The 576,716-nt window shown below is 38.9% G+C and overlaps 15 protein-coding genes, 4 long non-coding RNA genes and 1 pseudogene across 26 annotated transcripts; 8 read left to right on the top strand and 12 right to left on the bottom strand.

Annotated features, from left to right (window-relative positions):
• Positions 1-39,466: 39,466 nt before the first annotated feature.
• wnt7bb (wingless-type MMTV integration site family, member 7Bb) lies at positions 39,467-71,189 on the bottom strand. 2 transcript variants are annotated; one of them, XM_041998165.1, is made up of 4 exons: positions 70,628-71,189; positions 64,009-64,235; positions 44,355-44,626; positions 39,467-41,246 (listed from the first exon to the last, which is right to left on the bottom strand). In XM_041998165.1, the coding sequence occupies exons 1-4, from the start codon at positions 70,696-70,698 to the stop codon at positions 40,767-40,769; spliced, it is 1,050 nt and encodes a 349-aa protein (XP_041854099.1). In that variant the 5' UTR covers positions 70,699-71,189; the 3' UTR covers positions 39,467-40,766. The 2 variants fall into 2 exon arrangements, with proteins under 2 accessions (XP_041854099.1, XP_041854098.1); XM_041998164.1 differs by lacking the exon at positions 70,628-71,189 and adding an exon at positions 68,255-68,734.
• Positions 71,190-101,094: 29,905 nt separating this feature from the next.
• LOC121647593 lies at positions 101,095-138,326 on the top strand. The gene is made up of 4 exons (XR_006011865.1): positions 101,095-101,574; positions 129,215-129,288; positions 135,921-135,994; positions 138,172-138,326. It is a non-coding gene; the product is annotated as an uncharacterized LOC121647593 (long non-coding RNA).
• On the bottom strand, positions 117,783-126,738 carry LOC121647594. The gene is made up of 2 exons (XR_006011866.1): positions 126,278-126,738; positions 117,783-122,204 (listed from the first exon to the last, which is right to left on the bottom strand). It is a non-coding gene; the product is annotated as an uncharacterized LOC121647594 (long non-coding RNA).
• A 34,079-nt stretch (positions 138,327-172,405) lies between the features above and the next one.
• Positions 172,406-193,391, top strand: pparab (peroxisome proliferator-activated receptor alpha b). The gene is made up of 6 exons (XM_041997151.1): positions 172,406-172,654; positions 175,899-176,059; positions 177,807-177,945; positions 185,249-185,448; positions 189,703-190,156; positions 190,284-193,391. Exons 1-6 carry the CDS (start codon positions 172,447-172,449, stop codon positions 190,526-190,528), a joined length of 1,407 nt encoding a protein of 468 aa, XP_041853085.1. The 5' UTR covers positions 172,406-172,446; the 3' UTR covers positions 190,529-193,391.
• Positions 186,739-186,895, bottom strand: LOC121647595. The gene is made up of 2 exons (XR_006011867.1): positions 186,817-186,895; positions 186,739-186,782 (listed from the first exon to the last, which is right to left on the bottom strand). It is a non-coding gene; the product is annotated as an uncharacterized LOC121647595 (long non-coding RNA).
• Positions 193,392-196,478: 3,087 nt separating the features above from the next.
• On the top strand, positions 196,479-201,024 carry yars2 (tyrosyl-tRNA synthetase 2, mitochondrial). Its single transcript, XM_041998104.1, has 5 exons — positions 196,479-197,271; positions 198,386-198,553; positions 198,679-198,834; positions 199,032-199,202; positions 200,655-201,024. The coding sequence occupies exons 1-5, from the start codon at positions 196,484-196,486 to the stop codon at positions 200,812-200,814; spliced, it is 1,443 nt and encodes a 480-aa protein (XP_041854038.1). The 5' UTR covers positions 196,479-196,483; the 3' UTR covers positions 200,815-201,024.
• Positions 201,025-202,897: 1,873 nt separating this feature from the next.
• On the top strand, positions 202,898-212,355 carry cdkn1bb (cyclin-dependent kinase inhibitor 1Bb). Of its 2 annotated transcripts, none has more exons than XM_041998008.1 (3): positions 202,898-203,821; positions 204,037-204,164; positions 212,337-212,355. In XM_041998008.1, the coding sequence occupies exons 1-2, from the start codon at positions 203,383-203,385 to the stop codon at positions 204,150-204,152; spliced, it is 555 nt and encodes a 184-aa protein (XP_041853942.1). In that variant the 5' UTR covers positions 202,898-203,382; the 3' UTR covers positions 204,153-204,164; positions 212,337-212,355. The 2 variants fall into 2 exon arrangements, with proteins under 2 accessions (XP_041853942.1, XP_041853941.1); XM_041998007.1 differs by lacking the exon at positions 212,337-212,355 and adding an exon at positions 205,384-206,997 and having other exon boundaries at positions 202,899-203,821.
• Positions 212,356-215,630: 3,275 nt separating this feature from the next.
• kcnq1.2 (potassium voltage-gated channel, KQT-like subfamily, member 1.2) lies at positions 215,631-404,134 on the bottom strand. Of its 3 annotated transcripts, XM_041998144.1 has the most exons (19): positions 404,078-404,134; positions 401,548-402,221; positions 385,513-385,603; positions 379,952-380,078; positions 379,700-379,778; positions 379,520-379,616; positions 377,865-378,005; positions 375,701-375,811; positions 375,282-375,377; positions 373,041-373,178; positions 371,361-371,526; positions 366,535-366,561; positions 365,114-365,167; positions 364,705-364,822; positions 286,241-286,316; positions 285,240-285,334; positions 282,922-282,962; positions 282,303-282,364; positions 215,631-217,593 (listed from the first exon to the last, which is right to left on the bottom strand). In XM_041998144.1, the coding sequence occupies exons 2-19, from the start codon at positions 402,039-402,041 to the stop codon at positions 217,447-217,449; spliced, it is 2,160 nt and encodes a 719-aa protein (XP_041854078.1). In that variant the 5' UTR covers positions 402,042-402,221; positions 404,078-404,134; the 3' UTR covers positions 215,631-217,446. The 3 variants fall into 3 exon arrangements, with proteins under 3 accessions (XP_041854078.1, XP_041854079.1, XP_041854080.1); XM_041998145.1 differs by lacking the exon at positions 365,114-365,167; XM_041998146.1 differs by lacking the exons at positions 215,631-217,593; positions 282,303-282,364; positions 282,922-282,962; positions 285,240-285,334; positions 286,241-286,316 and adding an exon at positions 351,521-351,667.
• Positions 404,135-405,104: 970 nt separating this feature from the next.
• mrps35 (mitochondrial ribosomal protein S35) lies at positions 405,105-418,003 on the top strand. Its single transcript, XM_041997660.1, has 8 exons — positions 405,105-405,452; positions 406,261-406,313; positions 406,451-406,618; positions 410,279-410,339; positions 410,472-410,611; positions 412,251-412,360; positions 412,442-412,511; positions 417,546-418,003. The coding sequence occupies exons 1-8, from the start codon at positions 405,320-405,322 to the stop codon at positions 417,813-417,815; spliced, it is 1,005 nt and encodes a 334-aa protein (XP_041853594.1). The 5' UTR covers positions 405,105-405,319; the 3' UTR covers positions 417,816-418,003.
• Positions 418,004-418,647: 644 nt separating this feature from the next.
• LOC121647880 (MANSC domain-containing protein 4-like) lies at positions 418,648-421,375 on the bottom strand. Its single transcript, XM_041997659.1, has 3 exons — positions 421,070-421,375; positions 420,821-420,955; positions 418,648-419,491 (listed from the first exon to the last, which is right to left on the bottom strand). The coding sequence occupies exons 1-3, from the start codon at positions 421,287-421,289 to the stop codon at positions 418,689-418,691; spliced, it is 1,158 nt and encodes a 385-aa protein (XP_041853593.1). The 5' UTR covers positions 421,290-421,375; the 3' UTR covers positions 418,648-418,688.
• A 735-nt stretch (positions 421,376-422,110) lies between these two features.
• On the bottom strand, positions 422,111-469,851 carry LOC121648139 (transcriptional enhancer factor TEF-3-like). 2 transcript variants are annotated; one of them, XM_041998093.1, is made up of 12 exons: positions 469,604-469,851; positions 461,018-461,363; positions 443,445-443,509; positions 440,509-440,580; positions 437,704-437,838; positions 436,985-437,028; positions 436,632-436,693; positions 436,308-436,438; positions 434,470-434,643; positions 431,074-431,214; positions 427,517-427,669; positions 422,111-425,314 (listed from the first exon to the last, which is right to left on the bottom strand). In XM_041998093.1, exons 2-12 carry the CDS (start codon positions 461,022-461,024, stop codon positions 425,201-425,203), a joined length of 1,098 nt encoding a protein of 365 aa, XP_041854027.1. In that variant the 5' UTR covers positions 461,025-461,363; positions 469,604-469,851; the 3' UTR covers positions 422,111-425,200. The 2 variants fall into 2 exon arrangements, with proteins under 2 accessions (XP_041854027.1, XP_041854028.1); XM_041998094.1 differs by having other exon boundaries at positions 440,518-440,580.
• LOC121648140 lies at positions 426,038-435,100 on the top strand. The gene is made up of 3 exons (XR_006011918.1): positions 426,038-426,052; positions 434,717-434,720; positions 435,021-435,100. It is a non-coding gene; the product is annotated as an uncharacterized LOC121648140 (long non-coding RNA).
• A 1,025-nt stretch (positions 469,852-470,876) lies between the features above and the next one.
• si:dkey-82f1.1 (DENN domain-containing protein 2A) lies at positions 470,877-506,290 on the bottom strand. Of its 2 annotated transcripts, none has more exons than XM_041997904.1 (20): positions 505,884-506,290; positions 489,784-489,870; positions 484,743-485,768; positions 483,128-483,255; positions 481,630-481,742; positions 481,342-481,539; positions 480,995-481,088; positions 479,966-480,016; positions 479,493-479,680; positions 478,945-479,054; positions 478,338-478,407; positions 478,000-478,077; positions 476,530-476,670; positions 476,182-476,330; positions 474,438-474,615; positions 474,273-474,314; positions 474,038-474,143; positions 472,081-472,368; positions 471,849-471,935; positions 470,877-471,756 (listed from the first exon to the last, which is right to left on the bottom strand). In XM_041997904.1, exons 2-20 carry the CDS (start codon positions 489,867-489,869, stop codon positions 471,725-471,727), a joined length of 3,165 nt encoding a protein of 1,054 aa, XP_041853838.1. In that variant the 5' UTR covers position 489,870; positions 505,884-506,290; the 3' UTR covers positions 470,877-471,724. The 2 variants fall into 2 exon arrangements, with proteins under 2 accessions (XP_041853838.1, XP_041853839.1); XM_041997905.1 differs by having other exon boundaries at positions 479,966-480,010.
• A 9,744-nt stretch (positions 506,291-516,034) lies between these two features.
• Positions 516,035-520,783, top strand: adck2 (aarF domain containing kinase 2). The gene is made up of 8 exons (XM_041997955.1): positions 516,035-517,332; positions 517,426-517,572; positions 517,832-517,960; positions 518,055-518,150; positions 518,286-518,564; positions 518,846-518,974; positions 519,462-519,515; positions 520,158-520,783. The coding sequence occupies exons 1-8, from the start codon at positions 516,451-516,453 to the stop codon at positions 520,296-520,298; spliced, it is 1,857 nt and encodes a 618-aa protein (XP_041853889.1). The 5' UTR covers positions 516,035-516,450; the 3' UTR covers positions 520,299-520,783.
• Positions 520,784-523,352: 2,569 nt separating this feature from the next.
• LOC121648100 (mannose-binding protein-like) lies at positions 523,353-527,222 on the bottom strand. Its single transcript, XM_041998048.1, has 2 exons — positions 527,174-527,222; positions 523,353-523,832 (listed from the first exon to the last, which is right to left on the bottom strand). Exons 1-2 carry the CDS (start codon positions 527,220-527,222, stop codon positions 523,453-523,455), a joined length of 429 nt encoding a protein of 142 aa, XP_041853982.1. The 3' UTR covers positions 523,353-523,452.
• A 2,270-nt stretch (positions 527,223-529,492) lies between these two features.
• On the bottom strand, positions 529,493-530,888 carry LOC121647051 (dispanin subfamily A member 2b-like). 2 transcript variants are annotated; one of them, XM_041996194.1, is made up of 3 exons: positions 530,417-530,888; positions 529,768-529,964; positions 529,493-529,520 (listed from the first exon to the last, which is right to left on the bottom strand). In XM_041996194.1, the coding sequence occupies exons 1-3, from the start codon at positions 530,762-530,764 to the stop codon at positions 529,511-529,513; spliced, it is 555 nt and encodes a 184-aa protein (XP_041852128.1). In that variant the 5' UTR covers positions 530,765-530,888; the 3' UTR covers positions 529,493-529,510. The 2 variants fall into 2 exon arrangements, with proteins under 2 accessions (XP_041852128.1, XP_041852129.1); XM_041996195.1 differs by having other exon boundaries at positions 529,493-529,964; positions 530,417-530,885.
• A 555-nt stretch (positions 530,889-531,443) lies between these two features.
• Positions 531,444-557,591, bottom strand: LOC121647057 (mannose-binding protein-like). The gene is made up of 4 exons (XM_041996200.1): positions 557,587-557,591; positions 553,702-553,709; positions 532,787-532,852; positions 531,444-531,871 (listed from the first exon to the last, which is right to left on the bottom strand). Exons 3-4 carry the CDS (start codon positions 532,830-532,832, stop codon positions 531,492-531,494), a joined length of 426 nt encoding a protein of 141 aa, XP_041852134.1. The 5' UTR covers positions 532,833-532,852; positions 553,702-553,709; positions 557,587-557,591; the 3' UTR covers positions 531,444-531,491.
• LOC121647053 (dispanin subfamily A member 2b-like) lies at positions 548,771-553,958 on the bottom strand. Its single transcript, XM_041996196.1, has 3 exons — positions 553,672-553,958; positions 549,965-550,100; positions 548,771-549,518 (listed from the first exon to the last, which is right to left on the bottom strand). The coding sequence occupies exons 1-3, from the start codon at positions 553,881-553,883 to the stop codon at positions 549,321-549,323; spliced, it is 546 nt and encodes a 181-aa protein (XP_041852130.1). The 5' UTR covers positions 553,884-553,958; the 3' UTR covers positions 548,771-549,320.
• A 13,529-nt stretch (positions 557,592-571,120) lies between the features above and the next one.
• LOC121647056 (dispanin subfamily A member 2b-like) lies at positions 571,121-572,314 on the top strand. The gene is made up of 2 exons (XM_041996199.1): positions 571,121-571,397; positions 571,848-572,314. The coding sequence occupies exons 1-2, from the start codon at positions 571,170-571,172 to the stop codon at positions 572,043-572,045; spliced, it is 426 nt and encodes a 141-aa protein (XP_041852133.1). The 5' UTR covers positions 571,121-571,169; the 3' UTR covers positions 572,046-572,314.
• A 1,598-nt stretch (positions 572,315-573,912) lies between these two features.
• The window catches only part of LOC121647054, an 8,905-nt pseudogene continuing 6,101 nt past the window's right edge, over positions 573,913-576,716 (bottom strand).

Here is a 576,716-nt window from a genome sequence, read left to right as displayed (position 1 = left end):
ACAGATGCACCTATTTACATATGCAAGGGAGCATAAATGGGCCTTTACACTCCAGTCAAACAGGTTCTTAACTTCTCACCATGAACATTAAACTCGCCCTCCACTCTTGCAAAAATTTCTCTGATTGATGGTCCAGTTTGAACACTCCAACCCCCTCCCCCCGTCAACCCAGTTGCATGAGCATAAAGTTATGACATACTGAAGGAAAACAAAAACCTAAAGAACACAAAATGACCTTCGTTAATACTCCCTTGGAAAGAGGAATTTTGTTTGAGTGACAGAGTATAATGCACCTACTTAAAACCAGCCAACAACACTAATGTTTTTGTCATTTTTACGTGAAAGGTATACTGTAACAATATAGATCTGTTAACAGATAACATAAGAGACTGATGGTCTACCCACTGTGTGTCTCAGACCAGACAGTTGCTGGAACTAATGGCAGCCAGGCGCATCTTTCTGGATGAAGAGGAGGCACGCCTGCAGTCTCGCCACATTTCTCTCTCGTCACATCCACTGACAGAGCCTGAGAAGAGAAAACACAAGAAGATCTGTTTAAACTCAGTAGAAATTTATTCTAAGTTCAGGTCACAGGTAAAGCAATGCCGTGCTGGACTCAGAGAGACAGAGGATCTGCAGGATCTCGGTCAGTCTGAGTGCCGCTTTTTGGTTGTTGGTCACGTCTTATCTTCCTGGGCTGGGACGGCCACATACTGACATGCAACCGATTGTAACTGGCCAGCTATCACTGACGTGAGCAGGCCAACCACCGCTTATGTCATAGATTGAGATGTGCTATCCAATGTGTTGTGTGTTGGCACTTAGGCATGTATCTGTTGTGATAGACCTAATGACACCTGACATCTAGTTACATCTTGTGTCATGGTTTTGCTCTGTGTGTGTGTCTATGTTTGCAGGTCGGGCTGAGCAGGTTGCTATGGGGACTCAGGGCGGAGTTTGGAGCTTCAGTTGACACCACCTGCAGCTCATCATCCTGCTCGTTATCCTGTTCAACTCTCTATTTAGGGACAAGCAGGCGCTCCAGTCGTCGCCAGATAGTCTCTCAATACTGCGTGCTCTGTTGGATTGTTACAAGAAGCTCTTGGATATCCTCAAAGAACTCCGGATCAAGACTACATGCCTCAGCTGTTAGACCTGCCTGCTCGCCGCCTAATTTATGCACTACAACTGGAGATCATTTCCTGGCTTACCCCACCACCATCAGGCAACCACTGGATCACAGTAACGTGCAGATCTTGCCTTCATAACCCAGAACCTGTTCAGACCAACATTAATCCTCTGCCCTCTCTTAGGAAGAGTTTCCTGGATCTGGACCAAGCCTCCATCATTTAGTGAAGGACTATAAATAAAGGTTGTTCATTGCTTTCTCTCACCTCTCTGTTTGTTTGTATTTGAGTCCTTCTCCTTACTACGGTCCCTGGCCATGACATCTAGTTCTTGTTTATCAGGTTTGCTCTGTCCTGTATGATTTTGACCAAGAACACACTGATATATAAGTTGAACAAAATAACAGGTTCAAAGCATTCATAAAAGATTTAGAAGAAATAAAACAATGGAACAGGCAATTATTATAAGGTTTAATTAATTACTGCTCACATTGGTCATGCAGCTAAGTCACATTTGGCTTGAGGGAGGAAGCAGTTTAGACGTTCAGTATGGCTTAAGGACGCTCATCAGTGAGTTTGGACCTATGTTTTGACTTATTAAAGTTAATAGCAGAGAACAGCTTTTTTTTTTTTAAAGACAGATGTGCTCAGGGAATGATGGGGGCGATCTCTATAACTTTGCTCAAGCTTGTCTGCTTTTCCACTCCCCTCAATTTAAAGAGATGTTATGTTCATGAACTGCTCTTTAAAATGAACGATGAGAACCGACTCGCAATTGTGAGCCGTTAGTTTGTGAGCCATTCTTTTTAATCTCCAAATTATATATGTTGCCTTCATGTGACACGTGTGCCATCCTGGGAGTTAGATGTCCAACAGACTCTAGTCATATGAATGCATCTGTTGGCAGAAAGTAGTGATCAGAAACTGTGACAATTAAAAATATTTTCTAAAGTTTGCACAGATGTCATTCAGGTTTATTCAATTTTTATTTACATTTTTACTGTATTTATGTATATTTCCTGTAATTTTTTATATTGTACAATAGAGTACATAACAAAGTACATACTAACATTTACTATTTGTATATATTGTGAGTTTTTTGCATGGCTAAAATATTCTTGTGTGAAAAAGTTTGGATAAAGTTGTTTTGCATGTAAGCATGGGGATATAGAGTCACCTTATGGAGTGGTTACAATAAAAACACAAGCCAATTGAAATTATGACCAATATTTTAAAAATAATTCCCACCAACAGCGTATATTTTGTTGGGGTATATAAATTTGAATTATCCTATTCCATAATTCTGCGGATCAAATCATATGCCCAAGCAGTGTCGAGAGGAAGCGTAGAGAAACAGAGCAAGGAGACCACCAACTGGGTGGAGCAGCAGGTGACAACATTTCTTCAATCCAAGGGGATATTACATATATGTAATATGTAAACAGCGAAGCAAGGTAAGCAAGAAAAATATCGAAGCATGTCACCCTCTTGGAACAATACAGGAAAATCAGCTATAATAATAATAGCATTTGCATAAAATGTAACTTTTAAAACAAGGGAGAAAACTAAAAGGACTGGATGTCTATTTAAATGTTTAACAAAAAAAAAAAAAAAAAAAGTGCAGATATAGCCAGAAAGGCTATACTACAGAAGAAGCAAGAACAAGTACAAAGACATGGCCAGAAAATTGCAAAATAAACTGAAAGGAATCCATGAAGAATATCCTGGGGCTTGATTTATAAAACTGTGTAGCAAAGCAAGCTACAGGTATCATCTGCGGCACAGAAAAGGAAAGGCGGCGCACTTCAGCTTTCAGTCCCACATCTGTTTCCGTTTATAAATCAGAATCCCTCCTTTATACCAGGTGTGTGTGCACCACGTTACAGCTGCGCCGCAGCCTCCGCTACTATTCACGGCCGTTTTAGTCAATGGTTTGGTTTCCACCGGGTGCGCCGCAGCACGTATCAGAAGCGTCATAGAAGCTCATTGTCGTGGCGCTCCGCTAAATTTACACGCGAGTCCATTTTTGATGCTTCACACACCCAGAATGTGCCAATTTCCACATTTCATATAGGGGCAGACAGGAAATCAGACATGGGTCAACCGGTCAGGGGTCTCAGTGTTTTTTTTTTTGTTTGTTTTGTTTGTTTTTTTTTTGTCATCATAGATGATTATCCTCGAAGTGGAGAATCTTGTGATTCTCCACTCCTCCTGTGATTTCGTGATATCACGCCATGGAGTTCGGAACAGAAGTGTAGTGCAGCCTTAATGTGGCACACACACACCCAGTGTAAAAGAGGGGTAAACCAGTCTTCCCACACCAACATGGTGGCTGTAAATGGTCAGGTGAACCCCTGTAATAGATATTCATCACATAATTTCCATGATGGCTCGGGAGGGAAAAAGAGGGAAGAAGCGGAATTTTTCGGGGTGTGAGACTGAAAGATCCTGATGGACCATTTTGAAAAACTTGGTGGGCACAGCGTGGGCAATGCTAGTGTCAGAAAAGCAGAATAGTGGCAGCAGGTGGCAGATGCTGTCATGGCAGTGTCAGGAAGGAAGACACACCAGAGATATCAGAACGTGCGACTGGATATTTCAGTCGGTAGGGCATCTGTCTCCCATGCAGGAGCTTGAAGTTCGAACCCCACAGGGTTGAATTGCTTTTGAGAAAAGCGTCTGCTAAACCACAGTACTTATGCGGATAATTCAGTAATTTATTTTAATTTATAAAATAAATATGTACAGATACATCTGAGATTGGTACCATTTTATTTAGTGTTAAATATACATTCAAAGGAAGTCCTGCAGGTGCATAGGGACACAATCACCGCTATTAACAATCCCTTCTAGACCTCCAGCCTCCAGTCTGTGTCCTGCTTTGCTGGAATGAATGACGAAAACTTACATTTTGCACTGACTGCTACATGCTGGCAGCAGACTGTCCACCTTATTTAGCTGGATGGATTTTGTAACATGTAACTTTTGTTTCACAATGACAGAACATATTTTAGTGGTTGAGGTTCTTATTAATATCATCTCCCTTTTTCCTGAAGGGCCTGAGGAAATCGCAAAACCATTGACCCACATCTGCAACTTGTCTCTGCTTTCAGGTACATTTCTGGACAAAATAAAAATAGCTAAAGTTGTACCACTGTTTAAAACTGTGGATAGACACCATTTTACAAACTACAGGCCTGTTTCAATTGAAACTTGAAAACAGTTTGACGGATCAACAAAACAAAACAAATTAATTGAAAAACACAATTTACTTACAGAAAGTCAACATCTCTGGCTTAAACCAACTTAATGGAAGAAATCACAGATTGTATAGACATAAAAAAAATAGCAGTAAGATAATTCTTAGACCTTTAAAAGCCTTTCATACCATTGATCACAGCATACTATTTTTAAAGGTACGGAATAAGGGGGCTGGTTTGAACTGTCTGAAAATCTATTTAAGGAACAGGCAACGGTTTGTGCAAAGGTGAATATAAATCAAAAAACATGGAAATCACATGCGGAATACCACAGGGGTCAGTATTAGGTCCAAAGTATTTTATAATATATATCAATGACATATGCAGAGTGTAAAAATTACTGAAATTTGTGTTGTTTGCAGATGACACAAATATGTTCTGTTCTGGGGAGAATGCAGCAGATTTTGGAGATGATTACAACAGAAATAAACAAACTGAAACTGTGGTTTGATATAAAAAAAAATATTGTTAAATTTAAGCTAAACAAAAATTATACAGTTTGGGAGGAATAATACAGAATCACATGTAGAATTGATAATTGATAATATACAAACAGAAAGAGTAAATGAAATAAAAATTTCTTGGGGTAATCCTGGACCAAAAAATCTCCTGCAAACCTCATGTAAGCCATGTATCACATTCTGAATGCTTAATCACTACATATTCTATATTCTTCACTGTTTTTACCATAAATATCCTACTGTGTGGAGGTCTGGAGAAACATCTCTACAGTACACAAGCACTCCATGGTTGATATGCACGCTTCAGAAATGAGCAATAAGGACTATAAATAAAGCAGGATACAGAAAACATAAAAACCCACTTTTTTATAAAATCACACACATTGAAAATTATTGACTTGGTTAAATTTAAAACAGTGCAAATAATGTACAAACAAGAAATAATCTATTACCAAAGAATATCCAGAGAATGTTCACAGAAAGGGGGGAGGCTATAATCTAAGGGGATATCTAAATGTAAAGAAAAAAAAATAGGAACAACAATGGAAAGTATGTGCATATCAAGGTAGCAGTCTATAATATTTTTCATGTGTGTTTCATTCCTTGCCTACATGATGTGAAGAGTTTGTTTGTCCTGCCATGCCGGCAGGGTTTGTGTGCTGTGCTCATGTCAATGCAAAGTTACGTCCGTTGGTGAAAATGTGGCAAGCTCAATGACTCTGTAAAAAGGTGCATTCCAGAAAAATGCAATGTCATGAGGGGGGCCCTAAAATATCATCTCATGGGCCTAAATTGGCCTGCAGGCAGCAAGTTCGAGATCCATGATCTACAGCAAACTCTGCTTTGTTTCAGCTTAGCTAGCCTCTAGCTAGAACAGATCAAAAGTTTAACAGCATTTTTAATATCAGATAAAAAGACACCCCGCTTAAGTCCAAGACAGTTTTGCTCAACATCTAATAAACACTGATTTGGATGACAAGTGAAAACATGAAAAGACGTCTTTTTCATGACACAGAAAAAATGTTTATATAAAAAAATCCCTCCACTGTCCATATTCTAATGCAGAGCCCATCCAAGCAGCTACTAAGAGTGAACCTGAAGCAGTACCCATTCGATCAAGGAGAGACAAAGGAACTTCATAACCCCCAATGAACCCAGAGACAACCCACACATTACTAGAACACATGGATACACGCAACCCAACCAGCAACTCTCTAATCATGAGATGACAGCGCTAACCACTACACCACCATGCGGCTTCATTTGATTTGTCCGGTTGTGCTAAGTTTAGGCTCTGCAGAAATGTGATAATAAATTTCAATTTGGAGACACTGAATGTGCAACATGAGCCAACTCCAACAGAGAATTTCAGTCCAGCTCAGTTAGGCCTAAACATTTTAACCTGTTTGAGACGTACCGGGCAGTATGATGCACGAGGTGTCCTTGTAATTATGTAATTTAATGTTTACTTTGGCAGACTGTGTGAGGATGTTTTTGCAGTGGGTTCACGAATAGATCATTGAGTTGAGCTTCTCTCCAAACGCAGAGGAAAACGACTTGCACGCCATTTTATTTATGTTTGCCTTGGTTTCATGTGAGGCGCATTTTATGGTGCTGGAGGAATTAATGTCTTTGTCATGCCTGCGGCTTTAAGCTCTGCCTGCGCTCTGCATGTTGTTTCAAATGCATGATTCACAAATGTTATGCTCTTGGCAAGCAAAAAAAAAAAAATGTTTTGTTTCTGAGAAGGCATCAAGAAAGATGGTTAATTTCAGGAAATAAATAACAAAAGACACCATAACCACCTGCTCTTAATTTTACTGGAATATGATCAAAATACAGTTAGCTAATGAGGTACAGATGCTCTTAATGTGCAATCTGTATTTTATTAAAAACCAGAACTTAAAATGCACTTCATAAAAGACCGGCGAAGCCTTTCAACTGAAACAATCAAATATGTTGTGAATTAGTGCCAGAATGCCATAACGAACCACAAACCTGCCCATTGGTGAACTCTGAACTTAACTCTACTAACCATATTGATAATGAAACTCCTCTGTGCATACATGTGTGGGAAGCCATTCATCTTCCTGTGGTTTGTGTGAGGATATTGGAAGCTGTCATGTAGACATCCACAAGAGAGCTTTGTCGTGGCTTCGTGTGCTTTTATTCATGGCAACACAACATAATTGTGTTTTTTTATTTGGGTTTGCCAAAGTGCAGAAGTTCATGGACCTACAGCCAACATTTGATCAGTAAACACAATAATATTTTTTATAAGTTATTTTAATGGCTGTCACTTTGACTGTAAGGAATAAGGAATAGAAAGATATGTATTTATTTGCACTTTAGATGTCACGACATAGTTTGCATTTGCTATTAATGTGCCAGTGGTTGTAAAGAAACTCATAAATGATATATGTTTATAAACAATTTTGATTTGTTACTGATGCTTTGAACAAGTTGTCTGGGTTTGTACTCTGACTGTTCCTTTGAGTCAAGACAGTTTTGAAACCTCAGTCGCAGTTCTGCACAGTAATGTTTATCTCTGTATGTAAATGTCTTTACATCTCATCCTGCTTCAGTAATGTTTAACTAGCTGTTGTGACTTTTTTTTTCTTTTAGAAAATAGGGGGGTCATGGGAAGGCGCAAATTCGAGAGCTGGGAAATGCTCACACGCACGTATTGACTTAGTTGCATGCATTCTAGATGATACATGCACTCTGCTAACACACAAACACTTCTTACTCTAACAGCCTCTAGGGGATTAGTAATGGTTCCTTGGCTGTGAGCCGAGCTTGTAGCACCACTCATCATTTATATCCCATATTGAGGGGATTTTCATTTCACCTCAGTGTTTTTCTTGCACTAAACATGTTCTTATCACGGCAGCATATGCTAGAAGAGAGGTGATGACTGTAATTGTGATAAAATATAAAGTGTTCAAGAGAGGATCCTACGTTTGTCTAGACATAATTGTCACAATCCATAACTGTGAGTAGTAGGGCGCAGTGGCTAAACTACAAGGCAAGAAAGAGAACTTAAGTAGGACTTAACAGAAAGTGCTGCTAAGGCAGGATGTACAAAAAATTAGTCCAAAACTAACATCAAAAAAAAAAGCTCAGGTGAAAACTTAATTAGTGAGACAGGCATGGCAGACAGTGGTGACGTGATGATGATCTGGCAAAGAACAAAAGAAATTTGGAAGACGTTATACTGAGGGACTAATGATAAATGAGGAACAGTTATTTTATCAGGAACTAAGAACCAGGTGTTAACAGGGATCACAAAGTTAATACAACAGAATACATTAGAAGACAGTGAAACAGGTACAAAGACAAACAGACAGACTCAAAGATAACCTAAACCAAAATCAATTTAACAAACAGAAAATAGTACAACACTTCAAAACTGAAACATACAAGAACTAAACTCAACAGAACCAAAAAACTCATTGTCCATGACAGTTATAAGCTGCACATAGCGTATTTCTGATGAGCAAATCCATGCTGCAATCATAACAAATCAGCTAATTGTTTTATAACTGCCCATCACCATGGCAGCAGTGGAGGCCAAAAGAGGTGCAGCCTGGGAGAACAATATGAGTGTGCTGAGTGTCTTCAGGATTAGGACCACAGGGCGATTTTTCATTTCTCCTTTGGGCCACCAAACAAGGGTGTAATGGGGAATCTAATCTCTCTTCAGCACTTTAGGCCAAGCAACACTGTGGGAGGATAATGTGTGTGAGTGTGTGTTTGGATGTAAGTGTGTTTGTGCACATTTGTAAGAGACTAAGGGCCAGACGGTGCATGCTAACAAGTGCAGCCAGAGAATATTAATCAGTCCTTAGTTTCAGCAGTGCTTTGCTGATGAGTGCATCAGGATTCATGACACGTCTGTAAACCTGTGCAGCAACACACACACACACTCACTCAAACACTGCTACTTTAAGTCATTTCATATGTTTTATGTTTATTATCTCCACCTCCTCTAAGTAGACCTGGGAATTTTAAACTCTAAAGATTAAAAGTAAAAAAATATCTAAATTATTTTTACTAAGAAAACACACAAGCCTTTTGCAAATATCCTGTGGTCAGTTGATATCTTTTCAAATTGACAGTGTGTTGAAAATATAGGTCAGCTAACTGGCTTTGATTTACTTTGATTTCCTGGCTGCCATTTAGTTGTCACTAACTACAGTTGCACCATTTCAAGAAAAGTTATAACCCTTTCAAAAGTAATTAATTTAAGGCTTTATTTAACAGAAATATCTCCAAAAAGTCATGTTTTATTGTATTTACTCACCAAGTTCATTGTAATTAAACAAATCTAGGTTTAATGGTGGCAAGACACTAAAAATGCTGCAAGTAGAGGCAAAGAACAGGCTGCTTTCACAAATCGTTCGTATGATTTCTTACGAAAAATAATGTATGGATATTCACACATATATAAAATCCTGAGCCCATCAGGATAATGATAAATTAGTGGCGGTGCTCTGATGTGTTGTCTGCAGGACTTTTCTGGTTTCTGAGAAAACAACAAAAAAGGTAGAAAATGCAAATTTTTCTTTTTTCTTTTTTTTATCTCTATCGTAATATTTTATTGATTTATGAAAGTTTTGCTCTCAATTAACTTTATATTTGTGTGTGGATGTGTTTTTTTTATCATCAGATCATCTTAAATGAAATTCTTGGATTGGTTAATTTACGTGATGGAAAAATTTTTTTTTTTTCCTAACACAGGTCCTTGTAACACTGATTCACTCTGCACATGCTCAGTTTAGTCTTTAGTCTGCATGTGAAAAAGTGCATGGCCTTGAGGCAAACACAGCAAAATGTGTGAGAAAAAATTTTATTTTGAGATATGAAAGTAATTTTTTTTCTCAAATTATTTTTGTAATTACATAGCTTGCTCTGTAGTTGAACTAATCAAACATATATCATGTTGATTATGTATCTGTTTAACTGACTTTCAGTCAGGGTGTTTGTGCTAATGTTTTAGCTGTGGGGATAGTTAGCAGGGAAAGTTATGACACACTTGCATGTTGTAATAGTTTAAAAAAAGGTACATTTGACCACAACTAAATTTGAATAAATGTATTACCAAAAACATGATTTTAATTACTCCATTTTGTTTTAAGGTGCATTCACACCATGATTCACATTGCCAGCAGATGTGGAAACATCTGCTGCCAAGAAATAGATAAAGTAATGATGCTATTTGCTAACACTTTCATGCGTTGTTAATACAGTTAGCTGTATTTCTTATATATATCTACTCTTGCAAAGATTAGAGAATGGTGAAACATTATTTACCATGATAATTTGCTGACATAACAATGCAACTATTGTGTATGCAAATTTGTTTACACAGTCATATTATTTCCATATAATGTATAAAGTGAAAATGATCTTAGGCATTTAGCTTGCTGTAAGTATTCCATGCCAGGAGTTTCCTGATCTGGATGGGACCTACATTGGGTTCCGGCCGGGTTGTTACATTTTTAGCATCCCTCCATATACATCTATTAATTCTTGTGGCTAATTAGCTGGATGTTTTTAGCCTGGTTGTTACGTTTGTAACATTTCCATCTACAGTGTTGATCACCAACTTTCTGGTCATCATTAAATGTGTGTTACCTGCTGGTAGTGATCAGGTAAACTAGTGGTTCGCAAACTTTTTCTACCGTTCCCAGTAAAAATGTCGTTCCTAGTAAACATGTTACTTCACCCTGTCCCATGACACTCCCAAGGTAGGTAACCGTGGCCATGCAAAACTTGCACTTTGCTAGATTGATGGTAAACCACATTTCCCTCAGCCTATCAAACAGCACACCAACCCACTGGAGATGGGAATGCCAAGTGTCACTGTAGACCACCACGTCATCTTAATAAACAGCATAGCCCTCCAAACCAGCAACTACTCAATTCATCAGTCGTTGGAATGTTGCTTTTCTCAACTCAAATAACATAACGTATGGAAAGTCTCTAGAAAATATATAACAACACACAGATATTTCTCAACAAATATACTAGGGCGGCCCACACCACGCACCCAACCACAAACTGGTACAAATCAGTACTGGGCCATCCCAGCTGCAAAGAAAGATAGAAAATTTAATAAGTAACACCATTGGGTGGAGCTTCTAGAATAAGAAGACTGTCAAGATTGGGTATTAAAAAAAACTATCCAAAGACTTTCCAAGCAAAGGAAAGTTCTTATTACTAAAAAGACACATTTTATTATTAAAACAATAACATACATAGCAATAAAGGTCATGCTTCAGATGAGTGTTTTACTATTTGTACTTTAGGTGCAAAGAATAAACTACATCTGTATTTAGTTAAGGACTAGTATGTGCAATTTTAATTCTTTATATTTGTAACATGTTAAAGGAGAATCTATTGATAGAAATTGAATCAAATATCTATAATTACTGTTTTGTGGTTTTAAGTATTGAACCTTAATTTTGAAGGTTCAAAACATTTTGAATTGCAACACAAACAAAAAAATGAGAAAGAAAAGAAACTTGATTTTCCGTAAGTATTCATCCCCTAAACCAGTGGTTGGCTACTAGTGGCCCGCAGGCCAAAACTGTACTACTGCCTATTATGGACCATTCTCACTGACGTCACACTTTTCGTTTAGGCCGCCACGTTGGGTGGCAAAAAGCTAGCTGGGACCTTGCTCCTCTATAGTGACTTTTAACTGTTGCTCATCTGGGATGGTGGTATTGGACTTAACACTTTCCAAACCAGTTCAGTACTTATGTGATCAGGTCAGACAGTGATATTTTGAATAAAAACCACTTGATAGTGCTGAAAATCCATATTGTTATTTTTTCAAATTCCTGGTTTAAAATTCTTCAAAACATCCAACTGACAGATATATTGCTACGCAATTTACCTTACCTTGACATTTACAACTACCTAGTCAATTGACAGACGCACTTCACAGAGGCAGAATTAAAAGCATATAAGTCAGATTAGAGGCTTATAAATATTTCATGGCAGGATGAATAAGAGACCTTCAGTTGTGGGAAGTGCCTCAAACGAAGTATTTCATCTTAATTTCAAAGCTGCGTAAGAAAACAGCAGATGCAGATAATGTTAACGCAATGATAATAATATAATTAGGAGTTAACATTACAGTTACTGTGAAAAAACATTCCTATTTTAAGACAGTTTCATTTATTGAGGCCACAAAGGAAACTATATGTCCAATTTTTCATTAAAGGGGTAGTGCATCCAACAATGTGTTTTTTGGGCTATAAACAACACAGTATTACTTAATTGTGATGAAGACCACCTATACTGTTGATGAAATTTGTATTTTTTAAATTTATTTTAAAAAATGCGATTTTGAGGGTAAAAAATGGCTCATAAAGCCCTCTATGGGGTAAAACCAGGTTTTGTTTTTCGTGATGCTCCATAAAACCAGTTCTCAATTCCTGCTACTGAAAATCATCTTCACAGCATGATGCTACCACCACCATGCTTCGCTGCATGTGTGAATGGTGTACTCAGGCAGTTTAGGGGATATTTCAAACCACTTTTTCACCTAGGAAGTGCATTTTTAATGCATTGTTAATTTCCTGGCATTGTCTATGAGTTTTAGTAGTATGCCTTTTTGTGGTTTGTTTTTATGCCACGCCAGTCTTTCATTTGTTATTAATGAATTTAATGGTTCTCAGTGGGATGTTAAAAGTTTACGATATTATTTAAATCCCAACCCTAATCTGCACTTTCTCTGAACTTTGTTCACACCCTGTTTGGACCTACTTCTTAGTTTTAAATGTGCTGCCTGCTTCATGGTATAACAGATAGAAATGTGGAATAAAACTAATGTATTTTGTAATACCGTAACTGGAAAATGAAATAAAAATGGTCACACTGACACATGGACTTAAAATGTTGATAGCATGATCCTAATGGGGACAAAACATAAGGGGTTGATGTAAACAAAGATAATACACAAGTATATGCTAATCATTTTGGCTTTTGAATTTTGGTTTGGACTCAAACCACCACCCTTTTGACTGGCAAACTACCGCTCTGCATTCTTCCTCCTGAGCTACAGCCAGGAAGATGATAAAAATGAGGACAAGTTGAAAATATATTTAATTAGTGCCTGTTAAATCATAGTAAATCTAAATGTACGAATAAACTTTTTTCTTTTCTCAACACTGCAGAGCTTTTTACTGAAATCTGCCGTGAATGTATTAGGGAACTGTAAAACCTCATGTGAGTAAAGCTTGTTAAACCATTTCTTTCTTCTGTTTTTCCCAACACTTTTTTCTAACATTTATTACTTGAGAACAGGAATGTAGCTTTCGGGGCCTCAGATGAGTACAAAGCCCTGTTGGACACATAAGTCCAGACTGCACCCTGGGGGGACAGAAATGTACTCCTAATATACCCCTTTTTCAGTTAGTGAAATTTAAAGGGACATTGTGTAAGAATTACTTCTATCTAACATTGGAATTGTGTATTGGATTCTAAAGTTTAGTGCATTTTAACACCTCACTTTGTCAAACACGTACTGCAACAACAGTAGTTGCCGTGTCTTAAAAAGCCTTGACAACACCGATAGAAGCGCGTCATTCGATGGTTCATGGAGTGTTCACTCTGGTGAAGAAGTTTGTGATTTCATAAATATTGCAAACTGCATCCCATCAAACTGTCAGATATTGTTCCTCCGTATTTAGAAGAAAGAAAGGTTCTCGCAAGAGGAACAGATCCCGATGGGGAAACCGGCCTCGATAGATGGCCTGAACCTGCTTCTTGTCACAGTAAAAGACAGCTTATAAAGCCTCCCCATACTCACAATAAATGCAAACTTTCAGTCGCGGTAAAGCAGGACTAAAATCCAGAGTTTACCGTGACTATGAAAGCAATTGATACCACGTAAACACACACTTCTGGTATATTTTAGTAGGATCTGTTGTTATGCTGCCTAGGGTAACAAGCAACTCTAACAAAACCAAATGAAAAATGTTAGCTTTAGGCTAATTTAGGCAGTACACTTGACTTACTCGTCAAAGAGAAATCTGTCAACTTCAGCATCCCTTTATAAATCTTTGTCCTTCTTGAGCTCCTTCCACCTGGTAAATCTAGCCTGATGTTGATCCTACTTTTTTGTATTGTCTGATCACGCTGCCTTTTAAGTGCCCTTTTAGCTTTCTTGGCAATGGTGAAAACAGCTCCCATGCTGCTGCTGCATATCCATGGTCTTGCATTTTTGTGATGCAATTTAACAGATTTCCCAACTCGCCTGGATAGTAAGCCTCTCTCGTTCATCTTCTCCTCCCGTGACTCAGTCACTGTGCACGGCTCGCGTTGGTGCTATTTGTGTCTTTTGGCATCTGTAGTTTGAAGATGGTAGACCATCATGGTGCTTCCTTTCCAGCTTATATGTATAAACAAATCTTTGCTTACGAAAATGTGTCAGATCATTAGTGGAGGTCATAATACACTAATGATAAAATATACATACATGCAGCGATCGCTTTTGCGCAGTAAACAACAGAAAATGTTACACAATGTCCCTTTAAGCTTTGTTTAAAAGGAAACAGCATCTTGCAGCCTCAGTTTGTAGATTTTGTTTTTATGTGATTTTGAAAGTTCTGTTAAAAATTGTATTAAAAATGTTTTCTGATACGTCCTACAGTATATCAAAAAATTGTGACATAAACAAGTTTTTATCTAGTTAATACCTCCATATAAACATTTTAAATAAAATTGTTAATTTTCAGATACATGCAGTATTGATAGCAACACAAGAAGTCACTGCGTCTGTGCTCTGTATAGGTGATTTACTACACACCCTCCTTTGCATTTACAGCCTTAAGAGCACATTTCCAGCTGAAAGTGAAGCACATGTCAACAACTGACAACAAAAGTCAGAACCAAATTTTCTGCACATTCTTCTGTGATCTCAGGTGTTCATGTATAAAACTTCTTAAGATATTACAAGATTGTATTCTTCCTGTTTCCTTCCGATTTACAAGTTTCCACAAGGCTGTGGTCTATTTTTGGCTATTTGTCTCACTGTTAAGAACATTTCTCTCTAATATTATCTAGCGATAACCACTGTCAATCTCAAGTCACAGAACCATTATTCTTTCTGCATCTCTGTGAAAGTCTGTAAAATTACCTGCCAACATTCGTTCAACCACATAGGGAAAACTCCAGGAATGTGTCTTGGCCAGGTTTTGGCTTTCCTTGTCCTCATCAACCTGTCTGGAGTGGACATTTCTTCAACTTTACCCTCATGCTTCACAGAGCCTCAGAACCCCAACAACACATAGGATTAATCCATATAATAAAGCGGTAGACTGAATGGGTTTTGTTGAGAGCAGAAAGGAGGTAATGCTCTGTGTTTTCTAAATGGGAGAGCAGAGGGCCTTTCAGAGGGAAAACATGCTGATTACTGTATTGTAAAATGGCTTTTGATTCCCCTTGCCTGCTTTAATCCCCAGGACACAACAGTGGCCCTGTCTCCTACCAATGGCAATTGAGCCTCTAAGAAGACTTGTATTACTAGCAAGCAGGGTTTAATTGTGAACTCAATCAGTTATTAAAGAAGCCAGAGCTCACTGAATTGGAGACTGGTGGGCCAGTCCTTCACTGCTTTTGACCACTGTGGCTCTTTCTTCGTAGACTGTGGTTCACAGTTTGTTGTTTGCTGTGCATGGGCCTGGGATGAATGCAAGCTCCCCACTATAGAGTTCTTTCTTTTTTCTTCCTCCCTCTACTTTTTAGCTCCTCTTCTCCTACTGGCTTCCAGGGAACGCAATTATGGTGTGGAATTTTATGGGAGGACATAGCAGGAGTGGGGAGTGGAGGGTGAGCAGGCCAGCAAGGCTATTATTGGTCACATAGAGATGAATAGCTGCCCCCCATGAGTGAACACAAAAGGAGTGGTCAGAGCTGAAGTAAAGAGAAGTTCCATCTCAAGAATGAATGTGATAAGCAGCAGGTTCCTACTGGCTTTACGCTTGAATATCTTTATCTTGTATGTTTTATGTAAAGCACCTTGAATTGTCTTGTGCTTTAAATGTGATATACAAATAAACTTGCTTTGCCTTGCAAAAACGTTTTATTTGGTAATCACAATTAATCCATCAGCCATCAAACTGAATTTTTCTTTTATGTTTTTGAGACTTGACCAGTTGCTGGAAAGAGACAAATTGTTTGTCCTATATACTTTGTGATGACCAATAACCTGAAACAGCAGATGGTTCTTCATACTAAACCATTTGGGAGACTGCCATAAACTGTTTGACAAAGGGCAAGCACTTAAAAACAGGTGACAGGAAGGAAAATGTTTCTATTACCGTTTATTATGAGCTAGCTTAAACCAACAGACAGAAGGGAGCCAATTGGTAAAATTTTACTTAAATGGAAGGTCACTTTTTCTCCATTAGAAATACTCTACAGTAGAGTTTCTCAACGGGGGCTGTATCGCCTACCAGGGGCGTTCAAAGATCATCTGGGGTTGGTGGGAGCATTTTTCTTAAGAAGGGGGAGGCGTTGGCAATCCATTGTTCAATTTTTATTATTGACACTTACATTGACCAACCAGTCAGGGAAAAAGTCAGAGCTTTTTCCCAAATTTACCCTAAAGAACACCAATGATGATCCAGATAGAAGTGAAACCAATGACAGTATTGTAGGAAGATGACACGCTCAAGTACAAAAAATCTTTTATTCTTTATATGAATAACCTTGACCTTTGTGAGTTACTTCTAACTAATGCAGAGTCAAAGGAGTAAACCTTAGCAGTTTTTTTTTCCACCTGAAATATGAGTTTTGACTGCAAAACAGAAAAGGTAAGACAGACTTTATGATTTTTTTTATTATTCTTGTGGTTTTGATTGTGCTTCGTTTTCGTGGTATTGCTCGGTAGAGGCTTTTAGCCAAGGTTCTCCTGGTTATTTTGGCATGCTACATGCTAAGATTAATGCTTCTTAGATTGTCTGAACTGCGCACATCAGGATGCTGTCTGGTCCTCTGGATGCAATCCAAGTGCATTATTTCAGGGGCTGGCCAGGAATGGCTTTCGTTTCCCAGCTCAACCAGCACTGAATGGAAACCTAGCTATTAGCTGCTTGTCACTCCCTGTGTATAAATTAGATAAGGGGGGCACTGGCTTAAAAAAGATTGAGAAGCACTGCTCTTCAGCAACAGAAGCTACAGCAAGCACCTATGCTACACATATCCAGTGTTGGCAATCATCAGACCAAAAACATACTGAAGGATGCTGAAAGATGATAAAATAAAAAACAAACAATAAAAAAGGCCCTCCCAGTGACATCCAAAAAAGTCTACCCAGGAAATGGTTTAAATGCCCTTGTTTAAAATTTAAAAGTAAAAAGCAGTGAACTTTAAACAGCATGTTTGCTTCATTTGCTGTTCAACATTTCAGACAAATCTTAAAAGAACACCCATCCAGCACTTTGTTTTACCTCAACATTCCTGATCATCCAACCACCTAGTTCTCCATCACTGGACAATAGTGGATTGAGGACTCCCTGAGAAGACTAGACTGTGGGGCCCATGCGTTGTGTGCCAGAATGTGTAAACAGAAGTTCTTTAATATCCGCCAGTAGGATGAGAGGTGGGAGTGGGGTCAGAGTATGGAGCTCAGTGAACTGGCAGCCATGCAGCCCATTGTTTCTGTTTGTTAACAGGTGTGTGTTTAAATGGGATTCTTTCAGTGGAGCTGCTACACGAGCCCAGGGACTTGAGCACTTCTCACCCCATCAGTGTTGTCATCAATGAAAGCTTTTCAGCAGCCTGAGGAGGAGAAGGAGGAGAAAAGGAGGATGATGAGGCTGACTCATTAGAAGTGAGAGAACAGACTGCATGCACTACGGTATGTGGCCATTGACAGGTACATTATAATCATGGAGAATGAATTTCAAGTTTCAGACTTCAACCATGAGAGAAATGGAATACAGTACAAATGTTTTAAGTACAAACTTGCAATCAGGTGACATTTTTTGCATTAAGACAATGAAAACATGCCTAGTAATTGTTCTAAAGTCAACATATGTATCAGTTATAACAGCTGAACACATACAAGGCCTTTGAGAATCACACTTGCATTTTTTGTCTGTATCTGATCCACATTCAGTTATGTGATGTCATTTTATGTCATCAGCTGTCTTTAACACTTAAAAACACTTTAAACTTCAAAGGCATCTACTGCCATCCCTGGTTATAAAGTTTGTTTGTAACAGTTAAATCTGCACCCCCCCCCCCCCCATTCCTTTTCTATACTCCTTATTCCAATTCAGGGTCACAGGTGTCCTGGAATGCATCCAAGCAGTTATGAGAGGCATGGTGCACCCTGGACAGGTTACAAGTCCATCACAGGACTTTTTTTGTAAGATGATAGGTTTTAGTGCTCTCATCATAGATATTTTAGTATAAAATTAAAATAAAGACTTAAAATGGGAAATATTAGAGATTTTATGGGGCTTTCAACATATACAGTATTAGAATTAGTTTAGGAGCAACACATAGGAGCACAGTAATCAAAACTCATATTTTCATTTTTTTTCTTTAATGCAAAAATGTTATTTTTTTTAGCATTTATAATATAGTGTCATAGGTGAGCATGGCTCTGTTGGATTGGATCTAATGTTTTTTGCTGATAAACTCGACCCATCTGCTGTTTGTTAACTGATTACATTAACTGTTACATACATGCAATGGATGTAAATATAACTGTAACTTATAATTAATTTGAAAGGCAATAAGGTTTTTATGTTTCAGCTGGTGAATTTTATGGAAAAAGAGTCTAGCAGGTGTGCTGATCAAATCAAATCTTATCAGATTAAAATAAACCCATTAAAAGCATGCTAGCCTCAGACTCTACAAACCTAACTGAAACATTAATCCTGCTTTGTGGTCCTGTACATCCCTTCAGTGCTTTCTGGTAAAGAAAACTAATCATTGTATTTCCTTCAGCGTGCTAGCTATTCTTCTAAACTCTGTTTAAAAAGGTTTCATCTTTGGGTTTTTACATTGCTCCTCTAATGACAATGTTTCACAGTCGGCTGGTCATCACATTTCCCTTCCCATGTCACCCCAGCCAGTGACACACCAAGGCTCATGGAAACAGGTCAAGTCTTACACATTTTCACCACGCATGTATCAGGAAAAATCGTTACCCTGTGGCTGTGGAGGGCGGCAAGTCTGTCTCCGCTATATTGGGCTGCGTGTAGAGCATTACAGTACCAAGAGTAAAAAGAGAGAGAGAGAGAAACAGAGGGCAAGCTGTGTGAACGATAACCTCGCCACACTGCTCCATGAAACCCTGCCCTTTTAATAGTTTCCTCTGAGGGCAAGTAAGGAGGATACCCAGAGAAAAGGGAAGGAGGAAATAGCAGAAAGGAGGGGGGAAGTAGTTAAGATGCTTCCTGTGTGGCTAGATGGGTGCTGGCCACAGTGCAGTGAAGGAAGCTGCCTTGGGCTCAGTGGAAGAAGCAGTGAAAGATGCACTTTCCTGCCCATGCAAATAAAAATGGGTTTACTGTTTGTCAACATGCTGCAGCTGTTTGGCCACATTTGATTCTATGATTATAAAATCTATATAAGCTGTTTTTTTATGTTAGCATGCTGCATAAGTATGCAGGCAAAGAAGCAGCATGTTAATTTAAATTAAAACAGACTCTTCACACACAATATTTAGTAATATGAAATAAAGATTATGCTTAAGTTGAATCATTTCATATCTGCGCTCAGGGCTTTTCATTCTTCTGCACTTTGTCAGTTCACTTGTCAGAGTCATCTTATTCATAAATTCTGTCCTCACAATTGACTGACTTTTGCTCAACCTGCATCTTCCCCATCTGCAACTCTTGCTGATACAAGAGAAGCATTATCAGAATATTTGCCACTTCTATTTTTTTTTTTTTTTTTTTTTGTTTTTTTTTGTTTTTTTATCCACAACCAGCATCTAGACTTTGAAGGGCAGCAGCTCCTGTCTTATCCCCAGTACATCAATAGGTTTTATTTATTATTTTCATTTAATCTCTTCTTATTGAACTAATATAATTCATTTAAGATTGAACCAAGATTGGTTGATAGCCTGACCTGAGTGGTTTGTTTCCTGGTTCTGTGCCCCAGTAGATCAGTAGAGGATCTTTGTATTAAAACTTGCCCAAACCCCAAGTACAGTTTATAGGAACAAGCAAATCCTACAGATATTCTATGTTATGTGCTAAAATTGGTCAAATCATATTATAAATTGATTGGTTTTTTTTCTTTTGTACTGTGGATATTATCCTTTGTTAGTTCTAAGTCCTTGTCAAAAAGACTGTTCTGCTAAGAAGAGTTCAGTAAAGAATCACACAGATGTGCTGACCTCCAGGTTCTGATTCTCTAACTGGAAACATATGCATATTGTAGCTTCAACCACTTTTACCCATTGAGTTAGAAGATATTCTACATGACAGTCTTCAACTATGTGTGGACAATATTTATTCTTTATGTGTGTTCTGTCTGGCTGTCCCATGCTGGCTTTGGCTGCACTGTAAAATTTGCTGCATGAAGGAATTGCAGTGACAACTTATTTAAATTAAAGTTTTATCCGTATATCCCTTTCTCACATTATGTGAAGCTAAGTCACCAATCTGCTTTCTTCAGCTTTCCCCACACCCACCAATGAATCATGGAGGCATGGGCTCCTGTCCTCAGGTGGTGAGATGTGAATGAGTTTGGTACCCATGAGACAAAAACAAACTTCTGAGGCTTGAAACTCCCAAGCAGCCATAGGCTTTGGCACTGTCAGGCTTCAGTGGTAGAACAGTAGTATGCAGTAAAAGGCAGCTATGCATTACAGATTATACATGTCAGGAGGGCCCCATTGATATGGTGGGTTGAGGAAGTCTTCCACTCTCCCTTGGGGAGATCCTGAACCCGAGCCAAAATGAAGCATAGCGGTGTTTTCCTCTATAGCTGAGAGGAGCCGTGACATGTTAAGGGTTTCAATCTAAGTAGAGAAGAGTATATTTAGGGTGACTCAACATATCCAGAAAACAGTGCCTATGCTTGACTTAGCAAACCACATGGGTCTTAAACATCTTTATTGTAAACTAAATAGAGGAGATCTAATTCCAGAACATTCCCGAGGAAAGGAATACTACATGGTGCTGTTTTAAAGAAGTAAAGTTCAGTAGACACATAAGGCTACACAAGAGCAACAATAGGATGACAGATCTTATGGTGCATAACTTTATTGTTTCTGGTTCAGTCACACTAGCTTGCTTAATGTTGATTAGGCAAAGCATCTAGGAGGAGTACACCAAAAAAAAAAAAAAAAAAAACTATAGATGACAGATTGGAATTAACTGGAAGTTAATAAGTTAGCAAAAGTCTCAAATACTTGAATCAAGATTCAGCAAAATAATGTAAGTCTTCCAAACAGCATGCCGATTCAACTTCCAACTGTATAAAATCTCAGGGTTTAATTTCTCAGAGAAGACAACTTCCATTATTTTTAAATTGGTCACACATCATTTGTCAGTGAGCAGATCATTTGAAAACAATAATCCTGTGACAGTGATTTGTTGGATGGAGTAGCCACATAGAAAGGGAAGCATTGAGACACTGCAGTGACCTCCATGACTGACTGTGGATCCCGAGTCTTTATCTGAGAAAACTATATGTAACAATCACATTCCCAAACAACAGAATTCCCCCTGCAATTGCACCCTGAAAACAAGATGAAGGCTTCAAAAAGAGACCTGCACTTGAAAGTAAGCGGAAGCACAAACTGACAGCCCTTGGTTTTTGTTGTGTGTTTTTCTAGAGCATCTGTCTTCCTGAAGAGCAATCCGGAGGAAGCGTTTTGCTCCTTTTCAAGGTCTCTAATGTGGGGAGGAAATCATTCGTACATTGCGTGAGACCAGATTGCTGTTCGCCGGTATCTGTGACAGCACTCATCAGCAGGGCATTAATTACAGATAAATACAAAGCATAAACAATAAACACGTGGCCACAAAAGCCACAACTACCTCCCATACCAGTCAAAGTCTCGCCAAAGAAAGTAAATACAATAATCTTTTCAAGATTAGTTTCCTCCCTACTAGCCAGAAAGCTGCCCTACATGAGAACTTAAGTAAAATGTTTTATCCCGCAGATAGAAGTGTGAGGATGTCATCTATTGGAATAAAGCAGGCTAGTGCTGGATAGTGTTTTGCATGGCAGCTTGGCAGAACCTCACTGCAGATGTGCAACTCGGCATGTCATGCCAATTTGAAAATAACCTGTTTTTTCATGTTGTGGGTCTGGGTCCATGTCTGAGTTTTGCCCGATCACTGATTTGTATGCGTTTATGAGGAACTTTGTTTAAATAGTTTTGCCTGTGTGTGTGTGGTTGAATGTGAGTAAGTGAGTGCGTGCAGAAGGGGGATGGCTGAGGGGACAGCTGTAACAGAATCACTTCATAAGTGAAATACCACTCCCTGTACAATAGCCAGCCACAAACCAGAGCTGTGGTGCAAATGTTTTTCCAACATGGCATGAATGTATCCCTGCACACTGAGATTAAAACGTGCATTTTTCACTTCTATCAAATGAGAAACCAGGAAAGGTTATGAATGGTACACGTCAGGTTTGGGGTCCCACAATAACTCGATTCAAACAATTTTTAAATATGTTGGCTGTTTCTGTTGGTTTTAAAATGCTGAGTTTCCAGTGCTGGGTATTATTCTAATTGTTTGAGTCTAACTTGGTGATCACATATGTCTTCCCTGCTGTTTCACCGTTTCATTTTGGAGACAAGTTTACTGAGACAGGCTTTAGACTGCCTGTTTTGCTGAAGACAGTCCATTGAAGGGCACATAAAGGCCACTAAAATGCATTTGTTCTACATAGTTTCACATGCTGGGAGCTACTTTGCATCCATCGCCCTGAAGGGTTAAGATTCAATAGCCTCTCACCCTGAATTTGTAGAATGGCCTTACTGAGGAGGCCAAGGGAATGAACTACATTCCAGAGCCCTGCTGGGATAAAACAAGATGGCCGTGTGTGACATGTGGCTTTGTTGGCGAGCAAGGGATGTCTCTCATGGGCATCAGGGTGTCAGAATCAGTTACCCCTAATCGCTCCAGATAGACAGCGAGGGCCCAGGCCCAGCCGCAGGGCCTCGTGATTCAAATCACAACCGCTTTCAAAAAAAACGCACCATGACCACACATTGACAGATTAACATTCCGCATGTTTAACTCATATCTCAGGAGCTGGGAAACAAGAGGTGGCAAACTCCCTCCCAAATTCCAGATCACTTTGTTCGACCTTCATTCCCCTCGTACCATCCATGACATGATCCTAAAGGGAATGACAGCACTGGAATGTCCGAAATGAAATTCCTGTGAATGGCCATTTGACCTGACTCACCACTTAGTGTCAGCATAAGGAACACAGTTGTTAACAACTGGGCCATGGTGACAATTGGCGAGAATGGCGTTGTGACCCAGACCCCATGACCTGCATGGCCACTTACATGCAGAGACAAGGAATCTTGCAGTCCTCATCCCACAATCAGCACTGACTTCCTGTTGGAATTAAGAGAAGGAAGCTTGGAAGGTATTATTTTATACTATTCTCAGAATTAAAAACCAGTTAATTCTGCTTTGACTGCCAAATCATTGGCTCTGGTGCCACAAAATTTACTGGGGCCTACCTAAGCCTACCAGGTCAACTTAAACTTGCACTGGTTTTATAGCAGGAAATTCTGTAACTTATACCTCCACCACCCCATCAACCTTCAAACACAATCCTCCACTTATAAACAATTGCAGAACTATTCAAAAAGCCAGTGTGATAGCCAGCATATTGAAGGTGGAACAGTGAAAATAAGCTTGGGAGCATGTATTTAAGTGTCTTAAGTCACAACCAAATAAATAAAATTCAGGAATAAAAAAACTTGCCACTTTCTTTGGGGCTGTGCAGGTTTGAAAACATTTAATTAAGTGAGCTATATGAATTTGATGTTGAATTCTGTTAGAATTCCAAGTTCAGAGAAGAAATATCCAGCCTCCACGTCTGCATTTTCACCTCAAATCATGTTGCACTGTACGTCAAAAGTGGAAGGTTAAAATGTCAATACCTTTGCATTTTGCTTTGCTATTAGCAGTGAAATAGTTCACATAGTTTAAGCAGTAAAGGAGCAATAATACGCTAGTAGTAGGCTACTTTATCTAATATGTTATGTCCCTACTGGAAAATGTAACGTCTAATTACCCTTAAAAGCCATTCATCTTATTTTTCAGTCTGAAGATGGAAAGTACTACGTTTCATTTTCAATTACAAAAAAAAAAAAGCAAATCCAAACCTTTTACTTTGTTGAAAAGATTGTAAATTGTAGAGATTTTGTAGTCTGCTTAAGTAACACTTCTTAACATATGCCTCTAAAACTTAAATAACTTGAATGAATCAACAGTGGAGTCCAACTTGCTGCACATAGGATAACACAATGTTTGACTGGCCAATTAACCTACTAACTAGTCATTACATGCCAACCATGGCCAATCAACAGGCTAGAGAAAGTATTTAAGTATTCAAGAAGAATAAAATTGCAAGTGAAATTATTATTTAGCAGTTTAATGGGTGATAGTCTGGAGTTATTTTATTATGTTTGTTAATGATAGCTCTTAGCTACCTACTGAGGACTCTCTTATAGTTATAACATGCCTCAAAGATTAATGAATGTTTTATATTTCAACAGATGCAGTGTCCACAGAGCCATGTTGCTCTTCCCAAACCTGAGTCCTAGTTCGTTTGCTTGGGAGGTCTGGTTCATTTGGTGAGATGTGAATGTGTCAAAGAAGCAACCTTTGAGCTACCTTAAATCATAGATCACTGTTTGCTTTAAGCGAATCAACTGCAATTAAAGGTCCTACAATTTCCATCCAACCATCCATTTTCCGGAGTCGGGTCGCGGGGGCAGCTGCCTAAGCAGGGAAACCCAGACTTCCCTCTCCCCGGCCACATTCACCAGCTCATCCGGAGGGATCCCGAGGCATTCTCAGGCCAGCCGAGAGATGTAGTCTGTCCAGCGTGTCCGAGGTCTTCCCCGGGGCCTCTTTCCGGTGGGTCGTGCCCGGAACACCTTACCAGGGAGGCGTCCAGGAGGCATCCTAACCAGATGCCCGAGCTACCTCATCTGGCTCCTCTCGATGTGGAGGAGCAGCGGCTCTACTCTGGCTCTACTTTGAGCCCCTCCCGGATCACCGAGCTTCTCACCCTATCTCTAAGGGAGAGCCTGAAAACAATTGCATATATCTTCTTTTCATGCAAAGACAAAAGCATTTGTCAGTCATTAAGTCTTAAGATTGCTGATCATACTAGAGGTGATGCCAGAGGAGTCATTCAGAATATCTTGAGGTTAAACCAGCAACAATGCAATGGAAATATGGATATTAGGCTAAAAAACTCAAATTTCGTACCAAATTGAATTTGGTCAAACATATACTTAAACTCACAGGCACTGATCCATCTGGACGATTCCTTGTAGAAACCGTTTAGAAAATTGCATGCACTAAAAATTACTTGGCAGGTGACTAAATGAAGCATCTGTCTATCAAAAGCATGAGCCAGTTTAAACAGATCAGATTTTCCGAAATGAACCACATAAAGCCAGTGAGTTAATAGGAGCCATTGTTGATTGTCTTCACACTGAAAATCTGCATGTAGCTGGCAGTATAAGATCCTGAATGGTCCATAACGTTCTTTGTCCCCAAACAGACACTGTAGCTTGATGCCCAGTAAGACAGATACTCTCTTGATTGAGATTGTGTTAATCTCACAAGAAGAAGCTGCCTCACAAGATAAACAGAAACTAATTTTATGAACCACTAAAAGCATTCCACAAGCAACAAACGATGTCCAAATGGACAATTTCCTGATGACTATTTTCTAAATATTCTAAGCATTTAAGCATTTCAGAGGGTTTGTGCTGGATGAGTGGAATTTGATTTCTTAGTTATATAATTGTGGGAGCTTTCAATGATGTTTATAAACTTAGAATAAATCAGTTTTGAAGTGATGTTAAAACTCTGTACTTAAATAAAAAAAACGGTTTGATTACTGTATCCAGGTTAAAAACTTAAATCTGCAATTGCCTGCACATGCCTGCCAACTCGATGAGGCCTCTTGTTACCACATTGACCACACACAGCTCTCCTATAGCTCCTCACCATTTGTGTAATATCACCCTTTCACACCATGCAGCATATCTACAACTGTCCTCCTGTGCAATCCACAAGGTTTTTATGTGGATTTGGAGTGATAGTGGGTTAGTTCTAGAAGTAAGACTCTTTCCATGAGGGTTGTGCTGGTGCACCTGTTTATTGAAAGCCCAGAAAATGTCAGTGCTACTGTGGTAGAGAATTCCTTTTCTTTTTGAGTCAGAATGGGTGTCAGTGAGTGTCTGAGACATCTCATTGCTTCGCCAAAATTGCAGAGGTCTCCACACGAAAACATGCCACGTTGGTTTTATTTTATATCTGATCACATATTATGTTCCACGGTCATAATTAGGAAATATATCCTTTGAACTTTTTTCGCCAGAAACATTATATAATGGTTACAGGAAACCATCATGCAATGTTGAAACAGCAGAAAAAAAAGATGGAAAAGAAAAAACAGAAAAGAAGTCACTTTAGAAAAATGTACTCGTGTTCAGTCTCATTGGAGGCCATTTTTTCTGTGACTGTCCACACTGGATTAGCCAACACTTGCCCACAGCCAAACCATTAAATAACTGACATGCAACATACTTGAAACCGAATGTGAGCAAGCTACCACAACAAGTCTTAGAAAACCAAACACTTCTCAGGCAGGGGGCTGCAAATGAGCCCAAATAATGACACCCAGAAACAGCTGTTTGGAAATGATGGGAAAGAAAAGTGGACTGACACGGCAATGAGGACTCATGTGGGGTCCTTTTCAGGGCTGGGGAGGAGGAACCTGTGAAAAGGCCTGCCACAGGGGAGAAAGGAACCTCTCATGGCCCATTGTGCATGAATGCACCAGCCTGCAGACCTGTCTCCCTCCTGACCAGTTCTCATTACCAAGCCTGTCCCTGCTCTCACCCAGAAGGAATCTGCACCTCTTTTATTTTACTCCTTTACTATAGTAACAAAAGTTATGCTTTCTCATGATCTATACAGCTTTAGATTATTTTAGAGGAAGTGTGAAGTTCAAATATCCACACTGAATGATTTGATAAGTCTTGGTACTTTTAGTTTCTGAGATCTTTGAATGCAGCATCATCTTTGAGGGAAAAAAAACAAAGTCAAGTGGTAAATGCCACTAAGTTTACTATCATGATTTATTTTGTGCTCTTGTTAAAGCACATCAATTAAAGATTACTGTCACTTCCTTTTCTTTTTTTCCCAATTGGATACACTGACCTATATTTTTCTCTATTCTCTAACTGTGATACTATATCAATATGTGTGTATTTGCAGGCTAATCCAATTGAATGACCTACAATTACTATTCCTAATCTGTTAACCTGTTGCAGACTCATTGGGATTATTGTGTATGTATTAGTAAGATAAAAATATAACTGACCACTGAGTTTATGACCTACTATGTCTAAATGAAGTAAGTGAATGTAAAAATGCTTTTTTCTGATGCTGAAAAATAACTATGACCCTTACTTACCTAATCACTCAACAGGGTCAAGATTAGTGTACTCAAACAGCCTGTTTTTCAGATCAGTGTATAAAAGAGGAATACTAACCAAAATATGAATTTCTAAAAGTTAACATATTAATTTTCCCTTAATTTCCATGGTTTAGGTTATAACAATTAAATAAGAAACTTAAATTAATAAATTAAATTAATATTAAATTACTATCATACAAGTTACCCTTTTTGTTAACACATTAAAATAAGTCCACCAATCGAATTGACCAAATAGCTAGTTGTCTGTACTCTTATATCACTATTGAATTTGGCAGATTTTCTCACCAAGGTGCCTCCTAACAAAGGCTAACTGTGGATTTGTCTGCTGTCTTTCTTTGAGCTCTGTCCAGTAAGTAAAAGTTAGTTTTTTTCTTTACATTCAGTGTTGACCCTTGTCGTATCCATTTCTCTGTCCCTTTCTCTCTTGTTTTATTCCTTCTTCCTCCAATAATGTTCTTTTGTGTTTTTTTGCTGAATCTGCCATGATCTGTGCCAGTGTGTTGATAGCCAGTTGCTAGCATGTGATGTATGAAGTAAAATGCTTTTGTAAAGTGATTCACCAGGCCAGAAAAAAATTGTGAAGTGCAGTTTCTTAACCTTGGGATGCTGCTAGGCTAGGCAACAATAGCTCCATGAATGCACATAATAAAAGCTGCACCTACAAAATGAGTGAAAAGCACAGAGTTTTAGTTGGAAAGTTATGTATTGGTATTTTTAATACGGGCTTTATGGACAACTCTAAACAAGTGCCTCTACAAGATGGAAATACAACTTGTCAAGCTTTTTCCACTCACAATAAAAGTAATCTCAAATGTTTCCATTAATAAGCTGCAAAGTTCTTTTATGGAAGAAGTAAGTAGCATCCCACTTCCATCTGGGTGGAGGTACTTTGTTCCCAAGTCTGTGTGTCCTGTTAAGTTAATAACACAATAACCCTTAAAACCTTGTCATGTACGGGTTGGATTCAAGCAGTAACATCACCAATATTGCGCTTGTGGACACTATTTTCCTGGTTGTTTCTGTGGCACATCAACATGACATTTGATATTGCTTGTTTTAGTTTAGCCAGAACATGTCTTGCTTTGGGTTATAAATAAAATTACTTAGAGTAGAAAATAAATAGATAAAAGCGCAATCATTAGGACTAAACTAAGGACCTTTTTACTATGCATAGCGTTAAGAGTTAAGGTTAGGGTCAATCTCTCACGATCTCCAGAAATTGCCTGCTGTTTGAGCATAGTAATGGTTCATTATTGCCAACATAGACCATCTATACTGTGCCCCAGATTATTATGCATGTAGAATTTTAGTTAATTAAACAGTTATAGTTTTTCTGGAAAGATTTAGCTTGTGTTGTGGTCTTTTTAAACCAGTGTATATGTTATATAACAAGGAAAGTTATATCCAGTCCAACCAATGCTCTAAAAGAAACATTTGGACTGTGCTCAAAAATACATGAAGACTAATTAGCAAACAGTTTTTTACATTGATGAATGTCATGCTACACTGGATTGTTCATTTAGATAGATTTCTGGATGGTTGGTGGATGACCACTATGTCCCATAAAGCTGTCCATGTCAGCAAGGTAGGGGTGGAGTGATGTTTTGGGCAGGAATAATGGGAAGTGAGATGGTAGGCCCCTTTAGGGTACCTAAACTGGGTGTTAAAATTATCTTTGTTAGTACTGGGTATTTCTTGGCATGGTGTAAAAGGAAGAACTATGCCTTTTGCAGTAAAATAAATTTCATGCAAGATGGTGCAAAACACCATCCCATGGTGTAGAAAATATCTTTGACTGTTAAGTGTATAAAGTAAAAACAAACTCATGGTTTTGCCACCATAATCTTCTGACCTCATATTTGTTGAGATCCTGTGGAGCACTCTTTAAAGGAAGATCTATGAGGGTGGGTAGTAGTATACCTCCAAACAGCAAATTCTGGAGGCATTTCTGCTATCCTCAATACAAAATCCAAAGAGAAACTGTCTATGGACCTACAAGTTCAATGGATGAGAGAGTTGTTAAGGTGATATAAAAAAAGGGTTAAGTTAAAGTTAAGTTATGTAACTGGATCTATTAAAGAAAAAAAAAATTAAAAAGAAACTGTTTTCGGGAAAATGATTGCCATAATACAAAAATGAGACAGGCATACATTTTCTATGCTTTACAACATATTTTATGATTTGGAACTGTCATGCATAATAATTAATAATAATATAGAGCCCTGTATTTTGAATGACTGCCAAAAAAATTTGACAATGAAATAATTTGCATTAATTATTTAGGAATTTTAATAAAAACAGGGTATATATAATAATTTGGATTATATCCAGTTACTGAGTTACTGAGTGAAAGAAAATCTCTAAAAAAGGCTAATGCTGTATGCCCATGCTAAATAGCCTTTGGGTCTATCAATGGAAAATTATGAAAAGGGTGAGTCTTCTAATCTTTATCACAAGGCATAAATTTTGAATAACTTAAATCAAACAATGAAGCTGCACATTTGACCTTTTATACACCCATTTAAAACTTCATCCATTCAAATATAGTGAAACAAATTTCATAGAACCAATTTGATCCACAGTAAAAGCCAAGTATCCAACTTCGAATTTACATCCTATATTCATGTGAATCAAAAGTGTAGGGCATACAGTATGTTGGCAGTACATCAATATTACATTAAAAAAAGAAAAATTGGAAAAGTGTGCACTGTATGTCTTGCTGCAGCCACCTCCCGTATATTTTATTGTTTTCATGTAGACTCGAGCACAAGTTCTGAGACTTACATGCCATGTTGTAACAGTCTATCCACTGCTGGAATCCCGAGGTCTCAAAAGTATAAAGTGTTGACTTTGAAGATAGTTTTGCATACTGTATATCCAACCTCTGATCTGCTAAATTTACTATGCACTTTGTCCCACCACTATAATTAGTGAACTTCTTAATAACTCAACTCATACATTTTTAACATTTACCATTCCCACATACAAGCATGCAACAGGGTCTATGGAAAACATGAGGATGTTGCCATAGTGACGGTCATCCTTTAAACCGACTTGGCTTCATGCTGTTCACCATTCTTTTGCCAGATCTGAATACCTCACTGAGGGAACTTTGAGTAGCATATTTTAGGAAAGAGAAAAAGATGGAATTGGCCTTTATGTCCCACTAACAGGATCACAGTGGACCACAAATAATAGTTTGTTTAGCTGTGAATTTACTTAGCCAGCTTCTAAAGGATTAATCAAAGAAAGATGAATAAATATGTTAAATGTTTCAATCAGAACTAGCCAGTTCTTATGAACATGTGCATACAGGAAGTCCAGGTCATTGTAGCCACTGCGTCAACAAGCACTGCATGTCAACGAATACTCTGAGGCAGGCTTTGGGGTCAACTCTCTGCAAGCAGCTCTGAGCAAACAGTGCAAGTGTCTGGTCAGACCCACTAGTCAGGCACCACACCCTGCCAACAACCACTGTCTGACAGCTGCTGTTGCCTCGACAACCTGTGCACATGGGAAAAGTCCACAAAAAGCCAAGTAGACAGTTAGGATGGTCATGACAGGATTGGTCTGAGTGTCTGCATGCCCTATCACTTCAGCCGCCTCAGCTTTGCATGGAGCAGGCAGTTTTCTTTAATGGCCCAAGTGATGAGAGGTGTAACTGCAGGTTGTAGGCTAGCAAATTGGCAGGAGTTTAAATGGATTTAACTGCTGCTCCAAGACCTAATAGCACTACCCAATGAGGTTTAATGTGTTTATGTATTTGTGGATCACATTTGACTGCAATTCAGCTCAATAAAACACAGAATATAAGGGTAGAAGTTTTCTTTGGAATGATGATATAAAGCTCCATATGTATAAGCCATGATGCTCAAAATTAGAAACATATTCATTTTTCCTCTCTTGTCTGCCAAAGCCTGCTAATTGATAGAACATATCCTGGTGAGGGGATCCTGAAATGAACTCAGCAGCCATTCTGTCAAACCTCATGTTTATTTATTTATTTATTTATAATAACTAATTAAAATCAGAAAATTCAAAGTAATTAGATTATTTTTGTTAATCTTTCACAAAATTAAACAAAATGTGAGAACACAAATTATGTGTTATTCTAATGTGAGAACATAAAGTTGATTTGTTGTGTTTACAGAACTCAAAGCAAAGGATCTAATTGACATCAGACAGTGGATTGTTTCACTTCTTTATCCTCTAATGAGATTTAAGGCACATGTGGCACTTCACAGTCCCATAAAAATCTCACTGAAAGAAAAATATGTTAGTCATAGAATGGCTTGAAGATGAACTCTCAAAATTATAGACGCCAGGTTTTGACTCTAAGCATGTATATATATATACAGACCTGGAAAGGAGAGACTTTTTGCATGTGGTCAAATTTGGGTATGTTCATTTTGCACTGAGCTTCGACGACAAGTAGATTGGCGCTTGAAAGAGAGATATGATGTGCATGTGCACAACAAATCAAGACATCAAACATGTCTGTGCAGTCACAACAAAATTACACTGATGTTCAACACGCAGACTAACACATGTAGAGTATAACACTGTTATGCATGACAAATGTCCGGATATCCTTAAATTATCTATTACATTTCGCACTTTGATTAGTTTACAGTTGTATCCACACACTGTTTACTTTCACTTGGCTTCCTTGTTTAGTTAGATTAAGAAAAAATATCCAGAGATGGATTTTAGAAAAAGGTTAGCATTTGCCTTGTGTTCCACGCTACAAAGAGCCCCCACAAATACCTAATCAGCTCACTGTGAAACAAATATATATAACACTTATAAACTATTAACTGTCATGAGACCATGTTGGTATACCAGCAAAGTACGGCAGAATTTGACATGTTTTATAAACGCAGTATGATTTTTCTGTCACATTAACATTATCTTTTTCAGGTACTCTCACTAAACTCAGCTAATGAGTTTTGGGATGTACTCGCACTTTTAACTGACAGATATGAAGTGGCTTCGATCTTCAAATTCACGCTTGCGTTGAACTTAACAAAAGTTGCCTCTGTTAGTTTAGAGGTGTAGCTGACTGAGAAAAACTGCAGATTTTCTCCTGCCCTCTCTCTGTTTTGCAGATCTGCTCCATGCTAACTTTGTTTGGGTATTAAAGAGGCAGAGGAGTTTGGAAGAGGGCTGTCAGTGCCAGAGCAATGCCTTAAACAAAGACATGTGTTACCAAAGGGATGTCAGCCTGCCTGCTACCCAGCACTGTGTAACTTAATCCATGTTCTCATCCATTGAGAGGGGCTCTTAGAAAGAAAGGGTTAACTATGCTGATCAAAGGCAAAATGCTGGACCAAAGGACTCATCTAGATCATCAGTGTGACCTTGGTGCATCCATCAGCCATTTTGATGTCAGGGTTGTGGCAAGGCCCAATTGATGTGTATGGGGTGAGGGATTTTTTTTTTTTTTTTTTTAGGGGGGTGTTAGTGACTGTCTTTGGGAGCTGAGGTGCTGATGGGCCTGTGAGGTAGATGAAGGACTGGCTGGGGGAAACAAATCCCAGAGAAACGAGAAAAAGAGGGGAAAACTGGGAGGAGGGTTGCTGGATTAAAGCCCCAACCAGCCTTTAACTTCTCCCAAACCACACAGAGCTGGTGTCCAATGCCCTACATATTCAAAGCCATGTACACTTGCCCACGTTCACCCCGTGACACAGATGGAGATGAAGTTGCGTTCTCTGTGGTGTACTCTACTGACAGAGTTAGCCTTCAATGCTTAGAGCAGGAGATGGACAATTTCATTAAATGTTGTCAACATCCTTCTCATCATTATCTGACAGAAACACTTAAAATAAGCATCCATTATTGGGTGCAACACAGCTGAAAAAGCCATTAAAAGAATTATGATTGTTTGTTTAAACAATGGGGTTTTCTGTTTCTTGCAGAAGAGTTGCACTTGAACTGGAGCTGTTTGCATGATGGTGACCTTCCATCCTCATGGAAAAGCAACGGATGCAGCAGAACTTTCCATGTATGTGACCGACATCATGGAACCTCCTCACCTCCACCACTGCTCTTTCCACAGGCTAGACATGTAAAGATGATACACTGGCACTGAATCTCATTGGCACTTGCTGTGGTTTGGCTTTTTCTGGGTTATTCTCTGGAACTTCTGCTGTTAATGTTGCTACTAAATGGAGAAAAAGAGTAATGTAGGCTCCTCCATGCTGCTGTGACAAGTTCTTGACATACATTTGCAAACTGTGAGAAGCAGTTTTATAGTTAACTTGAATGGGTTGTATAGTAGAAAACGTTTGGTACTGTGTAAGTTAACAAAAAGTGAGAAGACCAAAATTTGACAAATAACAGCTGTGGAGTGTCAGGTTCTGTGGTTTCAGCTGTGCAGCATATTGATGTTGTTTTATCAGAACAGATCATTTTAAGTGCAGCACTTGAAGTCTTTCTGAGGTTCTATGGTCTGGGCTGAGTTAATTCATTGTAATTTTAGTCAGTTCAGCTCATCATTTGCAGCATTTTAGCAATATGCCAAATTCAATGTTTAAAAAAATTAATAATGGTTTGGAAAAATGAATTAGCAGGAACAAAAAAAATCACGCTGAGTCCTTGTGCCAAAGCACAGAAAGCCACACGCCATGGAAAATATGTTACCATGATATGACTTTTCACTTGCTCATCTTCTAAAATTTGTAATTAACTTCCTCCAAAAGGTTTTCCTGCTTTCTGTCACAGAGGATGAGGGGGGACTTGCAAAGAAAAGGGCAATGTAAGGGTCTTTAAGGGTAGTTTTACATTGGGTGGAGTCTGCTTTTAGAACCCCGACCTCACTTCATGAAAACAAAACATGGGGAGAAAAATAACCTCAAGGAGAAGCCGTGGCCCAGACAACCACTGGACACTGAGCAGTACAAAAAGTGCGTGTGGGCTGTCCTCGAACTTCCTTCACTAAATGTGTCCATGAAGAAACCCACTTCCCGCGGAGGATCGTGTCTGTCCTCTTGTTCACACATGCGTACAGAGAGACGTATGAACTTAAATAAAGAAGTGGCATTCGAACAGAAGAGTGAGGTGAGCGGCCAAAAATATTTTAAAATCACATACAAACACAGCAGCGCCTGGGCTTAGACCCATCCCATCATCTCAGACTGCTGATGCTATCCTCACTGTAGCTGTGAGGCCTGAGGGCTTCACCACAAAAGTATTAACCTCGCTCATATTTTACAAGCCTAGCTTACAGTCCTAGTCCAACAAAAACAGGTGTGCATGCCAATTTGGGCATCATTACACCCCAGGCTAATGTCTTGTCTGCATATATACTGTATATAGTTAAAATTTTCCTCTGTGCTCTCAGCAAATCTCAAGTTATGCACAGTTTATTAAAGTGATTAACCAGAACCATTTAATCTGGTTTTCCATGTGAAGTAGGAATTAATATCCAAACTAGCTGTTGCACTGTGACTTTTGTTTGAACAAAATGACTTGAAAATGAGTTGATTCCAGCTCAGTTAACTGAGCCTAGAATATCACTTTGGCTGAATGGTGTAAATAGTTTGAAAAACATCTTTACTGTCAACACACATCTTAGCAAAAAAAAGAAAAGAAAAAAAGAAAAGAAACTTCAAGCACACAACCAGAAACAGAGACCCTCGCCGGTCCAGTGTTTGGACAATACAGCTGCAGACGGATGGAGACAGTCAGGTAGTGTTCAGAGTCCTCAGCCTGGGGTCTTGACGATCCCCACTTTGCCTTGTGGTCTATGATGTCACACAGGGTTTTGCCTTTGAATGGCCATGTGTTCCTCACCACTAATATCAAACAGATGACGAGAAACCTCCAAATGATGGTCTTTCATGAAGACAAGCAGTCAAAACAAAGTTATAGGAACACAGAAAAACACCACTCCGAGTGATCACATGACAGAAAAGACTGTGTTCGTAATTGCGGCAGGCTGTGCTGCAGGCAGCATTAAACTGTATTGTGTGCTCTTCTGCTTTATTGAAATTTTTCATTTAAACCTGCCTTTATGACACTGGCAGAGACTAACTAAACATCCATCTAGTGAGGCTGCTTCTTTTTTTCTTTTTATGTTTTTTCAGCAGAGTAGTCCTCATTTACTTTGCATCTTATGAACTGCAGCTTTAACATCCTGGAATAACAAATAAGACTTAACAGCATTGCACACAGATAATCCACCATGCATGGGACTGTTGAACATCCTTTTGCTTTGTGTCTTGGCTAATCTCGGGAATTAGGTCAGTAGACTTTCATCTCCTTTATTTATTTTTTATTTCTTCTTTCCATTTGGGTAATTTTTTTATGTTATTTTATTGCCAACCTTCTTCTCTCCTTCTCGTCTTACAGATGTGTCTTATCTTTGAGAAGCCAAGCATCTGATCTGTGCCTGCCAAAGTTGCAAATCTCAAAAGGAGGCAGAAGATTGGAGCAAAGTTAAAGGAATTTAAGAGGGCAAAGGAGGGCGGCGAAGTTAGAAAGAAAAGGGATTTGTTTATTATCTAGATGGTGCACCATCAAATAGTTTTAAGTTCTAAAGTTCTACCTTGATTAAATGGCAAAGATCCAAATCCATACCTGGACATTGATTGTAAATGACTTTATGGTATATTAAGCATCAGTTTCTTGTGAACTATTTCATTACTTAAAATGACCAACACTTGAATACACAAGCTTCAAGCTAAATCCTGTTTAGCTTGAAACCTTTCTGTCTCTGTGATGTCTTTGTTGTAGCTAAAAGAGACTTCCCTGCTCTCCTGATGCAATGCCAAAGACCTCTGAACAGCCACATCATATAAATAAATTTGCATTAAGTGAATGTGCGGCCTTGACGGACACAAGTGAAATTGTTTCCAGTGGTAATATTACCTCATGACAGTGTTCCCTTCTAACAGGGCCCTGAAATGGAAATAAGGGTACATTATCCTGAATAAGACCAGAAGAATTAGTTTGCAGAATATATCCCAATGAACTAGTGATCCTGACAACCAAACAATGGCTGCTTTAGAAGAAGGCACACACAGCAGACTTTGTTTTTCTATCTCGTATTTTTAATGACAAAATGTTTGTCAGAAACAAATGGATTTATTTTTCTCAATCCAGGGCATAATATGGGGGAGCTTATTGGGTTCCGGCCCCCTGGGCTTCAGACAACTAACAAAACACATCTTACTTCTGCTCTGCTGCCCACCTACAATGCTTTTCACATACAGTAGGACAAGTGTAAACGTCCAGCAAATGGATAAAGTAGCATGGCTTGCTTTCACAGAAACACTTCATAGAAAGAGTTGGATGAAACCACCGACACTGTTGGCGTCCAAAAATGGTCCTTTACGAATAGTGTCAATTTAAGGAAAAGATATAAAAAAAAGAGAGATAAAAATCTCAAGACTAAAAACAATCTGGCATCTGTCACTTTCTATGACAAGAAAATCAATTCAATTGGAGAGCACCATCCATAGTACATAACTTCAAAAGCTAGAGGGAAAATGAGAAGTTAACTATTATTAAACTGTTTTTAACTCTGAAAACTAAACTCAGTGTTTCTTTTCACTTTGCACAACTGCTGCTCCTACTTATGTGGTGTACTTGCTCTTTCTCCAAACCACTCTCAATTAGCTCCTCTCCTAAATAACCACTCTTTTCACTTGCAGTTTCCGGCAACACATGCACTTTCTTTCATCAAGCCATCCCATCCATCTCCAAAAAACACCCCCACGAAACAGCGACACTCTTGTTTTGTGCGTCCAGAAACAAGAGGCACACTGAGCCACTTCCTATTCACATCAGCTCATTTGCATGAAGGTCCTCTTCTTGTTTAGTGCCTCCAAACAGTGCTGCCAATGCAGAAAGCATGAGCTGCTCAAGCATAGACTCAGTTATCCTTCTGTCCTGGTTTAGTTCATCTTTATCATGAGCTTTAGCGTCTCATAATTTGAGACGCTAAAGCTTGAATTGATAATATCATCTACACTTCTATCCAAGTTTTCAAAGTCAAAGAACAAAAGTTTAAAAAAAAATAAATAAATAAAAACATAAGGCAGCATTTTTTATATTTATAGAATACCCAGTGCCAGTTTGAAATTCTAATAATCACATTTTATAGGGTTCCCAGGGCTTTTTTTCTGCATGCCTGAACTTTGTGCTTCACTGTCGATGGCTCTCTTTAATTCATGCCTGTTTTTTTTTCTTCCACTTTTTGTGATTCTGATCACATCTCCCTAAACACAGGCATCGAGAAGAAGCCCCCTTTCCATGCGAGGGGAGATAGTTGACTTTTGCTTCATGTGTGCCAGAATCAGGACAGAACACAGCATATCACGAACATGTGCTGTGTACAAAATAAAATCAAAGTGACTGCTTGATTTATTTATTTTCAATTTTTACTGATTTATGCTTCCTAATGCGTTTGCCAGTTGGATGTGTGTGTATGTGTGTGTTTCTTCTGAGGGGAAATTTATGCAAATAATAGCTTGGGATGCATGTTGGAACAGTCGATAGGAGCAACTAAACACTGAGCAAGAACCATCTTGCACCAGCAGGCATTAAGCAATAAATTGAAGAATGTGGAATCCTTATTCTGGGAAAAAAACTATTTTCTTGTTTCCGTAACACAATACCTAAATAAATCAAAATGTTTGATGTGTAAAAATAAATTTGCATCTGATTTAAAAGAAACACAAAAAAAGGAAGCCCATATTAAAAGAAAATATTTTCTGAGAATATATGCTTGATTTGTTATATCAATAAATTATTTAACTGAGTAAATATGGAAAATGCATCTGAGCTACACCTATATTCAAATAAAATAATTTAAGGCTGATAAACACACTAAATATGAAACGATATTAATCTTGCATGGTTCAAGATCAGTCTCTAGATCTCTAAAATATAGTTACTGATGTGGAAATGTTATTCTATAATATAAGCTTATTACATGACTCAAATCAACACTGGCCTGTACAGTCTGTAAACCTCATGACTTGATGGAATAGCAACAACTATATTAATATCAACAAGAAACAAGGAGTGCTTATAACTTTAAGTACCACAAAGCACTGCACATTATCTGCTCAGACTGAACTTCTCATACTGCGCAGATCTGAGGCATAATTTAATGATTTCCATAATGGGCATTTCATGAAGATAGCTACACCATTCATTTCTTTATATCAAGTTAGGAGGAAGACAAGAAAAGCATGGCTGAACATTAGGACAACATGTACTTTCACATCTGAAAAATAAAGCTAAAACTGCATAACAAGCTTACTTTTTGCTTCTGCCAAATCTATGTAGAGGGTGAAAAAGCAGTAAGTTATGCAGATAACAAACTGACTGTGAAATCATGGTACTCTGCGCGTCTTCCAAAAGAGGAATGGCTTTATTTTTCTATTGTTGTTAGCTGTTGATTATCAACAAGTAACTTCTTTTTTATATAATGTATTTATTTTATATATATTTTCCTTCTTATCAGCAGATAACATTTCACTTACAAAGTTTGATCTGGGAATGCTGAGATGCCCCAAAAAGAAGCTTAATGGAGAAAAACATTAATAAAATTATAAAAATATACAAAGCAGAGTAGTGTAGCTTTAACAAGTTATGCTATACTGTATTTGTGTGCAGAAATGTAATAACATATTTTTTTATGCTATGTTCTATTTTGTTATATTAACACGAACCCATCATCATGTCCGCAGTTACCATTGTAGGCAAGGATTTATGCAAACTAAAAGCAGTTTTATCATAATCCATGAAATCAGATCCTGACAAATCAGAAGTTGTAATATTCCTTTTTGGTGTTTGGTGAAAAATACTAATTTAGCTGGACAGGCCCCCATGGCGATATTCAGAGAAAGCAAATGTAAATCATCAGACCACAGTTAACTTTGTATTTTTAAAAAAAGAAGCAACTTTAAAGTCTGCAGGTTAAACTTCAGTTAATATTGCAACAAAAAGCTCTCAAACTTGGTCAAATGGGAGTTTCTTTAATCAGTGAGTTGTATCTGAATAGAAAATATGAGCTTAGCACTCAACAACACACCCAGCACAGTTTTAATGTTCATGTTTAATGAAGCGAGGAGGATCTCTGCAGTTAAATGTGTTTTCTCTCCACTGATGTTGCAAAACCATCTAAATAGACGTAATTGCTCAGGGAGGAAAAAGACTGCAAACAAACTATGCTACAATAAACTAGAATCAAGGTGTTGGAATGTGAAACACTGCTGTCAACACACCAGAAGCAATGAGACCTTGTTTTCTTTCTTTCCTTCTCTCTTTCTTATTTTAAGAAAAAAATAAGTGTTTTAGGAATTCTGGGGTCACTTTCTAATAGACAGATATCTTTAGTCAAAGTTTCAAAAAAGTATTTTTCTTTACATTTAGTAAAAAAAAAAGAAAAAATAAGACATCTCTACCCGTTAGTGCTTTGTTTTGAAGATACTATAACATAAATAGACAATTTATTTTCAGTGTTCAGAACAGACAGTTCCAGTGTTACTGGAAAACTAACAAACTCCACCATATTCCAGTTGGCAGCACAGGGTTTAACACAGTTCTCCACTCAAATCTCGGCGCAACACATTGCACCGTACGTACAAAATGTTCTTCATTTCTATAGACTTCTGACACAGGCCCCAGCCAACTTTAGAGGCATCAGGTCAAGATTCACTTAAACTCCCCTTTAGTGAAAATTTGACAAAATCTATCAGTTTTGTTCATCATACTTGACAGATCTCTCGCAGTCACCTCACAACAGCTGCTGTCGTTTTTGTTTTGTTTTTTTTCCATTGTTTTTCCTTTAATCAATATCCATATTACTCTGAGTTCCTCTCCGTCTAAGTCTCGTGAACTGAGCAGTTACAATTCCCAGAATGTAAAGCACAATTCCCGCCGAGGGCCTTATTCCTCATGGGTAGTCCCAACTTCACTGTGGATACATCAGTTCATAAGCACAATCTTTATGTGACAGTAAAGTTCTGGGCTATTACCTACTGATATTTAGCAATTACTTTCTGAAAAGCAATTAGATAGATTCTGCTGTGCAAAACGATGCCATGAAGAGCTGATAGTGTAAATTCCATTTGTTCAGTTTTCAAAATTCTTGCTGCTCGAAGACACACTGATATCTGACTCTCTCAGGTCTTCCTCATTCAGCTAGTCCTTGGTGCTTCACCTCCCGACACGAGCTCCTTGCGTCCTTATTTGCAGGTAAACACCTCCGTCCTCTCGCTGCACGTGTTGCATTTGACGAAGCAGCACCACTGGAACTTACAGTTGCACTGCCACACTTTGGTGTACTGGTGTGTGTTGTAGCCCCGACCGCAGCACATGAGGTCGCAGCCGTCCGTATGCGGTGAGGTGCGGTTGCACAGGCGTCCCTGTGTTCCCACGCTCCCTGTGGCTGCGTCCTCCTCGCAGTAGTTGGGTGACCGCTCAATGTAAACAAGGTCTGTCTCCATGGGCTTGCGATAGCCCTGAGTCTGCTTTACCTTGAGGTGGGTGGGCTGGCGCAGTCGGTTAGCCCGGACTACCTCCACATGCACAGCTTCGTTGTACTTGTCCTTGAGTACGTAGCCAATCTCACGAAACTTTGGAAGTGTAGTCCAGCAGGTCTTAGTGGTGCAGGAGCCAGAGACGCCGTGACACTTGCACTCTAGCTTCATCCTTTCTTCTAAAACCTACAGAGTGAAAGACCAAACAACATGCACATGTATTATTTATAGCCAGATATTACCAAACAATATGCCTACTCTCAGTTACTGGCAAGAAAACTACCAACATACTTTTAATACCTACAAACACGTTCTGTTTCTTTAACTCATCACTCAAAATTACACTCTCACTCGCCTCGTATGTATGCATGAAAACAAGAAGGTATTTCATATATGCTTCTGGTAAGTGATGATTGTGCTGGTGACTTGTTGCCACATGCACTGATTCTGACGTATCCATCTGATCTCTGTGAAACAGACTAATCCAAACTTCTTTTTTTTTTATTTTCAGCCAAGCATTGCATGCAGTAGCACGTTATGAAAAAAAGGGGAAATTGTGTTCACTGGTAATATCGCATCCTGTAATTTTCTCTATCTTCTCTGAACCACATCAGTGGAAGAGGAAAATAAACATAAGTCTCATGCAGCCATCAGCCAACTTGGATGACTTGAATCGCACCAGGAAAGGCATTGCATGTGCATTTTTAAACAAGACTATTAATCGTTCACAACTGGACAGGACATTTAAGGATGATTTGACTCCTAAAACAACATTCAAATATTTAAAACTAAATCATCTGACCAAATGGATCGCATGGAGAAAAGGTTTAAATAAGATAAGGTAACATTTAATTATACTAATTTACATTACTTAGGAGGGTTTTCCTCCTCCAGACCTGGTTTTCCTTGAGGTCATCTGAGACATATGGAAACCAAGAAAGTTCTCTGTCTAATCCTGAAGCGTATGGTAAGTATTGCATGCTGTTTGACCATACCAAAGTGTCAGTCCTTTGTTCTTGAGACTAAGAAATTCATTAAATGAAAGGCCTAAAACTGATTAATTATTCTTAAATGCAAAGGCAGAAGAAGAAGAAGAGGTAATGTTCAAATGGTTTCTATTACCACATCTGTATCAGACCTGATATGAGTCTTTTAATCCAATTGTAGAACCCCTGACTTGTTAGAGTAAAGCATGTCTTTGTTGTAAAAGATGTTGGTTGCTTGTGTAGCTTTTTTCCTGGCTCCTGGCCCTTCCAGAGGCACAAGTCATCCTGCTTCTATCCAGTACTCATAAATGTACACAAGTGACGTGCAGTATCCCTGTCGGACTTGTCTAGGTACACAAGTGATCCCAGATTCCCAGTTTGAGGACATTTGATTGAAAAAACATGAGTCCCCCTGAATACATAAAAGCTGGGATCAGCTGTCAGTTTTGCCACAGATGTTGATTCAGAGTGAAGATTTCCAAAAATGCACAGCACAAAAACCACAAGGAATGCCTGGCATAAGGAGTCTGACAAATGCATGGAAACATTTACTTAAACTCTGTCCATCAAAGCCTCTGATCTGTTACTGATTAGTCCAATATGACCAGATTGCCATCTAAAGATTGCTAGTCAGACTACACCCCCCCCCCCCCCCCCTTGCAAGATTTAAGGGATGTGGTGTTTCAGTGGGTGTTCTGTTACATTCATTTTGGTCACAGAATCTAGTCTTGTAATAGTCTTCTGTTTAGATGATGCTCATATCAGTGATTGGAAAACAAAATCTCAGCTACATCCCATTCAAGGCGTGCTCCCTTCCCTCATCAGGATCAGGACTATTTTATTTGACTACTTTTATTTAAAAAACTTTCTGTTTTACACAACTACAATATATCCATAATATCAGAGGTGCTCTGAACAATCTTTTACATAGACCAGAACTTACAGCTGTTTTCAGTATCTGCTAGTTATCTGATCTGCAAATGACTCATGAACTATGTGTGTGTGGTCAAGCAGATTCTGAGATGTTTAAGATGAATAATTAGCAAGTGTTAGTTTCCTAGCTCTGCAGTGAGAACAGGAACGGTGCCAACTCTGACATACCAACATGCCAGGACCCTGGCATGCAGCACAGACCCTATCAGTCTGCTGTGTTAACACCAGCATTGTCAGCCTGCTTTCACACCCTGAATAGATGCAGTCAAATGGCAGTGACATGTTTTGGTATTGTGCAGACAACTGCAATAATATCCTGTTCCTGACTTTACACTTCATAATTCCATGAAAAGAACTGGAAAGGAGGAATGGCAGTCCTCCATCTGGCAACCACTGGCCAGGCTGCATGCTCCCAGTGGACAATATAAAGCTCAAGTTATTAATGAGATCCATTTGTCAGCATACCATCATTAATTTTATTTACCTCTCACGCATTAGCTCTCTTTCTATCCTCTATGGCTGTTCTCAGAGGACTAATGGCAAACAAACATGTGCATAATGAAGTTTGCCAACACACTCGCTCATAAATAATAGACTCCCTCCCAAGATAAAAAAAAGGCATTAACTGACTCAAGCAAAACAAGCTGCTGAAAGGTTAACGGGGTGATCAATTACTCAACATCTTGATCAGTCACAGTCGTCCATCACAAGACTTTGTGACACGCATTTATCTGCATCTATTTATGAACTCACATTTGTTCTGCATCTTTAAGATGGGCATTATTTTATGTTATCTATAACTAATAACTGACTTAAAACATATTTTTTGTATGATGACTTTCTATCTCCCTACCAACTTTCTTGTGTTCCGCCCCTTCAGCACACTGATTGTACCTTTATATTTCTCACACTTCCCCAGCTTCATTTTGCATTAACCGATTAATTTTTCAGTTGTGTTGTAATGAGGCCTCCGATACCATTTATTGCCAAATACAAATCATTAAGAACATCTCAGGCTCTTCTGAGGATGTTTGTGCTCTCAGGACAGTCTTTTGTCATGCTGCTGTGGATTCTTCTCAAACAGAGCCCCTGCCAAATAAAAATTTGTTTGAAATGATGGAACCATATTTAATCCTTTTTGCTAGAAGTTGAAAATGAAAATGTGTGTACTTGGCATGTTTATTATAATCCATCTTTGTACAGAAAAATCTATAACAATAAGGTCAAACTCAGAGGAGGATCTTTTTGTGATATTACGGTGTTTTCATTCATCTTCTATTATTGACTCTATATCTTCAATTAAGGAGACTCAACCTCAAGTGTAATTTTCTCAAAAGAAATGCAGCAAATTATGAGCATCAGAGACTTTCTTTACCTTTCTGCCTGCCTCATTGTTATGCAAGTTCATCAAGCGACGGGAAGTCTTTTTTATCTCACGTGCATCCACGAACCGGCGTGAGAACTCGATGCCATACTTGATGTCAGCTGAGCAGCCTCCCCACTTCCAGCCTTCTTCCTGATTGTAATATCCCTGCTTCTCCCGGTCACAGCCACACTGGCTTAGGTTGCCTTGGCTGCATGCAGCTGTGATAGCGTGGGCCACCCCCGCTGCTGTGATGGCATAGGTGAATGCTGCTTCCCGACTGCCTGAAGGAGAGAGAAAACCGTTTTTTGTTTGTTTGTTTTTTTAGAGCATATAAATAAAATAAAAAACTTGAAAGACATGGATGAGCTGAACACAAACTTTTAGCATGCTTATTTTGTTTCAACACCAAATAGTGCACAATACTTCTTTCGCTTAAACAGTGCAGAATTTAGAAACTGGCACGTTGTCACAAATTTATCTTCCCTCTTCTAAGCTTCCCTCCTGCACCTTGGTATAAATGTGGTCTTATTTCCGACCGCAAAATCCTTGGGCCCAGCCTGTGAGAGAGCAGCGCTGGAATTCCAGAGTGAGGAAAGCTGGTGTAGGTGCTGTCCAAAGTGCTGAATTCCTCTGCAGGAGCACCTTGTAACTGCTGCCCACACTTGACACAGCTGGGGTCTGCAGGTCTTGCTGTCTCTCTCGTACCAACCACTGACAACAAAAGAAATACTCTATATTGTCTAAGCAGGATGCTACAAGGAGTGCAAAACACAAGATCAGCAGCTGCATCTACATCTAGTAGTGTTTATAATTAATATGTTTACTTTTGTTAATCCAGCTGTATTTTTTGGCCCAAATTTCCAAGGCTGTTTATGACTTGAGAAAATGTTGTGGTTGTTGAGGCTAAAACAGCCTTTCATGATTCTGAAGAAATTTAAAAAGAGTATTAAAAAGTTTATTTTGCAGCAAAAGCTGCAATTTGGACAATGAATTCAATTTCGGCCAGGGTCATTCAGTGTGAGCTTGCATGTGGGTCTGCATTTGTCTGAGTTTGTTCAGGATTCTCTGGTTTGACAGGTGATTATGGGTTGAGAGTAAATGCTTTATGTTGGCCCTGTGATGGACTGGTGATCACTTAGGGGGGTACACCGCCTCTCATTTTTCGACAGCTCAGATAGGATCCATCTCCCTGCAACTATTAAGAGGATAAAAAAGACATATGGAAATAATTTGTTGCAAAATTCATTCAAATAATACATTTTTTTACTTTATTAACATTATTTTTCCTGAAGCAAAATGTGAAATCCACACATATTTTAACTGTGGTAACATACCTTTAGCAGCTGGAAGCAGAATATTTGGACATTTTTCCTTCACAATTGATGAATGTAATCCTTATACTTTATTTTAGGCTAAAATAAGCCTAATCTCAGCACTAAAATAAGTTATGTGGTTGTCATGGAATTATGTTATTATTACTCATTTCTAGGGAATGTAAGCGATGGATTTTCAGATAAAAAGGGAGCCACAGAGCTGGGGGGAACAGATTTGGCCACAAGGATGATGACAACAGGCATACTATAGTATTCCTTTCCCTTCCGAAATATCTCAGAGCCCTCTACTATTCTCCTGACATCTACAGAGGGCTCTGACTTAAAAGGCATCTCCTGGTCTAAAGAAGGCTGTGGGTTATTACAACCCTACTCTCCCTTCAAGTGGAAGGGGCCAAGCATCAGAAACAAGGCTAACCACAGAGTGTTTTAAGGGGCCTTTCAGCCTTTGGAAAGGAATGTTTTCTGAGTCTTTTGATGTGTGTTGTGTAATGTACTCAGTTGCAATTATTGGAATCTCTAGGTAAAATGTGTTTTTATTTTTTTTAGTTTTTTCCCCTGTACTTCAGAGACCCAAAAGCTCCTTGATAATTTATCATCTCTCTAATGGTTCTCAGCAGAACAGCTTAGAGGCTTTTTCAATCAGTCTGTTAACATAAACAAATAAAGTTTTTTAAAAATCCTGAAAACTTAGCTTCTCGTCCTGGTTGTAAGAGGACGTCACAAACTGCAGGAGTTTTGGGCGTGATCTGCCAAAGACAGATCAAAAATCCCAATGGTGGAAATTCCTCTCCGACTGATGTTATTTGTAAGTAAAGTCTGCTCATATTTTAAATAAGAAGTGTAATTATTTTTTTAAAGAATCATTACTGGGCATAACCGGCCAAGTCCTTGCATGTTGTATTTCGCTACATTTTGTGCATTACAAACTCAAACATGTCAGATGCTATCATGAGGTTGGAGTTTAAGTAAATATATAAAACATTTAGAGAACAAAGAGAAGTTAGATCCCTTCTGAGTCTAGTAAAACACTAATGTAAGAATAAACTAACAGATCCAGTGCAATAGCTTCCAATGCTATCAATAAAAAAAACATTCAGAATTTGCAGATGTAGTTACAATTGTGTCCAGCAAAAACAGAGGTAATATCCTAAAAGGAGCAAATGAAGGAAATGTTTAGCCTACATCTATAAAGATAACTCAAAACAGCTAGGACGCAAAATTTAAAATGCTTTAAACATAACAGATAAATACAGTACGGTCTAAATGATTTAGTCTGGCCATAAAAGCTTAAAAATGTTGTTAGCGCAGTCCAGTCTAAACAAAGACTGAAAGCATTAGCTGTAATTTACAACAGTGTGTCAGATAAAACAGGGAGGGGGCTGTTTCTAAAATGTTAAAGGGAAAATAGCTATTTATGTGGAAAATAAAACATCATTTAGTTGGATTCAGTGTGTTTTCTCTCAGTTTATTAGCAGGTATCGTTTTATAGCTAATAAGAACTAAGATTTAACAAGCTACCAAGGGAAGTTTGAACACCAAAAACAAGTCTTTCTTCTTTGTGGAGAGCAAATATTAAGTAAAATTTCTGTTCTCAATGCAACTTTACTATGGATAAAATAAATAAAACAAATGACAAATTAAAAAAGTAAAAGTGGGAGTACCACAAGGTTCTGTTTTAGGCTCATTGCTGTTTACTTTGTATATAAATGATCTCCCATTGGTATTTGAAGATGATATAAAAAATCCAGATGTATGCAGATCATACAGTCATCTTTACACATGGAAAGGATGCTAATCCCAGTAACTGCAAAACTATTAATTGATATGGAAACAAAACAGGTCTTACTCTAAATATAAGGAAAACAGGAACTATTTATTTCACTAACAAATCCATGTAAACTTTCCCCAAAAAAGTGTAGACACAGAAAATATAGCTAATGTAACTAAGTTAAAATACCTGAGAATTTACACTAGACCCAAGGCTCTGTTTTAAAAAACACTTAAATGGATGACTTGCACTGTGAAATACACTTTCGGTCAAAACTTTGGACACACCTACCGTTTAGATTTAATGGCAAAATGGCACAGATACATATACCCGTTAGATTTAAAGACAAATGTGTCCAAACTTTGGACTAGTACTGTGTAGCCATGAACAATATAGGTGCATCTGAAACTCAGACTGGATGAAACAAAAATATTTTTAAACACTATGATTATATCATGTTTCTTCTATTATATCTCATACTGGTCTTAATCAAATACGAGGATTTTGAAGCCCCACAAGAAAACATGACAGTATCATCGTTGCCATATGCTTACCAGAAATAATATATTTTCAGGTGTACGCTTGGTCTTATAAAATAAATTATGCACAGCCCTGCACCTCCACCACCTAAGGCAGGGGTTTTCAGCTCCAGTCCTCAATGTACTTTAATTCATCCTAATGTCACAATTGTTAGACAGTTGTTAGACACAAACACCTCATTGCCTCTTTTGCGTTTTTGCAAAGTGTGAGTTTTTATTTATTTTTGTTACCATTAATACGCATATTGGTATCTTCTGTATTGTACGGAATGAGCTTTCTGGACACTGTATGAGTTTGCACTTTTTGCCAAGTATATTTTTGTAATGCACTTCTTGTCCATCCATCCATCCATTATTTATACCGCTTTGTCCAATTAAGGGTCGCAGAGAAGCTGGAGCCTAACCCAGCATTTTCGCAGGTGAGAGGAAGGGTACACCCTGGACAGGTCACCAGTCCACCACAGGCCCAACACAGAGAGAGACACACAAACATTCACACTCACACTCTCTCCTAGGGAGAATTTAGAGTGACCAATTAACGTAACTTAGGTAAGGTTAGGTATGCATTTCTGGGATCTGTTGTAAATCCTTTTTTTTTTCTTCTTCTTCTTTTTTTCTTTTAATTCTTATATTCTCATATAATCTCTGTGCATCTCTACTCAGTCTGGTCTGAGTTGCTGTACATGTTCCCAGACAATTAAACTACTAAAATAAAAAAATATATAAAGATAAATAAATAAAAATTAACTTATATGCTATTACTCTTGTGCACTAAGTTTTTAGGAATATCTTTCATTTAATATGTATTTAATTTACACACTGCTAAATGTACTACATTTATGCAGCTGTTTGCAGCTGTTATTCATTTCAGTTCCTCTTCATAGGAACATTTACACCTCTTATTCTGGTCTCATGGGTATTTTCTGAACTCTCATAGATGTTTTCACCCAAAGCCAATGTTAATTTCCTATCCTGGGACTGGCACTCTTGAGCTAATACCATGGCCACAGGTTTGCCCAAGAGGACTGACTCACAACCACTTACTTTTTTGGTTAGCAGCAGTGCTGTGCCCCACCAGCTTGTGGTAACATTTTGCTGCCCCCACCTCACACACACACACACACACACACACACACACATACACATTCACAAATGTAGGCACACAAATATAAAGTACATGCATTCACACACATGCAATGTTCTCTAACTGGCCACATAATAAATATACACTACAGGCTCACTGCCCTCCACCCTCACACACATTCACTGTTAAAAACATATTTGTGCTTAGATGCACAAACAGAACGTCAAGGTAATGTTTAAAAATGGATAAAGGCAGTTTCCAGAGAACGGGTAGGTCCCCAGCCAAAGAGATGCTAGTCCATTTCTAAGCCCATTCCGTTGTGTTGTTCGTGGGAAAAATTATGATGATGGGGCTTGTACAGGTCATTACCCCCCAGTGGGTCTTGTACTGCCAAAACTCTGTCTGGTCATAATGCAAGCCAATTACAGGGGCCATGGAGATCCTTTTATTATTTGCATAATAAGCCAAAGAAGACATATTAAACCAGATTTTTTTTACACTTAGACATCTATTTGTATGGAGCATTTAAAGTCTCTTATGTTAACACTGTCCAAATAACTCATTTGGTGAAGTTAAATGTATGTATTTAAAATTAGTGAGGAAAAAAATAAAGTATTAACAAGTAGTGGCAGAAATCAATGACCAATAAGTTGTACACAAAATAAATACATCTATGAATACAGAACCAGGAATCCCATAAAGCTAGGTGGCATGCAGATCATGTGTGTGCAAAATTGTTCAACTACTGTTTCCATATGTAAAAGAGGATCTTCAAAGCTAAACAGACTTGTATTTAGCAAAATCTGGGGAGAAAAAGCACCCATAAGAGAAGCAAAACATCCCTAAAGAGGCTGGCCCCAGAGTTCTGACAGCCCTCCAGGAGGAACCACCCTGGGATAGCCTCACTAGCTGCCAGTGGAAAATTGGAGTGACCAGAAAAACCTCAATGAATTTGGAAACATCCAGGAGAGAAGAATGGGGGAAATATTAAACCAGATGTCTAATGGAGTTTAGTGGCAAGTGTCTACTCTACCAGCCAAGAAAGGATGCAAGGGGCAGATCAGCCTCGCTTCACTCAGAGCAAGTACAGGAGGTCACATACAACAAACCATTCTGTTATATCCCTGTGTAAAAAGCTAAAACCAGAAATGTACTGAAGGATACCGAATCAGTATGCTTTGGCCTTCACATTAACTGACCGCATCACTTTGGACACTGGCCCCGGCTGCGATGCATGCCGTGTCTTTCAACCATCTGCCGGAACTGAGACACAAAAAGAAATCTCTGGATGCAGTGGCTCTCCACTAAAATGGCAATCTGTGTTTAGAACTAGAGGCAAGCACATTGCTAGCCAACATTCACATGACACAGCACAGGAGATTTACAACCAACAATACTATACAGGCACTGCTAGTGTAGTTTAGGCTAGATGATGTAGTAACACAGCCACTGACCTCAACAGGCCTTGGTTTCTTTACTGATCACAGACCATGGTTAGGCCATGTTGCTGACAGGAGAGGAAAAGGAAATGATATACTGACTGGACTTAGACAAAGCACAAGGCTGTGGAGGCTATGGCTCTATCAAAAAACAAGCTTCATGGTCAGTTTTGTGGTGTTTCTATCCCGTCTTGATATAGATGGTTGCAACATACTGAAGAAATCTGTTTTTTAGCTAGTGAGACAAAATCAGCTTCACAACCATTCAAACTTTTATTTCTAGCTACTGGCTACACTATTTATTTACTATAAATGATTAACCTTACTTGCATGGCATGGCTGGTGGAATTTTTCTTTTCTTAGTTTTAACTGTTTGTTTTGGCACTAAAAATTGCTTAGAACCAGAAGTAAATTCCTTCTTTCCTTTTCAGCATAGTTGGCCATGAAACTTGATGCTTATTGTGACTATTCAGGTTGCACAAGCACAAAGGAAGGTGTGCAGCCTAAGCAAGCAGCAGTGAAGCATGCAAACACTGGACATTAAGTGCACAGATCTGACTTAATGACTGCAAAGGTGAGGAAGACTAGAAAAAATAAAAATAAAAAGAGGATGAAAAGAAGTAACAATGGTGGAAGAATTGCAAAAAAAAAAAAAAAAAAAAAGCCAGGAAACATGTACAAATACTAAAATAAACCCACTCACAAACACACACTGGCACCAGAAAAGTCCAGCACAGAGACTGAAATGCCTCTCCACACAAGCAAGCCTGTTGGTAGTGGGGCATTGAAGGGGAAAGCTTTTTAAAGTCCGCTCATCCCAGACATGCACTCACACCCCGGGGGACATGGAAGAGTTGGATTGCATAAGAAATGACATCTCAACTATACAGCAATACACTTGAGTTTAATGCATCATATCTATTCAGCACAAGAACATCCTGTCACAGACAAATGGCACCAAAGTGAACAAAGGGAAAAGTGTCACCTGCTGGAGGTCAGGAGTCTTTACACTTGTGTGTTATTGTTGAGTGACATACTACAATCTTTTATTTATTTATTTTCTCTCCAAAAGCCATGTCAGTCAATAAAATAACAACTGTATTCCTCGAGTGGAAAATGAAGACTATTTCTTAAATGTTTATGGACAAAATCACATTGGCTATTTCAATGCTTTGATGGAGATGTTATTTCCACTACTCAAATAAAATCAAATGCTAAAGCCAAGCAGATTCCTCACTTCAATTTAAAAATGCCAAAACAAAACATTATGCAGCAAATTCCGAATGTGAAAGCAAAAAAAACCCTCTGCAAAGCAGCAAAGTTAATTTGATTATGATTATAAGTTCAAGTGCACTGCATAAAAATGGACAGTTATTTTACATCACCAAACATATAAAGTTACGACATTAAAAGGACTGAAAATAAGCTCTAACCGAGGCCAAGCCACCGCTGAAACAGTGTCTCCAGGGCCCCAAGGAAGGGAAAGAAAGCTGGAGGAAAACCCCTTGCTTTGTATACCAATCACTGAACTGACTAATGCGCTCACTACTACTGTTTTCCGTTCCGCTTTATGTACTGTTGCTATGAACATATGCTCCCAGCAAATTATAGACAAAGTTGTGGTCCGTGAGGTTTGCAGCTCGAGGAATTAGCACAGCCGTGTTCCTGTACAATAAAATAATATTGTTTTACCAGAACTAGGCTCCACATTCTCAGAGAACTCACATCATACAGTAGAGCTGGGGAAGTGACATGCTCTGGCACAGCTGCTCGCTGTAGGGTCCCGAGTTTGATTCATGTAATAAGGAGGGCTTTGAGGAGTAAGCTGAAACAATTATGAGAGTATTCAACATTGCCGATACCGTATTAAACACTGAGAATTTAAGTAAGCCGCCTCCCAGGCGTAGAAAATTGTTCTGGCAGAAAACATTTTCAAAAGCATCCTTTTTTCCTATCTGATCTCCCTGAGGTGGAGATAAAGCTTTTTGTATGAACACACAGACTTGCTAAAACAAGCATAAATCCTTCTTTCCCCTCTTTCATCCTAATAATGAGACTGAATCAGGACCTCACCTGCTCAGATCTGGAAATGCAGGCCTGTGTGTGCACTGCAAGGTAATCATCAAGTTCAAGCAAGGACAGCGTTGAGGATTTTCCTCAATTTTAACCCCATTTGACTTTGTTTCATCTTAAATGCAAACATATTTACTGAGAGATAAAGTAATACCACATCAAATCACTGAAGATATCATTATCATCAGCACTATAATCAAGTCAAATATGTATCTGATGACAAGCTTTCCTTCCTCATTACAAAAGAAACTGCCACACATTTCCTTAGCCGCTGATGTTGATCACTGCCTAAAATAAAGCTCCAGGTTTCTTAACATCCTCTCGCTCCAAGCAGCGACTCTTTGCCTCAGACCCACTAACTCCTCCCTACTCTGCACTCTCACTTAGTAAGTGGGCCAGCAGCGGTGTGATTGTTGGCACATGTAAATGTCCAGTGGCAGCCCTGCATACAGATAATACAGTGATCGGCCTGGGATTCTGAGGGACAAAGCGCAGTGCGAGATTACAGTTGATCCTCTCGCATCCTGCTTCCTCCTGCGTCTAGCAGCACTGGCAGACAGAGACGGACATAGATGTCACCGATAACACAAAGCTGCAGGGAAGGGGGGGTGCAAACAACACAAACACACACATACACACACAGGGGCCCAAGGGCCAGCATCCACAACCACCCTAGCCCAAGTCAGCAGACAGATGGTGGGTGGGCAGGGGAGAAAGTGGAAGAGGGGGTGAGGGAAAGGAGAGGGATCCCAGCTATCGACACACCCACACAGTCTGAGAGGGAGACAGAGTCGATGAATGAACAAGGAAAGGGGCCTGGCAATGATAGTGCTGTTTGGTTGCGTAGGACGAGAAGCCCCACCCTGGATACAGACTCATGTTGTGGGCAGGGGATGTGAGGCGAAACATTGGGAGAAAAAGAGTAGGAGATGACCTTTACTGAGCCATGATGACCACAGCCCACACACTGTAGAACAACAAAGCATAAGACTCCCCTATCTGATAAAGTTGGGGGAAAGATCCTACACACACACACACATGCACACACACACACACACACACATGCATTATACTGCTCTGTTTTCTCTGGACTCACATGGAGGAGGGCAGAGAGGATTACTGCTACCCACATGATGATGGGCTGAAAAATAGGCCTTTTATCCACCACCGTTCCACCATAACACAATGCACGCGTCATTTCCACACTGTTATCCACATGGTGTCAAGCACTTGGCTGCCTGGGAGTGAATCTGCAGTTTAGATTGCAGCTCAGTAATATAATGCATCAGATTTATAAGCTATTCGCCTCACTATACCATCCTTTCACTACTATGTTTTTCTTTTTTTCTTTTATCTATGTAGGATAAAAGAATTGGGTGAATGATTACATACGCCAAGCTGATAACCACAAATTTGCCTGAGGGGTGTGCAATCAACACAAAAGTAATCCCAGAGAGAAAAATAACCTAGGCGGCAGCGAGATGATTGATGGTATTTTGGGAGAGTTCGCCAGTGTCAAAGTATCCACTTGTGCACTCTTGTAAAAAAAAAAAAAACCACTTTGAAGAATGAGTTTTCAACTGTCTTCATTAAGCTAAGTCTTGGGTACAATGCACACTGCCAACTGACTGAGCTCATATGTCAAACAGGGTAACAGCAGGGTAACTGTGAAGTTTCACTCTTAACAATACAAGCCTTGAAAATGTGACACGCAAGTGTGTGTTTAGATTTATGTGACGCCATGTTATACCCCTCCCCCTCCTTTTTTTATGAAGTTTGAATAATGATAGGGGTTGACCGTGTATGTGGCTAAAATTACACCGCACCAACTGACTTATTTGCTTTCAAATAAAGAGCGTTTATCCCCGCAGCTGACATTTAACTTGAATGTCTGTTTTTAAGACAACATGATTTAGAAGGAGAAAAAGATCTGCTCAAAATTAATATTTCAGCTTGCATTTCCTCTCGCTTTGTCAAAATGAGTAAAACAAAGCACAAATGGAACCACATGGTCATTTGAATAGATTTTCTCGTCCGTTCATTATTAGCCTTTAAGTTGGATCATGCTGTTGTACTTTCAGCATTCAGCTGGGATACGATTTCACCACAAATGACCATCAAGCAATTCCGAGAAGGGGAAGGAGCTCCGCCAGCGCATTTATTATCTGCAAGTATTTTGTCGTTCTCAGAGCGGGAGCTTGTAGTGCAGCGAATGAGAGGAGAAATGGTAGAAGTGTGGGAAAAGGCAAATTATTAGCTAACATATGTAGACAAGTTAAATGGAGGTATAATAATTATTAATCAAGAGTGCAACAATGACTGTAGCAGTTTTTATCTATAAATTTATTGTAAAATACTAACAAGTACTGTTTAGATAAATGTAACTGACACCATGATTATTCTCCAATAGCAGCAAAGTTACAGCGAGCCTTCACAAGTTTTGTAATGCTATGAACAATACGAAGCCAAAATCCCTAAGCTGTCTATCAACCACATCCTCTTTGCACATACTTATCCTCTTCCGCTGTTCAGACTGGGAATGCAAAAAAAAAAAAAAAAAACCTCAGTGCTGACTTATGTCTGGCACTATCTGTCTGAAGTGACCTTTCCCCTTCTCTGTGAAGGCGCTCTGCTTCAAGAACCCCTGCATCTCCAGCTCCCAGCCAAGTACGTGCCTGTCCGGGAGTTCTTTCCACACAAGTGGTTTTCAATGAACCTGCTGACTTAAACATGCGTTATCTGACTAGATGCCATTATGGCCCCTGTAACCCTTTAGTCCTGGCAGGTGGATGAACCATTGTCTCCACTGCACTCTGAGTTATCTGTGGAGAGATGGTCACCAGAAAAATTATTCAACCTCCTTTATACGGGGAATCCAATGCAATAGAGGGACTGGTATAATTTTGCCAACAACTGTAGGTGAAGAAAGAAGGCGGGAGAAAGAGACGTAGTGGAGGAGTGGACATTTTGGACCATACTTCAATTGGTCTGGTTTGCTGATACACAGTTTGGGGATAAAAAATCTGGAATTTTTCTATTTACAGCTATAAAAGCAAAACTAAAAGATGTTCTTACTTCAAAGCAGCATTGATAAACAATGGCTTGTCCAATTCTACCTAAGAACTGAGCCATGTTTAAATGGCCCTCAATACATAGTTACTTACTTACTTTTCGTTAGTACTTTGAAAATAAAGATTTATTAGCAGTTTATCCTCTGTAAAAAGGGTTTACTTGCTCAAGTGCTACATCTATTCTTGTGCAGGATTATAGAACTATTATAATACTTTACTGCCAACACAACAAGAAACTTGTTTCAGATAAAAAAAAAAAAAAAAAAAAGCATGAATCAGGACGGTGACAAACTGGCTGGAAAGTCAAACAGAGAGTAACCAGAGCAGGCCATTTTATGACAAGGGGGCCAGTGTTGGCCTTTGATGCTGAGTGTAGCCGTTGAAAGGTGTCCATTTTCAAGGCCTAATCGCTGACTTCAAGTGCATTGCAATTTGAACACAGCTGTAAGGTGTTCATAGGCAGGTCTTTTAAGTGAAGGGTATCTCTATTACAGGTGGCTAGCAAAAGGAATGTCTGATTATACACAGGATGAGGCTTTCCTGAGTCAAAGCCAGTCCCTGAAAAGGGAAAAAGGAGCAAAATTCTAAAATTGTGGCATTTATAACAAATAACTAAATGCATTTAATAAGTATAATATCTGCAACATTAAAATAATTAGAAATATAAACCTTACTCACTGAAAAGTTGGGAGGTTTACTAAAATGTAGCAAAAAATTAGGTTAGATAAGCATACACACTCTGTCCATGGCTGCATTTCCATTAGCCCTAGAAATGTGCAATACCTAAATATTGCAATAAAATTTTGGCAATGGAAACACCTAAATTTCTAAAAAGAAACTCAAATATCACTAAAAAGTTTTTATGCTCTCATGAGGTAGTTTTTTAGATGTGTAAGAAATATCACATTTATTTGGTGAAAAACTGCAATGGAAACGCAGCTTATGAAGTCAGGGCACTGCATGGTCCTCCTGAAATAAATATGATGTTGCTTGATGGTAGCATGTCACTTTAAAACTCTAATATTGTTTTTTGTACCAGTGGTACCTTCACACTCATGCAAATCACCTGCCTGGGTACAGATGTATCCCCTATACCATCACAGACTGATGTTTGTTCTTACGGGAGCGATGAAGACAACATCTCTAAGCACAAATAAGTGAAAACAAAGATTAATCAAACCTCAGAGTAATTGTCCATTGTCCTATTGTCTTTCTGAGAACGCCTCCTGTACCATGATCCCAACTACATTTCTGCGCAAACTTAATATACTGTAGTTTCCTCCCAGTGCAAAATGGTACCATTTTACCTCTGCTTTCAGTGGCAGACTGTTGGGTGAAACTCAGACGTATGGGCTCAGGATTACTTGATGATGGCCTCATGAAAGGCTATCTGAGGGCTCAAAGGTCATCATAACTAATTTCCTGAATCCTCCAACTCATAAAGAAAATATATTTCTGCATCAATACTGAACACCAAATTGCAATATTGGTAAAAACAAAATTGCAATTTGATTTTTTTTCCCATATCCTTTAGACCTACATGGGTGACAATAGCATCATTGACTAAGCAGCTGCTTTAGCTCTCCCTTATACACATAATTTGTTTTACCCCTCTTACTACCTCCCTTTCCAGCTCTGAAGAGAATCAACAGCATATTAACTTTGACTCTCCATTTCAATCCTGTTCTTTCACACAACACCAGCATTACTTCATAAATATAAATAAAATTGTAAATAAAATGGGAAGTGGCATCTCTGTCATTAGAAGATGCAGGGCATATTTGTCTCTTAAATTGGTTAAATTAATAATACAAGCTTTAATCTTGTCAAATCTTGACCACTGCCCAGTTGTCTGGTCTAACACCTCAGCAGACATGATCAATAAACTTCAAAGAGCACAAAATAGAGCAGCGTGCATTGTTCTTGGTTGTGATTTTAGAACAAATGTATTTAAAATGCATAGAAATCTCAACTGGTTGATGGTAAAAGATGGATTACTTTATTCATTACTAATTTTGGTAAGAAATGTATCCACATCAGAAACCCTGCATGTTCTATACGAAGAACTATGTTACAGTTCAGAAAATCACAGTTATAGCACAAGACATGATGTCAGAGGTCAGTTTTCACTGCCAAAGATAAATACAAACTATTGTGAAAAAAACAGGGATCTACTTAACTATGTTGGCATGGAACTCACTTCCCGAATAACTATTAGCATAGAAGAATTTAAATTGTCAGTAAATAAACATATTTTAAATGGATACATATAATATTTAGTTAATTATCATAACATAAATAAAACAAATGTTATAATATAAATAAATATTTTAGTAAAATGGTGATTGGCTAAAGTTATAACTATACATTGAATTTGTTGATGCTATGTTATAGAATTTTGTGAATATGCATTGTTTTTGTTTAAAGTTGAGTGTGTGACGGGATTACCTTTTATTTTTATTTTCATATTTCTATGCTACATCTTTATGTTTGTTTATAATAGTTGAAAATGTTCTGCATTTTATGTGCCAGACCCCAGGAAGAATAGCTGTGGTTTTGCTGCAGCTAATGTGGATCAAAATAAAACAATACAAATGTGCATCAAATCCATGACAAAACCTTATGCCAGAGGTGTCCAGCACCGGTCCTTGAGGGTTGCAATCCTGCTGGTTTTAGATGTCTCCCTGATGCAACACAACTGATTCAGATAAAATGGCTCAACAGCTTGTTGTCAAGCTTTTGCCCAATCATGTTGACCCAGCTACTGAATCAGGTATGCTGCAACAGGCCTCATCCAAAACCAGTACGACATCAGTACTTGAGGGCTGACTTTAGACACCCCTGGCTCATGCATTAGGTGGATGCTTGTTTTATACAACTTCCTGACATCTTTACTTCATCATCAATCATCATCAATGAATTAACCACCTGATATTGAAATTTTCTAGAGCTGTATTACTTGTATATTCTATTAACGTTTGTGAGTTAATAGACGCTCTTTGTGAGTTAAATTCTCTTGAGTTTTAAGCTTGTTCATATATATATGTGTGTGTGTGTGTGTGTGTGTGTGTGGGTGTGTGTGTGTGTGTGTGTGTGTATGTGATTCAAAGGTGAGATGTGAGGCCAGCATTATTTGCAAAGTGAAAAACAAATTAGTATAAAAGAATCCAAATGGGGGTTTTGATATGCTTCATGCTTGCATGGACGCAATTAAATACACATACACACACACACACACACACACACACACATACACATATATATATATATATATATATATATATATATATATATATAAACAAAAAAAACAGCATCAACAAATAAGAGCCATTAGGATCATTCTCACAGGAATATTTAAAATTGAATGATTCATCCAGAAACCAGGCCAAGAACTATGAAGGGTTGACCACGTTAGTGGATTTTATCCTGAAACCCCCCCTCTTCACTCCCTGAACTCACTGATGGATCTGCTTCTAATTCTATTATTACTTCTTAATAGACTGAAACAAGTCAGTCAATAACATCCATTTCTTTTAGCACAGGATAATTCATTCCACATTTTCACAAACCCACGGTACCAACTCAAGCCAGCACCATTACAGGGCACGAGAAAGGAACACTAAATCTACTTTTGCACAGGAAACAGAGACAAATTTTAATTGCCAGTTTCCAAATCTCACTTTGAGTTTATAGTGTTGTTCTCCAATTTGTCATCGAGAGTATGTTAATGGAGCCAACACTTAGCAAAACATGAAAACTACTTAGTGAAAGCGCGGCAACAATAATGGGAATGATTTCATTTGTACATCAGTTTATCTTAAGTCTTGTGCTCAGCACCCTCAAAGCTGAATGTACCTTTCTGTTTGTAGTATAGTAAAAGTAAAATAAATATCAAATGACCAGTCTAAGATATGTAACGCTCTGTAATGCCCAACTATTAATGTGTGCTCTCTTGGAAAGCAAATGTAATACTATGGAGCAACTCCAGAGCAGTGACTCTGCCTCCAAGAGCAGGCAGCACAGAGAGAATGCATTAGACTTGCGGTCGGCTGATCTTTAGCTCTTGAAAAAATGCCGACATCTCCTCCCTCCAGTCCAAAACTAAGACTGGATCATAGAGCAGGGGGAAAGGTTTAGTGTTCATAATTTGGGGGATTTGAATGAAAAACTTAAATGGGAACAGAACTTGAATGGCTTTTCCCCCTGAGCTTGATTATGATGATGTTCCCACATCATCATCAGCAGATTGAGAGAAGGGATTGGAACATTTTGCTGTAAGGGTGTATTCCATGATTTCATATGCCATGCTAAAGAGCTCCATAATATATACAGCCATGGTTAGAAAACATGGTTACATCCTCAACAAACACTAGAAGCTTAAAATCAAGGTGTTGAGAGAAAGCGCAGTTGTCCATTTTTCCACTATGTCTACATGGTAGGGGAGTTTTGCAGTAGCTGTGGTGTCTGTAGTCTCCCATGATGACCTAGTGGGACACTACTAAATTGAAGCAGCCCAGTCAGATCACATCCAATACCCCTCATAACTACAGTAGAGGAGAGTGGACTGCACAGAAACACAACACACCTTTATCATGCTGTGTATCTTCTGATTGTTTTTAAGCTAAAAGGCATAAAGTGGGGGAGCGGTAGGCTTGGAGTGGACTTGGGTTTCAAGTACCCTGCATGACAACAGAGTTGAACCACCATGCACCATTGAGCAAGATCCTTAACCCCTACGAACTGCTCCCCAGGTGCCAAAAAATGGCAGCCCACTGCTCTCTAGATTATGCATTTAACGCATGTGTAGCATCAATTATTATGAAGGTGAGACATGGAGCTTTTTAAAGGCGAGATGAAAAAAGGCTCAGATGGCTTTATGGAGGGATTTGAGGGCGTCACACTCATGGGAGATGAGGATGTTTTAACACCCATACTCTTCTAGGTGAGAGGGTTCAATACCCGGACTTTTCAGGCTATAAAAGAAAAAAAACAAACAAACAAACAAAAAATCTTTTCACATAGCTTTGCACAAACGTCACTGCTCTTGTCGAGGACTCTGGTAGAGGACCCGAGTTTGAGATGAACAGCTACCCACCCCTCCCAGGGGAGATGGGAGGTTGGTTTAGGGAAGAGTTTTTGTATATATAAAGCATATATCAACTGCCTTACTTCTATTAACAAATTCTTCATTCTGATGCTTGTTTCGTTGGTATATCGCGTGCAATAAAATATCATTAAACCTTTACTCACTGAAAAAGGGCAAAACTCAAGACCTTAACCATTTCTTGGGTACTGACAAAAAAGACAAAGCTGGCTCGAGGATCATCAAAACATTGTAGTACTTCTACAAAACTAAGGTATATCAAATTCTTTTAAGGTGTCATCTTAGACCCTGAAGTCCTGGAAAAATCTACCATATGTATTTTAATCTTCCAATCCTGTGGTGGAGATCATTCATTCTAAAATACTGCCAACACTAAAGCAACAATTTCTGGGGGCTATGAGCAAATAAAGGAATGATTTAAATCCAAAACTTTCCCATTTTCTTTTATGTTGCTTTATTTTATGTGGTGTAAAGTCAAGTGAAACAGGATCTATTTTTAATCTATTTTTATGTCATTAACTGTCCAGTTGTTACAGAAAGAAAACTGTTAACAAATCTGTGAAAACTAAACTATTCAAGAAAGAGTATTTGTCTAGGATTATGTTTTTTTAAGGATTTAAGCTTCTGGTTTTCCTTTGTCATGTGCCAGTTCATTGTGTGTCAGTTAGTTAGTTAGTTAGTTAGTTAGTTGTCTGTCTGGTCATTTCCTTAGTCTTTGTTTGTGTTAGTTGTATAGACTTCAGTTTTGACTTTTCCTACAATTAAAATTTTCATTTTAACCATGATCTGCCTCTGATATTTGTCAGTCCTACAAATGGGTCCTACCACCTCGTCACGTTGCTTTGGAAATACTAATTGAAATCAAGTGATACAATTGTCACAGGAAGACATCGTCATGGGGATACTTTGCTGAGAAGACCACCAGGTCCCATCATTATATGCCAGACCCGCCAGTCATTGCTCTCTGACTATAACTGGACACCCAACTGTGATGTGCTCCGTGCAGGCTCATTCCACTTTATTTGTGTAGATGTGCGATGGAAACTGAATATGAATGGCAAAAGTGAGCATTAAACTCAAATGACACCACCAGTGAAAGAGATTTAGACATTGCACCACTGACAAAAAAGTGGAAAAGACCCCAAATGAGTTGAGTGGCCTCTAACTGAACACAAGCGGCATATGTCACATTGTCTGTTGCTCAAATTCACAACATGAGCCACCAGTGTATAAATACACGAGATTAGCAACAATGCTTACAAAACCCCAAAGCAGGACAAAAGTTATGTAAAACAGAATGACTAAATCAAAATTCTTACAAGGCAATTAACTGAAAGTAAACAAATTATACAAATGAAAGGCCACATGCTTCCATTGCTGCTTCCCAATGTCTGATTGCTTCAAAAGGACATTAAAAAAACAGACCAGAAGGCGGGGAAGAGGGGATGTTCATTGCAGAGGAAAACAGCACAAGCTCCTTTACAAAAGAAAATGCCACATTTACAACAAAGGAAAAATACTTTAGTAACAGGAGCTGGAGCGTTTTCAGCTACTCCTTAAGAAGAGTGATGGTTAACAGAGCCACTGGATTAAATGCACAGCCCAACCGCAGCGTAATGGCAACAAAGCATCTTCTAAATGAAAGGAAATATATAAATGTCCTTGTAAAACAAAAGCGATGCAAAAGAGATGTGCAGAACGCCTAACAAAAGCATTGTAAATGTAAACGTTTGTCTGCTTTAGGCCGTTTTTTTTTTTTTTTTTTTTTGCTTTGTATGTGCACACACCCGTGAACCAGCCAACCATGGACACAACCAATTTAGCTCGATTAACAACAGATGTGTCCATGTATTTTGGTTCAACATGAGTTCTTTACAATAACACCATTAGTTGTCTCGTCATTTGTGATATCATTTTTCAACCATGCGTTTTCCCCATTAGGGATGAAATACATTTCGGTAGATTTTCCAACATTTTTTACTAAACCAACAATAGTCTCAAGCAGCTAACTAACAAGCTCATGGCACAATCTACACCAACAGAAACCAGAGTATGCTGAGGAAATACATTGTCATTTTAAATGAGAACAACTTCAGAGGGGTGAAATCAGCGGTATGTAAGGTCCTCTTGAGGATGGTTACACAAGAAAGTCACGAAGATTTTGTGTTACTAGTTTGAATTGTGTGATGTGTGTGCAGCATTGGTTTGGCTTGTGATGGGCCACATTTTGTGGGGTTCAGGCAGCTCGGAGGTTGGTGCCACATTCTTTATATTCCTCTGATACCATTTCATAAAACAATAAGACAATAAGATGGCTAGAACATGCATTTTTTTAGCCTTTTTTCCTATTTTTCAGTAAGAAAGACACCGGTATTATTATGATGGAATTTATTGTATTTACCAAATGACTACCAGCAATCTCAAATCTCGAGAACATTTAGCATGACATACACAATGTCCGAGCTCTAATCCTTCTCTTGAAATGTGTAGTCAGTATTCATTTAACAATCTGCTTGGAGTACCACAAACTCAAACACTGATCTATGCTGCACTCACAAGACAGTGACTCTATATCTCATCATGTCCCTAAACTAACCCTAAAGCAGCTTCAAAACTTAGAAAACCATAATCCATTATAAACAAAAGTGCCTCTGAAGATCTCTTAGCATGTTACTGATGCATTAAATTGTTCAAACTGAGACAATAATGCTCTGCGATGGACTGGTGACCTGTCCCCTTGTCTGATAATTGCTGGGACAGGCTTCACCTTCCCCATGACCCTGAATTGGACTAAGCGGTATATATAATGAATGAATGAATGAATGAATTAATGAATGGCTTCCTCTTATGTCAAAATCTGATTTTAAGATAATAGGGTAAGAGGTTAAACTGTTGCTTTGTAGATTCTCTTCTAAATCATGCAGGTTTTTTTCTTTTTTCTTTTTTTTTCTTTGTTTTTCATTTTTTGTTCTGGTTAACTTACAAGAAAGTTCTATAAGGTAGAAGACATCGACCCTAACCCAAAGTGCTACCTCAGAACTGACCTTAATGAATATACCTAAAGCTTATGCCAGCCCCACTTACAAACAATATGAGTCTTGGAAGTAAGAAGTAGTGCGGAAAATAAAAATCTTTAAGTGTCCTCACAGCTCCATGAGAGAACCTCAAACAGATTTCCACAAATATATCCATGCAAAAAAACACAACTACACACTGTGCCCTTTCCCATTTGTGAAAGAACCCAGACTGACCTACTCGCAGCTCCTGTCCGAAGACTGTCCTCTCCCCCAGCGCCGAACAGTTCCAGCGTCCATATCGGAACTGGTATTGACACTCATTGATGCCCATTTGAGCGCCTTCGCCCACAACAATGATGGCGTCTGGGCGACTCTGGCAGATGGCCCGCTGGCGAGGTGCCAGCCCCGGAATCTTATTGCAGATGATGTTGGCACCCAGAGCCACCACGGAGGACAGGGCCCTGCCATAGAAAGAGAAACACACCACGCACACATCAAAGGACACACACACACACACACAAACTTAGTTAGAACTTCCAGAGGATGGTCAAATTGACTCACTTATGTGAGATTCTCCAGAACAGGATTTAATTCAGTCAGTGACTGATGCACATCCCATAATGAAGCGAAAACTGCACTCTATAAACGTATAGCTGTTTCATAGAGGTCAATCAAAAACTTGAAAACTTTAACCAACAAAAAACCTCTTAAAGACAAGGAAACTTATTTAAGGAGCCCAGAGAAAAAAACCAAAATGCTTATTTGACTACTGACAACACAATTCCACATTGGTTTGGATGATGGGAGTCTGAGTAATGAGTTTGGGTTTTTGTGTTAATTGTTAGGTACCATAGTGCTGTGAACGATTGCCAGCCTCTTATGTAAATACAATGTACACTTACATAGTTTCTTTTGCTGTAGATGCAACTTTCACTTTTTAAACAAATGTCAAACTGAATATTATGCCTCATGATTTGTTTCATTATGAGTTTGAATCTTATAAAGTGCAGCCGATATGCTTTACGAGAGACTGTTTTTTTCTTGGGCCACATCCAACGATCAGTTTGCATGGAATATATCTAGGTTATTCAACACTGATCACCTTTATTCAAATGGTATTACGGTGATGTATAGAAAATGACATACTTCCTTCTCTTTTCTAAGAGAGAACAACACATCTGATTCCTGGTTGTAAATATATAAAGGCAGATGTTTAAGATGGCTGCTCAACTGCCTGAGAAGGCCAAACTAGATTACAACTAAACAAAGCGCTGGTTCTCTCCAAGGTTCTGTTTATAGCCCTTGAAACCATGTAGATACATACTTTTCAAACATGTCAGGGACAGGGAGCCAGAAATGAAGACGGAGGCAAACACCAGCTTTGAAACATGACGTCGACCTCCAAAGGATTAACCACAAATGGGGCGAATTAACAGACAAGTTATGTGTAAGTCAAAGCAATGGCAGAATATGCAGGGTGAAGTCAAATGGAAGAACTGGTGAGGGCACTGATATTAAGAAAGGGAACCACTTAAAAAATATTATCCTTCACATGAAGCTTCAAGCTTATACTCTTACTTGGAGAGGCCTGACTAAGAACAAAGAAAAGCTTGTTGGTTAGAAATCACTCCCAAATAACAATGTTATCTTTCTGATGATTGCTTAAGTTTCCCTATGGACACACAAAAAAAGCATCCTTTTCAATTTCAAGCACATAAATTTAAACAAATCTGAACAGCTGTGAAATGAGCCTCTATTACCAAATTTCCTTTGGTCTTATTGTCACACAAGCAAACAAAAGCAAATAAAAGAGAAGAGTTGCTGTGTATACTGTTAGTATTACAAAACTTGGTCTAAAAGTTACCATGAAGGAGTACTAAAAAGACTTTTTTGTCTTTTGCATTTACAACAAAATCTTAAGATGCCTATTTCCCGAGAAGAAGAAACCCCTTGAGCCAGATGTTGATCAGGCAAAGTGCCAAACTTTATTTGCTCTGCAAAGAATGAGCATCATTACAGTAACAACCAAAGGATGTAAATTCTAAGAGGTAAAATGGAAAGATTCATTCGGCATCCATGGTAAACTATCTAAACTTGCTGGTGCTTTCAATCACTCTTTGCTCTCTGTGTTGTTAAAGAGGCTTGAACTCCTTTGACCCTTTGTGACCCTCTGCTGTATATGTGGTTGTTCATGGCAACGAGGATATGCAGTCTAGAAGCCTTAAGGGAAGGCTCATTAAGACCAGTATTATACAACCAGTTATTCACTTTCTTGTAGGATGAAAATTAAGGTTAAATAAAAGTGATTTGTTTCAAGACATCTAACTCTATCATCTATCATTTAGACCATTTGGACACACATATATATATATATATATATATATATATATATATATATATATATATATATATATATATATATATATACTTGTCTACTTGCATTTCAGTGCATTTGCTGGATAACAAATACAACACATTCATATTGAAAATAGCCTGAGCTCTAGCTAAACATCTTGTTTAGGTTGTTCCTCATGTCCTTCACCTGATAACTCACACGAACACAGTCTACCGCGAGCAACCCAAAACCATCAAACATCCAACAGAGAATTCCAGAGCTAAGCTTTTAAATCCCTGCATCATCAAAGAGCACAAATGTAATTCTGTTTGCTTAGCGTACATTCTGTGTGTATGCCAGCAGCTTGGGGACAGCTCGCCCACAGTCGCACAGATCTCCCATCAGACTGAAAAATGAGGCAAACATATTTTATTAAGCTAATGTATCAAGGGGTTCAAAATGTGCTGATCAGTGACTGGTTTTATCATACAAAGCTGAATTTGCTGCCTTGTAAAAATATTACTCAGTACAAATATTTACATAAAAGCCCTTGTGCATCTGCTTGTATATATGTATATATATATATATATATATATATATATATATATATATATATATATATATATATTACTCTTACTTTAAAGTTGAGTGCCTGTGTAAAACCTTGTATTAAATATGGGTTTCACTAATGAACTTAGAGTTTATACACATAATTTGAGCACAAAACACAAACACCAATCATCATCATTGAGAATCAGATTCTGTGAGAACACTTCAACCTTAACCAGACTAAGTGAAGAGCTTACGTGTTTCCCCAAAGTGCAAACTACCTGCTTACAGCCACCTACTCCATCACACAGAACACTTTGAACCTGTAACAGCCACACTGTTAAGCTCCCAGGCATGCATCGTCTACTGAGGAATGCACTCATGAAAATGCCTGAGACACATCTCAACTTAGTCAAGATAACAGATGTTCTTTATCTAAGAACAGGGTGTTAATTTGATTTTAATGCTCAATGTGATTTTCCTCTTTTGCTGCTCATTTACAGACAATCTTGTTCACTCAAATATACTATTTATATCTGTTTTTAACTATATCTCCATCCATATACTGAATGAAGCACCAGTTTGAAAGAAAGATTAATCTAGTAAAAAAACGTATCCTCCTCTTTCTGTACATCATCAAATAATCAAAACAAACAAGCTTTGATGTCCAAGCCATTACTATACATAGCTATGTAGTTCACTTTAAACTAAAAACCAAAAACCACATCTATTTCAGCATCAGGTTTTGGGGTCTCCGAGCAGCAAAGACAGAAAAAGAAAGTAACATGGGTGAGCAGTTATTTGGAAAACTTAAAGGAAGCCAGTGTTCTCCTGCAAGGATTTCTCGATTAATTCAAAGCCGCAGCGTATTAGAGCGTCAATCACGAGCATGTTGCAGGAGGGGGTGTTATAACTGTAACATCAAAATATGCTACGTAGAATTTACCAGCGCACAACGATTGTCTTTCACGCGCTCTGGCGGCGCAACAGTGCTTACAAGCGCCTCAAAAACAGCAGACAGCCTACTGTACTCAACCTTCCTTGCAGGGAAAAGTATGATCTCCTCATCCGATTGTCTTGAACATCTCTGCCACTCTGTGGCCAAAGTGAATCCATGTACCAGTTACCACAAAACATTTGTTCTGATCTTGCAAAAAGCAAATTAAGTATCGCTGCTTCTTCAGAAGACAAGTTCATCCGCGCGGAGACGTTCTCCAATTAATTAGCGTCACACTCCCGCGTGGATCATTTCCAGGGTGATGTTCTCATTTATTGGTATGCTCTCTTTCTTAACGCTTGTATAAATTTAAAAGGTAAGTGGTGAATGCGATGGAGTTTAATTAAATGTATCTCCTAAATTGCACTGTGCCTGATCCTTGTGCTGTTACGCTACAGTCTGCTGGCACAATAACCCGCTTTAACAAAAGCTTCAATCAAGAGCTACAATATTATTTTGACAAGATTTTCATAAAATATAGACAGTTTTTGGCTTAGTATGAATAACAATAAACCCCTGCGTCTTTGTGTTGCTGAGGTTTAGCGCGCGCGCACATGGTCTGAAGTTAATTAAGGACCCGTTAATTGGCTCAAACTTACAGGTAGCTGCCGCTCGTCAGGATCAGGAAGATCTGTGGGTAGTAGACTGACAGCAGTACACTGCGCGACGAGAGGATGATCATGATGACATTGAGCAAATGGTCACGCTCGGACTGAGTGAGACGACGCCAACTGGATGAGGGGGAAAAAACTCCCTTAATTCCCGGCTTTACGTCCCTTTCGCACAAGATAAAAGTGAAAGAACTTGCTGTGCGTCTCCTCGTCTCGTGTGCGGTGGGTCTACGCTGCTCCGAGCTCCCAGGGCCGAGTGTGCGCTAAGATTGGCTCTGTCATCTCTAGCAGCGGAGGCTGTTACACACTACTGTGGGTTTCCGAGCCGGAATGATGATGGTTTTAGGGATTCTGCATGGCAGAAAAGTGCCTCTCTCCACTCTCATGAGAGTCGTGCCTGCCATTGGACAGGGAGAGACACTGCTATCCGCCCACTTTGCCACAGCGGGACAATAGGGTGACACTGATCTGATCCCCGTTAGACGCGCAAGAGGTTTCATTCATCATCACCCCTCCAATACCCCTCCGCCGCGATCACCACCACCACAACCCACCATCCAGCCCTAAAAATAAACAAACATAGACGCAGCCTGAGTCTGACACCCTCATCGCAGACCTATGCACTAAAAAAAAAAAAAAAAAAAAAAAAAAAAATCGGCTCACTGCTTTTTAGGGGGACATGTGATTTTGAATCAACAGGTTTGTATAATAATTTAACACCAACATTATCAGGTGACCTTTCTGTTCACGTCGGTGTGAACAAACGTGGGTTTATTTACTATCCCAACGTCTTTCCTGCTGTAATATTATAACATTCTTTAAACCTCTATAGTATTGTGTCCTGTGCTAACAATTATTAATTTTTCCTAACGTGATCACGGACGTGTAACTTAAACGTGTTATACAGTTACGTTCTTATTTCCTGTGGCAAGACAATAATATTCCTATGCGTCTTTCTGCTCTGCCTGTGTAATGTACTATTACGTTATTTGATTAACACCGTGTTGTAAAATAAAATAATTGTTTCCTTATATTTAAGGGCTGATAGTGGAAAGAAAGGGGCAGCTGGTATAGCTATATGACTGTATAAAATAGCACCATTGTTAAACAAGATTGGATCTGCAGAGAAAATAAAATATTCGAGGAGATTTTTGTCGCAGAGCTGAGTGCTGGGTTTTTATTTTATCACCTCAGTATCGTGACTTTCACTCAACACCTGCAGGCTCCAGCCACTGTAAGTGAAGAGGGTACAATGAAAGATTTGGCCAGAGTAAACGGATGGAAGGAATGAGCTAACTCCTCGGGATTAGTAAACATGAAGATGGGTGACTTTTACCTCATAATGGACCTACTGTCATGTGATATGAGCGAACGTAGAACTCGGAGGAGTCAGTTCAGGCTTCAGGTTCTCACAGGGAGGGCTGACACTTTTGGCTGTTTGATTCATTGTGGCTGCAGGACTCTCGAGTTATACAGGGAACCAGTACAACCGCTTTAAAGATGTAACAGTCTGTTTCCTTACTGAAAATATGCCTAGTGGCAGCTTTTATTCCACTTTATAGTAAGATTATTTCACGCATCGTTGGTTACAATTGATACAGAAAGCATAAAAACATATAACTATTGATGAATGATATAGGGAAGGAAAGGTTCGAATAGCATATTGATTTGTTGGGGTTTTACCCTCATCATTTTCCAAGAAAGACATAGTTACCATACTTACCACTGTAACAAGGCCCGGGGATTATTTAAAGTTCAAATATAAAGTTGCATGTCATGATTTGAGTTTCAGATGGGGCATCAACTTAAATTACAACCACAAAATGACCAAAAAACGACACGGAGGTCCTAAAATGATCGCGCTTCAGCAAAGACAGCATAAAAAGGAAGGGTTTGACACCCCTCTGGGGTTTTTTTTTTTTTTCCGTATCAAGGTGAGCTATTGCAAAACAGGTAAAAACTCCGTCTGGGCGATGGAATGTGGAAATACAACTCACTCTACCGCTATTAATGAAGGTATGCAGGAGTGAGCTGAATCTGGAGCAGAAACAGTGGCTCAATGATCTCGTGTGACAAAAGAAGGGGGATTATCGTAAAATAACACTTGTGACAGCAAAAATAAATCAATTGCGTCCTGTTTGCGTGCAGGATTGCAACTTTTACGCACCACAGTCTCCCTTATAATCTGCATTTTTTTCTAATGAAATGAGTGTAATTCTAATGATATTTCACATCTTCATTTACTTTTATATTTTTAAGTCTAAGGTCAGAGGGCAATCAAAGTCTTTTCCACTCAAAAGTGACATTCAGATATGCGTGTGTGATGAAAACAGGGTGTGATGAGAGGAAGTGAAAACTCACCCAAGTCTGAGGTATATGATGCCAAAACACAGAAACACGTAGAGACTCCGCTTTCGGAGGGGTTTGTGCATGATCGTTACAACTTTGTTCGGAGGCCATGCACTGAAGTGGTCGCGCGCTTTGCTTTTACATTGCCTGCTTTTCTAACCCCCCCAGATGCATGTATACCGTCTACTTTCCGTGACGTGAAGCTGGAGCTCCCTGGAAAACTTCGACCGCGTGCAATCCATGGTTCGACACAGGTGAGATGCTGATGAGAGGCGACTAAAAAGTCCAAAATGAAACTTGAGAGAAGGGTCGGACTTGAAAGGTGAATGAGTTCTTGGAGGAAGTGCCTCCTATTCGTCCTTACTTTGACGGTAGATTCTAATTAACTGTTCCCCTTTGCTGCGCCTTGAAGGTAGACTAAAATACTTGATGCGTTCAGCATTTTACCATGCATAATCTGTGAATATGTCTTGTTTAAATCTTTAGCGCATAGCTCGCTCTGTCTGCTTTCTAAAGGCATCTCAAACTCAGAGCATGTTACTGACTTGCAACAGCCAGGTAGTTCTAATACAGGTAACAAAAGGACTGTGCGCCTCCTCCTCCTTCCCCCAGCATGGATATGCAGTGAATGGGACGGGCTTCCAGACTCAGCTCAACACGTGTAGTTGCTGTACAGAAAACTAAAAAGGACCAAGTGAATTGGCCTTTTATAGGCCTGTAGCCCAGGCTGGGCGCTTCCATTGGGCATTGTCCCACCAGTGTGGGCTCCCCGGATGGGCCACACCACAACAGTAAGCCCCATAAAAATCAAATGACTTTCCAGCTGTCTGAAAAAAGAAAGAAAGGGGTAAAAAGACACAGTTGCATTACTAATAATAAGTACTAATCATGAATTGGCTTTCTGATAAATATGTACCATTGCAGTCACTTTAACAGCACAATGGATGAGCACAAAAAGCATAAAGAATACATACGTTTTTAATTATTTTTTAGTTTTTATTTCTATATTGATATACCAGACTTCAGTCAATGTATTGTAAAGTTTCTGCAGATGTTTCAGTATGAAGTCAGCTCTTTGGGGAGTAATTAAATGACTAAGAAAACTCCCTCTGGTGGCTACAAGACACTCCTCAGCTAATCTAACGGAACACAGAGAGATGAGCATCTTGAGCATAACAAGGCTCCTGCACAATTTGCAAAGCATGACTGAAATGCAGCGAGCGCACTGAAGACAAGATTTGTAGCAGCCACAATGAAACAATTTGTTCTACTTCTTTTAGTTACATCTATGAAAAATATCAAAGACTGACTACATAAAATATACATTTTTAAACATATCCTTAACAATTTGAGGAAACTGGACAAGTGGAGGACAGAAATTCTAGTTGCACGCCAAAAAAATGCAGCAGATCTAAAAGTGATGGCTTTAGGAAAGAGGAAAATCCAGCAAAGTCCTGACACAGAGTCTGCCTTTCAGTCTTCAATCGATTCATACTGTTCACTGAACTTTAAGAGAAATGGTCTTCATGAAAGGCTGAGACATGCCAAATGACAGAAGAACTGGGCTGAAAATCAGTGGCAATGAGATGAATCCTCTTCAGAACCTGAACATCAACTATAGTGAAGCAGTGTGGGATATTAACTGTGAGAACTTTGGAGTGTAACCAAGAAGTCTTTAGGAGAACCATTTCTGAAGACTTCTTAAATAAATTTTAAAAAGACAGTTCAAATTGTGTAAAAGCCTAAAATGAATGTGTTCAAACCAAAAACTGTCTCTCAAGCTACTCAAACTTTTGCCTTACCATTTCATTTTTGCAACTTTTGACAAAATTGAGGGTTCCTTTTCTATTTTGTATACTTATTTTTCTTTTAGCATTTCAAATTCCAACACAGCCCTGCTTGATATTTTATTTTATGTATACTAATTCAACAGAATTTTCATTAATAGCATGGCAGCAATGCTAAATGACATCCACCAGTGTCCTTTTTTTAATTCAGCTTCACTAAACATTTGGAGTTGAGGAGATAAATAATTCTTCCTTATTCCCTACCTCCTACTTGATGTAAAATATAATGAGTGGGGTATCTTTTTTTTTCATTTATTTATGCATTATTTATTTATTTGCTGTTTGTTTGAGTCAACAGAACTTATTTGTTATTTTTTTAAGCAAACATCTGACTAGCTTTTCTCTTTTCTTCTAATTTATGGTCTTCATTTTGTTTCTTAAAAGGACACTCAAAGCATCATTTCAGTGTATTTCCAAGAAACAACATGAAAAACAGCTAACTTGTTGTAATAATGATGGCATAAACTAAAATTACAGACATGAGCTATCTGAGCGCGGAGACTGCTGGGCTGTTGTTCACCACGAGAAACAGACAAAACCGCAGAGACCTTTGTTTCAAGACATCCCTGCTTTGTGGTTTCAAGGCCTTTTCCTTCAAAACATTCCCATCAAAATTCCAGATGGATTTTCGAAATAATGAAAGTTAACATGCAGGCCCACGGTGACATAAAAAAGACATGTATTTGATGTCTACCCTGTAAAAGATGGTCTTGTTTGTCCTCAAATGTACATAACTCACAAGCCTGGGTGGGGATGGTCCTGTTTAGTTTAATTAAAATGTTCAAAGGCACAAGTCTTTTTTTTTTATGGAAGCAGGATCAAGACCGGGGACAGTGTGCGTCAGCGTTATTTGTCACCCGCCATTGTCATCGCAGACATGTCACACACATCAACGCTTGCTTTTTGGCGAACACATTCCTGTGCGAGCTCGCACACATTATCTGTCTCTCAGTGTCCACACATGCAGAGAAGCAGACCCACAAATCAAATCGTAGACACAAGCACTACGGTCTCACACACACACACACACACAGCACTTGGATGGTATGTGGAAGATCTTGTGACACAGTGTTTATTTAACTTCAAAAAGCTGAGGCAAAGATGAGAGCATTTGGGTCTGCGAGATCAGTCCAGTCATACGCCACATCACTGCATGTGCTGTATGCTGCATTACAGGCCATTGTATGCAAAATATTTCCACTTGCAGTCTTTTGAAAGGCAATTATTGTTTCTTTTTGCTCTGTATTAACCTACTTTGTCTACTCTATTACTTTAATAAGTGTCTGCCACACTGTTTAGAGATTGCAGCATTGTGGATCTGCTTCTTTTCATCTGCATGCATGCGCTGCAAGCTGCAGAGAGGAAAATGCTGGGGAGAATGAAAGTAGGGGGATCATATATTGGCAAGCAGGGGATGATATGTTGCACTGTCTTTTTGAATGTTATTAAGTACTCTTGACCGACAACTAAATAAGAAAACCCACCAGTTGCCCATGTGTTTGCATGGGAGCTGGTTCAGCTGGAAACAGTGAGAGGGCTGAAATGCAGAAAGTGCCAAACCACGGAGTGGCGTCTGGGGCTGGGTCCACCACATCTACGCTGGGCCTCAGGCAAGAGGGGGAAAATGGCTATACTGCATTAGCAAAGTCCCCCTTTCCATCCTCATCAAACATCTCACTCCAACTCTCTGCTCTTGACACTTCTCACAGTCAGTTTAGACTTTGTTTTTGACTTTGATGCAGCAGAAGCCTGCAGCTCCAAATGGGTAGGATTTACAGATGAACGCTGAGAGAACGTCACCTTTTGGACCTGGATGTCAAATGTCACCTTGTACATCTAACTGTGAGGTCAAAGGTTAACCAACCTCACCAGTTCTCCCATCCTGGCCAATGGGTTTGACCTCTTTTTTCTCTACTGTTTAGTCACATCTAGGTGGTCTGATTATATCCTCACCATGCTCATTGATATATCAGGGCCTTAAAGTGCCTGACTTCTGTGCATGTGCACAAACAGATATGCCAGTCTGGGTATGCACGTAGCACAACCTGCGTTTTAATAGCAGATCAGTCCAGCTAATACGCTTCATCTTGTCCTCTCTGTTAAAGGGAGATCTTCTCGGGGTTGGTCCTTCTTAGTGTTACTGAGTACCATGCATGACTTGAACAATGAGATCAATGAGAAAGTAGTGAATTTCCTCATGTTAAAGCTTTTAAACAATAATTTATGATATTTGCTTTTTTTAATTCAAGGTCCCTTCTTAGTATGGTTACTTGCCAAACTGTCATGGGTCTTTTCCTGATTAAGCCAGAGCTCCGAAGCAGAACAAAAGCCAGACCAATTTACTCAAATCTCACAGTTTAAGACACAATGCCAAAACTGTGGCCTCCATTCAAGAAAACAGAAAAAGTAATGAAGTAGAAGAAAAAAAAATGTCTAATTTTGACTTAAAGAAGCTAAAGAGTGACTCCTGGCTATATGTGGATATGTATGTCTTTAAAAAAGTCAAAAGTCATATTTAAGAAAGAAAGAAAGAAAGAAAGAAAGAAAGAAAGAAGGGGGGAAAAAACTTGATAACCGCTGTGTGACAGCCAACAGCAAAACGTTTAACTGGAACGGATCATACCGCCACCATCAGCGACATCCACCCAGAGCAAGAAAAAATAACTGATGGTTTGTTTTTCTGGCTTTGTGTTGTCTGCACAAACACTTGTGATTTACAGTGTTATATTTGCAAATGAGCAGGAAGCACAATAAAGTACAAGAAAAATGGGTCTTGTGTTCTTAGTTCCAGTCCATCTGCAATCCACAAGTGAATCAGTTGTTTTCTAAAGTTTGCTTTAAATGAATCTCTTTGTCTTTTCCAAATGTGGGAGATGACAGACTGACTTTAATTATTAGTTTTAGTTCATGATATCATAAATAGTTGTTTCCTAAATAAAATAAAAACAAAAACAAATATACACCCACATTATCCACATCCTCTAAATCCTTTGAAGAAAGTCAAATTTATGGACCCCTTTGAGCCATGTGCCTATTTTATAGGCCTCTGCTTCCATGATGAAATGAGTATATCTTTGCAACAACTAGGTCTACTTCTGGTTATGATATTTGTTAATATGAGTAAACATCAGTACATGTGTTTTTGAAGAACAAATGAAAGAGGTAACACAAGCTCCAGTTTTCTCAGAGTACTCCATTGAAAATGTCTCCAAAATGGCCATTTTGGCACAGTTTGTCACAGTTTAGCACCATCTGTTCTCAGACTCCTCCAATTGTGGGACCTCGGGTTTTGAAAGGTTAATGCTTCCATTTTATTCTCCAAGAGGACTTGATCAGCCTGACTACTCTGAATTAACTTTTTGCATTCAGATACTGGAGTGAATTAAAAAAAGACAATGCCACGTTCTGCAAAACTGGTCCCATAAGTAAAACTGAAAAAAGGCACCTATCTTGTGCAGCAGCAAACTGTGCATACAACAACACATCATTGTTTTATTATACTCTATATTTTACATTACAATTTCTGTTTGTCCTTAACCTTTATTTCACCAAGTGAGTCTGACAAAGATTAAAATCTCTTTTAAAATATATGATTTGCCAAGATGGCAGCATGAGAAAACTGTCCTCTGCCAAGGCAGAGCAATCATGAAAGTTATCCTCATCCATTCCAACATTTTATGGGCTCTTCTTCAGCCCATGCTCCAAGCCTCAGCTAAGTTTAATAAAATGCAAGGTGGTTGTATTTTCCTGTAACTGTGCTAACAAAAAGTAAAAGTAACACATTTTATTCAAACAGCAATGAAGAGTGATGTTACAAAAAGAAAACATAAGTGACACTGTCTCCATGGGGAGAGAATAGAACCCAAACATTTAGGTTTACAATAAAATCTGACAGACATATGGCCTATGTGTGCAGCAAACACTCTGGACTTTGTGTGCAGTGAGCTGCATACAAGCTACACTCTCTGCTGCCGTCTAATAAGCCTAAGGATATGAGAAAAATTCCAACAACAGACTGAGTTCAGGTCAGTTTGGCACTTTGGACTGGATGCCACGTGAAATATTAACATGAGATCCAGGGGCAACAATTCAAATGAGTAATTTTTAAGGAATATTATTTAGAAAAAACAATGAAACCATAAAGCACTGCTGACATAGAACAGTAAGGTTGAGGTTTGCTTGAGCACAATAAGAGTGATTTTGGCACTTCAACATGGTTTATAGTTCTTTAAATAACATTCTTGCTAAATCCAATGCGTATTGGTCTCATTGGCTTTAAGTGAATGTTCTGATCATGTTTTTGCTCAGTAGGCAGGAATATGCATTATTTAGTATTAACTTTCCTCCCCTTTTGGGTAAACTTTGCGGGTACATCAAATGAATGCTTTGGCGTTGGAGTTTACATACCTGTGAAAGCTAAACAAAGTGCCATTGACTTAAGGTGTGGTGTTATATTTGTATCTGACCGCAGCTATGGACGGGCACAAGTGCATGGACATGTGCACATACGAACACACACACTCACACATATATATACGCAGCTATCTCTAAACAGCTGGGAGTGTTTGCGGTGCAAGTGGGTCGTTGGTTCTCCTCTCTCCCACACAATGACCCGTGCGCTGTCTGTGTTTGCACTGCACGTAGCTCAAACATCATACATTTCCGTCCCCTCGTCATTCAAGTACACTCTGAGGTTCGCTTTTGTGAAGACTCACACAAACCAGGAAGGCTTGGCCTCAGGTTGCACTAACAAGGGCCAAGTTCATTGAGAAATCAGCTAAAGTTCCACAAATGCACCTGATTCATTCTGCCCTGTGGTTTTTCTCCTCCGTCAGTTGATAATGTTTTAGCATACCAGCCGAGGTCACTCAGATATTAGCCATGCTCTCAATGGCAGCCACAAAGACAAACGTGTTGTTAAAAAGAAGCTGCTAGATTTGAGCTCTAAGCTTTTCTTTTTGCTCTGTTCATGAGTGGTTTGTAAAAATGTGGATAAACAACGAAGTCCAGACTTTTCTTACCAAATGAACAAAAGGCATTTTCAGAACAGCATTCATTTTTATTGTCTTAAATTACATCATGCATTACTTGTACTTTGATTTTATATTAAAGTCAGATTAGCCATAAAGAGCAGACTTGCTTTTCTTCTTTTTTTTCAAAATTTCATTATTCTGTTGATGAACTCACATAAAACACTCTGTATGAGTACATCAGCTAACTGGAGCTTATTTTTTTAAGTGTTGGCCATTCTCAAGCCATTCCATCCCTGCATATGCCATTCTCCTCAAAACATCCACATTGTTTATGTTCAGCATTGCATTTTGGCAGATTGTGGTCTCCATACTGATGGCCTGATATGTTTGGATATAAGAATGTGGTTTTCCTGTTTTGGCATAGTGAAAATGTCTTTTTGTACGCCATCCTGACACCAAACACTGGGTATGTAACATATAAAGGCCAGCTGTGGCATTCACTCCCGCTCACTGATGGCTTGGCAGCTATCTCGTGAGGCCTGATGATGCTGGCCTGATAGTCTGTGGTGTTAAGAAATGGCACAAAGATGTTTTCTTACAAGACTGCTTTTATTTATTTATTTTTTTCTAAAGCACTGATGTGAAATGATATATTTTTATATATGATATATTTCTGTTGTACAAGAGAGAAATTAGCTCCTCAAATCATCCCTCAAATTACAGTGTGGCACATGCTAATATTTTTTTGTAATGTGGACACTCATAAAACAGCTAATACTGTTTCTTGTTTTTGTAACTTTTGGCAATTATGTAATAGGACTATGGTTCATTTCCTTTTACTTCTTTATATTTGGGCTCATTAAATGTTTGATTAGGAGAAGTAGTTTAAAAAGTCATTATCCTGGACATGGCAGTAAAAACAATGTTAAAGTTACACTATACACACACCACAGATTTGAACACGTGAATATGTGAATGTGAAACATCAAATGCACCAGTAGCAATAGCAAACACAATAAAGTAACTTCCAAAAGAGCACACAGAACTAATTTCTTCAACCATCCGTGTATGGGAGCATGTAGCTGATAACAGGTGTTACGTAACAGACATCACAACCCCTACAACCATGTCATTACCTCCCTTTTCCTCGGCAGAAGTGCTACAAAACAGCAAGAAAGTATAATCAGCCTACCTGCATCTGCTGTGGTGTGAAGTAATTTCCAACTTAATGATGAAATTGGTTGTTATCATGTACGGCCGATGGGCTAACATAGTAAAATTATTATGTTATATATAATTGTGCTAGTAGAGGGGACAAAATTTAAGTCTTTTACTAATTTAGAATACGATTATTCAGAAAAATTGTCAACAGAACTGAATCAAATGGCACTGAAGAGTAGTTTTTGTTTTGTTGCTATTTCCTCAGCTGAAAGACCTTGTTGCTAACAGTTGCTGCATGCAGGGTGGCTAGCTATCCTGCTGATGATAAACTGGGTCTGTCAGGTGCAATAGACTGGTTGAAATTCTTACAGCTAGGCATTACTTTTGGAAAATTTGAAAAGATGGTAAGTGTCTGTGTCTTTTCACTTATTCTACCTGTTTGATTTTGAGAGTTGATAAGCCAACATTTGAATCACAGCTGGTTTATGGTACACTACAGTGGGAGATGACAGTAGTAATAACATGTAATAACATGAAACTCTGGAGAACTAAGCTGTTTGGGTGATAAAAAAATTTGTTTTTACATGGAAACCTTCTGATTAGCTTTTAGTTTAGCTCATTAGTATAAATTCCCTTCTAATTTTCTCTATGACCACTGCAAGTAAGGCACTGACCACTGGCTGCATCTTGGACTAATTCAATATTTCTCCTTTAAAACTTAAATGCAATCAAATGCAAACATAAAGAAGTAACGTTTAGTTAAGCTCTTAGATTAAGAAACTAACATAAATCTCTTCATATTTCATCATCAATATTGCTTTGCTATTCTTCAAATCATCCCCAAACCATTTTTCTGTAATCTTACAAAATACTATGTTTTAAGATCTCATTCTTTTTAAAATACTGCATCAAACACTTAATTACGGTAAAGCTCAAGATCCAGCCTCAGTATAGATACCTGATTTGATGAGATGAGAAGATGAGAAGAGAGGTGAGAAGCACATCTGGACTAATACAGTCTGAACTATATATCAGCAGCACGTTAGGATTAATTTACAACATCGATAATTTACTTTCCAAAGTTCATCACACTTATTTCCAATAATAATTTGACTCTGTCACAGTAAAAACAGTTAAATTTGTATCAATATTTTATCCCTTTTCCAATGATCAACCATTGCATATTTTGTATGAAGGGATTCCTTGGGATCTCACAATTGTGAAGTTGCCGCTGTCATCGCTCTATCTGGAAAACTGAATGCAACAGACCTAAAAACCAATAATCTTAACACCAAGTGATCACGGTTAAAATGGATCAAAAGAAACAAAGGTAATATTCCACCTTTAAGAGTCTGATTATTGTATGACCTCCTGTCAGCGTATATAAGTCAGATTTAATGTTTTATAATAAACAAATTTTTCTTGCAAAAGGGCTATTTTAAAAGGATAATAATTTAACAATTATAATAAATACGAAATTCAGTGCATCAAATAAAGTTTATATGTGGTACCATAATCAAGAAAAGTGTTGAACCTGCATGTTATAAGACACAGGCTACAAGAAATTCACAGTAAGACAAGAAGTACAATCAGAGGCACAATCTTTTCGACTTGATCTGTCGAAAGTGGTGCCACAGGCTGAATTTATAGGTTTATCTGTCGATCTGCACTACCCTATCAGAACAGAATACAGTGCACTTTATATATATATATATATATATATATATATATATAAAATTCACATTTTTTATCGGCTCAAAAATAGTTCATTTAAAGATCATCACTCCACATACTTATGTAATAAACTAAATAAAGTAGGATCCTACAAAGATACGATTTTAAGAGATGACGTTGTTCAAAAATTACACTTTAAATAAACGAATGATGATATAAGGTATAAAGAACCTTATATAATAATGCAGGTGGGAGGCTCGACAGTGGACTGTTTAAATGATCCCATCGAAGTATTCTACCTTATTATGCAAGTAGGATGACTCAACAGTGTAAATTAGTGAATGTAGATATTAACATATTATACAGACTAATAGTGAAACACTCAAAATAGTTAAAAAAATTGGAAATAAAAATTTCTCTGAAAATGCATATAAATAAAACTTAAGTTTATGTCACAGCGCAAAAGTTTCACAACACGGAGGTACAGCTGTGACAACTCGACAGTTTAAATGAACCTATCAAAGTATGCTACCTCAGTATATTTATGATGGTAGGATGATCCAACAGAGTAAATCACCCCACTGCCTGTGGGCCCCCGAGTTCCAGTGGGGGCACCAAAACTGCTTTTATCTGCTAACAGCATTAATATCACCCCATACCGAGTCACTCCATCTTCTTTACACACACACAAATGGAAGACATGATGAGAACTCCCCCCCTAACTTCCAGGAAATCAGACATTTTAAATGATTATCATTGGTCGAGCTTGATGTTCAGTGACAGTACAACAGAACGAGAATGTTCTTATTTCAGCTGAACTGATTTTGTGAGAACAGTAACAATAAGTTACATGTAATATATCAGTCTGTTACAATATGAACTATGCTGCCCCCCCAAATAAAAAAAAAAAATCTCCCTCTGAGATAAATATTTTTCATTATGTAAGTGTATATGAGACCTTACTCCCTGTGTGTTAGAATGCTGTGCAAATAGGTGTTATTCCCATCTCAAAGTAGTTAGTGTTACAATATTTTAATATTATTATAATGAACCTGTGTAATGCACCAATCTTATTGTTCTCAATTGTTTTTATTTTTTTCTTAAACTCAAGTTTTACAAAAAAAAAAAAAAGAAAAAGGTCAAGTTAATTATATAATATTAACTAATATTTTGTGGCATAGTTAATAAAAATGTAGCTTTGTTAATTTATTAAGATTTTATCTTTTCATCTCACAGTTTTATCGTGTGATTTTGTGAAACAGGTGATACTGATCTGATCTGGAACTCTGCAAGCACGGCAACATTAAACTATGCCTCAGTGTGGAAATTTTTGTCTTTTTATGCAATTCTTTTAGCTAAATCTGGCTAAGTTCTGTTATTTCGGCTGTTAGTGCATTAGTAACATTATTAGATTAAAAACAACAGGGGCCACCACGAAGCGATTATGCTTAGGGAACCCAAATGGCTAGCAGCGGCCCTGGCTACAATACAAAACATGACTCAGCGGACGTTTGCTGCAGAAGAAATTCCAACATAATTTATTTGAACCACCTTTTTATTACATTTTGTGTGCAAATATAAATAAACATGAATGAAATCTGCCTTTTTTACCTTTATTATGCTGGTTTTTCAAAGCAAACCTCTAAATTCAGGTGAGAGAGATTATCTGACTGCATTTACCACAACAATCTGATATTTAATTGGAAATATTTTCTAACTAGAATCCACATTAATTTATATATTTGATTAAATTATAAATTCTCTATTTGCATTATTGACTATTGGTTGACAGCACACAAAAACAAAGATCTTTTTTTTCACAAAGTCTTTTACAACCATATTATTATTATCATTATTATTATTATTATTATCATTATTATTATTATTATTGTTATTATTATTATTATTATTATTGTTATTATTGTTATTATTGTTATTATTATTATTATTATTATTATTGTTATTATTATTATTATTATTATTATTATTATTATTATTATTATTATTATTTCATATTATTGTTATTATTATTATTATTATTATTATTTGGTGTTTCAGTTTCAGCAGCAGTTTTTTTGGAAGCAGCAGTAACAGTCAGGTTAGCAAAGGGAAATTTTGTTTCTCATTTTATAAACACATCAGGTCTTTATAATTAAAAATGTGATCTGAGTAACGTGGGGCCTCTGCCCCAGTAGAGCTTAATGTCTAGCAACCCCCCTGGTTCAGAGTGTCCTGGGCTTTTCTGACATCCTGGGAGTGGGCCTGGCATCAGGATGCTTGTCAAACACAGGTTCTCTTTGTTGTGTCAGCTGCACACTGAACCTTGCAGGGGCCTCACATACACAAAAGAATGTTTGGACAGATCTATTACACAGCCACACACACAGCTTGTTTGCCTGTTTTACTCCACAACAGTAATCTCACATCTAAAATGGGTCAGAGAGATTTTCAAAGAGCTGAGACAACAGTTAGTTAGGGAGACAACCAGAGGAAATGCTACAGAGGCAGTTAAATCATTTCAGGTCCAGAAGGTCATACACAAAACTGCTCCACCCCCCCCAAAAAATATCTGAAAATACACTATGTGTCTTTAACAATGGTTTATTCTAAACAACTCCCAGTACACCAATCCTTTAAATTTACATTCAAGACACTCTGTTTCAACTCTCATATTGCGTATGGCCTCCACTTAACCCCACACATTTTTTCCTGTGTGTTTGTGTCTGCAAAAGCCCACTTTGTTGTGTCTGAGCAATGAAGCATCGCAGTGAGCAAAGACTTCCTGTGAAATGTGACTTCTATTTCAACTCAAGAGTGCTGGGTTGCCTGTGGTTTGTCTGTCTGTCAATCTGTGTGTCTGCCCTCAAGTTTCCTCTCGGCATGCAGAGGAAGAAGACATTTCCGTAGAGACAGAAGAGTGACAGAGTTGCCAAAGCCATAGTTCCCTGTCAAAAGGCTCAACTCAACTGCAGCTGACAAAAAAAGAGGGGGATCTGGGTTGTATGACAGCGAGGGGCAAAGATCATCTTCAGGTTCTAAAAGACTGAAGCTGACTTGCTTCTTCTTCCACTTTATTTTCTTCTTTTTGTCTTCTTCTTAAGCGCCTTAGGTTCTCTTTCCATCTGCAGTGAGGGCTTTGGGTGACCACCACAGCAGCACAGAAGGAACCATTACCTCAGCCTCCACCAGCATGACAGTGATATTTTCAGGCATAGTGTAAACCTCGTTATAAACTAAAGCAGCAGAGACATGAAAGGAGACCCATTTGGTTTTATTTTGTTGTGGTGCAATACTTTTTTTACTACATGCATTCCCTGACAAGATGAAAAGAACATCTCTTTTGTTTGGACTGTCTTTTAACAATTAGACAAAGCGAAAAAGCAAAAGTCATCATCCGATTCTGATGAGATGCTGCTCTAAGTGTGAAATGGCAATACAGGGGCCTTGTGAAAGATGTTTATGTAGAAGATATTAGCATGATTCTGAAGATTTAATCTGTAATTACTTGCATATTACTTAGCAGTTTGAGCAATTAATGCATCCGTATCGAGTCATTTGAACTGACGAAGTGAATCTGCACCTTCCCAGCAGTATTTTTTACTTACATAATCACAAATGACTGAAAGAAAACAGACTAAAACATTCTTCTGCGCCTCATGGGCTATGCCTCTGAGTATTTATTTTATTCTTTGCTGAATTTATTTATTTTTGGTCAAATCGGCCACCTCCATATCTCCTGGAGCCAATATTACACTCGGGAGTGGTTGGCCTTTGAGTGGATTAGAACTTTTCCATTGACCAGCGGTTTGCAGAGGTTATAATCTTGCACCCCAAAGACAGATTTCCCGTTAAGCCTAGGAAAGCTGTCTGCCACCACTTACTGGAATTGAGCAGAATTTGTAGAAAACGCTTGTTGGCAGACACACATGCACATAAAGCTCAAAGAAAGTGGCAGATAGCTAATGTGGACAATGAAATCCCTCTCATTCGATCGATGGTACACGAGAGCAATAAATTTGTCTTTCCTTTATCTTCATTTAGCTTGAACAGAATAATGGGCCCCAAACGTACACGGAGCTGGCGCCGCATGCTGTCGGACAAATAAATCATTCATAACCAAAAGATTAAATATATTGAGGGATATATTGGTGGTTAATGGGTGGTTGGATTCTGGCACTCCTATATGAAATTCAAACTTGACCGCTGTCATCAGGAACTCATTCAAATGATGATGTGTTTGGGAATCACTGCCCATCTGTGGGTGGTATAATAAATTAGGGCAATTTGTCAAAGAATCAGCTCTTGTATTATAACCTACACTGTATCTGATGATGTGTAACATTTTGCTCAAAGCATGCTCTTAGTGTGGGAACGTTCACTGACCAGACATGAAATATACTGCAAAATGCCGCAACATTCCTAAAGACTATCCATAAAATTTTAGAAGTTAATTTCAGTTCACTAGTATCCACTTCATGTAAAATATTCCTACCTTGTGAAGCTGATTAGCTGCCATAAAAAGACACTGGAATAAAATTTAAAAGAAAATTGGGGCCAAAATCTTCCCAGTAGATGGAGACAAAGTATGCAGCATGAAATCCTTCAAAAGTGTGCAGCCCTCAGACGTCAGTCTGTTTTCTCTCTGCACCAGTCGACTTTCAAGAAAATGGATCGACTGGTGTTGGAATATAATCAGTTTTACTTCCAACTTGAATTTTAACATAGTTATAACCAGAAAACAGACAATGTAAGTTTGCAATAATGGACAGCTGATCATACATTTCATTTCTATACTGTAAGATGTTTAGAAGTCTGATCAAACTGCTGGTTTAAACTTGTGCAGACACCCAGCAGAGAGAGTTGTTGGACAAGCAATGAGGCAGCAGCGTGAGAGCCATTTTCATTTTAGTAGCCACTGGATCCAATCTATGTGGAGCAGGAGTCTAGCAGTCCCAGAGTCCCTTTGCCATCTTCGACTTATGTCACAGAAGTACCACATTAATAGCTGACCCTTCAAACACTGTGGAATTGAGCTGTATATCATGACAAGAATTGATGACGATGCTTTGGTTATCAGTTTATCACCAAATTCTGACTTCTGTTATTATTGTTTCTCATATTAGTTCAAACAGATGAAAATGGGGTAATAATGAAAAGGGTGAGATGTCCCAAACAACAAGTGCAATCAAAATATATATTCTGGAGATTTAACCATAATCCCTTAATAATTTGCAGAAAACACCTTATTGATTGAAGGGACCTTTTTATTTCTCCCTCTCCCTGTATTATCTGTTTGTCTCATTTTACATGACAAAGCTCAGAGGAAATGTCTCTTTTTTTCTCTCTGTTCTTCTCCACTTTATTAATCATCATCAGCTAAAGTTGAGACAGATCTACCAGCTGCCTAATGGAGGCCCAATCCCCGCTTGCACGCCACTGCACACATGAATATCATTAATAACTTCATTAGCACTTCCTGACTGCAGCCAACACTCCAGTGGATTGGATTGCCAGTTTGATAATATATATATATATATAAGTGTGTGTGTGTGTGTGCGTGCGTGCATATGGGGGGCTAAGGGGTTAGGGGTTTGACTGTTGATTGCATACCACTTTCTAGATGCAGAGGAACATATCTCCTCCAATTCCAGCCTTGTAGTGTGATTGAAACAGTGTCTGGCTCAGACACCTCACTCTACCAGTCCCACCAGGCATATCAATGTACAGTAACGGTACCCCTCTTAAGAGCCAAGAGAGCTTGATCAAAGATACACACTGCGCCTACTTATATGAGTCAAAGGGCGTTATAATATGTGGTTCTGCTTCAGCATGTAGCACATAATGCTTGAAGATCAAACACATGTAAATACTCTTTTTAAATCTCTGCTAGATCTTAACCGGAACTTAAAGTCAAACCTGTCTCCTCTCATAGCCTGTGAACTGACATTAGGAATCTGGAAAGTATTGTGGTACACACAACTAACACAAACTGAATAATAATTGCAAGTGCACTCAGTGATCTGATTATCCCCCTGTGAGGAAATGTCATTCATGGCTATGATTGCATAGTGGAATGTTTTTAAACCTTGCTGAGTAGCATGGTTTCTATCAGAATTCTACATTATAACAAGTGTGTAGGTCACCATGTTCCACGTCAGAAACACAAGCTGTTCAGAATGTGCTTCAGAAAAGTGTGTTTTCTCATTCTGTTTTCTTGGGCTATCAGTGGAAACATCCACTGGTTCCAATTATGATCCTGTTTCCTTTATTTTAAGCAACTTAGTAAATAAATAAATAAATCTTGAGCCTTTAAGGTAATTTTGTTTAAGTTTACATACAAAATATACTAAACAGCAAAATTGCACAAATTTTATTAATGAAATAAAAACATATATGTTGCTAAAAAGAGACTGAACATGTAAATTATTTTAGGAATGATAGGCTGCTGTCTCAGTTAGACATGTATCTTACACATGACAGCATCTGCAGTACAAAATACATCAGCTCACTCACCTGCAGAGCATCACACAAACAGCACCATCTGTCACAGTTCATTCAGTCATTTTTTTTTTGTCTGCCAGCTTTTGTCTCATTCACTTACTCCTGTCATTTCAGACGTAGTTAACTCCCCGTGCCCTGAAATAACCCCGGCTTCTTCCAGCACCCCGGTAACCCGATACTGAGCTGTATACCAGCCACTTTTTATTTATGTTGGTGATGCAGCACGGTTTTCCTCATAATTTTTTTTACATTTATCATTTAGTTTGGTAGTGTAGTAACTTGTCTAGGTTGTACAGTCAGTTAGAAAGTTGTTTTTTGTTTTTTGTTTTTTTTTTACATGCGGGTCACCTCCCACCAGTTTCAGTGATGTTTTTCAGTAGAAGGTTTTGTTTGTTTTTGCAGTGAGAGTGAAACTCCTCACATAAACCTTACGCATAAACCTAACCATGCAGGAAATAAAAATGTATCACAGTGAAGGTTTGAATATTTTGTGCTGAATCAGACACAATCACCCTCTCATAATGTCAGTTACATACATGTAACTAACATGATAAATCCCAGTTTCTGCTTAATGGGATGATGAGTACATAACTACAAACAAATGATACAGGCATGATTGAAACTCATATCTCTTTAAAAGTTTTGCTGGTTTGAGAAAAGCTTATTTAGATGCCCATTTTTATGGATTTTATACATGATAAAAACTAGACAGTGTGACAACAGTGTGTGAGGTCAGGTTTTTAAATCACCGATTTATGGTTTTTCTTTACTGACTTAAACTAATTTAAAGCAGAAAAAACTGAATTAGAAATGAAAGACAAAACAAAACGTCCTTTCCTGACATATCAGTTTTCATAGGAATGAAATGACTTCCTCTTTACTTGGATTACATTATGTTACTTGGAAACATGGTGTGATTCCAGTGTAATTACCTGTCAAGTTAAGTCATGTGTATGTTATCTGCTTACAGATATCTTTGTTTTGTTTCAGTCTATTTTTGCCTTGCTGGGTTGTGATTGTTACACTTCCATTGATAACCAAACCTGCCTTCATATTCCACCCCTTTACAAGTTTTTACTTGTATTAAAGGTGCACATACAATATAATTGCTATGTCTGGATAATGCATTTTATTAACTGAACCATGACTAATGCTATTTTATAGAGTCTCAGTGGCAAACCCTGATTTCAATGAGAAAAATTGGAGGGATTTTGATTAACATTACAAAACTGCTCAAAGAGCAAAATAAGCCAGCAAACAGGCCCATAAGGTCATTAAAGAGGTAATAGAATAAATCATTAGACTTTCATCCATGAGACCTAAATTTGACTCCATTTTGGAGGTTATTGTTTCATCTTGGAAGATGTATTCATGGAGTGTGGTAAGTACATTGGAGACCATTGTTTTCTTTTGTTTTAAAGTCCCCTTCAGCTAAATAGCAAGTCTTCAACCTTGTTAATATGTCAGTGAGATATTTTTGCTTTTAAACTGCAGAGCACTGCTTGCAGTCCATGTAAGTGTACGTTCTATGTTCGGTGTTGAAAGCAATCTCAAAAACCTGCTGGGGCAGTGATTTTACTTCTTTTAAGTTTGTTCGTTTGTTTTGTTTGTTTGTTTGTTTTTTCTTCTTCTCCTTCACCTGCTTGAATAAATCAACAAAATGAGAAATTAGGTTAAACTAGATGAAAAGTTACACTGGTCAGTTGACTCCCAGCTTGCTAAGTCTGGCCAGTACCTCAAGCTTTCACTGACCCATGGCCTTCAACAGCCATTCTTTTCTTGGCCTTGCTTATCTTACATTTTTCACCTAACCTATGTCCATTTCTAAACTGTGAATAGCTAAAACAAAATCCATTTACATGCAAAACTGTGTAATTTAGCTTCTTCTTCTTGGGAATCATTTTCTTGCCTCTTGGAGTTTTTGTACTGATTGCCCCTTTATAATCTTTCTGACTTTGTAGTTTTTTAATCCTTTGTTTACATTGTAGATGTGCTAAACATTTCCAGAGCTCAGAAGATTCAGATGTGAAGGCAGTACGATGACATTAAATTTACAGAATCGCCAGAACAAAAGAAATACGACACGAGTTGTAATAAACAGATTTCATGTGGTAGGCATGCATTGTATTCACTATTCCTACTGTTGTTCAAGCAGTACTTGACTCTGCTTGCTTATTTATTTATTTATTGTTTGGTTGTTTATTTATTTATTTATTTTACTGCTAGCATCTTTAAGCAAGGGGGGGAAAGCACTTTGACTAATGAGATTATGTTTTGTCCAAATGCTTCAAAGATTTTTTTACAAAGATAAGAATCAAGATTCAGTGACCCACTAATTTGTACTGATGGAGTCTGCACCAGATTTTCCTTGCATATACAATCAGTCTTTGCTGTGTCTAGACCAATTTGCACCTTTTAACAAGAGCAGACCCCAGAGCTATAAACTGCTTGACTCTCACACTGGCTGCATGCTTAACATCTACAGCAAAGCTGGCCTGCAATCATATGGGTCAGGTAGAAGTTCAGTGAGTAATATTCACATGCTTGCCAATTTTCACTGATCTACTTCCTTTGTAACATGTTTAGTTACTGCAGGGTAGCAACATACAATGTGACAATGCAGTTCATAATGCCTCATAGTGTTTTGTTTTGTTTTTTGTTGTTTTGTTTTTTTTATTTTTGTTTTGTTGGTGACTTCTAAGCCAGGTCAGCTGTTTCAAATTCTTTTCCTGCTCACACTGTAGCCTCTAACACTGCCACAGGAGGACAGAGCACTTTCTGGTGATGCATGGGTTGTGTCTTTAAAGAGAGTCTGTGGCGATACCATTTAGAAAGCAACACCAGGAGGCCCAGTGTGCTGATTCAGCCTGTGTGATGAGAGGGGGGAAGGAAAGGGAGTGACGCAGGGAGTAACAAAACTGCCTCAGCACAGCAACTGAAATATTTTCAACAAAGCTCTGAACAGCTTTGTGAACGCATTACATTTTAGAAAATAAAACAGGAAACCTGATGAGGGGTTTACCGTAAACACTCTTGTAAATGGCTTTCTTATGTCCTGTTTCCTTTCCATGCTATATATGCACTTTTTTACAGTCATCCACATGCACTTCTTCAAGATCCTTGACCTTGTCTAACCCGTGAGCATTCCACCACAAAGGAAGCGATTGTTCTTTCCTTGCACAAGGACAAAGCATGTTTGTCATCTCTGGGAGGAGCATAGAAGCTACAGAAGATATACAGTAATCATATTGTGCATAGACTGGTGTTGATTGCTTCATTCTGTAAGTTCTTTGAGATCACTTACTGTAAGGAAAAGTATGTTGATGTACAATGAATCCACAAGTCTGCCCAAAATTCATGCAAATGTCTTGTTTTTGAATATTTTTGTGTGTTTTTTTTATTTTTTTATTATTATTATTATTTTTTTTTTTAACTTTGGCACGTGGTGAAGAATGTTCTATTTCATGGGTTTTACAAATGAAGGGTTCTCCTATCTTTGAGTTATACTCTAAGACTGCATGTCTAAAAAACAGATCTCACTACTTCAGCACACTCCTTTAAGATTTGAAATCATTAGATCGTTTCATAAACAAAAAAGTAACATTTGTCTTAGCTACTTTTGACACTTCATGACAGCACGTGATGAATAACACATGTCGTGCTCAGTAACATCAAAAAACTTCTAGGTCAAGTCTTTGGACAAAACCTTCAAATGGAGACCATCTAAGTGTGCTGACGAGAATCAGATAAGATTACAACAAACTGAAAATGAGGAAGATTCTTTTGAGCATAGAGCTCCACTAATATATACAAATATAATAAACACATTTAATTGTGAATATAAAACACACTTGCACATGTGCTTCAGCCATGATTTTATCCATGCTGCATGTACAGAAACAAAAACAAAGCTCCTGCTGTATTTTGATATTTGAATCTGCAGCCAACTGTTTTTAATTTGCAGTGGCTGGGGTGAGCGAGTCCATGGAGTCCTATGACCGAAAATAGAGAGCTCATCTAAGTGCATTATCAAGGCCTGTCCCACATCTTGTTAAGGCTCGTCTGCCAGCCTGTCTAAGCCTATCACTGTGCTGCAGGGAAAAACAAACAAAACCCACATTTACCCACGCACAAAAACACCTGGCAGATAAAACCTGGGTGTTCATCCTATAAGACTTGTCCTTAAAAAGCAGGTCACAGGTAAGCTGAGGTGAGTGCTGAGCCTTGCTTTTATCATAAAATTCTGGCTTTATGTCAATATCGGACCAGCTTTTTTTTTTTTTTTTTTTTTTTTTTTTTTGTTTTTTTTTTTCTTTTCTAGTAGTGCCAGAGCTGAAGTACCACGGGATTGCACATGGGCAGTTTACCTCAGATGACCCCTCTCTGTACGGACATGACTCATCCTATCGGTATTCCTCGGTTACATGGCCCTCTCCTGCAAATGAAACTTTTTTTCTTGTACAAAGGTTACTAAATGTGTGCTAATTTTTCCAAAAAGCTACATAACATACATGTAATATTTTGTACTTGAGCAACTGTTTCTATTAAGCAGAAATAATAGATCAGTTTTACAGTCAGTTGATACAGAAATCTTAAACTTAAATTAAATACACTTTAAGAACCACTGGATGCAACTTTTGGCAATTATGGAAAAGTTTTATTTTGGCATTATTGCATAGTATAATTAAATGCATTAATGTCTTTCAAATGAATAAAAAAAATAAAGGGCAAATCATGAGATTCTCTTTCTTTTATATCTTCTCTCAGAAGATTTGTTGATAATATCCAATGGAAAACAGTTGATGAGTGAGATCATGACCGAGACAATTTAATGACCGGTTAACCCTCACAGTCATTCTCTGACAACATGGGCTTATAGAATCCATATCATACCATTTTTACATCCCAAAATCCCAAAATCACATTTTAACAGTGCCTTTGAGTAAGACAGTTGTGAGTGACGTGCGGTATCAGAGCTGCCATTTTCCAACATCAGTTCAAGCAATGTTATAGAGCTGAAGACTGGTTACACAAAATATAGTATTCCTCTCCAAACACTGCTGCACATTTATTAAAGACTCAGTTTCACTTTAACATTCAAGCCCCGAGAACAAGATATGCCTGATGAAAGATAAATTATTAAAATGGAAGTGTTTTTCTGAGTTCTACGAAAATAGGCTCCTTGAGGATTTGCAAGCTAGTGTTCCCACACAAAATTAAGATTTTAACAAATATCAGCCAAGGCGGGCATGGATTGTATTTTTTAGCTTGCAGATTAAGCAGGAAAACAGTAATAATTTCACATTTAAATATTTCCCTCCCTCCCTTCCTGCAATTAATCCCAAAATACAGCCATTTCTGGCTGGCTTCTTAAAAAATATACAATATAGTTTATTTGAATGGCTAACGCTGCTACATTCAAACTGCATCTGTGCACAAGGATTGTATTTCACCATGTGACTGAACTGAGCTTTCAAAAACATCTTTCAGTCAAAGTAATTAACGGGTTTCCTTTTTAGTAACTTGAGACAAACTGTAAACGAACCAGAACCAGAACAGAGTGCTGCAAAGCATGCCTGTTATATGGCTTCACCTCGGAGTCTCAGGCTGCTGCTGCAAAATTACTTCCAACTTTACCCATATTAGCTAAGACAGGGAGGCAGATTACGTCTCTTCCATTTAATCTAGATCTAGAACTGCTATTCAGGGATCATAAGGTTGGTGCGGTTTGATGTTCTGCCTCGCTGTAAATCAAAGTCTCCAAGAGCAAGACAAGGAAGGCCACACTGCAATGCTATACTAATGTGTAGGTGTGTGTTCAACAATAAAATAAACACTACATGTATAGCCGTAGAAGGAAAAAAAAATTGGAATGTTCTAAGAGAACTTCTGTACACTGTAAAATTTAACTTTATGATGTAAAATATATGCAATCTTGTTGCTTTATTTATTTATTGTGTTTGGGTGATTGAGTACATTTATATAGAATAGTTTGAGTGTGTAGAACCTTTTGCTTGCTGTATGTGCAGGAAGTTGTGGAAGAAACTTGATTTGATACATTTCACATAAATTAAAAGAGGAGCTTCACAAAATGTTGGTTTTAGTTTCAACACACATAATGATTTCAAATCGCCCTTACTTAAAGTAATGGATGAACTCAACACTGTTCTTGCTATGCAGCAGGATCTCGGTGTGGGCGGGGTTTCTGCTAAAACTAATGTCAGACCACAGACCTCTCTGTGACGGTGCAACAGCTGCCTGATAATTGGTTTTAAACACAGGGATGACCAGTAACTGGAGAGCAGAACATGCTGTCTTTGAGCTGAAACCATGGTGAAAGGTGGATTGTTGCCGATATGAAGTCAATATGGAGACCAGGACATGTTTTCCTGTCTGGTTTAACTGAGAACTGGTTTCCTCACACTGGAGATTTGGAGGTAAATATCATCAAGGATGACATGGGATTGCTTTTTTTGTTTTGTTTTGTTTTTTAAAATGGTATTATTTCTAAATAATACAAAACAAGAAGATACAATAAAACTAAGAACATTGAAACATTTTGAGACATTGGGTGACTGGAAAATACACAGTTTATTTTAGATATTTTACATCTTCTGAGATCAATCAAAACTTTGTATTGTTTGAATTATTGAACAACTAAATAAGTAAAAAAAAATACTTTCAGAAAGTATTGTTATTTCAACCATTACTAATCTGCCAAAGTAAAAGTGCAAGTTTTCATACATGAATTATCTCTAATTTATTGTTAATCAAGGTGACCAGTATTGTGGGAAACCCTGCTCTCCCACTGTCATTCTTCATGTTCTTAATTACACTGATTCAACATAAGTATGTTTATAATGTGAATAAGATCAGTATTACTTATAATTAGATTAAAATTAAGTTATATCCACTATGTTCTATTAAAACAAATGTTACATTTTACAGTGTATGTTGTCTTTTAAGTGTCTTTGAATGGCTTTTGTAATAAACTGGTGCCATAATTTATCTATTTAGCAAAGCTAAAAACCTAAATGAATTCAAATAACTCATGAAGTGCACAAGGATGGAGACAGAGGGGTGGTCTGGGGGGACATGGCCCACTTCTAAAGTCTAAATGGCCACCCCAAGAATTGAAAATCAAATATTGGGTATGAAGTGACTTTTACTTGGGTAAACCTAGATGCCCATGTAAGTGAATGCAGCATGTAATGCACTTCTACAGTATATGTTTTTCTACATCAACACTACTATGTTCTTGATCATAGTGCAACATTTATACAGCATTGTCTTCTCTGCTGACTATGTGGTTGTTATTTGTCCAAAATGTTTATATTTTATGAACAGGATGCAAACACATAAAACCAACAGATGTGAAAAAAATAATGCTGAAAAAGCATGTGATTTAGCTCAAAGCAAGTTTTTCTCTTCATCAATGAAGTATAAACGTTTGCCCAGCTGTTATTAAAGACATACATTGAAGGATCTTCATAAATAAAAATAAATAAACATAAATACCACGAGCCATTTGCATTTACAAATTACATTTTATTTAATTTAAGACTCTAAAATTTATTCTATTTATTGTTTTCATTTGTTTGGTTACTTTAATAAAAGATAAACAAACCTGTTCCTTCATGAAATCAGTTAACATAATCCAGGAGGCATCCATCCACAGAATAGTCTTTATGGTTGAAAATGTATGTCAGAGGGTTGTCTCAAGGCACAAATCCAATGGTGGGTGTTTCTGAAAAATATTAAGAGCCCAAAAGCACAGCAGTACCTTCAAGCCAAGCCAAGCATTCAGGGATGGGCCTTACCTCTGCTTTCCACCAGGTGCGTGTTAGCCCCCACTACTATTTGCAGCCGTGTTAGTCAATGGTTTGGTTTTCACAGGGTGCGCCACAGCGCGTATCAGAAGTATCCCAGAAGAGCCTTGTTGAGCTCGTTAAATTTGCGCGCTGAGTCTATTTTTGACAGAGCACGCAACCAGAATGCGTCGAATTCCGCAGTTCAGATAGGGACAAACACAGGAGATCCTGCTAGGTGGACTGCACTCGCAGGAGCTCTGCACCTGACACTCTCCTGGTGTAGATTGCCATGCCATGGAAGTCGGAACAAAACTGTGGTGCAGCCGTAATGTGGTGCACATGCACCTGGTGGAAATGAGGTGTTAGTCTAGCAACTAACTTGCAATCAGGTGGTAATAATAAATTAGATCAATAATTTCTTTCTCAATGTTGGAAAACCTTACAGAAAGATAATCATCAGTGTCAAACTCCAGTCCTTGAGATTTTCAGTCCTGCAGGTTTTAGATGTTTCCCACTTCAGCACACCTGACTCAAATTCATGGGTCATCCCAGTGCAGGTCTTGACAAGCTGTTGGAACCATTTGATTTGAATTGGGTGTGTTGCAGCAGGGAAACATCTAAAACCCACAGGACAAAGTCCCTCAAGGACCAGAGTTTGACACCAACCATTCAGACCATTACATCAAACTGACCTAACTTAAGTTATTCCACAATTCCACTGGGTGAGTGTGCGCTGTGTTCCAGCTGCGCCATGGCCTCCGGAGCTATTTGCAGCCGTTTTAGTCAATGGTTTGGTTGACACCAGGCACTCCGCGGTGCGTGTCAGAAGCGTCTTAGAAGCTCCTTGTCGCAGCTCTCCGCTAAAAATACAATCACATTTCCAGAACACAACAAGCTCAGTAGTTCAGTTAAGGCCAGACAGGAAGTCAGACACGGGAGCAGTTTAAAAGCTTCTGGTAATTTTCAAAATAAAAGCCCCCGTGTTAATTTGTGCTCGCTGAACTATGTAAACCTTATTTAATTAATCGGTCAATTCTCCAATTTTTCTGTGATTTTATGATCCAGCTACGCGGACTGCAGTTGTAGGCACTTCACATCTGACACACTCCCGGTGTGAAATGACCAGCTGCAGAGGTCAGAAGGAAAACACGACGCAGCTGGAACATGGCGCACATGAACCCGGTAGAAATTGTGGGTAAGACTTTTCTTTAAGACATGCGAATCACACTCAAACTACAAGAAGCTAAGTCTGATCTCTGATCTGATGAAAAAGGATTTAATCATTAGGCCACAATTCCATGCAACATGGGCAGAGAAAACCAGGCAATCAGATTAATTTTAAACTATTCAAAAACAGAGATGGGGACTTGAGTCTACCATTTTTTACCATGTGAGAATTTAAAAAATATTATAATGTGGTTCTCTGCTTCTGGGTATCTATAAGGGGACAGAGGACAAGCATCAGATTGTGTTCAACATGATTTTAAGCAAAGTTTATACCATAAATTGAAGCAAAATGTCTCAGAAACTGCATGTGACAAATATGTCACGTCGGGCTCTTATGGGTTGAAACACACCTGAAGAAGTTTGTCACTGTAATATGAAAGCTTAATGTTAGCATCTATGTTAACGATGATCTTAGCACCACAGCAGTAAACATTAGCTTTTTACTATTGTTGCTCTAAAATCATGTTAACTACATCACATTGGCTCCACTGAATGTGTTCAGAATAAGAATGAGAAATTTACTGAACACAATTCCATAAATTGCTGACTTTGCAATAATGACATTAAACTGGGACCAACCTGGATCAGACCCACAACATGGTTTTCATGGGTCTGTTTTTTTAGAAAGGTATAACTGTTTATAATTTAAGAATGTAAAGAATATTTATTGGACCTGTAAGTGTTGGATCTAAGCAGGGTGTTGCAGCAGGAATAAGTCTAAAACCTGCGGAACAGTTGGTGATCTCTGCAATAAAGTGCAGCGTACTGGTCCTCCTTATTACATTCAGGGGGAAAATGCTATGAATTGATAATAGTATTGAAAATTTCACTGTGATGGATTTTTGTACATCATCAAAAACTCTTGGATAAGTTAGGAGCATTTTTACTTATCTGAATATATTCCCATCTTCATCTACAGGTTTTCAGAATTCAGCAAAGCAAAAAAATTGTCCAGAGGAGAGGGACAGAGCATTTGTCTTACAAAATGCTGGTAGATAGAGGGTGAGTATGAATTTTAAATATCTTGTATATTATAATTTAGTCTTTAACCCTCTGTCACCCCTTTAAAAAAATTCCCTTTTGCACCCTAACACACATAAATGTGCTTGGGTGCGATTAAGGGTTAAGCAGACCATACAAGAACCAGATTACTCATTACAACTGTGACTTAGGACTTGATATGGACTTGCCACTCAGATACTTGAATATTAACTTGGACTTACAAAAAAATTACTTGTTTACATGTCTGTCCAAACATGGCATGGGGGGAGGGGGGTGTTAACCCAGACAGGGGCTGGGCGACTGTATTGTCAGGAAAGACGGAAAACCTTTTTTCTACAGCACTCAGGGGTCCATAATATGTCTTTTTGAGTAAGTATGCACTTTAATTTGCTGTCAAAGACTCAGTGCATCAATCAGATTAATGAACATGTCAGAGAGATATTCACCAACACACACAGAAAGAATTAACAAGGAATTCTGTAATATTTTACATAAATTAAAGATCATCATTTCACTACTTGTGACGTAGCATAATATTTAATATGTGACATTCAAAGCTAAAAACATCTTAAACATTGATTATGGTGTTTATGAGGCAGCCGTGGGAAAGGTAGTGGCAGGTTTGGCCAACATATCACCGTGAACTGAACTAATTGAAGATTATGGTGGGGAGTATGCCATGCCTCTGCCAGCAGATAATCCCTCATCAGCTGCTGTCTGGACTCAGAATGAGGAGTGCATTTCATGAAGGGACTCCCCCTGTGGAGTTGCCGAAACTGAGAGGCAGCCTCTTTAATTGCTTGCCACACCAGTAGCACTCAGAGACTAGGGTGGGACGGTGGATGTAGGTTCTAGTCTTATGGAGTGGGGGGTGGGTGAGGGAATGTCTAACCCCCCTAACTGTGGAAAACATGAACAATGAGATTTTGTTTAGGCTGAAGGCTCTGAAGCTTTGCCTCAGTTGCCATTGTCTCCCAGACTTTCTTAAGCTCTCGTAGGTTACAAATCCAGACGCATTGAGTCATTCATGGATCCGTCAATGACAGGGCAAAGCCCACATAGGGAATCCTGCTGTGAGTTTAATGAACATGTTTTCCTAAGGAGGTAGCTCTGAAAGTTAACAGACTAGTACAGGGGAGACTGGGAGAAAGTTTGTGAAAGCCAAGAGCATGCAATCCATTGCCAGATTTTGGTTTACGATCTTGTTGGATTTCATGCAGCATTGTTTGCGATGATGTTGGTCTAAACACTGAAAAACAACTGAGCTCAAACACTTACCTTCGAATGAAGCACTATTTTCTCAGTACAAAGCATATGAACACCTCTGCTACAAATATAAAGCAGAAATTGGCTCCTAGCACGAGTAAGAATGGTCTCTTTGTGCAAAGTAGTCTTATTCAGATGCAGCAGGGTGAGCCTAGAGAACTTCAGCAAAATAGTCTGTTTACAAATGAGTGTGCCTCAGTGTGCACAGAGCCTCGAGACAGTCTGAGGTCAAGGAGCACTCAAGCAAAACATCTCAGCAGTATCCCAGGCGACCTCAGCGCTTATGCAGCTTATGGATGATGGCAAACTCTATTGATTTGAGAAAAAGCAACAAGGCATGTAAGTCATAATCCTTCATCTAAATATCAAATGGTTTTGCATGGCTTGTTGTGTCTGATGTCTTGATCAAGTAGCACAAAAGATTCATTGTTTAAAGCTAAGTGTAGAGATGTATATGTTAAGGGTTTGTTCTGCAGTATTTGCATACATCATAAAAAAGTATTTATAGAATATCATGAAATCATGGCTATATAAAAGTTAAAAAAAAGCAATGTACAAATTTGTAAAATTATTTTCAATTCATTTTAACAGAAGCGAAAACAAAGAGGTACTCTAAAACGAATTTGAAATTGGCCATGAGGCCTGTTTGGCACAAACAAAAGATCTCATGCACTCAGTGTCTCCTTACACTCCCTGAGGAAATACCCTTGTGAGACAGTATGAAAGACCTGCCTGATGCACAAAACACTGCCAGTGATGTCCACTAATGACACAAATAAACACAAAATAGGCACTACTGTGCTCCTCCAGCGGACATGTGATTCATTGTTGTGCTGAGGCTGAGGAAAAATCTTGCGTAAACAGTTTAATATCAAATTGACAGTGGTGATTTGATTTACCACGCAGAGTCACAGTTTTATCTTTGTCCTTGCATCCATGTGTGGAGCAGCCAGATGGGTTTCTGTTAAAGGGAAGATTGTTGTTTCCAGAGACGTTTCATGCTGAGCCTGACTCAATGGTCCGCATGCATCTTGAAGCCAGCAGCGTCTCTGAAAAGCAACGTATGGCTCAACCACCTGATGTGGTGGAGATTCAGATTGTCCTGTGATATCATTTGGATTTTTTTTTCTGTTTTCTGGATTTACTGTCATTTAAATGACTGATGGTCTTTGTCAGGTGGATAATTACTCAAAAACAGCAGATCTGAGTTCACACTCATACAGCTTCTTTTCTAACCAGTTATTTTTTTTTATATTGATTTCATGGCTAATTGTGCTGCAGTGTGGGAAGAAAAGTTGCAAAAATAATCAAATCCATATTGGCTGAGCACAACAAGTTTATGCATTTTATAAAGAATACCAGTAAATGTTAGAAAAAGAGATTTAATTAATTGGGGGAATTTGGAAGAATCTAATTAACGCTTAGATACAACCAGATAATACAGAAGAAACCTAAATTACACTGGAGATCAACACATGTCCTATAAGGTAAACCATTTCCCCCTGTGCATTAAATTGGAACAAATGAGGAATTTATCTCTGGAAACAGTTAGAAATCCCTGACATTTTATGTCATTTCCTTTGGCACAAGCTCAATGTGCCTTACTCTTGCACTGAACACACAGCTTTGTGAACTCAGTCACCCCACCCCAGTAATCCTTGCTCTCTTAACTGCAGCGATTTTGTCACATGAGCCGCAGAGCCTGAAAAGCTACGCACACACAATCTGGAGAGGACACGTCACAAACAACACTCACACTCATGCACAGTTAATCTCATTACCCTTGTCTCTATGCAGTTTGGGTTCAGTAGGGTTGTGTGAGCAATGTCCATCAGGAATGAAAACTATCACTAAAGTCACCTCAGTAAAAAGACTGGTGTTTGTTAGCTATCAAGACAATAAATAGCGTGGATCCAGAGCAAAACACTGTGAAGGGGTAAGTTGGGGGTCAGTGCAGCCTATGTTTACCATCTGTCAAGTCAGGTATTTTAAAATAGTTCAGGCAACAGGTGCAACTTAAGATACAGTGAGAGTGAGCTATTCTGAGTGATGGCCATTCAAACCTCTCTGAGGCCACTCAGTCTGACTGAAGGATTGCAGGGTGAGTTACTTGGCCACTCAAGTGTACACTGAACAGAGGACGCCTATGGACTTGAGTGCTGACAAATGAGAATGTGTTTATTCAAAAGAAAATGGCACATTACAGAGTCAACAAAGTATGATTAAGAAAATGTGGTCACAACAAGCTGCACACAAAACCTTTGCTTATATTGTACAATTAGGGCTGAGATCTAATGTCTTAAGTGAAATAAGGATTCATTTTAATAGAAAGTGTAATTATTGCTAGAAAAATCACTTTTTTTTGCAGTAACCGTTCTTTCATTTGTCTTTAATTACATAAGAATATTAAATTTAGCTTTGGGCAAGATCATATCTGTAACATCTTAATCGGACCCTTTTGAAGAAAGAAAAATGTTTGGTGAACACCACTTTTCTAAACTTACTCTTGTTATTGGTGAGTACTATTTCCAAAGTTAAAAACTGACCCTGCAATTTGAGTGAGTTAGCCTGAAAAAATATGGTTATGACCCTCATGGTCACCAACAAAGAGCACTAAAGCTCTTTCACTTATCTTTTCAAAGACTGTGCATTATGGACAACATTTTATCATTACTTTATCAAACATTGGACCAGAACACAACCCAAATAGCATGAACTGTGCAGGCATTACGGCTGCTTGATTAAAAACGTTAAACTACTGTATGCATGCATGACAGGGCCTGAAACAATCTAAGAAATAATTACTTAAAAACAAAAGAAAAAAAAAAAAGGTAACGAAGCCAAGTGAATTTATATATATATATATATATATATATATATATATATATATATATATATATATATATATATATATATATGATGAAACAAATATATATATATATATATATATATATATATATATATATATATATATATATATATATATATATATATATATATATATATATATATATATATATTTGTTTCATCATAAACCTTACCAATCAAAACCCTTGTTAGCTGTGATAATAACTTGCAGTCCAGCCTTTACGCACAGCGGAGTGACTCAGACTCGCCATGCAGCCATGTGGAGATACAGAGGACAGCCTGCGTAGCGGATGAAACAGATGAGAAGCTTTCTCTGCGAAGTGTAGCCCGTAATCCTGTCCTTGCGACAGCCGTCACACCACCTCATACTTTACCTACACCGCAGCGGATCTTAACTTTCTACACAGGCTATTTGAATTAAATTATTATTTGATGGAAAACAAAGTTTACACTTTGTCATTTCCTTAAAAAGCAGAGGTGCGTGCAGCAGCTGCGACCATAACATAAATCCCGGTTTTCTTTTTCTTTAAAAAAAAAAAAGAAAAAGAAAAAGAAAAGAAAAGAAACTCCTGTTGAAGACGCAAGAAGGAGGCTTTCAGCTGACAAGCAGCACATGGTTCGTTGTTTTGGTGAGTCGCTTGCAACTTCTCTTTGTTCTTCGACGCATTTAAGGTGGTGTATAACGTGAATTATTTGAATTTAGTCAGGGGATATGACTGGGAGAAGTAGTTGCAATACCAGCAGGATATCCATACGTATCCCCCCCCCCCTCATTTTTTTTAGTTAGATTATAATTCTGTATAAATTATGGTGTGTGACTTTGGTTTTATTACTAGTTTTGGGAATTTATTCTTAATCTGATTCTCTACAGTGAACTGCTATAGATCTTCTCTTTTTTTATTTATTTGCTGTCCTTGGATACTGTGTGCATTGTTGGTGGGTGTCAAGTGGTCTCAGGTCAACTGTCAGGGGAATTGTGGGAAAAATAGATATATAAATAAAAATAATTTCAGAGTGCCTATGCTTTATTTTTATTATTATAATGTAATATTTAAGTATTATTTGTTCTTCAATATTATTTGGGTCCGCGCAGTTAAATGTAAAGCCCATTTCAGGATGTTCCAACTGGTAACAAATAAGACAAATAACAAAAAGATTAGCAAAGTTGTATAACTTGGTTGGGTCTTCAGTTGTAATATAATGTTACAATCAGATGTAAAACTAGAATCCGCTGTTGCATTAGCACCAAAATCAATGTTACCTACCACTGACGGCTGTGTATAACCAGGCCGTCGAGCTTCTGCTGCTTCTTTGGAATACAGAAAACAACTGCAATGTGACAACATCTTTGATTTCCTGATTTTTCTTTTTTTTTTTTAACCTTTATTTAACCAGGTAAAAAATGTTTGAGAACCAGCTCTCATTTGCAAACATGACCTGGCCAAGAGGCCCCAGCAGGAATAAATAACGTACATACATACAAACATACAACTGTGCATACACAAGAACCACAATACAACTATACAAAAAAATACACCTAACAACGCAGAGCAAGTACAAATATATATCCTGAAGATGAAATGCTGCTTTCTTTAGTCATGGTTCAGAAACGACAACATCTGGAATAAACTTTAAGAAGTCCTTGAGCTGAATTCAGATACGGAACAAAAACTTTTTTTTTTTTTTTTTTTTTTTTTTGCATCCATCAAAATGGTCTTAGTTTGATCCTTAGAGTGGAGTTTTGTGATATGTGACCTAGCATGTATGTAAGACTGCAGCACTCTGTCTTTAAGTTCATGCCATGTTTTAAGAGTGTTTCAGGCAGTACAGGTTTGGAGTTTACATGATGCACAAACACTAAACCCTTAAATATCCTCCAGCAGCTATTAACAGTTTCTAACCATATAGGCTAGAGCGTGATCTTTTATTTTAAAGTCTGGGAATTGCATAGTTTTTTGGTTCTCCACATAATTCTTAAGAGATTTTTCTTTTGATCTGCTATAATATCAGCTGTAAATCAATGATGTTCTGCAAAACAGCTGCAACGACTTCCAACTTTGTTATAAGCGACGTTGTTATGAGTGCGTATACGCTCTTTGCAGTGTCATACAAAAAGAAATAACAAAAAGTTTTATCCACTCTGTGCAAACGAATGCTTAATGTTAGCTTAATGCAAGATTTAATTTTACCGAGGCTCAATGAGCAGTTGTTTTCATAGGAGTGCACTCCTCCATTACAAGTTTTATTTACTTATATTCACATATTTTACTGGCAGAGTGGAAGTAGTCGCACTTAGTGAACAAATATTTGACTTTTAAATGCTTCTTTCATGTTATGGCATTTATAGAACAGATGCTTACTTGGTAATTCATAGCAAAGGTACTTCTTTGTTGGCTGAACATATGGTATATAAGTTTGAGGTTCTTGTTCTTGTTATGCTGTAGTAGTTTGGACTGTCGTCCTGCCCTGGGAGAAAGGAACAGGTGAACAGTGTCAGGCAGCTGAGCCAGACAAGCCAATAAACCAGCCTCAGGACACTGCTGACTGATACAAAACTTGCCTTTAGTTCTCCCTCATTCTTCAACTTTATTGCTACTGTGCTGAAAACTAAGTACATGTGAAAAGCACCTTTTGTCTATTTACAGGTTATTATAGATCGTGATGTAGCACTGTGCAAAATGGCACTTACTGTATCCTCTTTTATTTTTCTTTCTTTTTTTTATCCTTGTATGTGCTTTTCCCATGTGACTTTAAAAATATCTATTTTTTGTTTTTGTTTGTTTGTTTGTTTTTTTAAAAGTAGTGTATATTTGTGCATCCACATTTTGGGCTTTTATGTGCATTACCTAGTCCACAGTGGGCAAACAGTCTGCAGTAATAGCTGTGTGGTCATGTGCATGTGAGCACACATGCGCGTTTGTGCGACTGAGCGCTGTCACATCCTCCTCCCTCCCCCCTTTTCTTCCATGTAAAGCTGACACAGAGCACACTAAGTTCATCTAAGGACAGGGAAATGCTTTTCTTTCCAGCATGAATCATTTTGGAAAAATGAGCCTCTGTACTGAATTGCTCCAGCAATTTGGCATGTTTCTTCATTCTGCTTTATTGTCTATTTTGGCTGAACTTGCAGTTCTTCACCTCACTGCCAAGAAAACTTCAGGTCCTATACAACAGCCTGAGCCAGTTTCAGAGTCGGCCCGTAAGCAAATAAAATTAATCTCTGCAAAATACTGTCGTCGCTTCCTGTTTAGCTATGAATTCCAAAGAGAAAAGAGTGAGTTATATCTGTCCTGTTAATCCAAGGTCCCCCAAAACACCTCTGCACCTTAAACAAAAGAAATGACCAAAGCTCACTTTTCATGGTGATGTTAAACATATTCAGACTATGACCAGTCCTCTTTTTAAAAGCTATTTTCACGTGGCGAGGTATCTGTTCTTCTAGCAGTTTGGAGAAAGAAACTCTGCAGTGCAGTGAAAAGAAAGAAGGGGCGTGACTGGGTTGGGTTGGGTTGGGGGGGGGGGTAATTTTGCAGTCAACCAGCCCCCCTTATAAATTCGCTGTTCCCCCTCATCACCGGGACTAAAGAAGGGAGTGGCCTATGTCGAGGTTTGGGTAAGCCATTGGTGGGCTGTGGTAGGCGGCAGCTGGGATCTCACTACCGACGTCCTCAAGCTCCAGCCTGAATTATGAAGGCTCAGGAATGGCAGCAGGCCTAATTACAATGACTGATTGCCCGTCTGTTGGCATTTCTCAGATGGTGATTGTTGTGTGTGTAGGGTACAAGGAAAAGGAGGAGGGCTATTGCTCGTTGGCCTTCCCCTTTCTTCCTTTGCTTGCGAACAGCCAGAGTTTGAGATCTGATTGGTTGGAGAGAAAAGGGATGTTTCATGATTTGGCGAGGCAGAGTTGGTGGAAAGCCAGAGACAGGTGATGTTGCACTGCTGGTGCTTTGTAGCCTATTCAGCCTTTGGCACAATAACACCACATTTTTTTTTCTATTGTGTAGAAATATTTCCTGAAATCATTTCAAAATGTTATAAATGGCGATAATAAACAAGAACTGTACATTTTTTCTTTAAGCCTGATAAAATGTCCACCTGTTGACTTCTAATGAACTTGATTATTTCTTATTATCCATACCCCTAGCACTGCAAAATAAAAAATAAAAAAATGATTTAGATAAAGGAAATTGATGGGTCTTGAATTGGCCATTTGTATGTCAGCAGAGCACTCAGAGGTGTGATGTGTGTGTTAAGTGGGAGCTGGTTTGAGTTGGTCTGCCTTGCTTTGTCCAGTGCTTTGGCTTTTGTTCCTCCAGTAATGAATTGTGGAAGCCTTGGCTTCAGTTGGAGTGTCTCATAGCAACTGAAAAGAGAGACGGAGAGCTGAAAAGGCCAGGGGGGGATCATGTGTTTCTCTCGAAAGGGCAAGACAAATCAGGCCATCTTTTGGGCGTTTTTATAAGCAGACAAAAAAAATTCAACTGAACAATTTGAGCTTTCCTGATTCAATATTAATTCTTATGTATATTTCATATGGCAAAAAAAGGGGGTGGGGATAGAGTACATGTCAAAAATGTAAATGTTGTTAAAGATATGTGTTTTATGACTTCCATGACTATTAATGTAACATGTGAGGAATCAGGATTAAACATTAGAAATGAAATAACATACGGACAATCAGTCTGGTGTGGTGCTAACAACCATTCTGTCAATGAACAGTCAATCAAAGCAAAATTGACAATCATTTACATTACTAATAACTGATCCATTAATAAGTATTTTTATATAAAAAAAAATGCACAATCACATAAAATATATCCAGGATGTTGATAGAATTAAACCAACGCTGAACAATAGACTAAGAAAGGCCTAAAACCAAAACCATGAAATCAGATATCTGAATAATTATATCATATTTAATCATAAATTATTTCCAACTTCCTGATTAATGTTAAGAATGTATTATTGTTTCAAAGGAGTGATAAACACAAAACTTAATCTGCTCTGTAATATTTCCCCTGATGGTGTTGCGTCTTGCACATCAACCTAGTTGCCAGAGAAAAACGTTACTATTCGGTATTTCTGACAAGCAGATACATCTTTCTAAGCCTCTCAGAGAAATGCCGTCAGTATTATTTTGGCTATATCCTGACAACTTGCTGGTCTCTGCAGTAGTTGATGCCATGCCAGCATGCACGTCTGTGGCTTATCAACCAGCAGCAAAGTGAGAACTAACAGGTGGAGAAAGTGTTCAAATGTTGGTTTGAATCTCATATAAGATTTTATTTTATTTTTATCATTTATTTTATTACTTTTTGTTTTGTTTAACTTCCATTTTTGTTTGGTTTGGTTCTGACATCATACTTGGTTAGTGTGCCTTAAAATACAGCCTTTTGTAACATTCCTGACAGTGTGTCAGTATGTGACCAGTCGGAGGTGAGGCAGGCATCTTGGTTGAGAAACACCCAAATTTTAATGTATATAATATAAAATAATATCAATCCTGGCAAATGGGCTGCTGATATGTAGTATTAATGTTACCTATCAGGTCAGCCGGCAACTTTGTTGTGTGGTTTCTTGCTTGTATGCACAATCATATTTACGTTAGTGAAAGTGTGCTTATTTTCACCAGGTTAGCTGTTTTATTAACACTACCAGGCTGGCCAACTCTGCACCCTGGTCATGTTTGCCCTGTGACCCAGACACTACCTGTCTGCTGCCATGGTTACAGGGGCAGAGCAGGTTTAGAGGCCTTACTCCAGGGATTACTTTCACAGGTTTTAGAAAATCAGGCCTGTGCCCCAGTGACTGTAAAAATGGGCCAGACTTCACCCTAAGAGTTTAGGGAGTGCTGCTTTTTGCCCTGGTGACCTTTAAAACCATCCTAAGTGCTGTGCAAAGGATTAGACTTGTACAACGTAATTATTCTGGTGTCATTGGCTGTCCCTCCGTGATCAGGTTCACTTGTAGTGATTAGCTCTCCTAAATGAAAGAGCTCACATCAATCAACAGATTCTTGTTCGGAGGTGCTCAAGTTAAACATGCATTTTGAATCAGTCCACTTTGTTAGAGTTAAAGACTCGGTCATCGGATACGATTTAAATGTTTTACACGTATTGCTATTTTCTGTTTTAGCATGCACAGCAATAACAGAAGATAAAATGGAAACTTTGAAAGACTCATTATTACTCTTTTGTATATACAAAAAGAACAGAGTGACCTGAAAGTCTGTAAATTCTAATATATATATATATATATATATATATATATATATATATATATATATATATATATAATTTTTAGGTGACTTTGAATGATTTAATAATTTAATCAAACTTTAATCACATAGTCAAAATAGCCAGTGTGTTAGTATCACATCACTGCAATGGAAGGCTAACATTGCAAGTATAAATTTATACAAATTTTGAACTTCAAATCGGCTGTATAGCATGGCACATTGAATGGCTTGATAATGTGCCCAGGTCAGTCTGGCTTTGTCTTCTGTGTCAGTGACCTCAAAAAACAACAGAAATAGTTGGCAGGACTTTACTTGCTGCACACACAGAGAACATATTCTTGTCTGCTTATGCAGGTTGGTGTTGATATTTTTATTGTCATTTGCTGACTCTTAGCTGTGATTTATGTTGCCTTTGCTCGCAAGATGGAAGCGTTGGAGTTTAACACTTCCACTGGCCGTGGAAGTGGCTGAAGCACAGATTATAAAGGTAGGATGGCGCAGAGATTTTTGTGACTTAGCAGAATCATAGAAGTTGCCTTTTCTCTCTCCAATGAATTGCAGTCTTGCAGGTGTCCACCAGATGCTGCAGGCAGCCTGCACTGTCCTTCACATGTCACCCAGCAGAGCTGTAATATCCACTTTGAAGCAAAGGTGTGCAACGGTTTCCATGGCATTATGATTAAATATAATTTAGTTGTGCATCATAGAAAATAGGTTCCATTTTTAAGCTATTAAGTAGCTTTGATGATACATTTGTTAGATGTGTCTTTAATTCCAGTGGTTTAATTCAAGTTCAATGAAAGCAAATGATATAAAACATTATATGTTAGTAGAGGATGCTATTTAGAAGTTAGCGCCAGTTTTTCAATTACAACTTTTAGATAAAAGTCACGCCACAAAACTAAATGAAAATTCTTGAAATGAAATTCTGAATCTGTGTAAAGAAAGCTCAAAACAAAGACCATTGAACAAATAATGTTTAGAAAAATGTATTCCTTCCAGCAGTTTATGTATTTTTATATTTAAAAAGAGTTGCTTGAGCACAAGGTTGCACCATGTTTTGTGATGCACAGAGCAACTTCACAGTTAACTTTTGAGGAATAAGTTAACCATGCCACAAGGCATGCTGGGAAATTTGGCTGCTGGTGAAAGTGCCTTCCAACATCCAGAGAGCGTCTGTGAAAATCTATTCAAGGGCTGAAAATGAAGTTTGAAAGTAGATGTGAGAAGAGCAACAATGCTGAGAGCTCTCACAGCTGTAGGCTCAGCCCTCTTTTAAAGAAATATTACCAAAACATTCCTCAGTCATGGACATCGAAATGATACTGAGGAGTTTGCTGTTTAAATGCACTTTACATGATCAATCCACTAGTAACGTTAACATTCAACATAACTGTACAAAGCACTAAATAACATTATAAAGATTAGGCATAGTAAGGATAAGGAGTTATGTCTTGTTCAAGGGTTTTTAAAAGGATAATGATTGTTGCAAAAATTCAATATTTGATTTCTTCTCTTTAGGTTTTGTTGCATATCCATGAGAAAACATGAAGGGAGACAGATGGCAACTAGTTTTGTAATTTGAAAAAATGCCAGGTTTTATTTTTGTCCATTTTTTTTTTTTTTTTAAATGGAGTGTTTTCCAGTCTAAAAAGTACACTGCATTAACACTGGAGATTTGGCTTCACTCATGGCATCCATGTTTTTGTTTGTTTTTTGTTTTGTTTTTTCCATATTCTAATCATATAGTTATTGGTGTAATTAAATTATGAGTGCAGCACAGTACAGTGTGAGTCTGCAGTGCCGAGAGATGGATTGTAGTCAGCTTTGTTCTGTCGAAGCAGTCGAAGCTCTGCTCAGTGGTAGGCAGCCCGGAGGGTCCCTAGCCTTTACTTCATAGCCCCCCCTCCCTTTTTTTTTTTTTTTTTTTTGGCTCTCACACATTGTGCCATTCAGAGTCCAGACCGTATATTCACCCTGCTCTGGGCACCCCACCATTGTGAGAATGAGCTCACTTGAAAAGCCTTCAGGAGTTTTTGGTGCAGGGAAGTCAGCGCTATTTGCATTTGTTCCAGTCTTAAAGATTTTACAGGTCAATAGAGACAGGCGGATATCTAATGTGATAGAGTTTTCCTCCAGACTGTCATCTTCATCATCTGTTCATCTATTCCACAGCTTCTGATCATTTTCCCAGATTCAGAGATTTATGTCTTTTGATTCACTTGGGTACAGCATATTTAGTCCATTGACATTTTTTCAGCAAAAAATAATGAGGTCAAATGGATCCAGGAGAAGAAATATTGTCACATATTAATCTCTATCAGTAAAGTAATTCAGTTTTAAGATGAAAACAGAGAAGGAAATTATCAAGTCATCACATATTTGCCTTCAAGTACACCATATACTCCTAATAATCTACTTATTAAAATCCTATTTTCTTGTGTTCTGACACATACAAACATACTTCCACATCTCTTCCCTTCTTCCTGTTGATTAAGGGCAGAAATACCTTTGTTGGTATTGAGGGTAGCAGCAGGGGATCAGAGGGAGGAAAAAGTGGTGAGTACCAGCTTTTCATTCCAGGTCTATGGCTGGCAGACTGAGCAGGCCAAACCCTGCATACCCAAACAGCACTCAGGCAAAAACACCTAATTACTTTAATTAGCTTGTAAGCCTACCATGTTGGGTTCATTGTTAGGTTTGTGTGTCTTTATGTGTCTCATCAGAAAAGAGAGAGAGAGAGAGAAAGTTAGAGACTAATAGAAGAGAAGTTTAAATCGCAATAGCCCAATTTAAAGTTTTGGAGTTAATATTAAAATCTCTTCTTTTCCCACATCTCCCCCTCTTCTTTTGAGGTTGATTGACGTTTCATAAATATGGCACACAAAACAGATCAAAACTCCTTTGTCACAACAAATTCACCATGGCAACATGGAAAATGTCATAGTTTTTTTTTTTTTGTTTTTTTTTTTCAGAAAAAATTTTTTATTATATGTTTTAACACTTAAACAAGATATTTTCTAACCCATAATGAAATTATTTTAATGCAATGTAACACAACAGAGTAGAATAGAGTAAAAAAAAAAGACCAAATAAATACCAAACAGATGTGAAGACCCACATCTGTGGCTATTATCACAACTTTTTATAAATGAATAATTTATTCAGGACAACTATAATGTAGCCTTATCTATTGGCATAGTTTGTAGCCAGGCTGAGAGCACTTGATTTTCTTGTTTTTTGAAAGAAGATCTCTAAAGCTCTGTTGTACAGAAAGTCGGCCACAGCTTCCCTGCTGCGCTCTCCTGCCACCCTTTCCTTCTCAGCCCCTTATTACAGAAAACTACTTGATATTGTTCTGTTAATAAAAAACAAAACAAAAAAAGTAACTAATGTCATCTGAAACAGCAAGTGAAGGCGAAACTTTGTATTATTAATGTTAAATGCTACTTTTGCTAATATAGGGTCATTTTCTCAGGCTTGTGCAACATACTCGTTAAACCTGTCTTTGCTTAGGTACCTTTCTCTCAGCTGTTTCTTTCACCTTTTTCTCTGCTGTGTCACCTCTGGCGGAACTCTTGAGCAAGCCACAGCAGAGCTGAACAGGAAGCTGAGACTCCAGTGTTCGCTTTTCAAAATTAAGCTATTTGCAGAGCAGCGTCATATTTCCTGAGTACAATTATGCACTCTTATTAAATGTGCACACATATAGACTTTATGTTCATTTGAATCCATTCATACAATATAATTTACATTTTTAATATCATCTTTTTATTCTTTGCTCAGGGGTATGTGATCTTACCTAAATATGAAACATTCATAAAGCTAATTATATGTGATGAGTATGTGTAGAATTGTTATTTTTAAAATGAATATAGTCTGCTGTGCTGACTATATTCTTAATATATAACAGCAGATGATGAGTGGTGACTGATTAATCAGAGCACTCCTATCCTTTCCATTTGTCTCCCAGTTGTTTGTACTTCATTCCTTCATTCCATATCCACTCCAAAACATTAAATTAGAATTCAGCATTGTTTTTGTTGTTTCCTTGACAAACAGCTAAGCAAACTCTGACCACAAATCTATAGAGAGAGAGAAAAAAAGAAATATTTCCATATAAAATGTTCATGTATGAAATTTTATGGTGGGTCTTGGTTCTTTCCTCCACCAAGAGTGATTGTTTTCATTTGTTTGTTTTTGCTTTGTAATCAATCAAAAAATTTTTGAGACTTGGAGACGTAAACTATTAAATTCTGGTACAGATTGGGAAAAGTTTTGTTAAAATTGTGAAATATAACATTGGATTTGGTGGAGGATGTGATCTTTTGGTTTGTTTTTTTATTTTTTAGCAGGATTATTAAATAATTAAAAAAAAAAGGCGTTATAGAGATTTTCACAACTCTCACAAAAGGATGACCACAGCACTTTTCAGAAGTCATTAAAAATTTTGTCCAACTGAATCTGGATCCATGACTCATGACTCTTGACTCAGTTCTGGTGCAGATGTGCAGTCTTGGATCGCTCTTCGTGTTCTTATGTTTGTTTGAACCAAATTTCTCTCATAAATATTGAACCCATTATGTTTCTATGCAGATGATTATCAGAAATATCTCTGACAAAAAGAAAACCAAACTTTCATTAAAGGCCTTGTTGGACTGCTAAACCGTAAATGGCACTGTGTTTTCTCAAGCTTTATGAGCAAAAAACTGAAGTATTTATTTTGACTCAAGACTTCCACTTCTCCTTTAGTGGCCCTTGCAAAGTACAAAGCTTTTCTAAGTTTTACTGACTTTGAGAAGCAAAGCATGTCTTTCTAGTTCTCGTCCACACTTGACTATTGTAATACTCTTCACTCTGGTATCACCTTGTCTCTACTTTTTTGAATCTAGAACCCTTTGTTGTCCTAACAGTCCAGGTTCTGCCTGTTTCGGCTTCTTTGCACTGAACTCTGGTTAATTTTTGGCTTGATTTCAAAATCTTACACTTTGTTTTTCAGTCATTAAATAAGTTAGCAAGAGATCATAGATGTCATCTGTATCCGTGAGTACATTAAAGAACAGAAAAGATTGTGATTTTGCACAAACTGTGCCTAAACTGTAAAATAATGTAGAAACCTTTTACATCTGGACATCTCAACACTTGACATTTTCACAAACCTTTTTGAAAACTGTTTTCGTCTTTAATTTAAATTAGACTAAATCTTGGCATTTGCTTGTGAAGTATTAGCCAAGCCAACTTTATTTATAAAGCACAAGTACTGACCAAAGTGCTGAACATTGAGAGCACATAAAACAAAAAATTTGCCTTGTCAAATTAGTTTTTAGATCTGCCAAACTTTCGTAGCGCCTGTTTTAAACAAGGTAACTTGAGAAGCTTCTAGTTCCTTTCAAGTCAAGAGTATCGTGAAATTTTTTGTCTCTTGTCTTTACAAGGTGTAACACACAATTAGGTCATTGATAATTTTTTTAAGAGACAATTTAATTAGTTGAATTAAACATTTTAAATTAACATCTGGCCTGGATGAGTCACTATGATTAGCTGTGGCGTCTCTAGGTCTAGCAGAGTGGCGTGAATAATATTGGTACATCATTGTAGAATTCGCTGATGTTTTTCAAGATGTGAAACTTAAATTCTCGAGAAGTATGCATCTAGAAAACTATACATATATATATATATATATATATATATATATATATATATATATATATATATATATATATACTTTAAATGACCATGTCAGATTTATTAAGTACATACTTGCGTGGTGACATCACTTCCTGTTGTTGAATATCTATCTATCTATCTATCTATCTATCTATCTATCTATCTATCTATACATATATATATATATATATATATATATATATATATATATATATATATATATATACACTTCTGTTGAACGTGGCGGCACCCATGTTCTTAGTGTGAGCTGTAATACGCGACAAAATACTTCACAGGTGAATGTAATCCACATTTTGACATTTTCTCGGCAACGCCAGTTGATTTTGGATGGAGGCAACACAGGCATCTCCAAGTTTTATGAATCAATAATGGATTTATTAAATTTGAATCGATTCAAATCGATTAATCCATTTTTTTAAACCCAGCCCTACTAATTATAACATTACAAATGAGACTAAACATCCTGTGTGATGTTGTTAGGGCTCACATTTAGTGTGTTAGACTGATATAATACTAAAATGCTTATTTATTCAACAAATCTAACTACCTGAGTCCCTTTGGAAACTTTCAGACCAGCAATTTAATGTCTAGCGTACTAGTGTTTTTGTCTCATAAAATATTATGTCATTTTTCCTTGGCTGATTTTGATTTCATTTTCCTCCTTACAGCTTGGCTCTTTGCCATTTGGAAGTGGTAACACGCTATCATTATGTGCAACAACAAATTGTAATGTTTCGCCGGTGGGCAAACTATATAAAGGAATAGTGTGTAAAATATATTTTGGCTGTTGGCATTTTATTTTATTTAATTGTCTCCGACGCCACTCGCCTCCCCTGCTCCTCCACTTGACTCTCCTGCTTCCTCTACCTCACCTGTGTCACGCTGTTCTGCACCTAACCCTTAGGCAACTCCTGCCTGTCAACCATTCAGTCCAGATTTTCTCGATGTAGTTTTTTTTATCGGGAGCTGGTCTAATGTGGTCTAGGTTCCCAAGAATTTAGTGGAATTGCCCTTTACGCATGTGCTAAATCTCAGCATTGTTAGTTTACATATGTCGACAACACTTTAGAGAAGCTTTTTTTGACATTAGCTCTGTTGTCTGCCAGAAACTGACCAATCAGAGGATAAGACACGTCAGCCACAGTCTCCGCCTCCTGAGTCTCAAAACTCCAGTTAAGCGAGCAAGGACTGTTTAATTGAGGGTGCAGTGACAAATTAAAGAGCATGCTGGTTGTGAGGACATTGGGCCACATATGTTTACACAGTAGATTGACAGGCTTTCACAAAGGTGATTTTCTGCTGGAAAATACTATGTAATTCCCTCGCGACGCAGAAATGCCTCCTCAAGATGTATGTTTTCTCTCACGGGTACTAATTTGCTTGCTGTCCATTTTCATGTGCAGGGTCGATTTTCAGTGCTCCAATTATCTATTTTTCTCCATAAACTTAGTAAATGGCACTGGAACTAACAAAATGGCATATCACTCTGCATACTGTGTTCCCGTGCACAGCAGATGTCTGAAAGCAGAGTAGCCTACCACTGCTGCACTTCCGGAAGCGGCAATGAAGGTCTTATCAAGAAATTATGACACTGATGTGAAACGATAGAATTCTCGTCATTTTAAAGGCATAGCGCCAACAATATAGCCGTGGCTGAGTCACTGTAGGGGAAACACTGAAATTTCTTTTGCTAGTTGTTATGATTTTAAACGTGAGTTGTTGTTCACAATGTATCTGTGTATATACACTACCGTTCAAAAGTTTGGGGTCACTTTGCCATGGGATTCAATAGGGAAGTGACCCCAAACTTTTAACGGTACAACAACGGTAGTGTATATATATATATATATATATATATATATATATATATATATACACATACCATGGTCTGGGTAAATACTCGATTCTGATTGGCTGGAGGGTGTCCATTGAAAAGTGATAAAGTTCCGGCCAAATAGCCTTATTGCTGTAAATTATTGTGCTGACTAAATGACTAAATAGTAGTTGGTAACCGTGGCAACAGAAACTCAGACGCCGGGCTGCAGACGCGGCAGTTTAGAGCAGCCTGAAGGCTTATTGAACATGTAGGAAACTATCTGTGGACTTTGACTGTTTGAAACAAAATGTCGCATCATCCTCTGGACACACACATGCTGTAAGAGCCGAACCCGCCCTCTGAAATGTTTGTGTCATGTAACATAACTTTGGCCGAAATAGTTCACTCAGCCGCTTCTTGTGAAAAACTTACTATTTTACCTGTAAAAACAACATTAACGCATTTATAATTTATGTAATATTTTTTTCTTTCTTAATGGACCATGGTATAAACGGGATAATGCCCTCTGAGGTGGCCATTATCATAAATTAATGGACTTCGGTTCACGCCTCCACATTGTCTATTAATTTATGATAATGGCCACCTCATAGGGCATTATCCCTTACTCCCTTACATATATGTATATAAATATATATATATATATATATATATATATATATATATATATATATATATATATATATATATATATATATAAGTCATTTTGTTTAAATACAAGATCATGGTTTTATCGAACAATATCATCTGGGGCATAAGTGCACGCAACTTATTCAGTACTTAATTGAGCCAAAGAGCTGGACAAATCTTTCTAACTCATTCTGTTGAGTAGAAGAGTTAAGCTAAGTGCGGAAATGCTCCTTAAACAACTGAGTCTTTAGCTTGCTCTTAAAAGTGGATAAGGACTCTGCGGATCAGACGGAGTTAGGTAAATCGTTCCACCACCGGGGGACAACAGAGGAGAAGAGTCTAGCTACTGATTTTGCACCACGTTGTGGTGGGAGCACAAGGCGTCTTTCACTGGCAGAGCCTAACTGTCGAGAGAGAGTGTAGCTCTGGATTAAGGAGTGAAGGTAGACAGGAGCTGTGTGGGTTATTGTTTTGTAAGCCAGAAGCAGAGCTTTGAATATTTATCAGCTCCTTAACCACCACTTTTACTATCTACCTTACAATAATGTAAGGTACTGGCTCAGTATTAAAAATCAAACATGTTGGCCAATGCATGATGCTTTCAATTTTTATACTTTAGTGTCATTCTGAACTTAGTTTAGCTACATCTGCAGCCTTGTGTGAAAAGGTTAATGTTGCTGTTTTTTTACGGTATTTTTCTTATGTGCCTTGATTAAAACTGCCATATCAACTGAGTCGCTCTCTAGTGAGAGCATAATTTGTTTCTCTAGTGTTGTGGTGTCCTGGTTGGAGGGAGAATGATGTTTGAAGGATAGAGTTGGGCCAACAAAACAGAACAAATCATCACCCTGACCGCTGATAATGAAGTTTCTGAACTTCATAGATAAAGAATTAGTGGTAAGAGCAGCCAAAATAAAAAGCAGCAAATTCTCTAAAAGAATCAGCCGGTGAGGCTGTACTAGAATGTGGCAGCAGACGTGCACAAGAAACAGAAGGAGTTTGACGAGGCAAGGCAGCAGCTCTGGTCATCGGGTCCCCGGTACGACATCGCCCCCTCTGCCTGACTTTTAGTGACATACAAGGAATAGTCTCACATCTTTAATGGCCGCACTAAAGCAGAGGATTTTTATCAAGAGGATTAGGTCAGAAATGGATCCAAACTGAATTATTCAGAAACGAGCTTGAGTTTGTCGTTTACAAATAGAACTTTTCAGGTAATGGGACTTAGATTAAGTCAATCATTTATTTTGGTTCGTGGTTTCTCAGAATATTCCAGAGATTGAGGTATGATTCAATTTATAACTAAGGAGGGTGTTTATGAAAAGACAAATGTTCATCTATGGTTGTGTAGCAGTTTAAAGTTAATGTTGTAGTTGGTCATCTGTCTGTTCACTTTTATAGGTTTCAAGGTTTTACCCGAAAAAGTGAAACCATCAACAGCTATCTGGAAGTTTTGAGATCTGTTGCGGTGGGAATTCAGGAATAGAGTCCTAGTTATAGGTTATAGTTGTTTGTACAATGTTGTTAGTAACTTCAGTTATGTTTGTCATTTTTGTTTTTTATCAATACCAAAGAATGATGAAGACTATAACACCAGCTGCACAAAATGTCTAATGAGGAAAAATTGAAATTCATGGAACTGATGGTGGTTACAAAACCTTAAGAAGGTCAAAGAAGTAATAGATAGAATAAAACAAAGGCATTCTAATATTGTATTTCTGCAAGAAACTCACCTGGTCAAAAAGTATTTGAAAATTAAGAAGAGGAGAAGAGGTAATGTCTTTTCTGCACAATTTAACTCTCAGTCTAAAGGTGTTACCACTTTGGTCCATGAATCTATACCATTCCAGGTAAATGAGGTTATTAAAGACAAATTCAGGAGTTAACTTATCATTCAAGGAAGTCTCTTGAAGGAAGAAATTTTAGAAGAATTTTTTTATTTTATGTAAACATTTATGCACTAAATATGACACAAAATATTTCCCAAAACTTTTTTTTTGTAGGCAGGTGATTTTAATTGTGCAATAGATCCGGACAAGAGCTAAGGTACTGACCACTCACACACTCGTAGTAGGGCGGTTGTACACTACTTTATAAAAGAACTGAACTTAATAGATATCTGGATGGGAGAAAACCCTTAAGCTTTAAGGTTTTCATGCTACTCCAGCGTGCATAAATCCAACTCGAAAACAGATTTTTTTTTTTTCTGATTTCTGCAGATCTAAGATACAGAATCAAGGAATGTACTTATGTTGCCATTCGAATTTCAGACCATGCCCCAAAGTTATTAATATACCAGGTTTCGAAGTTGGTAAGAGATGCTAGGATTTAGAGCTGCAAATGAAAATGGCTGGTTGATCCCGGCTTTGTCTCTTTCTTAGGCAAAAAATTAATTTCTGTTTCAAAACTAATACAACAGAAACTTCAGCAAACATAAGATGAGAAGCATTTAAGGCATTTATTAGGGGTCAAATACTCAACATTACCAGTTCAAAGGCAAAACAGACTTTTCAAAAGTGAAACATTTAAAAAACAGCTAGACTCATTTCAACATTTAACACTAACTAGAGATTGATCAATTATGAGCAGCAAACTTAAACAACAAGGAGTTAAAGCAACAGCACTGACGTATTAATAAGGAGACAGAGTTTAAAGGTGAACTTGACATTTTTCCACCTTGATGCCTTACACAGTTTGAGCTTTTTAGATTTTAAAAAGTAACTTATTTTTTTAGATTCAGTTTGTTAGGATTATGTAATATTTGGCATTAAAAAGTAGGTTATGCTTTATTTTCTTTCTTTTTTTAAGCCTATAATCCTTTGTATCAGTTTTACAGGCTTTTGAGTATTAACTGTCTGGCATTGTGTGTGACAGAACACATTTTCACAAGCTGATGAAACAAATACTAGAGATAACTTGCAATTAATATTTGACCCTGGTCCACTTAGGCAGTTGGAGGACCTTTTCTGTGATTTGACTATCGTGTTACCAGTTTCTGTATCCTCTTAGTAAGGTTTGTAGCCCCTCCTCCTAAATGTATGAACCTGGTAGGACCAGGACGACTTGGTTCTGCTTTTCTGTGCCCCATCCCCCACCAGACACAGTGATGGCACTCAGTGCCAGATACACCCCTCCCTCCCCTCTCTTCCCTTCACCAACACTCTTCTCTCCGCCCTCCCTTCCCTCTCCGCCGCAGGCAGACCCAGGCATGGGATCTCCATCTGTGCACAAAGGAGCCTCCTCTATCTGCATACGCTGCACATAAAAGGGCCTTTTGTCATGAGCTCTGCACACATGACCATCCGCCTTTCACCCCGCTGGAAAAAAAGATCACTCTCTCCAGCAATCCAACCCCACCCCCAACACTAGACTCAACCCTGTCCCCCGACCCCCACCTTGTCAGATTTTCGTCTGTGTAGAAAGCGAGAGAGAGAGAGAGAGAGAGAGAGAGAGAGTTAAACGGATCTACACTGAACTTTGTCGAATAGAGACAACCGTCAGATGTGGCTGCTCCCATCACTGCAACCAACCCCCCCCACACCTTTTTTTTTTTTTTCTTTTTCATTTCCCCTTTATCATATCCGCCCTTTTTCTCTCTTCTGGGATTCTTCCTTGCCCTCACTGTGAGGCATCAATGCATTATAGCATTTGCCAAGCTGAAATATGAATGTGCTCCCATTTTTGCTTCTCCTTTCCTTTCTGCAGTCTGACATTTAAGGGGCATTAGTGGTTGGTTCTGTGCCAGGTTATCACCTCCCCATTATCGAAGCACAGGCTCAACTGAGAGGAGTTCGAGAGCTCAGGCTTTTCTCTGCCTTCATTTCGCTGCCTCCTGCCTTTTAACCCCTCTGCTCCATGCCGCTCAGCAGATCCCGAGGATTTTGTAACGTGTGGAGATAATGATAAAAAAGTGTCCATATGTGTGAGAGCCATATTAAGATGAGACAAGGTAGAGCTCTCTACCACGAGGAGACAAGTGGGCCGCACGCCATTTTGGCCACTAAAGATGACAGAAATTGGTGTAGCGGGATATTAAGTTGAGGTTGGGATGGAGCAAAGACAGAGAGGCAGGCTAAAACATACTGTCAAGTGAAGGGGTGCTGCCATAAAAATCGCTTTCCTCAGCAATTCCTTTGAAACACACACGGGTCTGACGCCTTGCTCCCAGCCAAACGAGTGTGGATTTTGGAAAGCCCTCTAGCTCATCTTTCTGTCGCTGCACGAAGGCCTGTGGCAGAATGGAAGGATAAGATTGACTTTTCTCTCCACCGTCGTGTCCTCTGCATGACCCTCTGCCTCTCTGAGCTGGTGTGAGAGGTCAGGGGCCGTCATGCGGCAGTTTCCCCGCATGCTGTTGACACCTTTAACCTGACGACGATGATGGTAGTGTTGGCAGGACGTGGTACTATTATACACCATCACCGTCAGCACAGTTTAGCATAAGAAGAACACAACGTCTACAGAGAAGGAATACGTGAAATATTGTAGCTCACATGAACTGTTGTATTTTGCTTTTGTAGCAACTGTCATTAGGAGAGGAGTTGTGTTCATAAAAACAATTTAAAATCATGGGACATAAAGATGACAATGGAGTTATGATTTTTATCGCACACTTCACTCAAAAAGCAAGCTAGATATTTTAAGGCTACACATACTCCTCAAAAAACTATTTAGATAAATCAGCTAATTTTTTCGTTGCACCCGGCATCTCAGTACAAGCAGCATACAGTGTAATCTATACAGTATCATTATTTGTATGAGGCTGTGAAAGCAAATAGTTGTCATTACACAGAATTACACTGGGAGAACCACGGTAAACCTAAAGATTCAGGCTGAATGAAACAACCCCCTTCTACAATGTGCGTGTCCTCAGATGACCGAGCTCCTCACTATGAGCACATGCTCCACTAATGGGCACAAAGAGAATGCAGGGAAATAGATTCGGTCACTGCATCTGCACAAACTAATTTGCCAACTTTAAGTTACTGAACAGTTATTCTCTAAAAATGCAGGAAATTAACCCTAATCACTGTACCGTGAAGGGTTAGACTTTCACTGATATCTTTGAGTGATAGTAAGTGATCATATATTTTAGTGCAACCTTGCATTAAAATATGTCAAGTAAATATAAGTTCAAAGTAAGCTAAAGATTCATAATCGGCAAATGTATTGAAATGAATAGTGTGCAACATACAGTTTTAGATGCATACAGTGATGGCTGTAATACGAAGCATCTCTTTTACACAATTGTTTTTTTTTTCCTTCTTTGGAAAACTGTGTTTTGCAGGTAGTGGCAGAGCTGGGAAATCAGCAGAACCAGCCCATAGACTGATTTGCTCCAACATAGAGAATGTCCTTCTGCTAATAACATCACACATGTCAGTTATAGTTTGTCAACCCTACTGGAATTCAGCTAATCAGTGCTTTTCAGTAGTGCTACATTCAAACCAGTGTCAGGTCGGTGACCCCCTCTTTGATGGAGATGATGGAGATTTATTTACACTGCACAAAGTTAAATCAATATGAACCTCATAAAAGGTTCTGCTGCTTGAAGAACATTTCTGCTTTACATGATTCCTTTGAGCTAACATTGCTGTTGAAATCAGAGGAAAGAGAGTGCTGTGAAATGATTTGGGGTCAGGTAGCTTTGCGCTGGAGAAGGCACCAGAATCTGAACATGTTTATGAAATTGATAAAGTGCGTTAGGTAATTGTTTTGTTGTTCTTGTTTTAGCAAAAATGCTAGTCAGTGTGAGGGATAACAAACCACCACGCATAAAATGAGGTGTGAAGTGTGCATGACTGAGCTATCTGGACTCCTCGCAGGTCTGTGGCGCAGACACAGTCGTTGTGACGTGGCCCATAAAACACCAGGCTTGTGCTCTCCTGGCTCAGTGACGAGGGAGAGCTAAAGAAAATGGCCGAGGCTGTTTAAAGTTGGTACTAAAGTTGGTGGTGGCGGTGGAGGGCTCCAAAGGCAGAGTTCAGGTATGTAAAAGGCAGACGTAGCTAGTCAAGTGGACCAAGAAAAAAGGAGAAATAGTTATTTCTTTTACTTATACATCGTTGACCTTTGAGAGTTTCTACTGGCACTTCAGGTAACTTAGTAACACAGGCCAATGTTTTCCCAGTGCAGCTTAGCTAACACCAGATAATACCCAGTTTCTGTGTTTGACAGGGGCCGACACTAAAATGTCTGGAAAGAGAAAAAGAGAAAATTTGTTTCAGCACTGATAAATTGCCATTTTTTCACTTTCATAACATCTAGCGATTTTACATTTGACTCCATACTTCTTACATTAATTTAAACAGCCTAAACTTGCTTCTGCTGTCATTGATGGCTGTTATATTACCCCATCTAAAGAGTTAGATCTTCTTTACTTCAAGTATTTTATCATTAATTATAACATATCACTAAAAAGAGAAAATTATGCTTGCATGCATTTAATGTGGAAATCCTTTCTTATGGCCCCTTAACGTTCTTAATGTGTAAAATCCTGAAGGGAACATAGTTTATAGTTAAGACATAAAAAAAAAAAAAAAAAAAACTTCTTTTTAATGTAGTGTTATAAAATTTTTATATAAAATATTGCCAATTCATATTTAGATGCTCATTTGTTCCCACAACTGCCTTTTTCAATGGTGTCTCATGAAAGAGGCCCAGATCCAGGACAATATGCCTGGCTGTTCAGGGGCTGCCAGAAGTAGTTGTTAGTTACAGTTAGGGCGCGTCCCTCCTAGGATAGGTTGTCCACTCTGAGGTCTGATATCGAATAGGTCCATAATTTCCAGCTTGTTCCCAGGAGGAGCTTGCCCCTGCTCTTTTTCTCTTCGTGTCTCCCTTCTTCATCGTCTTCATTCAGAATCCTGTGAGAGACAGCAAGGTGAGTTAATTTCTGCTTTTTAAAAAGTCCTTTTTCCTATTTACTTAAGATTATGAATATGAATCCACTAATTCAGGTCTTTAAAAAACAAATTAATAAACAATAATTTTGACTTTGCTAAACACAAAGGCATCAAATGAAAGCCAGCATACGAGAAAATGAATACTTTGTCTGCATTTTGATAGTAGATGAATGTTTTAGTCAATTTTGATTTCACTTCATTTTAATCAAGTTATGCTGAAACAGTCCAGCTGTCTTTTCACTCGTGACAAATTAATTGGCTTTAAATTAGGTGCTGAAAACTATAAAGATGGGAGGAAGAGAGAACATTGCAAAAATACATACATAATAAAGTATATTAAAGATTAAAAAAAGAGATTGAAATCAGCTAACAAATTTTATTTATTTGAGTCAGAAGCTTGGCCTTAAAAACTAAACTGATTTCTGTAGTTTGGTGTGTCTGAAATCTTTATTCTCTGCAGTTCATGTAACTATAATAACTCTAATACGAACATGCTGTTAAGTAGTTATTTTAACCACTTCTATATTTTTTTTAAGTTGCATAAAAATATTTTTAAGAACCAGAAATTAATAAAAAGAAGAAAGATATTATTAGAAAGAATGTAAAGTTAGTTGCAACAGATTACAAATGAAGACAAATTAAACCCATGCATTTCACTCACTAAAATATTTTCTAAAGCAAACTTTGTTCCTTTGTGTTTCTTTAATAATATGCTTCCTCTTACACTCTATAATTAGACTTACATAAAGCTAAAGAAAAAAAAAGCTTTGAAATTTAAAACATTTAATTGAATTTGAATATTGTACATTTTTGCATTTTCATTTTGTATTATTAACGAGGAGATCATTTAGGAAAACTCCCTGAGGTTTCTACTTTACTTCATCTTTTACCCACGGACAAATTCAGAATGGAACAGACTTTGTGAAATAGACTAAAACTATTACATAAATATTTTTGTAAATGCTCAATTTTAAAAAAAATCATCAAATAAGTACTCAATTATAACATACACACGTTTCCCGTGCGAATATTAAAAAAATATAAAATCTGAACATGAACTTGCTCTTTTAGAAACACACCTTCCTTTCACTCAACGGATACTACTATGTTAATTCAAAGCTTCAAAAATCAAATCAAAAGCAGATTTTTTGTTGTTGTTGTTGTTGTTTTTAAAAAGTTGAGTGCAAATTATGTTAAATCCAAATATCCTGGTAGAATTGGCATTTCTGGGTGCAAAAGGGTTAAGTAAACTCAGCTCTACAGTGTGCTTTTATCTCTTTGCTGATGCAAGAGTAATGTTTGGATAGCAGTTTGGAAAAAAAGTTTCTGAAGGAATTGCTGCTTTTTCACCTTCTATCATGTATTACAGCAGCATTATCATTTTATGATATATATATATGTATACATGGAGCCTCCCTAGTGCGCATGTGTTCTGTCCACCATTTTGTGCTGAGCGCTTTAGTACACATGCAACCATTTTATCAACTTCAGCTGGACACGTTTTCTTATGTAGGAGGCCATGAAAAGTTGTTTAAAAGTTTAATTAGGAGGTTACGCATTCTGTAAGTAGAGCTGCACAGATGATGCGCAGCCTTCTGATGCAAGTTCTTCATACTGAAGCAGGGGTGCATGAGCGCTGTAGATGTGATAATCATTCATTTAGGATTGTTCATACGGCTGTAATTTTGTTTTAAGCTGTGTTGCACCTTGCAGTGATTCTCTCATTCGTTTGTGTCCCTGTGAATGTCAAACTGGGAGCAGAAAGTGGTGGTCACAGTCAGCTGCCTAGGGTGACTAGTAAGGTTAAAGGTCAGGTTGTGTTAATAAGATGTGATGTGCTGCCCTGGGACCTCAGTCCCATGAGGGATAACCCCCTAATCGGTATTAGTTAATGTGTTAGTAATCTTTACCTTCTTAAAGCAAACAGCAGTGGAAGACTGAATAGGCCCGCTTGGCCTCCCATGTAACACTTTTGACCCAGGGGTCATGGCCTTTGTTCCCTGCTCGATGGGGAGTGCCCTCAAAGGTCCCGGGTGTAATAGAGAAGTTGTTTAGACACGTGCAGGGCTTAACCAAGACCACCTCATTGTCTCTGCTCCGGCTCCTAGACAGTATAACGTCGTCCCCCTCGCATTGAAGTGATACTTGGTTAGTTTTTTTTTATTTTATTTTATTTTTTTAAATTCCCCTTTACACAATAATATCTGTGTTTTTTTTATTTTGCTTGTTTTGGGGTTTTTTTTTATATGCCACATATCGGGTAGAAATGTTGATGCAGTTGTGGTTGCTGACCAAGCACGCAGCTGCCCGTGTCTCACTTCCTAATGCCTCCTTGATGTTAGCGAATGTTGTTTGTCTTTGTGGGTCCCCCTGCCCTCTGCAGCTCCATCTTGCTTCACCTCTCCTCATTATTCTCCGTATCAGTAAAGAGAAAAGCCGGTAAAAAGAGGAGCTTTGTAAGGTTGCCTCAAACTGTCCACTTACAGTACGTGAATTTGGTCACACCTGACAAATGCCTTTTGAACTACTTAAATGTGCCATAGATGTGATCTCCTGACTGCAGAAAGCAACAATGCTGGACATATGAATTCTGGAAAAAATGAAAAAAAAGATACTATTAAATATATATATATATATATATATATATATATATATATATATATATATATATATATAACCAGTATTAAAATATTTTTTTATCTGTGTACAATGTCCTGTTCATTTTAATATTAAAAACTTTAAAATCTTAATGTTGCAAATTAAAGTAGTCACGTTAATCATTTTACTAAATTTATCAAAAATATTATAAACTTTTTTTCATCAACATTTGGTCAAGGTCAAGTTTATTTATACAGCACATTTTAAATCAAATGCTGTACAGAACTGCACATTTAAATGCAAAATATATTGTGTAACGTTTAAAATGGAGCAGTCCATAACATGGCTCCGTCTGCCATTTTGTTTCACATCGTGTTATCGATCCGCCTGATTGACTGATTTTTTAATCATGCAGATGCAGCTTAGGAGGAAGAAAAATGGTGCGTTTCTCCATCTTTTTCCTCTTAAGCATATCAGACTAAGCAGAAATGCATTTTTGCATGGTTCTTAAAATTTTCCTGATGTTCTGTTAATAAATTAATGTGAAGGAAATGTAGTGACTCGTAGTAGTAGAAATCCTACCTTTGCAAAAGCAAACTCTGCATAAATTATTGTTTCTAGAGTCTGATAAATTATGACTGATGAAAACATGGAAAATAAATGGAACATGCAAACAGAGTAGCAACATAGAAGAGGTCAGTAGTGAGAGCTGGCAGCAGACGCAAAACCAAAACTGTATCCTCAAATGAACTTTTATGCCACTGCAAAGTGCAGCACGCAAGCTAAGCAGAAATGCACAAAGCATGTCTCTTTAAAACTGCTACTTTTAATCTTTGGAGTTTAAACATATTCCCTTTCATCATCCAGGTTATATTTTTTTCCTAAATATGTTCTCTTAATCTATACACATGACAGCTATATACATTAAGACCAATGAAGTCATGGGTTTTTCAATTGGTTAAAACACATGGCGAGATGTGACGTATAACTACACTCCTTCTAGTAGGAGTCTAGGGTTCCTGCCAATGTTAGACGCCCGAACCAGCTTGTATCTTACTTTGGGAAAGAGAACAAATAAATTGCAATGCTTTCAGACTGCTGTTTAGTGTAAATAATGCATGCATTTTTCTCTCACATTGTGTATAGCCATCTATATTTTTTTACTAAAACTGGTCGAGCAAAAGAGGTGCACGCAGGAAAGAATAGTTTCTATGGAGAGTCCAGTCTGTGTGATTCTGCAGTGAGAAAGAGAGCCGGAGAGACTCGGGGTGGTGGCTGTGCTAAGAAAGCAGCCCCCTTGCAAACTGTGCAGCCTGAAGCAGTAGCAGCCATGTTAGACAAATCCACTTGAGCTAGAGCCCCACTAAAAACTCAGCGCCCTCCAACACTAACAGAAAGTTTTCATACAGCAAAAGCAAGAAAAGTTTAACCCCCACCTTTTTTTTCTCCTCCCATTGTCTCTGCTATAGGATGTAGTCCCCTCTTGCCCTCTTTAATTCTCAGCAGTTTATAAAGGAGAAATAAAATCAAAATAGTTCCTCTGTAACAGATACTTTACAAATCCCCTTCCTTCTTTTTCTTTCCATATAGAGTTCCTCTAGTTCAAGGCCGAGGGGAAAAAGTTTAAGCCACGAGCTCTGCCTCTGCAGTTTTTAGAACCAGAGCCAAAGGAGGCAGGAAGTTGTTGTACAATAGCGTTACAGTAATCTGCCACAAATGGAAAAAGCCAAACGCTGATCGCCGAGTAGAGAAGGTGGCAGAACAGACAGAAAGAGGGAGGGAGGGACAGAAGGGGAGAGAAAGAGAGCTAGCATGTGTGAGAGCAAAGAATAATCAATACAGTCTAAGATGGTGGAAGCAGTCCTGCTGTTTAGGTCACCCCCTCTACTCCTCTTTCTGGCCTACTTACTCCTCATTTAAATCAGAGCATGAGTTCAGGTTGGACAGATTGTGTTAATGTGTCATCCCCCCCCCCCCCTCCTCCACCAATCTCTCCATTTTAAACAGGACAAATCAGCAACTTTCATGGGGGTGGAGAGGGGCTCCTGTAAATTTTCTCTGAACTGTTGAATGTTCAATACGCGGGAAGTGGCAGCTGTTTTTCCTCGAGGAAAAGGAGCCGAGTCTCACCCAAAAATGCTTATCAACCTTTTGACTTTGTGCCAAAATAGCTGCGAGGGTTCGGCCTCAGCTCGCTTTGTGACAGGAGGAGGGTCCTTTCCGTGCGTTCTCAGCCACATGTTTCTGAATTTAACACTCTCCATGCTCAACGTTTTCCTGTGTGCGTATGTCCGGTCTTTTCTATGCATTCGTGCTGGTCACCCCTGGTATGCTAAAGAGTTAATGCACTCCCTCAGAGTGTGTGCTGCTATCAGTTTGTGCTTCTAAGTCAGCTCCACTACAGTAAGACATAAGGTTAATAATTCAACAAGCTCTCAGAAGTGTTGCATATTTCACTGATCCTTCAGCAGAACAGCCCATTCTGTGTGATGTTTTCTTTTCTCTTTGCTTTTCTTGCACTAGTTGATATACAGTAAGGCTGAGGTACTGTATGTGTTCCAGTATGGCGTGTGAGTGTGAGCACTGAGTCTGCGCACTACTGGAGGAGTGGATTTCTGTGTCATTCTTGCTCCTCGACCCCTCCTACATATCGTGCTTTCCCCCCTCCCACTCTCCCTCTCTCTCTTCCCTTCTGTGTCTACATCTCCCACCCATCTTATGCTCCCTCCCTCCCTGCCGTCCTCCCTCCTCTTCCCCCATTCTCAGTGCAAATACAGTTCCTTGCCGTGTTGGACATGTGATGAACAAGTCACTGGTTCGCGCGCTCTGCTGCACCTCCTATTTCATCATCAGCGGAGCTTTTCTCCCCTTCACTGTGCGCTCGCTGTCTCCTCCTCTTGTCCTCCCTTCTTTTTCTCTCCCTGTTTCGCTTGCTCCCCTCTTTCTGCTCCAGCTACACGCAAGGGGGAGACTTAAGCTCTGCGAGGGGGGAAAAAAAAAAGTCTGCTGCTATTTCTACAGTCAGGGCCTCCCCACAGCCCGCCCTTCCATAGACGGAGCTTTTTTTTTTTTTTTTTGCCTTTTTTTTTTTTTGCTTTTTTCCTCACTCACTACTAGCTGGATTTTAACCCTCTGCCTCCAACTAGCTGCATAGCAGTGCTGCAAAACCTGGCAACAAGTTGCATTTTAGAGGCTTTTTCTTACTTTTGGCGCGTTGATTTTTGCATCACTTTGGATCTCGGTGCCGTTTGCTCCGTTTTTCTATGTTTTACCTCCTAAAATGTACCACATCTTTCAATTTTTCCTTTCCGCTGATGGGTTTTTTGTAGTATTTATTTGGTTTCTCTCCTTTTTTGGATGGAAATATGTCAAGGTGGTGTTTCTCCATGGGATGGGCCTTGTTCCACCTAGAGTGCCAGGGCGCCATTTCTGACGGGTAACCTGCGTGCGGTGGGCTCGTGGTCTGGATGATCACTGTGGATGGGAATTAAACAATGTGGCCAGTGTCTAAGCGTGGTACACATATGTGTTTCTGTTTCTTCCTGTATTTCCTTCCCATGTCCTGTCTTTCGCTGTCTCTGTGTGTGTGTGTCTCTCTCTCACCCCTTGTTCTCTCTGTTTCACACCGACTCGCTCTCCTAACAGGAGAATGAGTGGTGTGCTGAGCCGGAGCTCTTTCTGGGACAGGTGCCAACTCCAAACAAAAGACAGTTAAAGGCGATAAGAAAATAAAATGTTGTAATTACGAAATTTCAAGTACTTGCTTGAAAATGTGGGATCCTTGCATATTTTGTCTCTTCATGACCAAGTTGTGCTGTTATTGCATGATAATATGAAGTTATTAAACAAATGTGGAGAGCAAAGCTGTTGGTAAGACAGAGGTTTGAATACTTTGACACTCGTATTCCAGTGAAGGCATTTGATTCGGGAAGAAGGAGGGAGTAATGTGGGAGAGCAGCCTATAGACTGCTGAATTATTCATGTGCTCAGTCAAGGCTGTGACTGAACTGCTTGTGCTGTTTGCATGCATCAGACATGCTGTTTGTCTGTTTGCTAACATTTCTCATTCAAAGACTTGTTAACCAGCAGACAGGCTTAGCTGGAGCCTTGCAGACAGCCTCATGGCCTCCCATTGTTTCAGGCCTCACTAGGCCTGGACTTTGCTGGAGGCGGGCAAGCCACACATCGCTGAGCTTGGGGGCTGAGACTGTGGCTGAAAGAGGTAGTGAGCCTGGAGGTTAGGCTGACCCAAACACTCAAGCTGGAGCTGGAGCTGCGGCGCAGCTGTGAATAGGATAGTCTGAGGGAAATCAAAGTGTCTCTCAAGAAGCATAAAAAAACAAGAGCTTATGACTTTCTTCTCTTCTTAACAGAGATGTGGATCAAAGTGGGGAGAGCTGCAGAAATTCGCATCCGTACCGGAATTTCCCATCTTCCTCTAAAAAATGTGAGTAATATGTGTTATGTGTGTATGTTCGTCTGTTTTCGATACTCCGCCATGTTTTTCCATTTTAAGATTTCAGTATTTCACATGCTGCTGTATAAACAAATTTTTATATAAAGTTCTTCTTCACCTCATCGCGCATTTATACATCTGAATTCAAAGTCTTTGTGCTCATGGTGTTTGATAACAAACACATAAAATAGTATATATTGTAAATGACAACAGCATCTATTCCTGTTTTAACATTTTTTCTGCAACTTTTCCCATGCTTCTAGGAAAACTATTTGTAATTTATCAATGTACAAACAAAATTTGTGTATAGCGCTTTGATTTCTACCAGGATAATCCCTCTTTGTGTTAATCAGTAGAAGAGTGGAAGACCACAGTTGTGGAGGAATTTTATGAGTGATGTGGTCCGTGCTTAGTATGGGTTGTACGGTTTCAGGAGAAGTATGCAATGTTCGAATAATTTTGGTAAACTTAGTATCTTTGAGAGTTGAATTTCAGCAAGGATATTTATTGAAATGAAAAAAAAAAAAATTCAAGGTTTTTCAGAGAGTATTTGAAAGTGTGTAGCGAGTCGATCGTATATATAAAATGTTGTTTTATTTGAGGTATTTGTTGTGTGTACATAGCCCTCGTATTTACCACATTACACTCAGTTTTGTGCGTGTTTTGTATGAGTGGATTATCTCTGAAAGTAATATTTTCTGGGAGTTATGTCTTGCATTACAGCATTTTGTTGCAAGTGTATAAAAATTGCTCTGGAAAAGGATCTGTAATTATACTGATATAGATTTAAGCATCTCCTTGTGTGCGCTTGAGGAAAATATGTTAACCATTCATTTAGCTAAACAATCAGAACATAATTCTGCAAAATTAAAAAAAAAAGGATGTCAGAAAATTTTATCTTTCAAAAGTACATCTGAATAAAACCTTATTTGCAGCACATTGAACTTCTTATCAGGTTAATTTTTTTTTTTTAAATAGAAAATATGGGTTGCATGTGAGACATTGCTGTGGCAAATTTATGTTCAGTGTTGTTGAACATGTAATCAAATCCATAAAAAAAATCCATTGTTTTCTTGAACTTAGTTTTTACACATGGAACAGTTCATTCCTGTAAATCATCTAACTTTGGCCAATAAGGTGCTTTGGATCTCTGCTGAATGCTCACGTCAGGCTACTTGTCAGGACCTACGTAAACGAGGACGTTTTTGAAGGGCAAAGCCAAACTGATATCACACAAAGCTTTTTGTGTGGTTGAAAATTAAAGTTTAGATGTTCCTTACATATGTGTTGATGTTCTTGCATGTCGGTATGAGCTCTGCGTTAGTAGTTGTGGACACATGGTTTTGGCTGGCAGAGTATCACACTACTCCACCCCTAAGGCCTGTTTGGCAGTGGATGGCAAGAGTCCAGGGAAAGGTTGCATGTTGAGAGGCAGATGGCAGAGTGGTAAAGCTTTTCAGTATTTTAGCTCTGTAAAAGTATACCTGAGCAGTACAACAGCCTGGTGCAGCCCACACTGGCACATCCTGTTCACTAAAACAAACTTTGAACTGCTTTATTGCAACCAATAATGGGACACACACACAGGCAAGTATGTGTACACACGTATTTATATATATATTTTTTTAAAGTTAGTTTTTCTTTGCAGCATATTTAATGCTTTAAAATAAACAGTAAAACATTTTTTATATTTTCATTCTTCAGTGTGTGAGATCTGAGGCTTTATGAAACACTCATATGTGGTCAAATACATAAAACAATCAATGCGACTTTAAATCACTTTTTTTTATCAGTTACCGCATTTCATATAGTTATTATGTTTTTGAAAATTTAACATTAATGTCTGTGTTGTGAATATATTGCCAAAATAAACAGCAAGCCAGAGAACAAGTCAGCGAACTTAAACGTGACTTTGGCCTTGACCTTGATTGAGACAAGCTGAATGTAAAATGATAGAAACTTTAAAATAAGTATTTTTCTTATACATATATATATATATATATATATATATATATATATATATATATATATACAATATCACTAGTTGTTGGGTACTGATGTGTTTTATAAAGATTATTAAAAAAAAAAATAATTTAGAAGCAAAGTTGTGAAAACTTGTCTTAACTAAAGAAATCTAAGTACTATGAAAATAAATTAAATGTATAGAATTATTCTTCAGTCCTCACATTGGTTTCACAATTTTTTTTTGTTTTTTTTTTAATGTTTTTTTTAAGAAATATTTTTTTTTCAGGTGCCAAGCCTTGAATGTACTATACAGTGAAGGAAAGATAAAGTGTTTTTATTTAAAATAATTATTTTAAATGTTCACGCCCTCTGGCATTATGTTTCAATATAAATAAATAAATAAATCGGGTCAGATGATAGAAAGGACTGTGGTAAATACATTTTCTTTTTCAAGATTTTATTAAAGATATAAATTCAGTAATGTTTAATACACCCAGAACACTTTATGCTGTAACTGTATGTGTGTGTGTGTGTGTGTGTGTGTGTATGCAGTATAACAGTACATCAAAAAACTTGTTGCTGTATTGTTATAATACACACACACACACAACTCAAACACACACACATTTTTTTTTTATTATGATTAGAGTTTTCCGGATGACCATAACCATTTTTTTATAATTTTCTTCAATGTGATAATTGAAACAAAACAAAAGAAAAACATTTTTTTTTAATACTGATCTGTGTATGCCCCTAGATTAATGTGTATTATCATTGTTTGTGTGAATTATTTAATTTCAGGTCATTATTGTTTGGAATTTGTCATTTCTAATATGATAATAAGCATAAAAAGCGTGTCCAGTAGATAAGAAATTAAATAAGCCTTGTATTACAAACTGCCACCCTGAGGCATTGCATATCTGAGTTAATCATAATTACTATTAAAAATCCTATTTCAGGCAACAATGATATGTTTTAAATTTAAATGGAAGGGGACAATGCAATTTTGGGGTTTCATTTTGTTGTCTGTGGTAGTGTTGTTTTTTTTTATTTGAGATTAGAACAACTACCGGAAAAAGGTTCATGTTGTTATTTGTATGGTTGTGTGTGGTATAGAAGCACTGATCAGAGCTGTGTAGATATATCTAAAGTGTTGACTGTGTGGTTTAGGGCATGTGCCACTGTATTCTTACCAGTGAAAATGAATTATTCACAAATACAACACAGCAAAAAGCCACTGATGCCATGCTCTTTTTTTAGTACATAAACTGGTATTTAATATGATGTGATTTTGTATAATTTATGAGCTAGCTGTGATGTTGTGAATTCCAGCCAATTTCCTCCTGGCTAACATGAAATCTATATGGGAGTGGTGAAAGGGGCCAAGTCAGCCTTCACTGTAAATATATTTATTCGGCCATGTTAATGAAGCTCATTTTTATTTCTAACACTAAAGCGCCTTCAGTGTTGTGTTTAAGTACAATAAAACTCAGAAATGTAGCATAATGGAAGTAAGATTGTATGTATGAGGTCCCTGGAAGACTCTCTGAGTTGCCTGAGCAAAAATGGATAGATTCCTGTAAAATTGATGTGATCATTATTGTTTTAATTACTGGGAAGGCAATTAGGTGAATAGATATGACCCAATTTGTATTCCTTGTTCTTTTAAAATGACATAATAAAAATTATTAAATGATAAAATATAAAATATTTTATAACTTCTGTTAAAAAAGACACTCAAGGCGTATAAAACATTTACATACATATGCATTTAAATCAGGGTTTTCTTTTTCCTTTGCAGTTTTACATTCAAGTCAAGTTTTCTTGCTGAAAGACCACACAGAGTGGCACAAAGTAAAAAGATATTAGCACAAGCAAAAAAAAAAAAAAAAAGAAACAAAGCTGGATTGAAATCTTCCATTTTGGCATTTTGAGGTAAAACAAAAAAAAAGAAAAAAACTTTTGTTTAACTATACTTCATCACTGCAGCCTCTTCTTCAGGCTTTCTCTCTTACCTTTTTTTTTTTTTTCATCAGTGTTTTTATTAGGAATTGCTCAGTCCGTTGCTAAAAATCTCAATGAAAATCTCTGTTAGTCCAGTCCGTTCGGATCAGGTCTCTGTGCTGGAGACTAACCAGGCTCCCTGTTGCCCTACTGTACTGTGTGAATGTTAAAGAGCAGATGAGTGGATCTACAGTGGCCACTACAGGCTGTGGCACGCTCACACAGTATCAACTCTACAGTAAAGCTGAAAGTAGGCCAGGCCTGAATAGAGAGGGAGAAGCTGGACAAAAGAAGCCAAGACCTTGATACACAAACGGGCACACACCCGCATCTTTGCAGTTTTGATCTTGCGGTCATCTTTGCAAATGACAAAATTATTGCGCAAAAACAAAGGAATCCCAGGCCCAGATGATGAACTACCACATATATCACCCCTATGTACAGCTACACAAAAACTCTCTAAGCCTGCTTTTCACCCCTCTCACCATACATGGAAGCCATTAGTTGATTACCCTGTTGACCACTGAGGATTGGCCATTTTATTCTCCCTGCGTTAATCAGAATGTCAGCTGGGAGTGTCACATGTAATTTATCCTCAAAACCACAGTAACTCCTCTGAGATGGTGAGCATAATCGTAATGACATAATATTGTACAGGGGGAGAGTTTCATGGGTGACAAATGATGTAGAGTTTCCTTCCCCCGCACCTATCCCTCTTTTCCTCCAGATGCTCTGAAGCAGGACTTGTGCAACTTTGATATGGCTGTTTTACATCATGGGTTTTTTAACTGAGGTCAAGGTGTTTTTTTTTGTTTTTTTTGTTTTTTTTTGTGAGCGGGCATGTGGGGGGGGTGTCCAGGGACGATTGTGTTACGTCTTCCTGTTGAAAACTGAGCATTTAAACAACTTTCTCTAGGGAGTTTGCCAGAAATTTGACTGACAACCAACCAAATTGATATTTGAATTTGGGAAAAATGAAACTCGGTGACCTTTACCTCGTTGTATTAAATGTGTATAATAGAGAGTATTCAGTCTTTGGTCTGTGGTGTTAGATGTGCGTCTCTCAGCATCCATCAGAACAGATATATTCCAAATAACATTGAGCTGCACCCGCTCAACTTTTCTCTTCCATCACTTGTATATTTCTTCAGTTTTATGTCTCTGATGTTGCTAGAGCAGCTTAGTCAGAGAAAAACAGTAGAGTCAGCAAGATATTTCCACTCAGAGGTAAAATGTGAAGTGCTGAAAGGACTCACTTGAAACTCTCCAACTAGCAAAATACTGTAAATCCCTTCTCTCAGTTCACCTCCACGCCATCGCTCTCTTTCTCTTCATCAGCAAAGAGCTCAATTATTTTGGCCTTATTTAGTGAAATGCATCAGTGTGGGCTTTCCTACTTATATTTATGGTGGATTGTACTGATTTCAACAGTATAATAAGGCACTCCAAGACTGTTTATATGCTTGGGTTTTCTTGCTTATGTTACTATATTATGGTGGAGTGACTGAAGGTTTTATGAGTCAAACTTGAGCAAATAATTTGTAAAAACAAATGATCGATTTCCTACAACACTTGCATCCATCCATCCATATGGTATTAACTCATAAACTGTGCCGTAACCCCTCTGCACACAATCACCCAGGCTTCATGAGTCATCAACAAGCATATACACACAAACAACGCACCCACACTCACACACAGAGGGCAGCGAGTGCACAGCTCGGACATGAATCTCCCTCCACGGGCTGGAAGAGTTGGGTTACTCATGAGCCCATAAACATGTGCTGGCAGCAATCCAAGGCACTGCACTGTAATTACAAACGCTAGAAACAAAATATAAAAGACCCTTCCTCTGCATGGCCATGTCCTGTACTGCAATTAGCATCCCTGTACAGAATTATCACCCTTCAGCAGCCGCCATCGCAGCGAGTGGAGCCCTTTAATTGGCAGAGGGTCCTCCTTGGTCTGCTGGAGGACAGCCGTCGCATCTCTCTTTGTCCTCCGTCACACTCCATTATCCTGCAGACTGAGATTCGACTGGATGAGAAACTGCTTCTGTTGTTTTCTGTGCCATTCCACCTCCGAGTGATTGTACTGGCTCCACGTCATGTACATACGCGCACAATAACAAGGGCCCATGTTAAATACCGCCTCGTGCATTAACACCACACAGCATGTACATGCCCGCATGTGCAAACTGAACATACTGTGCCGCATGTGCAGAAACTCACTTATTATGCTCACAAGTACACGCAGATGCTCCGCTTCGCCCACGCATATGACACTAGGCTTTTCAGTGATGCAGCATGCCAAAGTGTGTGCACGTATGCAGCAAGTGGGTGATTCTGGGCAAGGCCAAGGCCGTGGCAGAGCTTGTGTGTTGGGGTTGGGTGAGCATTGAGTTGGCTGGTGTACAGGCTAGCAGAGAGGGTGCGGTGTGTTACGTGTTCCGCTAATGAGTTTCCTTGGCCAGTTGAAGCTGTAGGGAGAGCTTATTAGTAAACAGGCTACGAAAAGAAGACCCTACAGCCCCTCGGCTCCAGCAGCGGGCTCTCTAACTTATATTTGTTTCAGCTTGACCTCACTGTGTTCTTTTTGCTATTGGTCGATGTAAAATTCTTAATGTCAATTTTGTCTTTTTCTCTCTCTTGCAGGCAATCAGATGGGGTTTTAGCCACAAACATTTCACCAACAAGTGACATCAAGGACAGGCAGAACAGGGGGCATTGTAAGTACTTTAATATCTTAGAAATTTAATATGTTTTTAGGGTAAAAATCTATTGTCTTGTGTTGCATTTAATGAAACAGATTCTGTAATTACAAGCTGTGCAGGTTTTATTTGTTGTAGGCGTGACATATAACCATTTGATCTATTTTCATTCTCTTTCTGAGACTCATTATAATGTGAGCCTCCATTAGATTAAATCATAATGCCTGGATATTGTGGATTTACCCTATTTAACAGGCCAAGTGGTCCCAGTGGCTTATTAGTGTAGTACATTAAGAAACAAAACGTAATCTTTTGTGCACATGCAGACTAATCTTAATTGTCCACTAGACTCAGTGGAAGACTTGGCTCTCTCTGTGCCTGGTCCGGTATCTGTTAGAAAATGGCTTCCACTCTGTGCCTTCCAGCTCTCAGCTCCCCACCGCCATTTTGTGTATCGCTGCCAAAGTAGTCAGGTAGCAGGAAGAGAAGGATGGAATAAAGCGGGAGAGAAAAAGTGGGTGCAACTGGACCCTGGGTTGAAAAGCAAATTAAAATAAACTGAGTGGAGTGTTAGGAATCTGAGAAAAGCAATGTCCGATACACTTTTTCCTCATGGAGAGATGTTTCTCCTTTTTTTTTTTTCCTTTTTTTTTTTTCTTTCTTTTCTGGCTGACTACAGCAACAAGCTGTTAGTTTTCTCTAAAAATCTGGCTTTGGTAGACCCCGTAAATGGTCCTTTATCACATGGGGCAAATCTGCTAGCAAAGGCCAAATCTGCGATATGCCCCCTCCACCCTTCATCGATTCCTTCGCTCTCTCCTTCCACAGCCTGCCAGCTTATCGCTCTTAAGCCAGTCTGCCTGACAAAGTTTTACCTCTGCTCTTATACCCATCTCCAGCCAAAGCTAGGGCTTCATCTCCAACTGTGCCTGTATCATATGCACTTAGTAACCCCAGGCGCCACCCTTCAACCTCTAGCTATAACTAGCTGGAATTCTCTATGAGCCAGGCATTTGATTACATGTGCAGATGTTATTAAAATCCTCCTCTCATCTGACTCTGCAAGCACAGATGCCAAAAGTATTCAGTTTAGTGTAATGCTGTTTTACTCTTTATTGACCAGTACAGACCTTACATGACCAAGTCACACAGAATCATTTAGCTAAAATTATTTGGAAAAGGATCAATAATTATTGACCCACAATTGCATGAAAACAAAAATTTTATTAATTTGGCTTGATTTAAGATGTGCATCTAAAATAGTGCTAATTTTTTTCCCTGTTGACTTAATTTTACCTGCTGTTGCTCAGTTAAAGGTTGTTTCATGCCACAAGCACTGGCCATACAGCTTTGTAACATAACAGTAAATGTAGCTTCTTGTTGGTGGGGACAACTTATACAGGCAAACTACTCTGGAGTGTATATCTGGATATGTGCTTTTGGCTCGAGGTGATGCATTAAAAACTCCCATACTGTAGAGTGTCTCTTTGCTGCCATGTATCTGATTTAGACACTAGGTGTAAAATATAGCAGAAGTCCCTCCAGCAGTAAAAGCTGGCCTATTTAGGCCTGTCACAGATAAGCTCTCATTGAGACAAGGAGACAGGCAGGCAGTAAGTCAGTCAGCAGTTCTGCTAACAGTTCAGAATGCACTCTGTCCCCTTTGGCTGCTCACTCCTTAATCTGGCCATGTGTTTGCATATGGGACAGAGTGGTGTCCATATTGTGTTTGTGGAATGAATTATGAATGCCATTGCATAACCATTGCCAGTTTCTGGGGCATATCGCTCCAGCATCTACCCAGAGACCAAAGCATGAATACATTTACCCAGCCTAGACCTCTTGGAATTGATACTGTGAAGCTGGCCTGCCTGTGTTTGTTTATGGTTATATAGAGCAGATGGCCCTGCAACATGGTCACATATCACATGCAGGCTGCATTGCAAGCACTGCCACACACACAAATGTTTGTGGGCAGAAATGTAACCCTATTTGATTCAAAGCCACAGAAATACATCATTATTCTTTCAGATCTCACTGGGGGAAAAAGTTTTAAATCTCTTTATCAGAGAACATTACTATATATTCCCCTTTCATTCTGGTAGCTCTCATGGAACCGTAGGTACTGGCACTCAAAGCTGCTGCTAAATCAAGCTTTTCAATGCTAACTGTGGTTAACTGTGCTGTATTTACAGCCTCAGCTTTCAGCTGTAACTGCTGACCGCAGTAGCAAGACTGACTACACTCTGCTACGGCCTGGAAGTAACAAACCCTTCAAGGTTACAAACCATACAGATCCCTGCTTTTCCACGCTGGCCCTCCGTCTGTCAGCTGAAGTTCAAATTCAAGCAGAAAGGTATTTGTCCCACCCTCTAAATATAGCTGGCAACAGATGCATCTCGATGGGGCACTGCCCAAGCTGAAAGGGGCCCTGCAGGCAGGCCAGAGTGGAGCAGGACATGCAGACTTGTCAGGACTATAGGCCTCTACTAATAGATTGAGAACCTATCGGACACCAACAGCCACTCTGCAGTGCATGATTCATTGCGGCAAAAAAGCTTAACCCGTGAGCTTTATCATCTAAATATTCAGTATTTCATATATCTAAGATGAATACACACATCCAACAGATACATTGGTGCTTCAAAAGATGCCTCTTGGATGTCAAAGGTATTCCGGTGTCTTATTTCAAATAAAACAAACATTATCCCAAAATGCAATCATCCCTTAGTACTGTGGTCATCTTACACTATTAAGCTTACTAATTACTTTTAAATAGTAGTGGGCACAACAGGATTTACAACAACATATCATTTACATGTAGACATACTACATAAATGGCATGAATGTGTATTTTTGATATGTAAATAGTGTGTTTCTAGAAATGCTAGTCCTTATATGTAGATTTGCAAGCTGATTGCACCTATTTTAAACCAGTCTAGCTGTGTGTGTGGCATATATCAAACCTTTAGAGTTTTTTGTGTAATTTATTAAACAAAACATTATATAGCCCAATTTAGACCAAAAAAAACATCTTGGTCTATGGAATTATTTTGCATGTATTTGTCAGCATGCAGTTATATTGTAAGTGTACAGAGCTTGTGATTAACATTTTGTACTGGTTTCAGTGGGTCTATATGAAAGCAAGAAAATTCTGGTCCCCCTTTAACAAAAATAACATGATCTTATACGCTGGACAAATCTTCCACTCAGTGGCCAAATATCCACAATTTAAATGAAAATATTACCACAAATCAACACTCTTCTCATTTCTCAAAACAACACCGTCAGACTGCTTTAAATCCACCAATTCAATTATCTGACATTTCTACTAGAAAAAAAAAACCCAAAATCTCACTATCAACACTACAAAAACAGAAATTACTATATGTTATTACTAGAAGCACCCTACTTTCATATCTATTAGCAAATCAACTTCAGTATACAGTGAAATGGATCCAAAAACACGACAACTACTAATGGATAGAACTGGAACAAAATCAGTGCATCAATATTTCAATTTAAGTCTCACCCTTTTTACCAGTATCAATAAAGAAAGTGAACTATTGTAAAACCATCACAATCCACTCTGAAAACCTGATGGCAAGTTAACACAATCACAGAATCCCCATTAGCGCCTTGTAAATACAGCACAATCTGGATTTTTAGCTTCAGAACAACCTCTAACAACCTTCCCAACAGCCAAAAGGGAAAAGAACCCCAGCTTCTTGCAAAACACTGACTTCTGGATTAAATCAAAAATGTTTTCTCTATGACCAGCAATACACATTTACAGCTCATACAGTACAAAACCATTCAGACCTCACATCACCCAAAGCAAAGTGTTTAAAATGGGATTAACAGACACAGACACAAGCTCACAATGCACTTTGAAACTTTCCTCTATTCTGAGCTGCAGATCCCTCAATCACTGTCACTCTATTTACTTAGTAATCTCACAGAAGTTGACAACCTTTCAATTAAACATAGAAATATGCTCCTTATTTCTCTGCCGCCAAGCAAAACCATTCCTCAAAACTGGAAATCCAAAAACTGTTTGCATATCAGTCACTGGACCAAACTTCTCATCATACTGAAAAAGATGCGTCCACAATAACAATACCTCTGCTTTCAGTGACATCTGGAACCCATTCTTCACCTAGTTCAACTTAAACTAAATGCCTGGATCTAAAGTTGCGCACAAATCCAGCTAGCATGGAAAAATGGCAAATTATTAGTATTCTATAAATACTTCAATTTTTTATTATTATTATTATTATTATTATTATTATTATTATTATTATTATTATTGTTGTTGTTAGTAGTAGTAGTAGTAATAGTAGTAGTAGTATTGTTAGTATTGATGTTAGTATTGTTGATTTTATGATTGACTAATCTATTAATCGATTTAGTTATCTATTTATTTACTTTTTTTGCGGTGATGGGGATTATAGTAGTATTGGTTTTGATATCACTGATATTATTGCTATTATTGATTAGTATTATCAGCCTAAGCAGTTTATTCATAATCCACTATAGCTATATTGTAATTTAATAATGATTAATAATAATTATATCAGCAATGTCATTATAATTAAATTGTAAATATTTATATATAATTACAATATAATTAAATTAATTTAATTAATAATTATTTATTATTAATATTGAAATTTCCCTGATGGATAAATACAGTATTTTTTTTAATTATTATTTACTTCATTTTATATGACTTCATGGCAAAGTATGAGGCAGTTCTCTGCTCGGATGCTCACCCAGTGCAGGACACAAGTTGCACACTGTGCTCACTTTTAATTGCATCTCATTATCTTAGGACAAACACCAATAAAAAAAAAAAAACATTCAAACACAGGTTAAGTGTAGCTTGTGAGGGATGTTGGGTGGTATTCAGGATTGGGGTGCTGTGGTGGGGTTGGGGCTGTATGTAGTGCACTTGTCGGTGCAGCACCCACCCCAACTGATCGTGCCTGCCTCCAATGATCTTATTTTTTTTATTTTTTTTTTTATCTTTTTTTGTTTTTTACTTTTTTTATTACCACTGTTATCATTATTCCTATCATTACCACTTTGTTAGCATCACTACATCTTAATTATTAAAATGATTTATTTATCTTTCTTTGTGTTCTGCTTTTCTTATCCTTTAATTTCATTTGTTTGTTTACACATTTTTCTATTTTTGACATCCTAATGACTATATGTGTATATCGTTTATTATATGCATCATTTTCTTACACTTTCTCACAGTCATTTGCTTACCTGCTCCCCTTTCTGTTTTGTTTTCCTTTCTCTCTTGTGTATATAATAAATAAATAAATAAATATTCTAGTCTATATCAGAGGCAAAGTGCAAATACTATGCTCAACTACACAGTAGGGTGGTGCATTGTGGGAAAGTATCACAGTCTGGTCTGTCAATTTAAGTATTTCATCTGAACCTGTTAACCTTTAACCTCTAAAGAAGTGAGAACCATGTGCTGTGTCTCGGCTGTAGAAGTTTGTTTCTGGTTCCAGCACAGAAGTTGATCATCACAAAAGGAGATGGTGAAGATCACCTCAGTGTGCAGTTTCACACTAAAAATAAAACGATTAGTTTCTATTAAAGTAGCAATTCTTCATACAGTTGTGCTAGTTTTCTTCGGTTTAACTGACATTTCAGTTTAAACTATAAAAAGACATCATATCTAAGGTGTCCTAAAATTTAATTTCAACAGACAGGGTGTTTCTTTGTAGCTCTGCATCATGGCTAAGTGCAGATATGCATGCACCTCTGGATGTTTTTTTTTTTTTTTTGTGTACACTGTGTGAGAGATGAGAAGCAGCTGACAAAGGTCGGGCTGAGTGGTCTAAGAAGCCCCTGCTGTGTGTCCTGTCATTATAATGATTAGGGTCACTTTTTACATTTAAAGATGGGGCCACGAGGCCATATTGGGATCAGCTAAGTCTGCCTAATCCAGCCCTCTTCTCCTGGCATGTTTATGGCTCTGCTGGGGGGTGGAGGGGTAAGTCACTGGGACCAGTTTATCTCATAGCTTGACAAGCAAACGCACGTACAGTATTACAAAACTTGGGCCTCAGTCCATGCATTCTGCACCATATATGTTGCTCTGCACGCTGAAACACCACTTGTACACAACTACATTATGCATGCATTTATGCATAGCTGAAGCACCACACATACTCATACATGCACATGTCATATAGACCGATAAACTCTGTGTTCTTTAACTCTTCCAACACACACTTGCACATGGTTTGCAAGCCTAATATCTGCCTCATGCAGAGGTGATGGGGAGGTCAGCCTGTCTGACTTTGAGCAGAATCCCCCCGTGGCTTGCCCCAGCCATTCCCCTTGGCATGTGTAACAGGACCTGCCCACGCAGCCTCTCCTGTTCCCCCGCTCCTGTCCCCCCGCCCCCTCCTGCTGCCTGCCCCTTGGCCCTGGTATAAATAGATGGGTGTCTGAGGGGGGTGGGGGGGGGTTGCACAGTAGCAATGCTTCTCTATTTAAATGCTCCACCATGTCTATCTGGATTCCTTCCGTCTGCACCCAGACACCTCTGCTCTTGGGGAAAGAGGGCATGCATATAGATACTGACCAGAGAGAGACCAAACAACACATGGGAACTCAATATTGGCACATACTTGCAAAAATCCCCCACAAGCACCCAGATATTCTTGTTGTGTAAAAAAATAAATAAATAAATAAAAATATTCATAAAGAATGAGATAGAAATCATTAGTCTTCATTTGATATTTTTCAAAATTATGTGCTAGTTGCATATCGGTCTACCTTTAAAAATCATAACTCATCTTTAGGTGCTGTGGTTGCCAAGCAGATCAGGAGATACACATCAAAGCCATGTTTAAACCATGTTAGCTATATTGTCGTTTTTGTTCCTGTGTTGTTTCCAGGGCCAACGGGGTACCACTTTGCAGACATCACAGCAGACTTTGATTAAAAATAAAAAAAAGGACAAAAAAAACAAAAAGCACAAAAGAAAAGATTAAATTAATGGTGACTAAATGCAAACCCACACCCTGCAAATCATGTGCAACACTAAACAAATGATTTAATCAGAATGGCTTACATTATAACATGATGGATAGCAGAAACATACTGGAACAAAGACTTAAGGTTGCACATTGTGTAAAAGCTTCTTTTTCTGAATTATCCACCCATTGACTGACCACAGACCACCAGAACTCCTGAGATCGAGTTACAAGGTTACAGCACTCCACCTTACTATCACAGCAGTCAAACTCTGCTTCAGTATCGATTGATGGGCATTGTAGCACTTTAGACTCAAGTATGATTGAATTCAAGTGACTTTTTAGCCAGTTTTTGCCTCTATTGTGAACACTGTGTGAAAATGAGGTGACGTAAATGAATATTGTGTTATTTTTTGTATTATGCATTGGTGTGCATGTCCCACAGTGTTCATCCATGTTTGCTGACATTATGAGATGATGAGGTGCAGAAAGCCGGACTTTGCACCATAGCTTCATCTAAAGAGCTAATGGAGGTGTGAGGCCAGAGTGGGATATCGGTTACAGACGCTGTGCTTTCAAGTAAAGGAATGCTTGCTGAGTTTGCACACTTTTAAGAAGACTGAACTTTAAGGAGGCACAACCTCTCAATGGTGTTTTTAGATTGCATTGCATAACTGTACAAAAAGGCCTAATGAGTGTACACAAGGGTAAAGGCTTGTGTGTGTCAATGTGTGCATGCGTTACATATCGGCCCTCTGCAGCATGTGTACGTGTGCGAGTGTGAATATTTCCCTGTCACTGGATGATGGCAACTGGCTTCACTTGAAAGTAATAGCTTTCCTGGATATGCACTCTATTGGTCAGGACCCCAGAGCCATATACTATATTAGATTGAATTGCATCCAGTGTGCCTTGACCCTTCCTTATGAAGTTAAGGCCTCATGCCGCTGAACGCTATGCAGAACTACACAACAAGCTTTGAGTTACACACTCGAACAGACAGTTTTATTTATATACTACTAATACTACTTTTTAACTCATTGCATATTGATGCTTAAAAAGATGCTTTTGTAATGCAGCTTCACCTAAAGCTCTGCTAAACATAATGCTTCCAGCCCTGTTCAAAATCCAACTTCAACACAAAATGTGGTCATATTTTAAGGGAATTAAATTCTTGCACAGCTTTCTGTTTGTGTAGTTTGTACATGTATCTTAGGTGAGTGCATATTGCAGATTTCATCTCTGTTTGCAAAATGTCAGTGCACTCCTCGTGTGTCTGTAACACTGTATGGGTGTGTGCTTGTGCATACTTACAATCCACAGCACTATGGTGTTAAGTAAGGCAGTGTTGAATAATGCAGAGAGCCTTAGACTCACCACTGAGCAGACACAATGGGGCCTCAAAGCTTAAGACATAACGTTCCGTAATGTGCAGTGCTTTACATTTGTGCCCTCACATATTGATATAACTTTGGACGCACATGCTGACAAAGATTTCCTTCGTATGACTTTGTCACATCAGACTTCGTGACAGGTGGACAAGCAGAATGGTGTGGCTTTATCAAATGACAGCAAATACAATTTTAAGCAGAAATATAATGGGAATGAACTTAAACTCAGTTAATGATCAAACATGGATAGTTTTTTCTTTTTTTTATTTAAAGAATAAAATCCAATCTATCTTGTGAAAAATGGTCAGCTGGAGTGTGTGCCATTGATCTCACCCACGTCAAATCTTAAAGTCATTACATTGAAGTATTTCTCCATTTCCTTTGTTGCAGAAGTAACAAATTTTCCCTCTTGGGGTTTTTTTAGATCAAGAGTACCTGATGTGCTGCTGAAACCATGGTGGAGGGTGGAGGCGAGAGGCCAGCCACCCCACCCACCCATCCATCCACCCCCCTTCTCTTTTGCATGTTACAGAGCAGGTGAGAAGCATTAACAGAGGCAGCAGCTGTGGCCCTCTGCTCCACACATGTGGGCCAGGATTGGAGCTAGTTTGAGCTTGCCCACTCACAACACTGGTCGGTAATGTTAACACTCTTGCCTCAGAACATGTTGTTTTTGAGTAATTATCTCAATCTTTAGAGAGCTGCTTTATAGGAAAAAAATTTGATTTGATCATGAAAATATGCAATATTTGATTTTTGATATGAAATGAAAATTTATATGAAATATTTATTTTGCCTTTTTTGTTGTTAGGCTCCCCATCACCTTCCCTTCTTTGCTAAACTCTAAACACTGCAAAATGTAGATGACATTTTGTGAATGCAATGTTGTTAAAAGCGTGGAGATTTAACTATTATGTAACAATATAAGTTACTTATAGGTTGTGTTTGAATATGAAAATATCTTGACCATGCAATTTGTTTAGGAAATGGACGCCTGACTGGATCATTTGAATGCCCCTTCAGCTGGAGTCATGAACTCAGAGACCCAGTTGTCACATTGTGCTCTGTGCACACAGACACCTTTCAAAGCAGTGAGGTGTCCCAGAGTAGAGTGGCATGTGTATTTGTGTTTCTGTGAATCATAACTGCTGTTTTGCATTCAGTGAGGTGTGTCAAATCGGATTACAGGCATGAACAGGGACCTGAAAGGACTTTGTTTTTAAAGACTGTCCTTTGGGGTGAGGTAGTAGGTTGTATAGTTTTAGGGTAATACCCTTCCTGTCAGATAACTATACAACTTACTGTCTTTCCTGAAGTGGCTGTAATGTCTTCAAAGGCCATTTTTGAAGCTTCTGGATCCAGAGCAACACCGGAAAGCACATGTTTACCAACTGACTGGACACAGGACATCATTTAAATGTTGTTTAAATATTTCATCATGTCTCATTATGCACTGTATACTGCTGGAACTATTTAGTCTTACCTGCTCTTTAGCCACTTCCCTTCTTTGCACCCATTAAACTACTTTTGTGATACATGTATTGCAGAAATTAAAGCTTGACTCTGAGTGGTTATTGTCCAAGTATGTGCAGAAATGAGCGAATGAAGTGGTACGTTCCTGTTTACACAGTATTTCACTCCACCATAATTCTCAGTTTTCTGGCATGTATAGGACTTTTCTGATGTTCGTACGGGGTGAGGTAGTAGGTTGTGTGGTTTCAGGGTAGTGATTTTGCCCAATCAGGAGATAACTATACAACCTACTGCCTTCCCTGAAGGGCAGCAATACTACACCAGACAGACATCAGGAGGCATCATGTTCACACGATGTGAAAAGCTCTCAAAATCAACAAACCAAACCAGCTCAACTGTTTGGCCCTGACCCACCCTTTACTTGGAGAACAGGCTTCCACTGTCAGTCATGCTATAGCAGCAGAGAGGAGCAGCAGGTAAAGTCTATGCATTCATGGCTTGGATTTTCTGCTAATATTAAATAAAAAAAATAAGATATTTAATCTTTAATGTTCTGTGCTTTCATTTGTTCTCATGTTCTATGCTTTACATTGTTGGTGACAAATGACTTTGAGTCATATACATGATGGGACAAGATGATCGCTCTTTTTTGGTAAATATAAATAAATAAAAAAGGCCTTTTAACCCTCAATATACAAATTGGTACCTCATCATCTACCAAATTATGGAGCTCCATAGGTCTACAAGCATCAATCAGCGAGTCTTAAAACCAGAGACAGAGCAGATGGAAAGAGGAGCCATAGCACAGTCTCACCTCCTGAGCTGCAGCATGATTCATATGACAACAGATGATGGTTACAGTATTCTGTCTCTCTCTGGCCAACAGCTCACATAAATACACACTCACTCAGATAACGAGGTGAGTGCCAGACAGTGTCGGGCCAACTTTGGCATCAGACCTGCCTCACTGTCTGAAACTGCAGCCCTGTATCTCATATCAAGGTCAAGCATGGAGTGAGAGCCCTCGCTAACCCCTCTACCGCCACTCATCAGTCATTTTCTAGGTATATTTGTAATTCTGATCACCTTTGCGCTGCTTCAGTGAGCACTCATTTGTAACACTTTATTATGTCTTCTATAAATCAGTCATCAGTGAACCTGCTGGGTTTGTCAAACATTCACCTTTAAGCAAACCAAGCTGTAACATTGCAATGCAGAATGTCACCACACTGTGTATAGACCACAGTTGGGTGTATTTCTTAGTGGGCAGCACCCACTGTGTAGCTGCCCCCACCCTACCCTCACCAGCCACCATACTGAATCGATTTGAGACTTTAGCCATGGTGATAGAGCAAAGGGAGCTGCATACTAAAGCTGATGAGACAATAGCTCTGTGTGCATCCTATCTCTGGGGTTGCATCCCCAAAGGCCATCTTTCATCCGTCATCTCCTCCTGCCTTGCAACTTCACAGAAAACCCTGTAAGATGCTTTGAAATCCACTCAGATTTTTTTTTTCTTTTTTTTGGTACAGTAAATAAGCAGGCTTATTATGAAATATGAGGCACAGTTTGATAACATCATGTTTTAGACAGAGTTGCTTGAAATTTGAAAAGAATCACATCCACAGCAGTGCTTTTTTAAAGCCTTTGTATGTCAGAGATGTATAACTGGAGTAGTGCTATTGATTGAATGGCAGTGGATAGGATTGAAGCTTTTGTGTGGGCAGGTCCCTCAAAATATACAGTAATTAGCATTGCTGAAATAAAGAAAAGCTGAGCATGGTTTCCAAATAGATTCTGCCACATTTTAAGCTGCAGTGATTATTAAGCATTCAGTTTAACATCTAGATTAAAGAAATATTATCACTTATTCAATGGTTATATGTCTTATCAGCACTAATGTAAAGATTATTCTAAACCTAAAATAAATATTTTAACTGATTGCAAATACATTGCATCCTCAAAAGTTACCAGGTTATATACATGGCAAAACCGCCACCTAGTGGATGCTCATGTTGTCAGCCTGTTTAGAGTTCCACTTGATGTATCATTGATCAGTCTACAGTCTTTCATGTTCTCTAAGAAGATGTGAAAAATGTCCACAATAGTTTCCTGAAAAATAAGGTAATATCTTTTTTAATTTCTGATTGGACAAGGAGGAATAGCAACACATAGGGAGGGTGTGTCAGAGTAATTTAGCTTTTACTAAATAAATTGCTATAATATGAATGTCTCCCTTGAGCTCATTAATTCATAAGCTGTTTACATGGCTAAATATTTTCTTATTTAAATTAAATTGTTTAAATGATTTAAAAGAAACTATGCATGGGTTGCAGTGAATGCATGGACTGATTGCATGACTATTTGAACTTAATTACCATGAATGGAGCACCTTTAAATAGTTTTAGGGTATTCAGTCCTAATTCTTTTCAGCTTTCCAGAAGAAAAATGTTTAAAATACACAAAATTTTTTGTTTTGATTGGACTGATAATCTGATTTAAAAGTGGCCACAAAAGTATTCACACTGGTTATTCACAGTTACCTGTTATTTTCTTCTTTTTTTCTTATCCATATTGGGGGTTTAAGGTCTCCATATTGTAAATTCTGGGCTACATTTTTTTATGTGGGTAGTTCAAACAAATGGCACCTAAAACTACACTAAAGCTCTAAATTAATTAACTTAACCCAGATGTATTTTGTATCGGGTATCTGTAAGTTTTGTAATGCTCCCAGGTTTTTTTGTGGGCACTTAATGTCATAAGGCTGCTGTTTCTTGGCAACAGGTGGCAGCAGCGGACTGTCTGCTGCTAACCTCCACATCAACCTGCTCACACAGTGTGTTCTGATAAAACAGATAAAAGTTGCTAGACAGCTTCAACTTGGACAGTTATCCAGAGGTGGAGAATAGAGTGTCATGACTCTGAAACTGGGAAAATAACAAATAGGCTACAATAAGTAAAAGGAGTTAAAATGTAACTGCAGGTGACTTCTGAGCATGTGTTGAATAATGATCATTTAAGGTGGGACAACCTTTGTATTAATCATTTCTGGGTTCATATTGTTACAGGTTTCTTCCGGTACTGTAATAATTTTCAAATCTTGCAAGTTGAAGACCACATTGAAAATAAAATTTGAAAGTGAATCTAGTTGTCCTCAGTATTGAGTAACAGTGTCTACTGCAACGGCAATAGATCTGGATGTTTCAAAAATGTTTTGCTGCAGCACAATAGCTGCTGTTTTCAGTTCTTCTAAAAGAGATCGCTTATATCAGTCCAGTAGTGTAAGAAGTAATGTTTTTTTTTCTTCTTCTTCTTTCTTTTTCCTGTACTTATTTTGATTCTTTTTTTTATTTTAAGCATTTCATTTAAGCTGATAAAAAATCTTCTCTATAATTTATATTTTTCATTAAAAATGTCATTAAAAGAATGTGTTATTATTTAATGTTTTATTCTAATCTCTAAATGAAAATGTGAACAAAGAAACCATCGCAAGCTAAATAAAACCAAAAAGAAAAAAAATTACACTTGTTTGTTGTTTTTAAACAGTCTGTTCATGTCATGTTAGCTGGCTAACTTAGTGGGGGGAACATTTTATATCCAAAAAAAACCTGAATGAAAATAAAATACTGTTGCAGCCTTATTGCAGTTTGTGAACATGTAGAATTGATTTTTGAGGATGTGCACAAAGACACATCAAACAAACCAAAAATACACAAGGCAGTCATGACAAACATGCATATGTGTAATTTAAACCAAATATCACCTCAGCCTTAGGGAACACATTTACTTCTCTTGATAGAACATATATATATATATATATATATGTATATATATGTATATATCTGTGTGTGTTATTGGAGCCAAGAGTTAAGCAGAGATTTAGCTTGATTTATTCTGTTTATTTAGATTTTTATATAGACTACTGTAATTTTTTGACTATATAATTCTGTTGGAATGTGATCACGTATTGCAAGTGACTCACATTATTTTAACCTTTTGAGCCGCGTCCCGATTTTCATGTCTCTGCGATATAAAAATAGGGACATATTTCTCTTGACAATTGCACATAATTAACTAAACAAAAGGTCTATTTGAATGTTTTTTTTAGTCTTAGTCAAGGGAAACACTGAATAGTACCAAGCTTCAAATAAAACATAAATGCAAACATACTTAAAGAAATGGACCAAGTCTCAAAACTCAACTACTGCTGCAGGTTTTTGTGGCAACTCAAGAGATAACAAGGCTGTTCACAAGTGAAGAATACATTAAGGAATCATTCATTAAAATATCCAAGCATTTATTTTGTGACTTAAAAAACAAATGCAAAATTATTCAGTAAATTAAAAGTCTCATTTTATCACATTTTAACAAAACACATTAACAGTTTTATCTTTTTTAGGCTATTTATAAGAGGAAAAATAGGTTTTGTGGCTCTAAACTATGTTAATTTAGTGAAACACATGGTAAAAATGGCTCTGTATTTAGTAAATGTTGCAGGCCTACGGTTTGAAGTTGAGGTTGGCAAGCCATGGTTCTGCAGGTTTTAGATGTTTCCCTGTTTCAACACATCTGATTTAAATAAATGAGTCACTGAGCAGAATTTGATACATTTTTAAAACCATTTAATTTGAACCAAGAGCAGGGAAAACATCTAAAACATGTAGGATTGCAGCTTTAGACTTATATTTCTGCATCAATTAGAACCAAAAACCTTCCAATTTTTTGCATGAGTTTAAAAAGTAGACAGAGAACTAAATTAAACCTCATGTTTGAGCTGTCATGGTTTGTGATTTTGGTTTTATTTTTAGTTGTTTTTAATGACAAAACTGTATGTTTTTGTTGTTTTAGTAGTGTATGACAGAACTTGCTTCATTTATTTGCTATACAGATGTATCCAGTCTGCATGACTGCCCTTTACCTAATAGTGTGATTTAAAGTTTGACTTGCCACATTTTTGGTAACAACAGTCTTACATTTTATATTGTGGATACGCATAGATAAAAAAAACACTGACATGTCATATTGGCATTCTTGCAGATATCATTACAAAAGAATCTCAACTTGTTACACTGATTCTGTTTAAAGCAAACATTTAAAGCAAACCCATGAGGTTCAGTTTGTTCCTATTCATAAGCATAAATTACCTCATCAGTATGCTGCCTCAGTTTGTTTTATTGCTGCTCAGTTCAGTTCAGGGACAGATATGTTGTAAGAAAATGGAGCAAGAGGTTGTCCTTGTATTATCTAGATGTGGAAAGCTCTCTGAGTCTCCTCTTAATTGTAAAACCATCTGCTGTCCAGACAGAAAGTCTTGACCAAAGCCCATTACTGTGGACTGTCTGCTTTTTACAGTCATGTTGCAATGAGCCATATCTTTAGAATCTAAAATTTATCCACGACCTCCCCAAATGGAGAAATCACAAGTAGCTGTAGAGTAGCTAAGAGCACTGCTAATATTCTCTTGCATGGACTGAAAGAGTAGAATACACACAATGTATGTGGAAAATTATAGACAGAAAACTAGTTGACATAGCAGCTAAACATTCTTGACTTTTTTCAAACATACTTTCAAGAAATTACATAAAAAAAAGACACAAAAAAGAAAATACATTTTCATCAGTCAGCTTCAAACTTTCATATAACAGCGGACAGATCTGCTTTGCAGAATGGAACCTTGCCATAAGCATTTCTTTATTTTATTTCTCAAATTCCACCATACTCTGACTTGCAAAAGTATGCATTTTATCTTATTTATTTTTAGCAGAGTATAATTTACATAAACTCTTTTGGGGATTTAAATAAAATATGTACCAAAAATAAATAAGTAAAAAACTTCTTGGATAAAACCTAGATTTGTATACAGCTCCTACTGATCGTATGGCCATATACACCAGCATCTGCTATGGAACTGTCCTACACGGTTACCTTTATTAATAGCAGAAATAGTTTTTTTTTTTTTTTTAACTTGTCCTATCCACCATGGTAGCAAGCAGAATGATGGTCTGGTTGCTGTGTTGTGCCGAACAAATATGCTTTGCAAAGGGATGCTTTATGGGTTTAAGGCTCCTCTTGATAATCTGATTCATTTATTTATTTTAACATTTTTTTTTTTTTTTAATTATGGAATTTATGTAATCTTGCTGAACCTGACCTGAGGGGACAGAATGAAAAGGAGAATAGCGAAGAAAAGTAAAAAAGGAAAGCAGAAAATTGAAAGAGGAGACAAAGATACAACAGAGAGAAGGCAACAACCCTTCAGGCCAAACTAAGACCAGACAACCAACTGCTACACCTGGACAAAAACACTACACAGCTTTTGCAGGAAAACAAAGCTGACAATCATCAGGACTTTCTAAAAAATAACCAAGTCAACAACAACAAAAAGACAAACATGTATCACAACAACAAAGTACCAGAAACATGCACACACACAAAAAAAACTTAAACACAAGTAGCTCTTAGTGTAAAAAAAAAAAACACTGGACAACTCAGTGACTGTCCGCATGCAAAGTATGAGGAATGAGGAGTGATCAGAGGTGAGTGTGATCATGCAAATATGACCACGCCTCTGTGGAGGCTAGAGGCAGACTAGGGCAGCCCAGAGACCCGGGTGATCAGCAGCGATCCCAGCCTGCCCCAGAACAGCCCAGCCACCTGGCCCAGGGCTGACACCTAGACCCCAAACGCAGACCCCTCCACAGCCCCCAACAGGGCCAGACACAGAGTCGTCCCCACAGCAGAACAGCCCAGATCCTCACCATGGGAACCCCCTGTCAATATCCAATCCCCAAAGCGATGAGGTCCCAATCCTCCACCTACACTGAGAGATGGAGTTAATCGCAGGGGACCAGGAGGGAAATTCTGATAACTGGGTCTTTGAGGAGGCAGACTATGTCTAACTACTGATGTGGTCTAGTAAGAGGTTTCTAAACTGCTGAATACAGAGATTATTTTTTGTTTTCCAGTTAACAAGGATAGTTTTCTTTGTGATGCATAAGGATCATGTGTGCAGAGTTAATTACCATGTTAATGTCACCCAAGTCACCTAGTAGGCACAGTGTGGGGTTTGCATAATTATTTATTATTTCATCATTTTTACCAGCTCAGAAACATCAACAGAATTAAAAGTTTAGTCTCCCTGAAAGACCAAGAGAAACTCATTCGTGCATTCATCTCCAGTAGACTGGATTGCTGTAATAGTCTTTTAGCAGGACTTCCTTAAAAGGGCATTAAACATCTGCAGCTCATCCAAAACGCTGCCGCTAGAGTTTTAACCAGGACTAAGAGATCTGAACACATCACACCAGTTTTGAAATCTTTACACTGATTTCCAGTCAGACACGGAATAGATTTTAAAACCCTTCTGATCGTTTACAAATCCCAGACTGGTTTAGGCCCAGAATACATCTGTGATATGTTCAGAGAACATAAACCAAGCAGAGCTCTTAGATCCAAAGACTCTGGTCAACTAGTCCAGACCAGAGTCCAGACTAAACATGGAGAAGCAGCATTTAGCTGTTATGCTGCAAACAAGTGGAACAAACTGCCAGTTGAGATTAAACTTTCACCAAATGTAGACATTTTTAAATCCAGGTTAAAAACATTTCTTTTCATATCCTGTACATCAGTATACCACACAGTGCAACAATGTTGCCTTGCTATTGCAATTTGCACCACTAGATCAGACTTGCTTATCTCTCAGTGACTGTGTACCTGACAGACCATGCATGTACCCTCACTCATGGTGAAACTTCGGCACTTTGTTGTTCCATCCACAAATCAAAGTTTCTCCAATCATTTTCATTGGTCATCTCACCATTTTAGAATATACCTAAAAACTATGACAGGTAGAAATCCCAAAAGTTGAACAATACACCGCCTTAATAACATAAATATTTTGACTAAGTATTAACTGTACATGTACAAAAGCTGAAACTCTATGATGCAGTTTGACCTTTCACCTCCATGCTTGGGTCCATTGTTTCATGTCAGCTTCTTCAAGACGTTGATGATTACCTTGCCGATTAAAATCGTAAAATAAATTGAACTGGCTAATTAAAGGTGTATAATTCATTGCTCTTGATTGTCATCCACTTATCTTTTTTTATTATTATTCTGGAGCTTTCAACCAAGATCATCATTAATTCAGCGGCCAAACCCTAGCACCCTGTAGGTCAAGACTGAACATCCTGATGTAACTGAATTTCTTAGCTAAAAGAAGGCTGTGCAGTAAATCAACAAATGTCAAAAAGGATTTTGAAAAAGAACAAAAATAGAAACAAAATCATATTAAGACATAATTAGGAGAGCGCGCAAGAATCATAAAAAGCATGTAAAATAACAAAATGAAATCATGCCGATTAAAAGCAAGCAATAGTCTACATAAAAAGAGACTGTGCAGATTTCTTGCAAAAGCACACAAGGAAAGACATTTTTTTAACCTGGATTTAAAAATGTCTACATTTGATGAAAGTTTAATCTCCACTGGCAGTTTGTTCCACTCGTTTGCAGCATAACAGCTAAATGCTGCTTCTCCATGTTTAGTCTGGACTCTGGTCTGGAATAGTTGACCAGAGTCTTTGGATCTAAGAGTTCTGCTAGGTTTATAGTGTCTAAACATATCATAGATATATTCTGAGCTTAAACCAATCAGGGATTTGTACTACTGACTGAAAACCAGTGTGAAGATTTTTATACTGGTGTGATGTGTTCAGATCTCTTAGTCCTGGTTAAAACTCTAGCAGCAGCGTTCTGGATGAGCTGCAGATGTTTAATGCTATTTTTAGGAAGTCCTGTTAAAATTATTACAGTAATCCAGTCTACTGGAGATGAATGCATGGATGAGTTTCTCCTGATCTTTCTAGGAGACTAAACTTTTAATTCTGGTGATGTTTCTGAGCCAGTAAAAAGCTGTCTTAGTGATAGCTTTGATGTGGTTGCTGGAAGTCAAATCTGAGTCCATCAACACTCCAAGGTTACAACCTTTGTCAGTTATTTTTTAAGAGCTCGAGTCTCAAGTTGTTTACCAATGCTGGCCTACTTTTATTTGATATGAAAAAGAATAATCTCAGTTTTGTCTTTGTTTAATTGTAGAAAATTCTCTCTCATCCAGTTGTTTATTTGTTCCAGACACTGACACTGTAAGTCTGTTGGGCTGCAGTTACAGAGACGCATAAAGATGTCTGCATAGCTGTGAGAATTAAAGTTAAAGTTGACCGAAAGGAAACATACAAGTTGAACAGAAGAGGTCCAAGAACTGACCCCTGGGGGACTCCACAAGTCATGGCCCGCTTGTGTAGATTTATAGCTGCTAATCATCCCAAATAACTCTGGCCTTCTAAATAGGACCTGACTCAATTAAAGACTGCTCCAGAAAGTCCAGCCCAATTTTTAAGCATGACCAGAATCTGTATTCAGTCTAATGTCATTTTACACGGACCAGAGCGGTTTCAGTGCTGTGATGAGGTTGGAAGCTTGACTGAAATTTATCAACATTTCTGCTTTCATTCAAAAAGTTGTTGAGCTGGTTAAATACAACTTTTTCAATAAACTTGAATACAAAACAGAGTTTAGAGACAGGTCTATAGTTGTTCATTATACAGACATCTAGAGACCTTTTCTTTAGGAGCCACAGATAGCTGTCAAAAGCATGACATAAAGAATCTGGATAGTTTTCATTCACAAGTCACTGAACTGAACTAAATCATCTGAATCACTTCTTCATAATTGAACAAATGTTTGTTTTTTGTCTCTTCTATATATAGAGCAACTAATTACTGATGTGTTATCACAAAATAGACATTTAAAATTTCTATTTGCATAACATCTGAAGACAGATGATTTAGGTAAGAAAGAAGAACTATGCTTGTAATCATGTATATATTTATGAGAAATCTTTCCAACTAAACCAGTTCAAGTTAAACAGACCTTCGTTTCTGAAAGCTATACTTTGCATGGTAAGATTACAGATGAGTCTACAAAAGAATCTGCCAGAGTTCACATGGAGGTTGCAAGGCTTTAGTGTAATGTCTGCTCCAAGGCTTTGAGCCTGCGTGATACCCACATTGCAAAAAACTTGCAACAAGTAGCTGGGACAGGGTATCGAGTGAGGAAACAAGGGAGCAGAAAGATGCAACTGACAAGCGGGGTTTGCACACTCTGCATCTGGCACGAGCTGAGAAACCAGAGCTGTTTCAGTAAAAGGACAGTTTATTGCAACAGTTTGACTGGAACCCTTCATATTTTGGCTTGTGAGGTGTAATAATTTCTCCATGTAGTATCTGAAAAGAACATAATTTTCTCGTGCACTGTTTTTTGTAGACAAGAACTGAACATCACCTCATAAATCAAACATTTTTTCCACATTATTTTTAATAATTATACATTGTGTTTACATAAACATCAGATTGATGGCACTGGTTGAAACATATAGATCTATATTTTTGAAGCTCTGCTTCATTGGAATATTTTACTTAATAAATCATTAATGGTTGGCTTTTCAGCAGAGGCAGGACTTGAATGAGAAACTGTACAATTTTTAGGTGGCATTGAAAGAAACTCAAAAATTTATTTTTAAAGCAATTACTTTTAGTAAAATGAAGAGGGAGAAATGAGAGTTTAAACTTTACATTGATCAAAGGTATTCAAAACTAGTGGGATATGCTGCTCTTGTCAGTCAGTAACATCAGCATGGTCATTATCTACTGATAACAACACATTACTCTGGCTACCTTACTATTGTCCATTGAACAACACTGTCCACAATATTTCAGCAGATGTTATGGATTAAACTAATACTAAACGTTTCAGCTGTTAAAATTTACCCTATTTAATCAGGTACAAGATTAATGTACCCCTTTTATGCCATTCAAAATTACAGCACCAACCTACAATTATCTCACCAATACAAAGGTATGTTGTACGTGTTCCAAATATCTTTTTTTAATGCCACCTTTTCACCTCCACTAGAGTAGCTTTAGACATGGAAAGTGTTATTATTACTTTAAAATCAATTATGTGAATCTTTTTTTTATTAATCAAATTCCTTGTATGTTACTTGGCCTAACAGTGTATTTGAGCTATATTTAATCTTTAAAACTGGATTTTGAGAACAGATGTTGCTAAACCCCAACAATAAAGGCTGTATAAACTCTGCAAAAACAGATTAATTTTGTCAAGGTGCCAAGAACAATAATAAAGTTCATTCTGGTCAGCACATTTCAGACTTCACGAGGCCTCATATGCATAGATAGGCTGGGGTTCAGGTGTGTTCATGGACATGGATGTCAATGCTTTATATACCTTACGTGATGTGTCATATAGATTTTCGTTCTTCCACACGGCCTCGGCTAGTTATTTAACTTGGTTGAACCTTTGCATTAGCGGTTAACTGGAAATGACAACTTTCTGCTTCCCACTTTTCTGCATTAACCATGCCCACTTCGAATTTCTGACCAATCACATAACAGTTGTGCAACACCACACAAGAAAAAAGGTCAGAGGATGTACTTACAGAGACCACGCATGCAGCGTTATCTTTATAATTGCTTAGACAGGTAACATAGTTAAACAAATTTCTGCAGATTTTAATTGAGATCTCAAATCTTTCCATATAAGTGATAAATGTATTCTATCAACATGATAATAAACAATGACTGATAGAAATATACCAGTGCTTTGCTGTAGTGCTTTTGCTATTTGCTTTTACAAGCGTAGGTTACTGAAAATGATTACTTTAGTCACTTTATTTACAGTGACCTATTTATATATGCCAGTCTTTTCCCATTATCCACACCAGAGGCTAAGCCTGCTCCATCTGCGAGGTCATTGCTGTAGAGATCACCCTGGTCAGGATGGTTGATAGAGTACTGGACTGCCTTGGTGAGGTGGCTCATGGGGAGGACAGATCCCCAAGATATTGTGTCTTCACCTCAGCATCAATACAGATATTTATCTCCAGTTATATTTTTTGGTTGATGTTTCAGTTTGAGACATAAATGAGAAGTCAGAGTTTAAATTTGTGCAAAGCAGGATAGGAGGACAGCTGGGACTGTGTGGGTGTGAGTGTAATGATGTGTGTGTAAAAAACAGTATCATCAGTTGTGAGTTATTGAACTTTTATGTTTTATACTTGAGTGTGTGAAGGTTTTTGTTTTTTATATATATTCAAAATATGTTTTTATTATTTTAAGTTTATTTATGCTGATTTAAAAAACTTGCTTTTGATTTGATTTGGAGGCCTCATATATATATATATATATATATATATATATATATATATATATATATATATATATATATATATATGTATACGTGTGTGTGTGTGTGTGTGTGCGTGTGTGTTGTGAAAACCATCTATTTGATAAAATCTTTCCTTTATGCCTTGGTCACCTGATGTATGATTAGAGGAATTACTGAGTCTTAGAGGTCTAAATGAGCTGAGGATCAGGGTCACATACTGTGTCATAAATATTCAACGTTGTTTGCACGTTTCATTTAAAATCTTTACAAATAGGCGATGATTCTCAGTTTTCTTTAGGCCTTTCTTTTTTTTTTTGCACAGGGTACATTTTGAAGGAAGAGGCTTTCCAGTCCTTCCTTTGAGGTTAGGGGGCGTCCTTCACAAGGCAAATTGCTGCGCTCTTCCTATTCGCTGAAATTATAGGTGTGTCAGGGGGTGTGCGCTTTCTCTCATCCGGCTGTCACTCATGAGGTCACTTCCTGCGGGTGTGACCACCATGTCTCTGCTGTGTATGGACGTGTTGGGGGATTTTTGACAGCAGCAGCAGCGCAGCGGGTAGAAAGAGAGGACGTGATCGGCGTCAGGGCCTGTGTTTTCTTTTTTGTGTGTGTGTGTGTGTGTTGTCTTTCCCCTCCTCCTCCTCTCTGTCTCGCTTTCTTGCACGGACCACTCGTCAACACGAGTTTCCCGAGGATATGGCTGCTTCGGATTGGGCTGTCTGCTATATCTAAGGTAGATCTTTCTATTTAGCTTTTTTATTGAAGAAGTGCGCCTCAATCAGCTCAGATTTTATATCTGTGAGGTAAATGCTGTGTTGCACATGCGGAACTTTGCAGACTTCTAACAGCGCTTCTCTTTCAGTTCTATCATGCACCCACTTATCAGGTGCAAGTTTATCATTTGCAAGCACTCAGGGCACTCTCCTAAAATTTCTAGGACTCCTTGGAGGGTTATTATTGTGTATGTAGGTGGCTAATCAGGTCCCAGTTTGCACGCCTGCGCAGCTTGCTCATCATTAGGCGCATCTCCCTGTGATGTAAGCTATTCATTAGTGAGCCAAGCACTCAGAACAAAGCCCTTTCATTGGCTTGTTTGAACGCCGTTTTTCCCATTAGTGGTTGTAAATTTATTATCAGGTCTGTTTATCTCATCGGTGATTCTAAAGTAATAAGGTCAGTTCAGTAGGATGGGGTGCACGCTGTAAACATATGCAGGTACACAAATGTTTCTTTAGTCAGATGAAGGAGATTGTGCTCATTTGGCCAGAAACACTTGCAGAGCACCTGTATTTGATCTCTGGAGTGTTTGTTGTTTCCAAAAGTGTATCAAGGAGCTTCATGTAGGAGATGGGTTTTGGAATTCTTGCTCAAAGACCCATATTTCCTGTGTATTTCCATTTTTATTAAGGCTTTTTGGTGAATTCTTCCTTTCATTACACAGCAGGCAGAAGAAACGTGACAATGTGTGTCTGTTATAGCTCATAATTTGTGTTCAGAACTTTCACAGCCCAAATCTTTGTCTGGATGAGGTGATGGAGCGAATGAAGTGATGGTTAATGTGTAGTGACTGGGTCATAGCCTTGAGAGTAACCTCTGTCTGCCAGACTCCTTCTTCCCACGTGTGTCAACATAAAACAATGACTACGATCATGTTTTTACCTATCAGAAGTGTATTAGGGTAGTTTGGATGCAAAACTATTGTTAACGCGTTGCATTCTGCAGCTCGACTAATTATTGACTCAGGGTGTTAATTTCACCTGATGGTGTTCATTTCTCAATAACAATGTTTCCACGAAAGTGAAACAGGAAAATCAGCTCCAACTTCTGAAGACTCATTGCCAAGAATTTTTTTTTTTTGCTTATGATTTGACAACGGTGTCTGTCCAGAAGCCCTTTTTGAAAATGTGAGACTCTGATAAAGCTCAGCTCTGCAGTCTACTGGTAAACACGCTGAGATAACACCTAGTCCTCTGTACATCAGGCTTTAACGTTGGTCCCGCAGTGCTTGCTAATTCCTCAAGCTAGTCTCCACAGTTCCGAGACATGTGCCTTGGGTTCAAAGATCCTCACTCACAACCAGTTTTACACACCTTATCTTTCTGATGAGTGTTAACAATCCATTTACAGCCGCGTAATTCATCAAAGTGACAGTGCCTTCTATTCTTTGACAAAGTAGACTGTTGTTCAATATTATGTCCCCCATTGTCAGAGAAACAAACACCGTTATTGACTCGAAATGTTCCAAAAGCTAATCTGTCAAACGCTCATCAAACGCTAAGTGCAAATAAGCGTCAATTAGCTGAGGACACTGCAGCGGAGTAAGAGTCCCAAAACAGTTAAACCTCGTCCTGTATTTCACTTTTTTTTCAAACCGTCAAACTTCTGCAAACACTAGCATGCTTTTGCTCCAGATTCATCTTCTTCTTGTCATGATGGTAATAGCTTTGTCAGGCATGCACAATGCTCTAAAGAAAAGTTTTACTCATGACCTTTCTGACCTCTGCCCCTTTCTCACACAGACGTTTGTCCCTCTTTATGGTCACCTTAGGGAACTTGTCCTGCCATTGTCTTTTTAGTTTTTTTTTCTGGTTTTTCATTGTTTCTGTCGGGTCAAGCTTCTCCAGAAACCTGAGACCTGCATTTATCTTCTGTCCTGTTGCAGTGTGAGGTAAACTTGGTTCAACTCAGCTCCTCAAACAGGAGTTTCAGGTTCTCTTCCACACTGAACAGTCTTGAAAGTTTATCAAACGTCTTTGTTGTGAGACCATAAAGAAATGTATGTTTAACATCATAGTTCCACTGACCTATTTGTCAAGTCCCTTCCTCACAGAAGTGGAAAAGGAGTGTTAGTCGCTACCTTGTCTCCAAACATTTAGAAGTTTTCTTTTTATGTTTGAAAACATGTTTAAATGCAGAGGAAATGTACGTCTACAAGCTACTTGAACGTCCTCTCACCTCCTGGACATAAACGGCTACATTGACATACATAGAGGGAAATAGTGAATGAAAAGTGGGCCAATGAATTCCTACTTGCTGTAACATTTACCAAATACCACTTGACTATCTTTTGATAGAAACAAGAGAGTGATGACTTAAACCAGGAATAATATTAGGATATTGTGATATGTGATATTGTGTTGATTTGCATATGTGATTATCAATATAGCATTGATATATATCATGAATGCCTTTGGGGACAGTAATTGAGTGGTGATATCGGATATCGTGACAGCCACCAAAGAAACGGCTCACATCTACTGGTTGCTTCATCAGCAAATAGATGGGAACAAATAAATTGATTCCCACTCAGAAAACTTGGAGAACAAGTAAAATCCCTCATGTTATAGATGATTGACCAATGGATTTGCCTTCCAGGACCTCCTGAATCAGGTTTCTCTTTCCCATCTTAACCTGTAGTAATACACACTCGCACTAATGCCAGTGTTTTCAAAGGCTGTTGTTTTCAGTCTTAGGTGTTTGTCTTCACCTCGCTGATTGTTTTGTTTTCCATTTTGTGGCCTATATTGGCCAAATTTGACCTTCACCTGACCCAGGTCTGTTCCCCTTGAGCCTTCCTTATGGTAAAGTCCTTCTGAGTTGAATAGGATTGGGGCCCTCCAGCCAGACTTACTGTAAGCAGCTCTAGACAGGAGATTGTCTGGGACTAATGATCAGGGAGGGATGCTGTATGTAAGCTGAATTTCACCACGATTGGACTCCATGGGGATTTGAATGTATTGACATGCAAATGGCGTGTGATTCTGGACCATTTTTCTCTGAGTGTCACATCCCCTGAACAAGCTTATTTGTGGAGGCAGGCACATCGGTGGAACGTTTACTCTTTCCTGCCAGCTCTGATCAGCGTCCACATGACATGAGGAATGTAGAAATCATCAGTGATCCGTTTTTGGCATAATCTACTATGAGATTTTAATTATTAATAAGGCCCATATATTAAAATTTTTCTTCATAAGCTTAGACAAGGATAAATTTTGCGGTGATGTGGTAATATAAGAGGCAATGCCGGGTTAGTGTTCAACGGATGTAAGTTTTGTTTGTTTTGGTGGTGTGTGGAGGTTCATATTACTTGTTTTGGATATTAACAGTGTGTTTTCTCATGAAATCTTACACATAGATAAAAGCAGTGCGGTCAGTATTCTAGATAAATGTAACTATTTCTCAAAAAAAAAAAAGTCATTTTATTCTTTCAGAGTACTTTTTGTATCCAGTCTTCTGCTGAACTCTGCAATACTTTTATGGTAGCAGATTAGTGCTGTTCTGTCACCAAGCTGATTCAGAAACGTGTGGGTCGGTTTGGCAGCTTGAAAGAGGGAACTCAGTACGCCAATGTCATGATGGAAAATTAAATAAGATACGCTCAGCTGTCTCTGTAGAGGGAAACCTCTCAGCTTCACTCTGTTCTTGTTTTAGTTTCAGTGATTGCTTCACTCAGGCACTCCTTTCTCGATTGTTGCTCAGCAATGCTTTAACTCCTTGAATGAAACAATGAAAACAGTTTTCCTCTTTGTTTAGCCTTGCACATAATTATGCAGAAAAACTCAGATAAGCACACAGACAGAAAAAGTTCTGGTGTGACTCTGATCTGAAGGAAAATCATATTTTATAAACTTCAAGGTTGCATTTAGGTAAAACAGTGTCATATGTAACCTTTGTGTCTTTACAAGAAAACCCCATGAGGAACATTATTGAAACAATTTTGATCATGCTGGCAGATAAAATGCTCATTCATGGTTTTCACTGTTGTGCGGGTCTGCCATCAAACACAGCAAGTGACTCATTCATGCGTCGAAAGGATCTGTGTTAATCATAAGAAGACCATCTCTGTAATGGATCATAAAAAAGGGTAAATTAGCTAATAATTTGGTTAGACAGTGCACTGTATGAAGTTTTCAGCTTTGTTAAAATGCAATTCACACTTCCTGCCTTGTTAACCCAGCCCTGTATCTGTCAAGCAATAAAAGCAGCTGGAGAAGTTTCCCCACTCTGAAGTTTATAGTTTGGACAAAGAGTGGGGGGAGTTTGAAATGATGGCATGCTTGATCCTTGTGACTGATTTGGAAATGAGTAGAAAGTGGAAGCTAGGGGCCGGCAACTGGGACAGAACTGAAATGTTACTCAAGGACTGACTGGCTCGCTATTGGTAATTTAAACATCTGGAAAAGGCAAGAGTCAAAACTGCCACTGGTTCTCTTACAAAACACTGAAGTATCTGCTGTATCTGAAGATGTGGCTATATTGGAGGCCAGGTAGCATAACAGGTGTTTAACAGATGTGGAAGACTCCAGAAAAGCAGGAAAAAGTATGATAATTTATTAAAATTACCAACAAGAATGAACTTGTTGCTAGAAATTCTTGTTTTTTTTATTGTGAAACATTCTTAAACACTGCACCTCCATAAATAAATTCCACATTGCCTTGGTTTGTGATTTTATTACCTTTTACAGAATATCAGATTGCAAAATTAATCTGATAATTGTGCTGTAAATGTATGAACTTAACCTGGAAAAAAAATCCTTAAACAAAGCATTTGTATCCAATGGCAATAGCCCCATTATTGTTTTCCCCAGCAGAGCTTGCACCCCATGTGGAAAGGCTGAAGTCCTCGTTGCAGCTGGTCTGGGTGCAGAGAGGTCTCTGTCATGTTATACTAAAAATATAAGGAAAAAAGAACTTAGAAGAGGTAAATCACTGCAAATCTATTTTTTGGCTTTCGCTCTGCTTTATAAAAATGTCCATCTGAGTTAAAGTTAAAACATTGTGTTTAGGTGAAGATTTCCTTCACAGTGATTGTAGATTTTCACTTAGAGGCTTTGAGTCCGCAGCTTACGCACATGCACCAGGCATACTTTCCACCACGTAATGGTGTACTAAAAACAGCCGGCGTGAGGGGACCAGGTGGCCATGGACCTTTGAGGTTACATGATACACTGTCACTTCTGCCCACACAGCCAGGATCAGCTTGTATGGTCCCCCCTCTTTTTGTGTTAGAACGATTCATTTATTATTTTGACAGTGAACACGTTGTCAGTGTGGAGGTCAGAGTCCACTGGGGTTTATGTAACTTACTGCTTGTTTCACAACTGAGTGCAGCAGGAGATGCTGGTCATGCTAGCTCATCTTGAGTAACACTTGAAAGGACATATCACAGGTGAAACATGCAGTGTGATAGTAGAAGTAGAAAGCACTGTACCACTTAGTTATTATTATTATTATTAGCCAATATGTCACAAATCTTGATAAACTTTACTTTTGAAACACAGTTTTTAAACTAACATCGATGAGAAAGGATCAAGGAAATGGAGATTTTAGTAAAAAATGTTATTACCACCCCACAGCTGGTACAACACAATTAAATAATGAATTTGGATTATCACCATAGTTGTTTGGGGTAAAAGTAGAGGCATTATTCAGGGGGGGTAAAAGTGGCTCCTATACTTTAGAATTGAATTTGGTTATAAGGGAATACTTTTGATATTAGAGTACATCCAAATAAAAGACTAAAAATAATGCAACAAAGTGCATCTCTAATTTGTTCAGTTCTTGCAGTTTATAAGGAGAAAAACATTTTAATATTGTGGTCCCACACAAGATAAAGAAGGAAAGAATCAGATAAAAATAAAAGATCTCCACCTCATGGAAAAATATGTGAAGAGTTGACTTTTATGTAAATGAATTTTTTTAATCAATTTGTGCAAGACAATTACAAAAAGAAATTGTTATTGTCTCAGAAATGTTTTATTTTCTTACAAATTTATGTCTTACAAAGTTGCATAAAAATCAGTGGAAACAGTAGGATACTGAAGTTAATGCTATAAACATAAAAATTAATCACATGCATTTGAAAAAAAAAAAATCATAACTTAAGTATCCCATGCATGATTAAAATGTAAGCTTCTCAAATTTGCAGAGATGCTGATCTAGATTTTCAAATCTAAAACAGCTGCTGTCATTAACCCTGAAACAATAAGGTAAGTGGCCTAATGACAAAAGGATTTCTTGGCTCTTGTGGCTCATTTGCCGCAGGCTATAGCTAAAGTCCAATGTCAATCACTTCCATAGCGTGTACTTTGCTCAGTCTCCATAACGATAAGAGCGGCTTGCCATCATATCAAACCCAAGTGATAAGGGTTCATCTAATTGTTTACATTTCAGGCACAGTCCATGCTGATCTGAGAGTGTGAACTCTTAAAACACATGGTCAGGCTGCTGGACAGCCCAATCAGCCCATATTGCCTTTCCATAACCACTGTTGTGCCCCCTGGAGTCCTTCTTCTTACAGGCCTGTTAGCACTCAGGCCACAAGATGGATGGATTAAACATTAACATGCGGTCACGCACACATATGCTCTGACACTGAATGATCATACAATCTCTTGGAAAGAGCTGGATGGATTTGTTGTCAGGGACTAAAGGTGCATGGAAAATTTCAATTTTTTGGATAACAAAGGTAGGATGGCAGTACTGTGTATTTATTTAATTCACTGTACATATCAGCTTGATTTTACAAAAAGCACATTTTATAGACTAGTAGCATTTATAATTCATGTTAACACAATTTGCAAATCATATGTGGGTAATCCATGTATATTCTTAGTCTTTGTTGCTGAGCTGGCCTTAGAAGTACCACAAAGCTTATATCCCATGCTTTGGCAGGACAGGCTCATACATGCCTCAGATGTGTTGGCCTGCTTCCAACTGTTTGTTTTTTTATTTTTTTTACACTTCACACATTTTGGATATTTGTTGTCCTTTATTGTTGGAATTGCAGAGCTTCAGGTTGTATGAAATGCTTTGGTTTTGCTGCATTTGATGAACAGAAATTTCTGAAGTAGGAAAAAACAGAGCAGAAGAAGTTGTAATTCTTTTTATGTGTTTATAACCTCAACTTAAGATTTTAAGCTATTTTCCAAAGTTAGAAGAAACACTGCAGACATTCTTTAGCTGACATCCATGATCTTATAAATATTCAGTAATCTACCTTCTACAATTTCATAATTCGATTTTTGCTCAGCTGAGTGAATTATAGATGTTCAGTAAGCTTTTGGTTTTTCCAACAAGAGCATACTTTTTAACCCCATTTTTGGGCCATACATGCAGAAAGTTAAAGGTTGCATAACTTTAAAGTCCAGCTTTCTCAGGTACATCACATGCAGCAGTAATTAGAGGTGACTTTATTACACTGTCTTAATGAGCTATAGAAAGATGCTCAAGAAGGTGGAAGGATGATGCAGAATGTCACAGGATGATTTACTTGATCCAACTGAATGTTTCCACTTGCTTTCTAAGCTCCACACCTCCAATGTGATTTTAGGTTGTGTTGTTTTATCTCGGATAAAAAATGAGGAGATCCTGAGAGTAGGCAGCTGGATGATTGGGTCACATTCAGAGTATTTTTTATTTGCTTTAGCCAGATTTTAATAGCTATTTGATAGCATGTCTGTCTGTCTAATGTGGGTTCTGTGAGGGCTTGGTGACAGAAACCCATCAGACTGTATGGATAAATCTTTCTCAGCAATGTGATCACTAGTAAGGATTGATTATATTCATTTAACCCCCTTTCAGAGAAAATGACGCATAATGGGATTTATAGATGGATTTTGTTTTTGAAAGTTGAGCTCCTGTAGATTATAGCAGTTTTAACATGCCTGCTGCACACCCATCACTTTGGATGTTATTTGTGTGTTGACATTGCCATGGCATTGTCATGGCAATCTTGGTGGTTGGCATTGGGTGTTTCTTTCTTTCTGTATTTCCTCAGTGTTGCCCTCTTATTCGTCGTTGAACCCAAACTCCAACCTGTGACCTTGCTCATCTTCCACCCAGTGTGAACAGTGCCCTCAGCAGGCTCGGTTGAGCGAACACAAGGAAGGTTTTGACCTGTGAGACAAAGGCTTATAGTTGCCGTAGGAACCAGTGTTTTCTTTTTTGCCTGCCTCACTCGCTCTCTCTGTCTCACACATTGCTGACAGAGACTGTGATGTAGCTTAAATTGACATTCCTCTTCATCCCCATCTCTCTGTCTGTCCTTCTCAATCCCAATCCACTAAACCTCTCCAGTCTTTAGCTAATCAGCTCTGTGTGTTTACATGTATGTTGGTGGCAACATGAAGTTAGCTTGGTCCATCACCTTGTAGCTGCTGGTTGGCGGGTTATGAGTTTGGTAAAGGACTTGTGTTTTGTATATTATTGAAATAGAAAGTCACGCGTCCTCCAGAAGTGTTGACACAAAACCTTCTTATTTAGTCTCTTGTAGATTGATCCTTATCTCGGGTGTGTAAGAAGTTTTAACTGACCTTTACAGAAAATAACTGGTCTCATCTCACAATTAGATTATCTGTGTGGATTAATGGTGTTTTAAGTGTGGATGTTGGTCTAGATTTGGCCAGGTTGCTTCTTAAATCTTTCTTTTGAAACATTATTTTATTATACATAAACATATTGAGGTGGTGCTGAGTGAAGCTAGTGTATGAAACAGGATTTCCTCTCATTAAAGGCCTGAGGGTCAAGATCTAAAGAGCTTAATACTGAAGAGGTTTACTCTCTGCTAGCAGAGCTGACACCACTTCCATACAGAATTGCAAGTATCCTGTTTAATGATTAAGTCTGCCTGCTGCCATGCCAGCCCTCTTTGCATTTGCCAAGTAGAAAATTACATGGTATTTACTCTGTGTGGTTTTGCAGAGCTTTGATTTGTGATGATAGTTTAATTTTAATTTCATTATGTTTTTTTCCCCCAAATTTATTGTTGACCTTTTACTTAATATAAATAAATGACTTAGTATCTTATGTAACTTTACATTTTTTCATGAATTGTACTCCAGCTTTGTTGCTGGAGGTCATGTCCTCCCGTACGCCAAAAATAGTCAACTTTTGGGATTTATAAAAACCAAACTTGACGGGAAAATGTTCCTACCTCCACGGCAACTCTGACCCAGGCGTACGCACAAAATCTGGGAAAACAGGAAACGGCGACACCAACGGTACAGAATAAAATTGAGGAAATGATATGAAATGTGAGACATTTGTGCACAATCCACTATTAACTTTCACACCACATGTTAGATATTAAAGCTGTTTGCAGAAATGAATAAAGACGCACATTCGATATTAATTCTCCTTAGAGTGCATGCTATGGGGGAAAAAACAGGATTTTCAAGAAAAAGGTGATATTAATAAGAACCTCAACCACTAAAATATGTTCTGTCATTGTGAAACAAAACGTACATGTTATAAAATACATTCAGCTAAATAAGGTGTGAAAAGTAGCTTTGGTCCTTCGTTCCAGCAGAGCGGGACACAGACTGGAGGCTGGAGGTCTAGAAGTGATGCAACGCTAATGAAACACACAAGAGGTGGATTTCCTTGATTTATTCGTACACAATGCTTTTTTATTGTTGTCCTAATTTCAGTCAAGACGGCCTTTATTTCCCACTTCTCGTTGTCCACCTGGTTAATAGCAGTGATTGTGTCCCTCTGCACCGCCCACCCAGCTGAAGCACCCAGCTGAAGCACCCAGCAACTAGAAAGAAATATTATGTAACACTAAATAAACTGTTGCCCATCTCAGATGTATCTGTACATATTTATCTTATAGATTAAAACACAATGACTAAATTACTGGCATCCTTACTGTCATTTAGCAGACCCTTCTCTCCAAAGCGATTCACCACTCGAGGAATCAAACTTTGGTCTCCCACATGGCAGACAGATTCTCCACCGACCGACATATCCAGCCGTATGTTCCGATACCTCTGGCGTGTCTTGCCTTCTGACATTGTGATGACATGATCAGCCACCTGCTACCACTATTCTGCCTTTTTGACACAAGTAATGCCCACGCTGTGCCCACCAATTAAACATTTTTCCATTTTGTCAACGTGATCCATCAGGATCTCAGCCTCACGCCCCGAAAAATTCCACTTCTTAACTCTTTTTCTCTCCTTAGCCAGCATGCAAATAATGTGGTGAACATGTATCATAGGCATCCACCTGACCATGTATAGCCACCATGTGGGCGTGAGAAGACGCTCCCTCACGTGTGCCCACTTTTTGTTGATTCTGATTTATGAACGGAAACAGGCGTAGGACGTGCGTGCGCAGGCTTTCATAAATCTGAAAGTAGAAGTGCGCAGCATTTGCTTTTTGTGCAGCAGACGCCACCTGTAGTTGGCTTTGCTACACACAGTTTTATAAATAAGGCCCCAGGTCCTTAATAGGTGTTAAATAAAAGTAAAACAACCTTGGATGAACAATACGTGACATATTACACTCTGGCTAAGTATATTAACTTTAACTAAGACAGAATTAAAAAAAAAACACTGTATGAAAAGAAAGAAGAAAACAGTTTCTCTCTAAAAGAACATGGCAGCATTGCTAAAGTTGGCAAAGTTGCCTTTGATCAAACAGTAGAACCTCTGGGGCAAAGTCTGATGGACAGATGAGAGCAAAGTGGAGATGTTTGGTCATAATGCTTACCACATATTACCATAATGCTTGTGTTTGGTGAAATCTTTACACTGCATATTAGCGCAAACACCTCCTACCAGCTGTCAAGCACGGTGGTGGAGCGGTGAGGATTTGACCTTGTTTTGCAGCCACAGGACCTGAACACCTTGCAGTCCTTCAGATGACCATGTACTCCTTAGATGGCCCAACTGTTTGACCCTGCCACTATAAATTTCTGCTGTGAGATCTTAAAGGATCAAAGAGACCAGTGAAAGGTGGAATATTTTTTGACAGCATACAGTCATTTAGTTCTTAAATAGCCTGCAGAACACTACACTATGCAGGACTTGTTAAGGTTAAATAAAAGGGCATGTGCTAATGTGTGGCATTGCTGGGAACAACCAGCACCTGCTGTCTTGTAGTTATGCTAACACCCTCATCTGACTTTCCTTCAATTTGATGTTCTTTGAAGCGCCTGATGAAAAATGGATTGCTATGGACTGACCCAGTTTACACACAAATGAATAAACTTAGATTTGTGGTGTGTAGTTTATTCATTCTGCCACTCTGTAGCTCAGCCTGCCGAGTTCACTTTTTAATGCACTTTAATTTCAACCTTGTATCTCCTACAATTTCCCAAGCAGAATCACATTTATCATTCATCACTATACGTTCAACCCTGCCATGTCTCCTTAAGCCACCCTAAACCCTGCCTTGCTATCTCTGCTAAGCTTCAGCCAGCACAGCACACTGATTTATATTTCTACAGGCTGCTGTGGATACTTGTGTTGGGACCCTAAACGACTCCATGCACTTGATAGCACCATGGCCTGTTGACCCACATTCATCACCTGTTGGTATATATGATCACGGCACGTTGCGTCAGCTCCTCTTTGCAGGACTGAATGCGTTAGTCAGTGTTATGTTGAGTGATTAGCACTTAGTGATAATAAAGTAGTACTAGATGCTGATGAAGTAATTAGCAGATAAATGACTGTTAAATCAGAACGTGAGTGTGCTGGTCAATAGACTGAAATATGAACAGTTTGAATAAATTGAGTGCCTGTAATATGATGCTGGCAGTCCCCTAAAAATTCTTCTACCAGCAGCAGATCAGAATTTTCCCTTAATTTAGTGAGATGTCTCAGCATGTTCCAGATTCAGATGTGATGAAAAATGTATTGTAATGGCTTTTCCTCGAGTAGACGTTTCCTGTCAAATAAGGGATATCCCACGGATGTCCACAAGACATTTATGACTACACTACAATGTTCTCAGAAGGATGTTAATTTGGTCTCAGAGCAGTGTTGTGACATTCCACGTCATAGAGCTAGCTCACATTGCACCCGACCCCCATGGCCCCTCCCGCAGTGGTGAACCCATGAGAGGGGAGTTATATGTTGTGTCTTTGGGATGACCCCGATCACAGCCCATGGGTGCAGGTGCGGCCATCAGGCACTCGCCACCAGGCCCCACCTCCAGGCTTGGCTCCAGAAGGGGCTCTCAGTTGACCCATGTCTAGGTGAGGAAAAAATGACTCCAGTGAAAGTTTACTTATAGGGGTCTTTTAAGCTATGCTTCACAGGTCCCTCACCTAGAGACTTATTTGCCTTGAGTGACTCTATAAAGGGCATGAAACCCCTGACAACAGAGCCCTTAGGATCACAGGGATACACAAACCCCTCCGCCATGGTAAGATAATGGCTCATGGAGGGTTTTCAAGGCACATCCTACCAGGGGAGCTTGAAGAAATGGTCAGAGAGAGAGAAGTCTGAGTCTCCCTGCTTCAGCTACTGCCCCTCTAACCCAACCCTAAATAAGCGGTAGAGGATGGATGGATGGCAGTGCGTTAATGAGATGTAAATCAGGCTTTCAGGAAACAAACCCTGTGGTTCCCCCAAATAAAATTCTCCTACTTCACCTCTAGTTTAGGGGAACAACAGGACTTTTTCATTTTTGTGTTCATATTTGTGTACATCAATAAAACACTGAGTTATGATGGATTCTCAGCAGATGTGTATCAAAATTCAAATTACAAAACTGTTTTCCACATTGGGTATCAACAAGAGAAATTTACATGGAGTATCTCCATGGTAATGTGTATACTGGGTAGGAATGTATCCTGTTGGCTATTCTTTAACATCCTGATTTTAAATGTTGCACAGATAATGCCCAAGTATCTAAAAAGAAATACCAAACAGCAACTTTTGGTTGACTTCCTAAAAATTTCAGCAAGCAACATAATTTAGATAATAAGAATTACAAGCAGTATATCAAAACGAAATCGAAATGTTAGCTGTATTAGCGCTAGCACGTTGGAACGATATTTAGCACAAAATGCTAATTTCTCTAGCTTCATGTTCGCGCAAATTTAGACTTAAAGAGCCCTTAACATTTTATTTTTTAAGGGCTGATATTACAGTTTAATATTCATTGTTTTATTTTGAGGTATCTACTAGGAAATGTTAAAATGCTTATAATTCTATGAAGAAATGATTTCTCTCATGCAACGCTGTGCCTCTTGTCACTAGCTGCCTGTAATGCTCTGTTTTAGCTTGTCTCTTGAGGACTTTGCAGATACATCAGGTCATCCGATTGGTCAAAAGCGGCACCGTTCTATGTTTATGGTGCGCTAAGGCTAGCAACTTAGATGACATTATGCACATTTGTTTGGTGAAATAAATGAGCAACCATATAAAAAGATGGATCCATATGGATCAGGTGTGATCAGAGATGATCATTGAGATAATTTTGTTTTCTGTTGTCATCCTTTTTTTGTCTTTCCCCATCACCTGTTTTAACTTTTTTTTTTTTTTCTTTTGCATCCTCTTCTTGCTTCTGGTCTCTAGTCTGATGAGTGACAGTGCCACTATCCTGCTCCTCCATCACAATGGTCGACATGGAGAGCCATTACCACCCACCATCTCCCCTGGAGGACTCTGTGCTAGACAGCCCCCTGTGTGCTGATGATGATTTCATGGGGGGCATGGAGGAGTTCCAGGACATCTCCCAGTCCATTGATGAGGATGCCCTCAGTTCTTTTGAGGTCCCAGAATACCAATCCTCCAGTAACGGTTCTGAAGGTTCCACTGTCCTAGGTAAAAACTACTTTAATGTCTTTGTAAATATGTGATTGTATAGTTAGGAAGCAATGTCAGGTTTTGGTCCCAAACTCCCATTTCAAAGTTCTGAAATGTCCACAGCAGCTCAGTGTAATCTTCTTGCCAGGGTTGTTTCTGTGAGAGCAGGGGTCCCTTTATTTAGCCCCTCCCTCATTACACAATGGCTTATTTAACCGCTTCCCTTAACCTGCAAAAAGGCTGTACTACAATACCTCGACAGCCCTTTCTTTACTCTAATTATCTGAATGACCTACTTCTTAATCTCTTTTTCTGTCTTAAATTTCTTTATACATAATTTTCCAGGCCCATTTCCTGCATATTGCTGTCAAGATTTTCCATTCATTTCTGTTTTTCTGTTTTATTTGCCTCCCATCTTGTGTAGTTCCAATGTTACCTCCTTCTCTCTCCCAGCCCTTCTCCCTGCTCCATACCCAATAAAGAATTCACACATTCCTCCGCTACCATTCACAACTTCTCCGGAAACAACAACTCTGCTTCTGTGTTTCACTCTGAACAGACACGGACGTCTTGAAAATTTATGTTCAATAAAATTAATTAAGTGAAAAAGCTACGTTTGGCTCAGAAGGATAAGCATTTAACAGGAAAGTAGTAGCATGATAGGGGGAAAGGTTGAAAGAGAGAAGGTGGGGAAGAATGTGGAAGGCATGACTGAAACATTTGATGATGTCATGGAAGAGTTGGTGAGGGGGTGATTAGGATTTGCTGGTGTTTAGTGGAGCAGAGACAGTGAGAAACGAGGGGCAAAAGCAAACTGGCCTGCTCTCCTTGGCATTTACCCATTTGAAACATGTGCATTCGCACGAGGAAGGGAACACAGCTCACTGCCAAATGCTGCTTATCCCTGTCCTGGCGTCTCTCACCTAAACTCATGCGGCTTGACTTAGTGCCACTGTTTTGCACCACTTCCTCTGGTTTTTGTTTACCAAACAAGCTCTACCAACCATGGTCCCACTCATCAGATGAAAATAGAAAACTTCTGGCAAGCCACGGTGAATCCTGTGACCTGTCATCCTTGAGGATGATCACTGCCGTTACTATCGCTGTAACGTTTGTAACAGGCAACGCAGCAGCATGCTAACATCTCTAAATAGTTACAGTGATGGAACAAAGTACCTTTGTTGGTACAAAGAGGTCAAAATGTTCTTGAATCTCACAAGAACTTTGTTAGAGGGAGACAACATAGTATGGAAGTTTCTATTATTGGCTGCACTTTACTTATTTAAAAAAAATTGGATGACTAAATTGTGTGAAAATAATGCAGAAGTTAATATACCAAATATATGCTGAGCTGTACCAGGGCAGGAAATTTAAGAGTTAAAACAACTACATACTGAAAGATTTTAGCCATCTCATAATTTCACAACAAGCTAAACTGAGCAACAGTTTTATGTTTGCAGGTTGTTAGTGGACAATACTGGCTGAAACAGGTCAAATTCATGGTGCATTATTTACCTGCATCATCCAGTGAAATGAAAGCGTCTCTGAGGAGAACTGGATAAGCTGTTGGAACCCTTTGAATTAAATCAGTTGTGTTAGAGCAGGGAAACAGCTTAAACCTGCAGGACTGTGGCTCTTGAAGACGTAACTTTCCTACCCCTGATCTAAGATGAGGTCTGCCTGTTTTACATTAGGTTGATAAGTGGCGTTGTTTAGCAAGATCATGATTGTTAATGCTAGATTCTCCACCTTAACATACCATGGAAATATTGAGCCTGTTTCTTATTGAAAGGTTCCTGGTCAGTAAGTTTCTTCAGGTAGTCAGCTGACCTAAATTTATCGGTCCCATAATGTTGTTTATCTTTGAAAAATCTTCTCACCATAATGTGTTCTTTACTCTGAATTACTCAGTATGGACTCTTCAGACCAGATGACCCTTTCCGATTTCTTCAGAATCTTAATACTTCCTGACAAATTAGATTTTTTTTTCCCCTAAATTTTTCACATAATTTTACTTCTATCATGATCATTTAAGATTTTTTTTTTTTCCTCCAAGTTGATGGGTAACCACTCATTCCCAATTTTTGGCCATTTCAGCTTTCTCCTTAGTTTTGTTTTCTGGATGCAGACCAATGACTCTGTCCTTTTCCCCTGAACTCTGGATGTGTCTTCTGTTTTTTTAAGGAGTGAGAACTTGCTCATTCCATTGGTTAGAGTTAAATAACTTGTTGCCATCTTAAATGGATTAATCATTGCAGTAAATTTCCAGTGAGAGGCCGTTACCTGTTTTCTTTGTTTAATCCAGGTGGTACCTTTTTTTTTTTCTTTTTTTTTTTTTTGTTGCTCAGCAATTAAGTTTGTAACTTTGTCATCATAGCGGTTACATAATAATAAAGTAAACATAATAAATAAACAGTGCATTTATGAATGCCCATGTAGCAAACACTCTGGGAAGGTATAGGCTGCTGTACTTCAAAAGAAATAGTGTTAGATGAGTAAAAACTTCTGTTGGTATGAATAGCTACCACACTAGAATCTTCAAATAAATTAAAATTACAAAAATATGAAGGATGAAAGCAACAAACCTACTTCTTTAAAGTAAAATTAATATAATGATAAGGAATGGTACAGGAGGATTAGTTACCCTGTCAACAGCAACAAACAAGGCACAAGCATTATTACTGTTTTTAGAAATGATGTCAGAAAAGATAAGATCATCTTGCAGTTCTCAGCTCTAGATTATAAATCTAGCCTATCTTTATATATCTCATAGTTAACCTGCAACTTTGTTTTCCGCCACCTGCATTCAGCCCAAACAGCAAAACTCCAAAGGCAATAGTTAATTTTGCAGACATAGGAATGGTGGAAAAAGATTGTTTTTGCAGAGACATCTGCAAAAAGTATGATCAGGGAAGAGTCTTCTGAGTAATTTTTTTTCCTGCTTCAAAACAAAAACATGCATCATTAGACGTTAACAAATGAACATCCAAACAATTCTGCTATGTTCTAGAAACAAGGAGAGAAAAGGATCCACAATGTCACTAAGAAAACCAATTATTGAAAATTATTGAAAAAAATTCAGTTTTCTTGCTTAAGATATCAAAGAAATGTTTGCTGGAGATCTGAACATCTTTAACACACAAAGGTGTTCATTTAAATTTATTGTTGAAAAGAAATAATCCTACATCAGGCTTATGTAACTGGCCTATAATAGCTCAATGACACAATGACACACAATGACCCTCATGCTTGTTCTTTTCAGACGCCCTGACGCCAGCATCCAGCCCATCATCAGTTGTGTATGGGGTGGCAACAAGCCAAGAGGAGTTCTCCTCCTCCTCCTCACTCAGTCTGGAGTGCCGAGTGTGTGCTGACCGCGCCTCAGGATACCACTATGGAGTTCATGCCTGTGAGGGCTGCAAGGTGAGATGAAGACCAATTCTATGAATTATAGGGGTAACAAAGTTTTTTTTTTTTTTTTTTATAAATGGAAGATGTTGATCAGTACTGGACTAAGTGTAGACACACCGAGCCACCCAGCCCTGCCTGAACAGATCTTTTACACCTTCTCAGCCACACTGTAAATGATTTACAGTTACCTTTGCTTCTCTCAGCTCTACTTGTATCAGTGTCCATCAGCCTGAAGCAGCACAGTGATACAAGATTGATTGGACGTATGAAACTGAATAAAGCAGAATCCGCCATACTTAGTCTGGACGCTACGTGTCATGTGACTTTTGTTAGGAGAAATTTTAAAACACCAGGCTAGGCGTTCGCACATAGTCGTTCAATAACCTTTAGGTTAATTATTTACTAGTCACGTTGAAGAACAACCCTAAGCTGTTCTTAAGATATATCAAAAGACAAAGATAGCAACACTTCAGGTGTCTGCACGTCCTGGTGAGCCTTTGTTCCTTTTGTCTGCGTTCTGTAATCTTTTAGATGTTTATTTTTCTTTTTTTATCAGTTACAGGACGAAAGAGGCATTTTTACACTACCACATTATGAATTACTGAGCTCTATTAAATGTTTCAGCTATGATGGGGCGTTTAAATGTCAGAAAAAATAAATTCAGTCTGAATTACTTAACATATTTAAGTAATGAGTAATAATTAGTAATAGTAATTGCATCACTGTGATTATGTGATTATACCTAATCAGAGTTATCTATTCAAAGCCTAAAGAAACAGCAAGAATCAGGATTTCAATAATATTTTGCCTGACTTTGATTGATGGTAATGTTATCATAAGAGACAGAATGGATTTTTTTTCTACGTGTATCCTGACGGTGCCCTACCCACCTGGTCATGCGCTTTACGTAAACATAGCCACTGAAGCTGAGATGTAAAACCAACAAGGACGTGTCTTAAAGTGCAAGGCCACTTTTGGATGCTATACTCTGGCTCCAGCAGACTTCCATCAAACAGGATCAATTTCTCTTTGGAATAACTAGTTTGAAAAAAAGACATATTTTTATCAATTCAGTCTGTTCAATATAGTGGCAATTAAAAAATTTTAAATAAAAATTAAGTACAGTATATGTGTGTATGTATGTATGTATGTCTACACACACACACACACACACACACACACACATATATATATATATATATATATATATATATATATATATATTTATTTATATTTGGTGGGTTTGGTGGGTTTGGTGGGTGAAAGTCAACTAAAAGCATGCCACATGTCTGTTTTATCGAGAAGAGGGCATGTAACACTTTTGGATAAAACTGTCCATTAATGTTAGGTATTTCAAAGTTTAATGTAGATCCATTCATAACTTCTTCAGTATTCATTGATAACAAATAAACAAACAAGCATTTTAGACTTTTTCATAATCTAATTAGAGGAAGTAAAGCCACTTTCCATCCTCCAGCCAACACAAACATTTGCTCTTCAGAAAGCTAAAAGTTTCTTTTTTTTGTCAAGGTTTAGGCCGGGACAAGCTGCTACTGGAACACTGTGTCTGATATTGTAACTCATCCTCTAATGGTTACTTTAACAAAAGTGAAAATGTTAAAATGCCATTTGCTGTCTTTTTCCCGGTTATATTGACATTTTTAGGGAATGTTTCACTTTTTCCCAGAGTAATGTCTACAGTTTTTATAGTTTCTCATTCAGATGAATGTAATCATTTTCTCTTCGCTCATTCCTCTAGGGTTTCTTTCGGCGAACTATCCGTCTGAAGCTCGAGTATGACAAGTGTGAGCGTCGCTGCAAAATTCAAAAAAAGAACCGTAACAAGTGCCAATACTGCCGCTTCCAGAAGTGCCTGGCAGTGGGCATGTCCCACAATGGTAAGTTCTTCTGAGGGTGCCTGTTTCTGCAGCCGTATGTCGGCAGTGTTTGTTGCTTGTGAACAAACACAACTTAACAGGATGGTATTGTTTTTTTGTTTTTTTTTTTAAACAAAGAAAAGATGGTGGTATTCTCATGCTGTTGCCATTAAAGCTTGAAAAGGCATGTACACATAAGAAGTACCAGTAAGCAGTCTTAACCTCACAATTGGGTGTGAAGTTGCATGTTGTGGCAAGTTACCCACTCATGACTAATTCAAACTACAATACAACTCTATGGTCTCTCCAAAGATTTATGATTTCAAGATTTGGACTGATTAATTGAGTTAAATCTGCTATTCATGCTGTTACAGACTCGTCTTTCTCGATGGCCCTGCCAATCTGATTATGTTCTTTCCAGCTTGGCACTCACTAATAGATTTGCTCCACACGCAGCTCTGATTATCGAGAAAGCACACTGTAAAGAATATAAAAAATTAACTCAGAATGCCTTAATTGCTTTGAATAATGCGTATTAATCACCTGCAAAACTTTACCAACACCTGAAGCTGCTGAATCTTTCTTTCCATAGTGTTTGTTTGGCTCTGCGTTTAGTCTGAGACCTTTACAGTCCAAAGAGCCATTTTTCCCTCAGCCCAGCTAAATAAAACTTATGAGACCTTTTGAAAAGACACCTTAATTAGTGAAGAACCACATTTTTATTTTTATTTTAAGGTTTTAAATAAAGAAAAAGATAAAACTTTAGCAAAAAGAGGATAGACAGATTTTTTTCTAAGGGGATGTAGATTTTTGTAGAAAATTGTAAAAATGCAAAAAAAAAAAAAAAAAAAAGCCAACTGTTTCCAAAGTAATGACAGGAAAAATAGATAAAAAAAATATAACTGGTACTTTAGGTGTCATTATGTTGTGAAAATTCAATGCAATTATTCTATGAAAAAAAGTTTGTTATTGTATCTATATATTTTCAGATTAGCTAGTTCTGTAGCATTTTTACCCATGTATTAAGAGCCGCTGTGGAAGGTCCAGAAAGCCACCTGTGGCTCTGGAGCCACAGGTGGCTTAACCCCTGGTTTAGGGTAACAATCTCAATTCCTCAATTTTTCTTTAAATCTAAACCAAAGCTGTGAAATTTCTAGCAAAGTAGTTTTTAGAAGGGAACAGATTTTAAACAAAAAGTTAATGTTACTATTTCATGTTACAAGACAGAAACTTGAAGTACACTCAGAGAGGGCATACACTGCAAAGGCATCTTCCGGCATCCTGGTCCTTTTTTACACCATCTTCTTAACAGATAGAAAGCTAAACAGAAAGACGGCATTTTCATTGGTGAAGGGATAGACTGACATCTTTGCTTTTTTAAAGACACATCAGTGACCTTATTCTCACAATGTTGTGAAAAAACAGTGTAAAAGCATGAGGAGAGCTAACTGTGGGCCAAATTCAGATTTTGATTTAAAAATGCTGGTAAGCAGAATCTGGAGATAAGATTTGTGTTTGTGTGGCTGTGCAGGTGATGGTTAATACTTGTTTGTTGCTGCGTCTTAGAGAAGGATCAAAGCGTTCAATGTGTTGACATATAGATTTTTTCAGATATTCCACACTGGTGATGATGAACTTGTGGACTGAATGTTCCTTTTTGTTTTATTGATTTATTGATCCCAGGGCATTTTTTTTATCTATCCGTTATCTGTACCGCTTAGCCATTAAGGGTCGCGGGGAATCTGGAGCCTAACCCAGCATTTAATAGGTGAGAGGCAAACAACAATGGCAACAAACTGTTGATAACAAACAAATATTTCGTTTTCTTATTGTTTCAATTGCCTGGGCTCTAGTCTACAGTCATTCAGCAGACAGTTTTCTCCAAAGCGACTTACATCTGAGAGTAAGAATAACGCGGCGTGGCTCAGTGGGTTGAGTGGTTGTCTTGAAAAAACACTGAACCTCAAACAGGAGGGGACATCATAATTAAGTTCTCAGACTGCTGTGAGTCCAACTGAACACAGGGCCTGTTGCATAGTGCTAGAGGTTGTTTGGTTTTCTTTTTTTGTTTTTTTGTTTTTTTTTTTTTGCTGAGTTGTGCCAAAGAGCTGAAAAAATCTTTCTAACTCGTTCCGATGAGTAGAAGAGTTAAGCTATGTGCGGAAATGCACCTTAAACAACTGCTGTGTAGGTTTAAGGGATCTAAAGTTTCTGTGGTAAGACACCATTTTTGGAGCCGCTTGAGTGACACGAGGAAGGAAGACAGAGAATTTAACCAGGAAGTCGTTTGAGAAGTGCAGTGGGTGACTGACAGGTCAGGTGTGGAGCAGTTTTTGGTCAGTGCCAAGTCAAGAGTACTGCCAGCTTTGTGTGTTGAAGGAGTCTGTACCAGTTTGAGATTGAAAGAATAGATAAGAGCCAGAAAAGTCATTTGTGTTTTGGCAATGTGAATGTTCATGTCTCCCATGACAATTAGCGGTGTGCCATCATCATCATGCTTTTAGTGGCATAGTGGAGGAGAGAGGACGCTGGCGTTGCTTGTTCGCCGCTTCTCTGCCCAAGTTTTTATGCACATTTATAGCTGACAGCTATTTGCGCTCTTATTATTTTTATTTTTACTTTTTGTTCTTATTTTTGTGCTTTTTTTAGATATTTGCACTTGTGTTACTTTTAAGAGCCTTGTGCTCTAGTCTTTTATGACTTCGGTTCCTGGCCAGACTGCACTGGTGATGATGCTCGGTAGCTAGTCACCTACCTGCTAGACGACTTTAAGCTATCAACTTTGCCCCACTGGAGAAAGGGCTCCTTGGATCCGACCAACATATCATCCTGACAGATGACGTGTCATCCACACCACCATTTCTGGTAGGCGCCAATGCTGCCGGGCTAGCATCCCTCTCTGGTTAGCATGGCGTTCAGCTATTCCTGCTCACAACTTCACCGAATGAATCACTTAACCACTTCTGGAATTAACATCTCCATTATTAAAGAAATGGGTCTTCTTCGCCGCCCTCTCTACATTCATAGAGGATCTGGTCAGAAGTTCAGCTTCCACAATCAGTCAAGCTGCTCTGCAGCGTAAAAAAGGCAGTCATCAGACCTCTACTGAAAAAAAACCACCCTGGATCCAGAAGTTCTCTCCAGCTACAGGCCCATCTCTAATCTTCCATTTCTCTCAAAAGTTCTGGAAAAAATGGTTGCAACACAGCTTCTCGCTCACCTCAAACACAATAACCTGTTTGAAAAGTTTCAGTCTGGCTTCCGCCCTGGCCACAGCACAAAACAACACTGGTCAGGGTCACCAATGACCTCTTGATGGCAGCAATTAATGGCTCCCCATCCCTACTCATCCTCCTGGACCTAACAGGTGCATTTGATAGAGTTGACCACAACATCCTCCTCCATCATCTGCAACACACTATTGGTCTCTCAGAAAATATCCTGAACTGGTTCATATCATACCTCACAAACAGAACTGAGCATGTCGCCCTGGGAAATTCAAAATCTCATACTCATAATGTCACATGTGGTGTCCCTCAGGGCTCTGTGCTGGGCCCCACCCTTTTCACCATTTACATGCTCCCCCTCGGCAATATCATCAGTAGACATGGGATGTCCTTCTACTGTTATGCTGATGACATACAGCTCTACCTCAAAACAACCCCCACCTCCTCTGCTCCCCTGCCAACATCCACTCTGACCACCTGCCTGGAGGAGATAGAGGCATGGATAAAGTTAAATTTCCTCCAGCTGAACAGTTCGAAAACAGAAGCCATTCTTTTTGGCTCTGCACACCAGCTCCACTCCTCCACCATCACCAGCATCACCTTCTCTGGTCAAAACATCCCCCTTTCCACATCTGCCTCTAACTTGGGTGTTAAAATGGACCCTCACCTTACTTTTGACACCCACATCAAACATCTCTGTAAGACCTCATTCTTCCACCTGAAGAACATCGCCAAACTCTGTCCAACACTCACCCTAGCAGATGCAGAGAAGCTCGTCCATGCCTTTGTCCCCTCCAGGCTAGATTATTGTAATGCACTCCTCACCGGGATCCCTAACAAGAGCATTCAGAGACTGCAATACATCCAGAACAGGGCTGCCAGGATCCTGATGAGGATGCGCAAGCAAGATCATATCACCCCCATCCTGAAAACTCTTCACTGGCTCCCCATCCCAATAGAATACAAGGTATCCCTCCTCACCTACCAGTGCATTCATGGACATGCCCCTCCTAACCTACAGGAACTCCTCACCCCTCACACCTCCTCACGAACCCTCCGTTCTGCAACCACAAACACCCTCCAAGTTCCCAGAACCAAGCTTCGTAGCATGGGTGATTGGGCCTTTTCAGCTGCTGCCCCAAGACTGTGGAACACCCTACCAGACCACCTGAGAAGTCCACAGTCTTTAGAAGTTTTTAAGCAAAACTTGAAAACCTTCCTTTTTAAAAATGCTTTCTGCTAAATAGTTTTTTTTTTGTAAGCACTTTGAGATTATCTGCAATAAAAAGTGCTATACAAATAAAATTTATCATTATTATTATCATTATTATTATTATTATTATTATTACTATCAGGAATGTCAGAGAAAATCATTTCCATTTCAGAGACAAACTCATCTATACTTCTTCCCGGAGGGCGGTATATGACCAGTATGTAGTATGTAGTGATGGGTGTAGAGACCTTTACTGCACGATACTCAAGTGATGAGCAATTAGCCATAGGATAGAGAGAGATAAAGTTAGACTTTTTAGAAATAAGAATGCCTGTACTGCCTCCCCGTCCAGCAGAGTGAGGTGTTTGGGTAAATTCTGCATTGACAGAAAGGGAAGCTGGCATAGCTGTGTTTTCTGGACGGATCCAGGTCTCAGTCAGGGCTAGGACCTGAATGTCTTAGAGATTTAACAATGAACTGAAATTCTGTTTTGTTCACTGCAAAACTGAAAGTTTCAGAGACCGAAGGTAACAGAGGATGTCTGATGTGTATGCCATTGGAAAGGAGATTTTGCGGATTGCGTTGTCTATGGGTGACATGTCCAATAATCTTTACGTTACCTAGCCTAAGGTGAGCGTGCGAAATGGAGGGGGAACACAAAGAGGTAGAAATGAGATTCAGCCTTTGTATTTCCAACCATAGAGAAGGAGGAAAGGCTTTTAATATTCTGAGCTCTGACATGTAGCAAGACCACAGCATAGCTCATTTTGGGAAAGGGATGTCTTGATCAGTAATTAATTCCCCAGGTAAATGTATTCATACTGGACGTTACTTAACAAAATGGTTCTGCTGTTTTTACTTTTTTAAACCAAGTTAATTGTTTTTAAACACAATCAGGAAGGTGAGGACTGTTATTTTTAAGGGTTTTGGTAATCTATTAAAATGATCAGATGCATGTTAAGGATCAGTGGGTAAAGTGGTCATCCTGTAGCCCAAGGGTTGGCGGTTCGATCCCGACCCAGAGAGCTCATGTCGAGGTGCCCCTGAGCAAGTCACTGAAACCCTAATTTCTCCTGATGGGTCATGGTTGAGCGCCTTGCATGGCAGCTTCCTCCATCAGTATGTGAATGTGTGCATGAATGGATGATTGTGACGTATATGTAAAGCGTTTTGGGTAAAAACGCCATATAAGTACAGACCATTTACCATTTATAATGCAAGAGGAAATACTATAGATTTACATTCATATCTTGGCACATTATACACAAATAGATGCTCTGATTTCTTAAATTATGAAATAATGAACAAAATATTACATAATAGTGAAAATGTAAAGTTTACTAGCATTTTTAATCAGACTTTGGGGGGAAAAAAACAATAAAAACATTTTCTTAAAAAATCCACAGTAGAGAGGTGTCTGCCTATTAATTCTTTCCAGCAGCTTCATAATACATCACCACCCAGCCACTGAACAGATGATTCAACAGACTGTCTCCCACCCACTTTTAGGTCTCTTACCCACTCTCTTACCTACTTATCTCCTCATACCAGTTCTTAGGCAGTGGACTTATGCTGAGCTTAACATCAATCACTTACACACATCTTAATTAGACTTGGCTCCTGCCCAAGCATCTTCATAAGATCTTCATCTACTTCGTGAACAGTAATCTAATGAGCTGTCATGCTGTTGACTAACAAGGTGCCACATCCCCTCTTGGTCCTGGCTCATGAGTTGGTGATAGAACAGAGGAAATAAAATCATCTTTTATGCTTTGTTATAGCATCATAAAGACAGGGTGCAGCAGTGTGTTGTGTGTTCAGCAAGGCTGAGGGTGTGTTTTTGTGTGTGCGCACCAGCTTGTGCCCTTTAAGTCCATTAAGATCTTAGTCTCCCTCTTAGCATGGGCATAGGTACACTCATGTGTTGCATTAGGTCTTAATGGGTTAAACTAGTGAGCTTGGGGTTAAAGACGGGTCACCTCTAATCATCATTATGAGTCAAATAGGATGAGCTTGTCTGAGAAATACCAGCATCTCCTTATGAAAAAGCAGCCTCTGCATACTAAAGCACGTTGCATGAATATGTGATGACCTGTGGTTTTTTCAATTCAGTATTTCCTGTTCTTGTGAAACAAAACAGGAAAGTCTGTTTGTGTCTTGAGGTTTCCCATTTTAGATGCATTTATTGTCATGTTAAATTCTGCATCATAAAAACATAGCGCTCATTTAGCAGATCTACTTAGAGATATTGTAAAACCAAATAGAACTGGGGTCATTGCTTTTGACTTTTAAATAAAAATTAGAACTGCAACAACCATTGTTTCAGCTGAAATGAAGACTCTTCAGATTAAGGGAAAGGTTTTCCAGTCTTCTATTGTCCACTTTTGGTGAGTGTATGTGAATTGTGGCCTCAGTTTCCTGTTCTTAGCTGATAGAAGTGGCAGCTGGTGTGGTCTTCTGCTGGTGTAGCCCAAATGCTTCAAGGTCGGATGTGTTGTGCATTCAGAGGTGTTGTTCTGCATACCATAGCTAGAACCAGTGGTTATTTGAGTTACTGTTGCCTTTCTATCATCTCCAACCAGTCTGCCCATTGTCCTCTTGCCCCTGACATCAACAAGGTACTTGGGGCCAGAAAACTGCCGTTCACTGGATACTTTTTTATCGGATTATTTTCTCTAAACATCAGAGATGTTAGTGAGTGAAAAACCCAGTAAATGATAAGTTTCTGAAATACTCAGACCATTCCATGTTGATAATGTCCAGCTGTTGTTTGGAACGAAAACATCCTATTAGTTACTTTTCATTCACTGCTTATTCTGTGACAATCACATCTGTAACTTTACATCACTGACACAAAGTCGGCCTCTCTGTCTCTTCTCCACAGCTATCCGGTTTGGCAGGATGCCCCAGTCAGAGAAGCTAAAACTGAAGGCGGAGATGGTGATAGGAGACAGGGAGGTGGAAGACCCCCAGCTGGCTGACCAAAAGACCTTGGCCAGGCAGATTTATGAGGCCTACCTCAAGAACTTCAACATGAACAAGTCCAAGGCTCGAACCATTCTCACGGGCAAGACCAGCACCCCTGTACGTTGACTAAGAGTGGTGGGTTGGTGAGTGAGAGAGTGTTGCGTTTGTGGATTGCGTGATTATGTTTCTGGTTATTGCCAGGATTTCCTCACAGGATCCATTTAATGATGTCTTGCAACTTTGAATTTATTTCTTCCCCACTGGAGCGATCTTTAATCTCATTCTGAGCACCCTGGAAATTTGCAATCAGACTGATGTCTCAACAAATGTGGCCTGGCGTCTAGTCAGAGATTTCATGCTGTCAGTAAATGACAAAAATGACTTGCTCAATCAGGAGTACAGCTAAGCCCCAAGCTGGACAACGAAATGTCTGTTTTTAGCAAAAAAAAACATACAAAGATCTTGTGTATGAATCCATCAGTTCTTGCTTCACAAAGTTTTTCCCTTCATGCTTTTTGTTTTCATCACCCAACCAGTCTTCCCAAAAATATTCCCATTTTCTTTTACTTTCATTGGGGAAAATGGGATTGAGAAGGGGAGGGTCAGGGAGCGCAGCCCAGGGGTGGTTTGACATCTGTGGATGGATGTGTGTGTGGGTGTGAAACGGGTCAGGGGGAACAGGTCAGTCCAAGTGCAAGTTCAAACACCGATCTTACCCACTGCCTCTGGAGATCAAAGCCTCTGGTGAGCAAGTACAACAGCTGGCGATCTCTCCGCTGGAAATGTACATGCTGTTTGATCCACCCATACATCAGGAGTTTGTTGATAGTTTCACAGCAATTCTTTGTAACTGTGGTCTTTCTGTTAATCCTTATTGTGCTTTGTGCCAGTGTTTTGTCTGCAAATGTAAAGTGTTTTTTCATTAGTCCATAAATCTAATTATTAGAATTAAAATTTTATCCAATAAGCTTTTAAAATATGTTTGCACTACCAAAGATACTGTTAGGATGAATTGTGTGATCTCTTATTTAGAAGAAGTAGCTTCTGTATAAGCAGACCTGGATTAAATGAATATAAGTAATTGAGCCAGAAAATGTCCATCAAGTTTGACTCATCCAAACCAAACCCTGGAAAAAACAAATAATTATCCTAGAATTTGTTCATACATGTGCACGGCCAAATTAAAATTTTATTTTCTGACTTGACTGGTTTTGCTGTGGTGTGATTCACACTTGTACAGTAAGTAGTTCCCTGTCAGGGCAGGAGATTTAACTACAGTTAGTGCTGGGCTGAAAATGATTATCATCAAGATTACTGCCTTTATTATTCATCTATTTAAAAACCAGACAAACAAAGGAGTGGTGGAGTACTTGTAGCAGGTTTTGACAAAACAATTTAATAGTTGTCTTTTATCAGCATTGTAGAAAATCACTGCTGCCATTTGGAAGAGGCTGAAGAGAAGGGACTGCACTTTCAAGACATAACCAGCAGACATACCTGTAACTTGTGGATTCACCCAGAAAAAAAACAACTATCTTGGAGTTGATATTTGAAATATCCTCTCACATAGAAATCCAGTGTAGCTAAGAAAACTTCTTAATATTCTCCCTTCATTCGCCTTGACTTGTTCACCTTGAACCAAACATAATGCCGCCCACAGAAGTTAACTACAAAGTGCGATCCATGCCTTAGTTGAGAATAAAATCAGTGTTTTCAGTGTCTTAAAGGTGGCTCTCTCTTAAGTTGGCCAGATCACCATGGTAACATAGGGTGAACGCATACTTCAGCATTTGAGATGAACAAAAAAGGTACCATCTTTTTTCTGACTCTCAGGCGACAAAATCAGGCTGAAGTAACTTTTAAAAGTCATCTGGCAGCAGCAGCGAATCTGTGCAAAGATGTTATAATTGAAACTGATGTAAAATAAACATTGTTTGGTCAATAATCGGTGAAAAAGAACAATATTTTAACCATTATATTGAAAATCAGATAAATTGACATTGATGAACTGTTGGCACTTTTTCATTTAATGCATTAATATCTCAATACGGCTCTTTTGGACAAGGAATCAATGTTAAATTAACTCTTGACCCCCAGCTGAAAAAAAATCATTCGTATTAAGTTGGGGGGTGAAGAATAGGACATTTTTATGTTTTTTTTTCCCTTTTTGCCAGCAAGTCTGCTGATTTTGGAATAGAATGTTAATTAAATTTCATATCAGAAAATACTCAGTTAATTAAAATGTAGTTAAAGATTTAGGATGATTTGTGTAGCTAGACAGACAAACATTATCAAGCATGTATCAACAGTTTTCTGCAGCATTTGCTTTTTTCTGAATTGCAGCAGCATTGTTGCTTATTGCCTTAATGGCTCAGAGAGTATATAGTTTTCATGCAGATTGATACAAGCATAGGGATCTGAGGATGTGAGATTGCTATATGAGACACCCCCTATGGTGTTTTCTGTTCAGAAGTGGGAATAGTGTTGGTATCTGGCGTGGATCAAATTGCCATAACAGCTTCCCTTTTCACTTGGAAGTCATTTCCTTTCTGTACTAACTCCATGTCTGGCTCAAAGGCAAAAAAAACAGCAACAACAAAAAAACATAAAAATAAAATCCCTGTTTTATGTCTCTATAACTTTAACACCGAGCAGCAAACCTTAAACTTTGCTGAAGATAGCTGAAAGTTGAGCTTTCGATGTTAATAATAATTTTTGGGGCAATTTGTTGTTAAAAGGAACTTAATTAAAAGAAAATGCAAAAAGGAAAAAAAATCCACATATCTTTCAATTACATGGTGTGGAAGATGTGGCACATTTTTAATAATCTAATTCTGAGTGGAAAGGGAAAGAGAAAAGCAAATGTTAACAAGATTAATGAGCTTAATTACAGTCATTAGGACGTTTAACAGGAAATATTTCTCAGTAGAGGAAGCCACAAGGACCCAAACACAAGCCTACACAAATTACATAAGCTATTGCCAAAGGAACGTACAGGGAATTCCTCTTCACGCCTCATTGGCGATATAAGATGAAAAATGAGCTTGAACAGGTTCAAAACCAGTAATGAATTGAATAAAACTGGAAACACTGTTTAATTCTGTAAAGTCAGTGTCTAAAAATGCAGCAGTAACTCTGAAGAAGCAACCCAGTCCCTCATCATGCCCTGAAAAACAATATGCTTTTAGCCACCTGAAACAATCAACAACTCTGCCCTCTCAAGAAATCCAGATGGAGTTTTACCAAAAACATAATAAAGTTTCCCCCCTTAGATGAAGTCCTGTTTGGTTTGCCGATCTCCTGACTTTTCCTCTCATGCGTTGAGCGGCACTTTGTTTTTATGCTAACTGCTAGATGCTTACCTGCTAGCAAGGTGAACAAATATTAGAGAGCTCAAAAAGAATAAAAAACAAAGCATTTTATGTCTTAAAAGAGGCTTCCTATAGACCCTGGATGTGCACAAAAAACCTGTTTCAGCAGCTGTGGCTTAACATTGTTTCCAGGTGCACTGAAAGTGGAATTATGGACCAAATAGTTAGCCTGCTGAAGCATTCAGAAACTTGTTATTAACTCTGTTGAGAAAAACAATGAGTTTGCAAGATGAGTGTATCATTTGTATCAGAGGATAAAGTGGATGTAGCCTAATTGTTTAGCCAGACACTGTTTGACTTCAGGACTTTTAAAGCATAAAGAATTAGTTATTGAAATAGTAGTTATCAGAAGATGGAAGTTTTGTGTTGATGCAGAAGCACAAAATTAAACAGCTCTGCGTCATGTCCCTCATACTTCCCATGTTACCCTGGCCTACTTTTAGAGCAGCGTTCATCACCCAGAGCGCTTATGATTAACAGCAGCAGGTGTAGCTGCTCATCCAATGAAAACACCTTCAGCTACCTCCAGTGCCATCATTAGGTCACTGAGGGTACATGTTTTTTGTTTGTATTTTATTTTATTATTATTACATGGACAAGTGTTTGCATAGTTTCACTGTTCGCTTCTTAATTTTTTACAGAATTTTTCTTGGACCTTTTCTATGTTTTCATTTGTAGAGCAATTTTTTGCCCAAATGACCTCTCTCAGTGTTTTGACTGACATCTATTATTAAGCAGCAGCAGAGTCAAGAACAGTAATTGAGTGATTGTGTCAATAAGGGTTCTGGCTTTTAGGCTTTCATCCTGGTGAAGATCATGTATAAACAGCCTGTTATTTATGCACAGATGTGCTGATTCCACATATTCCATGTGAGTAGTGTAGTGAAGTTAGTCCAAACTCAATAAACACTGTGCCAGCTTTTTAGCATTTCAGCTGGAAAACACAATTCTCCAGCAGACTGTTGGCTCATAAGCATTTGTCTTCCTGTACTACCTGCAGCCTTTTGTCATCCATGATATGGAGACGCTACAGCTGGCAGAGCAGACGCTGGTGGCCAAGATGGTGGGCTCCGCTGGAGCACTGAAGGACAGGGAGGCAGAAGTTCGGATCTTCCATTGCTGCCAGTGCACTTCTGTGGAAACCGTCACAGAGCTCACAGAGTTTGCAAAGTCCGTCCCAGAGTTCTCAAGTCTGGACCTCAACGATCAGGTGACTCTTTTGAAATACGGAGTGCACGAAGCCCTCTTCGCCATGCTCGCCTCAAGTATGAACAAAGACGGTCTTCTTGTGGCGTACGGCTCTGGCTTCATCACCCGCGAATTCCTCAAGAGCCTGCGCCGACCGTTCAGTGACATGATGGAGCCCAAGTTCCAGTTTGCCATGAAGTTCAATGCACTGGAGCTGGACGACAGCGACCTGGCTCTGTTTGTTGCTGCCATCATCTGCTGTGGGGGTGAGGATGCAGGAAAAAACCCTTTGACAACTGCAGTCATGCAACCAAAAAATCTGCAATATCTTTAGACTTATTAAGAGATTAATGTCACAACCAATCTGTTTATCTTATTTCCTTTCGCTCCTAGACCGGCCGGGCCTGGTGAATGTGACACACATTGAGGCGATGCAGGAGAGCATTGTGCAAGTTCTACGGCTCCATCTGCTGTCCAATCACCCTGATGACACTTTCCTCTTCCCCAAGCTGCTGCAGAAACTCGCTGACCTCCGGCAGCTGGTCACTGAGCATGCACAGCTGGTGCAGGAGATCAAAAAGACAGAGGACACCTCACTGCACCCACTCCTACAGGAGATCTACAGAGACATGTACTGAGGATTATGGGGGTATAACCAAGGGAGGAGCACAAGAAACTCTCCTTTTTTTGTCAGGGACATGAAAAGAGGAGAAGTCCTCCATAAGCAAGGACTGAACCACTTAACCTGTCCCATCTCCAATGCAGCAAGAGTTAGCTTTGGCTTCTGGTCAGCTTGTGAGGACTAGTTTAAGCTGGTGGTTCTCGGGGTTTGACACAGTGCTCAGCACTCCAATGTGTGGCACTTCTGAGGCAAGAAAAAAAATCATCTGTCCAGCTGTTTGAGCTGCTCCATAGACACCAGTGTATGCAACCTCTGACCAAACTCTGAATGCTAATTTGAGGCGATCTCCTCAGTTAACCTCACCCTCAATGAGCCACCCTAAAATGAGGAAAAGAAGGCGAACTTGATTATTGCCACTCCAGTCGTATGTATGAATATAGATTTTTATATTAATATTAAAGAGCAAAGAGCCATATATTGTTAGATTTAATAACATCCAAATAAATTCAGTGGCCACAACAGCAGAACTGAGGCAGCCTCTGCTGAATTGACTGCAAAAACAGGAAAATCAGCCTTCCAGCGTGTTCTTCTTTATACAAGCAGTCACTTATCTTGTGTCAACAGGCTCCTGAACATTTTTCTTTTATGTCAATTAAGCCATTCTTTGTATTGTTCCTGGAAACAATCGTTGTCTTTCAAATTCTCTCCTCAAGATCACAAACTTTACAGGCAGCCAGTTTACGCTAGGGTAGAAAAGTGCAGAAGTTATTTTAAAAGGCAATAATAACCACAGGCACAGTCTCACTTTGTACCACATGACGCATCAGGAGCACAAACACACCTGTGGTATGTTAATACTTGGTGTCTGTGAAATGCCTTTTTTCACTAATAACATGCACAAATGTTTGACACTCCATCCTGTGTTGTGTCCTCAGATTTTAAGGGCTAATTCAAACTGAAATCTTAACACAGCCACACTTCAAGCTAGAAGGTAACTCAAGTAGTTCATGTCAGTGCTGGTTGTCATTGTTCTTCAGGGGTTTTATCTGCACATTTTTTTAGATGATGACAAATGAATTAATGAAAAAAAAAAACAGTTTAAACATGTTTATATTTACTTATTGATAATTGTTGTTTCTTTGCCCTCAAAAATGTTTCAGTTTGGGTGTAAAGAGAGAATTTCTCTGCTAGTCTCTACTGACTTTGATTTAATTCTGCACAAGATTATTCTGTTGACTTTTCTCAATCAGTCTGTTTGACAATGAATGAAGAGCATGCATATACCTCTATGTGGCATCTTTTAGAGATTTTTAGATTGTGTTTAAAAAAAGGCCATTCTTGCAATCTGCCGTCACACTGGCCTTTATATAAGAGGAACAAGCTACATGAAAGACCTACAGTAAAGGAATGTTAATAGAGATTGTTGGAATTGTGATATTACTATTGATTAATAATTATATATATATATATATATATATAGATATATGATATAAAATAAATAAAACTGGCATTGTTTTCATTTTCCATGATTAATCAAATTATCCATCAGATAAAGCAAACCATAAAGATGTATGGTGACATACTGCAGAGTTAGAATTTCTCCATCTCCTATCACTTAATGCAGCCCTGTTTTTACCGTGTTTTCTTCATAGCTGAAATGATCACATCGACTTCTTTCCCTAACTTTTAACTCTTGATGTACAAAAGCCGCTAATGCTGATCAACTTTTGTATTCTTCAGTATGATGAACGCGTTCAAATTTTACAGTAAATTTAGTCTTGTACTGTATGTTCTTTTTGCTTTAATTGAATTAGATCATATTTTTATACTAAAGCATATATGTATGGCTAAATTTGATGCGTTTTCTTTACAAACGGACAATTTAAGTGTGCAGTGTAAATAGATTTAAGATGTAACAGGGCAACTGATAATCTAAATATCCTTGTATCTGAACCAAGGCGGGACATTCCTTTAGTTGATTGCTGTCTTTGGAAAGAGAACCATAAAAACTGTAATATGTGTTTAGTTCTTTTCAGCCATGTCATTTACTTGTTGAATTAAGTTATGTGATCTGAGCTGATAATTGAAGGAGGCTGTGCAGAGCTTTTTTCTAGCTCACAACTTTGGGTGGTTAATTAAAACTTGACTGCGTGATCTTTGAATATATGATAGATGTAGCTGCACTGATCACACAAGACCGATCTCTTTTTGATACAGTTTTCTCAGGTTGCATATTTGAGTACAAATGGAGTAACATGCAACAGACAAATCTTTTTTTTCTGACATATCTCTGTTGGCTGTCAGAGACTCTCAGTGCACTCAGAAATTGCCATCATATCAAATGCCAATAACAGTCTAGATAATGCAGTAATGTAAATGTAGAATATATTTTATAATCCAGGTTTCTGTCTAACTTTGTCTCCTCACTTGCTGCTATATTGTACTCACCCACCAATGCTTCCTCTGCCACGAGTAGATTACCGACTGACTGATTACTGACTTCAAGCTGCCTCTCCTTACTGATATAATGTCACAGAATGTCAGACCCATGCTGACAATTCATTGAGCTCTACTCATTTTTTTTTTTTTTTTTTTTTTTTTTTACATTGCAGATTTCTTATGTGTTTGGCGTTTAATCACAAACAGTGTGTGCCTTAGTGTGTGTAAATGGCAGCACCAGGGATAAAAAAAAAAAACAAAAACAACAAATTAATAAAGACTTATGCACACACTTGGAAAAATTTGTAAACTGTCAAACTCTTGAAGTTATATATGTCCCCTTTTTGTGACACATTGGGGTCTCCATAGACAGAAATATGACTGTAGATTTGGGGAAAGATGATTTTTTAGTTAAGATTTGCTCCCAGAAAAGACCAACTTTTAAAAGCTAGACTAAAAATGGTTGAAACACTAGAACAAGGTCCAAGAAGAGAAGTCATGAAAATCTGTAATTTGGCTAACTGTTAAAAATGCCTGTTTGTGTAGAAATGACAAGGGACTTTTTCACTTGTATCAGGGAATTGTAGTCTTCCTTTATTGCACTAGCTCAGGATATACCGTTTTTGTCTTACAGCACAACAATTACAATTCTATTAATTTCTTTTTTATTTCCCAGAACTGACTAGTAATTTAACTTGGGGGTGGGGGGGGGGCTAACTGTTTTACTTTTTTTTCTCTCTTCACCTTCATGGAGTTTGATTTTAAGGCTCTAGTGTCATACAGAGGCAGAGGCTGTCTTTGGGTGTGTTGTCAGTGTGTTCTGTGGCTTGATAACAATACTGTAAATGTTTGATGAATGTATATTTAGTCATTTAAACAATAAGACAAATTGACATTGAATGGATTTAAAAATAAAAATTATTTTAAAATCCATTGCATTTTATTTAATGTGTCATTAACTTAGTTTTTATTCTTGAATATCTTTTAATTCACCTTTTGCCAACACAACATCTGGGTTTTGTTAAGATGTAACATGAAGTCAATGTAATTTGCAAATACTGAAAATAATTCTGTTCAATTTCACAAGACTTATAGAATGTTAGTCAGCTCTTGGGTCTACATCTGATGAAAGTAGAATATTTCAAGAAGCAGAAGAAGGAAAATTTAAAAACCTGTAAATGTGTGTTTTTTTTTTAACAGTAAATGCAAAAGCAATGTATGCAAACATGAGTTCACAACAAAGAAAAGTACCATATGATCTTCATCAGAATATACTGATTTTCCTGCAGGTATGGAATACCTTTGTATTCTGGAGTACCACGCTGCCCCTTAACTGAGATAATTTCAAGTTGTTTGTCACATGCAAGATGGCAGTGAAATGCAGTCGTACATGCATCCGAGGCTTTGCACACCCATTTACCACTAGTAAAAAAACAATAGAACACCAACACAGTAATAAACTAAAAAGACAATAAATATAAATATAATGAGCCACAGTGCAATGATTGTATAGCATGCACATCACTGCACAGTCTGCAAATATGTATGTGTACATATATATATATTCATTCATCCATTCTCTGTACCGCTTGGTCCATTACGGGTCACGGGTAAGCTGGAGCCTTTCCCAGCATTAACAGGTGAAAGACAGGGTACACCCAGGACAGGTCACCAGTCCATTGCAGGGCCAACACATAGGAGACAAACAACCATTCACACTCGCACTCACTCCTAGGGAGAATTTAGAGTCATCAATTAACCTAACAAGCATGACTTTGGACGGAAGCCGGAGTACCCGGAGAGAACCCACGCATACACGGGGAAAACATGCAAACTCCACACAGAAAGGCCACTGCCCTCAAGGTTCGAACCTCCCCCCAGCCGAGATTCGAACCAGCGACTTTGGGAAGAAGCTCCTCATGAGTCTCTCTGTGTTCGCCTTAATGAGTCTTAAGAGATGGCCAGAGAGCAGCGACTCAAACACACCGTTGTTAGGATGCTGAGGGTCTCTCATGATCCTGTTCACTATGTCTGTTCTTCTCCTCATGAAGATGCCCTGGAGGGTGGGGAGTGCTGTACCCATGGTACGCTCTGCTGACCTCAGCACCCTCTACAGGGCTTTCTGGTCCCGACCATTGCTGTTCCCGTACCACTGGGTGATGTTACCAGTCAGAACACTCTCTACCACTTCATGGACAACTTCATGATTTTTAGAGAGACTCTGAACTTCCTCAGTTGTTTGAAGTAAAAGAGGCGATGCCTCACCTTCTTCATCTGGCTGTCTATGTGCAGGGTCCAGGATAGATCTGTGGTGATGTGCACACCCTCTCCACCAGTCCCATTCATCTTCAGAGGGGTATAGTTCCTCTGCTGTCTCCTCCCATAGTCAATAATCATCTCCTTAGTTTAGTCTACATTTAGCAGGAGGTTGTTAGCATGGCACAACTCTGTCAGTTTCTCCACCTCCCCTTCATTGTTGATGCTACCAACCACCACAGTGTCATCACAAACTTCACTATGTTGTTGGAGCGGTCCATGGCTACACAGTCTGAGTGTACAGGGAAAAGAGCAGAGGGCTGAGGACACAGCTCTGTGGGGATCCGGTGTTGAGGTTTCGAGGGCTGGAGTTGTGCCTGCCCACCCGCACCACCTAGGCTCTGTAAGTCCAGGATTCAGGCACACAGGGTGGAGTTCAGCCCCAAGCTGATCAGCTTGGAGAGCGGCATGGTGGAGATAGGAAATAAGAATAAAATCTTATTGACTTAAGTAATACTGTGCCATTAATTATTACAGGAAAGAAAAATGGGGGAAAAAAAGTTAAACCTGAGTGGCATTTTGTTTGCTGTATAGCGCAGTGGCCAAACAACCAGCTCATGGATGCACAACGAAAGAGAACTAATTCTACACATCAAAGTTTAGCAGTCCATATGCACAGCAAGGATAAAGGACACTTTTTTTTATTGAGGACAGTAATGTACATGTTTTGGACAGAAAAGAGAGATGGCTTGAGAACAGTGTCAGCCATCTATGTTAAACAGGAAAAAACATCTCTGAACAGTGGAGATGGCCCCAAACACGTCACCTATCCAGCACTCACAGTCCAGCTTTGAATCTCCTACCCAGGACGTTTCATAATCATTCACACACTGGACCTTGTGACCAAAACATTTTTGGCCATGCAGGTAAAGAATATAAAGATGATAATATATTGAATAGCCAAGAATGGTCAGGTGAGTCAGAGATGTGACCCTAACAACCCTTTTTTCGACCTCCAGGTTCAAGCTGTAAATAGTGCAACAGCATATGTATTCCTCAGAATTCTGACATGGTTTGTGTGAGATCTAAGGTCCAGAACTTTAGCCCTCCTTGTCCAAGATTTTTCAGTCGTGTCTAGAAAAACTGCAACCAACTCTCCCCGTGTTACAGGTCAGGGCTGCCTGCTGAGGACCACCACTGCGCTAGAGGGCGCTCTATTCCCGCCAAACTACCTGAAATATTCATCTGCTTCCGTTTTCTTGTCACGTTGTCCAACATGGCTGCGTCCATAGCAAAAATCTGCTGTTATGCATCGCAGCATGGATCCTGTACTCTACTAAAGCGATGGCGTATTGGCCTCACACTCACATCTAAATTTCACTATTCTTCCTCTTTACACAACGGACTGCTGCTCTCCTTACACAAACGCGGCATTTTGAAGGACTCGTTCCCAGAAAAGGCAGCGCAGGACCAGCTCCCCAGATTGCTCCAGTCCAATCCTCAGACTATTTACTGCGGCTTTGACCCCACGGCCGACAGCCTTCACGTGGGCAATTTGCTGGCTATCATCGGTCTTCTACACTTTCGAAGCGCCGGGCACCACGTGCTGGCCGTAGTCGGAGGGGCAACGGCACAAATCGGGGATCCGAGCGGGAAGACGACCGAGCGGGAACGGTTGAGCCCGGACGTGGCAGAGGCGAACACCCACGGAATCCGAGAGAGCATACAGAGGATTTTCACTAACCACGAGGTGTATTTTCATGATAGCTCCAGGACGCTGGGCACGGTGACTGTACTGAACAACCTGAGCTGGTATAAGAGCTGGGATGTGGTGGGCTTTCTGTCGGAGGTCGGTAGGCACTTAAGGATGGGCACCATGCTCAGCCGCCACAGCGTGCAGTCCCGGCTGAAGAGCGCAGACGGTATGAGCCTGACAGAGTTTACCTACCAGGTGTTCCAAGCTTATGACTTCTACCACCTGAACCAAATATACGGCTGCAAGATTCAGATCGGAGGCACCGACCAGCTGGGCAATTTGATGTCTGGCCATGAATACATTCACAAGTAAATGTCCATTCCAGACCTGATTCGGAAATCAGCTAGTTTATTGAATTCAAAATGCAGAATATCTTTGCAATATTTTGGGATCCATTCTACAGTTCTGCAAGCATCCTATCAAAAATACTTTATTTTGTGAATGGTTTTCAAGTTTGTGATTTCTCATGTCGGTTATGACCAAGCTCTGCATGTTAAGTGTTTAATTTTGTTATATACACACAGCAGCATGAGTGCATTGCATCTCCTGTTGCATGACACTCATTAATTCCTATTCACAAAACTCATATTTACCCAGTTATTTCACGTTAGGTTTAGACTTCTACCACCTGAAGTAAATATCTGTAGTTCCGCACCAACTAGTGGGGCAATATGATGAGTATACTTGTAAGTGAACTCATCAAATTACCCCACACAAAATATGCCCCATCTTATTTGAAGAAAAAATAGCTAACAAGAGAAATGTGTCCTAAATCTGCATGCACACTTGGATTATCTATCTTAAAAATCGGAATCCATTGAAAATATATGTCAAAACAGTTGCCAAATTCAAGCCACCACAAACATAACAAGCTGTCTTTCACATCAAGACATTATCCCCATTCTGCCCCTTTGTCCTACTGCTGTTTTTCAAGCATTTCATATATAATGTTCATTTAGCCATTCAAATGGCTTTCACTTTTCGCTTTTGAGGGGGTAGACAATCACCGCTATTTAATCCCTCACAAAGAGAAGGGCACCTCTTCTTTACTGGAAGGTCAGAGAGGAAATAGGGTTTGAGTCCCTGGGTATTGTGGAGGCGAATGTTCACTGCATCCAATTAATTTGCTGAGTTTCCTATTCATGAAGCTATTCTTATATTTACCCACTTGGCACCCATCTAAAACACCTTCAAGCTGCATTAACATATTTTAAGGAAAACCTGTGTTAATGGGCACTTGGAAAGTTTTTTTGTTTTTGTTTTTGTTTTGTTGTTTTTTTTTATGGATATCAAACTGGAAGAAGTCTGCTGTAAACCAGCACAAGTCTATGGCTTCTACCACCATATACATGTGTGTGGAGGCCCTGACCAGCTCTGTAATTTGGACCCGTTGCCAGCCTTTTAAACCTGTTATCCCCACAGAGTGAGCGGTGAGGAGGTGTATGGCCTGACCATCCCATTGGTGACCAGCTCTGTCGGGGACAAGTTGGGGAAAACTGCAGGGAATGCAGTTTGGCTCAACAGAGACAAGACATCACCTTTTGAACTCTACCAGTTCTTTCTCCGACAGCCTGATGCCAGCGTGGAGCGGTACGTGGAGATCATGTCTATTGACCTGTTAACTTTTAATACAGTTACAAGATTTTAAAAGCCTTTCTTTGCTGGTTAAGAAACAGTCTAGTAGATGTGGTGGTTTATTTGTGAATATTTTGTAGGTACCTAAAGTTGTTCACCTTTCTGCCTCTGGCAGAGGTGGAGAAGCTGATGGAGCAGCAGAGAGAGGATCCAAGTAAACGCCTCGCACACAAACGTCTGGCTGCAGAAGTGACCAAACTGGTGCATGGGAAGGAGGGCCTTGAGAGCGCCAAGAGGTGAGAATGGGCCCGTGTGCACACATGCTGTTTCTATAAATGATCTTTCTAATGTAGTCATTTCTTATTTCTTATGGTGGCTCTATTCAGCAGGGGCTCACACAGATGTAGAAAACCAGCAGAAATTGGAACTGTGCACAGTTGTAGAAGGTTATATTTCTATACTTATATTTATTATTTATCATTTATCATTGTAGATGTACCAATGCGCTGTATCACAGCAATGTGCAGGCCTTGGAAGAAATGAGTGATGAGGAACTTCAGGAGCTTTTTAGGGAGGCTCCTTTCCATGAACTGCTGTTGGAGCCAGGCACCACTGTGATAGATGCCTGTCGCAAGGCCAACGCCATCCCTGATGGGCCCAGAGGGTAGGTGCCCCTATAATCTTTTTTCTAGATCCAGATTTTCAAGTCGTTGGTATGCTGTGCAAATTTTTTTTAACCTGTTAATGAAAATGGCAGGGAGCATGGTAATATGCTAAATACTTTACAGAATTATGAAATGTCAGTCCATCTAAATTCTTTGTGCACTTTTGATCTGAAAGAGAATGGGTAGCTGTATCATTGTGTTATATTCTCAGGAACAGTCGCTGTTACAGGATACATCTTTGTTTAGATTCATGCTGACTTCTCTGAACCGTGTGTGCACAGAGACAGCTGATGCAAATCAATAAAGGGGGTTGTTGTGGACACAAACTGAATATGGACAGAAGTTATCTTGTGGCTCTTTGTGGAGAATCTCCTATAGAGGCTAAAGAAGAAGAGACCTGGTGTTTATCACCAGCCCCCCTACATTAATGCTAAAACTATGCATAGGTTGGATACGTCTGGATATACAAATCTAATGCGATCACTAGCAGTATGGATTCTTCTTTTTGCCCCTCTGCACCCTCTCAAGCCTTAAATTGGCAGTGCAAGTGTCTTTTGTTGTATTCTGTTTGCCCAGCAGTTTCCTCTAAAGCAGACTGCACAGAGTATTCAGCAGTAAGATTTCAAACCGTAGGGAGCAGAAATGCTCGGCTGAACCAAACACGAGTGCATTCTTTTGAAAAGCAAGATCATCTGTCATTTATTGTCTTGTGTGTATCATTATAACTTGTGTTCTCAGTACAAGTGTAACTTAAGAAATTAGCTTTGAAAAAAGTTGTAAGCTAACAATGATCAAAGGAAAAGCTTATTGTGTTTTTAATCCACCCTATTAGCATGCTAAGCTAAGGCTAGTTTGAACAATGAACAATTATTTTATTATGTTTATGATATTATTTATTTCCTGGTTGATTTTTGTACTTTATGTGTTGCTTTGTCCATTTATGTACAGCACTTTGTTTCAGCTGTGGTTGTTTTAAAGGGCTATATAAATAAATAAAGTTGAGTTGAGTTGGTTAGCTTAGTTGTAATTGTAATTAGCATAAACTTTAGATTTCAGTGCTAAAATTACTGCACAAGTAACGTCTCAGTTTATTGGCCGAACAACCAACATATGGAGAGTGTGAATAATTGAATAATTGAGTGAAGTCCCCATAGCTAATTTAACTTTGGTAGTAAGCTGGTGAATGTACCGTATGTTATGTGTGGAATAGAGTGCAGATTTTTGGGTGGTGCATGACTTCATCGTTCTAATTGGCTTCATTGGCTGCACCTGTGAAGGTGTAGATAAAGTACGCCTGCAGTGGTTTGCAGCCTCCTTCAGTTCTCTGCTGGACTGATTATCATAATGGTTCATTATAATGCATCACAGTTATTCTTTTTTTTACTATTTTCACTACCTCAGATTGGTTAGTTATAATCTTGTCCTAATTGGCTGTAAATGTTGGTGTGCAGGTATCAGATGGTTTCAGATGGGGGAGTGTGGATCAACCACAAGCGGGCCGACAATCCGGAGCAGGTGCTTGTCCCCAAACTCCACATCCTGTCGAATGGACTATCCCTGCTCAGAGTGGGCAAGAGGAACTTCTACATCGTCAAATGGCTCGGTCTGTGAGGCTGCCTGATCAAGCGGGGGGGGCCTGTAAACTGTAATGGACATTACGGGGAAGGTAGGCAACCAAACCTCAGCAGGGGACAGTAAACTTTGATGGACTGATATATTTATTAGAAGGCGTTCCCTGATTTTCTGTGGTGGTAATATTAATATGCACATGTAAATACGTATTCATCTAAATATGTTGTATTAAAAAGAATTTCATGAAAAGATTGTTTTCTGTTTACTTTGTGCAACTACAGTGTTTGACAATCCAACACTGGAGGGCGTCATTGTCCTTGTGGTGGTCTACTGGCAACCTCAGCAGCACCACATATCCTGCTCTGACCCTTAAAGTAAATATTTGCTCACAGTAAAATGAAATTGCATCATTTCTCACAAAATGGTTTTGCTTCTATTTTTATTAGATGGTTTGTTTTTATTCAAGAATGAGACCAACATCTCTCGATATAGTTGTTTTTTTTTTTTTTTTTTTTTTTGTTACAAGTGTAGCTGACAGAAAAAAAAGTTGTTTTTTATAATTTTGAGAAATTAATTTTGCATTTACTGCCTTTTTTAAATATCACAAATTTAGAATTTATTAGATTTTTTTTTTTTTAAGATCAGTGCAGGACATTTTGTAAATGTAGAAAGTTTTCAGTGTGGTGTAAATGTTTTCTAGATTCTACTATGCTAAAACCTCTAATCAGTCTTTCTTTTCCCCAATTAGATCGTTATATTTTTCACCTTCACGGATTTCTCATGTGTCAGGCTTTCTGTCACTAATACTCAGTCTTTATCCCAGGGTCTGATAATGATGAAGACAGTGTGTGTAGTGACAATAACCTTCTCCACTAGGGCCCAGATAAGTGACAAAAGCACCATGAATTAAGGTAAACATCCTTATAATGGGATGGACATAGTCTTTTTTTTTTTATTTTATTTTAGTTTTCATTTTGTTGAATATACCCATTTAATTCAAGTATTTAAAGTTATTTTATACAGTGGAATTCTTACAAGCAATTAGTGTGAAATGAAAATAATACCCACAGATGCGAAAGGCTGCATAGTCATTTTTGAATGATTATGTCTCAAGAGATTAATTTTTGTTTTGTTTTGAAGCTTGTGTAAAAATAATAACTTGCCAGGAAATGTGTATGTATATACTGTGTGTGTAAGAATATATTAATAACTATAAGTACTCAGAGTGCAGACCTCTGCAAAGTGTTTTCTTTACCCCAACTGATTGTGGACATTGTGTTTTTAATTGGGGATAATTTTGCCATTAGAGCTTCTATCTCCCCATAGTAAAAAAAAAAAATCCTTAAAAAAATTCCTGGATCCAGGAGAGGAGTTATGTAGCCAACAGCCAGACAAACCAGTGCCATCGACTACATTACCTCCACTTTGGCAGAGATAAAAATACAAAACTAGAAAAACTTCAGCCACTAGTTGGTGTACCTAATCAGTCCTTTTTCTCACAATATTTGAGAAAAGCTCAAGTAAACAATAGAGCAACCTAGTTAAGATGATCTAATTTTATTATGACTTAAACATTTAAAAGATTAACTCAATGTTTTTGTCTACATTCAAAGGAGTTAATATCTGACAGTAGGCTATGGCGGGATCAGTCAGTGGCTGCTTTGAGTCTGGTCATGGAGCAGAGGTTAACATCTCCTGCTCTGACTGCAGCTGGGAGCTGGGACTGGTGACGCGCGAGGACCGAGCTTTGGGAGTGCTTTTGTACGGGGGAGGTGCCTGCAGTAGCACGCACTGCTCATTGAGAAGGGTAAACGATTCGTGATTTCACCTCAGTCTTTAAAAGTCTCAAATAACATCAGAAAGATTTGTTGCTTGTAGCTTTTTTTTATGCGCACACACAAGAAGTGTATGAGTATTTTTGAGATACCTTTTTTTCTGACTTTTTGTCATTGGATTTGTTTGCCAGTCATCTTTTTCTTGTTTTTCATTTGAGCAAAAGCATGTTATTTATTTAATTATTGTTAAGAAATGCACAAAAATATAAATAAAAAAACTTGATTTAATAATTGTTTACAGATGAGCAAAAATGATTAAAGAAGTGTGAATATTTGATGGATAATTTCAGCCTGCTATAAGTAGGTGGTCCACCTTTAAAAGTAGGCGGGTTTAAACCGTCTAACCAATGAGCGGCCTCTTTCACATTTAAATGGCCCCGTGTGTCAATCAAGACTCCCCCCCTCTCCTCCCTCCCTCCTTCCCTCTCTCAGTCAACCTCCCCTCTCAATCCCTTCTACATCTCTCAATCGCCATATTGGGTACTGAGAGGTTTGTCTGCAGTTTCTCTCAGTCCGGGACGAAATTGACAGAGCGGCTTCAGTTCCTGTGCACTTTGTTTTGATGATTTGCGGAAACTATTTTCGGCTCCAGAACGCCGCAGCCGTTAGCGCCTTCAGCTCGACGTATGCATGGCATAAGGCGTTTCACGCCTGTTTCGGATCTTTTCCCCGTGACCAGGAGATACCCCTTGTTTTTTAGCGGTGTGTTTTTCTCGTGAAAACTGGACGCTCCCGGCCGCCTGAAAATTGTGTCGTCTTTTCGAGGGATAAAATGTCAGATGTTCGACTTTCAAACGGGAGTCCGACGCTGGAGCGGACGGACCCCCGGGTGGCGGAGCACCCGAAACCGTCAGCTTGCAGAAGCCTCTTCGGCCCGGTGGATCACGAAGAGTTAAAAAAGGATTTAAATGGACATTTGCGGGAGTTGGAAGAGGCTGCCTCCGTCAAGTGGGGCTTCGACTTCCCCAATCACAAGCCGCTGGCCAACAGCAGGTTCGAGTGGAAAATAGTGGATTGCAGCGAAGTCCCGGATTTCTACAACCGGCAGCCGCGGAGGGAGAAGGGTGTCTCCTCTGGGAATAACAATGTGGATCTAAATGGGAATCATAATTGCGTTGTGATGACTCCAAGCGAAGATACCCACCGGTCTGACGGTCAGATGGCGTGCACAGAACAGTGCGCTGGGCTGAGGAAAAGACCTGCATGTCACGGTACTACATTTGCATCAAATTACCTCCGTTTTCACCCGAATGCGTTGCTGTGTAACAGATATCCAGACAGGGGCTTACTGGTCACACTGCTGGTATTTCAGCAGTCTGCTCTAACAGTATAACTATAACAATAAATGGAATCAAAGATTAAGAAATAAAAAACAATCGCAGCATATTTTTAGCGGCTTTTGAAGGTATGCTTTTTCCTTTTGCAGACACCTCGGCTCAAAACAAAAGGTCACACACCAGCCCAGATGAGGTTAGTTGTCCAAGCCTGAGCCACACCGCAGAACACACACCCAGAAAGACCAGTCCCAAGAGACAAACGTGAGGACGAGAAACGGTAAGGAAAAAATGCTCTGAATTTGTTGCCATTTAAATAGACTTCTGCATAATGTTCCAGGGTCATGATAGAAAATGCAGCATACTCGCGCTCTCTTTCCCCAGCAGTGATATCCTTCAGATAACCGCTGTAAGTTGACTAAGCAAACTAGGTTTTATTGTAATATTTACCAGTTTACACGTGGTAGTCTTATTCAAGTTCAACCACTTCACAATTTAGTAAAAAACAAAAAAAAAAAAGTTGCAAATTAAATGGTTGTACAACTTTTCCAGCTCTGCTTCTTTGTATAAAAAATGAGCTGCCCATTCATTATAAAGTTATGAACGCGGCTCACAACTTTTTTTATTTTTTTTATTTTTATTTTTTTGTCACTTAGATCAGTGCAACATAAATCCACTGGAAATCAGGATAAAACATATACCAGGATATTATTTTTTCGTATTTAAACTGCTGAGTACAGCCGCTGACGGCCTCTGCGAAACCAAGTTTCCGACTGAACTGTAAACAAGTGCTGAACAACAGTGTAGTAGTAACACGTCAGCAGCCACTGCCCTCAGCACGGAGCAGAGCAGGGACGGGAAGGGGCTGGTCTCTTGCTGCACACACACTGCGCACTACAGTTACAACACACACATCTGTCCCTACAGGAGAAGAGTGCAAAAGGAGCCGTGCAGGTCTGAAATCAAGTGATCTTGTTGGCCACAGCAAAGGGGAATGTGCGTGAAATGTGCACTAGAGTGGCAGGATGTGAAAGCTGCAGAGGAGAACTCTATGCATCATGTCATTTAGCGTTGTAGAGTTTAATAGAAAATATGTTTTAGACATGGAAATCTGCACAACAGATAGTTGTAATTAAAGAAAAGTATTTTTAAGCATACCTACTATTTTTTTAAATAATTGGCAGTTATGTAAAACCAAAGGAATAAATCATGCATCTGTGGTGCTTTAACTAAATTATTAAGTCCTATTTGTGAATATTTTGCACTGTAGTCTTCTAAACAGCTCATCCTTTGGGTTTTATTGTTGCTGTCTTCATCTTAATACATTTATAAAAGGGAAATAGTTTTGTAGATTTCCACCGTAAGCATCTTTCTCTTGGCAGATAAGAATTTTTCTGCATGTTAAGTGAATTTGTGCACCTAAATTCAGTCCCCAGCCTCATATTAACCTTGCAACCTCTTTCTGCCCCACCCCCTTTTGTTTTTATTCTGCTCCACAGAGCTGATGATGCATTTCCTCGTTTTTTTTTTCTTTTTTTTTTCTTCATTTTGTTTTGTTTTTTATACGTGGGAAACCTCAGTGTGGCTGATTTTTGGACGAGGATCTATGCAGCATCAGAAACATATCAGCTGTCCTGAAGACGGGGGAGGACGCTGTTGAAGCACTGAATAGAAACACTAAAGTTGTGGCACTCATTAAATGTTACTGCCTCTAACAGCAGTTGATGTAGCAGTGTGCAATTAGATTTAATTTCCTGTTTTTTTTTTTTGTTGTTTTTGTTTTTTTTCCTTTTTTTTCTTTTTTTTTTAACTACCTGTCTGTAAATAAATAAAAAAAGATCTATATATTTCTTTCCAAATGTAGCACATAAAAAACATGATTTAAAAACAAATCATTTATGCAGAAAGATGTGGATTATGATTTGACTTGAAGAATTGCAGTGTAGTTTGAGATTTGTTTCCAAAATGCTGTTTTTTATTTTTTTTATTTTTTTTTTAAGCATTGTGGTGTTGATATAGTCCCTGATTGCTACATTTAAAAGAAAATCATGGCTTATTTACAGTTTCTTGACAGTGTGACTTCACTCCGTCATCTTCCTAACTCAGCAGTGAAGAATGGTACAAATGTAGCTTTTTTTTTTTTCTTCTTTTTTTATATACATAATCCTTTTATTTCTGGCTTTTGCAGCATCACCAGCACGTTGTTTTCTTAAGATCTAAATACACAGGAAATAACAAGAGGAAATATAAAAATTTTGCTAGAGCTTGCTTTTATTTATTTTATATGTGGGGTGAATGCAGCATCAGTTGAATCCTGGAATATGATTTTTTTTTTTTTTTTTTCTTCCCCCTCCATCATCTGTACACTTCAGCTTAGTTTCCTTCTGGAGCTGTGAGGTACTCGCATATTGAAGGACATACAAACTGCACAGCCTGTGTTCTCCTCGACTGTATTCCTATTGTCTCATGAGCCTTAAATGCTCCAATGGAGGTTTCCCAAAAACAGTTGAATCTCCCACAATACCAAATACCTGGTTGCTTCTGTATGGTTGCTAGCACTGCCTGTGCTCCTTAATTGACTTCACATTGTTTTACTTTGTGATAACTTAGTTGCTTTAATTATTTTCAAATTTTATAATTTTTTTCATCTTGGATAGCCTGCTGAGGATGTAAGTGACCATCTAAAAGCTTCCCTTTAATTGAGTAATGTTTATGTTCAGAGATTCCAGGCTACACCTGGATGGAGCCGAAGAACAGCTCTTCCCAGAAATACAGTCACCATGCTTGTGTATTTGTGTAAATCTTTGCAAAGTACCTATGTACATATTTTGTAAAAACACTGAGAAATTATACTAACTTATTTATGTCAAGATTTTTTTTTATGTAGAATTAAAAAAAAAATGGGTTTTTGATTACGGTTATCCAAAGTGGCATTTACTTATAATTGTTTCATTTTGTAAAAGCCTTTTTTTTGTAGTTTTTTTTTTTTTTTTTTTTTTTTTTTTTTTTCTTAAAAGGTTGCGAACTGAGCCTGGTGAAATTTTTGATGTGCATTTTGTAATGTGTGGTTATAAAATGTGTTGCAATCAATTAAAAGAGAAAATTAAATCTCATTTGTGGTTGGTCTTCAGCAGTGGCACAAAGAAACAGTTGCACCACTCTGTGAGTACATGGAGGCATGAAGCTGCATTCAGGTGACACTACTTATTTTATTTTATTTTTTTCCTTCTTTCCCCTAAGGGGATCAGATAATTGACACTTTGGTCATCCAATGGAAAAAAGCAGAACTACTGTTGCGGTCAGTAACACTCAGCATCTCATCATTGGGGTGACTTTTGTGGGAAAAAAGTAGTTTGAGCTGAGAAAATCTTCAGCTGCAACTAAAAAACTGCAGCTTCAATCAGTTTTTACTTTACTGGGTTTGGTAGAATCTCAAGTGTGTAAGCAAGGGTGTGTGTATGACGAAAACAAGCTTTTGACTGTGTGAGCTTATACATTTATAGATTTATAGAAAAAAAAATAAATATGTATATTTTCATTTTTTTGATAAATATATATATTATTTATATATTGCAATTGAGTTTTTTTTATATAATTTTTAAGCCCATTTACAAAATGTTAAATGCAAACCACTTTAGAATTACATTTTTTATATGCATATATAATGATGAATTCAGAATTCTGTACACATTACAATGTATATTTTTGTGCATATATATATATATATATATATATATATATATATATATATATATATATATATATACAAATTTTTAAAAAGTTAGTTTTGAAAAAAAAGTCACAATATCAGACCATAATTACCTTGAGACATAAAACTAGTGAAACAGAGTTGATCACCATCTTTGACATATCTGGGAGACAGGTAAAAAAATTAAAAGAATCTTAACCAAAGGAAAATGCTTCATACTACCCTGGCTAGATGCTGTTCCAACAACTTCACCACACGTGTTTCATTTACACGTGTGTTATTGCACATCTTAAGCTGTAAAACTCAAATGAATGCAATCACTGCAGAGAATTTGCCGGCTTCCTCCTCGTACAACCAAGACAGGAAGACACCTGCAGCAGCATTTAAAGCTGGGTGGGTAGGGAATTGTGTGTTATGTGTGGGTGGGTGGGGATTGTCCAGTCTTGAAGTGTGCAGGTGGGTAACCTCAGCTGAGCAGTTCCACCCCCACTCTGAGCATGGCCCATTGTCCTAGTGTGTGGGCCTTTGTGAGGATGGCCATTGTGAGGGGGCTGGGGCTGGTCACTGTTGTGTCTGGGGCTTCTCTGCTCCAGACAAAAGGCCCCGTCTACGAGCCTCCACCCCACCCAAACAGCAGACTGACTGACTGACTGGGTGTCTGACTGACTGACTAAGCTGCTGACTTACTGACTGACAAGGTATTTATTTGATGGAGCAGAGGAAGAAGTGTGAGATTCAGTCGATGATACCTACTTTAAATAAAGAACCTTTTATACGTTAGTTAGAGAAATATATTTGCATATCTGCTTATGTCCAGCATTTCTACGGCAATGATGACAAATAGAGTAATTATTTTCCAAATAAAAAATCTGAGGTGTTATGAAAAAAAAGGCTAACAGAGATTATATAAAATATGATTCAAACAAAACAAAATGCATTTAAAATGTACTTTGTTTGGGAAATGTAATAAATCCAAGTGTAACAGCACAAGCTGAAGTTTATGTGTGACTGAGCTGCACATACATAGAGGACAAGTCCATTCATTTGGACCAGGACTTTACATAAACTGTATTGTCTATCTAAACAGTCAGCACATTTACACTAAGGAGTCGGGACAACAACCTGTTATTTCACAACTGCAACAGGGCGTTTTTCTTATTTCTTCAGGCAAAAGGAAATAGGCCTATAATCTTACCACACTGCTGTAATCATTACTCACTCAATGTTACGTTGTAGGAAAAGTCAGATGGATTTCTTCATGAATTATATGGATTCTGCAACCGTTACATCAGACTCCTCTGTGACACATTTTTATAGTTTTTTTTTCCTCTACTCTAAGTCGGACTTGCAAATGAAGATTCTTAACATTTAGGCTCATTTTGCACAGTTTTTTTTCCCCCCAAAGTAAAATACGACTTCTCCAGTTAGTTTATCTAAAAACTGTCCACATATGACCAGCTCAATGATGAAAGAGGAGAGGCTCCTTTTGTTCTATGGCCTCTGTGATGCAACAGCATCTCGCCTTTCCTCTTACGGCAGTAATGTTCCTGAATGTGTTCCTGCAGCACTCCATCGCAGCCACCCAAACAAAACCACAGTGAACTCGAGGAAATTCCAGTAAGCCACTCAGTCAAAGATGTGGACGGCATCGTCAGCCAGTTCCTCTCTGTGACATCTCACATGTGCCAAGAATTCACACTTCCTTGCTGTATCAACAGAAACAGGTTATCTTTTCCTGTTAACCGCCTCAGCACTTAATATAAAGCCACAAGTTCCTCCCCATGTTTCCTGCTCAGGCCACAACCCACGTCATTGAGCCAGTCCCCTGGCACCTTGGGCTGTGAATGAGAGGAAAGCAAGCGCCCACAAACAAACACCTGACATCCCTGCTTTTCTGCCTGTGTGCTTTTGTTTCTCCAGTGTGAATCTGAAGATGCTGCAAGAAGGCTGCAAGTTGCATCTTTTTTGAGTGCCTCCAATCCCCTTGTTGGGAGGGGCTTGAATGCTCTTTTGGACAACTCTATAGTGAGCCAAGTACGTTGGGTCAGTACCTGAAAACAATTTGACAGAACTGACAACACTTTGGTTCTTCAAGTGCTGCGATGTGACTTGCAAAGTGTGTGTCTATAAGAGAGAAAAGTCTAGGGTTGAGTGACAGGCAGGGAGGAGAGGTTATGAGGTTAGAATGCTACAGAGCATTGAATGACAGATGTGCAGATGTGCATTGGCGGTATGGTTTTAAGGGAAAGAAAGGAGGGGGGAGTGGGGTGGGTAATGCTCATTAAAGCGGCACACCTGCACCCTATCAAAGAGCCTTTATTTTCTATCAATCCAAATCTGCTCAAGCACGCAGCGTAAGACATGCAAAGCAAGCGGGCCGTGCTGCACACTCACTCTGACTCATTTCTGCCTTTATCTCTCTTCCTCCCTCTTTCCTGACCAGTGGATGGTACCTGGCCCAGTAATCCTGTCAGGAATGTTCAGGGATGCATTTAAATGCATTTGGCTGAGAAACAGAGGCAGAGCTTCCAGACGGAACATCTGTGCAGAGGAGTACTGAGAACTTCATTTTCTTGGCAAGGACTCTGTTACAGTCAATTTCGCTTTATTAAAAACAATACAAAAATAAATTATTAACTCCAGGCGACAGAGGAGAATTGCATTGCATTACATATTTAGGAAATCCGCAAAGCTGTCAAAGCATCTCTAAACACAATCTAATATTTTGCTAGTTATACCTAAAACTAATCATCACTGGTATTAAACTCACAGAAACACCTAATGAATAATGTTCTTAAAGTTATTACCTTTGTTTAGAAAAGTTAGGGAATTAAAAAAAAATTACTACCTCTTCCCTTTTTTTCTTTGAACTTGAATGTAACAGACACCTGTCCAAAGAAATGATTTGTTATGTCTTCACTGTAGCTGTAGCATGTCAGCAAAACACACAAAAAAAGCTGGAAGAGAGAAAACCAAAAGTAAAAAAGTTTATAGAATAAACAAATAACACAAGTGTAGACGATTCTGTAATCAGTAGATTAATTTATAAAAGGAACATTTATCAATGGCTAAGACTTTCCATGCATGGAAGGGGTTGTGGCTTATCGCTTTGAGCCAAACTTAGCCAGAGAGTCATCCGTAAGCCCCCCTACCAGCACCCTCCCTACATTGCAAAAAGCTTTGCTGTTTCAACAACTAATAGTACCGTGAAAAGATTCAGGAAGTCTGAGGAAATCAGCCAAAAAAATTAAACCAATGTTGGATGTATGTGACTTCTCAGGTCAGTGTAGCCACACTGACTGAGGAATACTTTTGAAAGTCATTTTCACTCAACACAATGTGCTGCTGCAACCAGACTATATATATATATATATATATAAATGTATATGCAGTATATATGGTAAATGACCAAGTCAAGCAAATAAATGTTAGATTTTAGTTTTTGTTGAATTGCAGAAGATCTCAAAACTTGTAAAATTGCAGTGGGATTAGTAAATAACTTGATTTGACCAGAGAGGCTCCTATAGGCCTCCATAGAAACGGTTTGGGTGGAAGAAGCCACTGAATTAATTCAATGATAAAGAGAGTGTATGTGTAACTGCAGCAACATGTTGCCACTGTGGTGGAATGTTTGCATTTATTGAAACCTGTATATTCAATCCCACTATTGTTTATCAGCATGTTTAGCTTAGCATGGCTAAAATAATTAGCTACTGTTGTTTGTACAGTAGGGTACAACATTGCATACGTCCCCAGTAACTAGGCGTAAATTTGCAAAAGTGCCTTTTTCCACACAGAAGATGATGACAGTATGGGTGCGTAACGATGTAATGTGAATTTGATGGGACACAAAATATTTCCATATGATGCAACTTTGTGTAACATTTGCAGAAGTGTGTGGCAATTATTCATTTTACAACACTGGCCACAGTATACATCAAATGCACTGTTGGTTAAAATGACACAGAATGGAAAACTGTCCTCACTGTTGTTTTGGGTCTGTACCAGAAATGCATTGAGTTTCCACTTTTTATGAGCAATGAATCAGCCCACATTTCATGAGAATATACCCAGACCTCTTTGTGTTTTTGTCCAGCTTCTGCTGCCCTCATCAGGAGGCTCCACGCTGCACCGTTTCAGCTCTGGTGTTGAAAAGACTCCTGCCATAAGAATGAGTGAACATGTTCTCTAGCACATGACACTTGATGAGAAAAGCAGACTCTTCAGCAAATGAAACTTTGCTCTACTGTTGGAGAGCAATGGATGTGGTCAATTGGCTTCTAAAATTTCAGTTTTCACTCTCTGCAGAGTAACATGTCGCTCTGGGGGATTTTTAGCAGTCTTGAGCAATTTTAACTGAGAAGAGACCTACATAAATGGATATTTATGTACTTACTAGCTTTAAGTCAACAACAAAAATACCCCTGCTAACAAGAATAGTTGAGAGATGAACAGGAATCAGTGTCTGTATCTCCTCATCACTGCAACTTCATTCTTTGCACATCATTTCTAAGAATCTGTCTTATTTGTAACAAGATGTGCATAACTGTGAAACCATATTGCACAGAACTGCCTGACAAACTTTTCAAGTAAACCTTGTGTTAGTTTTTGTTTTCACTTCTCTTTTCTTATTAAAAATACTTTATGAAATCTAAACATATGACTGCAGTGACGTTCAGAGCTACTATGCTTCATCACTTCTGTGTTGTTTTACTGGAACAACCTCCTTTGTCTCTCCCACAGTAGCTCAGTGATGCAGCTGTCCACCATGCCTAACATTCTGCCTCGGCTGGCCAAACCTCATCACACCACTGAAGTCCATCCAGTTTCTGGCCAGGAATTCTCTGCCTGTCTGGAGGAAAAGTCCCTGATATTATGATCTACATGGGCAGCACCCCCTTCTCTTCCCAACATCCCTTTCTTTTCCCCTTCTTCCACACCTCACATCTACTCCCTCTTGCCCCTCTGCTGAAATCTGCACCAGCCACAACGACACATTAACAGTGGTCATGCTTACCATAGCCAGGCTTAGACGTGGTTTCTATGGCTGGCTGGACCCAGGACATGAAATTGAGCAGCTCAGATGGATCTTTGGATCTGAACAGGGCTGGTTGGAGCTGTTGTTGTTGGCTGCTGAGCTTTGCTCTGGTCACGGCGACGAGCGAGGGTCACGGTAAGCCACAGACATATGGCTGAAGGAAATCTTGTAAGGGCAAAGGTCACAGGGGGTCGATCTAACCTCTTGGCCTTTGGTTGATTTATTATCCCATGGGGTGATGTCACCCTGCTCGGACCGAACAGGGCAGGGGTCAAAGGGCATACTGTATCTGTGGCTGTTGTGTGAGGGTGTTTAGGAAAATGGGTTTTCAAGTTGGGGATAAAGGGATATGGAGAAAACTGCAAGTAAAACTCACTATATGTTTATGAATAGATTTTACAACCCCAACAAAGTAACCAAGTCAATACCCAATTAATAAGAGGACTTAACTCTGACTTTGACATCTAAGACCTGCAACATGAAGCTGTGGCTTGTATCTTAGTAGACCAGTATTCAGAGCCAAACTGCTTACACACAATGATAATAAAACATACATTAATTAATTCAATTTTATTATGTCAAACAATTCTTCTTCAGTTCCTACACAAGCTAGAATTTTTATTTCAAGTAATTTGTTCTTTACTCTTCTAGAATCGGTGGTTTGTGATAGTTTTTAGGCCAGTTAGAAATAACCGCAACAGTTAAAATCATACCAAAAACTAAAAATGAGAATGCCAATTAGTCTTTGGTGAGAGTTGGGGGAGGGGACGGGGCTTAACAACTGTCCTCCAGGCAACTGCTAGCCTCAGCTATTTGGGGACAACTCCTGACAGAGAGGCTGGCATCAGCTGCTGCTGACGTTGTTTGTCACAATCCAGGAAGATACAGTACAAACACACACACATGCAGACACACACACACCTGTTGACACATATCTGCTTTCATATAGCACTGCTGGGCCTCTACAAGCCTGGGCCTCCCTGGACAGGTGGCCTCGCAGCACCCCCAATGGTGGGCAGGCACAGACGCGCTGCCCGACAGCTACCACCCACTCACCAGCTACTGCCTCTCAGCTGAGCCTGATTGATTTCAATTTATAAAGGAATTAATTCTTTTATTTTAAATAACACAACTTCTCGTGGTTTTGCTAATCTCTCTCAGTCTATATTCATAATTTCTATTTGCTATTTGTTCCTACATCACAACATGGGACATTGTTGAAGCTATGAGTGGATTCAAACCAATAAACCAAACAGTCACACTATTAGCTCAGTGCACAGACAGACCGCAGTCTGCATGCAAAGCAGTGCTGACAGTGTTTACCAGAATGCTGAATCTACATTAGGTTGCCTTTTATTTCCCACTGCATTGCACAATGAGGTTTGATACTCCTCTGGATATGATTTCACTGGAACCATTTCATTTTTAAACACATTAACCTTTCTCATTGTCTCAGACTTTGTTTTCCTTGTGTTTTAAATTGTGATCTTAGAAGCGCCGATTCAATGTTCTCTAATGTCCTCTTTTATCTAAAGAAGTTGGTTAAAGAAACTTTTATCCTTCTGATTGGATTAGATAACCTTTAAATAACTTCTCATTGTCATATCTTTGCTCAATAAAAGGTTTTCATTTTAAATCTCTAACGTCTGCTTTTCAATAATGCCATCAATGTTCCTTTGTTTCCTCTCTAAGCTAATAAGTTTATCTACAGTAAGGCTGAAATTGTGTGTTTTTTTTGTTTTTTTTTGGTGTGTGGTTTCACTTGTGCTTTGTTTTGTCTTTGTTGCACATCATTATCTTTTGTTCTCTTCTGTTATTCATTTACTGCTTCTTGGGGGATTTTTCATATATAATAAATATTGGACTTTACAGCTTGCGTGATGATTTTTATTTCTGCTGCCTGTGCAATGTTGTTCCTTATGGTTTCTTAACATCTTGAAAACTGATGATGTACATTATGTTACATGTAAAACACAAGTCTCACAGTGTAGGCATGTGTTGTGATGTCTACACATGTTGCAGCAGCCCTATAAAGCTCTCCTCTGTTCTCAGTGTGAATAAGTGGGCAGAATCAAAGACAAAAAGTACTATCTATGATGTTGGATGAGTTCCTCCTCCACACAGACTCTAGGACTTGCTGGATTTGACCGTCCAGCATCTGTGACAGTGACCCCCTTATATTCTCCTCTTAAATGCTTCCTCAGATCCTCTTTTAGGTGGTGCTCCTGTATACTTCTGAGATCAAACTGTCTTTTGAAGTGGAAGCCTCTCTCTCTCTTCTCTATGTCTCGTTCTGAGATGAAAGAGGAGCTCAGGGTGACACAGAGCAGCTTCTGCAGACGCAGCTTGCCATGGGGTCTCTCTTTCTCTCTCCCTGCCAAAATCTCCTTGCAGTGACAGAAACCAAAGGAGGACAAAAGGCACCGGCCGGACTGTGTCCTGCAGTCCCTTCGCCTAATTAAAAAAAAAAAAAAAAAAAAGAAAGGCTCCCCTCTCCTCTTTGGACTCACTATGCTCTTGCTGCCTTCCTGTCTTTCCTCCTTATCTCTCCCATTCCTCCTTCCTTTCTCACTCTCTTTTTCATTGCTGATCTTGGGACATCCCCAGTATTTTTTGGCCTTTGAAGAAAAATATAATTGAGTTGTAATATGAGACGTATTCTCTCCTCCTCTGCATGCCTCATTCAATGGGTTGTGAAATACTGAACTTTAAAGTAAGTGCAATGAGCAAGTTTCTGCTTTATTCTCTTCCTCCTTTGTGGTGAAATACAGAGTGAGTGAAGGTTTTGTTTGGATGGAAGCTCCAGCACATGACTTACCTTGACCCAGCTTGGCTGGACAAATAGCTCCAAATAACCATAAGACAGGTTTCACCCTCCAATGAAAGCAAATTATGGAACAGATGAGCTAGTAATCAGATTCACCCAAACCAAGAGAGTAAGCCAGAGCATAATGAAAAGGAGTTTTATTTACAGCAGAGCTACAGTGCAGAGGGTGTGAATATCATTTACAATCATTTCCATCCATTTGTACAACAGGAGCCTCACCGCATATCACTTTAATCCAACAAGCAAACATATTCTGGGTTGATCTTTTCACATTATTATAAATAGAGTGCAATAAGGCAATGTTTCTATTTACAAGTCTTAGAAAACTGTACAGGAGAAGAGACAGGCTTACATGTATGAAGGTCTGTCATAAACTTTAATATACAACCACTTTACTTATTAGAAGATAATTAATAGCTAATTTAAACCACTGCAAACATGAAAGTACATACTAGTGCAGAGAAAAAGCCTCCACTCTTTCTGCTTCTCTTGTTCGCCCCGCTTTTGTTTGTGTATTCATCTTTTTAGGAATGTGTATGCTATAATTACTGGAGGCTACATAGTTGAGCTATTTTTTTTTCTACTTCTTACATGCCTCAGCGGTCCCACTGTCACAGAGATACAGAAACCCAGTCAGAACATTGACTGTTTCTTTCAAATGACTGCGTTCTGCAGTGGTCTGATATTTCCCAAGCTTTAACGTAGAATTAATATGCCTGCTCCTCAAAACTTAGTGTCAATTTCTCCCACTTTCTACTGTTTCTTTTCATTAGTCACTCACAGTAAGTAATTTCCCTTTACTTGGAATTCAGCACTTAACTAGCTCAAGAAGAACAAAAATAATCAGAGTTTTCATGGGGCACATTTATTTAAAATCAAACACGGCTGTATGTATGTGTGCCCTGATGAGAGTTACAGATTATTAATTATTGAGTCCTGCAGATTGTGGTGTACATGTTCTGTTAAGCTTGTTTGAGACTGATAACTATATGAAAACTCCTTGTAAAGCCTTGAACAAACTCAGAGACTGACCCATAACTCTTGATTGTATTCCTGTAACATGGCCCCAGGTCCTGTCACGGCAGTTTGGCTGTTTTTAATTAGCTTTGCCCTAAATCAGTACTATGTCAACCACTGGACCCAGTCAAGACACATTTCTACTGTGCCAACCTTCCAAGTCTCTAGTGTAGGACAAAAATCAACAGATAATGTGCCTTTCCTTTCTTGTGTTATTCGATCACTATTAACAAACATCTGCCACAGTCTAAGTACAGTTAGGCTGGATGGATATGTGTCTATGGAAATAACCCTTTTGTGTGGGTGCTGATGGTGCCAAGATAATCAGAACAATTTGAGGAATGCCTCTGCACTCTGGACCTTCGGTTTTTCTCTAAGTCTTTGAGAAACTGGAGTGCTTTGATAGCATTATGACTTCATTAAGGGGTTAGTTAGCATTGGAGTACTATTTGGAGTAGAGGAATTTCTGCTCAGTGACAGGCCACACATAAATTAACATCACAGAGTAGTGTGATTATGAGGCTAATGTAGTGAAATAAATTCATAGAGCATGTCACTGCTTGAATAACTGTGTGCTACAGGGGCAATTTTACTGGTGCAGGAGACAAAAGCTACATTGAGAGGAGGAGAAAAAAAAAAAAACAAGACCAGAACAGAGGCTCTCAAACATCCAGAGGAAGATGTCAGTCAACTTGCTGTCTACGCCACAAAACTCACCGCAGAGCTTGTTTTGCCTTCATTTCCCAGATAAGTGTTAGGTAGACAGTTAAAGTTGTTCTTGTCTCAAGGATAAAAAAATCATGAGAAAATTAGGGCTTAAGAAAGGAAAGAGAAGGTGTTTTGGAAGACTGAGACCCCTTATTATTTGCAAAATGGCCATTACACAGGGCGCTAGGCGGTTAATGAGAACTCCAATCCTGTAATTGTCCTTTGGTGATATCATCGTATCCAGTGTGAGCGTCTCTGTGACATCAGGGCGCTTCATCAATGCTAGCACCCATGCGCTTCTGGATGGTCACCCTGCGGATGGAGGGTTTGGATGTTAGCTCCGACTTGGGTGGGAACTGCTCCGTTAGGATTCGCAGGACCGAGTCCATTTTCTGGTCTATCTGTTGGACCTGAATTTAACACAAAGACAAAACAGAAACAGACTGGGTTAGCTAGATCCATGTGGGATAAACATACTTAACATGCAGACCTGTGTAGTGAAATAAGGCATGACACTGAGCTTGTACTTCAGCTTATATCCACCTCCCTTTAATGTAGATGTCATCACAATGACAGAGTAGTGAGAGATATAATGACATGTCTGCAGTTGGCGTCTACCTGGTAAAGCCACTCATTACAAAAGCTGTTGAGCTATATGATATATGAGCGAGCTGGCACACACACACACACACACACACACACACACACACACACACACACACACACACACACACACACACACACACACGTCACTGTTTAGACGCTTTGCAAACTGTAAACACAGCTGTGTCACCTGACAGAGATGTCTCTGACAGGGTACAGCCAGTCTAACCATTGTCTGAAAACAGATAAATGGCACCGCCTGAGTAACACGGGTAAACAAACCTCAGACTGGCTGGTGACACGCGAATGCTGTGAAAATAGTTAAGAGTACTCTTTGTAGAGAGGAGAGAGAGGAAAAAAAAAAAAACATAAGCAAGAAAACAAAAATTTGAACTAAAGCTTTCAATAGAATGAGAAAATGACAATATATAAAAGTGCCCAAAACTATACAAGTGATAGTCAGCTGAGAAACTTAAGGGTGCGGACCAGATTTTCCTGTAATGCCACTTTGCACCATAAGATGGGACATGAATCACCACAGTCTCTGGTCAGCTCTGGAGCCAACAGAAGAAGAACAAGAAGCTGGCACAATATGAACCAGCAACTGGAAGCAAAGGAATAAAATCTGGTGCAGAACTTTCAACTTTTTATTTCTGAATTCTTAAAAAAAAAGCTTGTATTTGAGTCGTTTGAGTCTATGGTCTCAGTGCTGCCTGGCCCTGTTCCCACAATTGTGGCAACAGTTTACCGTCCACCTAAGCCCAATAAGGAGTTCATAAATGAATTTTCTATGTTTTTGGCTGAGCTCTCCTTACGCTCACCCAATATAATAATTCTCGGTGATTTCAATATACATATGGATAATGTCAATAATACTCTCACCAGGGATTTTACATTTTGTCTTAACAGTCTTGGCTTCCAACAGTTTATTACCGTTCCAACACATTCAAAAGGACATACTCTTGATTTAATTTGTTGCTCAGGTCTAATTCCCACAGGTTGCAAAGTTGATGTACTTTCCTTTTCTGATCACATGTTAATTTCTTTTGATGTTAATCTGGTTCTCTCAAAAAACAAGCCCTCTCGTAACATGTCTTTTCGCATGACATGTCTTACAAGGCCATCCATCACCTCGCTCCTCCCTACCTTTCCGATCTCCTCCATGTCTCCATACCAGTCCGTTCCCTCAGATCCTCCTCCTCCATCCACCTCATCGTCCCCCCAGCCCGCCTTGTTACCATGGGGAGCAGAGCTTTCAGCTGCTCTGCTCCTCATCTCTGGAACTCCCTCCCCCCAGACCTCCGTAACTCTGATTTTATACAACTGTTCAAATCAAAACTCAAAACACATCTGTTCAAACTGGCATACTCACTGTAATATTTCACACTGCTTTTATTATTGTTTTATGAATCCTTTTTAATTTATTAATGTATTTATTGATTTGTTTTATTCTTGTGTTTTATCCTGGAAGGTGACCTTGAGTGTCTAGAAAGGCGCCAACAAATAAAATGTATTATTATTATTATTATTATTATTTGGTATGTGGTGAATGCAGCTTAAGTTATAACTTTTTCTTTTCTGAATTGTGATGCTGGCTTGTGTGCATCAATACAGTGCCAAGTATCTTCTAATGGTGGTGTGAATTTCCAAAAAAGAAAAGTGACTGATTAACGACATCTTTCTTTTGCATAAATATGGCAGAACAGGGCAACAGTGTTTACATTTGCTACCATGTTGGTCTAAAATCTGAGATAATCTGTAAAGCACCATATATGCTCTTTGTACATATGGACAGAGCCTTCCGTCTGTCTTCTGCATCCATCTCATCCACTGTAGTTATGTTTGCTATTGTCTGAAACTTGGAAAAGTCGGAAATCTGAAATGAGTTTTAAACTTTACACTGCCCACTAGTGAATGTGTTGCACCAAATACATCCAATCATTAAAGTTTTTAGCTAAAGGTCACCAGTAAACCTAAAAACACCGTTAACAGTACATCCAACCTGCAAAATGTCAGCCTTGTAATAAAAAATGAATCTATGCTGATATTATCCTGTTACTACTCTTCTTTATTACTATTAAGTTGAAATGAAAGAAGCTAGTAACAATAGTCAGGCAACAAAGTTCCCGAAGACGACTTTTTATTGATTTATTTATTTTACCTTTCTCATCATCACCTGCAAGGGAAAAGCAATTTACATATCATCTGGTAAAACTCTGCCCCCTTGTGGTGATTATAATTGAACAGCAAAGTTACAACATACACCTTTAAGTATAAGTAAACTATGGACAAACTCATCTCAAAAAAAAAAAAGCCACAAAGTTAGGTATGTAAAATTCTTTACATCATTTCAAGCAGGATTAGTAAATCACTTTTTATGTGAAAAGCGTAGAAGGTTGCCATGCAAGAATCTGAGCATTCCAAGAAATTTGAGTTCAGAAATAACTTTTTTCTTGTTAGGAGTTTAGCTATCTCACAAGGATTGTTCAATGAATACAGATGATTTGATGAAACTCAACTTAATTAGGTCCACAAATGATGATATATCTAGTTTTAATGTTGGTACTCAGTTCTAAAAGTAATTAAGAGGTATCCGTTAGCAGAAAGGTGGAGGTCAACATGAGATCTGGAGGACCAATTAAACCTAAGAGTTCCAGGACAGCTGGAACAGCAGAAGACTCCAGCTGTTTGACTGAAAACGGACTATCAGGAGTATTTTGCTAACTCTGGAGCAGCAGTGTATGTTCTACAGTGTAGTGTAACTTGCGTGTTAAAAACATTGTCATGGAGGAGTCTCAGAGGAAAAGCTGCCCTATTTTCTAACCACGCTAACATTGAAATTTTACAGCTAACCATCTAAATGAGCCTAATGCTTTGTTAATGCAAGTTTAAGAGAAAACAAAAGAACTTTAGGCCGAAATGAGCAAAGACATGGAGAAATCTAGGGCAGAATTTAATTACAAGAAACAGCTTTTAACTTTTAGGCGCAGAGGTGAATCAATCGTGCTTTGGTCTTGTTGGAATCAATTTTAACTAGAAAGGTCTGACAGCAAACAAGCAAACAAAAAAGCTGGAGAAGATAATAGGATCACTTCTGATAATGACCCTAAACACAACTTAAAATTCACAATGGACTACCTCAAAGCTGAAGGTTTTGAAATGGGGGCTTTCGTCACCTAATCTAAACATCAATGAGAACTCAGATGTTATGGTCTGTGGCCATCTGGGAGCCTTACTGAGCAGTAAAGGGAGAAAATCCCTCCTTAAAAAGAAGTAGAAGACTTACACGTCTCACCATGTAGCCTAAATTAAATTAGTCTTCGCTTAGCAATCCGCACTAATGGGGATTTTGACCAAACTTTTGGAACTAAATGAACATAGATGTGCCAAACGGTTTACACAAGCAGGGACACAAAAGGAAAGATGCAAAACTTATTCCACACAGCTTTGCAACTTCAAAGGAGTTAGTATCTTCACAGCCCTAGTTTTACCTCTGTACTCTTTCACTTATCCCTCCAGAAGTACATTCAGGCATACATGCACAAACCGATATCATCTGATGGCTCCAATGGCTTTCTAAAACCTTTGGAAAATGATTAAGATTGCACTTCATAAATCAAAGCCTAAACAGCAAAGCACATCAAAGCCACAACATCTCACACACCAGGGAGAATGGACAGATTGAGACTCTTGTCTGCTAAATGCTGATAGGAACTCTGACCAAACTGCAGCATTTCTGGCTGGGTGCAGTTAGATAGTTAACATCAATGGCATTTTCATGGGCTTAAAGGTACGGCCGTTTCTTCCTCCCATCTTGCACTGCGTGTGCCTGACGGCCCAGACGTTTTTACAGGAGACCTGGACATTAAGCAGCTATTTTTGTTGTTGAAATACGAGCCATAATAAGAAGTTTAATTCTCAAATATAAAGGTAGATTACAGAGAAGGATGAAATCATATCCGAGCACGCCAACGGTTATAACTTATATCAATACACTGTCAGAATGTCTAACAAATATTAAAGTCTTGTGCCAGGTAATCTCTAAACTTCAAGGTTAAAGATAAGTCAAGCATCGATATGTTTGTGCCTGAAAATGAGAACCAAGAGATATGAGTAGGACTTCCTTGAATTACTTGTAAGTGCTGCAAGTTTATACAGTTATATACAGTGTTTTTTTTTTTGTAGAATAATGAAGCAAGCAAGAATAATTTCACTTTGTCTTTTTCTGCTGAGGTTTGCTGATATTTCACCATCCACAGTGCTATCCTCTGAGACCATACTCTGACCTAAATAGTTGTGTTAGACCAAGCACGCGCTGTGCCCAGATGAAGCTTAGAGAATAATAGGCTATCATAAACATGTTGGGTAGTAATCTACAGACTTATCAACATTCTGCTTGGGGCTTAAAATGGATCAGGAATTCCTTCTGCTGAGTGTATGAATGAAGAGACTCAGGAGACCAACAAGGAGACCAGAAAAAATATAATTACACAAACATACAAGGGTCATTTATCGCCACTAACAATATATACCAAGTGTGCATTGGTCTCTCATCACTGCTTTGTGATGCAGGGATGATAAGCAAAAGCAGATTAAGAAGAGAAGCATTTTAATGTTTACTCAGTTGTGTTTGTTAGCTAATATTTTAATGACACATTTCTGAGAAAGCAATGCAATGCTGTCTGTTCAGTAAATGACCTCTCACATATGTCTTCTTTGTTTGCCAACACCCTTTCCTCTTGTATGTCCGCCTATGTTAACAGACACAATACACAGAAAATGTTGTATGTAATCAATGTATCTCGCTTATGACGCTGCCTTTAGATTTAGCTCTAATGTTTTTCGTTTACCCAGGAGGCAATTTCAGTTTGAAACATGTAAACTTGCGTGAGCCTCGACAGGTGATGCCCCAGCTGTCCTTTAACCAAAGACAGCACATAGGACAATCACAAACCTGACACTTCACTTCAGAGGAGTTTCCTCTGGGACATAACCAAATATCATCAAACACAAAAAGGAGACATATGCTCAAATTGTCTCTTTATTGATTGTTTTAAAGCCTGAATACGTATATTTTATTTTTTCTAATGAGTAAAAAACCCATTTGTGCTTCTTTTTTCCCCCCTATTCTAAACTAAATCACACGTATATCACGAGTATAAATCATATATATCTCATATCATCTATATAAAGACAGAAAATGGACTAATTGATTTAAAACCTTAAATTGTTGATTTTACTCCCGACAGTGCTTTCTATCATTATCGTCGTCTTGATGGAATATCATTTGCAGGAACGAAGTTGGAGTTACAAAGATGATCTGGTTCTATGCGGTGACCCAAAAACTTGATTTTTTTTCTTGTTTCTCCTCCATATGTAGGCCGCTTGCTAAAATTTTTATTGACATTTTTTCATAACTGGACATTCAGAGCATAAAAGTACAGCACAGTAGGTGTTTTATATGGTTGATCATTAGGTCTGTTTGTTCACTCCTGATGGAAAAATCTTCTACATGGAATATGGAGTGTTGGAAACCATAAAGAAATGCTTCCAAGTTGTTGGTTTTCTTTTCTTTTTTTTTATTCCATAAATTTCCCAAAGCTTCAAGACAGTACAGAGAAGCTAAAATAAAGTGAAATCAATTCTCATTAATATAAAATGAGACTGGAACAATGGGCTGAGGGGGCAGAGACGAGGAAAGAAAGCTCTCATGAGAAACCCATATTAAGCATATTATGTGCATTCGGTAACTCCTGTACTTCCATTCATCGTGGTGACCTGTGGAGACGTGAAAGCATGACGATGACGGTGGGGACGACAAGGAGCTCCTGTTCACACAGGAACACCCTTCCTGAACCACCTTCCTGCCCTCCCTTGGGACTGTCTGTCCGCTATCTGGTACACAACAAACACACAAGCACACACGTAGACAAACAAGCGTACATACAGTTCATACACACCCCTGTTTGTGCAAGTCTTCTTGTCATCAAGCAAACAACAAACAAACAAGGAGAAAACAAAGAGCCACATCCTCGCCAGGACACTAACTGGGCTCAAAGCCATCGTGTCACCTGTCTGTCAAACAGACAGACGACACCGCAGAATAATTCACACGAATCATGTAAATAGCTGGTGAAGTGAAATCTGGGTTATGGTACAGAAACTGCTCAAAATGATTAGAATAAGCATGTGGACACAAACCTAATTAATAAGATGCAACAGCACAAAGACAATCTACTTTGTTGTTGCTGCAGGGCGGGTTTTCTAAGACGGTGAAGCTGCAGCACAAAGAGCAGTAAAATAAGGGCAACTCATGTCTGACATGCATTACATCATGCAGCTAGGTTTAACAAGGATGAGCTTCATAAATCCTGCTGGAGATTCTTATTACAAATGTTGCTTAGTCAGGCATTGTTTGAAAACACAACTTTATTATTTTAAATGCGCTAAAGAGAATTAAGCTCGACTTTCACAGTGTGAGCAATACAGAGTAATGTATGTGCAGCAGTGGAGTATACCGAGATGTCATACAGCTTTAAATGGACTATTTGTTTGTTTGCCTCTTTTAAGCTAGAAAAAAATATTGAAAATAGAAGAGAAGTGGTTTCTGCTTTACTACCATGTAGAACAGCATTATTTTGTCCAGGCTGTCTTCACAAGCAGGCCTGTTCTGTTTCACACTGCCATCTGTTGGAGGGTTATAAAGCCTGGAGAAAACGCTTGAGACTGCTATCACTGCATTCTTTATGCTGTGCCAAATTCTACCATCGCATGATTACTGACAAATGGAGACATGACACGCAAGAGGGATATGAGATACTGGATGAAGGAGTGTGTGGTAGCCCCGACAGTTGTAATTAGGTGTTGTGAAGCGGTGTGGCTCATTCAGAGGTGGAAAACAAGACTTGATATGTGCAGTACCTCATATAATGCTGTCCTGAATTACTGAGTAGATGGCCTTTTCTTTCAGCATTCAGCACACTGACCACACAGGCAACCAAAAACACAGTAACTTACAATTAGAGACTCATCTTCCTCTCCTTTATTGTTTGAAAACAACCTCAAAGGGGGACTTTGGAATGATGAGGAGGGGAGAGAAGTGAAAAAAAAAAGAAAAAAAGAAAAAAAGAAAAACACAAGGAGCACAAAGAAGCCAAGAGGAAAAGTCTACCAGCTTCAGGAATGTCTTGGCATCTGTGAGTGTCCAGGCCATGCTATTTAACAAAACAAGATTCCTGCCATTGAAATGCTCTCAGTTGCACGAGACAATAGAGATGGAGCCGAGAGAGAAAGACAGATAAGGCGAGAGGGAAACAACCACACAGGTCACCACTCTTACACGCTGTAATGAATGTGTAATTTGTTGTTCCCACAACTGTGACCTTAAAAAGCAGAGTGCTTTAACCCCTTTAGCACCAGACAATTTTTTTTGCAGTATTTCTTTTTTCTTGTGTGTAACATACATAATTTGATGTCATAAGTACCGATGACAGACATCCATACATCAATTATCCAGAGGCCCCAGCCTTTCTGTCTGGTTCAAACCAGCTGAGGCTCAAACTAGGAGGCTTCTTGCTGTGAGAGATGACGGTGCAAAACACCACACCACAGTGACATGAAACAAATAACCAAGAATGTGGGTCACTGTGTTTTCATGTTTACTTTTGAGTCTTCTTGTCAACCAGTTTGTTTCTCTTCTCTCTGAGCTCATATTTTATATTGATGTTGCCACAAAAAGCAAGTTCCAATTAAAATATATTATCAAACAAAGTATATAAATGAGTGGTAATTTCAATCTATTAGTAAATGCTTGAGAGATAGAGCAGTTGCCTAGGAGGTTGATAGTTCAATTCCTAACTCATTCTTTGTCTCAGACTGCCTCCGATTTGTTCATCAAATGTCTCTGATACTTAAAAAAAAGCACTGCATAGGTTGGAAAAGATTAATGAATGAATGTGTGTGAATGGACGAATGTGGCACTTTTTTTCTTGTACTTTTCTTAATTAAAATGGCCAGATGAAATAATATCACACATTAATCGCGAACAAATTAAAAACTGAGTAAAATGGTGGTTTTTCTGTTATTTTTTCCAATCTTGTTCTCAGGAAAAATATAACATAAATATAAAACTGAGAAACAGCATGGGTCAGTTCAGGTGAATTTTTTAGTCTCTCCAGCAGATATTATGTACAGTTCATGCAGACTGTGATTTACACACACACACGCACAGGATCCAGCATTTCTCTCTTAACACAATGGACAATGCAGAGAAAGCCTCAGAGGGTGGACACAGTGGCCTCGCTGGCAGGCCAGTAACAAGCTAACATTACACAGAGGTCATCATTATCATTACTGTGACAGAGCTGCATGAATAGAGAATGGAAATCAGGGCAGGAAGAGAAAGTGATAGAAGTGGGTGGGGGGATTTAAAAAGGTCAGAACAGAAGGAAATATACACATTTCAATCGAGGAGAAACAATCTGATCAGTATGCATAAAAAAGCTGTTGAGGAAGCTAAATACAACTAATGAATGAATCTATGAGAAACAAAATCCCATCACATACTTTTTTTAAATGATTTTTTTTTTTTTTAGTGTAAACAGGAATTCCTTGTTTTAGGGAGATTGTATGTTAACTGTGTCATCTACACCACTGACATACTTATGGACCATCCTGACAGGAAGCTGGATGTATCTCCCTGGAATGGTCTTTGGTTATGTCCACATTGGCAGCTATTATGGAGACAGGCAGTGTACCTACACAATTACCCAAGCTGAAACTGACAGACAAACAACCATACACATCTACACCTACAGCTACTTTAAAATTAGCAGCTAACCTAAAATATGCAAAGAATATGAAAATACCCAAGCCAACCAGCAGGTTGAAACCCAAAACCATCTGGCTGTGAGGCAACGGTGCTAACCACTGCACTGCTGTGCCACCAGCCCAGTCATGCTTGATTTAGTTATTTTTTTTCCTCTCACTTAAATAATAATGAAGCATGCTTTAGCTCGACTGGTTTCTCTTTGATATATGATTGCAAAGCTTGATGTTTTTTCTGGATTCGACACTCGTTTTTAAACTTTACCTGCTATAAAAAGTTCCTGAGCTTGCCTTAAATCTGAGTTGAAGCCATAGACTGTAGCTGTGTGAGCAGGATTTGTGATGTACAGGAACTTGGTAAGTGATGTATGAAGAGATATGAAACCATTTTGCATTCATTTCAGATTTTTCAGTGAGATGTAAAGAGTATCATTTTAATTATTTTCAACCAAGTGATTTAACTTTTTCGAAAACAAACATCATTCAAGGAAGTATTTGTTCTTCATATTCAAAAACTATTAAACTGACTTAAAATGAAACTAAATGGGCTAGTAGGTGAGAATATACAAAGTGCTGAATTAAAAACTGAAAGGATTAGAAAGGGAAAAAGAGGGCAGCAGCCAGGCAAACACATCTTCATCAGTTTATTTTTGCTGCCCTGTAAGTATGTTGACTCATCTTCTGGTCTTTTTCATTTTTGAGAAGCGGGGAGGAGGGTTGTGCTCAGTTCTGGGCCTGAACTGTGACTGTGAACTGTGATAGCATCTCGTGTTACTTTTGTAATGTGTTTTGGGTTTATGACTGTTTGTATGTGGTGTTTGAGTGAACAGGAAGTAATCTTGAAGTAGTATAGTTCAAAAGTTAAAAGCTTTATTTAGTGCATTGAAGGTTGTTTTTGTGTGTTTGAGTTAAAACTTTCTGCTGTGAACCACATGTAAAATCTGATGACTTTTCCAAGACTTTCAACAACTTAATCTGAGCCCTACCATGAGCTTAAAATGTTCATTCTCTCAGGTTCCTACAAGAATCAAAACTTCCCCAGCAAGTGTGTTAATATCCCTGCAATTTGGTATCATGAGTACACCTCTCTGAAACTAGTGATATTACAGAAATTCCTGTATAAAACAATAAGCCAGGGAGGTGAGGTGAATTGGGGTCATGCTTTGCAAGAGTGAATCAAAGTGAGAAAGATGGAAAGCAAGAACGACAGACTGCATGAATGAATCCTAAACCAACATGTCAGCTGTACTCAAATTCACCAACCCAACGAGAAACCAAACTGCTCCACCAACAGCTCCAGTGCCAAGTGGAAAACAGAGCTAGCTCAGCTCAGATTCACCACGGGCCGGGCTGCTGCCAAAGAGAATGGACTTACTTTAGCATTGGCAGATACAATATGCTCTTTGTATTTGTAAGAGAAGGAGAAAGACATGGACAGAAAGAGGTATAAAACAGAGCAAGAAGAAACAAAGGGTAAGGCTGGATAGTAGCTGCATGAATAGACTGCTTCTGGGCCGAGAGGAGGGAGTGATGGAGGTAAATGGTGGTTATGCTTTAAAGGACAGGAAACTGAGTGAGAGCACCTGACGCACATGGTAAGCATCAAGGGCTGCGCCACGTGCCACTAAATTGCAGCCAAAGCTCTTTTCTGCAGGGGTGGTTCTGGTTGTGATGGTGGTGGTGTGTTGAAGGGTGTATGTGTGCCGGGTAATCTCTCTTCTGAGTGGGTAAGCACTCAAAGCTGCTTTTGTTTCTGAAGGCTACTTTCACGAAGAAGCACAATCTCATGCTTCCACTCCTCCCCTTCTCCTCTCCTTGTCTTCTTTCCCTATTTATCTCGGATGTGCAGAGCACACCCCTTTTCCTTGAAACACTGTGGGTGTTTTATTTGATTTCCTGGTAATTCTGTTTAGACATGACATGAGAGAGAAAGTCTGCCTGCATCTGCGCGTGCATCCCTACACTGCAGTGTACGTCCATGCAGATACGTGCATGTGAGACACACAAACGGCCTTTCATGTTGCAAGAAGGTTTAAAAAAGCCATAAATCACATAAATCAAATCAAATGAGCGTGTCGGGCGAGGCAGGCTTTCAAGTTGGGTTGTAGGCACATTTTGCACAGTTGCTTCATGTGTGTTAAAAAAAAAAAAAAAACTAAATACGTAATCAAAATTTCACAGGTACTGGTAGATCCAGATGAGAATATCATTTAAAAAAAACAAACAACAAAAAAAACAGGTATTAAATAACTGTGTTGTGTTTTAGATTTAACAGTATTCCAAAATATTGGGTGGCGTGGTTTCCTTCTTTTGAAGCTTTCAGCCAATCAGAATCGAGTATTCACCCAGACCAAGGTATAACAATGATTCAGGTCCAGATTTGGTTGGGAGATGACTGTGGATAACTGGTCGTATGGTAATTATCATAACAGGTGTGAGTGGGTTCAGGTTGAAAAAATTGGACCCGTGCAGGGGGCAAAATAAATTTTATGGAGAAACAGAAACATTTCAGTTCTTTTTATCAAAAATTAATCATTCTACTTTGATTTACTGTTGTACACACAGGAATGTGGGACACTTATGAACAACATGGTACGTCGCCTGCCTGTGCACAGTTAGACAGTGTGTGCGTGAGTCTGAGTGTGTGTGCTGCTTGTACGCATATGGCCTAGCTTTCTTCTGAACACTGAAATTAAAATAAAATTGGTTATATGGACTGCTGGAACTGGGAGAATTAAGTTGCCAGAAGGAAGATGCAGTCTTGTCTGGTTAAGGGTGCAACATCTATGGCGAGTGGAAGGTGCCACAGTGTCCTCCGAGCATCACCGTTGTCCAATCTCTCCTTGTCTAACCCTAGTATACTGAATACAGCTTAATCCCATTTGGTAAATTAGACATTTTTCTGATCTACTGCATGTTTCCTCATTCAGAACGTTGTAACGTTTGCAACCCCTGTAGGCACAAGCAAGTAAGTTGCTATTTAAATTAAACATGAAATGTGGAAGCCATAAAACTTAATGCCATTTATTCATAAACACTTCAACCCCTTCCAATCTATTTTTCAAAAAGATGTCACCACACCTTAGTTCTGTTACCAAAGCGCTACAAGCACTTAAAATGGTTTTTAGTATGTAAAGCCAAGTAAAAACACTGAGGGTTGAAGAGAGAGGTGGGGAGGAAGGAGGGAGTGAGGTGGAAAAAGCAGTTGCCAGAAGGACCATTTGTCCTAAAAGACAGCTGGACAAGTTCTGCCCCAAACTAGTCCCCAGTGTGGTGGCCCTCACAAAGACAGAACCCGCTGCATGCACATTTAATACTATAATTTATGTTCTTTTAAAAACAGTCTGTCACTCTGGGACACTTGAGAATGTTGTCATGTATCAACACTTGCATAAATGCAATGAAAATATCCAAAGAAACATCTGGGTGATTATACACACACACACACACACACACCCACACACACACACACACACACACACACACACACACACACACACACACACAGAAGTTTCTAGTTAGTTACCTCAGGTCTGTATTCTTCTATTCAAGGAACTATGTCAACACATTCAATGAAGCAAACACTAATGTTTCTTCATCTTGGAGTCTAATGTGGGAAGATGAATAGTTGTCATATGACTCAACCAGGATAGTTTAAGTACATTCCCATGTCTCCCTGAAGATAATAAACAGCTCTGAAATGTGACACCACTTTACTTTTTACCAGCAAGGCAGCTGTGATTGGTGGCAATGTGTATCAAACATTGATACACACCTTCACAGTAACAGAAGGACCAGAGTAGGTGCTGGTTTGTACTCCGGCAAACATCGAGGGTATGGGCTCATATGTGGTTCACACAGGGGAGTCTTTATAAAAAAGGAACACGCCTGCTCCCCCCTTTGCCTTCCCTTTGCCGCCAGCTGCCACAACCACCAAATGCCCACCCAACCCCACTAACACAAACACACACATATACATAGCACCCCCACCCCATACACCTCCCCTGTGCCAGGCTGTGGTTGCAGCCAGCGTGGCATCATCAGTCACCAGGGACGTGCCACGTTACTACAGCCACTGCTGTAGGTTGGCCACACTGTGGCTTTGTTCTTGCCATCAATAGGCCAGTCAGCCAGATATTATAAATGACAAGAGGCAAGCCAGCTCTTTGCTCAAGGTTGAGGGCAACTACTGAAATGGATACTATTGGCGTTGTGGCTTATGTGCAAAAAAAAAAAACAAAAAACAAAAACAAAAACAAAGCTCAACAACAGGCAACATGGATGCTGTTTTTTTGTTTTGTTTTTGTTTTTGTTTTTTAAAAACTAAAATGATCAAGTACTGAATCTGCAAACTGCTGCAATATCCTACGACCCTCACTAGTTAGTAATCTGATAATTATATATTTGCTCCACATAAAACAGCTGTCTCATATTTCTCGAGCAAAATAATGTAATGAATAATGCACATTTACAGCAAGCAGGATGGGGTGAAAAACGCATTCACACACATGTGTGAAACTAAAATAAGACGATGTACAGATGTCTATGTGAGTTTATGTGCAAATAAAAGAGAACATTTCAGCACTTGCTCAATAGATAAAGACCTCAAGATGTAGAAATTATTTAAAAGTTGTAACTGTAACAAACAAATTCACAAAAATTGTTGATCTCACATATTTTGTTGTCTGCTTTACATTTTCAGTTAGGCGACTTTTAGGCACATAGAAGCAACATTACAACAAGGCACGGTATGGTATCAGAACACATCTAATGATAAGGTTAGTGTCCAAATAAATTCTTTTGATTGGCTGACAAGTCTCCGACCTCTGGACACTTGTTTGCTCTGTGTTGCAGAGATTTTTAATGCAAAAGTGAGTTCGTGGAAGCTGCCATTTCTGAGATAAAAGCTGTTGTAGTCACTGAACTGTTTGTGGAAAAAACACTTTGCAAGTGTGCAAATCTTGCTGAATAAATTCACGCAGTAAATTCACATGCATATTTGTTTTGAGAACCGAAGCAAGAATGTGGATTTTCGATAGTTATAAAATTAAGTTTGTGGCAAAAAATGAGATCTGAGAAGGCGTGACGGTGCAATAAGTGTAAAACTCCAATATGAAAACTCCCTTGTAATTTTAAAGACACACAGGTGTTTTTTCTACAACCCTATCATCACATTCAATAAACAAGCCATGCTTTGCTTTAAAATGTTGATCCTAAGCAAGAGTTTTGAGCCCTCAGGTGAAACAATTTTCTACTTGGTGGTCGTGTTGGCAAACTCCATCGAACTCCTTTAATTTCTAACCCTCTTATTTCTTTACTGACTTTGTTCCTAAGCTAACATACTCACACACTAGCTTCTAAAAACTTCTTGGGTCTATAGTGTGATGCTCTGATGCTGAAAAGGACTTTGAATGATTTCTTTAACAGATACACATTCAGTGTAAATGGGGGTTGCCTGGGTACAGTGGTAGCAAATAAAGATGATGTGTGTGCCTGTGTGTATCCCAGACTGAGAATCCAACCCCCGTCCCCACACACACACACACACACACACACACACCCTAGCCAGCTGTCTGTGCTGCCCAGACAGTGTCCCTGTGCCTGGTGCTATGGCCCCAACAGTATGCCAGCTGATCTTTGGGAGCAGGAGCCAGACTGAGCTCAACCAAACCCCTTTCCCCTTTAAACCAGCATTAGGCACGTTATTTCAGATTGAAAGCCTTATTATACTGCCTTACAACAGCTGGCCTAGCATACACACAGACAAACGGGCAGAGAGAGAGACAACATAGTAAGAAAGCAAGAGACAGATCGAAAAAGAGATGAGACATCTTGTCGCTTATCTGTTTCCAAATATAGCATCTTTCTCCATTCCCCTCAACCGGTTTTTGTTTCAGTGGTGTTTTGGCCTCAAAGACACAGACATGAGAAGCGATGCTGAGTGGGAGCCTCAATATGTAGAATAATTTCTTTGGCTTTTTAGGGAGTGATGTTTTGGTGTTTGCAAATTTCAGGGGAAGCTGAGAATGATTACGCAGACTGGAGACGCCTGGTTGGACATGAGCGGTGTTCAGAGACATGCGACTGGTCAGTGTGTGTGTGTGCGTGGTGGAAACTGTGGCGAGGTCACAGAGTGCAGGGAGCTCTAAGGAGCGTGCTCATTTAACCATGATTTACAAAGAGCCAAACGAGCAAAAATCTGAATGAAAAAGCTTCCTTGTGGCATTACCAAATGCTTCTGGAATGACAGCTGGGCCGACTAGTTCCCATTTACAGTGGATAAGGATGCCTGGCGCTATTTCAGAGCCAACTTTCAAAATAACTCCATCAACTCTGCTGGATGACCCTACATTCTTTCCTGAAGACCAACACAGGGCCTGCCAGGCTCAGCAGACAAAACAGAAAACATGAAACTGATAAAGTCAGAAAGTATTCCACTCATGCAGCCTGTCATTTGCCTAATGTCTTCAGCTTGGTAGCTCTGCCTCACTGGTTCTGCTGCATTTCTTATGCTGGAAAATATTAAAACTTCCTGTGCTTTAAGGATGATCAAAATAGTGGTTGGGAATTTACTTAGGAAGTCTTTGAAGAAAAAAAGAAGTGGTTTATCTGGTGAGTCTTGTTGCCATTGTCATTCAGTGTCTACATTAGTTCAGCCATCCAGTGTGTTTTCAGTATCTTAGGTATGCCAATATTGAGCCAGGGAAGTGTGTTAGCTGTGTGCTTTACCTTGTTTTTATCCTTCGCATTCTCTGCACGGTAACTCTTATCTGACAAGCAGGAATGTATTTAATCACAGAATCACTACACAGAATTACTACTTTCATTTTAGATACGTGCAGGGGCACAAAGCAGGCTGGGGGGGTGGGTGAGGGGAGATACGCAGCTGCCATGGGGTAGTCACCCTTACAGTACCTACTCACTGTCATTTGAGAAGGCCAATTGCCTCTTGTCTTGAGGCTGAAAATAAGCAATGGGGAAAGACACACGTCAGCCGCCCAGTGCGCACACACACTCATGAAAAATAGAGGCCTATTAAGCAAGCTGCCGCTGTGCATGGCCAATATAGTACTCATACCAGAGCTTTAACATCAGCATCAACAACACAGTCATTAATTTTGATTCATAGCAGTGCTGCAGTTGGGATTTAAATAGATTAGAGAGCATGAATAACACAATTCAGGCTCGGGTTTACTCGTAGACACAGGCTGTGTGTGACACCAGGGTTTTTACAAGGCAACTAGTGTGTGAAATTCATGTGAGCACATGTAAGCAAAGACCTCTGCACACGCTTGCATGTAGACCCAATTATACACACATGTTTTTAAGCGGTTACACTCAAACATATGTACAGTGTGAGCACAGAGCCATACACCTAGTCTCCCACCTGTTGTTCAGACCAGAAGCTATGTGGGACCCCTCTAGCCTCCAGCTGTTGGGTTTAGGATGACAGACGCACACACATGTAAGCACATCTTGCCTCACACATGCTGCATACCAGGATAAGTATTTATTTTTAGCCTGTAGTAAACAGAGAGCCAAGTTTTCATGAGACGGAGCCTCGCTTCCTTTCTTCCCAGGTTCTCCATGTTCTCCATCACTGTCTGCCTCTCCACCCTTTAAAGACGACAGTCAGTTAACATATCACAGCGCTCATTTTGATTAGATTTAGATTAGATTAGATTCAACTTTATTGTCATTACACATGTACAAGTACAATGCAACGAAACACAGTTTGGCATCTAACCAGAAGTGCAATAAGCAACAAGTGCAAGATATATGTTATATACAGTATGTGCAAATGACTGTACAGTATGTACAAATGTGCAATGTACAAAAGCAAAAAAAAGTGATTATCACAGTATGATGATTTAAGTACTATGAGCATAATATACAGATGGATATGTGCATTATTGTACATCAGTGTCGAGCAGAATCTATGAACATAGTTTACAGATGATATTTACAAGTCTTGACATAAAATGCAGTACTTATATGGAAATGCCTGCAGGTAGAGGTGCTTCACTGAGTTATTTTGTTCTTAAATACCACACCACCTTGACACTGTGTCCACTGTCAAGAGACCGAAAGACAGAGACACATTCTTCTGCTGCTACAGTTAATATATGACAGGCTGGAAATATACTGCATGTCCTGCAAGTTATACCTCTTTCCCCCCAACTGAGGCTATTTTAGGTCAAATAAATAGAGAGAAAAAACAGTGTGTGGGAAAATGAGAGAAAAAAAAGAGTGAGAGGAAAATCAAATTTCCACATGAATGGCTGAGTGTTCATCATTTAAAGTGGGGAAATAAAAAAAAAACTAAAAATAAATTAAAAAACTTGGCTAATTTCATGTTGTGCAATTTCGTCCTGGGTATGCACATTCAATAAAAAAAGGGGAAGCCACACAAGTTGGGAAACTATGGCTGAATGCCACTCCCCTTCATAGATCTGTGGTTCAAAATACAGGGAATAGCTCAGGTCAGACATCACGCCACTTGAGGTCATATTGTCAAGCCGCTTTGGGCGAGATGACTCAGACAGAAACAGCAGTGTAAGGCTGATTTGTTGCAGTGTGAACTTTGTTAGATCAGACCTATTTCCAAATACTTTAGTCAAGTAAAGAAACTTATTTGTGCATGATAAAAAAAAAAAAAAAATGCAAAAATAATCCATATATCAACTGCAGAGTAGAACACACCAAAAAAATATAGTCACCCACTTTGCACCATGAGCTCACACAACCTGAGGGATGGTCTATTTGACAGAGGACATAATAAAAAAAAAGTTGAATGGCAAGTTGCAAGTTTTAGTGAGCTTGTAGGCATCATTGACCACCATTCAACAACTCCTGGTTTTCAAAATAAATGACTGTTTAAAATGTGACCAGCATGAGGACATGTACATGCATCTTCCACCGACTACTGAGGTCCCTGTCAGTGTAAAATGAATAAAATATAAAAATTGCCAGTATGTGCAAATTTTTTTCCTTATTATTGTAGGATAGTAAAACAATCCAATCAATATTGTAGGGCATTTTGACACAGTGCACATGCATTTAGCTGTGTAGCTCATTCCACTGAAGCACAGTAGCTGTTATAGTTGTAAAGGTGACTAATCAGGCTGTCCAACAATGTATAATATGACAATAATTAGTAAAGGGGAGAAATGATAGATGATCAAGTTTTGTCTAACTAGGTATAAATTTTGCCCTAAAGTTTAACTTGTTATTTGCCACACTGGTTTTTAAACCAGAAATATTCAACAATCCAGTCTCAAAGATAAAAATTTCCAGCAAAATATTTGATAAGTGTCCCAAAAGCCAATTCCTTATATGAATGACAATATCAGCAATGAGTACGCATTTAGGTTTTCTCACTTCCCAGTCTGAGTAAGAAAGGACACAGACTTCCTCCAAATACATTCTGAGACAGCAGGTGGCTAATGAGGCTCACCCCAAAAAACCTGTGTGGGAGTGAAATCATGTGACTGAATACGCAAATGTGTTGGTGTGTGTTCCTGATTCCTGTAACTCATAACACTGTGTCTCATACACAGGCATGCACAGCCCTGTCTGGTGGCACAGCTCTAATGGCGATGAGGATGTATTGTGAAAACACTGAGCAGTATGCTTTAATGGTTTGGAACAAGGATGGAGGCTCTGAGCTGTGATCCGGATTAACCTTTCTGTGGCTAACCCCTAACATCCGGACCACTCCTGCCAGCACACTGCTGAACCATCACCCTGCTGAACCATCACCTGAGAGGATGCTATCAAGCAGTCAGTGGTTGTGGATGTACACACAGAGAACAATAGCGCTTTCATTTTACTCACTCCCTTAATGAAATAAAAGCCAAAAGTAGAATTTCTAAACAAAAGCAATTGTTTCTTTAATTGATTAGATGTTTGAAAATGAAGTCATTTAATACACATAAACCTGTAATATTTAAGACTTCAAGCTGTGAGGATTTGCTTTTTTTTCCTTATATTGAATGTCAAACTGCTAGTCATATAAAAGTAATTTGACATTAATGAATTATTTAGGATACTCTATTAAGAAACACCCAAAGTTGGTAACATTTTTAGACCTTTTCTCTGTGTGGAGACATATTAAAACTACTTGTAACTGAAAGAAACAATGTCTACAGCTTAAATAAAACGTCATCTAGACCAATGTCTTCTTTTAGCCAGTTGGTTGACCTCCTTTGATGGGAAGGATGTCTATCCGGCTGCCCGTCTAGAAATATTTATAGGTCAAGAAACAAACTTGCATTGTCCAAACAACATGGAGCTAAAAACAGTTTTTTTTTTCTTTTGTAAAATAAATTGAAACAATTCAAATTAACAGAGTAAACAGCTGAGGTGCTGGTGGGAGACCAAGTGCAAATAAACAACTCAGGAAGGAAGACGGAGCAAAGGCTTTTCCGGAACGAATCCTAGTCCAAACAGAAAGACAGACAAGGTTTGTTTGTTTCAGTCACCTCTTGACCTTCACTTTGCGTGCAAACTCTGATATTTGGTGTGGATTTAGTACGTTAGCTCAGAAGTCAGCAAACAACAGTAATGGAGTTATATTAATGGCTTGCTAGCACTGATAGATATAAGTGGGATTATATGAAATGAAAACTGAATCAACGGACAATTTTGAAGTCTTTAAAGAAAAAAATGCAATATATCAAATGCATCAGTCAAGAATAAGATTCTTTACACCTTGGATCTGTCTACACATGGCAGAGGGGCAGGTTCTTACAGACTCAGAGCCCCCCCAGGGGTCACAGATGTTTTTTTTTTTCCTTTTTTTCTTTTGCGTCATGACGCAATACTTTTGTGTTAAGATGAATTAAGGAGGCAATAGAAATCAGAAAGCGGGCCCAAAACACCTTCAGCAGTGATGAGGAAGCGTTTATGTTCTCACATAGAGACCATCGGGTGGTGAGTAACCTGACTGATGTCAGGTCCGTCAGGTTTTCCGTGAATAACAGCGGATAAATGACACGTTACAGCGGTCAGATGTCGCTTCTGAGGCAGAGTACAGACAAAATAGACTAAAGAAAGAAGATTAAATGATCCTTTTTGAGCCAGTAGATCCTCAAGAGAAGCCAACATCGTGTATTTTGACACAATTCCACTAACTTCCTCTTAATATTTAATAATTACAGTCTAAAGAAAAGCAGCCAAAACAGTAAAGCAGCAAGATGCTTGATACTGTTTCTGATTACAGCAAAACTCATTGTCTGCACTTGTAATTAATCCGTTTAAGCATTACCTTAGAACAACACACTTCCTCTAGTAACATGGACATGAAGTCATTGTCAGGTGTGCGTGTTATGTTGACTTGATGCTGAGAAGGACATATGCAGACTAGAAACACTGAGCACTGAAGAAACTAAGCAAAATGGCTATAACAGACTGTGCTTGCTCTCAGACCATCATTTTTTTGCAAGGGAACGCAAAAGTATTGCAAACCAGAGCTTTTTTATATAGTAACTGGAGGACTGGGCCTTAAAACTGGTTAATAATGTATATAATTATAAATAATGCGAGTGGAAATGAAGTGATGCAATGATAGGTTTGGGATTTTACTGAATTGGATCATTTGTAACAAGACCACTTTTGTTAAATGAAATCATTCAGTGAATATCCATGAAGTTCAGCTGGCAAGTTGCCTGAATTTTATCATATAGTTTTTGATTGTTATTGCCACTGCATCTCAGTTGCCAGGAAAATATGTTGCCATTTTATATTTCTGGAAACCAAAAGCATTTGTAATGTTTATGTTCCATATGCAAGTTTTTTTTTTTCTTCACATGCATACAATGTGCAGATGCCTTATGTACCAGTTCTATGATTTTGTTTTTGTCCCCCCCTTTTGGGACCAATGAATATGAGGTTATGGGTGGACATTAGCCAACAAACGGCAAACAAATGGCCAATGGAAACATAAGCACAAACTTGTTTTCCACCTCACGCAATCATAAAATATTGTCCCATGCATAAAGAGGTATCTTCCAGTACTCAGTAATATACCTTCACCAGTTTACTGGACTTGAATGGTAACACTGATAACCGTAATCATATCATGGTGGGAAATGAATTGTACCTTTGTGTAACTGTGTAATGGCTGTATAAATAAGTACAGATTATGTAAAGCATTCAGCACTCTGAGACACTGGACATGCAAGGGGTAGAGAGAGTCTACTGTTTATTGAATAACTGAACAGAGAAAAGCTTTGTGCAGAGTTATGATAGCTATAAATAATACAATGCATGTTTTGCTGCCATCTTAATACATAAGCTGCACTGAGTATAAAAAATTAAGCCCTTTGCAGACACCGATTATGCAGGCAGAAGTTTTACCATTGTGAAGGATAGTGCCACAACAATGTTTGTAACAACATATGAGATGATGAAACATTTTACTATTTCATGATAAATATTATCCAATTTTAAATGTGATGGCAGCATCACATCTCAAAAATGTTTCAACAGTGGCAGCAAATGGCTGAAAGAGTAACTGGCACAAATCAAAAACAACCAGCGGATTGTTGAAGATGGAACTGCATCTAACAATTGTATAACAATGTCAGAAAAAATATTCTTCAATGTATAATTGCAAAGACTTTGAAGAGTCTGGGAAAGCTTAAAACATTGCAGCATGACCGTGCTTAACCACATACTGCATCCAGCATCCATTACAACAGCGTGGCTTCACAGGAGAAGAGTCCCGGTGCTGAAACCACTTATCTACAGTTCAGACCTTTTACCAATGAAAAACACTTCATCACAAAATGAAAAATCCAGCAAGGCCAGCTATTCCTCAGACAACAACAGAACATTCTTGTCCTGAAACAACAACAACTGGTCTCATCACTTCCCAGATGTTGACAGACTTCCCAGATGTTAAAAAAGAGGGAATGCTTTACAATGGCAAACATCACCATTTTCCAACTTTTTTTAAAAATTGCATTGCTGCCATCAAATTGAAAACTAGAAACACTCAGAGAGCGCAGATCTCGGCCAAGCCATTGTAATTTATTTAATTATAATTTTTTTTTGCCAATGACTGTGATCATTAGTTTTTGAGAAGCAATAGCCAATATTATATTATCCCTATCTCAGCATGTAAAGGTGTAAACCTACAGTATGTCACAACCCGGTGGTCCCGTGATCATGAGCAACTTGTCAGTGAAAACAAACCTTGCATTAAAGTGTGCAACTTGTTCTTATAGTTTTAAATGCATGCCCCTCCAGCATTTGATAGAAAATGATCCATAATGTTATACAGTTATATCGATACCCTCAGCAAGGCCAGGAAAAGATATGAGGCAAAGTTAGTGGTATTGGGACTGAACGAATGCCTTTGTGTCTATACACTGTCATTTTATGAAGGAGCTGCTAACAAGAAACCTTGAGAACTTCACAAAAACCACCAACAGACATTTGTTATTGTTACTGTAACTAGATTTCATGGTATTTTTTTTACATCTACACAAAAACACTCCCTCAATTTTAAACAGTAATATAATAAATGTTTTACTCAGCAGTCACAAAATGATCTGGACAAACTGTCAAATATTTCGAAGGACTCCAAGGTGTACCGTCAGCACGGAGATGCTTGATTGCTGCTAGCCAGTTATTACGGCTTTCTGGACTTTTGTGCCTTTTTGGTAGTTGGAAGAACAATCTCTTGTTGTCTTTGGAACAACTGTGTTTATGTTATGTTAGTTGTACAACACAACTTTTTGGCATATTTAAGGGAAACTATGAAAATCAAAGAAAAATGTATTTCACTAGCAAAAAAACCCAAACGTGACAAAGTTCACCAATGTTCCTGGATGTTTGTGCCTGCCCTGTAAAGAATCCTTTAAAAAAAGTTCCTGGATCCAGGCAGTGATCCAGATCATCCCAAAATAGTATAATTTGTTCCCTTATTCCATGTCAGAGATTTCCTGAAAATTTAATGAAAAGCCATCAATTACTTTTGAGCTTTGCTGCTAGCAGACAGCTCGACAAACCAATGCCGCCAAAAACCTAATAATTAATGAGCTCATATTTTCCATGAAATGGAAAAATGTCTCAGTTTCAACATCTGATATGTTGTTCATGTTCTATTGGGAATAAAATATTGATTTATTAAGCTGGCAAATCAAAGCTTTCTGTTATTATTTAGATCATTCACAGAGTCCCACCTTCTAATGTTTTTGGAGGAGTTGGTTGGTTTGTCTGTCTGTTAGCAACATAACTCAAAAAGTTATGGACAGATTTGGAATAAATTTCCAGGAAATGTCAGAAATAAAATAAGGAACAAGTTATTACATTTTAGGGGTGATCTGGATCAATGCCTGGATCAAGGAACTTTTTAACGGAGTCTTTACTACTGAGAGATAGGGATAATTTTGACATTATAGCTTCAAATTCAACAGATAATGCCCAGAATAATTGACAATAAATAAACAAGAAGTTACAAAATGACATTATGGTAAATGTTAAATACAGTAACAGCTAACCCAGATTGCTTCCATGACAGAAAATGTTAAATTCTTCAATAACTTCAGGACTATTAGAGCCATTTGTTTTATCTTGGTGTCTAAGGGTATGTTTCAAGGGTCAAGGATTGTAAATAAGATGTGGCATCTATCCTGACGATGGAAATAGACAGTGGTATTACCTTGACGTTTACACAAGAGTCTTTGCATGGGGTTGGTAACTGGGTGGGCTGTTGGGCCTTTTGGGGTTTTTCTCAGGTGAGTGACCCTATGGCTTAGGTGGAGGTCTGCACTCTCTGAGTGCTCCTAGTTTGGAATTGGGTAACAGTGTTTTAGAAGATAAAACACCATTAGTGTGTGGTACTTACAAAGACCTCCAAGTACAACATCTACTATTTATTTCATGGTCTCACCTGTGCATTGGTGAAATCAACTCACACAACTGTTTCTAAACACACTGATATTGTTGATTAAACCCCCTAATGGCTAGATTTATTTACAATGATATAAAAACAAAGTAAATACAGTAAAAACACCTCTTTTGTGCTGGACCACAGAAGCTCCTTCTGGCTGTTTCTAAGCAGAGTTTGCTTTATTCAGATATTCTTCACATTAGAGGCTTGAATTCCCACAAATGGCAGGCATATTATGTTGGAGTTGTCACAAAGCTGAGAGAAGATGGATTGTTTCACCAGGCTGAGGGATGTGCTGACTTTATGTGCATGTTAAGAGGTCTGGTATCAGATTTAGGCCTTGTCCCTTAGGGCTATTAAGCACGGTGTGTGCTTGGGTTTTGATTTCCTATTCTTACTTCTCACCTCTTTTTCTTTTTATTATAGCTATTATTTCTAATACCATTCACCCCATTCATGTTTTTCTTTTGCAATAATAATTATAAGTTAATTTACTAAATCAACACTTAAGATTAACAGTAAGCAAGTTCAAAATTGGACTTGTGAGGATAAACTCTGCAAAAAGCATCATCAGTAAGGAAGACAGAAAATCTGTCTAAAAAATATCCCAAAGAGTGATATCTGATTCTTAAACTGAGTTGATTTATGTTGGAAACAGGTTACAATTATCTCATGGCCCTGGCAGAATTTTTAGAACAGTAAGCAAAAACAATGATGAGAGGAGGATTTGAATGGGTAAAAACAAAAAACGAAGCCCTCTTTTCGTCTACATCACCTCACTGTCCTCCAGCTTGGGAAGCCATCACTGAAACTCAATGCCGGGCTTGTGGTGTAAGGCGCAAGGTTTGGGTTTGGCTATTGAAATCCACAGCAGAAAGACCCACAGGTGGTGTTTCACTTTCACTCTGGGGAGAAAGTAACTGACTGGCTTAATATGACTGGGCTCCCTCTGTCCTCGCACATCTGGAGTGGGTTGAATAAGGGGAGGGAAGGGAAGGCATGTGGGGAGTGGTGAATAGCAAAAATGCTAAGACAGTGTGCGTGTGTGTGTGTGGAGGGTCGCGTGATATGTGCACTGTGGTTGTGATCTCTTCATTTTTGTGGATGAGAGGGTGCTTGTGTATTTGTGAAGGGTGAAGACAGACAGGCCACAGTGGGGAATATTTGACATGAACATTTTTTTTCAGTTTTTTTTTTTTTTCAGCTTATTGCTTTAGATTTTTTTTAAAGTAATGTACACTCCATGTGGTTTCACAGCTTACAAGCTGTGATACTTTCCAAAAGAGGTGTTACCAAGTACTGATAATGCAGGACAGTCAAATGTTTGTGTCGGCGTCCATCTTGTTTTTTTTTGAGGGGGGGGTTAAAAATATTAAAGAAATGTCATCTTTTACTTATTGCATTTTTCGTATAAGGATATCTTTTGTTGAGTTAATCGTGTTATTGAACATATTCATATCTAAATATGGGTCCAAACTATTATATTTACGTTGAGACATAAAAAAAAGATTAAGACTATAATTAATAACGACAGAGATTAAAAAAAAAAAAAAAAAAAAAGAGCAGAAAACAAAAAAGCAAACAGTGAAAACAACAGCCAGGAGAGATGAAGAGAAATTTTCAGTGCTGGTGCTCTGCCCAGCTAGTGGCAGTGAGGCATGCAGCTGGAGTGCTCAATGGCAAATCATTTCCCAGATCAGGATCTGTTTAAAGACAGACAGGAAATTTCCACTTACTTCATGTTTCGCTGAGTTGATTACCTGCCTCCATAAACTCCATAACTGGCTCTGTAATAATCAAGTCTCTCTGCACAACTCTTGTACATGTTTAAATTTAGAAATATTGACACCGATAAACACATTTTTGTCACATAAGAGCATGACAGAAGCACCCAAACAATATCCTACGCCATGAAAGAGAAGGGAAACAAGCCCCGACTAGAAAGAATAAACTTGATCTGAAAACTATATTTTAAAGTGAGTAGAAAAAACACATAAAAATAATTAATGTTACAGAAGAGCAAGCCAGACCCTTGAAACTTCTTTTTCCTGTTGCCAGTGAGGGGCAAGGGGCAGCTTCGCAGAGGGCTGCCACTGCGTACATTTGGCAAGGGTGGACTTCCCTTCATGCAGCTGTGCAAATCTTTCTGAAAATCATGTCTGTCTGTGTGTGTGTGTTTATGCAGCAGCACCTGTATAAAATCGTATAGCCTCATCTTAGAAGCACCCTAAGGGATTCAACACCGGGCCAGACTATATATCAGACTAGCACTGCCACTTCATCCAAAAGCAACAGCAGGCCAGGAGGGCCTCCACAGTCTTGTGGCACGTGCCTGCCGCTCCCCTAGCTCACAATCCAAGGTGGAGTTATAGGATTTAGGGGTGGGACGGCTGCTTGCTGCCCCATGAGCACCTTTTGGCCCTCCAGGCTCAACACTTACTGGCTACCCCTGGCCCCTTCAAAGAGAGGAACACAGTGAGACCTCCAACTTACTGTTTTTCTCTCCCACTAATAGCTGTAAGCAGTCGTGTGTGTGTGTGTGTGTGTGTGTGTGTGAATGTTTGAGCACATAAGAGGCCACAGGTGGATCTGAAGTGTAAAAATAAAATTATTTGGGAAAAAAAAATAGAAGGATTGCCACTTACATTGGGTTATAAAATGTTTATTAGGAAACTTCATGGGCACAGGTGTAAGGTGTGCAAAAAGAAAACAAAGGTTTGCACTACATGAGAAGACAATCCACCTGCTCCTAAGAAGGTTATGTATAAGATGAAACATCAATATCTACATAAAGTTTTGTCTTCCAATTCAAGCTGTCCTAAAAAAATATGATAATGTTTAGAAAATCTTTTGGATTTTAGTGTTGACCTCTTGTCTTTCAGTCTGTTTGGTATCCAGATTATTAACATTTAATCCTTTGAATAAATGCTTGGAGACACACTATGTAACTATTTTTCCTTAAAAAACATGTGCTTCTGACTTGTTTCGATGGCACAGTGCTATTCATTATGTACATTCCTGAGCAGCATCTATAGGCTAAGACACCGTACATAGCAACTTTGTGTTCCAGCCTGGAGCGTCACGTTACAGCTGAGTTTCACATTACACTGAGTTTCACTTTATGCATTGCGTCACATGCCAGTAACTGGATATCAACACACTTGCCATTTTGAATGTGCACCGTTGCTGATTTATAAAAGACAAACAAGAGAACAAGAGAACAAGAGAACGCCTCTGGGTTCCTGGGGCCCTGGACCCTTTGCTCGGGCTGCCCTGGATGACCAGTCCCTGGCGGGGCCAGCGGCTGCCTATCTTAGCCCACTGGGGCCTGTGCTGGGGGCTCTCCTCTCTCCTCTGCCACCCTCCTGGTGGGACTGGAGTTATTTTCGGGGTGGGATAGCTTGGGTTACTGCTCCGAGGCCGAGGTCGCTGCTGATGGCCCGGGTCTCTGGGCTGCCCAGGTCTGCTTCTAGCCTCCGTACATTTGCATGATCTCACTCACCACTCTTCATCATTGATCACTCCTTATTCCTCATCCTCTGCATGCTGACACAGTCACCGAGTTGTCCAGTGGCTTTATACACTAAGAGATTATTTTTCTTTTTTTTTCTGTGAGTTAGTATCTAGTTGTTGTTGTGCTACTTTTGTGATATGTCGTTTTGATTTGGTTATTATTTAAGAACTCTTAACGACTAGCAGCTCTGTTTTTCAGTAAAAGCCGTAAGTAATTTTCTGGTGTGTTCATGTACAGGTGTAACAGCTTGTTGTCTGGTGATAGTGTGTATTGAAGGGTCGTTGCATTCTGTCTGTGTTGTTTTTGTCTCCTTTTGCTTCTTTTTGCTGTCTTCCTTCTTTTTCGGTCCCCTCCGGTCAGATCCAGCAAGATTACATAGATAAAATAAATAAACAAATAAATTAATCAGATTATCAAGAGGAGCCTCATATCCATAAGCCTCCCCTTGGCAGAGCAAATTTATTCAGCACGATACAGCAACAAGACTATCATTCTGCTTGTTATGATGCTGGACTGGACAGGTTAACAAAAAAAAAAACAAAAAAAAAAACAATGACACAAAACAGGTGTGCAATATAAACTTTTTATATTTTCATAAAAAACAAAAAAAAAAAAAAAAAAAAAAAACAAAGCAAAACAAAACAGGAATTCAAGAGATGGTTTAATTTCATGGCAAAGATGTTTGCAAGCCTTAGTTTTTATATTTGGCATAATGTTCACCTGCACCTGTATACCTGAGACATCACTCATCAGACTGATAACATTATTCTAATTATCTAGTCATATATCGATTTTAACAAAAGAATCTCCCTTTTTTTCATTTAAACAAAACATTGAAAAATGAGTTCAGGGATGAGCTTAGTGAAGGAGATGATGATTTACTGAAAACTTTATTAGGAGGAATGTCTGAACACGTACATTGAGTGGCTGTATGGGAATGTTCTATTTCAGTGTCAGCCCTATTCTGGGAACAGAAACAACACCAGTCATAACAACGGCATACTCACGAGATTGCTGATAAGATGCCAATTAAATGAGCTCAGTCTAGGGAATGTGTGTGTGTTTGTTTGATAGAGAGCAGAAAGGAGAGCGATGAAGAGGCAAAGTAGATATTAGAGAAAAAGCTGCAGAAAATGACAGGCCCTCGGGAGAAAACTAAACAATGACATTCTGACTTGACGTAAATGTGAGCAAATAAAGAACAAGAGGAGTGATTAACATTAGTGACAAACGGGATGTGTAATCCATCACTAAAGACAGAGCTTTGAAATATTCTGTGTGAGCTTCCTGTTTTTTGTGTCATACAAAACTTGTGCACTATAAACTATACTACTATAAGAAACCAAAAGAGATGATGAATAATTTCTTGTCTTTCTCTGCACCTTAAATTCTACATTTAGTCATAAATAAACCGAAGCCCATTAAAGTGAAGCAGCTCTGATTCTGCTCCATTGGCCATGTTTACAGGTGCCTTGAACCTGTTTTATTTCTTTTCTTCCATCATCCTTTTTTTCCACTCCTCCATTCTTCACTGCAGCTTTAACAGTGTTTCTCTTTTTGTGAGCCATTCATCTGTTTTATCTGGCCCCAGGATATAAATCAGGGGCCTGAAATATCCTGCAAACTTTGGCAACCATCCCCCTCCAGCAAACTGGCCCAGTGAGCTGGAGATGAGGTGATTTAATATAAGTGCTTTGTTTTAGCATACCATGCCACTGAAACATTTTTGCACCACTAAAAACTGATGGTAAGTCCAGCTTGCGGCTTGGGAGAGGGAGAAAAGGTACGGCAAGTAAAAGGGTGGACTGGGGTCTCACAGGAGGCAATAAAGTCTCAAAATGTAAAACTCTAATCATGCCATTTTTATCTTGTAACCACACAGAGAGCACACCTATATGCATTAAACTATATGATTTGTATGTATGCACATTTTACTTGAGTGAGTTGGCTTCTCATTCACATCTATGTATCAGACAATGCAGTTATTCACCCCCCCCCAAATAAAAATTAAAATTAACGATTCATTGTTCAAATGAATTGATAAAGTCCAAGCTAATACTGTAATCACCTCCAGTCACTGACCCAGACAAAACAAGGTGCCACTCAAGTCTCGTTTTGTATGCTTTCAATAGTTGTTATCTCTGTCAAAAATGTCAGGTTGCAAAATACTAACTTACAGGATTCTGTTTGATTCAGAAAAACTTATTCATGCATTTTTCTCCAATAGGTTTACTTACTGTAATGAAGATTTTACAGGTCTCTACTCTAACTAATCCAGAATGTTGCTGCTCGTGTTCCCTCTTAGGCAAAAAAAACAAAAAACAAACAAAAAAAAAAACAAAACAGATCTTTACACTGGTTTGCTGTGTGACAAAGAATTAATAATTGATTTTAAATTTCGGTCTATGATTCTCATCCAAAAATCTGATCTTCCTTGTGAGCCACAGAGAAGACCATTCAGGCCACCTCTGCTTTCCAGCCTGAGCATTAAAACTAAGCAAGGAGAATCAGCATTTAGTTTTTATGTACACAATATCTGGAACAAACTACTAGAAAACTTTGCTCCAAACCTTAATTCTTTTAAATCACGACTGAAAACTGCAGTTTATACTTATGGTGGAGAGTTTTCCTTTTCTTTTTGAATATATTTTCTTCCATATGTACAGTGACACTGATGGTGATGGCTATGATGATAGTGATAGTGATGATGACAATAACGATGACATTAATGTATTTCCTGTTGATGTCTAAATGTATCATATGTAACCCACTGTATGTTTTCTGGTGTCTGCTTCTCTTTAAGCTTGTTCTGTTTCTATTTACGTTCTTTAATTCTTTTTCATTTGTTTCAATTCTTGTATTTTCAACATACTTTTTACTGCCTCTGTTGCGTCTTGCTTTTATTGCTAATGTCAAATTGATTTCTATAAAAACTTTTACAAAAACAATGATGACCAAAATGCTTTACTAATTAACATAAAAATTAATCACAGAAACAAACGAGTACAATAAAGTTACTAAAACAAGTTAAAACAAAGGTACGTATGTAAAGTTTGAGTACATGAAATACGCTATAGAAACAAATTAGCCTTGCTTTACTAATATTTCTACTTATTGAACCCAGTGATGCCATGCAGCTGTCAAATACATACAATAGAAACACATCAATGCTAAAAACAAGAAATAATCTCATCTTACATTTTCAGTTAGTATACTGGAAATTTAAATAATAAAATAGTTTTTTACAGTCGAGTTACTTCATCATTGATTCAACAAGAATTTGCAGAGAAAGAAAATATAGATGACTGCTGACCGTAGACTTGAAGTCTAAATGCATGCACATCCATAATGTCTGTAAGCAATAAGGCCATCCTTAACTTGCTTCTAACATAACACAGGAACACAAGGTCGGAATTGGCTCCTTAAATATTCCAAATGAATGTTGTCTGACCTCGTCTTGCTGAGGATGTAGATGTTGCTCTGCAGTTTCAAAGGCATAGATTTCTCTCGCTTGTTACATCATTAAGACAAAAACTTTCGGAATGGAAGGAACAACTTGGCCAGAAATAGTGACCATTCCCCACCTGAAATCATGCTGTATTATCCCAGACTGACATATGATAAGACCTCCGCTGAATCTGTGTCACCAGCACACAAACTTGGCAACCATAAGCAGCTGTGTCCTTACACTTTATTCTAAGTAGGTGCCCAAACACTCAATGCAACAAAAGAGACAAGAGAAGGCTTAATCAGCCTTATTTACACCTGCCAGCTAAAGGACTGATGCACCACAACACGAATGCCAAGAAATGGATGAGTAGGAACCTCAAAAAGAGAATGAACTCTTCAAATGTGACGCTGTTGTTGTTAATCCTGAATACTTCATCCTCACTGTGTTGAATGATGTATATGTAGAGTTGGACACAAACAAGAAGCTGCTTGGAGCTGCTTGTATATGTGGAAATTTCTTAGTGCTCTCCTTTGAAAGCGGACTTGTCAACATAAACAATAGGCTTGGAAAATGGTTCCCATCCAAAAAGAACCATGCAAGAGTAAAATGTGGACACTCCAACCTGCATGACACATAAACTGATGGTTGCTTTTTAGTTATAAGATTCTAATTTTACTCTATGTTGGAACCTTAAGGAAATAAAAAGCTAAGCATCTTTGAATATTAAAACATTGTTACCATAGATGAATATTCAATGTATCACACAAAAATATGTCAATATAAACCTTTGAAAAAAAAAAAAAAAATACAGTAAACAGTCCTCAGAAGCCATATTTGCTTTCCCTCACCTGAAACAATCTCATTAATTTCTTATAATGTAAGAATTTTTTGCTCCTTTACCCCTCCATCATGCACAATAATAAAGCCATTACCAGCTAACATGACATAGCATGAGCAATGACACGTGTGTTGTAGAATTGTCTGACTGTTACCTCAAAAGTTAGCCTGCGGAGAGGTAGGGGAGAGTGCTGCTCATTTATGGTAGGGGGCCTTTTTCTGCTGCTGCATTTTCATGCTTTCAGTTCACATTAAAACAACAAAAGAGAACTCCAAAGGCTGCTCAGAGCCGGGGCCTTGGAAATTTCGCTACGCTAAACCATCATAATATGCGCCTCAGCCCCACAGACATAATCGAGGGGGACTCTTTGGCTGCCGTGTAATAAGTCCTGGCGTGCTAACCCTGTAATTGGCTATAATTAAAAGGAGGCAGAAGGAGACGAGGATCTTCCTCTCAGTTTCAGCTGCCAGGCAGCAGGAAGTAGTAAAGACACGCTGTCTCTTCCTTTACTAGGTGCCACTCTGTCTTTCTCTTTGAGCTTCTTTTCTTCCTTTCTTCTTGTCACTCACAATCTTTGTGAGGAGTATCTTTAGGATCTCTGTTTGGAACTGCTGTAGAGTGGAGGGGTAAGCTAGAGTCTGTAAAGTCTATCCCTCTTTATCCTCAAATCCCCGCCATCCTCATGGCACAATACGTGTGTGTATGTGCACGTACCTCTTTACCATGTGTCTCTGTTTAGTCTGTAATTATTCAGTCTGCAGATGCTCCCTGTGTTTGCTGCTGTCTGTGCCCTGCTTGCAACCCTGTCAATATCATGTCTGCGTAACTTTGGAGGCACTAAACCGCATTTATGCTGCCTGACTTCCCTCAGCAGGGCCATTACATTTGAGATATGAGGGATTCTTTTGCTCCTTTTTCCATGCAGCAGGGACATTTGATGACAGGATCCCTACTTGTTAATGCTCCACATAACACATTTTACTATCTAACACACTTTGAACACATGAATAATTCCTGGTTCACTAAAGTAAACCCAATGTACAGCTTTTTAAAATTATCCTCATATAGATTTTCTATTATGGCATGTTGTCAGCTCCAATTCATTCAATCTTTAATTGATAATGAAAAAAAAGGGCAGCATAGTTCAATTATATTTTTTTTTTTAACAGTTGCCCAAATACCCATGTGGCACAACAAATTCAGAATCAAGTTTGTATCAAGACTTGTATGTTTAAGAAAAATGCTCATTTATAATACATGCCTTCCAAACTAAGTCCTTAATTTGATGATTATCTTTCACAAAAGCCTTCATATCTGATTTATGAAGCCCTCAGTGCTGCCTGCATATGTTCTAGGCATCGCGTTGGTATCTGAGCCCCAGCTAGCATCTGCCTCAGCACACTGTTGACAGACGGGAGAGTGCTGACGGGGCAGCTCTGAGCTTTTGTCACCTGAGCGTCACTCGCCGTAACCCAAGACAAGACAGCTGCTTGACTTACCATCAAGCTGAAAGGGAACACCGATGAGGCTGGGATGGAGGGGGGGAGGGAATGGGGAAGAAGGAGGAGGGAGGGGGCGGGGAGAGTTGTGGAAAAAAGAGAGGGGGTGTTTGAGGGCAACAAGTTCATTTGTGTGCCAAGTTCATATGTCTGACGCATGTACTGTTGTAGGCTTTTTCATGAACAAAATAACGTTATTAGAAATTTTTTTTAAAGATAAATTGGCAAAATATCTTAAATGTTGCTTGGTTAATAAGCATTTTAGTACTAATGTCTAAATGAAATAAAAATGAGCAACTTATTAGTCTTGAATACCCTGAAAAAACCTTCTAACCTCACGTAAACTTTGTTGTGGACTTTCATTTTGTCTTTCTTTTTGGCCACGTCTTTTGACAACTACGCTAAAAAATTACCAGAGGTCAGGCATGGTGACTATATTTCCTCAGGCTCTGCCTGTGGTCTTCACACCCAAAAACACACATGGACAGACAGTGGGAGGATTCAGTCATGACCTTTCACCTCAGCTGGGCTCCCTCAGGGTTAAAAGAGGCCATGTTACCATCTTTGCAGAGGCCAGCACCTGGATCACTGGACATATATCCATGAGGAAAAGGCTCAATGTGTGTGTGCTCGTATGCGTGTGTGTTTGTGTGCAAAAACTTGGGGGAAGGGGTCTCTTGGGAAATGAATTAGCCACTTAGTTGAGTCACCCGCCCTTTCACTTACTGAGATCGCTTCAGCAAGACCCAAAAGGTCAACTCTCACCGTTTCTCGCATTTCATTCTTTTTTTTTGTGACTTCTCTGCCCCCCACCCCCCATCTCTCTCATCAGAGATGAACAAGGAGCTGTTTCAGAGTGATACAGGAAACAGAGGTGGGTGTCTGGTCTGTGTTTACATATGTGTATATATATATATATATATATATATATATATATATATATATATATATATAAGAGAGAGGTGAGAAGGTAGAGAATACAGATATGTATGCATGTAGATAATATATTTTAGTAATAATGTAACTCAGTAATTCAGTCTTATGTTACATTTCATACATATGCTATTGGTTTGAAAACTAGACAAGAAAAAATGATACTTAAATCTGTCATCTGTAATTGCATGTCTGAGAGAAGACTACAATTAAATACTTATCATTTACGAAGGTGTGGAGGGGAGCAAGTCTGCAGAGCTCAATCAAAAAGTCTTTGAGATCACTATTTAAAAATAAAAACGATTTCCTGATCTAAACACAAAATATGTCTGCTGCAAAAATGCATGAAGGTAGTGAACGATGAAGTGGTAACTTGAATAATGTTAATTTGACATCAGTTCTTTTCTTGAGGCACATATTCTCGTCTCATTTGAGATGAAATGAGCAGGTATCAGTGTGTGTGTGTGTGTGTGTGTGTGTGGGTGTGTGTCTGTGTGTGTGTGAACAGCAATTGATGGAAACCTTGAGCTATGTTTGTGGATGCATTCCTCCTGATGTTTGCCTGTGCTCTAAACATCTGAACAGAAGAATGTGATTTAATGTGGAGTGCCCAGAGCATACCAGCTGCAGCTATCTCTTTCTTTGTCACCCTATAAGAAAGCAGCATTATCTGAAGGCAAGAGGGAAGTCACATTTATATATTGCACGGTACCCAGGTGTTTGTAACCAACGGGGCCACAGCCACCAAATACACTCTGATGAAAGTCGCCAATGGCCCAATATCAGCAAAACAATACGGCCTGATACGCACCATCCCATGCAAAACCACAAAGATTTGCATTCAGGCACTTTCCACAATGAGAAACTGGAGGTACACACCTCAATTGACACACCTGAGGGCAGAAAAGGTAAGAAAGGATACTGTTATGGGGTAAGAGAGATGTAGAGATGATTTGTGAGTGGAGTGTGTGGGACTGTTTGGCTTGACATCTGGCTGTAAGAGAATCTAGATGCCCAGAGGCCTGAAGCTGCTGACAGCTCCCCTGGTACTTTTTTTTTCCGTCTGATGGTAAAGACTGGTAGCAATAGGGCAATGTGGTATTCTACCAACTGAGACATAATGACAGTCAGATTGAAAAATACGCACACACAAATACACCTATGCTGTAAAACAGCCCACATGGAGTAATTCAATCTCCTGAACTCCACCATAACATTTCCACGCTTTTAAAAACAAATGGAGCAATTCAGCTGAAATGCCAGTTTTCAATGACTGATCAAAGTCTGTACTTGTGTAAACACTACTTGCATTCATAAATACATACTTTAAATACAGGTATCTATATATCTAGCAGCTCTACATTCTCATAGCAGCATCAAAGAGCAAGAAAAAAAAGTTTAACTGGGTAAATACAGTAGACAATCTTGCTTGGTTAGATATGTTTTGCACTGCGAACAGCCAGAGGGAAGGAGAGTTACTCCATTACACAACAGAGGGGCAGAACTGGAGTTTTCATTGTGTGGCTATGTGGTATTTAGTTTCCAACCTCTTCCATCGCCTCAGAGCAGCACTCCTGTGCAACTGGATCTGTCAGCCCAGTGCATCAGATAGCCACTGTGACTGTGTCTAGATCTGTCTACCTGTCAATGCTGTGTGGCTGTCATCCAGCCAGTCAGCCAGCCATTGCCTGACCACCGCCCCTGCCTTATCAGGATAATGAGCTGCATTTAGGTCCATTATGAGCTGACCCCGAGGACTTTCTCTGCTGCTAAGCAGGGGCCTTGTGCCAGTGATGGACAGGCCAGCAGGGAATGTGATACGATGCTGGGTTGAGCTGCAAGAGCAGGACTGCAGGGGATCGAAATAAATACAAGCTGCCTGTGATGAGGGAACACCTCAGGATAGTCATAATGTAAGATATGTTGGGAAATTCCTCAGCAGGTTGGTTCTCATGACAGTAATAATTACACTATTGATGAAAAAACACAATAGTCTGTTCCAGTGTTGCGTGTCTTCTCCCACTATGAGTGCCTCAAACATCTATAACCCAGCAGCATATATTTCCACGTGGTTTGTGAGTTACAGTTCAGCTCAAAATTATTATTTAAAAAGACCAACATGTTTCTTTTGACTGAAAAGGAGATGTGTTTAAAAAATATGATACTACAATGTTATAGAGTTCAGTGAAAAAAGAAATAACTTCTTCACTTTACCTACATTTTATGAAAAGATAGCATGCCCGAAATGATTCATACCTATTGTAAATGATCATAGACTATGGGAAAATTCAAGGTTCTATACCATTTCAAATATATCCATGCTGTTCTGAAGCGTTTCCCAGATTAATTAGGAACAGCTGTTTTCATCAACTCAGCAGGTGAAAAGCAGCAGCAGTATTATTAAAAAATACAAGCTGTTCCACAGTGGAACATCTCAGATGACGTGGTAGGAAGTAAAACGTGACACCTGCATTGGCAAGGCTGATGGTGCACCAGGAAAAAAAGAATCCAAGGATCACTACCAAGGCCATCCTAAAGAATCTGGGCCATGCTACTGACAACATCTCCAGGCAGGCAGTCCAATGGACAGTCCATACTGCTGGATTTCACAGACCCAGACCAAGGCACATAAAAGCCCGCTTGGCCTTTGCAAAATGTCTTCTGGACAAAGAAGAAGACTTCTGATCACCTGTTTTGTGGTCAGATGAAACAAAAATAGAATTATTTGGCCACTACGATGTAGCCTTTTGTTGGCGTAAAAAAAGAGAATCACTCAACCCTAAGGACACCATCCCCACGGTCAAGCATGGTGGTGGCAACATCATACTTTGCGGATGTTTCTCAGCCAATGGGCCAGGGAACCTAATCAAAGTAGGTGGCATTATAAAAATAAAAAAAAAGATTCTCAGCAACATTTGACAGTCTGCATAAAAACTTGGCCTTGGAGAGCACTGGACATTTCAGTGTGACAATGACCCAAAACACACAACAAAAGTTGTGAGGAACTGGTTAGCCAACAAAAATATTTACATTTGGAGTGGCCCGCCTTGAACCTAATAGAGAATCTGTGGAGAGAACTAAAGATTAGGTTAATGGCAAGGAGTCCTTCCAATCTCCAAACCTGGAGCTCATTGGAAAGGATAAATGGAAATTCCAGTGGGGACCTACAAAAAGCTTGCCAGCAATTATAAGAGGCACTTGATTGCTGTTGTAGCCAATAGAGGCTTTCCCACTACTGAGAGGGGGCGTGAATAATTTTGGACACGCCATTTATTGTTCAAATGTAAATAAAAACATGAGAAATTATTTTCCAGGAATACTTACAGTTAACAGAGCAACTTTCTTGTTAGAACGGTGCCTTTTAGCTTGTGTTTTAACAGCTGCTTAGGAATTAGAGTGGATAAATCATAAAGCTGGTGATTAAATTCTTGGCTATGTAAGCCCATGTGTCTGAGTGTCCTGCACAAAAATAGAGAACCACATTTTCAATCAAATGCTTCAACACTTCAACCAGTGTGCCACCTAAAAAGCTGGGCTGAGCATTTGGTTATGTGGCTTCTATTCAACCTACTGCAACAGCTCGGTTTCTGGGGTAGAAAATAAAGGCCTCCGATTTACCCTTAAATCAATCAAATCAGTTTAAAAAAATAAAAAAATGTTCTCTGGCTCTTCTCCTCCAGAACTTTACTTTATTGTTAAGCTATGAAGTAAATAAAAAACTAAATGAACAGACCTTTATGTTGATAACTTTCACATTTGTCATATGTATAATTAGTTTTTCTAGACTCGGTGTAAAGTTTAAGGAATCAAAGTATTTCTAAAGTTCTGAAGTTGGCATCAACTTTAGAACTGTCTGCTGACAGTAAAATTATATTACTGTCTGAATAACAGGTGATGATGCATGACTTTTAATGTCAGCTTATTTATTTATTCATTTTCAAAGTAGCATATCAGAATTTGTAAAGTTCCTAATAAGTAAACAACCAAAATAAACCACATAAAGGTAAGCAGACGTACCTACTGAGCCCATATAAACCCACTGATGACACAAATATCCTTTCACGCAGAGAAAAATATAAAGATGAAAAAACAGCATATAAAATTTTACTTCCATAAAGCTCTTGTTATCTCTGCTTCTCAGTCCCCCTCTTTCTTTCACAATCAGTCAACAGAACTCTAATCTACTGATTGTGAGCGTCTAACAAGCTCTTCTTTGTTTTCGCACCCATAAATTCCACCGAGGACACAACTAAAAGAAGAAGAAGAAGAAGAAGAAGAAAAAACACCAGTAAGAGTGGGAAAACCAACAACGCTTTGCCTAAAGAGTGACACACACTCATTACCATCATCACAGTGGATAATTAGTAAGTGTGGGCGAAAATAATGTTGCCATCAATCAAAACAAAGACTGAGGGGGGAGGACACAAGTAGTGAAAAGAAGAAGGGGAAAACAAAAAAAGAAAAAACAAAAAAAAAAAAAAAAAAGGTGAATCAACAGAAAAAGCTCCAGGGAAACTTTAGGGATAGACGTCATTCTGCAGCAAAAAATGGATCACCAGACATGCAAACAGAACTATAAATGAAGACTAGCATACTGGCTTGCAGTGATCAAATAAAACACTTAAACACACCTGCATGAGTGCTCATGCAGAAGGAACATGGATTGTTCTTTCCCCACGCGACACATGTTTACAGCAGCAAAAATTTCCACAACATAAAGCAAGTCTAAATAAAGCAATGAACCATATTTTCTACGTTCTGGTCTATTTAGCTTGATGTGATTCATCCAGACGTTTCTCTGCAAACTTGTTTTATTGGCATTGCTTAAGTTTACTGTTCCACAAACAAAGCTGGTGAGAGTTTGTGGTGATGGAATTGAAACTGTGTTGGGTCTGTTGTGACTATTTCAGATCAGCAGTGGCACGGGATATCTCACTTCATGGGGACAGTAGTGCCAGAGCATGTATAATGATTTATCTGTCATCAGATGGTTATCGGTGTGCAGTATTTGCAACCTTATCTGCCATATCTTGCAGCAATGTTTGGTTGGATTGCTATGCATGAGAAAAAACATCCACAGACACAGCCTCTGTTTCTATTTCTGTTTTTTTGTGGTCTTCATGACTAACGAGCAAGACAATTTTTATGGGTATACGCAAGTATTCTAATGCAATACAATTAAAAAGGCAATCCAAAGTCTGTGTTCCTATAAATCAGATTTACAGTTATGAACAAGTCCTCTTTTTGTGGTGGCTTTTTACATTGGCTTTCATACAACTGTGCACAAATAAGCTTCATAAAAGCACAATAAATAAATACATTTTGGACTGATTGCTGCTTGTTTGTTGCTCAGAAACTTGATGACTTGAAGAATGCACTGCATGGTGTATTTTGTTAGCTTTGTGTGTTGGAAAGAGTAATTGCACTGGTTTTAAGTGTTTTATGAGGTGTATTAGTATTTTCCATCAAGCTGCAATTACTGGCTTTTCATACAGATGGCAAGCCCTCTTGAGATTGCAGTGAAAGAAACTGACCAATGCTGCTTGGTACTGGGAACTTCTCACAGAAGCAAACTGTGTATTGATATGCAAAGTGCATTCGTGTTGGTATGCAAACATAGATGGGGTGTAGCTCTATAAGGACTGGCATGCAAATATGGACTTGACCGTTAAACTTGAGTGAACTTAGGTTGTGTCCAATGTAAATGTTTCGTTGGCTTACTGATATATTGCAAGGTGATTTGGATTGTGTCATGCAGACTACAATAAAACACTAATTTGAATAGAAGTAGGACATATTATTGTTGGACACTTTTCTTTAGTACTCCACAACCAGGAGATTACATTACTGACAAAATATGCCTGTAATTTATAATTGCTACAGTCTTTGAGCAATAGCCACAGTCGTACTTAAAAACCACACCCTGGTGCTACGTTATGATTGCATCTATCGGAAAAGAATCCCATACATCCTGGAGCTCAGTCCTCTTCTCCCCTCATAACCACAGAGGGACTGGGAAGTTTAGCTATTCCTATGAGATCCAAATGAACTTTCCATGTCGAGGAAAAGGGCTGATTACTGTGCAAGCTGGAACTTTGGCACTGACATGCTAAATAATATGGGTTGATTGACTAACATAAGGTTGTGCTATATAAATTGTTCAAAATCATTTCTATTTTTTCTACATAACTTGCATGTTAATTGTTTTTTTTTTTAAATATTATTTTTGTTTTTATCATTATAGGTAGCATGTTACCTGAGGCAATAAATTCCATGGCATCATGAAGAGTTTCTTTCCCTACTATCTCTGATTTTCAAGCAGACCATTATGCAACAAATCACTTCACAAAAAAGTGACAGAAAATTAGTGGTGCAGGGGTAGCCGCTAGCTAAGCCTGCCTTCAGAGCAATGTCCGAAAACGAGTCAGCTGTGTAGCAGAGCAATGTGCTGAATAAACATTCTCTACTGTAGCTGCATGGCAGGGGGCAGTGGTTTAGCTATTTCTGGCTTCTGGAATCATTTTGCGAAGAAGGATCTCTGCACCCTGATGATAAACCAATAAGTGAAAAGCGATGGCATTAATGGTTTAGAGATTAAAAACAAGTATATATAGAGTCCAATTTGTATAGAACTGGGAGCCTTTGTTAAATTACTTCTAATGACTTTTGTGATTGTAAACTTATGTAAATGCATTCATTAAGGAACAGATGAGCAAACAAAACAAAATATCAGTCCAGTCCACTTAGGGTAATTTATCTATGTGTTTGAAAATAAATTATTGTACTGCTTATCTTATAATCATGGATTTAACTGCTCCACAATATGCTGCATTTAAGGTTTTTAGGATCAGTAAACATGAACCAAGGTATACAAACATAGTTTGTCTCTCAAATTCCAAAAGGAAATATGAAAAAGAAGAAAAATTATGTCCACACAGCACCAAGAAATCTTCAATTAATATGAAAACAATGAGATACTAGGGGGGAAAAAACTTCACAGGACTGATTTCAGAATCCTCATCAGTGTCCTGTCCTTCAATGTATGGGTAAAGAAGTTCACTCAAATGCAGCAATGTCTTGAACATGCAAAGATTCTCTCATCGTTCTTCAGCAACAAACCACCATCTTCTGATAATTTTACCACCAACTCAACTTTCAACTTGGTCTGGTCCAAAAACAGTGGTCTGGTTCTGGGTAACTGAATTGCTGTTTTATATAGTAGCATACTCTAAAAGGCACATTTATGTCTCAGTAAAGTGGACTTGTCACTACATGTATGTGCAACCATGTTTAAAAAAAAAAAAAAAAAAATCCTTTTACTAATGTTAGCAACCAGCGTTAGCTTGGCTAAGCTTTCCGCTACCATGGACACAAAGGCTGGAATGGTGCAAAAGAAAGAACTTGAGACACAACAACCAAAAAAACCCAATTTTTTCAGACAACACATAAAATATTCCAGTAAGAGTCAGTAAATATCTTCACACTGAGAATTTTTTTTCAAAAGATGTTCGGTTTCAGTGTCATTAAACCACGTTTGCATCTGGACAGTGGCAACAAATGCATAGAAAAACCTGGTTATCAAAATATTCATGTTCTCTACATACAGGATGGAGAACAGAGAAGAACCAACCTGACAAGTGGCAACTGTGCATGGCGCTTTGCAGCAGCCAAGCATCAGCTAATACTCAGCTGGACAGCTGAATGTTGGCCCTCGGTAACCATATAGACCTGAAGAGTAGGACTTTCCAGTCGCATTAGCATTGGGACATTTGGCTGGGAAAAGATGGGCTGAACTATGGGAAATTCTTAACATACAATTGCTAAAGCGTGGGAAAAAACTTTCCCTGTGTTACCACACCATTCATCCTCAATTTCATGGCCGTGCTTTAAAGTATCACAAAGTGTGATACAGCTTTACTAACAGCTTTAGGTCTGATGTTTAAGGCTCAACACTGAAGAGAAATGCTGAAAAGAAAGTGAAAGAAGTTTTATTTTAAAATGTTTTATCAGTGGAGCTTAAAGTCACACTCAAGTCACACTCCTTGAGTGTGACTTGTAGCACATATACTTAAACCTCACATTTTTGTATTGCTAATTCATTCTTGTGAAAACTGAAGTGGTTTACTTCCTCAAATGCTTCTTTTACTACTGTTGTGACATCAAATGTGTCTGCTTGTACAATGGTGCCAGAGAGTGGCTGTTTGTGTACATGTTTGTCAGCTTTTCTCTTCGAAGTTAGTCACAGAAAATCTTGTGATACAGCAACAACATGTGTGACCGCATGAGTCACTCACCTTTTGACAGAGATTTAGCAGATCTGCTTCAACTGTGTTGCATGTGGTTTCAATTTAAGGCTCCTAACATGGCGTGCATCAAACACCATACTGTGAACTGGATGAGTGGATTTACGTTAAGGTGTGTACGTGTGCACGCGTGTGGTAAATTTCCTAGTGCTAAACATCATAGTGAGGGTTTAAATGGCTGTGTGTTTGTGTGTGTGTCCAGTAGAGGAGACCACTAATAAGAGAGTAGAAGAGTGACCCTGTGATTTGATAAAAGAGCCAGTGTGCTGTGGCTGAAACAGCACACACATACACACATGCATGTGCTTTATGATTATTCACTTGCAGGTCTGTTTGTGTCCGTGAGTGTAACTGTGTGGAAGTGTGCATCGGGATGACCACCACCCCCTCATTAACTCCATCATGGCTGGAAACAATCAGCCACTTTGCCCAACTTGTAGGCCAGACTCAGACGTTGCAGACCTACAGACCTAACATTAGAAAAGCCTCGATCACCACAGCTTGACTGGCCTCAGATGGGATGCAGCTCTCTAAACTTGCAGTATAATCACAGAAACCCAAATAAAAATAGCCTTTTGCACCATGCCAAATTTGCTAGATGCCTCACTGGTGCATTTAGTCAACATGCATTTTTGTTAAATTTGCAATTGATTCAAGAGGATAAAGAAAATTTAACACTATTAATTTATATCAGTATAATCTGTAATTGAGTTTAAAGCAGTAATACATGAATTATTTAGTGCAGGGTATAAAGCAACATTTAAAATCACCCTTTGTAGCTGAAGTTTAACAGCATTTGCAGCTACATTTATTTACATTTACTGATTCTTTATTCTTGTTCACAGTGGCTTATAGATTTTTATCCAAAACAGCATATATAAATTCCATTTAAGTATGCTGGTGAGCATTTAGAAACACTGGCATTGCAAAGAGCGTTCACAAATACTGTTGTTTAAAACAAGGCTGGTGATATTCAGACATGAATTTGCTGGAAAAGCAAGACAAACACCAGAGCTCAAAATACATTTTTGAGCAAAGGTACACTGGTGCACATGGCAAAAAAATGGCTTGTGCAAAAAATAATTTAGGTGCATAAGTCAAGTTTATTAAATATTAACCTTGAATTGAATTTTATAAAAATCTAAAGTGGTTTAGTTTAGCTAAAGTCTGGTTTGGTTTTTAATTTGTGCTGGACATTGATTAGTTTCCAATCATGATTATTCATATTGTTGTGTACAAAGTTTAATGATTATTCAAAACTGGTTTATTTAAACATTTTTTTATTAAAAGTATAAACAAGAGTAACTTTTGGCAAAAAACAACAACAACAAAAACCCCCTTTGTAAAAACAAATACGCTGTTTTAACAACAGTATTTGTTTTCTATGGAAGAGTATTAGGGCCACTGAAGAAAAAAACAATAGAATTCAGAGAAAAAAGTCAGAATTCTGACTTTAATGTGAAAGAGATGTGAAAAAAGTACACTTGTTTTAAAATTTTACAATTTTCAGGACATAATAGATATGCCAAAGAAAATAAAACCTTCTTGGCATTATAGTAACTCAGAAAAGCTATTGCTGCGGCCCATGAATCTGAATAGGGTTGTAAGGCCATAAAAACAAAACAAAAAAAAACTGGAGTCCATCTTTCTACAGTGAAAAAAGATTTTTTGTTAGTAGAAAACATCAATGTAAGTTGCCAATTTTCCCAGGAGTGGACGTCAAGGTCAGACTGTGCAACGTTCAGAGGAACTGCCCAAAAACTTAAAATGGGTCGGGGACAAAAAAAAAAAACTCAGACCTCAGCTGGCATAATAAATGTTGACCTTTATAGTTGAACTGCAAATCATTTGAATCAGCCAGCTGATGAGGAATGATTTATTTCTGACACTCATGTGGCAAAGAGCTTTATGCCACTAAATGCTTTCAGTAGAATATTATCTTTTGTTTTACTATAATAAATGCTACAGAATACATGCATTTATGTTGGACCGTCTAATAAGTGCATTGAGGTGCCCATGCACACAAACACACACTGGGCAGGGGACAGTTAGAAGAGACTGGACTGTTTTTATAGGGCAGGCTGACTGAACTGACCATGTAATCTCAGGGTGGAGTCCATATTGGGTTTCTAGGCAATTCACTGTCTTTGGCCAGCTAGTTTAGTGACTTTGCTAAGAAGAAAAAAAAGGAGGGAGAGGGAAGACAACAAGTGTGAGTGGTTTCTCTGCACAGCATATTGTTGATGAGTTGTAATGCAATGTAATACAAGTGGTGGTTAACCTCAATGGCTAAGAGAAGAGAAGCACTGAGAGGGGAAAAAGGAAAGAAGGACAAAACAAATAAAAAAAGCAAGGGGTGGGGTAGTAAAAGAAATAAAGTGGGTAAAAGGAAAGAAAGTAAAGAGGAAATAAAGACAACATTAATCGGTCCAGACAAATGTGCAAAACAAAGTTGTTGTATGTTATGATCACTCCTGCTTTATTTTTTATTCACAATTAGAAAGGGATGAAGGGCATATTGTGCATGTTGACGTGACTTGCGAATTGCAACAGATACTATCTTTCAGTATGGGGCTGAGGAGATAAGCCTACAAAGACTGGCAATCGTGTCATTGTTTAATGCTTCAACAGGCAAAAAAGTCCTTATCAGTTTAAAGGAACAGTACATCCAGCTTTCCAAACATCAGATTTCATTATATTTCATTCTTTTTTTCATGTGTAGGTCATGTATGAGAAAAATGTGAAAAACAGAGCTTTAGACATTTTACTGTATTTTACAACATATAAACCAATTAAAAGTTCATTATATAAAAAATTTAAAAGCATTACGAATGCTGCAAAGAAAGCATTAAAAAGTAGTAAAAGGCAAAACAAATAGCCAAAATCACAATAAATCATAAATTACAATAAAATGATTAAAAGTAAGATAAGTTGAAATGTTACCATGTCGATTTCATGCATAGGAGCAGGAGAAAAGATTTGTTTTTAACATGGATTTTAAAGTGTCTACATTTGTTAAGTCTCCACTGGCAGTTTGTTTCACTTGTTTACAGCATAACAGCTAAATGCTGCTTCTCCATGTTTAGTCTGGATGCTGGTCTGGTTTAGTTGATCAGAGTTTTTGGATCTAAGAGCTTTGCTAGTTTTATATTCTCTGAGCATATCACATATGTATTCTGGGCCTAAACCGTTCTGGGAGTCATAAACAAAGGGGTTTAGAAGGGTTTTAAAATCTATTCTGTGACTCACTGGAAGCCAGTGTAAAGATTTCAAAACTGGAGTAACGTGTTCTGATCTCTTTGTCCTGGTTAAAACTCTAGAGGCATGAGCATCTTTTTAGAAAGTTCTATTAAAAGACCATTACAGTAATCCGGTCTACTGGAGATAATGCATGAATGAGTTTCTCCTGGTGTTTCTGGGAGACTAAATGTTTAATTCTGTTGATGTTTCTGGGCTGGTAAAAAGCTGTCTTGGTGACAGCTTTTATGTGGCTGCTGAAAGTCGGATCTGAGTCTATCAACACTTCAAGGTTATAAACTTGGTTGGTGATATTAAGAGCCCGAGTCTCCAGGTTTTTACCAATGCTGACCCTATTCTCTTTGCCACCAAACAGAATAATCTCATTTATATCTTCATTTACTTATAGAAAATTCTCCCTTATCCAAGTGTTTATTTGCTCCAGACACTGAACCAGTAAGTCTATTAGGCTGCAGTCATCTGGTGACAGAGACAGATAAAGTTGTTTATCATCTGCATAACTGTGATAATTAATGCTAAAGTTCTAGATTAAGTTCACAATACAGAATCCATTACATCAGTGATGATGACAAGCAAATTTGGCCCCCAAGTAGCAAACGAGCCCCAAATCATGATGCCACCCTCATGTTTCAAAGATTACATTGTATACAATTATATATAATTTGCTCTCATCAAACTTTGAAATGTTTTTTTTTTTTTTTTTTTTTTTTTTTTGCATATGACTAAGTCACAGGAGCATCAGAGAGATTTTACTAAAACAGCTCCTACACCCTCCCAGTCACTAAAGAATCTTTTCTAACAACTTTTGTGACAGTCTGATGCTTTTTAGACGGAGGTGTCCTTTGTTCAGCGCAACACCATAGCACTAGTGGGGGGTTGGTAATGATCCACTGGTGCTCTTGATGGGGCATCTGGAACTGTATTGTATCAGCCTCTATGGTATTCCACTGTGAAGGTTATCTTTCAAAGTCAACTCCTTCAGAGAGACAGCTCCTCCTTCAGGTGTTTCGTAACATCAGGTACCACTTTCTGTGGTTTTGTCTGGATAGATACATCTCTTAAAATAGTTGATTCTTTATGAAAAACAGTTTTTTAAAACTAAATAACTTCCATCTCCATGTGGATTTAGCCTCAGTGTTTTCCTAAGTTTAATTTGACCAGTTTTGTCTATTTTTTCCTGGTTTCCTAAAAATTGCAGTCAAAATTGATGGTGGACATTGCTATTGTGAGCAAGCCTATTAAGTCAGAAGAAACTATTAGACTCTTTTTAAATCTTATGAATACTGAATACTCTGGGCTTCTCAGACATCATCCTTGTTTATGCTATTTTACACAAAAGAATATGCTGGGGAAACTTTAATAGATTCCTGATGTTTGAATAAAACAGTGAAACAAGTTACACCTTATTTTCACCCAACTGACTAAAATACTTTAAACTTTTATAGACTTCTAATCCTAGAATTTACATGCTTTTGCCGCTCACAAAAATTATCCTTAACAAATATAAGACCAAGTATTCATTTTTGTCTCATCTTTTTTCCTGTTTGTATTTTTAGGATTTGTGTGAAAACTGATGTTGTCTTTAGTTATATTTCAACAGAAATTGCTATGTAAACTTTGCAGAACTTGTATTAGTATGCTGCCATAGGACTGACAGCAGACTGAATGGTCGGTGTGCCAGACAACAAACACCAAGCTGGCTAGCGAGCCCATGGAGGTGCTTCTCAAGGGCACCAACACACACAGACACACACACAGAGACACATGCACATTCAGCACCTGCATTCCCACAGTAGTCCAAGTCAACATTAACAGCCCACCCCCACACCCCTTCATTATCTGAAAGGGAGGGAAGGAGCAAGTTTGCGCAGCCAGTGATTTAAACTCCCATAGGTGAGGGCAGCTGGAAGGGCCGAAAGTAGAAATGGGAGGAGAAGTGGGGGAGTGAGTGATGGGGGGAGAGAAGGATGAGGGAAAAGGGAGGAGAGCAATTTAGCTGAGGGAGCAGATCACCACAGAGGCCCTGTGCCAATGTTGAGGTGCTGAGTGATTTGAGAAGGAACGCTCCACACATACACATACAGAGGCATACCCTGAGTTTGAATTCAAATGCACAAAAACACACATGCTCAGATGCATGCAAAGGCACAATCTCTGCTCTCAAGTGTCCCCTTCTCTCTAGAGGAAATTCTCGCTGCATCCCTCTTCACCTCTCTCTCAAGCTGAACACAACCTCCTGTCAGCTAAGACTAACTGACAAGACATGACACTTAGTTGCACAGAAGGGCAAAATGTTTTCCATTGTGATCTAATGACCCAACCCGCTGAAGTGACCTTAGACCCCTGAACAACAGGCTGTTTGGCCTGACAGTGGGCTGGTGGGATGACCCTGCAGGCTAATTCTATTCTATTCTACAGTCATTTAGATGCTTTTATCCAAAGCAACTTACATTTGAGAGTAAGAACAACACAGGCAAGAATTCAAACAAGATGGGATGTCATCATTAAGTGGTAGTCAGACTGCTGTGAGTCCAGTTGGACCCAGGTGCTGTCATGTAGTGCTAGAGGCAGTGCATAATTTTTTTTGTTTTGTTTTTTGTAAGTTATTTTGTTTAAATACAAGATCACGGTTTCATCACACAACATCATCTTGGGCATGAGTGCACACAGCTTTTTCAGTACTTACTGTAAGTTAAGTGCGGAAATGCACCTTAAACAACTGAGTCTTTAGCTTGCTCTTAAAAGTGGATAAGGACTCTGCGGATCGAATGCAGTTAGGTAGATCGTTCCACCACCGGGGGACAACAGAGGAAAAGAGTCTAGCTACAGCTAATGCTGACCTTTTAATGTTTACTTCAGCCTATGAATGCACTTGTTATGTATCTTGCACTTTTTTTACTAGTACCCTACTAATGATGTTAAAAGCAAAAAAAAAAAAAAAAAAAAAGATTCTTAGATACTAATCGATTCTAAAATGTATTATCTAGTTAGATATTAATTAGCACGGGTATTGATACTTAAAGGCATGGGCGTAGAATTAGGTAGGGACGACAGGGACATATCCCTACCAATATCCAGCAACTCCTTGGTTGTCCCATTTGCAGTGGCACAGAGCAGCTGAGAGCTACTGCACTCTCTCAGTAGCGGTAGCGCTGCTTTAAGCCCCGCCTTATGAACAATTTAAACTGTTCTGCACTTGTGTTTCGCGCTATGTGATTGGTTGTTATTGCTGTCAGTCTGTTCAAAAAGCAAGCGCCTCGGGCTAGTGTCAGGGGTGCTAACAGTCAGAACTTCAGGAGCAAAGAAAAAGAAAGGAGGACATCAGAAGTTATTTTAGAATGTGTCAATGTAAAAGTTTAAGTTACAAATAAATTATTATTCAACTGCCTTTGTGTCATGAATAATGGTGATGATAGCAGCCACTACGCCAAAAACCTGTTTCCTTACCATGAATCAATGTGTTATTTTGTCAGGTGACAGAATCAAAGCTGCAGATAGTTCAAAAAGAAAGATGACAAAGAAGGCAAAGAGGAAGGTGAGCTTTAGTTCTAAGAGATGTGACTTGACCTACATAATTGATTCAAATCTAATCAAAGTCATAATAGCACATACTGAAGTGTTTATATGACCTTCACATAATATTGTACAGACGAAAAAAAAAAGAAATGAAAGCAACCATAGAAAAAATTTTGCGACTTTTTCCGGTGTTATTGTAGACTTTAAGAGTGACGTGAAAACATCTTGTTTACGCTTCTCAATGAGTCGCAGATGCTTCCTCGTGCAGTAGCAGCTCAGCTCTGCACTGCAGGAAGAGCAGGAGACGTTCTCTTCTGCTCCATAACTAGCGTGAAAAAGAAATAAACTAAGCTGCTACTGGATGATAGCTCTATGGCTTAAAATCAGATATTAGTGCCTTTTAATGTAGACTGTAGACTGAAACATTTTAAAAGCTAATCTTTTTTAATGTTTTTTTTTTAATTAGTTTGTTAATTGTACTTTTGTTTGTTCAGTTGTTTTCTTGATTTCATATCATGCATTGTAAAGAAAAGGACACTTATATAAATATGTACACTAACTACTGTTTTGTATTTTTTGCACCACCATGAGCAAACTGTGCGACCACTGTACTGTACGAGACTGTATCTCTGCATGAAATAGTAGAGCTTTTAAATAATGCATTTTACATTGTTATTATCTTTTCTTATATTTATTAATATTTTTGTTGTTATTGATTGGATTGTGTTGCTATTTTTGTGGTGTTCTGACTTTGATTAAAAGAATAATAAAAATTTTTCCCCTTTTATAGTATCGAAATTAGTATTGAGTATCGGACACCATCCTTGGTAACGGTATCGAGTCCTTAGTATAGTAATGTGACAACCCTAACTCTACTCAACTACTTGGTTTGCAAGGTTTTCTACTAGGGGTTTCCCGAGCAGAGTAGATACTTTGGTGGTACTTTCATCGTCGAGGTTCCAAGTGGGCTGAGTCGGGTTGAAGGTGCAGGTCACTAATTGGTGAGGAAGTGGCTTCATGGGCAAGTCATCAGAGCGAATCTGGGACTCCGGCATTTTTAAAATCATGGCAAAAGTGATCATGTAATGATATAGCCGTTTACTAACCACCACTAAACACCAAAAGAAGTTTTTTTTTTGTTTGTTTGTTTTTTTTATTATTTTTGTTACAGATTGAAAAGTTGTTCTTTCTCTGTATGTAAGATTCTCATCCCAGCCACTTCACACTCGGCTGTGAATTGCTCCAGCGAGAGTTGAAGATCGCGGCCCAATGAAGCTGAAAACTAATCCTGAGGCTGCCAAACTGAATCCCCTCAACACCTCAGCTGCTCCTAGAAATTCTGTCCATTAAAGTTATGAACAAACTTGGTGACAAAAGGCAGCCTTGGTGGAGTCCAACTATATCTAGCTACAATCGCTCAACCTAACACACCAGCTCAGGCTCCTTCCCCTCCAGGCAGGTGACGTTCAACATCCCTAGAGCTAGCTTCTGCAGCCCAGGAATTCTATAGCATTCATTTAATGTAACAAAATCTTTGTAACCTTCACCAATAAAAGTAGAAACATCTGCAGGAGGTATAATTTTTTGTCCGTATTCAGAGTGAAATATCCACAAGAAGGCAGGAAGAATATGTCGATTATTTTCACAATAAGTACTGCATCGGGGCACGTTATATATCTCTGTTGTGTTTGTGTCACAAACAAATGACATCACAGGACATTTGAGACGCTTTGCTACAGGGACCCCACCCACATTAGAGGGTCCTCACTTGTAATGGAAAACCACCTGAGTAGAGTTAAGTTGAGTAGAGCCAAGTAGGTACAAGTGGAAAATGAGCTTTGTGTGCGTGTGTATGTGTGCAAGCCTGTTGAACTACATATGTGCATAAATATAGACTTTCTCTGAGCATGCTCCAAAAAAGTGATTTAACTTGGCTTACAGTAGCTTGCAATATAAAGTTTAGGTAGCAGGTTAATTTTATGCAGAAGCTGAGCAGAGCATCGGAGAACTTTGTCACACTCAAGCATATATGGGCCTTCAACTGAAAACAAGTGTAATAAGAAATTGACTTGATAATAATAGTACATGTATCATTGCAAAGACAAAGAATGAAACTAACAGAGATAAAGTAAACTGAGAGGAGAAAATGAAGGCAGTGATAAAATAAGAGGCCAGCAAATTTCAAAGAAGACTGTCGTCATCGGAGAGGCCTTAAAAAACTAAAGTTTGACCTTCGTGCTTACCCCATGATGCCAAATAAAACAATATTTATGGGCTTTCAGTGTGGCAAGCAGAAATCCAAATAACAGATTGTGGATACCTGGATCAAGGTTTCCAGTTCCATGTGTGTTGAATAGCCTAATATACACGACTATTACAGTGCATGTGACTCGAGTTCCTTTAATAAGACTGGTTATTTCAAGTTTTCAACATCAAAACTTCTTCTGAATTGCTAAAAGACTACATATTTATTTGTAGATATCCTTTGATAAAGTGTTTGTTTTCAGTAAACTCATACTTATTGGTGGATCTATGGACCAATACATCAGTCTCTGCTCAGAAGTTTTCCAGATCCCTCAGTGTTATCTTTTAACGCCTCTACTCTAAATACCCTTCTTACCCAGTCTGTAAGTTCTAGTGGACGGCTCTATTAAAACAGGTTTACTATGGTGCCATATTTGGGTTTCAAGTTTATTTGTCACATGCAAGATGGCAGTGAAATGCAGTTGTACATGCATCCGAGGCTGTACACACACATTTACCATTAGTAACAAAACAAAAACAACAACACAGTAATAAACTAAAAAGACAATAAATATAAATATAATAAGCCACAGTGTAATGATTGTGCAGTGATGTGCATGCTATACGGTGTGACAAAACACACACACACACACACCTATATATATATATATATATATATATATATATATATATATATATATAGTCTCTTTGTATTCACCTTAATTAGCGTTAGGTGCCGGCCAGAGGGCAGCCACTTGAACACACCGTCATTAGGATAATGAGGGTCTCTCATGATGCTGTTTGCTCTGACTGTTCTTTTCATGAAGATGTCCTGGAGGGTGGGGAGTGTTGTATGCATGGTACACTCTGCTAACCTCAGTACCCTCTTCAGGGCCCTCTGATCATGACCAGTACTGTTTCAGTAACACTGGGTGATGTTACCAGTCAGAACACTCTCCACCACTCCAGTGTAGAACGACCTCATGATTTTCAGAAAGACTCTGAACTTCCTCAGTTGTCTGAGGTAAAAAAGGCGATGCCTCACCTTCTTCACCTGGCTGTTTATGTGCACAATACATCCAGGTGTGAGCAGCCTAAGGCATCTGTGCAATAATCACACTGTCTAATCAGTGCCTTGATAAGCCACACCTGTGAGGTGGGTGGATTCTCTCGGCAAACAAGAAGTGCTCACTAACACAAATTTAGATTTGTAAACAATATTTGAAGGAAATATGCCTTTTGTGTCCATTGAAAAAGTCTTGGATCTGTCTTGGAGTTCTGCCCATGAGAAATGGGAGCAAAAACAAATGTGTTTTGTTTATATTTGGGTTCAGTACAGTTGGATGCTATCGTCTTGAAATCACAAGGTTTGATAAGCGAGTATATATCATAATATTGAGAAATTGGCCTTATGTTTTGTTGAGGGTTGTAGATGCCTAAGCAGGGAAGCCCAGTCTTCCCTCTTCTCAGCCACTTCTTCTAGCTCATCTGGGGGTAATGCTCATTTTTCACCACAACAGCACTGCAGACACCGGACCGGGCTGACTGTTGATTTCTTGTTGCAATCTTCCCTCATTTGTGAACAAGACCCTGAGATATTTGAATTCCTCCAATTGAGGCAGGGACCCGGACAGGACACTTCACCCGTTTCCAGCTAAGGACCATGGTCACAGATTTTGAAGTGTTAAACCCAAAATTATATCTTTGATGGCTCATTTTTTACTGAGGTAAAAGTTACAAAAGACTATTTAAATATAGTTATAAGGGGTATTAGATAGGATGAGAGCTATAGTGGTCTGTTTTTCCAGAGAGGTCGACACAAAACACTACTTCTATCAGCTGACACAATCATAAAGAAGTTTCTCCCATAATTGCCTCATGATCAATCAATATTGCTCAGAGAATCTAATGGCACTTAATCACCATTTAAATAATTTTTTAAACCTATGTGGGTTATAGTAGTCACCTGGTAAATTTAGTAAAATTTCCAACAATTCAATTTATCTGTTCAACATCTTTGAGACATAATCTAATAATTTCTTTATCCTGACAACTTCCAGTCTCCACAGCCTTCCCTAGTCATTCCAAAAGATGGATCCTTGGGCGTAAACGAAGAGAGGTATCCCAGTCAGCTCGCCCTTCTACTTCATTCTTGTCTCTATCTGAGGTTTGCTGCAACCCATTATCTGCTTTGCTTATCAGGCCAACTTCAGCTCAGACTCTTCTGGCCTTCCTCTCCCTCTCCAGCATGTAAAGGAAGAGACGTACAGTATCGAGATCTCTAGACTATCGTCTTTCTCTTGCTCTATCTCAGTCTGCTTGTCTTTCTCTATCTCTGTCTGTCTCGGATCCTAGGTGCCATTGGAATGAAAGCAAACAGATATATCACACAGTGTGTGACCTTTATTTTTTGAAGAATGTGTTTCTGAATGTTTTTGTTGTGTTGTTCTTTTTCTATTTTGAAATCTGCTTTAGTTCTTTTTAACATAATAAACCTGTAACATTATTATGCTCTATTACAATATAGTACCATTTACAGAAAATGGCCCTTGAAACATCAAGAGAGTTTCTCTGTATAACTTAGAACCAACCAAACAGAGGAAAATAACCCCTGAACTACTGCACATAATAGCAAATCCACTATTTTACAAATGAGATCACTCTTTTGGTGCTCTGCTGTTCGGGGGGGGGGGGGGGGGGGGGGGGGCTGGGCTGACCCTTTGGCATCTTTTGATATGATGGCACGGCTGAGACATAATAAGCTGCATCTTTTGCAGCTTTACTGCAGGCCTCTTAACAGAAATGGGGTGAGAGACCTTTGAAGATGGCCACTATTCAAACTATTGTAAAAATGAAAGCTCCCTGATTTTACCCATTGTACCATACTGGACCAGGTGAGGCCTGTATCCTGGGTGGACTACAAAGTTAATTGCGTACAATTTAAAGATGTGCCACTTTAATTGTCCTTCAGGGTAATGCAGCGCCCAGAGGGATAAAAAATAAAATCATTAGTCATTTCCCAAGAAACAAAACACAGACACACACACACACACACACTATGGAATACAGACAAGCTTGTTAAGTGTTTTGCAAAAACCTGACGCCATTAAAGCAAATAGGAGATGACAGGAGACTTGGCCCATAGTATGAAGTAATTCAGGCAAACACATAACTGTGCATGCACACACACATAAAGATAATTTATTTTGGGCACTAGTGACTATACAATTGCCCAGAGGATGTGTCTGGGCATGAAGTACCATAGGGCCAATGTCTGAACCACAAGTGGCCCAGTCAAATCTTTACACAGTCATAAACACGCCTGCATTAGTAACAGCCAGTTAAAATTATTCCATGAACAAAGGGGTTTGTCTGGTACGGCACAACACCCTGTAACAATAATAAAATCTACCTTATTTTTTTTTTAATCTGCTCTGATATAAAGGGATGCCAGCCAATTCATCAGAGAAATATCTAAATATTGGATTAAATTTGAATTTAAGTGCAGACATTCCCATCAGCAAAGGAAGAAGGCCACTGACTTTTCCTCTACATTAACAGTGCCACCATGAGGCAGAGATTTTTTTTCTTTTCAATTAACTGAAACTAGACTTGATAAATGCAGTTCAACGGGTATCCCAGTTAATAATAATAATAATAATAATAATAATAATAATAATAATAATAATAATAGGTAAATGTCAATTTAAGAATAACATTTCTCAACATACAATTTCAGGGAATTGATCATCTATAGAAGCTTATCTTATTAGGGAATACAAAGGAATCTCTGTATAAATATTTAATAAAATGTATTTAATAAACTGTCATCAGGCGGCACAAAGATAATTTTATCGTGAAAATAAGATAATGCACTCAAGAACACTTCTGAAAATTGACCGTAAAACCTGTTTCTTGTTAGTTCAAGCTTTATATCCTGTATGCTCTTCTAATCTTGTCGATCACTCAAACATGGCAAACCACATCCACAACTTACACAGACATACACTTCCTTTCATTCTAGCCACTCAGCACAGGCTGATACACTGATGAGCACATCAGGGGCAATATTGGGTTCATTATCTTGTCCAAGGACCCTTTGAGATAAGGACTGAATGAGTCAGGGATCAAACCGCTGACCTTCTGATAAGTGAATTAACAAACAACCCCTAATGCTGAGTAATAAATAAATTAATTGTATGCTGACATCCAGAGGATGCCAAAATGATGCCAAACTAAATTCTACATGTATTACAATTCAGTCAAGACCTGTTACACATTAATTTAAAAAAAAAAGGAAAAACAAAAAAAAAACAAAAAACCCAAATACAACAAGTGAGGCTCGAAATGCCGCAGCAGCTGAAATCTGACACAGAGCAAAAATGGGAAACCTCAATAATTTAAAAAATATATCTATTGCTTTCCTCAGTTGGCTAACAGTTTTGTTAAAACAAAAAGGTGATGCAACAAACACACTGAAAATGAACATGCATTTCCCACAAAGCAGCAATATTTCACAATTTCAACATTTATTTGTACTTTTATCAGGAAATATAGTTGGTGAAACCCTTAAATTATTTTAGCTATAATTCATGCTGTTAACGATTGCTCTTTGGACACAGAGTGTATTAAAATGAACACACCTGAATTAAGTGGTGTACAAGGTAACCTTTATACCTGATAATCATCATTTAACCTATATTTGGATGATTAGAATTTACAGTATGGTAGCCTAGCTAACTACTTTTTATCGCTTACTTTAAAAAAAAAAAAAAATAGTTGGATGTTTTTGTCTAATATAAGAGAATGAACAACATTAAATTAAACCTCGTGATTTTTTACTTTGAACTCAATTTAAACTCAGCCAGCAAAGCATTATGTTAAAAATTAAGATTTGAGTAATTATGTCTTTGATCCAAACATAAATAAGTGGGTCTATGAGTACAGTTTTATCAGTGCTGAACAAGCAGTTGATTTTATCCCTCTCATTTAATATCACTGAAACATCAGAAAAGCAAGCATAAGAATTAATATACATGAATGCATAGTGGCCGTTATATGGTACCCGGGTACCAGCTTGACTTAACAGTGGTGACATTTACACTCATGGCCTCTGGAGTAATTTACACAGGTTGGCATTATTCACAGCTGGTTTATTGTTCCGTGCAGTAAACTGATTTAATAGCACTCAAAAGTACGGTGGCACCAGGGCTTCTTAGCACTGTGTGTTAGTGAGACTGCAGGTCCCAATAAAATACAATAAAACACAGACCCCTGTTTCATGAACTGTATACTGACCCCTTCATAACCTGCTTTAGTAAACTCACACCTCCATGCTGATAATGAACTGGTCCATGTGGAAGTATATTAGTGGTCAGGTCCAACCAAAAGTAGCTGGGGCATTTGGCCAAGATAGTAAAATATATGTGCAAGAAATATCTCCCAGGGCCCTATGAAAGCTGGGCAATTAAATGTAGCAGGGGTATTTACAACCAATGAGCAGGCCCACAGTGGGTGCTAGAGAGATGCAGACGGAGACTAGAAGTGGGATTGCTGACAAGAGACAGTGGCAGTGTACTACATGATTTAGATACTGTGACTACAAACCTATAATCCTGAAGGCAAGGAACCAGACAGGGATGGAGGAACGCGGGCAAACTCTGGGAATGAGAGACCAAGAGCCGAAGAAAAAGAAAATGTGACAGCAGGCAGAAAACGGAGTGAGAGCAAAAGAGTGATAGAGAGACACAAAGGCAGAGAGAGATGGAAAGCAAGAGTAACTAAAAGATAGAGAGCAAAGCAGGCAGACATGCAGGCAGACTGTCCGTCTCTGGTTTGTGGGAATGTGGTAAAGACACAGTAGTAGGCAGGGTCCCGGCTCTGAAATTAGAGAGTGGCGCTAAGAGAGGGGAGCCAGAGCCAAAGGCCGTCTGGGAGCTGCCAGGGGCTGCATCCCCAACGCACTGCTGAAACATGATTTACTGCTAGGCTACACTACAAATGGCACACTATGCTATCTAGCTCACAGCAGCACGCAGCCACCCGTTGCATGCTATCGGGTTCACCAAGCTATGAAGACGCCACATCAATGGTGGGAAGTGTCGGCATGAAAAAGACCAGCTGAGCTCGACACGGAAGAGAGACAGAGAGAAGAGCCAAAAATAGTGCTTTAAATAATCACAAGGGGGTCCAATGGTGTGGGCATTTTGTAATATTAAGAAGATTAAAAGCTATATCAGATGTTTATCAGACCACAAAACACTGTAGCAATTTATGATTTGTGAAAAACTATTTACATATCATATAAGTTATCATATATATATATATTTTTCTCTCTCAAAGTTGGAATATACTCTTCAATGTGGCCATGACAGTCTTTTATCAGATGATATATGGCCCAGCAGAAAAAAAGCTGAGCTAGGGTAAAGCATCCAGCTTTTAGACTCTGCTATTTAAATACAGGGTTATAATTAAAATGAATCAAGCGGCTGCATTTTTTCACACTTTAGTGTCTGTACAAGATGGGATAGATCATATTATGAGCAGACCTCCAGACGTCTTGTAAAAGGAAAGTTTCACATTCAGGATAAATAAAAGTTTTCCTTCATCACCACAATGCTGCACAAGCATGTGGACATAGACACTTTTTACATTCATGGACTGCAGTCTGTGCAAAGGCATCTCTGGAGGACAAAATTCAAAGCAGTAGATTTAATCAGTGAAGAAATGCAGGAGAAACTGTGTGCTGGATTGTTTTGTTTTGTGCAGCAATCGCAGGCTAAGTCCAGACATGCAGGAGAAGGATTCTGGATGTGCTTGTCTGCAGCATTGGGCAGTACGAGTCTGGCCACTGCATCCAGACTGCGTGTTCCAGGATTTGTGTTTGTGTGTGTGAGCATGAGTTTCCTTTGCCAAGTTTCCTCTCTTTGTTTAGACCTGTCTGCTCAGTTCAGCTCCCCACTGAGCACGTAGTGGCCGAACACACAAATATCAAAACGACGCAAAACAACAGACAGGGTACTCTCTAGGCAGAGAGCTGCTGGGAATGGGAGCAAAGGGGAGTTTAGAGACAGACAAAGTCTTGTCCATATGAGACAACAGAAAGAGGGGAGGGGGAGAGAGAAGGAGAAAGATGGATGGTGACACAACTAATAATAACATGCAAATCTACTAAGCAGACATTTTATAATTGCGTTGTAACTCTTAGTAAATATTTAGAAACCCCTTTTTACACAAAGACAACAAAAGGTATCTGTTGGTCTCTACATATAAAAAAGAAATCCTCCTCCCGGCAGTGTGTAATGAACTAAATGTTGTATTCACACCCTGGCTTCCAGTAACCACAAAGAAGCCTTTTTAGTACATCAGAGTGTGTAAAGTACCAACATGATGTTGCACAAGGATTGAAGTTTGCACATAGTTAATTACCCCTTTCACAAGGCCTTAAAAGATTAAAAATGTCCACTTTTGCTTTAAAGCCTCTGAATCTTTCCGGTGGATTTAAAGTGGCAGAGAAACAACCCCCTTTTCATAAATGAATTTGAGCAAGAACAATGAGAATGTGCTTCATATCACACTGTTTAGCTTATAAAGTGACCCATCCTGCATCAGCTCAACATTTAATGAAGCAGCTGAAGAATAAACATCCCATTGCTGGTGGACAAATGTTTTTTTTTTTTTCTTCTTCTTTTTTCTTTATCCTTATGTACATGGATATCCACTTGTAAATCTTTATGTAGTCTAATGCTCAAATGTGTGTATATGTGTTTACAGCACTAGCCCCTTGTCTATATCCCTGCACTGGTTATGCATCAGACCAGTCTAAACACACACACATACACACACACACTTCGGCCCCCCTCAGAGCCATGCTTTCAGAGCCGTGGGGCCCTAAATGCCTTACAGATGGACTCCTAACAAACACAACTCTCTGTCTCGGCCCTCAAGTATTCGCAGTATTTGGCCTTGCTGTAATTTACAACATACTTACCTAATTGAGATGCTATTAAGGTCAGAGCACGGATTCTTCTGCGTACGCCTCATGCTAATTCACATGATATAAGCGTGACATACTCAGTGGAGCATAATTGTCCTAATATAGCAGGGTGAAGTAAACCACAGGGTGAGTGTGATCTATGGTCAGTGTAGTATACTTAGAGAAACATAAATAATGAATGATGTCTTGAGCAGAGACATGTCTGTGCAGCCCTGGAGGGCACATTAGAGGGAGCTTTTTCTAAAATCTTCTGATGGTTTTACACACCGCATTCCTAACACAACTGTAAAACATTTTAATAACGGAAAAATGCTGAAAGAGATGATAAAATAAACAAAACAAAAAAAATCATCATTTGTGCATCACAAAAAAACTGTTAGTTTTTTTTGTTTCTTTTACAGAAAAGTAGTTAAACAGACAATGCAGTGAAATAATGTAAAATTTAGGCAGTTTTATCTGGTTACACAAGATACAGCCATGTAAAGCTTATAACTGATGGCCAGATTACATAAATGCATTTATGGTTATTAACCACAGCTAAACAGCTAAAGTGAAATCTAATCTCAATACAATAGCATACAGTAGTGGGTTGGATCTATTATACAGCAAGTCTTTGAAAGTGATGTGTAGGAAACAGAAAATAATCTGGGAAGTGTGAAGCTAGACAATTGGATCATGCCTCCACAACTGTAGCTTTTGTGGAATGTACTGGTCTGCAGAGGATCAACCAAAGGTCATCCAGGGAAGGACAACCAACGAAACAGCAACAGGGTTACAAAGACTAATAAATGAACAGAAGAAATCAAAACCTGGCTTTTAATTTCCCCATCCAATAGATCATCCAGATGCTCAGGTGAGTGTGATGCTTTGGGAAATGTTCTGCTGGGAAGTCTTGGATCCTGCCATTCATAGGAATGTTACTCAGATAATTACTACCTGCCTAAACACTGCTGCTTGCCAAGTACACCCATTTCGAAACAGTGGTCCATGATGGTTGCAGGATAATTCACTGTACCACTTTCGAAGAAATGTGGCATGTGCTGGATGAAAAAGTTTGTTTTACAGGGGCCCCACCTCACAACTTACAGGACTTAATATCAAATTCATGAGTTTATCCCGTAAACGCTGTGCATATTTGATCCACACAGTTTCTGAGACCTATTGAATCATGTTATGGTAAAAACTTTGCTCTTTTTGTACAGATAACTTGTTTTCTGCCCTCAGGTGGATACCATTTACACTACAAAAATGACATTTTCTGACCATTATTTCTTGGTTCAGGATTAATATTGTGCCTTTTTGGTGTATAAATATAACTCCCTAAGTAGGACTTTCTACATTTTAAATAGAGGTATAGTGTAGACCAATACTTTTTTGTACATTGTCAAAACAAATTTTACTTCCTACATAATTAAAGGCTGCAAGCCTCAACTCTGCATGCTAATTTCAGTTTTATGTTGCTGGATCACACCAGGCTGTAACACTCTTTACAACAGTTCTAAACTGGATCCAAGCTAAAAATAAATAAAGCATGAGCTTATTTTTTCCTATAAATCAGAGAGAAACTTAGCACAAGCAACTGGCTGATTTTATTCTAAAGAATGGGATGCGCTCCCCCTAAAAGAACATGTGGAAACCCAGACACACAGGTCACTGTCATTTGGCTATTTTTCATCGAGTGTGTCTGACAGAGAGATAACACACTGCCATCGAGTGCCATCCATCTTCGTTTCCAAGTGACTCTAAGAGAATTCAATCTTGAGAGTGGGGTTAGACACATTGGTGATTAATCAACTCCAGGTTCATGCACGTCTAAGTGCATGCAAACTTATGTGTGTCTTTGTCTCTGTGTGATAAATCACCCTCTAACCCTGTACAGGACACACAATGCCTGAACTCCTTTCAGCTCACTGTGATAAATTCATCTAAAAGTGATTTGTTGACAATGCTTGGACGGGAAACAAAAAAAGAGAAAAAGAAAAAAAAAGAAATTAAATAAAAAAAGCAGAAATAGAATGTACCTGGAGGCTGACCAAGAGTGACTATTGAGAAAGGCATGGGAACACGGTTTTGTGCATGCACAAACATTACGGTGCAGAGTTTATAAATTCCTAGGACCCTTTGGGAAAGATCCCATTCAGAAGTGACCTAAACTGTAACACTAGGGTTTTGCTTTGTGAATTTTCAGGTTTACCATTATGAGCAATGTTTAAAAGGTGGTATAACTAAGAAATGGCACTATGGCACAGAAAAAGTGCAGTTGTGTAACACAAAAGTGACATCACTAGATATAGCAGCGACATTAGTTTATTATTTTTGTTACTTTAATTAATGAGAGCACTTTTTCTGAAATGACAGATTTTTTTGCAAATGATAAATTATGAATTTAATAAACTTCTATTATATCAGCTGCTTGAACGAAACCAGTTTTAAATTAATTTAATTATTTGATAACTTGATTTTAAAGAAGTTTTTTTTTGCAGCCTCTCACACATTCCCACAGTAGATTTGTGTTTGTTACCTGAACAATTTGAGTCATTTAGATAAGTTCATCCTTATCAGGTGCTGTGGAGTTAAGGCTGGGTGACCTTTTCTTTCTGAGTACTTCTTTCCACACTTGTTTTATTTTAAATAATTGCCTTGCTGCATAAAAAAGTTGGGATGAATCAAACAAGTTAATAAAGACATCACATAAGATATGAAAACAGAGTTATATCCACATTGGTTCAACTCTGATGCTCATCTGTGCTTCACTGTGAGAACTGCACTTGAGTCTGTTAAAGACCATTATTTAGGGCATGAAAAAAAGTACTTCAATCTTGATTTGCCTTTCCATGAGATTCTGTTCCTGTCATTCAATGCTGATCATCATTGACCCACTTCTATCTGTTCTTTGTTTTTTTAAGGATGTGAGAGTAATTTTATTCCAGAAACTAATTACAAAGCTATGCAAACCTTCCACCTGAATCCATCTTCAGACCGTCAAAGGAGGCACTGCAGTTCTACAAAGCACTTTAGGATGTCTTTCTGGTTCCTACATTAAAACCTCAGCTATCTGGAGCTACAGGGAGATAGTGTTAGTGTTAAGGACTCTTAAAGGGCTAAACACATAAGGGCTAAGGATTAAATAACAAACAATCCAGTTCAATGAAGACCACCTTGGCCAAAAGACCAAAAGAAATCTGCTACCACAAGATCATTTTATTCAATTATGGGAATTGAGTTAAACTCTAAAATCCCCATTTTCAAAATATCTGACACAATAAGCTTTTTTGTGTTTAAGAATTTCTGTGATGTGCTACTTAAAGGTTTATCTGAAGAAAGGACTAGTAACTGCACTTTAAAGTGAAAGCGAAAAAAATGAGTCACTGTGGTTATCGTTAAAATCTGCATTTTTTTTTAATGGCCAAAAAGGGGAAATTCTACTGACTCTAAAAGGTTTTTATTCATCATTAATACGTAAAACTAAAAGAAATTGAGCCTACTCAGAAAAACAGACAAGAAGGAAACATAAGCTGTATATAGGGCAAAATTAGCTACTCCTCTTGAGCTCCATCCCTCGAATACACACCTCTGGCACAAAAACTTCAAAATAAAAAAGACAAACAAAATTCCATTGACAGAACTGCAGTCTGCAATTCAGTGGGAGAGATCATGGTAGTTAGGTCCACCTCTTCTTCACAATGTTGAGTAACACAAGGGTCAGTGGGTTCATCCACTTGCTGCCTAAGGGGAAAAGGAAGCTCCTTGTCCATGCAACAGGTGTGCTTCCCCACCAGAACCATCAAAACAAAAAATTCACACGAGCAGAAAAGAGTAGAGGGAGGGTTCTGAGACGAGGAAAACAGTGATTATAAAGGATTGATGTCTCTGTGTAATGCAGCTGGTTTGCTGTTTCACTTTAAAAGCTTGTCACAGTTTTGCAAACGCAGCTGCAATCAAGGGAAAGTGATCATTTCCTCATTGTTTCAGTAGTAAAACAGCCTGAGTCAGTCAAGTTAATCTCCTTTTATCTTATAATTGTCAAGGCAACACAGAGTAGAAGTGAAACAGAAAAAAAAGCAGGAGAGACACTTCTTAAACAGGTTTGTGTTTCCACTGCAGAGATTGTGATCACAACACGTAGCCCAAAGCTAATGAGCTGTTACTCAATCTCTGAGGGAGGTCTTCAGGTTTGGAGTGCAATTGGAATCCTAGTTCAAGATCATTACACCTCTCTCTGAAACAAAGAGGTCTGAGAATGGCTCATACACGCAAACATTAGGGGACAGCAGCATCAATAAATGTGCAGGGATGGTAAGGGATATATTAAAGCAAGTGAAGGCATTCCTGAGCTAGCTGACTTGAATAAAAATGACTGGCTGCAGAAAATATTTCCAATGTATATGCACTGTTTTCATGTGAGAACAGTTTGACACAACCACTTCCTACCTTAAATCCCAGAAAGAAAAGAAAAAAAACAAAGCAAAATCTTTTAAAATGTCCTAATCTTAGTTCACTTTCTGGTACTTCTACCTCTCATACATCATCTAACAAAACACCAAAACACGTTTCATGTGCTGTGGTTATTCATGGGAAGAAACTGTGGAAGACAGACAGGAAGGAAAAAACCTTTACAATGAAACTCTTTCACGTGATCAGGATTTTCCTCTCTTCGTCTACCACAGAATCACTGACATCTGTACACTATCACGCTTGGCATGACTTTGTGCCCATTCCACTACAAGAGAGGATGCACCTATTCCCACCCATGGGCTTCATAACAAAAGCTGTTGCCTTTTTGGCCATGCCTCACTGCATAAAGACCTTTCTCTTAACCTCTGTCTAATACTTTGATATTTCCTTACGGAAAAATAAACATTCAAGAACTGACACCACCCGATCCTGCCTGGCTTGGAGAATCTGTGATGTTACCAAGCAAAGTCAGAACAAAAACACAGTGGTGCTGGGGGGGATAAACACAGCACTGTGGAGATGCTGATAAGCCAGAGAGGGGGAGCGTGTTGGCATGGGTTGAACAAGCCCAGCCGCAACGGCAGTCATCAAAAGATTCCACCACACGCATTCATCTGATTACAGCATCTGAGACTCGAGCTGGCAGACACCCAGGCAGACGCACACAGAACACTTCTGCTGTGAAACATGCATACCTTTGCTTCTGAGCCGCCTGGATGAGTTAATCAGTTCATCTCTCATACTTAAAGTCAAAATACACACACCGCAGGAGTGTGCCTACCTTATCTTCTAGTCTGATCAGTCGTGCCCCGATAGTTGGGTATTCTTTATCTTCCCCTTTACCTAGTTTTTTTTTTTTTTTTTTTAAAGAGAAAGAAAAAAATTGTTTTAGAATAAAACCAACATACATGAGCAGCCCTGAAGACTACAATTATAAGTGATGTCAATAAAAGAAATGATCACTTTTAAATGCCAGTCAAAAAGAATCGTGTGATTACTTAGCTGTGCTGTTCGCATTTAAATAAACCTTAACACAAGAATTAAAATCATCAATTGATAGAAAGAGGAGCTACCATCTGCTGTTTAGTCAACACTATCCAGTCAGAAACAAATTATGCTGTCACCCTGCCAGTGTTATATTTACTTGAAAAAAGTTTTGACAGCTATTGATGGGAGCAGTCAACACAAATAATCAAATAATTGTGTCCTTGTAACTCATCTGATGAAAAGTTACATAAACATGACAGCACTCACAAGCAAGGAGCACAAATTCAGATACATGTAAACATGAAAACACAATTGCAAACTTTCTGTTTCTTGTATTTAGTCTGGGAGTACTTGTTGTAAAGAGTGATGGGTGTCTATCAGATGGCGATTGTGTGTTTTTTTTGTGTATTTACCTGGGAGAAACATTCCTGGCTTCCCCAGAGTGCCGTCCAGTCTGGGTGAATGAGAGGAAAGATTAGACAGAGAGAGGTAAAACCACTGGCCAGATACGGAGGGATTTGGTTAGATAAACATCATGCTATTCCAATCGATGAGTGAAACAGCAAAATAAGTCAAACTGCTTTATGATTATTTTGAAATTAAACAAAAGATATCACACAAAAGAGCATTAACAAAACCCCATATCCAGAAAAGTTGCAAATGAACTGTTGACAGGTGAAGGTGTCAGGATTGGGTATAAAAGGAACATTCACCAAAGAGTTAGTCTTTCCAAGCAAGGATGAGTTATAGCCAAAGACTTTGTATTAGTTTAGGTCAGAATGTTATCAGCAGTCCAAAAATAAATATTTCTGAATGCAAGACTGCTTGAACCACTCTTATAAAAACTTCTCTGATGTTCAGGAATTTCACTCTAATTGCACTGGTTCAGATTGTACAATATTGGTCTGCTTCTTCCTTACTGGATATTATTGTTAGAACATTTCATGACTTTGCCTTGGTTAGACTGGTCAGTAGTTCTTTCTTTTTTTAAAGAAATTTATGTAATGCCACCCTAACTTGTCAATGCTGATCATTTATCCTTGTTAGTGCTGGCAAAATTTGTTAAAAATGAACATGATACTGTGATCCTTAATGAATGTTACTTAGATTAGATTTCCAGTTCTGGGCTCTGCTATGTAATGAACAGAAAATGTTTTCTTTCTTTTTTTTTTAAATAATTTTTTATTATTGCTTCTTAGGATTTGCACCTCAGCTTTTAGAGATGCGTTGCCCTCTGGTAGTAGGGTTGAATGGTTTGGCATCTGAAATTCAGACTGCCTGGACTCCTAAACTCCCCTTCCACAATGTAAAATGGTGCAATACCAATTGCTGCTCATCACTTGCTAACTCCTCTCAACCAATGCTAAACAAGGCACCACGAGGAGATCCTATCTTCTCAAAAACTAATTCATTCTCTCATTTAAGGTATTGATGAATATTTGCATTTGATCCTAACGGGTTTTGTTCTTGCATTTCAGGTTGTTTTTTTGGTTCTTTTCAACTATTCAAGGACCTATGTTTCACTAGATAGTATATTCCCATCAAAGTTGAGGTGCTCGTGGGGACTGGCCACAAAGCAGCTGGTGCCAAGACCCACACATAGATTTTCACTCACATCAGGCTCCAAATTTTACTCAATGCTTCATTATCAACTTGAAAAAACGTATGCAAGGAATGACTGGCTCAGAGCCTAGACAAACTTCTATTATTTTCTTTCATTGGGACTTATAAACATTCATACGTGAATTGTCTGACTAAAATAAAATTGTTTCAGAAATTGTAGGGAAATCTCAGTAAGATTCGGCCAAAGATGTAAGTCATGTGCATAACCTACGAGCCCTCAGGTGGCACTACAAGGCAAAAACATCATGCTGCTTTAATAACAGTATAGCAAAGTGGGCTCTAAAGTACCTTAAGAAAACCATTCTTGCTTAAGATAATCCACTGAGAAATTTCAGCTGAGACTGTATTGATAATGAAGCTCTATCACAACCCCGCACAGAAATGTAGCTGAAATGTCTGGCCATTAGCTCATCTTTGGTTGACAAAAAAAAGTGAAGCAGAATTCTGTGGTCAGATGTTTATCAGAATTGTGTTGAGACATATGCTACCATTAAGAAGATGTCTTTTCAAAAGTAAGTGATTAATTCAACAGAACAAAACCAGAAATCCTGGTGGTATCATTAAGAGTGTATGCATGTGTGCTTGACTGCTCTACTTGCAATGCAGGTCTGATTTCTAATAAAAAAACAATCTCTCTCTCACTCTCTCTCTCTCTCTCTCTCTCTCTCTCTCTCTTTCTCTCTCTCAATATATATATATATATATATATATATATATATATATATATATATATATATATATACCATATGGTGAAGAATAAGGCAACAACCATTGACTGCTGAACAGCTGAAATTGTGTAAGTAACAGGAAACGGACACAGATTTTTCTTGCAAAACTACAACAATTAGTCTTTTTAATTCACAAATGAAATAAATTCTCTAAAAGAATGGATGAAGTAAAGCGGCTATTCAAATGTTTTAGTTTGTATTGTTGCCATCATATTCTAGATCTGTATAATAGTTTCTAAAAACACTAAAGACACAAATAACTTTCTACACGCAAGCACAATTTTCTTTTGTTGACTTTAAGCTGGTAAGCAATTACATGAGCCAAAAAAATTAGCTTAAAACACAGACTGAAAAGTAGAAAACAAAGTGAAAGAAACCACCTTCTCTGCAGCTCTTTGATGCGCACCATCATGTTGAGGTGACCCTGGGAATACTGCTCGATCACGTCTCGCACATCATAGGGCTTCCGCGCTTGCTGTGGATCCGCACACAAAAACAACAAACACACACACACATAAGGTAGGATACAAAAGCCATTGTCAACCACAGCCTCTGTTGCTTGGTTCCCCGAAAACATCCCCAACCCCCTCGGGTGCAAAGAGTTCATTGTTAACACAATGTTTGTATTTGTGTGTGTGTGTGTGTGTGTGTGTGTGTGTGTGTGTGTGTGTGTGCACGCACAGACAAGTGCATGGTCATGTAGAGAGCAATCGTGTTAGAATCCTTTCACAGCTTTGTTTTGTATGACGTTGATACAAGGGGGGTATCAGAAAGAACCCAGTGAACTCTTCAGGGTACCACTGGTAGACACAGTATAGTGGCTGCAGCTGAAATCACTTAGGATGTAATTGAAAACATATACACACTTGGAAAAACTAAGAATATAAGAAATATTATGCAATATTATCATATTAATATTTAGTAAATATCCAAACCAGCATTTATCATGAACATAATGGTCACTTTTTTTTTCTTCCACAAAAATATCACAATCTTCATTCAATGCAAGCATGCATATCTGTTCTTGTGTGTATTTTCTCTACATGAAAATGTGAGTTTTCTTTATGCTATACAGTAAGTTCATACTGTAGCCCCAGAGACAGGTTGGAATATTGCCCTAAACTAAAAAGCGAGCACGAAGAAGACATGCAGGTGCAAGTTTCAGGCATTCACACACAAACAAGCTCCTACAAACACTTGAAAAAAAAAAAAGGCACTGCAGCAGATATATGCCCCTGAGGCTGCCCCCCTCCCCACTCTTCCTTTACATTCATGCACATACACACTTCTCCCTCTCCCAATCCGTCTTCTCTTCATCTCTCACGCCTCGCTTACTGTTTTTAGCTTTTGCGTTTCTCTTTCAGGATTTCACTTTGCTTACCTGAAATTTCTTCCTTGCCACAAAGTACTTCATTCTACGTAGGACTTTTACCGCAGACCTCTGGGCATGGGACAGCCTGTTGCAAAAGTGAACACAGAAAAAAAGCTCAAATTAGGTAAAATTTGGTTTGTTCTGAGCAGGCTGAGCTGCATCACAAATACATGAAAGGTTGCATGCCAGAGGTTGATCTAAATGAGCTTTGCTGCATTTAGAAAATAATGGACATTGTGTGCACTCTGCAGGTAAAATATACGTGTGATTTCATAGATTGCCCCCAACAACTCTCTGTGTTTGCCCTTTGGGCCACAATGTTGCATTTGCAACATAATGCAAAGTGTAAGAGAAGAAAACCAGATTCACGCAAGCCTCAGCTCAAACGCAGCACATCTGTGTCAACACAGAGGAAAATCCACTGTTATAGATTTCTACAATGAAACACTTGCATACCATAGTCACTGTCTGCCATGCACTTGAGTTTGTTTTTTCAAGGAGGCCCACAGTGTGTTTTGCACAAGTGCTCTTTTGATTTACTTGTCATAAGCTGAAACACGTTGCCCCTGTTGCTCCATGCATGATACCAACATGTTTGGATCATGAGGAAAAATACATTTTTGCTGAAGGAGTTTTACTCCAGATAGGTAAATAAATTAATACTGAAAACATCCGGACCCTCTTTGACTAGTGCAGATGAAGAATTAAATTTAACACAATCCAGCGTTAAACATGGACATTAAGTCAGACTGAAAAGTAAAGCCAAGCATGCATTCTTTTTAATGACCAGCAGGGGGTGACTCTTCTGGTTCCCCCCCAAAAAATCCTAATTTAAATAAATCAGAGAAAAAAAAAAAGAAATAAAAAAGAAAAGGATTACCTAATTATTTACCTTTTTCTCCTTTTTTAATCTCAATAGTTACTATAGCATACTTTTCATTGAGCTTTTTATTATTATTATTTTTTATTATTATTATTTGTAAACGGAGAAATTAAAGGCTGCACGGTGGTGTGGTGGTTAGCAACGCAGCCTTAAAGCAAGAAGGTTGCTGGTTCGGGCCTCGGCTGGGGGGAGGTTCGAACCTGGGTGGCCTTTCTGTGTGGAGTATGTATGGGTTCTCTCCGGGTACTCCGGCAGAAACATGCATGTTAGGTTAAGTGGTCATTGAAATCTCCCTAGGAGTCAATGTGTGTGTGGGGGTGTGTGTGTGTGTGTGTGTGAGTGGTTGTTTGTCTCTTTCTGTGCTGGCCCTGCAATGGACTGATGACCTCTCACCTGCTAAAATGCTGGGATTGGCTCCAGCTTACCCGCGACCCATAATGGACAAAGCGGTATGGAGAACGAATGAATGAATAGGGAGAAATTAACAAGAATAAGCAAAATGGTGACTGCAAAAATACAGGAGTAGATTACTTAGAGTGAATTTAGTAGAAGAGTAGATTTATGTTGACAACATGTACTGTATGTGGAGTTTACTATTTAAGATTTGCAAAGAACTAATGAGCTTATTTTTGTCATACTATGAGAGGAGTTAAGACAACTAAATCTCAGGAAAACACTCACCAATTCTCAATTCACATGCACTTTTTTGCACTACCTACAACCCTTTAAACACCATTTCCAAATTGACAATATGCCTTATTCTCTGGATTATTCTGATGCTATTGCTATTGCTAATTAGTGATAATAACATTAAACGTTAATTTATATTGAAAGACAAAAAGGGGAGAAAAGCAGGGCGTACCTATATAACAGATGCAGTAAGCAAACCTGTGGTTCTTCATTCACCACGTCTTTCCAGATTAATTTAATATGCACTCAAAGGGAAGAGCCAGCATGTGTCTTGCTGTAACAGGAAACACAACTTGCATGTCCCATTGGATAGTGACATGGTATTTCAGAACAAGCGCTCTCTGTAATAATTATATACTACATAAAATATGTGTATAAATCTGAGAAATAGTCAAAACCTTGCCGTCACTGCCATACACTCACTCAAAGTCATTGTTTAGGACATCAGAACAAAGTTCAAACAAAACAAACAGATATAATATAGAAATTACTATTTGGACTTGAATTTAAGCCCTCTTTAGCAGTTGTAAGAATTCTTTTTGATCAGACAAATAGTTTTTAAGGAGGTGTATTTCCCTTTTTGACATGTTTCGACTGAAACTTTAGTCATCTTCAGAAAACATCATCTGATGTGTTTCATGATGCGCCTTTGTCAGCTGATGGTTTCCTGTAGGCATGACCAGCCCGGCAATCTGACTTATTTTTGACTGACTAATACAATTTGAATAGACCAAATGAATTAGTCATACCAATCTTCTTTAGTCTTTCCACTAACCAGAGCAAGACTGCCTTAAAAGGTTTTTCTCTAATATTTTAAAGACAAAGACATGCAAAGGTTTTTAACTATCACATTTACATAAGCAAAGTCAGTATTAATTTAAGTTATACAAATCATATTAGTTGGGGCTCCATTTACTAGTGTCCTTACCTTTAATTATTATAGCATAAAACAGGCAACTAACTACATGAGTAAACCAGTTGCTGGAAAAACCAAAACATAAAATAGTTTATTCTGGGTTAAATTGGAGGGGAACTCACACTGCCTCTTTCTGCCCTGGCTCTCCAAGGACAAATCTCCTTCCCTCCCTCCAGGCTTCATATTATCTCATGCTTTCTCGCCAGCTAACCTTAGCCTGCTCTTCCAGGACTCCAAGATGGGTCAGCTAGAAGCCACCTATCTCCCTTTCTGTCACGCATTTGCAGCAGGAATATACTGAGCCAGCATGACACTCTTAGACAAGGGAAAGATTCCTTCCAAGAGATTACACACTGTAAGACAACTTGCTAACCCCCCAAGCAAAAGGAAACATTGTTTTTGATAGGAAGCATAACTGGATTTGGGCTGGATCAATGGCCATTTCAAGTTCTTTTCTTCAAGGACCAGTCCAGTCCAAGGCCTGAGGTAACAAAGACACACACACACACAAGGCATTAGCATTAGCTCTATCCTTAGCTGCATGTGATTAACACATGCACAAGCCAACCTGTAAAGTCCATTCATTATTCATAATGAGTTTTGCTTAATTAATAAGACTACATTTAGATGTTATGTTACTTTTATGATTTGTTTCTGTTTATAACATTCTGTTTGTCTACCCTGGAACATCTAAATTCACACACTCACACTTTTTTTCACCATGACATGCTGTAACTTACATGTGCTATCACATGTGGCTACACAAACAAAGAACCAAAAACCACTTGACATCACATGCTTACCTTACATGGCAATGGCAGCCATTTTGTAATCTCACTATTCCCATAGTACCAGCCATTTTGTGATCTCACCATTTACACAGCGTACTATCTTCCTTCACATGAATTCACACAAGTATACACATCCACATATGCAAACACCTTCACACGTGAACAGGTGATTGTCTCATAGTTTCTAGCATATTTGTACAGCGTGGTGGAATAGTACACAATGGTGTTTATTGATTCAAGTATGATTGATTATCGTTGCTTATCTTTAATGAATTCTATTGCTCCAATTTCAAGTTATTATTATTATTATTATTTTTTTGTGATATCTGGCTATATGTATTTAGATAACTGATAGTTTTGAGGGCCAGTGCTGAGATTAATTACCTTCAGTGTCTGCTTTGTGATGGGCACAGACATAAAAACCCAGAGACCAAAGTTTAGTTATTAGTTTTCAGGATTCCCTGGTGGTGCCCCATATTTATTTATTTATTTTTTCTAATTAAAGATTTAGTTAAATGGTAATGATTTTCCTCGGAAACTTATTATTGATAACTGACAAAAAAAAAAAAAAAAAAGTTCCTACCAATCCCCACCACAGTGATGTGTCTACACCTAACAACTTTGCAAAGAACTAATTTTAAATTGTTTCTTTGGGCACTTTGTTATAGCAGCCTGTCACCAAGAGAACTCATTTGTTCACATTTCACCCTACAAAAACTTCCTTACACAATGCAGTTTGACAGGCAAAAAATAGTACTTTTGCTTGTCAAGGTTCTTCCCAAGAGCTATGTTCTGAAATCTGTTGGCATGCTGTGGAGTGTGTCCTTAAAATACTTGTGGAAACAACTGCGCCACAATAAGTGTGTCTTCTTAGCGCTGTTACTGTGCAGTCTCTAGGAGAAAAAGGGCTATGATGAAAACCACAAGCATTCTTCAAAGACTCATTTATGCTCATGACAGAAGTCACCTCATGTTTATGACAAAGTCATGTCGCTCTACACAATTGAATTTCCCTTTGGGATTAATAAAGTATTTTTCATTCATTTCATTTCATTCATTCAGTCTGTGAAATGGATAGTGTTACCAAACAAATGGAATATTTCTAAACCTACCTTCCTATTCATGTACGCTATGTATGAGATTTAGATGACCTTTCAGCCATATGTTGGTTAGCTAGAGTATTGTTTGTGTTATGTCTGTCTCATAGGAAGGTGGATTAACAGGAAACCATTAAAGATTTTTGCCTAACAGAGACCCAGGGTAAGAAGACAGAAATAAACAGTTTAAAAAACAATCACATGCAAGTACAAATGCACCTGACTTGTTGGAATTGTATTCACTTCTCTAGACTCCTCCTTTTTTTGTGCATTAAGTGCTCTTGACTTTAACTTGTGACTGAAGACAGAGTAAAGTTCCTCTCCAGTGAAGCAGCCTTCCAACAGTAAATGAATAGCCTCATTCTTGTGTCAAAGCCCATGAATTGTGTTTTGAACACATCTCTCAAGCTACTTCCAATCAAAGCAGACATACCATCACGCACACACACACTTGAAACATGGAAACACATGCCCTCCACCTCCCCAAACAAGGGTCTTTGTGGAGTCAACAAGTCCCTCTGAGGTCTTAATTAGGCAAAAGGACAACAAAAGGATTTAAGAGACAATGCGTTGACATGGGACCATAAAACATGAACATCAAACACTGTCAGGCCGCTGTCTTTTTTCCTGCCCTCCATGCACAGCTTGTCCAAGCTGTAGGAGGAAATGCACACAAACAATACCAAACATAAAGAATATGAGGCCCTATTTTTGAAGGGGGAAAAAAAAGCTTACCACCCACCCCTTGTTCTCTTTCGTCAGCAAGTGGAGAGAGAAGTGTGTTTTTTTTCTCCTCTTTGCAGTGTGACTTGGAGGCTGGAGCTTAATTGGAAAAGAGAACACATGTAGGAAACAAAAAACATGTGCGGTTTTGATGGTTGTACAACTGTGCCTTGCTCCCTCCTTGCCCTCCTCTCGTTTCCTGTGTTTGACACAAATGCATGCACATGTTCAGTGGGTAAGTGTGATAAAAGAATAACACGAACACTTATACATCTACACCGCCTCTTTGACTCCAATAAACATTTGGCACAGGGAACATGAAAGAATGCAAGTCCCACGACTCTGCGCTGACTTTGCCATGCAAACACTTGCTGACTCGGCTTCTTACTCATCCTTTTCTGCCTTTGTGTTTATTGGTCGTCTTTGCAGAAGTTTTATACTGGGGACTGCTCTTGAGCCAGCAAAGCTCACCCACAGTAACTTCAATATTCTTTCCATTGTCCTGTGCTGTCCTGATTCATTCTTCTGGGAAGACTGGTAGCTTGTATTTTAATACCAAGGATTAAACCCCAGTGTTCCACTCAGTATTTTTTATTAGGTGAAATGTACAAGTCATCTACAAGCTATAGTTGCCGGACCTCTAAACTAACCCTGACTCTTTCTTAAAGAACTGTGACAGATTTAGCCCTATGGCTTCCCTGTGACCTTTCTCTTTTAATAAGTTTTCTCCTTTTTCATTTTCAGATGGTCACTTCGGAGATTTCAGAGTTGTCAATGGCAACTCTTCTCCTCCCCCCACCACCTCCGGCCCTTTCTTTGGCAGGGGACCGTCAAATATCCTGTGCCTCCATGGTGCATAGCAATAACCTTGGAGTCAGTCAGTAGCAAGCAGCCTTGGACATTAATGTGCAACGGTTAGGGCCCAGCAAGACTGCCGTCCAATGTGTGTGTGTGTGTGTATGTGCGCGCCTACATCTGTGTGTGTAAGATAAGCTTTATGACTGGTGCTTTGGTCCATCAAAGAGATGCACTCATCCTCTGTTCTCTTCAAAACAGACATCCCTTTATCATATCTTGGAAGGATAAGATGACTAAATTCTTTACAAAATGTTTGATCTAAGTGATGGAATGCCAGAAGGTGCCATGGTAGGAACTATAAGAGCACAACGCTAAGATGCAATTAAAGACAAGTCGCCGTTCAATCAGGATTTAAAATGTGTAAAGCTGATGTAATTACCTTAAGAAACACTTCTATGTGTTTTCTCAAATGAGACTGACTTTGATGACTAATTCTGAAAGTTCCTGGTGTCTTCCCACCATTGCCAGCAGGACCAAGACAGACACAGCCCATTGACGTTCTGTGTCTCTGCTGTTAGAACTTCTTTTTATGCCTCTGCCTGCTCTCGTGTTTGATTTTGTTTCACTCCATAATTCAGTTTTGTTTATAAATAGTTTTTTATTTAGTTTTTTTTTTTTCAGTGTTGCAGAAGTTATTTCTATCAAGAGGTTTAAAGCCATGTCCACATGGAGACAAGTTTAGGTGTATCTGCCAAAGTACTTTATAATCTGGACATTTTGTCCACATGGATGCACTGCTTTGGAAGCCCAAGATTTTTTAATAGAGGTCCTTGAGTGAATAAACCCCAAATCTAGTTTCTGTGTTTACAATGCATACACTTTTTTCCTGAACTAATGATACCTAAGCCCCACCTCTCACTTAAACCTCACCACCAGCTGCAACAATGTTAGATTACAGTGTTTAGCATGACATGGCTTTTACAGCTAAATCTGTAAAAATCTCCTTTTTACCCTGACTCCACTATTTTCTGCTTTGTATGTGTTTACATCACACGATCCTCATAGATTTTTCTTTGAGTTTCATAGAGTTCCCTGTACGTATGCTGAAAAGCTGTGCTGTGGTTGGCTGCCATAAACACAGTTGTTCCACAGACAACAAGAGATCTTTCTTCGAACAACCGAAAAGACACAAAAACCCAGAAAGCTGTGATAACTGACTAGCAAGATTAAATCAGTTTAGCTTCTGTGTGGATGTAGTCTAAGTTGTCTTATTCAGAACCTGAACAAGAAAAACTTATTTCCTCTATGATGCTGTTAATCAAATATGACCCCTGATTTTTATGCTCCCACCTTTTCTTTCTGGACCAACTGTTCTTATGTCCCCATTCACAGATTAATCGACAGTGATCAAGATATGCTGGAAACAATAACAGCAACCAAGCCACATCAAAGTCCTGTGCCCATTGAGAACTAATGACAAAGAGAGAACAAAAAGAGCAAGCCACGTTTGATGTGTGTAGCCACAGAGAGAGAAAAAAACCACTAAAGAGAGGCCAGAGTCATTCACAGCTATTCTTTCACGAACACACAAATAAAGTTTTGTAAATCTGCTTATGCATAAAATGTTTGCTTTATTCAGTGTGTAGTTTAGATACTTTTCTATACAAAGCTGCTTATGCTTATTTTCTTTAACACTAATAAGAGGTAGCTGATTACTGACGTTTCCATCATTACATAACACACACACACACACACACACACACACACACACACACACACACACACACACACACACACACACACACTGTCAGATAGCTGTGAAAGGTACGAGGCAGAAAAAGTCTGTTCTTTTTAAAGAATCCAAACAATGAGCATAAAGCTTCAAATGATCAACATCCCATGAAACTCAGAAAAATCCAACACATGTTTAATATTAATGAAGCAAAATCCCACAAGCTGTGGAGCAGAGACAGTCACAGCTGTGTTCCACCACACAGTCAGAAGAAAGAAGTGTACTTCCAGTAAGCTGACTAATAACTAGTGAACTCTCGGCTAGCCTCTGCAAAATGATCCCAAAATTTCTGTGAAGAGTTCCAGTTAGACAGGCAAGAAAGTTAAAAAACTAAAGCTGTGTGGAGAAGGTCAGAGTATGAAAGAATCACTTATACAATCTTGAAAAAAAAAAAAAGATGTTGAAGTAAGTACTCACAGGTCAACTTTTTTCAGTGGACTTGACACACTTCTGTGTGTTGGAAAAACACTTATTTGACTATATGATAATCACGTGGCTGGCTGTCCCTGTAGTTCCTGCCATCTACAAAGAGAGCAGTAAAGAGCTTGGCATAATGGTTTCCTAATAGATGTGACCAGATAAATTTAGGGTCCCGGGGTTAATGTTGCGAGCCTAAGGTGTAGCCTAAAGAGGAGGAAGTGGAGGTAAGTAGTCTTCAAAGTGAACCTAATTAGAGAGTTGGACAGTTTAGGGGTTAATGGCCTCTTCTTTGTTGTTCTGGTCTAAACGTTAGCCTAAGCTGTGTTAATAATGTTGATATGTCTGTTAGTGAAAATGGACATTTTTTTAAATGTATTTATTTTTTCCAATAACTAGGCTTCTTTTATGTCTGCACTGTTTTTCTCTGGATCCTCACTCTTCCTTGGGCAAATACAAATGTTGCCGGAGGTTGTCTTTCTCCCGGCCACTATATGGCACTGCCAGTCTTGCCAGCTACCTTGATTGGTGGGCGGCTCTGCGGGTACTTTTAAAAAGCGGATGTGTTTGGCCAGCCGGCCTCTCGTTCTTCTATCGCTTGTGGTGGTTGTGGCTGGCATGGCTAAGTTTTGGCTTGGCGTGCTGTCTGCAAGGGTCCAGCCTCTACGCAGTGTGACTGGCTGCTGGGGTGTGGGAAACTGGCTGCTCTGCTGGATGCTGTGCACGCTGCTGGATGTCCTTTCCATTCACGGCACAATTAAGCCGCAGTATCTGAGACTCTCACCTGCACATTTTCTGGGGCTCTGCTCATGCCAACGGAGTGAGGCAGCAGGTCTTGGGCAGCTCCCCGCCACCACTCCTTGGAGGATTACTGCTATTTTGGCTCTGTGAAGCTCTGCTCTGCCGGTTCAGCCTCCAATCCGGTCGCTTCAGTTCAGACGTGGGGTTGAGGCCAGAACGGGCCGTCGCATGAGCTGCACTGACTCTGCTCAGCTGCCGAGCCCATAGACTACCTAGCCAAGCAGGCTTGTGTTGTCCTAACAAATTGTTTAGGGGTTTTGTATTAATTTGTTTGCTTACTTGGATGCATTATTTTGGATTAATTTGTTTATTTGGTTGCATTATTGTGTATTCATTTGTTTGTTGCATGTTTCCTAATTTGGCATGTTAATTGGTCCCCAAATGAGTTGCCCTGTAGTCGTGTTTTAATTGTTTGTTTGTTTTTTCTTTTGTCAGGTGCTGTGGGCCCATGGTGGTAGTCCAATCTTTGGTGGTGGTTCACGACTTCCCCTTCCTGCAGTGTGTGTGTTAACACGGGTGAAGATCCCCTTCCCCTTCTAGTGATTGGCTCTGCCGCATGGTAAACCAGCGCTCTGATGTGGTTTCCCTCTTCCGATTCAGGGCAACGTAATTCTCGGACCCTTGTGTGTGTTTTATCTTCCTTTTACTTATTTTTTTCTCTTGGTTAAAGGTCCCATATTATGCAAAATTCACTTTTTAATGGTTTTGGAACAGTCATACTGGTCCCCCCGCATGTGTAGGAGACCCGTAAGTGTGAAACTCTTTCAGGCGCTCTCTCTCCCCCCTGCTCCACCTCTAGGGAAGTAAGCGCTGAATTGAGCGAGTTTGAAAGCCTGTACGTTAAGACGTCATAAGGGACAATAACCACTCCCCACAGAGCGATGGACCCGTCTACCGGCTCTCAAAGCCCGCCCTCTAAAAATCACCTAGCGCCCAGTGTTTATCCTTTTCAGCAACCATCGTTAGCGGACATGGCTAAGCGACAGAAGCACTGTTCTGTTTGTGGCTGCATAAATGAACACGAAAACGTTTTTTTTACTTCCATCCACTGAACCCACGAGGACTGAGTGGATTAATTTTATTTTTGGAGGAAATGTACCCGGAAAACTTCCAAAGGTTTTGCATGTCTGTGGCCAGCATTTCAAAGAGGACTGTTTCCACAACATGGGGGCATGGAAAGCAGGCTTCGCCAACCGTTTGAAGCTGAAGCCAGGTTCAATACCAACTGTCCGTGACACAGCTGGAGAGGTAAGAGCTGGCAGTTATTTTATCGTTTCGGCCTTATTAGTCTGATAGCTTGAAAATATATTAGCACTGTTGTAAATGTAGCCAAGTCACTGTTTCTACTGTTTGTATCCGGTGCCATTGTGCATCAGATTGATGAGCGTAGCTAGCTGTGTTCTCCGTGCGTCACGGTTTGGGTCGGTAATGGGGGCTTCAGGAATGGGTTCCGGTGTTCCGGCGTTTGTTTATCCTTCACTACGCTGTAATCAGCGTCTAGTAACCGCTAAGGCCTAACCTGTCAATCACCTCATGACGGGCGATGCGATGGGCGGAGCCAACAGCTGAGCTGCTCCACCAGGGTTCCGCCCACCATAAACGGCACATTTCTGAAGCTGCTAAAAAGAGGGAGGTGAAGAGAAGCCGCTGCACTCAAACTGAGGGTCGATTTGTCCATACCATGGCGGAAATATTTCATTTAGATATTAATGAATGGTCTCAGATTGGGAATAAAGTGTATAATATGGGACCTTTAAATAAAAATTACATTTTTGTATTGTAACACCTCTCTGGCTCGTGGTATGTTAGGAATCATACTGTATGGTGAACGGGGCTGCATTGCAGTAAATATGTTTATGTATTTGAACAGAAAGGTACATGTTTTACCATCTTAGTTACAAAAGTGTCTCTTAAAAGGGCAAGATGGTATAAAAATCTATCAATTCTCAATGTACAGTGTTTTCATCACACTAGAATACAGCTGGAGAGACAGTAAGTGTAGCCACATGGTTGGAAACATCAAGCTAGGGTACAAGTGCCACTGATATCTGACATGGGATGGCTGCAAAATCCTCTGGCCTTTAGACTAACACATGAAAAGAGTCAACTTAACACAAGAAATTCAAAGTCAGGTACATTGTGTATCTCCCTACAATTCTATAGTCTCTTCCAAATATGGCTACTTCTGTTTCTTGGAAACTCTCAGAGGGCATTAAAGGTAGAATGACATATCCAAACATCTGCCTCAACTGTTTTCTCTTTAAGCCCACATGCAAGAAGTGTCTTAATGCACATCATCACTTGCTGACACAAGCTGATTAGGTAACTACTGACATATTTATTAGTATTGGTAGAAATTCATGGAAAATATGTGATCGCATTTACAGTCCACCAAGTAATTCCTTGCAAGTCAGTTTTTTTCTGTTGCTTTACTGTATATGGTGAATAATAATTGTGGCTTTTTAAAGCTTGAAGAAAACAAGAGAGTAGCTCTGCCCCTTGTATATCTGCTTAAATATCTGGTTTCTTCAGTGGGGAGGGGGGTGGGTGAGATGGTGAAGAAGGATTTATAATTCATGGCCTAATAGGATTTGTTGCTATTTAGCAGGATTAGGCATGTTAGAGAAAGAATCTATTTATTGCTGCCGGTCGGGGGGGTCTCTATGCCTTGGTGGGGAAGTTTGGGGGGGTGGGTATGAGTGAGGTGAGGTTGGGGGGTTTTGCTGGGACCCATGATGTCTTTTTTTTCTTTTTCTTTTTTTTCTTTCTTTCTTTTTTCATCTAAGCATTTTCTGGGATAACCCCAGGCACTAATGCTTCTGAGCACCTAACCCCTCCACTTTTAGTCCTACTACAGCCACCATCTTTGGATTAAACTGGGTGTTTCTCTTTCATAGTATTTTAGTAATCCAAGCACATGAGCCCAGCGGTTAGTCATGCCAACACACATTGGTGTTCATGTGTGTTTTTTGTGTGTGTGCATGTGGATGTCCAGGCACAATTAGCACCACCTTGCCCTTGTGGGGGCAAGGGCAAGCCTGGGGTGGTGGTCACAGCCTTGGCTTAATCCTGACTATGGACCCAGCAGGAAGAAGGAGAAGAAGATGAAGGAGAGAGAAGAGAAAGGAAGAGATGAAGGGTGACCTGTGGGCCCTGTTAGCTAAGGGGCTTCCTATTCATAAGCCAATGGGTCTAGATTATAAAACCAATCTTCTTTTCAAAGGAGCATTATTCTTTAATTCATGTGTAGTTAAAGCTACAGTGTGTGTGTGTGTGTGTGGTGGCGGGGGGGCTGACAATAAAGACCACTGTTTAATTGGGCGTTTTTACAGTGGTTTGCCTTGTGTTCCTGCTTTTAGCTGTAGCTTGTATTATATTGTATTAAATAATATAATAGTCAAACATCCACTGTTTGGAGTGAAGGAGGTTCTATAAAGGAGTGATGCATATACAGTTTGGCTCTATGAGATAATAATCAAGCTAATAAAAACATAACATGAACATAACATGAGTTCATATGGACCCCCTCAGCTCACTCATTTCCTGTCAAACACTACTTATTTCACTCCCTTTTTGTACCAATACACAGAAACTTGCTTAGTTGATATTTAATCAAATTGGAAAAAAGTTACAAGGAAGAAGATAGAAGAGGAAAAAATGACAGATTATAAGATAGAAGCAGGGATGCAGAAAGAGATGACGTGGTGTAGGGAAGTTTTAATAGTAGTAATCTAAAATGGAAAACAAGGATTTAAGGACACAGACGATGCTGAGAACCTTTTGGCAGACCTGCTTTAATAGCTTCCGTTCTTGGTCCAACATTCAATTAGCACACTGCCTCTGTCTCCAGGTCTGTCCCTGCCTGGACTGTAATTACACCAGCAGTCCAAACACACCAGCAGACAGAGAGGCAGTTGGAAAGCTGAGAAAGGCTAAATAGGGCTTCATCAATGGCAGTGTTCTCTTTATAACTCACACTTCAACATATGCAAGTTTCAGTGTCTAATAATTAGGATATATGAGGATAAAATACACAATTAAAAACATACTTTACTAAAAGGACTTGCGATGCTGAGTTGTGATGTGAGAAGCTATGTCCTCGCTCATAAAATAGACAGACCCATGGCCCCATATGAGGACATCATTTTTCCTCAAAATCTACAACCCCAGTTCCAACATGCTGAAACATACAAAAAGGTCCATAAAAAACAGAATGTAATGATTGTTAAATCTCTTTAACCTGTACTTTAACCATATTTAAACATAAAAAACATTTCAGATATTGTCAGTGAGACATTTTACCATTTTATTAAAGACAAGATTGGCTTAACTTACATTTTTATGAACTTACTTTGGTCAAATAACAGTTATGAGCTTGGACAAGGTAAGCAGAACAGAGTCCGTGCTTTTTGTGTAACTGAAAAACAAAAATGATAGTCCATATATGCCCACAGAGATCAAGTTAACAAAATTAGGCCCACAGTTGCATTTAAAAAAACTGGCTGTAGGCTAAGATTGCATTTCGTTTGACAATGTAAGCAGTTCAGGTCAGAAACTGCCTATTGCTAGATGCTCTACAGGGATCAGATGACTGTACACCAAGGCCCTGATCTATTAACGCTTTGCGTGTACTAAAACAGGTGCAGACGGCTTTGCTCCGCTAAAATCGGCCCAAGCTTATCTATCAAAGCCGCAAACATGGAACTGCGTCAGTTATCCTGGCAAAACTGCGCCGCTCTCCACTTTGCGTTTCTGAAGCTACTGCATATGCATTATGGGCGTTCCGGCCAGAAAGTGCACATTAGTGGGAGGAGACTATGCAAATAAATCTGGTTTGCGCAGCAGTGGGATTCATGTAGCCCGCAAATAGTTTGCGGTGTTTATGTTTGCTCTAAAAATAGCGTTTCTGAAAAGCAGGTGCTAATTGGCACAACAGTATACGCGCAATGGCTGCAGTAATAATTTTAAGGAGGAGGCACAGACACCATGAAAGGCGACTAAGATAATGCATTTTTTTCTATTATATTAATATATTTAGAATGCCAGAGAAGAGGATTGTGGAGACGATCCAGCGTTGCAATATTAGAATTGCTGGATAAGTTTAAAGACTTTATCATGCCTGTCTTTTATTATTATTATTATTATTATTATTATTATTATTATTATTATTATTATTTCTTTATAGCTTTTAAACCTTTATTATTTCTTATTTGTTCCTTGCATGTTTTTATATGTACAATACCTTGGTTCCTAAAGGTTGTTGTTAGTGTGCCTTATAAATAAATTGAACTTGAATATGAAACTATATTGCAGCATTTCTGGTGACATTTAGATTTTTTTCCTCGACTTCCGCAATATTTTTATTTGTCTCCTTTATTTGTCTCAACTTCTATCGGATAAAAGTTAATTTTGCGTTTGCGGTTTCCTTGCTCTCCAGAACCTTACATGACGAAGCAACAGCGCCGCTAAATCCTCATTTAAATACTGCTGTTTGCTCCGCAAATGATAACAGGAGCAGTCTTAATAGATCAGGCGCTAATCGTAGAAACATAACCAGAGCAAAACTGCGCAGCAAATGTTAAATAGCGCAGCAGTTTTGCCCTCGTCATAACTCAGCCCCCAAGAGTTCCTGGGCCCAGGAGGAAGTGAAAGATTATCAGAGGGCTCAGAGGGTGCGGCAGCCGCTTGACTGGTCAAATTGACCTTCCTAATGTTCTCCGAAGAGATGAGAGAGGAGTGTGTCAGGATAAGAGCCTGTGTTATTGCTCCAAACCTTTTTGGAAAAGAAAAAAAAAAGTTACAAGTTACTGGGCAGCTGTATCAACAGCATTTGAATACTGCTTGAAGCCCTCGGGGATGACTGTTATCTAAAATGTTATGTTACAGTAAACCTGATCATGTTGTGCAGCATTTTGAGTCAACATGTTCCATTTAAATAGTTGTAATGTTAATAGCACAAAGTAAAAACATATCACTTTCATCTGTTGTCTAGACTTCTCAAAAATGCTGCATTGAACCTTGTTGTTGAAAGAGTTCCAGTTTGGATTAGAATCATTCTGAGTGATGTGTGTGTTATTTTCCAGGTAATTCAGCATCAGGCTGCCAGATCTGCTGATGTTGAGGTTGTGTTCCAAAACACATGAAATCTAAGGAGGAGAGCAAACAATAGCCAGAATATTTGCAAAAAGCTGAAAACAGGAACACCAGCCAAATCTAAAAGCAGTACACTGTGAATTCAGTGTCCGTTTTATGAGCTCAGGAGATAAAACTAAACTCCAAATAAAAAGTAAAAGTAAAAGAAGTAAAAAATGGTGCTTCAGTGATACTAACAAGTAATAATATGTCAACCAAAGGAGCGCATTCAAGAAGCCTGTGGCCTAATGTTAGCTTATAAATCGGAAACGGATTCAAAGGAACATACACAGACATATACTTTTCACTGTCAATTATACAGTATTACCATAATACAACACTGAACTAAAACACAACGTAGTCTGTAAGCAAAGATAGTGAGTGATGAAAAATAACTTCAACTCCACACTGACAGACAGGAAACACACACAAGCTGGCTCAATGCCTAGAGTGTTAAATGACACACTAAAGTTCAAGCATTTATTTGTCATAACACTAAACTAACTTGAGATCAGCTGATATCTGTCAGCATGCCTCACCCAACACTGCTGTGATATAACAATGAACAACCGTTGGCCAAACAGAAAAACCTTGTAAGAGTCATTCTATAAACTAGGTGCCATTTCCATTTTTTTCCAATTTGAAAAATTTCATCAAGGGCAAAAATTATTTTAAGAAATTCACAATATAAAAGATAGGTAAAACCTCCAAAAAACAAAAACATATTTTCCCACATCAGGTATAAAATATTTTGATATTACCTGTAATATTAATAGTACCTATATTTATTCAGACCCAGAAGTCATTCTTGTACCACCACGTCACACACAATATAATTTCTAAAAATCGTGTTTTCCCACTTGCAAAGTGTCCTTTATTATATATTAATATTTTTTAAAACATAATTCAAGTTTAAAACAACTTCACAGGTTTATATGCTGTGAATACCACCCCTTCACAATAAAAAATGTCATAGGGTAGTAAATTTCAACATAAAATGGCTGCCAGTTCACTGCATGGTAAGCTAGCTGACTCATATCTGATTTCAATCTGAAATATCATTTTATTTCCATCAATAGTGGTTTTTGTTAAAAAAAAAAAAGTTTTCCTGATCTATTTTGCATGACAGGGTGGTTACATTATGCTTGACAGACCCCATCCAACCTAAAAACATCAAATAAACAATATAAAATCGTGTGGGAACTGCTTTCGAACTTGGCTCCTACAGAGGCTCACATGATGTCATTTCCTGTTTGTGATGCCATCTAAATTAAGAGTATAATTTTTATAGACCAAAAAAAGTAAGTATGGTTGGTAAGTCAAACTAAGGGACACACTCAAATTGCAATTATTTTATTAAAAATAATATTTATTCTTTTAATAAATATAGTTCATAATATCAACGATATCCATTTCATCCCAAAAACAATAAAAGTTTGATTAATTTTATATACATATATATATATATATATATGTTACATGCAAATTCCTTGTTGGTCATTGTCGACATGGCAAAAATAGCCATGTGCTAATTAAAAATGACATGTATTAATGATTAAATAAAACTGGTGACCTGTTCAGGGTGTACCCTGCCTCTCACCTGCTAAAAGGCTGGGATAGGCTCCAGCTTACCCGTGACCCGTAATGGACTAAGCGGTTAGGATAATAAATGAATGAATAATTAAAAATGATGAAAAACTATATTATTTGTCTTTGAAAATAGCATTGTCTCCTAGTATGAGATTAAGAACACATATCTTAACAGCTTGAAACTTTTGAAATACAGTTGGACACATTTTTACAGATTTTTAATCTCATCAAATGTTGTGGACTCAAATGGCACCCGTTTCATAGAATGACCTCTAAACCATTAAAAGAGGGGGAGAAGTGAAAGAAAAAAAGTAGGAAGAAAAAAAAAAGCTCCAAAAAATAATAAAATGAAGACAGAGGAAGAAGTTCAGGATTCATCCAGTTTTCAAAGAGCTCAGTTATGAGAGCAGTTATCTGAAACGAGGTGCTGGGAACAGGGTGCAAAGCCATAATTGGATGTTTTTCTCCGGCCAAATTTTCAGGGCAAATTATCAACGCATGGGTTGGATTGCTGGAACCACATTGTGGAGGTGGGAACATTGGGAGCTTTGAGGAGTCAGTGTGACGTGTTAATAGAATAATTTAGCACAGTGGGATAAAGTGATGGATGGAGCCATGTATCTGCTGCTGCTACCACATTAACCCTGCTGACTCAGGGCAGAGGTAGGCAGCACTGACAAAGATGCAGACATCAGGATATGTATGTGTGGCTGCTTGCACGTGTGTGCAGTTACGCTGGAATGTGCACATGACAATGCTGCTTGAGTAAAATGTTGACAGTGTTGTCTGTTGAAGGGATGACATAACACTGCATTGTGAGTGGCATGGTGACTGGACGTGTTGATTTTGGAAATTCTGCAACCATTGCAGCTGAAGGCTGCAGTTTTCATGGTCGGGCTAAATAAATACACTTTACATAAGAATAACTTCTATAATCACAAGAGCGCTTTCATTTATTGACACAGAATTAACTGGATCTCCACTTCAAAGTTAGTGACTGCAGAGAAAATTGGAATAATTATAAGGCTGCTCGTTGCCATTGTCATTTCTGCACCACAGCAAGCATCTGCAGTTTACATTGTGCAAGAATGTGTGTGCCCACGCTTACAGAGTAAAGCGAGTTCAGTCAGAGAGCTTCAAATCTGAAATAAAGCTTTCTGCTGCGAGATCTCCACAATCTGGATCATCCTTGAACTTAATAGTTGAATCAGCACAAAAAGGGAACTTATGGGAAATACTTCTTTTAGTATAAAAGGTTTGACAAGACCTTGACAGAAACTCAAGCACGACTCACTTGGGGTCTTTCATTGGGAAAAAGCTAGTTAATATTTCTAGTTGAGACACTGTATAAGTATTTTTTTAAACACAGTAAATTCTCTTTCAGAGTATGCTGCCAGCAGCAGGTTTAAAAGGACTGAGAGAGATGCTTGTTTACCACCTTGTAGTTTTACCTCTATTTTATTTTTATTTTTTTTTTTTAACAACACTACAAAGCCCCATTTTCATCTTGCAGATAAATGCAAGAGGTTGCATGCAGATAGCCAACATCTGAGGGAAATTTGATTGGCAATCATCAATCCCTACAAGTAAATGCTCCAGAGGGCTGTGGTCACATCCCATTCTCTGACTGAATATCACATGAGACGGTGAGGGGACACAATGGAGAAAAATCCCAAAAAAGAAACGACAAGTGAGGGAAGCCATGGAGACAAACTGACAGTTTTATTTTACAACCAGGTGAGCAGAACAGGTTGAATCACCAGGAGCAATGTTTCAGACAAGAGATTTGTATGCATGACACCTGGAACTGATTGATAAAGATCAGTTATAAGAGTTTGGGATTAACGCTTTGAGCCCTGTGCCTATATGTTAAGCCTTTGCACAAAAATGACATACGTATAACCAAACGAGTATACAGTATCTCTGCAATCAATGAAAAACCCTTTGGAATGATGCAGCTGTAGCTCTAGACCTCTATCAGAAGATAGAAAAATATGTGAACATTATCTCTGCAAAGGCCTAGTCTGATAAAGTGAAGCAGACCAAAATTAGAAAGGTTTTAGTACAGATAGTTCAGACGAAAATGGACATTTTGGCACAGTTTGGCACCATCTCTTCTTACAGTTCCCCAGTTTGGGAACTTCAGATTTAAAAACTTCAGACAAAAAAAAAAAAAAAAAAAGAACTGTGTGACCCCTGCTGCAGATTACTCATGTTCTGTGAATTCATACCCACTTCAAAACTCCCCATTAAAACAGACCAAACTGTTGTAACTCAGAAAGTGAAATGTCATTCTGTTTTTTTATAGGATTTTAGCTGATCAGCCTAAAATCAGCCTGACTTGGCCTCCTTTCTTCCCCAGTGGATGACAGGTTTAGACTGCACGCTGGTCAGCATAGCAGCCGGATGGCGTTCCAAGGTGCTGCTTTTGAAGAACACTGATGTGGGATGTGTACAACTTCTACAGCCTGCAGCTCTTACCACATAACTCCTTAATAATGCAATACTCAAAAGACATTTTTTGCTTAATATTTGCAAAAAACAAACAACAACAAAAAAGAAAGACACGCAGTCTGATTGCAAAGCTAGTAACTGTAAAATTCAAGCCAACTGCATTTTACATAACCCTCTAAAACTAAAGAGTTGTGTAAATGGAGTTGGCCAGGTTCCAGTCCAGGGAGAGACAAGATTTCATACATGAAATCCTTTCCATGCAGGAGCCGAAGTAGTCTGGAGCTGTTAAAAGTTATGTTTATTCACCTCTGCACACTGCTGCGCTATGGGAAACACAATCTCACCTTCAAGATACACAAAACGTGTCTTTAACACACTTTTCACAGTAAAGATGCATACAGTTGCACAAAGCCTGCCTCTACATGCACATAGAACCAGCAGCAAAAGAAAAAGAGAGAAGAGGGAAAGTGATGCATGAAAAGGGAAAGAGCGAGAGAAAGGGCAGTGAGAGACAGAATGCAAGAAAAAGGGGGTGAAAGAGGGGCTTTGCAAACAAAAGAAAAGTCAGTTACACACAGAGTGAGGAGAGCAAGGGAAAAAGCACTAAAGTAAAAAACAGTTGAAAAGAGAAGGGGGAAAAAAAACGTTGCCTTTAGCTTTTGAGTGGGCGGAGTGAGAAGGAGTGGAGGGAAAGGAAAAGGAGGACTGAAAAAAGAAAAAAAGAGATATGGATAGAGAGAGGGGGAGAAGGAGAGGCATAGTGTCAAGGCTAAGGGTGATTAAGCCCGGGGTCTCCTCTCTGCTGAGACACGTGCACAGACTTAATCAAGACGACGCCAGCAATCCACATTTCCACATTATTCCCTGGCAGAGTGCCTGACAGGTCTGAAGGAGGGAAGAGAAGAGGAGCTGAAGGAGTCAGCCTGCCCCGCACACCCAATCATCCTCTCCTCCCTCCACAGGCCTCGAAGTGCTGCCAGAACACATGCGCGGGGGGAGTGGACGGGTGCAAGTTAGGTAGCAAAGAGAAGCAATAATGCTGACTTCAATAAATGAAATGTTATTAACTGCAGGAAATAAGCCTAGTCCCCCTCAATAAAGAATGTAGAATTAAATCCATTTATTTACAGTCAAAAGTAGGTCATAAACTTCCTATACTGAAACCAAATGCATCTGCAGAAGCTTTGCTAATCAGAATTCAGAATGCAATGCAGAATTAGTAAATCAAATATTTTGCTAGACAGACATTCAAACTGTGATTAATTAAAAAAAAATAGTTTTAATAAACAGGAGTTTTCAGTCTTACATGAACATTCATACTGATAATACACAGTACTCACCCTCAACTACACTGTCAGTTCCATTGACTCAGTTGTTTCTTTATTCTCAACAACCCCAGCCTCTTAACAGATATAGATCTGAGCCTGAGGTGAGGTATAAGAAAGCAGCTCTGCTCCATCACAGAAATGCCTGCAAAGGTATCTTAAGAAGCATTAGAAGAAAAAATAAAGACATTGTGCTTGATTTCTGCAGCAGAGATCACTGTCATTTCACAATAATGACGCCTGCTTACAACATTTCCAGTAATGGGTCAGCTTCTAATCTCTTGGCGTGAAAGTCCCTGACAGAGATGGAAACAAAGAGACGCTTGGTTCCACACAGCTGTTTCTGAACTACTGCGGTGTAATTTCAACATATCAACGAAACAAGGCCTGTGCCAGTCTAATCTGACTTAAAATTATGCACAGGTGGTTTGATGATAAGGGGGGAGTGAACACAGAGTGTGCCCAAGTATATGTGAAAGCACATGCACGCTTGTATATCTCCTGGCAAGCACAAAACTCACACAGAGCCCTTCAGGGTTCTCATTTGACCTATGAGTGAGGGCTAATTAAGTAAAGGGAGAGCCCTCCAAGGGCCTTCCATAGGCCAAGCCATCACTCAAGCCTGCTATAATGAACACCCTCCTACAGGTGTGCTGATCCTTATAGTCAGTGTGTGCTTTATTATTGCATGCATGCATGCTAACTATATGCAGGCATCACATATTGACAAAGCCACTTCACTGTGATGCAGCTGCTCTGGTCCTGATTTCTTCTGTGATCTGTCACAACTGCAGTGCTGACAGTTCATTAATGAAAACCGCACCATCAAACACACAAATTCCCCAACATCTGTCACCTGGTCTGCTGGAGAGCCTTCAAACAATGATTGTATATGAATGGCATGCAGTGCACTGCCCTAAGGACAAGAAAAAGACCCATCACAACCTCACCAAATAGCTTCTGTTTACCTGTGAGACACCTTGAGGGTATTTTTCTCTATTAGTGAGGTGATGTCGTGTATCAGATTCTATTTTTGACTTGCTAAGGGCTCGCACAGGAAACAGTAACCACATATTACCTCATATGCTGTTCTCACTTCTCATTTTAATTTAGAATAATCTGGTGCTTGAATTATGTTACCGAAGTGCCCTTCCTTAATGGCAAATACAACTTAAACATGCTTCCTTCTCAGATTAAAACCAGGTTTCCCCATCCTGACATGCTTTTTCCATTTCCAATGACTGATTAAACTTTCATTTCCTAAAAGTGTGCCAGCATAAGTACCAGGGCTACACTCGGAGCACAATTTCTGCCTGCGTTTTAAGAGCTTAATTAACAGACCCTAATTGCCTCTGAAAAGAAATAAATAAGGTAACCAGCAGAGCGCATCCTACTGTTAACGGATTATTTCCTCTCTGAAAACAATAACAGAATGTTCTAGTTTGTTCCCTGGGGGCCTCTTAGCAACTCTCTGCCTCAATATTTGTTACAGACGGGTTATAAATGTAGATGTTAGCCTTCCTTGGGTCCTCTAGAGATATGTGTCTGACAAATGACACAAAAGAAGATTGAGTGGAATGAGCGCTTATTTGTTCCTAAATGTAATATTTTCCCATGTCACAGAAGTCATCCACAAAATTATGCTTGGAAAAAAAAGTCTTACTAAAACATGGAAATCTCCTCAGCTGTGATGAGTTTGAAGTTCACACAGTCCCAACTGGCCCAGTTTCTATTCTGCATGTAATGAGAAAGGCCTCTAGCCAAAACAAAGGCAGTCCATTCAAAAGAACTTGTTTTTCTCTCCCCTTCCCTGGCCTTTCTAGTACGCTGACGACAGGAAATGAGTCTCGACATCAAAGTCTGAGAGGAAGTGACTCTCTTCCCCTCCTCACTGTGGGACTGTCCACTACACCTGACACACGATGGGCAGATGTAAAAATACACCGTATGATTATTTTGTTTCCACCCTCGCTCATATATTCAAACCATGACATCACCCTGTGGTGTAATGGCAGGTCGTAGGGGCCCACAAACACCTAGAGATTTCTTAAAGGCACAAGAGAGAAGCCACTGGAAGTTTTATACGGTGAGAGAGTTCGCATTTTGTGGGGGCGGTTCATCCTGTGGTGGAATGCAAATATTTAGCTTGCTCCTGGTATTAAATGAAAATTACACAGTACAACAGGAATACCTGTGTAGCTTCCCAGGTGACCGCCAGCCTGGCTCCATCCACCAAGACGTAAATATAGTAATTACCCACAAGCTCCATGGGCACAAAGGCGAGTCAGAAAAGGAGTCTTATTGGCTGTTAGTGGACAATGATTCACGACAAAAAATGAACTTGTACTGGCACAGCAGGACTGAGCCTGACATAACTAATCAGGGAGGCCATGAGAATGTTTCTCTGAGATTTAGGGTAGACGTAAATATTTGTTGCTCTGTGATAAGGAGCAGGAGATTTATTTAAGTGGGAGACCCAACAGCCAAGAGGCAGGAAAACAATACTGCTTCGCAAGAATAGTGAGTGAGTGGGTTCATGTGAGTGAGTGAATGGGCAAAGAGGGGTTTACATAGGTTTACTGTTGCTGTCTTCAGGCAACCTCTTTGACCCCATGTCTCTGAGATGTGCTCACACAACCCTCCGTCATCTGCTAATGTGATTTAGCAGTAGTCAGAAAAAGGAAAAAAAAAAAAAAAAAAGAAGAAGAAGGCCTCTGGCCATGCAGACACAAACACCTCCACTGTTTACACAGTGTCCTCTGATGCTGTGTACACTAGCAGTGTATGTGTGAGTGAACGGGGAGACAGAAAAATGAAGGGGAAGTTAAAAACAGAGACACATAGGAAAATAAAATGTTAGGACTGACAGACACAAGATAGAAGTTGGGAGGGAAAAAGAGGAAGAGTGCCCTCTACAGAGAAAATCGAAAACACAAAGACAGTGTGTGGAAAAGGTCTACACGATGCAGCTGATGCAAAACAAAAAGATATTACTTCATCAACAAGAATTAAGTAAAAGATCAATTTTAAAGGCATATCCAGTAATCCTGTATTTTAGGTCGAGTTGCTGAGTGTGTCTGTCTGCTTGTGCCCATATGTGTCCTCCCCTCATGTGAGCTTTTGTGTATTTATCTGACTCATGTGCATGTGTCAGTGCTCAGTGTCAGCATGTGTGAGTGTTTGGATGGATTTTCCAGAGGCCCCCAGTACCGGTGCCATGTGTGGGAGATTCTTTCTCTTGTATATTGGCCATGACAAACCCCTCCTTTGCTGCACAGCATGGCTGCCAGCAGCACCTGCTGCACCCCTGATACACCTGCATCGCCATAAAAGAAAGGGAATTCCCCAGACAAAAAGTTTAGAGAAAAACAACACAAATTAGCAGCCACATGGCTACACAATGCACACAGAGATATGTTTGCAGCCTTTTTCTTTATTTTTAATCACATCAGGGTCATTTTGGATTCATATTTTGATCAAATATTTCTGGAAATAGGCCTTAATTTATGTACATAACAACAGGGTCAGTCAATACATAAGGATGCTTTACAGGCTTCCTGTTTCTCCTTTGTTGGTATAAATCTTAAGTGTTTCTTTATTTTATGCTCTTGAATTTTGCTTCAGGTATTTATCTAAAAAGAAGACTGCTTCCTTAACTCTTGAGTGACAATTTCCAGTCTGCCAGTTTACACAGCTCATTACATTCTAATATATACAACAGAATAAAGTTAAGTATTTTTCATTGTGTTGTCACGACATACATTCAATTTGTTTTGGAACTTTCTTCTCGTTTTCGTTAATGGCCACTTATGACAGGAGACACTTATTGCCAGCCCACATTAATATCCCATTGGCCAATTTCTGTGCATATACACTAAATGAGGATAAACTAGCTTACTAATTTTGTAACATGTGTGCACCCAAACTTAGTTGTGAATAAAAAGATAAAAAGAATAAGTGGGCTGACACAGTGCAATACAGTGTAACCCAGCAGTGAAAGGTCCAACCACACTTTACTCCCTTACTGCACTGTGACTAAATAACTTGTAAACCACACCCAAGCCTTTGACAGCTTTGCTTATGAACCCTCATTACATAGGCCAATCAAGTATAAATGAAGAAATGGAAGGGGAAAAAAGAGATGTAAGGGTAAGAAATCCCCACAGCTGCACAGTCGGGGGATGTTTTGGATCATTTTACAGTCGAAACTGTCACCGACAAAAAAGAGGGACAATGATAGCTGTTAGGTTAAGCGGTAATGGTGTGATTAATTTTGGATGTTTATTTGAGTTTGTCACACTGATGGGAAGGGTGACAGGTGCAGAAAGCCACTCCAAGTGTGGACTCTGGATGATGACTTGCAGATGATTGCTAATTTTTCCAGAACCCCTACCTGGACTGTACCCAACTGGCTTACTGGAGGCTGTAACCAGTTCTCTAATTTTGATAGAACCTCCCCCAACCACCACCATCTCCATCCACTCCATCTCAGCCGCCTGCTTCAACTTCTTTAGAAAGGACTAATGGGATTCAGAGCTGGAAAGGAAAACAAGAGCTAAGGAAAAAAAAAAAAAAACTTGATGCTGCTCACTTCTACTGATCTAATCTAGGATCAAATTCAAAGCTTTCCAAACATCAGGGCCTTGGCCGAAGTAATACTACACTATCAGACCTTGTGTGATTGATAAATAGGAACAACTTCTGTCATGTATTCCTTTCACCAAGATGAGAAAAACACACTCCCACCCATACAACATGAGTAAGGCGTAATAGCATGTGTTTCTGTGTGTGTGTCTTCTGTTTAATGCAAGGATAACATGTCCCAATGAAGCCCATGTGAAACCATGTGTTTGTGTGTGTGTGTGTGTGTAAGGCCTTTCCCTAGAACTCTGCAGTTCCTCTGTTAAGACCAGTCATCCAGCCAGTTAGTCATTAGGAGCCGAGCTGTCACAAGTGGGTTTGAGAGTCATTCATCACATTACAGGCCCACAGGACAGCAACAGGGTAGCTTCTAACTTGCCAAACACAGATGCGTGCACACACACACACACACACACACACACACACACACACACACACACACACACACACACACACACACACACACACACACACACACACACACTATATCTATAGAATTAAAAAAAAAAAAGGCACCACAAGGTTAGACATAGGGAAGGTACAATGAATACACAGAAACACATTAATGCATCACAAACACTCCTACTCATGCATTTATCTACCTCTGTCTTGAATACACTAACATGTTGCAGATTTCTGTCCCCTCCTACGTGTGTTTTATTGTCTATGTAATAATGTTCACCACATAATAAAGAGGCTTTTACAGGGCCCAAGCTCATCAGCGGAAGGGGTGAGTACAAAGAAAAACCTTTATGTTTAATATAAGCATGTACTTCAGGGCCTCTTTTATAATATTTCATCACATGTGACGAGATATTTTTGCTATTTAAAACAATTAAAGGCTTTGATTTTCCCGCATGTCATGTCATTGCAACTCAGTCAACCGTAACAGCCCCGTATGGTTAAAAAAAAATGTTATTGTCAACAGATAGCTATAGTGATTATTCAATGCTAACAGGGTTTCATAACAGCGTGTCATTAGAAAGCCTCATGACCCATCTAGCCTACAGTATCACCAAGTCTTCTTGTGGTCCATATCTACCTAATCTGAGCTACAATTCAACATAAAAACACCTTTGCTCACTTCCTTTCTGTTGTGGTTGATTGTGAGGCTTTGGCAGAAACTAAACATAATATCAGGTTGAAAGTCTCCTCTGCGTGACTGGAACTGGTGGGAGCTGAGATTTGAACTGAATATCACAAGTCCCTGATTTAATCTCATAATAGTTGGCTTTAATGTCCAAATGCAAGACATATGTGGCTTTCGCTTTGGTTCGCTCACTCAGGCCACGTAGTACACTCTCCCAGGGCAAGACCCAGGAAAGGGAATTTGCATTGCAACTGAAGCATTCATGCTAGTTTAGTTTGATGCTAATTAGCCGAGACAATATAAGCACCCTTCGGTGAGTGGATTTAGAGGCACTGTTGTAGAAGATGAGCATTTGGAGAAAATATGGGTTATAAATGCTTGAAAAGTACAGAAGAAAACACTGAAACGATCATGGAAAATGTGGATCAAATTAATTTAGAAGGTTGTGAAGCCGTAAAATGTTACATTAAAACAAATATGATCTAGACAATCTTCACTGCAATTTGTTTTGGCCTTCATCCACCTGAACTCTCATCTGCTCTAAAACAAACACAGACTCATAAGTGCATCTCTTCCACTCTGTCTCTCTCTGCAAATTGATATCGTATACACATACACTGCAGCATGGAAGCAGAGGGAGTGTTGTGACTGAGGTAGGAAGGGCAGGGATTTGTTTAAAGCAACAAGCCCAGGGGACCCTCACTTCATACAGACAATGATATGAATCCTTCTCTCATGAGGTCCATGATGCACTAATCTTTCCTCTGTTGTCCATTTCTGCTTAAACTTACTTCTCCTAACCTAACAGGAACAAGCTTTCTTTGTCTTTGTATGAGCATGTTGGCAACAATTTCATGTCAGTCTTTGGCAACATCCTAAACACAGACACCATAAAAAAATAACTTCTGTTTTATCAGATTATGGATGTTGTTGTAGTTATCACAAGATAATATTTAGATTTTTGCACAACTTTGCACAACCCCCTCCAAAAAAAAAAACAAAAAAAAAAACAGAGTAATATCATTATCATGTTGAGCAAAAATTTGAATATTTCTTAATTTGATGCAGCAACATGATATCAATAAGATGTTGTAGTCAACGGAAAATTATACTATAAGATTGCTAACTGGTGATTATCTAGCTTCAGCAGACCAGTAATGTTGCATGTGTTGTCATGTGTCGTTCACCTGCCTTAAAACACCAAATAAGAACATAAAGAAGAACAACATGTAGAGGAAGAAGAACGTAGCTACAATACGATGCTAACGTTGCTAAAATAACAGCAAAGAAAATAGCAGCAGCTCACCAGAAAAGTGGGAAATAGTACAAAGTACCCAAAAACCTTTAACCTAATGTCTGCAATCTCAAGAAACAAATCTAGCCTAGCTAACTAAGTAAGAAATAATAAGACATTTTAAAGTTTATGCTCCAACCCTTAAGTTGGGAACAATTCTGAAGAAAAAAAAAAAAAAAGAACAAACAGCTTTGCCATCATTGCACAGCCAAACTAAAGTCCACATAAAGGATTTGGTCAGTTTAGTTGGCAAGTTACCATGACACATCTTTTGTGGACTCTTATAGTAACTGACATACAAAGTATACAACCCCAATTTCCAAAAAGTTGAGACACTCTGTAAAATATCAACAGCATGTCAAATGTGTGGTTACATAGTAAGTATGCAAGACAATAAAATGCATCTTGAGATGCATCAAACTGTTAATAGAACTTTTACTGAAAAGACATGTGAAGATTCACTTTTAAAAAGAGATAAAATAAGGTATAAAGCAATTAAGCAATAAAGGGCTTCCTGTTTGTATTTTATCACTACCAGCATGTAGCTCCTAGTCTTGCCTAGATGAGCCATAGAATTGTATTTTGACATGAACTGGTATACAAGTCAGTCAGGTCAAGGAAAACAAAAAACAAACCTAAACCCAAACTATTATCTGTTAGCGGTCCTTTCTTTGCCTGTCTGTTTCTCTTTGAAAAGACCTTAAGGTCTGTCACAGACAGATTAGTACCTACTTACATTTCTGACAGTCTGCAAGGCATGTCCCTTTCAGATCTCTGTACTCCTGTCAGAACAGCTTGTTAGCAACTTCTTGAAAAGCAGCTGGAGGGTCACAATTAAAGGCATTACAAGTTTGCATTTCTACATCAAATATTCACTTTAATTAATATGAATTTATTGTTCCTGCACTGCTGTTCTTACCATTCTCATTTATTCAGCCATACAAGTCAAAAGTACACTGTGGTAAAACATTCATAGAATTTCTCTTAAGACTTGTACTGTAGCAAGTCTAGGTTCTTACTAAATATTTTACAATTATTTGTTGCTACACAGAAAAATATCATCTGCAGTGTCACAGAATAAATGACTCCGCGTGTCATTGCCTCTTCTTGGGGGGGGATTATCCAGTGATAACAATCTAGCATAGTTGCAGCCAGCAGCGATCCCCTTGACCTAACTGAGCGGTTTTGCACAGCGTGTGACCGGATGGATTCCTTTATGTCGCCACAACAGGAATGGGGCAGTATGGGAATGAGAAGGGGAAATAGGGATTTCAGGTCTACAGCTACTGTTCCACTTCACTGGCTGTGGGAGCGTTATTGTAGATACAACCTGCAACGGTTAGCTGCTCTGGTTGACTCTGGTAAGAGGTTGTCTAGGCTAACAAAAGAAGCAGTGGTCATAGAAATAATTACAATGATGTTGCAGACAATTACATTACTAACCACAATGAGAATATGAGCCTTTGTCATGCCAAGTTCATAGAGGCAACAGTAATGTGCACATAGGTGCAAACAATGACTGAATCAGACCCAAGTGCAAGCCCATGCTCAGGTTGATAAAATCTGTCCTTATTTTTCAGAATTGGTGTAGAAGCTACATTTTTTTGAGAGTTAGTTAGCAATTGTAACTCGAATGAGACTAAAAAGCATCAATTCTAACCAAACTCTATATGGATGGAACATTAACAAAAAAGACCTGAAAACAAAAATTACATTAAGAGAGACTATTGCCAAGTCATCAGCCTACTGAATTGTTTAGTTTAGTTTATTCCCTCTTGAAACACATTAACAACAAAAAAATAAAATATTATCCAAATACAAGAATGAACAGGAGCAGAAGGAAGAAAATCTTATAAAAACTCCCCATTTTTAACATAGTAGTAATTTAAACCACAAAAAAGGTAAAATAAAATAAGGCTAACATAGCCTCTCACATATATCAAGGCTTTTTCATTTTAATCTGACATAACAAAACCAAAACACCCTCTTTATGATCTTTGTTCAGATTATTCCATAAACTAATTCCTTTGAGAGCGATACATTGTTCCATCAGCTGATTTCTAAATCAAGGTTCATCAAAGACCTCTGTGCCTTATAAATTACATTTATTCAATTTACTTTCATTTTGCAACATATCTGATGGTAATCAAATGTCCTAAATAGAGATGCACAGATACCATTATTATTATTATTATTATTATTATTATTATTATTATTATTATTATTATTATTATTATTATTATTATTATTATAACCCTTTCCTTTACAAGTTGACCCCCAAAATTTTTTGGTCAAGATTAATGTTATTTAAATATTCTGGTTAAAATACCACAAAAAAGTACAATTTCCTTTTTCACCAGAAAATTACACCTCTATCCATACTGATCTCTTTTAGGGTGTGGAAAGACCCACTCATTCCATTTCACCACTCGCTTCTGAAGGGTCAGAGATCACTATTACTCACTGACCCTTAAAGAACTTCATTACCCATGAGAAAACTACAGTAAATGGCCTGCCAGCTAACACTAGCACACACAGACAACCCTGCTTAGACTACCACACAACAAAATGAGCAGCAATCTGACACTCACTTACATTCCCTTGCTGTACTATCCCATCACAAGTCATGCATTAAAAAATTCCAGGCAAAGTACAAAGTATTGGCCAGGGGGCAGGTTTATATATCAGCTAAAATTCAAGTAATTAGTCTTCTGTCACATATCAGCTTAATTAACCCAGGAGTTCACTGTCAATCCCATCTCCTTTTGGTAGGGGTAGAGTTTGGAGAAGCAAATGTTAAAAGCTATTTCGTATAGGGGTTGGTTTACACCAAAGTTAAGTTTTCTAATTACAGAACTGTTGATGGTGCATTCGATGGCAAGTAAAAAAAAAAAAAAAAAAAAAAAAAAAAAAAATCATAATTTCAATGTGGGGAAAAAAAGGAAAGACTGTAAATTATATGTTTTTCTAGTTAGGATATAAAAGAGTAAAGAAAAACTGGGTAGAGCATCTTTATGATGTTCTTTCTTAAACAAAATAAACTGTTACAGCTGATGGAAACTTACAATTCTTATGTGCTTTTAATAACACATAAGAATTTCAACTTTCCACTTCCTATTAGCTAAAATGCAACATCATTTGAACTTGATGCTGGGTGTAAACAATATTAGAGGAAATCTACTGCATATTTAAACCACTCTCCAAATGACCTATTTTTCTTACCATCAAATGGCTCAATATGAAACGTCTTTAAAGATTTTTTTTTTTGTGTGTGGACCATTTACTTTTAAAACAAAATTTGCTGATAAGCAGTATAATGATCACACTAAATAACTACTTAATTAAAGATACGACCATTAGTGAAGAAGTAGCCTTTAGGTGTACGGCCAGATAAATTCAGTCTTTCTTAAGCACTTGCCCTTAGAGAGAAGGCACACCCTGGATTTGCACAAACGAATAAATACACTCACACATTCAGTATATATATACACACACAGCCAGGACTACAGATGTCTGTCTGCCACTCTTCATCCACTGAACTGAAGCGAGGACAATCATAAAGGGTCTGGTCTCATGACGAAGAGGTTTGAACTGGCAGCCAAGAGCCACTGACTGCACTTCCTGCCTCTGTGCATGTGTGTGCTTTGTTATGTGCTTTTTCTAATTATACTTTGTGTAAACCTCTGTAGGACATTGCATAGTGCATGTGTGCAAAGTTTTTTTTTTTTTTTTTGTGCACAAGTGTACTATGAGTGCATTCTGGTTTTGGAGGAGAGTTCACATGAGGCTAGCTGGGCCCTGAAAATGCCAGTGTGTCTGAGTGGGAAAACCCCAACACAATAGGCAACAGGACCTGGGCCGAGACTTCAGCATGGCTATCTGCCAGCACAAACAGAGCAATGAGTATGTGCACTTGTTCATTTGTGTGTATGAAGACAGCTTAATGATTTTCCTGTCAGTCAATGGCCAAAAGCAAAAAAAGCTTTTGGAAAAAAAGCTAAATACTACTTTGTGCACATATGACTCTTCTTTTAAATTGATACAAGTCTTGCAAATGCACATCCACTTAATGTGGACTGGAAATTCAGTGAATTAAAACAAATATGGCATTTTGTTTAATCGTGTTTACCATTTAGCTGGTACACAAATGTATGCAAACAACTGACATGATCTAAACATTCGTATCTAACAATCTCTGTTTCTTCGGTTTTGTTTTTTTAGGTCACTGATTGGTGCAGATATGAAGTCAGAGATGAAATAGCAGTGATTTACATGTCAAATTCAAGCTGGTGAGCAACACATGGTGTCAATATGAGCTGGTCACAGTATTGCAGTATCAATTGTGCGTGAGACGGGCTACATGCTCTCTGAGTTTTAACGTCACTGGTGTTTACAGTAAATGTGTGTGGTCTGGTCATGTGTTGTCAGGGTTTTCCTATAGCAGGACACCTGCAGTCACTATGATATAGGATCAGACCCTTTTCTGGGGCCCCAACTGGGTATAAGTGCCTCCTTGTGAGCACAAGTATGCTCAGCTTAACAGATGTTCTCTGTGTATCTGTCCATCTCATCAGGTGAGGTCAAAAACACGCTAGTTTCAACTCATCCCTACTTGGGTTGTTTTGCTGCAGCTTGTTACTGTAAGTCAGCTTCAGCTAAAATAAACAGCAGTGTCTGATCCTGTCTGAAGGATTCACAGCCAAGGGTATAAACAAATGAAAGAGTAACCTACACAAGAGCATACTGCAGCTGCCAGTGTGTTGCAATAAACTTTATGCATCAGTGCTGTATAGAAATGTACTGAAATTTTAGTCCATGTGCTTATAAATTTAAAAATATTGCACAAGTTTAATACATTCCAGGTCAACATTATAAGTTGAAAAAAGGGGTGTTTTACTTCCAGTTAAAGTATGCAACTTACTTACATAGGAAATAAATAGGAAGTGTGAACTATAATATGTTTTACATATTTGAAAAGGTTTGAATGGACTGATTTTCCAGCCATGACATCCCTGAACAGGATTATCTGACAGTAGCCTCCAGGTTTCAGAGGCTAGTTTATGATAAGTACTCATCTTCGGTGTAAATACCAAAGCAGACAAAGTTTGGGCGGAAAAATGTGTATGAGTAACACGTTCCCTCCTTTAAGCAAGGTGCTTCGCCTGCAGCTGCTCTAGTGGAGTTAAGTGTAACTGCTGTGGTTGCACTGAGCAGCCTCTTAAGTGTGAATGTGTGTCAACGAATGAATGAGAAGAGCATATGTTTCTAGTAAAAGTGCCCTGGGCAGGCATTTTCAATGAAAACAAAATTGTCTTTGGAACTGCAAAGTAAAACCGTTTACTAAAAGAAATGGTGGACACAAGTTATGGAGTTGTTACAGACTGTTTTTTTTCTTTTGTTTGTTTGTTTGTTTGTTTTTTAATTAACTAATGCAACCAGATCCTCAATAAACGAGGCTTTGATACAATATTAATGAGGATTATGATTCACATGGTTCACCGTCTCTGGCTCCCAGCTGTTTGTGAGTGCATATGTGTGCATGTTTTTTTTTTTTTTTTTTTTTTTTTTGCATGTGTGTGCTCAAGGGTGCATGTGCATGTGTGTGTGTGTGTGTGTGTGTGTGTGTGTGTGTGTGTGTGTGTGTGTGTGTGTGTGTGTGTGTGTGTGTGTGTGTGTGTGTGTGTGCCTGTTCTGGTTGGTACTATTGCCTCCATGTTTTCCTCCTTTCCAAAAGATTAATCACCCAGATGTTTCCTTGTTTTGCTGTTGGCTCTTTCTCACATTATATATCAAACAGAAACATCTCTCTCACTCTCTCCCTGTCCATGAGGCAATGTGGTTTTTGTTAATGGTCATGTAGTTAGTGGAGGCGGACCAGCAAGAGTAGGATTTCTTTTCCACTTGCAGTTTGATTTCAAACAGACATGTCTAATTAAATTACAGTGCATTTGGGAAGATTTGCCCTTTTCATGAAGCTAAAGAGAAGGACTGAAAGATGGCTAGACTGTCACTTCTACTATGGTGAGCTTTAAGTTTGAAGGGGAAAAACACCATCTGCTTTGCTGGTGTTTGATTATGTGTATTGACTAACTGATCGTGGAAATGATGGCTTTGGCATCTGAAATGAGAATTGCACACAAACACAAATACACTCTATACCTCAGTACTGCATGTTGGTATCCCTAAGGACATTGATTTCCTTCCTCAAGTATTTTACAACTCCAGTATGTGGGATGTAGTGACATCTTGTGGCTCAAATAGTAAATTGCAATTAACTAGAAATCCTCCCAGTTTCAGCGGATCTCATAACAGACATAGTTTTGCTCTGAATTAAGTATTTGTTTAGTCTCTTCCCCAGTTTCTGCGGTAACATGTTATTTCAACATGGCAGAGGGGTGAGGAAGATGACTGCCAGCATATTTGGATTTGGATATTTGGATTTGGATACTAATGTGCTAATTCTGGGGTAATGAAAACCCAACAATCCTCACACTGACAGAGCTCTATACTAAGTAACAAATAGTAAGATCATTTTACATTTCTACAAACAGATCGCTCAACATGATACTCACTGGAACTTAAAAAGATGGGTTTCATCCTTTCAAATAAGTGAGCATAATGCTCATATACATACATACATACATACATACATACACACACAGACAGATAAATATACCTCTGAGAAAAACATAGTTACACAGTTTCTGTGCTCCTGTCAGTTCTCTATGTCATAGTGAATGTATGGTTGCTTCTCAAAATACACATTTTCTTAATGTAAAATATTCCCTTACCTTTTGCTCTAACATGTCCCAACAAGACTGAATGTCTATCCCTCACCCTAATCTCTAACACCAAACTCATCACATTTATTTCTAACCTGGTGTCACCAGTAAACTGTAATGTTTACATAGTTCAACAATCGCAAATCTGCATGGTGGCTTTTATTTTGAAATTTACTGGATGCTTTACACTGCTCCCGTGTCTGACTTCCTGTCTGGCCTTATCTGAACTGCTGAGCTTGGTTTGTTCCTTAAAAATATAACCTATCCATAGGCCTGTCGCGATAAGCAATAAGTCAATTAGTTGCACAGTAACAAAAAATGAGCGCGATAAGTTTGCTGGCTGCGATCATTTCTCTCTCTCTCTCTCTCTCTCTCTCTCTCTCTCTCTCTCTCTCTCTCTCTCTCACACACACACACACACACTTTACTATAGACTGTGTTTGACAGTAGGTTTCACTATGGAGTATCCCAACTGAACGCTCACGTTTCTTGCGGAGTGATCTCTCTCGTGTCATACTTAACAGCAGCATGTTGCAGCACGGGACCATAGTGAAGCACTTAACATGTGTGAGCCAGTATGCTACATTTGTTTACAGGGCTGCCAACTCTCACACGTCAGCTGTGAGACTCACGCATTTGAGTGGCTTCTTATGCTCTCGCGGTAAACCTATGATTTCACACGCTGAAATACAAATCAATCAGTTAATTGAGAGGTTCGGAAAGATTCCAAGTGGGCGGCATTACTTTTAGGCCGGTGTCCCGGCGTATGTGAAAAAGACGCAGCGTTGCAGCAGCAGCGCGTGGTTCGCTCACTGCTCATAGATCAGTCTGACATGCAGTGATGAGGGGAGATATTTTAGCTTCATAAACAGCAATGATGCACAGTTTTTTTTTTTATTTTGTTTTGTTTTGTTTCTAGTTTTTTATTAAACACAATAGTACTAACTGGCAGTTTTACTGGTTTTCCCGTTTAATATGTTTTTTAATTTATTTTTTGAAGAGCAATTTTGTTTACAGAACAGACTTTATTTTCAATCATACTGGTTTTCATTCATAGTTAATGAGACTGAGTCCATTCTATTTATTGTTTTGTTTTGTCATTTAAAATTTCTTCCAGTTCCAGTGTAACATGTTCTTTAAAAATGAAAGTTTATTGATCTTTGAAAGGGTGTACTTGCATTATTATGGCATTGTCATTATATTAGTTGAAAATGGTCTCAAAATGACAACATTATCACTTTGCACAATATTATCATTTATCGCGATAATTTCTGAGAAAATTTATCGCACAGCAAAATTTGTTATCGCGACAGACCTACCGATCTGCATGTTTAGCGCAGAGCCATGACAAGAGGGTTCGGGGATGCTTCTGACACACGCAGCGGAGCCCTGCGTGAGCAAAACGATTGACTAAAACAGAAGTAATTAGCTCCAGCGGCCCCGGCACACAAAGACATGGTGGAAATTGGCTTTTAGTCTTTTTAATCTTTGTTTTATTATACTTATTAAAATTAATTCAATCTTCTTCTCATAAAACAAAATTATTTTCTTGGGATAATAGAAAAATTGTTTTCTTGAGATAACATAAATTATTCTGGGATCTAAAGAAAACAATCTTTCTAATCTAGCTAAAACAAGTCCAACTGTATCTCAAGATTAAGATTGCTCTTGGCTTCTGTATCAAATAGCAATTAAAAAACACAAAAAACAAAAACCCTTGTTTAGATGCTTTGTGAGTACTCAGATCCCAAAGATGGACCCTGAGTTAGAAAAGCAGAACAAAAGGTTATCTTGCTGCTCTAGATCACTTTAAGAATCAAAGCAGATGAACAAGTGTGATTTGTATCATGTGTTTGTTTGTTTTTTTGTTGTTGTTGTTGTTGTTTTGTTTTGTTTTGTTTTGTTGTTTTTTCTTTATTAAACTAATGTCAGTGCTTTTAGAATCATACAAAATTGCTGAAAAGAATGTTCAAACATTCTTTAGGATTATCAGGACAATATATTTTGCATTTCTAGAGACAAATGTCCCAAAACATCTATTATAGTGTAATAGTTCCAAATAGATATACAAGAGCACACACACACACACACACACACACACACACACACACACACACACACACACACACACACACACACACACACACACACACACACACACATATGTCCCTCTAAATCTTGTAACCTAATCTTGGACACTTGACACCAATGCTGCTCTGCAACACTAAACTTTTGCTGGTGTGGCATACAACACACATACATGTACACACACATTTACCAAGAAACCCACCATTTGAACAGCATCTCTGCTGGTTGGCTTACAGCATCTGCAGGGCCAGTGTTTTGAAGTGAACAGGCTTCTTTCCTATACAGCCACCGGCCATATGGTGGCCAGGGGCTGGCCTTAGTAATTGATGGTATCTTTCGGTCTGTCCGTGGAGAGGGGCCCTGGGGCCCCCGAGATGGTGGAGCTAAAACATACAGAGATCCAGCATGAGGGGGTTTGGGATGAGGAGGGGCATATGCTAGTGTTTCAGCCCTCAACTTCTATTCATCCATTCATCTATACAAAGCGTTAACTCCCCTAACTCCCACACTGAAAACCACAATTGTGCTTGAGCTTTCTGATAAAGGCCCCCCTCTCTCTCTCTCTCTCCCTCTCTCTCTCTCTTTCTCTTTCTCTCTCTTTCTGACTCTGGATGGTTGGCTGAGACCCCCTGTCTTTGGACCAGGGTGAGGGGCTTCAAAGCCCCCTGGCCTGGGTCGGGTTTGGCCGCCTGGTTCTGCCCTCCTCATCCTCCCATTTTACACCGCTGCTGCTGAGTTAACCCCCAGAATGAACTCTTTGATTGGGGCACATCCAGCCAGATGGCATCCACTGCATAAGGATCAGTGAGTACTGCCAGACTGAGACTGGGACAAAAATACAACACTGGCAAGGTTTAATGGGAGCCAGCAAATCACAAAACACTTGTTTAGATGCTTTGTGAATACTCAGATCCCAAAGATGGGCCCTGAGTTAGAAAAGCAGAACAAAAGGTTATCTTGCTGCTCTAGATCACTTTAAGAATCAAAGCAGATGAACAAGTATGATTTGTATCATGTTTTTTTTTTTTTTTTATTAAAATAATCTCAGTGCTGCAGAATCATGCAAAATTGCTGAAAAGAATGTTCAAACATTCTTTATGATTATCAGCACATACAACATATCTTGCATTTCTAGAGTGAAATCCTTTAATTTGACTTTCTAATATATCAATAACAAAACAAATCTATGAATAGCAAGAAGATGCATTTCTTTGGTTTTATAGGAGTTAAAAATTCGGTAGCTAAAGAGAAGAGAGAATATAAGTTGCTTTGAATGTCTCCTGTTATTTTCCACTGTGCCTCTAACGCTACAGTATTTGGTAACTATTTTCAGTAATATGTCAACTTAAAATCACATGCAGCTCTATTTTCTCAGGGTCTGTTGACCCTTACACATGTGCGTGTGACTTTTTCCACGGCAATGTTCACTGCACCCCACCTCCCAATCACCAGGGGTGAGGCAGACATACACAGGATGGGATGAGTGTGAAAGCGTGGGAGAAAGAGGAGAGGAGCTTGGTTTGTTCCCACAGGCCTGACTCACGGCTCTACACGTTCAACAAAGACCTCTGCACTGGGGCATGGCACCCTGGTGTGCAGAGCAGACGTATGCACAAACACACATGAGTGCAGATACTAACAATAACACATATGTGGGTACATAACTTAACATACTTAAAAAAAAAAACATAGGCCAATGCACAATTTATGACTTTAAATTCCTAAAGAAACAGACTGGAAGTAAAAATAAGGTCATTATGCTGCCTGAACTACTAATAGTTTTACAAACTGCACAAAGCAAAGCAAAGAGGTGGGAAAAAAATGGTGTGGAAACTTACTGAACACCAAAAATTCTAATAATGTTCCGTACAGAATAGTTTACATGAAGTTCATAAACGCCATCCTAAATAGAAAAAAAAAAATCTTAATTTTGTGTAATTTATCTAATTTGTAAATATCTGTGGCTAACCTTTCAACCGCATGCACACACATGCAAATGTGTCTCACACTTGTCTCATTCAAACACTGAGAATTTTATTATGCTGAGAACAGTGTGATGTTTTATGCACTTGGACATGAACTTTCAAGACCCTGCTGATGAACTTGAACTTCAAAAGCACTGCGGGTGGATCACCCATGGAAAAGACAGGCACATATGACGCAATGTCTCAGGCCATCTAAGCAAACAAACATTGATGATACATTAAAGGATGATCTTAAATCTAGTGTGTGGGAAGCTGAAAGCCAGACGGCACTAGCATTAATATCAGAGCATCTTGTTCCCATTTTATTGCCATTATAGCAGCTACATTACTAAATCATTTCGACTCAATTCTTTTAGGCACACAATCTGAACTGTGTTGAGTTTCAAACATATTATTGACATCTGGATGAAAATTTGAGGTTGGGTTCAAGATTAAAATGATAGGGGTTACGGTCATTTTGCTGTTACTTTTTAGGTACAATGTCTTTATAGAAGTGAAGCTTCACTTATTAGAAGCATTAACTTTACAAACTCAGGCTCAAAGAATAACACTTAGCTTTTGACAATGAATCACCTGTTTTGTGTACATGCTCTGTGCAATTATTATGATCAGGCAGGGTTATAATTTTTGCCAAAGAGTAAAAGAAATTTTATATTAGTGTGTCAATAAAATGTTGAGGTGTGGGGAAAACATTGAACTGCTAAAAGCAAATGTGATAAAAACTGCTTCCATAAATGAAACAAAGAAAATGAGATGGGATAAAATCACACCGACACAGCTTTCAAGCTTAAAAAAATGTAGATTGGTTAATAATAAAGACACCTCAATCTAATGAAAGAGTGTTGTGATTATTAGTAAAAGGGGATCAAATTAGGGCTTCTAATTTCTAACACCAAACTTATGCTTCTAACGTACAAATCCACTTGATTTATTTCTACCGGGGCCCGTCTGTAGAAGATCAATTTGACAGCTAACTTTAATACTGCTGTGAGAAACCAAATAGAGTAAAATACCTTGATCTTGTCAACACAAATCAGGAATTGTTTAAATTAAAATTGAAAAGGAAGTGCAGCTTTCAAGTAGTCCAAAGTGATATAATGTCCTGTCAACATACATGTATCACACTATTTATCAAGGTAAATTCTGCACCGTACCAGCTGATTTTCAGACATTATCAGTTGAGCTTAGCATTTATAAAATATGTTGAGAAATTACATCTTGTGGCCAAACTCGGGAGCCAGTTTTTATCTGGACCAGTAATCGATTGAGTAGACTCTGGCCAAATGAATGGAGAGCTTCGCACTGGACAGATGAGCAGCTGGCTTAAGCTGAGATACTCAGAAGCTGCCACCAGCTTCTTGGTAGATTTGCCTCACGAGATGTAGCGGGAGGGCAAATATCTAAATTCTGTCTCTTCTTGTAACCTTCCTTTTGAAGAACAATTTAGTTTAATTCACAATAAGCAGGTTTTGTCATGTGAGAAGACTTCATAATATAACATTTGGCAGCCGACACATGTTAAAGACAAAAGTCTCCTGTGAGCTCTGATTCTATTACATTCCATATGGCACTGGAGTAGCTTTCTTTTTTCGATTGGTGTTTCTCCATTCTTTCATTCTTCCTTTATTCATTGTATTTTCTGTAGCCTGTAAGAGTTCCTACACCCTCACATGTCTTTCTTTGAACATTACAGGTCTGTCTCTGGCCTGGCCAAACAATGATGACTATAGTGAATAGCTTGCTGCGGTTGAATTGCTGCTCTTATCTGCAGTATGCAGGCCATGGGATGGCAGTAGCACATGTGCTGATGACAGCTTCACAGTGGACAGACTCTGGGGCTATACAATACCTTCCACTGTACACCTGTCCCCCTGCTAAGAAGTCTACAAGGTTTAGACTAAACCACAGTGAAAATATGATGCTCCAAAGTCTGTGTAAAGATAATTCAGAGAATTGAGTAAAAACAAGTTACAAGTGATAGACAATAGTTTATTTTAGAATACAATAAAGTAATATTAGTTACTTAGGTCCATTCTAAACAACCTAGAAAATATACAGTCTTAATTATTATATACTACCAAAATACCTTCATTTGTTTCACATGCTGCCAGGCTCTATCCCTAAAGAGTTTTTTAAACAAATAGATTCTTGCTTTGTGTGGTTTATATGGAGAAATAAACCACCTAGAATAAAATGATCAACCCTGCAAAATCTACTGGAGAAAGGGGGATTAAAAGCCCCCAACTTTGTTTATTTTTATTGGGTATCAAAAGTCAGAGCAGTATGGTCATGGCAAATGGTACAATCCCACTCACCAGCATGAATGCAGATTGAACTATATCCCTTAATAAAAATTCAATTAGACACAATACCGAATATAAGATCCTTGAAATCACTCTGTGTTGTAACCTCAAATCCTGTTATTGTTCACGCATATAAAACTTGTCAAGAAATACACAAAAAGCAGATTCCACTGGAGCAGTGTATGATAAAACTCCTTTTCATTTAGATCCATCCCTAAATCTCTTGGTGACAGTATCACAAAATTATGGTTTGTGAAAGGTATTGAGACTTTGAGAAACTTGTTTAAGAAGGGAACTTTATACACCTTTGAGGCGCTAATCCTTCAATACAAGGTGCCAAGTACTCATTTTTAAAAATATTTTCAGAAGAGGCATTACATAATTTCTGAGCAAGGTGGTCCTTGAAAGGTCTTCATTGGATGAACTTAGACTTAACAAACAGGGAGTTTGACGGTTAATACCCTACATAAATTCAGGATTATCGTAAATTAATAATGTAGAAATAAAAGAAAAATATAAATGGGAAGAAGACCTTGAGGAGAAATTTAATGAAGGAGAATGTGAAATATTATGTAGACAGGGTCAGTGTTTCTCTTGCAACACTAGACATAGAATGACACAATACAACCTTATTCACAAGACATATTACACTCCCAATAGGTTATACAAACTAAATAATCAATACTCTCAATTTTGTCTGAGATGTAAAATTGAAAGTCAACGTCAAAAGTCAATGTCAGCTGTATTGTTAATTCTGCTGCATGTACAGGACAGAGAATCAAAATTACAGTTCTTTCAAACCTTTGTGTGATGACACAAATATAAGTCAATGAACAAAACAAAACAAGTACTATCACTAAATAAATAAAACATGATAGTATACAGCCTCAACAATAGAAGCACGGAACACAGGCCACTCAGACTCAATGTCCCCTGCCTCACCCGGGACATGGTTGAAGCTCTGCCGGAGATGGGAGTGGAAACTCTGACGGGAGATTCTGCCAGATGTCCCCAGCAGATCCTTACAACACGTTTGGGTCTGCCAGGCCTGACCGGCATCCTCCCCCACCATCTGAGCCAACTCACCAACAGGTGGTGATCATTTGACAGCTCCACCCCTTTCTTCACCCAAGTGTCCAAAACATGCAGCCGCAAGTCCGAGGATACGACTACAAAGTCGATCATCGAACTGCGGCCTAGAGTGTCTTGGTCCCAAGTGCACATGTGGACACTCTTATGCCGGAACATGGTGTTTGTTATGGGCAATCCATGACGAGCACAGAAGTCCAATAACAAAACGCTACTCGAATTCAGATCAGGGGCACCATTCCTCCCAATCACGCCCCTCCAGCTCTCACTGTCATGGCCCACGTGTGAACTGAGATCCCCCAGCAGAACGAGGGAATCCCCGGAATGAGTGCTCTTCAACACCCCTTCCAAGGACTACAAAAAGGGTGGGTACTCTGAATTGCTGTTTGGTGCATAAGCACAAACAACAGTCAGGACTCGCCCCCCCCCCCCACCTGAAGGCGGAGGGAAGCTATCCTCTGGTCCACCGGGGTAAACCCCAATGTACAGGTGCCAAGTCGGGGGGCAATGAGTATGCCCACACCTGCTTGGCACCTCTCACTCCAGAATGGAAGAGGGTCCAGCCCTTCTCAAGGACAGTTGTTCCAGAGCCCAAGCCGTGCATCGAGGTGAGTCTAACTATATCTAGCTGGAACGGTTTAACCTCACACACCAGCTCAGGCTCCTTCCCTGCCAGGGAAGTAATGTTCCAGGCGCTCACCTCTGTGCCCTTTCTCAAGGCCTGGCTCCAGGCAAGGGAAACCTGGATCCACTGATTTGACTCATTCTAGGGGTCTATTGAGCTGTGCTTTGTCTGCTATTCTATCCCTAAACACTAAAATGTATTTTCCCTTTACTGTAAAATGTGTCTTCCCTGGATGCCACAACTAACAGAACTTGGTATGCCTACTTAAATTGCAGAGGAAAAAGGAGAAAAAGAAAACATGGGTATAAAAAAAAAAGAGTGTTGCAACAGACCTGGCAACACTGCAGCAGTCAGCAGCGTTGCCGAGGTTTGAGGGCAGTGCATTTACTGAAAGACCTGAAGTTTCAGGAGTAACTACAACTAGTGGATGATCTGTGGACTGATTTTTGAACAGAGGTGCAGTGATAGAGTTTAAGATCACCATAACATTTGCCTCATTATTCATCTGGAACTTTTTATCTATTTTACCAAAGTCAGTTGGAATTAAAAAATACATAGGATTAACTGTTAAAACTGCTAGACTGATTGCCCCATTGGTGTGCTCAAGCTGCACCAATTTATAATTGGCTGAACCCACTATGACAATGTACGTTACAGCATTTAACAATGTTGATAACTTTGTCCAAAGCTGGAAAATGTCTACAGTCTGTGTTTGGAGTTTCACATCTCAGCAGCTTAGTTAAACTTAATTAATCTCTGTATGCCCACATTAGTATGGTTTATGTAAGATGATCTGAGATCTGTCATTCGAGGTTCTGTGTGGATATGCCTGCACCAACTGTGAGCAGGGAGTAACATGTAATTTTCATCATTTAGAGCTCTAATTTTATTTCATTATTCATGTTTGGCTGGGTGGTTAATAACACATTTGTCTGGGATTTAAAAAGAAAACAAAGACAATGAATTTATTGCTGCTTTACTCAAACTTTTAGCATTTACAACTTCAATGTATGGTTTTCCAGATATTCTATTGCACTGAAAATGCACAAACTTTAAAAAGATCACATTGGCCACAGTAAGTTTCAGCATCGTTGAAGTTGGAGATGGGGAGATATGAGGGCAGCCCACATGACTGAGCCCCTGTCTTTGTTGAAGCACTGTCTTTGTTGAAGCACTGTTTGCCCTAAGCTGCTCTGAACCAGACCTGTTTGCACTTGGAGATGAAGAAAATGATAAAGAGGCAAAGATGTGGAAGAGCTAGAAAGCTCTTCATTTGTATAAGGTCTCTGGCACCATTCAAGCCTGCAAGCTTTGACAAATGGAGGCAATAAAGGGGCGAGGCCTGGCAGGGGCTCAATTAACCACTGCTGGAGTTGAAGAAGACGGGGACATGGACCAGGATCCCTCACCCCTATACAGAAAGAACAAATGAAGTGCAGGGAGGGGGAGACCTGGCAATTTGTTCAGCTGTCTGTCTGTTGGGACAAACCTGGCCAGTCTGTCTCGCCATCTTTCCATCTTTTGGATTTAGCTTGATTTATTTTTAAAGTATTCTTATAGTCATACATGATGACAAAGCAGATGAGGATCGAGTATAACAGGGATTTTTGCCTCAAACCTCCTCTACACGAGCTAAATGATGTGAAAGAATAATGCAAACAAGTACAGAACAATTTAGCACTTGTGTCAAAGCCAAATTAAAATCCTCTTGACAAAATGTCTGTCCTAAAGCATCTGCCAGTCAATCCTAGTGCTACTTCAGCCAAGCGTACATCAATATGGCGCTTACGCTAGTGCAAACACACCGTTACTTATGCAGAGCCAAAAAGCCAACAGTGCTTATTTAGGGGACAAGTCCACAATCCCTGTAGTGCTGCTATCCATTCCCAGTGACAGTCATTTGTGTACCTTACACTCTCAGCACCAGCTAGCTGCCTCTATTCAAATTCAAATTAAAACCTAGTGGAGGACAATGGTTGGGGATTCGTTGAGAGCAATTAGCAGTAGACTTCTCCAGTGTCTGGCCCAAAGACTTTTTGCCCTGTGGTTCCTTCATGCAGAGGCACTGACCCCTTTCAGATTCACGAAAAGAAGAGGAGAAAGAGCATACCGAAAAAAAGAGGGCTGCTTAGCGACAATTAAACAAGAGGAAGGAGTGGATTGGCAAAGCTGGGACACTGTGTTGGTTTTCCTCTTCCGACATTACACTAAAAGACAAGAGCTGGAGTGTGATGGAGGGGGGAGCGGTTCGGCAGTTGTGTCAACACTAATTCCAATTAAGACAACATAATTTTCTAACCAAGATGTATCAAATCATACTTTTATTAAATGAACAGATGATTAAAAATTATTACAAACTCAAGAAAATGCACACCTTCACTTTTTTCCCAATGTATGCATTGATCCTAGTATGAGTTTAACCTTTATGAATCAGAACCAGAACTGTGGCTTGATTAATCCACAGATTCACCTAGTGAAGTGAATCTGTGGAAGCTAATACAGTTAGCACAAGCAAAATAAACACTAGGCTATTGAAAAATATTTTCCAACAAAATGCTTGCCATAACCCAGCAATATCAAAGGTAATGAATGCTTTGTCTAATTTATGTGTAGCTGAGAGTGATGACTTGTGATATACTGTCCACACATCAGAGATGTATAGGCGGTGTACACCCAATACAGACACCAGCTAAACAGAAAAAAAAGTTGTTGTATACTTTCTATGTTAAAGTAAAGACCGAAGTGGGGAAAAAAGATTAGCAAACATTTTTCCAGTGCAATAACATTTGGATTTTCTGGTCTTTTGTTGCACTGAAAATAGATAAACCAGTTCAGCATTTCTTCAGTCAGAATAATCTTTTACGAATGAATGAAAATTTGTTGGGCCTAAGCAAAATGTTCTGTTTTTCTTTTCAGAAATGAATCATGACACAAACAAGACAGATTCTTTGAAATAAGTAAACAGTCTGCAAATTTTTTTTATATATATGTTATTCCTGCAAACTAGAAGTCTGCTAAGATGTGAAAGCCTTCCTTATCTTCGCAGCTGGCTGACATACATACAGTAGGCACACAGGAGATGTAGAAACATACAAACACATCACAGAACACCACAGACTGTGAGCACATGTTCACCCAAGACTTGACAGCAAGATCTCTGCAAGACGACACTCAAACACAACCGCATCCATTGCACAGCTGTCTGTCGAATTCTTTGAAGTGAAAAAATCATCCACAACGAAAGAGAACACAAAGATTTAAACAATAAGATACAACACTCCGAAAATGAATAGTAGCTGACTGATTTGACTAAATGACAAATAAAAAAATAGTATACAACATGATAAAAGGAAAACAATGTACAGAATAAGTTTACGCCTTAAATTATAACAAATCCACTGCTGATGTCTCTGTCTTTTTAAAATACAAAGGAAATCTCTGTATATATTTGGCAAAGGTGACTTCATATCTATAAGCTCCCACCGTGTGTCCAAATGAAGTGCCTGTAAATGTTTTCCACCCTCTCTAACTGACAGCAGGTTCACCCTGCTGCCACACGGATGTGGAATATTTACACAGAATGAATAGTGGTGATGACCTGACACTCAAGTTACAGTGTTCAACCCATCCTGAAACTAGAGGAGTCAGTTTTTCCCTTGTGCACCTTGCATTGTACATTCACTATTTCAACTCACCATTGCTTGGCACCTCTCAAGTCACAAACAGAAATTTGGAGGCTGTTTTTGGATTACTTACCAAGAATGAATTATACAAAACTAGCTTTAGATAAAAAGATGGAGTATTTAGATTAAGATGATGGTTTGTCAACCAGGAAGTAATATTTACACCTGAGCTCAGAGCTCTCATCTTCTGGGGGGTATTCCAGAAAGGAGCTTTAACAAATCCTGTAATAAAGTATGTGCTTTTATAGTTTGAAAGCCACCTATAAAAACATTTTTCAGACTGGTCAGAATTTCTCATCTGCACCTTAGAAAAAATTCCTCTGGTAGCCAAAAATTTCCATAGGCTCAGCGCGAAAGGGTATGCCTATTTCACAGCCAATAAGCCGATGCTGGAGGTGGGTGGAAAACAGGTTCAGGGTGACCACAACTCCTCAGCCCTGTGAAGGAGCTTGCGGTGAGCATCAATCAGGACCACATGATGATGTAGGGCATCCCAGGGAGTTACATCATCAGAAATGGGCCCAGATGACCGAAAAGTAACTCTATAAAGTCCACCTACAGTGCCAGAATGCAAAAGTAATAGAAATGGAATACATAAAACTGAAGATAAGAAATTCATGGAGCTATAGTGTCATGGTTTTGGGCTGGGGATGGGTTTTCCCAGCCGCCTCTGAAAGCATCTTTCCTCTGGCTCTGATTGCTTTACTCTGATTGCTAATGCTCTCCACCTGTGTTGCTCCCAAGATAAGCAGGACTCTCGTTGCTGTTCACTGCCAGATTGTCAGAGTATTCTGTACATTTCCAGCCCTTCTCGTCAGCCTGTTGACCCCTTTTCTCCCTTCCTGGAGTTCTTTGTACCTGCCTGCTTCAGCCTGCTAACTTTTGCTCTGTTTTGTGGCTCTCTCGGGTTTTGAACTTCAGACTGTTATAACAGATTGAATTTGGATTCTGGACCAAGCTTATTTCCTTATTGCATGAACTGAAGGAAACACTGGATCTCTTGAAGTTCCCTGTCTGGATCACAGTAATCAACCTCGGTTAACCCTCATTACAGTAATCTGTTGATCAGTTGCTCGCCGCTCCCTGGAGAAGATACCAGATCAGGATCGCACCACTTCTGCTGGTATGTTGCTTCATTGCCAAAGACATTTCCCTACAGTTGTTCAGTTTCTCCTACATCCACAGAAGAGCCAACTGCCAAGGACAAGATTTAACACATCTTGAGACACCTACCTGAGCACAATAAAATCTTTATTTCATCCAATCCTAAGGTCTCTGATTTTTTGTGGGTCCTATCTGCTGAATAATTACAGTACGATCTGGCCAGCACTAGGGACCTATCAGGACCTGAGGATTGGTGTACGAGGGTTGAGGCTGCCATATTGCAACAAGGAATTTGAGCCCACAGACACAGGTTCCTCAACTGGTTCAACCTCTCTGACAGTGACCCTGAGACATAAATCCAGGATGATCCCAGCAGGAAGATATGAAGGGGAACCAGGTCAGTGTCGAGCCTTTTTGATACAATGCTCCTTGCAATTTGAGCTTCAACCATCATCATTTCCCTCTGAGAAAGAAAAGGTAGCATACATGGTGTCCCTGCTCACTGGGAGAGCATGGTTGTGGGGAACCGCTGAATGGGAGAGGGGTTCACCTGCTTGTTCAACTTTTAAGAGGTTCTGTGAGGAACTGCGGTGGGTTTTCGATCCTGTAAGACCTAAACAAGAAGCATCATGGTATCTGTTTTCACTTTCTCAGGCTGGCAGGTTGGTTACAGACTACATTATTGACTGCCGAACAATTGCTGCTGATAGTTCGTGGAATGCTTCTGCATTATTTATTGCCTTTTACCAGGGGTTATCTGACAGTATCAAGGACAAACTTTTTTGTTTTTAGGGACCCTCTGGCAGACCCTTAATTCTCTCATGGATGTATCGACCAGCAAAGGAGAGAGAGAGAAGTAGAGGAGTCATGGCAAGCAAATTCAGGTCCACCTATAAGTCTGTTACACAATCTTCTACTGAGAATCGTCCAACTGTTACTGCTCATCCTGAAGCCCCAGAGAACAAAGGTTGTCCAATAGACTCTGCCTATATTGTGGTCGACCAGGACATGTGGTACGGTTCTGTCCAATAAAAGAACAGGCTCAGCAGGGGTCGAGAGGACCTTGCTGAGCTGGACTCTGTTGGATTATTATGTCTCCCGCCCTGTATTCCACATTCAGGTCACTGCAGCTGCTTAGGAACACAGATTGCCTGTTTTTATTGATTCTGGTTCTGACACAGAATTCATGGACAATTATGTGGCTAAACTGGATTTGAAGCTCTCCCCTCTTCTGAAACCCATTCTAGTCTGAGCCCTTGATAATCACTTGTACCACAGAGTTACCATGAGAATCCAACCCGTAGTTATTGCTAACAGCCACCATGAGACCATAAAAACCATAAAAAATGCTATCCTCTGCCTCTCATTTCCACAGGTTTAGATCTATAACAGAAAGCCACCATCTTCATCAAAGTGGATCTTCAAAATGTTTATCTGGTACGCATCCATGAAGAATGGAAAACTGCATTTAACACTCCTACAGGTTACTACGAATACTTGGTAATGCCATTTGAGCTGACACTGCTCCAGCAGTGTTTCAAGCACTGGTAAACGATGTGTTGAGAGACCTGCTGAACAAGTTTGTCTTCATGTATCTTGATGACATCCTCATCTTTTCCCAGAATCCTGAGGAGCACGTTTTTCATGTCCGAACTGTTCTGCAGCGTCTTTTCCAGAACCAACTCTATGTTAAAGCGTGAAAAGTGTGACTTCCAGAGCTCTACTGTCTTTCCTGGGCGATATATAATCACAGCTGACGGCTATAAGATGGATCCCTCCAAGGTTTTGGCTCTCCAGAAGTGGACCGCACCGGAAAACCGTAATCGGTTACAACAATTTTTGGGGTTTGCTAACTTCTACTGGAAGTTCATAAAGAACTACAGTGCCATTGCTACTCCACTACATCAGTTAGCCTCTTCAAAGAAACCCTATACTTGGACATGGAAGCTGAGTCTGCATTCACCTTGTTGAAATATCAGTTCACCTCTACACCAGTACTGCACATGCTGGATCCCTTGAAACAATTTACTGTGGAAGTGGATGTTTCTGATTACGCGGTTGGCGTGGTTCTGTCACAAAGGTATCCTGGTGGCTCCAAAGTACACCCCTGTGCTTTCTTTTCTAAATGTTTGTCTCCTGCGAAACAGAACTGATATTGGTAATCATGAACTCCTGGCTGTGAAGTTGGCACTAGAGGAATGGTGCTATTGGCTGGAGGGAGCTACTCAGCCCTTCACAGTCTGGACTGATCACAAGAATTTAGAGTATCTGAAGACCGCCAAAAGGCTGAACCCTCGGCAAGCCCGCTGGGCTTTGTTTTTCAACAGGTTCAACTTTTCTCTGGATCTCTTGGAGTTCCCTGTCTGGATCACAGTAACCAAGCTCTGTTAACCCTCCAGTTCTCATTACAGTAATCTCCTGTTCAGCAGTTGCTTGCAGCTCCCTCGAGAAGATACCAGATCAGGATCACACCACTCCTGCTGGTACGTTGCTTCATTGCCAAAAACATTTCCCTACGGTTGTTCAGTTTCTCTTCGGCCCATAGAAGAGCCAACTGCCAACGACCATATATAACAATCTTGAGACACCTACCTGAGCACAAAGTCGTATTTCATCCAATCCTAAGGTCTCTGATCTTTTGTGGGTCCTATCTGCTGAATCATTACACATAGGCCAAAATGTCAGTGAATGATGACATTGCATAATGAAGTTTTTTTTTTCGTCTTCTTCTTTTAGGCAAGTAAGCATGCAGTGGAAGAGTTGCCAGACAAAAAATGCAGAAAAAAAAAAAATTGAAAATGGAGTTGTGTGTGTGTGCAAATATAATTTTATTTATTATTTTGGAGATATGCTGGGCATAGACCTGAACAAAACCTACTCCCCACAAGGCCATTTTTACAACATATATTTCAAATTTCAAACAGCTCATTAAAGTTCTTTTGCAAAATTGCCATATATCATTTTTGCAATATTGTAAATTGGGGCTTCTACAGTGCAAAGACCACACAAACTACTCTGAAACAGTCCCAAAGAATTAACAAGAATATTTTATGCACAACACATAGCAGCAGGAAATTGCTGCATAACTGCCTAAGGTGGCTATATGGACCTCAAAAGTTATCAGGGCAGTTAAACATGTCCATATAATTGCCCCTCACAGCATACAAAAGGTCTCCATCTATTCACATAAAGTACCAAATAAAGCAAATATATAAATAAATATTGTTCATTTGTAGTTTAAACAGTCAGCAAAACTTCCCTAAAGGCACCTTAAATCAGATTGGCCCTCTTGGGCCCAGAGATATTCTCCATGTTAAAATCCTTGGCTGTTAGCAAGCAGGGAGGCCCCAGAAGAGACAGTTCAAATACTTTTAGCCAATTAACAAACACTACAGTATAATAATTACATGATAATGGTAATAAACTTTATTGAACCAAAGATGTGAAATTTCTTTTTGGTTTATCTTCCACGTTACAGCCGTAAAATACAAACACAGCAAGTGCAACAAACAGACAAAACTGTACTGTATATTGAATTCCTTGTTCACATATTCTGCTTTGCAGCAGTCAAACAGGCTATGAGTACATTAGTGTCTATGAGCCTCTATAATGTAATAAAGAAAGTGAACACCCAGATTAGCCTCCACTGAATAATCTCGGTTTTTCAGCTGACAACCCTCCCACAAAGATATAAGACCAGAGTCAACTCAACTGTGCTGTAACTAATAGAGATATAGCTGTTTGAAGAGGCTTAAGTTCAGTTTCACTTTTGGATTTGTTTGTTTTGGATTGAATTTTTGCAACAGCATTTTTATAAGATCATAAATTTGAACCATTTTCAAAGTCCCTTTAAAACCTTTGTGATGTTAATTTAAGCTATTATGCAGTAGACATATGGTCCAGTGCATGTACAGTAAAGCATTAGAGTAATGCTTAAATATGAACAAAATATAAATGTCAATGAGTGAACCAAAACATTAAATCCCCAAATTTCTCTAAGGTTTCTCTACTCAGCTGAGTGCAACAACAAAGCCTGTCATTTAAAACTTATCACCTTTCATACTTCACTGTCACATCTTCTCTCTTCAGAAGGCAATAAATATGGTCTTCAAGTGGGCCATAACAGTGCTTATCAAGATGTAGCTGGAGATGTTTACTTAAACTCTGCCTGCCCAACATAAGTAATCAGCGTGAGGGGGAGGGACTGACATGTTTCAGATATTTCTTCACAGCACAATTGTATGCCACTCATTTATAAAGCGTATGTGTGTTTATGCATGTCTGTGTGCTGGTATTGTTTTCCTTGCCTCCCAAGTGATAAGCCTAACAGAAGCACCCTGGGTTGTGCGTCTCCTGTCACTACTGCTTCGATGAAGCCTCTTCAGCTGCATCTCTACCCTCCTGTGAGGTCAAACGTGGGTCATGGCGATTAAGGCTGAACTCCTGACACCCATCCAGAAGAATGAGACGTCTCATTGTGTGGTATCAGATAGCTGACACAATGAGCCTGCGTTTTGTTTCTGCCTGATGCCATGCTTCTTCTTCTCTTGGACGCAATGGTGGCAGCTCGGAGGGATTCTCTTTTATGGTTGGCAAATGACCCCCTGTTATCACTCAGGGGTGTCCCCCCCATTATCAATTTTGTGTGTGTGTGTCTCCAAGTTTCATGTCCATGCAAATGTGTTTTGAGAGGAATGTTCCTGGAACACTCTGGGAGATGACAGGTTTTGTAAGGTTGAGATGTGTGTAGAGAAAGTAGACTAATTTAGTCTCTGCTGAATGCATCACCACAATGTGGAACTACTCCACTCCGCTGCCTCCCTACACTATTTTTTCCAAAACAGCACTAAGCCCACTTGAGAATACTTGAGGTTTGGAAGAGTTGGATTCTGGCATTAGCTTCGAGAAAAGTTGGATACCATCCAAAGACAATATTTTTGATAAGAAGAGGACATAAAACAAACCATCTATACTTGTAGCATTTCTATGTATCTGTGCTTTTGCTCCCAAATAAAGACCATTTATATGGGTATCATGTTATAGTCATTGTTTTGCTTTGTGATAAATCAACACAAAAGTATTTTCCAAAAACGTGAAAACATTCTTTTTCCTTATCTGGCAGATCTACAACTAGCTATTTCAGTAAAAAATAAGACACAATAGCTGTCAATGTCTTGCTCAATCTCGAAAGGGCAGTGGTCAAATGTGATAATAACCAGCATATCCTTATTACATTAAAAGTTTACACCACCTTGCTTCAAAGACCACAAAGTGCATACAATGTGCCATACTTACGTAAACTTTGCGGAACAGGGATACAGAAAATATTTAGATGTTAGCCATCTGTTCAAGGCCACGATTTGATGAGTGCAACTGCAGGATAATGATTTCATTTTTCATCCGTGACAGTCCGTCAAATAATCCTGCAGCAATGTGAGACAAGTTCAAGAACACAGTGTATCCTTTATCAGATGAAGAGGAGTGAGAGCTTGGCAATGATCCCTGATAAGAAAGCTGAGTACTTACATGAGTATGCAGAAATTGCCCGCTCTGTCTGCTGAGATGTCAAAGGAAGGGCAAAAACTGACAAAGCCTCAACATTTCTCCAGTAAATCAAAATATAATTACAATTGAGTGACTTTGACTTTTACTACAGAGCCATGCTGTTGTAACACATGCAACTGTGGTTTGATATTATTTACTGAAATAAACTAAGAATTCCCTGTAGAAGATGCCACCTGGATAGCAGGATATTTTCCTTACAAAAGAAAATGTATTTTAATGTTTATATTGAGTGATAATGTTGCCTTCACTGATGTACCCCATCACCCCTCCCCACCCTTAGTATAACTGATAATGGCTATTAAAATTTGTGTTAAGAAACGTAAAAGTCCCTTACTTAGTAACTTCAACAGAAACTGTATCAATGATTTCACCAACGATTTAAAATTCTGATTTGTTTATTTGCAGGAAGACAGTATCAATCCTGGATCTTGCTTATATATGTTGTTGCCGGGATTCTTCAGTTTTAACTTTTTAGATGAAGCGCCAAATTATGTTAAAAAGTATTCCTAAGCTCAAGCATTGATTTTACTTTGCTCCCTGGCACACAGAGATTCCTCTGATTTATTATCATCTTTATAACATTAATGTAGGACTTAGATCTTTTGTAAATTGTTGCATTCTGTTATCAATATATTACTTTATCAATGACAATTTTCATTAAAACAACCTTATTTGCATAAAAAATAAGATAAACTACAACAATGAATGCAACATAGTGCTATTTTAATGTATCATGTCCGTTATTTGTATCTGAATGACTGAATTTTAAATAAGTATTTGATTTCACTTGTTCCCTCACTCCACTTATATTTTATAGATCTTTTGGTTTAGATTTGGTCAGTTAAGTCATTAAGGACTTAAGAAGTCATCATCTCATACAAATAAGGATTGAACAGTCTGTGAATCTACTTCAGTCACAGCTGAGCTTCTGCATCCTTGGCCACAAGCTCAAATGCAGTTGGAGAAGTAGCAGGTGTGAACGCCTCTGGGGCTGTCAGACAAGTTTAACGCATACACCGACACACACACTAAAGCACACACTACTTGGACAACATTTAAATTTGTTGACTTGCTCATAATTACCACCTCTTCTTCTCACTTGCCACTTATGCTTTATCAAAAGCCCCTGAGGCCTTTCCTTCACCAAAACCAGGTGGCTCATAGGAAAAAAAAAAGAAGAAAGTTTGTGTCAAATAAGATCACCCCCCTCCATTCCTCCCAAGCAAACACAACTCATTATTTTTGCCAGAAAGGAGGCCTGCCCAGCCCAGCTGTGGCTCTCGCCTTTACCATCTAACAACCGTGACCTTCACGCTCTCCCTGTCAGACCTTTATTACTGCCTGCCACAAGGAAAGAGAGACCAAGAGAAAGAAATAGAGAGAGAGAGGCAATAAAAGGCCACAGATGGGTGTGGGACAACACAGCTGACGTACAGAGAAACAGAGAGCTTTTCACATACCGACATTGCTGATGATGACTTCAGTGACCTGAGATTGGCTGACAGATGTCTGCGCCTTCAGCAATGCACAATGTCAGCTAATGAGTTTGAAGTCGGGCACTGCAGAGTTAAAAATGCATGATTCAGGCCAACCTTGTGGGTCTGCGAATTTGTGTACTCAAGAGGCTTTGTGTTCATGTGTGTTGATGTGCGCAACAGGCTGTCTCCTCACATCCTAGATCAACATGCAGTGGACCATTGCTGACAGCCTAAAAATAATATCTAGTTTACAATGCTGTGCCAAGCCCCAAACACAACAAAGACTCAGGAAGCAGTCTTTTCAGCATGTTGCCATAGTGACTGACCACATGAGCAAGTCAGATAGGGGTGAGTGGTCAAACTACAAGTCAGGCTGAGTTGTCTCCCTGACTATAATAGGTCTAAAATACAACCTTCATCTAGCTTGGCACAGATTTGTTGAAGAGAGCCGGCCTAAACTCACAGGTCATGCTGAGGGCATCTGATGAGACAAGTTTAGTCCTCCCAGCTTCAAAGAGACAAGCTAGAAAAATAATAATAATAATAATATTAAAAGAATACAATTAGTGAATGAGGAATTCTCAAATATTAAAGCTACTTAAGAGGTATACATCTAATCTAATCTAGAAAATGACATTTTAAATTTCACTGACTGACAGTCTGATGTTTAAAACAGTGACCTTTATCAGTCAAACTGACTCCTGTTTGCCTGTTGTTCTGTTAGAAACTGCTAAAATAAGGACTGCAGTGTAAGTGTAGCAGAGGTCAGCTGAGGATGATCCATCCTCCAGAGGAGGAAAAGATCTAGAGTAAATGTCAACAAACTGCCACTAGAGAGTCACTCAACATCATCATTTTTCATTACAGTCCAACTAGTTAGTCCAGTTATACACCTTTTGGTCCATGCTCCATTGCTCCTACAGCATTTGCCAAAGGCAGATTTTTTTCTTTAATTAAGCTACAGTACAGCTAAGTTTTAAGTGTGCTGGCTGACAAAAATACATAATAAATACAAATGTGAAAAAAACCTTTATTGTCTCATTGCCAACTAAACCAAATGAAATGCTCAGTGACAAATAGTGCAGCACACATTGTATTACTCCCAGGTGTGAAATGTGAGTGTGCATCTGTGATGCAGGCAGAGTATACCTCCTGTGTGTTCTGTCAGCTTTTCTGGGCTAAGCAAATACACTCACTCTTTACAAGCTCTTGAAAAGGGGAAAATGATGATGGCTGTGTATGATGGTGGTGAGTGAAACTACACTGACTCCAAAAAACATGACTTGAACAATACAGTCAAAGTCTGGAATGTTGGTATCAGAATGTGCAATAAATACACAACTTAGGACCTAGATTTCACTCAATACAGCAATTTTACACTAACTACAGACCTAAATAATCAGCTGTCATTGTAATTCTTTCCTCTTGGTATTCATTATAACATAACATTCACTATTATGTCAATAAAATAAAGAGTATAAAGAGATGTGGGGGTTGAAATGCATAGAATTTAAATGCTTGTACTGCTCCCGGCAATTACCGCAGCCTCCTCTTAAAGGAGAAAGAAACTCCACGCACTGAGCTAAGTGTCAATAGCTTCGGCCTTGGAAACCACCCGCTTCTCCAGGTGGAGAGTTGAGCCAAGGTTGAGCTTGACTGAAACCAAACAGGTTGGAACAGATGGGCTCTTTTTAATGGTTTCGTGCAGCTGCAGAGAAAGCAGATTCCATTTGGCAATATTAAGACTGAAAAATTCCCAATGGGACATTCACATAGACTTTGAGCAGAAAAGAGCTGTCCACAGAGTGTTCCTTCTCTGTGAGCTGTTTGAAAAGAAAGGAAAATAGGAGGGGAAATAAAGTAAGCTGCAGCAGGTTTTAAATTTGTATGAGCTCTAGGGGCATATTCACTCAAACAACTTGGTAGTAAATATATACAGTACAGTTATACTGTGTGTACAAAGCTGGCCAACAGACACTGATGCACTTGTTTTTCTGCAGGTACATGGTGTACAGTATACAGTCATCTAGGTAAGTAAGTCAGTCAACAAGCCAACCAATCAGGCGAGGTTGGAGGCAGGAGCTCCCCAGCGAGCAGTGCAGCTGTGCTACTGACAGATCGGTGCAGGGCAGCGTGCAGCCGGCCTCTCCAGACCCTGGCACATCAAAGCTCCCGGCCCCATCACTAGCCCCCCTGTAGCTCCCTGGCCGACCACTTCAAAAGGCTTCAAGGCGCATCACAGATTCCCATCAAAGGGCCTGGACGTAGCGCTCACCCACGCAAGCAAGCAAGCCAAGAAGATATGATTAAAAGCATATTATGGGGGAAAGGTGGGAGGACAGAGGAGAGGTTTAGCAGGCGCAGAGAGGGATATCTTTCTTAAAGATAATGCAGCTCTGGCCTGCTTTTAAGGCCATCAGAGCAAAAAAGATGACAGAACTTGACAAGGCTGCAGCGCTGCCCTCTTTCACATAATCTCTTTCTTTCAAAAAGCTTACTCTGTTTCTTCCCTTTTCTCCCCCTCCATCTCTAAACTCTTTCACCCTTTGAGGTCACGTCTCAGGTCATTTAATATAAGCCACTGGCTACACAGCCAATTCACACCTGAAATTGCTTGTCGGTAACAGCAAGTGGCCTTGAATGGTGGCATTGTTGTCCCCATGGGGGGCTCAGACACCAGCACACCAGCCAGTGACCACAATGGGAGCCTTAAGGCCTGGAATAATTTGACTAAACGCGTGGGATTTGTGACTGCGGATTATCACCGTTCAGCCCGCAAGCAAGCAACCAATCAACCCCCCACCACTCTTCCCAGTTAAAGCACCATTGTTTTCAAGTAAGACTGCAACTGTGTCGACCAAACTACATTGAGTTTAAACTGTGACTTTAGTACAGTGATGTCGATTACACACCAGCTGGTACACACACTTTGATGCACATGCGCAACATCCGTTATCGGTTTTAAGGCTCAATTAATCTTCTGAAGCCTTTTGTGCCATAACACGAGTATTTTTGCAGTTTGGTTTGCACACGTGACACAATCAGTGCGCCTCTCTTTACCCATCCAAGACACGCATCTCAATTTCCATTCATTTCTTGCCATGCCCAGTGGCCTCATGCAACTTGCACAATGTTGTTGTCCAAGTGTTGGGTGGCAAGGCTGGTGCTGGTGGGCCTTTCTGCTCATGATAGCTTTACTTCCATTCTCCTGCCTCACTGGAGTATATGTCCGAAATGTCAGAAGAATGTTTTATGGACTGTTGAGAAATCACTCTCTAGTACAAGTCACCCAGTGTTCTGCCATCCATGAGAGGGAGGGAGAGGAGAAGATAAGGGGTTTATATTCTTAAGGGGTGGGGTGAAAAGAATGGGGGGTAGCCTGCCTTTGGAAGAGCTTACGGCCCAGTGTGGCGAATTAAACAGAATGCCCAGACAGAATTAGTTCCAAGGCAGACTGGGTCCCATTCTATGAAACTCAACCATTAGACGGATTAAACGTAATAACTCAGCCTGCACTGCTGCAGCTGCATTATGGTTACCCCAGCACCCATGGGGGCTGCTGCGTGTGTGTGTGTGCCATAGGGGGATTTATGCTCACTTATGAAAAGTGTCAACTTGGAGAGAGAATGTAATAAACTTGGGGAAAGACAAGCAAACACAATTCCAAACATTTGGAAATTTTGGTCTTTATTCAGAAAAAAGACTAATTTGCCATGCTGTTGTAAATTTGGTTTGTGTGTTGTGATTTGACTGCTGATGTCCAGGCAAGGCTTTCCTTACAAAAAGGCTGAGCTTTACAGAGGTCAGTTTCAAAGGGCCAACGATGTGCCAAAACGAAGCCGTAAGAAAATTCAGATATGCATGAAGAGATTTCTTACCAATCATTTGGAACGGACACATGACAAGAAGAAAAAGCTGTCAAGCTGCACTCGGCAGGTCCAAAAGCTACACATGGAGCAGCTGAAGTCTGCGCCGTTTGAGTGGCAGGTTGACTGATTAACTTACTGACTGACTGGTTTGCTAGTTGGCTTTCAAACTGAGGGGCTGACTGCAGCCCCAGCTCACCCACCATGCACCTGTGTGTAAAAGGCCCTTTGTCAACGAGGCCTAATTTGATCTGACGCACCCTACACATGTGGAACAGCTCAGCAGCTCCACACACTTCCAGTTATTCTACTGTGTGTGTGTGTGTGTGTGTGTGTGTCGGAAAAAGACGACACACAGCAAGAGAGAGGGAGCTGGAGAGAAAGATGTTTGCTGAGAAAGAAGTGAAGCACGGCAAAGTGCAAAAGCATTGGTTCACCTCACACAAACTCTGGCCCTCACCACTTCTTCATTTTCACACAGATCTTATACTCTCATCAACTGTTCCTTTGTAGTGCTGTCTACACATTTGGTATTACAACCATCTCTCATGGTGTACAGTGAAAAGGATTCATTAATACCCAACTTAAAGGACAAATCTGACTCGCTGTAAAACATCTGGAGCACACAGAAGGACTAAAATAAGTACAGTAGGTCAAACCCCTAAGTTACCCCAAAATTCATTATCTGACTGCTCTTTTTAGCTCAGTATGTCCTTGCGTTTCGAGAACACATACAATATATATAAATATATATATATATATATACATATACACACACCACAATTGTTTCTATACTTCTCTGTACTTCCTGTAACTACAGGCAAAACTGACAGAAAAATGGATGTGCTTACTTGAACAAACTCTTGCTCATTCTGTTATACAGTTGCAAACAAGACTTCAGTCATCAACCCTATGAACCCTTTGCTCTTGTCATGTCCCATCAGTGTCTTGGGTGATACAGAGCAGACTCAGCAGAAACACGGCAGTAGGAACTAGATCTGTAGTGTAACAGAGCTGATCCAGAACTGTATGAAACCTGACCAACAAACATACTCGGAGCGGAGGGATCAGAACTGATATAAGATCCGTCACCATCAGATCCAGGGGTAGGCAACTCTATCGAAACTGTAGCGATGAGGGGAGACATAGATGGCTTTCAGCGTCCATAACACAGCGTTCAGTTACATAATGACAATGTGAGTGCTATCTGATTACAAATGACAGCTTGCCACTAGATATTCCACAGAATTACATTAGTTTTGCTTCTTTTTTTTCCCCACTTCACTTTGTAACACCTTTCATTCATGGCTCAAAGTGGCTTTAAGTGTTGCTTAAGAAAGAAAAGAAAAAAAAAAGCATTTTTACATGGTCTAGAATTAGCTGTGGGGTGTTTCTTTTCCCTCCCAGTTCACTCTTGCTTGTCTCTCTACCTCCTCTTACCCTCCCACAGGTCAGTCCAGTTCTGGACCTCTCCGGTGTATTTAAAATAATTGCTTATGGCAGTCAAGGTGTCTGCATAAGGGCCTGTCATAGGCAATCTATTGGCATGAGTAGCAGCCTTGTGCATGAACCTAATCCAGTCAAATGCCAAATCAAGCCAAATGGATGAGGGGGGGGGGGGGGTAAAAAGTCATTCAGCTACAACCCGAAAAAAATGCTTTTAGATGGGCTTTTAATCCTTTCAAAGGAGTCATATTTTTAATGTTGAAAATGATTATTTCTGGCTACCCTCTAACTAATCTCACATAGGTAGCCTCGCTGTTTTTCTGACATTTTATCTCATGCCACAGATTTTAAAAGAAAAAAACAAATCCAACTGTTTCATTTCTGCTTTGTTGCTGTCTCGCAAAAAACAAATTTACAGTGCATGTAGAAGCAACTGTGATTTAAATAAAACACATTTTCGAGTAATTGTTATCAGAGTTTCCCCATGTTCCCCTTTATATTTGTGTCTGATCAGTACAGTGTCAGAAATGATATATATATATATATATATATATATACACATATATATATCCCCCCCCAACAGGGAGGCAGGTCTCTATATTTGCTTTAACGCTGTGAGTGCTGTTTGCTCAAGGCCTTCGACACACACAGAAATTCCTCACCCACTTACCCCACCACCAACCCAAGTGGCTATCTGAGACAGACAGACAGACAGACAGGAACTAAGGGGCCGGGACCCAACGTCGACCCTCTCTGTGGCATGGTGACTGGTCAGACATAGCAATAAGAACTGGAGCCTCAACTCCTCCAGCCAGGCTCGAGGTCTTAAGTGTTTGGGAAACAGGCCCATCAATGTCAAAGCCTTTTATTGCTTTGGCTTCCTATTGCTTTTTCCTTGCTTGGGGGGGTTAGTGTGAATCTACTCCCAGCAAGAGCAGTGGTCTGGGTTTATCTTTCATCAGTCATAACCTTGGCAATTAAGTAAGCACACAGGGGGAATGACACAATATTAAAAGAAAAAGGTTATAGGTTGTTCTAATTGAGGGTTTGTTGCTTTTATGTAAGTCACTTAATTGTCAACAGTTCCTTGCTGCTTTGGATTCCAGATGTGTTTTTTGTTTTGTTTTATTTCATGTCATGAATAAAATCAGCTACTAACTGGAGCCTAAAAAAGGTGAGATATAACTGGAGAAACCAGCCCACCAATTGCAGTGTGGAGCTTTGCATCTAATTTGCATACATGATGAGGAACCAGTGAAATGAGAAGCTAGCACAAGCTATGAGGCGATGTTGCCGCAAGCAGGCAGACAAGAAAACGGAAGTGAGACCAAGAAAAGAGTCAAAAAGAAAGTCAAAAGGTTGCTCAAGGTCAACTGCAATATGAAACCCTTCTTCAATTTTGCAATAATTATTTAACTTGCAATATATGAACAAATATTCCAGTATAATGTTAAGCTTAAGTTTATTAAGGGACTGCATTCCACCACTACAGGAGTGCATGTTAGCAAGCTAGAAAACTTGGAATGTAGCCTTTACTAATACATACATGTTTGACCGAGCAGCCTTTTTGAAATAGTAATATTTTATTCATGGTATTGTGTGATATTGATATTGTGCAAGGTGACTATTATAACACTGAATTTTCAATTTGTTGTGCAGCATTTGCTAAAAACAGTATTAAGTGAATATATATTACCCCTCTCATACTTGTAAAAACATTAGCTATCTCCTCCTGAGAATTGTGGGCGGGGCTTCTACTTAACTTTTACTCAAGCATTTTAAGGCAGTTTTTTTAAATGTAGCATTTTTGAGGAGAACAAGTTAGTTTTAAGCACATTAAATTCTATTGTTTCATTACTTTTGAGTTTGCAAATATATAAATAAAACCCCTTTATCAAAAAGCACATTTTTCCCCAATGTTTTTTTTCTTCATAGTCCATATTTTATTCCCATATTACATAATGTTTTAACCCAGTGTTATCAGAAACACAAACACAAACAGACTTGGGTTAATAGCATATATATACCACCAAACAAGCAAAATATCATTCTAAAAAAATATTTGTGTATATGGCTGCTGAGAAGAAATAAAGACATCAGGGACCCTAATAATTAAAGCCTAATAGTTTGTCCTAAAACAAATTTTGCAGATAATTTCTCTCTTTTTGTGTGTGTGTGTAACTATATATAATGAATGGTGCACAGAAACTATTTTCTTATGCTTTTTCCATCATTCTGAAATGACTGCTTAACATCTAGTCATCTTTCTGTATATGTAGGATAGGAGACAAAAACACCATGCGAATAACCGCACTCTGCCCAGATGGAGAGGCCAGTGTGGAGCAAGTGGACGGGTGCAGCATGGACTGGTACAGCAGGAACTAGCACTTGACAAACAACCTGTTATAATGCTCCCCCTGACAACCCCGTGAGATGAGCTCCTTCCTCACAACAACACACACTTCACTCCTCTTGCACATGACTTTTCTGTTCAAGTCTCTAGCACGCAGTGAATCTGTTCCACACACTCTCTGCATCACTCAGACATTTTCCTTGGATTTCTACCTCTAGTCTGGAGTTTGTGCGCACGACCAAACTATCTTAATTAGAAAGTCTGGAGATAATTTATGGAAATAAATGTAAAAACAACAACAGAGTTCGTTGTAACATAGTACAGGGGCTGCCTGTTACAAGGTTATTCTAGTACAGTGGCCTATTTTTTTAAAATTTATTTTATTTTTTTTTATGCCATCTTGAGTTTTTTCACTATAAAAACGGCTCTGACTGCTTTCAGTCCATCACAGTGAGTCAGAAGCCACATACACTTCAAGCCAAAGGCTGAAAATAAACAGGTACAAAAGCTTGAAAGAGTAAAATGTTAAATTAAATTTTAAAGTTATTTACATGCAGCTTGAGATAATTTGTTTTGTATAAAGTATTTGCATTCACACATGATTATTCCAGCCACATGCATGTGTGTGTCTGTAGAGTGTGCAGCCTGCTTGATGTTGAGCTGCCCTAAGCCAACTGAGCCAAGCTGCTGCAGGAAGAATCTGTGCTCCTGTGTTCTACAATATCCTGTTTGCACTCAAACTCTCCCAGCTTCTCCACACACACGCACACACACTTACCCTGTTCATACATTACACTCAGGCCCCAAGTTGAAAACATACAGCTTTGTTTTCATTTCTTTTCAGCACACACTTCTAGCGAGCTGCTCTGCAGATCACACAGGGCTGGTTTTAAATTTGACACATAGGGGGTAAAGATGTGTGTTTGTTTGTGTGTAGGTGGGGTGTGAGTGTTGGAGGTGAGTCTCTTGCAATCACAAATCAAATAAAGCACAAGATAATGTGGATTGAGAGGGAAGTTTAGTGCTTGGTGTTACTATGTGAAGCTGTGCATGTTTGTGTGTTATGCACAAGTAAAGTAAGGTCATCTTCCACTGTGTCTGTACCAAGAAGTAAAACTTGTTTGTTGGGTTTAATCCAGCAATATAAAAACCTGCATATCCACTCAGTCAGCCAGTTGATGCATCAGTCAACATGCAGTCAGAACGAAGGAAGAGGGGGCCGAGTGAGCAGCTCTGTGCGCACGGAGGAGCTCTGCTTCCCGTAAGCAGTCGATAAAGATTACAGGAAAAAAAAGAAAAAAGAATTACAGCTGGCTCAAAGGCAGATACCTCACTTCCCAACAGAGAGCAGTGCATTTCCTGAAACTGACAACTGCTAGTACTTGTTTTGAGGCCAGACCAAATGTGAAAAAAAAGACAGACGGAGAGGAAAAGGGGAGCAAGACTTGACCTAGAGTCAGGAAAAAAAAAAAAGTTATGTAAATACTGGAATGACACACCAAATAGATCTTTCAAGCTTTGATCACAAGCATGCACACACAAGCACTTGTCATTTTAGATCAGTTCTCTGTTTTAAATGAGAGTTTAAAGATAAAAGTACTTTTGGGATTGACATAGTACAGCTACTGAAATGTAGACTGGAGAACAACGTCTCACACTCCCGCCAAAAAAGAAGAAAAAAAGTAAGGAATAAAAAAAAAGAAGAGAAATGCTGAACAGTGTTGGGACTGCAAGAAAAACACTTTGTGTGGTTTAGTTATTTTTCTTTGTGTATCTCTCCTCTTATATTGCTCCAGAACAGAAAAGTAGGATAGGAACAAAGATGGAAACAGAGAAGATCTTTAGTGATGAGGTGGTAACGGGCACAGCTGATTACTGACACTAAACTAATTTCAAATAACAAATAAGTAAATACAACAATGGATTTTTCTTTTCCAACTAAGCTCAACACAACATCACTCTCTCTCTGAAGAAAAATGATAAAATTTGCAAAAAAAAAAAAAAAAAAAAGTTTGCCGTTCAGTGTGCAGCCATCTGTGTGTGTGTGAGGAGAGACGCTGCAACAGCGCATCCTGCTGGTCGCTGGGAGAAATTCATTCAGTTCCTCTCCACATATTGCTGTCCTGCTGACGTTTGACTTTTTTTTTTTACATGAATAATGAGTTATTCAGGTCTTCACTCATAAGAAAACAACCATATTCAAAACAAATGCAAGACTGAAGAAAAACATACAGATTGTGTAACAATGTTAAACCCTATATTAGAACAAAATCATTTTCTGCTGCAAACATAAAAAATTAAATGGAAACTTTTAAGAATTTCTGTTGATGGTGGTGTTTTTGACTAAAGATGGACCAGATTTAATTTTATATATTTAATATGATTTATTTTAGGTAAAAGGGACCACATTATACATTCTTTGTGTTTTAAAATGGATAAAACAGCCAACTTTAACATGCTTTTTAACAAAGCAATAAATGTATAATGACAGTGTAAGGTACTGGCTTTCTTTTTAAAAGCCATTCTAATATGAAAATAAATAAATAAATTAACCTAAAAAAAACTCTCCAGGACAGTGTTACATCATACTAGTCTATTTGTTGTGAATCGGGTTGTTTTCTTTTTAACCATTTATTCCATCTTCTGGCTTAGATCAGATAAGCCACTGTAGCTACTAAACTTAGCCCAGTTTCACAAGTTACAGCATGTGTGTGGGGTGATGTGTACAGAGCTGAGTGTTCATTCTCACTTTAATGTCAAAATATCACAGATAAATACACACCAACTGAATCTGTCATCCTTCTTCTCTTATTTTTGTCTTTTATAGATCAGGTTAACACGTGGCGTCTACGGTGACATGTAAAACACAAGAAGGTTTGGTGTGGAAGGCCTAGTTGTGACCTACATAAAATTAAAGTTATATATTTAAGGTTTAGGATTTTGTTTATTAGAACATTTTATTTATTTATTTTTTATTATTTTTAGAGGACAGAGGTGTGAATCATCACACTGAATAGTTTTCATTCACACAAAATGACTCCAAAGTATGAAAAAAACTCAGTTACATTACTCTGTCATTTTCATTTTAACATATGGCTTTGCAAACAACTTGAAAAGCAATTATTTAAAAATAAAAATAAACATAAAACAAAACCTGAAAGATTTTCCAACATTGCATCCTGCAGGCAACAATTTGATCCACAGACATCCTTTTAGTTACTCCCCTCCCAATTTTACTGTCAGGCTTTGATGGAAAAGAATAAAACACCATAAAATTACAATAGTGGGCTAAAAAAAAAAAAATAACACCACATGTAGACTTGTAGCATCAAAAGACAAGTCTTTCAACACCAGCAAAGACTGACTTAGTAGGCTATTAGTTTCTTTTACTGTCGGGCTACTGGAGGGTCTTTCTTTATGATCTGAGCTCTATATAGCTCCTATTAACAGCAGTGGAAAAACACAGACGGGTGGGGGGTGTAGCCAATTCCTTTTCAGGATTTATAGTTTTGACTGATAACCTGCTGACAGCAGCTTCATCATTCATGCAATGCCAGAATCAGTGATAGTCTGAAGCAAAGAGAAAGGCTGTTTCTCTTTTCACTGTAATCTTCAACATCGCTCATCTCTTCATACTGAAAGAAAGATAAATCTTAAATCTTATATCGAGCAGAAATGCAGCTACAGTGCTTCAGTGGTTAGTGGTGTGATAAAGCAGCATTCTGAGGATGGGATTTCAATTGAAATTAAGTATTTCTTTTCAGAGAAATCCCATTCAAATAACTTGAGCAAACATTACCAGGAAATTAAAGCTTCTGATTCTCAGAAAAGCTTGTTGATGTGCAAATATGGTTGTGTTCAGAAACTGCAACCAAGCCATTGTTACGTTTTTTTTTTTTCTTTTTTTTATAACTGATGCTAATCAGCAGCACATTTAAGATCAGGGTTTCTTGAGGTTTTCATTAAAAAACAATTACAATAAGATATTTTTTTTAAAAGGGAAAAATGAATTAAACAGCTTTTTAAGACGAGTATTTAAAAAGGTGCTGAAACTACTTTTTAGCAAGCTTGAGTTATAACCGTCAGACTGTGTGTGATCAACCTCAGTTTCACTTTCAGAGCTGCCGCATATGCAAATTCTATAGGAATTTTAACCCATCAAAATGTCAGATTCATTTAAACAACTTTTTGTTCTGTCTCAAATAAAATCAACTATTTTTTTTTTTGTAAAGAAAATATGCCCACACCCTCCCACCTCATAATTGGTGGGCGTATTCTTGATATGTGTTAGCCAATTCCAGGTCTGATGACCTGAAGGCAGCTTTACTTCAAATACACAGAGTCGGGGGGTGTTATTCAGACAGGTGGGGCAGGCATGTTGCCACACTGGGCTTTGGGGACATGTGGACAGACTCAGATACAATAAATTCCCCTGTGCTGAAAGCCTGTTCCAGAAGGTTGTAGCTCCATTTTAGTCAACCCCTCTCCTTTCCAGCAGGTTAACGCCCTGGTCTAGTATATACCCCTGCTTCTGCGTGTAAGAGGGTAAAAAACCACAGAGCCCCACAGAGGGGCTTCATCAATAGGCCTTCTATTCATATTTGTGCCCAGGACACTGGGCTCTCTGATGGAGCTCCAGCACCTGGTGCTGGATGGACACAACATCAGAGGCTGGGTGGTGGCAGCACTGGTCATCAGACCCGCCACACCTGAATAAACCCCCTCTAAACCACATCAAATGGCACAGCAAGCCTATTTAAAATCTGAGAGCACGAAAGCTGAAAAAGCTGAGAAAAAAAAAAAAAAAAAAAAAGGGGGGTAAGGGTGGGTTGGTGGGCTGTGAAAGGCTAAAAGATTGGTTGTACAAACAGGCCACTCAGGTGCCGCTGCAGATTACTGTTTTCATTAACAGGAGAGAAGAAGAAACTGAGCCCTGTACAGCAGAACAGGGAGGAGAAAGAGGAGAATGCAGCGCAAAACACACACAGAAGATGAGCGAGTATTTTTTCAGGTGCTTCTAATATTTGAGCAGAGAAGGAGGCGGCACGCCTTTCATAGGCAGGGAAGCATCGGAACCACGTCTGGGAGTCGACCAAATGAAGGTTGGATTGAGCCTTTATTGTATTTTGCAAAAATCTAAGTGAGAGCCGCCACCATTTGTACAAAGATTAGTGTAAAGTCTGCAGGGCAAAGTAAGTCACAAACTAATCATGGCTAACATGCTCTACTCTTCAGGAGGAACAAACAAATTTGTTCAACAAGCGGCATACAGGAAAAACTTTTCCTCATTATGAGCTCAGTGACATCAGTCACTACTGCTGGATGCTGCCGTCTTCTTGGGGAATTCCAGCTGACTTAAAAACATGTCATAAAAAGAAAAAAAAAAACATCCATTAACTATACCATCATGGTCTGAGTTTATGAGCTGCTGGCTGCAAAAATTAAATCAGGAAAACGTGGCGGATTTTGCTACAGTATGATCAGCCTGATCAAAAATACTGAGGTGTGAGGCGGCTGGAATCTGTCGCATCTTTCACTTTGGTAACTCTTTACAGTTTTAAACCACCAACCCTGTTAATAATAAACGATTCAGATTTTATCATTAATGCATACAAACATTAAAAACATGAAAAATTACAATCACTATTTAGTACATTTTAACATTGTGTAATCTCTGAAATATCTTAATATGGTCCTTACAAATGAACCATTACTCCACCAGCTAACTGAGTCTAACTGAGGATACTACGGTTGTCATCTTTATTATCTTTTTTTGTTGATCTTTTGTTTTGTTTTGGAGATTGGATGCAGCTGAGGATTGTGTCCAGGTGCAAGTTGTTAGAAAAGTCATTATCAATCACTAACTGTCCAAAACGGCCCAGGTTTCCATCTAACTCTTATCTAAATGGTGTCCACTGCATTTCCTGTGTCTCTCCTCCTTATCACTGCAAGGTTAAGAGCTAACAAGCTACAGATAAAACACATTATGCCTCTAGAAATATTGCTATAGATAATATTGCTATATGCTCAGCACAGTGGAAATGTGATTTGAAGTCCCATATTTTCTATCAACTTTACAGATTTGTCATTTTTCTTTTACCTCATAAAAAGTGCAGAGGAAAAGACGAAATGACAGGGATTTTATTAATGTGCTTTACATTGATGTGGACAAGGGAAAGGAAATCCAGAAATTTTTGTCTGTTAAGAGCTGGTGTTTTCTGGGCATGAGAATGACTCCTGATGTTTTCAGATCCTTTTGCATGCACAAAAATGCTATGGGAACAAAATTTAAAAAGCAAAACATATAATTATTTATTTGTTGCTCTTTTATTAAAGATAAGATTTTGCAAGATTTACTGAAAATAAATCAAAACATTTCCTCATCATCTGGAGTTTATTACCAGTCTGTTTATGTTTGTGCTTGTGTGGAAAAAAATATCCCCAAGCTAATATATCTTGACTTGCATTCACAGGGTCCTCATAATTTAATTCTGGTAATTGTGCTGCTAAATTAGTTTAAAATGTATATTTAACCCCACTGTTGCAATGCAACAGCCCATTAAGGCAAACATTATTAAATAAAAAAACATTACACTGGAAGGAAACAATTAAATTAAGCAGTAAACCGAAACACTAATTGTCACTATATTTGTTCTGTGAGCATATAACAGAACTCCATTTTAATTATAAGAAACATCCCATTTTGTTTTTCTTTTTTAGTCCTTCTCTGAAGAAGGAAAGTCCCAGAGCTGCTCCATGATTCTTGTTGTGAAAACAGCAATTTTCCTTTCCATGTATCTGCTTTTATATTTGCATTTGTGGTGGTGCAGGTCCACATGGGGCGTTTAGCTGAACTGATGCCAAAAGACAAAGCAATGCTCTCCAGCTTTAAGCAGATTTCACACAGTATTGTATACTGTACTCAAAAATTACTTATATAAATAAATAGTTAAATTTTATTGGCAACATTAGGATGACATGATGTACAGCCATGATTTGTGAACGTTTTAAGCAAAAAACCAACAAAAATAATCCTCATTATTAGTGTGAATACTGGCTCTGATTGTCAGTAAACTGAAACCCCTCCAACTTCTGTCTTGTCTAAATTTCCCATTTAAGAGAAAAAGACATGGAAAACAAAAACATGCTTGTCTATGCAGGATCATATTTTTCAGAGCACACAATGCCAAATATACAGAACTACGGGTTATGAATCCAGCTCTTGTTTGCCTGTCTATTTTTCTTACTGCAGCTGTGAATGCTACTCAGTCTGGCCTGGTTCATGGGTAGTTATTCATGCTGCTTTTGGACAGAGGCCTGAAACACCACACACCAGGATACTTACCAAACCAGCATGCTGTGATGGGTTCACTTCAGTCTAATAACGTATGCACTCCAGGCAGATTTTGCTAAAGGAGCCAAATGTGATGCTGTGATCTTTTAAAGCCATTGCTCCCAGACTGGGATATACTGCAGCATTTGGAGATGTTGGTGACATTGTCCTTTTATCCAATGCATAAAATTTCTGTCTGTAGTACAACTTTTTTTCCCTGAATCTCTACATTTTAAGATTCACAGTAAGAGGCCATAAAACAGCCCCCCCCCCCCCCCCCCCCCCCCCCCATTACTGCTGCACTCCTCAGGCCAGAATCATCACCAGCACTAAACACTCTCATCCCATAAAAGACCTGCAAGAAGGTCTTTATTAATGCAAGATTGTCAGCGAAAGCACAAATAAAACACAGACGTGCCCCCAATTTGCGACCAATTTTGGTAGCCATCTTGCACTATGAGCTCTCTCCACACAGCAAAAACAGTCTTATGTTGACTTGTCTTATCTCTGGCTCTCTTTTGTTTCCTCACTTCTTGTTATAATGTTAGAATACAATAAAAACTTTTTCTTTTTTTTTTTTTTTTTTTGCTGAATCAGCCACAGTTTGTTTACATCTGTTTGCTAGTGTGGGACACGTGTGCAAAGCAAAACTTAGCTGCAACATCACGCAGCATCCCAGATGAAAACATTGCATAGTGCGGTTTCATAGCCGCGAGATTCTGCTGCTCAACGACAACTTCAGAAATGCACATAATAGATGTAACTAGACATGGAGTTTTAAGGTTGAAAAGTTATGTAGTGGGTCTTTAAAATTATGTATGTTTTACAGAATTAAAGTAAACAGAGGAGAAAAGGTGCAAAGTTTGAGTACTCCAAGAAATGCAAGTTCCCAGAAAGTTTTAACTAAGGTCTCAGGCTCATTTTTAACATAACTTTGAAACTTTACACAAACTCAGATTACTCTAATCAATCAGCAATCATAAACGTGGTGGCTGTTTCCTTAGCTCAATGCTTAATTACAAAACATAAGTTCAGGGCCAACCTGAGATATGAAAAAGAAAAAACTAAAAACTTCCAGATAAAGAATGGCTGCAACTGTGACTCAAGACCTCAATTAGACTGTACAAGAGTTTTGAGAGGATTGATCAGTGGGAATTTTAAGAAATCTAATGTCTACATGTCCTGCTAAACTTTTTAATCACAAAGCTTTTTCACTTGTGCTTTTCAATCATGAACGGATGTGCTTCTGTTACACATCAGTGTCTTGGGTGAAAGTGAATATATGCAAAAAGAGTTATGGTCTACAACAGGATAAACATCCTAAATTCACTTCAAAATCCGTAGTGAGCTACTTTTAATAAGCTACACCTAAAGTAACTAAGCAAGCAGGGTGCCTAGACTTTTGTTTATTATGGTTTCACTTGCAAAACTGAAGCAAGAAGACATAGCTGTGATTGTACTGATAGACTTTGTTTGAGCTCAGTGTTTGTCTGCATGTAGACATTTACAGCCGACTGCAGATCAAAGTGTTGTGGTGTTGTGAACTATGAAACTGTGCTTTTGTTTGGCAGTTCCCATATCTGACTGGTAACACTTCAAGTAAATTCCTTGAAGAACAAACAAACAGGACATTGTACTGTTTTTAACTAGCCATCTTAAAGACAGTTGAACTCTGGGATTCCAGTGTTGCAGAATTCTGGAGTCAATCTCCAGACCACTTTCTTGAAGATCTTGTCTCTGAACTGGAAGGACCCCTGACTTTTTTTCAACATTGGTAAAAACCAAGAGGTCATGGTCTTTGAAAAGTTAAAGAAAAACTTGGGATAGTTTTGGATACAGCATAAGCAAATGTAACCAAAAGCTCAATTCACACTCCAACATGGTAATCGGGGAACACAAGAGAAGACACAGCAGCTGTATTTGAAAAGGTTGGCATCCAAATACTCTGATTTAGCTACCCGTCGTAAGAGTCATCATTGAGCTTCTGCAGGTGGCATAACATTTACTAGAAATCCGAAACACAGCAATAAATGTAAAAAATCAGACCCAGAATAATAGCAAGGAACGATCATCTTTGCCAAAGTTTTGACCAAAGGCCTAAATATCTGCAGCAATCAAACCACAAACCTCTAATCGACACACATTCAGCTAATTAGATTTTTTTTATTCTTCTATTCTGCCAGCATAACTGTAGCATTTATGATGTGTACATGATTTGGGCCAAGTGAGCACAATTAAACCACTTCAAATACATCCAACTGAGCAAAGGTAATATGGAGGTCAGAAACCACATAAGAACCCAGTCTGTAATGAGGTTAACACTACAAGCCTCTGTGTAGAGCTCAGTTGCCCAGAGAATATATAGTGTGTGCCCGTTATATTCTTGCAAGACTTTAATTTCTCTCTTTGCTCCAAGAATTGACAAAAAGTAAAGAAACTTGTTTACAATTAGTCCCTATATTCACTTTAGTTTCTTTTCCTTTCTGGTTTAGAAAAAGCAGAACTGGAGCAGCTTTTCTTGCTGGTGAGCGAAAGAATACTTAGAAAAATACCTGTTCTTCCTTATGGTGTTAGAAGTTAAGGGAGAGTATATTGGGTGTGAGTTAATTAAAAAAAAAAACATTTGTTAAAGAGATCATATTTTAAGTAAAAACATACACCCCTGTCACATCAAGTATCACAGCTTTTTCTCTTGGCCAAATTCTGTGTTTTTAAACCCCTCTTCGTGCCATCAATATTAGAGTACAGTGTACAACAGGCATACAGAGGCCACAGAGACAAAAAGTCAATTTGTTCAAAGCTCTGCACAAAGGATCCCAGTTGCTCAGCAGAGAGGCCCCTACTTGAAGAGGACAGGCCGTGAGGCATGTGTGTATGCCTGCAAACCCTCCTGTGGTGCTGCAGTGGGTTTTCATTGTTTATCTCCTGCTAGCTTTCGAGAGGGGAACTAATTAAGATCTGCCTGCAGGTGGCCCATGCTGGCTTTTACAGGTCCTAGAAGAGACGAAACGAAGGAGGAGGCAGCCAGTGAAGCTGGCTACACCCAGCAGGAGTAAGGAGTAAATACCTCAGGTCACAGGATGACACACATTACTGATCTGGTGCAGCTACACTGAGTTAAAAAGAAAATAGGAGGAGCTTTTACATTCATGCTGAAGCTAAGAAACTCGGTAATAACAGGGAGCCCTGAAAGAGACAAAAAAAGAGAAAGAGAAAAGACACAATCGCTGAAATCAGCTAAACATGGGCTTCTTCTGTTTAGGGCCAAATAAGTATATTGGAAACATTTATTCATTCTCCAAAAGGGTAGATGTCAATCTGCCTCAGGGTGGATTCAAAAACAGCAGCTCTGCTGGGGTTTGTTGTGATCTCATACTGCAGTCGACCACTAAATCTCTGACATTTACAACATCAAAGTGTATAACGGTATACACACTGCATACACACTGCATCACAGCAAACCGCCAAGTCACTCAGTTCTCACACAATCAAGGGAAATCAGTGCTTGTAGGAACTGTACCAAAATCAAGCCTCATTTGCTCAGGGTTGGTAAACAAATACTGTTTACAATAAAAAGGGAAGAATTATGTTGACAGCTGGGTGCACTATGTTTTTACTGTGTATGTGTGTTTTGGTTTTTATTTGAGATATTGTACAACATATAACAAATCATCATAAGCTGGTTTTAAACAAGCAAACAAGGGAATAATAAAGATTTATGTTCTCAATTTGGTGTTTGCGTGCGGACGCTGCCCTGCACCACTTCCTCTTCCGATGCCCAGAGACATCACAGCCAGCTGTATTGATGCTTTTTCACATGTGAACAAACATTTTAGGGGTCTGCTTGAACAAAGCCAAACAAACAGTGGAATGTTCCAGCCAGTGCTGTGACAGAAAATTAAAGCGATAGAGGTACCAGAAATGTAAAATATGGACTGTTAGAACAAGCCGAAACCAAAACCAAGGAAACAGCAAGCTCATGTAAAAAAACATGCATTTGTGCATGCAAGTCGCCTCAGGCAGAAAGGGTGGATCTGGGAGCTGTCTGCAGAGATCCAGATAAGGATGCCAAATGACAGTGCTGTCCTTAGTGGCGTGACACCAAGGGCAAAACAAACCAGCTGTTATGGGAGTGCCCAGCAAGGCCCAAATCTGATGTTTGGGCACAACAACCCTGTAAAGGATACAAACAGACACCGCCTGTCTGTCTCTCACTTTCTTTAGATGCAGCACAAGCTTGTTTTTTTTTTTTTTTTTTTTTGAGTAAACTCCTGACAGCGTCTGGACATTGACCTGAGATGCCAATTTCCTCAGTGGGAGACAAATACTAACTACTTGAAATACTCCAAAGCAAAGTCTGAGTAGAGGGGTGGAAAAAAGACGGGCATGATGCAGAAATTATGCTGCAGAAATCTCTGTGTTTTATTTCCAGGATTGTTGTCATACTACATCTAATACAGCATATTTCAAACATAGCATGATCTTTCAAAAAGCAGAAATCACAAGAAAGCACACGCTGAAAGCACAGAAAAAAGTGTAAAATATCATCTGTCATTAGCATATATGCTCTTTTACCGGATGTTTTATTACAGTCACATGGGATCAGTTAAACGTGATCCAAGCTAGGGAGCTGAGAAGGTAAAATCTGCACAATGTTTAGAATCCTGATACAATAAAAAAATTTTTTAGAAATATATAAAAATCACTACAAAGGCTAATACTGCCTGCTCTCTAACCAGAGATGAACAAACATGCTCCTCAAATATCAGACACAGGGTAGTTTTGTGCTGTATTATGCAAAAGTGCATACTTTAGAATACTAATAATAATACTTATAATAGTAATACTAATTATACTACTACTAAATAATAATAATAATAATAACAATAATAGCAGCTGTTGGTGAGCATTACAGCGGGGTGCAAAAACAACTGCATTAAAAAACAAACCTTAAAAGAAATAAATTTTAACTGGGAGTTTGTTCCAGCATGTGGAGCATAGAAGCTGAATGCAGCTTCTCCATGTCTGGTTCTGACTCTGGGAACTGATAAGAAACTGGAACCAGATGACCTGAAGGTTCTGGCAGGTTCATACTGGGTCAAGAGGTCACTGATGTACTTTGGTCCTAAACCATTTAGAGCTTTATAGACCAGCAGCAGAACTTTAAAGTCTATCCTCTGGTGAACAGGCAGCCAGTGTAAAAACCTCAGAGCTGGACTGATGTGGTCCACTTTCTTGGTCTTTGGGAGGACTCGAGCAGCAGAGTTCTGAATCAGCTGCAGGCTGATTGATTTTTTAATTAATTGATTTTTTAGGTAGAACCTGTAAAAACACTGTAACAATAATCAAGTTGACTAAAGTTGAAAGCATGGACTAGTTTTTCCAGGTCCTGCTGACACATCAGATCTTTTACCCTTGACATATTCTTAAGGTGATAGTAGGCTGACTTTGTAATTCCCTTAATGTGTTTCTCAAACTTAAGGTCTGAGTCTATCAATACACCCAGATTTCTGGCCTGGTTGGTGGTTTTTAGGTGTATAGACTGAAGCACTGTGGCGACCTTTAATCGTTTCTCTTTGGCTCCAAAGACCATAACCTCAGTTTTGTTTTTGTTTAACTGAAGGAAGTTCAGGCACATCAGTCATTAATCTCCTCAATGCATTTACCAAGATCCTGTACAGGCCCTTTAACCTCAGCGTTTGTCACATCTATGATATAAATTAAGTATCTTGAATATTACAGACAACAATGAGTATTAGCATTTTTACCAAACTATGAACACCATACCAGCACAAGGATCAAGGAGCAGTACATGAGCAGTATTTTTTGTGCCCAGTGGCAGATTTAAAAACCTTTATTTTTGGAACATTTAGGAAATTCTCAGTTGGAACTCAATAGGAAAAGGAAACTATAATACACTGTAATCCTGTTTTCCAGGAGCAGAGGAATGTATCACATTAGGGGTTTAGGTATTAGCTAGTTATAGTCTGTGTGGAACATTTTCCATGGCGTCCGTCTGACCCGGTGATAAAATCAGGGTGAAATGTAGAAGTGGAAAGACAGAGGAGTAGAAGAATGAGGGAAAGCCCAGTACAGTACCTTGTAGAATTCAACTGCTGTGTGGAGAAAGAGTCCTGAACCAATGCCACGCACGGGCAGGTCAAACGACTGCAAGAGAGAGAAGAGGCATCCTGCCGCTCATAACTCTTGTTTAACATTAAACTGGATCTTGTTTTTTTATTAATTTTTTAATGGTTGTATTATGAGAAGAAATTTGCTTGTGTAGAAGAAACGTATTCTATTACTCTATGTGTATGTATGTTCAATAGATTCAAAATGTTCAAAAATAGATTCAAAGATTCATCTTGTATGGTTAAACTGTAAGACGAGTACAGTCTGAGCAAGAAAAGCCAACAAATCAGAGATGAAGATATGTGACAGAGAAGACTGCAGATAAATAGGCAAGAATGCTGCATTTACTAATAACATCCATGCGCACATATCTAGAAGAAGAAACAAACATTTAAAATAGGTAACCAAAAAAGTAATGGAAAGGTCTTTCATCTAGATATTAGACCAAACTGTAGCTAAAACATCAAGTCTGGTTCAGTCCAACAGGAAATATAGCTCATCATGTAAAGTATGGTGCAGAATAAAATGGCCCATAAATGCTTAGTCACAAAAATGACATCATAAATATAACCAAAAGACAACAAAAATTAACTTCTTTTTACAAAATGCAATTAATGCCACTACTGTTTATGTCATGAACTTAGAAAAAGCTATCCATCCATCCATCTATTATCTGCCGCTTATCAGGAGTCGGGTCGCAGGGGTAGCTGCCTAAGCAGGGAAACCCAGACTTCCCTCTCCCCGGGCCACATTCACCAGCTCATCCGGGGGGACCCCAAGGCTTTCCCAGGCCAGCTGTGAGATGTGGTCTATCCAGCATGTCCTGGGTCTTCCCCAGGACCTCTTTCTGGTGGGATGTGCCCGGAACACCTCACCAGGGAGGCATCCAGGAGGCATCCTAACCAGATGCCCGAGCCACCTCATCTGGCTCCTCTCGATGTGGAGGAGCAGTGACTCTACTCTGAGCCCCTCCCGGATCACAGAGCTTCTCACCCTATCTCTAAGGGAGAGCCCGGCCAACCCTGTGGAGAAAACTCATTTCGGCCGCTTGAATTCGCAATCTTGTTTTTTCGGTCACTACACACAACTCGTGACCACAGGTGAGGGTAGGAACGTAGATCAACCTTTTGGCTCAGCTCCTTCTTCACCACGACAGACCAATGCAGAGTCCACATCACTGATCCGATCCACCTGTCAATCTACCGCTCCATCCTTCCCTCACTCGTGAACAAGACCCCGAGATACGTGAACTCCTCCACTTGGGGCAGGACCTCTTTCCCGACCTGGAGAAAACACTCCACCCTTTTCCAGCTGAGGACCATGGTTTCAGATTTGGAGGTGCTGATTCTCATCCCAGCCGCTTCACACTCGGCTGTGAATCGCTCCAGTGAGAGCTGAAGATCACGGCCCGATGAAGCCAACAGAACCACATCATCCGCAAAGAGCAGAGACCCAATCCTGAGGCCACCAAACCAGATCCCCTCAACACCTCGACTGTGCCTAGAAATTCTGTTTATAAAAGTTATGAACAGAATCGGTGACAAAGGGCAGCGTTGGTGGAGTCCAACCCGCATTGGAAACGACTCTGATTTACTGCCGGCAATGCGGACCAAGCTCTGACACCGGTGAACCAGGAACCGGACAAAGCTAATAAAGCTAGAAAAAGCTAATTAATCAATAATAATAGGATGTGAAAATAAAAAAAGACCTATTAAAGTTGCAGAACTCCACTGACCAAATGTCTCTAGCTATCAAAGCAGGTGATGAATAGCCAAACGCCAAGGCATTAGAAATTCTCTGATTCATCAAGGCTTGTATTAACACCTAGACATCTATGACCAACCATCTATGATGTTAAAAATGCAGCAATATTACACATGGAGGTGGCAATGTCAGCCTTTGGGATTTTACAGCAGCTAGAAGCAGTGAGCACACAGCATGGACAGGGCTCAATTGCAAACCTCTAAATACACCATGAACTACTTGACTAACTTAAACATCAGGGGAAACTCATCTGCTGAAAACTCAAATTACTGTATACAAAGAAGTGAATTCATGACATTAAAAGTTGAGGCACATTAACATTTGAAGAAATGCTCATTTTTAATGTCTACTCGATCAACTCAGCATGTTGATTTTAGAGTTGTATGCAAATGCAAAACATCTGCATACAAGCGCACATTACGAGCACATTAAGTGATAAATGCAATACAAGGGATCAGCACGTCCACGTGTCACATTACAACACTCAAACTGCAACTTAGAGCCTCCAGCGCACCTGAGCCATTACCACAGGCATGGCAGGGTGTTGCAGCTCACTTTGACAGATGTTTACTATGAACTGACCGAATGTATTAATCATGGCAGGAAAAAAAAGCACAAACAACCCATAAAAAAAAAAAAAAAAAAACATACACAAAGTACTACTCCAGCTTTTTTAAAACCTTTTGCACATTCCCATGGGATGTGGTGTTATCAGGCCTGTGTGTAAAAACTACTAACCTGGATACAAAGATGCCACACAAGTTTTAGTCATACTAACACTCAAGCAATGGTGTTGACATGTTGCCTGTGAAAAAAAAACCTTTGCTTCTTTGTGAACACTTGAGGTAACTGTTGAGTGTTTAAATGAGGGAGGACATAATGTGGATGACTAACGGAGGGTATGCTGGTCACTGTGGTAGTCATTGTGCATTGCTGCAACACGGGGGGAAAAAAAGAAAATCTAATTATGCTGTGTTTTGCTTTAATGAAACTCATTTGAAGGCCTAGGTCATGTAGAGGATAGGAGATCATCAACACACATTCAGAGTTCACTCAACAAACAACAACAGTGAATTCTCAGTTCAATGAGGGCATGTGGTGACAAGCCATCTGTACCATAGCATGTTCTACAACCCATTGAGAGGGATTTCTTTGACATTTCTCTCAAGACTGAAGGGATAATCCCCTTTAGAACCCGCTGTACCTGATATAGCCTTGGCTCTTGAGTCTCTTCAACCCTCAAGAGAGTTCAACAAAACAACTTCATTTAGAAAGCAGCTAGAGGGGCTCTCTGGTCTGACAAAAGGCCTTTGGGTATTATGACCAGTAGGGAAAATCAGCCTAATATGGATCAGAGAATGGGAGGTAAGCAGAGGGTGATGGATGGGAAGGAGACAGGGGACTTCAGAGAAGAGCAGAAAGGAGGCTTTTGCAGGGACTTACTGATTCTTGTCAGTAACCACAGGCAGGGGAATATCCTCACTCATGTCATCCAGCTCATCGGTTAAGCTGCTGGCACGGGAGATATCAATGGACGTGCTTTTATTGTGATTCCTCTTAACTGTCAAGAATGATGAGAGATAACATCAGTAGAAACAGCCAGTAAACAGTTTACAAGGTTAAAGCAACTTTAAATAGAGAAAATGTGTCTAAATGGGTTGATGGTAAGTTTTCAGAAAGACAATTTGTGTGTTGTGTAAATGATCATATGTGGCTTTCCAACAACATAATTTAGCTTCTCCACTATTCTACAGTGGAGAGAGAGAGAAAAAAAAAGAACAATTAATGTGATGTTCATGCTCAAAGAAAAAGAAATGTGTCAAAACAGAAAAAAAGAGGAACAGAAAGATACCTGGAGAAGCCGGGCAGCTCAGAGTGAAAGACGACCAAGAGTGGTGGGGAGGCCCTGATGCCATGAAAATAATAATAGATGGGGGGGGCAGAAAAAAAGAGATTTTAAAGGATTTCAACCAGCTGGTGTTCAACAGAAGTGTTATAATTGTCAATTACCTTTTATCTGATGCCAAATCATATAAAATCATTACGGCTGGCCTGTTATTTTTAACTGTTCATATGGGAAAGAAAATCAGCAGATGATTGCAGCGCTCCACTTTGGCAGTGCAGCTGGCTGGTTGCTGGCACAGCTAAAAACAACAGTGAAGAACAACATGTGTAGCGGGGTCTTGACCTGCAGTCAGACTGTCAGCAAAGTTTGACGTGTCTCTCCTCGAAACCACCAAGCCTCCATTGTGACAAAGAATGGAGGGTCAGATCTGTGTCCAAGAAATGAATGACCATTCTGATCCAAGCAAAAGCCATTCAAAACCCCTCTTGTATTCCATCATCCAGTTTTTTTGACGTTGTCAAATATGGAGGCAGAAGGAGCAACACAAAACCGGGCAGACAGGGAATGAGAGAGGGAGAGAAAGTGAGAGGAAAAAAGCAAGTGTTCTGGAGGTAATCAGAGCTGCCTTTAGCCTGACTTCAGCTCACAGAGGGGGACAAACTTGTTTACTGGTGACAAAAACAGGATAAGAGTTTATGTGGAGTCTATCTGGCCCATCAGGGGAACTTTTTTTTTTCTCATAGGCAAACTGTAAGCCAAGAGAAGAATAGACAGAACTGAGAGATTCTCATAGACAGGCGAGGTGGGTGGAGCCAGACAGATAAGTGGAGCGATAAGCCAGACACAGGCTAAATCAGACAATGACTAGTTTATTTCTAACCACTGGTGCTCCACAATGGCAGCTTATCAACGCTACACCTCTCCATCTCTCTACTTCTCTTTAGTGTCCCAGTCTGTGTCCCCTCAGTCCCCAAGGACCATGTCCACTCCAAGCCAGGCCAGTCCTGTTCTTCACCCATGTTGTTGGCAGGCCACCCAGTACAGAAAACAGGCCGGGTCAACGCAGGACCAGTGTCTGAGAGACTCTCTGCTTGGCTTTGGTTTTGTCCGGTTGAGGACAAAGGCTCGGCCAGCCAGTGAGTCTAATTAAAATACAGTCTGGGCCACAATAAATAGGCAGGCTGACTAACGATTAACACAGAGGAGTGTTTTTAAAAGAAGACAAATAAGTACTTAAACAGTAGAAGTGGCTACTGGTCAGACAGTGCAGTTAGAACATCTGCATTATATAATGCTTTTTCTTCTGTTCTTTTTTATCTCTGTTGCTTTTGAGATTTTCTTTTTTTGACAACATGACACAAGTCAATCACTGAAATCCCTCGTATTAGTCTGCCTCACTTTTGTTGGGAAGACTTAATAGAACTCACCTGTTTTTCCAAGTATCCTGGCAATTCCTGCAGAGAAAAGCAGAGATCTTATGAAAACAGGACTCTAATGTGGTTGAGTTATAAAGCAGTTGAAGCAGGTCTGCCCAATCAATTATTTTGCAAATGCAGTTTTGTTGCATTGTTTTGTACCATCTGTAACAATTTCTTTACGTCATGGCTTCAGATTTTCATGGTTAATTGCATTTAATAACAATATTACTGAAATATATCTATAAAAAAAATTAAAATAAAAAAAATCAAGTATAAAACCCCAGATTTTCAGTTATGAATGTTTGATTTTGCCAGCTGAGATCAAATCATAGTATAATCATAAGTGACCAAAGAGCCAGAGAAACACATAGGGTTAAAAAAAATAAATAATGGCCAAACCTGGTGTAGTCAGATAACACCACAGGTGTCCATCTTTGTGGAGGGATGTGAAGCAGAGATCTTACAGTCCCCTGCTGTTTTAACTCAGACATGATAATAACTGACTGCAGGCACCATACATTGGCTTCTTTACATGATTTTCCATAGCTTGTCTTCCTTTTTCTACTCCAAATGACTCCATTTAATTAACATTTTAAATACTCTTAACTTGGGTTTCTTGGCTTGACGGTATGTCTTAATTTTTTTGTGGATCGGATCTTTTAACTTGTGCGTTTTTATTCTGTGAGCCGTTCCGTCAAACACAAATTAACTGGGTTGAAATCAACTTAAATATCATAACTTCTTCCACACGAAAGCATGCTGCATGTTGATTTTCATTCTCAAAGATCCACCAAATTAAGCAGAAAAACACAGTTGCTTTTCTAATAATGTTCTGCATTTATGCCACTCCAGCTCCTTTCATGATTGTACGCTTTGACAGGAAAAACTCATAAAGTGCATTTATTAACCTGGAGTCTGGGTCAGTTCATTTGCTGTGGTTGGCTTTTAAACACAGGAAGTTTAACTACCACCCCTTCAACATCCATCAACCATATACACTAACATAAGTATGCACCTACATTTAAAATGTAAACATGTCTAATGCTGCTCTTTTGCACTCTCACGAATTTCTAATCATGCGGGTCAAAGTATCAATTAAGTAGAAGCTGCCTGACCTGAGATTAGCACTGTAACTTTGGTTGGATATTGTAAGTATGTAATACTACTATGGCTTTGGTAAGGCTGAAGTTAGTAAAATGCAACTAGCATTACGAGAAATTCCCACTTGTAACTTTGACAAGCTGGTACTTTAAAGTTGTTTCCATTTAAGCCCAGTTTGAGTGTCTGTGGCCAGCAAGGGGGACAAGTGAAGCAGTAAAAAGTTTGTAACTGTGACCTCTAATCACTACTGAGGCTGTAATGGCTTCCATGTGGCTTACTGGAGACACCTGGCAGCCATCTTGGCTCAAAGGGGATCAGGACAGGGCCTCTGTTTACTGTGTGAAAATGAGGAGCCACCATATAACAACTCCTCCCATAAAGTCTAATGGTCTTCACTGTAAGAACTGAGAAAACTAAACAACTTGTATGTTCTTTGTCCAGCAGTGAGACCAACCTGAACAGATTGAATACTAAATATAGTGTCAGAGCACGTGGAGAGATGTTATTTTTACCCATTTACCGCAGGTAGATCTATTTCTAGCTTTTGTCCTGGACTTTACTAACCTAAAGGCATGAGCATACTGTACAAATCAAAAGTTTTAACACACCTACCCATTCATTTTAAGCCAGTCGGATCATCTAAAGTTTTCAGAGTAGCGACAAAACAAAAGTAAATCCCAACTGTTAGCATTTTACTTAAATAGACAGACAGGCATCCATAAATGGTTATTTTGGCCATTTGAATGTCCAGCACACTTAAACTCAAACTTTTACTATGATAATGGATTTCCAAGGCCCTTAAAGTAGCATGACATCATTTTACTGCTTTAAACATACATTATTTCATCAAACAAAACTGTTTTCATTCTTCATTATAAAAGCAAAGAAAGGTTCGTGACCAAATTAAATCCAATTTAAAATACCTTCACAGAAAATGGCATTTTGAAGAGTCAAGTTTAAATAAAAAATTCTCAGTCAGGAGATCCAAAACAAAGGAAGTTTGACCAAGCAGCAATAAAACAGGGCTTGGTGCTTTCATGTGTTGTCCTGGCAAATGGACGAGACTTGGACCGATACTGTGGAAGAACGCAATCCAAAGAGGTTCACAGGCTTTCTTTGAAAAACATGCCAGAGTGAGAGAAGCTCAGATGAAGCGTGTTACAAATTAGCATTTTATAAGAGGTTGTAATTGCAACTGCATATCACACAGATGTGTCAGGAGCCAGAGCCGGGCCTTGGCATAGGCCATAAAGGCAGCCGCCTAGGTTGTAGAGGTATGAAGTTTTTTTTACATTAAAAACGCTGTTTAACATTTCATTAGTGCCAGCTAGAGGCTAGCTAAGTTGAAATAAAGCCGAGTTTCTTTATAATGTTGCTGTAGATACTGTAGTTGTTGTGGAACTGTAGGTCAGCCTCAGGTTTAGTTAGTCTGTCTGCTGCAGCTACATGTTTTGTTCGTTCTCTACAGTAACAGGTAAATCCACTCGACATCTGTCTAGTGGAAAGAAAGAAGTCCCTTCGCACACATCTTCACCACTCGCCGAAAAGAAAAATTTAGCTAAATATGTTTGGTCTCTAATATCACTGCTTATCTTTATTGTTGTTAGTCATTAATTCAATCATCATATTGTTAATATTACTGAATGCTACAGTTAACCCTTACATACTGTTCTGGTCAAATTTGACCCGTAGGACAAGAGCTTCACATTTTTGTACACTGAGGCTGTTTCAGGTCAAATTTGAGCCATATCTATTTAAATGGATTTTTACAGGCCATGTTTCTGTGTTTTGTTTTGTGTTATTTTTTATCTTATTTATTTATTTACTTTAATGGGACATTGGTGACAGAGTTCAAGGGGGCCTGGACACTGTCACAAGAACTGACTGTGTTCCTACTACATTTGCCTTGTTTTACACAGAAACAGACACCTGCTGGTCTTTCAAGGGGCATGGGGGGTGGGACCAGGAAACAGTAAAATAGTCAACCAGCAAAGGAGTGATCATATATGGTGGAGAAAGGGAGCAGAAATCATGCAGAGGTCAAACAGTGCCGTGACACAGACACAAGATCTGCACCTGTAGTCACCTGCAATGTAATAAAATAAACTACAAATAACCAAATTTGGATTGGGAGGGTGGTGGTAGAGGGACTCTTAACACTATAAAAAGGTACATGAGCTGTCATTTCAGAGCCAGAAATCACTGCAGCAAGACATAATGTGCAACATGCCCTTTGTCTGATCCTCCACGAGGAGGAGGTTGGTATTGATTTGGAGGTGGATGTGTCAGAGTAGGGAGACAACATGGAAGAAAAAAAAAAAAAAGAACAGTAGTGCTATTTGTTGGTCTTCACACAAGAAGCCAACACAAGAGGACAGAGGAGAAAAAGATATAACTTCTGTCCTTCAAGTATTTTAATTATTTAATGTTTTGTGTTTAAGTGATGAATGTTAAAATAATAGTGATAATCAAGCCAAGGGTGTTAAACGTAACTGAATCTCCTCCTCATGTACAGAGGCTGCAGCTCTTTGACGAGGTGCCTGGCCCCACCTGAGGCCCTTTGCTGCACATCTAACCCTCTCTCTGATCCCCTTTATCTGCACACTAATTCTTTCTATTATATTAATATATTTAGAATGCAGAGAAGAGGATTGTGGAGACGATCCAGCGTTGCAATATTAGAATTGCTGGATAAGTTTAAAGACTTTATCATGCCTGTCTTTTATTATTATTATTATTATTATTATTATTATTTCTTTATAGCTTTTAAACCTTTATTATTTCTTATTTGTTCCTTGCATGTTTTTATATGTAGCAATACCTTGGTTCCTAAAGGTTGTTGTTAGTGTGCCTTATAAATAAATTGAACTTGAATATGAAACTATATTGCAGCATTTCTGGTGACATTTAGATTTTTTTCCTCGACTTCCGCAATATTTTTATTTGTCTCCTTTATTTGTCTCACTTCTATCGGATAAAAGGTTAATTTGCGTTTGCGGTTTCCTTGCTCTCCAGACCTTACATGACAGAGCAAACAGCGACGCAAAATCCTCATTTAAATACTGCTGTTTGCTCCGCAAATGATAACAGGAGCAGTCTTAATAGACACTGTAAAATTAATACCACTAGAGGCAGAAGAATAAAAAAATATATATATAATTAGGATTTCTTGTGATATAGCAGTGAAGACAGTGGTTAATGATGACAATAGATGCCATTATTAAAATAAAATACATCTTAGTTTTTATAGCTTTTATATCTTTAGAATTTATGTAAAACGTGTCATGATACTGTGTAATAAAACCTAAAAAGTACACCGTTTCTGCCCTCTGAAACATTTAAAAAGATTTATAAATGGGTCAAAATTGAGCCAGGTAATGCTATGAAGGCACAAATTATAAACAGTATATAAGGCTTCAACTTTGCTCCTAATTACAGTAAAAATTGATCATAGTCAAAATGAAATTTATTTGCACAATACAGTTTGTACAATACGATTTGTATGCAGTAGAATGACTTAATTCCATGGTGTGCCTGTATGGATGTTCTGTACATTTGAATACAGCTACAAGTCAACCAGCAAGCAGCAGCAGGTGAAAACCACCTTAAAGCAGGAGAGTTCCAGCAGCAGTCATGTTTCTAATGCCAATATGGCCAAATATAAACTCACAGCCACACCTTAATCTTACCTAGGGAACTGATGTGACTAGGGCCACCTCTGGGTAGAGCTTTACCTTCAACTGTCCCTCTTGGCTCCTCGAGGAAAAACGGTACTTCCTTCTTTGCCCCAGTGTCATCAATGTGATCATAAGTTATCTGAGGGATTGATAAAGCTCTCTCTGATGCCACGCCTAGAGAACCGATTCCTCTAGACTTTAACCTCCTCTTGGTTCCCTTTTTCTGTAAGAAAAGAGAGGAAACATCAAGTTATTTAATAAATAAAAAGTGTGTCAGGGCTGCCATTCATAAAACTATAACTACTAGTCATGAATGAGACCGCCTAAAAATGATCAGAAGCACAAATCCCATCCAAAACGAATTAATCTTCTGTGTTTTCACAAGTGAACTTTGATGCATTAAAAAAAATCACACAAATATAGGATTTGATGCCTGCAACACACATTTAAACATGCTTTTTTAATGGTTTGGCTCTGAGGACGTAGGAGTTACAGCCTGTTGATGGCAGCATATGTCTCTTCCAGAGTCCAGCATGTATTAATTGTACCTTTACACATAAGCAAATAACCCGTGCCATGGACACTGATGCATCACAGTGCAGGGTTTTGCAATTTTAACTTATAAACAGTCTGGATGGTTACAAAATTCTCAACTCACACACTGGTGACATAAGTGCTGCTTGTTTAATTTCAGTTTCCTACAGTGAGATCATAGCTATGCATTATGTTAGTCAGTGAGTGTGTGAGAACCTAAATGGCCCCTTAAGTCTGATCCATAGACCATGTGACCCACACCAACATCATGGATGTGGCCTTAAAAGAAACTCAATTATCTGGACTCATTAAATCAGAGTTTGGCATTTGAAAGGAGGCCAACAGTCCAAATACCCAATGTTTGAATGAGTCATTAGAAGAGTGTGAGCCAGGGAGGTGGTGTTGGGTGTTGTTAGACTCCAGCAGTGAAGAAAAAAAATAAAATAAAAAAATAATATATATATATATATATATATATTTTAAGGGCCAGGAAGAAATTGTAACAGACACTGAGCTTAAGAAAGAGGAATACAAAGAAACTGAGACTGATGGAGTTAAAAATGAAGTGGATATGGAGCAAAGCAAGTGCTGATGAGAAGGCAGAGGGACATATTTAGCAGGAGAAGAGACAACAAGAGCAGAGGAGAAAATGAAGAGTAACAAATTCTGTCAAAGAAGAAATGGAGGAATCTTGAAAGAGAGAAAAGGCAAAGGGAGGAAAGACAGAAAAAAAAAAGTCACATGCTGAAACAGAAAAGAGCGGAAGCAGCCTTCATTCTCCTAAATACATGCGGGCTCAATGCAACACAAAGATTTTTTTGTTGTTGTAGTACTAGACAAAGGTTTACTCCCATGAGAAAGGTGGTGGTGACATCATCTCAACTGACTGAGTCTTTGTCCAGCAGAGACAAAGGCCTCGAGTCATCCTGGTGGAGTCAGGCCTTGAGGGTAGGAGGGGCTGTTGTGTATGGGTATTTGTGTGCGTTGTGTCCGTGCGTGTGTGTGTGTACGTTTGTGGGAACTTGTCTTGCCCTTTTCATTATGTGTGGCTTTTGAACAATACAGTTAATATTGCTGCAAACGGTGAACTGCACAAGATGTGTGAAGGTCATTGCATAATGAGGCAGCTTAAGTTGAAGTAGTTTAGTCATTTATGTTAACTTTCACCTACGCTGAATATTTTTAAACCAAGGAGACAATTACCGCCATGTTCAGTTTCTTCATGCTAGGACTGCCATTGTCTGCTTGCGCTGCGGCGACACCCTCTGGAGTTAGGACGTACATTTTCCATGTAGCAGCACAGCCGTTTGGTTTCTCAGCTGCATAGCACCTCCAAAGTGTCTGAGAAAGACAGTTTGAAACAAAGAGTAGAAATTAAAACACCCCATAACAATCCATTGGTTTATTGTTTATCTAAAACCAAAACTACTGGACAAGCTTGGCTAATATATGTAGATGTTCCTTTGCAGTGACATAAAATCTTTTATTTTTTTTAACTAATTCCAAAAATGCTGGGAATCTATAAAATGTAAATGAAACCACAATACAATGATTTTCAAATCTCGTAAACTAATTTTTTCCCCTAATAAAATCATTTCTGATGCTGAGAGACACTTTACCACTACATGATAAATATTAACTCATGTTGAATTTGATGGCAGCAACACCAATAAAGTTGGAACAGGGCGATGTTTACCATTTATATCATCCTCCCTTTCTTAGAACAACTGTGTATAAACATCTGGAACATAAGGAGACATGTTGCTGGAGTTTTAGGAGGGAAATGTTGCGTATTCTGGTCTGATGCAGGATTCCAGCTGCTCAACAATCCTGGACCATTGTTGCTCGATATTTCTTTTAATAATAATGTTTTAAATGTTTTCTACTGGTAAAAGGTCTGGCCAGCTCAGTATCCAGGCTCTTTTGTGAGCCCATGCTGTTATGCATGCAGTATGTGGTTTAGCAGTCTTGCTGAAATCTGCAAGGCCTTCACAGCAGAGCCACTGTCTCTTCCTTGAAAACCTCAAAGCTCTTTTCAGCATTGATTAAACTTTCCTAGATGTGGAAGCTGCCCACACCATAGGTAATAATTTAACTCATCAGAGATGCAGGATTTTGAACTGTCTGCTTGTAACAAGCTGGGAAGACCGTAATGTTTCTGGACTATGTGCACATAAGGCTTCTTCTTTAAATGACAGAGCTGGGCCTAAATTTGTGGATTGAAGGCCCAAAGATCATGAGCATCCAGGATCCTTTGGCCTTGTCCTCTTGCGCAGAGAGGACAGACTTCCTGATTCTGTGAGCAAGATGATGATATTGCATACTGTAGATGATGAGATTGTCAAAGTTTGCATAATTTTACATTGAACATTTTCCCAAAATTGTTGAACAATTTTTTAGACAGTTTGTCACAGATCGGTGAACCTCTACTTATCTTTACATGAGGCCTCATTGAAATGCTTTTTTAAAAAATCCAGTAATTTTACTTACCTATTGGTAATTAACCAAATTACTGTAGTTTCCAAATGCTCCTCCAGTTGTTTTTTATTTGTGCCAGTTAATTTTCCAGCCTTTTATTGCCACTATTACAACTTTTTTTGAGATGTGTTGCTGCCATCAATGAATCATGAAATGGTAAAATAGCTCACTTTCAACATCTAATATGTCTATTATGTTCTTTTAGGAGTAATATCTTTTTAAGTTACTTTGGATTTAAAAAAAAAAATACAGAAAATTTAAAATTACTTTAAAAGTTCAGGCATGTCCAAAATATTTCCTGTACATTCATTGCCCTGTATATTGAGACTGTCACAATCATGGGTGTTTTCATATCCGTAGCTTTAAAAAAAGGAAAAAAAAAAGTACAGAATATGCAGTTTGCATTAATACCTCAATGTGACAATATTGTTAATTTGATCAGAAAACCTTCCTTGTGTCCACCCACTATGTTCTGTGCTCAGGATGGAAAGACAAAATCCTGGCAGCCTGCAACTCTGCCCTATCTGTAATGAGCAGCTGAACTTTGCTGCAAAGGCTTTTTGGCTGAAAGGTAGAGTCACAGCTGGACTTTCAGAAACTCTGGAGCCATGCATCTTTATCTGTCTTGCACGACTATAAGCCAAGAACATGGCAGACTAAGATGGAAATAATTTAAAGTATGAACAGAGTTATGTTTAAAGTGCCTGGCCTGTTTGGTCACTTCTGAAGTGGCTACATACTTTCCTGAAGGAAAAAGAAGCTTCTTACTGTCTTGCGGTGATTTATTTGTGCATCTAATTGTAAAGTTATCCCACTCTTCGAAATACAATATCTAATAATGAATACCTTGGTGGAGTTACTTGCCAAACATGTCAGAAATATGAAATGTGAAGAACTGATCTGATTTGTGATTCCTTTCCTGCCTGTGTTTGTTTTGTGATGTATTCATTTAATGGCAGAATTTACCTGGATTAGGGAGGCTGCAGCAGGGATCTGTCTGTTGAAGTGCTTCTGTCTCTGCTTCTGCTGGACTTTCAAGGCAAACCCTGAGCCCAGAATACCCTACACATGAAAAATTCCTGATTTAAAATCCATGCAGCAAGTAAATAATTAAATATTAAACTTTCAATGTAGAAATTAGGAAGTACATGTAAAATATTTTTTTTTCTTTGCACCAGCATGCTAATACCAGAAAAGGAAGGAGTCAAAAATAGTCTGTACATCTGTTCATACTTTTACTTTAAGCAAGTAAAAATATAAAAAACAGAGACCAAACACATTGTAATGAGGTTAAGACTAAATGAAACATAAAAAGACCTTAATAGAATAAAGTGTTTCCTTATTACTGATGAATTTCATATGATTTGGAATAAAACTGTATTTACAGCAGGTAGAGCGAAGAAGGAGATAGCGAAGACGCTGAAGCAGGAGGCAATGGCCTTTCCTATCCATGTTTGAGGAATTTTGTCTCCATATCCGATTGTGGTGACTGTCACCTGAGAAAAAATAAAGATGGGTTAAAGTTCCTCTTATATGAAATAAGAAAAAAAACTATCATGATGTAGGTCAGTTGCTGATGAAACATCTGTGTTTGTTTTAGTGTTCTGGTGCAGTTTTATATGAATAAATGATTACTTGAGGGAAGTAAAGAGAAACAATTTTAAAGCAAAAGTGATTAGATATATACAGAAAACATAAGGGTACACAATTTCCACTTAATTATTTATAATAAATAAAAGACATCTATCAAATTCTCCCTAATATTTATTGAAGTGCAAATACTATAAAGTTGTCAGTCCCTTAAACCTTTAGTAAAACAGTCTAAAAAAGGAGTTTGACAACAAATAAAAAGTTCAGTGGTACAGGATTTGCCTGACAACTGTCAACGATGGCTGGGGCATTTGAGGTTCTTTCTTCTCAAAGATTCCCCAACCACTAATCTTCAATGAGTGTAGGAATTTGCTGGGCTGAGGAGGGAAAACAAATACCTCCTGCATTTGCATGTACACCCACTCTGAAAGCTGAGCCAGTTCTGACACATTCAGAGCACACTTGGCTTACTGTGGGTGTTGATGGGGTATTGCTGGGTGAGCCACCGCTGTGCGCTAACACAAAGCGGCTGATGTAAGGTGAGATACTTTAAAGAGCTTTGAGAGTAAAATAAAAAAAAAAAAAAACAGAAGGAGCAGAGGCGGGAAAGATAGGGGGGTGGGCGGAGTTGTGGGGGATTTAATCCCTCATCCGCAAATCTGATGACTAAACAATGTCCTCCTGACATAAAAGTGGAATGTCTATTCAAAAAAAGCCTCTCATTCAGAATGTAGAGTGTAGGGCAAAAACTGCATGTCTACAGCGAGGTCACAAACCTGACCTGTGATGATAAATCTATGCGAATAGCTGTATATTTATATTTTATAGTGCATGTTTATATGAATGATGATGTGCTTTCCTTACTATATTTGAGATTGCATCTGTTTTTATTGAGCTGATTTCAAGTTTTGCGCAACTTCTTCTTTCATCCTGATTAAAGGAAGAAAGCTGTTCAATCAAAAAGCCATTAGTTAACCATCAACAACTGGAAAACGACAATGAGTATAGACTGCGAGGGAAGGAGTGCATTTAAGTGGGAGAAAACGGGATATGAATCATGGCATTGGCTTGTCCTCCAGCTGTGCTGTGCACCTGCACATCCGAATGTGGAAACTATGCCAAGAGAAGGAATACACTGTGGGAGAGCTTAGCAAAGTCCAATCAGTGCAGTTGCATTCCAGCAAGTCCACACAAACACTTACAAACCTCATCAAACCTATTGTAAATGCATAACATGACTCTCAAGTTTACAGTTTCCAGAAAAACAAAGAAACGTGCAAATCCCCATGTTGGATTCCTCTCTCCACATTGTGAATGAAGAAACACAAAATAACAGCCTGCATGGAGCAGGGAGGAGCAACGTGACCCCTTTAACCCATGTTACATAAAAGGTAGAAATCCCGCAATTAAAGTTTTAATTAAAGGAACTGACACTTTATATTGGTGCTCTAAAAGTTCTTTGAGCCAAAGATCCCAGAGGTGAATGGTTTATTACTGTCTCTTTGTGGCATGCTGATCCCTTGCACAAGGCTGCCATAGGTTTCTCATTATTCTGCGCTTTCAATTCAAATGTTTAATTAACTACTCTGGAAACCTGAGCCTGCACGCAGAGGGAAAACCAACTCAAAGCATGAAAAACATCAAAACACCTGCATTTCTGTTAAAAATGTTACCACCACACATGAATGCTGGAGGAAAACAGTGAGGAGAGTAAGAATACAACAGGGTCTTAATTGGTCTAAGCAGGCTAGCCAGCCTCCATTTCTTCCGTTTCTTAGTTGAGTGCTTTGTAAAGATGATCTGTTATGGCTCTTTTTTATAAGCTCATGAGGTATGTTTGAGAAATGAAGGTAGCATTCAATAATCAATGCTGAAAATGTGTTTCATTAAACATATACACATACTACCACTTCACATCCTATAAAAAGTATTTTCATTTTCCTTTTTTAGCTGCCTTACCACGCCCCACCACAGGGCATCGGCGTAGCTGGAGAAGCCAGTCTTGCCCTCCTCATCTACAGCATCTTTCTCCGCCAAGTAGACAAAGTAGGAAGAAAAGATCAGACCCAAGAAGCCAATGTACAGGGTGGTGATCAGCTCCTGGAAAATACAATTTGACCAAAGACAAATCTATGAAAATTAATTTCTATGCATCTCTAAGAAGGTTTTATCTGACTCTTAATGACAACTTCCCCTGTGAAAATGTTTATCACACAAGCTGAATTCTGACTATATATACCAGTCTTTACATTTTTAAGTGTGAGTGCTTCATATGTGAGTGAAATCCGGTGATTTGCTGCAAACCTTCATGCTTCATTTTACACTGGCATGAACCCAAATGAGGGTTTGCACCAGACCTGTGTTTTGTAAAAGCTTCCAGGCTCAACTTAAAAAATAATATTTCTTGCATCATTATAGTGCACAACTGAGCACATTCATCTCTGAAAGAAGAACAAAGACTTGCACTGGAAACTGACACTTTACATATTCACCCCCACTTAAAAGTAGTATTTTTCTCTGTTACACGAGAGCTGTATATACATCACAAACTGATATGGTTTTATGTTTTGGCATAGTATTTTGAGGCCCATATAAAGAAAAGCATCACATTTAGACCAAGAGATACTGTTTTGATCATTGCTCATTTCAAAGTCAACTGGAGTAATGTTTGACACATCAAGCATCAAAGAGCGTAAATGAAACTAAATTTTAAACCTTGAGAACAATTTTAAAAGGGAAAAAAAATGCAAATACAGTGTTTCCAGAATTTTAAGTTTTTATGAGCAAATTACATTAAAAAAGAAAAAAAAAAGTGAATCTTGACTTTTAAATTAAGGGCAAATGTAACCTTTGCTACAGGCCAACATGTATATTAACACCAAATTCTGTCCTGATTAGGCTCTTAGATCGTCCTGTTCCATCTGCTTCTTGACAAAGCAATATATTTCCACTAAACAGAGCATATCATTTGATATAGTGGTCATCTGACAACAGGGAGATGGCAACGAATCACATTAGGCTTGACTTGGATTCATCTTATAATTATTTTTACTGACCCTCTGCACGCAATCCTTAATGATAAGTTCTGCTCCTCTTGTGCATCAAAGGGATATGAACGTCAGGTTCGACTTAACAAAGGCACACAGTGTACTTTAAGGATTAGGTAGAGAACATTACATCCTCTGGCTTCATTGTGTATCAGCCTGAAAAAAAACTAAAACAAGTGTACCATCATACAAAGAAAAAAAAAAAAAAAGCGGGGGTGGGGATGCCTTATCCATAACAACCTCTTTTCTTCTCCTTATTAAGCCAGATCTGCTTTGGATTTTTTTTTGTTCATGTGTGCACAGTGGATTTGTCATGAGGGGTACATTTTCTGAGGATTAAAGCAACAAGTTTTACTATTGTAGTGTGTAAGCACTGGTTAGGCCAACTGAAAGCCCTGCGGATACACCTTCAGTCTGTCATTCGGGTTGCAGATACTGTTAATACACCAACATACAGGCTAGACTGCTAGATCAGCCAGTTTATATTTGATACAATCCTGTGGGTCTTTGCACACCTTAAAAAAAACAAAGCTTTAAATTTGCTGCATCAGCTTGTTTTTGACCTACCTGCCGATGAATAAAAACTACAGATCCCAGAAGCCTCCATGTTCCGCCTTGTCGATCCACGTGTAGCATGCGTAGGATCTGGAGGAAACGAATGCCCCTGCAACACACAGTATGGCTGCATCTGTAATCGTCCTTAGATCCTGTTTCAGCTATAGGTAAATAATCAAATCCTTACTCCACCTGATGGCAGACGTGGCAAACACTTGTCCATTTGACCCTACTCCGAGCACAATAATAGAGGCAATGACGACTATCAAATCTGTAAGAAAAAAAAAAAAAAAAGTTTTTTTTTTTTTTAACTGCTTCGTTATCTGAGTTTTAATCAAATACTACATTAAAGTAAAATGTTACTTGAAGGGTTAACGTTCAAGAACACTGTAAAGCATGACATTTGTTGTAATAAATGAGAACAAAGGACAATGCCAGGTGCACCTATGATTGATATGGGCTTCCTGATAAAGCGGAGGCGTCCTTTGATGCCTGCATATTTGCTGCGACAGCCTGCCGACCACAGCCGGACCACATACTCCGTGCCAAAGAACAGCACCAGTACAATCTCCTGTGGAGCACAATGCAAACAGGGAGTGAGGTTTGTGTTAATCCACCGGTAAAGAGACGAAACAGCAAAAACACATGCAGGACAGGAGGATGTGGAGGCAGATAAGATATTGTTTCAACAGGCAGTGATAACACAGCACCATGCATTAACACTAATTTAAGACCATTAAGATCAATCACCAAGATTTACAACATGATAGGAAGGGTAATGACAGGTGTGTGAAGTAGAAAAAGGGAGACACTGAGGTGGTCTAGCTGTATCAAGACCACCCAGCCACCCACGGGGAAAGATGGAGGTTGATAACATGACTGATGACAGCTTGTATTGAGACAGGGTCAATGGCTACGTGATTGAAGCCTTAAGAAGAACAGTGCTGGCTAACAGGTAAGATTGTGGAATAATTAACTAAGGTGTTGAACTCGTTATATTTGTAAAGATGTGCCTGAAGCACTTAACTGACATGCAAAAGCTTGGTTTGAAGTGTTAATATGTGTGTGTGCATTTTGCGAGCCTCTGCAAATTAATTAACTCTGTGGGATGGAGATCATTTTCCTGGCCACCGTGTATCCATAATATTTAGCCACCATACTTTCTGTTAGAACCTATAGCCATGTGGGTGGCCTACTTATTGAGTTCAGTTGCCTTAGCTGGCTGCTCCCTGACCGCCCCCTGTATGAAACTTAATACCATGAGCCCTGCTGCAATAACACAGCACCACAAGGCTGCAAAACAATGACCTGTCAATCACAGACACTCTTCTTCTGGAAATAAATGAGTTGTTTTAGATTCAACAAAACACTTTAAAAGCACCAAATTGTGTTTTTTGCTCTTTTTGCTCATGATGATTCATAAACTACTTTTGTTTAGAGCTTTAGAAGTAGCACTTGTGTTGTCTGCCCTGAGATTTCTCTCATCTTTTCTCATCTGAATGAATGGCTCATACTGTCACAGAGTTAAAGACAAAGAGATAGGAAGGAAAAGAGAATAAATAAGCAGAAATGGTTCAGCAGATCTCTATAACATGGCCTAATAATCATGCTGAATTAGCATTCAGGCTCATTCAGCGAAACCAAACAAACCAGAGAGGTGGGCAGGCTTTCAGCTGGCTGGAAACACACTAGCTGTTAGAACGCATTTCAGATTAACTTGACCTGTAGCCTTAGTGTTTGTGTAAGGCAGAAACAGATTGTTTTCATGAGGTTATGTCTATTAACAGTTTTTTTATAACAGTAAAAAAAGTAGCATTCTACAAAGACAGCCTAATGCATAGAGACACAGAAAGAAATGGCTTTCATCACCATTGCCAAACAGTCCAAATCGAAATGCAGCGGCTTCACGAAATGCCCACAGAAAACCAACCTATCAAGCTAAGTAATTAGAACAGCTGGGTAAAATCCAAAAGTCAAAGGTTTCACATGAATTTGTGGAATTTGAAAAGATTAGTCCCAATAATTCCATAAATTGGGTCACCCAGATGTTGGGGGGAGGTAATTTTGTACTGGATGTGTATCTGAAACTGGCAACTATGTGTTTACTGGAAACAGCTGCCTGTTCGTGCAGCGGTAATCTTGTCAAGCCAGACGAGGATGAAAGCGTATCAGATGGAAATGTGATTAGAGTGCTTTGTGTCCCACTACAAGGGAGTTGTGCTTATGCACACAAACACACACAAATGTTACACTCATTACACCTTGAGCTCAGCTTTATGACAGTTTTTTTCAGTTCAGTATGTCAATCCAGTCGAAATTTGCACACTTTGCTGAGTCATTTCATTTTCTCTGGTATAATGTTCCAAAACAGAGTTGTTTTATTTCTTATAAGTTGTAAGATTTAGTTACTGATATGTCAAAATACTCATGCGATAATGTCATTACTTCTAGACATTTTCTTTCTCAAGAATCACGTCAGTTCTCTTTTCCAGTTTATGGATGATTTTTGGTATTATGTCTCTCTCTTGTAGTTTTGCACAGAGCTAGCAATGGTATAAAAATTGTTACATTAATTTTAATCCAAGGACATAATATTTACAAAAAAAAAAAAGAGCCCAGCGGTTCCTAATGTAATACCAGAGCTACTGCTCCAACTACTGTCAGTCAAAGTTAAGAATGGATTCACTGATGTTCTCTTTAAATTTTGTGTTTATTTTGAATGGAAATTGTCCAAAGATGAGTTAATCTCATGAGCCTCAAACAACAATGGCATCTTTACATGCAGGTGTTGAATCAAAGGGGAAAAAGCTATTATAGCTATTACTAGCTCTAATAGAGTTAAGTATTATCTAAAAAAAAAAAAAAAAAAAATCTTTATTCTGCAGCAATGTAGTTAGTAGCTGTTGGGTATTCTTATTTAGATGTTGGACAGATGGGCTGGCCAATGCTGTGATGCCAAAAAGTCAAAGGTCAAACACAGCGGTTGGAGAATGTTTGCATAATCCAACAGAATCTAATCACATGTATTTTTTTTTTTTTTTTATAAATGGAAGCAACGGGCTGTGCAGAAGGGATTTAAGATCCGGACAGTGTTTTGTGTGACTGTGTGTGCATGCTTCTGTGCCTCCTGCCCAGCCTGGCTAGCTTTACTTTGGGCAGCTGCCCTGAAGGCCAAATATCCTCAAGGACTAATGTCCTCTCTGCTATCCAAAACGAGCCACCCTGTGATTCACTAATGTTAGCTGACCCTGAACTTTCTAAGTATAGTTACTACCACTGGTGTGTGCTACCATGACACCACGCACAAAGCTCTGCTACCACAATCACACTTACATAAGCTGGCCTGGCACACACATGTGTAACACTGAAAAGATAAGGTGTTATCTTATCAAATGATTAACACTGAACCAAAATCATTATTTATACACACTTATGTGCAAATATGAAGTCAGATGTGGAAGCATTTAGAGTTTAATAATTCCCAAAAGATTATTGTGCATGCTTAATTTTTATAGGCCAAAAAAGGTACAGGGTGGATTAAAAAAAAAAAAAAAAAAAGGACAAAAAAGAGATATGAAAGTGTACTTGGCTGTTTTTTAACTGTAACTAAATAAATAACTGTGATAGGAGGTCTTCAGAGGGCACTGGCCAAAAGTTTACAGAACACAGTGTCCACGCCGTCCTCTGACTGCCACGGGACACAGGAGGCGGTGCCTTTGTGAGTGTTTTTTAGTGTGTGTCTTTTCAGCTTTTGTGTAGGTGCACGCTTTGTACAAGTATGCAGAAGCTGCGCGTGTACTTACATTCACAATGTGCTGGCAAGAGACAGATGATGCAAGCTCTTTGTAGAGTTGCCAAACAGCAGCCATAATTTTCTCTACCTGTTGTAAGCCCTCGATTTATTGCATCACTTAGCTGACTTAATAGCTTAATAAGCCACAAAAAAAAGGCAATCTACCAGCAAGTACCAGCATGTGCAGTCTACATGGAGCCAAATGAGTGTGCGTATCAAGTGTAATCATGAAAGGCTGAAAAGATACATGTGGCTGTAAAGGTCTTTGGAAGAGTGTAAGACAAGCTAGGTGTGTGTCATGATATTTGCATTAGCCAAAATGGATTAGTCTTTTTGAGTTTTGTGCTAACTTTGAACTGAGCTGTAAAATGGCCGGCAGTCAGCGACACCCAACCAAGATCAAACAGCTCCATCATGTGGACATAAGGTGGAACTGCAGTTCTTTGTCACATTGGGGTGTTTTGGGTTTTATCTATTTTAACTACAGCATAACATATTTCTCACCAATTATAAAGGGTGATGTTGCAACTTAAAAAAAAAATATGCTTATTGATTTGTGATTTTCATCTTGTATATTTGCAGCATTGCCTCTACAAATTGTAACCTGAGGAGCTGTATCATTAGGCACAACAAGTAAATAAGGCATCCACTGCTGACTTCAGTAAGTTCTGTTCTCATCCAGAACAGCTTCAGTTCATTTCTGAAGAAGTTGGTGGGAGATTTCACTAAGTAGCTTGTGAAACCACTAATGAAACAGGCTACTTAAGTGAAATCTCCCACCGTCTTCATCAGAACCCGGACAGATCACCAGTCCATCACAGAAAGATGAATATATTTATTTAAGATAAAATAAAACTAGGGATGGTCCGATCCGATCCACTGGATCGGTATCGGGTCCGATCCAGGTCAAAATGACTGGATCGGGCATCGGATTTTTTTATTAGAACCCGTCCGATCCGATCCATAAGCCCAAACTATCTTTGGGGGGGAAAAAAAGTCATACATCTTAACTTGACTTTGCGCGACCTAAGCCTCTAATCTCGGTCAAACTGGACAAACCATAGATGTCTTTCCATCTGAAGCTCACCATGACCCCAGATCAGTGCAGAAACAGCCCGTGCCGGACACTCACCTGTCGTGACTTCAGTGCTGCAGACCAGAAGCCCTCAGCGAGCCGCAGCAGTCAGCTTTTGCAGCGCGGATCCTCCTTTTCTCGTATATGTGGTCTCTTACAGGGACTGCGAGGAAGACCGCACGTAACCGCACGCACTTGTTTTCATTATTTATTTCGTCTCTGATCAGCCTATTAGAAACGGCAGCGCTGGGATGCCGTGACGTCGTCCCGCCTTCTTTCTTTCTCTAGGGGACCAGAATAGTTGTTGTACAGTGAATTAGGTGTTTTTTAGATGTCAGTATCAAACAAATTACATCCACGACATATTGTAAACAGCGTTTAGAGTGACAAAAAGAATCGGATCGGTATCGGCCGATCCTCAAAGCTGCAGTATCGGTATCGGTATCGGATGTGAAAAAGTGGTATCGAGCCATCCCTAAATAAAACAAAAAATATCTAGCTTTTTACAGTATGTATGGACATATTTTGGGCTGCATGTATCTGACAAAAGTCTACCAAAAAAATGTCACACTGATCTCACTGTGGTCAGACTTGATACAGAACAAGTCTAAAACCAAGTTGTTCGTGCTCTTGTTTAGAAGAAAAAGTTATCCTCCAATGAAAAGGTCAGTTGTTTTATCACAAGTCTCTTCCCTTGTGTCCTTGGTCAAGACTGTATTCCACACTGCCTCTGGCATACTCATCCATGCTGAATTTTATGTATAAGGCATTTTGCAAAGCACTTTGTAAAGCTTAAGGTTATAAGATGTGGAATAAGTGCAGACTTTTCAGATTCAAAGTCAATGAAATACAATTAAGCTTTTTAAAATCATCAAATAGTCAATGTTTCATGCAAGATTTGTAAATCTGACTTGTTCACTTTAAAAGTGGCTGGAACCAGAAAATAACTCCTCCATGGCTTTAAGATTTTGGATTTCAACACTATAGATATATATATATATATATATATATATTTTAGAAAAATAAATGAAATGAGGTTGACATGAAGATGGCTTATGATTTAAACTACTCATGGAGTTATATAATAGTCATGAAGGGTTTATTCGCAGGCATTTCAATCCATTTAATAGAACTCACCATCCAGAAGAGGGTTCCAGTGGCAAAGTCTGCATATTGTTCTATGGTGGACAGGACACTGAAGATAAGACACACCAGGACCATAAGGAAGCTGGGGAGAGGCACAGTGCACCCAGTCAATAATCACTACTCACCAGTAGTCACAACTCCCTTTGAAACAGTAAAAAATAAAGTAATGTTTTTTTGTTTTTTTTTTTTCAAGAATTTGATCCTTATTTATCTGATTCTTCCATTTTCTTTAAAAAAATGTTGAATGAAAAAGGATCAATTATTTTATTTGTCACATTTGGTGAACACCTGAACATATGAGTAGAGAAGAACAGAAAAACAAGTTTACAATAAACAAATAAAACATTTAAAAAAAATCAGAATAAGAATGAACTTAATATAAAATACAAACACAATGATTCACAATGCATATAAATGTTGCTGATGCATGCCACATATGCTGTATATGATATTACACATCTGGATTTATGACTTTTGTAAAATACCTTTAAATTAAAACGTTTGCTACATAGAAACTGAAAAACAAAATCGAGAGATCAGCTGCAGCACAAAGTTTAAGGTACTCTGTCCCTGTTTTTCCCTATAATCATCAATCTGCTTGTATTAACAGCTGACAAAATGTTTCCACATCTCTTAGCAACAGGGAAAGATTCTGATGAGACGGTCCATCTGTCAGTGTACATACATAGTCTACAGATGCAGGCTTGTGAGCTAAACGTACGTGAGCAGCACACCTAAATGAGACAAGTACAAGAAGAACATGCAGGAGGGAGGTAGATGGGAGAAAGATGGGATTACATAAAGGCAGAAAGCAGAGGAGGAGTGGGGCTGAAACTCAGATCAGAAAGACAAACCTCCTTTAGTCTAAAGTAACTCATTTAACTGGAACACCTAATTCAAAAACTTTATTTTCCTGAGACATGTTTTGTCTTATAATCTCACTGCACTGTCCAAGTACTTCTTTATATATGAATTCTAGATTTTTCACGACAGCCTGCATTTGGCCTTTCCTGACTACAAGATTAAGGGTGCATTTTCACCATACCAGAGTTAATCCTTCCAACCTTTTAAGAGCTTCTCCATGACATACCATGAGTATCTGCCTGCACCATTATCATGATCAAACCCACTTTAGAAAACACACATCAGTGGGTGCATTATGATGCTGTGAGCTGCAAGCTGGATTACATGTCAAATGTTGGGAAGGTTAAGTTCATGTAGCATGATAATGCAAATAAAACACACACGCTGCAGCAGAACACACACTCCTGGTTGTATATTTCTTTTCTCACACGAGTTAAGAAGAAAAAAAAAAAAAAGAATAAGATGTGCTCTTCTTAAAAGATCATGCTTATTTCTGGAACGTCAGGCGGAAAAACAAGCTTAAGACAATGTAGGGTGATAAAGGGGAAGACTCCTGAAAGAGGATTCCCCTCACACACGAGCACATGACAAGTTGGCCAGATGGGACGGTGATTTTACTCCATGGGACTTAGTGCTCATCAACACACATGCAAAGACACATCTCCTGCTCCTTCTTTCCTCCCTCCAAATTCAGTTCAAAACGCAGTGAGAATACACACACACACGCACACACTACACTTGTTTTTAATACAGTGGCTTCTGACAAGGGTGAGCATGAGTTTAATCATGGACATATTAAGAGAAATCTGACTTCGAGTGCGACTGAAGATGCTGTTGCAGTTTGATTGTTTTGCTTGATCTATGTCTAGTGTTAGCACCACCGTCTGCATGAGGCAGATACAAGTCACATTTTCTCTGTTGGAGTGGCACTTGGGGCAGACTATGAGTTTGTGCAGTTAGACACGCCCCTGTGATGTAGTGTGCTCGGCATATGGGGCTGAAGGATTTGAGATGTGTATGACAATTAAAAGTGAGGCTTAGACAAATCTCCCCAGTGTAGGGTGTGTGTTTTCATGCAATGCAAAAGGATTCCATGCAGAGGGGCATGGAAATGTCTGGAAAAATTATTAGATGATGCAAAAAGTATGAGCTTATTTTAGGCCATAATATTTGTCTTAGTGGTTCATTTTTAGCTAAGATTTCAAGGTATAAAGTTGAGTTTGAGGGAGCTGAAGATATCTTTTTTTGGTAAGAGAGACCGCACTGCACTGATGGAAACTTAGTCGCTCTTGGTTTAGCTGATAAATTATTACTGGTTTATTTTACATATAACATCAGCTCATGTGTCCACTGATCAGCAGGCAAATGGTAACATCCAAGATTCATTCAACTGTACAGGGTCAAATCATGTGACCCCAACTCGCTCGCTTCATATTACTCTGCTGATCCTCATCTTAATATTTCCTGCTGCAAGTTCAGCAGCAACCTAATCTCATGTGTTATGTGTTTATTTGGAGTTGTTTACATGGCAAATGTTTACCGTAATGTCCCCCAAATCTGGATTTTGCAGATTTTGTGTTCTAGTTGAGCAGATGCCTTTTCCACCCAGTCGGAGTGTAAAAATCTTTGCTCAGGTACAAAAACAAATTTCCATGATGGAATCACCAGGCTTGCAATTGATACCTTGTGGTAATTTAAAGTAATTTGAAAACTAACAAGATAAATGCAGCAGATGGTCAATGAAAACAAGCTTCAGAAAAACGGCCTTACCAGAACTTCTGGGAGAGTAAAACCCAGAGGGACAGGTTAGGATGAGGGCGGATACAGTGAACTGAAAATCCATTTCCATTCTGTTGAAATCAGATCAGGCTATTAGGACAAGTATAAACATGATGCCATGATCATGTAACTCATTCACAAGGTCATATAATCTGTGTTTTCCATCAACATAATATACTGGAGGAATCTTTAAACCACTGAATGATACACCCAGTAAAAACAGAGCTAACAACATTCCTAAAGCACATTTTCCGTATAATTTCATGGAGAGCAAACTCCATTTTTCTAGGAAACATTTTTTTTATAAATAAATATGATTTTAATTTTGTTTTTGTACTCAGCAATGTTTAAAATGTGAGATCAAGTGCTTTCACTCACACAAAAACCACAATTTATCTGCATTTGCAAAAGTAAAAAGCTGTCAGTTTTTGTCAGAGATACAAGCAAGTTTTGGCTTAGCTGGTCAACGACGAGTTCTGAGTAATGGCGCTCAATATTAAATAGCTGGTAGGAAAAGCAGAGACTGTTGCTTCAAGGTTGCAGTTTGGTACAACATGTCTCTCTATTTAATTACTTTCAATTGGTTTTAAATGGAATCACCAAATATAATGCTGCATGCTACCTCATTAGCCAACTTCAGCTGCTTCATTTTTCTTTATCTCCCAATGTGATTAAAGCAGCCTACTAGCAAAACGAATTGACAGGAAAAGGAAAGCTGGCCCAACCAGCTTGTCAAAAGTGTTCAGGTCAAAGGCCTGCATCTCTCATGATGTGGAGGTGCATTAATGCACGTGAAACTAGCAACTTGAACATTTGGAGACACTATTAAAGTGCAGGTTTTAGAGAAACATATGCTTTCCTCCCGAGGAGGCTTTACTAACTACAAACTTCATCCACTACAACAGCGAAGCTTCATAACAGAAAAACACAGATGCTGGACTGGCCCACCAACAGGTCAGTTTTATCACCAATTGAAAACATTTGGTGCATCATAAAATGCAAAATATGTCAAGTCCCTGCTCTGTTTAGCAGATAGAGTCCTATATAAAGACACAAATAGCACAACATTTGCTAGAAAAGACTCAGCAGCTGGTCGCCTTAATCTCCAGAGATTTAATAAATTATAAAGAATGACAGACAGTAAACTGTCAAGACATGCATGTTAAATCTGAGCAGAGAAGAAAAAATATTTACAGATTTTTTTTTACTTAATTCTACTCAGTAAACAGGTCTGAGTCATAACCAAAGTTAATACTTTAATTATGCTGGATAGTTTATAATATAGTAGCCTATAAGAGCATTAGTATTTGTTTAAAGATAGCAATACTTTTACAAAAAAAAAAAAAAAACTCAGTCACCAACACAAATCTTCTTACTCAGCATCCCACAATATTTGTATTACAGAAGTCGTGACATAAGAGGAGGCTTACTTTAAAATGAGCAAGAAGGCATGCATTGTGGTGACTTTTTCTTTTTTTTTTTATCTTATATTTACACCCTTGTTGCAATCCACTTTGTTTCTTCCTTTTCTCCTCTTTTTAAATATTAAATTACCAACTATTTGGGAATTTCATGCTCAATAAATGTTACAGTGCAACAGCATGACAGCACATAAAGACTTGGCATTGTACATAAATCATATCATCAGCCCTAATTTCTAAAATCACCACTTGTTGACATCAAAAAGTGAATAATTGTAATGGATTTTACAAATAATCTGTAGTTTTATGAGCTGCTGTGAAGTTATAAATATAGGTAAATAAACAGAAATAAGATCAAAATGATATAAAATATCATGATTAAAATCATGTTTGGTACAATCTTTAAATGATGCGATTCAATTATGTAGACAGTCTGACAATGATGTAGGATTTTCCTAATATTACAGCCCAAGTATTTCTGCACTGAAACTGCAGGGGTGGGTTTGCTGCAGATATGACTGAATTATAACCACAGCCATTAGCTAACCTTATTTAGCCAGCCCAAAACCCTCAGGATCTGATTAAAACAAAACAGCTGGCGCTTCAGCAAGTATTATTTATTGCAGATCTGTCCAGCTCCACTAATATACCCACACAATTGTAGAGCCACTCCAAACCATCCACTCAATCAGCAGTGAAAGTAAGGCAATATAAGGTCTGAAGACCCTAAATAACAAAGACAATATTTGCACTGAGTATAGACAAAAAATTGTATAAGTGTGGAAAATTCAAGCAAGCGAGGCTCCAGTTTGTGTGCCCTGGCCTGATCACTGGGGTCTGTTGATAATGTAAAGTTATCAAATATAAAAAAGATTAATATAAAACAAATGTTTACAAATGTAAGATTTATCTATCCAGATTGTTGTGTGCTTACTGTTGGCTTAGCATAAACCTGTCTTCTTCAAATGTTAAAGACTTTAACCTCTCTTAATCTCATTCAACTCAGCAGTTGATATCAGGTTGTTGCATCATAAGTCTACTGAACAGTCTGACAGGTAACTTAATTCTCCGGCCCCATGCTGACCTACCTGTGACCTACACATTCTGTACGGTTATTGTGTCTGCATTAACCTGAGGTACATTTGGGTTTCACCACAGGTTTTCTGGAGAGCTGTTGAAAATCAGGTGTCCAGAGTTTGTGTAGATTATGTAAAATCTACAACTAAAAGGCCTTGCTATGGATATTAAACATCTCTAGGATGTAGAGCATAAATCACAGCTTTCTGTGTCGCAAAAGTAAAAATATTCTATCTGATTTTGATGTCAAACTTCTAACCTGCATGTTAGAAGCTTCAATATTCCAACATTAAAGTCAGATTTCTCTTAATATGTCCATGATTAAACATGCATCCTCTTCTTCTGCTGCAGTTAAATGGCTTTACTGTTCGTTTCAAGAAACTTGATCTCTGCTCTGATCTATCACAGAATTGGTGGCAAAGTCAAACATGGTCAACGCAAATAAAAAAGGAGAGCTTCACAACTCCATTTAGAGGGAAATTCACTACAATTTCAAGGTCCTTACAACTCTTATTTCAGAAAAAAAAATCAACAAATAAACAAGTGTTTACAATAAATTGCATGACAATAATTACCCAAAATATCGTGATTTCAACATGTTGCAAAAAAGGATTTTATATAAAAGGCTTTCAGCTTCAGAATAAAAATAATGCATCATTTCCCAGCATGCATAACTTCCTGATGTGAAGTGGAAATGACCTACACAGTTCACTTCATCGAGTAACCCTAACCCTCTGGCAGTAATCTCTTTGTAAGCAAAAATCCACCAAGAGGTTTCCTTCCTGCCTATTCTACGTAGATGAGGGGGTGGAGTCTGGAAACAGAGGACCCACTGTAACCATTTCAATAATCTGTCCAGATATAAAAACACATCCAAGCATTCCAGACATCTGGCTTCTGCGTTTTCACCAGGATAAACAGCTGCTATTATTCCACTGTGAGATGCTGTAGTAGAACAGTAAAAATGGCCACTTTCATATCACAACTTTTGAATAATAAAGACAAAATGGAGACGATGCTCTAACCTTTTTACCTCAAAGACAGTTCCACAACAGTTATATGCATCACACCAAAGGGGAAGAAAGTGAGCAGAAAGGTGTCAACAGAAAAGAAAAAAAAAATGGGTATTGTTATAATCTGTTTGGAGTCTGGAAGGTCATTTAGAAATCATGAGTATTTACATGGTTATTCCCTTCAGTTATATAAAAGACTCAGACGGAGTGATACAAATGTGAGAGGGGATCACTGCCCCAGGTTGTCTTTGCGCTGGCGAGTCCGAATGCTATTGCATAATACTCTTTCTGAACACATGTCCACGTATGCCATCACGACTCGAAAGGATTTCTTCAGTTTTATAAACTCATTAGCACAAGAAGCGTGCAAACATTTGTGTCCGAATATATCAGGCATTTGAACATATAGTGCTTTTCAACCATAAAAGCTTTGATTTTTTTTTTTTTTTTTTTTTAATATTCTGCTTTCCACAACCTAGATGAGATGTAGGACCCAAGCACCCAAAAGAATCTGAATTAAAACTGCAACTGTGCACATTTCTTTTATTCACATCTTTTATTCTTGTATGGTTGATTCAGTAAACAATAAAGATTTTGTAGGCCAATTCAAATCAGTTTATATTTAAGTGGACACTGTCTCTATAATAACCTGGGAAACTTGGACTTGAAATAAACCAAATTTGGATTGAAAAGTTAAAAAAAAAAAATGGAAGAACCTGGTTTACTGGAGAGGCAGTCCGACTGAAGGGGAGCAAGTGGTTAGATATTTTGTAGACAGGCAGAGGGTTAGAGGAAGGGCCACGGTCAAGGCACGCAAGGGTCAAGAAGAAAGAGGCAGCAATCCAGAGGGACAGGCGACAACAGAAATTCATAGGGGGGAAAAAAAATAAAAAAAATACAAGGTGAAAGGAAAACTATGGCAAAAATACTGGATTGCTGGGCAGACATCATCAGACAATCTGGTGGTGGAGAGTGAGCAGAGGAGAGATAAAAGCCGTGCGAAACAGGTGAGCAGTATGAGAGCAATCACTAAACGTAGGTGCCAGCAGAGCACCAATCACACCTTAACAGTCTCATTTTTATATTTAAATGCCTTCAGCTTGCAATATGCAGATTTCTGGTTAAAATCTTAGCTACTTTCTTTTGTTCCTCACTTCATGTTATCTCTTTGCCTGTGTGAATGTGCATGACTGTCTGTTTCTGCTAGCCCTGTAATGGATTGGTCCACTCTGACTTTTGCCCTATAGCTGTCACAAGCTGAGGAGGAGGTAAGGACCCAAACACAGGACTCAAAGGGAGGAGGCAGACCAGTGTAGGGATAAAGGTTTAAATCCAAAAAGAACCAAATGACTTACAATATCAAAACACAACAGAATCAAGACAGCAGCTTGACATGAAGACATACAATGAACTGGCAGAAGAAAACTGAAAGCAAGGAATATAAATACACTGAGGAACTAATATGAAACAGGTGAAGAGAATTCGCTAATTAAACCAGGTGAGGCGACAAACAGGAAGCAAAACAGAATACAATACACAACTTACAAAATAAAACAGGAAACCAGAAAAACACAAGTCTACCAAAACCCATGGATCATGACAATGACAGCTGGGCCAGGCTGGCTCCTGTGACCCTAAACAGGATAAAGCAAGTGCAGAGATCAGATGATGGATGTATGAAATGTATATAGCATTTTATAAAGGAAAAAAAATGGGGAAAAAAGTGAATCTGTATTAAAAAAGTAAATATGTATGAGATGAAGGAGGGGTAGATCCAGGTTTTCTGCCTATCAGAGGTCTAAACAGATAACCGTGCACATTTGGTCAATTAATTAACCTAAAAGACATGTTCTTGTAAACTTGACACAGCAAGGCCACAACTTTCCAGCTTCCTAATGATATATAAATAAAAAAAAACATGAAGGCAAAACACAAAATATAAAATAAGTGACAAACACCTATAGATACAAAAAGGTAATCAAAAGTAAGTTTTAATAGGCTTAAAGGAAGACATTAAGATTATGAGAATTTAGACAGTATGACTGTAATCTTCATTTTCTTAAGTTTATTTCAACCATGTTCTGTCATTAACAATATTTACAATATCTTCGCACTCCACGAAAAGGAATAAAACCTGAATAAAACATAAATAAATTAGGATAAAAAATATAATAAAGACGAAACAAATCTCAATATTTCTGGCTTCAAACACCGTCAAACATCATCACCACCCTGAATTAAACTGTTCTTCAAGCCTATATTTATCTAATATTTGCTTTTTGTACCACTTCTCGTGGTTTTCAACAAATCCTACATTTTATTAGGAAGTAAATTATTTCTGGCTCTGCATATTATTTGTGCTGTTTTAAAATGAATCAAACTGGGAAATTTTAGAGTTTGTATTTTTAAGAAGAGTGTATTTACCATGATCTCTATATCCTGCATTATTTATCAATCTAACAGCTGTTTTTTGCATTGTATTTGTTGTTCGTATATTACTTTTGTATGCACTTCACCACACCTCTACAAAGTAACTCGTGTATGGTAAAATGAATGTACAATATAAAGTATACAAAGCTTTCAGGTTTAGTATGTGCCTTGCGTTTTATTTTTAATAATCCTATTAATATAACCCATACACCTTTTGTGTTGTTTTTATTTTATTTTAATTATTTATTACATAATGTTGGTGTTTAATTTAACTATATTTGTTTTGGTAGATGCATATCACTGCATGCTATTGTCTTTTGTCTATTTGTGAGTCAAATTGCTGGAAACGTTTCTGATCCTTGTCGCATAACAGTGAAGACTACAATGAATCAAGTACAGGAAGTGCACATGCTTTATTCACCGTGTGTCATCTTAAAGTAGAGCAGGCCTATTACCACTGCCCTATTAGAGCTGTCACAACTGCTGCAAGCGGCTCTTTTTGCCTACCTTCTCTAATGCTAATCTCTAAAGAGACCATGGGTATAGATATCCACCAGCAATTGTTACTTAAAGGTGTGTTAGTTCTGTCATAAAGAATTCCAGCCTCTTTGCTAGTATTGATTTGTATATTTTGTAATCACAGCTCAGGGTTGAAATTGGTCTATAGTTTTCACATAATTCTTTATTTTTCCCCTCTTTGGGGAGTAGTGTAATTATGGCGTCCCTCCAGGAAAGGGGGATATTCCCATTTTTCAGGGTTTCATTAAATGATGCTAATAACCTTGGGCCCAGTTCCTTCTTAAATATTTTATATCATTCGGCTGGGAAGCCGTCACTTCCTGGGATTTTATTCGATTTCATCTTGTTAATGGCCTCTTCCAGCACCTAAATAGTAATACTTGAATTTAAACATTTATTTTGTTCTTCTCCTATCATTGGGAGATCCAATGGATTCAAGAAGGCTTTTATCATCTCCTGGTAAATAATGGAAAATAAAAGCGATATTTCTAACATTTCGATAAAGTGCAATTGCGATTTGCAAATGTTTCCATTGAATGGTGTTTAGCGCATTAGCCGTCATCCTCGTAAAATCATAAAAGACTCCACTTTGAGGAGCATAGAGATTTCTAAATCTTTGTAAAACTCTTGCATTTTGCCATCGTTTGCTGTGGCAGCGCAGCCAAAGGTGAGCAGGCAGAAGAGCAAAGGGCTCAGGATGCAGCCCTGGGGAGAGCCTGTGCTCACTGTGATGGTTTTTGATGTGTGGCTGCCCACCCTGACTCTCTGCTGTCGTTGAGTCCACCTTTAGAGGCTGCAGCTTTTTCACCAGCTGCTGTGGGATGGTGGTGCTTAAGGTACTGTTGAAGTCAAAGAGCAGGAGCCTGGCATAGGTGTTCTTCTCAAGATGAGACAGCATGAGAAGGAGTATGGTGGAAATTTCATATTCTGTGTCAGCAGGGAGGCAGTTTTTGATGTGCTGCATGACCAGACATTTAAAACATTTCATTAGTAGGCGCGTGGGCTACTACGGAAAGACGGAAATCAGAGAGGCCGGCAAGATTTGTTTGTGTTTTTTTTTAAAGACAGGAATAATGGTGGGCACCACAGCCTGTTGGAGCAAGATATTAAAGATGTCTATAAAAACATTCTTCAGCTCCTCAGCACACTTTTCCAGGAGTGTTGTCAGGTCTTGCCCTTGTGAGCGTTGACGATGGACTGGCCTTCTATACTGTAGTGGTGAGCTGTAGTGTCTGGTAGTTCAGTGCATGCACAGTGTTTTTGGCCTACAAATGTGCATAGAATGGTGCTCAGTTCATCTGGAAACAAGGTGTCAGAATGACAGACCCACAGCGTTGTTTCCTCTGGTCGACACATTTACATGTTGGTAGAATTTAGGCAGAACAGATGTGAGTCGCCAGCTGCTATGAAGAGAGCATCTGGGTGTTCCTGCTGCTTCTCACTAATGTTGTTGTAGAGCTCGACATAGCTTCCTCCACATTAGAACTCACTGGTACAAAGCTGGTTCTTATAAAGACAGCTTCACAGCTCTAATTCTAATTCTAATTCCGTCTTATTGATGAGGGATCTTAACGCTCAGTATGGGTATGGCTGGCTTGTGTCGATTAGCAGCTAGCCAAGCCTAGACCCCGCCATGCTTATCCCGCTTCTACGCCCTGTCACACTGCTTAAGTTGCCTTGCCCTCGACCATGCTCCTGGGGTGTGGCTTCCTTGGCTCCTGCGGCAAAGCAGGCCAAGTTCACCCAGTACACTGAGCAATAATTTGTCACAGCCACAGAGATTGTTCAATCACATCTTTCTCTCCACTAACACTTGAAAGCATTGTATTTCCACTGAGAGAGGCTGCCGCAATCGTCGGTTGCACCACCATAATGGATAGAATGAAACATTCCTGAACTCAACCATATGAAGCACAAACTACAGGTATGCAAGAATGCAATGATGGAAATGAAGCATTTCCAGAATTACAAACAGGTCTAAGAAAAAAAAAAAAAGCTAAAAACTGAACACAGTCAATCACATTGTGACCGAGCTGGCACTTACTATGTCTAAGAGTCACGTTGAATCATTTTCTTTAAAATAAAAACTTTAAGAAATTTACTAAACTTATAGCAGAGTAACAACTTGTGCAAAATTCACTGAAGTCCAGCAAACAAACTGATAAGACAGAGCACATTTATATTTGTCCATCCTAACCGCATTACTGATACAAGCCTAAGTAGACAATTTACAAAAATAGCTATGTGCTGTTTTATTTTACATGAGGAGATTAAGATTAAAGGATTAATTTATTTGTATCTAAAAGCACTTTTGTTTCCTCTTACAGCATTACTTAACATTGTGACTTCCATGTTAAACAAAGCATCAGATTGAAATTTCCATGCTTGCATTCAGTTTCTATACCCTATTTAGCTTGTTTTTGGGTCATAGGGGCCAGTTCATAAAAAAAAAAGTAGAGAAAAGAATAAGAAATCATAAATCTTGCTTTAATTTTTTTGTGGTGAGGTAGGGTTTTTATTTATTTATTTTTTTTTTTGGTCTTTTAAATGACAAATTTTAAATCTCAAATCAACTATCAAATAAACCTTAAATAAATCATAGGGCAGTTAGGTTTGGAAAAATATTCATGTACTGAATAATGCTTTCTTAATCCGAAAAAGGGCAGTTGCGGTTTTTAACGAAGAATTATTAGAAATTAAAATCAGTCACTGTTTAGAGCTATTGCTGTATGTGGCAAATACCTATATTGGTCTTTGTTGCAATGGAGCTGAAGAAACCTCTGCTTGAACACACTTTGCTATTTGAACACTATGGTATGTAGAGGGTGCAAAATGTTCCTAAACGATTAAATTAATTTCAGTCTTGCTCCAAATGTTTTCAGTATGAGTGTATGAGTGCCACAAAAATGAAGGATTAAAGACGAGGTAAAGTGGGAAACTGTCCTCGGATCTGATCATTCTCATTTTGGAATCACTTTTATAAATGCTACAACTCCTGGGTTAAAGATGAGGAACTATTCCTCTTGTTATTAGCATACAGAATACAATACATCATATTTGATGGCACTAAGAGATCAAAAGCAACACTAATGCCAAGTTGGAAGAGCAAAGCTCTAAAAAGCTCTCAACTGATTTTATCCACTCCAAGAACTAAACTAAAATCTCATGGAGACAGAGCCTTTTCTGCGGCAAGTCCCTGACTCAGGAATAGTCTGCCTCTAAATATCAGATTAGCACAAACACTGGATAACTTTAAATCTCTGGTGAAAATGCACTTTCATGGAATGACTTTTAGCATAAGCTGAAAAACATTTATTTCTATTATTGTTTCTAGTCTTGTTTTTAATTATTTCTCATTGCTTTGTTTTTATTCAATCATTAATTAAAGCAGTGTTTTTTCTAACAACATATTTTTCTTGTTCGTGAAAAAAAAACATGAATGTAGCAGAGAAATTATGCTTGAGAACAGCTTCAGTGAAGTCATTATGTGAGAAAAGCGTTAACTGGATCATTTAATCGTCATGTATTTGGTCAACCTTGAATAAAAGAATAAACACAGACCTCTGGCTGTGGCACTCTGGCCTGGTTGCAAAGCATCCCAGTCTGGCGACTGCAGCAACATTTCAAACTTTAAGGCATGAACAATCTGGAAATAATAACTGACTTCTGATATGTTGGTGTAAATTCTCAGTTATCCAGGTCCTGGTAAACCCAAGAGTTTAAATAATACAACTGGACTTTTTCTCAGTACTTGAAGATACATTGCCTCTTATCCAAAAGAAGAAAAAGAGGTCCAGCTGCCTTCAGACGATTCAAGCCCTTTCAATTACAGCATTACAGATTTGCAGCCACCATGAAAAAAGGTGTGTATTTATTTTATGTATTTAAATGACTGGAGGAAGCTATGCAGCCATCAATCGTCATCAAAGACATGTTCCCCCCATTCCAATATTTATTTATTTACATGTTCATTTAACAAGAACAAATGCATAAAACATTGCTTCATAAAATTAAACATAGTAAAAGCCATGCATGCAAGTTTCTAGCCGAGGCTAATTTGCAACCCCTGTCCCTGGTTAGAATTTTCAAATGAAAACAGACAATGAAAATAGTATTCAGTTAAAAAAACTTAAAGCACTCATGACAAGAATTTGACATTTTTTGCCATGTTTTATAAACCAAAAAGTCATTCTCGATTATCTGAATAATAGTTTCAAACACAGCTGTATAAAATTGTTACAACTGAACAAGACAGGAGACGGAAGTGACGTCAGTGCGAGAACTTCTGATAGTTTGTAGACAGAAAGCCAGCAGCTTTGTAGATGGTTTGGACGTTTTTTGTTTTTTTTTTTTGCTTTTTTTTGATGAACAGTCACGGCACACCGCAGAGAATTTATGATGACCGGTGATACGGCACCATTTAGAATTTTCTGCTTCACCTTGTCCTGCTCCTGACAGCAAATACTTACTTTCCTCTGCTCACACACAGACCACAATGGCAGCTACTAAAATAAAAAAATGTATCTTATTATTTTAACACTAGAGCATCCATGACTCTATAACTAGGCTAATGAAACAGCCACCAGCGGTAATTTGACTGCTATATTGAAACTTCAGTTAATTCCCTATAAAATTTGTGGCTAAAATATTGGGTTAATTATAATCCAATATTGCGTTACAAAACAAAAGTATAAAGCAACAATTGTAGCCTTTTTTTTTTCCACAGAAACAAAAACATTTTAAGTTCAGGTTGCGCAGAATGGCTGTTTTTTTGTACTCCGCTAGATGTTCCTCTGTCCCGCTGACGCCACAACTTGGTAGGAGGGTTTTCCAGCCACTTGTGGGATTCTCTTTTCACTGTCAGATATCCGTGTGAAAACACACCTGTTTGACTACTAACTGCACAGAACCACCTATTCTGTCATGCTGTATTAATATATTGCAAAATTACATAAAGTCAAAATTGTGTCATGAGCACTTTAATCTATTAAAAAGTTGTCATTTAATAGACTTTTATACATCCTTGCAGCATCAATTAATTGACCAAGTTGATAAATTGGTCAACAAGGGTCACACATCACTCCATTACTCACAGTTTTCCACTGTAATTAATGCTTGCCTGCAAAGTGACTACAGGCCTTGAGTGACTATCTTGATTATCTCACTGCAGTGTTCTGCAGAGAAACTTCGGTTCCTATCATGCATGTAGATGTCACTTTAATCTAAACCTGGTATTTTCAGTCTGAAAAAAATATATTTTTAAAAACTGTTTTCTGTGTATCCATGTGTACATAGCAAATGGGAATTTTTGTGAGGGCATGTGATGAAAACCACAACAACAACGTAAACGTTTCCATATATCTGGCCAGCTTCACTTTTAATCACATTTGTCTTTCAGTTTCTCCATTGCACTCAGGCAGATGCATCTCAACCCATATGGGTGTTGGATAAATATTGAGGGGAAAAACCTAACAAAAGTCCGAAACAATAAGCAACCACTATTTTGGTTGTAACATCAGGAGAATCAAGTTACTGGGCACGCTCAGAATGTTCTTCTCTTGTATTTTGAAATATCATTACTGTATATGTTATATTTATATGTTATCGTCCAGCATCACTTCAGCATTTGTTGGTACTTCTGTGTTCTCATCTGGACAAAGTTATTTTGGATAAGATGTAGTCAGTGATAGTTTATTTTGTTTGGTTTGTTTGTTATGGGTTTTATAAATGAATAAAACAGAGGGGTTAATGGCGTTGATATGCTACATTTTCATGCACTTTGACCATTTATTTCCCTCACCCACTGTACACCTTTATTTCCCTCTCATCAAAAACTTAAAAGCACCCTGTCAAATTTAGGATATACATGGATCTGTATCTGCTTGTTCTTTTCAGAACAGGCTTGGTTAACATCTCGTAGACGATGTGATATTGAAGCTGAGAAGCTTTAACTAATTAAGTACAGAGAGTAAAGTACCAGTACAGAGCCAGTTCAGGATGAGTTTGTATCAGAAGAATCAGTACTTGAACCTCCAAATATATTTGAGCTGATAGCAAACAAGATGCTGTGGTGGTTCTATGCCAGATAAATGCCGTCTGCTATGAATCTAAAAATGTATGGAACAAGAAAAAAAATGGACATATGCAAGATTCATACTGATATTATTGAAGAATGAGTTCAGTAAACCAGGGGAGAAAAAAAAAAAACATCTCCATTTGTCTCAGTATCTGATCCAAATGAATGTAGACAGTGTTCTGAGGAGGCATTTCAATCAGACTCCTATTATTATTACTATTCATATTTTTATCTAATCTGGTTTAAATCCATGTGCTCTGGGCTTACAATGACTGAACTGTGGGATACTTATGAGATCAGAGAAGCTCTTTCTCTCACATATTACAGGGGCATTTGTGGCTTTCTAAAAGTTGTAGTTTTATTTTGGCTAAAGGTTTAGCTAACTAATGCTACAGCCGTGTCTCCAAAATATTCAGTTGCTTGTTAAATTAAAAAGCCATAAATTAAGCAAAAAATGCAAATTTTGGTATTAACTGAGCTACTTTTTTTTAGAAAACAACTGCAGACAAGCAGCAGGCCACAGACTCATCTCCTTCTCTTACAGGAAACAAGAAACCTGTACTAGAAGAAGCAGCACTAAATGTAATTAACAGAGAGAAACCGCACTCCTTTGTGGCTGGAATCAAACACTCGGCGTAAGACTTTTCTCTGCTTTGTTTTCACTGTGATTAAGGTTTTAGGTGCATATAGTCCTGGTTAACCATTTTAATTCAAACACTGCTTCCAATACACACCTGTTTACACATCCTTCCTTCTTTAAGGATGTCTCCTGTTTTTTGCAAAAATGCCAAACTGGATCAGAAGTATCGAGTGGAATCAGTAAACACTGAACAAGACAGGTACTTACACAAGGAAGTGGTAGAGGAAGCATTTGAGACCAGCAGGTCTCTCTAGGAAGTTGTAAACATCCCCCTGCATGCTAGTCTGGATGTAAGGGCTCTGGAACTCCTTCTGATGTTGACGCATCCAGCTTGAACGAGGGAGAGGCGGCGGGGCAGGGATAGCGGAGGGCTGGTTGTGAACCATCTGAAGCTCTGGGTCCTTTGTGTCACCTGGTGGACAGCAGGGAATGCTTGATCCATTATTCACTGCTGCAGGGTCCAGTTCAAGTGAAACAGGAGAGTAGTGGCTTATGTCAGGTAGAGGAACCTGGAGGGCCGTGCTGCTTGTGGTGGAGCCGGTGGAGGATGCAAGGTCCATTTCATGGTCCAAGCTGAGACTGACTCCCTTTCCAGCATACCCATTGGGACTGCAGCGTATAAAGGAACTCCTCATTTTGTTACCGTAGTCACGTTGCACATGGCATGTCATGTGAAAGGAGCGTGTCCGTCTTTCCCCCATGCTAATCTTCAGGATGGTATAGTTCAGACAAGCCCAACACGGACTTTTAAAGTCCTGGAAGTTCCAACCAAGGTGCTGGTAGGAGTGAAAATCCCAGCAGGAGAAGAAACCTAGCTAGGCATGGCTAGCTACCTGCAGCAGAGAAGAGCACACTTTGTTGGGATTCATGTGTGTCCACACCTGCAGAAAAAGAAGCGAGAGTGAGTCATGATGATGGTATGACAGAGTAAACCTGGCCCTCTACCAATGTGCCACATGTCATTTAGGTATCATAAATTATGCATGGAAATTGGAAATTGCAGTAAACTTATGTACTCTGTATTTCAAACAAATAACTGAAATGTTTAGTCATGAGTCATTTTAAAGCTTTAGTAGCAAATAGGTGAATGTTATCAAAATATTAGAAGTAAAGCATCTTCATGAGGTTAGTTTTAACATTGGAAAATTAGTTTTTATACTGTATTGTGTGTATATTTGGTCCTCTAACAGGTAGCACAGAATAAAAATATTATCAGTCTAAAAAATATCAGATTAAAAGCAGGTGATGTTAAATGTGGCTGCCTTCAGCCTGTTACTTTTAAACTACAGCCATATGTGTATCAGGGGCTTGTTGTGCACAGGATACTGATGTTGATTAAAGCATTTCATTGCATAACCAACTTTTTGAGCCTCGAAAAAAACTAGAGGGGTTTATCTGTTCATAGAAAAAGTTATATTTATATCCAGTTTTTAAATGGTTTCATTACACTGTTAATTTTGAACTGTGAAGATAAAAGCAGAAGAGGCATGTAATGTTCCCAGAAAAAGAGTCATACATGGTATCGTGTAGCAGTGACAGCATGATAGTTTGTTTCCGTCGCCCCTCTCTGTGGATTTTCTGCTGCATAAACAGCATTCTGTTGATGGATGTCACAACCTTTCTACTACTTCATCTGGGAAGGCAAAAATGCACAGTGTGCTCTCTGCATTCATTTAGAAAAAAAAATTATTCTCTAGCTTACATCAGCCACAAAATGTGACTTTTGCTAATGGTTACAACAAATAAATAAAAACCATTAACTCATCGTTACAGCCACAGTCAGATCAAGAATAATGTTATGTACATTATTCTAGGATTAATTCATATGTATTATGACTTAAAAAATAGCAGCTCTACTCCAGGAAACCTATGCATGTAACCATATGGAACCCAAACTCTAAACTGCTCTCCAATTAAACTGTGAGTCAGTGATTCTCTCAACTATAGCTTAAATAACCATTAATCCATTAATGGGGGGGGGGGGGATTACTGCGCAAATTCTGCATAATGAACATGTAACTTAAACCCACTATGTCCGAAAATGACAAAGAACCTGTAATAAAGTCAGGACAGCTTGACAACTCAACAAAACACTTTCCATCTGTCCAACTAAAGCCGTTTCTACTCCTATCTGCCTAATGTACCTTTAATTAGAGCAGCCTATGAAAGGTTGGAGGATAGTTTATTGCATTGTCTGAGGAGAACCTGAACCAGGTGTGATAGATGTTACCTAAAAGGATCGGAAAAAGTCTCATGGGACAAGAGAGGCGAGCTAATTGGAGGCAGCCACTCCATCCTCAGCTTTGGGTGGGCTGATGAAAGAGCCACATGTGCGGCTGTCTCCCTTTAGATAGAGTTTCTACCTTTTTAAACAACACGCTCTTACCGCATACTGTCTGACATGAATGACGTGGGGCTCTACGGTTACAGAATATTGTCTGACTTTCTGTTTAACTGAGCCGACCTCCCCTGGCGTATCACAAATTAAATAGCAGCAGCATGTGAGGGATGGGGATGGGGCGGGGGGGAATTAAGCATTACCAATAAACCCAACAGTTCTCCTTTCATTTAGCCTACTAAATTTAACACCTGGAAACAGTTGAGATAAGCAGGTGAAAGTGCATAAACAACTAAAGGTTTCATCAATATTTGCACTTTTTAATTGCACGCGACACAGTCTACAGCAGAGCCCTAAATAAAACAAAAAATCATCGTTTAGAAAAAGTGTAACTCTTACCTTAAAACTCCGAATTGAAGTTGTAGATGACCAATGTTAGTGTAGTTTACCTCCCAAACACGTCGGAATTATTTATTTATTTATTGGATTTTTTTTTTTTTTTTTTTTTTTTTTTTTTTTTGGAAAACAAGGTCCAGTCATACATTACCTCAGTAACATCAGTTAAGAAAAAAATATATCCACCAGCGCTCGGAAACATTTTCAACATCTAAAACACAGCGAAGCCACAAGTCTTCAATCAGTTGCTGCCCACAGGACCTGTCTCTTTGAAGTGCATCGTAGCTGTGTCTGGACAAGTGCTGCGTTCAGGGGTTTATGGAAATTACATAACCAGAGAAGTGGTACATCATTTAGTAGACCTTGTAAAAAAGCTCAATTATGTGGAAGAATAACCAACAAAGCATTAAAGTTAAGTATATAAAGGGGTTAGGTATTTCTGATAATAACTTTGATTCAATCCAGACAGTGTCAGCTAAGATTTTTATTTCTAATTGTTGGAGAACTTGATAGCATTATGTTAGTGATTTATTTAGGCTGTACATTAATCCAGTATGAGAGATTAATTTGTCCATAATGCTCATAATCAATTCACTAACAGCATCAGCACATTGTCAGTTTAGTGCTTAAAAAGTTTCTGAATAAGGTAGCGAAATAAATAAATAAAATAGACCAATCAACCTTAAGTACTTAACATTTTCTTGCTGCTGAATAACAAGACAAAACAGAGCACAATTTCTTGATTTTGTTTGTTTTTACCCAGCTTAAATGTCACCAACATTCCCATCATACCTTTACACATTGTGCTACTCAATTTTCACATGTGTTACAAATATAAACAAAACCCAGCTTGTGCTTTTTACTGATGTTGCTTAGAGTGTTCATTCATAGAGAACAGCCACAAGGCATATTTTTGGACATCCTACATCTGCATAAGTTTTACGAGTGTAATTGAACGCACCACATGTTTCAAAAAACAGCAGCTGGCCGAGGGAGAGCTACCAGCTGGTCATACTTTAGTGGCGGTCGTGCTCCTCCAAATACAGCGGAAGTCTGAAAGAAAACAAATCGAAACCCACCAATGGCAATTAAAAATTGTATTTAAGTTGTTCCAACTACTTTAATAATACGCAACACGAGTAAATCCTATACAGATTTTCATCTGCAGGTGGCACTGTGACCGTTTTTGAAAGATTCGTAATATTGTTATTGTCCCTAGCTGCTTTCCGTAGTCATTGGAAAAACATGGCTTCACTCACAAGCAAGGCGTTTTTGTCTCTAGGTCGAACGAATATTTCTGGATTCAGACTTAAGGAAACAACGAGCAGAGTCACATATGCAACCACTTTGTCTGTAAATCCTTCATCTGGAAATAAAGGTAAGTTTCACAGGTGCTGAACAGTAGTTTACGGTGGTTCAGAACCACTGATGACACATGCTAAGCTAACTAAGATGCTATTACCAAAGCCCAGGTACTATTTGTTCTGAGGTGATACAACCATGGAGTTAGTATCTAAACCCAAACTTAAGTAACTTCTTAAAAGAATATATATCTGCGTCAGAAGTCTTATTATCGCTGAGCGGATACCCTCCGTCTGATTGGTTTACTGTGTCAAAACTTTAAAGTTATTGTCCTTCCTGCGAAGTAAAGCCAGAGAATGAAATTTGCTTTAGATAAAAAGAGATGGAGACGAAGAGAGGATACATAAGTGATATGTGATACATAAGAAGTTATTTATTGATCTCAGAAAAACTTGCATGTCTGATAGCAGTGAAAGGAACGACAGCTGTATGATAGAAGGGGTTATCTTCTTTTAACTGTTTTACCAGCCTCTGTATAGCCTTCTATAATAATTTAATAGACACTATATTAAACTGAACACACAGAAGTATTTTTAAAAGGTTTGCTTAAGGAACAGTTGGTGCATTTGCTTGATAAATACTTAAGATGATTTAGCAACAAAAAGACTTATAAAGGATTTTGTTTCTCTGTATTTGAAAAAATTTTGTATTTGATCATTTATGAACCGGGTGCATATTGCTGGCATAGTTTGGGTCCACATGTCCACGTCAAGAGGGAAATGAAACTGATACCTAGACAGATGGTATTACTTTCAATTGTAAATCGTTTAAAAAATTAAAACATAAAGCTGGAGATATGGTATTTAATTTATTTTCAATTTTAGGTTTTCCAGATAGAGGCAGTAGAGGACCGCTTGGCAGAAGACCCAGAAGAGATGTAAGTTTACAGCTTACCTCCTATATTTATATTTGTCTACTCTGACAAGATTTGCATTTCCACTGAAAAACCTTACTTTTTTCCATTATTTTTTCAATAATAAAACAGCTTTTTTGCCCTTGTGTTTGACACTTCAGCCAGGGGAGCCTAGGACAGCAAAGATGCCAGTGGATCAGGACTGGACCGCAGTTTATCCTGCTCCAGCGCCATTCAGGCCAAACGCTGTCCCCCTCCCTGTCAGGATGGGCTACCCTGTGAAAGGAGGGGTTCCCCCAGAAAAGAAGGGCAACTTGGAGCTAATTAAGGTCACTTTTATTGTCTTATCGGATGTAGTTTTAGGGGAAAATAAACAAAACAAAAAATTAGTTAAAGTGGTTCAATGGTTGTGTGTTAAAACCAATCAGATCTTTAAGGTTTGCCGTGTCTTTTGGATCAGTATATCTGGATTTACAGCCTAATAGTCATCATTACATGCTAAATTAATTGTAGCTAGCTAAGGCTCTTGCAATGTTGATGAAGCACTTTTTGCTCTGCTGCATGATTGTCGCAGCCACCTCTGCGTCCTGATTACTGAGCTGCTGTGTCCAGACACCAGCTGCTCCATCTGGACTCAAGCCACTTGCAGATCCACTACTTACACTCGTCACAGCTGGAACTCTGCCGGGCGGTCTAACAATATTTATTTCATTCCCTCAGACTGCTGTGCCGAGCTAACCGGTGGACATGGCTCACTCATGTTTAATGCTTAAAATATAATACTTTTAAAGTCGTAACTCATAGATGCACCTCTCTCCAATCTCATGTCACTAATGAGACATTTAAGAAGTTTACTTTGGTTCCAGAAATATGTTTTATATAATTATGTGTCTTATATAATATTATTTACTCAAAGGATCAAGGGGATTTTATTTTCCATGTTGCTCACATGCCGTTTAAAACCAGTGTATGCTAAATTCATAGTAATGAATATTTTTATCTAGATCATTGTAAAAATTCTCTTTGATTTATGGGGGCTGTTTACCTTTTTTTTTTTTACTCATTTAGTTTCTATTTCACATCCATTTTACTGCATAATCCACTGTCTGGCCTGAAAATAAAATTTTGCCACAAAAAAAAAAAAAAAAAGTTACATGCACTAATATTTTGTTGGACCACATTTAACTTTGATTACAGCAGCATTCGCTGTGGAATTCTGTCAATGAGCTTTTTCAGATTAATTTCCATCTAGTGTTGTATTAATTATTTTACAAAGATCTTGTATTGATGATGGAAGAGTCCGACCACCTTCTCCAGCACATCCCAAAGATTTTCAATGGGGTTCAGGTCTGGAGTCTGTGGTAGCCAATCCATGCGTGAAGTTGATGTCTCCTGCTCCCTGAACCACTCTTTCACAGTTTGAGCCCGATGAATAACTTGTTGCCAGCTGAAAGATAATCACCCATGCAGTAATTATCCAGTAGAAGGCTCATACTTATTTGCTTAGTTAAATCCAGATGGTGATTTATTTATTTATTTTGGGGGGGCCAGGCAGTGTAAGTGTGCCTGTATCTGTTACAAATATGTAAAAGGGCAAAGAGCAGATAAGCAAGGGAGGGGTTGGAAAATTGAGAATGTGAGAGGAGAGAGTGTATTAATGAATGAATGAGAAACTTCATTGTGTTAAAAGGGGCCATTACAGGATTTCGCCTTAAAACAAAATTAGTAATGCACAGCTTTAAGGCATGTGTCATTAGCTTTATCTCCTGCTGTTTGAATGTTTCAGCTGCTATAGGGAACATTAATATAATTATGGTTGACCCAGAAAAGGATCTATAGCAGACATTTTAATCCATCCAAAGCCTGCAAAAAATACATCTAGAAGAACTTTCCTTATTTTTTTTTTTTTATCTGAAATAATAAATTTCAAATCCAGTGTGCAGCATAGCATGATAAAGAGGCTTAGGTACAGTTATGGACAGTCTCTGCATCTCCCTCAAAGACTGGCATTATGTCATATCTGTTTAGTTCACTTTCACAGTGCTGTGCTGTTTAAGTTGCTCTGTTTGGCTGTAGCTTAGAAACTACTTAATAAATGATCATTTGACATGTTTCTCACATAATTTAAAGTCACTTATGCAGTTTCCCTTCTTCTCTGACTTATATCCTTTGTTGCTCACAGCAAGTATAACTTTTCTTTACATAGCTTCTTTTTTTATTGCATTTCCTAATATTTATATTATTCAGTTCAGTTAAAAGTTATTAAACAGACTTGGGTCCATAAATACACACATAAGGCATAATAAAAGAGAGAGAGTGAGGGGACTATTATTTTAGTATCAAAAAGAATTTTCCCTCTTTTCCAATTTAATACAGCAAATATTCATATCATGCTAACAAGCACATACTATTGTATTAAATCAAAAAGTGGTGGATAGGAGCAGTTAAAAGTTTGAACGGGGTGTTATTTAATATCATGTCTAGTCAGATGTCTCTGAAGAGCTGTTTATATTTTAGATCAACCTATAACTGTCATGGATGTTTGTCTGTTAACATGATTGCAGCAGTTCATGCTTGTGGCATGTGGAAGTGATCCATATATGATACTAGGTCTCAATCTGTTCAATTCTCATATCACAATGTTCTAGAAAAACACCAGGAGGCTAATTCACACACAAAATCACCATAGCAGAGGCTGATATTGAGCCTCCCTGGACCCCTAAGGGAGTCTTCCAAAGAGCACAGGGGGTCTCAGAGGCTTTGATTGTTCAGAGCCAGTGTGATTTAAATTAGGGCCTCATCACAGACCTGAATTGAGGTGTATTTGCTTAAGTTTTTATAATTTGGGTGTTTCTTTAACGTGGAACCAGTGTTTTGGGAGCCTGAAAACATGAACATTGCCCCATTTCATTAATAAGACATGTCTGGAAAATGCCACAGTGCAGATGATGTCCTTATTTTAATTTAAAAAAGAAAAAAAAAGGTAAAAGGGTAAGGTTTAACTTTGGCTTTGGCATTCACAGTGAGAAGCAGCTAATGAAAGCAAAAAAACCAAGCATGGTTTAAACACATGGCTGGGTGGGGGGTCCACAGCTTCTTGGTAGTTGCATGAAGGGGGTCATCAGGGAAAATAGGTTGGGAACTACTTATCTAGTGTGGCCAGGTTATGGTGCATCAGCTTTGCCCTGAAACTGACGAGCTTTATTTACATTTAAATTTGTTGGGCCATGATGTTAAGCACTGAACGTTAATGTAGTCATTGAGTGCGTTCCTATGGGAAATGTAACAATATATTTAGCTGTTTGTACACATTCTGGAGCCCTGGGGTGTTTTAGAGATACTCCAGAGCAGTAGCATCGGATCTGCTGATCCTCAGCGGGCGAAACAACGTGCAAATGCAGCTGTAAATATTCTGGAGCATCTGCTGCCTCTCAGTGAGAAGAGGAAGAGCTGGTAAAAGTCGTGTCATTATCTTTTCTGCTGACTTCTTTGCAGCTCCCCACTCCCTCCTCACTTCTGTGTCTATATTGTGATACTCATATAAACACTATCAGTCATCAAGAGCCTCACATGCTGACCTGTTGTAAGGGAAAAAAACACTGATTACAGTGTATTTCTTTGCACCACCTTTTGCTTCCTTTGCCCTCCAGACGGACCGTCATTTGTCCATCCCTGTTATTGTTATATGCCACATTTGCAGCTGTGAAAGCAGCATAAATTCTCCCTCGATGAAGTGCTTATTTATGTGAACAGCAACTACGGAGAAAGGCTGGTATAAATTGTCTAAACGTAGTCTGAACGGGTTCATGTGTGAAATTGGCTCATGGATGAATTTGTGCTCATTCAAAGCTAGTCACCATGAAGTCTGAAATAATTGCTCAGGACTTCTCTAATAAAGCATATTTCATTGTTTCTTCGTATGCACATTTGATTTGAGCTCTGATATACTGAGGTTTGTGAACATTTACCTCTCACTGATCGTATTTCAGATACCAAACTTTCTGCATTTGACGCCCGCAGCCATCAAGAAGCACTGTGAAGCTCTGAAACGTAAGCTCTTAGTTTGGTTGTTGAGACGAAAGTGGTTTGTTTCTTTGGGTTATTAATAAATAGTATAATTAATCTTGTTTCCTTAAAACTGCCTTGTTAAGTTTACATGTACACTTCTTTTTCTGCTTTTAGCTTTCTGTACTGAGTGGCCGTCCGCCTTGGACAGTGACGCTAAATGCGATGAGCACTTCCCAGTTAAAGTTGAGAGCACGGACTACGTGTCTGCTGGCCCCTCCATCAGAAACCCCTCAGCTCGTATTGTTCACCTCAGAGTGAGTGTCCCAGCTTTCGCATTTGTTTTCAGCTCCTTATGTGGAAAAGTCTTAAACTGAGGTTTTAAAACTGGCCTGACTTTAACTGGGTTATGTGAAGGTATAGAACAACAAATGAGGAGAAACCTGACACAGAACTTGAGATTAGAGATTTACAGGGATATACGACGACCAGATGACGATTTATCTATAGAGACGTTCATTCTGAAACCTAAGGAAGAAGTCTACAGAGAGATTAGTCCCGTATAAACTTAAATGTGGTTTGGCTTTGTTGTAGTTCTTGGGTCACTCTTTAATGTCTTTGGAATGTTTTGGGCACAGGAAATGTTTTGATTTTATTTATTTAGGGGAAAAAAGAGCCCACTACAAAACAGTTTAGCATTGGCATATTTGCTGAGACATTTTAATATTCCTCTTAATCCCCTCCTTCACCACTAATCCATCCATATGCAACCCCCCCCATCAGTCTGGAGTCCTACATGGTAATACATACAAAACACATGCCAGCAAGAACCCATTAAAAATATGTACTGTTGTGTTATATGAAAAGAATTTAAAGAACCTGACAGATTTAATATGTAATTAGTTATATTCAGAATAACAGATTCATCCACTGGTTATCAGACTCGCAGAACTGATGATGTAGAGGTTAGAACAAGCATAATAATTTATGTAATGTGGTTGAGAAGTCCCTTAGCTGGCCAAGTCTAGCCAAAATGTTTCTGTCATTTTGGCTTTAATCTGGTTTTTAACCTAGTGGTCGAGGCTTCTTCGAACAGGTGAAGAGTTAAAAGAAATCACATGTTGTAATACAGATACAAAGTAAACAGTTTTTGACAAATTTGCCGTTTTTCCAGGCGGAAGTGTGTCATTTTTGCCGTTAATCACCAGCCATCTGCTCTTGACACATTGCCTTAGATTATATCAGCAAGGTAGGAATTAGAAATTAATCCAGGTGGATTAGGCTGGAAGATAGATTGGAGAGCAAATCTCACACAGTGAAATACCAAATCCAGAACAAGTGGACTAAGCCCATACTTTTTATATTGAAAGAAAGTGAATTAGTCATGAAAATGCATAAAAAAGTTTCTTTTATTTACTTGCTTTTTAAAACGAGCTGACGGCGTCGATGGATGCTGATGGAAATACTTGAACACGCTCTGTGGCACAAGCTGATTTAAGCTGGTCACACGGTTCCAGAAGCAACACACTCAACCACTTTACCATATCTGGTACATATGTGTGCCAACTCGCTTGTGACCTCTGAGCAGGTTGCATATAGACTGCATTACACACAGATGTATCTGTGATGTGATGTCTGAACTGATAAGTCGAAGCCATGAAAAAACAATGTAATCACTGCATAATCTTTTTTTTCTATCATCTCTGCCAAGGGTTTAAAGTGATTCTGGGCCACAGTGTAAATAAATAGTGTGATTTCACCTGAAAAAAACTATAAAATAAATCAAAGTCAAAGCTTCGTAAAGGTTAGAAAACAAAAATTGTTCTCAGTTTAGCTGTCGTTCTTATTCCTAAATTATAAAAAGAGACGTCCTTTTTTCTCTTTACACCACAGAGCTTAATGTGAAAGTATTTTGTGCCAAAACAATTGAATAACCTCATGTCATCGTCCTCCAAGGTAAAGCTGTCCAGTTTGAACTTGGATGACCACGCGAAGAAGAAAATGCTCAAACTTGTTGGGCAAAGATACTCCAAAGATACAGATATCCTCACAATTACAGCTGACAGGTAAACAATGCCTCCTGAAAACACACAGTAGAAAGAAAAATTAACAAATGCTCTAAAGCTTTTTTCTTTTTTTTCTACCAGCTGCCCACTGAGGCAGCAGAACTACAACTACGCCATGTACCTGCTTACTGTTCTCTACCACGAGTCTTGGGTAAGTAGGACTTTTTTCTGAAGTGTCTGCTTAACTATTGTTAGTGCCAATCTGAAGCATGAGCAGGGCTTTTACACCCTGTTAGTCCTGGTATTAACGTCTGTCCTGGAAGAGCCATCGGCAGGTACGTTTGTTCACAACTGGGATTAGGATGCACCTCTATCTGTGTGGTCACTTGTGATCAGATCTCAGTTATATATGTGTAATTAAACTGGAGTTTACGTCATACAGTCAGCTGAGCTACTATTTTTTTTTTATTTAAACTTGCCTAATATCCAGTCTTAGTTGTTGGATGTAAACAAGGACTTAATAGCTGGCTGTTATGATTTGTTAGAGTATGACAACACGGGCAATTATTAAACCTGTATCTTTCCAGTATGACATGACACTGAGAATGACAGTCCTGTGCAAGTAAAATAACTTGTGATGTTTTGTAAAGTTACCTTAACTAGGGACTAAATTTGCAAAGTTCTGTCTGGCATTCTTGTCAAAATATTTAATAATGATACATCTTATTTAGAAAGCGCTTTTCAAGACACTCAAAGATGCTTTACAAGCAAGAAAATCAAGAATACAAAATGCAATTAAAAAACACAATTGCATAAATCATTACTTAAGGTACCAATTAAGATCTTAAAAAAAAAAATAGATCAAATTTATTATTAAAAGCTGCTCTGAGAAGATTGGTTATGTCAGGTCAGAGCATTCACAGATAGTTTTAGGGAGTGAATTCGAGAGTAGAGTCAGCATAGAAAGTTAAAAGGATTTTTTTTTTTTTTTTTACACACCAGTTCCCTTATTATCTTTTCGCCCAGGCATGATGTAAATTCAACAGTTATCGTCTTGTCTGAATTATAAGCATAATTTGGGGTTTTGGTGTCTTCTGACTGATTGCATCTGTATGTGTCCTCAGTCGATGGAGTGTGAGAATACTTATATGTTTGCTGTCCTCTGGAGGTCAGATCAGCTGGGACATGCCAATGCCAGGTCTAAACGGGGCTTTACTTTACTAAACGACCACTGATTTGAAGATCCCTCTTGGGCCTGCACCTTACTGTTAAGCATCTCTTTTAGGCGTTTGCTGGGGTAAATGTGATTTTTTTTGTACATCTACTGAAGTTTTTTGTTCTGTGACCTTTTTGTGTTCTTTCAACAAGCATCCATTCATTTAAAGGCCAGCTGCTCGCTGGCATTACTTGTAGCCACCGTGTTGCACTGTCACGTTGTGTTTTCACCCTTTGCTTTCGAGATCAGATACATAATGACACCTTATCTCATGCACTGCACTCTTGTTGTGAAGGAGTAAAAGAAATAAAAAAATAATGGCCTCACATGGCCTGCTGGGCTTTTACAAGATTTAATAAACTTCAGCTACTTTGCTGTGTTAAAAAATATTCAAGTTTGTGTTTTTGCAGTTATCTAAAAAAAGCTTTTTAATTTTTTTTTTTAATCTTCTAATCTCTTAATTAATTAGAATTTTTCCCATTAAGCTGTTTTTTTCTGTTATCTTACAAACATAGTTCATGTATCTCTTCAGAGACCCCAGGAAGGATCAAAATCCTCCAGAAACTTTTAAACATGGTGAAATAAAACATGAATTTATTTTATCAAAGTCACTAATTTATGAAAGATATTTGTGTCCTTAACTGTATATATATTTTTTTTATAAAGTGGGAAATCATCTAACCCTTTTATAAACAAGCCTTCTTTGGTTCATGCTCAAAACAGACAGTGTGTTGATTTCAGGTGCTGGCACGTGATGTGGTGCTGTTAAAGACACATTACATAACTTTCTGACCTTTAAACTCTGGGGCCGTCACTGCCCCGCAGCATCCACGAGGCTAAGAAACAGAGCTGTACAACATTTTCGTCTGGGACACCATGTGACGTGGCTTCACTTCTTCAGTCTAAATTGACAAACTTTCTGCTTGGTGTATCACTGTGATGAAAATTTCGGCAATTAATATCCCATTGTGTCCATGTTCTTGTTAGCTATGTGGCAGTTTATGTATGATGTATGTCTTGTAGTGCGATTAACAGATGTAAATAGTTTACATGTAGACTGTGATCATTGATGATTGCAGCTGTATTATTTTGTATAGCCCAGGGGTGTCAAACTCAAATACACAGTGGGCCAAAATGAAAAAACTGGAACAAGTTGAGGGCCAGACTGGTTCAATGTTTATTAAATGCTTTTTTAAAATGACCTTTTTGCACATACTGAACCTGGAACTAACAGAACTTATTAGTTATTGCCTATAAAAACAACATTTATCATTAAAAAAGGTGTTCAAATCCATTACATTTACTTCTAATGGCTCTATATGCATTTTTCTTTTTCAGAGTAATTTCAAGTGAAAACATTTTCTACAGGCAAAAAGACAAAAAAAATTCCCTCATTTGAAAAATCAATTGCCCTGTAATAGAAAGAGAAGAGATGCAATAAATTAAACTGCATTGAAGGTCAGTTTTCTACATGAAGCGACAGTAGGAACTTAGATGAGTGATCTTACTGCCATCATAAAATTTGGTTCATATTCAAGGTTTATTCTCCCTTACAGTCTCCCTTTAAACTTTAAAAAAACTGGCACCTAAAGGGTTAAAAACTCCTATACCTTTTGGAAACTTTGTTTCCAGTCTAGATGTTTGTGTCTGTCGTGGTGCTTCCTTTTTTAAGCCGTTTTCTTGCGTTTTCTTTCATTAAAACCTCACTGTCTCCACACAGAAGACACGCAGCTTTGTATTTCATATCAAACACATTCTCTTCTCTGTTTTCAAAGTCTACTTTTCCTTTTGTCATTTTTCGGGGAGAGGGGTTGTTGACAAAGATGAGTAGTTCCATCAGGCTGCTAGAGAACAAGCGAGGTGCATACTCGTGAGCCTGTGATTGACACACTGGCAGTGCATTGTGGGACTTGTAGTAATATAGTGTTGCATGCACACTATCACCGGGCCAGCTCTGATAGTGATTAGGCAAGGCAAGGCAGTTTATTTGTATCGCACATTTCATGTACAGGACAATTCAAAGTGCTTTACATAAAACAAAGGCATTACAGATATTTAGAAATAGTAAAAGGCATCAACAGATAATCACAATAAAATAATAAATTACATTAAAATGATTAAAAGCAAGATAAGTTAAAAAGTTTCCGTGCAGATTTCATGCATAGGCGCATGAGAAAAGAAATGTTTTTAACCTGGATTTAAAGATGTCTACATTCAGGGAAAATTTAATCTCAACTGGCAGTTTGTTCCATTTGTTTGCAGCATAACAGCTAAATGCTGCTTCTCCATGTTTAGTCTGGACTCTGGTCTGGACTAGTTGACCAGAGTCTTTGGATCTAAGAGCTCTGCTAGGTTTTTATTAGATACGGTCATGCGGGCCAAAACTAATTCATTCACTGGCCAGACGTGGCCTGCGAGCCTTGAGTTTGACACATGCCAGTTAATTTAGTGGCTTGAATTTGCACAGTGGTGCAAATTAAAATTTTGGAAAATAACTTATTATGTAAGACCATCATTGATATTTACCAGGGGATTTCTCGTCTATTTTGCTATGTGATCTGAGTTTAAACTCATTAGGGCAGGGATCCCCAACTCTGGTCCTCAAGGTTCGCTGTCCTTCAGACAATGTTTGGCTCAATAGCAAACTTGGGCAGAGCTTGTTAGAGGTCCATGTAATTTTAATCAGATGGGAAACATCTAATGCTGTCAGAATAGCTGGTCTTGAAGACTAGGGTTGGGAATCACTGCATTAAAGAGATATCAGAGTTGAATGGGCAGAAGGTTACCAAACAGTAGCATTGTCCAGCTGACATTTCCCCACAGATGACTTGAAAACAGACTCTCCTATCAGGTATTGACCCTGATACTCATTCACATTAAGCCAGCCATGCCACATCAGAGAGGTCTGCCACCGGGTCATTTGCCCAGACACTGTCCGAATGGATTTACAGTCAGCCAGATAAAAGAAAATGACTCCCCTTGTTATGCAACCTCTGCCTTTAGCAGCTCTTCCAGTCATGACTTAGCCACATTAAAGAAAACTCTCTGAGCTGAGAAAAGGTGCCAGGAAGCACAACAGTGTCCGTTGCCCTTTTGGACACACAATGGAAGGCACAGTGCTTGTCCAGCAGGCTGTTAGACGATGTGAGAGTAGTGTAGTGATCAAGCTGTAACGCTAGCCCACAAAGAGGCCAGTTGTTAAGAGGCACTGAGGTGATAATATCTCCGCACTAGGGAGAGACGGACCTTGCCTCCTAATTCCAATGTGTGTTAATCCAGGCCAGTGTTGGGGCTCACCGCTCAAACCTTTTCCCAACATGGAGGGGTGTTTACCCTCATGCCCAAAACTTGTTCTCTAAGGAAAAAATGTTTAGAGGGGACATAAGCTCAGTCAAAAACACAAGTGGCCTTTTGTCTACTGGCAATTGATCACATATATTGTCTGTTGAACAAAATGCTTCCTGATAGATTCATGGAGTGGTGTTATGACAGGACTTCATCTTTTTTATATTGCAATAAAAACAAACATGACTACATTTCCCAGTAAAGATAAAACAGTGCAGCCTAAGTCTTAGTGTGGCACAATACAAAATATGTAGGATCTGTAAGGCCAATAAAGTATCCTATGTTTTCCATTCTCTGGGACCTGGACTTAGTTCAGACAGGATTCTATATGTAGAGAAGTAATAATGGTCATTAAGCTCAAACACCTGCAGAACTGAGGTCCGGTCACTGTTTGGCGTCAAGCCGCTGCATAATGGATCCTATTGTTGTCCAAGGAATGTGAGGTTAGCTACACAGGCAGCACAAAGAGCTACATATGGAGAAATACTTTTCATTGGGAGAGAAGCATAAAAAAGGGTTGATTTGAGTTGAACTGTGTTTTTGTTTACACCCAGTATTATTTTTTACAGTTAAGCTGGAGCTTGAATAACAAAAGCTGTTTCTGTGGTCTAATTTTCAAGTAAAACAGAGTAAATTTTCCTTCAATATATGAAGATTAAATGTTATGTTTTTCTTATATTTTAGAAAACTGAGGCGTGGGAGGCTGAGAAGACCGTAGCAGACATGGAGGAGTATAGCTGGGAGGACAGCCCGTCCCAAAAGAATATCTTGGACACGCTGTTTCGCATGAAAGCAGCCGGAGAGGGAGACTGCGAGGAAATGCGAGAGCAGCTGCTGGGAAGACAAGAGGTGCAGGAGTATAAGGACTCTGTCATAAGGCTGAAGAACGAAGGAGAGAATGAGAGCAGCATGCTGCAGTACAAGGAGGCCGTCAAGAAAGTGCTCAACCTGTAATATAGCAAATATACAAGTAAATCTATTTACATAATGACGGTGAGCAACATCAATAAGGTTCCTTTGAAGTTGCAAACATTTTTATATGTTAACTTAAGATTTTTGGGACTCAAAATAAGCAATTACAGCAGATAATGGCAGCTTCATATGAGGTGGAGTTTAATGACAATAAAAAAAGAATGATGTAAGCTGTTTTTAATGACTGTTAAATGAAGTCGGTGTGTACTTTTATCAGAGCCTCATTCACAGAGTTTCCAACCCATCTTTCCACATCCCACTCTTGTCTTTGTCAGATCTCAGAGCAGCTCCTTGGTGAAAGGACGCTTTGAGCTGCAGGCTGTTTAACAGTCCTTTACTTTTGAGTGTGTTTGTGGTTTGTCCACTTTTAGGTCAGGGGCAACCCAACACAGTGAGGAGATGTGCAGGATGCTTTAACACTGGATGATCTGTACCACGCTTGAGTTGCAGCCATTAAGTGCTCTTAAGAGCGATATAGACAACTAGCCAATGTTTTAAAAGTTTGGCATGAACAGTAAAGTACAGAAAAATGTAGTTTGGGCAAAAGGACAGTCACTTTCTTGAAGATGTAGACTGCTCTTGTGTCTAAAGCACATTAGGTGAAAATGAAACCCAAGCTGTGGCAGCTTTTTTCCTTTTTTTTTTTTTTTTTTTTGTAGTCTCATCTAAACATCAAGTCTCTGCCTTGTAATTTTTCCTTTTTATCCAATCACAGCAAATCAGTACAAAGCATATTACTGAAAATGATTCTCATGTGGCTACTGTCGAGAAATTAGTGTATTTCTTCATAAAAAAAAAACAGTGAAAAACCAACTAAATGTCCGTCCTGTCATCATTCTCTCCTTGTCCCCCTGTTCAGGGGTTCTCTCTGACCAGCACATACTTAATCAGGCGCATGGAGGCTTTTTTCCCTCTCCATGACGTACGGTAGCGTCCCATCCTCTTCCTCTGACCCCTCCAGCTTACCACCAGCAGAACAGAGCAGCAGCAGCTCAGCAGGACTGTGACACAAATGACAACTGCAACCAATAAAGTGTGGGCAGCCACATGCCAGCCAGGTCCCAGCTCCACTACGGGGTCCTCACCACCGACTCCCTCGCTGCCTGCAGTGTGGTTCCTCCCTAAGCCGATGTTGGTGTCATTGGCCTGTTTGCTGCTTTCTGTGTCTCTCATAAGAGTTGTGGCAGTTGAAAGGCTGTTGGCCAACTGAGGGAGGGTGGTAGTGTGATGAGGGGTTGGCATGGATGAGGAAGGCTCTGTGTTTGTGCTAGAATAGGCAGGAGGCGTCTCAGGCTCATGATGGCCAAAAGTGGTAACAATGGTGGAGGGATGAAGGGAAGTAAAGCTAGAAGTAGGAGATGGGGTCGGCCTTGTTGTCTGTGCATGGTTTCCTGAGGTTGGTGGAGTTTTTCCAGTTGTAGAAACTGTTTTAGGCTGAGAGGGGCTCTGTTGTGTCGTGGTCCTGTGCACTCTTCTCGCTGAAGTTGAGGGTTTGCCTGAAGGTACAGAGGTCAGAGGCAGCACAGCAGGTGGATGGATGAACTGCCGCTTGTCTGAAGGCAACAGATCGGAGATGTTGACTCTACCATAGTGATGGGGTAACACACGGACGTTAGATGTGAAGTATTTTCCAAACACCAACAGGTCAGGATCCACACCTGAAACATGAAGATGTTGATGAGCCTAATGAGTTTTTGTTCTGCATGTACTGAAACATGATTTAACAGTGATGAATGATTGTATATAGACTAAGCACAAAACGTAAGAAAAAATGTCAATTATTTCTTTGCTTAATGCTTTTCAGCAAGAACCTTATACCGCTAGAAAACTTGTTTATTTTTTTTTTTAAATGTTGCCACATGTGTAAGGAAAATTTGTGGAATGAGCAACAGAGGCAAACATGTGGGTTGCATCTAGAACTTACCTAATCTTCTCTGTCAAGCTAAACAGCTTATTTTCTATAGACTCTAGTGCTGTTCATTGGATTGGGTCATTAAAGTCTGGAGAAACAAGACTATTGGCAATTAAACAAGTTATTCATTTAACAAACAGAGGGTTTGTGTCCCTGCATTGGAATAAATAGGTATAGACAATGGCTGAGTCAGTGGATAAACAGAGGCCTCAGTAGCATGTGAAAGAACCAAGCTAACAGGTACCTCATCCTAGGCACCAGCTTTCCATTCAGATTGTCTCCAGTGATGACAAGTCTTGTTTTTTTTTTTGTTTGTTTGTTTGTTTTTTTCCCATTTTTGTGAGGTCACCCTACACATCATACTTGCTTACCAGAAGCTGATAGCTTATCAGTGCAGTAATCACAAAAATGTTCTCCATGTCTTCTCCATACTTTGACCCTACAATCCTATCATGTACCAGAAGCTCAAAACAAGAGTTTAAGCTGTTGAGATTGGCTGAGAAGATCTGCAAAGCACAGCCCACATATTCAGCTCTGCTGCTCATCCCACAGATACATTTTCCTTACAAAAACAGAAATAAACAGGTTTTCCAACTGAATAAGATATACTGCCAAGAAACGCTGTTACAGCAAAGAAATAATTGACCAAACACAAATTTTCCTACTTTTTGTGGTACATTTATGGATGACCCAAATACCAGAATAAAATGCTAAAGAGAATGATAAACGGGTTACCTGGCAACAGGTCAGTAAATACAAAGGAAGAGTAGCCGACCTCTCCTTATCAAATACTACTTGGTTATGAAATCAAATGATCTTTGACTTCTGAATCTCAGCATAAGGTTTCAAAGAATATGGGGACTTCACAAATGATGGTACTTAATATTAAAAAACTGACAACTGTTTGCAAGCGACAAAACTGTAAACCAGTTCTGCATGGCGATATAAGAAGAATATGATTCAAAATGCATAATCAAGGGGATTCTACAATCTGCTGAATGAATGCATGAATGAACAGAAATCCAGACTCCATGAATGATAAACTGTTAGGCTATGAGAAATTGCGGTGACTTACCCTTTGTGACATTATAGAGTACAACGTTGCCTTTGAGACTCAGGATGCAGCTCTCCAGTGTGGGACAATGCAAGTGGAAGCAGTTCGCGTTTTCTTGAGCGGTTTCATAATGAAATATGGCCAGATTACAGGAAACTATGGGAAGCAGGGAAGATAATCAGTCAGATTGGAATGCATGGGGTCAAGATTAATAGAATCACATGCACCGTTTCCCAATTAACATAACGATATGACAGAAAAATAACTCACAATTTCTGGTAAGGCAGCATGTGCGGCTACATTCCAGCGCGGTCTCCTCTTGGTAAAACTTAAGCAGCTGCGCTCCTCTTCTTTGAGATTCCTCGATGTCGATGAAAACACCCGGGAACCGTCGAATCCAGCAGTTTTTGTAATAGCTGGTCGGTGAGCACCTCGACTCAGTGTTGCACACCAGACTCAAAACCGTCAGTAAACCCCATGGAACGTTCATTGCGCGTAATTTAAGTCACACCATGTCAGATCACAACACGGATAAAGCACCCACATATTTGGAAGGATGATTACTTAGAGCTGCTGACAGGCATTACGTGTAGGCAGAGTTCTGTCTTCCTCTTTTTTTCTTTTTTTTAACAGGTGCAGTCAGTCTCCAGGTGCGTCTCAGTTACGCACCTGGAAGAGGTGGAGACGCAGTCGTAGGTAAGGTGTCCTATGTATCTGCACAATTTCATTGACACAGAATAACACCATAACCAATGACTACTATACAAAACAATGGTCAAAATCTGATGTAAAAGAAAGAAAAAAAGTGGATTTATTTTATTTGAAGTTGAATGTTATATCCAAGCATGAGCGTGACATCATGCTCTAAAATTATTATTATTATTATTATTTTAACCTATTGTGAGCTTGCCCCTATCAAATTTACAGCTAGTAGCTGAAAGCTTTCTTTTTGGATTTTGAGCTTATGGAGTGAAGAAAAAAATCTAAATAGAAACAATTCTGTAAAATTTGTTTATAAAAGAAATCAGCTAAAACAGTGCCATTGTCAGGAATTGTATTCAGTTACACCTTTAAAAAAAGGAATATCAGATTCCTTAAACGTTCACCTTCGCAAAACGGATTTGCAACTATAGCCTACATTTTATTTATCAAGCTACATGACATGCTAGTAGTATTTTTTTCTTCTTATTAAAATATCTGTTCATAGTTTGATTATTTTTCCAAGTGAATGAAAACTTGACATCCAAGTACATGAAACACACACCGGGAATGGGTTGAAGGAACTTGCACATCACGCATTGCTTCCCAACACAGTGCAGTTTTAATGGAAGTTTTTAAATCCAAATAGTCGACCTGCATATTAAAGCAAACAATCTACAGCCAATGTTTCACAACGTTAAAAATGAATCCATTTGAAATTTGTCTTATTTGGCCTCAAGTCTTCGTTTAATAGACATTAAAGATCTGTTTTCTTTTACTCGCACAAGAGGTGACGGCCATCTGTCTCAGAGGACACTTTAATGGTTTCATGGCCACTGCTTCTTGAACTCCATACGAAAAGAGGCATACAAGGGCCGTCGTCCTGCAGGTTTTCAATGTTTCCCTGCTCCAACACACCTTGCTCAAATTAATGAGTCATTCTGCAGAGCTCCGTAGGCTGTTGTTTCCATTCATTTGAGTCTGGTATGTTGGAGAAGGGATACAATGAAAAGCTGCAGGACTGCGGCCCTATGACCCAACTGAGTAGCTCTGGAGCCAAGTGTAAAGAGCAAAGGGAAGGGGACTAGGCCTTTAAATAAAAGTGTAATGATGCCTGTACACCATGAGATGGCAATAGTCACTTTCGTTGAAAGATAGATGTGTCTCATCAGTGTTGCTGAATTCAATAAATGAATGAATCAGATATTAAATGCAAAAATTGATATAGATAAAACTGACTTTCAATGACACCTGTGATCAGCCCTAAAAGAGCAAGCCTGATATCACAACAAACATAACACTAGCTTAACTGATTACTTATATAAGAGCAAACTGACAGAAAAACATTAATTGGGACACTTGTTGGCCTCTAATATGAGAGGATATCTGCTTATTATTACATGCAACAAGCAGTTTGGATTGGCTTCTTTAGCTGGATTAAACATTTTTAACCTATTTGCATTCTGTTTGTTTGTTTTGGATTTGTTTTAATGAAAGAAATTTTTAAAAACACCTTTTACAATACTTTCCTTTTTTTCAGCCAGCCCTTAGACTTCCTTTGTCCACGACATTGTGAGTAAATAGGATGCTCATCAGCAACACTTTATATCAATGTAATATGTACAGTATAACTAAATCTGAGTATTTTAATAAAACATATGCCAAACAGCTTAAACTAATGCCATAATTATGATTTAATATCAGATAAACATTTTTATTGGCATGTCCCAATTTGCATTTGCAAATGCAGACTGTATTATAAAACATAAAGGTTTAAACATTTACTGAATGATATGGCTTACTCTTATTTAAGCAATCTCAGTAAGAATCAGTGTTCTATTATACATAGTTGGAAAGCCTGATTAATCTAATTATCTTTATGAGGAACAATAACATATAAATATCATGCTTCTGAGGAATGAGCAACACACATGTGTGTTGTGCACATCAAAAATTTGTCAAGATCCCTTGCAGTATTTTCCTGCTGCTACTCACTTCTGTTTTGAGTTGCTTGCTGGATAAAATGATTGCACTCTCCCACAGTAATAAGAAGGGAAAAAACAGCGTACAGTTGCCATTTTTATACTTTAATTATTTTACACTGATAGGGACCTCAGTAGCATGTGGAAGATCCATCTAAGATGGAGCTACAACACCTTGGCACCTCCTCCTCATGCTGGTCATCAGCCTGGTCACATTTTGCTGTGGGATAGTATCCCATTCCTCAACCAGAGGTTGTTGAAGGTCAGCCAGCCTGGTTGTGTCGGTCACTTTAGCACAAACAGCTGATTCCACAAGTGTTCAATGGGGTTGAGATGTGGACTCACAGCAGATCAATTCATCCTCTCCGCTCCCAAAATCCTGAGGTAACAATGATCTGTGAGGGAGTGCTGTCATCCTGCAGGATGGAGTTAGGTCCCAGATTCTGGAGATATGGGATTGCCACTGGCTCCAGAATTTCATTCATGTCTGTCTATCAATTCACTGCCAGTTATTCATCTGTGACTGGCACATACCTGGCAGTACTTAAACCCAATACAAGAGCGAACACCAACTGGAAAATATTGCAAAGGATTTTGGCACAGCTTTTGGGGGGCACTACCCTCATGTTTACTTGTGTTGCTCACATCTAACACAAGCCTTACAAGTTATACCTTAATGGTAAAGTAAATAATTAGGGTTTAGAACAATGATTTAATATTAAAACACAAATTGGTATTATTAAAGGAGGGAAATATTTAAAACCAAACAGAAGATTTCCTTATTTTTTATGCTAGATTTACACTGGATGCACATCTGAGGATATGTCATTGGGTCTGCACCCTTTACAAAACTCAACAAGAATTTATGTAAGAAACTCATGTATTTTCATCTGACACTTCAGGGCAAGTTACATATACAGACAACTTCTGTAATCAGTTTAAAGATCCCAGTCTGGTTCAAGTTAGCAGTGTTATTTATGTGCCTTATGTTGTAGTCAGATAGATGTCAATCAGAGACAATAAGACAATACAGGAAACATTCAACAATAAACATCAAAATGAATACAGCTCTTTTAAATCATTTTAGCCACTTATCATAACTCTGTTAAGAGGAGATGGATGTGACACTGTACATAATTACTCAAAATGCCAAAAAAAAACAAAAAAACAAAAAAAACAAAAAACAAACAGTGGCTCCAAAAGTGATCTTCAATAGATGTGCAAAACCACAACCTGCATTTTTTCCCCATTGTTATCTTTTTTTAAGTCACTAGATGGCACCGTGGGGCAACTAAATTCTTCCGTCGCAAACACCCCCTGCACATGCATGTGTGTAAAATAATCTAAATTAAAATCAAGCTCTAGTAAAATGAGATGAAGAACACCACCAATGACAACTTTCATGCAACTTTTGTTGGCCATGTTTGACTCCTTTGGTATAGAGACCACAGTGTTTTATGGTCCATCTCTTTTCTTTCTTCTTGCCACTTTTCTCACACAGCCTGTTTTAGCTTCCACAGTCCCAAATCCACCTCCTCTTCCTCAGCAGTAGTAGAGTTCCTGCACACGCCGATGCAGCCAGTGTTTCTCTGGGCTCCTGACCGACCTGACAGAATTCAGCTTTAAGCTCATGGTGGCAGTAGTCTGTTTGTTGGGTGTTGTTGCTCACTGATGTGCTACAAAGGGTATAGAGCTGGTAAGTTCCAACTGTGCGACTATGTCAGTCCTTGACTAGCCTGTAAATATGATGCTGCGCACCGTGCTCGCTAGTGGACACCTCAAAGACATAAGCTATGCACAGCAGGGTCTCCAGTGTGTCTCTGTTTGCCACCACCTGATGACGAAAAAAGAAAGCGCATTTTAGTTTAGACAGATTTGAATAGCAACATTGTTAATTAAATGCAGTTTAATCTTGTATACTTGTGTCTTTAGCAGAGCTGTGACTTTCAGCAGCATTGCCAAGCTATAACAGGAATATCCGATCCACATAAATCAACACACTTATTCTGTGTGTGGAATAAGTGTGACTGTGCAACAAGCACAGCACAAGCACACAGCTTCAGCAATTCTATCTGTTCTTTATATTTGACACTGAGCTGAACTGAATGTCATAGGAGACATAAATGCATTGTGTTCAGCATTGCAGCAGAAGATATGCACTTCTATGTGTCTGCTGTCTGAAAGTATTCATAAGCTGTTCACAGTTAATATGAGCAAAATCAGCCCATTGAGACACCTAATGACATTCTGCCATGTGGTCGTTAGAGTGGGCTCAATATGGCCATTGTCTCCTTGCTCGTTGCAGGAATGTAACCGTCAATGGAAGAAACACAAATTTCTTTGAACCCTGTTGTTGAGAACCACTTGGTTACTATGGTGACACACTTCACTCGATTCACTTTCCTCTCAGTTTCTATTGTCTGATGAGCACAGCGGCTCATTCAGCAAAGTTCATCCTAACTGCTGAATGGACAAATGATTAGTGAGACTTTGATTTTAGTTCTACTCCATCCACCATTAATTTATTTAAACATGTCATTGTTCCACAAAATTAATTACTTAAAATTTTTTTGTTGCAAAAGGCACCGTTAAGGTCTTACAATGGCCTCTGGCTGACTGTTCACCTTTTTCTTTTGTTAGTGAATAGAGAGCTACGAATATGCTATCGACCCCACCCACATCTCCACCTGCCAGCCACTGACACCAACCTTCCCCATTTATGCTTAAGTTCAGTTGAAAATCTTTGTCCTCTACTGTGATTCTCAAAAAAAAAAAAAAAAAAGAAAGAAAGAAAGCTTTGTTGAAGTATTTGAATAAAACAATAATAGTCATTTATGTGGTTTTTAACAATATTAACAACTTGATGTGCATGTTCTCAGCTCAGTTAGTATGCATTGCTCTCATCTCTCAGCCCATGGTTTTGAGGTCTGAGCTGATTTACCCACAAGCTTGGCTAGCTCACGAGTTCCCCGGGTGAGCTTCGAACTTCCATTGCTTGTCCGTGATTCTTTCAGACGTTAGCTTGGTTAGCTCACAGACTTACCATCACCAGGCATGCGTAGCTTGCAGGCTGGTTTGCATGCTGGTTTTAGTGGCCAGTGGCTCGTTCACATGCTCATGACTGACTGACTTTTTGCTAAACTTAAGTTAGCTGGCTTCTTGACCAGATTCAAGTTCACAGGGCTCATTCATCAGGCCAAGAGCCAACTTTGCGCTCAGCCTTGCTTCTACTATTGTTTCCATCTGGTTTGAGCCATCTTCTTATAGCTTGCAAGCTTATAGGTTTGTCACAATGCAGGCAAATTAGCTGTACAGCACCTCTGAGTAGATCATTCTGCCTGTGGTGTGGTAAAGAGGACCCAAGCGCAGGATATGGGAGACAGATGTGTAAACTTAACTGTGATTTTATTTAACAGTTAAAACGGTGCTGCAAAGGCAGGATGATCTAGAACCTAAACTTAAACTAAGAACCAACCAAATTTAAGTGAAAGAACATGGTGAATGGATGGATGGACTGAAAGATAAGGCTGAAAGGGGGGCCGTGGTACTGAACTTTTGCCATATTTTAACCAAAGTGTATCATAGACCTTTCATTAAAACCACAGAAAATTCTGTTAATTATTTAAAAAGTGGATATTGTGTCTAATTTAATGCAATTATCAGTCTTTAGACTACTTCTCTGCTGTATTAAGCAGTTGAGTGTTTAACAGGTGAAATTCCTCCTTTTAAAAGGCCCAGTCTGCTCTGATAGTTCACACAAAAATGATACTGTACAAGACAGTTGGTCATCCTTTGAAAAAGTAAGAGCATTAAGAGCAGGTTTCATGGTAATATAATCAAGTAAAAGATGATAACTCTTTGGTGTGGTCTCCATAGCTTTATAAACTTTGCATATCCACAAAAATAATAATTTTTAAAATATTATTAATGCAAAGCAAGACAAAAATATCACTGCATATAATACAAGTATAATAGCATGCATACCCACCGAAACCTATCTTTATACACACAATAAATTCCAAATTCCAATGTGTACCTGTAGGATAGTGAAGTTCTCCAGTACACTGTTCATCATGTATTTCTCAGGAAGGTGTTTCAGCTTGTGGATAAAATTGATCATGTATTCACATAAGGGGGATCGGTGAATCCGAAACACATAGCGCCCATTCTCAAAGCGTGCATACTCCGTCTGGGGGGGAAAAAACAACATACAAGTATGTCTTTCAGTAAGGAAGAACATATACCATGCTGACAGAGAATTTTAAACACACATTACAATGAAATGTGCTAGAGAAAAAAAAAACAAAACACAAGGATACATGTTTCACAAACTCAAATGGATTCATACAATCTATGTGATGAGCTGTAATGTGAGTAATGCAATATACCTAATGCAGCATATGGCATGCCAGATTTGACAATAAACATATTTCTCGTGACAACAATAATCAAATGATGAAGCCATTAAATATCATCATGTGATCTAGTGAAGCAGATGGCCTGGCCAAAGAATATATGTGTGTGTGTGTGTGTTTATATTGTACAATCCATCAGCAGAAGGTGGGGGCAGGGCAATGACTGTGTATAGTTAACAGGAAATATATGAGTTAGTCAGGCTGGAGAGATTTGTGAATCTGTTTCCTGACCACAGATCAGTGGTAATTGACTGGAATCCATCTCCACCAGTAGCGGTTATTCACTCAGAGAGATAATAGTGGTTTTTTGAAGTGGTCATGACCTGTTAATGCTGAAATATCCCTCCTCCATTACTCAATCAGTGAAGCAACTAACTGTATATCATTCCCATCTTATAACTGTAAGTGCACTACAATTCAACACAAAATGTGACGTCTCCCTCTTTCTTTGTTGTCCCATGAGTGTATCATGGTGTCCTCAACTTGACCTGCATATTATGTGATGTTTACTGAACCAAAATCATTCAGAAAATCCCAGCTGTAAAATAGCAAAATGTCAAGTTTCTGAGTCTATATTATTAGGGAATAACTCTGTCAACATTAATCTGAGCCATACTTTTAGTAAATTAGCAATGTTTGCCAGATAATATCTCAAATGCACAAAGGACCCCCCCCCTCCCCCCATGCTGTCCATACTGCAGCACACCTGACTCAAATAATGGGTCGTTAAGAGGCTGGTGCAGACCTGGTTTATTATTGTACACAATTACAACTGTGTAGAGTGTGTGCGCTGCTTTTAGTTAATGTTGTCTCCTGAAAATAAAAAAATGAAAATTATAAAGGCTATATGCACCGCTGGGACTGGGAGAAATAAGTTGCCGACACAAAGACGTGGTCCTGTCTGCTTTAAGGATGCAACGTCAACAATATCAGTGTCCTCCAAGCTTCATCAAATCTCTCCAATGAAGTAAACCTTAATCCCATTTGGTAAATTAGGCATTTCTCTGGACGTAGCACACACAGTTTCCCCATACAATGACAAATGTGGTTTATAGTCCATGTTTTCACCACAAAATGTATCACGCTGTATCGTGATGCGTTTCACGTTTTTACAATAAACCTATCATGTTATAATGTGATAAGGTCCAAGTTTTTTTTTTATTATTATTATTATTTTGGTGACAGTTACACGCTTCCATAAACCCGCGGAGAAACTGATATGGCAAAAAATGATTTACAACGCAAAGTTAGAAGTAATGACGTGTCCATTAGGTTGGCAGAACTGGTTAGAAAAGGCGAACATATTAATGAACTTCACGAGAGTCAAGTGTGACGGTTTTTAACACACTGTATGTCGCTTGTAAAACATGTTTAGTTAATGACATTTAGAAATGAGTGAAATACAACTTTATGTGTTCTGTTTGGGTTTATTTACCTTTGGTAGACATGGTGTGAACCATGTACTGTTTTATTGTTGTTCCCTCTTGTTTTTGTTTTGTTTTGTTTTTTTTTATTGTAATTTACCTAAAAAAAAAAAAGAAGCTAGAAACACTTAGCAGCTGGTCTAAAAAAGAAGGGTGAGAACATTTAATCAAATTCAGTGTATTGCCTAAAGACTAAATAAATTTTTTTAAAAAATGGGAACGGGAGTCATTCTAAATGGGAGTGGGATGGGACAGGAGTAATAATGCACTCATGTGTCACCCTCTAATGTGGACACAGCAGCACATAGTGTTAAGTGAAAATGTTTTTTCAAGATACTTAAGAACCTATGTGGTTTTGATCAAAATGGCATTACAGTTTTTAATTAGTGTTGCCTGAGTGCTCAAAGGTCCCCTACATTTAAAGTGGTTTCCATCCTTGTCTTCACCCAAAGAAATATGAATCTTTTTATAGCTGAGGTTGACAGGGCTAATTTCTTTGCCATTTTACATTCAGAAATATATTTTTTGTATGATTGTTTTTTAACTGAACAACCCACTTTTGTCTAAAAATACTTTAGCCTTTAGATAATGATCATTTTATACCCAATGGTGACACCCTCACCTCTCACAAATTAATCTAATTTTAAAACCTTCAAGAACTTTCTTTTTATAATCTAGAAATGTTTCTGACATACTATGCTTCTCTACCAACTGAAAGATGTGCTGTTAGTATATTTAACATCTGTGTTTTTGAATATTTTTGCGAACATATAAAAATCAATTCCTTTGTACTTGTGCTTGGTAGGGAAGACCAGGTATAGTTGTAACACTTTATGCTTCAGTACCTGCGTCTCACCAAAACATTAGTTTACTACAAATTGCACAAATACAAAACCTTGCAAGAATGCCACAGACCTCATGTATTAATGTCAAACAAGTGGTGGTCCTTTGTTACAACCCACCCCATTACCAGGGTGGGTTGTAACACATACCGGGGAGAGATGTAGACTAAACAAAGAAAAACAAAGGTCACAACACAGACTGTGATTAAAAAAGATGTGCATTGGAATACGAGAGCAATCCAGAACAATATAAGTCTTTCTGTAACTGACCAAAATTAAGACAATCAAGTAGACTCAGTATGTGTGAATGAGTCTACTAGAACAAACTTTTGAGATTTAAAAAAACAAAAACATCTATACTCACAGCTCTCTCAGTCTTTCTTTTAAATGAATAAAATTAAGAAATTATTCTTAGTTTTATCTAAGTGGATGGTTGTAACACTTAAAATATAAGTTCGAACCTAGACCACCGCCATTGTTTAGCTAACTGTATTAGCGTAGCGGTTTGAAATTAACATGGGAAAATGTATCACATTTTGCCTAAAAGACTATTTAACTTACTTATTGTTTAAGTACTGAAGAAAGATTAGTGTTGCTAAAAAAAAATTCAAAATCAGTTGTTTCACATACACCTGTTTTCATACTTGACAAACACGTGAGATCCAGAAAAGACTGGGTAAACGTTAAAATGAATGTGGTGAAAATGGTAGCGTTACAACTCTCCCCATGTTACAACCATACCTAGTCTCCCCTACATATAGGTTCAAATAAATGGACAAATTACAGATGCAAGTTCTTGTTATACTTCCCGACTTCTGGAAAGTCAGGAAGTATAGTAACAGCATATTACATGCTCTAATAAAAATAATTATGGAAATAAATTCTTAATACTCTTGGGTGTCTTTGTCTTACCTCCACTTTTTCTACCACTTGTTTGCCAAAGGAGCAGACTTTGGTGGATGAGGTGATAACCATGTTCTCAGAGCTCTCATACTGACTGGACACACCGTAAAAGAAGCTGCTGTCATCCTGCAGGTTTATGCTGAGGTCCGCCTTGAAGGAAGACACAGATATTATGTCAGGATCAACCAAACATTGACATACATGTGTCAGTAAGGTCAGGACGAACCACGGTAAAAAAAAAAAAAAAACTGGTTCTGGATATGACTTGGTTACCTCACAGTGCAAATATTATCCCCATTAAATAAAAATGTGTGAAGTACACACTGAAGCACCTCACAGACCTGACGACATGTGGTGCCTGCTCATTCATTTTCTTTTGACTCACAGATATAACCAAAGATGTTCTAGCTCAACAAAATCTGAGAGTGATCCTGTTAACGTGTCCTTGTTAACTCAGTATACGGCTGTTAAATCCAGGCTCAAGATTCCCAAGTGGTCATGAATTGGCTTGCATGTTTGAGAGTGTGTCCTTGTTACAGGATAATAAACAAGATTAAGTTGTTCTTTGGTGCATTCAAGTTGTATTTTATTAATTCTGTTCAGATGGGTCCATCTGAAAACCATCTGTTTCAAGATCCCCATTTTTCAACAAAAGTAGGCCCCAACAAGTTCAATATAAAGGCAGCTAGAGTCATGTTTTTTATACTCAGGTAGAAGCAGATTTATTCTTCCACTGGTTCGACTTGAACTGAGGCAAGTATAATCACATTTTGGATCAGACTGAGGTGCCGTCTCCTCTGTCAGACAGCTGAGCTGTTTTACCTTTTCCCCTGCCGGGTTCTTGTCTTCTAATGGGCCATTGAGACACCGCTCAGCCTTCTCTCATCTCTTCATCTTCCCGTTTGTCTTCATCCCTTGCACATGTAATTCCTCTATTTGTCTTCATCCCTGGGGCCTAGTGACCCTCCCCAAACCACCATTCTCTGCTTCTCTAACAGCCTGCGAGGGAATTCATCCAATTACAATCAGCAGCGTGCAATTGGCTGATTAGATCATGGTGGGCAGGCTGGCTGTGTAACAATTTAGCAGAGCCGGTTTAAATCGGATTCCCCCTGCACTTCAAAGGCGTGAGACAATCCGTTAGGATAGGGCCACGGGCGCTGAGGGGGAGAGGACGGTGGGGAGAGGAGCAGGGCAGCCAGTGGCCGACACAGAGTTTTGCTGGAAATTCAATCTAGAATACCATAGCTTTGGAGGTGGGTCAGCCGCCTGTCACCGTCACCATGCCAACCTGCACCTCAGCACACCTCCAAGTCACGACCTGGCTTGTGGCTGTGTCACAGCATCAACATCAAGAAGGCCCTTCATATCTTTTATAATGGCATAAATGAGGTTATTGCATTTTTAGATGTGTCAAGGATTTCATTTTACTTATTTTCATGGCCAGGAGCATCTTTGCAGTTGTTTTTTTCCCACTGTGGGTGTTGAAATGCACAGCTGTTTTGTAGCATTTCTATGTTTTGTAATGGGTGCCTTGAGAATTGGACGACCCCCTTGGGATATGATAAGATGAACAAACTGAGGGAGGACAGTGTTATGAGCTTGTTTTCCTCTCTGCAGAGCTGCATATGTCATAACTGTTGACTCTACCAGGCTCTGACAAGAATCAAGAGAGTAATATTTCACTGATGAATGACTTGTTGGTTACGTGCCACCCGGCATTTCTCCTGCCATCCCTATCTCCTGTTCAACTTGTCTATGTCCCTATTTGTATCTCCAGCTCTTTATTGCTGTCTTGCTCTCCTTTTCTTTATGATATATGTCATGGTTACTCTTCCCCTCCTTCCCGTAACCCCTGAATCAAATGCCATAGCTCAACCAGCTGCTCTTCCCAAGGACTAGAGATGACCAATTCCAGCAAGGTGCCACTCACCAATGTCTTTTATCTCTCTACAATAAATAATGTGGAAGTAAAGCATGTGAGAAGACTGATGCCACACATAAAAAGCCATTTGGTGGCATGCGAGGCAAGGCAGCTCTTTGAACTTGACATTTACAGTCTTTGCTGCCCCAAACCACAGCATTTGAAAATATATTCTACTATTCATTTGCTTTGCACATCACCTGTGGCCTCAACACAATACACTTTTGTATGAAGTAAGCCAGTCATATTTGAACATTTTTACTGATGTTGTCCCACCAGCCTTTACTCTGTGAACATGTCATGCAAATAATGTCTCACAGCGGTACAGTGATGGTTTGACATCGCTCTTTACAAGGACAGGATCGTGCCCCTTATACTTGCACCATCAGCATGCAAGCACCATACGTAGGTATTGAAAAAATAGTTTCCACCTTTTCTCTGTTGGATTGCGATACATTTCATACCTGCAAATAAAGCTTGAATATGATTTTCACTTTCTCATCTGTTAACAGAGTACCAATCCAGGACAAGAACACCAGTTTTCTCAGAAAGCATTGACACAGTGAGTGGATTTTTTTGAGACACAGGGCATGATAACCATTTTGAGTAGCCTAACACAACCTCTCAAGACTGTCATGAATTTGAGATATTGCAAAAAGGTTGCACATCACATAAGAGGAGTTTATCATGGCTTATTCTCTGTAAACATGTGAAAGGTCTTATCCTGCGGTAAAGTCATGTCAGAGACTTAAAGCAAATGTGTAAAACTAAATTTTTTCTGTAAATTTGTATGCTCTCTGGTTGGATTTTTCTTCCCTTTAAGGGACACCCCACACATCCCCTATGTTGACTTTGTCTTCATGGTTTACTCTTTTATCACTCTCACAGTGTGTAATGGTGAGCTGTATGTGGGAGCATATGTAGAGTGTGTGTGTGTGTGTGTGTGTGTGTGGGGGGGGGGGTGCTTATCTATAAATAAAAAGACTGAGGGGTGGTGGTGTGAGGGTTGGACTCTAATAGTCTAATAGTGCAGAAACAGGTGTCTGGGATCACATTACTCTTAGTGAAAGATCAGGCCTGCCACTCTCCCCCAAGGCTGCTGTCACAAACTCACATCACAGACATATACAGATACAGCCATGGCAAAGGCACACGGTGCAGCACTGCCCACTTTTGCTGGCATATAAACCGCTAGTAAGGTCAAAGACTTTCCATCCATTCTGGACCTAAATCGCACTTAAGTTCCTTTAACTCCGACACTTAAGCTATCTCAACACAGCTAACACTGTTAGGCCATTAACAGCCAACAGGTGCAACAAAACATTAACAAAAGTATGCACTCACTTCACCCTCATGACTTGGGAAGGATTGTATCATATGATGTATGAAATATGTCACATGCAGAATATCAGATTAGGTTGATTTATGTAGCTTCAAAATAGAAAAGTAATAAATGCAAAAAAGAAAAAAAGTGCTTTTACCCAGAACTTGACGAGAAAGAAAGCGTTGTGTGGCCCTTTGTGAAACAGCTCTTTCAGGCCCCCTTTCTTTTCTGGGAACTTGTCATAGATCTGCCTGATGTCCACAGACTCCAGATAGGGGTCACTGTAGCTCGGGTTGGACTGGCCGATATGTACAAACAGATGCTTGTTGAACTGGAGAGATAAAAGAACATATCAAGGGACAAACACGGTTAAAAAAATCGCACATCTAGTCGATGTTGTGCAGTTAAGTTAGAGTGTTTGTTGCAATAATCCATCTCCTATCTCAAGGTTTCCCTGTTTCCTTACTGCTTTCAGAATTCAACAGAAAAAACACCAGCAATTTAAACTTTAATCACTCACAACATACTGTATTTTTATATGAAAACTAATCCTATTGTCCAGCAAAAGTTATGTGCAGGAGCTGTACATTACATCTTCATTCGGATCATGATGCATTGCAACCTGGAGCCAGCAGCTGTGGAACCAATGGAGCATCATGCTAACAATGACAGGGTTTCCTCCATGATTTTTTTCAAACTGTGAGGGAGGGCTTTATAAACATAATGTAGCTTCATCTAATAGCCCAGTTTGCAGCCAGGCTGAGAGCACTTGATTTTTCTTGTTCTTTGGAAGAAGAGCTCAAAGGCTCTGTTGTATGTAAAGTCGGCCACAGCTACCCTGCTGCTCTCTCCTACCACATTTTCCTGCCCTGCCTTCCACTTATTTCTGCCCCACTAGTCTCCACCACTGCTTCTGAGTGTTTAGTAAATAGGCAACAAGTGTTATATGATTTTACATCACTGAAGTGTTAACGTTGGGAACAATTAAATATTGCAATTCAAGTTCATGAACGAATCAAATCTTTTGAACGGTTCTTTTAAATGAATGATGGGAACAAAGTCGCAGCTGTGAGCTGTTCATTTATGAGCCACTTTTTTAATATACAAATTATCCACTCTACTTTCACATGACACATGTAATCATAGGAGTATGATATCCAACATTCACATGAGGCATCTATAGGGTTGGAAGAATTGTTCGGAAACAAATACTCTGAGTTCTATGTTCTATGTCTCTCAGATTTATTCTTGTTTTTTTTATTAACATTTTTCCTATACATATATTTTTTAAATCTTGTATAGTCAGTTTAATATAGGTACATATTTTAATTATTTATTACTCTTTTGTGGTGAGGAAAAATCCAAAACAGGGATCTCACTGTCAAAGCATGGGGATATAGAGCTGCTGAGAACGGTTAAAATGAAACCACAAGCCAAATGAAATTATAACCAATATTTGAGCACAGGTGTGTGTCAGTGTTGTGGAAACAGCTGTCATTCACAACACACTTTCAAGCAAAAACCAGCAAACTTGTGCTGTTCATAACTTCAACGTTCTAGGTATCCTGTCAGGGTTTGTTTATGCAACACAGCTCCAAATATCCAGCGTAGAATTATGAAGCCTCATCACATTAAACTAGTGATGAAAATCCATCAGCAGCTTTCTGCTCCTATCACCTACTGAGTCCACTATAGTGAATGCCAGTGGATGAATTAGACGTTTGTGCGATAGCAGTTTCACTAAAAAATAATCAGAGAAGTGAAGGCTTTTCTAATACAACACAAAAAATGACACACTGGGAAGCTTTGTTTAACAGCACAGTTGTACACTCATTACAGCAAATTCAATAAATGGGACATAGTTTGAGTCAGAATACAGAAATGAAAAGTAAGTGTGCTGTCTTTTTTTTTATCAAGTTTTTTTTATTTGACACCAAGAAGAAAAAAATCTATAGATTATTGATGAATGAACAGAGTTATCTACAGTGTACTCACTGTCTCTGGGTCCTGAGGTTGCTCTAGAAAGGCAGAGAACTCTAGCATTCGTAGCTTGGAGCTGGCAATACTTCTGCCCTGCCAAGGGGGGGCACCAGGAGACATGGACAGCCCTGCTGTGCTTTCATAACCTGCAGACACGGGCGGAGTGAGTGTGTTAATATGCTGCTCGAGTGTGACCAATTAAAAACTTAAAAATGATGCAAAACTGCAGCTATTTCTATGAGCTTTGCACAAGCTTTGCATGGTGAGCTGGGTTGTCTCATCACTTTGCTGATATGGCAGCCGTCTGTCAACACATCAGAGGGGAGAAAGAGCACCCACCTGTTATGGGGGTCGGGCCGGACGTTTGCATGGCATAACTCTGCTGGGAGAAGGGCTTAATGCTGGGGAGAAAAGACAGACAAGAGACGAAGAGGCATGTTATATGTCTCAGCTTCATGACCCCTTCTCAAGTACTAACTGGGACCGGCTGACCCTGAAAGATGCAGGGGGCAGAAAGTGGCATGCCGAATGTTAGACAGCTGAAGATTTTCCTTTCTCATTGCGCTGATTTGTTTGGATTTGTTTCATGACTGATTCATTCCATGACTGAAATCTATCTGATGGATATTAAGCTGATCACATGAGAAACTACTGATGGACAGCACTGGAAAGCAGAAAGAGTGGCTACTTACTCTTCATGACCTCCCGGCTGTCCTGGAAGTGCACCATGCCAAAACTGGAAAAAAAAACATTAAACACAGAAGTTCAAACTATGCAAGCTCCAGCCAAGGAGTGTTTCTCAAAAAAAGATGTTTTTAAGATGATAGACCAAATATTAAATTAATTTTCACAAATTAAGAATTCATTACTTATAAATGTAATTAATAAAATAGTTTAATCTAAATAAACAGAAAGTTATATCTGTAGCCAAACTATAACATCCAAAATCCAAAACAAATAGGGTATCATATTTACCCCATAAATATCAACTAATGCAAGCTTTAAACTAAAGTATTGGCCCCTAGGAATAAATCTAAATATTAAAAGTGTAAATTGAAGCAACTCTCTGATTTTGTCCAGTAAATGTGAAAATAAAAAAGCCACAACCCCTGATTTAGACATAAGATTATGTTCATTTATGATCTCTACAAAAAAAGTTGTTTATATCTGAAAAAGTCCCAAATTTAAAGTGATGAAAACTAATTAGGAAATCTGTCTAGAGTATGTAAAATTCAGACAAACTGAGCTCCAGCAGTCACATGATAACACTTATCCGCATCCAGCAACACGATGAATGAAGAAAAGGATTTGTGGTGCTGACTAAAATGCTTGCATTCAAACTTCAGTATTAAGAATGAATAAAGTTTCAGCTCAAAGTAAAGGATGCAGGGGAAACTAGTGAAACACTCACCCCACCAGTAGTGGGGTAAGCTGGTCTAGAAAGGCCCTGGAGAGCCATCTTGTTTTGGAAGGCTGTGGGAGAGATGATCTGTGCTGAAGACATGGTGGCCATACTCTGAAGGGCCTTGTCTTTGGCAGCCTGATCCTATAGAGAGGGACAGATAGTGAGCATAAGATAAACTGACAAAGGGACAGCACTCAGACTCCATTTAAGTCAACAACCCACTGTGCTGCTAACACAAGCTGAGCCCTAAAAGGGGAAATAAGAGGCTGAGGCCATCTTGCATCATCGGTGAATCCCTGCCAGGCAGAGAGCCGAAGAGAAGGTGATATTACAGTCAAGGGCCTTTGGGTCAAGAGTTAAGTTTATTGCTTTGGCAGGGGCAAGCCAATGATGACAACTAGCTACTGTTGGAGGTCATACTAGAAGTCAAGGCAGACATCAGGGTGATATGTCAATATGCTTTTCATAAATGTAAGTAAACTGCAAAAAAAGTAATGTAAATAACAATGTAAAAGGTTTCAATAAAGAATTGATACAGAAAGAAATGTTGATGCAGTGAACCATGATGCAATGTGATACTACAAAGTTCTGAATCCACTCCTTCAGCAGTTTCCAAACCACAGAGGACTACAAGCACTTGCCGCCCTGCCCAAATGGGCAAGGCCACACAGTGCATTCTTCTTCCTAGAACTGGCTAACACAAGGGCATAGCTGAAATATGGGGGGTGCATATGGCAGGGATCTCAGTTACACCAAAGACGTATTTAAAAAGCCCTGTCACAGGGGCCAACCCTGTGACCGGTGCAGAGCTCTGCCAGATGAACCCCCACATGGCTTCAGTCCAAGGTGGGGGAGAGTCCTGCTGCTTGCTGTGACTGCAAGCATGTGAGCGATTGTGAATGAGAAATGTAAACTGAGAAAGTACTAGGGGGACAGGGATGTGTAAGCTCTCAGCCGTACCGCACAGGAAAACTTTTATTGCGGCTCTTACCAAGTGTAACACCTGGAAGGAATAATGAAGAGATTAATTTGTTTGCTGAAAGTTGTGTTTGGTTATTCATAATCATGCACAGGAAGCCCCAGGCCTGGTGAAATATGTGCGCATTTCATCAAATTGTGTCAGCATCCCATTTAAACCCTGCCACAATTAGAGGTTGCAATTAAAACAGCCAGTCATTTGTGTCTATGTTAATGGAACGTGAACGCACGGCAGCGCAGGAAGCGTGGATGTTGAAATACCTTTAACAAAATAGGAAGCTTCATTAAAGGAGGAAATAATGTAGGATAATAATGTTCTCACCTTCTTTCCACTTGTCTTAGCTCAAATTGATTGAAATCTAAATATTGCCTAATTGCAGGCACCTTGAACTGACTACAGTCTAAAAACCTGGATGAATCAGTGTCACATAAAAATGGATGCAGGTGAACATCCTGTTAAGTTTTTGAAACTTTCTCTGCTAGAAAAGATTAAACTGGCTGAGATGCTAAAAAAATTAAACATATCCATGTGGATGTGATCAAAAACTTTCAGTGGTTTTAACTCGGGGAGGTGTGTTTCATGCTTTAAGCCTCAAAAAAAAAACTATATCAATTCAAACTCACACATCATATATATCACATATTACATTTATAACTAATCAGCCAAGGTTTCTTTCTCACTGATGGAAAAAAAGAGCTGAGGTCTACATGCACCAGGTATGATTACATTTTTTTTCCTTTAAGGTAAAAAAACAAAGAAGATTATCACTAAATTGAGAAATATTTCCAAACCAATTTTTCATAGTATGTAAATATTGTATTAAAATAAATTGCATCAAGTTATGTCTTTATGTCTATGTCTATATTCACATAAAATAAGCTTTTTTTGTTATCATTTTAAAGTTTGGATAACAAAAAAAAAAAAATAATCCTTGAATCATATAAGTTTGGTTTGTCCTTTTTATCATTGCCATCTGCGTGTTTGAATCAGCATCTCTAGTTCCTTCATTTACAAAAAATAAACAACCATAGGTTACCAAATCTGTTGGCATTTTAATGCTGTCACACTGATTAGCAGATTCATTGACACATTCACACAGCTGCCTTTTTATTTGCAGCATCTGTGTTATTTTTAGTTTGTTCTTTATGATAGAAATCCATGTTTCCAGCTTCTTGATTTCCATTCATGATATGATGCCAAAACTGTTGGCAAGTTGGCAACTGTTTTTACCATGAATGAGCAAATATACAGATTTGCTGGGTCGTGACACTAATCAGCGTAAACTCCATTGTTAAGTTTAGCGTGTTAGTTAAACCAGATGACGTAGGTATCCTGGATATGTTGAACCAGCTTCATAGAACACTCTCTCGGACATGATAATGTGAAAATAAAGGCAAACAAAACTTCTTTTTTGGGATCTTAAAGATGTTTTATCCATCATCTGAAAGGCTTAGCCAGGTTTGCCAGTTGCCATCATTAAAAGGAAGCGGTGGCCTCAGGTATCACTCATCACTCACAATCCCACCTCGACTCCTTCCCGTAAGACAAAAATCTCAACCATTTGCACCTTGAGTCATGTGACCAAAACAAATTAGCCAGGTGGGCAAATAAATCAAAGTTAAAAATGACTGATACAAGTCATGAATGTCCCAACAACAGCTTATAACTCTGAACTTCTCCATCAGCATTTCAGATAAGAGGTGCTTTCTATTCATGCACTGAAGCATAACCAGAATAACATTAAAACTCAACATGTATTACTTGTTTTTCAGTGTTTCAAAGAAGGAATAAATGTGTAATGAATGTGTAAAAGCAGATAGAAGTTGACTCACGTAGCGTACCTTCAGCTTCACCTGGATCTCCCTGGCCTTCCGTCGGGCTAGAACCTGGATGTGACTGGACACCTGGAAGACACAGACAAACTGATAGATATCTAACAGAACTCATCTGGCCCTATGTTTGCATGGATGTCCAGCTTCTCCACCTTCTCTCTGCAGTTTAAACGCGAGCAAACTGGAGGCTACAAACTGGTCAAACTCACTCAAGCTCCAAACAGCTCTTCCCATGATGGTTTAGAGCAGGGGTGTCAAGTTCGGGCCCTCTGGGGCCAGTTTGCTGCCTGATTTTTGTTGTTTACCTGCTCCAACACACCTTAATCAAATCAAATGGATCAAACTGGTCCTAGTCAACTTCTTCACAATGACCCATGAATTTCACGTGTGTTGGACCAAAGAAACAACAGAAACCTGACAGACAGCAGCCCTCAAGGACCAGAGTTTGACACCCCTGGTTTAGAGAATAGATTAATGTATGAGAAAGCTCAAACTCAGATCTGTTGTAATTCTCTTTCTAGTAACTCCAATCGATCATGTGGAGTTGTTTTGAACTCCTATCCTTTTAGCTCTATTTTGGTTTCTACTATCTCTTGTTTGATTAGCTGTAAATGTGACACTGCCCTCATTAGCTTAGTCTACATTTAAGTTAGATTAGAGAGTTTTTTCACTTGGATTTATCCTATGATAGCAACGATTGTGACCTAAAACAGAATATTTAGGTGTTGCAGATAATATTTGTGCTAAAACCTGCTTTAAAGCTGAGGGAAGCTGAAGATTTAGGTGATAATTCCTAGCATGTGCATGAGTGGCCTCTCTCATACTTTCAGTGTTACTTGATACATTGTTAGAGTGAAAATATGGAGTATAATCAGAGGTTAACAAGGGATTTGAGAGGAAGCAGAGCCATTGGTCTTTTACAGTGAGGTCACGGATCACAAGCCAAACTAGACAGCAGTTCCAGTGAAAACTGTACACAATGTGTTTGCTGGACGTGGGTTGTCCAGAGGAATCAAGACATTGTTTCTGGATGATGCTGCTGCTGCTGAGTTTTCTAAATGTCATCTTCAACATTATTCCACACACTGAATTTCATTCAAAGCCATTGTTTGGGGGAAATGTCAGATTCAAATTACTCAAATTAAATCTAAAAACACAAGACAGGGAGACGCCCAAGGATTCATTTTATGTGCTGTAAATATGTACCTCCTCTACCTTTTGTCAGTTTGCAAGGGGGAGCTTTATGAATGACTTTAGGGAGAAAAACAAAAAGCTCAATGAGCAAACATAGCCAAAAAAAAAAAAAAAACCTGAAGAAATTATATATACTGTCTTAAATAACTTTCATTTGCATTTGATTTCTGAAGGAGGGAGTGTTGCCAGCTCAACACCCACAACACTGAAGAGAAAAGTTTAGATTATGATGCAAACAGAATGAGAGTTGCTTCTTTCTCTGATAATAATTCTATTACAATGGGATGTGGTAACAATCTGTTGGCTTCTGTATTGGGGTAGAAAACTTTTCCACAATAGTTAAGCTACTATTAACTACTGCTATTACTGATATTAAATTAATACACCAACTTTTGCTGGATATAAAATGGTAGTAGTGGTACTGACCTAAACCGGTGTTGCTGGTAAATTAACTTCAGAATCAGTGAGGTGAAAATATTGCACCTAAACCATCCATCAGTTTGGACACATGATGGATCCTGCTGAGTTTTCAAAAAGAACACATTTATATTTCGGTTTGTTCAGTATAAGATAATGTCGGAAAACAGTTTTAACTAGAAGCGCTCAAAAAAGCGAAGACCTCCGTCTTTTTTTTTTTTTTTTTTTTTTTTGTCAGTGTTTGTGATTATTATTTTTGAGTTAGAAGCTAAAAAAGTTAAAAAATTCCTGGATGCAGGTGGTGATCTGGATCACCCCCAAAGTCTAATCACTTATCCTTATTCAATTTGTGAGATTTCCTGAAAATTTAATCAAGATTCATTTATAACTTTTTGAGTCATGTTGCTAATTAGCAGATGTGATAAAAATTAACATATAACAATGAAACACTGCAAAACTAAAGGAGCCTGAAGAAATGCTTTGTGGGACTCAAATTTAATGTGCAAGTATGACCGATTTCTCCTGCTTTGTAGAGCCTTGCAACAGAGAAGTGTGCCCTCTGTGTTTAAAAGAGCACATTTTGTGTACTTTTGTGTTTGGGGGATCTTGAGAACAAATTGAGCTAAACTGTGCCAGAAATAAATATTAAGCATTAGTCTTGCTTATATTGCATTACTGCTTTAGCCCAGTGTTTCCACATTTCTATTAAATATTACTGATACAAAAGAAAGGACATGCAACGCAAAGACGTTGTTTCAGTTTATCAGTGTAACTGCACTACATAGCTTTATTACAATACAAAAGTAATTTTACAGATGATGAAGCAGCAGATGTCCCTCCATAACTCCAAACTGTCTCACAATCCATCTATAATCTGCCTCTGCCCCTCCTTCTCCCCTCATCTCTGTTCATCTCTTTTCATTCCCACACTGACTGCCAGATGACTTAGCAGAAGCCATTTCTGTCCACATCCATCACATCTCCATACATCAGTTCTTCCATATCAGATTCTGTAGTGAGGATGAGGTTCCAAATCCCTCAGTGTCCTCCCTCAGTCTCCCATCTAGATCACTGTATTCCCCAGCTTTTTCCCCCTTCTAACAAGCACAAGATCCATGAGGGGCTGAAGAAACAACACGGACACATGATCTTATAGCATCTGTGCATCGGGCCACGGCACTAAATCAGTCGTCATCTCCGTCTCTCTGAACAGAGAAGGGCTGAGAGTCTGGTGGTGGTGGAGGAGGGGGTGTTGGGGCAACAGGATTTTCTGGAAGAGTTCAAAAATAGGAGGCTGCTGCTGAAGGAAATAGCAGAGAGCTTACCTGCTTCCTGGTCCGCGTCTTTCCCGTACGAAGTTTGATGTACCGCGCGATCAGCTCATTTCGTCCTGCAGAAAAAAAAAAAAAATAAAAAACTTGTTACTCTGAATAAAATGGACAATTATTCAATTATGGGATCATAAAAAATATCTTAAAATTATATTTGTTAAAATATTAATCTTATAACTAAAAAAAACTTTCCCTCAAGTTCATGTAAAAAACACTAACATCAATGTTTAAAATCTTGAGAGCAAATGAAACAGAAGTACTCTCTAGACTCCATTTGTGTTTCTCTACACAGTTAATAAAAAACAAACAAATATCAGTGAAAGTTTACAGCAAAAGAAGAAACTGATTTTATTTACTTTATTTTACCTATAAAAAAATAAAAAATCAGAAAGCCTGGAAGGACTAACTGACTGAATAGACAAGGTGATGCAAGACCCATATTTAACTCATCATCAGCAGGTCTACTCGGAGTGCTTTGCCAAAGCAGGCAGGATGACAGGGACAAATGAGGAAATGCTTATTTTTGTGCATGTTTTTTACAAATAGTAATGCCTAATTAGCCAAATTATTGGCTAAACATATGCTAGTACTCAAGTCTAAGTGTGCACACATTTGCAAGTGTTTGCATGCACATACATGCAGATTAGTGTGAAGACAGACGCAGAAAGAGAGCATCAAGCCTGTCAAATGTGTCAGCGCTGAAAACTCCAAGTGTAAGTTTATCACTAAGTTTACACTCCCGTCTGTGTGAGAGCTTGCATCAGTATCAGACTGACCCCCCCCCCCAAGTATTCACTGAGCTCATATCTCTGCAGTCAGTGTGCGTCTGTGCGCTGTTGACAGACAGGTCACACTGGTTGAGCAGCTGGGGGGGGGCCACAGCCATGCGATCCCCAAAACCAAGTTCAGGACCGACACAGCGCAGGCCGGTGACCGAAGGGTCTGGTCCAGTGAGGCCATAAGGCAGCTGGCGTATGAGTCAATGTTTGTGGAATATGCTTTTACTGTCGCAGTAAATTTTGAGCTTGGTCCCCCCAACTCTACCCCTCCCCCCAACCATCATCCTACTTCTGCAGTTGCTCTGGAGGGGGAAGAGTCTTGTGGTTTCTCCCAGTCTTACTTCATTTAATTGCAGAAACAGAAACTTTTTGAGCATCTTGGGGTGTTTGTGCTACTGTAATATAAAACATAATATTACAACAATGCTAAAACAATATGCTGTTGCTCAGTTACCCGACAACCTGTCACAAACATTAGGATTTTAGTCATTAATGTGACTTTCGTACAGTTCACTGCTTTTTCATTTTAAATGTAATATTTTTGGACTATTAGTGAGGCAAAAACAAGCTATTTATTGATGTCATCTTCTTGTTAGGACTTAATCTTTATAATTCTTTTGACCTTAGACTAAACATGAAACAGAATGGCAAGTGAAACTTGTTAGGAGATTTAATCAATAATAAAATAGACTCAATAATTTAGGAACTAAAAAATAAGATGATGCAGACAAACGCACACATTAGTTACAGAGTGAATCATAATTCCCACTCTCAAAAGTCGGCTCAGGCCACCACACGCAAAGTCACACAAGAGATTGCTCAGCTTTGCACCAGCTCATAAACACGGTCATTTTTCCCCTGGCGCCACATCCCCATGTGAATTAACACACAGGTCAGTCACGACGCACATCTTGGTACAAACCCGTCAGATTTTCCCTCACATAGTGATGCTTTGGTCAGACCTCACAACGCTCCCCAAACCTGCCAATCAGCTGACCCCCAACCAGCAAGGAGAGGGAACCCGATACCTGCTTGAAACCCCATCATGCATTTTGTCAGCCAATAAAAGTGATCAGATTTTGGGCGGAATGCGAAGCAGCGTTTGTCCGGTGCTCATGTGAAACGGAGAGTCTAGACTTTGTGGTCTGCTCAGGCATGAGTTTCCACTTAGTAACTTCTGAAAGTCTTTATGGTTTGTCAGTAAAGCCATTAAAGAAACAACTTACACCTGGCTCTATAAAGAACTTAGCACAGAACAAATGAGCAGAACTGTAATTTACACAGATTTTTTTTCATTTTAATTAAGTGTCCATTTTATTACACCTTGAAGTTGCTTTCAAAGTTTCCAAAGTATTTGTCAAGGCTATTCCTAAGATCAGAAAACAGCATTATTAATAACAAGCAGTCAGATTATCAGATTATGATCAATTTGTTTATCTAAACTACTCTAAAGTAAAACCTTTAAAAAATAATATTTAGTTGCATACAGAAAAACAGCAATACAAAAAATTGAACTAGAAAGTTTTTTAAGTCACTTTTTTTCCATCTGTGGATCAATTTAACATTTTAATCTTTGGAGGTTTAACGTTGTTGACGGCATGATGATAACGATCCATGCTGAAGATAATTTAAATATTCTCTCAGATAAAGATGACCAATTTAATTACACATAGTACCTGTTTATAAGTTTCACTATCAGCTCAAAGTTCAAGCAGACATTTTTAAGGCAACACTTTAAATTTCAACAAAAACATTTGTTGCATCGCTGCCCTTTATCACAGCATGCAGAGGCAGTTTCTAATTTGACACCTCCTAAAAAGATTAAACTGTTTGTCTCAGCTCTAGAAAAAAATCACATATCAGTTCAGGAATATAAAGATGCTCCATAATGTTGCTGGTTATGGTTTGTGTTTCAGCACATGAGCCTGAATAACTCAGAGTTTTTAGTCAAAAGGAAAAAAGTGGTTGATATTACTATTCTGCTTTAGCTACAGGGTTGTGAAACACTCACATTCATTCAGTGCACACTTTTTTGGACTAAACTGTTCTGAAATGATGTGCACCACCGTTAAGACACGCAGTGGAACACACAGATTTAGGTTTTCCTAACATATGCACACACTTTAGCTCCTTTTGCTGCATTTATTTCTCCTCAGTCTTAGTTTCTTTTCAGGGCTGTAACTCGTCAACCGTTTAGTGTTTATCTAGAGGTGCCCTCACAAGCTGAGTGTTTGAGCTCCTAAATGCACATTTTTTTTAATTCCCCAGGGATTAAAAAACTTCCACACTTCCTTGCAAGACTACAAGAGAGAATTTGTCACAGCCCTTACAGTACTGGAGCTTAAATGAGCATTAAGTTGGCTGAATGGTGTTTCTCACGTTGCTACATACAATTTATATCTAGGTTGAGCTTTTAAAGCAGCAGAGACAAAAGCGTGAGCATCTGCACAGAAGAATTAAATTCTTTTTAGGGAATTCAGACAAACGGACTCCTTTCCCCCCATTTTTGTACCATATTTGACTCAATGTTTTGGATTTGAAAGACTCTTCTGGACCTAAGAAGCAGTCAGACTTAATTTGTAAACTTCCAGACATAATAAATGTAAAATAATTATATTATTGTTTACAGATATTCATGTCTGCATTAATGATTTTAGAAAGTATTCTACCACCAACAAAGCAAAGGACAAACTGCTTTTATCAATATGACAGTTTCCCCTTCAAAAAGTCATGTTCACATTTCAAGCATTAAACAACTTCAGGAGTCAAAGGGGTTTTGCCTCATGCACTCGTATCAGATGCCCTACCACTCCTGGTGTGAGTGCTTGGGGAAGGGCTCATCAAAAAATACCCTCTGACACACCCATGAGATCAGAGCGGCGACTCAGTCACACAGCGATGAGATCATGATATCCAATGGGAGTAGCTCAGACACAGAACTTCTGCCTGCCAAGGCAGCAGGAAAGTCAGTAGGAACATTATACCATCACCCACTGCTCCACAGTTTGATGTTGTTTATCACACTGCCTGCAGTCACGGACTTGTCTGGGGGGAATCTGATTCTGGGAACATTTCTTAAGGGCATGAAAAGTGACACAGAGAAGGCAAAGCCAGGGTTTTCTAGAGTTCAAGACACACTGCAGGGTTTTTCAACAGAAGGGAATTAATGTGTTGTGAGTTTCTAATAATTTCATCACAATTTGATTAAGGACAAGTGTAAGCTAGAGTCATCCCAAAGGGCATCTCACTACAGGACTGCATTCATAAAGGAGACACCCGTTCACTGTTGACAAGTCATGTTAATGGCAAAGAAGGTTGATGTGTCAGTTTCCCATTTCAGAAAACTTTCTTTAAAAAGAAAAACACATGGAAAATCTGACTGTATGTGACACTGTAACAGTAACACAATAAGAGTAAACCAGATGTGTGATGATCCAACTTTTCCTTTTGAAGCCAGTTTTGAAATGAATTGCTAAAGAATTTACCTTAATAAATCTAAAAACTGATGCAAGCATAAGAAAAAAATACACCGAAGCATCTCTGAATGATTTGAACATTTCCTTACATGCAGACAGATGGGTGTCTTGACTCCTGCAGAAGAAATAATCCTAAAAAGCAGTTTGCCTGTTTCTCTCCTCCACCTCAGGCCTGTTGGTGGAGGTCAGGCAGAGGTGGGTGAGGAAGGAAGCTTACTGTGTCCCTTCCAAAGTCAGCCCCTGGGCCTGACTGGTCATAAATCTGCCATTCCTCAATGGGGCTGCGGTCATCGCTGGCCAGATCCGATCTTGCTCTCTCTTTATCTCTGTGTTTCTCCCTCACTCAGTGCATTCCTGACATTCCTGTTTACTGACTGGTCCACACCAGGTCCTGCATCTGGAGCTCCTACATTACTCCATATCCTGTTTGTGTGCATACAACAACAACTCAATGTTCACACACTAAATTATGATTAAGTAAACATTTAAGTGTGTGGCAACAATATTGCAACAAACATCCTTAAACCACACTGAGTTATGTTGTGGCTATTTTCAAATTAAGCTGATTACAAAACTGCCAAACCCTCTGAAGATCTGCCAGGCATAAAATGTAGGTTTTCTCTCTCCAGCACATATGGCCCACGCTCAGGAGAACAAAGTTCACATTTAGGTTGCAGGAATGTCTTGGCTGGGTGTTATTTCCCCTCCAATAGAGTCTGGTCACAGCTCACCAAGTTTGAAAAGCAAAACTTGATCAAGCATCAATTCTAGCAAGAGATATGCTCAACTTGTTCAGAGAAAAATTCATAGACTATCATTAGAAACGTATGTAGCTCTTGAGTCAGTAGAAATGCTATAACTTACTGTGACAGGAAACAATGCAGCAACAAAGCCGCAGAAACAATGTGAAAAAAAGACGATGCAGCTTGAGCATCAAAATCAAATACACATTAAGGCCAGGCAGGATCACGGCATTCACTGGTGACCTTAAAATCCCTGTTTAAACTGTCTGTAATCTTATCAAGAAATTTCCCAAAGAATAGCTGGTAAAATACTTCAAGGCGATAGGCTAGGTGAGAGGTAAGATAAGTCTGTGAAGGTTAAGATTTTGATGGGAAAAAAAAACCATGTTTGCATAATAGTTGGTCAAAGTGTCTACATTGCAAATACACTTAATGGCCCAAGCTGCATGCATGGAAACTTCATTCTGTCCCATGTCAGACCAGTTTTGCTATGAATGCAGTCAATTTTGTTTTTCCAATCAGAGAAATTAAGAAAAAAATGACTGATCTCAAAGAGCAACATATAATTGTGCTAGCTTTGGCAAAGTGAGCGATGTTACACATGACTGTGTCCAACTTTAAGAATGAGCTGCAAATAGAAGGTTTTGACAGCATTAAATAGATTATATGAAAATCAGATGAATTGGGAGACATTTACAAGCAGAGCCCTTCATACATATATGCATAAAGAAATGCCCCAGCTCTTGCTGCGAGGCGATAGGACAACCTACCATGCAGCCCACTCTTTATACAGCAAATAACAATAAATAAAAAAATCATTCTAAAATATAAGAAAAAATGCCTCTTTGATGTTGGGGAGCTTGAAAAATAATTCTCGTACCCTCTACCTCATTTCACTTTGCTCACCATGAAGGTCTTTATACAGTTGCAAACCTAGTTTGTTTGTTTTTTGTTTTGACCTCAAAGACAGAACATTTTTTGTCTTTTCCAGCTAAATCCTAGCTTCTAGTGCAAATAGTCCCAGAGTTCTCAAGACCTGCTCAAAACAGCTATGTCCGATTCTCCAGCACCTGTTCAACACCAGCCTGAGTCAGAGAAGAATCCCGGTGCTGTGGAAAACATCCTGCCTTGTTCCAGTGCCTAAAAAACCACAACCAGCTGAACCAAAAGACTACAGACCAGTCGCCCTGACATCTCACGTCATGAAAGTCCTGGAGAGACTCTTACTGGCTCACCTCAGCAAGCAGGTGAACACCTTTCAGGACCCATTACAGTTTGCATACCGTAATGGGCTTGGGGTTGAAGATGCCATCATATACCTGCTTCAGAGAGCCCACTCTCATCTGGACCAGTCAGGCAGCACTTTGAGGGTCATGTTCTTTGATTTCTCAAGTGCTTTTAATACGATTCAGCCTGCTCTGCTGTGTGAGAAGCTGCAGAAATTCCAGGTGGATCCCTCCACAACCACCTGGATTTACGAATACCTCACAAACAGACCACAGTTTGTGAGACTGAAAGGTTGTGTGTCTGAGATGGTGGTCAGCAGCACTGGAACACCACAAGGGACTGTACTTTCACCATTTCTATTCACGCTGTACACCTCAGACTTCCAGTACAACTCTGAGTTCTGTCATCTGCAGAAATACTCTGATGACTCAGCAGTTGTTGGGTGTATCAGTGATGGACAAGAAGCAGAGTACAGAGAACTGGTCGGTCAGTTTGTGAAATGGTGCGGTGACAATCATCTCATCTTGAATACCAAGAAAACAAAGGAGATGATTGTTGACTTCAGGAGGAACAAGAACACACATAGAAGTGTTTCCATCATGGGAGAGGAGGTGGAGGTGGTGGAGGAATACAAGTACCTTGGAGTTCAGCTGGACAACAGACTTGAGTGGAAAAGCAACACTGAGTACATTTACAAGAAAGGTCAGAGCAGACTCTACTTCTTAAGGAAGCTGAGATCTTTTAACGTCTGCACCAAAATGTTGCAAATGTTCTACAGGTCTGTTGTTGAAAGTGCAATCAGCTTTGCAGCAATCTGCTGGGGCAGCGGCATCAGAACCAGAGACTTGAAAAGAATTAACAAACTGATCAAGAAAGCCGGTTCTGTGCTTGGAGTAACTCTGGAGCCGCTGGAGTTGATCATCAAAAAAAGAATTCTGTACAAGCTGACGAAGATAATGGAAGATCCTTCACACCCTCTACACAACGCCGTGACGAAACAACAGAGTGTGTTCAGTGGGAGGCTTGTTCAAGTCCGATGCAAGACAGAGAGATACAGAAGATCCTTCCTTCCAGCAGCTATCAGGCTGAAGAACAAAGCCCTTAATTAATTAATGTGATTGTTTAAAAAAAAAAAAAAAAAAAAAAAAAAAAAATTACTACTACTACAATATTGAATTTCCCTTTGGGATTAATAAAGTATTTTTCATTTCATTCATTCATTTCAAATAAGCCACCTTAGGTTCACTAGTGCTGCAACCTGTGCTATAATACATCAGTGCACTTTTCTGCAGCTCAGAGTTTATGAGCTGATGTGGATTTCATGCTAATCTGTTCCCTCGCTGAGACCAGAGGGTAAAAAACCGTCCGGGTCCTACAGCCTCTATAACAGACTACTTTGCAGCTAACTAGCTAAACCCAGAGGAAAAGAAAATAAGAAAAGGTTTCTCAAAAAATGTTTCATTTGTTTCTCCTAGACAAATATTAGATCTGTGTGAAACTTCAAAAGTTTCAAAAACGTTTTTCATAAAGCTCTCAAATAATTCTCAGATTTCCTTAACTTATGCAGCTCTTTATGATCCCATACAGAGAAATCCATGAGTTCTTATGAACTCAATCTTTCCTCCTTTCCACCCTGTTAAACTTGATTCATGAATCTCACGCTGAGCTCAGGCAGAGGAAATGAAAAGTTCTCCACAAATACTCCCTTTTTTCATCTCAAGATTTCTTTCTTTTTTTCTTAATCTAATTTTATTTTTTCTCAACAAATATTTGTTTCAGTAATCCTCACCCTCAAATAATATATATATATGTATGTGCTTTAATGATGAATGCAGTGCAACAGTTACTATTTCAGTGCAGTATGAAAATAAATCTCTATATTCTAAAATTGGTTTTCTGTACAAGAAATTATAGTATTTTTTTAGCTTTTAAACTACCTTACTGTCTGCAAATTATCACCTTTTCAAGCTGAGTCTTCTTATTATTGACTGTGGCTATGGGTTTTTAGACTCACAGACCTACATGCAATATGCTTAAACAAAACAATACACAAATAAAATGCACACATGGCTTCATGGCCTAGCCCATTCTCCCCTGGAGGAGTTTATTAGACGTAAGGACAGTAACCTCAGGACCAGATCTTCTAGACGGGACTGTGAGGTGCTATTTAGAAGAACGGCTACAGGACAAAACACTATTTCTGTTACAGGTTGAATGAAGCGGAATAATCTTCAAATAACTTTACAAGAGACTTCCACCTTTATTGCTTTTGAAAAAGAGCTAAAGAAAATGTCTCAAAACCAACCAAATGTGTCAACATAGGTGAGGTTTGATGTATATAATGTATTGTTGTTTTTATATTGTAAATTTTGTTTTGTTATTGCTTGTCATGTTGTTGTTTTTAAATGTTTGAGGACTACGAGTGGACAGTAGCTTCTAGCTAAATCTGGCATATTTACACAATGTCATGAAAATGTACAAAGTGTTCATTAATGTACACTGTCCTCATCAAATAAACAAATAAAATAAATAAAAAGAAAAACACTATATATAAGAAATATTTTAGAGTTAACATTTTCTATGAAATGGTAAAATGTCTCAGTTTCAACATCTAATGTGTTTATGTTCTACTGGGATTTATATATGGGTTTATGCGATTTAAAAACAATTATATTCTGTTTTTATTTACAGTTTACACAGCATACTTGCTGCTGCTTGTTTTGCTTTGTTTTGGCTCTGTGTGAGTTGCAGAGGAGGCTGTTAAGAGTGGGACATGACGGCAGAGGAAGAGTTACTTCCTCCAAACAAAAAAAGATTTTTTTGTTGTTGTTATAGAAGAAGAAACCAGCCAGTAGAGCATGACATGTTTAACACCTGTAAGATAACCACCAGCTTTTTAATCCTGAAGGTAAATGCACAGCACTTTGGTTTAAATGATGCAAATTTTTATACAACATAACATTAAAATACTAAGTTATTAAGTCTTTTGTTATTTTGTAAGTAAGTAAAACTTTATTTACATAACACCTTTCAAGACATAAAATTACAAAATGCTTCACAAGAACCAACAACCAACATAAACATGAGAAATTAAGAAAAAGCTCATTTTAAACTTTTTAACTGGCTTTTTAAATAGTTCATTAATCTCACATCCAAAGGAAGAGAGTTCCAGAGTCTGGGGGCCACTGAACAGAAAGCTCCGTCTCCTTTTGTTTTCAGCTTTTTATGGGGCACCATCAGCAGGCCCTGGTGACAGGACCTCAGAGACTGCCAGGGATATATGGCTTCAGAAGCCCCTCTTATATAACCTGGTGCCTGTCTGTGAAGAGCTCTCCAAGTCAGCAAAATAATCTTAAATTGCACTCTGAAGTAAACTGAAAGCCAGAACAGTTGCATTAAGATTGTCCCATGTGAAAACCTGGAGGATCTTGTCAGAAGCCTGGCAGCAGCATTTTGAACAACTTGCAGCGGATCTAAGGAGGTTTTACTAAGACAGGTGCATATTGCATTGCAATAATCCAATTGTGATGAAACAAAAGACTTAATAAATATTTCCAGTCCAGGTCTAATTCAGGTCTGTGACACAACAGACCTTAGTCTGGCAATATTTTTCAGATGTTAAAAGCAATAATGATCGAGAGACTTGGAATACGCATCCAAATTCAAACCAGAATCAAAGGTCATGACAAGGTTCCTAACAGAGGACTTTGCCAAAGAACTTTGAGGTCAAAGTGCCTCCTTTATCCCAGACATGCATTAGTCTGGTGCAAAGATTTTTTTAATCTTGTATGCATGAACACTTCCTGAACTCCAATATGTACACTACTTTAAGACTTTACGAGCAGAATGCAGTAAAAAAAAGTCAGCAGAAAGCTGAAAGAAGGTTGCATTGCAGAGCTTTTTAACCACTGTGCATCCTGGACATGCACTGTAAAAGAGAAGATCTGAACAAGAGACATCAAACTGTTAGCCATGAGTTTTAGTCTATATTATTTACCCAGAGAGTTTACCTGTTATTCTTGTAGCAGTTTATATTATACCTGGCTGTGGCATCATCAGCTCCACCATTGCTAGGCTACAAACACAGCATCCTAACACATTCACTGCAATCTCTGGAGACTTCAACGTTTCTCTCTTTGCAAGGTTACTAACATTTCAACAATTTGTCAGCTGCTCCAAAATAACATCTTTGACTTATTTTATGCAAATGGTGAAAATGTATATAGCTTCTCTGCCCTGCCTCCTTAAAGAAAATTAGACCATAATCATAATCTGGTTCTTCTCACCTCCACTTACAAATCATTCAGCAGCAACCAGTCATCACACAGACTTTTAAAACCTAGTTGAAGATGCTCTGAGAGGGTGCTCTGAGGCTACAGACTGGAATATCCTCTGTGAACCGCATGGAGATGACATCAGTGCCATGACTGAGTGTGTGACAGATTATATTAACATCTGTATGGACAGCATTGTCCCGACAAAAACAGTTTAATGCTTTCCCAGTAACAAACCCTGGATCATGGTAATTTTCCAACTGATTTTAAGGTCTATTATCACCCCTAAAATTTTATTTCATTTACTCTTTCAAAATGAACCCCATCCAACTTTATTTTTAATATAAAATTAGTTTTGTAATTACCAAAAGCATTATTCTTGTTTTGCTCAGGTTTAACGAGAATTCATTTCTGTCCAACCATGCTTTTAATTTATTCACTATTAATCACCTGTGTTAGAATTTGTAAGTCACTGCCAGAACAAAAATATTTGTATCATCTGCAAATTAAACCTTCATCAATACTTTTGAAACCTTTTATTTATCATTGATTTAAAATATAGAGTTAAGGGCCCAACACTGACCCCTGGAGGACGCCACAGGTAATGTCTGTACATGTTGAACAAACATTTCCCAATTTCCAAAACTGCTTCCTTTTAGATAAGAACTTCCATGCCATACCGGTCTAGATTCTTGAATAATATATCATGATTTATTATGTCAAAAACTACATTTTTTTAGATCTACGGATATCCCCACAGGATACTGTTTTTGGTCTATTTAACTTGTGATTTCCTCAACTGAATCAATTGGTGCCACTGATGGTGCTCTGTTAGATCTAAATCCACTTTGACTGTTTGTAGTCCAGGTGTGTTGAATATTTTTTTGTTTGTTCAGATAGAGTGTTTTTTTGGCAATATCTGCGTTGTGGTTGGTTAGGCGCTCATTAATGAAGACGTTTGTACCTTTTAGCTTCCTTGCCTGCTGTAATCTTGTGCTTTCTTGTAACAAACCTCACGATAACAGCTGGTTTGTCTCTGATATTTCTTCTGGGCAGAGGGTGGAAAGCCATGACTTTCCCACAGTCCAATTCTATGCACCTGGTCTGCAAAAAAGCGTCCATTTGCTGCTCCGTGGAGCTGACACTCAGGTCCCCGAGTTGGTGGCCACTGCTCGAGTGTATGAGCAGGGTTTTATGTCGAGCCCAGTAATGATGATGTCGTTCATCCTGATGCCTTGCTTCAGGTCGGCAACTCTGCTCTGCAGGAAGGTGATCCTCTTATCCTTCTCCTTATTTTGGATGTGGAGAATTTTCACCTCCTCCACCAGCACCAAGATGCCCTTCTGCTGCAGCCTGACAGCAGAAACTTCTTCCGAAAGGAAGTCGAACAACTTTTTAATGTCGCCAACCTCCTCAATTACAGGTGCCCTCTTTGGACCCATCTTTCATCCAGTTGCATTAGTTGTAAATATAAAAAGGAGACATTAAAAGCTTATGTCAGGTTTCACAAGGTGTCTCCTTTATGTCTCAAGTATGACATGATACTAATTTTATGTCTCACCCTATTTCTGTGTCCTCACCTTTGAAATGGAAAATAATGAGCAGTACACTTTTCTTCTGGTAGCCATGTATAAAATGAATGGAGGCCATACAGGTCGATGTGTGAACATGAGTTAATTAAAAAATTAAACAGCACCCGATTTCATGATAATCACCTTCAACCCAACCCTTTCAGTATTGTATTTGCAGATGTTTTTTTTAGCCCTGAAAATGTGAACATGTTTAATTGATAAAGAAAAAAATGTATGTGGATTGACGCTAAGTGAAATTATGGCTTTGGAAACTGAATCTTAATACTGAATATTCAGTTCTTTGGTATGATTGTAGACTCCAGATAACATATTAGCTTTTTGATTCATCTGGAACATCTGGATGAGGAGAGTATATTTCAATGATTTAATTTAACTTTATCAGTATTTGTTGATCTCTTTTAGCTGCAGATAAATGGGATGTAGTGTGTGTGAGGTTCAATAGATCAACATATGAGATCCTTTTTAGCTTCCATCTTGTTGTCTAGATAAAGTAACACATGTTTTGGGTACTTTGCGAGACAGAGCAAATGTGCACATAGAGCGTAAGAGATGTAAAATTAGAGATTCTAGAGGTTCACTATTGGCAGGGTATTCCCCCAAAAACCCTCTACCAAGCTCCAAATCCCATGAGTACATGAAGTTCAGAGTCAAGGCTAAAGAGTTGCTATTAAAAGAGTTGTGTGAACCAAAGGGACTCCATACTCTAAAACCAGAAAAGGTTTTTCTATGAGTTGTTTATGTTCTCTGTGTGCCTGTAAAAGGTTTCTCCCACACTGCATGCAAGCTGGTTTAAATGGTGACTCTATTTAAGCTGTAGATTAGACGGCACAGGTACAAGTCTGCTGGGCTTTTCTGCATCTATGTTAGCCTTGTGAAGGACTTGCAATGACAAAGCAGGTATAGAGCATGGATGGATGGAGAATGTGGTTATTTTGCATCGTTAAAATGTCCCTTAAACTAACAACTAAGTTATCTTTTTTAAATTTCGACACATGGTCTACTGGAGAGTTATATAATTATGGGAAACCTTATAATAAAATCTGTGAGTTGTAAAAAGATTGTTTACAGTAACACAACTATCTATACCATGTATAGTGTTTACAGAGTGGTTTGTTCATTCCACAGTCACAACCTAACAATTCACTCCTAAAAAAATCCTTTTTTTTAGACTGCTGATTAATTTTTTATGAAAAACAAAATATTTTGAGTTCAACTTAATTCAGTGTCCAAATTAGTTTATATAAGGTATGATCTCTTTGCTTATAGAAACATAACACTTCGGAAAACTCCACAACCAGAAAAACCCAGATTTTAATTGAGTGAGTTTTTAAATCTTTTAATGATTATCCACACCTGTTAAATGTGTCTCAGCTGAGTTTAATGATTTCCAGTGAACTGTAATAACAAAAAGGATTGTTACTGAAGCTTTATTTATGTTACTATTGTCAGAATATATAACTACCATAGTCCAGCTTCAGGTAAGCATCTACACTGCACTGAGCCTCGGTTATCAAAGTGAACCCACTAAGCTGAGCACACAGAATTCTGGAGGCTTCTTCACAGATCAGCTGGTTAAGGTGACTGGTGAATCTCTCACTTTACTGCCAAAGTTTTACCCTGAGTGAGGACCTGCTGTTGCTTTCCACTGACCTTTACATCACAATCTTAATGAGACTGACTTGAGACGAAAGCATATTTGCATCGCCAGACTAATACAGACAACAGGATGAAATTTTCACAAATAAATCTCACTGAGAGCATGACACACCGTGAGGGCACTCTGTTCAGAAACGATTGTCTTGACTCTAACCACTTCTCTCTCCTTACAGGAAATCAAGACACATCAAAATGTGAGAACAGTGCTCCTCATACAGATGTTAGGAAATCTAGTGTGAGGAAACCAAACAGCTGCATGGTGTGATGCAAGAGTAAATGCAGCTAAACAAAAATAGGACTCAGTTGACATGAAATAAAATAATTAAGCTTACAAAAAATGACACATCAATCATACTGGCAGATATATGGCAGCAAATTAACAGAGAGGATAATCATATTTCCAGAGCCACATTCTTCTGCTGAGAGCTGTCAGCACATGGGTGCAAGTTTGGGTCTTTTTCTCCATTATTGCAGCATGAGGCCCTTTGACCACGGGGCACATCTCTTACTAAGAGCCATGCAAGGCAGGAAATGTTTTCCTTGGCAGATGCATGTCGAATTACTATTGGAGCACATAACCTCCACATTATCCATGACACCGTCCCTAATAAGCGAGCTAATAGGTCTGTTGAGTAATGGGCACGAGGAAGAGCGCAATGCATAGCATTATGGGAAAAAATGTATGGCATACAAGCAGAATATGGGGCAAAAACATTCCATTTAATTAAGAGGTTACAATGCAGAAGGTGATTTGAACACATTCCTTGTGTTTGGCTGCCTGGAGACTCAATATCAGATTGTTTAGCAAAGAATGGCATTCATTCCTCATGACGGAATTCGACCTGAAATATGTCGCTCTTAGCCGACAGACATATTTCTGTTTGTTTTGTCTATGAATCCATATTTAGCCAGTGTGTGCAAGAAGACTCAATAACATTTCTAAAACCACCATGTCATCACTTCACAACTTCATGTACGACTTTTGAGATATTCTCAGCTGACGTTTGATTTAGCTACCTGATTTAAGACCACCCATCAGCGCTTTAACATTAACAACACTAAAGACCTTGAAAGTGGCTTTGCATTGATTGTAGTTGCTTGAATGAGTTGAGTTGCTAGCCAGAGGTAACCGCCGGGACGGAAATAAAGCGGGAGCTGCGGGAGCTGTAAAAACTGTAAAGGAAGGGCCGCCATGGCTGTTTAAGAGCCAGTGAGGTCAAAGCAGGCCGTACACAGCCTTAGTCCTGCCTTTTTCTCAACTCATAAATCCAGATATGTCACAAGGCTGTCAGGTTGAACTCAGAGAGCAGCTGGAGGCGAACTGAAAGGCGGGCAGAGCAGTTGACAGACCCGCCCTAGAGAAGAGACCACTCACAATGGAGATCTGTCTAAGACAAAGAAATACAATGGCTGTAAATTAGTACCAATTGGTGAATCCAACCCACTCCCAACTTCTACATCTCATTTTACAGCACAAGGGCAGGTGTGAGAGGATTGTGCCATGCCCCAAGGCCTTGCAGATCATCACTGCCCACCTTGGTGTTTATTCGTCCACCCCTCCTCCTCCCCTCCAGGCGCTCAAAGGGTAAACGTCTATTCTGGTTTACGGTTACAGCCAAGCTGCCTTGAACCCTCGGGCTTCCAAGTGCACATGCCATTCCTGGCAAGCCAACGCGCTCCCTAGTGCACATCACCTGCCACTGACCCCCAGGGAGAGGAAGGGGTACCTCAGTGCCTTCCTTGTCAAAAAATCCATCCAAAATCCCCCCCACCAGCCCCCTCGACACAGAGTGCGACACCTGCCCCTCCATCCTCTGCCTCCCCTCCAACTATTATTACAGGCTTTATAAGGGTTTAAGTGTTGATCAGGGATGGCAATGACCTCAATAGAAGGCTAAGCTAGGCTAGGTTACAGCTAACAGTTAAAGGAGCTGTTGGGCACTGTGACAAAACAAGGCGATGACAGAGGCTGTCTGAAAGCGCCACCGCCTCCGTCCGCCCCGTTTTCCACCGAGCAGATCCGCTATCAAACAGTCAGGCAGGAGGTTTCACTACCATCTGTCAGCAAATGTCTTTCAACAAAACGCTGTAGACACCTCACCTTCCGAACACCTGCTTGATGATAATGTCCACATAATCTTTATTTTAGAGATGAATAAAGGCAAAAAATCTCTCAGTGGTTCTGCTGAAGGGTAAAAATTCTAAATGTCAAATTAAGTTAAAATGTCACAAATTTAACATCTTAGCACCAATATAAGTATCTATTTGTATACTTAATTAGTGTTTTCCAGATTTTACACTCTGTGTAAATTATCCGTATTTCAGGTAAAAAAGTGAAATTCAGATGTGCTCAGAGTGTTTGTGCCTGTTACATATACTATCATAGTCTTGTGGGACTCTGTGGAGCTGGCAGCTGCACAGGAAATGGGAGTGATGTTACTCATGAACACAAGAAGCGGGAATGAACGTATATGGAGGAGAGTCCATGTGAAACAAACTCTCCAACCATAATAAAAACTGTTCATACTGACAAGTGTTTGGGCCTACAAAATAGAAAATAGTCTGAACAAAAAGAGGTCTAAACGCTCAAAGCTTGTAATAAATATTCAAAACATCTTTCTCTGAATGCAACATAAAAACATTCCTACTATGATTTCTTCTTGGACAGCTTGGAGAGCCAATGATCATACTGGAGTTTAAAATATTTTCTTGCTGATAATAATCTAAAGAAACTGTTCCCAATCCTTGGCATCCAAACCTTTAAGGTGTGCCATTTTAATTTCCCTTCTGGGATTAATAAAGTATATTTAATTTAATTTTCATTCATTCATTCTTTAGATTTCATTAATATAATATAATATAATATAATATAATATAATATAATATAATATAATATAATATAATATAATATAATATAATATAATATAATATAATATCACAAACATTTATTGGATTATTGAAAGTCTGTGTGAGGATGAAGCATCAGTTAGGCAGCAACATAAACTGGCTGTCAAATGGAAACGTGCCTTGAGTTGTTATAGAGATGTTGGACATAAACAAATTCATTACAGAGCAAATCTACAACTCTGTAAAACAAAAAAAAAAAGGCAGATTTATTTTTTTTTTTATACGTAGCACACCCTGTGGATACATTCACTCTCTACGATGAGTTCAAAAAATAGCCCCATGGCCCCAAATCAAACACCCTGCAGCACAATGACAAGTTGAAGAGGAGCAGTCCACAGCAGTCCAGTATCACTATGCATGCATCTGTATGCACCCATTTACTCAGCACCAAACTGCACAAGCATGCTAAAGAAGAAATTAAGTCTTGTTTCACCGATGTTGACATGTACTTATCAGGGAATGACGAGTGTTGAGCCTATTTTTTTTCCAGCCTCAAGAATGTGAAATACCTTGGCTGTGAAGATTGGCTCACTTACCTTCAAGCTAATTCAATGGCAAAGAAATATTTACACAAAGGAACAGCTTTGAATTAACTAAGGTCATGATGTTGCACTCAGACTGGTAAAACAAGCAGATTCATGGGAAATGTTCTCATTCGGCACTATGAACCTGTTTGACTACCTGACATTTCTACAGTGATTCCCTCGTAAATTATCATTTCTAAGTGGAGTTGCAGAGATAAACTGGTTTTATACTGAGATATATTGGTTTTAAAACTATAAAACTTGAAACAAACAACTGCTGACTTACTGGAAATTAAGACTGATCCCCAAACAAGATGTGTATGTTAACTTATCACTTCTTTTCAATGGACAGTGGTTCACAGACAGTATGACAACAGAGGTGGGCGTACCGTACATCTTGCCCTCATCAGAGAGGATGATCTTCCTGCGGCCGCAGGGTGGGTAGATGGCCAAGGCCTCCTGGAAGCTCTGTTCAATGTCAGGGCTCCACACACCCTCTGCATCATTCTCCAGGGGTTTGTCAAGTCCATCCCCCAGCTCCTCACTCCCACCCCTGGGGGAGGGAGCCGGCACCCACTCTGCAGACGTGGTGGGGCAACAGAAGGAAAACCACAAAGCGAGAGGTGGAGGGCTGGGGTTTGTGGCTGATAGCAGTGGAAGGAGAAGGGGGCTTCTGCAGGGAGCACGCCTGCCTGTATGAAATCCAAAGGTGTGATGAAGATGGTGATGATGAGTCTGGATGTGGAAGGAAAGGAGAAAGAAAACAGTTAAGAGTTTAAGAAAGCGTTTTAATGGGGTCACATAACCGCAAGTGGCTAACAAATTTAATGAATGTGTATCTTCATACTTAAAAAACTTTGTCAAATAAATGTCAGTAACCATGTGACCACCTGGGCAGAATAGTGAACCTAGAAGGTGCAGCATTAAGGCAGATGCAGGAAATACTCCTTTTCATGATCACATCAGCTCAAAATCTGCTAACCCTGACTTGGAAATAGCTCCCCAGGTCATTAAATGGGTTAATGCCAACATGAACACAAATAAAGAGGCACCTGGTGTTGGAGGAGAGGGTGGATGTACTGGAGGAGCAGAAACACTTTAAAGCTAAATCCCAGTCCTCAGAGACACTCGTGCCAATGACGTTCATATGAGGATATTACAACCAGAAGGCTTTTCTTGCTGTTCCTACCTTAATAAAACCTTCCATTGAGATGTTAGTCCATGTATTTAGGCATTGTTTTTGGTGGGATAGTATTATAACAGCCAGTGGAGTAATTTAGAAAGATTAAATGGGCATTCCATTGGTCCAAAGAGCAATGTGATCCACAAGGAGGGGTTACAGGGGGCGTTTAAGTCGCAACAGATTTACATCCTGTTTGCTCCAAGCAGCAGTTTGTTTAGGGTATGTGCACTTAAACATTTGAGGGGGAGAGAATGAGATAGCTGCCAGCTCCACCTCTTCCTATGGACAAACGTGCTGGGGAAAAACTGGGGCAGTAAAAAAAAAAGTAGGACACAATAAAAAAAACAGACCTGTCAGATTCATGAGTCAGTACAGACGAGTTTTCTTTGTCTCACTGTTTTCCGCAGTGAAACTCAGACGTGTATATTTATGCTGAAAACGGGGAAAGCAGTGATCATTATCCCACTTTGAATTCGAAACATGAGTGTGTTTTTAGTGCTCTAATGAGCAAGAAGTGAGTAAGAATCCAGCCAGTCCTCCCTCCTTGTCACACTTCCTTTGAGCCACCTGATGTTCAACCACGCTTCCTGTTGAGCACCCGGCAATTCTACGTGCATATGTACAGATGCAAACATGAGGATGCACATGGATAAAATAATGTCACAACACACACACAAAAAAAAAAAACATATGGAAAAATATCCCAAGAAATGGAGATATCTGTTCTGAAAAATAAAGCCAGTGTGTAAGTACAGTGAACCTTCTCCTTATTTAATGCCCTGTTGGGTACAACCTTTCTGGAGAGGTCTTACACCTCTTACATTACCTGAACTTAATCTTTCCTAAAGATTTTTGGCCTCAGTTGAAATGTCTTTATGTCTTCAGTGTCTTTATAAAAACATCATGTCCCTTTTGCAAAATACAGTCCCATTCAGACTACTATATGTCATGAAGCTGGGTATGATTTGGGGTGGGGCTGCCTTGGTATGATTATTGTGTCTTCTATGTATGATCTGCAAGTTCTGCCCTTGCTTTTGACAGCAATTTAGAAACTTAAATAAGGAAGGAACCAAAATGCAACATTTAGCACTTTCATACTTTGTTTTAATGTGTTTTGTACCTGTAGCACTTTTATTATACTTAGTCTGTTTTAATGTGTTTTTATTTATTTCTTTTTCTGATGTTAAGTATTTTTGTCAATTTGAGTGTTGTTGGACGGTGCTAGAAAAATAAACTTTGACTTGGTTAACTGATGGAAGTTGTATTTTAGTAGAAGTAGTAATAGTTCTAACTAAAAACAAACACACACACACACATTTAACTGCAGGGGACATCCACAAGGGGGAAGTGGAGTGAGCTCTTCTTAAGAAATTACTTTAATTAACAGGAATATTTTGGTTATTGTATCATATATGGGAAATTACCAGTCAGTCAAATGAGATGGTTTGCCAACTTAAACCAGAAACAACTGGTAAGTCACATCATTTTAATCTTTGCCAAACAGACAAGTCAGACATGATGCGCCAAGTTGTTTCTGTTCTCTAATACGTGTCCAGTCTTATTTGAAATAAAATAAAAAGGAAAAAACACTTCAAGCAAGTAGAATTTCTTTAATTATTTTTCTCTTTTTCCCCATGTTTTCTTATTTACATCTTCTAAATACTAAACAAAGATGGTAATGGAAATTCTGCTTTGGAGTGGGTGGAATCTAGGGTTGCACATTATATAAAAAATTGATTACTGCTGCAGTATCAACATGTGCAAAATCCATAGCAAATACAGTCTGACCTTCAACAGGACAAACATGGCGTATTAATGAGGGATGATTCCACTTAGAGTATGCACTGCTTTTGTACATGTACAACTAACCAGCATGAACAAGTGCAGAAGTGGAATATGACCCTTGTTAATACACCAGAGATTAGCATTATTTTAATATTCAACAGTTACTGCATATTGCATATCACTTCTTCCAATATCACACAGTCCTTGTGCTATCAATTCCGCTCTGACATGGTCTGAGTAAATCTTAAGTCCTTCAGCAGGCAAAACTTGGGACGTTCTATAGCTTTAGCTTACAAATATATTTAAGAGATTATTTGCACATGCTTTTATTCATTGCAACCTATATATGCAGAACAGTATTTATGCATCATTACAGTATCAAATAATATTCAAAAGGACAGAATACAAATAGAGAGTGGAAAATAAGCACGTATTAGACAAGTTATGATGTTCATTTATGTTAATTCATCAGTGTCATGATTCCCCTTTTAGAAAAGAAACAATTTGTTAAATACATGATGAATTCTTCATTATGTAGTGATAATACATATTCCTAAATGCTGAATAACCCTAAAGGGAAAGTGTAAAGTGACGACACACTTACAGTGTGACATTGTTTATAATCCACTTTTCAACATGTCTGTTCTTGTGAGGCTGTGAGAGTTCAATTATTTAATTAACTCATTTGAGCCTCTACCAAAAAAAAAAAAAAAAGAAAAAAGAAAAATAAGAAAAATCAGCCTGTTAGCTTCTTTTCCATTGAGCTAAATGTTTGGATCTTTTATTTAATTATTTATTTATTTACATTTACAAATACAGATTAGCTGTAGTTCTAATTTCTTCTGTCTTTATCTAACCTAACTTTTCTGGATTAAATCACACATGAAACAACTTACATTAGTTACAAATCTTATGTAATGTGTCTTATGTGTCTTTCTTGTGTGCATTCCAGTAAGTCCTAATCTTGATCACAAGTTTACCAGCTACTCAGTAGTGAATAATTTGGACTTTTTTGGTCACAACAATCATAACTTATCTGAAATAAATAAACACAACTCAGATGTGAAATTTCTATTGTTTGTGCAACTGATTCTTCACAGACTACAACTCCATCTCAGGGCCACCGCAGGTCACTGTGAGATATGTGCTGGCCAAAAACTATTAGTGTGCAGCTCTGTGCCTCCCTCAAAGCATTCAGGAGGTTAATTAAAGTAAGCCTTGCCTTAAAACAACCCCCCACCTACTCCCCCATCAACATCTCCTTCTTACCTCACCCATCCAGCCCAGTCCATCAATCGCCACTCCACCCCATCCCCCCAGCGTGGCCCCTCTTGCCCGGATCTACTCAATCCCCCAGCTGGTGCTGCGGTCAGGGGACTACATAGCCCTCTGACTAACTCTGACTAACAACTGCACAACAGTCTCCAAATATAACAAATGCAAAAATGCCTACAAATCCTGAAAAAAAAAAAAAAAAAGTCTCAAGCTCACACACGCAAAGCATCTAACTGGCTTCATTGTGTATGCACGGCTAAAAGGAACATACACAACCTGGATCAAAGCCTTCTGCAGGTAGCCCAGCCTCTGTTCACCTTTGTCCTGGGGCAGAAGGGCAGACAAGGCAGCTTCATGTGGGGAACATCCCATGTCCATCAACTATGCAGTTCACTAGTTAAAAACAGCCTGACATTTTTCAACAAGTATTTCATCAAGGTCTTGAAAATATTCCCCAGACAGACATTTGTGGTTCCCATGCTTCATCATCCCCTTTGTTGGTTCCACATTTGTCGGTTTGGTACAAACTATAGGACAGGCTGACATGGAAATTAGTTTCCTCTTCCGGATGAAATGTGTTGTGAACGCTCGGTGAAGATTTTCCATCCTGCCCCATCATCAGGTTAAATTCCTTTTTGTAAATTGCTTTTATTTATGACTAAAGACTCAGAAAATGAAACCCATATCTGAATTAAACCTGTTTAACATATTGCTTAGAGGCTTAATTTTGGCATTTTATCCAAAGCCACACTAGACACATTTATGTTGGAAATAACTAAATGCTGAAAATGTATTTGTAGAAACCATCACTCATAGTGCAGACTGTATGTGTGTGAGGGCACAGCACGTGTGTGTGCTCAATCTCCACTAATCAGGTCGGGAATGCAATGGCAGGAAATGTTTTTGAAAAGAAGGCAGCAGTATGGGATGGCAAAAAAGCGAGAGGTGGCGTCAAATGACTGGTTTGTTTTATTGGGTTTTTGCTGAGAGCACATGTTCTCTGGCACTGAGTCCCGCTGAGCTGAGCGAGGGGGAGCCTCCAAGCTACGCACACTACAACCACACATATCCACATTTTAGATTTTAGACGGTGCCTGTTTATGTTCATAGGACAATCTTGAGCTTTTTTCTTGAACACATATAAAGAATGTTAATAGTACAAAACAAGTTTTAACACAAAACCACTATAGGGCAAAAAAACATATTATTTTTACAATCAGTTAACCTCTCGTTAATTCCATTGATTAATCCCCACTTACAGTGACAGAGAATTATTAACTGCAGCTCCACATGTTTCAGCTCTTTGATTCAAAGCCATGAAACTTGACTGCTTTGCCCCAGTCTGACAGCCTGCTTGGCTGTGATTTCCAGCTGTGGGAGACAGCTGTTTTCAGCAAGTAAGTTCAGCATCATATGACGTTTGTGGCTTTCTAAGATAGCGGGGATGACCGAGCAGCCACCAGGTGGGAATGTGTGTAAAAGTCTACATATATAGACTCTGAACTTTTCCTTTAACTGAGTCAAATTCAACATCTCCAAAGAGTTAAAGGAAAAAGTGAACAGAGGGTTTATCAGATCAGCCCCAGATAAACCATTAGCCTGGCTGTAATCAATGGGCAAACAACAGTCACACACTCTGCACAGAGCTGCAAGTGCTGTGCAGCGAAGAAGGAGAGGGAGGCGCAAAAGCCTTTGTTCTACAAGGCTCATATCTGAGGCATTATTCGTTTTTCTCATGCGAGCGGGGGAGGAATGATCGCTATGTGGGATGAGAACAGCAAAAAAGAAAACAAAAAAGAACTCCTCCACAGCGGAGTGGAGCTGTCTCAGGGCGACTCAACACACAGGCAAGACAAAACACACAGTTTTTCTCTGCTGCTCACACACCTTTACGCACCTTTTTTTTTTTTTTTTTTTTTTTTTACACCCAAACCTTCTTGCTCCTCTCATTCACCCACACAAACACATCTACCTCCAGGCCCCGCCGCATCCACCCACGCACACACACACACACACACACACACACACACACATACACAAATGCTACTGTGATGCAAGCAACACAACTTTCTAGTTACAATATGAGTCTGTCTGTGAGTTCACAGCATATTTAAAAACAAAAGGGCCAAGGCCTGGAAAAAACCCAAACTGCCCCCTGTGACACACTTCAGAGAATCTGACAGGTGCCCGCCCCCCCCCAAGTCCATTCCACCTGTTGCTGCACTGGAAAACACACTCGCCTCAGCTGCTCTATAGGACACCATATGACACACACATGCATAAAGACCCCAAGTCTGCTGTTTTACACACAGTCATTAATAAAAAAGGAATTTAAAGCTAATCTGTTTATTTATTTTTTTTATTTATTGTTCCAGCTTCTAAAAATGTCTTTTTTAAAATGTATTTAGTATCTTGGTTTTGTTAAATAATGAGAGGGATTTTCTACAGGGCATTTTCTCACCTATTTATTCAAACAACTATCACATGAAATAATCATTCTTAGTGGTAATCTGGAGTTACGATGTGTTTCAGTTATTTCTGGCACGTTGTACATAAAAAGCACAAGCAAATTAACCACTTCACTCTCACACGCTGCTGGCGGTTAACTTTCCAAACCGGTTTATGGAGTTTCCTGCATGAAGATCGAGAAATAGACTGAATCTTCTCACACCCCACACTGCTCGGCTGTATTTCCAGTAAGAAATCCAAATCTCACTCAAGAATCGATGCTGCCTGTCCGTCCTTTCCTGCTGCTGATGCATTACGATGTTAAGGAAAAGCAGCTGTCTGTAGTGAACTTCATTCTAACGGCTGCAGCCTTCATGATGTTTGTGAGTGAAAACCAGACGGGGGTGTTGACACAAACTAGCACAAACACAAACTGTGATATTTAAAAAAATAAATAAATAAAAACCGTCTCTAAATATGAAAATTATTTGACATTCAAATGATTAACAATGACGTCATTGAAAGGCTGTCAACGCAGTGTGGAAATATGACATTATTGTCAGTTTACCCAGCTGTTTTCAAACAAGTCTGTAAAGACTTTTATTAAATTGTACAGCTAAGATCATGATTATTATTATTGCAGTTGTACTATTAACATGACGCATATGATAATATAAATAATTAAGGAATATGTATCATAGAACAGTTAGGAGTCCATCTCCGGCCCCACACACAAACTCCTCAGCTCAGTGTGAGTGGTTTTGTTTATGTTAGGCTTTGTGGACTGTTTATCACTTCATCTGCTTATCTTTCCACTGTTCATTAAGTGTGATTGTTCTTTACAGCCGCTTTTGTATAGTTATGGTCACATTCGCCATCTTCCTACGCTCAAAATCTGAGCGAGTTCATTTTTAAAAATGTATTTATTATTATTATTTTTTTAAGTTTATATATATATATATATATATATATATATATATATATATATATATATATATATATATATATATATACTTTTCTATTTGTATCCCATTTACACTTGCGTCCTAAATAATCACATAATTAAAACTAAACATCCAAAGTTAGCTTCAGGTTTTATCAACGGGTCATAGATTTATAATAAAAAACATGTCTTGCCCAGTAACCCCTGACTATGTTGAAGTAAAAAGGACATATCTTGCAATGAAATGTGTCAGAATACACCAAAAAGTGGTGACAAGCAAACAACTGGTGACACATAGTCACTTAATTAGTCCAAGGAACTTACTAGTTTTACCTCTACTACTGTACAATTCCCTTCAAAGCAAAATAATGTAAAATGAGAAAATATATTCACCTACTGAGACATGCTGTAATAAAAATAATTCAGAGGTGCTTATGACTCCACATACACTGCAAAGCAAAGCCATAATACAGATTAAGGTCATGTGATCAACACTTGAATCAGCTACTGTATGAAGCAGCTGCTTACACCTTAGTGCATGGATAATATAGCAGCTCTAAAATGTATGCAGAATAATAATACAACATTAACAGTCAGACTTTTTTGGATGAGGAATAACTTAGATGGAAGTATAGAAAAAGGACTTTACTTGAATATTGATTTTTCTTGCTTCCATACATTAAAGATCTCACAGAAATCTGCTTTATATTCATCTGACAGCTGCATTTAAAGACAGGAGGCATCTCTAAGCATCTGTACTGCTAATAATTTAATTACAGTATCTTACAAAAATGTTCACTTTAACTTTTTCTTTTCTATCAGGCGTTTTATTTACTTTAAAACAGTTAAGTCACAGAGAAACATGAAGTCAGACCATCCCTCTGCACTTTTAGTCTACTCACACTTGTTGATAGAAGAGAAGCAAGGGAAGGAGGAAAAAACTGTGAATTAATCCTGCGAGTTAATAAATAGATGTTTTGAATGATCCCGGTGTAAAACTTTACCCGGACGGGCGCTAATGTTTGACCGCGCGGCTGTGACGTTATTCCCGTAAGGAAAAAAAAAAAAAAAAAAAAAATTCCGGCTCAGGCGCAGGAAGTCGGAGCTGGCTCACTCTCTCCGCAGCTGGAATTAAAGGGGAAAAAATGTAGGAATTTGTGCGAAGAAATGTGAGACATTTAAAGAATGTTATCACCGACAGTCAGTGAGGATTGAATAAGAGAGACGCGGCGGTGAAATACGGACTTCACATGCACAAAACTCCACAAACTGAAAGTTTACACTCCGACATAAGTTAAAAAACCTGAACAAGAGTCCTTATGAAAACTTGTCTTTGCTTACCTGGTGAGACTCTATTAACAGTCTGGCAGGCAGGTTTGACAGAGTAATAGTATTTTTAAAATTAAAAGTGACTCTGTGAGGTTTTTCTTTTTTCTTTTTTTTTTTTTCTCCTTTGTTTGTTTTCTGCTGCCTCGTCTCCTTCCTGAAGCTGCTTGATTGAAGCGAGAGGAGGGCAAGAATTTCAGGAATTAGCCGTGGTATGACATGAAGCCTGGAAAAAGCCAGAGAAAAAGACCAAGGGAGGGAAGGAGGGGAGGGGAGATCTGACCGGTCAACACGTAATGACGAAAAGGAGAGGAGGAGGAGGAGGAGGAGGGCTCTGGATAGGAAAGGAAAGAAAGGGGGTTGCAAAGGAAATCGCATCAAGTGTAATAATAATAAAATCCCCGAGGAAGCTGTCACTGACGTTAGTAGAAGAAACACACATTATTATTTACAATGAATTCTAATTTTATAAGACAAGAAAATTACACTTTACACTGGTGTGAATTATAATGATAAAACATTGATCCAGGTATTCAGGGTATAAAATGTAAGATTTAGAGCTTACTTTCAGTTTCTGGTTTTTAAAAAAATCTGCACTTTGTTAATATTTTATCCCCCTGATTTTACTAGGCCAGCCTCACCTGCAGCAAGCACACACACACTTTATAGAAGTTATTCATTAGAAAAGAAGAAAAAAAAAAAACACGTTCTCCACTCAAATCGTTACATGAGTAGACAAAGGCGATAATATTGTTGGACTTGGGCATGTTGCACAAGCCATTAAAGGCCTAGAGGCATAATTGTCTGAGATGTGATTCTGAACTTTGGAGTCTACAAAGCAACAAGTGCAGAGGAACATGATCTGTGTGGCAGAGCCTCCTACTGGAAATTGTAGGTATTTCGAAGTATTAGATGATATGATAAGAATGATGTTCTGTCACACTTTTCCTATAATAAGGCTGCAACCCAAGAGTCATTTCTACTTATATGCTCAATTAATTTATCCTCACAGTCTATTGTCTATTCTTCACCAGTAACACATATACTGATATATTTACACATCTTAACAAATCTCAAGTGTTTCTTTTACAAAAGTATTCAAATAACCTGGCGGCTGCAGAGATATACTCTTTTAATTCTGTTTATGCAGTTTTTTTAAATAGAGACCTAAACAAGAGGCACAAAGGTCAGAGGGTTAAACGTACAGTAGGTTCAACCATATTGTTCAGCCTGACTGTAACAAACACAAACTAGTACATATCGTCTTTATAAAAAGAGGAGCCATGACTTTTCTAATTCAAATCACTTTATTTATGAAGTTTCATTGCATTTTTAATCATGTTTAAGGCAACCCTAGTTGTTTTTATACAACAAAATGATTCTGATTGGTCTAAGATCCACATCATTCTTCACTTCTAGCCCCACAACCTCTACTGAAACCCAAGTTAGAGAAATGTTCCTCAGCCTTGGTGCACATTCCTTTTCCAATTTAAGTACATTTACTTAAAACAGTGGTACACATACCCAATAACTCACAGTGGTCTACAAACACTCTGGACTAAACTCTGTTAAATAAAGTGTATTATCAACTATAGGAAATTCTTTTGCACTCATTTGAATGAAAAGGAGAGATTAAATTTGTTTTAAAAGTAATATAAATTAACTTAAAAGCCTCCTGCTGATGAAGAAGTTGTACTATAGTATTTATAAAAACCTCTAGAGAAAATACTTGGAATGTAAAGGAAAGTTTTATACAACATTGGATCTTCAGTGGTACTCCTTCTCACAGGCTTACAGGTGACATTAGTGACCGAGAACACTGTTGCCAAAACATTTACACTGTGATGTGCTATACAGTGATACACTGTAGGGACAAAGTAATCTGTAAAACATTTACTGCAGACTGTAAGACTGGATCGGTCTTCACAACCCTAACAGAATGACTGGCTAGTAAAGCTGAGATAAACCCCTAACGTTCCCTAGATTCCCACTTGTTCACCAGCTGTGAATCCAGTTCAGGTCAGGGGTCTTTCCTTTGTTCTGGCTTAGAGGCACCTCTCCATCTGCATGGCCTCCACATGCATGGAGCGTGTCCTCTTTGTCCTGCTTTCACTGATAAACATTTAACTCCAAGTCTCATTTCTTGGAAAGGAATTTCATCTTGTTTCCTAAAAAACAATCAAACAAAGCAAAAAGTTTACAAAAATTTAATAAAAACGGAAAGGCTTTAGATTTGATTTACCTGTACTGTAAATCTCACCTAGACCCTTGAGGAACTTGTTAACCCCCCTTTGCTCACTCCCCGGTAGCGAGTCCAGATACTCTTGTGCTCTCACCTCAAAAAGACCTGGAAATAAATAATGATATAACTTCAAGGGAATTTGATACATTTTAAAACTGCATTTAAGACTTGAAAATATTTAAACTTCTTGGCTTATATTTCTACTTTAAAGATTCAAAACTGCGTCATAACACTGGTCGAATCTCAGTACCCCTGAGGCCCTGCCTGCGCAGCTCCCTCTCCTGGATGAAGCCGGTAAACATCTGGGTCTCCATGAAAACCTCCAGAAACCTTCTCAGGCTTTTGGAGGTGACCGCTTTGCGAAAGGCCTCCCGCTGAAAGGATGAGGGAGCAGAAGAAGAGGGGCTGGGCAAGATAGTGGAAGAGGCAGACTCGTCCTCCCGCTCAGCTCCACCTATGAAGAGGGAGTAGTGGCCCACCATCTCCACGAAGAAACGCACAAAGGCTTCTGAGACTACAGTACTGAGAGAGCTGGAGTCTGGAGGAAACACAGAAGAAAGCCAGGAAGAAAAAATTTCAACTGACAATATTAAATGCTGGATACAAACACAATCAACATTACTTTAATGTCTTGCAAGGGATACATCAGTACCACTTATTCAGTTATAATCTTGTAAAGGCTTAAATTTTTTTTTTGATTTTGTGGAAATGTGGAAAGTCCACTACCAGCTCTGAAGCATTAATTAGAAAAGTAGAAGCACTCAGAGAGTGCAGACCTCCGCCAAGCCATTGTAATTCCTTTTCTTAACCAGTGATTACTGGCATTATTTTGAGTTAGAAGCGCTGGCAAAATTATCCCTATCTCCCCATAGTATAGAATCCTTTAAAAAAATTCCTGGATCCAGGTGGTGATCCGGATCATCCCCCAAATCTTATAATTTTTAAAAAATTTATTCCATTTCAGAGATTTCCTTAATATTTAATCAAAATCTGTGAAAGGTCTGGACTGCAGACAGGCCGGTTGCTAAGCCATGCTGTTGTGAAGGATTTTGAACGGTCTGCTGATAACAAGCCGGATGATCCCTCTCCCTTTTAATCTGCAGGACAGGGTCCACTGTTTCCAAAAATAATTTTAAATTTTATTCACCTAAATGAGCTTTAGCCTAGAAAAGACAGCAGCGTTTCTAGATTGTGTTTATATTTGGCTTTTTATTTGCATAATAGAGCTTTAACCTGCATTTGGTGATTGTGTGATGAACTGTGTACACAGACAATGATTTCTACAAGTATTCCTGGGCCCATGCAGGAATTTCTAGTAAATAATCATGCCTGTTTTTAATGCAGTGCCCCCTGTAGTCCCATAATGCAAAAGCCTCCAGTTTTGACTTTCAGCTTTGTTCAGTGCACACAGAGATTCCTCCTGATTCTCTGAATCTTTTGTTCAAATGATGTTCAAAGTCTTCACACTTTTACATTGAGAATATTTCTCCAAAATTGTTCCACAAAGTTTGGACACAGTTTGTCACAGACTGGTGAACCTCTGTCAGTCTTTACATCCAAAATGCTCCTTTTATAACCAATCATGTTACTGACCTGTTGCCTATTAACTTAATTAGTTGTTTTTGATTTGTGCCAATTACCTGTCCTGCATTTTGTTTCTTTTTCTTCCAGCTTTTTAGAGATGTGTTGCTGCCAAATTCAAAATGAGCAAATATTTTCCATGAAATGGTAAAATGTCTCAATTTCAACATCTAATATGTTGTTTATGTTCTATTGGAAATATGGGTTTGCATCCTGTTTTAATAAAATGTTAAACAGTGTCCCAGTTTTTTTGGAGTTAGAGTTGTAGATCATGTAGAGTAAGGGTCTTATTTCCTATTTAATACAGGTATACAAAAGTATTAGCTTATTAATCCTAAAATCCTGACCCAAAAGCTCTCTTTAAATATGTTTTGCTATATCTAGAAAATTGGGACTAAGTTGCAGTATGATGAGAATAAAATGCATCACTTCCACTTTAGAGGCTCTTAAAACCTAATTTGAAAAGCTGCTCATCTAAAGAGTAAAAAAAAGACAGATCAAACTATACTCAGTACTTTCAGAAAAGTACTAAAATGTGGTTTCTTAAGAGTAATGCTATCCATTGATCTTGGGTGGACTTGCAAAAACACACCAAAATATAAAGAATATTGAGTTTTCAGAATCACCATCAGGCAGATCTCCTTTATCACAGGCCAGCTCCCTCCTCTTGTCCAACACGTGCTCCAGAGCCGCCTGCAGCTTGTGAGGAAGAATGGACTCTTCATCATCCAACTGTGAAAAGGAAAAAAACATGTAAAAATAGATGTTGTGTCCACATTAAATCTGCTTGAAATTCTACATATGTACTATGACTACAGACAAGTTTTCACAGTGTTCCCTTTCAGTCTCCATCGTTACTACCTGACGTAGAAAGCGGCTGTTTCCAAGGTCAACCACCAGGACCTGAGCAGAGAGAGAGTGATATCATTTCCTGGAGCTATTGTTCAATGGAGGAAATGCCCAGAGTCAAGGGCACCACAGGCAGTATTTCACTAAACAAATAAAAATCAAAAGGTCTTGTCTTACTTCTTCGATGGGCAGCTCTTTGAGTCGAGGTAGAGAGCTGGAAAGGAGGCCCACTATAAAGGGAGTTGGGGTGCAGACTATATCCAACATAGATGGCGGCAGCACGGGGATGTATGTGTGTTGCCAGGTGAAGGGATACAGTAGAGCCACAACTGCGTGACAACACTGAGACAATGTGCTGTGGAAAGACAAACAGAGATAAAAACTTCCATAGATATAAAAACTAGGTAGTTAAATTGTGACATTATTATACAGTAAAGATAATTTATTCTTTCAATGACAATGCAAAATAAACCTCTTAAAAACGGTTCACAACATCCCTCTTAAAAATAAACAATCATCGTAAGAACAACTTGTTCAACTTTCACTTTGTATATTTAATAAATCATAAATGAAATTTTTCTAAAATGTTCTAAAAAATATCTCATTTTATGACAATGAGTCAAACACGTAGAAACTAGTAAAGCTTAAAAAGGAGCAACATTTTTTTGTTTCGTAAACGAACTTTCATAATTTTTCTATGTAACACTGCAATGCAACCTCAAGCCCATGCAATGTTTCACCCAAAATGTAAACATATATAAACGCAGCAGACAACTACTTCTATTTTATCATGCAAGAATGCGGGACAGTATGCAAAATTTACTGTTAATGCTGAACATAACTGCTGAAATCTCAGTTTCATTTAGCAGTGTCATACTACAACCTGCTGCGTTGCAAATTAACCAGAATAAATATGAACTTCAAGAGGAGACGATGGCAGAAAATTGTAGCTAGCCCCCTAAAATGCACTAAACTTATAAAAATATTCCCTTAAAAATCACAAAAACCAACCCAGAAATGGGTCAATGATGTAGGGAAAATCCCTAAAAAGGTGTTTTTATGTTTTTTAAAGAAAGAGTCTAATTTCGACCACATGATGGCACTAACTTCCTCCTATAACTCACTGCCATTTTCTTATTAAAAACTCAATGTGAAAAGTGACTCTGTTGGCTCCAACAAACCCACTATGTTTTTGGGAAACATGATCCAAACACTTAACTTCATAGAGGCAGCAGACGCACTTACACACTGCTGACTTAATTACTCCCATATGTGTATGTGCTCACAATGTTCATTAAACAAATAATTAGCAATGCCAAATTTCCTCTAAACAACAGATAGCTTGCAGAAACTCAGTATATCATGGAAAACACTTGTAAGACTTACACCTAAACAACATAAAATAACTGCAAAAATGACAACCACACTATGTGCTTTCATTTATTTAACATAAATATTAGATGCTTATTGAAGTAAATTAGGTTAGAATATTTTTTTTTCTGCCAATCCACATGTCATTGTTCAGTTTTTAATGGTGGGTTAACACGCTGTAGCTTTGGAGTTATGCTTTAAAGCAGTTTATCTGGCATACGTGAACATCAACCAGAGAAGAATTGATTGTTCCCAAAGCAACTGTATAACACAACAACATTCCTCCCCCTTACACTCAGTCAGGATCTTCTTTTCCGTAGACTTGCTTGTCATCTTGAGGTCTCTCTATCCTTTAAACTTGTTGCTGTTTTAAGCATCACAATCCCGCCTTCATTAATTTTATTAGCCAAGATTTATTAAATTAATTGAAATACTGTAATGACTTGGCTGCCCCGGAGCTGATGCTTGTCTCAGGGGCCGAGCATGTGATTTTTGGTTTGGAAATCAAACTAACCGCTACGCTCTATAACAGTATCTCTTTGGAGCCAACCTCAGTTTGTCGGCTGTAAAGATGACCCTGCGCTCCAGCAGCAGAGAGGCAAAAACTCTGAGAAGGAGACGGAGATTCAACGAAGAGAAGAGACATTCGAAGTCTACATGTTCCAGACGGGAATCTGAAGGTCGACACAGTTCTATCACCTGTGTGAAAAAGAGTCAACAGAGAAAAACACATACACAGAAAAAGAGATTATTTTCTAACAAAGCAAAGAATGTCTGGGTATGCTTAGCAACACCAGTGTGGTTATTTGTACAATTTTTAAAAACAAATGGAATTTCCTTAAGGAGTTGTGCAAGAAAGCAATTGGGAAAATCCACAGTGAGACTGCGGTCAGCACACCTCTGTCCCAGAGCCAGGTAGAAAGTTTTTGACAGTGATAGTCCGTCCTGGAGCAGGGAAGGGAGCCTCCATAATACCTCTCATAAAAGGCTGCACCAGAGCAGGAGAGATAGCCCTCCTCTTTTCCACCTCATCCAGAATCTGTAAAGGAAATTAAATACCAACAGTGTCAGAATTTATACTGCTGGTACTTTGGTGTCTTTCTGTCACAATATGAGAATAAGATGTCTTCACAGATCCACCTGAGACCCTACTCCTAAAGCCTGAAGCATGTAAAGGTTTAGATCCAGATTTAATGGGAAGCATTGGGTGTGGGTCAAGTCACATTTTATTACAATAGGTTCCAGCTCTGTTTAATATCTGAGAGGATTTGAAGAGATTCAACTGTGGTCATAGAGAGCTTAACATGATATTAATGCTGTGTCTGTATTGGAACTTCCTACATAGTTATGGCTGAAACGGATGGAAAAAAAGTAAGTTCCACAACATCTTGAGTGATATCAGATGCAGAAAAGAGTTCAAGATGAGTAAAAAGATGTAAAATCAAGTGGTATTTCCTCTGCTTGGGTCTCTTTTAGTTGATAATGCCTAGGTCAGATTTGTCATCTGTTGCCATGGCAGCAAGTCTACTCTAAAGCTGAAATAATGATTAGCCATCCTGTTTCAATCAGCTAGTAACAGAAAACCTGGGGGTAATTTACCAACTTTATCGGCACAGGGGATGAATTAAATGTTTCACAACCAAATACAAAGCTTTGAATTTGACAAATGAAATAAACATGTTAAAATAATCAGCTTTTAAATCAATACAAATCAGGTCTGAGCCTCCTGGCCATGTTCAGATCCAGCATATCCACCATATATCAATCAAGCACTAAGTTGTTTATTTTATTTTTGTCAACCTCACTGGACAATTTCACAGATTTATTTATTCTGGCCATGATAAAGTGTAAACAAGCAAATATAGTGAGATGTCAGTATAAATAAAGGGTAGTAGCCCAAATCAGTGATGTGTACAAGTACACTGTACACATCTGTATGCTATTTAACATTTGTGTGGCTGAAACACATTCAGAGAATTCCCCCATGTCCACTTATGTATCCACACAAATCCAACTTTAGCTATGTCATATGTATGCTGCACAGACGTTTACAAAGATCAACATGCAGATAAATCTAAGGCTCATTACAGGGAACCTTTTCCACAGTAGCAACCACATCAGCTGCATTTCATATGTGTTTCTGTACTGGAGCCAGGACTGCAAGGCTCTGTGGGAAAGTGGACCGGGCAGAGGGTGGGTGGGGTTCTGTGGGTGCCAAGTATAGTACTTTTTCCCCTCCCCTGGGGGGGGGAGGTTGTATGTCAGACTTTTTTCTTAAGTACAAATCCAAGCAATAAAAAAATAAAACAATTGGGTACAAGTAGTGAATCTGAATATGATTCAGTTTTTTTTAGATTACTACACCTACTTTGGAGAAGAGGTCAAAGCACCCCAGGCGGCTGACGATACAGTAGACCTCAGGGAGCCTTCGGCCTTTACCGCTGGGCTAAGAACAGCAAGACCAGAAAGAAAAAGACAACTTCAGAAGGTTTCTCACCCAAAGCAGTGGAGTGCATCAAAGCCTTTGTTGAGCAGGGAGTTTGTACACACATTTAAAAAAAGAGAAGCACTTATACCTAAAGAACTTTGCAGCTAAAATTAAAATGAGCAGAGGATATTGGATAGGTTCATCATGGGGGATAAACTTAATCTAAACTGAATTAGAAGGAGCTAGTGACGTAAGGCAGAGGCATTTTCAACACATACCAGTAAACGGCGACAGTAGCCAAACCGTCTGCTTCCGTCTTCACCAGTCAGCACAAATGAGAATGTCTCACTGGGATTTAGAAGAGGGAGAGAAAATCTATAATTGAAACAATTTGAAAACTGTCTGAATCTTTAAAAATCCTTTAAAATTACATGAAGCTGAAGCTTTGAAAACTTGATAGGAGAAACCCGCAGGAGTGGTATTCATTGACTGATACTTAGCCTAATGACATGGAAGAGAACCAGCCAGTTTGGTGGCCTCTCACCTATTAAACATTTTCCTCCAGCTAATTATTAGCCATTACCATAAAGACACACATCATCACTTCTTGGAACAATGTATGATTAAAGAGAAGATACTGGGTAGCAGGCGGTTTAAAAAGAAGTTATTTTGCAATGATAAACCAAACGTTTACTGTAAAAAATCCACCATTGCTCATTTTCTCTGCATTTCTTCTGAAACCCAGTTAGATCACTTCTTTAGGACTTTCGTCATTTTAGTTATTAGCTAAGCTATTGCCATTCAACTGGGAAATTCCAGTGTTCCTGTTTTGTTTCACTTCTTGTTGTTTTAATGTGCTGGGGAAAAATTAAGACTCAGACTGACCTGGGGAAGTTATCAACAGGAGCCCAGTCTTTGGCATCAGGAAAACAGAACTGAGGGATAACCTTTAGCTGGTCCTCAGTCTCCCTCATGAACTTAAAACTCCTCTCAAGCTGGATGACAAAGAGAGGACATGTGAAATCTATTACACTGCACATAAACATAATTGCATTCTTAATTTAAGAAGTCCTGGAACAACATGTTTCACAAATTTAGCTTTCAGATTGCTTTGAGGCTTTTTTCACCCTTTCTTTGTATCTTTCTTTTACTTGAAAAGCTAAACCAGGGACAGGAGTTGCTATTTAACTTAATGCTATGTAAACATCAGTGCTTCTACATGTCCTCTATGTTACTTTCCTGATAAATAAACTAATAAATAAAATAAATAATGGTGCAAAGAAAAGAAAACATATGCTAGAGACAGATTAAAAATTGACATTAACAGATGTTTTTTTTTTTTTTTTTTATTACCATCCTTAGGTCTAAGCTCTAGATTTGTGTGTGAATTCCCTTTCCTTTGCTTACTAAAAAATACTTCTATCCATTTTTACCTTCAGAGGAAACTGCTGTGTGACTTCTGGCAGGTAAGGAACACCAGCCTTGGTCTTGTGAAGTGCAACAACAATAAAATACTCAAAGAGTTTCCTCTCTTGTAACTCCATCAAGTCCCTCTCCAAGGTCCGGTACCGCCCTGTTTGCCTCAGCATGGACTGGACTGACACAAGCCTCTGGCTATGAGCTGAGGTTCATAAAGAAACATTTCATGCAAATTTAGTATGTTAATGTCATGCACACATAAATACATATTCAAACAAGTCAGTGTGTGTTTGTACAATAAACAAATGTTAACCTGTTTATATGTTGCAACAGATTAGACATACAACAGAGCTAAAAGAACTGAACTTTGCTGCTGCTGTGTTTATTTCTAGTTATGATGATATATATATATACAAAGCTTTTTTACACATGCAAGACTGAACATGCACTTTATAACTACATGTGTGCATTTGTTTTATGTTCTCACCTTTCAGTTTTTCCTCTGTGTCACTTTCTGACTCACTGTTCTCATCTGTCACTAAACAAAAAGTAAGACAGGGTGAAGAAGACAGCGGAGCATGACACGAGTGTAGATAAACATCACAGCAACTTCAGTGTAAACGTGGCAATTGCTAATGTTATTTTCATTCCAGCCAGTACCACAAAAACAACAGTCCTGCTGGTCAGTTTTAACTGATCCAAAAAGTGTCACCTTGCTAGCATAGCTATGTGAATGCAAATGAAGAGTGTTTCTGCACTTAGAATACTTGTAAAGTCAAACAGAGAGCTGATGTTTCAATGATGAACTTGTGCAGCTTCGTCAAAACACATGAAATCAAAATTTGTTTCTAGTCTTAACCAAGTGATTCTGTGAAGCTAAATATTAAATGCATTGCTTTTTTTATTCTTCCTTGGTTAATCAGTTTGACACAGTAACTCACAGTGACATTAGTAATGCATGATAGCATCTTCCAGATGTTGACACTGATTTAAAAGGCTGGCCATCAAGGTTGAATTGAGAATAATCTATGTACGCTTGAAAAAAGAACTGGTAACAAGCTAATTAACTGACTAAGTTTATCCGAAAGGACAAGTTGTAATTTAAAGTTACTGAAACACAAAAGTACACTGCTATCACCAAGCCAGACCAGATAAGATTAACGTATCACTTCATGTAGCACATGCAAGAAAAAGAAATGATACACTGAGAATGCCTCCCTCACAGGTTCAAACCAGAATTCACAGAAACTAAACACCAGTGGTAAATTTTTATATATTTGTGTTTGATGTATGGGCTGCACCATCTTCTAACAGCAAGAAGGTTCTTTGTTCAAACCTCAGCTGAAGCCTTTCTGTGGATGCCTTGTGTAACTTGTCAACACATAAAACAAAAAGAATCAACAAACACAAAACCTCCATGATGTACTGAAGTACAGTAGTGGACATTCTCTACAAGCCGAAGTGGCCCATAAGGTGTTGATTGTGAACTGCCGTTACACAGTATTTGAAGCCTCACCTCTCCCTGAGCTGGACTCAGTAGACTGAGATACCTTCTTCATGCGTTTCTTGCCTCTGCGAGCCTCAAAGATGCCATTGATTTTCAGCACCATCTGTAGGAGATAAATAAGAAGATAAGTCAATCTTTAAGTCTCTGCCTGGCTCTTACAAAATTCCTTTTTAAAGATCATCCTTGAGGCCCTCAGACCTGCACACTTCTCACAGAATACATCCCTCCGAAACGTTCCTCTTCATCACTCATCCCATATTGGCAGCATGAGTAGACCAGCTTCAACCTCTTTAAGCCCTATGCTCAGCTATAAATCAGAGCAAGAGCTCTGCAAGAGGCCACTCAGACTTCCATACCTTGGGAATTTTCTTCCGTCTGCGATTGTAAGGGTCTCCAGAGAGGCAGGGGGTGTCGTCTGGGCTGCTAGGTGTTGAAGGAGGACTGATACGGGAAGGGGAGGAGATACCAGTGTCTCTGCCGGTCTTGCGAAGCTCTGGGACTTTGAAGCTTCGCCGTTCTGAGTTTTGCCTAAAGAAGCCGGGCTTTGAGGATAACTAGTGGGACAGATGAAAAATAAAGTGGTTTATCATTGAACTGCTCCAGTAAAATCTAATTTAAGTAGTGATGGGTTGGCATTTAGATACCTTAGTTGGCGTGTCAGGAACAGGAGACGAGGAGGCAGGTGAAACACATTTGCTTCCCAAACAACTTTGCTCCAGCTCTATGTCTTCATAAGGGTTCTCGTTGGATGGTGGATCTTTAGGTCATAAATTTACAATTTTGTTTAAGCCAAGACATCAACATCAGCTGGGTTGCACAATAGCCTCGGTAACCTGCATTTTCTATAGAGCAGATGAGCACTTTTTCCATATCAGTCATGTTTGTTTTGCCAGATGATTCCTGCTCCAGATGTGCAGAGAGCTACTAGAAGCAGAAATGTGCTCACCCAGCTCATATTTTACTCTGATAAGATGTTTTCCTGGCTAACACTAAATGTAGCCATAGGGCCTCTACTGCATATATGCAAAATTAGGCTAGTTTTCCCAAATCTATGCTTTTCTGTCTTTGTCTCTGCCTGCATCTCTTCTGCTTTCTCAATCCATCCAGCAGATGTGACCTGCAAGTGTAGGCAAATAAAGAGGGACACTCAGTTCCCTGCTCCCTTTCCCTTGAAAGAAAACAAGGGATCAGAGTGCTGTTTTCCACATTGCTGTCTGATGAGAACATTATGGTGATCTCTGCTGAGTGTTTGTGTGCACTGTCAGCTATTCACATGTGAGCATGCATCTGTTTTTAAGGCCTATGCCTGGCTACATAATCTGGTGACAGATGCCATCCTGTCAGTCTAAAAACATTGACAAGACTGCATTTTCAAAGTGCATTTATGAAACACTTGAGGGAGTAGATCATCACATCTATTCATCACTGTCTTCATTATCTTTATCTCTGCCTCCCTAACTTTTTTTTTTTTAGCAGAGACGAGATGCTTTACTCATGGGAGGCTGGTAGGTGACTAGTGTCTCCATGCTTTAACAAACAACACCACTGTATGAAATGACACAACTATAAAAAGATTGAAAACATGCTGTGGCATCAGTTATAGTTAACTTAATTGATTGTTGTCAGCAAGCAGCTTTCGATAGACACAAGTTTCTTGAGGCAAACCGAAAACATATTGAAGTTATTGCCAGTAATGTACCATGGGTTCAGCCAATCACATTCTCCCTGCAGCACTGACAATCAAAGTAACTAACCTCATACACTACTGTTATACATTATGAAATTAAACAGGCTCTTGGTGGGGTTGGCATAACACTGCAGACAATAAGTAACATAGTTCAGGTTTCCACGTGGAGTTTTTAATAAAAGAGAAGCAGCATGGATCTAAATTAAAACTGGTGCAGAAAAAACAGCAAAGACAGTTTGTCCTCCTCATCAACTCTGTTGCTGAACTCTGTGACACACACTGATATGAGAAAGGGTCAGGCCATAGACTGAGCACGTAGAAAACAGGACATAAGAAAACCAACAGTACACTTCTTCACCTTCAGCAGATGTAAAATAGATGTTTCAAAGAGTCAACAGTTTGAAACTTATGTTGCATGATTAAGGAAAAATAACGATGCAGTAAATATTATTTACCTATTATGTCCTCATAGACGTTCTCTTCTGATAAAGTGCATGTGAGGCCCAGTCTGGATTGAGCATACCAGTCTACCCGGCAGCTTTCTGTTGAAGACTGAAGCAAATCTTCAAATTCAAAGGACTTCCTGGCGGACAGAGCAGCACAAAGACATTGAAGAACACACCCAAAAAAATGGAAGAAAGGAAGAAAATGTCTTTTTTAACCTATGTCTTCAGGTGAATGTGGGTCATATTCAAACTGTAAAAGAAAACAATATATGTTTCAAGCACAAAAGGAAAAGTTATGGTTTGCAGAGTCTAAATGAGCACATATGTGTTGCCAAACACCAAACTCCATTAGAATAAACACACACAATGTCCATGACTGCATATATTTACAAGGGAGCTGCCATTTTCTGGTCAATTTTAAGCTTATTGCACATATCACAATATAATAGTGATGCAATTCATATTATCTTTAGCATAAGCTTCCCATTGTATGTTTTCCTCTCGGCGGTGCAGCTAGATTAATTGAACTAAATAGTATAACATGCTTACGCTAACATATTATAATAAAACAGACTGACAGCTTTATGGCCTGTTTATTTTTTTATTTAACTGTAACTTTTCAAGGAAATGCTGTTTAAATTTAGCATTTTGCTGGACCTACAATGCACTAATACTGGTACATAAAATAAAGTTAAATAAATATTACCACCATTACAAAAGCTACTGTTACTGCAGACCATTTCACAGCATCAGATGAAGTTTAACAAACTTCAGATATTGATAATTTATTAGTGCACAGTCATCCATATCCACCCCGCACTGGACATGCAAGAGGGAGACAGCCTGACCAAACAAAGGGCTTGACACAGTACACTTGAGCAGACTGAGGCCTCCACATATGGTATGGAATGTAACAGATCCAAGCCAAGATCCAAACAAGAATTCAGGAAAGTGAACAATAGATGTGCTCAAATTCTGCAATGTTCACATTTTTTTCTGTTTCCCTGCAGAGTTCATTTTATTTGACTCTAACCATCTGAATTTAAATCCTACTGAGAATGAAAACTTCCAATGACTTAACATTTCACTGTTCAGTAAATACTTCAGATTCTGGACAATTTCATATGTTTGAAAATTTAATAAATACAAACTGATAAGATATTGTGTTAACCAAAATGTTTTGCATGATCCGTTGTACTGTCAAGACTAACATTTTCAAAAGCAAGAGGCATCTAAGACATGATTCACACAACTGTTTGCGCTGTCCTCTCCGAATTGACATGTACATTCCTCAGAACCAACCACTGAGCTCATTTTGTGGTGTATTTGGGAAACAAAATGAGGTCAACGGTGCATTTGATTTACAGCAGATGTGGGAGATGTTGTGCACCTCAGACTCGGGATGATGTTGATGGGGGAACAGTTATATGGTTACAGAGAACCCTCAATCTTAATTTCACAAGAGATGTTTAATATTTCTTAATATTTTGTTCCAGGGTTTGGATAGATTGAATGATCTTTACATATTATGGGTTAAACAGTAGCACATAATGTACATTTTGAGCTTCAGTAGGGATATTATTCTGGGTGTTTACTTCTGCATCCTGGTATTTTAGCACCTTACCTGTTATTACTGTCCCGGGCTTTGTCAGCCCATGGTCTCCTGCAAACTCCTGGAGGTGGGCATGTGGGTAAAGGTGGAGGAGGAATAGAAGGCAAAGGAGGCAAGTTCCTCTTTCCTTTCCCAAAACATGGCCCTGAAGCTGCTATTGTGGGTGGTGTGTGATGTTGGAAGGTTCTTTGAGGTTTAGGTAGAGGGTTTATAGATGGAGCACCTGGCTCACTGTACACATTCTCTGGATTCCCCTCCTTTCTCCTCCGGGATCCACCTGGTCGAGTCATGTCAAATGTCCCAAAAATGGGCTCGTTGGCCTTCCTCTCTGTTTCCTCCAGCTCCTCCTTTGAAGGAGGACAAAAGTAATTCCCTGGATATGCAAGTGAGGGTCTATCAGGAACTTCTTTTGTTGCCTTCTCCAGTTTCTTAACATGAGTCAAAACAGATTTCTTGTCTTGGGCTTGTTCTGTTGCCTTGGAAACACGACAGCCCCTCTCTAGCATAACTTCTCTCTTCACACTTGTTGGACCTTCTGAAGGTTTAAGCCTCAAATCTCCCAGTTTTACAGCATTCTCTTTCCCTGAGTCTTGTCTGTCCCAGCTGACAAACCTCTTGCTGTCTGTCCTTTGAACCTCAGAAATTTTTGATTCCTTTTTCCTCACTGTCTCACTCTCCGTTGCACTAAGAAGACATGTCCCTGGAGAACTCACAGGGGTAGGCTCCTTTTTGCCCTCCCACTGTGATATCTTGTCACGAATGCTGGCACTTTTGGCTGCTGTTGAGCTCTTGTTGTGGTTTAGCCCGTTTTCCGTGTTGGCAGTCTGTGGGTCACTGGTCGTCATGGGTCTTCTGTGAGCCAGCATGGTGTCAGGAGGACCTGGGCTATCACTCAGGCTGAGCAGAGAGGATAGGGGATACTTGACGTTCACAGCAGTGCCCCTCCTGTCTCTGTTACCTGGTGACCCACACACCTCTTGAGGCTGGGGCACCACAGATGAGGGAGCCTCCCCGACCTTCAAGCCGCAGCACTGGAGCCTTGAAAAGAAACAAAAAGGACATCTACATAAACATACATTGCAAACACAAAGAAATAATTACATAGTTATAAGTTCTAATGATATAGAGTTTAACTATTTTGATAGAAACATCAGGAAAGCATCATGTAAGTAAGTAAAAAAAATTATATAGCACTTTTCACAGGTTAAAATCACATGATGCTTTAAACCAAATTAGAATAAATAAAAGAGAAGTCATAACAATAAAAATGGAAACAAGAAGAATCACCAAGGTAGTAAAAAAGATTATCTGTTTAAAATGTTTTCAGCTGTTTTTTAAAGGACTGAAAGGAGTCTCTACAGACTAAAGACAGCGGAAGAGCATTTCACAACCTCAGTGCTACTCCCTGAAAAGCCCGATCAGCACAAGTTTTAAATACAGTACGTGGGGTCAGCAGCAACCTCTGACCTGATGACCTAAGCACACAGGAATTAGGATGTGGTTTCAGCACATCAAACATATACTGGGGAGCTTGACCATGTATGGCTCTACAAGATAAAACTAAGATTTTAAAATTAACTCTAAAATTTACCAGCCACCTGTGCAGAAAAGCTAAAACAGTGGTGATGTATGACCTTTAGTTGGTCCTGGTTAAAGGTCTCGCTGCAGCATTCTATACTGTCTGAAAGTGATTTGAAGATAATTTGTTAAACAGTATTGTAACAGTAAAATGACTGTTACAACAATCTAAACCAGAAGAAATAATAATCATCACTAGTTCAGCTTTCAAGTGATAAAAACAATTCCAAACTAGTTGTCTGGAGTGATGCTCAAGAAACATTAAATAGTTGAAGACAGCTCCCAAACTTCTGAGGCTCGTCTGATCATATGGGACTAAGAAACGGGTATGCTGCCTAATTTCTGGGATGAAATTATGTGAGGCAAAAATTAAAGTTTTTATTTTATCTGTGTTTAACTGTAGAAAACTGTCATTCAGCCATTTTTTTTTAATTTTTGTTGAGGTAATCAGTTTGGACAGATAATATATAAAACTTGGAGGCTCTAAAGGAACGGTATACCTGGATGTCATCTGCATAGAGATGGTTAGAAATATTGAAACACAGAATATGTACAATAAAAAGAGAATTGGGGCAATTTTTTAAATCCACTATACTAGGGCCATTGGAGTCAAAGACACTAATGAAAAAAGAAGCAGGAAGGACATTGTGGGAGTTGGACGTCAATTTCATATACGAAGCAGAACACTGATGTCCTGTAAGGTAACAGAAACTAAATATGAGGTGTCAGAGGTAAGCAAAATACTAGCATAACATTGAGAGAGAGAAGGAGAAATACTTGACTTGATGGCAGTAACCTAAGTTACAAAGTACTGCAAAAACGTATTGCACTCAGACTTTGTATCCACTGGAGCATGATGAACATCAGAAGACACAATATTCTTAATTGTATCAAACAACACTTTGGGATTTTCCTTTTTTGAAGCTATAAGATTATCAAAATATTGTGTTCTGGTATTTTTAAACATGGCATTTAGTGAAGAAATGGATTTTTAAGATGTAACCTTTGAAAATCAAACTTGGAGACCTTCCATAAACGTTTTACCTTGAAACATCTTCTAAAACCATTAATATTTTAATTTATTCAGGAACAAGAAGTTGAATGTTAACAAAATGCTAGTTCAAATCTATCGACATCACCATGAGCCATGTTAGCATCAAACAAGGCAGAAAATCTTTCCTTGGCACCCTGGTTTATAATTCCCCTTTGACTCAGCAGCTTAGGAGGTAGAGGATCCAGATAAAATGACAAGTTAAAAATATGCAACTATGGTCACTCACATGAATAACCTCCACGCATAAAGCATTTATATATATCGAGAACCAGGGAAAAGACAAGATCCAATCTTTTGTATGTGTGAGGCCAAAGACATGTTGTCTAAAGTTAAAAGACCGTACAGGAGGCATCATCAATATGACAGTTAAAATCTTCTAATTTCACCACCTATTCCAGTTCAATAATAGAGGATCAAAGATCATTAAATTCTGTTAAAAAGACACTGGCTTTAGCCAAGCCAAGCTATCTATATTTATAAAAGCACTTTACAATAGCAACCACTGAACAAAGTGCTGAACATAAAATAACTAAAACAATAAAAACATTAAAAAAGACAAGACAATAAAATCAGCTATCGGTTATAAAATCAGTTATTACCAGAAAGATAGTAGATTAAGATACACTAAAAGCTTTTCAGAGAGCCGACCTTAATAATCTGTAACTCAAATGAAGAAAAGGAGTGTGATTCACCAGCCTGTAAGTGAACCTGTCTTGTACACAGCAGCAAGTCCTCCACATTAAGAGTGGTTGCAATGTAGTTGCAGCCAGCCGGGCACATTTCATTTAAGTGAATATATTGCATATTTTGCTGCCACGTCTCAGCTAGGAACATAAAGTCAAGAGACTTAATGAGATAGATATTGTTTAAATAAATTATTTGTTCTTAACATAGCAAGAAATAAGCAGGGTGAACCTGATCGGTGACAGTCTGGTCGGCACATTTAACAGCTGATTGTAAAGGCACTTGAATTAATCATGCTTCCCAAATCTTACAGCTTGAGAACTTACAATTATATTTTTACTTTAAATGGAAAACAGGAACCCTCATTGACAGAAAAAGGTCCTTTGCTTGATGCCTCAGCTGTGACTCATTCGTAGAGCATTACTGGGTCATGACTGTTTGAACTGCAGGTTTTCAAGTCAAAGTTTATGAGCTACACACACAGCTATTTCTGGTGAGGAGATAAAGTATACGTAATAGAGGGGAGAGGCCACATTGTATACGTGCATCTTTTCTTTTTCTGTTCCTGACCCACTAAACTCTGTTTTGGCCTAGAGCCCATTCATTTCATCAAATGGCTGAATTACCAACAAATGGAGGAAATGCAGCCTCGCTGGGGTGACTTCTGATGACATTGCTGGATGGGAAAACCAACAGTCATGCAGTCTAGAAAAAATCTCAGGGGGGATTGAGGAATCAAATTTCCTAAGAGATTTTAAAAAAAAAAAAACACAAAAACTGGGGAACAGAGGAAAACTGCTCTGGCTAAGCATGGCCCCATTATGGCTCCCCTTTTCTTTTACACTTCACGGTTCTCGGGTGAAACAGTTTTTATTAGGCACAAAGCAACAGAAGGAAAAAACTGGGTCAAACAGAACAGCCAAATAAAGGAAAGCAGCTATAGACAGAGGAGTCAAATTGCTCCAACACAAAAAAGTCAAAGAAAAATAAATAAAGTCATGGGTTTAAAATTTAAAGACGGATTTAAAGATGCACGATGCAGTAATCTAGTCATATGATATGGACACAGATGGGTGGATGATGGAGATATGGGTCATTGAGGGTGGAAGGAGGGAAGTAAGCACAAAGGCAGAACAGGATCTCTAAACAACTCAGCTAAGGCATGACAACTGAAAATATTCAGTATGAACAAAACTCTGGTCATTTTTATAATCCTACAAGACTAACACAGCCTATTCAGCTTTTGAGCAGTAGTATGGTAAACCCTTAAAACAAAGCAATCTTTGACTAGATCCTTCTTCCTATTGGGACAAAAGAAAATCCCTTCATTATAATCTAAATAGTACTATTGTATACAGCAAGGATGACAGAAGGAACTTTGAAGGTGATCATGGAGGAATTGGGCAGGACCAGCCGGGGGGCAGTAACTATATCTAGATGCCAGATGGCTACTAGGTCCTAGTCTGCTCTTTTGCCCTGCCATTGTCAAACTGTTCGCCTTAATAGAAAAGAGCATCTCCAGCTGGCTTAGGATAAATTGATAGATTTATGGTGTCTTTGTGAAGATTTCTTTAAATTTCTAAGATGAATGACATTACAATGACCATCACCTCATGTGTGAAAAATGAGTAAAGTCTTAAAACTGGTAAGGGCACTGACAACTCAGAAACAAATTATTACCACAAGACACTAAATATGATAACTGGGAGACCAGTTAATTAGCTTTGAGGCACCTACCCGTTGACTGATTGATAGATACAGTTGTCAGCGTTTGTACAGAGCAGCAGGGCCCTCCCACCGGTCATGGTGCTAGCAGCTGGCATCCTGCATAGACAGAGGTGGAGATAGTCAGCAAGTAGAAAGTATTTATATGATGGGCTGAGTATAATGTCTGGAAAAATTAAAATGCTGCTGAAGCACATGTCAGTGTCAGGACAAAGCAGAGTTGGAAAGTCAAACACTTAGTGTTCGTACCTCAAGAACATATTTCTCTTTGTTTTTCTGTACTAAATTTGAGGAGATGATACACTTGCTGACACATGATCAACACACAAATCGCTACTTCCATAGGAGTGCTTTAGGGAATCCTAGTATCTGAATTTAAACCAAATGCCTTGAACAAACAGGGCAGCAGAAAAGCAGACCTCACGGGTTTCATGGCATCCTACCAATGTTCCATTTCTCACTTGGTAAGTGATTGGGGGATGCTTCTGAATACGCAGCATGAATTGTTCGCCAGCAAGCAAATACGCACTGTAGGTTTAAATACCCACAGAATGCAGCATAACATGAAAAGGAAAACACTGTTGGTAGCAACTGAGCTTCGTCCTTTTACACTTGTCAGATCATTTTTATAAATGGAAATTCTCTGTACACATTATGCTTTTGGACTTCGGACTGTTTCTGAAAACTTACTGTAGAAAACAGCTTACTTACTTTTTTTCTTTATTAGGGGCAAGTGCTGCCAAGGGGGTAGAGGACCATGTTCAAATGGTTTTAAACTATTACTTGGTCCATTTAGCAGTGCACAATGAAACCAGATCCACTTGGAGCATAGAAAGATCATCCATATATAACATCAAATAACATGCACATGACTTGGCTTATAAACACAGAGGGGGCTGGCATGGAGCAAAAAGGCCTGACCTCTGTCTGGAAAAGATGTAGTTAACACAAGCGGGGGAGACAGGTCAAGTCTTACTGTTGTATTCATACATTTCTTGTACAGTAAATCCAAACAGACACTAATTCATGCTCTGCCATCCTGTTGCATACTCAAACACAAAACCTCATATAAAAACACACCTACATATCATACCAAAGAGTCCATATGGCAGTCCAGCACGTGGATTGGGTATGTGACTTCTACCAGATGTGCTGAGATACTTAAGGGTATTTGCAGGTCGTTAAACATTTCCTGAGCAGTGCCTGCCCCCCCCCCCCTTTTTCCTATAAACCTGCATTAGCTAATCCTGACACCTATTTTCTCTCACCTCAAACTATGTTCAGAATGTTCTCAACCAAATTCCACAAATTGTCCTAACTGGCAGACAGCAGCAATTTTAGCTGATCATGTAAAAATTAAAAACATTTAAAATATTTAAAAAGTGGAGCCAAAACAGCTCAAGTCTTTCTACTCTTTCTAGAGCTAGTAACCTGATTCACCCAGTAAATTCAGATTTCGAAATTGTATTTTTTTTTTTTTTTTTTTTTTTGACAAGCGGTGGCCTCATCTGAAATCAATAAACGACCAGTACAATATTTGAAGTTATTTTTCAGTCCAAGCTATTCAGTCCTTTGCTCCCCTCTCTCACCCACTTCACCCTATTAGTTCAAGGTCTAGCCCCCCCTAGAGAGAAGAGAATGGGGGAGGAGAAAGGTTTGCGTCACCCATTCACTGGCCTGTAGGCCAAAATTATTTTCAGCTGTGAGCTGAGCAGGGGTCACATGTTTGAGGAGAAACATCAACCAAGTTTTTTCCCCCCTCTTCATTCTTTTTCTTCTTACTAAAACCTCACACAGAAAAGAAAAACAGAAATCCTGCATGGAATAGGAAACAGGCAAGAGGGGAACTATGCAGAAAGTATAGAGTCCTCTAGTTTTACCATGATTAAACCATAAAACTTTTATGGTTTAATATTTTTCCTAAGTTTGGGACAAGGCATGTCATAAGGAGAAAAGAGAGATGGTAGATACAGACAAGAGGGATGGGGGGAGTGGGTTGGAAAGACAGGGTTTGTCAAAACTAAATAGGAAAGTGGCTAAAGCAAGGAATAATGTTGCACTATGAGAGCAGTGCTGGCTTTTAGGCTGTCACATTTTATTGTTTTGAGCCCTTATGCCAAAAGAGAAAGTGTCTTTTTGTGGAGATGTGAGAACCTCAGAAGGTCATTTGGTAATTTCACACAATTTTGACTTACTGGCCTCCATCATATCTTAAACTTGACTCATGCAAGCCAGTCAGCGCTTCGCTGCTGACCTGGACAAGCAGCATTATATTCCCATCTTGTACAAGCAGTAAATTTGACAACATTGCTAGTTTTTCAGTATTCTGTTACTGAGGAAACTTTTTCTTTTCTTTTTTTTTTTCTTTTGAGGAAGCAAAAGGCTTTTGTCTTCTCCAGCTATTGACAACTATTGTTTAAACTGACCCCTGGAGCAAGATGGCCACCGTAACAATGCGGAGGCTGAGGGAAGCCATCTGTTGAGGCCAATAAAAACATCACGGGAAACAGCAACCCAAAAGACCTCTACCTGCCCCACCCCCTTCAAGCTGTGTTCTGTGAGGTGTGACAAGCCGCACACACTGCACTAGAGGAAATGGAGGTGGTGTTAATCAGCAGCGGGGTGGATGAGTGCTGGGTGGAGGACATGATGGTGATGCAATTGATGTTTCTTGAAATGAAAATGAATAAGTTTTACTTATGTTTTCTGTTCAAAGATAACTGCACCTACCACCTTTTAAGTTCTGGAAAAATAAGCAGATAAATAAATAAAAAAGTAATGTAATTTTTTTTGTTTGTTTGTTTTAAAGTCTTTATTTTAGTAATCACATTTTGATTTTTGCCAATTGAAATATTTATTCAGTGATTTTAAGAAACCTTTAAACAAATATACATGAAGTATAAATTTAATTCAGGTGAGAAAGGATGGGTGCTCACTGAACCGCAAATAGTTCCAAGTGCTGTAAAGATTTTACTAGATGGAGATAACAGCAGATGGAGTGAGAGGAAAGGCATCACAGACAAGAGCTGGTTGCATAACAAACACAGGGGATATTTCTATCAATGGATGGTCACTGGGCACACTTTAACAGAACACGGGCATATTTGTGAAAATAAACACTCACCACCACTGTGGGAGCGATCATTTTAGCTTAATTTGAAATGTGTGACATTCAGGCCAATCTATTGTCAGCAATATGATTATTATTACATCCGCCAAGGTAGATGTTGAGTTTTTGATAGCATACTTTGTCCGTCTGTCTGTCTGTTAGCAACATTATTAAAAAAATACTGGGAGGATTTTGAATAAATGGAAATCTCCGAAATGGAATAAGGAGCAACTGATTAGATTTTGGAGGTGATCTGGATCAAGAACTTTATTAAACATTAGAACCACCAACATTCCAATACCCACTGGAACCACCAGAGGGGGTCATTTTGACTCCCTGCCGATGCCGTATTAAAAAAATGATAAGGTGGTGTTTACGGAGGCCAGTTTCTTCCCCCTTTAAATGTTTTTTTTTTTTACCATTCGGAAGTCATAATAATAATTAAAAAAAATTTATTAGCATGCAGGATTGTTTTGGGCTTGTATTTAAAATAGAAAATGTCATAGACCTACTAGCTTACAACATTCACTTATCAGCTAACATAACAAAATGAAATCACTTTTGGAAATGTATTTATATTTGAATCCATTATTTGAGGTGGAACAATTAGAAAAAAAACATCATATATCTGTAATGCTAAACTGGCCCTCAAGAACTGGAGTTGGTGATCCCTGCCCCATGGCCTGGCGGAGGTCTGCACTCTCTGGGTGCTTCTAGTTTATAACTTTTTCATCTGTCTTCACTTACACAAATATCTTGTTTGCAATTACTGAGAAGAAAGAAAACTATTGGCAATAAAAAAAAAAAATAAAAAAATTTTAAAAACTGCTTTTTTTTTATACCATATTAGAAGCCTGTACAGCAGGGCTACTCAATTCGGTCCTACGAGGGCCGCAATCCAGCAGGTTTTCCATGTATCCCTGCACCAACACACCTGAGTCAAATTAGGTGGCTCTAACAGCCAATCGGGTTCTACGGTGTGTTGTGTGTCTTCAGGTGTGTTGGTACAGGAATACATGGAAAACCTGCTGGATTGCGGCCCTTGTAGGACCGAATTGAGTAGCCCTGCTGTACAGTGTAGATACTTTTGAAGGCAAGATGAAAAACAAGTCAAAATGCAGAGAGGCAAGAGGAGATAATCGATTAAATATGGAGAAAGGGGTGAGCATTTTTACGCAGTCTCTCCTGGAAAATTCCATGGTGTTTCAATCATTTCTAATTACCAAACCTGAAACAGTTGTATAAATCCTGCACACTTTATTACGCTGACACACCTTGGCAATTGCCGTCTGAAGGGAATATCCTTGCAAGAAGTTGCAAAACATAGTCGTTTCTGTAATCTGAAACAATTGAAAGAGTTACAGGTGGGTTTAAGAAGTACATTTTAATGAGTTCAGTGTAGAAAGTTATCTACATTGGGATAATTAGTAGCTTCTCCAAACTTCAGGCCTGCAGTTGGATCCTTCTCCCTGCAGAAAAGGGTCATATGGACTTCAATACTTGTGTACTGTATGCTTGCAAAAACAAAATCACTCCAAACAGTAGATATGCACATAGACCTGTCACTGAAAGCCCTCGTCTTAACTGGGTTTTGTTATTCTGAACTCACATGATGCTAAATCCACAAAGGTAGGTTGTATATTGTGCTTTCCCAACTCATTACCATAGGAATGTACACAACACACACAAACCAGATTTGCCACATTAAGCTGGTCTTCATACTGTATCACATATGACTTGACTTATGCCATAAGGTATAAGTTTACGGTCTTATCCAAATATTACGAAGTGTTAATGTTTGGTGACAATGTGACAAAGTTTTTCTGTTAGAGTTTAATAAGCTTTATCCAACTGAATGCAGCCAATGTTGTTTTCATATTAATCTTTATCAGGACTTCAGGCTGATGTCGGCAAGCTGTGGGCTGGCTGCTGTTACACTGCTCTGAGGGGCTACTTTCCTGCTTTTCCCTACAGCTGCTTCTCATAAAGATTTCATCCTGCCCCCCCGCCCCCCATCCCTCTGTCCAGCCCTGCAGGAACAGCTAACACCATTACATCATCACCATCCCCAGCTTGTTCTCCCCCAAACTGCTCTCTTTTTTTTCTTCCTGTCATTTACAAATACCTAAAAAGGGCAAAGTCATTCCAAGCTCCCACTGCACTCACAGTTACTATGGCTTGAAGTTACTAAATTAAGAAAGCAACCAAATAGAGTGGGACTTGTTTATAAAAACCTCACTTTTAAAAAAGAAGATGAACTTTTAGCTCAAAATGTGGATTATATCAAAGTGAAGAACAAAAAAGATAATTCAATTCTTGTCTTTCTTTCGATGCCCAGACACACTGAAGACCCTGTGCCTAAAAAAATGTGGTTTACTATAACTATATGCCAAAGGCTTGTCTGCAATCAATTTAGCACACTGCTGCACTTAGCCAACTTCTTGTGGAATGGCAAACTTGGCTGTTCTTTCTTACTCGTCCTTCAGTCTTTATTTTTCTCATTTCACTCTTTCATTACTATTCACCCTTGGAGTTACTGGAGAAAAGAAAGTGAAGGTTAGGAAGTTAGATTGTGTCGATCTGGTTCCAATATGTCAGGTTTATCACATCTGATGTGTCTAATATGAAGTACTGAGTTTCATTTCACATGCTAATTAGCATGACATATGTGCTCTGTAGCCTTTGGAAAGGTTAATCCTGGTTCCAGAAGAAGCTGGAAAGAAAAGTTTGATGGTAAAGGAAATAATGTATGCAGAGAGGACTAGAATTTTTATTGAGACTACAGTTTCTTCTTTTTGATTATGCCTTTGTGTCCCTCTCAGGGCCCCTGTTGCTTTCCCAAGCTGATTTCGTAGCAGGGCTCTGGACTTGAGCCAAACAGGCCACCTCTGTGAGTGCATGCATGCTCATGTCTTTGTAGGAATCTTCCCATGCATGTTACCATCACACAGCATGTGTCTCAAAAGCCTGGAAGTTGAACACAGTCACATATATAGTATGTGTTAAAGCTATCTGTTTGCACTCTTGTCAAAAACCCCATTGAGAGTCCTTCTTACCCACTTTGTTGCATCTCTTGACCCTCCCTCCTCTCTCCTTTCATTGTAAGAGCAGGATGGATGTGAGACAACACTGAAACTGGGTTAGCCACAGAGCCAGACAGGAACTGAAGGGAGATCCCACAAACAATTAATTTCTCCCTGCCTGTTTTTTGCTTATCTAGCCATTCTAAATATAACATAAGTATCCATTGTTGTATTTCTAATGCCACACATAAAGCATTTCTTGTCATTGTTGTTGTCATTGCTGGGTGTTTACAGTCTGTCCCACTGGAAGCTGGAAGTATGGGCCAAAATATTAACTCCAATCTTAAAAAAAAAAAAAAAAAAAAAACAGTATCCCCTCACAGCAAGAAAGATGCTGTTTAAGAGCTCATTTAGGGTAATTCTGTATGAAATCTGTAAGGCTTTTCTTCAGTCTTTTCAGTCAAAATGCATGCATGGTGGTTCATACTGCCCTTTTTTTCTCTCCTTTTCACTTTACCAGTTCATTGTCATGTTACCGTCTTGTTTCTGTCATGCTTCCCCAGTTTTTGTCTTTGCAAGCTTAGTTTTTGTTATTAAAGCCTTGTTCCTGCACCGGTGTTGTGCTACTTACTATAAAAGTTACTAGTTACCTAATTCAAAAAGTAACTCAGTTACTTTGTGGATTACTTACACCAAAAAGTAACGTGTTACTGTTAAAAGTAACTCTTTAGTTACTTTTGTAAAAGATAATTCTTAAAAATTCTCTCATTGAAAATATATAATACAAAATATAATACAAACTCAAACACAAAGTAATTTTTCAACAATCATTTAACTTATGCAAACATTATTTGAAAAAGAAATAGAAATAAAAAGTAATATAACAGCTGCTCAAAATTAAATTTATGCTGCATGCTGAGCCCTCAAATTAACTATCTTTAACCTACTCTTTATTATAAATTTTTATGTACATATTTCATTAGTTATTTGCAGGCATTGCCACGGAGTAATGCAGCATAGGGTATCAGTAACCAAGTTACTTTATTTAATGAGTATGCATTGGAGTACTAGTCACTGACAAAAATGACAGGTTACAGTAACACGCTACTAGTAATGCGTTACTACCCAACACTGGTCCTAACATTCCACGCACTATGACACATGCAAAGTTGTCTGTCTGTGATGCCCTGTGATGTAACTCTGAATAGGATAAAAAGTTTATAAAGTATGGATGAACAAGTGAGATTATATTGAATGCTACAGTGGCTTCAATATAGTGCAAAGGCACAACCAAGAGAGAGAATACCGCTCCATTTTAGACAGGTTCTTAAGCATGAAATAATGGTAACTGTTTTGTGAAGGATGACTAACCCCTTAAAATGAAGTGATTGGGTTTTTTCTTCGTTTTATATTAAGAAGTTAAGGTTGTTTCTGATAAATAAGCGCCGACTAATACATTAAAAATGGCAGTAAATGGAAGAAAAGCTCCATACACTCAACAAAATCCTTGTTAAAGTTCTTTTCACTTGCTCCACATCTCAAAAGTTTACAAATGACCGCTCCTGAATAGTTTAACCACAAGCATTTAATGGAGAAGGCCTCCCTTGTATTTGGAGTATGTTTGGCCTTCATTCCACATTTTGTCGACTACAAATCTGATAATGTGTTAAAGACTTTAATTGTGACAAGCATTTTTTTATTAACCCTGAGGGAGAACCTTCAACACTGTTGGTCTGATAAGAGTTGAACATTATCCGTGGAAAGGAGTCTTTATCGTTAAATCTCCACAGACCTGGTGGAAAATTAAATAATAAGGCAATCACTGCATCTCAATAATTTCCTTGTGACCAAGAAAGGGTTAAATTCCTTAACTAACTCAATGAAGTGAAGAAAAGCTTTGCTAACAGAGAGAGAGGGGGAACTGTCCCAATGAGAAGAGAGAAAAACAGGAGCGAAGGAAGATCAATTTATCTTGGAGGCTGAGAAAACAAATCTCTCATATTCCCCCCATCTGGGAAAGGGTGTCTTGTTTCTTCTCCTTACAGAGGTGGAGAGTCTGTCGTCCAACTCCGTCCCATGGACATGTCAGCCCCTCCTCCCTACAGTCAGGTCCCATCAGCAGAGCTCCTGACTCATCCCAAGTCTGCTCCCAATTACCCTGCTGGCTCCAAAGGCTAAGAGCCTTGCCAACTGCTTCCAGGGCCTACTTTTGAACAGTTCTCACTTTAGACTACATTAACCCAACAATGCCTTTGTCAGATACAAAAATCCAGTTGTTTTATCTTTACAGATGAGATATTGTTTAATACCTCACAATGCTGCATTTCTAGCAAAGGAATCTTTCTTTGTGTGGCTCAGTGCAAAAGCAAGTTCAGAGAACAACTGTGGCCAGTTTCTTGAACGAATCTTTACGCCACAATTAGTTCTTAGTATTTCACCTGAGTGTATTCACTAATATAAAATGAGTGACTTCTTTAATATTGCCATTGCAATGCCTCAGTGCAATGAGAGCAAAGTTCATATTCATATAACTGGAGTTTACATCTATTAACTATTATTTCCACCCAAGGATACCTCTACCACTGCTAAAATATTTGAAAGAGCTCTTCAGCTGTTGTACAGGCTGTGACAGACACCCTTTTCTGATATGCACAACCATTCAAAGAAAAACAGCCACCTTCACTCTTGCAGCACCATACACAGCTCATTTGAAAAATGAGCTTGTCCGCCCAGCTACATTTTTGTCCCTGCAACTGGGGCTTCTTTAAGACAGGACCAATTTTACCTTTATCTATTACAGACAAGAAAACAACACTTTAATGGGTTTTAGTCAGTTCACAACCCACTAACACCTCCAACAGTAGGGTGCAGACCTTTTCTGTATATTGACACAACAAACACTGGGCGCTAGAGGAAAGAAAATGTTCCAAAAAAAAAACCTTCCTCTTGATTAGCATTTTTCTTCTGCCTTACATCCTCAACTTATTAGCTTCAGTTGTATTAAATACTTTAAAAGCTCCTATTCTAGCTACATTCTAATGTTTCCCTAGGGCTTGAGTAGACCACAGGCCCCTTATGCAATAACATACAAGACCTTGGTCTAGATGCACTGATGTACCTTGAGCTATGCAGTTAGTGTAGTCAATAATAGGAATGAAGTCAAACCAAAGAAGCTATGCAGCTATTGCTAGCAGTGAGCCTTGCTATCTGGCAGGAAGCAAACAAACACCTTTTGCTGCTTGTAGCCACGACTGTATTCTATTTTACTAAGCAACTAAACACCAGACTGTCATGGTTTAGTCCTCAGATAATTGCAATCTGCTCCTAACAACATCCTCATTGATGCAGAAAAAGACTCAATAGTTAGCAGAATCTTCAGCCATGAGATTTTATGCTGTTCTGCCTGATAATATGGGATTTTTGAACCTCCGTGAAACCTCTCCTCTCTGAAACTGGCTCAGTCCCAGTGAATGTGCAACAGTGAATGGACCTACATGTCCTTTCAACAACGACCTGGCGTCTTCTGCACACTAACATTATCCTCTGGGCCCCAGATCCAATTTCTTCTCCAAGCCACAGTCTCTTAGCTGAGCTCCAAAGTCAAAATCCTCTCCTTTCCTGCTCCTTCCTGTTTTCCCCCCTCCATTTCATATTTTAAGGGTTCCACTTGAGAATTCCCACCACTGCCCCTCCCCACCATCCCATCCCTGTTCCCCTGCTCCTCTACATGCCTGCACAGAAACAGATTTTCATAATTCAGCCCCCAGTCCTCGGGGGAGATGAACAAGGCGAGAGCTTGGGAAAGTGCTCTTCCGGAGTGTAAACTCCAGAGTCAGAGCCGGCACTTTTGACCTTTACACACCCCTCAACTGTCGACTGTGAGCTCAGACCAATAAAGCCAGCACGTGAAAAACTTAAGCTATAGTAAACCAATTACAATAATTCACTTTTAAAAGGTTAAAAGTAAGATATAACTATGTGCCTGTACAATAGTATAACATAAAATTGCATCATCACCCCGTAACAGTGGAGAGACAAAAAGAAAACTACTACTTTCTCTGCTCTGGCTCTCAAAAAGGCAGTGTTTAGATATAATTTGGTATAACCAAAACTCCTCTGTGTCTGCAGAGCATCTGAAGAATCTACTCATTAAGTTCTTAAACTTGGATAAACCTCTAGGTATAGTATAGTTTTAATTGTCATTATAGAGTGGATCCTTAAATTGACAGGTAAACAACATTCTTCTCATTCTCAGTCATGTCTGCGAGACAGGATAAGAAAAGGAGAAAAGAGTGAAGACTAAAACTCTCTTAGTGATTGTTTTAATGGCTTTTCTGCAAATATTACAACCACACACCAAAACAACAAAGCAACCTTTCAGATTTTTAATTGAATGCTTATCTTAATGTGTCCTAAATTACTTTGTTTTTGGTTTAAACCCAGATGCAACTTAAAAGTTATTTTTCCAGTCTAGAGATTTTTAAACAGCACTACACAGATGGTCATGTTCAAGCACAGTGTCAGCAGATATTTTGTGTTTGTAATCATGTATCCTTGCATGTTCTAGTAAATATCTCCATTTGTTTGTTTGACTTTGCTTGTGCCTGTTTTTTTCTGCATGTATTTATATTTCCTGTGGAGTATGTGTGTTTGGGGGTAAGTTACACACTGCCAGAGGGTAGAAAGTCCAAAGGACCAGAAAGCATGCTAACAGAGGGGGTTTAGATGCTTTTCATAAACACTGGTTTCAAATGATGATTCTTCAATCCCATCTACACTGTGTCATCTGACTCTCCTTTTTCTTTTTGGATCAATGTTATTGATACGATAAAAAAAAGGGTTGGAAATAAATCTAGCTGTGTATTCCAAGAAGGTTTTTATCAGCATCAAAGTAAATGTGCTTGTTTTGACAAGCCATTCAGACTGAGCTAAACCATTAAAAATAGCTTTTGCTAGATGTTTCTTCATCAGTAGCAACTCGATGACCAATATAAATCACCAGAATGCGGTCCTTATCATATTCTCTCATTCATTCAAGCCAACTTATTTAGGATCATTTTCTTGAAAGTCAGTACAGTGGTACAAAGGAAGTGAGTACAATTTCACTTGTCTGGCTCAGGATTGGAGAGGGCAGCAATTTATATGCATTTCCAATGGCAAAAACTGGGAAGAGTCCCAATCTTACTGATCCAACCCCTAAAGGGTGAACTTGACACTCTGTAATCACTTCTGGTGCAACTTAGTAATAACATCAAAGTGGAAACAGCGCCATGTTTAAATATACTGCAGATTTTTTAAGAAAGAACACAAACTGCTGGATATCAGCCATTCTCCTCCTTTGTTTCTGAGTTGCATTATTCTTCACTATAATTCAATGAAGGTGTTGCACCTCTAATATATCATGCTGTTGCACAGCTGACACATCAGTTGCCATCTGGCTTCTACCCCACCTACCAGGTAAGGGTACGGTTGGCTGGAGAAATGCAACAGAGCTCAGGGTTCACCAAACCGTCCCATCTCGAGCTAGACTCCGTGGTGTATGAAGTATAAGTAAGTATGAAAGTAATGAAGTATAGAATGAAGCATCTTTTATAGCTGCAGAATCTATCCTAAAATGGTGCTGTGGACTGCAAAAACAATATAAAGCACACAGCAAAAATCATACTTTATACTTGTTTCTTTTTTTAAAAATGAAAAAAAGTTCAAATATGATCTGTCCTTACATACCTCATATTTTTACTCTCACAAACACCTTGTAGTTTCTCTTAATAGAAAGCTAGACCAACAAAGTTCAACATCTCCAACAAAAAGTAAATTTGCATAAAGTTGGTATCCTCATTCTAAAGATGATGGAGTCTGAGAGAGAGAGAGAGAAGAGAGAGCTAAAGAGAGAGAGAGAGAGAGAGAGAGAGAGAGAGAGAGAGCTAAAGAGAGAGAGAGAGAGAGAGAGAGAGAGAGAGAGAGAGAGAGAGAGTCCAGCATTGCAACTTTCCTTTATTCATCCCAATAGGAACTAAAAGGAATAATTTTGCCTCGAGCCATAGTCTGATTTCCTTTTAAATACCTCTCAGACTAAATGAAAAAGCCACAACAGCAAGCAACAGGCTGAAGAAATGTGAGATACATGTGTTTGTCAGGATTAAGAGTGTACATATTGAAAAATGTATGGCCAGCTGCCAGCTGGATAAATGACTTCAGCATGCAGTGTGAAGGTATGCATCATTCATGCTCGCATGCATGAGTGCTGGTTTGACTCTCAGAGAGAGAGTTATGAGTGTCTAAGATGGTAAGCATTACCCTTAGTATCTGTGTATGTGTGTGCTTGTCAAGAGGTGGTTCAGAGTGTTTTTGATCATGACAAAACCCATGGCCATCTAACAACATCACACACAACCCCCCTTGGAAACAAGAGGAATTCTTTGACCACAACCAAAGGCCACATTCTTTCAGGGTATATCTCTGTAGTAACAACCCCAGCTCTGGGACAGCAGGAGGTAAGGGGGTCTTTGAGTTGCAGGCTGCCCTGCAGAGTGCCTGTCAAAAGCTAGTTCCTGAGAGACAGGAGGGGTGAACAGGCTGTAATCTCCTAAAGCCCTGCTGTCACTGCTCTGACCAGACAACAATAAGGAGACTGGTATAACTGGCAGCAAGAATGCAGATACAGTTTAATCAGCCACTTATAACTACAGTGTATGAATATACACAGAAACCTTTTAGAAACCTGAAGTTTGTAAACATGTAAAAAATGTATGCCAGTGGCTCAGGTGGTAGAGTGGGAAGTCCAATGACTGGAAGTTTGGCACTTCAAATTCTGCTCGGGCAAGACACGCCACCCTGTGTGAATGTGTTTGAATGTTCAGTGTTGGTCGGAGAGGCCGTTGACACGGATTGGGTGCCATGTTTTCATCAGACGGCCCCAGGGCAGCTGTGGCTACATATTGTACAATGTAAAGCACTTTGAGTACCTTGAAAAGCGCTATATAAGTCTAATCCATTATTATTATACATGTCTGCATGCAAAAAGAAATCACATACTTGTTAACTATCCTATAAACTGAGACTGTATGTTAATGTGAAGCCAAACCTTTCTCCTTGGATGAATTTTCTCATGTCTCAAACCAATCAGTCATGCCTGATTTCTTCACTTGCTTCTCAGAAAAAAAGTGCTAAACTGATTCACTTCTGAGAAATGATAAAATGCTGGACATCTGCTGCTTGCTTTATTTGTTTTTTTTTTTTTGTTTTTGTTTTTTTTTCCTCCTGTGAAAAAAATTCTTTCTTTCACCTTCACAGCACAAATCAAAGTTTGTTCGTGTTGGTGAGGACCCTATCAGTTGGGTCTTAGAGTGGGAGGACACTGAAAAGAAACACCATCAGCATAAGTCAGACTAATTTGGGGTTTAAAGATCATAAAAGAAAGTAATTTGGTGAGAAACTATTCAGGAAAAAAAGAGAATGCAAGAGCAAAACAATTACAAGAGCAACACTGACATCTATTTACTTACTTTTAAACTTCTGCATATATTTTCCACAGGATTTCTGCAGTAAGTTAGCCTCTAACCCTGGCTTTCATATGATATTGACACTCATACTTTTAACATAGACACACACATATGATAGCATACCAGGAAAAGATTGCAGACCACTCATTACAGCCTTTAAGACTAGCAGACCAACCGTCCTCGTATCATTATCTACAACTCTATAAACTTTTCTCCACAGTGCCAGAGTCAGCTAAACTCAATTCAATAAACTCTCAGCCTTACCTAGTTAAGTAAATAGAAAGCTCCAGCAGACAGAAGCAGATGATAGAGCGGGGAAATTTTGATTTGTGCACAATGAAATTCCTCCAGCCCTGCTTGGTCTATTCAATTAGCCTGACAGAGCTGATCCAAACAAAAAGGAAAGAAACTTACTGGTAAGTCTAAAAAACGCCTCAGCTGGTGTTACAGTCAAGATAAATGAATCAAATGGTTCAGTGTTATTGATTTTGTTCTTGAGTATCAGATTGTTCAGCAGGCTGAAGTACTGACTGAAGTCAAAGCAAGATGCTGAAATGGATTGTTTGGCATATTTGGCCGTTTACTACAGGTCACCGCTTATACTGGACATGCCAGACATTTCTGTTGCATTGTAATATGCAAGGCAGCAGAGCGTAAACTTCATGGTGCCTTATGGCTTTCTGACCACTTATAGATTAACAATATGACCCTCTGCATAATACTGAAAAGGTGTTCCTCATGAGGTGTTCCTTATGCTGTCAAAAAAAGCCCTGACTAGCCAGGGTGTGGAACAGGATGCAGGTCATCGTGGACTGTGGTCTTTGTAGATTCTGCTTTCTTTTTTCCCACAGATGCCATCAGACCAGACCATGGTGTAAAGTATGTTTATATTCTGTATGAGTTTCCTCTGACAACAGCGGAAAAATGCAATTCACCAGAATTGATTCCCTTTATTGCAATCATGACCATGCCAATCAGTTACCATTGCACAGCTGTTTTCGGTAATCATTTTACAGTTAAAGACTGTTTACAATATGGTAATATTTTTTCATGCTTTTTTTCTGTTAACTTGTATAGAGCCACTGTGGCTGTTGCTGTTCATGCTAATTGTCTAGTTTATTTGTACCAAAGAACAGCTAACATCCCTGCTGGTAAATTAAAATGAATGAGATCCTGGAGCCAGTGGTGCTCCATATATCTCCATATAACTCCATCCTACAGGATGACAACACTCTCCCTCACAGATCATCACCACAGAGTAACTCCAGAATTTGGGAGTGGGGAGGAAGAAATGGCCTGCCATGAGTCCAGATCTCAACCCCCTTGAACACTTGTGGGATCAACTTGCTGTTTGTGATGAAGTGACCAACACAACCAGGCTGACTGATCTTCAACAACTTCCAGCTGAGGAATGGGACGCTATCCCACAGCAAAATGTGACCAGGCTGGTGACCAGTAGGAGGAGGAGGTGCAAAGTTGTTGTGGATTTGAATGGATCTTCCAACCACTACTGAGGTCCCTGACAGTGTAAAATGAATAAAGCATGTGTTGTTTTTACCTTATCGCTGTGAGAAAGTGCACTAATAAAATCCAACAGGTAACTCAAAACAAAAGTGAATACCAACAGGACAATATTACATGGAATTTTGGCTAATTTTTTGAGGGGAACTATCCAGATATTTAACTATGTTGCTCATTTCACACAAGCATGAGTCTTACAAGTTATACCTATTTTTAAATGTGACTAATCTGGCTTTCCAACCATGTATAATACAACACCATAAAGTATTATTAAAGGGTATAAATAATTGTGCAGATACAAATTTACTTACTAATGTGTTAAGTTTATCTAAAAGTATTGTTATGCTAAATCATTAAATAATATCTATCAAAGACTTTTTGGGATTGAGAAACAATGTGGTTTCAGAATTCCAGGTAAATGTGCATATTTTATCACATTTGCAAGTTCTCAGTAATACCAGGTAATTATACACAATGTATTATTCAGTGAAAAGCTGACTTTTTGGAGCCACCTGAAGTTGAACTCCTCTGATCTCCCTGAGGAAGTTTCCACCCTTGCCTGCCCCCTCACAACAATACAGGCATGAAGAGGTGCTTTTGTTCACAGCAAAGAATGCTCATCTCACTTATCCTCCCCTCTCTTTTTTCTCTGTCCCCCAACACCAAGCCAGTTTGGAATGTGATGGTATTAGCTTGTACTCTGACAACCAGTCCTGACTGAGATACACCTAAAAACTGCAGATGAAACCACATCCTCACACCTACCATTCATGTTATTTTAAACAAGCATCATGAACTGACAAAATCAAGGTCAGGCGCAAATATTTACACTTAATTAGATGATATTATAGATTTTTAAAAAATCAATCGCAATGAATCAGGCTGTAATTTTTTAAAAACTGTTTTCAAGGAGAAAATGCAAAAACACACAACATAAAACATTTAGACTGAACCTACGTTTCTGAGCTGGGTGAGCTCCGATGAAGTGCTCTTAGTGAAGTTTCTCATTTTGTGAAACCTGATCCTGCAAAAGACAGCATCCACTTGCATGGCTTTCCTTCAGAATGGGCTGCTTTTTCCCCTCATTCCCCCTCTTCCTCCGCTTATACTCCTCTACCCCTGCCTCCGACTTTTCTCACTTTGCATTGCTCCTGCCCGTACCTCCCACAAAGACAGAGGGTACAGCTCCAAGCACACAAAAAAGTTGGAAAAAAAAAGAAAAAAGAAACGTGTGTGAGATCCTCTCCTCCCTTCCAGCTTCGAGGCTAAAACGTTTGCAACTCCTTCTTCACTCTAGTTCTCAAACAAAACTGAGACGCTTATCTCTCAATGACAATGATTCCTTCTCTTTCTCTCTCCCCTTCTCAAACTTTTCCCACCCCTGCTTTCCTCAAGCCACCCTCTTCCCCTCCTCCCTTCCTCCTTCCTTCTCTCTCTCCTCCCTCTCCATTTTCCACCACCCCCTCCCCATCTCCTAAACCCCCCACTGCTGAACTAATCTGCAGCTGGCTGGGCAATTGGAGCCCTGGTTGCTAGGGAAACCAAGTGTCCTACACAGGAGAAAAAAGAAAGAACGAAAGAAAGAAAGAAATGGAGGGGTAATAGAAGAGGAGGAGGCAATGTTGAGTGCAACTGAATATATAAATAAAAAACTCCTCTGGGAGCCAATTAAGAAGCCCAAGAGCCAGGGAGTGAGGGGACAACATGTTCATCTATTTTATCTCTCCAAGATTTTGTTTATGGGTTCACATGTGCCAAACAGCAGTATCAACAACAATAACAAGTAGTGTTGGTGCTTTAGTGGTGTGTGCCAAATACTGCACATGGTTTGGCAGGATTTAAGTTGATGTCTGCCGAACTCTGTTCAGTCAGGAAAATATAAACTAAAGGAGGCCAGCTTGCCATCTGGCCCTTGGGTTCAGAGTTAACCTCAATGGCTCTGTGGAAAGTATAGAAAGAGAAAGTAAGTGAGCAAGAAACCAGGCCAGACATGCATACTGATGACAGTGTGATTAACAATTAACCTGTGCATCTCCACAAGGGCCTGTATTTGTCTGTCAAATTCATAAAGTCCACTTTAAAAATGTCTAATGCTTATTTAAGGACAAAAAGTTGAACATTAAATCACTTTATAGCAGTAAATTTGTGACGACCTGGTAAAAAGGTTCAGCTATTGACTGCCCTAACCTAATTTTTTAATCATTTTAACAGAAAGTAATCAATTAAATTTTAAACTAAGGCAAAGGAAAATTTGACTCTAAGGCAAATAGATCATCTATGTAATTTCATATAAAAGAAGTGTAATCAACATTGTTACACGTATGTGTTATTTGTTGTACATACAACAGAATTCTTTGGATAATTTTCTGATGATGATCAGCAGCTTGTGCAAACTAAACTCAACTCTAAAACGCAAACCAGTGTGGATAAAATATGATTCAATTAGCTTTCAGCGCTGTATAAAAATACCCTACTGCATGCTAAGGCAGCATTCCTCGTGCAACTTTTTCAAGTAGCCGTCAGAAAGCCTCTAACAGCCTGACTTCGGCAGAGCAAATACTCTGCTGACCTGTGTGGTTCAAGCTTGACCTTATCTCTGAAATGCTAGAGAGATCTGAAATGCCTGACTTGTTCATCAATAGCAGTGGGGGGGACAGGGTGGAGGTGGAGGCCTGGAACATCTGTTTGGCGTTTATCTCAGCTTATTGTGTTGCAGAGTTCTCTGTCAGGCCTACAGCTGGGGTCCTGGGAGCAAACTCAACCCACTGTCCAGGGGTCTTGCATCGTGACTGGGAACATGGTTCCAACAAGTTCTCAGTCCTTGATGGCGCATGATAGGTTGTTTGCAGGACCTCTGGTTTAAGCAGAGGAAAAGAAATCACACAAAGGGTGTTTTTTTTTTTTTTTTTGTTTCCTGCCCCCACCTTTTCCTTATGACCTAGAATCTGGTTTTCAAATATTCTAACATTATAAATTAAAGCAACTCTTAAATAAATGTTCCATACACCTAGAATAAAGTACATTTTAATGTCTCCTTTAATATCCAGATCACATACTGTAAACTCTACTCTGCTCATTAGTGTTTCTATCGGCAGTTTGAAAAATAAATAAATAAATAAATGTAATAATCATGGTATTCGATTTTTCTTAAAAAACAAAACAAATTTCTCCAATTAGATCTTGTGTTAATGCATGTACTCTTCTTTCATTTTTGCAAAAAGAATTATTAGGTTATGCACAATTACTGGCTGTGACACTGCAGCACCAACAAATTGCAGGAAAGAAAACTGCACTCTACAGGGGCAAATATGCAATAGGTTGCTCCAAAATGGTGAAGGTCAGAAGATTTCTCAGGAAGCGGAGTCTTGCCTGTTCTACTGGACCGCCTCAATGTTGCGTCTCCACTCTCTAATATGTGTAGTGTGTGGTGCAGTGGTTTGTGGGTGGTCACCACATAGAGGTATAAACAGGAATGTTTACACCTCTAAACAGTTGCCAGGGCATCCCATTTGGTCTGTGAGGATTCCGTCACAACATTAATGACCACATGTCTGGCACATGCTATGTGTTTTTGTTTCTTTAAGTACAGCATTTTAAGTACTGATGATTCTTTCCCCCTCCAGTGCCATGATGCAAATGAGTAGTAAAACTTGTGATGTAGCAAGTATCAGGTTGGTCCTCTAACTGGCGGCAATCTCAAGTTAATATCCAGTTTGGAGAAAACTGTTGCCCTGTTTAGCTTGTGGATCATATCATTCATTGAACATGTGAGCAGACCCTCTATCTCAGGGGTGTCCAGCTCCGGTCCTCGAGGGTCACAATCCTCATCAATTTGAGTCAGGTTGTTTTCGATGTGTTCCTGCTTCAAAACCACCTGACTCAAATTGATGAGTCATTGTGCAAAATTTAATAGGCTGAGGTGTGTTGTTAATATGGGTGGGTCAACATTAGCATTTTCATAGATCCATGTTCAATAAATTTTGACAAAAGTGTAGTAATATCCAAGCCATTTTCAGGCATTAACATATTGTTTTTGTTGTTTAGTTTGTTTGCTTACTTTCTTTTCTATGACAGGAATTGCACAATGTTCTGCTTGAGGAGCACATGAGTTCTTATCAATAGTTTCTGTAGAGACTGAGATTTAAAACTAATAAACTCATCCAGTCAATGGGTTTTTACTGAGGACGTCCATTCATTCATTATCTTGTCTAGGAAAACAACCAATTTTGGAAACTAAGACATTGCTGAACCTGACTCATCCACTGTTAGTCTACACTGAAATCAGCCTTAGTGAGTTGTGTTTAAGATGAAGAAAATATCAGCAGGCAGAGGTTGGTGTTGGATACTTGGACTATTTGCATTAGTTATTAGAGCAGTTATTAGTTGTTACTAATGTGTTACATCCCAGCTTTTGTTAAAAGGTTAATAACACTTGCTTTAATTTCTTGTAATAACAATTATACTATTACTGAAAAAAGAAGAGGAAGATGAAGAAAAGGACACTGTCCAATTTGTCACTAATACAAAGAGGATAAGAGGGCAGTGGAACACAGTTTGACAAATAGGATCACAGTGCGCCCTAGTGGAGGAAATAGGCTGTCTTTTATTTTTTAATCAGTCTTGGATAAATTGACCTAAATATAAAAAGAGTTTACATTGTTGAAATTTGACCATCATGTAATGTGCATTGAATGCATTTATTCATTTGCTATTTCAATAAGCCTAAAGGGAAAAAAACACAGAGGGAAAACCTATTTAAATTACAGTGATTTAAATTAGGATCTTTGTTTACATATAGAGATTTAAGAATAATTGCAAAGAATATTATTTCAGTGAAGATATTTAAGCTGCTCTGAACAATTAAAAAAAATGTCAAATTTAACATGTGAAGATTCAGATTTTTAGGCTCAGGTTAGAATCTTTTTGTTTTATAATGAGTGGTGCACTTAATGGTAAGAAGTTAGTTTGGATGTTCATCTAATTAATAAATTGGACTGGAGATGCAACGGTGAGGCTTTCGACCAAAAGGAACAGAGCAGGCTACTACTTGAGAAATCTTTAGTCCTTCACCACTGGAGAAGGATATTGTATATACAAACCTGAGGTGATTGTCTTTGAGAAACGATTAAAGGTCACCACAGAGCTTCAGTCTATACACCTAAAAACCACCAACCAGGCCAGAAATCAGGGCGTATTGATGGACTCAGACCTAAACTTTGAAAAACACATTGAGGGAATCACAGTCAGCCTACTATCACCTTAAGAATATATCAAGGGTAAAAGATATGATGTCTCAGCAAGACTTGGAAAGTCTAGTCCATAACTTTGTCTTTTATCGGCTTGATTATTGTAACAGTGTTTTTACAGGTTCTACCTAAAAAATCAATTAGACATATGCAGCTGATTCAGAACTCTGCTGCTCGAGTCCTCGCTAAGACCAAGAAAGTGGACCACATCAGTCCAGCCCTGAGGTCTTTACACTGGCTGCCTGTTTGTCAGAGGATAGACTTTAAAGTTCTGCTTCTGGTCTATAAAGCTCTGAATGGTTTAGGACCAAAACACATCAGTGACCTCTTGACCCAGTATGAACCTGCCAGAACCCTCAGGTCATCTGGATCCAGTTTCTTATCAGTTCCCAGAGTCAGAACCAGACATGGAGAAGCTGCATTCAGCTTCTATGCTCCACATGTCTGGAACAAACTCCCAGAAAGCCTCAGATCAGCTGAAATACTCAGTTTATTTAAATACAGGTTAAAGACCCACCAGTTCTCTGCTGCATGTCACTAGTTTTTATTTAGAAGTCCAAATCTGCAGCTGGTTCTTTTATGCTGAAATCTTAACTTTATTTCTTTATCGGAGCGTTGTTTCTTTCTGTTTTTATGTAATCAGTTATATCTTTTTAAATCTTTGTTTATCTAACACACTTGTGTATTTTTTTCTGCACCTTGCTGTAATGTTTTTGTTTTGTGTAAAGCACTTTGAATTGTCTTGTACATTAAATGTGCTATACAAATAAATTAGCCTTGCCTTGCCTCCGCAATAAGTCTGCTGTGTAGAGTCCAATTTACATTACATCTATTTGTTGGGGCAGCGGTATCACAGACAGTAATTCAAACACACTTGAACAAGCTGGAAAGCTGGCTCTGTGCTGTGGTCCTACAGCCCATAGAGCTGAATGTGCAAAGAAGAAAGTTGCACACACTGCTGAACATAATGGACAACACAATAATCTGCATAACACCACAATGTTTTTAGCTAAAGGTTTCTTCAGCAGCCTTTCTGCAATAAGGACATGCATACCAACTCTATTTGTTAATTGTCCTCTTATGTATCCTAATCAAAATCTTTGTCATTATATGGAAATAGCTAAATGTTCCTCCCAAAATTACCAGCTTTCCCATGGAATTAGTATTTGAATGAATTTATAGATAAATAAAAAACATTATTGTAGCAGGTTTTAATATTTCTGCTCTGCTGAGAGTAATATGTATTAGGCAAACAGCAAGTGGAGAGGCTTTAAATTATGCAAACGTTATCAGCTGACACCAAACTTTTACTGCAAATGTACAAAACATATAATAAAAACAGGGCACTTTGTACATATATCAATATCAAACTCAAAATAACCAAGATAGCGTGTGTCTGTTACCAACCCAAACATGTGCTGCCATGATGTCAAATGTCATGATCAAGATCAAAAAGAAACTGTTCTAAAATAATACCTTCCTTTGAAATTTTACCATTTCAACTTACACTGTCAAGATGTTGAAAACTAAAACCGTGCTCGATGGAGAAACCAAGAAAATGCCCAAGAAACATGTCACTGTTGCAGAAAACCCAAACATCGCACATATTTCGTGCAAGAATCACAGCAGTGAGCTCCGTCTGTTCGTTACTGCTCTCACTGTAAAAATTTTGGACAATTGTGGTGTTTTCAAAAGACTGACAGAAAATCAGCAAATGAGATGTTCACAACGAATAATTTTGAAGGTGATGGCAGGACTGCATGAAGATTTATACCCAGACATTAATAATATCGACATAGTGTGCAAAAAAGTTTTGGATGATCTTGAGTGGAAGTTTACTAGCAAAGAAAATTTGAAATTGCACATGTTTTTACAAGACCCAGAAGTGGAATCAGCTATTGTCGACTTTATGATAAAGCATATCAAATTATCTAAGCAGTTGAAAAAAAAATTGGTATTGGTTTGGATGCAATTTTTGAGTTATTTTCTATTAGCCTTTGTACGCCTTGTTTTGCTTCTAATTTTCAGTTAACTGGGTTTGTTTATGTACCACCCTAACTAAAGAGGCGTCATACCAACTTACAAAGTTTTTGTGCAAATTCTGTCAAGGACTAAGGTAACAGACAAAAGAGAATACAGTTTTAGCAAAGACAACATGCAGGGAAAAGACTGAAAACTGCTGAGAGAAAATTAGTAATAATAAGGCTGGAAGCTTTCAGCACACAGCCTTGCATGCTGAGCAATCTCACTCAAAGGAAAACTGCAAAGACATATAGGGCATTCTTTCCTGTCCTGCAAACATCACACAGTATGAAATTTGTATCAAACTGCAAAGAATATGGAAATATTTAAAACTGCAGAAAGGTTGTAGATATTTGATCACAACTGTTCCAGGCCGCTGGATTCTTTGTTCACAAATGGTTAATTAATGACCGACAGAAATTGGACATGAGGCAAATTCATTTTAAAATTTTTCTCATTGGTGGTAGTTCACTATTTTTTCTTTAAGAGAAAGTCTTTTATTTAATCCTTGTTATGTTGAACAGTAAATGAAAAGCATTTACATTGGACATTTAAATTGAATTTGAGTTTGTTGAGTTAAATATGTAATGTGAAGAAGGAGCAACTTCATTTTCCTGGTATGTTCTGTGGCTTTAAGAGCACAGCCGGGGTGTGTAGCTGTAGAACAGGGAAGTATGTTTCTTGTATTATATTAGCTGTGGAGGCACACGGTTTTCTAACCAAGTCTTGGAGTTTAATTTGTTATCCAAAACTGTCTTGGGACTGGCATATTTCTTGTGAAACTTGAGGAATAAACCATTAATATTTTCTTCAAACCAAGACAGAGTGGGACTGGATAATTAAACGACATGAGACATGTGTTTATTTAGAGGAATTGCACCAGTTTTCTTTAATCATGACCATATTTTTAAGCTGAGAAAAAAAGTTTTGCATCCATGAAAGAATGAATGCATCTTTATCTATGCAACACTTTTTATATAATGTGCAGCTCAAAGTGCTGTTAAACAACATGCAAAACGTACATAGTGAGCTTGTTTCAGCACCATCCAGGCAAAAAATATTTTTTAACAAGGAATGTTACAGACCAGAGGCTTTGTGCAACAGCCAACCTTCCACACCATTAATTTTTGGGATATTCTTAGTGTTTTGTTCATCTAAAACCATCACATGAAGAGGATAATGTGGTTTAAGTCCAAAGAATTCTAACAGTTTAAAACATATTTACATTTCAGTACCTTACATCTATATCAACAGAATGATAGAATAATGCTTTTGGTAAACCCATCATCAAAATCTGACACTGAAAATTATTTACAAATGTGCATGCAGTTGCTCTAAAGTAAATTATTCATTTCAAAGTAACATACAGGGGTTACACTGTCATTGTATGATTGATATCATCTGTCAGACGGACCGCTTTCTCAGGCCTTCTTGGCTCAACTGAACCTCTTCACTGGCAGAAGGAGTACTGGTACAGCATTTATTGACTAAATACACAAGACTGAATAGCTTACAGGTTTTGGGCCTCCATGGAGTAGTTTTTAAGGGATAACAGTGACCTTTCCCCTTTCTTTTGCCAAAGAATCTGGGAAATTACCCACATGACAGAAATGAACATAACCGTATGAGTTGTTTTACAAAATATAACACAATTTATAATGATGATCTAGTGAGTAAAATTAGCCTAAAACCTTGTCAAGTAAAACACCATTAGCATAAATAATTGTTTGGATGGAAAGTCATGAATTTATTTTTAGATGCAACTTAATTTATTCTCAATAAACTCGAGTACCAATGCAAGTTTTTCAGAACTTATAATGTAAAACCAGTTTTTCTATTTTATTTGAAATTTTAATTTTTCAATACCAATAGGAGCTGTCATTGTTATAACCCCATATAACACCTGTTACACCTGGATCATATCTTTGTCATTGTGTTTCCTGATCTTGTAAGAGTTTTTCAGTAAACTTGTAAAAGTGTTTCATGTCAACGTAAAGCTGCTTTGTTGTTTTTTATTTTAAATCTGTGAAGGGGTTGTCTGGTGAGGTGAACAGACACTGAATGGAATGAGCTGACTCACCAGTAAAAGTTGGTCCTTGTAGTGCCCATCACAGTCTCGTCCTTACTGCAGCTGGGGCTCCCTCTCCCTTTGGACTATAGAAGACCTCATCAATGGGTGTAATAAGATTGTGTTGTTGAACCTTGGATGAAGATTTCAGTGGAAAATCATGAAGGTATGAGTAGCACTGCTTCAGTTTATCCACAGGGTAACTGACAAACATAAGACAGCAGACAACTTGAGGTTTACAGCTTTACCTTCTGGTATATCTATTTGCTGCCTCATTGTGCAAAGCTTACATTTTCTAGGCTCCCCTTCTCCAAACCAAGATGCTAAGCTGCACCTGGTAACAGCGTGGTCCATCATCTAAGATAGCACAGGTTACAAAGGTTCTATCCTTAATCTTATTTTAACTACTTTAAGAGTACTGCATGTACTGATGATACAGGTGTATAGATCAGTGACGTGCGGTGAAGTTTATGGTTGGTGAGGCACTGATTCACAATTGTAAGAACTGAAAAGAGCATCTTATTTCAATATTCATTCAACAGCATGCAACAGATAATGCTTCATATCCTATCAGCATTCCTCTTTCAATTACACTCACACACCCACTGTCACTAACTCTTCCGTGAGAAAAGTAGCTACTGGCTGTCCTAAAAGTCGCTAGAAATCGCTAAGTGACATCATTATAATAGCCTGGTACATGGAGGCTGCTGTGGAGAGGAATGCCATGGGAAAGGCAAAAAAGTACGAAAACACAACCTAAAATTTTAAAAAGGCTAAACTAATGAAAATAAAACAAATTCTTTGGTTAATATTCTCTTTTATTCTAGTTTATTAGATTATTCTAATAATAGTCTAGTTTATTAAGTGTAGGTTTTTTCTAATTAGGAGGCTGCAACATTTCATATCACTCCTCCACACTCTTCATTAATAGACATTAATATCTGACGGTAAGCCAGCGCGAAATCATCCTGCAGCAGCTTTGAACGTTTCATTTTCAGCCTGGTCATGAAACAGGTGATCATCTCCTGCTCTGAATGCCGCTACTGCTGCCAGAAGCCTCTTCTGATTGCTTTTGGACAGGAGAGGGGCCTGCGCAGCAGCACCCACTCCTCATTGAGAAGAATAAACTACTTTCAAATACGTCATGTCAACAAAAGTCTCCTATACTGAAAAAGTCGCTAGATTTGTCGCTTAAAAAAACAAACAAAAAAAGGTCGCTAAATTGGCAACACTCACACGCGCCCCCCTTGAGGTGAGGCAGAGTACTGTTTGCCTCACCTGCTGACTTTCTCTGGACTTGATTGTACGATAAACGGGAATATTTATCTCAAAAATACAATAAATACATTACACAGACTGTAGAGAGTCATGGTGTATAACAAATATTTCTGTAAATTTCATATTGGCAATATGCTGAGGAACAAAAAACGGCACGTGTCATGCAACCCAGTTTGTATTGGATGGCACAGTCAGAGCTGAGGCACAGCTCGGCCGTGCCTCCACCGGAGTTGCTGCACTAGGAAATACTCAAATGTGGCCATTTTTACTTAATAACCTGTCAAAAACGTGTTAGAGTCATACTGAAAATGCATTTTAACACAGATCAGTGGAAAATATTTATTGTATGCTTTTTTTCTTTATCATGACAGGTGAGGAACTGCCTCCCCTGACCGCACGTCACTGATGTAGATAGATATTTTTTTTCTAGCGTTTCTAGCGTGCGTCTTTAAGACAAAGTCACGTGACTTTGTGTGACGTTGTCACACCCGGAAGCGAGCTGTCATTGAAATGTTTTCATAGACGGTTCGGTTCTCAGTGGAAATGCATATGGTACAGTTACACCAGCAGAAGGGTGAAAAGTGTCGTTTGTTCAAAGAGGGAATTGAAGCTGCTTAATGGCAGGAAAGTCTACTACAGGAAAGCACAGCTACTTCATTGCTCCGTATATTAAGGTAATGCCCGGACTTTGTTGGAAAATACATATATATTCGTGTAATGAGTCAAAATAAAAATTTACCAGGCTGCAGCTGTAATCTAAAGTGGAATACCCACATTAATTTTACATGGAGAAAGCCCACTGTTCCCCGTTTGGATTCATAGTAATGATTTTGCGTAATTTTGTTTCGCAATATAAGACAAGCACATGTGGACTAGTTCACCTTTTGGACTGAGCTAACCGCAGTAACACATGATGACCATGATGGCTTTTGGAGCAAGAGCAGTTCTTAACCTGAGGTACACTCTGCAGAAGGCGGGCTCCTTTGCCAGACTGAGACTCATGCACAATTGCGGCACACGTTTTGTTAAACCAGGGCAGACTTTAAGCCAAATTCCCAAGGTTACACTGTTGTGTTGGGGTGCAGTCAGTGCATCATCATATACTGCCAGATGCCAGGAAGCGATACTACCAACCCAGGTCCCTGATAGAAAGTCTGTAGCAAAAGTCCAAGTCCACAAATTTATATTTTTCTGTCGCCTCAGTCTCCGTGCATTGGTTCTACTCCTCAAATTTGGTCCCCTTCTTCTACTTTCCCCCTTGGCTCTGGCCTCATCCAACTTTGCATCTTATTGGCTGGATGCTTTGCTGTGGGTGACTGAAACTTCAGGCCCTACTTTCATCAAGCTGGGGCAGTGGGCCAGCACCAGACGAGACATCTTCTCTCAAAAGTTTTGTGACCGCTTCTCCAAGCTGCATGTCAAGGTGCGCCCTCACTCCTGGGCCCACACCAAGCAGTGTCTTCGGAGAGCTTTCGGAGAGGACTGGAGAGGGGTGTTGGTGTTTGAGAGCAAAGAACCTGTGGGTTCAGGATGCATTGCCCAGGTGTACCGAGGCTGGGCCAAGGTGGCCCAGGTAGAGGACCCAGCTTTCCAGTTGTTAGTAGAGGAGATGGAGAAAGAAGACTTGCTGGAAGCCTGGGAGATCCCTGGTCTGAGAGGAGTAGCAAACAGTCTGCGACATCTCTGGAGGAGTGATAAGAATGAGGTGGGCTATGAGGAGACAAATTATCCAGATGGGTTGCATGAAGAGGGTAGCACTGAGGGGGAGCGTCTCATACCGGTGGCAATCAAGGTTAGTTTCATAAATCACACACCTACATAAATTGTAGATAGAAGGGTGCATGATGTAATATGAGTTATTGATTTTCAAATGGGTTTTTTTGAGGTGGTCCATCCAGGTGTAAGGAGACAGGTGGAGATAGACCTGTTACTAATGAAAGCAGGCAGCTGGCTTCTGCATTGCTTGCCTGGCCTCAAATGGCTCAGTATGTGTGAAGTTGTGGAAGAGTTTGAGAAGCTAATGACCAAACAGGTAGGCTCTTGTTTAACTTGCACTGTATAAATTTAAACATATTTTACAGGTTAAAATCATATCAGTTATGGTTAATTTTACCACAAAATAGTCCAGTTGTGTGTATTCTCACATTTGAACACATCTAAAACAAGAAAAAAAGTATATATTTTTTTAAACAGAAATATAACTTCATGGAAATGTAGCTGAAGGTTCCTGATAATTTCTCTGAGCCAAGTGACCTTTGTAAATATTTTATTTGATGTCATGTTTTTTTAAGATTGACCTCCGATTTGAGGCCAGAAACATTGAACTATTCAGAGAAAATTTCCGTGATGTCGATCATGTGAAGTTCCCGACTCCGTTACGACCGTTTGTCACCAGAAACATTTTAGTGGAAACATTTGAAGTGAGTACAGTATCTGAAGGTTTGGGGGCAATCAATTAAGTAAAAAAAAAAAAAAAAAGTTTATCCATTTATTTTTACATTTACAATTTCTTAGGAGAGTGAGCCTATTTCTAACTACCTGAGCTCTGAGATTCCTGTGGAGGTGAAGCAGAGAATAGCCAGAATGGGAGTAGACACTCTTCTAAAAATGGTGAGATACAAAAAGCATTTGTTCATGTAATTGTGTACATTTGAATATCTATGTTATCACACTGTAAAGACTAGATGTATCTTCTTCCTATTTCGTAACTTTGACCAGTCGTGTGCATACACATCTGTGTTCTAGGTTTTTGTGGATAACTTTGTCCACGGTGATCTCCATCCCGGCAACATTTTGGTCCAATGTCGAGAGCCTCTTGCTGGTTCTTCTGATGCCACCAGTATCTCAGTGGAGCACCATGGGAAGACCACCCTCACAGACTTGTGGGATACCGTGGTGGTCAGTGTCAGACCGGACCCGTGTCCTCTCCAGCTGGTGCTCCTGGATGCCGGCATTGTAGCCCAGCTCAGTGACCACGACCTCGCCAACTTCAAGGCTGTCTTCACGGCTGTGGTGCTGCGTCAGGTAAGAAGAGTTAGGGGTGTGTATGAAGTTCCCATACTGAACTCTGGTGGAATCACTACCCATTAACAACAACATCATCACATCAGCAATGATGGGAGATTTGAATTAGTTTACATTTACACTACCTAAGATTTTCACTGAATTTAAACCATAAAGCTCAGAATACAGTTCACATTACCAGTCAACCGTCGAGTACTTGAAATCCTTTTTTAATAGGCAAAATCTAAAACAAAAAATAAATTTAATGCTGAGAGAAAACTTCAGATTTGGTCATTTTTCAGGGTGAACGTGTGGCCGAGTTAATTCTGCATCATGCCCGAGCTAACGAGTGCCAAGATGTGCTTCAGTTTAAGAAGGAAATGGCTGAGCTGGTTGATCATGCTGTCAGCAACACCCTGTCGCTAGGGAAGGTACGGGTTTGTGTCTGTGATGCAACTTCTTTATTATGATGAGTGTGATTTGGGTATAGAGAACATTAAGTTCTCCCCTTGTCATCTAATCTGTAATTATCTGTGTAAAGGATGCCCATTAGTCTTCCTGGCATCCACATATAGAGCAACACTAAAAGAAATGACATTCAAACAAATCATACAATTTAAACACCCACAACTCAAAACCCCAACCCACCCCATTGTTTGGTTTGTCTGTTCGCAACACAACTCAAAAAGTTATGGCAGGATTTTTATTAAATTTTCAGGAAATCTCAGAAACGGAATAAGGAACAAAGGAATAGATTTTGGGGGTGATCCAGATCACCGCCTGGATCCAGGAGTTTTGTAATGGATTCTTTACTATGGGGAGATAGAGATAATTTTGCCATTAAAGCTTCTAACTAAAAAGTAATGCCCAGAATTATTGGCAAAAAGTGTACTATCAAAGTGTTTCTTTTGTTTATAGATTCAAGTAGCTGACTTGCTCTCCAGAGTCTTTGGCCTACTCATCAAGCACAAGGTAAAACTATCACCAGTTTGTATTTATTTTCATTTAAATTGGTCTAAATAGTTTTTAAGGTTTCATATAAAGCTCTTTGAGTTGTCTTGTACATTAAATAGGCTATACAAATAAACCTGCCTTGTTTTGCCTAAATATAAACTCAAAACTGACTACAATTTCCTTCTAATGGTTTTGGATCAATGACCAGTAAAGAAAAAGGGAATCTGTGATTCCATATTGTAGAAGTTTATAACAGCTGCTGGTTCTGACTGGGCCGTTGTTGTTTCTGTCGTGCTAAGTAGTTGTTCACTAATTGTAGAGAAAAGAAGCTAGAGAGTTTCTGCTTTAGGGATGAAATGTCATGAACAGCAGTAATTCAAGACCTGAGACCTAAATTTTACCTGAGAAATTCAAATATTTGTCATGATATGCAGGTATAGTCTTATTCAAGAAATAACTTTTAACATTTTGGTGTGATATTTGTCAGTAGATGTCTGTATGTTTATGAAAAATACATAAATTAAGTTGTCATACTGACACATCTGTCAGGCTTTAAATAGAATCAGTACATTTTAGCTCCCTGGATGAATTAAATTTCTCATTGATTTAGTTGCTTCTCTTTCTCGCTCTTACTTATTTATTTTTACTTTTTTCTTCTAGGTCAAGCTGGAGAGTAACTTTGCCTCCATTGTGTTTGCCATCATGGTGCTGGAGGGTCTGGGCAGGTCACTTGATCCCAATCTTGACATCCTGGATTTGGCCAAACCCCTGCTTCTTAAGAACAGTGCCTCATTGCTCTGATGTACACACACACAAACACAGACACAAATGATTGCCTACTGACAGGCATTTATACTCACAAGTACTGTGTGCATACAGCTCATGTGTATGTCTCCCTAATGCCATGACAACCAGTTGTCTTCAGGATTGCAATGCGATATTCCAGCATGGATCACAGGATCACCGTTTACTCCACATTTCTGAAATATTGATGCAATGAATACCTCATTGTGTGTTTAATCCAGCTAGAATCTCTAGTTTATACTTTTAAAATGTATTTTACTTCTAAAGACGAACGTTAACCTCAGGATGTCTTTTAATGTCTTAACGCTTTATTGTTTCCTTCTTAGGTAATATCTAATGGAGCCTTGTTGGTTTGAGTGTGAATCACAATGTGTACTATAACATTTGTTTTCATGCACTACATTTGACAGCTAATCATTGTATTTTATCTCTCTGACATAGTGGGAACACTGGTTATTGACATCAATAAAAGGGAATCCATCCTTTGTTTTCTTTTCTTTCACTGCAAGTTTTGTAACCTTGAGGGTACATTTAAAAGAAGAAAATCCATTACATCAAGGGCACGGCATCCATTCATTTACAATTTTATTAAATCTGTCAATGAAAAACAGACAAGACGCGAGTTTGTCAATGTCATCAGGAAGAACAGTCAGCATGGCTGAACAAGTGAGATCAGGAGGTTTTGGTGAAAAAAAATTAAAAGGAGAAAATAAAAGAAAAACATCACATACCCTTTATCGCAAAACTTTTTTTTTTTTTTTTTTCATCACCATCAAGAGCCCAGACCAATCAGAGCAGCACTGTTCAAGTAAGGAGGAAGGGGAGAGGTGACAGCTGTGTAGAAAAAAATACTTTCAATATTAATAATAATAATAATGGTAACAATGAAAAAAGAAATAAAAACATCTCTAACAGACAAACACAATCACCTCAGTATAAGACATTTTTTTGTCACGGTCACATCAACCATCTTTTTATTTCCTATATTTTTAATTAATTAAATAGCTTTTTAAAAATATCTCACCATTTACTTATAGTCATCTTTTTTCTTTTATTTATTGTGAAAAATAGGCCGGACTAATTGTGATAATTTGAGTTTGGTGTGTGTGTGTGTGAGACAGAGAAATAAAGATTAGAGAGAGATACAGTGGAACGTCTTGGAGCGTTGGCACTGAGAGCAGCAGAGGTGTGTGGGGATGCAGTACTCCCATCCAACCACCAGGTGGCAATGTTCAGTCTTAGGCATTTCCTCCAGGGTCCTGATGTGGCTGCCTGGCCCACTCTCCAACAATACCAGAAGAAGTCACGTTCTGCCAGCAATGGCCTCTGATTATTATGGTTTTTTTTTTTGCTTCTATGTTGAAATGTTGTTCACAGTCACTTTTGCATTGCCAAATCTCAGTTCTGTGTACAAAGGTTTCAAATCCCTGAAGGACATTTACAAAGACAAGTGCAACCTCCATGTGACCATCCCCTTTCTGGAGATGCTCAGGGATAAAAAGGTTCCTCTAAAGGGCAAATAAGGGAAACAGTACCAATCGTATCTGGTAAACATGCCACAGTAGGAATGAATAGAATTATTTTTGGGTGTCCAATAGATGTCATGAAACCAAAAAAATGTACAAATAAAGCGAAGCATCAAGTGTTCATCTGTCATATTCCTTAATGCAGATCCATCAGTCTCCATGAATTTAGGACAAGACCAAGAGGACCTCCTCCATGTTAAAAACTGATTGTGTTTTTATTCTCAACTTATTAATTTGCTCACTTTTTCTGTCTGTGTTTATTAGAATGGCAGCTTTTAGTTGGATGCACCCCCTGTTGTCCTTCTAGGTGGTCCCACACAGGACCATAAAGCATGGGAAGTGGGGGGGTAACGTGGGGTGAGATAAGCTTTTTGGGATTGGATTCTTGGAAGAAATCAGGGTGTAAACTTTAAGTCCGAAGTGGATGCTTCTTCCAGGGTTAGAGTGGGCTAGAAAGAAAAGTGAAGTATCTATGTAGGCAGATCATGAGCACAGGCACATACGCTCATTCTCACACAAAATGACATACTCATCTGTCTTTGAGGCCCTCGTTAAGTCATGGTCATGGAAGATGGAGCTGTGGGCCGTCAGCAGTGCAACAAGGCTGCTTGCTAACTGTCCTGTCATGTTAGTGAGAAGATCAGCAGCTGTAATCGCCTCGTGGCTGAATCCAAACAAGTGGTAATTTGTAAAGAGAGATGCAGCAGAACGGCCAACATCCTGACAGTAGAAGAAACAAAGATAGCATAGAGCCTGTATTCTCCTTTTGATTAAGTGGGAAACATCTATCCTCAAATCATTTCTTTTTGGGAGATGTTTGGATAGATGCATATGCTTTGCCATGTCATCTCCGTGAGCTGGTCTTTACATTCCTCTGGGGAAAGGACGTGTAGTCAGGAGTTAAGCCTAGTTAGGTAAGTATGTAATGGATGAGTGGGATGGGGCAGGAGGGAAGAGTTTCTCATCTTTATCTATTGGTTTTCAGCTTTTCTCCACATTGTGGGTCTGCAAGCTGCCACCAGAAGGTGATGTTTGGGCTGATGGTTGAGGGGGCAGAAGAGAAGGGGGTGACCAGTCAGAGTTTGTGGCTACGAGTTGAGCCAGGCGTGGTTCAGGCATTCGCTGGCTGAGGCCCTCTTCTCAGGCACCATCTCTAGCTCTGAGTAGAAATGAAAGTATACAAAGATGAAAAATGTTCGTTATTATTAGTAACCAGCTATAAAAATCTGTTCATTAATTTAGATAAAACTTTTTCTCATTTGTAAACTCTGGCTCTTTCAAACTGTGATTCTCAGACAATCACTGGAGCATCACAGTTAAAAACTGTAGATTTAATCATGGTGACGTCTGCTTGTAAAATTCTTTTTATAGTTTTCTTGTTATATGAAAAATGAACTCTTGAACATCAGAAAATGTGAGACTACTTTGCATATATACATTTTGTTGTAGTGCACGTGTTAAAAAGAAAGGATTATGATTCTGCACTTGTACACATGCATTATTATCTTTTTTTATTAATTTTTTTTTTAATTTCTAAATGCCACTTTAAACAAGTCTGAAATGAAGTCTTTAATATAAAGTAAATCAAAGGTATAAAAAGTGACTGCATTGCAGATGGGAGCTTTCTATAGCTGACAGATGATGTAAGCATTCAGAGAGCAGTCAGGTGTCACCTGCCAGATGCCGTTATCTGACATGGAGCAGCCAGTGTCCTGGATGGATTTATCTGGCTGTGATTCTCCCCATTTGGTAAAAGTCAGAGGTCGACTGTTCATGTCAGCCTCAAAATTACCCTCTGCTTTTTTATTCTTGACATTGATCCAGGCTCTTTTATCAACTTCATCCAACAGCTGCTTCAGTTTGCTGTTCTCCTCCTCACTTTGGGGCAGAGCCAGCTCGAGGCCTTGTTGGGAGCAGAACTTAACGGCCTTGAAGAATGAACCTTTATCCTTGTTGGAGACAAAGTATTTCTGACCAGCCTTCCACACAAAGTCAAAGTTTATAGCTGAAAAAGGAGAATAGGATGCCATGAATAAGTGAAAAACCATCTGATCCTTATACATACAAATAACACCATAATGGTGGTGAAATACATAATGTTGTTCACTTAACATTGTAGCTATATGTTACTCAGAGCAAACCAAGTTCGGTGTTTAAGAAAACAGCTTAAGCATATTTTGTATTAAACATATAAAGGGACCACATTACAACTTGTAGAATTTGTAAGAACCATTTTTGATATGTTGTAAATTTGTCCAGTAGGGTTAATTGAGAGCACCATATAGTTAGGAACTATCATCAGTTGACAGGTGTTGCTGTATGAAGGGAGCAAACAGGTTTTGACCTCTACTGACCATAGTTTTAAGGTGTGTCCCAATTCAGGGTCTGCACACTTCGAAGTAGATTATGTATCAGATTATGTCAAGTGTTGTCCATTATGTTCAGCAGTGTGTGCAACTTTCTTCTTTGCACATTCAGCTCTATGGGCTGTAGGACCACAGCACAGAGCCAGCTTTCCAGCTTGTTCAAGTGTGTTTGAATTACTGTCTGTGATACTGCTGCCCGAAAAAAAAGCTGTAATGGAATTTGGAACATCCAAACTAACATCTGACCATTAAGTGCACCAATCACTATAAAACAAAAAGATTCTAACATACCTGCATACAATGTGATGGTCAAATGTCAACAATGTAAACTTCTTTTCTATTTAGGACAATTTATCTAAGACTGATTTTAATAATTTAAAAAAAAAGACAAATTGCCTGTTTCCCCCTCCAGGGTGCACTGTAATCCTATTTGTCAAACATTGTTCGTCATTGCAAGCTCATCATGAAAGCCACTGATCTCTTATCCTGTTAGTATTAGTGACAAATTGGACAGTATCCTTTTCTTTATCTTCTTCTTTTTGTCAGTAATAGTATAATTGTTATCACAAGAAATTAAAGCATTGGGAACAACAATGCTGATTTGGTTTAAAATCACAAGGATTCATGATTTAAACACAACTCACCAAGACTGATTTCAGTGTAGACTAACAATGGATGAGCCAGGTTCAACAATGTCTTAGTGTCCGAAATTGGTTGCTTTCCTAGATAAGACAAATGAATGGATGTCTTCAGTAAAAACAGAAAAAAAACAACCCTTGATTGGATGAGTTTATTAGTTTTAAATCTTAGTCTCTACAGAAACTACTGATGCTGTAAGAACTCATGTGCTCCTCATACATCCTCATTGTGCTATTGCTGTTATAGAAAAGAAAGTAAGCAAACAAACTAAACAACAAAAACAATATGTTAATGCCTGAAAATGGCTTGGATATTACTACACTTTTGTCATAATTTATTGAACATGGATCTATGAAAATGCTAATCTTGATCCACCCATATTAACACACCTCTCTTTTATGGTATGTTTCTTTGGTAAAACAATATTATTGTGACCGAGATAAAAAATAAAAAAAAAACCCACATTTTCTTATCTCTTCTCCTATTGTTCTACCAATCCTTAGCATCTTTACATGTCCAAGCAAAAAACAAAACCTAGATGTCTCTGATCCTGACACCTCTAAAGCCCAAAGACACTTATAAAGTCAGATTCTTTGTCATGTGTCAAGCAGACATGGCGACCTGACCCCCTGACATCTTCATCTACTTGTAAGCAAAACAAAACTGCATTTTAAATCCTCAAAATAACTTACTAAGCACATTACCTACACTACAGAGTGTGTTGTGTGTTTCTGGGTGATATAGTGTAGTACAGCTTGGTTTAGGTTCGTTCCATTGTCGAGGGAAGGAGTCAGGATTAATGGCTGCCCTCAGTCCTGCCATGGCCTGTGGCACTGGATTGGTGGCAGGATCACACCCCCAGCATGCTTGAGGTCTAAGACGACATGTTCTTGAATATCCTGTGAGAGGCAAATGTTTTGTGTGAGGATACTTTGTTTTTAAAAAAAGCATTTCATAAATTGTGCTGAAAACTCCTAAATCAAGATCATGTCATGGGACAGAAGCTTTAATAGCACGTTTTAGAGTCATACCTCTAAATTCTTTGGAGGAGCCATTGGGTTCTGAAGAACTCCTATGGTCCAAAACTGATTAGAAGTCAGGTTTTGTTCTGTGCGCAAGGGACAATTGTCCCACCCATCAGAGAGGGTGTCATGGTTTTCCTGATGCGGTCCACAAAAATATACTGAGCACCGCGTAAGTGCAGACAGGAATCTAGAAGGCAGTCTTCAAGACTGTAAAGCAGCTTGTAACAAATATTTGTTACGGTCATCCAGTATGGACCAAAACTGCCAAAATAAAAAAAAAAATATAAAAATGGCTCAAAAACTGATGAACGTAAGTAGAGAACTTCGAAACACAGGAAAAAAAAAATATTGCAAGCTTTGCCTTCTACCAGAAATATGCAGTTTTGCCTGCCATATTATGCAGAAATGCTGATTTATTACAGTCAGGATTGTTAAGAGTAAAGCTAGAAAAATGTAAAGAGTTAAGTCTATTAAATTCAGCAGTTTACAGCAAAAAAAAAAAAAAAAAAACATGTTCAGGCACATCTGCAAAGTGTATTTAGATGAGGAATTTACTAGAACAAGTTGCCTTTTCTCCATCTCCTCCCTTTGGATTCTGTCAAATTATGCCATTCTGAATATACCTCAATACAGCATAGCATTTTCACAGTCTTTACAAGCATCTGTGCATAGCATGACAGAACTGGTATTCAGGTGTGAATGATGGACATTAGCACCAACCTCTCAGAACGGGCTAGAGCAGCACTACTTGGTTTGATTATGTGCTATACATGAGCTCTTGTACATATGTCACGGGTGATAGTGGGGCCCCGATAAAGGCCGCCCCCGCCACCGTGAGTTCTTTTCGGATCAGGGGGAGCAGAGTTAAAAGCGACACTAAAAAGTGTAAAAAGGTTTACAAAAGAGTTTATTCAAACAAACAAACAAACAAACAAAAAAAAAAAAAAAAAAAAAAAAGTTAATAATTTTCTAGTCTTGGCCATTCGGGTGTTCTGTACTGTCCAAGTATGCAGCCTCTTGCAGCGTTCTGGACGGGATCTTGCCAACACTACCTGTGTCCACGCGCCTCTCCATCATAGGGTCTAGCCCAACAATGACCTGTAAAGAAGGGGGCAGTCACACACACACACACACACACACACACACACACACACACACACACACACACACACACACACACACACACACACACACACACACACACACACACACACAAGTCCTCCGTTTCTCTGGGGGATACCCCCACCCCTATCCGCCTGCCCTACAGCCGGGCACCTCACTTCAACCCACAGTCACTGACAGGAAGATGTACTCACGCTTTTCCCGGGCCAGCACGGTGTCCCTGCAGCTGAGTAGCTGCGCCATGGGTTCCGGGTCGGCTGTTGCGCTCCTCCCCGCAATCCGCCCGCCATTCCTCTGGAGGTCCCACAGCACCTTACGTTCTCGGCCGCCTCTGGTTCTGGCTACTTCTGGTTTCGGTCAGCCATGTCTTCGACTGCCTTGCGACCCCAGCCATTGCCTCCCATCACGGTCGTCTCTCTCTCCCAGCAGTGTCCCTTGTCTGCCTTTTGTTTTTTTCCTCGCTTCACTCTGCAGGTTCTGCCTAAATCCTCTCAGGACTGCTCACACCTGTCTCTAATTGGGGCCCCTTAAGGCTTGATTGGCCTCAGAGGGTGTCAATAAAACCAATACAATATACTGCATAAAACCAAGGGTATAAACCAAATAAAACATGCAGTTAAAAGTATAAATAAACAGCACAAATAAAATAACATGCAGTAAAAAACTAAACCATGTCCTAATTAAAATAAGTCCCACATCCTCTTTTGCCCCGTCACACATAGAGTTATAAAAGTTTTCTTATCACTTCTTTAGTGGAGTTAATGTCAGATGACACACTATAAGAAGCAGGCTGAGCAGTTAAAAATGTAACACTGGGGTAACAGATCCCACTCCAGGGCGTAAGGTTGAATTAGACTGAAGATGAAAACACGAAAAGTAAATACAAGGAAGGTTTGAGGAAATATTTTGGGTGTGTCCTCACAAGCAACATGATGTCACAAGATGGAAACTGTATTCTGCAGTGTTTAGTTGCTCAGTGACCCCATGCTCCACCCTGTGCTGAAACCATGCATGGTTTTAGGCTTTCAAAAGTGAGATTCTCACCATAATGTATTCTGGTTGAGTCCTGTCCTTTGATAAGGCCAAATTTGATGAACAACATACAGCCAATTGATTATGTAATAATAATAATAATAATAATAATAATAATGGTAACCAATTAAAAATTTAGTGGGTTAGATTTTAATAAGCTTGTTTTGAAATCCAAACAAAAAACCGTAGCTTGTAATGGAGCTTAACAACTTAACTTCAACTTTCATGCTTTTGTTGACCCTTTCAAAACTGCTTCTAAGCTTGTACTTCTGTGGAGTAAAGCCCTCCTACTTTGGTTCTGGTTAAACTGGTGTAAACATGGGGCTGGTTTACCAGAAAGCACCAAGGTTCTGATACTCTAGAACAGAGTTGAAGCTAGAGCCAGAACGGTGTCTGCAGATTCAACCTGTATATCTGTCTTGTGTAACATTAACTAAAAAATAAATAAATGAATAAACCTTTCACTTTCAGGCTTGAGTTGAGTTCTGAGCTGAAAAATTTGTTGTTTTGAAGTTCCCTACTTAGTCCCTTCTACAGCATGTCGTAACAGATTAACTGCTTGTGGTCAGCCACCAAAAGACCGTTATAAGCTTGAACATGTCATTTGATGAAATCCAGAAGTGAAACAGAATTCTTAACAGAGGAAAATGTGGGCATCTATAATATGTGTGTTAATTGCTCACACACACATGTCAAACACATGCATAATTACCAAGAAAACGCTAAGCTTAATTCTTCCATCTTTTTGGAAAATTTTGATTTTAGCGTCCAAGCATATTTATATTTTATGTTATGTAAGAGGATATTATCTAAAATGAAATTATTACAAATAACTAGGCCATGTCCACGTACACAAATATTTTCTATGCAACTGTTTGCACCTTTCATCCACATGCAAACACAGTTTTGAGGAATTAAAAACAAACAGGACAATATAACTAGTGTTTTGGCTTGCAGAGTCAAACATGCATTTTATTTCTAAAATCTTTTTAATGAGCTTTACAAGAAAAAAAAAACATAATAACAAGATTATGTTGTTTATGTGAATGACACTGTTTATTATCTTAATATTTATAAAGATTAACTAATAATTCTGTTTAATAGAAAAGAAAAATACATATTTTAACTTTGACATTGATAATCTCAGTTTGTAACTGAAATCTCATGTTTCTAGGAGACTGTTTTCTTGATGATTGTAAGTCATCATAATTCCACAACATACTGAATGTCTGAATTCACCTGCTGGTCCCTTTCACTGAATATGTGGGCTGGGAGGTTTCATGTAGCATACAGTAGAAAAATGCACTTCTTCACTCCCTTACTGGTATATTGACATGTTATGTTTCCATCAGCAACCATTTATCTCATTAAAAACTAAGCATTTAAGATTTTTTCTGTCAAGACATATGAAAGAAAATATATGACTATGTCTTTCATCGGTTACTAATGAAGAAAAAGAGAACACAAGAGAAAAATTATGCTGATATACACAGAAAATTTTAATGGCAGATTAAACTGTTGAAAAAGAACGATGGCTGATATGCAAGACTTTGCAGTTGTGACGATCTGTTTAAGCAAACTTTTACTAAAACTCCACTTCAGATTTCTGAAACGCTGATAGTATTCAATAATTTGATAATAATATAAATGAATTTTTCAATAGCAAAAGGGAAAAGTTACAAAAAATATCATAAAAATAGAGCAGAAACAAGTATCATGTCATGGTGGCAAATAAGTTACACCACAAAGACTCATTTATCCTCTGTAATTATAGTTATTGCTTGAAATTGAATGGATAGCACGAGCTGCAGTTACAGATGTAACGATGACTACAATGAAGACAATAAGGAATGTCAGGGAGATCAGGACTGTGGCCCAGATGTTGAGGCAGCGAGCAGTGGCACCGTAGTGTTTGGCACCATTCAGATCTCCAAACATCTTCCGATCTCTGGCCTGGAAAGATCAAAACATAATGATATGGAGTCATGGATACCTCAGCATCCAGGAAACTTTAAACAGCAAACACTGAGTTCAGTCTCGTTGTTCTTGGGTTTTGTTTTTTTTTTCTAGATTCTTATTTGCAACAAATGCTACTGTTTTCTGTCTTTTACCTTAAATTATAAGCTATGTATAATCTATGTAAAATACTCCTCATCCCAAACAGTCTTCTGAATTATTCCTGTCTTTTATCTGACAGTTGGATTTTTTTTTTATTATTATTATTTACTTTTGTGATAGAAGTTATTTCCAAAAAACCTTACCATGATGGTACTTGGTCAGATTAAATAATATTTCTCTTGTTTTTCCTTCACATTTTCTTGTGATTTTGTAGACCTTAACTGAAGCTTAAAACCCTTAAATGATAAAATTCCAGAAAAATTCAGAGCTGCCTCCCATAAACTCACCTTGACAGAGAAGATGAGAGCTGCTAGTCCAAGAAAACATGGGTTTCCGTAGACAAGGCTGCAGATTGACCAGATGATGTGGTCCTTGGGGGGCTCAGAGTTCATGTCCACAGTGGTGTACTGAACCACTGTAGACCTCTGAGGCTGTCCAGGGGGGCCTTCGTACCTTGTCCCCTGCAAGGGAACAGTCTCAGCTGAGTAGTTTTGAGTTGGGTAAGCAGGATTTGTTGCTGGCTGCCAAACATTTTGGGTAGAACTCTCAGGTTGTCCAGGGGGCCCATCGTATCTCATTCCATGGAAGGGGATGGTCTCAGCTGGGTACTGTTGAGTTGGGTTTGCAGGATTCATCGCTCTCAGCTCAGCTGTGAAGAGAAGCTTGAAGGAGGCTGATGCAGAATGTAGATGCTTCTGAACAAGTTGATTTCCTTTTGAGGTTGTTTGAGGTTGGTGTAGTTCTGCTTTTTCCTCTGAACAATGGTGATGCAAAAGCAAAAACAACACAGTTACATTTGCAGACGGCAGTTTGTTCATTTGAAGCTACACATTAAAAAAAACACAAATTTTTCTGTTTCCATTTCCTAATCATCAAAGAAAAATCAGATTAAACCATTATCAATTTTCTGATTTTGTAATAAAACAAAAAACAATAATGGACAACAAACACTCAGATTTGATTTTGGCTTCATTTTTGGATACCCTTTATTAAACACTGAGTTAAAGATGACAAACTGAAAATCAGAACCTGGTTTGAACCTGTAGGGGGCGTTATGAGTCTTTTTTTTACACACAAAATCCTGGTGTTTTAAAGAAATTAAAAAAAGAGAGCACTTATATCACCAGTGTAGGTGGTTTTCATCATAATTAAGTAACACTATGTTGTTTACAGCTCAAAAAACACATTTAAGGGTGCACGACCCCTTTAAGAAGAAATATTCTTCATTCTGAACATTTCTTTGAACAGCTAGTTTATTTTTTTTTATTTCTAAATGTCACTTTAAAAAAAGCCTGAAATGAAGTTGATCATATAAAGTAAATCAAAGGTATAAAAAGTGACTGCATTGCAGATGGGAGCTTTCTATAGCTGACAGATGATGTAAGCATTCAGAGAGCAGTCAGGTGTCACTCGCCAGATGCCGTTATCTGACATGGAGCAGCCAGTGTCCTGGATGGATTTATCTGGCTGTGATTCTCCCCATTTGGTAAAAGTCAGAGGTCGACTGTTCATGTCAGCCTCAAAATTCCCCTCTGCGTTTTTATTCTTGACATTGATCCAGGCTCTTTTATCAGCTTCGTCAAACAGCTGCTTCAGCTTGCTGTTCTCCTCCTCACTCTGGGGCAGAGCCAGCTCGAGGCCTTGTTGGGAGCAGAACTCAACGGCCTTTGAGAACGAACCTTTATCCTTGTTGGAGACAAAGTATTTCTGACCAGCCTTCCGCACAAAGTCAAAGTTTATAGCTGAAAAAGGAGAACAAGGTGCCATGATAAAGGGAAATCGTCAAGTAAACTATGTTTTAGCTATATGTTACTCAGAGAAAACCCAGTTCAGTGTTCAAGAAAACAGCTTAAGCTTATTTTGAATTTAAAATATAAAGGGACCACATTATAACTCTGGCTCTAAAAGGTTGTGGTGCTGGCAGAGTAAATATAAACATTAGTAAATGATTTATAAAATGTCATAACCCAATATCATTTTTAAAGTAGAAAACATGAAATGTTTAAACATAACAGTTTAGCATTTTGCCCCAGTCTATTTTGAAGGCACTGTGTTCATTCCTAGTAGTGTTGCTGAATCCATACAGTTATTTCCATCCCAACATCAGTGTTTGCTTTTATATGTGTATTTATTCCAGAAGATCATGAGTAATGTCTACAGATTTTTAGACATTTCTCTTGAACAGAGAGATATCTTAGAATTCTGGGAATCTTTTGATAACATTATATTAAAATGTTCAAAGTCTTCACAGTTTTACATGAAGAAAAATGACTGAAACTGATTACTCCACAGTTTATAAATGTAGGCTGCTGCAGATGACTGAAGCTTTTATTTAAGATTTTTCCTCTATAAGGTAGAGTATAAGGCTTTTGTTTTCCCCATTCTCACTTTTTTAAATGGGTTGCAGCCAACAAATTCAGAATGACCTGATTTTTTCCATTAAATCTTGTCTTGTCTTGTCATTAAGTCTTGTGAATAAATTGCTGATTTATATATCTGTTCCATTTTTATTCATGTTTTAATCACATTTTACACTTAAAAAAGTTGTGCAATGTAATAAAAAACACTTACAGAGATACATTTGATCATTAATCTCAAACACTTACTTACTTACTTAAACAAATGCTGTACTTTAAAGCACTGAACGGGACACTTACCCAGCTCTAACTTTGCAGTGGTCTCCTTTAATTTTTCAACTTCCATTTGAAATGAAACAAAATCATCTGAAGTGAACAGAACAAGTTCAGTTACAGAAGTTTATTCAGGTGAAGTTCACAGCTGAAACATGTTGAATAAAAACCAACTAAGAACTTATCTTTTTTATTTAGGTCAGAGCAAAATGCAACTTAAAATCTAACATAAACTGGAAGTCAGTACTTTATGAAACATTTAATGTTCCAGATAAAATACAGTTTTCCTTTCAAAATACAGTCCTGAATTTTATTAAATGGCACTGAGTCAAGATTCTACTGGTGATTAGTCATTTTATCTGGGTAAGGTTTATAAACATGTGCAACTAAAATTAGGAGAAAGAAATTAAACAAATCCAGTTTCTTAAAGAATTAAAGCTTTGAATTAAATTAAAGAATTGATTTATATAATGTGATACAACTGCATTATGAGGTACAACCAATAAACATTGCTTTAAAGGTCTCATGCTATGCAAAATCCACTTTCTAAAGGTTTTCTAACAGTCATGTGTTTCTTCATAGCCTGTGTATAAGGCCCCAAAATGAGAAAATTCTGTCACCTCTCTCACTTGCTTACTCCACTTTTTAGGGAATGTTTGCTCAAATGGGTGAGTCTGAGATCTTTCCCTTTGTGACCTCATGAAGGGAACAAACACTACTCCCAGTAGTGGATACTGCCATTGACCCGCCCCCGGGATAGCTGAGCCTGTCCTCTAAAATCACCGAGCAGGCACCAGCGAAAGCCGGATCCTCTCCCAGAGAGGGGTGTGGACATGCTCCACTCATGAACATTGAAATGTTCAGACATACAAACAGCCCGTTCTCCATAGAGCTCACTAGAGCCATATTTGGAATGGCTGAGATTAGGACCAAAGCTAAACTTGGGGTAATACACTTTGAAAACAATGTTGTTGGACCTTTCAAACCCATATAGAACAAAACATAACCTGGAACAAAACAAGAATAAGAACCAGAATCAGATGTGTACAGGAAGAACTTTTTTTTTTTTTTTTTTTATTATTTATTTCAAAGGGACAATGCATATTCATGAACATATAAAAGTAAATATGCCAGAATTAGCCCGAAGGCTGCGTTACATCTGTAGTCCCTGGCAAGTCAAAGAGATGAAAACATCACATGACATTACAACTTCGCACAATATACATACTAAGATCAAATTATCAATGACAATTCATAAGACATGGGAAAAACAACACAATAAAACACAATCATGACATACAACAGTAACATTCACATAAGAGCACAAGATCAATGATCACAAATCTGGTTCCCCTTGAGCCATCGTTTCAAATTAATTAATTAACTTATATCACAGATAAGCACACTGACAACACAAAGGTCGAGAACTAAAAGAATGCAAAGGAAATAAAAATCGAAAGGCCATTCATGTATCATGTATCATTTATCATGTATCGTTGATCGTGTATAATTCATTGTATGTCACAGTGTAAAACAGAACTGGACTGATTAGTCAGGCTTGACCCATTTGTTGTTTCTGTATATAGCCTAGGGCTGGACAATAATATAATATCAATATGTATTACAATATACTTTAATTTAATAACGGTGATATGAGTCATCTTTTTGTGCTTGATCAGTGTTTATTTTATTTAATCATCTTATATCAAAATGTCACAGAATGAATGATTTTAAAGGTGCAGATAAATACCAAGAGTGTTCTGTGAAATCTGACAAGATGCTTAACTGGTTGGATTAAGTGGTTAAGATTGTGAAATATAATGGAAGCATCCAGTGTTAACTAGTTTTTTAATAACACCAAATATGTGTTTGCAGCTCAACCAGCTTATGAAATGATAGAGGCTGGTCCAGATTGTGCACCATCCCTGCTTCTAGGACACACATCAGTTACACCCACAAACACTGTATGCTCTGCAAGATGAAGACGACAGGATCAGCTGAGGAAAGAAACACTGCAAGCAGCAGAGATGGAGGTCCATCAGGATGCAGACACTGGAGAGCTACAGACCAAGGTGGGGACACATACGGCTGGAGAAGAAGGCGATCAGCTCATCACAGAGGATAAGACACATAATGAAAATGATGTATGTGTACAGTTAGACAGTTTGAAGTTTTTTTTTTCATATTATTTGTGCAAGCAAATGTGTGCAATTTTTTTTGTTTTTGTACATGGCTTAAACATGAATAATAAAGCATGTCGATGGCATTTTTGAAGTCTTTTTGACTGTTCATTGCCTCTCTTAAGCACATAAAAAACCAGTGTCACTTTTGATAATGAAAATTACATTACATCAAAAAAATTCTTGTGGAGAAAAACACTAAATAGAAAACATGATTGTTAACCGGATGAGAAGCTTGACAGTTTTACTTTTTCATATCAGTAGTTTCCATTGAAATTCTCAAAATAAACAGTAGCAGCACAACGTTAAACAGATAAAATTTCAATAAAGGGAAATACAGCATAAGCACGTTATAAAATAAAAACACTGAAGTTGTGGCGTAATATCTTCAAGTAATGTAGTGAGAATTTCACATCTTTGCATGGCAATGTCAACACTGAATCAATATAATGTGTAATTGTGCTAAAAACAGTGCAAACTATGTGCAAAGTTGTCATGACCCAGGGTTTTAGTTGAGAGTCACTCAGGTGCTGGGAGTGCAGGACCTGTAGACAACACACTGGCAGACAGACAACAACAGTTTACAACATTGTTCAACTGTTTGCTTTATTTTGCTTAATTTATAAGGACGTCTATATTATTACAGTTTCTGGTTTACAGGCTGATGCCAGACTGAGATATTAGCTTGAGTAATTATGTTCTATTAAAATGTGGTAGGATTATTAGATAATTTAAAACTTTTTCTGAGTTATGTAATATAAATATGAAGTTGTTTCTTTTGCAACATTGTAAAGTACCTTAATCATTTATGCAAATCGTACAAGTAAACAGGTAAAGTAACCCCAACTTCACTTAATAGCCAGGTTACCTTTGTAGTAACAGCTGTGTTGTGCAGTTCTGCGGTGGAAATGTTAACAGATCCTGCACCCAGCCATTCCTGAAATGACCGTGAGCTTCCAGACTTGTAGTTTCTGAACTGTTCATACATGTAAGCACTGATACCATAAACGAGGTAACTTGTTAAGTCCAGCGATGAAGTTGGAGGTAGTAATGCAGCTCCATTCCTTAGCTGAGGGGCTGCAAAGATCTATGTTATTGATCATTGATCAAACCCATTCCAGTCATCGACCACTGTAAACTGGATTCTTCAACCAAGCTACCGCCATTTCTTCTGCCTTTTCTTGTTCATGCACACTTAACTCTAACACTGTTCAAATGTTTTGTTTAATGAGCCAATAGCCGATGGAAAACTTGCCATAGTAATGAGCAATGAGCCTGTTGATTATCATATGCAAATAATCAGAGCCTGTTACTATAAGATGATTTAGACTGTGGGTGTTACTACAGCCCCCAGATTACAACATCAGGATATCATTTTTAACTATTACTATTCATCCCCAGAGGAGAAATTCTTATCAACACAGCACTACACTCTCAACATTACACTATAGCTAAAGCTGGAGTAATAAACAAATAACAGTAATGGAAGAAACACAAGGATGGTAATATTACACTCCAAGAAAAGGTCTAGGATTTGATATTATTCTGACAAATAAATCTAGTATAACTGTCGCCACAGAAGTCAGGGAAACATTTGCAGTTGGCTTAAGTTACCTTCAGCTGTAGCACCATTGTCATTCTCTGTCTCTGATTCTTTCTCTGGCTGCCTAGCATTTGCCCTGTGCTGCTCTCCTGTAACTGTCTGTCTCTTAGACAAGAAGGAGGCAATATCTTTGGAAGACTTTCTCTTCATTGTCTGCAAAATGACATAACGTTAGCACACAGTGACTAATTAAATCATGACGCTATTATAGCAACTTCTGTATAATGTTAGCTGCCTGAGCAGTATCATTCAGCCAGCTAACATTATCTATCATTAAAGACAAGTTCACAAGGTTGTTAGAAATGTTCTCCATCTAACATAGATAGGGCTAATAATGATATTAACTAGCTAACCTGTGCAAACGTAACTTATGAATGGCTTCATTTGATTTGCATTAGCGCATGTAACAGGAACTATATTGTCATTCATTCCAGGTCATCTACATCCACATGTTAGTGCTAGTCATCATCCCTATAATTATTTAAACCCCACCAACAGTTGGTAGAGAACCATTAAACTGAAGTGATTGTGGTTTTATCATAGACTTACTGACGAGCCTTTTGTAGAGCTGATTGTGTCCTTTCTATTACCAGTGAAATCATCGCTCTTTGATCGTCCCGCTTTGGTGTCCTTGCTCTAACTACATGTGAGGTGCCCTCTGTGTGCCTGATTAAAATACTTTTTAGTTATCTTTTTTATATTAGCTTTTGAAATATTTTGACATTCAAATATAAACAAAGTGTGCTGAGCTGTGTTAATAAAAATAAAAAATACAATATTTTCTGGAGTTGGCAGTGGGGTGGCCAGCTTTTTGTTCAGGGTGGCACTGGCCACCCCACAGGCCACTACATGGGGGCGTCCCTGCGTTTGAAATATCTTTCATTTTCATTCAATTCAAATAGTCAAAAATTAATCACAGATATCTGTAAATGTCATTTAGGATGTGTGTTGAGTCATGTGTCGGATAAGGTGACGTTATTTTGGATATCCGCAATTCTTTTGCGACTTGTCAAAAAATGAATTACAGATATCTTTAATTGTATTTTTGACTAGTCAGAATGAAATTGTAGATATATTTAATGAAAATTCTTACTCGTTATAATTACGACTAGTTGGAATTATTAAAATTAAATTAAATTATTGATCTCTATAATGTTAATTCCAGATAGTCAAGTTTTTTTTTTTTTTTAACTTGTCCTGTCCAGCATCGTAGCAAGCAAAATGATAATCTGTTTGCTGTATCATGCTGAACAAATTTGCTCTGACAAGGGGAGGCTTATGGGTAAGGCTCCTCTTGATAATCTGATTTATTTATTTATTTACTCTGAATCACGGAATCTATGTAATCTTGCTGGACCCGACCGGAGGGGACAGAAAAAGATGGAAAATAGCAAAAAGAGCAAAAGGGAAAGAAGAAAGGAGACAAAAAGAAAAACTGGAGCCTATCCCAGTATTTTAACAGGTGAGGGGCAGGGTAAACCCTGGACAGGTCACCAGTCCATCACAGGTGAACATTAATTTATTGTACGGTTTTTATTTCTAAAATGTTATACTGGAGGAGTTTCATAGATTTGGCAAAATAGTTTTTAGTTTTACAGGCAATCTGTTGTGGGCATATTTGGCAGTTTTCTCTGAAAAACTTATATTGTTTATAGCAATATTGGAATTATATCGTATCGACGGAAATTAAGAAATATATATCATGGTACAAGTTTTGGCCATATCGTCCAGCACTAATATAGCCTAGCTTAATCATGGACTTTGTTTTGCACTTTATTGTTTGCTGTGTATGTGATTTAGTTTTCGGTGTGAAAATGGGCAAGACAGCTGATTAGTGATTAGTGTGACAGCTGGCATCTGCCCTCACTGGATTGATATTGGCAGGAAGCTGGTTAGAATAAAGCAGGACATATGTAGGCCTGAGAGTGACGCCACAGGCACAAGTAGCAAGAGGAGAGCACAGATACAGAGAAGGCGTCCAGAAACATCCTGTCTGCAAGCAGATTGGGAACTGGCAGAGGAGGTGAATCTGAAGACTACAGCCAACGACAGATCGCAGTGACGTTGGAAGCGGCTGGAGGGATCACCGACCCGACCGAAAGGAAACAGAGCAATGCAATAAACAGATGAGTGTACTGTGTACATGGATAATGACACGCCTTAAACTGGAGTTGTCCAAAGCTGGTCCTCAAGGGCCACTGTCCTGCAATTTTTCAATGTTCCCCTGCTCCAACTCACCTGATTTAAATTTACAGCAGTGGAAATTTGTGCTGCTAAAGACTCTGTGACATCATACACACCGTTGTTGCTTGAAAGTGTTCTAATTTATGTTCTTTATCAAAGTGGAAAGTGGAAAATTCATTCACTTTATGAAATAACAAAGCACGCAATCTACTACAATCTACTACAAAATTGTCGAAACGGAGTTTGAAAATTCGTTGCTCCGTCATTTGGTAGAACTTCTTTACTTTGTAATTTTCCTCACAAATGCAAAAAAAAAAAACCCTGTGAAACTGATGAGACAAAGTTCTGAGACAAATAAAAAAAAAAAAAAAAAGTCAGCTTCACCTGGTAGTCCCAGAGGACCGGGTTCTCCCTGGGTCCTTTAATTCCTGGATCTCCTTTGTCACCTTTGGGACCAGGAAGACCCTCCAGCTGACTGTAGACTGCACGAGCCATCAAGCAGTGGATACAGAAAAGAAGGTAGAGCTTCATCTTCTCAATGTTGTGGTGAATTCTGTAAAATTTTGTATTTTTTATTCATGAAATATATTTGAAAGATTATTTAAACTGCACAAAAAACAAGTTAATTAAGTTTACAACAGTAATAACTTTTGTCTGTTACTACAATTTCTGCCTTCATACCACTTTCTAACAGACACCAAATAAAAGGTGGGAAAAGGTAAATGCTAAATGGGTTCTGTCAGATTTATTCCAGCATTAAACAGAGACACGACACAAGATTCTTTTCTAAGCACTTTGCAAAGGGGAGAGAGTTCTCAGAGACAAGTCAGGTTACGTGACATGACTCTGCTCAACTCCCAAGGCTTCTCCTCTGCAGCTCTTTTTATTAGCACAGCACACAATGGGTGTTGCCACCCCAAAACCAGAAGCATGTACAACAGTTTGAAGTCAGATGCCCAGCCCAGTGTAAATGAAAGTTCGAACAATGTAAAACAGGAAGCATTAAAGGGAACCAAAAGTATTAGCTAATATGAAGAAACCCTGACCGAACAATTCTGACACACAGTCATTCTGGTGGAAATAACTTCCTCACTGAAGGAGGCAAAGCAGAATCACTGTCCATGTCTCTGTACAGGTTTGTAACATAAAAGGCATGAAGATACAAAACACATTTTTTATTTAGCTTTTCTCTCTGTGCATTTGCCTTTTGCAATGTAATATAAATAAACTTGGTTAGCTCTGATGTATTCCTGGAATAACAGCTGCAGTCATTCAGTTTCTTTCATTTCTACATTCTGTAAAATAAACTAGTCCCAGGGCCCTGCAGGACATCTTCTGCCAGGTTAGAGACCAGGAAAGCAAGAAAGCTGACTGGAGTTAGTGGACGCCATCAGGCAGATGAGGACAAATAAAAGACTAATTTTATATCTTAAGTTTTATAAATACGGAAGTTGTATTTGGAATTTAATAAGTTTAAGTAAGTTGTTTAAAAAGTGGCTTACTGACCAGCGTTGACTTAATAATTCAAGATGTGTCCTGTACCTTCTGTTTCTCTGTCCTTCTAAAAATATTCAGGCACAGGAGTCTCCACCCTGCTCATCAGGAGAGAATCTAAAAGCTGTTAGAGACCCTACAATCAGTAGCAGTGATTCATTCTTCAGTGTTTTTCTTCCTTGTTGCATTGAATTAACTTTAAGTTGTCTTTGCTTGCTAGAGGAAACTATAATTTAGTGTTTACCGCTGTTTTAGGAAGGGTGATCATTCTCTTTTGAACTTTTGTTTGATAGATTTTAAAAGCGAAAATTTTAACGAATAATATGTTAGATTGAAAGCTTTGAAGGTTTTTAGAAAAGAGGTCAATATTTTTTCAGTCTCCAACATGTACAGTATTTATGTGGGTATCAGATACTAATTAACTGTAATTAATAAGTATGGACATGCACGCACGCATGCACGCACGCACACACACACACACACACACACACACCTTTGAAACAGAAAAGAGAAAACCAAGAAGAGTCCTGGCTCTGAGTAGAAATGAAAGTATACAAAGATGAAAAATGTACGTTATTATTAGTAACCAGCTATAAAAATCTGTTCTGTTCATTAATTTAGATAAAACTTTTTTCATTTGTAAACTCTGCTGTAAAGGTGAAAGCAAGTTGTCCATTCTGCCTCCTTTACCGAAGCATCCGAAAAGACGTGGATCTCTGTACGCTGGGCAGTGGAAACAGAGAAAAGAAAAGAGCAGTGTAGGCTCGAGGGATTTCAAACTGTGCCAGCTCTTGCAAAGATTCTCTCCAAGTTGTCCATTCTGCCTCCTTTTCAGCTGGGAGCGGAAGATCCCACTCATTGTTATCACTGGTGAGCTGCCTTAGCAAAAACTTTCCTTGAATTGTAACAGGAGTTCTCTCAACCATCAACAGCTTTTTTGATCCACTTGGTCAGTGGATCAAAAAAGCTGTTGATGGTTGAGAGAACTCCTCTCCTTGTAAATGGCTTGTTGCTGCTGGCTACACAAAAAGTGAATTTGTCAGCACTAAGAACGGCGAGAAAAGATCTGACGGTGGGTGTCAAGAGGGCCAAAGCCGCATACGCTCAGAAGATTCAGGGTCACCTCACCTCCAACGACCCCTGGAGCATGTGGATGGGCATAAAGTGCATCACAGACTACAACACCAAGGATGCACAATGTCCAAAGGACCCCTCCCTGCCAGACAAACTAAACAGGTTTTATGCTCGCTTTGAGGACCCTGACTCCCCCCCTCCCTGCAATAGACTAACACCACCACCTGGTGACACGCCCCTCTGTGTGTCCACTGCTGATTTGAGGAAGACCCTTAAAGGAATTAACCCCCGCAAGCTGCTGGCCCAGACAACATCCCAGGGCGTGTACTGAAAGACTGCGCACACCAGCTGGCTGAGGTGCTGACGGACATCTTCAACACCTCACTGTCGCTGGCATCTGTTCCCACCTGTCTAAAGACTGCAACCATTGTCCCCGTCCCAAAGTGTCCCACAGTGACAGGCCTGAATGACTACCGACCCATAGCCCTGACCCCGGTAGTCATGAAGTGCTGAGAGGCTGGTTATGGCCCACATCAAAGACTCCATCAACGTCACCGTGGACCCACATCAGTATGCATACAGAAAGAACCGCTCCACTGATGACGCCATCTCATCAGTGGTCCACACAACCCTCACCCACCTGGAGAGCAGAAACTCATACGCCCGCCTGCTCTTCCTGGACTTCTCCTCCGCCTTCAACACCATCATCCCACAGACACTGGTCCAGAAGCTCTCCACCCTTGGTCTGAGTAACACACTGGGGAACTGGGTCCTGGACTTTCTGACCAACAGACCTCAGACTGTCAGGATCCATAACTCCACCTCCTCCTCCATCACCCTCAGCACCGGCTCTCCTCAGGGCTGTGTGCTGAGCCCCCTCCTGTTCACTCTGCTGACATATGACTGCTCGGCGAGACATCCCAGCTGTCATATAGTGAAGTTTGCAGATGATACAGCGGTTGTGGGATGCATCAACAACAACGATGAGTCGGAATACAGAGAGGAGGTGGAACACCTGGTGCAGTGGTGCAGAGAAAACAACCTCTGCATCAATGTGAAGAAGACCAAGGAGATGGTGGTGGACTTCAGGAAGGATAAGCACCCTACTCCTCCCCTGCACATCGGAGGAGTAGCTGTGGAGGTGGTCTCCAGCTACAGGTACCTGGGTGTGCACATAACCGAGGACCTCACCTGGAACACCAACACTTCCCAGCTGGTCAGGAAAGCACACCAGCGCCTCTACTTCCTTAGGAAGCTGCGGCGAGCCGGACTAGGGAGCGCTGTCCTGAGGAGCTTCTACCTCTGCGCGGTGGAGAGCGTCCTCTGCACCTGCATCACCGTGTGGCACGGCAACTGCACCGCGGCTGAGAGGAGGGCTCTGCAGAGGGTGGTAAAGGCTGCACAGAGGACTATGGGGAGCAGCCTTCCCACCACCTCAGACCTCTACACAGCACGATGCAGGGGGAGGGCCCTCCGCATCATGAAGGACTCCACCCATCCAGCACATGGACCTTTCCAACCCCTCCCCTCAGGCAGGCGGCTAAGATGCATAAGGAGCAAGACCACCAGGTTCAGGAACAGCTTCTTCCCTGAAGCTGTCAGACTGCTGAACTCTTGCCATGCCTTGTAGACTCCTCCCCACCCTTCCCCACCCTACTTCCCCACCTCTGAACATCAGCCCAAACCCTGCTGCCCTGCCCCCACCCCCCCCATCCCCACCCCAACTGAATCCACCCCCCCCACTCCAACAAACAGACCTGCACTGCAAACACTTTACCTGTCCACATGTTTACATGTTTACCTGCTGTCCATACAAGTGCAATATCATTAATATTAATATCAGAAATGTTATACTTTGGACTATTACTACCTCATGCACATACATACTTGCACATATTTATCTAGGCTGCACATGCAAACTGGGCTCTTTAGTGTTTACTGTTATTTTTATTTAAAATTTTGCTGTTTATATTCTATTGTATTTAGCTTATATTCTATTTATATTTAGCCTATATTTCTATTTTTTTTCATGTCTTATTTTATTTCACTTATTGCCCTCCTTCTTATGGCTCAAACCGGGACCTCAGCTCTAATTTCGTACCATAAACATGTAAATGTGAGCTGGTATGACAATAAAGTTCCTTGAATCCTTGAATCCTTGAGTCATCTACAAGATTTCAGCTTAATTCAAGACTGCGTTGCAGTAGAGGTGAGTCAATATCAAGGTCTTTTAGTTGTTTTGCATGATCAGCTGATGGAAATGCATTCATGGCTTCTGGACAGCTAGATGCCTGATGTTAGAAATAGCAAGCATACCTTGGACAGCTTTCAGGAGATTGATGGCCCCAGATGCAGATGACAGTGATTTAAGCTCATCATCCACATAAAAGTTCCTGTGAATGAACTGCTTGGCTTCTTCTCCAAACTCATTCTCCCCGTGTGTAGCAGCTCGACGTAACCCATAAATTGCAACCGCTGGGGAAGGCCGATTGCCGAATACATGGACTTACATCCAGTATTCCACAACATCTTTATTTGGGTTATTGTCTTTGAACCATAAGAATCGAAGGAAGTTCCTGTGGTCCTCTCTGACAATAAAACTGTGGAACTTCTGTTCAACATCTGCAGTAAAGGTCACCAGCTTGCATCTAAATTCAATTCAATTCAATTCAACTTTATTTGTATAGCGCCAAATCATAACAAAGTCATCTCAAGGCGCTTCACTGGCAATCAGTCAAGCAGTCTGATTGTCACACATTCATATATACATACATACTAGCCAATTAATGACAAATAGCCTATGTAAGGAAACCAACAGATTGCATCGAAAAGAGTCTTCGATCAATCCCCTTCTGAGCAAGCTTCAGGCGACGGTGGGGAGAAAAACTCCCTTTTAACAGGAAGGCAAAACCTCCAGCAGAACCCGGCTCAGGGAGGGCGGCCATCTGCCTCGACCGGTTGGGGGTGGATACGACAGAAAGGGTGAATGTAGATGGAAGAAGTGAGAGATAGTAAAGATAGTGAGTGAAGAGAGGAAGGAGGGGGAGGGGGAAGGGGGGAGGAGAGGTATTGGGTCAAGAGTGTAGGAACAGAATATGTATATCTCCTTCTATGTTGTGCGTAGAAGGAGATATACAATCATGACATTTGATACTATCATGGCATTTCATCCACTGAGATCTGCCGAGAAAGGAGAAAATATGTTAGTGATGGCAGTATTGTCGTACATTTATACATGAGAGATGAGGAAGGATAGATGAGGATGAATAGATGAGAGATGAGGATGAAAAGTGCCATGGGATGTCCCTCAGCAGCCTAAGCCTATGGCAGCATAACTAAGGGATGGCTAGCCACCCCTAACTATAGGATTTATCAAAAAGGAAGGTTTTAAGTCTGATCTTAAAGGTAGAGACTGTGTCTGCCTCACGAACGAAAGCTGGGAGCTGCTTCCATAAGAGAGGGGCCTGATAGCTAAAGGCTCTGCCTCCCAGTCGACTCTTAGAGACTCTGGGAACCACCAGTAGACCTGCAGTCAAAATCTAAATTTTATTAATACTCCCAGCAAGCTGTTGTTCAAGTCTGGTCCAGTAAGCAACACATCATTCAAGGAAATGCCAAGGTATGGAGCACTGGAGTCAAACACAACTCTGATTTGACCAGGCTTATGTGGATGGTACACTCCAAAACTGGGAAGGTACCAGCATTCTTCTCCATCCTGCAGGGGAGGTGCCAATTCAGCATGGTCTTGATCAAAGATCTTTTGCATAAAGGCCAAGAAATGGGACTTCATTTCAGGCTTTTATCCAGAGTATAACAGAGGTTGTTAAAACAAATTACATCAGGTCCTCTGTTGTTGGGTAGGCGAGATCTCGGCACACGAAAAGGAAGAGGAGCCACCCAACTCTTTGCTTCATTTATGAACGTCTCTTTGTCCATCAGTTCCATAAACTGCTTATCCTCTGTGGATAAGGCAACGTGTTTGTTATCCTCTGTCTTTTCAAATATCCTTTTCCCCAATGAATCATAATCAGCATGCTGAAGCGAACTACCAGCTAAATAAGAGTGTCTTTTATTTAACAAGCTGAGTGGCTTTATGTTCGTCTTGACAGCACATTTCTCTTTTAGAGTGAGATGATTAGGACATGGACTGAAATGAGAATGACAACCATTTTCCAGGATATTAGTTAGGTATACACTAAGTTCTTTAGGCTTGTGTGCTGCACCCAGACAAACATGTTGTCTGGTTTTGTTGCTAACACCCCAGAAGATGCATTAAGTGTGAAATTAGGATCATTACGGGTATGAGCTTCTGTGCAAACAAAGTCAGTGAAGAATGAAAGTGGTGGGAAATGAACATTATGTTCCCACTTGTACAAACTACCTTATGTCATCCATTTCTCCTGAAGCCCGTATGGCAATTTCTCCACAACTGGGTTAACACCTTGGGAAGTATCCAGGAAGGCGAGTCCAGGCAAATAACCCTCAAGTTTGGCTGACTCCAACTCCCTCGAGGTCCCCAAGCTGTCTCAGCTTAAGAGGGTCTTTGTTACTGATCCTGGGAAATCTTTCAGGTTTCTCCAAAAGAGCTTTCTCGATAACTTTAGGTGACTCGTAGCACTCTTCCACGCGTGTCCAAACCATTTTAAGCCCAGCTGCAGGATCATTAACATGAACAGCTCTGATTCTCTTGACGTACTCCGATGACTGAGGGCCTATAGCCACTTAATTAAAAGGTCAAGCTCTTCAGTGCAGGTGAGCTCTAATCCCTGTGTGATGTTCATAAAGGTCAACTTTCAACTCCAAAAATTCTCTGGAAGCTCATCAAACTTAATCATCCCAGAGGCCATGAGCTTGTGACGAGCCATGTAAATAGCAAAGTCACTCACACTTGTATGGGTAGGAGCTAACGATTGTGTGGCCTGTTGCATCCATGGAGAAGGGGTAGGAGCTGGAGGTCCCTTCATAATTGAGAAACGACTCAAAACGACTGGAGCACAGGACGATATTGGGTAGCTGGCTGAATTCTATGATGCATGCCAGAGGAGGTTGCAAATCCATCTCCACCTGGATGAATAGATGGCTGTTTGCTATCTTGTTGTGGCAATGGACCAGACACATTAGGTTGGAGATTAAGTGCAGTCTGAGTCCCCAGATGTGGCGAAGACTTCTGACTAGAGAGCATTCTTGAATGACATTCCACATAGTCGTTTGTTCTTTTCTCAGCGGAGTCAGGTGGGACTCTTCCAATATCCAATTCCTTGGAGTCTGCTTTAGATTCCAATTCTGCTGCAGCTGATTCCAAAAACTCTGCCTCAGCTAATGCGGCTACAACTTCTTCCTCTTGCTTCAATGTGGCTAGAGCAGCTTCCATGCGTGCCTCTTCCACTTTTAGCTGAGCCTTTTCCAACATAAGCTCTGTTTCTCTTTCCACAAAAGTAGATCGAGCAAGAACTGTCTCAGCTTTGGCTTGTGCTTTAGCAGCCATTAAGCTTGCTGATGACTTGCTAGATCTGCTTGAAGAAGATCTACTGGAAGAACTAGAAACAGATCTGGTCTTGAAAGACTTCACACATGAAGTCTGAGATTCAGCCCTCTGCTGCTCTTCTATGTTTGCCTTGCTGTCCATCTTGACTTTACACTTCTCTTACAAGTGTAAGCAGGTGTACTGGGCACTCCAGAGCTGACTAAGACATTGAAGTTCAATAGTTTTACTTGTCTTTGCATCCGTTCTTTTTCCTTTACATGCTTTCCCACTTTCTTTATCTCTCTTACATTCTTCTTGCTTACATTTTCTTCTTGTGAAACTAAAGCAAACAAAAGAAAAATTTTAATGCACAATTATCTGCAACATTATCTCGCTTGCTTATTCAGTTTTTATATGTGAAAGCAGAAAGCCATTATAAATTCTAATACCTACCTCATTATCTATTCCCAACTTGAAGCATGGCAGATATACTTACAAACAAAGCTTCTCTGAGGCTCAACACAGGCAGATTGCACATGATTTAGCAGAAGACCAACTGAAGCCTCCTGCTATGCCAGACCTTGGTTCAAAATGGCAGGTCTCATTTAAGACTAACCATGTGACCCAGGCTGAGCAATAGCGAAACAACAAAACTGAAATGAGCTGTCTGCTTTCCACACAGTCACTGGGTGGTGCTAAACATTTTACATACATGAAACATGTAACATCACATATTTTACTTATAAAATCTTTTTAATGATCTTTACAAGTGTTACGTCCCGTTCTCAAATCTAAGGGTTTAGGGACGATAACAAATTGACGAACCAGACCAACGGGAGGATATATAAATACAACAATAATTTATTATACAAAATCGGGTTCAACAAAACAAATACAAACCAAGGGTGTCCTTTCTCAGGTTATATATCCGGTCTGCTAACAAAATAAACAAATGATTAAACAAAAGGTGTCCTTAATTAGGTAAATACGGCTAACCAAAATAACAAACAAAACAAGCTTCAACTCTTTAACGAGGATTTCATAAAACAAACCAAAAGGGTCTATAAAAGAAATAACAACCAAACTCTTCTAAACAGAAACCAAAATCTTCTATACAAACTCAAAATAATCACAAAAGAGTGTCTTTTCTCAACTCTGAAGGACTAGCACAATCGTGCACACAACCAACCAAGGGAATCTCAAAGCTTAACACAACCATGTAGTGGAATTTATTTATCAAAGATCACACACTGAGTGAGAATCAAACAAAGTATTTAATTAAGAGCTGATCAGCAATGAGAGATCACACAGTCAAAGAAGCTTTGGCTGCACGAGTCTGGGGAGGTACATGTGTGCTTGGTTAATATAGCCAGAGCATGAGCTGATAACATCGAGGTCGAAGGTCATTGTAGTAAACCCCTCATGGCCTGGTACAAGGAAGAGAAGAAAAGGGGGAAGGGGAGCTCACTAAATCCTTATCTGAGTACACAGTCATTCTCCTCCCTGAGTAAAACATAAGCCAAGCTTTAACAATGCAAAGTGTAGTCTACAGAATATAAGGGTTATGTGTAAATTTTCTATTACAACCACAAGGGTTTTACCACAAACACCAAAGTTCAGACCAGCGTCTATTCACAATCCCAGAGCTTGGCACACTGCAATTCCACTGAACCACAGCTGCCTCGATTGACGATGGCAGTTCTCTCTTATGGCTCCCCCAGTGGTCCGATTGGGCCAGGCTGGGGGAGGTGTGGTGCTTTCCGTCCAATCCAATAGCGGGCGACGCTCAGGAAATCCGGAGGGAATGACGCTGTCCAATCCTTGACAGGGGAGGCGTGCCACCCCAGCTGGGTCTAATTCCAGGTCATCAGTCACTCAATTCGTACATTCCCAGGCTGAAGGCCAGGGGATGTAACAACAAGAAAAAAAAAAACATAACAAGATTATGTTGTCTATGTGAATGACACTGTTTATTATCTTAATATTTATAAAGATTAACTAATAAATCTGTTTAATAGAAAAGAAAAATACATATTTTAACTTTGACATCGAGAATCTCAGTTTGTAACTGACATGAAATCTCATGTTTCTAGGAGACTGTTTTCTTGATGATTGTAAGTCATCATAATTCCACAACATACTGAATGTTTCAATTCACCGGCTGGTCCCTTTCACTGAATATGTGAGCTGGGAGGTTTCATGTAGCATACAGTAGAAAAATGCACTTCTTCACTACCTTACTGGTAAATTGACATGTTATGTCTCCATCAGCAACCATTTATCTCATAAAAAACTAAGCGGCAGCAACGTATATAGTGAAGTTTAGCCATTTAAGATTTTTTCTGTCAAGACATATAAAAGAAAATATATGACCATGTCTTTCATCAGTTACTGATAAAGAAAAAGAGAACACAAGAGAAAAATTATGCTGCTATACAGAGAAAATTTTAATGGCAGATTAAACTGTTGAAAAAGAACGATGGCTGATATGCAGGACTTAAAAATAGAGCAGAAACAAGTATCATGTCATGGTGGCAAATAAGTTACACCACAAAGACTCATTTATCCTCTGGAATAATAGTTATTGCTTGAAATGGAATGGATAGCACGAGCTGCAGTTACAGATGTAACGATGACTACAATGAAGACAATAAGGAGTGTCAGGGAGATCAGGACTGTGGCCCAGATGTTGAGGCAGCGAGCAGTGTCACCGTAGTGTTTGGCACCATTCAGATCTCCAAACATCTTCCGATCTCTGGCCTGGAAAGATCAAAACATAATGATATGGAGTCATGGATACCTCAGCATCCAGGAAACTTTAAACAGCAAACACTGAGTTCAGTCTCGTTGTTCTTGGGTTTTGTTTTTTTTTCTAGATTCTTATTTGCAACAAATGCTACTGTTTTCTGTCTTTTACCTTAAATTATAAGCTATGTATAATCTATGTAAAATACTTCTCATCCCAAACAGTCAATTATTCCTGTCTTTTATCTGACAGTTTGATTTTTTTTTTATTATTATTATTAACTTTTGTGATAGAAGTTATTTCCCAAAAACCTTACCATGATGGTACTTAGTCAGAATAAACAATATTCCTCTTGGTTTTCCTTCACATTTTCTTGTGATTTTGTAGACCTTAACTGAAGCTTAAAACCCTTAAATGATAAAATTCCAGAAAAATTCAGAGCTGCCTCCCATAAACTCACCTTGACAGAGAAAATGAGAGCTGCTAGTCCAAGAAAAAAAGGGTTTCCGTAGACAAGGTTGCAGATTGACCAGATGATGTGGTCATTGGGGAGCTCAGAGTTCATGTCCACAGTGGTGTACTGAACCACTGTAGACCTCTGAGGCTGTCCAGGGGGGCCTTCGTACCTTGTCCCCTGCAAGGGAACAGTCTCAGCTGAGTAGTTTTGAGTTGGGTAAGCAGGATTTGTTGCTGGCCGCCAAACATTTTGGGTAGAACTCTCAGGTTGTCCAGGGGGCCCATCGTACCTCATTCCATTCAAGGGGATGGTCTCAGCTGGGTACTGTTGAGTTGGGTTTGCAGGATTCATCGCTCTCAGCTCAGCTGTGAAGAGAAGCTTGAAGGAGGCTGATGCAGAATGTAGATGCTTCTGAACAAGTTGATCTCCATTTGAGGTTGTTTGAGATTGGTGTAGTTCTGCTTTTTCCTCTGAACAATGGTGATGTGAAAGCAAAAACAACACAGTTACATTTGCAGACGGCAGTTTGTTCATTTGAAGCTACGCATTAACAATAACACAAATTTTTCTGTTTCCATTTCCTAATCAAAGAAAAATCAGATTAAACCATTATCAATTTTCTGATTTTGTAATAAAACATAAAACAATAATGGACAACGAACACTCAGATTTGATTTTGGCTTCACGTTTGGATACCCTTTATCAAACATTGAGTTAAAGATGACACAGGAAGACCCATGACACGCTTCCCTCCAAACTCACCACACACTCACAGCTGCCAGATTATGCTTTTAAACTGGATCAAATGCTTGGTAACAGTGAGTTGCTTGCATGGTAGATGTGTCTTCACCACGCCTACACTGACTTGTACAATATTTGTGGTGCATGTTGCCCAAATAAAATGGTACATTTCACCATTTTAGTTTTCATCAAGTACATGCTTCCAAACATGATTGTTTGTCTCCCTGAAATATCCTTCACACTTATGATGCCAACTTCAACATGTTCAAATAGACCACGACATTCAATGAACTCTGTAAATGCCAACACTTAACAATCATTTAGCAGATGTTTTTCTCCAAAGCGACTTACATCTGAAGGTGTTTAGGCAGTAGCGTTAAGGGTCTTGTGTTAAGGACTGGATCTGGAAGGTGTTAATATTTGTCCCCTGATAACATAAGAGGCGTTAACACACAAAACTTGAATCAATAAGCTGGCAATCACAGAAGGGCACATTGCTGCCAAATGTGCATTTCCCATGATTCTTTGCAGTTGTGCACTGCTCCAGATGTTATGTAAAAGAAAAGAAATTATTTACTGTCAGTTATTTGACAATATCACTTTTATCCAATGCCAGTTAAATACTTTCAGTGTGGTTGTAATGTCAGTTTCCAAAACACAGGCTGAGATGTAAACCATCCTTTAACCCTCAAACTGACCTCGGCTCACGACGACCCCTGTCCGATTCTACAGGGTGTAGATACAGTAGATGCAGGTTCACGGGTTGGTTAGTGTGGTGATGAATAAACAGGCATGGAAAATTGAGGGAACTGCTGAAAGACAGGCAGAAAGAAAGAAAGAAAGAAAGAAAGAAAGATTATGTCAATGTCATTTTAAATGATGTTCATTACATGATGTGATTGAGTCAATTATATATGGGTTTATTTAGATGTGCAGGTTATCATCATCATTGGTACAAGGTTTAATAGACAAGTCTTTATTATTCCATGATCTAAATTTTACTCACCACTCTTGTTTAATTCTTTAATAACATTTGATTATTTTAATTTGTGTTTGAATGATGATTAGTGTCCTTTACAATGTGTCAGTTTATGGTCTTAACAAGGCATCATTTTAGAATTTAATATCTTGGAGTATACAGATGTATTCACAAATGTTTAATCTGATGCAAAAGCAAAAACAGCACAGTAACCTTTGCAGACGGCAGTTTGTTCATTTGAAGCCAAAATAAAAAAACGGAAAAAAACAAAAATTTTTCTGTTTCCATTTCCTAATCATCAAAGAAAAATCAGATTAAATCATTATCAATTTTCTGATTTTGTAATAAAACAGAAAACAACAATGGACAACAAACACTCAGATTTGATTTTGGCTTCATTTTTGGATACCCTTTATTAAACACTGAGTTAAAGATGACAAACTGAAAATCAGAACCTGGTTTTAACCTGTAGGGGGCGTTATGAGTCTTTTTTTTTTTACACACAAAATCCCGGTGTTTTAAAGAAATGAAAAATGAGCAATTATATCACCAGTGTAGGTGGTTGTCATCATAATTAAGTAACACTATGTTGTTTACAGCTCAAAAAACACATTTAAGGGTGCACGACCCCTTTAAGAAGAAATATTCTTCATTCTGAACATTTCTTTGAACAGCTGGTTTATTTTTTTTTATTTCTAAATGTCACTTTAAAAAAGTTTGAAATGAAGTTGTTCATATAAAGTAAATCAAAGGTATAAAAAGTGACTGCATTGCAGATGGGAGCTTTCTATAGCTGACAGATGATGTAAGCATTCAGAGAGCAGTCAGGTGTCACTCGCCAGATGCCGTTATCTGACATGGAGCAGCCAGTGTCCTGGATGGATTTATCTGGCTGTGATTCTCCCCATTTGGTAAAAGTCAGAGGTCGACTGTTCATGTCAGCCTCAAAATTCCCCTCTGCTTTTTTATTCTTGACATTGATCCAGACTCCTTATAAAATACAGTCCTGAATTTTATTAAATGACCCAGAGTCAAGATTCTACTGGTGACAAGTCATTTTATCTGGGTAAGGTTTATAAACATGTGCAACTAAATTTAGGAGGAAGAAATTAAACAAATCCAGTTTCTTAAAGAATTAAAGCTTTGAATTAAATTAAAGAATTGATTTATATAATGTGATACAACTGCATTATAAGGTACAAAAAATTAAACACTGCTTTAAAGGTCTCATGTTATGCAAAATTCACTTTCTAAAGGTTTTCTAACAGTCATATGTGTCCACGTTTTAGGGAATGTTTGCTCAAATGGGTGAGTCTGAGATCTTTCCCTTTGTGATCTCATGAAGGGAACAAACACTACTCCCAGTAGTGGATACTGCCATTGATCCACCCCCTGGATAGCTGAGCCTGTCCTCTAAAATCACCAAGCAGGCACCAGCCAAAGCCGGATTTTATTTATTTGAGCTATTTGACAGGGACATTGCATTTGTACATAGTCACAAAATATTGTAGCTGATGCCATGCAGAGTTTTTAGCCAAAGCTAGTTCTCAACTCTTGTTACTGGTTGGGCCTTTCTACACTATATTACAATACATTAAAATACACATATGTCTTACAAAACCTATATAAAACTAACCTAAACACACAATACAAAATCTATAATTCATTTACAAGTGGGTACAGTTTTGGTTTGTTTTAAGCCAAAATTTAAGCCTAGCAGTGAAGGTTTTAAACTCAGATATTGTCTTAAGTTCAGTTGGTAATGTATTCCACAGCTTTGCACTGGGATCCTCTCCCGGAGAGGGGTGTGGACATGCTCCACTCATGAACATTGAAATGTTCAGACATACAAACAGCCCGTTCTCCATAGAGCTCACTAGAGCCACATTTGGAATGGCTGAAATTAGGACCAAAGCTGAACTTGGGGTAATACACTTTGAAAACAATGTTGTTGGACCTTTGAAACCCATATAGAATTGCCACTGTAGACCTCTGAGGCTGTCCAGGGGGGCCTTCGTACCTTGTCCCCTGCAAGGGAACAGTCTCAGCTGAGTAGTTTTGAGTTGGGTAAGCAGGATTTGTTGCTGGCCGCCAAACATTTTGGGTAGAACTCTCAGGTTGTCCAGGGGGCCCATCGTATCTCATTCCATGGAAGGGGATGGTCTCAGCTGGGTACTGTTGAGTCGGGTTTGCAGGATTCATCGCTCTCAGCTCAGCTGTGAAGAGAAGCTTGAAGGAGGCTGATGCAGAATGTAGATGCTTCTGAACAAGTTGATTTCCATTTGAGGTTGTTTGAGGTTGGTGTAGTTCTGCTTTTTCCTCTGAACAATGGTGATGTGAAAGCAAAAACAACACAGTTACATTTGCAGACGGCAGTTTGTTCATTTGAAGCTACACCTTAAAAAAAACACAATTTTTTCTGTTTCCATTTCCTAATCATCAAAGAAAAATCAGATTAAACCATTATCAATTTTCTGATTTTGTAATAAAACATAAAACAATAATGGACAACGAACACTCAGATTTGATTTTGGCTTCACGTTTGGATACCCTTTATCAAACATTGAGTTAAAGATGACACAGGAAGACCCATGACACGCTTCCCTCCAAACTCACCACACACTCACAGCTGCCAGATTATGCTTTTAAACTGGATCAAATGCTTGGTAACAGTGAGTTGATTGCATGGTAGATGTGTCTTCACCACGCCTACACTGACTTGTACAATATTTGTGGTGCATGTTGCCCAAATAAAATGATACATTTCACCATTTTAGTTTTCATCAAGTACATGCTTCCAAACATGATTGTTTGTCTCCCTGAAATATCCTTCACACTTATGATGCCAACTTCAACATGTTCAAATAGACCACGACATTCAATGAACTCTGTAAATGCCAACACTTAACAATCATTTAGCAGATGCTTTTCTCCAAAGCGACTTACATCTGAAGGTGTTTAGGCAGTAGCGTTAAGGGTCTTGTGTTAAGGACTGGATCTGGAAGGTGTTAATATTTGTCCCCTGATAACATAAGAGGCGTTAACACACAAAACTTGAATCAATAAGCTGGCAATCACAGAAGGGCACATTGCTGCCAAATGTGCATTTCCCATGATTCTTTGCAGTTGTGCACTGCTCCAGATGTTATGTAAAAGAAAAGAAATTATTTACTGTCAGTTATTTGACAATATCACTTTTATCCAATGCCAGTTAAATACTTTCAGTGTGGTTGTAATGTCAGTTTCCAAAACACAGGCTGAGATGTAAACCATCCTTTAACCCTCAAACTGACCTCGGCTCACGACGACCCCTGTCCGATTCTACAGGGTGTAGATACAGTAGATGCAGGTTCACGGGTTGGTTAGTGTGGTGATGAATAAACAGGCATGGAAAATTGAGGGAACTGCTGAAAGACAGGCAGAAAGAAAGAAAGAAAGAAAGAAAGAAAGAAAGAAAGATTCTGTCAATGTCATTTTAAATGATGTTCATTACATGATGTGATTGAGTCAATTATATATGGGTTTATTTAGATGTGCAGGTTATCATCATCATTGGTACAAGGTTTAATAGACAAGTCTTTATTATTCCATGATCTAAATTTTACTCACCACTCTTGTTTAATTCTTTAATAACATTTGTTTATTTTAATTTGTGTTTGAATGATGATTAGTGTCCTTTACAATGTGTCAGTTTATGGTTTTAACAAGGCATCATTTTAGAATTTAATATCTTGGAGTATACAGATGTATTCACAAATGTTTAATCTGATGCAAAAGCAAAAACAACACAGTAACCTTTGCAGACGGCAGTTTGTTCATTTGAAGCCAAAATAAAAAAATGGAAAAAACAAACATTTTTCTGTTTCCATTTCCTAATTATCAAAGAAAAATCAGATTAAACCATTATCAATTTTCTGATTTTGTAATAAAACAGAAAACAACAATGGACAACAAACACTCAGATTTGATTTTGGCTTCATTTTTGGATACCCTTTATTAAACACTGAGTTAAAGATGACAAACTGAAAATCAGAACCTGGTTTTAACCTGTAGGGGGCGTTATGAGTCTTTTTTTTTACACACAAAATCCAGGTGTTTTAAAGAAATGAAAAATGAGCAATTATATCAACAGTGTAGGTGGTTGTCATCATAATTAAGTAACACTATGTTGTTTACAGCTCAAAAAACACATTTAAGGGTGCACGGCCCCTTTAAGAAGAAATATTCTTCATTCTGAACATTTCTTTGAACAGCTGGTTTATTTTTTTTATTTCTAAATGTCACTTTAAAAAAGTTTGAAATGAAGTTGTTCATATAAAGTAAATCAAAGGTATAAAAAGTGACTGCATTGCAGATGGGAGCTTTCTATAGCTGACAGATGATGTAAGCATTCAGAGAGCAGTCTGGTGTCACTCGCCAGATGCCGTTATCTGACATGGAGCAGACAGTGTCCTGGATGGATTTATCTGGCTGTGATTCTCCCCATTTGGTAAAAGTCAGAGGTCGACTGTTCATGTCAGCCTCAAAATTCCCCTCTGCTTTTTTATTCTTGACATTGATCCAGACTCCTTACAAAATACAGTCCTGAATTTTATTAAATGACCCAGAGTCAAGATTCTACTGGTGACAACTCATTTTATCTGGGTAAGGTTTATAAACATGTGCAACTAAAATTAGGAGGAAGAAATTAAACAAATCCAGTTTCTTAAAGAATTAAAGCTTTGAATTAAATTAAAGAATTGATTTATATAATGTGATACAACTGCATTATAAGGTACAAAAAATTAAACACTGCTTTAAAGGTCTCATGTTATGCAAAATTCACTTTCTAAAGGTTTTCTAACAGTCATATGTGACCACGTTTTAGGGAATGTTTGCTCAAATGGGTGAGTCTGAGATCTTTCCCTTTGTGATCTCATGAAGGGAACAAACACTGCCATTGATCCACCCCCTGGATAGCTGAGCCTGTCCTCTAAAATCACCAAGCAGGCACCAGCGAAAGCTGGATTTTATTTATTTGAGCTATTTGACAGGGACATTGCATTTGTACATACCGTATATTACCAAATAGTAGCCCGGGCGTTTATTTCACAAAATCGATTTGGAGACCGGGCGTTTAAAAGAAGCAGGCGGTTATTTGCACAAGGCTCTTACCGGTATTTATTTTTGTACCAGCCTGCACCAGGCCATTATTTGGTTACAATGGTTACTGTCCAGTATTTTTTGTACAAAAAAAATTAAATGTAAAAGCTATTGTAAACATATCAATATTGTATCAATAAACAAGAAATCAACATGAGGTAGGCTATCAAAAGACAGGAGATCAACAAGGCCTCAACATGGCAGTAGTGCAACAATTGTCAAATAGAATAGCAATACTAAAAATAAATACACTTTTTAAATAAAGCAGCAAATAAAATTATGGTACCAAGTACTCAGGTAAAAACCCACCATCAAAACAGAACAATAATACTTGCACTTAAATAAAATAAAGGCTACAGTACTCCAAGTTTTAAATAAAGCAGCATACAGCTAAAAATAAAATTATGGTACCAAGTACTCTATAAAACCATCAAAACAATAATACTGCAGCAAACACAACCCCAAATGCAACTCAACCCCACTCATCATCATTCGCCTCCTCCCCTTCCTCCTCTTCCTCTTCCTCCTCTCCCTCACCCCCCTCATCATCATCATCATCCTCCTCTTCAATCACAAGTTCATTGAGGAACTGCTGTTCCTCATCACTCTCCTCCTCTTCCTGAACCACAGCAGCAGCCTGCTGTCTAGCCCTCAACAGCATCTCTCTGCCTGCCTGACATGGCTGTCCCTCCTTGAGGCAGTGAATGAGCTGGTCCTCACTCCCATCAGCTGCCACCGTCAGCCCACACACCTTGGAGGATACCAAAAAGCAACAATCAGCTAAGCTACTGTTTGCAACACACAGACACGCACGCACGCACGCACGCGCACACACACACACACACACACACACACACACACACACACACACAGCCTACCTTGAATGAGTTGATCAGAGTGTCCCGATCCAGTGCATCCCATGCTCCCAGGACCCAGTCGACCAGGAGGCGGCGAGAAGGGGCTCTCAGGTTCCCTGACTTGGTGTAGGTCTTGTCTTTATCACCAGCCATCCAGTTATCATAGTAGTCACGGAGCTGCGCTTTGAAAGGGCCATTCCACACAACATCTGGGGCCTGCAGGTACTTTGTGCAACCTCCAGGTATAACAGCCATTGTAAGGTTGTAGCCCCTTTTGAGCTCTGCCTTCGTGGCCTCGCTGATATGGCATCGGTACGAGTCCCACGCTAGTAGCCTCGGTCCGAAGTGGAATTTCCCCACTGCCCTCTGGAGCCAATCCTTTGTCAGGTCGTCATTAAACCAGCCATTCTTGGAGGAAGCTATGATCACACCGGGGATGCTCTGCATAGCCTTTACATCACGGACAGCACCTTTAAACACAATGTAAGGCTTTAGCTTTGTCCCGTCTGCTTTGGCTGCAAGAGCCACCGTGACGCGTGCCTTCTCGTGGCCGGTTGTTTTGAGGCAAATGGAGCGGGCGCCCCTCTCACTGACCGTACTGGAACCAACCATGTCAAACCAGACGGCTGTTTCATCCATGGCGATAATATTCTTGGGCTGGATTTTCTTGGCCTCTATCTGTTTAGTAGAGAAAACGAGGAAGTTGACAATCTTCTCGACGGGAGCGTCCTTCTGTGCAACAGTTGTTCTCCTCCTGAGGGAAAAGTTGTTCCGACGCAGGAATCGATTAAGCCAGCCGCTCGTTGCACCAAACACCACCCCGTCGTCTCTCTTGTCACTCACGGTAGCATACATCTCCTTCGCCTTAATGCGGATCATTTTGCGGGACACGCGGTGGTTCTGTCCACGAACATGATGTATCCACTGACACAAATTAGCATCAAGCTCCTCGCTCACTTTCTTCCTACCTCCACCAGATAAGCGAGCCCGTTTTCCATCGATTGCCGACTGAGATAGTAGTTCTCCTTTTTTTTGCTTCCATTCTCGTACACGTTTTGGGTCAACGTTAAACTGCCTGGCCGCTGCCAAACCAGAATTCTGCTCCGCATACTTCACAACGGCTAGCTTGAACTTTACGTCAAACTTTCTGTTCTTCTTCCCCCGTAAATTATTCCCGTCCATGAGTTGTGGCGTACCGGTATCATGTTCATTCAACTCACTGCTGTTGCTTGCCATGTTAAAACTTTTCCTCTGGGTTTGTTGTTGTTGAGTGAGTGAGTCTCTGGACTCCGCGTGTGTGCTGTTTCCGTAATTACCAGAATTACTGCACCTTTGCTTTTCCTAGTAGCTTATAAATTGGGCTTAATGAAATCAATATTATATTAATCTAAATTATCCAAATAACAGCCGGTCGGCGGCTATTTGGACATAGGCGGTTATTCGGAAGAGGCGGTTAATTCACAAAATGGGGTCAGACCCTGGGCGGCTATTAGGACATGGGCGGTTATTTGCCCAAGGGCGTTTATTTGGTAATATACGGTAGTCACAAAATATTGTAGCTGATGCCATGCAGAGTTTTTAGCCAAAGCTAGTTCTCAACTCTTGTTACTGGTTGGGCCTTTCTACACTATATTACAATACATTTAAATACACATATGTCTTACAAAACCTATATAAAACTAACCTAAACACACAATACAAAATCTATAATTCATTTACAAGTGGGTACAGTTTTGGTTTGTTTTAAGCCAAAATTTAAGCCTAGCAGTGAAGGTTTTAAACTCAGATATTGTCTTAAGTTCAGTTGGTAATGTATTCCACAGCTTTGCACTGGGATCCTCTCCCGGAGAGGGGTGTGGACATGCTCCACTCATGAACATTGAAATGTGCAGACATACAAACAGCCCGTTCTCCATAGAGCTCACTAGAGCCACATTTGGAATGGCTGAAATTAGGACCAAAGCTGAACTTGGGGTAATACACTTTGAAAACAATGTTGTTGGACCTTTGAAACCCATATAGAATTGCCACTGTAGACCTCTGAGGCTGTCCAGGGGGGCCTTCGTACCTTGTCCCCTGCAAGGGAACAGTCTCAGCTGAGTAGTTTTGAGTTGGGTAAGCAGGATTTGTTGCTGGCCGCCAAACATTTTGGGTAGAACTCTCAGGTTGTCCAGGGGGCCCATCGTATCTCATTCCATGGAAGAGGATGGTCTCAGCTGGGTACTGTTGAGTCGGGTTTGCAGGATTCATCGCTCTCAGCTCAGCTGTGAAGAGAAGCTTGAAGGAGTCTGTTGCAGAATGTCGATGTTTCTGAACACGTTGATTTCCATTTGAGGTTGATTTAGATCTGCTTTTTCCTCTGACCCATGGTGATGCAAAAGCAAAAACAACACAGTTACATTTGCAGACGGCAGTTTGTTCATTTTAAGCTACAAATGAAAAAATGGAAAAACCACAAATGTTTTGTTTTTATTTCCTAAGCATCAAGGAAAAATCGGATTGAATCATTATCAATTTTCTCATTTTGTAATAAAACAAAAAACAATAATGGACAGCGAACACTCAGATTTGATTTTGCTTGCAGATTTGATTGATGTATGCAAAGGCTTGTTTTATTTCTAATATGCATAAGTGTTTTTTAATAATGTAAAGCGCTTTGTGTTGCCTGTGGCATGAAAAGTGCTTTATAAATAAAGTTTTGATTTGATTTGTTTTTTGTTTGTTTCTTTTGTTTTGTTTTGTATTTTTTTTTTTTTTATTTTGTCATGACAGAGGAGCACCAAGTTTACCTCTACTTTACAAAAAACAAAACCTGATTTTACCATGTAAGGGGCATTTTGGCAAGGCAAGGCAAGTTTATTCGTACAGCAATTCAACGACAGGTGATTAAAAGTGCTTTACAGAGTAACAGAAGCATAATTTAACGTTAAAAACAAAAGAAAAAGGAAAAAGAAACAACTGATAAAAACAGCATTAAAACATAATCAAGTTTAAAAATGCTAGCTTTAAAGAAATAGATGCAGATTTGGACTTCTAAATAAAAACTATTGAAATGCAGCAGAGAACAGGTGGGTCTTTAACTTGGATTTAAATAAACTGAGTGTTTCAGCTGATATGAGGTGGAGGAGTTTGTTCCAGACACGTGGAGCATTGAAGCTGAATGCAGCTTCTCCATGTCTGGTTCTGACTCTGGGAACTGATAAGAAACTGGAACCAGATGATCTGAGGGTTCTGGCAGGTTCATACTGGGTCAAGAGGTCACTGATGTATTTTGGTCCTAAAACATTCAGAGCTTAATAGACCAGCAGCAGAACTTTAAAGTCTATCCTCTGGTGAACAGGCAGCCAGTGTAAAGACCTCAGAGCTAGAATGATGTGATCCAGTTTCTTGGTCTTTGTAGGGGTCGAGCATCAGCGTTCTGAATCAGCCTCAGGTGTGTAATTGATTTTTTTAGGTAGACCTGTAAACTGTTACAATAATCAAGCCGACTAAAGGTGAAAGCATGGACTAGTCTTTCCAAGTCTTGCTGATACATCAGATCTTTTACCCTTGATGTATTCTTAAGGTGATAGTAGGTTGATTTTGTGATTCCCCTAATGTGTTTTTCAAAGTTTAGGTCTGAGTCCATCTATTGCGGCTACCAAACGAAAACCTTAGCCGCGAAGAGTATGAGGTTGGGTCCTTGGGTTGTAAGATTGATGACGCGCTTAAAAGTTGCTGAGAGATATACGCTGAGATCCAGAATGCTTTCAGATGATTTATTTTCGTGCTGCACAGAGCTATTTCAGCGTATTCAAGATGAGTTATTAATTAATGAAAACCCAGAGAATCGAACAAACTCCAGATGATGATAGAACAGTGCTTGTAGTGTGGAAGATATGCAAAAAGGCGTGCGGTCAACAAAAATTACCGGCTACCCTAACCCCGACTCTTTCCATCCGTATCACCGGTGGGTGTGCACCTTTATACACTTCCGTGCCTATACATGCCCACTCCCACGTGATTCACCTCTGCAACACACACACACACATTATCTATTTCACCTCTGCGTGTATGTCTCCTACACTCCAGCCCCTGAATTATTGGATTACACATAATAATTCACATTTCAAATACAATAGGAGACACAGTAAATCATTTTTACATTTCAAATGCAAAATGTCCATGCAATATACACAGTATTCCTTCTTCTGGTCTTCTCTATGACCAATTGGTGTAAAATCCATTCCCAGGCTGGAAGAAACAAAGTCTCTGTAGAGGTCAGCAAAGTCCTTATGCTGCCTCCTCTGCCTCCAACAACAAACAGACCTTGGATATGGGCCTGTCCAAGCAACTGGTCTTAGTCTTTATCCGAATCTGCCGAACAAATCCCTTGCGATCTGGAAAAGTTTGCAGCACACGCCCAATCATCCAGGAATTACGAGGCGCTGTACTGTCCATGAGCAAAACTAGATCTCCTGCAACTAGATTTCTCTGAACCCCAGTCCATCTCTGTCGTTCCTGTAACAGAGGCAGGTATTCCTTTGTCCAGCGTTTCCAGAAAAGGTCAGATATATACTGAACTTGTCTCCATCTTCTCTGGGCGTACAGGTCTGTTGCTTGGAACTCTCCAGGTGGTAATAAAGGCTGGTTTTTAAGCAGTAACAGATGGTTTGGTGTGAGTGCTTCAAGGTCATTAGGATCCGTAGAGGCTTTGGTGATGGGCCGGCTGTTGATGATGGCTTCAACTTCACAGAGGACCGTGTAGAGTCCCTCCTCATCTAGGCGTTGAACTCTGAGGGTGGAATTCAGGACTTTCCTCACAGATCTGATCAGCCTCTCCCATGCGCCTCCATGATGTGATCCAGCAGGGGGGTTGAACCTCCACTTTATACCCTTTTGCAGTAACACATCATGCACCTTTGCCTGGTTCCACTGCTCAATAGCTGTTTTTAGCTCACGTTCTGCACCCACAAAATTAGTTCCATTATCGGAGCGAAGCTCGCGGACCTGTCCTCTTCTGGCAATAAAACGCCTCAGAGCATTTATGAAGGAGTCGGTATCCAGAGAAGGTGCCACCTCAATGTGAATAGCCCTCAATACAAGACAGGTAAATATGACACCATATCTTTTTACTGTACTCCTCCTGCTCCTCACCTCAAAGGGTCCAAAATAGTCTACTCCTACACAAGTGAATGGAGGTTCGTCAGGTCTGAGTCGATCTGTGGGTAAGTCTGCCATCTGCTGGTAAACCGGAGTGGCGTTAAGTCTTCTGCAGATGGTGCACTTGGACAAGATTTTCCTAACAGCAGTGCTTACGCCGGTCATCCAGTATTTCTCCCTGAGCTTGGACAACATGTGGTTGCGTCCACTGTGTCCTACATCTTGATGGATATTTCTCAGCAACAGAGTAGAAATATGAAGATCCTTTGACAGAATGACAGGATGCTTAGACTCCACTGGCAGTGCTGCTTTACTTAACCGACCTCCCACACGCAAGACTCCATCCTCCAACCTCGGACACAACTTGTACAGTTGGCTACCTCTTTTGACATTCTGTCCCCTTTCCAGGCACAAGAACTCCTCTGAAAACTTTCTCCTCTGACAAAACTGAATTATAGCAAGCTCGGCTTTGTCAATGTCCTCCACTATAAGACTTCTGAGGACAGCTGTACCTTTAAACATGCGCATTTCCTCCTCCATCATGCTCTGATGCTGCATGATTCCTTCACTTTGATTGGCTGTTAGATTTTTCTTCTTCCTACTACAGGACCACAACCATTCCTTGTATTTCAGCCACCATGCCACGGCCCTTTTAAGTCGTTTCCAGGAGGAGTAATGATGGATCAAGTGAGTAGTTGGATCCTCCCCAGTTTGTACAGCATTTACCACAGCACTTTTCTTCACCTCTGGATCGTCTTGAGACAGACGGCTTGCAGGTTCAGAATTCACAGGCCATTCTGTTTCAGGTTGGTGAAGAAATTGAGGTCCCATTAATCATAATCTGTCCTGCAGGAATGTTTCCACTTTGACCCCTCTGGATGCTGCGTCTGCTGGAATTAAAGTTGTATCCACGTACCTCCACTGAGTAGGATGAGATGATTTCAGTATCTCTGTAACTCGATTGGCAACAAACACCTTAAATCTGGAACTTTGATTTTTGATGTATTTCAGCACAGAAGCGCTATCAGTCCAAAAGACAGATTCCCGAAGAGTCATGTGTAGCTCTTTCTTCCACAGGACATCCATACGACTGGCCATTGTTGCAGCAATCAGTTCCATTCTTGGTATTGTCACTGTTTTCAGTGGGGCGACACGGGCTTTTCCCATTATGAAAGCACTATGAGTTTGGAGGTGCTCACTCTGTAACAGCAGGTAAGTGACTGTGCCATAGCCTTGCTCACAAGCGTCACAGAAATGGTGTAATTGCGCAGTCACAACATCTCCAAACTCCAGAGGTTTTAGACATCTGTCTAGGTTAAAGTTGTCCAGTAGGTGGAGCCCTTGCATCCACTTGAGCCAATCTTTGGAGACAGTCTCTGGTAAGTGGTCATCCCAACCAACTCCTCTTCTGCACAAATCTCTCAAGATCCTTTTTGCTGTCAGAACAAGGGGACTGAGCATACCCAGAGGGTCAAAGATAGAGCTGACGGTAGAGAGGATGCCTCTGCGGGTAAGTGGTCTGTTCTTCCATGCAATTTTGAATTTAAAGGTATCCGACTTGATACACCACTCCACACCCAGCACTCTTTCAATGTGAACCTTTTCCAACTCTCTCTCTAGGTCCAATTGCTTCACACTTCCAGCTCTGTGGGGCTCTGGGACAGACTTAAGCACTTCAGATCTGTTACTGTGCCACTTTGTCAAACAGAATCCTCCTTTTGCGCACAGAGACATGAGCTCATGACAGAGGGTCAGTGCTTCCTCCTCTGTTGCAACTGACACCAAACAGTCGTCCACGTAGAAACAGTGCTGCAGCTTATCCACTGTCTCCTCCTTGTATTCATGTCCAAAATCTTCGGCACATTTTCTGAGGGCAAAGTTGGCACAGCTCGGAGAGGATGTAGCTCCGAAAAGATGTACCTTCATCCTATATTCACAGGGTGTTTGGTTCAAATCTCCTTGTGGCCACCAGAGGAATCGCAACAGATCAGCATCTTCTGGGGGCACTCGTACTTGATGAAACATGGCCTCTATGTCGGCCATGATAACCACAGGTTCTCTCCTGAACCTGGTCACAACTCCAATAAGTGAATTGGTTAGATCGGGGCCTTGCAATAGCTCTTCATTAAGAGACTGTCCTTGGTAATTAGCACCGCAATCAAACACAACTCTAAGTTTTCGCTTTGTCGGGTGGTAGACACCATGGTGGGGTATATACCAAACCTTACTATCCTCCTTTTCTAGCTCTGCACCAGGAACTCTTTCTGCATAACCTTTACCAAGAAGCCCATTAATAAAGGTGTTATATTCCATGTGAAACACTGGATCTCTCTGGAGCTTCCTCTTCAGATGGTATAAGCGCTGTTCCACTACCTTCTTGTTGTTACTCATGGTGACATTTGGATTTTTCAATGGCAGGGCGATTTGGTAATGACCATCAACGTGTTTGGCTGACCTTGTGACCATGTCCATAAACCTCAGATCTTCTCTCGACATGCCCACTTGTTCCTCCACAGCAGATTCTGGAAAGTCCATCTTAAATTGCTGTTGCCACAGTTCATCCAAATTGATTATGGACACACGGTTCACAGAAACTGGCTGCTCACAGTAATTGGCCTCTCCACCATTCTCTGTCAGTGGTCCGTTTACTGTCCAGCCCAGCACTGTCCTTACAGCATATGGTCCATTTTGTTCACTGCGGATGACTTCATGTGGTTCCATGGCTCGTGGTACATTTGTTCCAATCAGCAACTCAATTCCAGCGTCAATCTGCGGTAAGTTGAGGTGCTTTAAGTATGGCCACCTACTCAGGTCCTTATTTGTGGGTATATTTGCTTCATGGACTGGCATTGACAGTTGAGTATATGCTTTTGGTAACTCAATGAAGATGTCATCCTCAAGTGCCGCCACTTCCAGTTCTGGTACGATGTAACTATTTACCACCTTCTCCTGTCCCATTGTCCTTAAAAGAATGCTGGCTCTCTTCCCAGACAAATTGAGCTTCTGCTTCAGGCTCTCTGTACAAAAAACTGCAGTACTTCCCTGGTCCAGAAAGGCGTATGCGAGTATGATCTTATTTCCTTTCTTCGCTTTTACTTGGACCGGCACAATAGGAAGCTTGCACTCCATTTCACCAGCCCCTGTAAGCCCACTGGAAACTAAGGTGCCGTGCACTGTTGCCTGGACACTCCTCTCAGCTGGTTCTGCCACTGCCACACTGTCCTTATGGAGCACAGTCGGGTGTTTTTGGCCACACTTGGAGCAGTAAATCTTCCTTTGGCAGTTTTTGCTGATGTGTCCTATACACAGGCAGCGAAAACAAGCACCATTTTCCTTCAGGAAGTCAATTTTCTCCTTGTGTTCCATTTTTTCCAACCGCGCACACACATCCAATGCGTGTCCTCCAGAGCAGCAGGGACAGATCCTTTTAGCTGGTAGCCTTATTTCTTTGGTCTTGTTCACAGGTTGGGCTGTTCTTTCCACAGGGTTCACTGTGGTAGCAAAGCTGGTTCCTCTGATGCTAGAACGAGGGTGAGACTTGTGTTTCATTTGTTTGGTTGATGTAACAGTGTCCTGGATGTTTCCAAATACAGGATCCGTCGATATTTTCACCTGTTTTTCAACAAAGTTTGCAATGTCCATAAAACTTGCTCTTCTGTGGTATTTTTCCTGCAGGTCGCATGCATGGCATCTCCAGCGGTCTCTGAGCTTGTAGGGCAGTTTTTTGATTATCTCCAACATATTTGTGGGTGTATCCAGATCATTTAAATACTGTACATCCTCCATTGCATTGCAGCATCCACGTAGAAAGAGGCTGAACTCTTGAAGGGCCTTCACATCCTCCGTTTTAATAGTGGACCAAGATAGAGCCCTCTCCATATATGCTGATGCAACCTTTTGCTCATTCCCATAATGCTCTCTCAATAGAGCTTTTGCCTTCAAATATCCTCTGTTTGACTCAACGTGCTGACAGCTCCTCACAAGCTCTTTTGCGTGGCCTTTGGTGTACTGTTCAAGAAAATAAAGTCTGTCACAGTTGTTATTAGTTTTTTGCTCAACTCCATTTTCGAAGGCTTTAATAAATGAATGGTATTTGAGTGGATTACCATCAAAAACAGGAATTTCCCTTTTTGGAAGTGCTGAGAAACTTTGTTGTTGCATCAGGAGTGTTGTTATTTCATTCTGTTTCCTCATTATATCCATCACATTATGATTTTGTGATACATCAGTTGGTATGGTCACAGGATTTTCAGGTGCCATTAGGTAACGTTGAAGCATGTAAGAAGGACTTGGGGGCTGTTTTATGTCAGGTAACTGAGTGACTTTAGGCTTCACAACTGGATGTGTAGTTTCAGTTACTTTGGATTTTACTTCAACTGGCAAGGATGGAACAAATTCAATGGCATTGATATTAAGTTGTTGTTTTAAGTGTGTTCTTTCAAAATATGAGTTCATCCCATCTGAAACCTTTGACTTTAATTTACTGCCAACACTGCTTTGTGATTTTATAACACTTAATTTTGTCATTTCTTCAGCAATCTCATTCTCCAACAAAAGCTGTTCTCGCTTTCTGCGCAACTTTAATTCCTCTTCATCCAGTGCGTATTTCTCCTTTAATGCCTTTTGTTTTATTGACAAAATTGCAAGATTTCTTTCAGCTTTTGAGCGAGCAGATGAGCGTGATCTCTTGGATGCATTTGAGATGCTGTCACAGGGTTGCAGCTCATCCTGAAAGTCTTGTACAGTAGGAACACATACTGAAGGGTCACCAGCAGGCAAATCTTTACTCTTTTCCAAAGAAGCATGTTGCACGTTATTTATTTCATTTGCTGGTTTCTCAGAAATGTTTATCTGACTTGGTAATTCATTTGAGTATTCATGTTGATGTTCCAAAATCCATTTTTTCACTTGCTCTTTGAATGCATCACTATAATCCATGATGCTGGAAAGCCAATCATTTTGTTTTTTAACTTCCTCCTCAGGAAGTAGTGGCTGTAGCTCATTGTGCAGGTCAGTAGCATTTTTACACAGTGCATTCAAGCTGCTCAGGTGTGAGGGAATTTCAGTTACATTTTCTTTTGATTTCATGTGCGCTTTAATTTGCGGAATGAGCCATTTAATTTTATTAACGGCACTTTTGCGCTCATGCTGGAGCCGTTCAATTTTATTTTCCACGGCTTTAGCCGTCAGTTTTATTTCTCTTTTCTCCATATTTAAACCTTCAGCAACATTTATTTGACTAATTTCCATTCGATTTTCCTTTTTTGTATGTAGAGCAACACAGTCAAAGTTCATCGAAAGCGCATTCAAAATCCATCCACGAACATTGCGTGTTTTTCAAAGCATCCAAATATTGCATCAAAATTCATCCACCAACATTGCATTTGTTAGTCCAATGACAGAGCAGCTCTGGTCCAAACACTTTCACATTATACCTCATGACAACATCATCTGCCACGTATCCATGCCACAAAGTCCCGACATCACAATCAAAGCGGAGAATTGCGCCACCATCAATGCGCCAATGCAACCAACGTAACATCCATTCATTAAATTGTCCTCATTTGACAGAATGCATTCCAATCGAAGCAGATTCCTTCATCCACAAACATGAACAGGTGCAGGCCTACCTGTTCCCAGATGAATGGACAGGGTGTGGCACTTAGCTGTGACTCCTTCTCGGGCTTATCCTTGCTTGATGACTTGGTTCTTTGGTGCTTGTGAGTGGCTTAATGATTTCATTAGGTGCCTAAACCGTTTTTTGTTGACAAATATTGCGGCTACCAAACGAAAACCTTAGCCGCGAAGAGTATGAGGTTGGGTCCTTGGGTTGTAAGATTGATGACGCGCTTAAAAGTTGCTGAGAGATATACGCTGAGATCCAGAATGCTTTCAGATGATTTATTTTCGTGCTGCACAGAGCTATTTCAGCGTATTCAAGATGAGTTATTAATTAATGAAAACCCAGAGAATCGAACAAACTCCAGATGATGATAGAACAGTGCTTGTGGTGTGGAAGATATGCAAAAAGGCGTGCGGTCAACAAAAATTACCGGCTACCCTAACCCCGACTCTTTCCATCCGTATCACCGGTGGGTGTGCACCTTTATACACTTCCGTGCCTATACATGCCCACTCCCACGTGATTCACCTCTGCAACACACACACACACATTATCTATTTCACCTCTGCGTGTATGTCTCCTACACCATCGTTACACCCAGATTTATGGCTTGATTGGTGGTTTTAGGTGTATAAACTGAAGCTCTGTGGTGACATTTAATCGTTTCTCTTTGGCTCCAAATATAATCACCTCAGTTTTGTTTTTAACTGAAGAAAATTCAGGTACATCCAGTCATTAATCTCCTCAATGCATTTACCAAGAGCCTGTATGGGGCCTCAGTTTCCTGGTAACATTGTAATATATATCTGCGTGTCATCTGCATAGCTATGGTAACTAATTTTGATGTTCTTTATGACCTGCACCAGTGGGAGCATGTAGATGTTATACAGAGAAGGCCCAGGATGGAACCTTGGGGAACTCCACACATAATTCTTGTCTGTTTGGATGTAAAGTTACCTAATGACACAAATTACTTTCTGTTCTCTAAAGTGCAGCACCAGAGAGCCCAACCCAATTTTCCAGTTGTTTGAGTAATATATTGTGGTCAACTATCTCAAATGCAGCACTGAGGTTCAGTAAGACTAAGACTGACATTTTTCCATCATCACATATGTTATTGATCACTTTGGTCAGAGCAGTCTCAGTGCTGTGGTGCTGTCTAAAACATGACTGGAAGACATCAAAGCAGCTGTTTTGTGTTAAAAAGTCATTTAGCTGATTAAAGGCTGCTTTTTCAATGATCTTACTCAGAAATGGAAGATTTGCAATTGTCTGCAACATCCTCTCTGGACTTCTTTTATTAAAATAAAACATAAAAAGGTAGAGTTGACTTTCAAATGTTGCAGTAAATTTTCTGGGGAATTTACTGCTGTTGACTGAGATCTTTGTGTGGTTGTCATGTTCTCTTGAACATCTGCAGTACTCGTATGTAAAACAGCTTGTGCAGTCTAAATCCGTTTTCACCAATGTACATTTGAGATTTTGTGGTGAACCAGGATGCTGCTTTCCACTCTGCTGGATACATCCATTGCATTACTGACAATACAGAAAAAGAACCTAAAATAAAATACAGTCTGCTTTAATAAAACAAAAAAAAAACTGCTATTTCCAACTGCTAATTTCAGCATCAAATTCTGCCTTCTGCAAGCTTCAAGCTCCCCCTCATCCCCTCCATTGCATGTATAAAAATGGTTCATGAAATGCTACAAAAACTGTCTCTTAGTCACGTGGCTCTCAGTTCAAAGGAATAAAAAACCAAACCCTGACCCTCTTCTATGTCCTGTATAACTGGCATAAACACCAACATATAAAAACAGCTACATAAAAAAATGTGTATGATAAAAGTAGAAATCTGCTCTCTTTTTATCTAGTTTTGATTTACAAATTTCATTCATCTGAACTGGTAGAACACGATACAGAAACTATTGTAAATGTCACTGTTGCTGTTAAGAAGTTTTGTGTTTTTCTGTCATATTAACCTTACAGTAAGAAATAGAAGATATAAAGATAATTTTCTGTCTGATCTCATCTGTCTCTCATTTTTAATGAAATATGGTTTTTTGTAACTATTTTATCTTAATGAGGTTTTATTCGTGTTCAAATATCCACAGCTCGACATTTGGAGGACACTTATAAAAGTGCAAGAGCAGGAGAGAATTATTTAACAATCCTCTGAAACAATATAATCCATTAATAAAAGCAAAACTAACAAAAAATACACAAATAAATACAGCAGACAAACACTGGTTCAGGAATGTCCAACCTGTCTATGAAAGCGAAAACTTTCATATTTTAATAGGATATTTCATTAAAGAACAGAAAACGACATAATCCCACATGAGCCAAACTGCTGGGTTTAACAGCTCATTGATATACAACCACTCGTGTAATATCTATGTCAATTTTAACTCTGTTTCATTTTCTCTCAGTCAGTGCACCTCCAAACTATTTTGAACTATCTCAATGAGAAAATTAAAAGTCATTTAAAAACAGAATGTACCAAATCTTTACGTTTGTTTAAGTAATATTTTTTAAAAAGAAAAAGTCATGTTCTGCTGGTTCTTGGCTAAATCAACTACAAATTATGTTGTTTGCTTTTGGATCACCATTGTTCAGATGAAAAAGCAGCACTACGTCTACCTCAAACTTCCTCATTCAGACACATTTAAGTTCTGTGACAGACTCCTGCAGGTGTCATTTCAAGCTACAGCTGAGCTGAGAGCAATGAATCCTGCTTACCCACCTCAAAACTACGCAGCTGATACTGTTCCTTTGCAGGGGACATTACCCCCTGGAGCACCTGGACAACCTCAGAATTCTACAGTGCTTCAGTACACCACTGTGAACATCAACTCTGAGCCCCCCAAGGACCACATCATCTGGTCAATCTGCAGCCTTGTCTACGGAAACCCATGTTTTCTTGGACTAGCAGCTCTCATCTTCTCTGTCAAGGTGAGTTTATGGGTGGAAGCTCTAAATTTTTCTGGAATTTTATCCTTCAGGGTTTTAAGCTTTTGTCAATATCTACAAAAAAAAACAAGAAAGTGTGACCAAAATCTAAGAAAAATGTTATTTAATCTGACCAAGTACCATCATGGTAAGGTTTATGGAAATAGCTTCTATCACAAAAGTTAATTAAAAGAAAAAAGACATCAAACTGTCAGATAAAGGATAGAAAAAATTCAGAAGGCAGTTTAAGATGAGTATTTTACCTAGATTATACATAACTTATAATTTAATGGAAAAGGCAGAAAACAATTTTGCTGCAGATAATAATCTAAAAAAGAACCAAAGAAAGAAAAACCCCAACAACAACGAGACTGAACTCAGTGTTTGCTGTTTTAAGTTCCCTGGATGCTGAGGTATCCATGACTCCATATCATTATGTTTTGATCTTTCCAGGCCAGAGATCGGAAGATGGTTGGAGATCTGAATGGTGCCAAACACTACGGTGCCACTGCTCGCTGCCTCAACATCTGGGCCACAGTCCTGCTCTCCCTGATATTCCTTATTTTCTTCATTGTAGTCATCGTTACATCTGTAACGGCGGCTAATGCTGTCCATTCCTATTCAAGCAATAACTATAATTTCAGAGGATAAATACATTTCTGTGTGGTGTGACTTATCTGCCACCATGACTTGGTAATACTTGTTTCTGCTCTATTTTTATGATATTTTGTGCAACTTTTCCTTTTTGTATTGAGAAAATTGAATTCTATCAGTATTGCAGAAATCTGAAGTGGAGTTGTTGTAAAAGTTTGCTTAAACAGATTCTTCATAGACTTCATGACTGCAAAAATCCTGCATATCAGCCATCGTTCTTTTTCAACAGTTTAATCTGTCATTAAAATTTTCTGTGTATATCAGCATATTTTTTCTCTTGTGTTCTCTTTTTGTTTATCAGTAACTGATGAAAGACATGGTCATATATTTTCTTTTGTATATCTTGACAAAAAAATTTTTAATTGGCTTTACACGTTGCTGCTGCTTAATTTTTTTCTGAGATAAATGGTTGCAGATGGAGACATAACATGTCAATTTATCAGTAAGGTAGTGAAGATGCATGATGTGGCAATCAGCAAGAAAACTTTTGGAAACATGAGATCTCATGTCAGTTGCAAACCGAGATTCTTGATGTTTAAAGTTAAAAAAAAAAAAAAAGAGTATTTTTCTTTTCCATTAATTATTGGCTATGAATTATTGGTTAACCTTTATTAAGATAATAAACAGCGTCATTAGCATAAACAACAAACTCTTTAATAACCATGTTGTTTTTTGCAAAAGTCAGATTATATAAATAAAATGCTAGTTATATTGTCCTGTTTGTTTTTAATTCCTCAAAACTGTGTTTGCATGTGGATGAAAGGTGCAAAAAGTTGTATAGAAAAATATTGTGTACATGTGGACATGGCCTAGTTATTTGTGACCATTTTATTTTAGATAATATACTCACATATATATCAAATATAAACATCATAAGAACATCATAGACAGCCTGGACAAGGAACTTGATGCGGTGTGGCTCTACCTGCCAGAGGTCAGTCCATGTGACCTTTGTCTCCACAACTTGTTCTCATCTAGTCCAGGCACCTTTCTGTCTCATGCCCACTGCTCTGCTCCTGAGATCTCTGGGTCTTTTGATTCCCGAAGCTACAGGATCTTGAACTCCTCCTCGATGGATTTAGGGGGGAGTGACAGCTTGCAAGAGTTTATATAGAGGGTGATGTTACTTAAGCTCCACGGTAGGCCCAACCATCTCCTCAAGTAGGGGCTGACTTTCTTCTCCAGGTCTATAACAGTGGAGTTTGGGAACTCATAGAGGAGCAGTGGTCACAGTAGCAGAGGCAGGACCCCATGCTGGTACATCTGTGCCTTAAATTTGCCCAGTAGTCCAACCCCATCAACGGTTTTCAGCCAACCCTCTAGCTCCTCACAGGTGTTCTTAATAGAGGCTGTATCCCTGAGGCTGATGTCAAAGAACTTCCCAAGGCTCTTCTGAAATGATGGGGAGTGGTGTTCCTGAAATAAAATGTCTTTGACAAAGAACCACCAGTACATGAAAAAATGAGTCTGAGTCAACAAAGGAGAGGAGGGACCAGAAAATGTGGTCATTTGGGCTTTTAGGCTAGCAAACATGCTCCCCTACAATGGAATGATCTTAGTTGGGTTGTCAGGATTCACTTCCTTCAGCTCAGCGGTAGTTTGGACAGTAGAGATGTTTTGTTTTGCATTTTGTTAAAAATCCCTTTCAGTACAAGCCAAAAAATGAACACTCTGTCCAGTGTCTTTGAAAAACCCTAAATATCTGATCCCTTACAAAAAAGAGCAAATAGAAAATATTTTTTCATAAATAGCTACATCATGGCTGCACAGATAGCAGAATAAATACAGTCATAAGTTTTATAAAACTGCAACAGATCTTCAAATGAGCAAGCGTGCTAAATACAAACAAAAAACAGCCAAACTATTTAGATTAAACTTTTAATACAGGTACTAAGTACAGAACTCATCTAAGTCTATTGTCAATTTGAGTATCAATTAAAAAAATATTCAGTTCCATTCAGATCTACGTGCCAGCCTTCACAATGGAACACAAAATGAATGTGGAAACAAAATGTTATAAGTTTCCTTTCTGTAGGCGATGATGATGCATTTCTTTAAATGTCAAATTTCCCGGTGGCAGATTTGATGATACAGGTATAAGTCAGTCATCAGTCATTTTTAATATTTTGGTTATTACTGATTATTTGGTTAATAATGATCTCTCAACAGAATTGCAAACCACCAGGAACAAAAAGCATTTCATGTTATTTCTGAGTTGAAGCCATACCGAAAAACTTTCTACACAACAAAGGCATTAGTGTTTGTTTCAGTGGATGTACACCAGCAAATTTAAAACAAAATATACCCAAGTGTGACAATAAGGATTTGAAAGGCTCTGATTTATGATTTAAATAAATGTTTTCATGAAAAAAATGCTAAATTGCAGGGACTTAGCCAAACATTACTGTCAGTAAACTCTCACTGAAGAGGGAAGCAAATAAACCCTACACCACATCAAACCGACATACACAGCCATATGTAGTACACAGTTCATTTCAGGCAAGCACATACATATGTACCTTTTAAAGCACGCATTACTTGAATACAAACTTTAGCAGTTATAAAAAGTACTGAAGTATCACAACACAATGGGACACAACCATCAGTAGTGTATAATTCATTTAATTTCATCAAATCAAAATGTAAATGAAATGTATATTTTAAGGCAATATGTGGTTAGGAGTCAAGTGTTGGAATAGACGAGATAGTTTACAGAAAATGCAAATTTTTCCAGTAAAATTTAAGTTCAATCAGGAAAAAATCAACTTAAAATATTTTATTGTGGATCATGAAACTCCAGAATATTATTTGTTTTGAGAAAGCTTAATCCAACATAAACATCATGTCAATGACAGTAATTAGCAGGTTAGTTTGGTCTTGTTCCTGGTAGATGCAGCAGGCAGAAGTTTTAAGGCATCACATCTTTGAGGATGCAGCGACGGCTGACGCTCCTGGACGGCTGTAGACGTGCACACTTGTGTTCTGAGACAGACAGACACGATTAGCATTTTATAAGTACAGCATATAGAACTGCTGTAGTCATGAGATCCTGATGACACGTTAGACTAAGTAAAACCATATTAAGAACAGATTAAAACCATCCTTTTCAAACTAGTATGCCAACTGTTAAATCTTGCATTTGATTTTATGCCTCTTAGCTGTGGGACCTAATCTTTAATATCTAGATTATCTGGGCATTTTAATTATATTTTGTCCATTTAAATGCAGTTTATTTTTTAAGAAATAAATGTGGCCTGTTTGCAGTCTTCCTCCAGAGGTAATACCTTCATTATTTGTCAAGATCCCAATGACATGAGGAGATAAAGTAATATTTAGATATATCAGGACTGTGTTTACCTTCTTGGCCTCTGCGTTGTACTTATTCAGGAGGGTCTGAACTCTGTTTCCATAGTCTGGATGGACAGCTTTCAAGTTCTCCACCTGCAGGAAGAACATGTTAACCTTTAAAAAGAGATTTCTCTCTATCTCTCTTGTTTTTTTTTTTTATTTAGTTAGCTATTTATTCATTTTTATATGAATCTGAATTCACCAATCTTTATCTGATAAGTGCTAATCGATGCTTCTGGCGTTTTAAATTTGACATCTACCTTTATAATATATAATTCTAACCCAATACTGAACAGGTCTAAGTCATGCACAGGTTGTTCACAACATTTGTGCACAAAAGTAAAACTGCAGCCTGACCACAGTTTTAAACAGAGACAGTTGTGAGCTGTGGCAGGAAACTGTTATTTTTTCCACTGTAAACCACAGGGGATAATGTGGGTTTGAGCTGTTGTTGAAATAACTGATTTGGGGGAAACACAGACATATAAACTCAAGCTGTGAAAAAGTGAGAAGATACAAAACGTGTCAGAAACAAAGTTTACAGAGATTTTAAATGGGGGAAAAAATAGTATGCATATAGTGAATAAACAGTATCTGCTTTAATAAACAACCAACTTTTAATATACATTTATTTTTAAATCATACAGCAACATACATAATAATCTTGTGCACTGGTAGATGCACACAAGAGAGCACAAAGCAGAAGTTTCTGTTCAGTTTCTTTGCTTGCCTAAGAACTAAAGCCCCCTGTAGCGTGTTGCTGGATGGTGCCTTGGGGCTCATAGAAATGGTTAACCTAATATGGGTGATAGTGGCTCCGATTGTTGGTAGAAACAATTTGAAATAGCAGATTCTCATTGGTGGCAAGTTTTTCACCAGGTTTTTTGCACAATGAACTTGACTTCAGTGTGCAATACTCTACTTTGGAATATTTAATGAATTTTCACATAAAAATGCAGATATGATAAGCTGCAGTGCTGACTGACAGACGAATATGATGAACTCACCATGCGCATCTGGATAAACAGCTGGGCTCCTTTGAGGGCACCAGCCATGTTCTGGCAGAGTCTCTGGCGCTCCTCTTCATTCAGCACTTGAGTGTAGAAGGCACGAACCTGCAATCGAAAAACACACACACGCTGACGAAGGTTGATCCAGTTAATATGTGACTCACTTAAGAGTATTTTTAATAGCAAAAAATAAATAAATAAATAAAAGGGGATCTTTTCATCTGTGGCCTCATTTTAAACTATTTCTATGTTAAATAGTTTGTACCTACTACTACATACATGGGCATTTTTATAATTTCAAATATTAAAA

The sequence above is a fragment of the Melanotaenia boesemani genome, chromosome 10 (genome assembly GCF_017639745.1).
Source record: "Melanotaenia boesemani isolate fMelBoe1 chromosome 10, fMelBoe1.pri, whole genome shotgun sequence".
Taxonomy (NCBI): domain Eukaryota; kingdom Metazoa; phylum Chordata; class Actinopteri; order Atheriniformes; family Melanotaeniidae; genus Melanotaenia; species Melanotaenia boesemani.
Note: the sequence above shows the minus strand (reverse complement) of the source record. Positions and strands in the feature narration are given on the sequence as shown.

Excerpts from the sequence above, each read along its gene's own strand:
- LOC121647880 (XM_041997659.1), bottom strand. The coding sequence starts at position 421,289 with ATGAACGTTCCATGGGGTTTACTGACGGTTTTGAGTCTGGTGTGCAAC. Across the intron at positions 420,956-421,069 it reads ATGCTGCCTTACCAGAAATT|TTTCCTGTAATCTGGCCATA; the intron begins GTGAGTTATTTT and ends TGCTTCCCATAG. Across the intron at positions 419,492-420,820 it reads ACTCTATAATGTCACAAAGG|GTGTGGATCCTGACCTGTTG; the intron begins GTAAGTCACCGC and ends TTCATGTTTCAG.
- LOC121647053 (XM_041996196.1), bottom strand. The coding sequence starts at position 553,883 with ATGAATCCTGCAAACCCGACTCAACAGTACCCAGCTGAGACCATCCCC. Across the intron at positions 550,101-553,671 it reads CCCCCTGGACAGCCTCAGAG|GTCTACAGTGGTTCAGTACA; the intron begins GTCTACAGTGGC and ends ACAGCCTCAGAG. Across the intron at positions 549,519-549,964 it reads CTCTCATTTTCTCTGTCAAG|GCCAGAGATCGGAAGATGTT; the intron begins GTGAGTTTATGG and ends TGATCTTTCCAG.
- LOC121648100 (XM_041998048.1), bottom strand. The coding sequence starts at position 527,222 with ATGGCGCAGCTACTCAGCTGCAGGGACACCGTGCTGGCCCGGGAAAAG. Across the intron at positions 523,833-527,173 it reads CGTGCTGGCCCGGGAAAAGC|CTATAAACTTTGACTTTGTG; the intron begins GTGAGTACATCT and ends CTCCTTTTTCAG.
- LOC121647057 (XM_041996200.1), bottom strand. The coding sequence starts at position 532,832 with ATGGAAGTTGAAAAATTAAAGGAGACCACTGCAAAGTTAGAGCTGG. Across the intron at positions 531,872-532,786 it reads CACTGCAAAGTTAGAGCTGG|CTATAAACTTTGACTTTGTG; the intron begins GTAAGTGTCCCG and ends CTCCTTTTTCAG.
- si:dkey-82f1.1 (XM_041997904.1), bottom strand. The coding sequence starts at position 489,869 with ATGCCAGCTGCTAGCACCATGACCGGTGGGAGGGCCCTGCTGCTCTGT. Across the intron at positions 474,144-474,272 it reads ACAGCCGCTTTCTACGTCAG|TTGGATGATGAAGAGTCCAT; the intron begins GTAGTAACGATG and ends TCCTTTTCACAG. Across the intron at positions 472,369-474,037 it reads TAAAGGAGATCTGCCTGATG|ACTCCAGCTCTCTCAGTACT; the intron begins GTGATTCTGAAA and ends TGTTTCCTCCAG.
- LOC121647056 (XM_041996199.1), top strand. The coding sequence starts at position 571,170 with ATGAATCCTGCTTACCCACCTCAAAACTACGCAGCTGATACTGTTCCT. Across the intron at positions 571,398-571,847 it reads CTCTCATCTTCTCTGTCAAG|GCCAGAGATCGGAAGATGGT; the intron begins GTGAGTTTATGG and ends TGATCTTTCCAG.
- mrps35 (XM_041997660.1), top strand. The coding sequence starts at position 405,320 with ATGGCTTCACTCACAAGCAAGGCGTTTTTGTCTCTAGGTCGAACGAAT. Across the intron at positions 405,453-406,260 it reads TCCTTCATCTGGAAATAAAG|GTTTTCCAGATAGAGGCAGT; the intron begins GTAAGTTTCACA and ends TTTCAATTTTAG. Across the intron at positions 406,619-410,278 it reads GCAACTTGGAGCTAATTAAG|ATACCAAACTTTCTGCATTT; the intron begins GTCACTTTTATT and ends ATCGTATTTCAG.
- LOC121648139 (XM_041998093.1), bottom strand. Across the intron at positions 436,439-436,631 it reads CGGCCCGACCCCCATAACAG|GTTATGAAAGCACAGCAGGG; the intron begins GTGGGTGCTCTT and ends CCGTGTCTGCAG. Across the intron at positions 434,644-436,307 it reads AACCTCAGGACCCAGAGACA|TTCAACAAGCATCTGTTTGT; the intron begins GTGAGTACACTG and ends TTATCTCTCCAG.
- yars2 (XM_041998104.1), top strand. The coding sequence starts at position 196,484 with ATGGCTGCGTCCATAGCAAAAATCTGCTGTTATGCATCGCAGCATGGA. Across the intron at positions 198,554-198,678 it reads CCTGATGCCAGCGTGGAGCG|GTACCTAAAGTTGTTCACCT; the intron begins GTACGTGGAGAT and ends AATATTTTGTAG. Across the intron at positions 199,203-200,654 it reads ATCCCTGATGGGCCCAGAGG|GTATCAGATGGTTTCAGATG; the intron begins GTAGGTGCCCCT and ends GTTGGTGTGCAG.
- pparab (XM_041997151.1), top strand. The coding sequence starts at position 172,447 with ATGGTCGACATGGAGAGCCATTACCACCCACCATCTCCCCTGGAGGAC. Across the intron at positions 177,946-185,248 it reads AGTGGGCATGTCCCACAATG|CTATCCGGTTTGGCAGGATG; the intron begins GTAAGTTCTTCT and ends TCTTCTCCACAG. Across the intron at positions 185,449-189,702 it reads CGGGCAAGACCAGCACCCCT|CCTTTTGTCATCCATGATAT; the intron begins GTACGTTGACTA and ends TACTACCTGCAG.
- cdkn1bb (XM_041998008.1), top strand. The coding sequence starts at position 203,383 with ATGTCAGATGTTCGACTTTCAAACGGGAGTCCGACGCTGGAGCGGACG. Across the intron at positions 203,822-204,036 it reads GAAAAGACCTGCATGTCACG|ACACCTCGGCTCAAAACAAA; the intron begins GTACTACATTTG and ends TTCCTTTTGCAG.
- kcnq1.2 (XM_041998144.1), bottom strand. The coding sequence starts at position 402,041 with ATGGGGGAAAGACGGACACGCTCCTTTCACATGACATGCCATGTGCAA. Across the intron at positions 364,823-365,113 it reads GAGCTGCCCGGCTTCTCCAG|TTAAGAGGAATCACAATAAA; the intron begins GTATCTTTCTGT and ends CATTCTTGACAG. Across the intron at positions 282,365-282,921 it reads GCCAGGAATGTTTCTCCCAG|GTAAAGGGGAAGATAAAGAA; the intron begins GTAAATACACAA and ends AAAAAAAACTAG.
- adck2 (XM_041997955.1), top strand. The coding sequence starts at position 516,451 with ATGATGACCATGATGGCTTTTGGAGCAAGAGCAGTTCTTAACCTGAGG. Across the intron at positions 518,565-518,845 it reads CGGCTGTGGTGCTGCGTCAG|GGTGAACGTGTGGCCGAGTT; the intron begins GTAAGAAGAGTT and ends GTCATTTTTCAG. Across the intron at positions 519,516-520,157 it reads GCCTACTCATCAAGCACAAG|GTCAAGCTGGAGAGTAACTT; the intron begins GTAAAACTATCA and ends TTTTTCTTCTAG.
- wnt7bb (XM_041998164.1), bottom strand. The coding sequence starts at position 68,337 with ATGATCATCCTCTCGTCGCGCAGTGTACTGCTGTCAGTCTACTACCCA. Across the intron at positions 44,627-64,008 it reads CGGACAGGAGCTGCGAGTAG|GCAGTCGGGAAGCAGCATTC; the intron begins GTCAGTCTGGGT and ends TCTCTCCTTCAG. Across the intron at positions 41,247-44,354 it reads ACAATGAGGCAGGCAGAAAG|GTTTTAGAAGAAAGGATGAA; the intron begins GTAAAGAAAGTC and ends TTCACTCTGTAG.
- LOC121647051 (XM_041996194.1), bottom strand. The coding sequence starts at position 530,764 with ATGAATCCTGCAAACCCAACTCAACAGTACCCAGCTGAGACCATCCCC. Across the intron at positions 529,965-530,416 it reads CTCTCATCTTCTCTGTCAAG|GCCAGAGATCGGAAGATGTT; the intron begins GTGAGTTTATGG and ends TGATCTTTCCAG.